Here is a 545,717-nt window from a genome sequence, read left to right on the forward strand (position 1 = left end):
TTTCAATGTTCCTATGAAGACCTTAGAACCCTGTTAATTTACTTAAACTGGCACAAAAACATAACTGGCTATTACTTCTTTTTTTTAAAAAAAAAAATCAGTGTTTGATAGTTCTCAATCACTTTGTAAACCTTACTGAACCATCTCATTCCTCCTTGAAAGAATTTGAATTCAAAGTTACAATTCAATTTCCCTGAAATTTTGCATTTGACAGTACTTTCTTCACATAGTAATACTTTGAAGGTTTAATATCACTTTTTAAAAACAGTGTAGACACTACTATATATAAAATAGATAACCCACAAGGACCTACTGTATAGCACAGGGAAGTCAACTTAATTTTTGTAATAAACTGCAAGAGAAAAGAATCTGAAAAGGAATATATATATATATATATATATACACATACACACATATATATATATGAATCACTGTGCTGTAACACCAGAAACTAACACGATGTTGTAAATCAACTATACTTCAATTAAAAATTAATAAATGCATAAATAAATAAAATAAAAAGTGTAGATTAACTTAAAATGTATATACAGTGTGGACTGACCATCATTATTTCACACAGAGAGACGAAAGGAGAGAGATAGAGAGAGGGAGGGAGACGTGAAAATTTAGGGTGGGGGAGGGGTGGGCTTGCAGGAGGCTATTTAACAGGCCCACCACTAATGGGATCTTCCCAGTAGTTACTTTCTATATTTCACCTCCCAAATTTTTCTGGACCTTAGGAAAATTTTAACCTTAGATATGAAACTGACAACTAAAAACTGTCACTCGCCATCTGGTTCTATGAGAATGACGTCCTTAGCCACTGCAGTTGCTAACCTTTAACACATCATGAAAGGAAGGACTTCAGGGTGGAGATCAGGAATGAGGCACTCTGTGCTCTGGGAAAACTGGCAGAACAGGCCTTCAGATAGTTAGAAATTTTCAGGAGAAATATTTTTATGAACCCAAATTCTTGCATCTTCCCATACTTAGAAAAGCCCTAAAACCATTAACTAAGATATATGCTCTTCACGGCTAGCAGCAACCTTCTACAGAGATGTGTGCTTGATTTCATGTGAATCACATAGACGCTGACCTCCCCACCACCTCTTCAGAGCAGTTGTTCGGAGCTGAGAGGCTATATCCTGGACTATCGTCCTCAGTCCTAAGTCCCCAAATAAAACTGAACACACAGCTCTCATGTCATGTGTGTTTTTTTTAATCGACAAAATCAATGATAATAACACAACCGTCTTAAGTGGCATTGTTGTTGAACCTAAGTTAGTGTGTCTGATGTACAGTGAGGCCCAACAAACCAAAATGTTGGAGTTTAGAGCAGAGAAAGGTTTATTGCAAGGACCAAGCAAGAACCGGGGGCTTGGGCTCAAAAAAACCAAAACCCCCAGTGGTTTTCAGGGAAGAGTTTTTAAAGGCACACTTGCCTTGGGGTGAGGGCTGCAGGTGTGTGACTTTCCTCTGATTGGTTGGTGGTGAGGTAACAGGGAGTCTTGGGCTCAGGAGTCTTGTGTCCAGCCTGAAGTTACCTGGTTGGGGGTCTTAGTTCCTGTAGAAGGACTCAAAGATACATTGGTCTGTATTTCCCTGGAGGAAGAACTAGGACTCTGCTTTATTGCTGCACTATTGTTTCTTGACTGCTTTCCCTTTGTTTCTGCCTTCCCTCCCTTCCCTAATTAGTAACTGCTTGAATCTGCCCTTCGGAACTCAGGAAAGGTCTAGGAGGCTGAAGCCTTCTTCCTACAAATAAGAAATGGGGACACAGAGGGCCTTTGGTACCAGGGAGGGCCCACAGGGTCCTGCTTTGTTTCAGTGTGTTGAATATATTACAAAAAATTATTACATTTCTGTTAGTCGGACCTATTTTAGGTTCAATGGTTTCTAGAAAGACACATACTAAATTTTATTGATGACACAATACAACATTTAGTAGACTAGAAATAATTTATTAACTATGATAACAATTCATGGACTTTTACAAATAAGCAGTTTTCTCCTTGATCACTGGTAGACTCAAGTCCATTATAGTTCATTCATCTTCACAGTCGGTAGTTATAAAACAAACATTATGTGCAATCACTCAGATTTGCTTTAATCCCCTAAATGGAACTAGTTAGTCCTGAACTTAGATTTAAAACAAAACTCACTCTCAGCAATGTTTAATTATTTGAAGAAGAAAAAATAACTGCTTTCTTAAATAAGATCATAGCAGATAAAAATTATGGCTTAATTAAATGCAGTTCCGTTTGTGGAAGCACCTAATGCAGTGCCTTGCATGTAGTAGGTGCTCATTTGGTGATAATTATAGTTATTAGCAGAATTGGAACTAGACGAAATGCTTCAGGACTCCCAGTCGCTTTTCTCCATATCCCATTTCCCCTTATAAACCCCCAGCACTCTGTCCTCTGCAATTTATCATCCTTCCACTAATCACACTCAAACTGCACTTTCCAAGAGCAGGAGAGAGATGACAAAATCAGGAAGACTTGAATGCCTTAAATCACAGACTTTCTCGAAAAGGGTCTTGTTTCAAATATTTATCATATCAACTATGTTACTGGACTGAACTTTGGGTTCACTCACCCTCTATGCAGCAAAGCCAATTTACTGACACCAGGTTATGGCAAAGGAAAAGTACAGCATTTATTACAAGCACCAAGCAAGGAGTATGGGCAGGTTATGCTCAAAAGAACAAACTCCCCAGATGGTTTTCAGGGAAGCATATTTAAAGGCAACATTTGCAGGATTCATGACTTTCTTCTGATTGCTTGGTGGTGAGGAGGTAACAGGGTGGTGTTTCAGGAATCTCAGTCATCAACCTTCTGGTTCCAAACAGTCTGCAGTCTATGTGCTTACGCTCAGCATTGAGTCACTTTCCTCCACCTGGTTGTGTGTGTGTGTGTGTGTGTGTGTGTGTGTGTGTGTGTGTGGCAGGGGGACCTAGCTACTGAAGAACTACTCAAAGGTATCGGTCAGATTCTGATATATGTCCCTTTGAGGAGGAACTAGGTCTCTTTTATCACTGAACTATTGTCATTTTCTTGTTTGAATTATCTTCCTTTTCTTTCTGCATTCCCTCACTAAGTAAAGCAGCCGTAGAGACATTCATTGTAAATGTAAATAACTGTGGGACTCGAGGGACATTGTTCCAGCTAATGATTAAGAACTCTCCAGACAATAGGGGCTTCTTAGACAATGGGTGAATTTCCAGGATGTCCGGCCCCCTTCCGAGAAGGAGGGAGATAACAAAATGTAAAAAAGGTGTCTGTCAAAGACCAATCAGACAGCTGGGGAGAAGGAGGGAGATAACAAAATGTAAAAAAGGTGTCTGTCAAAGACCAATCAGGCAGCTGGGGACAAGTTCCCTCTCTGGTCCGAGCCTAAGCCGGGACCAATCAGCAGGAGAACACAACCAAATCTATAATTTACATACGGGGAAGTGGGAACCTATAAAACTGACATATTCGCGCCCAAAAGGGTTCCTTCTTCGACTTCCTGCGTGAGGACCAAGGAACCCCGGTGCACCGGCCTTCAATAAACCTCTTGCGTTTTGCATCGACTTCCGACTCTTGTTGTTTCCTGGGCGAGTCGAAACTCCTAGGAGACCGCGCAGGTCTAACATAACTACTACAGTAGTTACGTACTCAGTAACTGCATGCTCCTGCTCTTTGTAACTCAGGGAAGGCCTAAGAGACTAAAGACTTTTTCTGCAAACAAGAAATGGGGGACACGGAGGGGCTTTTATAACCAGGAGGCTCCCGCAGGGTCCCACTCAGTTTCAACCACAAATAGCCATTGTTTTTCTTCTTCAACTGACATTGCCAGAAGCCAAATTTATACCTGAATATCAGCACCAAAATAACTTGAAAAGTTAAAGTATTCTTGTGTACAATGAAGTGAAGCTCCAAATCAGCCTAATCAGATAGATTTTGACCATCTGTCGTCATCACAGATAATGAAATGCATTGCCTTTTTCTGCATATTGGAGCCAAGGACAAATGGTCGAGACCTTCAATGGTTCTCCTCTTGATACACCTCAAACCCTAGAAGAAGAGAGATAAGAATAAGCTAAAAAACGAGGGTAAAATGGGAGTTTTCCCCAGAGTTTTTAAAACACATTATTTTTTTCTCTAAGCCCTCTTTCGTAAGGTAGTATTCTTCACTTAACAAAAACAAACCAAAGAAACTTCGAAATAGTAACAAACCCTCAGAGGAAACATTTTCTGCTTCCTCCACACTGCATTGAGCTGCTCCAAGCACAGAGCTGGCGCTGAAATCACGGACAGAATGCTAGACCAGGAAGGGGCCCCAGAAAAAGGCCCCAGGGCTGTATGTAAAGTTTTACAATTTTCTCCTCTCCACAACCAAGATTACTCCTTCTGAGGGTGGGCGTCTGAGGCATATGTTTCAAACTGGTGCTACATGCAGAAAATGAAATAAACGGCTCCCTTTGCCTTTTTCAGGCCTGGTTGCCTGATCTAAACAAAAGGAGGATGCAATTTGGATTTACCTCATTCTCACTCTCCTTGGTGAGGCAGATGTCTTAAGCACTCTATTTTAAGGATTCAAAGCCCATAATATTACTAATAACTCCACATACTTGTTTGCATTTCCCATGTTACATATAAATGTCAGAAGCAATGACTTGCAACCCCCTTTAATCTCGTGACAGCTTTATTATCATTGGTTGGCTGAACTTCAAGAAAAGTTATGACAGTGGCAAAGTTCTGCAAACTGCAGCACATATTTCGGTAATTAGGTAAAGGAGGGAGAGCTGCATTTAGAATGCACAGCTGAAATTATTTGCTAAACACTTAAGATGCTGAGGTATATCACATTCCTCCCAGGACAGCTTTTGAAGGATGATTTACAAAGCAATTCTTTTACCGTTTTACCATTTTTTTTTTTTCCCGTTAGGCTGTTTTAGCAGCAGCTCTTAACTTGAAAATGGATCTTCTGATAATGGAAATATTGTATTTGCAATATGAGAAGGTGGAAGGAGAGAGTGGTCCAGGAGGCTGTGTTTTGCATTTTCTCCTGTTTTGAACTTAGTTTTCTCGGATGACAGCATCTCTCTCATGAATGCTTTAGCACTGAACATTGTAGCAGGTTTTTTTCATTGTTTTTGGAATCAGGCCAAGGTTTTCCAATCTTGGAAAAAAATAATATAAACTGCTTGAAATACATTTTGATCCCACCCAAACAAAACCATTTGTCTTTTTTCAAACCTTAGTTATCAGTAAAGTTCATGTTAACAATTACCTAATAAATTGCTGGGTTTTTATATATTGTTAAAAGGTCATATACTTCAACAGTTTCTTAAAGGAATTTTCTTTTTCCCTGTATGGTAATGGGTTTCAATGAAAAACCTTTCATTCAGATTCTTTTATAGCCAAAATCACAGACAGAAAGAGAGGGTAGAATCTGTAACTGAAATTAATCCAGATATTGCTTAAGTGCATAAATTTAGTCTAATTCACACTGACTCTTAATTCCTAAGGTTAGCCTGTCCAAATTCATAATTAATAAAGCCTGTTCATCAACTGCTAAAAGTCCAGTTTATGTTTTCATCTGAAATTCAAACTATCATGATCCAATCCCATAGCTTTCTCAAAAGTTAATCTTAGTGTCATTTAACAAATTGACAGAAATTCTTAGAGTTCCACAGGAGAAAATATGCTTATTGCAAATTGGAGGAAAAATAACCTATTCTATTTCTATTCTGCCCTCTGTTGCAAGGCACTCTGTCTCGTGCTGTAAACAATACGAAGCAAATTCTTCTCATTCTCCCTCTCCTCTTCTCTCCTCTCCCGAACTGTATATCTTGGCCCTTAATCCAAAATAGACCTAAAGAAACTTAAAATATAAACACATAAAGCAAAATGAAATCAATTACAAGTACATGAAAAGATTAAGCCAAGGAAAAGAACATTAGCTAGGAATGAAAACCTCGCAAAACGAATGCCGTTATCCAACACAATTCCTAAGCATTGGCTGTGCGCTGACATTAAGCAGGATGAAAAGAGTTTTGCTGGTTACATGACTGGATTCTTTTTGCTTTTTTACAAAAAGCAAAAGGAAATAGTGGGGAAGCACGGGGATCCCTGATCATAGAATGAGAAATAAACCTCTTTCAAGGATACTTATAAGGACACAGTATCATATTATGCAATAGCGTCCTTTACCACAGAGTAAGCAGCACTAAGAACTTCGTAGCTTTATTTGTCATACTTGTCTTCTCTTCAGTCTTATGGCTTCCTTCCAAGACCCAATTCAGTAAATGCTACCCTCAAGTGGGCTAGTATGCTTTTGGATGGCTTGGTTTAACTCGAGTATATTGTTTACTATCTAAAACAATAGATGCACTGTATATCTTTCCGATGATCTTACATCAATATTATTTCTTTTAGTTGAACTATGTTAAGTACTGGCAAGCACTGAATTCAAGATTATACAATACTTCGAACAAGAATCTAGGCTCCAGCTAGTCTGTGTTGCAGTGTGGAACAGATTCTTATGGTTTAACATTCAGAAGAATTCCAAGAGATTTGATCCTATCTTTGTTTCATTCTAAGTAGATACGTTCTAGAAAACTAAGGGTTTCCCCATTGCCCATATTCAAGTTTACCATTTACAAGATTACCAATAAATAGAGAGAGAGAGAGAAAACACTAAAACGTGACATGCTTTTCATAGAAAAAGAATCAGGAGAAAGTTTGATAAGTGTGCCACTTTAACTATTTTTATTTGAATAAAAATTTTGGGGGCTTCCCTGGTGGCACAGTGGTTGAGAGTCCGCCTGCCGATGCAGGGGATGCGGGTTCGTGCCCCGGTCCGGGAGGATCCCACATGCCACGGAGCGGCTGGGCCCGTGAGCCATGGCCGCTGAGCCTGCGCCTCCGGAGCCTGTGCTCCTCAACGGGAGAGGCCACAACAGTGAGAGGCCTGCGTAACGCAAAAAAAAAAAAAAAAGGGAGGGAAAAAGAGTACTTGTCAATGAAGTCTTGGTTTTTTAGTCCTTCAAAAAAGGAAAATTAGGGAGGAAATCTAAGAATGAATGAATGAATTAAGCTATAGGTTAATAAAGATTAATAAAGATCTGTAAATTTGTACAAGAAAAGAAGTAAAAAAGAAAAGAACTCATTTATTTTATGAGTATATCACTGAAGTCACTTGGAGCAAGTAAATGTTGGCAACATTACTTTAATTTCACATCAGGATCCATTTTATATGCTATGATCCATTTTATAAAAGTGACTACTTGTAAGATCAGACCACCCAAGAAGGCTGTTCCTCTTGCTCTCTGTATCCCCTGCTTGACCAGTCCTGGCCTCACCTGACCAGCCTTCCGTCTTAATCATAGAGCCTAATCAGTAAATGCCTAGGTACTTGACCCCGGCCCCAGCCAGTGAATATTCTAATCTTTAGATCAGAATGTCTGCACTCCGATAGTTTATCAAAGGGTCCATTAGGGTAGTTCTCCTCTGCTGGTTTCCCTGGTAACCGAAGAGGATGAGCCAACGGGACGTCAATTTTTTCTATAACTGGTAACACTCCCCCTCCCCTTAGCGAAGACTGCTTCCATGTCCTGCCTGCCATCCGTTGTCCACAATGGGGTGTCACTCCAGGACCCCTTTCCTTTAGACATGTAAGATTCCCTATCCAATAAACCACTGACGTCTCTGTTGCTGTCTCCTGCCTCTTTCTTCAGTCTTGAGGCTGGGCAGTCACAAGGCTTGCAGACCCGTGGAGTGCAGCCTAATATCAGCATTTTAATGGTGAACCTGGACATTTACTTGTGTGGCTCACAATCTTTTGTATAGTTAAAACCAGTTAAAGGTCAACTTTCTTACTGTATTTAACTAACCAATAAATCAATCACCCAGCTGTGCATAACCTCATAAGGAATCTACTGAAACTATGGCACATTTACTTTTCTGCATTTTTGTAGTAGGTACTGGTGAACAAGCTGCTAAACACTCGAGGATAGCTTTTTTTCCACCATGGGGTAAGAGGAAAATGGTGTAAGGTCGGATCTTAACAAACGGCACCGCGAAACAGAGGAAAGCTTCAAGTGAGCTTTATTAGGGAGCGCTCCCGGGCGAGGTTCACTGGTCCGAGAGAAAGGGGCCAGAGCAGTTGGGCAAGATTTTATAGGGGAAGAAGGGAAAGGGGTGTGGTGAATCCGGGATGGCGCAGGGTATTCCTTATTTGGTGGTCTTTTCGGGTATCCTGAGGGACCGTTAGTCCCGCCCCTCGAAAGGCGGGAAGGCTGGGCTGGGTTCAAAGTCCCCAGGTCAGTTCCTGGAACTGGGTGGTCCGGAAAGTCTCCAGGTCAGTTTCTGGAACTGGGTGGTCCAGAGAGTTTCGGTCTGATGCAACCTGTGAATCTGATTGTGTTCCCCTGCCTCGGGCCAGTTGGCCTTACAAATAGTATATAGCAAAATTGTTGAGGATCATATAAATGAAGGTTCATTTATTTACATTGTATTCTTCAAGTGCCAAATTCAAGGGATGGAAAAAAGAACAAACCCAGCACAGTTATCAAGGGGCTTTCAGTCGAGTCGGAAGATAGTCCTTCAAGCAAATCAGCCTCAGTAAAATAAATAAAATAGATGTTTGGCAGCCAATGTTGGTTACCTATTCATTGTTTTTTACGGTGATATATTAAGAAATATATTTGGTCCTTGTCCCCGGCTTCTGTCACACAGCTCCTCCTACCCTTCCATGGAATTTCCTAGCTGAGAGGAGTGTCTTTTGTTATTCATGAGGGGCCCCTTTTGAGCCCACTTGAGTTTATGCTAATGAGGTGACAGGGTGGGGCCCCTAGGTAGCCTCAGGTAGGGGCTGGTCACCAGAAAGACCAAGTGATTAATGGGTTGGAAACTTAAGCCCCACCCACGAACTTCTGGGACAGGTAAAGGGGGCTAGAGAATAAGCTCTATAAAGACTCTTGAACAATGAGATTTGATGAGCTTCTGGGTTGGTGAATACATCCAGATGCTGGTAGGATGAGCCACCCTAGTTCTACAGGGACAGAAGCTCCTGTGCTTGGGGACCCTTCAGGACTTTGCACTATGCACCTCTTCATTAGGCTACTTATTTGTATTCTTTATCATATCCCTTATAATAAGCTGGTCGACATACGGAAACGTTTTCCTGAGCTCTGTGAGCCCTTCTAGCGAATTATCAAACCTGAGAAGCAAGTGTGGGAACCCAATTCATAGCCCATAGGCCAGAAGTACAAGTGACAGCCTGGACTTGCAGTTGGTGTCTGCAGTGGGGGCAGTCTTGCAGGACTGAGCCCTTAACCTTTAGAGCTGATGCCGTCTCCAGGTAGATAGCATCAGAACTGAGTTAAATCTGTAAGACACTCAGTGGGGTGTCCCCTGAGAATTAGAGACTTGCTTGGTGGTGTTGGAAAACACTCCAGACTTACTGCAGCAGTGTTTCTTACTAAGCCCTCTGATTTAGTTCAGATCCTGGACAGCCATCTTTTTCATGTGCCCCCCACCCCCAGCCTTCGGCTCCAGGGGTAGGATGTTAATTAACCTAAGCCAATCAGGATAATTCTATCCCATTTGACAATTCTAGTTTAGTATTGGATGTGATGCAAACCAGGCCAATGAGATGTTAGAAACATGTTCTGGGAAACTTTTTCTTCTAAAAAGGCATGCCAACTGAATATTTATTGTATTCTGAAAGTTCTCATGTGAATTTGAGGTGCCTGGATCTGTTCCAGCTGCCCCTGCTTCTAGAGCTGACCTCCCAGGCACACTTCATGTTAAAGATATTCTCAGTCTCACTTACCTACATAACAAATCACTGTGATAAAAATAAATTGCTCTTAATGACTTTATTCAAAGATAGATTTGCAGACTCACAAAATCAATGGAATTACTCCTGTAGTGGAAATTTAAGAAATTTTGACAAGCAATTTTTAAGTGATTCTATAATACCAGCATGCAGATGGTCTTCTCACAGAGTTGAATCCAAGTACCTTTTTGTTTGTTTTTATTTTTTAATAGTTTTCCCTAAGTTCTATTTCCTTCTTTGCATGGCCTTTTTCTATACACTGGATTGTATCCTTCTAAGTCTTTCTCCGTACTCAGACAAGAACATTATTTACACATATAAAGGGATTGTGGAGGTAAGTTTTGGTTTTTTTTTTTAAATCATTGTAATGATCAAAATGGGATTCACTGCAACTTCCTTTTCTAAATTAATAACTTGTACATACCTGTAAGTCATTAGATATTATATAAAGAGCCACAAAATATTCTATAGTGGGTATATAACAATTTGTCCAGCAATTTTCCTATCGAAGAATATTGAGAACGTTCCCCTTTCCCTCCCACTTATAACGCTGCTACAGTAAAATCTTCCCTTTACATAAACTTATGTGTCACGTATACTGCTATAGGATAGATTCCTAAAAGTAGAATTGTTGTATAAAAGATATGGATACATTTTTCTTCTCCTTTTAAATGAAGATTTCCCCTTAGTGGAAAAATTTACATATATATACATTTTTATTATTCAATTCCACCAAAAAACTTTTCCTCTTGTAAAGAGTTAAATAAAATATATTCTGGTGTATTTACTTATGTTTATTTAACCATAAAATATATTTTATGGGACTTACCAAAGGGACTACTATCTCTCTGGAATTACCTGATTGAGTTTCATTTTACTTGTCCATTTCATAGTTAAATACAAAGCTAGAAAGAAAAACTGAGTTTACAACACTGTACTTCAAGTTCTCCCATTCTGGGATTGCATTGTGTTAATGCAATTATCTCAGTACTGAATTATTTTGCAAGTGCCACTTTGTTCTAGTGAACCCACAACGTATAGTGCAAGTTCTTTCTTGGCATTTTATTTAAAAACAAGCTGACCTCGTATCTTGGTATTTAATCATTTCTTCCAGTTTACAAAAGAGGCCAAATAAAGAAATACTCACTGATGATCATGAGTATTTTTTCATCTCTTCAGTGTAAAACTCAGCACTCAGAGCCAGCTTTACACTCTTAGGAGGTACCTGTTCTTCTGGAGAGACAGGTGTGAAACAGCGGCCAGGCCCGCTGTGGAATTGGCAGTGTTAAAACAGGAGGACATAAAGAGAGTTAGACTGGAGTCCAGGGAAGGCTTTTGTTTATTAGTTTATGCCTTCTGTATTAGTCCTGGAGCTTGAGACTAGCAGACACAAAATTACAGTTGGCATTTGCTAAGATACTTCGGGCAAAGAGGCTACGATGGAGCCTGTCTCCTTTCTGGCCAGAAGAAGTCCTGCTGGCAGGCTACCACATAGAGGGGTGTCTGCCTCTTCTATCGACTCTTGTGACAAAGAGAGCTGTGTCATCTGTCAGTCTGGCACCTTTCACAGGCACAAAATCCACTTGAAAATCAGAGATGGAGAAGGATCTTCATTAGAAACTGATTGTGTGTAGCAGTCATCTGGGGGATGAGACTTCTGGAAGATAGAGGACGCAGCGCAGTGTGGAAAATTGAAGTGGCGTGGTTGTTGGAAGTGCTCATTACTAATGCTGGAGTGACTTATGAAACGGTAAAATGAAATACAAGACCAAGGCGTGTGAACAAAATTAACGAAAGATAGAATAAGCGTTTCACTCCTCACACTGTGCAGTCCAGTCTGTGGATAGCTTTACAGATGCTACACCTTAAGGAAGTGATGGCTACAATCGAATTTGCCTGATAATAAAATATCTTGGAGTATAAAAGTAGAATCATTTACTATATGACACCCTGTCAAGCATAACAGGCCAAGGAATATTAACCCTAATATTTTTAATATTGACTTAGCTGTCAGAGAGCCCTGAATTATAGGAGAAACCTTGCTGCTATCTATTCAAAACTCAGGAAATGGGCACCCTTTGTCTCTGTTTTTTTTTTTTTTTTAAATACCTGTGAAATTCAAATATTCCTTAAAATATAAAGATTCAAATAATATCTAATAGGTATTTATAGGTGATCTAAATTCATCCTGACATTTCTATGCAATGCTTTGCATAGAATATTAAAAGCCACTTTTTAACAGATCTAGGCCAAGGCAGAATTGTATATGCTATATGCAGGAAAGAGTAGAGGGATGTAATTCAGATATCAGACCTTGGAATGAGTCAATCTCAGCCAGAATTCCACTTCCATTATTTTATGTGGAACTTTAAACAACTACCTTTTCTGTGCCCTGATTTCCTCATTTGCAGAATGTGGTTGAGAATAATTATAACTAGAGATTTTTAGGAACCTATAAGATTTAATGTCAAATTTTAGAACAAAGGTCAGTGGCATTACAGGTGCCCAATAAATATTAGCCAATATCATTTGACAGTTTGTCTTCACCAGGCCAGGCTCCCTCTTATCTTGCATATCCAATTACTCAAATACTTGGTCATCCTGTGTCACCATTCACATGTGTAAGAAAGAAAGGTCAAAAAGGATTCTATTCTTCCAGAATTTTGTGTGTTACCTCTCTCAGTGCTATTTAATTCTTGAGGGTCTTTTTTTCCTCCTCTAATTGTGCAATTAAGGGTCTGCCATCTGTCACAGATACGGCAGCAGCTCTGAATGAGCTGGGAAAGTATTTCATGCCCAGAGGTGTTATTTCATGTCACAGAGTTAGTCCTACTTTACTAATTCCATCTACACATAAGGCCTGCCTAGTCCAAACACTTGCAGGAATAGAAAGCGGATATCAAAGCATTAAAAATAAGGATTGGTATGTGGTTTCCCCCAAAATTATTTTAGTGTGTGACAAGAAAAGATTTTAAATTTGTGCTCCTTTATTTAAATTTTTCACATCATTCTTATTCTATACTGTGGTTTTCAATAAAGTCTACCTCCTTTTTTCTCTAGCCTTCTAAGAGATTTAGAGAAAACAAAACCCCAAAATTAGCTCACTGAAATATCACTGAAAGTAACAACTTTCTTTCCAAATACAACTACCCTCCCCCCAGTTTTGGTTAAATCTACTCATTCTTGTCTGTCTAGATCGGCATGGTTATATGTAGTAGCCATTTAGCCACAGGAGGCAACTGAGTGCTTGAAATATGGCTAATACAAATTGAGATCCAACTAAGAGTAAAAGACACACCATATTGCACAGACTTAGCTTGAAGGAAAAGATGTAAAATATATCATTGATAATTTTTTTATTGACAACATGTGAAAATATTTAGTGTGGGTTCAGTAAAACATGTTATAAAATTAATTTCACCTATTTACCTTTTTTTAATGTGGCTACTAGAAAATGGAAAATTACATATATGTCTTGCATTTGTGGCTTCTGTTTATTCTATCAGTCTGGAATAGGGCTGCTCTAGACTTATAGAAGGGAAACATCGCTGTTATAAAAAAGAAAAAACAGAACTCCACAGTAAATGGAATTTTAAAATAAAAATTTAGAGGAGAAATTTTTTTTTTTTTTTGGCCACACTGTGCGGCTTGTGGGATCTTAGTTCCCTGACCAGGGAATGAACCCAAGCTCCCTGCAGTGGAAGCACAGAGTCCTAAGCACTGGACCGCCAGGGAATTCCCTAGAGGAGAAATATAATCCCAAAATTCCATTTGTAAATGTAATGGAGTATTTCTCTTGTTAAGAACAACCACAGAAACCAAATTTCTTACTGTCCCCCCAAAAAAGGTGTCTGAAGACATCAGAGAGCTAATGAGGCAGCCCACACTCAAGAGCAGAATCCCAGGAAGAAGGCCAACGTGGAGGTGTGAGCTGAAGTAAAAGTTGGACTTTCAGGAGATACCAAAAAGGTGGTGTCATAATAAGGACTCCAGGCTCCCTAACGGAATCCCTGGAAGACCAAACCCTACTGAGGAAAACAAGTTTGATGGAGTCTTATGAAAACTCTACGTAGTTTTGATAGACAGAGCACCCAACTCTATCTATCTGTCAGAGGGCAGTGAACTCTCTGGAGAAAGATAGTGCCATTCAGGGCCTCTACATTTTTTTGGTATGTGATATTAGCTATTCGATTAAAAATTACTATGAATGTAAAAAAACAGAACCCAAAGGGGAAAAAATGAGATAATCAACTGACTTACAGATGACCCATGCTATGGTCTGAATGCATATGCATCACCAAATACATATGAAACCTAACCCCTAAAGTGATGGTATTAGGAGGTGGGAACTTGGAGGTGTTTAGGTCATGAGGGCAGAGTGCTCAGGAATGGGATTAATGCTTTCATAAAAGAGGTTCCCTTGTCTCTTCAGCCATGTGAGGACACAAGGAGAAGATGCCCTTTAAGATGTGGGCCTTAACAAATACCCGACCATGTCAGTGTCTTGATCTTGGTCTTTCTAGCCTCCAGAACAGTGTGAAATAAGTTTCTGTTATTTATAAGCTACTCGGTCCATGGTATTTTTTTCTAGAAGCCCTAATGGACTTAGGCAACCTAGTTACTGAAGTTATCAGATATAAACTCTAGTTAATGGGCTTAAGAAAATAGGTGACAGATATAGAAATTAAAATACAAGTAGAAACTCTAGAACTGAAAATACAATTACAGAAATTTTTTTAAAACTCAGTAGAAGGGTTCAATTGCAGGAGAGAGGATTGGTGAACTCTAAAATAGGTCAGTGAAAAATATCAGGCTTAATCAGAGAGCAAAAGTGATGGAAAATATGCAAAAGAGGGTAAGAGATATATGAGTCTTAATAAAATATTCCAATAAGAAATATCACTGGAGTCTTGGAAGAGGAAGACAAAGACAACAGGCAGTTATCCTATCTGCATAGTCACTGGGTGAAAATTTTCCACAACTGTCAAAAGGTATCAGACTTCCGAGTCAAGAAGCCCTACAAACCTGTCTAGGATAAATATAAGGAAAATCACATTAGGTACATCATAGTAAAACTTTGGAAAAACAGAGACCAAGGGATCATTTTTAAAGTATGGGGGTTCAGGGTTGGGGGGCAAGAGCTAGTAGAGTACTCACTTGCTAGAAGAAGAAAAGAATGTAACTTGACAAATTGTGGGGCTGGATGAAATTAGGCATCAAAAGAGTTCTGCAAAGCTCATAATTCAACATCCTTGGAAAGGCTGCTGCAGATTAAGTTATGCCACCTACAGCCCTCAAACTGATCCATGTATGGAAACGTCAGGTAGCTGTAGCAAATTATAGAGATTATATGAGTGTATAGTATTGTTAGTCCTCTGTTAACCATGGGACAATATCACCAGAATAAAAGAGCAAGAGTAAATGGAAATTAAGAAAGCCGATTCATTTTTAAAACCATTTCACTGGTCTTTAAAGCTGCTATTATTTGGGACTTTCCTGGTGGGGTCCTTCCACTGCAGGGGTCATGGGTTCGATCCCTGGTCGGGGAACTAAGATCCTACATGCCTTACGATGTGACCAAAAAAAAAAGAACTGTCATTATTTTGGCATATTCTACCAATGAATACTGTTGGGAGATGTTCTTGAGAGTTGTAAGGGTAGAACAGCTATTATAATGATATCACTCTACTTCCTGTTTAAATGAGGACAATAGACTAGTTAGATCGGCCTTACCAACAACATCATAACCTAAATTTTTTATAACTACAAAAATTTTACCAAATTTACTTCTTCTATTCATATTTGTTCACATTCTTCTCCAACAGTGATACATGTGCCCATTTGCTGCAGTAAATAAATACAAACTAAACCAGATCAAAGCAGAAAACTTCTCCATCAAACATCACTGAGAAACACCAATAATAGGGAAGAAAAAGAAACGGAAGAGTATAGCCATGTATGTGTATGTCTGTCACTGTGCATGGTACATGCGTCAGTTTCATCACTGTGCCGTGTGCTTTGAAGTCAGAACCATGTGGTCCACTGTGAGGAGAATTCCTGCTCTAGTAGCCTGACCCCTTCTGATTTTAAGCATCTTAATACCTCTTCCTCAGCCATATATTCATTTACTTAACCATTTATTCTGCAGATATTTATTGAGGATTAGTAGGCACTATACTAGGTATGGTACCTAAATGGAAGAGACAAGGTAATTAAGTAAAACACATGGAATGGCAGATACTGGAGAGTGCTATGGAGAAAAATTAAATAAGGAGAAGGTCAGAAACTGATGGGATGAAATTTTAGATAGGGCAGCCAAGGAGGATATGGGTAAGAAGGTAACGTTAAGAACTTGATGGAAATGAAGGAGTGGAGAAATTGAGGGCAAGCATTTCAGTCAGAAACTCCAGTAAATGCAAGGTCATGGGGCAGGGGCAAGGCTGCTATGTTCAAGGACAAGAAGGTCCATGGGACTGGAGCAGAGGGAACTTAAGGAGTGTAATAGGAGATGTGATCAGAAAGGTACCTGGGGGAGTTCTCCTGGCGGTCCAGTAGTTGGGACTCAGCGCTTTCACTGCCATGGCCCAGGTTCAATCCCTGGTCAGGGAACTAAGATCCTGCAAGCCAAGCAGCATGGCCAAAAAAAAAAAAAAGGAAATGAAAAAAAAAATCCTAAAGCACCTGGTTCAGTCATTGAAGAACTTTGACTTTTACTCCGAATGAGATGGGGTCACACTGGAGAGTCTTGTACAGAGGAGTTATATGACTGAAGATGGATTTTAAAGGAACATTCTGGCTGCTGTGTGGAGGACACAGATTGAAGGGGGGCAAAAGCAGGGAGCAGGGAGACCAGTTATGAGGCTATTACAATAATCCAAATGTAAAATAATGATGCCTTAGTTTAGGGTAGTGTCAATGCACATGGTGAGAGATCACTGGGTTCTGATAGAGCCTATAGATTTTGCTCATGGATTAGCCAAGAGGTAAGCATGACCATAACATTTTTGGTCTAAACAGCTAGGAAAAATGTAGTAGGCATCTACTAAAAGGGAGATTGTGAGAAGGGCAGATTTGGGAAATCTCAGGTTTGGAAAAGTAAAGTTTGAGATGCTAGATACATATCTAAGTGATGAATCTTATTTTTGCAGGTCTTATGGCAAAGACTAGTTCAGAAGGAAAAGTAACTTATGAATAAATACTCTTAGTCATTCTCTACAACGCTGTAGATTCATAATGTGAGTTATTAGAAGACACTGTTTTGAATCTGGCCACTCAGCATACTGTGTTCTCCCCCTTTCATGGTGTTAAAATTGCCTTTCTACACCAGAAGGGAGGTCCATGTGATATAACCTTGAAGAGTCATAGAACCTTATGCTCTTTGACATGAGGTGGCCCAAACTCCTTCGTGCTACTGATATATTGGTACTGACATATTAAGAAAAATAAAACTATTTTTCTCTAAATTTACAAATTTACGATTATGTAAATCTACAGTCGCCAGTCACCATCTTCCCTGACTGCAGGTCATTCTGTACTAGAAGACCACGAGGCCAATACACAGCCAGAAAGACTGCTGACAGGTAGAAGGCAGGCTTTGAGGTCCTCTACCAGCCTCGACTAAAACAAGCTTCACCCTAGGACTTCAGTTACTTAGGTCCATAAATTCCTTTTCTCCCCCTCCCCCTCCTCCTTCTTCTTTTTCTTCTTCTTCTCCTTCTTCTTCTTTTTCTTCTTCCTCTTCAATTAAACCATTTAAAATTGAATTTCATGTGAAAGAAATGCAAATAGAATTTCTTGAAGAATAAGAAACGAGTCTTTAGAGATTTATTCATTTCCACATGCAGAAACTGAGGCATATCAAGCTGATAACATTTTATTGCTGCATTTTTAAATAATTCCTATGGGTAACGCAATTCCGATTGTGCAGTATGAAAACAGGCACTATTTTTGAAATCAAAATTGATTAATGATTTATCCCGATTCTTATTAGAGCCAACTTTCAACCATCTGTGTGAGTGGAGGACAAAAATGATGTTCCCCCAGAAAATTCCCTAATCTACACTAAAATCAACTACTTTCATTCTCTATCCTAAATATTTTTATAGAAATTCCAAGATTTAAGGTGCTAAATACATATCTAAGGGGTGAATCTTATTCTGCATGCATCATGTGTGAGTTGTAGAGTTATTCTTCCTTTGCTGAAAAGACCAAATCTAAAGTTTGAGTGCCTATAGAAAGAAGATATACTCAGGGTTCATTGAACCCATATAGTCTATAATTTACCTTGTTAATATAATAATAACTTATTATATTAACAATCAAAAGCCCCAAAAACATTCCAAGAGAAACTGAGTTAAAGTTAAATTAGCAATAGATTCTTGGCCAAACTCTGGATTGCTATTATTATTTTCAACCTCCAGAATGCTCTATTTTATAATTATTTATTATTTACTGTATCAGCTGGTGAACAACTTACCTTCCAAAGTCAACCATTAAGCACATACTTGAAATTCTTTTTATAGATGTGTTGGTTATTTTATAAATGTAACAATGGTCCAAAAAGCTGCAACTTCTGTTTCATGCTCTTCACAGACTCCCAAAATGCATGCAATTAATTTTTATCAGTAAATTCAATATTCACAAAGCAAATTTAAACACTCAAATATATAATAAGAGATCTCCTTGAAAACATTATCACATCTCTTACTGGATAAAAACCCAATTTTTTAGTTCTAAAAATAAACTTTCCTCACCCCTAAAGAGAACTGTTGCCAGATGTGAGTAAATTAAAAATAAAAACATTTAGATAATATTTGGCAGAGAAAATATGACTCTAAAGGAGGTTCCTAGGGTTCCTCCTAGGGTTCAGAGTTAAGATCATTCACATCTCCACTGAAGATATTTAACACACATACAGTTAGCATCTGGAAGAGAAAAAAACAGATACCGTTATCGTGATTCCGTGACTTGGAGATATCAGTATTTTCTTCTTATTTAGTTTATTTAATTCCTGAGTAACTCTCTAAGTCTAAGGATTAAAATGCCAAAAAGAAAATGAGAGGAGGCCTAAGACAGAGTGAGCTGTAGTCTAAACAAGAAGCAAGGCCCTGTGTATTATCCTCCTGTGAATGGAGATTCCTTGGATAATGCCTATAGATCGGATAGGAAAAAAGGCTTTGCTCACAGCCCACCATTGTTCAGTTTTTGTTGGAACCAAAATAAGTAGAGACTCGCTTTTCAGGCCCAGCCTGTGAGGACTGAAGAAAGGAATGCCATTGGATCCCAGCAGTGTTTGATGTCTTCATTTTCCAGGACTCCTCTGAGAGAGACCTGGCAGGTGGGGATAAGTCTCCACAGAGAAGAGGCAACTCCTGAACTGAGTCACTTCCCTGCTAACGAGCACTGGAGCACTTCTATTATGATAAAGTGCTTTTATTGTCATGGTAGAGCTAACAGAGCTGTGATGACATCACATGTTCTGGAATGAAACAAGTGGAAGGAAGGGAAGAGGAAAAAGTTCCCCAGAAGCCATGAAATCCCCCAGGGGGCCACAAATAGTATTGGCAAAAGTGCAACGGACAGATATGTGACATATTACATTGGAGCAAGTATGATGAAATGACTTCTAAGCCATCCTCTCCAACTTCGGTCCAACTGGCCCATCCCCCAGAAGGGTATGAAATGAGAAATAAACAGATGAAGATAATGAAATATAACAAGTTTTCTGGGTTAGCTACCCGTCAAGGTTTAGCAGTTTCCTTAAACTTGGGAGTTCAGTATGCTTTATCCCTTATATGATTATTTATGTAGATTCAGATATTTTTAGTTTTAGAAATATGATCATATTCTAATTTAAAATATATTCTAAGGATGCACTTCTAAAAGCCCCAAGATCATGTCAAACAGCCATTTTCAGCTCTCTGGAATTCCACTCATCAGCAAAAATTACTGGCCTTAGAAAAAGCCAAGTTCATTGTCTTGCAAAATACTGTGGGTATTTATGTTGCAGCATGATAAATCTCAGAGAGAAAGGAAAGTGGGTATGAGATTTTTAGATCTATTACACCATTTAACTCAAAGAATGTTTATATGACCCACTGCACAAAGTTTAAATACATGAGGTAGTTTTGATTGTTAACTCCCAGAAATTGCTGGCAGAGCAAAGTGAGACAAGACATTTCTAAACAGTGTGCTCTGGTATTGTTATCTGCTAGAAGGCACTTTCTGTCTCGTCAGCTGCTTCAGACATCTGCTCAGATCCATAAAGCCTGCATACAAGCCTGGGTTGTTTCTGTTTGTTGGGAGTTGAGAAGCATTAAATATTAGTTGATTATAAGTTAGTTCTGTTACTCAAGGTTAGATAAGACAGAAGAATTTTAGTGCTAAATTCAGTTCTCAAGAAAAACAAACTTGCTTATTAACCCACTCAGTTTGTTTCCTAGATACATTTTCCTTTTTAAAAGTATATGTTACAGCGCATATGTTACAGCAATTTGAACAATAAAGAAAAGAAAATGTGCCACCCTAATTTTCCACACGATGTAACTACTACATCATTTTAGAGTACTTTTTGCAGATTTTTATATAAAAACTTGCACATAGTTTAAAGATAAACATGAAATGTTACACTCGGCCATTTTCCCTTAAGATGCTATTTCCTACGTTGCTTTATTCTTCTTTCATAAAGCACCACTTCAAATTGCTACGTGATATGAAGATAAGAAAATTCACTTAATCCTTACCCTATTGTTGATTATTTAATTTGGGCAGCATTTCTGGGGGACCCAGGGTGAAGTTAACCCTACACTTGCTTCTTTTGTGTTCAGATGTGTTTTCCCACATTACATAATCTAAGCAAATTCCTCTTCATTTTATTAGAAAAAAATAGTCTGACTTACATATTAATACTTGGACAAATTGTTGTGTATATTTTTGATTAGCCTTTAAAATAGATACATGATAAGATGAACTCAAGATACATATGAGTATATTGGTAATCCAGTGCAGTTGTAGTACAATTCTTTTCTGGGGTCCACAAATACCCCCAGACCCACTCTGTATGTTCATTCTATCAGCATGATTCCTGCCAGGCAGGGGAATTCATCCTGCTTGGGAGGGAGGGAGGCAGGATTATTGTAACCAGGGTCTTCCTCCCAGGCTTAGAAAGAGGAGGACTAATCAAGTTGTAGTTCTCGGGAAAACCTGCAAATATAGATTCTAAATTTACATAGAATACACAATTAGACCTTTAAAGGCTGTAAGGACAAGATAACATTTACCTTTTGGCCTCTTCCAAATGTCTCCCTTCCTGTCTTCCTAGTTTATTCTCTTCAACGGCCACTTTCCATCTGTTGAGTCCTCGGCTCGGTTGTTAATATTCTTGGCGAAATCGAAGGCTTGGCAGAAGTGAATATCTCTCTTAGTCATGATCCTACTGCCTGGCTCAAACTCCCTCCCCACTGAGCCTGGTCTAAATTTAGCCTATTGTTATGATGCTCTTGGTATTTGTTTAGAAGTTACTAGACACTAGGAATCCTGGGAATAGGGCCAGGATAGAGCTGGGGTGTTATAGTAGACACTGATAGCAAAGGCACATCTCCATCTTAACAGAATCCAGTCCCCAGTCATGCGAACAAATCACCCCAGACCTCATGGAAATAGAGTTGAGCTCATATATTTTAAACAAAGACCAAGACTGCAGCTTTAGAGGAGTTTTATTAACCAACTAAAATCATTTTGAATTTTAAAAGATATTTATTCCTTAAACAATAATTTTAAATAAAAATGTTCTAACGTCAATTCCTGAATTATATAAGAATGCAAGAAGTTCTCTATTATCTGCCAAATTGGTAATCTGTACAGCCCAAAGTTCTGTCTCTGATATTATCATGTGAACATTGTGTGTCAGCACTAGTTTGCTTCAGTAAGACGGCTTCTCAAAATTTGTAAATAAAGGAGAAACCAGAATGTGCAAACATTCACATCTTACAACAAATAATAATCTTTTGATTTACTAAATAATTTCTTGAGTAGATAATAATCTCTTGATCTACTACCCCCTCCAGTTACTGCATCAACTCTTTCCTCCCCTTTTCAGTAAACTTCCTAGAGTCGCTGATACTGGCTCTTTTCATTTCTTTTACTCTCATTTTAACTTGTATGTACTTTGCCCATCCTTTTAACCCCAGAGCTCCTCTAACACAGCTCTTGTCAAGGTTACCCATCACCCAGATTGATAAATCTCAGGCCACTTCTCAATCTTTCTCTCAAAAGTCGGGCAGCAGCATTTGGCCTAGTTTCCCTCTTTCATTCGCGAAACATTTCTTCATTTCCAGGATGTCATATTTTCCTGCTTCCTTTCTACATGACAATACTGTTAGCTACTTTTCAGACCTCCGACTCTGATGCTAGAGAACACCAAGTTTCATTCCCTGATCTGCTAGTCTTTTTTTACCTACACTCACCCCCTTACTCATTGGTAGATCTAAAGGCTTTAAATACCAAATATGCATTGATGACTCCCAACTTCACACCTCCAGCTCAGGCCTCTTTCATTTTTTAGGCTTAACCACTCCACTTGGAAGAATAATAGATAATTCAAAATTATTTGATCCAAAGCCAAACTCCTAACATTCCCCCCAAAACCTACCTGTCTTCTCATATTCTTAATTACTTTAGCAAACGATAGCTCTATCCTTGCAGTGGTTTAGCCATAGCCTTTGAAGTCATCATGGGTTCCTCTGTTTCTCCCACTCACAAGACCCAAATCTGTCAGCAAATCATTTGGTTCTATCTTAAAAGTATATTCAGAAGTAAACCACTTTTCATCACCACTACCATTACTACCTGGTCCAGGCCAACCACATAATCTGCTTGGATTATTGCAATAGTCTTTTAACACTGTAGCAGGAATGATCCAAATTAAATTAATTAATTAGTTATCTATTAAGATAGATAAGTCAGATAATATTATACCTTTATTCAAAATCTACCCTGTCTTTCCATCTTACTCAGAGTAAAGCCCAAATCCTTTACAATAGCTTAAAATCCATCTTTTATTTTCCTTGCACACCCTACTCCTGCTACACGCCATGCTCTTTCTAGAACTCTCTTGATAGAGCATTTTACCCTTGTCTCCCTAGCTTAAATATTATTCTTCCAAAGAGCTGCATGGATCATTCCCTTTCTTCCTTCCAGGCTTCACTCAAATGTCACCCTCTCAGGAAGGTCTTCACCGACAACCATCTAAAACATACACCTTCCCCAACTGCACTTGCCATTTTGTTTCTACTTTATTTTTCACCATCAGCCATTCTATATATTTTACTTACCTGTCTCCTCCATCTTAAAATTAGCCTCCATGAGTAAAAGGACTTTCCTCTCATTCATTCTTGTATCCTCACAGCTTAGAATAGTGCCAGGCACTTAGATACTTGATAAATTCTTGTTGACTGAATATATAAATAAATGAAAAGTAGAGGCAAGGAGTTAGGACGCTATCTGAATATTCCAGGTGAGAAATTATGGTGGCTTGAACCAGGCCAGTTAGCAGTGGACATATTGATGGATTGCAGAGGTAAAGCAAACAAGAGTATTGGGATTCCTGTTACTGCTATTTTTCTAGTCATACAAGTAATAAATCTGAATTGCACTTGAATGCATCAATATTGAGCACCCATTAATGTGAGGCTCCCCGCCAAGAACCTGATCTGCTGTCAATGTGCCAATATCATTCTGTTTCTCAGCCTAGAGAACTGAAGACAGAGCACTGTTCTAGGATTGCCAGATAAAATACAGGATACACAGCTATGTTTGTATTTCAGATAAACAAGGAATAAAATTCAAGTATGTCCCAAATATTGCATGGGACATATTTATACTAAATACATACATACATATATGTATATATATGCACATACACACATATCCAAATATTCCATGGGACATTTATGTTAAATACATGTACATAAATATTCATATAATATTATAAATATGTAATATATATACATAAACTTGTGTATTTAGTATAAGTATGTTCCATGCAATATACAGACGTGTGTGTGTATGTATGTGTGTATTTGTTGTTTATTTTAAAATCAATGTCCTTTTTAAATTTTATTTTATTTGTTTATGTATTGCTAAAGATGGCAACTCTAACCTAAGCTACGGTTAAATTCTCTGAAGTAATGAACATTACTTTGAGTCTTTTGGGGGGAAAACATGCTAGCTTTCTGTTGGTAAGAATAAATCTAGTAAGCCCTCTTTTTTCCCCTTCAACTCATTTTATCTTGCAATTGATAGGAGCTGTGAAAGATCAGAGCCATTGTTAATTGTCTTTCATTTCACTTACTCTCCTTTTATCACTAAAGAATAATTTTCAGCTAATAACAACATCAAGATAGAAAAATAAACCATCTCTGTAATCTAGCTAATTAATATTACTTTGCGCCTAGTAAAATTTTTTTTTGTTCTTTTTTTAAAACTTTTTATTTTATATTGAAGTAGAGTTGATTAACAATGTTGTGTTAGTTTCAGGTGTAAAGAAAAGTGATTCAGTTATACATATACATGTATCTATTCTTTTACAAATTCTTTTCCCATTTAGTTTGTCACAGAATATTGAGCAGAGTTCCCTGTGCTATACAGTAGTAAAATGACATTTTACTATACCTAGTCAAATGACATTTATTTCATAATTCCTTTTTTCCCATCTGATTAAATACCTGCAATGTGGAGTAGTCAATAAAACTGTTTGTCTAACGTGTTCCCCTCACTCAGCCTAAACTTCAGCAAACGGTAGCTAGACCCAAGCTCTGCCTCCGCCAGCCCCTACTCTCTTGAGTTGATGCACTGGGTACACATCATGTACTGCATCATGATCTTGTAACCCTGCCCAGAGGTAGCCGTGGATGGACTTCTTCCCTTTTACTAGTGTTTAAGGCTCCCCGGTGCTTAAACACCTACATTTTACCAGGACACAATAGTAGGTGGAGAAAAGTCACAGAGGAAGGAGAGGAGCAGAGCAGTCTTAATAAAACCAGCTTAGGCAGAAAAAGAAGTAATAAAAGCAGAAAGTGGCATGGATAGAATTGGCAGCTCCCTACATGTACATTTACATAACACTTTATAGTTAAAAGGTATTATATCAAACACTATCTCATTCTCATTTTTAATTTTTTTTGCAAATATAGACATTGAGGCTCCTGTTTAGAAATATTGAATGATCAGGTGGTTCTTTTTTTTTTTTTTTTTTCGGTACGTGGGCCTCTCACTGTTGTGGCCTCTCCCGTTGCGGAGCACAGGCTCCGGACGCGCAGGCTCAGCAGCCGTGGCTCACGAGCCCAGCCGCTCTGCGGCATGTGGGATCTTCCCGGACCGGGGCACGAACCAGTGTCCCCTGTATCGGCAGGCAGACTCTCAACCACTGCGCCACCAAGAAAGCCCGACCAGGTCGTTCTTAAGTTGTAGAAATCTGGTCAGTGATCTAAGTTCAAGTCCAAGGTGCTTCCCCTTCTCCACCAGAGCCCTCTGACAACCAGCACTGAGTGAGAAGGAAGAACCTAAAAAACAACGCCCCTTCAACCTAAAGGAATTCTCGACAAAGTGGAAACTTAACCTCAAATGCATCAACGCACTGAACTGTTAGAGACATGAAGCTATTCTGATTGTCTCTCTTAGGCATATGTTTCCAGGGGGGAAAAAAATAAGAAAATGAATTTAAAAAGTGCTCAAAAACTTAAATCTGTATTCAAAAATTATTGTTATATCTTACATAATCGCACTAAGGGAGTAGAAGCTGGGATGTATTTGGGAAGCAGTGGGTTCTATAATCTGGTCTAACCCTTTATATTTAGCCATTTTTTCCCTCCAACTTAGTCAATTTTCATTAGTTGTTTAATCAATTTCTCCTTCACTAGAATATTATCTCTATAACTTTACCTCAAGATCTTTGCACTCCACCTTGTTCACAATATTTGCTGAAGACAAATTTATTTATTGATGAATTAATTAGAGAAATCACTATGAGAAATCTCCTCTTCAGACAAATTATTTTCTCAGCTCCCAATGCCAATATACACTCTTCTTGCAATTCTTTTTAATTGCATGTGTTGACTCCAACTGAAATATACTCTCAATCCTTTTCCTGTCCAAATCCTTCCCATCCTTCATAATCTAGCTGATTCCATTGGCTTTTTGAAACCCTCACTGATATTTTTAATGTACACTATTCACTCCTATTTCTAAACTTTCATGTCACTTATTGCATTTAACATTTAATCATATACCATCTCCTTTTTATTCCTTATCTTTTCAAGATTAATGATTCCTTGAAATCAGAACATCTGATTCATTCACTTCCATCTATCTCAAATTTCTTTTATCAAAGTACTTTGATTTATTGATGAGGTAACTGGAAATAATAGAAGCGAAAATCTACTAAATGAATGAGGAAGGACGGGACCAGTGAAGAGTACAGGAATTCAGAGAACAGTAATGAAGAATACTGACCCTACTGGATCAGTGTCAATCCTTGAATGTAATAGCAAGACAGAAAATAGTCCAGTGACTCTCTCTTGCGAGAACACCAAAATCACAGCTAACTGCTGAACAATCATCAACGGGAAGACACTAGAGCTCACCAAAAAAGATACCACCCACATCCAAAGATAAAGAAGAAGCCACAATGAGATGGTAAGAAGGGCGCAATCACAATAAAATCAAATCCCATAACTGCTGGGGGTGGGGACTCACAAACTTGAGAACAACTATACGTCAGAAGTCCACCCACTGGAGTGAAGGTTCTGAGCCCCACATCAGGCTTCCCAAACTGGGGGTCTGGAAACAGGAGGAAGAATTCCCAGAGAATCAGACTTTGAGGGCTAGCGGGATTTGATTACAGGACATCGACAGGACTGGGGGAAACAGAGACTCTACTCTTGGAGGGTGCACACTAAGTAGTGTGTGCATCAAGACCCAGAGGAAGGAGCAGTGACGCCATAGGAGACTGAACCAGACCTACCTGCTAGCGTTGGAGGGTCTCCTGCAGAGGCGGGGGGTGGCTATGGCTCACCATGGGGACAAGGACACTGGCAGCAGAAGTTCTGAGAAGTACTCCTTGGCTTGAGCCCTCCTGGAATCTGCCATTAGCCCCACCAAACAGCAAGGTAGGCTCCAGTGCTGGGTCGCCTCAGGCCAAGCAACCAACAGGGAGGGAACACAGCCCCACCCATCAGCAGACAAGCAGATTAAAGTATAGCTGATTCACTTTGTTATACAGCAGAAACTAACACAACATTGTAAAGCAATTATACTACAATAAAGATGTTAAAAAAAAAAGACACATGCACCCCAATGTTCCTTGCAGCACTGTTTACAATAGTCAGGTCATGGAAGCAACCTAAATGTCCAACAACAGATGAATGGATAAAGATGTGGTACATATATACAATGGAATGTTACTCAGCCATAAAGAGGAATGAAATTGGGTCATTTGTAGAGACGTAGATGGACCTAGAGACTGTCATACAGAAAGTAAGTCAGAAAAAGAAAAACGAGTATAATATATTAACGCATATATGTGGAATCTAGAAAAATGGTACAGATGAACTGGTTTGCAAGACAGAAATAGAGACACAGGTGTAAAGAACAAACGTATGGACACCAAGAGGGGAAAGTGGGGTGGTGGGGGGTGGTGGTGGGATGAACTGGGAGATTGGGATTGACATATATATACTAATATGTATAAAATAGATAACTAGGGCTTCCCTGGTGGCGCAGTGGTTGAGAGTCTGCCTGCCAATGCAGGAGACGCGGGTTCGTGCCCCAGTCCGGGAGGATCCCACGTGCCGTGGAACGGCTGGGCCCGTGAACCATGGCCGCTGAGCCTGCGCGTCCGGAGCCTGTGCTCCGCAGCGGGAGGGGCCACAGCAGTGAGAGGCCCGTGTACCGCAAAAAAAAAAAAGATAACTAGTAAGAACCTGCTGTATAAAAAAATAAAATAAAATTCAAAAAAAAATAGCCCAGTGCTGTGCATATAGGAAGTATTCAGTAAATATTTGTGGGATGCATGTATTAATAAATTAAGCTCACACTTAATTAAGCCCATGGTCACTAACTCCAACAGCATTAATCTTACAGCCCTTGAGAAAATGAAATCACTAATTTTATTTTCCAGTCTCTTGTTTTGGCTGTATAAACAAGCTTCCTCTCGAGGAGCTGAAAAATACATATGATCCCTGTTAGGTTTGGTATCATCACATCAAAAGCCATTAGTAGCAATAAAAATTTTTTAAGAAAAATTGCTGTTATATATTGGCAAAAGCTGAACTTGTGTGAAAATACGTAGCAGTAATAATTAAATGAAAATATCATGAGATGAGAACCAGAACACAGAATTCGTTGCACTTTAGAACAGCAACCATAACTGTATTATTTAATGAACACCAGGTCACCATGATCAATTATCACTATGTGCCAGAGATATAGTTTCAGATGTAAATAAAGATAATAAGAGCTATGGCACTGAGAGGGAAATCTAGCAGTAACCACAGACATTTCATTAAGTCATTCATATTTGTTGGACTTTCGGTCATTTGTTTTTTTTTTTTTTTTTCCAGAAAGGTATAGTAAAATGTTTTGCAGCTGCATTGTTTCCAGCAAACTAATATGGCTTTTTCAGAATACACAAGCTGAAATAATCTTCCAAATGGATCCCTCAATATCTGGAAAATCTTCCTAATCACATCGCTGTGTCCCTGAACTATTACATCATTATTCCAAGATTGACCCATCTTAATCTCCTTGACGGGTCTGCTTACTTATCTTTTTAAGTTATTTGCACAAATAATACACACAGAGTTATTCTTCATCTTCTACAATTTCATGCCAGCAGCTTTGATGAGAACTTATTCCACATCCTGAACATCTAGTGTCCACCACTAGAGTGTGACATACCTGCTATTATAACACAGGTCACAATGTTCTCCAAGTTCTCTCTTTGGCTTTTTGAGTATTTCCCACCAGGCAATATTAAAAAAGGAGTTTTAATGTTGTAGCAAAATGTGAAGTATTAAAAAGTCTTTGTTTCCCCCGTATTTCATATTCCAGATAACAATCTAATTCCAGATAAGCTGGGTGTAGGAAATTGGAATATAAATATTTAAATAATATACAATTTTTACTTCTCTGATTGGCAAAGGTCAAAATGTTTGTTAACAAATTGTGTAGGTAGAGCTGTAGGAAAAGAGGCTCTCTTATTTATTTGGGAATGGAAGTGAAAATTGTTACTAACATAGAGGGCAATTTGTCACTAACTACCAAAACCCCATGCAAAAGACTCCTTATTTCAGCAGTTCTACTTTTAGGAATTTATGCCAGTAGTCATTACACACTAGTAAAATTATATTGGTTCAAGACTATTAATGGAAGCACTGTGTTGAACTAGCAAAAATATGGAAAAGATTTTGTATGTCCAACAACAGGGGACTGATAAAGTACATTTTGATAGATACTTAACAATGGAATAATATACATAGAGATTACTAAGTGACAAAAGTAGTAAGGTGTTGAACAGTTTTCATGCTGCAGTCTGTATGTCTTCATGTAGGATGCTACCACTTGTATACAAGAATGTTTGTATACATGAATGCATTTGCTTGTTATGAATAGAATATCTCTAGAAATAGGCACTATTTGCTTCTTGGGAGGGGTCCGGATGAATAGGAGACAAGAGTGTATCTTTTCTACTTTTTCAATTTTGTAAAATATTTTAAATTTAAGATGTACGTTAAGTCAAAATACGAATTCAAATCTGATTTTCCTTAGTACTGTATAATCATATTTTTGCAAATATTTTGCTGTTCCTCTCAAGTTTAGATAACAAGGGTCTTTATATCTGTAGCTTAGTTAACATAAGAAATCTGAATATAAAGATAAAATATAATTTAAAATCATCTCTTCAGTTAATTTCAGCTAGTTTCTAGTAAAGGGTCCCTGAGACTATTACCTTTGGAACTTAGAAACTTCCAGGCAAATGTGATTTTGTGAGGAGACTTTGTTTCTCTTTCCCAGATCTTCCTGTTAATAATTAAAACCTATGAGCATCAGATATAAAGATGATTAATGCAAACTTCTTATATTACTATTGTTGTATTTAGATACAAATGTTATATTTGTAATAATAGTGTAAGGTAAGTATTTTGCTATGATATCTTTTTGTTTAAGGTTGATACATAACTATATTTGCTTGAGGACCAGGCGTAAGAAAATACCTGGTCTCCCTACATGGGCTTAGGCAGCTGGAATACAAGGCACCTGGTCGTCATAGGTCCAGCCCATCCTTGTGTGGATGCTCTAATTAGGAGTCAGACTAAACTCAACTTGCCCTAAAAAGAACTGGGCTACCACAGGCAGGGGCAGTTTGGTGGATTCCCTGTGGATCAGAGTAGCACGCCTGGCTAAATACTCCTGCACACATGTTAGGGACCACTGATGGAATTTCTCTCTTTCCTGTGGCCTGAGAAGAAAGGGTTCCACTTCCTGAAGACCACCCACCACCCATTCCCAACTGTCTGAGTGAACCCTAGCCTCCTTGAAGGGAGGAAAATCACTAACTTCTAATTCCTCTCTTCAGCCAGAAGTCTCCATTTTTTCCTTTCTACTGGTCTTGGGAGCAGCAGGAAGTGACCTGAAAGTTAATTTTGTTTTAATTCATGTACTGGATCTGTGACACTCTGTGAAAAGTGGCTTCATCTAATAAAAAAGAACCTATTTCGTTTTATGTCTAATTCTGAAAAATCAGTTTCTCATCAGACTAAAAGATGTTCACATCTTTCTTTTTATTTCGTCAACAGTGGAGGTACATTAACTATGCTGTGAGATAATGGAAAATATCTCCTGGTTTCTGCCCCCTGTTCCTAGCATAGAACTCCTAAACCCATGTAATTTCTTAAGTGACAAGAACACTAGCAACATCTCTCGTTCTAATAGTAGTCTTAGACCTCGATTCCTGACACAGGACTCCCGGAACCCTTGTGATTTCCTGGGTGGTAGGAGTGTCCTTTATTCTAATGAGGTGACTCTGAATGGGCTGTCGGATGGCTCCTGGATGAGGGTGAATCACTGGAAAGACCAAGCCATGTTAGAAACATGGAACTTTTAGCCCCACTCTCCACACTCTTGAGCAGGGAGAGGGGCTGAAAATGGAGCTCATGATTGAACTTGCCTACGTGATGACGCCTCTGGAGTATCCCAATAGTATGGGGTTCAGAGAGCTTCCATGTTGGTGAACAGCTGGAGGTGTGGAGAGAGTGGTCCACCCAGAGAGAACATGCAAGTTCTGTGCCTCTTCCCACATACCTTGTCATACGCATCTCTTCCATCTGGTTGTTCATCTATCCTTTATCACACCCTTTAATAAACTGGTACATATAAGTGTTTCTCTGTGTTCTGTGAGCTGCTCTAGCAAATTAATCAAACCTGAGGAGGGGGTCATGGGAACCTCTGATTTTACAGCTGATAGGTCAGGAGCACAGGTGATAGATAACCTGGGCTTGTGGTTAACACCTGAAGTGGGGTCAGGGCTGTCTTGCAGGCCTGAGCCCTTAACCTGTGGAATCTGATGCTATCTCTGGGTAGACAGTGTCAGAATCGGGTTGAATTGTGGTGTAGGTGTCACAGAAGATTGCTTGGTGTGAAGAAAAACCTCCACACATTTGGTGACCAGAAGGGTCAGAAATGAAGTGTCTTCTGTGAGTAGTGAAGGAGACATATGGGATAAAGAACCACAGTAGGAGAGAACTGGGTTTTTCCCTACGTAGGAAGGAAAAACTGAGTCTTTCCTTCACAGTCACCAGGCTATGGAGCAGCAGCTGTGCTGCAATCAGTTACTAAATATAAAAGTTACTGATGGAATTTAGAGATGGATCCAACTTCAGGGGAGTTGGTTCACTTGATGCATAAGAAGATGCAAACTAATAATAAAAAGGCAAAATAATCCATCCCTTGGCTATTGTTGTCTATAATAGCTAACCTGAAAGTAAAAGCAAATGCTGAGTTGTATCTTGACGCTAGACTAAACTCAGACTTCAATGAGTCTGAGCTTCAACCGATAGCCTCAAAGCACCCCCCTCCCCCCAACCCAGGTAAAAACTGCAGGGAGAACAGAAAGTATTTCTGAGACCTCTGGTTACCAGGAAGATAATCAAAGTTAGGGGAGAACAAACCAAGAAACTATTGAAACCAGAGGATATAATATGAAGGAGTTATTTCATTTTGTAGATCAGTAAAATCAGCTTCCTGAAGAACCTTTATGGAAATGGGCTGTAAGCATGACTAATTGGGGGCCGGGGTCTGCAGAGTGGAAGAGCATGTTTGGGTTGATACAAGTCCCACAGCTCAGTAATGAACAGATGGCTATTAAGTGACCCAGACACAGAGGAGATTGTTCCTGAGGGAATAGCCAACCTGGTGGACTGGATAAAAGCTACTGTAAGGTGTATTCATTCCGAGAAGAGGGACTGTCCACCTCCCCCTATGAATGCCAAGTGGATTACTCCAGAGGAAGCAGCTGACTTTATGATGACCAGGATATTTACCCACTGAATATGCCCAATACGCAGGTCATGGTAAATGCTGTGCTTAACGGAGCCCCTTTTACATGGGCATCCTCTATAACTTTATTATTGCAAAACTGAAGGACAGTTGGGGAAGTCTTATAGAATTTGCTGTCTCAGCTTCCCCTCATGGATCTTACGGATATTAATAAAGACATTAGGTTCATTAGTAAGATAATGGGGAAAGGCAGAGAAAAGAATCAAGAGACTGGTCTTAGCAGGGTGGATGTTTTTAAATGGTTATTAAGGAAAAAGGTGGATAAAGCAAATATTTATAGCAATGAAACAAGAGGAAAAAGAAAGAGTCGTGAGACTCATCCCAGCAGGGTGGAAATTTTTAAATGGCTATTAAGAAACGGGATAAATAAAAAAAAACATGGATGGGGTTAAAACACAAGCTTAAGCATAGCCCTACCAAAGGTTGAGTGGGTTGAAGAGACCCCCCAACTGGTCCCCCTACATTAAAGTGCCCCAGACAGGTCCAGTTCATTTTTCCCAGTCTGGAAAAAATTTTAAAGCCTGGAGGCAGAGATTACAATTAAGAAATCTGACCAACAATCATTTGTGCTTGTGGCAATGGTTGAGTAGATGAATCAAGTTAAAGATTGACAAAAGGCCAAGGGTCCCCTGGCTTGACCCCTCACTGGGAACCCAAAGCCTTGCACACGAGTGGGTAAAATGGTCAGGAAGTACAAAAGAGAAGTTTCCAAGACTCCTTGACATAGGAGCCCCACACGTTACAGCACCAAAGCTCATTGGTGAAGGCCTGGCACAGGCTACAATTAGATTGAGAGAAGAGAAAAATGTGAGAGCCCATAAGACTATCCCAATAAATTAGAATGTGTGAACAGACTTTATGTGAAGTGGTTGTGTCTCCCTTACCTGAATGTTTTATGGGAATCGATATTATGTCTGGCTGGGAAACACTTCCTCTACCTAGTATTGTAAAACCAAACCCTGTTGATGAAATCCTAATAGAGGCGACAGTTAGGAATATGAGTTGATGGAATTATGGTCAAAGTTTACAGGAGAACTGATATGTTTGAACAGGCTTGAAGTAAAGTGGTGTGTCTTTCTTTTTACGTGATTGTATTCACGGATGAACCTTGTATCTGACTGGGGAATGTTTCCCCTACTTATACTGAAAAGCAGAAGACATGTAAATCTGCCTTCCAAGCGATATTAATTGGATATTCTAGAACATGCTAAACAGAAATCAGTGAGATTGCCTGAGCTCACACAGTGTGGAATAGAAGCTGGATAGCTAGTGGGGACAAATTCTCATAAGTCACAGCCCTATCTCGAGCCTAGACTGGGGCTTATGGCAAAAGCCTGTGGGCACCTCCCAGCAACAACTACTGGGACTTTGGATTAGAGAATTTTTATTTGAGGGCTATTTACTACCTCACTATCAGATATTAATGGAAGCTACCCCGATGACTGAAAGACATAAAATGATCTTAAAACCTGAAGTACTCATAATGTCTAGGGTGATATCAGAAAAACACTCTAATAGGGATGGAAATGCCCCAAAGAGTTCCATAATAAAATGGAAATGACTTATACAGGGTCATGTTGCCTGGGGAATGCAAGGCAGAGATACTCATGAGCAGGGAGCCTCTTCCCCTAGGACTGACTCTGGGACTGTATGAAGAGCTATGAAATTCTATTGTCACTTGAACAGTGCTCTTCAAACAGCTCTCAACTAACCAACAATGAGTCGCTTGGTTTGTGGATGGCAGTTCCACAGTGAATGGACATCTTGTTTGAAAGGCCACCACTCTGATGGAGGAAGGTGAAACAAATCTGCTCAGCTCGGTGGGCTGAATTGCATGCTGTTTTCCTAGCACTGATGGGAACATTGAACAGTGGAAAGAGCCCCTCTGTTTGGGTTTTCACTGACTCATGGGCGGTGAGCAACAGCATGGCCATATGATTCAGCAGGACGGCAATGGAAATCCAGGCTTCCCTGGTGGCGCAGTGGTTGAGAGCCCGCCTGCCGATGCAGGGGACACAGGTTTGTGCCCCAGTCTCGGAGGATCCCACATGCCGCGGAGCGGCTGGGCCCGTGAGCCATGGCCGCTGAGCCTGCGCGTCCAGAGCCTGTGCTCCGCAACGGGAGAGGCCACAGCAGTAAGAGGCCCGCGTACCGCGGAAAAAAAAAAAAGGATTCCCATGTGGGGCACAGCCCTATGGAAACCACTGTGGGAATTTGAGGGGTAGGTTAAAGGAGGAAATGTCAATGCTCATCTAGATTTAGAAGATTGGAATTGATGGGGCTCAGGGCAGACCACCCCCAAATATGCCACTTAGGTAACTTTTTGAATGAAAGTTACCTAAGAAGCAACCAGTACAAAGACACTCTGACCCACCTTTGACCCCTGAAAGCAGGAAATAAATCTCTCATACGAAATGTACCCTCCCTTTACCAGAAGGTAGGAGGCATCCTTGTCACCACTGCTTTTGTCACTGCTTTGAGCCTTATATGTCTATGAGATCTCATACTTAGAAAATAAAAATTTGCTTTTTTCTCTTGTTACTCTGCCTTGTGCAGTTTAGTAATTAAGCCAGCCAAAGAGAGAAGAAGGGAAAAGGTTTTTTTTTTCCCCTGTACAGAATCAACAAGCAGATATCCCTGTGTGCTCATTTAAGGTAGCTACCTGGGTCCATGATTTGAGGGGAGCTGGGGATACTGCAGCCGGGCAGAGATGAGCTGAATCTAAACACAGTGCTTCTGCCCCCTCTTAGGCACAAGATTCTAATAAGAACTGTTCTGTCTTCCAGCCAAAGAGACAGAGCCTGCAGCTAGCTCTGTGGCAGATTCCCAAGGGGGAAGGCCCTGGTCATGGCTGGCAAATGAGACAGATGCTGGTGGCCCCAGGGGACTACAAATGGGTCCTGGCAGAAATGCACTAACTCTGGGCCAGGCTTTGCTTACCCAGTGGTAGAAGCACATGCTCAGAATACTATAAAAGAATCTGAACAGAAAATGTTGCACCAATCTGGATGGCTGACCATCATTTCTTTAGACCGAGGAACATACTTACAAACCATAATGTCCAACAATGGGCAGTGAGATATCGTCCCCTGAGTACTAGTTCTATGGAGAATTAGAATGAGCAATGAAAACACTGGTTATCTAAAATGGGAGGAGATAAAGCAGGAAGGTCTGGCTTGCACACACCTTCATGAGCGTGTGCTCACACTCAATGTGAACATGAGCAGGACTCAGGAATGTCTGTACTGGAGAGATTTCTCTGTTTTTCCAGTGAATCTGGGGGAGAGGGGGTGGGGAAGGTGCTGGTATACTTTCTCTCCTATATCACCTCAACTTTGTTTTCCTTACCTGATCAGTGGTCTTAGGACTAGGGCAACAACTACAAGGGGTGGAAACAAAGATGATTCCTAAGCAAGATACTGCAACTATATTTTAATCCTTCTGTCAGAATTCCTAAGGGCCTGGTGGGGCAAGATGGGCCTTTACCCATTCTGGCAGAATTGGTGCAAAAGTAAAAGTAGCCAGATCGCCTGGTGGTAAAGACAGCCCACCAGTTCTGCCCCTGTGTAACCTTACCCTATGTGAACAGGAGTGGACCGAGGAGGAAACACTTACTGGACTAGTATTGCTACCAGAAAGCTACACCAGCACAGTGGTCGAGCCTAATGTCTCTTCCAAATGTGGAAGAGTTTGGGTATAAATGGTGAGAAGGAAGCATAGGAGCTATGAGTAAAGTAATCAATAAATGAGTTCTATGAAAAGAGAAATCCAAGGGCTTCCCTGGTGGCGCAGTGGTTGCGAGTCCGCCTGCCGATGCAGGGGACGCGGGTTCGTGTCCCGGTCCGGGAAGATCCCACATGCCCCGGAGCGGCTGGGCCCGTGAGCCATGGCCGCTGAGCCTGCGCATCCGGAGCCTGTGCTCCGCAATGGGAGAGGCCACAACAGTGAGAGGCCCGCGTATAGCAAAAAAAAAAAAAAAAAGGGAAATCCAATATTGAACCTCAAAAGAAGCTCAGAGCAAGAGATGATATTATCTCTTAGCTCAATTATATGGGTGCCTTGAAAGGGCGAAGCCATGGGGTTGCCAAGACCACTCCCGCTTTTGGAACTTTACAAGATGGAATGGAAGCCTACAAACCTGAGTGACCTCCCCCTGGGAGACATTTTCCATATGTTATGAGGGAGAACTAGAACTAATGATCATTAATGACTGCATGGGATTCTAGAAATGTGCTGATATCTTTTGAGTTACGCATTGTTTTGTTATAAAGTACCCTTGGCCAGAGACCGGGGGCTGGGCTGTGAGATAATCAGAAACATATATTGGTCTCTGCTCCCAGTTCCTGGCACAGAGCTTGTAAAACTCCCGTAATTTCCTAAGTGATAAGAACACTAGAAGCATCTCTTGTTCTACTATTGGTCTTTGACCTCTGTTCCTGACACAGAGCTTCTGAAACGCTAGATAGTGTCAGAAATTGAGTTGAATTGTAGGACTTCCAGCTGGGGTCACAGAAAAGTGCTTGGTGTGGGGAAACCTCCACGTATTTGGTGACCAGAAGTGTTTTGTGTGAGTAGTAAAGGAGACTCACAGGGAAGAAGCACACAGTGAGGAAGAACGGGGTTTTCCTTACACAGGGGAAAGCGGAGTTTTCATTTTTAGATTCCCTTGTCCAGAACAGGAATTAAATAAATATTTGTCGAACTGAACAGAATGTACTTGGGGCCAGGGAGACGATGCTTGCATCATGACCATCCTACTCAAACAGAAGACTGGCGGTACAAAACGTGAAACACCCTCTCTTCATTTTCAATCATTCTCCTTCATAAGGACAAAATAATCTCTAATTAAAGTGAAGTTTATTTATATTCATGTAGAAATAATATGCAATCCCCTCCTCCCCCAAAAAGACTAAGTTCTGTATGATTGCAATAGCATCTAATCAGTTACAGTTTGTGTGGTTTTTTGCTGTTTTTCAGGAAAGCTAGCTGTATTTTCATGATCAGCATGGTACATATAAAAATGTGTTAATGTGAATTCAGTCTGAATGATACCAAGTGTTACAAGTTTTATGGAGCAGATTCACCAGGTGGGAGAGCTTGATATTTTTTTAGTTTTAAAAACCGTTTTGGAATTTAAGATCTACTAATAAGCTTAATTAAAGTAAAACAGAAAAGGAGTTATTTTAAGATTCCTAAATTTCAGTAAGTCATTATAACAAATAATTATGGGTGCTGAAGTAATTTTCAAACTTCTAATGTTCACTTGGTATCTCCACTCTTTTTTTTCCTTTGTCTGATTCCAGGATTTAAGTTCCTTTTGAAACCTGAAAGTAAACTATTGGATTTACTTTCTCTCCCACTTTGAGTTTTTTGAGCTGACACTTCTACGAGATTCTACCTCATGGAATAATATGTGAGTCAGACATTACTAACTGTCCCCGATATCTATACTCCTCTTTTCCCTTTTGGCAGTAGGATGTCCTGGACACATGTCTGTGCAGATTGAAACTCCATTTCTCATCACCTTTACCATGAGAGGTGGCCATGTGACTAAGTCCTGGACAATGAGATGTGGAAGCAATGGGTGCAGTGAAATACTTGGACTTCACCTTTTTCTCTTATGTGTCTGCATGGTGTTGTCCATGCAGAAGAAAGAAACACCTTAGGAAAAGCTGGATCAGCAAAACAGAAGAAATCTGGGTCCTTAAATGATCACAGGGAACATGGGACCCTGCTGAGCTGGATCAATCATCTTTAGATTGATGTATGAGAGAAGTAAGGTTTAATCATATTTAAGACACTGCACTTTTAAATCTCTTTGTTTAAGCAGCTGAGCCTTTGATCTATCTGATACAATTTATCACAGTTCATCATCTTAACATTAGGAATATGAATAGATGGCTTTTGCTTTTCTATGTCAGTTGACTCTTCTGGCCTAGGTCTTGAGCCCAAGATTCTGTTCTCACTATGCAAGCCCCAGTCATCTAATCCTGGCTTTCAAGGCAATTCTTGATTATGTATAACTCTTGATTATATTTATATATGTCTTTTCTACATTTTAAATTCCTTTTATTATCATTTGTTTCTTATTTCAACAATATCCTAAATTAATTAATTGAAATCTCATGGGTACTATGTTTTTATATACTTAGAACTTCAGGATAAAGATTCTGAAATCCTTTCCTTCTTAAGAGATTTTGACTTTATTTGTCATATTAACACCAATTTTTAAAAATATTGTTTCAAGATAATTGTTCACAGTACTCACAAATAAAGCACGTTGCATTAGGTGCCTCGGGTTTAGTACTCTGGTCTTTTTACTAGTCTTTAAATGGAGCAGTTTTACAGATGTCTGGTAAGAGCTCCTTTTTCATAAGAACCTTGAGACTCATTTTGCTTAAGTATTGAGGTAAAGGGGATTCTTGAGTTTCTCCTGTGCTTAAATACCTGTTACAATTTACAACAGATCAATAATATTTGTTGAATGCATGAACAAATAGATAAAAAATTTACATGGTTACCTTTATAGAATAAAGTTTTACTAAGTGGTTAGGAAAAAATAGTAAGAATGTTCCACTGTGACATGAGATGACAGGCACCTTCCAACTTCCCATTTGGCACCTAACAGCAAAATATTCCTTGTGCCATGGGATTTTACTCTCTGAGCATAGTTTTGTGAAGTTTAAGTTAAATTTTAACAAGAAAATCTCAGTTAACATAACAGGAAGGCACTGCACGAAAAAGCAGAGAAAAGCTATTAACATAGGTATCAAAATAGATGTTATTGGCCCTGTTGAAAGAGGTGACTATATCACCTACATTAAACTCAAGCTTTACAGGAATTGAACATTGGTATAACTTTTAGCATTATATATATATTTTTTCTGAGCTTTATTTATTTTTTAATTTAATTTTATTTATTTTTTTATACAGCAGATTCTTCTTAGCCATCCATTTTATACACATCAGTGTATACAAGTCAGTCCCAATCTCCGAAGTCATCACACCACCACCACCACCCGCCACTTTTCCCCCTTGGTGTCCACACGTTTGTTCTCTACATCTGTGTCTCAATTTCTGCCCTGCAAACTGCTTCATCTGTACCATTTTTCTAGGTTTCACATATATGCATTAATATACGATATTTGTTTTTCTCTTTCTGACATACTTCACTCTGTATGACAGTCTCTAGATTCATCCACATCTCTACAAATGACCCAATTTCATTCCTTTTCATGGCTAAATAATATTCCATTGTATATATGTACTACATCTTCTTCATCCATTCGTCTGTCAATGGGCATTTAGGGTGCTTCCATGACCTGGCTATTGTAAATAGTGTAGCAATATACATTGTGGTACATGTCTCTTTCTGAATTATGGTTTTCTCAGGGTATATGCACAGTAGTGGGATTGCTGGGTCGTATGGTAGTTCTATTTTTAGCTTTTTAAGGAACCTCCATACTGTTCTCCATAGTGGCTGTATCAATTTACATTCCCACCAACAGTGCAAGAGGGCTCTCTTTTCTCCACACCCTCTCCAGCATTTGTTGTTTGTAGATTTTCTGATGATGCCCATTCTAACTGGTGTGAGGTGATACCTCATTGTAGTTTTGATTTGCATTTCTCTAATAATTAGTGATGTTGAGCAGCTTTTCATGTGCTTCTCAGCCAGCTGTACGTCTTCTTTGGAGAAATGTCTATTTAGGTCTTCTGCCCATTTTTTGATTGGGTTGTTTGTTTTTTTAACATTGAGCTGCATGAGCTGTTTATATATTTTAGAGATTAAACCTTTGTCCGTTGATTCGTTTGCAAATATTTTTTCCCATTCTGAGGGTTATCTTTTCGTCTTCTTTGTAGTTTCCTTTGCTTTGCAAAAGCTTTTAAGTTTCATTAGGTCCTATTTGTTTATTTTTGTTTTTATTTCCATTACTCTAAGAGGTGGACCAAAAAAGGTCTTGCTGTGATTTATGTTAAAGAGTGTTCTTCCTATGTTTTCCTCGAAGAGTTTTATGGTGTCCGGTCTTACATTTAGGTCTCTAATCCATTTTGAGTTTATTTTTGTGTATGGTATTAGGGAGTGTTCTAATTTCATTGTTTTACATGTAGCTGTCCAGTTTTCTCAGCACCACTATTGAAGGGACTGTCTTTTCTCCATTGTATATCCTTGCCTCCTTTGTCATAGATTACTTGACCATAGGTGCATGGGTTTATCTCTGGGCTTTTTATCCTGTTCCATTGATCTATATTTCTGTTTTTGTGCCAGTATCATATTGTCTTGATTACTGTAGCTTTGTAGTATAGTCTGAAGTCAGGGAGTCTGATTCCTCCACTTCCATCTTTTTCCCTCAAGACTGCTTTGGCTATTAGGGCTCTTTGTGTCTCCATACAAATTTTAAGATGTTTTGTTCTAGCTCTGTAGAAAATACCACTGGTAATTTGATATGGATTACATTGAATCTGTAGATTGCTTTGGGTAGTATAGTCATTTTCACAATATTGATTCTTCTAATCCAAGAACATGGTATATGTCTCCATCTGTTTATATCATCTTTGATTTCTTTCATCAGTGTTTATATTCTGAGTACAGGTCTTTTATCTCCTTAGGTAGGTTTATTTCTAGATATTTTATTCTTTTTGTTGCAATGGTGAATGGGATTGTTTCCTTAATTTCTCTTTCTGATCTTTCATTGTTAGTGTATAGGAATGCAAGAGATTTCTGTGCATTAATTTTGTATCCTGAAACTTTACCAGATTCATTGGTTAGCTCTAATAGTTTTCTGGTGGCATCTTTAGAATTCTCTATGTGTAATATCATGTCATCTGCAAACAATGACAGTTATAATTCTTCTTTTCCAGTTTGTATTCCTTTTATTTCTTTTTCTTCTCTGATTGCCATGGCTAGGACTTCCAAAACTATGTTGAATAATAGTGGCCAGAGTGGACATCCTTGTCTTGTTCCTGATCTTAGAGGAAATGCTTTCAGTTTTTCACCATTGAGAATGTTTACTGTGGGTTTGTCGAATATGGCCTTTAATATGTTGAGGTGGGTTCCCTCTATGTCCACTTTCTGGAGAGTTTTTATCATAAATGGGTGTTAAATTTTGTCAAAAACTTTTTCTGCATCTATTGAGATGATCATATGGTTTTTCTCCTTCAATTTGTTAATATGGTGTATCACATTGATTGATTTGCATATATTGAAGAATCCTTGCATCCCTGGGATAAATCCCACTTGATCATGGAGTATGATCCTTTTAATGTGTTGTTGGAATCTGTTTGCTAGTATTTTGTTTTGAGGATTTTTGCATCTATATCCATCAGTGATATTGGTCTGTAATTTTCTTTTTTTGTAGTATTTTTGTCCGGTTTTGGTATCAGGGTGATGGTGGCCTCATAGAATGAGTTTGGGAGTGTTCCTTCCTCTGCAATTTTTTGGTAGAGTTTGAGAAGGATGGGTGTTAGCTCTTCTCTGAATGTTTGATAGAATTTGCCTGTGAAGCCATCTTGTCCTGGATTTTTGTTTGTTAGAAGATTTTTTTTTTTTTTTTTTTTTTTGCGGTATGCGGGCCTCTCACTGTTGTGGTCTCTCCCGATGTGGAGCACAGGCTCCAGACATGCAGGCTCAGCAGCCATGGCTCACGGGCCCAGCCGCACCGCAGCATGTGGGATCCTCCCAGACTGGGACACGAACCCGTGTCCCCTGCATTGGCAGGCGGACTCTCAACCACTGTGCCACCAGGGAAGCCCTTGTTAGAAGATTTTTAATCACAGTTTCAATTTCAGTGCTTGTGATTGGTCTGTTCATATTTTCTATATTTTCCTGGTTCAGTGGGTCTTGTTTTTGTATCCATTCAGCAAGCCTGTGTCTTTTGGTTGGAGCATTTAATCCATTCATGTTTAAGGTAGTTATCGATATGTATGTTCCTATTACCATTTTCTTAATTGTTCTGAGTTTGTTTTTGTAGGTCCTTTTCTTCTCTTGTGATTCCCACTTAGAGAAGTTCCTTTAGCATTTGTTGTAGAGCTGGTTTGGTGGTGCTGAATTCTCTTAGCTTTTGCTTGTCTGTAAAGGTTTTAATTTCTCCATCAAATCTGAATGAGATCCTTGCTGGCTAGAGTAATCTTGGTTGAGAGTTCTGCCCTTTCATCCCTTTAAGTATATCATGCCACTCCCTTCTGGCTTGTAGAGTTTCTGCTGAGAAATCAGCTGTTAACCTTATGGGAGTTCCCTTGTATGTTATTTTTCCCTTGATGCTTTCAACAATTTTTCTTTGTCTTTAATTTTTGATTACTATTTTTAATTTTAATTTTGATTACTATTTTTAATTTTTGTCTTTTTTTTTGATTACTGTGTGTCTTGGTGTGTTTCTGGGTTTATCCTGTATGGGACTCTCTGCACTTCCTGGACTTGAGTGACTGTTTCCTTTCCCATGTTAGGGAATTTTTCGACTATAATCTCTTCAAATATTTTCTTGGGTCATTTCTCTCTCTCTTCTCCTTCTGGGACCCCTATAATGCTAATGTTGTTGTGTTTAATGTTGGACCAGAGATCTCTTAGGCTCTCTTCATTTCTTTTTATTCTTTTTTCTTTATTCTGTTCGGCAGCAGTGAATTACACCATTCTGTCTTCCAGGTCACTTATCCATTCTTCTGCCTCAGTTGTTCTGCTATTGATTCCTTCTAGTATATTTTTCATTTCGGTTATTGTGTTGTTTATCTCTGTTTGTTTGTTCTTTAATTCTTCTAGGTCTTTGTTAAACATTTCTTGCATCTTCTCCATCTTTGCCTCCATTCTTTTTCCGAGGCCCTGGATCATCTTCACTATCATTATTCTTAATTATTTTTCTGGAAGGTTGCCTATCTCCACTTCATTTAGTTGTTTTTCTGGGGTGTTATTATTCCTTCATCTGGTACATAGCTCTCTGCCTTTTCATCTTGTCTATCTTTTCTATATATTTTTATAAGTTATTTATTATTCAGTTTGAGTGATATTTCAAAGAAGGACACATATTTTGCTCAACCTCTTAGAAAATGTCTTCTGCTTGCTTTTTCTTTAATTCATATGAGGATATTAATTCTAACTTAAATGTTTAATTGCAGCCCAATGTTTAGGATCTTATTCTTTTGAGATAGGTTTAATGACATTAACATTCTTCACACTCTTTGATGTTTGAAAGATCACATGATGCCCCTTGAACCATAACGACTTCCATGTACATTTCATAAAGACAAAGATACTTTCCTAACTCTAAAACTACACTAATGTTAACTTCCAAAATCAGAAAGTTAACATTAGAGCAGTACTGTTATGTAATGTAGGGATGTTATTCAAATTTTTCCAATCGTCACAATAATTGCTTTTTATAAAATTAAAAAAAAAAATCTGGTCCAGAATCCAGTCCAATATCACACATTAGATTTAATTGTTCAGTCTTTAGTCTCCTTTAAAATGGAGCAGTTCCACAAATTTTCTTTGACAGTCATGACCTAGATATATTTGAACAACACAGAGTAATTATTTTGTAAATGTTCCTCAGTTTGAGCTTGTCTGATATTTCCTCATTCTTAGAGACAGATATGCCTATTTAATGGTAATACAGAAGTGATGTGGCTTTCTTTCCACATTCGAGAAGGAGGTACATATGAATTTGGCTTCTTACTGAAGATGTTGATTTTGATCACTTGCTAAGATGGTGTCTGCCACACTTCTTTTTTTTTATATATATAAATTTATTTATGTTTGGCTACATTAGGTCTTTGCTGCTGTGCACGGGCTTTCTCTAAGTTGCAGCAAATGGGGGCTACTTTTTGTTGTGGTGCTCAGGCTTCTCATTGTGGTGGCTTCTCTTGTTGCAGAGCATGGGCTCTAGGCATGTGGGCTTCAGTAGTTTTAGCATGCGGGCTTCAGTAGTTGTGGCTTGCGGGCTCTAGAGCGCAGGCTCAGTAGTTGTGGTGCACAGGCTTAGTTGCTCTGTGGCATGTGGGATGTTCCTGGACCAGAGCTTGAACCTGTGTCCCCTGCATTGGCAGGTGGATTCTTAACCACTGCATCACCAGAGAAGTCCCTGCCACATTTCTTTACTATAAAGTTGCTACTTTTCCTTTTTCAAATAATAAGTATTTTGTGTGGAGATACTTTGAGGTATGTAAATATTCTATTCCTCATCAGGCTTTTACTAACTAGTTTGCACGGATGATTATTAGTATTAATGTAGGCTAAATGATGATTTTTCTCTAATCATTATTTCTCCTAAATTTTTTACTTGGTATTCTGCTATAAGGGAGAGCTTTTCTTTTTCCCCATTTATTCATTCGTTTATATCGGTATGAAGCTATGGATTTTTATCTTCTTTAATGGGTTATAATCCATTATTATCATTATTATTATTTTGAGATTCAAATTGTCCCAGATTTGGCTAGTAGAATTTCTTCAAGCAGGCCCTTGGGTCTTTTTGACATGCTCTTATCATTTTTTCAGTACATCTTTATATTCTAGGGTATTACAGGCCCTTCTTGTCCTTTTCCCATGCCAGTCTGGAATCAGCATTTCTCCAAATAGTCTTGGTTTCTTATAGTGAGAATGGTTTGGAAACCAAGATGTGAGCTGTAGGTATGCTTATTGCTACTGGAGAGACATTGATTACAGGCTCTCTCAGCAGACAGAGCTAATAATTCTATGCTGGTTTCTCCCTTTCTCTCTCTAACACATGTATATCTGTTATTTCTACTTGATCTGTCTATCTATTTATCTATCTATCTATCTATCTATGCCATGAGTACCTGCTGATACCTCCAATTCCAGCCTGACATTGAAGAGTTTATTCTAGCCTTCTCTCTCTTCATATTTATTTCTTCCATCTCTGACAGTGAAACCTGGCTCTCATTATCCTCGATATAATTACTTGTTTGTTCAATCCTAGAATACACTATAAGTAGTTTCAAAGCTGGCAAAATCAAACCTACTGACTAGAGTTGAATATTTGCTTATAATTCTTTCCATCCTTAGCCTACGTGTGTATAGTTAAAATACTTTTTCAACATTACTTGCTTAGTTTTGGTTCTTTTCCCACTTCTTTAATGTGGTTATATTATTCTTTTGAAATGGAGTTAGATTTATTCTTTTCTGTTAGTATTTAATATTAGAGTTTCCCTCACCTTTATTGATGTATTACTGGTGGTGGTGGTGGTGGTTAGTATGTAAAACATTAAAATGGTTCCAGGAGCCATTACACTAAAAGGTGGACTTGGAGAAGTCCACCAACCCTTACTTCTACCCATTCTTACTCTCAGTTCCCTTCCACTCTGTTTTCACCCCCATTGCTTCTACCACGTTTTAAACCACTAATATAATATAATGTAGTGTAATATATAATATAAATTATATATATTTTATATTATATCACATTTTAAACCACACTATATATATGTGTGTATAATGTAATATATAATATAAAATATGTGTGTATAATGTAATATATAATATAAATTATATATATTTTATATTATATCACATTTTAAACCACACTATATATATGTGAAGATATATATATGTGTGTGTATATATATATATATATATATATATATATATATATACGTGATCACACATATATATACATGATCTCCATTCTTACACAAAATTTGTTTACTATAGGTATTTTTTGTTCACTTTGCTCTCTTCTACTTAATACCTCCTGGGAACTATTCTATATGTGTTCATAGATATTTTTCTCATTCTGTTAGACAGTGAAGTAGCCCTGCATTCTGTTATAACTTATTCCATCACTCTTCTATATATGGGTATTTAGGTGGTTTTCCAAATTTTGCAATTCTAAATAAGGCTACAATAAACAACTGTCTATATATATATTTAAATTGTTTGTTGAATGTTATTCTTCAGGACAAATTCCTAGAAGTTGAATTGCTGGCTTAAGGAAGCAAATGTACATACCATGTGTTACATATTGCTAAATTCCCCTCCATAAAGCTTGTACCAATTTTCTTTCCACCAGTAGACAATGAGAGTGCCTATTTTCTCATAGTTCGGCCAGCAGACTGTGTTGTCAAGTTCTTAATACTTTGTCATTCTGATAGGAGAAAAATTGTCACAAGGTAGTTGTATTTTCATAAACTTAAAGACATTTTTTATCACTTTTTGTGATTTGTAAATATTTTTGCCTATTTTATTATCAAGTTTTTATTTTGTTTCATTTTGCTCAAGTTTTAAGTGTTTTTGTGTAATATGGATATTATCCCAATGTTTGCATACATGATGCAAATATATTCTTTATCGTTTGTCTTTTGGTTTGTCTTTGTTTAGATTTGTTTTGTTTTGTTTTACAATGCAAAGGTTGGGTTTTTTATAGTTGAATATATCAATCTTTTATTGAATTTGAATTTTTAGTCATAGTTAGAAAGGCTTTCCTCGTACCCAGATTTTAGAGAAATTCACTCCTTTCTAATATGTGGACGGTTTAAATTTTTATGTTTATTAAATATCTGAACTATCTGCAATTTATTTTTTGGTACGTTATAAAATTTGGGTCTAATTTAATATTTTTTCCAGAAGTTATTCGTTTGTCCTATTACCCTTTATCAAACAGCCCATCTTTTCCTCAGTGATTTTAGATGCCACCTTAATCACTGCAAAATTTCAATCACCTCAAAATTTCTCCAGGTACTTGGATCTATATCTGCACTTAAAAAAAAGAATCCACTAAACTGTCTCCACTTATGCATCATTATGACACTGTTACAATCATAGAGACTTCACAGTATGTTTAATACCAACCCAAACCAGTCCACCCTCACAGCTCTTCCTTCTCACTGTTTTCCTAGCTATCCTTGAATATTTATTTTCTATATGAACCTTAGTATCAACTATGGCTCCACAAGAAGCTAGGGGTTTTGTTGTTGTTGTTGTTGTTAACTGGAATTGTCAAATTTATAAATTAACTTAGGGAGATGTGACATCTTTATGATGCTGAGTCATGGGGTCCAAAACAAGGGATATCTTTCAAGTTAACTTTTGTATCTTTCAAGAGCATACTATTATTTTTTTCTCATATTCTTAAACGGTCTCCAAAATTGCCTGTTCCTTTCATTTTACCTTCTTCATCAGAAGCATTATATTATCAAGACTAACTTATTGAATCCCAGGGAACTTTTAAGTCCCTTGCATATGGTCAGAGAGCTAATTTACCAGGACTCTTTTTCAGTATTTTCATACTCGAGACTGATTTCTTTTGTTTTTTTTTTTAATAATTTTTAACTTTATTTTTTAATTAATTTTTATTAGGGTATAGTTGATTTACAATGTTGTGTTGGTTTCAGGTGCACAGCAAAGTGAATCAGTTATACATATACATATATCCACTCTTTTTTAGACTCTTTTCCCATATAGGTCATTACAGAGTATTGAGTAGAGTTTCCTGTGCTACACAGTAGGTTCTTATTGTTATCTATTCATATATAGCAGTGTGTATATGTCAATCCCAATCTCCCAATGTCTCCCTCCCCCACCCCTTCCCCCTTGGTCACCATAAGTTTGTTTTCTATATCTGTGACTTTGGAGGTGATTTTATTCAATGTCTTCTTTCTGCCACACAGCTTCTCCCTCCCACCTTAACAACCTGTAAAGTTTGCTGCAGCAGCTCCAGAGTTAGCCTTGCTGGAAAAAATTTTTAACTTAAGTAATTTGAAGTCTTTAGTTTTTTTGTATGTTGATTATGCCGAAGGCATTTCTGTCATTTTGTTTGTTCTTCTGTTGCTCTTTATAGTTTATTTATAAGATGCAAGGAGAGATTTGGATTTTGGCTACTGACATACCCTATCTACTCACACACAAAAATCACTTTTAATTGTCAAGTTAGACACGACTTACATACAGTCCTTACAAAGGATATATGTTACAAAATCCTCCCATGATTAAATAATCCAATCCAGCTCAAGCTTGTTCCTTCAGACAAACTTAGAGTCTTCTTTTCATCAGTCAATGATTTGTAACATATTGTGTTCCCTCTCTTTCTGAGGGGACGGGTATGCCGGTAACCAACATTTGTTGTTTAATTTAGATTTAAATAATTTAACTCCAAGTTCTTCCCAGTGTAAATATTTATTTCTATCCTCCAAATCTGTGGTTTTAATTTGTGTTCTGTGGTGTCTTAGTGGTTCTGTGTAGAGGGAGGAGTGGCCCTGTGGGCAGGCTCCAGTATCACTTCATCAAAACAGGTCAACTTTTAATGTGTCTTTCTTTTGAGTTTAAGTTATCGTAAGTATATATGGTTCAAAGCCTTTAAAAATACAAATAAAAAGAGAAAAAAAATACCTACCTCTAAATGAATTTTATGTCTTTTTAAAAATCCTTCTGAAGACGCATTGCTTTTTGTTTGCGTGCATTTTTTTAGTAAACCAACTCCGTTCCCACTTGAAAGCAGTTCAGCCGAAATAGAATATGTGGGAAAAAATTATATCTAATTAGCATGTCAGTATTCTGACTCTGTTTCTTACAACGAAATGCTATTCTTTTAGTTATATTGCCAAAAAAGGTACAACTCTAAAAAACTTAATATCTTAAAACAACAACATTGTTAACTTGTACAGTTCTGTGGGTTGCCTGGGTCCACCTAGGCAGTTTTCTGCTGTTCTACTTGGGGCCATATGGGTAGAATTCAGATGTCAGCTGAGGATGAAGTCCTCTGGCCATTTGCCTGGGCTGCTTAATGGACAAGCTTCTGTCCATCTCAACATTGTCTCAGGGACTCTCTCCATGTGGTCTTTTCACATAATCTCTCAACCAGGGTAGCCAGACTCCTTACGTGGTGGCTCAGAGCTCCCCAAAGTACAAAAGTGAAACTGACACGTTACTTCTTCCATATTCTATTGGTTAAAGCAAGTCACAGGCCCAGCCTAGATTAAAAGGGTGGGAACAATAAAATGCATAAATACCAGGAGGTATGGCTTAATGGGGTCTATCTTTGCAGTGCTCACCACCCTGTGTCACACTCAGAAGTATAAAACCAGGAGCACGTGTTTTCTCTTCAGTTCTGCTATTTTCACGGAACAGACCAAGCTCTGAATGATTTCCTCCTTTTTTACACGTGTCCCGGTTTACTCTGTGCTTCCACTCGCTGACTTCTTACTCTCTAGTTTACGTTTGTTCAGATTCCCAGGACCAGTGGCCAAACCACGAACATTTACTAGGCAAGTTTTGTTTTCTGCCAAATGTCTTTTAATATAGATGCATTCCCCTAAATATGCTTTATTTCTGGCTTCCTTTTCTTTAATAAGAATCAAAATTATATGAGTCACAAGCCTTGGCAGCTGAGAATCTGTTTGTTTGTTATTATATCACTTGCCGCGTACATAGTAAGGGATAAAACATACCTGTTGTATTGAAATGAATTCTACTGTGAAACCCTCATGTCCCATGCTTCTACTAAGTCCAGTGAGAAACTTGCTTGGCCTGGACAAGATACTCCTTTCTCAGTAATTTCATTCCCCCTACCCAGTGGCACAAAAGCTGTGTTTCTGTTATGAGCTCCCCGGTCCTAGGCACGTTGCAGTGAAAGCCCTGGAATGAGATCCTCCCTTCAGCTTGGAAGTCTATAGCTGAAAACTCGCCCTTTGGTCCTTAGCAATCTTTATCAGGACTATTCCATTACTAAGCACACCAGGACTTCCACCAAAACATTCTGTACCTGAGCAAACTTTGTTAAATTTAATTTCCTGATGATTAATTAATTAATGTACCCAAAATCTCCAAAGAATAATCAGTTTAGATTTTATTTGACAGCGTTGCCAAACCTTCTTCTTTTAATCAACTAGGATATTAAAAAGAGACTTCTTGAACAGTTAATTTTACGTCTCATTTTCAATCTCACATTTCTGCCTGCCCACAGACTAAGAAGGTAGGTGTATATTCTGGTTACATTTCATCTGATAGCTAAATTTTCAGTATATTTCCTTCTAAATCTTGATCTGTGCTCTGTGGTTTCTATAACTCTATCCATGGGGTGCCTGCAGGAACCAAACTAGGAAATTCTCTGCTGAATTTATCTCAGTAAGATTTTTTGCTATTGAACATTTCACAGCAGCCTATCATTCGATGTGTGGGCATGTGTCTATTTCAGCAATTAGGAACCGGTGGTATTTAATAATATAAAAGATAATTTTGAAGTAATGCTAACTCAGACCCTAAGTTATATGTGAGTTTTCTTTCTAAGAACATTTTTCTATGAGTATAAGTAAGAGAAGGTAGCTGTCTTTTAACTAGGAGAAAGAATGCAGCTACATGGTTGATTTCTCTCCCACACCAGCTGTGCAAGGCCATAATCAATGCCACAGACCTGCATAAGCCTTCTCAATCCTCCTCCTTAACAAAGGCAACATAAACAGGGTAGGAGAAAGAGTTAAAATTTCACATTGGTGAGAGGATATGTACAGCTTTTTTTCACCATTTAGAATATAGTCATCTATAACTTTAAGGACTCATTTATGTAGCTGTGTATACTAAGCAGCAAGAATTACTTTAGGCAATTTAACTAGGTACCAACTATACAATGCAGAACCTTGTACGTAATATGTACCAGTATCTGATACTTAGGAGGAAAGCTCCACAAGTCTGAAGAGACTAGTTACATTGATCTATCTCTCTATCTATCTATCTATATCTATCTACACACACATATGTATTTTCTCTCTCATTTTAATTTTATACATCTTGAACCTTATTCCTGTTAACTTTGCTGAGAGTTTGTTGCTCTTCATTTCTAAACTAATATGATCTTCAAAGCTTCCCTGAGAGCTTTATTTTGTGCTCTGACTGACTAGGCTCCCTGAAATTTTCCTTTTGTGTCAGCAAGATCCTGCTTCTCTCCAACATTTCTTTAGTTAACTTTCCCCCTGTTGGCTCAACTCTATTTCTTTGTCTTAATAATTGAAAAAAGAAGAAAAGAAAGAAAACATGGAAAGATGGAATGAAACTTATTCCTAATCAATAACATCTATGCTGTTCGAATGCTTCAGATTCACTCATCAAACTAATTTATTCTGTATTAGTTTTATTGCATCACTACAGGCTAAGAATGTTGAAAAACTACTTGCATAAGTAACTGCAGTTAAAAGAGAAAATAGGTAAGTACGATATAGGCACTTCTTATATAGTACTTTATATATGCTGAGCACAACCCATGGTTATACTTTTATTACATCATTTAATTCTCAGAACACCTCTCTAAGGCAGGTTCATTTACTATCCACATTTACAGGTGAGAAAACTGAGACGCAGAAAGGTTAAGGAACTTGGCCAGGATCGTACAAGAAGGGCTGAAACTTGAATCTGTGTCTGGGGAGAGATCACTACTAGAGTCAAGAGGGACCTAGCATATGTTCCATGACATCATGTGACCTGATGGGTACTTTACATGTATTATCCCATTTACTACTCACAACAACTGTGTTAGGAAAACATTAATTTCCTCATTTTGAGATGAGGAAACAGATTCATAAACTTTAAGAAAACTTGACTAAATTCAAAAGCTATTAAAATGTAGAACCGTATTTAAAACTTGGGTCTATGTCTCTCAGGAGTCTCTTTCTACTGGACTTTGTGATACTGGTGGTTTTTGAGCTGGGCATTAAAAATGAGCTGTACTCAATGCACAAAACTGAATGTGTTTGGTAGAGGAAGCTTAAAGACACAGAGAATGTTGTGCTGTGGTACAGAGGTGCAGATCAGCAAATGATACATCATAAGTAGTATCCTTTGTGTGCTTTTTCTGGTAGGTGGTGTGGTTACTGTGGGTTTCGAGCAGGGAGTAGCCTGAAGAAATAGGAACTTTTCAGGAAGACCAGTTTGGCATCAGTGTAGAGGACCAATGGGAAAGATGTGGTACTGGGTATGCTAATGATGTCATATCTTCAAGACCTGAAGGCTCATTAGATGTAGAGAGTAAACAAAAATAAATCATGTAGTCTGAGGCTCACTTTTCGAGTGGGTTACTGTAAAAAGTGGGGCTGTTGGCCAAGGTAGAGAATCCAGGCAGAGGAGCAGGTCTGGGACAAATGATGATGAGCTCAGTCTTATAAATGTATTAATGTGAGGCGCATGTGGAGCATAAAGACATCCACAACTAGTTGGATGTATAGGTCGGTCTCTGGAGATTAAAATGGTGGAATTATCAGGGTAAAGGGGATAGTTGAGATGGTGGGACTAGGTAAGTCTGCTCAGAAAAAGCATGCAAAATAAAAGGATCCTCTGGGTTATATGCAGCAAAGTAGTCTTAGGGAAGTCTAAGAGAAAGAAGCCAAAGTTTAACAGGTTTGAGGTTGCCCAGACAATGAGAATATGGATATAGGGAGATTAGACCATGGAGAGGTCAGAATAAGGGTCGGGATAAGGGTCAGGATAATGGTCAGAATTTTGTGGTCATCGTTGTTCTTTTCAGTGGTGATGGTGAGGGTTCTTGCTTTCTTTGCTTAATGTTGTCATTTGAAGTTAAAAAAAAAAACCTTGAGATTATTAATAATGTTAGAGCAAGTAGCAAATGCAGAGTGAAATATTGAAAACTGGAAAGGTAACTGGAAAGGAATAAATCATGAAACAGAAAACATTTGGGAGACTGAGTCAAAATGCAGGTAGAGGTATTAGCCTTTAATGGGAAATTAACAATTTCTTCATCTGAAACTGGAAGAGAAAGAGGAACAAAATAGATTTTGAAGAATAGATAGCTATGGAAGTAAGAAATTGCTTTAGTTCAAATTACATATCCTTAATTTTCTTGGAAGAATTAGAGGTAAATTTATCTTTTGAAAGGGGCTAGAGTATGACTTATGATATAATAGAACATTAACTATAGTATTCAATATAAGCAGCAAGAGTAAGGAAGCCAGAGCCCCATGGCATAGGTACTTTGTGATTTCAAAGGAAATCGCAGCTTCCTACCTTCCAATGAAAGGATTAGAAGACCTCTCGAACTCAGAGGTACTCCAAATTCCCCACCACCTGAAAACTAGTTTTATTTATGTAGTGCATGGAATTTGGGACATTTGAGGACAGAACGTGAAAATGATTTTTTTTAATGTTAAAAAGCACTATATAAATGACTCAGGGCACCATCTCTTTATGGGGGGTACTTCACATTGGAAATTACACATGAACCTACCATAAGAAATTACACATGTACCTACCCTAAGAAATGACACATGAACCTACCGTATCTAATCTAAATCACATTTCACTCCAAATTTTTACTCTTTTTTACATACATCCTAGGTCTAAGACAGTTTTTTTTTTCCCCTGTAAAATATATTCCAGAATGAGATTCACTTGAACACTGAGATAGAAATTTGAAATGGCTCTGAGTTATGAACAAATAATGACCAGCACCTACAATTCATTATATGGAATTTTCCACCAAAGAAAATTCTGACTTTTGTGTAAGTCTTTCTTTGACTTTCAGTAACTGTGTCACCTTTGGTGCTTAAAAATCCCTGAATGGCACTCCATAATACCTATCCCTGGACCCTTGAGAGATGGGTACATAACACAGCTATTCCTGGGCAGAGCTGATCCAGTCTGTGTGGGAGCAGGTTTGATAAATTATTTCTTCAAGGACTAGATTGAAAACAAATATCTAAGGCCTTTCTGATTTTCATCATAGCAACAAATTTATATGCTTGTGTTAATTTGTGAGAGTTTTGATCTGTACATCATCAATATGTAATTGAATTCTATTTGGTTGTGTTTTTATTTAATTTGCTACAAAATTTGAGGTAAACATCAAATTTGACTGGCATTTTCAGTAAATTGACAGTTGTTTTATTTACATGACTGGTTGTTTTGGCATTTGTTATAAGCAAAATCTCCCTAGTGAGTCCAAGATAATTTATGATAGCATTGTACTCCATGTGTCAAGCCAAATCTTATTTAACTAGCTATTTCACATCTAGTGACAACAGTAGACATTACTAAGTCATTAAAATTCAGCGTTGGGCCACACACAAAATCTCTTCATCCCTTAACTTTAAAATAACCATAACTATTGTATACAAATGAATATATGTATACTATTACAAGTGCTTTTGCAATGACTTTTCCAATTAACTAAACCACAGAGAGGCCAAAAAGCTTTTTTCTGGGATGATTTGGGGAATGTGCACAAAAGATGACATTCTTTACAAGCATGGAAACAAATTGGTTTTATGCTCTTTCAGCGTATACTATGGAATAAAAAAATAACTGAATCAAACTTGGTCACTGATGGTACATATTATTTTTATTTTTACCATCTAATTAATTATTTTAATCATGGCTAGTGATAGAAGTATGTGTTTTTACAGTTTAACTCTGGAATATATATACATTCTTTGTTCCCATCCTCTACAGGTTTCATTACACCATTCTTACAAATAAAGAATTCTGTAAGCATCCAATTACTTTAGGCATAGGGTCTCAATCTCTTCAAAACAGACTGAGAATGAAAGACAACAGAACAATGGGCATCTTATATTCTTTATTTAGGGTCACTTTAAAGCAAATCATTTCCTTGTCAACCCTTCTCCCTAGCGCCTAAGTCATATCTGCAAATAGCTTCCATGATAACCATTTGCTTACGTGTCCACTTGAAGAAAGTGGAACATTTTCCAGTTGCTTATATGGAAACCCCAAAGTAGAAAGCAGAAGTTTTTCTGTTATCAGACTGTCTGGCTCCTATCTTGCCCCTTATAAAAGACCTTTTAAGTAAGCTTATTTTTGTCTATAATCAAATACTCAAGAAGAGGCCCTTCAATGATGTAAATGTACTTCCTTCCCCTTTTAGAATTATTTCCCTAAAGCCAAGAGTCCTTCGTTGACCTTTAGTTCAACAACCTTATGAAAACTGCAACTCCCATTCTGCTATTTTGGAATGATAGTAATCTCTGAGCATGTATGCTAATATACAGCGATATGGTCACCAGTGTTTCAGATGCCAGCGGAAATGCAATCCACTGCTATAAGGAAGCACTTATGAACTTGCAAAGAATAAATGGCTGCTGTCAGGCTGCTGCTTGTGGTATCGAAACTCCGGCAGACATATATGCTTAGAAGGCTTAGTCTAATGAATTTCATCCACACCTACCTATGTGATATCTAGAAATTTGCCAAGTGTTTGTGCAAATATATATTGCCCAGGAAATCGTAGGAAGAAATAGATTTAACTTCAAAATTTATTAAAACTTAATTTTGCTAAATAGGACTGTTTTAGAAAAATCTGAAAACATATTTATCCATGCTCACCATTGTATGTTTTTGCCAAGTCATTGAGATTTTAACCAAGAACACAATTCATTTGTAAGATATTTTATATTGGAAGTTTCCAGTATGTCTACAGCATAACAGTATTAAATACAAAATAAAGAAAGAGACAGATGAATGATTATACCCAGAAGCTGTCTGCTAACAAGCATTTTTTATTTTTATTTTTATCCTAGTAGTTTTAACTTTTTGACTGTTCTTTGAACTTTCATTTTTATGAAAGGTCAGGAGCTGCTTAAACGCGTATGCTCTTCCTCAATTTAAATGCTAAATAGGTTTCTTGGATGCAGCCTAACAATATATCTGATAATTAGAACAGGAAAGGGAAAGTAGACAATCTTTTTTAGGTGTTAACACCAGAGAAGTTTCATCATCCAACAAGGAACAAAATCTGTCTAGAAAAGACTTAGGTTGAATTACCTGTTGCCAACAGTTCAAAGAAATCAAAGCAGGATTAGTATTAATGACAAAACAAACATGTTGCATTGTCTTAAGCATAAATGAGGTACAGAATATCTGTACTCATTGAAGATCAAAGGATAATTTTCAATGAAAGTGCGGCATACTTTCCAAAAAGCATGAGAAATCTAAAAGGCGAAGGATTTCAAATTTCATTTTTTTCCTCATGTGATTCTTTAATAAAGACGGATTGAAATTCTTTTTGGAAGGTGTCATGTTTAGGTGTTGAAATATGTAATCTTATTATTATAGACTTTGCAGCAATGAAGTATCCTTTTTAGTGTATGCTCTGACTTGTTAGTGTTGGAATAGAGACATTGTTGGAAAACAATATTTAAACTATCAAAATAGAGTTATAGGAAAACAAAAAAGGCCTGCAGACACTGTTGTAACTGGAATTTTATCCTCTCCAAAGTAAGTAGCTGTAAACAAGGGCATTTTCATACCACCCGTGTTGTAAGAAAGCCAAGACAGGAGTATCATTAAGAGGATGCCTTAGGTCTGCACCAAAAGGAGACTGTTCGAATATGGAGTAGGTTGCTTGATCTTGAGACCTTATCTTGTGGAACCTTTTTTCCACCTTCTGTTATCGCCACTTTCTCACCCGTCAGTGAAAATTCACTTTCCCAAACATGTCCTGTTCTCCCAGGGACCATCTATTAATTTGATTTTCACTGGAATGCCTGCTCTTCCTTCTCTACTTCTCCTTTTCCTTTCCTTCATACTTTTATTTATTACTATTATCTCATTACAGAGACTTTCTTGACCTCAAGTTACCCTCCCCAGACTGGGTTAGATTCTCCTCTATCTTATATTCTACTTACTAAACCATATTACCATTGTACCTTTGCCAACCCCATTCCCTATTAGACTGGGAATTCTTCAAGGGCACTAGCTATGCCTTTAATCATTATAATTCTCAAATACTTTTGGTATTGTAGGTATGGGAAAAATTTGCCAAATGTCATAAGGTAAAACTTTCCTGGAAGTTTTCAATCCTGGTCTACAAATGGATTCACTTCCACCTAATCACTCCATTTTGCTAATGGGTCTTTTAGAATCCCTTTGAGAGGTAGAGACTGGACATATTCAACTGTTCAATGTATCTTTTCCTTTCAAGACCACCGGCGACATGAAAAGACCACAAACTACAGTTACCATTCAATAAGGTGACACCAGATATGGTGAGGAATAGACAACCAAGCCTGTGGCTTTAATTTCACAGTGTCTGGTTGCCTTATGTTTCCTTCCAGTGTCTCAAAGTATTTGTTAATAGAGATGGAGGTAAAGACCGAAGGTCAGAAGTAGTTCCTCTCCCCCAGGAAAAACTAAAGTTATCCCAGTTTTACTTCAAAAATTCCCCTTTCAGTGTTCTTTTGTATCTAAGAACTCAAATGGAAAGGAAGGGAATTTTACAAATCAAATTTAAAATTACATCCCTAAATATGATACTATGTTATTAAATTTATGGCCAATCTGAAAATATTTGGAATAATCTTTGGCTTATTTCTTTATTATAAGACTTAACTGCTATATCAGAAAAATGTATTTCACCTTAGAGGTATTGATTATTTGTGTCCCCAAATCATTGAACTGTAAAAATAATTATTATAAAATATTTTATTTATAAACCAATCTACTGCCATTTGAGCTATTCTCAAGTTCAGAAATGAAAAGTCTAGCTATGGCAAATATTTTATATGGTTTAAGGAGATTATCAGACATTCATGAGGTTAAAGAGAAAAGAATATTATTTATTTCTATACTACCCTGTATTTGAATAATATACCACAAATTAAAGTCTTAGACATAAAATAAGTGTATTACTTCCACAAAATAGAACACGTATTGCCTCAGAAAGAGCTAGAGTTTGAATTAATAAGTACTTGCTTTTCATGTATTCCTTCAACCCCTGCCTGGTGTAGTATACCTACAATATGGTATTCACTTTAACCTGACTAGTGATGCAGTAGTGAATGAGAGATGCTTCTTCTTACCATTAAGTCTTTTAAATGGTTAAATATGTGGCCAGATATTTGTGAAAACATCTTTCCTCCTAGATTTTACCTGCTGTAAATCATTACTATTGCTATAGAGTTACTATTTGTGTAAAAGTTGTTAAAAGAGCACTGTGGAAGGTGGAGCATGAGTGAGCTAATGGAGATGCACAAGAGATAGACCAGGAGACCAGATTGTGTGGAATCTTGTGAAACGTGGCAAGTGGTTTTCATTGTATGGAAATACAGTGGGAAACTCTTGAAGGGTTTTAACTACAGAAAGATCTACTTTTAAGATTTGCATCTTAAAATGAATACTTGAGCTGCTACAAACAGCACGAACAGAAGTTGAGGGAAGAGTTAGAAGGTCAGTGCACTACAGGAGAAACCTGTGGCTTGGATAATAAAATGGCAGTAAAGATGGACAGAGGGATGGATTTGAGATCTCTATTCTGGACAGGAGTGACAGGACTTCTGATTAATTAGTCGTGAGGGATTAGGGAAGAAAAATAATCAAGGTTTCTAGCTTGAACAACTAAATGAATAGTGATGTCATTTTCTGAGAAAGGGAAGATTGAAGAGAAAAAATTGGGGAAAGAAAATCATTTACTAGGTTATTTACTGGACATGTTATATTTGAAATATCTATGAGCAATGCAAATGAAGATGTCAAATAAGACCTGACATGTCTGGCTTGCAATGGAAATCTACATGGGAACTGCCAGCTCTTAAATATCATCTCAGACCATGAGACTGGGGTAATATCATGTAGACATAGAGAAGAAAAGAAGTCTTGGAACCAAATACCAAGGTTCTTCAAAATATATGCCAAATACAACCACTTCTCTTTGCCTAAGCTTTGCTACCACAGTCATCACTCACCTGGCTTATTTCAAACCATCATCTCCCACCAAGTTTTAATCTTGCCTCCAGCAACCTATTATTTTTTTTAACATAGGTGAAAGATGATCCTGAGGAAAATTAAGTCAGATGTGCTCTAAACTCTCCTCAAATGAAAAAATGACCAGGGAGACCCTACTGGATCTGGCCCACAGTTAGATCTTGGGCTTCATCTCCCTCCAACCTCCCCTCCATCCGTTCTGCTCCAGCCGGCCATGCTGCTCACCTCTCTACTGCCTGAAGCCACCAGATGTGCTCCTGCTTCAGGGCCTTTCCTCTTAGTGTTCCTTCTGTCTGGAACACTCTTTTCCTGGAGTTGTATGTACCTTCTTCAAGTTTTTACTCAAATATTAACTCAATGATTTCTGTAACCACTCAGGATCGTCTTTATGGGGGTGTGACCTCTGTAGTTACACAAGATCTCAATATTAAAAGGGCTTATCGTTTGGATTAATGTTCTGCTGCTATCTTGAAATACTTAACAATATTTGAACAAAGGCCCTGCATTTTTATTTTGCTCTTGGCCCAAGAAGTTCTGTGGCCAACCAACAGCTCTAATCCTCTCCCTCTTCTTTACCCTGATTTCTTTTTCTCCACAGTACATGTCAACTTCTTCCATTATTTTTGAATTACTTCTGAGGGAGGAGATGAAAAAGTATAAACATTTTCTCAGTACTCAGGAGCTTTCAACATAATTATGAAAATAAGACAAACATCAAGTAAAAAAAAAAAGAAAACCCTGAGTTTAAATAATATTCCAAGGCAAACATAGAAGAAATAACATGAAGTTACAGATAATGAGTGATTTGTAACCAGCAATAATTGCATTTAAGATTTCAGAGGACAAAAAGATTATTCAGACTGTGGTGATTAAGCAAAGCTTTAAAATAAAGGTAGACTTTAAAAGTCATGTGAAAGAATGAATAACATATATGCAGATAGAAAAAGAGTCAAAGGAATAAGGATTAGGAAAACTCAGGAGATCAGAAAGTATAAAACTGATTGAGGGCGGCAGATTTTGAACTAAGTTTGTCTGGAATGGAGGGCATAGGAAGATAAGAAATTGGATAAAGTAGATTGGGAACATATATGTGACTGTAGGAGCAACGTGGTACAGTAAAAATAGTATTTGCTTTGGAGTCATAGAGATGTATATTTTTATCCTGTTGCTTCTCCCGATTAACTAACTTCAGACTTGTAGGAACTCAGCATCTTCCACCTGAAATATGGCATAATGCTATTTAACTTGCAGGTTTGATGTAAGCGTTAAATTCACTAAAGTAACCAATTTAGTGGAGCTTATATATAATTGGTTCCCAGTACATATTAGTTACTTCCCACACACATCCAGCATCGTGTTATACATATTTTAAATGTTTAAGATTTGCAGTTTATTATCTAGGTGGAGGGAATTATCAAAGATTTCTAAATAGGCAAGCAATATATTCAAAAGTGAGCATTTTTAAAAGATTAATCTGCTTTTATTGTGTAGGAAAATTAGGAGATGCAAGACTGGTTAGCAAACTTATAGAAAGGTAGACAGATGAATAGAGATTATGCTGAACTAGTAGCTTGGTCCTAATACATATATCAATGATATTCTAATCTTTATATATGCCTGAGCTATTAGGTCCAGCAAGTATTTTCTTTATTAATAGTGACTGAAAGGGCAGATCTTGTATGTACAGCTTGATGAATTTTACCAAGTGTACATACCTGTGCACAGATCCAGATATAGGACACTTTCAGCCCCTCAGATACCGTCTTGGTGCCTCCTCCCAGCATTAACCTTCCCTTCTCCAAAAGATTTCCTTCTGCACTATTCAGTTATCAGTCACCATATTGCTTTCCTTGGTTTTTTGAATTTTATATAAATAAAATCACACAGCATTTATTCTTCTGTAACACGGCTTCAAAACCTTATATCTGTAAGGTTATTCCTTCTCCTTGTTGTATACCATTCCCTTGCATGGATATATCACAGCCCATTTTATAACTGGTGAATAGGATTTCCAGTTTTTGGCTGTTATGAATTATGTTGCTGTAAACATTCTTGTACATATTATTTGGTGCACAAGTGTATGCACTGCTACTGTGCATATCCCTTGAAATTGAATTACTGAATCAGAGTTTGTCTCAAGGAGCTTCAACGAGGAGTATCAGTCAAGATGGTTTATAGGTAAAGCTTCTAGAAGATAGCACATAGAAGATGCTTCTTTCTCAAAGGTCTTGTGAAGAAGGAGTATATTTTTGTAACTTTAGGGGAAGCAAAAGTGTCTTTAAAATTTTAATAAACCACTAACTACAAAGGAAAAGTTTGAAAAGTTGACCTTCACTAAAAATTAAGAATTTCAGTTTATCAAAAGTCACCTTTAAGAGAGTGAAAAGAAAAGACACACAGAGAGAACATGCTTTGAATTGATTTATCCAACAAAAGACTCATATCCAGAATATCTAAAAACTCATTAACACATCAATAAGAAAAAACAGACAATCCAGCTTAAAAAAAGTCCCCCAAATCAAAAAGGTACCTCACCAAAGGAGCTATCCAAATGGCTGAGAATGAAAAATACTTCATTTTCTTAGTCACTAGGAAAATGCAGATTAAATCCATAATGAAATATAACTACAAACACCAAAATATCTAAAATGAGAAAGTCTGGCAGTATCATGTATTGGTAAGAATATAGAGCAACAGTTACTCATGTGCACTGCTGATGGGAGTGTAAGTTGATATAACCAATTTCATTCATTTTTTTTTAATACCATGCAGGTCAAGCAAAACATATCTGAGGGCTGAATGTAGCTAGAACTGCCTATTTGCAACCTCTGACAACTCCTTCATGTAACAGATATGGACCCTGAGGCACAGAAAAGTTAATTGAAGTTTAATTCAAGGTCAAATAGCTAGAACCCACGTCTCCTGACTGTTCAATCCGTGTTTTTCCTGCCACACCGTGTGGCTTTCTCTAAATGACTAGACAGGAAATGAAGAGTAAAGTGTAAGACGGCTTTGAAATTTAACATATTGCACAATGTGTAAGTAAAATCCATTTCATGCGATCTTAAATGAATAAAAGGAATTTAAATCAAATTGATTGCAATTCTACCAAGGAAGTTTCAGGCTTAAAATAATAATAATAGTAAGCCTAGATCCACCTATTAGAGATCAGAAGTTAGAAAGTTCAAACACAAAAGACTTTCATAAAAAGATATCTGGATATTAGTCATCATTGTTTTCATACATTTGAAAGAACTTAATAACCCACTTGATTATTTTTTTTTTCTGGAGTACAAATGAACTGTTCCAAAAAGATCAATTAAATAATAAGAATGAGACGCATCTTTTTATCATAGGGGTTTCTTGTGAATGTACTGCATTAAAGTTAATTTCCTTGCTATCATTGAGGAAATAGTATGGTCATGTTGGAGTTTTAAAATTCCTATTGATGCAGGAACAGAATTTCTTGGCAGATTAAACAATAGACTCTTGGGAAACACCAAAGTAGTCTTAAAAAAAAAGATCATCTTTAAATTGGTACATCTTTAACCAGAAAGAGAAGTTTTGTCTCATTGCGGAAAAGCTTTTAATTTCACATCTAGTGAGATAAATTATTTTCTCTTACATAAGAATTATATATATATAAAACCCTGAATAATAGTCATAATTTTAAATGCATAGATATAAAATTAAGTATAGTTAAAAACGACTATTTCTTCAGACTTTTTCTAGCTAAATGTCTCTCCCATCCATTGTGTTGAAGTTTCATCTGCCTTAAATTAAAATAAATTATCTGAAACTAGTAAATCAGGGAGACCATATAAAAGGCTTTAAAATGTCCAGTGAGCATCTCTAAATTTCTCAGAAAATGATACTGAAAATTTTCTGCTCACTGATGAAATTCTACCAATCACATAAACAATAAATGCAAATCATGTACGATTATCTGGATCCAAGATTTTGCAAAAAACAAACGACAATTAGACGACTCTTATTGTGGAACAACAAAAGAGCATGCACTTTTCCACAAATACTAGTTCACATATAAAATGATCTACTGTGCTTTCCCCAATGTGACAATACTAAATGTGTTAGCTGTATAAAGGGCAAGGAGCCAACACATCTGAGGCAGCAAAAAGAAGGAAATGAATTTTCACGGCACATTGTAGAAAACTTTGTAGAAAATTTTTATTCACTGCTATTAATCCTTCACTTTGATGAGAAATGTATTCAATTATTATTTCTTTTTTAAGAAAATGCTCTCAGCTTTTTTATACAGTAATTGAAAGACTTTTTTTAGACATTAAATATCTGCTTTAAAGTGTTTAGAACAACTAGTTACATTCATTTGAATCCCTCTATTGCCAGAGAGTTGGAGGGGAAAAAAAAGTGGCCTGATAAAGTTAGGTTAAATAATTTATTTCCTCCTAATATTTAACAAAAAAACAAGCATAAACAGGTACAAGCACAGACTAGATCTTTAATGTCTTGCCAGTATTTTCAGCATGTTAATGTTTCTATAATATCATACACATCATTTCAGATGTCCATAATTGGTCAACATACCAAAAGGAGCATTGCAATTTCATTGTGACCTAAGGCTCTGATCCTTTTATTTTTCTCCTTTTCTATTCTTCCTTTCACCCTCAAGAACTGCACAAATATACAGCCAAATACAGATAAAGTCACATACTAAAGAAGGAATCAGCATGTTATCAATTCATTTCATTAAGATACCATATCATTTTACAGTATTTTCCACCCTAAGTGTTCTTTCATCAGTGGTTTCTTATGAGCTCATCCAGGCTTATAAACTGGTTTTCAGACAAAGCCTGGTGAGCAAAACTAAGACTGAAAATTATGTTGTCATTCTCTTCGCTTGTTTGGTTTTTAAACCACAAGAATGTTTTAAATCATGAATCATATCTATAACAATAGAAATAAGCAGTCTCAATTGGGAATGACTTATTTAGGAGAGCCATAACTAAGAATGAAGAAGAAGAAGATAAAGTTTACTTACACAGAAAACCTGCCCTAATATTTTGAATTAACCCTTAGAGTTGGGGTTAAGGTCAAGTCAATTTATCATAGATTTTACCTGAAAACTTTTAGTCAAATTTATAGACTACAGTAGTCAAACAATCCCAAAACATATTGTTTAGGTCTTAAATTAGTAACCTGGGATCTTAAATTATTATTTTTTTAATGTCAAGGGAATGTTCTCACTCAACCCCTTGGAAGTTCTGTAAGAAGCTTGATTGGATTCTCAGAAGAAACTTGGATTACCTCTGGCCTCCTGAAGACCTGTTAGGTTTCTAAAAGCAGGGAGATTCCTTGTAACCCAGCCTTCCCAATGACTCACTCCCCCTTCTGGGCTCTCTTTTATTTCAATTATTGATAAGCCTGTCTGATCCCCTCTAGAAGACAGAGAGCAGTCTGTGTTTTATCTATCCTCATGTACTCCACAGAGCTTCGGACATCTGGGGAGTGACAGACACACAAGTCCTCATAGAATTTTGGGTACTGTCATTGGCTGATATATTTTTCAAGTTATATTCAACTCTTCCTACTTCTGCTGAAAATATTTTTGTTAAACTCGTTACATTCTTGATATTTCCATTGAGCAGCACATATAATAATGCTAGATGAGTGTTACATTAAAAAATACTTTAGTTACTCTCACCTTATACTAATAACAGTAGTAAATCTACCCTCCTAGCATTTTCTCGCTGCTTTTCAAGCTGTGAGTGTGGAAGGAAACATGATGTAGTAAAAACAGCTGGGGTTATTCTAGACCCTGCTCTGCCGTGATTCAGGTCTGGGGCCTTAAGCCCATCTACTAAGATCGCAAAAAGTGTTTGCTCATAAAGGACAGAAACTATTTCACAGGGATTGCTATGGATTCCACTAAAGAATGTAATTGAAAATGAATAGTAAGGCATAAAACTCTACAACGATGTTAGGTATTAAAATTCCAGCTTGGTGGCTTTGGACAAACCCTCTGTTTTCCCATTTTCTTATCCATAAAATATGAACTGGTTGGTCTCTAAGTTACTTTTTAAACACCAACTCTAAATCTGTACTTGTTTAGGCTTAATAATTTGACTGACAACTAAATTGAGGGGCAGAGAATATAGCATATGGTTGGTCATCATCATGGTTGACATGACTCAGGACCCTTGAACAGAAGTGGAGGTTTAGGCATACTAGAAAAATAAGAGATGCCTGAGAGTCTGTCCAGACACCAGTCTGGGCTGACACTAACCAAGGATTAAGGGATGTCTCACCTTTGGATCTAGCCATCTACTCTTATTACCCACTCATCTCTTCCCGTTCTTTTAATATACAATGCATTTGCCCTGATCCCTTTGACAAAACATTTGTCCTCAACGGCTCAAGAATATTGCTTTCCACACCAGCTGGAAAACTATGGTTCTTTACATCAAATCCAAATTGTTTTTCAAGATCTGTTCTTCTACCTCTCCAGGCCCACAGCCTCTCATATTTTCCTTCTCTAGTCATTTTCCCATGTCTTCAGACAATTTTTTCCATAAACACTCAACACTTATATTCATTTATCTCATATCCTTTCTCATATTTCCCCAGTACAACAACATATGTTATTATAGAAGAACCAGCAATTCCACATTTAATGTTGTATTAGTGAAAAAGTCAATGTGTCATCCATTGATAGATGAAAGTTGATAGAAGAGGCTACAAAAAAAGACACAGAGAAAATGCCATTAACCTTCATTCTGTAAACAGAAAGTCAGGCCTGATCAGATAAACAAAGTATAAATCACCTGATGTAAAAAAGAGGTCAGTGCTTCCCTGGTGGCGCAGTGGTTGAGAGTCCGCCTGCCGATGCAGGGGACGCGGGTTCGTGCCCCGGTCCGGGAGGATCCCACATGCCGCGGAGCGGCTGGGCCCGTGAGCCATGGCCTCTGAGCCTGCGCGTCCGGAGCATGTGCTCCGCAACGGGAGAGGCCACAACAGTGAGAAGCCCGCGTACAGAAAAAAAAAAAAAAAAAAAAAAAGAGGTAAAAGGAGAATAGGAAAAGGAGAGTAGAAAATGACTAACAAAGTTAGTTTAATTAAAGTAAATATGTGGGACCATATTGTCTTAGGGCACATATTACTGCGGATCCACTAAATAACCGTTTGGGAAATCTGGATTAGAATAAGAGGTATGTGAAGTACTAGGATTTCCCAAAGAAAGTTGGAATCCTAACTGATCAGTTCAGTTTTATAAATTATTGCTACCCTCCCACAGTAATGGTTTATTTGATGAGAAATAATATTCTTGCTATGAAATCATTTGTAATCATTTCTTTCACAACAGTTTCTGCTTTATGTAGCAGCAACCAACATTTCAAAAGGGAGGAAACATCAGTAGCCTATTTGTACAAGCATCCTTTAGGGTGCTGGCACTGCAAGCAACGTACGAGACTCACAAATGATAACGTCAGGCAGGGAGGTAACTTCCTTTACAGTTAGCCTCATATGCAAAGGGAATGTATGCACATGTCAGAATCTCATGCATTAAACTGTCCCAGGAGGTTGGCTCAAAAATTAACTTGGGGGAAGAATAACCATAGCCACTCTCACCTTCATCTGTGCGTTGGAAACCTTCTTGGTTTTCATCACAGAGTAATCAACAGAGAGCAGTCGTATTGTTACTGTCTGTTTGGCCTCACACATTTTTTGTTAAGAAAGATCAGGTGAACTAGCCTAGCTATAAGTTTAAGCAGCTACTTGTGTAGCAGTTAGGGCAGGTGAGCATACTCTTCCACACAGGCAGCCAGATGACCTCTTGGCACTTTTCCAATGACTCAATTACCAGAAGCTACCTAAAAATGGTACTGGAGAATTTGAATCTTTCTGTTTCCATCATGGCTTATTCTACATGGAACATTGCAGGGGTTTTCATTTGAAATTGTCTAGCATTGTGTCTATTAAGTGAGTCATAGCTTTTTATTATTCATTAGGTACCATAAATATACAAAACTAGGCATCTATTTTTAATGAAAGGCAATAGTCTGAAAGGTAATAATGGACCATACGTTTTAAATGCTTTTTAAAAAATAATAAATTAATTAATTAATTTATGGCTGTGTTGGGTCTTCGTTTCTGTGCGAGGGCTTTCTCTAGTTGTGGCAAGCGGGGCCACTCTTCATCGCGGTGCGCGGGCCTCTCACTATCGCGGCCTCTGTTGTTGCGGAGCACAGGCTCCAGATGCGCAGGCTCAGTAATTGTGGCTCACGGGCCCAGTTGCTCCGCGGCATGTGGGATCTTCCCAGACCAGGGCTCGAACCCGTGTCCCCTGCATTGGCAGGCAGATTCTCAACCACTGCGCCACCAGGGAAGCCCTAAATGCTTTTTTGAAAATCAAATTTTACATTTTTCTCCATTTGAAATATCTCCACCTTTCTCCAAGAGTTAGCATGTCAGTTAGGTGGGATAAAAGAAGGTAGAGGTGATGACAGAAAGAAATACATTTCCAGGCAGAAACCACTTAAAACCGAATTTATCAGGGGTTGGAGAATTCTCAACAATGTCACCCCTGCATTCATATTTACTTTATACAGAAGCAACATGTAAAGGAAGCGTCCATATTCATTATCCACCTACTTCATCAGAATAGTATCATTAACCTTAAAGCTAAATGTGCATTATATAATCTTTAAGTCATTAGATATATTCCTTTAAAGTTAAATCAGAGTTGCCTTGCACACGGGACTAAGAATCAAGATTTGTGCTGTAGTCCTAAAGGATTTTTCTGGTTGCAACTTCAATGCTTTAGTTCCTTGCTGAAGAAAATTACAGAACTACATTTAAAATTAAGAGTTAAGGGCTTCCCTGGTGGCGCAGTGATTGAGAGTCTGCCTGCCAATGCAGGGGACACGGGTTCGTGACCCGGTCTGGGAAGATCCCACATGCTGCGGAGTGGCTAGGCCCGTGAGCCATGGCCGCTGAGCCTGAGCGTCCGGAGCCTGTGCTCCGCAACGGGAGAGGCCACAACAGGGAGAGGCCTGCGTACTGCAAAAAAAAAAGAAATAAAAGAGTTAGTATAAAAAAGTATTCCTTTTTGTTAGGACTCATTCTCTTCATAAATTTCTCTATGGTAATAACTGCATCCTATCTAACTTTCTCGTTCCCACGGTATAAATACAGTCCTAAAAGTTACACAACAAATAGTAGATAATCAGTAACTGCTTTTACGAACTGAAAGACTAAATGTAGTTCTTTTTTTAAGATGGACAACATGTTGATTTGATACATTTATACATTACACTATAATTACCACCTAAATATACTTCTTTTATCTTACAATCGTGATGTTTTAAGAGTAAGCAAACAAAATTAAGCCCATGAAAGGGAAAAAGAGCAAAGTAGATAAAGAGCATATTAATAGGTTTAAAATATTCTAATTTGTTAGTGGGTGATCGCATCTATATTTACATACAAAATGCAAGGATTTAAATCACAGCACTATGTTAGCACAGATCTTCGATCAATTTTTTCAACTGTTAGATAAAAATATTTTTAATTATATATTTTTTTGAGATTTGAAGTCGCAAAGATTCTGCATCTCAATTGATTAGTCTTTTTTTTTTTTTAGGTTAGAATTTTCTATTTAACAGTCTGTGTGCTCTAAAATCTAAGAAGTATGCACAGGGAGAGATGCTGTGCTGGATAACAGAAATTCATTGCTGTGGTCTGCTTTCAGAAGTGTAATGATTCCTGACTGGCCCCATCCCTACGCTAGATGGTGGTGTGAGTCAGACACAGGAAAACCAGACAGACTTCCTTTCAACTCTTGGCTTCTTTCTCCAAATAAAATGTTAGGGGGTAATATAGGGAGAAATTCTCCCAAAAGTGTATTGGTAACGTTTAATGGATGCTATTATTGAAATTAAATATAAACTCTCCTTCCTATTTTTAGGGAAGTATGGTTTTAGTAAAAGCTAACAGTATTTCCTAACAATGGAGACTGTAATCTCCAAACTTTACTACCTACCATAATTATAGGGTTTTAACTTTAAAGTTCTTTACAATTGTCAAAGGACTCCCATTAGATTACAAGAAAACTCTATTATAGAGTCACATGTTTACACAGAAATTAGATATAAATCAGAGTATAGGGACTACATAGTTACAAAAAAGAGATTTTACGGTTTTGTCTATGTCTATGTAAATGAGACTCTTTTAGTGTAAAAACAATACTTTAAGAATAATTAATTCATTTCTCCATAAAGAAAACCGTTGGTGTTCAAGTGTGACACTGAGCAAGTATCTCATTTCTTAAAAAAAAACATGAAAAATATTTCACAACTGTATTTATACCATTCAAGCATATCCCAAATTTTACATGAATCTCCTTACTGCCAAAATATGCATTCCAATATTTCAGTTAAGAGACTGAATGAAAACAGACAACAAATAAACAGCCATTCAATCCAACTGATGTTCTAAAGTGGATCTCTGGGAATCATACTGTCTAAAATATTTACACTAGTCAGCTGTTAATAGTCTCTTTTTTTTAACATCTTTATTGGAGTATAATCACTCTACAATGGTGTGTTAGTTTCTGCTGCATAACAAAGTGAATCAGCTATACATATACATATATCCCCATAACCCTTCCCTCTTGCATCTCCCTCCCACCCTCCCTATCTCACCCATCTAGGTGGTCATAAAGCACCGACCTGATCTCCCTGTGCGATGCAGCTGCTTCCAACTAGCTATCTATTTTACATTTGGTAGTGTATATATGTCCATGCCGCTCTCTCACTTCGTCCCAGCTTACCTTCCCCCTCCCCGTGTCCTCAAGTCCATTCTCTACGTCTGCGTCTTTATTCCTGTCTTGCCCCTAGGTTCTTCAGAACCATTTTTTGTTTTAGATTCCATATATATGTGTTAGCATATGGTATTTGCCTTTCTCTTTCTGACTTACTGCACTCTGTATGACAGACTCTATGTCCATCCATCTCATTACAAATAATTTCGTTTCTTTTTATGGCTGAGTAATATTCCATTGTATATATGTGTCACATCTTCTTTATCCATTCATCTGTCAATGGACACTTAGGTTGCTTCCATGTCCTGGCTATTGTAAATAGAGCTGCAATGAACATTGTGGTACATGTCTCTTTTTGAATTATGGTTTTCTAGGGTATATGCCCAGTAGTGGGATTGCTGGGTCATATGGTAGTTCTATTTTTAGTTTTTTAAGGAACCTCTATACTGTTCTCCATAGTGGCTGTATCAATTTACATTCCAACCAAGAGTGCAAGATGGTTCCCTTTTCTCCACACCCTCTCCAGCATTTATTATTTGTAGACTTTTTGATGATGGCCATTCTGACCAGTGTGAGGTGATACCTCATTGTAGTTTTGATTTGCATTTCTCTAATGATTAGTGATGTTGAGCATCCTTTCATGTGTTTGTTGGCAGTCTGTTTATCTTCTTTGGAGAAATGTCTATTTAGGTCTTCTGCCCATTTTTGGTTTGGGTTGTTTGTTTTTTTGATATTGAGCTGCACAAGCTGCTTGTATATTTTGGAGATTAATCCTTTGTCAGTTGTTTCGTTTGCAAATATTTCCTCCCATTCTGAGGGTTGCCTTTTTGTCTTGTTCAAGGTTTCCTTTTCTGTGCAAAAACTTTTAAGTTTCATTAGGTCCCATTTGTTTATTTCTGGTTTTATTTCCATTACTCTAGTAGGTGGGTCAAAAAGGATCTTGCTGTGATTTATGTCATAGACTGTTCTGCCTATGTTTTCCTCTAAGAGTTTTATAGTGTCTGTCTGTACATTTAGGTCTTTAATCCATTTTGAGTTTATTTTTGTGTATGGTGTTAGGGAGTGTTCTAATTTCATTCTTTTACATGTAGCTGCCCAGTTTTCCAGCAACACCTATTGAAGAGTCTGTTTTTTCTCCATTGTATAGTCTTGCCTCCTTTATCAAAGATAAGGTGGCCATATGTGCATGGGTTTATCTCTGGGCTTTCTATCCTGTTCCATTGATCTATATTTCTATTTTTGTGCCAGTACCATACTGTCTTGACTGCTGTAGCTTTGTAGTATAGTCTGAAGTCAGGGAGCCTAATTCCTCCAGCTCCATTTTTCTTTCTCAAGATTGCTTTGGCTATTCGGGGTCTTTTGTGTCTCCATACAAATGGTGAAATTTTTTGTTCTAGTTCTGTGAAAAATGCCATTGGTAGTTTGACAGGGATTGCGTTGAATCAGTAGATTGCTTTGGGTAGTATAGTCATTTTCACAATGTTGATTCTTCCAATCCAAGAACATGGTGTATCTCTCCATCTGTTTGTATCATCTTTAATCTCTTTCATCAGTGTCTTATACTTTTCTGCATACAGGTCTTTTGTCTCCTTAGGTAGGTTTATTCCTAGGTATTTTATTGTATTTGTTGCAATGGTAAATGAGAGTGTTTCCTTAATTTCTCTTCCAGATTTTTCATCATTAGTGTATAAGAATGCAAGAGATTTCTGTGCATTTATTTTGTATCCTACTACTTTACCAAATTCATTGATTAGCTCTAGTAGTTTTCTGGTAGCATCTTTAGGATTCTCTATGTCATGTCATCTGCAAACAGTGACAGTTTTACTTCTTCTTTTCTGATTTGGATTCCTTTTATTTCTTTTTCTTCTCTGATTTCTGTGGCTAAAACTTCCAAAACTATGTTGAATAATAGTGGTGAGAGTGGACATTCTTGTCTTGTTCCTGATCTTTGTGGAAATGGTTTCAGTTTTTCACCATTGAGAATGATGTAGGCAGTGGGTTTGTCATATATGGCCTGTATTATGTTGAGGTAAGTTCCCTCTATGCCCACTTTCTGGACGGGTATTATCATAAATGGTGTTGAATTTTTTGGAAAGGTTTTTCTGCATCTATTGAGATGATCATATGGTTTTTCTCCCTCAATTTGTTAATATGGTTTATCACATTGATTGATTTGCATATATTGAAGAATCCTTGCATCCCTGGGATAAACCCCACTTGATCATGGTGTATGATCCTTTTAATGTGCTGTTGGATTCTGTTTGCTAGTACTTTGTTGAGGATTTTTGCATCTTTGTTCATCAATGATATTGGCCTGTAGTTTTCTTTTTTTTGACATCTTTGTTCTGTTTTGGTATCAGGGTGATGGTGGCCTCGTAGAATGACTTTGGGAGTGTTCCTCCTTCTGCTATATTTTGGAAGAGCTTGAGAAGGATAAGTTTTAGCTCTTCTCTAAATGTTTGATAGAATTCATCTATGAAGCCATCTGGTCCTGGACTTTTGTTTGTTGGAAGATTTTTAATCACAGTTTCAATTTCACTGCTTGTGATTGCTCTGTTTATATTTTCTATTTCTTCCTGGTTTATATTTTCTATTTCTTCCTTCCCTGCCGCATCCTCATCCGCACCCCATGCAGGGCTTGCCAGGTCCCTCCCAGTCACAGGGCAGTGTCCGCAAAGACAGCCCCAGTGCCGGACAGAGCCACAGACCCGGCGAGGAGGGGGTGGGGCGGAGCAGGCCTGTTGATAGAATCCTAATTGCAATTTCCTTTAAAATTTTTATTTTATTTTATAATTCTATGGTTTGCTGAAAGAATTTTAACTAAAGCAAACTGAGAACGCTCTTTCTATTTTCTCTTAGCAGTGATAATTTAGCATTTACTGTCTTCTCTGCAGGCTCAAAGTGAGAATGTTGCTGCTCTTGCCTTTGTGATCATTTCTACTTGTAGACAGTTCAGGGCTCAGACTTCTTTAATTTCATAACTTCATGACCAGGAGATGCTAAACATGGAGAAAGATAAGAAACAGAATTTGTAGATCAAAAGCGAGTTGAAACATTTGCAAATATTATACTTTTTAAAAAAAGAAGTTATAAAGGATAAGGAACTAGGCTTGCCTGAAAAGTCTCAATATCATAAAGTAAAATTTGATGAATCTGGATGCTGAAGAAATGCTCTTCCATATATATTTAGTGGATCAAATATCTCCCAGGTTATTGGAAATCTGTTGTTCTGCATATATAATTACCCAAGTTAGAAAATATATATGCACCCCTATGTTCACTGCAGCATTATTTACAATAGCCAAGATATGGAAACAACCTAAGTGCTCAACGGTAGTTGAATGGATAAAGAAGATGTGGTATATATACACAATGGAATATTACTTAGTCATACAAAAGAATGAAATCTTGTCATTTGCATCAACATGGATGGACCTAGAGGACATTATGCTAAGTGAAATAAGTCAGACAGAGAAAGACAAATGCTGCCTGATTTCCTTATATGGGAATCTAAAAAACAAAACAAATGAACAAACATAACACAAAACGGGTTATAGATACGGAGAACAAACAGGTGGTTGCCAAAGGGGAAGAGGGTTGGGATAGGAAATAAATAGGTGAAGGTGATTAACTCCCCCAGCCATGAGAAGTCCAAGGTGCCGTCCAAGGGCTTTGTGATGTATGACTCTCCGTGGAACACCAGCAGCAGTGAGAAGGCTCCCGATATGAGCATCTCTGAGGAGTTTCCCAGCTTTGGGACTCAGGCGGCCCCCAAGGTCCTCCCATGGGGCCCCAAACGATAATGATCAAAGAGCAGAGCCCTTTCCAGCCTGCTGACCTGAACCCCGCCACACGATGGTTTGTCTCAATCTGACCCAGCGGCTGGACCCTCTGTAAATTGTTGATGATCCCCTTCCTTGAGGTCTCACAGCGAAGCCAGCGCCCCGCGCTGTGTACGGCCGGGTCCCGGGCCTGGTGGCACCCAGCGCAGCGTGGGACCTGCTCCCAGCCTTTGCTCTGGGCGGCTCTCTACTGTTGTGAACACTAAGGAGGTAAACTTTTGTTTACCTTTGTAAGAGTCAAGGGAATGAAATACACAGTGTGGGGAATATAGTCAATAACTATGCAATGTTTTTGTATAGTGACATATCCTGACTAAACTTATCACAGTGATCATTTTGAAATGTATAGAAATATTGAATCACTATGTTGTGTAATAGGAACTAAAAGAGCATTATAGGTCAATTACACTTCAGAAACAAATAAACAAACTCATAGAAAAAGAGATCTGATTTGTGATTACAAGAGGAGGGTGGTGGGAAGAAGAGGAAATTGTTAAAATGTCCACTCAAAAGGTGCAAACTTCCAGTTATATGATAAATAATTACTAGGGATGTCTTAAGGACACGGGGAGGGGGAAGGGTAAGCTGGGACGAAGTGAGAGAGTGGCATGGACATATACACACTACCAAATGTAAAATAGATAGCTAGTGGGAAGCAGCTGCATCACACAGGGAGATCAGCTCGGTGCTTTGTGTCCACCTAGAGGGGTGGGATAGGGAGTGTGGGAAGGAGATGCAAGAGGAAGGGGATATGGGGATATATGTATATGTATAGCTGATTCACTTTGTTATACAGCAGAAACTAACACACCATTGTAAAGCAATTATACTCCATTGTTTAAAAAACAATGAAAAATATAATGAACACTGCTGTAGGTTATATATGAAAGTTGTTAAGAGAGGAAATTCTGCGTTCTCATTAGAAGGAAAAATTTGTTTCTTCTTCAATTTTCTATCTATATGACAGTTGTTCACTAAACTTAGTGTGATAATCAGTCCATGATGTAAGTCAAATCATTATGCTTTAATCCTTAATTTTGTACAGTGCCATATGTCAGTATATCTCAATAAAACTGGAAAATAAATAAATAAATGCCTAAGTTAAAGTCCCAAACAACTATGTTCTATTCATACATCAGTGAATTTCACAAGAGTGCTTTTGTGCAATTATAGAGGGCAAAAGATTTCTACTGGATAAGATATCATAATGACTATGTATCAACGTGGTAGAGAGACAAAACAAAGTCAATTAATTACTAAGAGAAAGGATAGAATGTAACATATAAAATTGTACTAATTTCCTAGCTAACATCCTCCTGATCTGTAACCTTAACCTTCATTAACCAGACTCAGTAAACTTGTCTCTACATTTCTATAAAAGAAACACATGTGAAAACCTTTTAGTTATTACTTCCTTTTATTTTGATGGTGGAGGGCGTGGAGAAAGAGAGTAGGTGTAATGGTATAATGCCAGCTAGCTCTAAACACCAGTAGGCACCTTACACAAGCAGGATTATCATTATTAACATATATTGTTGATTATTTGTTTTTACATGTATACTGTCTATATTAAATATAAACAATAAAGATTAAATAAAGCTTTGTAATAAAGCTTATTACAGATACTGTTCATCTATTATTGAGATTTTAGATATTTTCACACCTTAGTTTCTTAGCAGATAATCAAGGTTTTCTGAGTCTAAGGTAGAGTGTAATAGCTATTAAATGATTGGGTTTCCCGTTCAATGTCCAACCTTCATTAACTTTTATCAAGTCATAGGTGTGTCTATCTACTCACTCAAACTTCTCTTTATGCACAGGCCCTTTTCCTACTAAGTAGCCAAAAAGCTGAAACAGAACATGTATATTTGGGGGATAAACAACTTATCTCTCAGCTTGGAATTTTTGCCACTGAGATCACCGGTGAGATGTGTCCACACAAATTAATCTCCCTGACCTCTTCTTTTAGGATTATATTCCACTAATCATGAACCTCAGTGGGGACTTTGTTAGCAGAAAGATTAAAACCACATAAAAGAAAGAAACGGTTACAGGAGGAATTAGCTTCGTATCTAAAGCATCAAATAAATTTTTAAAAAGTCAAATTATCTTCTAATTATTGCCAATCATTTGTGCCACCACAGTTTCATGTACTGTATCAGGTTGTTGAAGGGCCAAAAATCAAAGTTGAAAATAAGTTCTACTCTGTAGATGATTTACTCATAATTCAAACACACAAGCAGCTTTTAGCTGTATTAAGGCAAGAAAATAGTGAGTATCATTATTAAAATTGTTTCCAAGTTAGAATATTTAACATTGCCCATAACCACACTGCTGATTTTATTTCTATTATAAATGAACATGCAACATGTTTTCTGTAAGTTCGAATTTGGAGTTTTCTGAGCAGATAACATTGTACTTACCATACTACCTCTGTAGCCAACCTCCTATCTGAAACATTAGTCTCTTATAAGAGTGGCTTATTCCTGCTGTTGAGGTCTTCATTTTTTTATTTATTCTTTTTAATAACCTCATGAATAGTTCTACTTGGCCTTGGCTTAATATCATTGTAACCTGGTTTTGGACTTTATTCTCTTATGCACTAAGAGAATAAGCATCTTTTTTCCCCCATTCCCTGTGTCCAAATGATGAAAACCATAGGAGAACTTGAAAGTTAAAAGGTAAAAAAAATTAAGAGGAGAGAAATCATACATTAGCAAACATGCAAATTATACATTTAGGAGTAATGTTCTAGTCAGTACATATATGTTCTAGTCAGCACACATATATTTGAACTACTTGTATCCAGATGAAAATTTTGCTTTAGGACTTCATGCCCTGGTACTGCTGAAGTCTTAACACAGGATGCTATGCTGTGTTCTCATTGCCTCCTTTGATCTCTATTGAAGTTACATATGGATCCCATCCAAAATTAATAACTGTACATCTGTTCATCAAACAGTGCAGTGAGTTTTTGATCAATGGACCTACACATGTATTTGAAATGATCAGTAAGTCTGAATGAAGCTAACCATGTAATTCAGAAAATGTCTTCTTTACAAGTCATCTGTGTCTCTGTTTCAATGATGTTGACAGCTATTGTATTGAGATGGTTTGGAAATAAATGCAATGGGAAAATAAAAACTTCAATTCACATGATCTTCTTTAACCTCTAATTAAACTATAAAAATGGGAACACAGTCTTGTTAATCAAACTGTGTTGTAAATAGAATATTTTACTAAGGGAGTCTTTTTTTAGGAAACAGTTCAAATTTCCTTCAGCCACCAGGTAGGACCTTCAGATATTCCTAAAAATAAGGTAAAACTCACAAAACATCATAAGGGATTTATAAATAAAATATCAACTGTATCATCTGAAGAAATGTGGCCACAACTGACCCCCCCCCCCAAAAAAAAAAGCTGTCAATCATCTCTCCCTAGCTTAGTTTAAATTCCCAGTAAAAAGCACAGGGAGTTTTTGTTGTTGTTGTTAGCTTTGTTTTTGTTTTGTTTGTTTTAATTGGTACTTATTATAATAGGAGCTTCAGTAAACTCATCTATAGAGAGTTCTCCCTGTTGAGCACAGTCTCATTGCATAAACATGTTAATTTTACTAATTTTCAGCCAAAGATTTCCTTAGCCATAGCTTCTACTTTTACCACATTGTTTGCAAACAGACTATAAAATAATTTTTAGTTAGTTCATAAAGAACGGATAAGAAACTACATGTGTATGTTTTGAAATACAGGTGTGTTTTGGTCAAAATAAACACAGTTCGATGCTAAGTTCCTTCTGTATTACTGAGTGTTTTTATACACACTAATGATTTTTATTGCTATCTTTAAACCAATGTCAGCAAAGTTTATTTCCACTTTTGCCCATATCTCTGGACTAAGAACTCATATATATACAATTACCTCCTGGCTATCCTAATTTCCCCAACACCTGGATGCATCATCTTCCCACACCTAAGCTAGCTCCTGACCCATTAGATCTAGAATTCACAAATTAGATACTTGTAATTTAATTATAACCGCTTGCTCTTTTTCTTTCTTTCTCTCTCTTTTTTTTTTTTTACAATCAAGCAATCTGTATATTAGGCTGGGTTATCTCTTTATTATGCTTTACAATTTGTGTTTATAACAACTGTTATCATTGTTATTCTGTGTAGTTTCCCTTACACAGAAAGTCATTCCATGTCTCCATGCAATTTTTGGAGTTACTTCCCCAACTGAAACACTATTCCCAACTTTCTTCAACTAATTGTTAAAGAACCTAGGTTTGAAGTCAAAGCTAATTCCAACTCTGCCATTGATTTATATTATATATCTCTTGAAATTTTGTTCATTCTGTTTTAGCCTAGTAACCACATCTGTTAAGTGGGTATTTAAAAAGAGGAAATAGAAGTTTTCATGGAATTTTTATGAGGATCAAATTATATAGTACATAGAATATTTAGCAAAATAATCAACATACAGAAAGCAGTCAGAAAGTTTATTTAATTAATATTATTGGCACAACTTGCTCTCATCTCCATCATAGATTGTTCAATAAATCCTCAATATCTGTTACACTGCTCCTATTATGGGCTCCCATACAACCTTATGCCCATTTCTTATATCACTTACTACAATATATTGAAATTTTCTCTTCACATGCCACTGTACCATAAATTACTCTGGAGCAGAGATTTCTGCTTAATCAACTATGCACACACTTAGCACAGCTCCTGGTACAAAGTGAGCATTTAATAAATATTTGTTAAACGTAATTGTAAAACCAGAAAATAATCAAGAGATTCTAAGCAATCTTATTAATATATCAAAAATGAATAAGTAAATGAATGAATGAGTAAATGAACAATTCATTAAATATTTTTGTGACAGGTGTTATGCTAGACACATACCTAAAGGAAATGCAGTAATCTTATGAGATAATTATTATCATCTCCAATTTACAAGTGAGATAATTGAGATCCAAAGAGTTTATATGCCTAGATTATATTGCCACTAAGAGTTATAAATCAAATTGCAATTTTCAGCTCCAAATTGAAGTATCATTTTGTGGAAAATATAGTTATATATTAAAATCAAATTATTGGTAAAATTAGTAATTTCTGCTTTACTCTGGATCAGGATTTTTTAACCTACAGTCTGAAGATAGCCTTTGCAGGGTCTGTAAATCTTCTACGAGTCCATGTGCAATTGCATGATGTAAAATTTGCTGGGAATAGCATCCATGGCTCTTATCGTAGTCTCAAAATGATTTACGACCTGAAAAAGGTTATGAAACAATGTTCTAGATGATCATTTTTCATTTCTCAAAATATTTGATTAAACCAGTACACTTTATTTTTTACTACTATTTATTTGCCATCAGACCTGGAAGCAGAAGGAAGCCTGGGGAGCTTCTATAGCTCAAAAGAGGATTGAATCTTCTGGCGAGTACGGTGATGGAGTCATTTGGTTCTTCTTGGGGTTGCCGCGGTGGAGTGCTTTGGTCTCCACTTTGCAGGAGCATAGGTGTCACGCAGCTAATGGTAAAGGCAGTGATGCCCCCATAAAACAGTGTTGCTTAATGTTCCCATCTCAGACAACAAGAGCTTACACCCAAATGTAAATTGACATGTTACTTCTCTATTGAGGAAATCTTACTGTCAAAAAAATTATCAACTAAACTAAATAGTATGCCTAGTGACATGGTCCATTTGCAGTCTGGTGCAAGCACTTTTCCTCACCCCAGACTAGTAACAGTTATGTGGATCAGAGGCTGGTCCACAGGCCACACCTTGAGGAGCACTACCCTGGGTTATTGGGCATTTTCTCAACTTGTGTTTTTTCTGTGTAACTTCGAGTGTCTAAACTTGATTCTTTGAGTCTTCTGAAGATTCTGTGAACTACACAGCCCTTTTTTCTTATAGTAGCTACAATGAAGTCTGTGAATACAGTTCTTACATTACATGAAAATGTGTTCCTGATAATATTATCCAGTGGTCAGGGATTCATCAGACTTTCAGTCACACTATTATTTTAAATGCAGACTTCAGCGTGCATTTTGTTTGCACTCTTAGCTCTCAGTTTGCTTTTGAATGAATCCTACACTTCCTCCTATGGTTACCTCAGCTTAATATTCCTTTTGTTCATGCAAATAATCCTTTGAAGAATACTGAGTTCTCAAATTTCCCCCATGATTTTTTACCTTCAGCTGTCCTATCTTGCCTGACTTTATACATATTTTTTAAAGCTTGGGAGTAGCAATTGTTTAATAATTATATTATACCTAATATAGCTGTGGTTATGTAGCACTTGTAAAGAATTACATTCATATGACACTATTCACATCTAAAGAAAATGTTAAAAAGAATAACAAATTATATACCTTCAAAGTGAGCTAGGGAAACATAAAAGCCCAGATAAGGTCACACACTCCTAAATTAGCTAAGCAAAGACAAACTGGGATTTCCCTGAAGCCCGTTTTCTAAGCAAATTCACCAAATAGCTTTCTCTTTCCTACTGTGAGCACTGAAAGCCTGGGGTAAAAGGCTTCCCAGGACTTTACCCAACTTATACAATTTTAGATTCTGAGTTTTTAAATCACACTAAATCTGAAATGTATCTGAAGTTTTTATCATTGGAAACATACCCCCTTGGTTACAGGTCACTCTTTATCTGATGGAACTGCGCTGGAATCCATGGAGGCCTCACTAGATGAGTCGGTCCACCTTCTGATTATATTAAGGACTTAGGAGCAAATTGGATATTGAAAATCGTTGACCTACGATAACAAAGTTCAGAACATTTTAGTTATAGAAAGAGAATTGACAACATTACAAAAATGTTAAGTAGGAAAGAAAACTAAAAGGAGAATGATGAGTGAAGAGAGGTCTAAATGTCATACCAGATGCTGAACTAGTCACAGCCTTTCTACAAAAATTAAGCCAGAGGATTCCCCTGCTCCCTCAGTAGTGACTGTAAGAATTCATGAATTAAAATTTATTTTAATCAAACAAAACATAGTATTGTTGAAAAAACAAGGTATTTAGATTTGAAAAAATAAAAAGTAACCATCCTTTGCCACTTCTCTTCCACTCCCTAAACTTATCTATTCTCAACAATTAGGCTTGTCTCCTTTTAACCCTCTCCCATTGTGGAAATACGGGGTACCGAGCGTCTCATGGACTCCCCTACCTTTCTCAGCCTCCTTGTACTTAGACAAGTCTTTTTGACTAATTATGTCTATAAAATTCGAGTAGAAATAATGTGTCCCTTTCAAGCAAAGACAGTGAATTGGAAGAATTGAAAGCCCTTTCAATTCTCTAGTACTTGCTTTTCTCCTGCTTAGATCAACCAATCAAGCCTATCGTTCCGATAGCAGAGAAGATTAAATGGTCAGGATCACCAAGTCACTGGGGAGGACAGCTACCCTGTAGATTTGGCCACAACCATAATAAACTCACAACAGGAAACCATACATTCTTGTTGCTTTAAATCACTGAAATTTAAAGATTGCATATTACCACAGAAAAATCTTTCCTATCTTGACTAATATACCTATGTCTATTACATACATATAAAGACAAAGACTATATAAAAATACTTTTATTTTTGTTTCTTCAAAATTGGGATGATAGTATGAATACTAATTTACAACTTGCTTTCACAAGCAACAATATCTTATGGTTATCCCAAGAAGGATTTTACATCTTTCATGTTAACAAGGCATGTAATGAGCAGCTGACACTCAGAACAAATGTTTACTTTAGTAATGGATAGATATTTATAACTATCCTATAAAACCCGTTCAATCAAATGATGATCTGTGATAATATTGATAATCAAGGCTTATTTTATAAATTCTATAATAAATTATATTAAAATAAACACTGTAACTCACAATAAATTTCAAGTTTATTTCAAAGATTCATTTTCCTCATTTAAGATCACCATTAAAATATCATTCTTCCTCACACACTTGTTTTATGCAGAAAAAGTAGAAGTTTCCAAAAATTATTTTTTCTGTTTATGCCAGGTGCTAGTCAGTGTGAGTTTTGTTCCCAGATCATCTAATAGATACAAGCATCCAAGAGTTAACAGGAGGAAGAAATAAGATGTCAGGACTTAGAGGCCCAAACAAAAGAAAACCCTGCCAGTTCCCAAATTTAAAAATATAATCACATATATTGAGATTAAGTCCTCATTGGTTTCTATTTTCGTTGATATGATCACAAGAAGAACACCAGTGACTATTTTTATTTCTAAATCTTGGGCTGTCAATATGGTAAGAATCTAGAGATTGTGTTCAATTAAATGTGAATGGATTTTGTTTAATTCTGTGAGAATACTTGATGGGTTTATCTGCAGGTAACTGTTAGCTTTACGGTTAATTGGGCTAGGCCGATAACTTGTTTTCCTTTCCACACAAGTGATTCTTTTAAAGCAAAAGTGAGGAGCGAAACTCACAAACAAAGTCACCCGCTCAACCAGTTTGGTTAAATGGCAGCCTTTATACCTGCCATTCAAGTGACTTCAACAAACATTACTGTAATTGCTAGTGTGGACTTGACCTTGAAGAAGAGGCAGCTTGAGGATTATCTGGTGTATTGTTCAATAAACTTTGCATCATCAAGCCACCCAGACTTGAAAAGCAGCAGGATGTTATGGTGTTGTTTTCAAATCCTGTTTTTAGGGTGATCAAACATTTCACAGAGCCTGCTCAGAGATTCCTCTTCTGCATATTACATCCCGAGAATGATTACTTCATTCCAGATGACCATATTTTATAGCTCTTGTCTGTTCCATTAAGTTTGGAATAGGTTGCAGTTCTGCCAACACAAAACATTTACTTTCTCTACACGCATACAAAAGAAATTTGACCAGCTCTGCCAACTGTCTATACTCTCTAAAAACTTCCTACGGGCTTCCCTGGTGGCACAGTGGTTGGGGGTCCGCCTGCTGATGCAGGGGACATGGGTTCGTGCCCCGGTCTGGGAGGATCATACATGCCGCAGAGCGGCTGGGCCCATGAGCCATGGCCGCTGAGCCTGCCCGTCCAGAGCCTGTGCTCCGCAACGGGAGAGGCCACAGCAGTGAGAGGCCCGCGTACCGCAAAAACAAAACAAAACAAAAAAATCTTCCTAAAGAGGCAAGCCTTATTCAAAGGGATAACGGAAATAAGGCACATGAAACACAAACTTTTTAATTTGTGGGAAGAAAAAGTGAGAACCAAATATGTAAACCAACTATATTTATTAAAAGAGTGATTTTTCCACAGAGCTCATGGAGGAAATTTGCAGTTTCCAGTAGGAACCATCAATTAACTCAACTGACAGCTGCTCCAATCTGTTTCCCAGTTAGGACTTAGACTCCTTTGTTGGAAGAAAGCGTACACTTTCTCCATGACTTTCTAATCTTCAAGACTACCAGTTCAACCAAGCAAATTTGCAAAGAGAACTATAAACGGTCACACGGTATTGTACTTGATTTTCTTTGATATCCCCAGCATAGAATTTATTTGCCATTTTTAATAATGAGAGCTGCTTTGGAAGAATAGGGTGAGGACGAGTTTCAAGCAAAAGTGGCTAAACCTTCACAATTTAAATTACAGCCCAAGTTCAGGAACACTGGCATCACCTAAGAACTTGTTAGAAATGCAGAATCTCAGGCCTGGCCCCAGACCTACTAAGTCAGAATCTGCATTATAACAAGACCACCCAGTTATTTATAAATCATGACTAAACAACCCCGTGCTGATTTCTCGATAATGGGCCTGCCTTTGTGTTCATGGGTTCTGTGGCTTAGATTCTCATTGGTGACTACTTCTAAGTGCTTTTATTAACTCAATCAAGACATGAGTACTTACTATATGCCAGACACTCTTCAAGGCTCCTCTCAATACAGACAAAAATCTTTGCTTTAGTGGAGCTGTTGGGCTTAACCCCTAGTGTCTATAAACAAATAAAGCATATTATTTCTACAGAAAATTTTGATACATTATCTTTGTTAATTCTTTGGTGAAGCAGCATAATTTAAACAAATAGAGTAGCCTTGCAGCCAACAATTGCTTGATGGTCTACCTATTACATTAAATTTTTGCTCTTTGCCTGTTCAGAATGGGTGAAATGGCAGTATTACATAAGTAGCCATGAATAAGTCAGTATTTTAGTTAGAGTAATCTTTTTCTCTGGATATCTATTTCCAGGGTAATCCCTGGAGAAAACACATAAAAACATTTAATCAGCCGCAGAGCACTAAATAAGAAAATAATTGCAAAATTACACTTCATAGAGAAAATGATTAGCTCTACAGCAAAACATGTAGTTACAGAAATTATGAGTTAACATATTTGTCACCTTTAAACATTGGTCTTACATTTCTAAAAGTAAATCCCAGTACACAGTTAAACCCATAAGAAAAGCTAGAACAAATCAGTGATGCCATTTATTGACCTTAACTACATGGTACACAGAATTTCTATGGCATTGTTGATATATCAGTTAGTATTTAAGTATTCAGTAATGAGCTAGTTCATTCATAAGTCTCAGTGTCTAACTTCAAGAAGAATAAAAATAACATAGGCTAAAAAAGATAAATTGTTCTCCATCATTTTATATATATATAAAATATATACACATATACACACGTATAAATATACATATGTTTATATACATACAGACACAGCATCTTCTGTTAAGTACATTGGTGATTATGTTGGTAATGCACAGAAGAATAAAAATGTTTAAAATTATGCATTCCAGATATGGAATTATGAAATATATAAGTAAAAGCTTCCGGAAGAGCCTTCCTCTTCTCACATCTACTAAATATGGCCATGGGTGTTTCTTTCATTCCTGCTATTTGATTCTCAGGAATCCTACTTTGCTTCAGAAATTCTATCACATTTACGATTTCAAAAAGCATGCACTGAGCATCTCCTAAGAATCCATGAGGAACTCTCTAAAAACAGACGGATAAATACTTTGTCATACAATTGGCTGTGCTCCCCTAGACTTGGTTATCAACTACATTTGCAAAACCCGGATACAGCGGCATGAAGAAGATCATGGTTGAATTTGGTAACAGTATATTTTTGACACACAAATATAGGTTTGGTGGTGAAAATAAAAAAGTTGCCACAGATTTGGGAAAAGACTGATTATTCTGTAGCCATGGTTACAAGTAACCACTAACTAAGCATCTAAGATGACGTCAGCCCACTTGCATTTGTGAATGTTTGTCAATGCCTGTACTCCATGCTTCTCCAAAAGTCATATGAGATCAGTCTTCTGCTCTGCTCAGAGAGACTGTGCCTGACCAGCAAAGCTCTCTTGCAATATATTGTTTTGTGCTTTTTATTCGAGGTATTGTGTGATGGTCTCATTGCCCCTGACAATGGATAGCGTACCTGGTAAGAAGAGAAAGGCATCCCTGGCTGCTCAGTTTCTTTCTAGCAGAATATCCTGTAATGCTCTCTGACTGAACGATGGAATTCTTCCCAGTGTGTGATCATCAAGCATCTCCTGAGAGCTTGCTAGAAATGCAAATTCTTGAGCCTTCCCAGACGTACTGGACTAAGGATCTCTTTAACAATGTCTGCTAAAATACAGAAACACTGTTAGGAGGTACAGAGCCTACATATTATTGAGCTAAAATTCAAATCCCTGGAATACCACCTCTTAGATATGGTAACCTTGGGTAATTTACTTAACTGTTCTGTGCTTTGGCTTCCTAAATAATTAGAGGATCATATAGTACTTAACTTCTAAGGTTATTGTGACAGTTAAAGAACATAATGATTTTAAGTGTTTAACCTGGCATGTCATAAGTGCTGTATAATTGCTAGCTATTTTGTTATATTTATTATTATTATTAGTCATTAAAACCATCCATGTGTAACTTCATAAATTCACTGATAACTACATTCAAGTATACACGAATTATTTACAAGGAAAATAGGCAGCATTTTGTATACCTACTTACTCATTGATAGTCAGCTGCAGTTTAGTTGAGAAAATCACTTAAACAAATGCTAATAACAAAATTAAAAAGTAAACTGTCTCCACCTCAGATTACCATACACCTTATGGGATGAGCACCAGTGCTTCTCAAATTATTCATGGGAAAGAATCAGTTTTTATTTTATTTTTTTCCCCAGTCTGTCTTGGACTGAGCTAACCTGGGACTCTCACAGAGGTTAAACATAACAGAAACTAATTTATTCCTTGTTCAGTGAAACGAGTCCACTGATCTTGTGTTTGTATGTCATGAGCAATGCCAAACATGAAAGTTTCTAAACACTCTCAATTTTTGTAAATATGTTACCAGCAATTAGGCACAACAGTTCATAGACCACAATTTGAGTAGCACTGAAATGGACAATAAAGATAGCTGACCTCAGGACTTCCCTGGTGGCACAGTGGTTGAGCGTCCGCCTGCCGATTCACGGGATACGGGTTCGTGCCCCGGACCGGGAAAATCCCGCGTACCGCGGAGCGGCTGGGCCCGTGAGCCATGGCCGCTGAGCCTGCGCGTCCCGAGCCTGTGCTTCGCAACGGGAGGGGCCACAGCAGTGAGAGGCCTGCGTACCGCAAAAAAAAAAAAAAAAAAAAAAAAGATAGGTTTGCCCAGGTGTCTTACCACTGACCTTGCCCCCAGGCTCCATCGTCTTACGATGGTGACATTTAAACACGTTTCCACAATTGCCACGGCAGAGAAGAAAGAGATAGAAATTCACACACACTAGCGATAAATGCTTTCTCCACGGTGACGCGTGTTACCAGTTGTCATGTTTCACTGGCCAAAAGAGCCAGTTGCCATGCCTAACTTCAAACTGCAATCTTTCCCAGTGGCCTGAACCAAATATCAGTAAATAATGGATATTTCAGTCATTACAAGAAAATGGCTGACTGAGTATAGGATTCTTGGCATGCTGGGTTTTATTTCTCTTGAAATAGAAACCCTACTGCTTATTATCTTCCAATGTCAAATAATAAGGCCTATGCCAATGTGGTTATTTTTCCTTTTTGGTAACTTGTTCTCTTAAGTTGAAAACATACATTTTTTTCCCCCTTTATCCCTGGAGTTCACACGTTTCGCAAGGATTTACTTGGTTTTGTGTGTCTTATTAAATCAGCCTGTAACTTTCTCAGCCCTTTTAATTTCTAGACTAGAATTTATTCTCAGTTCAGGAAAATTTATTTCTAGAAGTTGTTTCATAATTACCTCACTCCCATCCACTCCTTTTTCCTCCTCTAAATCATTTCTGGCTGTTCCTGTTCTTAAAGCAATTCTCACGTATTTTTTTTTCTTTATCTTTCTTTTCCATGTTTTGAGATATTTCTTGTACTTAAATCATCCAGTCTCAATAGTAGCTATTCTCTTCTTTAATACACTTGATTTATTAGTTCCAAAATCAGGAATTTAGTTTCTGTGTGTGTGTGTGTGTGTGTGTGTGTGTGTGTGTGTGTTGCATCTGTATGTCTTTCAATGCATTTTCCCCTACCTTCTTCTCTCCCTCCTTCCTTCCCTCCCTCCCTTCCTTCCTTCCTTTCCTTTTTAAAAGAAATTCAGTTGCTCATTTGCTCATATGTCACTGGGCGTGTATTCTGAATTTCAACCTGACACTCTTCTCTCTGGCTGCTCTGGCCCTTTAAATGGGTAGTTATTTTCTCAAGCAGCTCACCGGAGCTCAGTTCTGGTGGCTGGAACTTATTTACGACAGGGATTCTCAAAGGACAAAAGGCCAAAGGGTTATCTTTTTTATTTTTATCTTGTCATACCTTTAATGTCAGGCTATCAGCCTCTTCCTGAAATGCACAAAGTGGTCCCTCTGTTTTCTGTTTTCCCTGCATTCTCACAGGGGCTGGATCAGGAAAGAATCAACCAAAACTCTACTTCTGGCCTTTAGGGGTCAAGGTGACCAGGGTCACTTAAAAGGAGTAATCACGTCACTTCCACACATTCCCACACACCAATGTCTTCTTAGGGCCCCCCACTCACCTGCCCATCCTCTGGGCTTTGCTGCCATTCTTCAGTTAGCGCAGTAGCGCACAGGAGACGGACCCACACAGAGCCAGGGGTCCATTCAGCCCTGGTCGCCTACAAACCTCAGGAGTTACCAGGCTCAAAATGATAAACGGCTCACAACTGAGAGCATGAGGAAAGGGGGGATCTTTAGGCTGCTTCCTTGCTGTTATTATTGTTTAACTTAGGGACATATGAGCTAGTAAAAACTACCATGTAAAAGAAACCAAAAATATATTAAATATATAATAAACTAGACTATCAGATTTCACATGAGCATGACACATACATGGCAGAATAAAACAGAACAGTGGGTACAGTTGGTTGCTTGCTTAACGGGCATTTCTTTTTCCTTCTCGGTGCCAAAGCCCCAATTTTTCTCAGATGGCCACCCTGGCATATGCTCGGTGTAGAGAACCCCTTCTCCTCCCAGGGTGACCATGACCTGTATGGGCTAGTCAAGGTTTGCCAGTGTCTGGTTGAGGTTTGCAAATGTGACTCCGGTCCTGGGAGACAAAATTTGTTGAATGGCTTCTGGAAAAGTCTTCCTCATTGATAAAAGTAGATACAGGATGAGAAATGTCCCATCTTATTCGTTAGATATCATTATGCCTCCTGCAACTACTTCCTGAATTTACCAGTTTTGGTTCCCTTCTTCTTTTGTGAACTGTCTCTTTATTATTTGAACATTGGTATGGCTCTTCCAACCCTTGCAGCTAAAAACAATCTCTCTAACACATGTTGTAAAAAAGAATATGGACACTGGATCAGATCTAAATTTAAATGGAATCTCTTCAACTTACTTGATCACATTGTCTGCTCTTTCGTCTACTTCATTGGTTTGTGATAAAGGTTACATTTGATAGTTTATATAAAACCCCATGGAGGCCTGCATGCATTAAATGTTACCTTTGTTGTTGCCCCATGGGGTGAGCGGCTCAACCTCTCACCCCAAATTTTGTTCAGTTATTGAAACAGATGACACCATGCATTCACCGAGAGGGGTCTGCCAAAGTTTATTGGTCACGTAATGAGGGCTTCCAGGGAGGACTGGTGCTCCCAAGCAAGTCTGAAAAGGACTTAGGGAGCAAAGAGAGGCAATTGACTTGGTGGGTGGGTCTTGGTTGAGGGGTCCCAGGCACAGGCAGGTAGTTTGCTAGTTTGAGATTCCAACTGGTACAAGACAGCAGCTCTAGAGCCTTCTTATTGATTTTCCCAGAAGTGAGGCAAGAAAGAAAAAGACAGGATTTTGAAAGCTATCAGCGACCAATCAAAAATGGAGTCAAAATCCATTACAGATGCTCACTGAATATCTTTTCCTCCTCCCCAGCCCCCAGTGTCATTTTCAGTGACCCATGATGAAACAATGATGAGGGGTTCTTTTAAGAGAGAGAGAGGACATGTGCTTTTGAGAGGAAACATAACCTATGTCCCCATTATTTTACATTTGTGTTTTTTGCAAGGAACGGAAAACACAGGAACTCATTTTACATATTTATTAATACTGATGTGAGACACCTATCAGATCTCATTTTAGAATGAGATCTAACGTGTGGCTCATCAAATAGATAGTAACACAGATGAATAAATGAATGAGTGACTGAGGAAATACTTTCCTGTTGGTCCCACGTAGCTTCTATGTTTAATTTCCATCAGTCTGAAAATTTTTTTAGGCAGACACTAAAAGGGAACTTCCTTTTTTACATGCTGTTCTTTTGTTTGGGGTATGTTTAGGTTTCCTTCGTGTTGACAGTTAACCGAATTCTTTTGCAAACTTAAAAACAAAGTAAAACCACTATTTTAGCACTGTTTTATTTTTATTTAAAAATACAATATATGCAGATGTGTATATAGATATGTCAGTATCAGTATGATCAAAATCTGGAAGAATATTCTCCCAACTGTAATAGTATTTACTATCACAGCATAAGTGTGGGTGATCAGATGAGTGGAGAGCAGACTTTCACGTGATGTTTACCTGTTTTTTTTTTTAACTTTTTTTTTTTAAAGAGTGGTGGAATTATGAGTAACTTTTTTCTTTTGGTTCTCAGTAGTATTTCAACCAATAAAAAGAGAAAAGAATAAAAAACAGTAAAGCAAATTGGTATGTATGGATCTAGAAAGATATCCATAATATTGCAAGGGAAAACATGTTACAAACAAAAGTTTATGTCTCACTTTTTGCTAACTACATAATAGTTAAAAGGCTAAATGTGTATATATCAAACAGTGATGTTTGGGGCAGGATTAGAAAAAGTGTTCATGATTTGTTATGTACATTTCACAATGTTTGAAATAAAAACTATAAAAAATAGTAAAACAAATAACCATGAACAACAATAACACAGCCACCAAAGTAAAGCAGCACGTTAAGAGCACTGGCGTTTCTTTCTCCTGTGGGTAGTTTGATCTGGTTACATCCCAGCGGCACTTGCAGGCACACAGCTAACATCAGGTGCAGCAGGACCCAGGGGCTCGCTCCGGAGTGCTCACGAGGCTAGGAAAGGCAGAACATTCTTCTTCACTTACTTTAAAGATCAAAAAGACGCATGCAGCATATCACGCATTAATGGCACAAAGATAAGTGATTATGAGCTTTGGGCTTTCTATTGCTTTTGAGACCACGCACCCAAGATAGTAAATGTTTAAAATATTAGTGACTCGGTCAGCTATCCCTCACTCAGTTCACAAGGGGATGAACACCCATTATAGCATCCCACCTCTTCAGAAACTGACTAGCCACGCCGTGCAAAGATTTGACTCTATGTCTCTTTCCAAGCTATCACACAACCTTGTCAGTGCAATGTTTTACACGTTCTCCTCACTGTTTATCTCAAAAACTTTCATCTTTCCTGTTCACTGCCATTTTTCGGAATACAAAAGCATGAGGAACTAGCTCATTCAACTCCCTGTGCCTTGATGTCAGTCAGGCCTTGGCCGCAAGCACCACCCTCCCCTCCCGACACTGCCTTCTCTCAGCTGCCTCAAAACAGATCTAAACACCTGCTCACAGGTCCTGAACTGTTTACACAACACATCACAGTCTGTTTCCTATTTCACATGGGATAAGCAAACATAAGTTTACTTTCCAAACCCATCCGTAGTCGCTCCGTCGGTTACAAATATTCCTTATTTAGCCTGTGGTCCAAACTTTCTTCAGGTTAGAGTCAGTTATGGAGCTTGACCATTGGGCTGGAGGTTTGTTCTCAGCAGTGACAAGAAGAGGCAAAGCTCCGGTTTCTGAGAACAAACAGTTTAAAAACCTAGAAGATGCTCTAAACTGTGTAACATCAGTTACAACCAGAAAGATAATCTGATTGAGGGGGAAAAGCTTAGAAGTACGAGCTAGGAAAAGGAGATCCAGTTTCATATTGGCCACTAAATGACTGTGTGTGTGAGCATGTTTAAGTTACTTACAGACTCTGGACCTCAGATTCTTTCATTGTAGAGCCATGGTATCAGATTGCTAAAGTCTCTTCCAACTCCAGCCTTCCATCAAGCTGGCTGCCTCTTCCTGTCCCCATTTCTCTCTGCTTGCCTTTTGAGCTTTGGTGTCTATTTTTTTTTTTGTCCTTTCCTCCACTCAAGGTTGTTCTTTAAATTGATATCTCCCGGAAATAAACGTGGGAGAGATTGGAAAAGGGAAACACAGTCTCCAGAGAAACAGCCCTGTCTCCATACCAATGTACCAAACACTAACGTGAGAGGCACAGAAATGTCTTTGCCTTTGAGATTTCCCTGTTGAAAAACAGGGGGAAAAAAGAAACGCAAGTACTTTCACCTTTGCTCTAGAGTATTCTAATATTTTTCACAGATTTAGAGAGGCTGGTAGGATTTATAAAAGGTTTGGGCTTCTTTCCTCTGAAAAAATAATCTCATAAAATCCTAAAGCCAATATTTTTTCTCAGCAGTCTTTCATAAAACAGAGTCAACACCTCACATGAATGCACGTACATAAAACAGAACAAACTGCAAGCGGACACAGATATCTGGTGATTTCCATGTTTTCCTTACTTGTTTGCTTAACTCAAACCACAACATGTGGTCATTTGGTTTTGTTTGACTTTATGATCTTTGCAACTCTATAGACCTGGGAACAAACATGTATGACAAAAATCCTCACCCCCTGTGGCCAGTGCCAAAATTTGTGCTCCCATTACTCTTGGTTTAAATATAGTTTTCAAGTCTCTACTCTCATAGTTATGTATTTTTGCATAACACAGAACAGCTCTATTTTGAATGGTCAAAAATATCTAGGGGGAAATACTAAGGAAGTGTCCAAGTAGAATTCTTTGTATTATCTCAGGTACCTGCGGCTGTGAGTTTAAATTGTGCAGGCTACAAAGGGAATCATGAATCCTAAACAATCCTCCAGTGGCTTTCCAACTCTCTGCTGTCTAGTCACTTGGTCTATCAGAAACGTCAAAATGTATGCTTTTTATTGCCACCTCCTTTAAACTCCTCTTGCAAAGACATGCATCATTCTTGAGCCCAAGACCTCAGAATACCCTGAGAACATCACCTTTGAGCAGCTGTCCACTGATCTTCAGCTCTGATCTCTCCATCTCGATCCATCCCCATATATATATTGATAGCCCATGTCTATGGGCCAAGCGCTATTCTAAGTGATAGGAAGGTATAGAAGAATAAGAAGATGCATTCCTACTCTCAAGGATAGCAGAAGCTTTGGGGGAAGAAAAAAATTCACATATATGGAACAACTAAGGACCGCTACGAGACAGCTTATAACCAATACTAAATCAGGTAGTTCAGACAATAAATATGCTAAAAATTTGAAATTGTGAGAGATCAATAAAGAGCCTTTAATAATCTTTTCCTTGATCCCAAGGGAGCCAAGCCTGAGGTAGCGAAAAGTTGCAATGTTGGTAGTTGTATGTATTATTTAAGGGTACATCCCTGTCTGACTTACTATCTAGGTCATGTGAAATAGAATATTTAAATTCCATGCTTTCCTCTTCACATCAATCTCACCTCTCTTTTCCTCCTAGCCCTTCTCCTCTCTCTCCCTGTCTCTCTCTTTCTCTCTGTCACTCTCAGCTTACAGAGATTTGCCTAGGGATATTTAAATGATGTGTGCTAGGTTGGGTCATAAGGACAGTACATCTTTTCAGAAACATAATTTTAAAAACTTGAATGCTTAACTCTTTTCATATTAAGGTCAGAATTTTTCTTTCATTTGCTTAAGGCTTTACTATCACATAGAGGACAACTTTCATAGTAAAACCACTTGAGGCATCACTACTGTGAGGTCCACGTGTGACATGTGAGCCAAGCAGGGCTATTTGAAAAGCTAAATGGCTGGGAATAGAAAGGCAGGGAAAAGGTATCAGAGAGAGAGAAAAAAAATGTTTGAGATAAGAAGAAAATGTGTATCTTAAAAGATGAGCTCCTCCTGTAGCAGAGTTAAGAAAGTTTATGCCAAAAAAAGCTGAGCTTTTCTTAGAGAAAAGAGACAGAGGAGAGAAAAGGTGGTGATTGGGAGTAGAGGTGATATAGGCAAGCGATTCTTTAAAAACAAACAGACCAGTAAAAAACTCAGAACGGTCTCCTACGTTGTGCAAAATGGGACTTTATAGCTCCTTCATGCTTATTTTATTATATCACATTTGTTCTCCATTTTTGTAAAAATAATCATCACCAGCTAGAAAGCAAATTATTCTGTTTTCACGTGTTTTGTATTTTGTTTGTGTTGTGTTTTTATAGTCAGTGAGAAATCCTATCTTTCAGGACCCTGTGACACGTGAGCTTGCTAACTTTGTGTTGTAATGTTAGAGAAGAGTTGAATGGAGTGAGATGAATAAACACACACATACATTCCTTCATGCTACCTAATTTCTATTTTTTGCGTCACAGCCAGATAAGGCAAAAGATATTGTTATTTCTAAAATCAAAGTAATACCAACTTTCCACTCACAGCATCATTACTTGTGCCACGAAATGGAGAGGGCTTTTGCTCTTGTCCTTGAACTTAATTTCAAGTATAGAGAAGCAAACGGTGTGGCAGCTCTGTTTAACTATTGCTATGTGTTTCCATAACGAGCAATGAGTTACAGGACCATAGATTCCAGTAAAATGTGTATGAAAGTTCATAGTGGAGTATGTTGGTACCTGAGGAATTTGAACTTGATATCCAAAAACATGGCTAAATAGGAGAGAAATAAACAAAATAAAACCCAAAAAATGACTATTTCAAAAGGAATGTGACAGTTGATAAATATAAAACAAGCAATGAAGTGCATTGTTTGGCTGGTGACTTTATCTTCAAGGTATATGCTAATAAATTAAATCTCACCTAAAATTTGATTTATTAAAGTCAAAACTACTAAGTTTCTGGAATGGCATGGATCTACTAGCCCAGATTTTTTTTTTTTTTTTTTTTGCAGTACGCGGGCCTCTCACCGCTGTGGCCTCTCCCGTTGCGGAGCACAGGCTCCGGACGCGCAGGCTCAGCGGCCATGGCTCACGGGACCAGCCGCTCCGCGGCATGTGGGATCTTCCCGGACCGGGGCACGAACCCGCGTCCCCTGCATCGGCAGGCGGACTCTCAACCACTGAGCCACGAGGGAAGCCCCAGATTTTTTTTTTTAATTCTGATCATTTAGAAGAAAAAGGTAAGAAAGTTTCTAAATTAACATTTAGAATACCTTGCAGAAACAAGTCCTTTAAGAGAAGTAACTTTCATATATGAGAGAATATGAACATTTCATTTTTAACTTAAAATACAGACACCCACCTCACATTTCTATAGAAGATTCAAGGAGCCATTTGAGAAGGCACCTACATACATGCTCTACACTGAAATCTACCCAGAGGAAAAAGAATTACAGAAGTTATAAAGTCAGATATTTTTCTTTTCCATCATTTCTGCCGTCGGCAATAGCTTAGGGAGAAAGCCTTTAACTAGGATTAAAAATATCAAATGTTCTATTAGGTGACATTAAGTGTAATGGAATCTCAAGGTTGAATTAATTTTGTAGCTTCCCTTATCACTCCAAAGATTGCTATCTCAATAACTGGTATCAATAGTCAACGCAAGAAGACTTGAATAATTGGTGATCAATCAGGACAACTGGGTGACCTCGTCCTTCCCAAATCTTAAAACCTTAGAGAGCTTGTTTAGAAAAGAGTAAATAGAAGAACATAGCTATGTTAGGTATGAATTTAATTCGCCTGTTTGAAAGTACAGGCCTAAACTTGCATTTCACATTTTCATTATACTATGCTAATAAGCACATGATAATTTTATGGGCTTGGTAGTTACTCATTTAGGAATGTTTCATATCACTGAAAGTAATACATTTAACTACTAGTCAAACAACCTCATAAAATTCTCAGAGATAAGATTTCATAAAACTTGGACAGCAGTCAGGGATGAAAAATTTTCATCTTACTGCAATTCCAAGACAGGCATCATATTTCTATATGAAATAGTTTCACATAGAAGACACTTTACATGGAAGAATCTAAATTAGGGTGAGTGCATCTTGGACCGGAAGCCCCACCATTGAGAGGGGCTTCAAAAAATTCTCTTCTCAAGACCAGCCCTCTATGAAAATAAAAATATTTACACATCTCTTTAGTCAGTGACAAACAGAGAGGAAACCATCTGGCCATTTGAATCAGTGTAAATTGCCCAACCACTCTTGTGAAAAGAGGAAGCTAGACAAATTAAACGCTTGTTTTGGAGCTAAACAATTGTCCTAAACTGTAATCATAAAATCCACATTTGCAGTATCAAATAAACAAAAGCAAATCAGCAAAGAAAACTTGTTTTTGTGTAGCAATTGGCAGGAGGATTAGTATTTTACTGGATCCGATTTCCTAAACCTCCTCATTCCTGATAACAGCTTCAGCAGTGAGGTGACACACCAAAAAACATAAATTATCTAAAGCTGCAGATAAGCAGAGACCATGTGGGGGATGTGAGTACAATATAAATAGATGCAAAACAGTAGGAGAACCGGTCCATCCAAGCCCTCGAACGATTAGCTGTGTGAGCTCTGACTCCTTCACCGTTGTGAGCTGTGATTTATCATCAGACAGTAACAGAGACTCAGCCTTATCTGTGATAATTCAATGGCTTAATGGCAGTACCTTTATCTGGAGGTCATAATTAAGCTTGTTTGATCAGGCTGAGTACAAGCACCTATGCTGCGCTTTAGCCCTTACTTTTGGTGTCAGGGGTATAACATAATAAGAACATCACTGGGTATGGCATCAGTAATTTTGTTCAAGTGCTGTGACAAGTTATTACTTATCTATAAAACAGAATCCCCCAAATGGGAGGGAGAACAACACCTTCTAAATTTAGAAACTTCTGTATAATTTGGAGTTCAAGAATACTAGGAAACTTTGGTCTCAGGTGTTTGGACTTAAAACCAATTTGAATATAAAACGGAAAATGAAGAAATACTGTAACATTATCTTTAACTAATAAAAGCAAATGCTTATTAAAAGGAAAATGAACATTTACTGTATCCTACAATTGAAACATCCTAACAACTCCAGTATCTCTTCAAAAGTAATAGGCAGTCATTCAAATAGACAATAAAACCTCATTAATCTGAAATTACTGAATGGAACTTTCGTTTGATTTTGAAAAATGTCTGAACTATTAAATATTTTTGAATGAGTTATATATTTTTTTACTTTAAAGTACGTAGCCTAATTTGAACTAGTTGTTATATATTTCTAAAAGAAGATCATATCAGGCTTAAATTTAATAAGATGCGTTAAATTTAGCAGTGCCGTTTAGTGGCAAATGAATATGTTAAAACACACAGGAAGAATTTATTCTTTAACTTGGTTTAAAATATCACTTATGGTTATTTTACATACAGTGCTCTTTTCTTAAAAATGTGCACAGGTAAATTTTATCTAGCTTAGGTATAATTAATTACAAATTCTGAATTAAGGTATTAAAAATCTGTGATATCTTTCAGCATTTGAGTTCAGGTTTATGTCATTGCGGAGTATTTTATAAAATTCAATAAAAGTTCCTTTATAAAATATTTTCACATAAAACTGAATTGATTTGAAAAATACCTGGTTCTATCTCTTTTTATATGTAATATGGAGTTTTTTGGAAGTTCTCTCCTACCAGTGTTTAACAAGTTCCTACAGACTAATAGATTCACAGCAAAGTCAGATCTTTTGGATTCAAGCCACAGTTCTGTCACACCCCATGTGATCTTGGGCAAATTATTTAATCTCTCTAAGCTTCATTTTCCTCATGTAAAAGGAAGATAATAGTAACACTTGACGGAGGAGTTGTGAGGCTCCAATAAAATATTGGTGGGAAGTTTTTTGCAAATGCCCACGACGCCATAATTCACACTGAATGCTAACTCTCCAATTAGTCCTTCTCTTCTTCTGCCTGCTTCACTTCTTCACCTAGCCAAGAACTTGAGGTTAATTTCTTTAAAAACAAGGACACTGGGAAATTTAGTAAAACTAGGTATTAAAAATGATCAAATAGATGAAGAAGTCAAGATGATAGTCAAAAGTCACAACTCAACTCAACTTCACTGTTTACCAATTCATAACCTATTTCAGAAGCTTGAGTACTTTTCCTTTGGTAGTCACAGATATCTTATTTTCTTTCTGCTGCCTGTAATTATATTTATAACCACCTGGAGTAAATTATCAGAAGGAAAGGTATGTGTACAGAGTATTATACATATGTTAATATACATGCACATATGTGGACCAAATGTAGTCTTTTTTTTCACTAAATATTATAAGGAATTTTCCATGTCCTTAGCAAGAAAATCATTATTTATATAATCATTGAAATATATATATATACATACAATATATTATATATATAATACAAGGGGTTGTTTGAATGGTGGTATATGCTTATTTACCTTGAAACCTCTGTTCTTGCCAGACCCTAAGTAAAAGTTTCAGCATATAGCATCAGAGGATTTAGTCACCTTTGTTCTTAGTAAACAATTGAGGCATCAGAAATGAGGGGCTTTCTTAGCTTCATATTGCCAGACCTCATGTCTTGTATGAGGACGTGCCTCAGTGTTCCAAAGCATCTGAATAGCAGAGGAATCACTAAATGCCTGAGTTCTAAAGCAGAAGCTCTAAAGCATAATCTACAAAGTGGAGGAAGATCTTCACTCACTTCCAAGATGGGAAGTATTTTGTTAAATATACCCTGAACAGTGTGATATCCCTATTCTCCATCTAACTCCATACTTGGAGAGACCAATAAAACCATGGAGGAACAAGAAGTGAAATCACAGCCACGTTCTGGGTTATGCTTTTTTTTTTTTTTCCCCAGGAGAAAGCCTTGAGTCAGGAATTCTTGGAGGTAAAAAGGAAAAAAAAAAAGGTAAAAAGGAAGATTCAGGTTGGACTCTTACCAGCTTTTCTACTATCACATTTTATAGGTCATTTTAAGGTCACCTATTCCATCTACCAATCTAATAACCTGAATTTTTCTCTACAAACCCTACCAAGTTATTGTCCAACGTGTGCTTTAATACTTCCACTGACGTATAGCTTTCTATTTCATGAGGCAGATCCTTCATTCTTTGGACACTATTGCTAAAAGTTTTTCCTAATGTATTTCTGCAAACACCATTTATGAATAATTGTTCTTCCTATTAGACTCACATTAGGCAATCCAATCTTTTAACATCCCTTTGAATATTTGAAATTTTATAGCACATCCCACATGATATTTTTCTAAAATCATAGGCACGATTTTGAAAGTCTATTCAAATTAAATCAGAATACTGGGGTGGGAGCCAGGCATTAGAATGTTTCAAAGATCCACAGGTGATTACAATCCACAGGTGATAGCAATGTTTGAGAATTAGTGCCCTATAGCTTTGCCAACACATAAATAATGTCAGAATTTACTATTTTTAGTGATCTGATAGGTGAAAAAATCATAGGTGTTTTTTAAAATTAGTATCTCTAATTATCAGTGAGGTTTACTATAGTTTCATGTTTATTGGCATTATAATGACTTCTGCAGTTGCCTCTTTGTATCACATGACCAGATTTCTAATGGGTTGCTTTCTTTTACTTATTTATTTATTAGAATTTTTATATTTTATTGATATTGACTCTTTGTGTCATCTATGTTACAGATATTTTCTAGCTGTCACTTATCTTTAGATTTTTTTCTTTAAGTGGGGCATTTTGTTTGGTATTGTAGAATAAATGTAGATTTTTCATTGCTTGTACTCTTGGGACTTGTTTTAAAAAACTTTCCTACTTCCAAAAAAATTCACTTCCTCATGATGTTAAATTGGCCAGTTTATGAACATAATGTAATTCTCCATTTATTCAGGCCTTATATGGTGTGTTTTAATAGAATTTTGTTTGTTACCTTTTCTATTATATTATCTTTATTGCTGGTGTAGGGGGATACTGCTGACTTTGGGCTACTTTTTTGAATCCAACAATCTTGCTGACGTATTTTATTGGTTTTAATAGCTTTTCTGTTTATCCCCTTTGGTTTCTCGGTAAACTACCAAATTTTCTGGAAATAATGACAATACAATCTTTTCTATTCCATACTGGTTTTCATACTACCTTTGCCAGACCTTCCATAATACATTGTACGATAGTGGCAATACCAAGAATCCATGCCTTCTTCCAAACCTTAGATAATATTTCTAAAATTCCTTGTCATTTGCTTTGGGTTTTGTGGAGACAACATTTATTAAGTTAAAGAATTTCTTGTCTATTCCTGCTTTCTATAAGCCTAATTTCTATAAGCATAAACAAGTGGAAATGTTTCAAATGACTTTTCTGCATGTATGAAAAAGTATGTGATTTTTTTCCCATTAATGTGGTGAAAAATATTGGGAAATACTCAGCTATTTAATTACCTTTGCATTTCCAAGAAAAAATATACTCAATTATAATGTAGATCAGCTAATGTTAATTTAGAACTTTTGTATCTATATTTTGAAATTTGTCTATAACTTTGTTTTCATAGATAGTTTAGTATCAAGGTTATACATATATAATTAAATGAATTGGACACTTTGCGCAACTTAATATATGGATTTAATTTACAGGAGCATGTTGAGATAGAATCTGCTCATTGACATTTTTTAAATATTTTTTTTTTTGGCTGCACTAGGTCTTAGTTGCAGCATGCGAGATCTAGTTCCCTGACCAGGGATCCAAGCCGGGTCCTCTGCATTGGAAGCATGGAGTCTTAACCACTGGACCACCAGGGAAGTCCCTGCTCATTGATATTTTGACAATATTTACCTGTAATACTCTCTAGGCCTAGAACTATTTGAGGAGGATGCCTTTTTATTACATTCAAATTTCTTTATCGGTTATCAATCTATTCATGTTTATTATTTTTTCTTGCACCAACTTGAACATTTTATTATTTCTCCCAAATTTACCCATATTTTCCATTTTATTGACATGTAATTCTACATAATATTTTTGGGTTTTACCTAAGGTTATTTCTCCTTTTTATTCAATATTTGGTCAATTAGGTCTGTTTAATGAGGTGCTTAGCATATTAACTCTGCTTCATGGGGCATTCCATGGAATTGTTAATGTCTTTTTCATGATATTGATCTTCTTTGTGAGGTTGATGATTCTTGGTTATGGGCTAATGTTCAGCCTAATCTTATCCTGGCCTTTGGCCAACACATACATGGCACATGAAGGAGCACACCCACTGCCTAGGATACTGGAATTCCTTTGCTATAGCAGCTAGTTCTCAGGAACCCTGCAAAAAAGTTCTATCTGGTTTCTCAAAAGCTTTGAAAAGTGCTTGCAACAGAGGAGATACTCAATAAATATTTGCTGAGTGCATAAAGCATCAGTTTATCTTCTCTAACTTCACTAAATTCTGATTTCAAATGAGATGGCTGAAAATTTAGCCTCCATCATGCTTAGCACTTCTCTTTCACTGCATTTGTGTCAAGGGGCTGGAATTCAGACAAATTCAAGGCATAAAGATCTATGCTGAGCCAAGGTGTGGGGTTTTGGCTGAACTAACATAAGAACAATTTTTAGACATGCACGTGTTTACCATGGAACTCAACTAAAGATGAATACATGTCAAGTTCAAATCTAGAATCTCTCTCCCTCCACTCTACTTTTGGACTCATGGGAAAAGTTTTGCAAACAGATTAAGAACCTTGGTGGAGTCTTCACGGATGGCATGTTGAAAATGGAGAAGCCTTGTTCCCACCCGTATTGAATGGGGCAGGGTGGCCTTCTCCATGTGGGCTGGCATGGATGGCTACACAATTACTGTACTATGCGCTTATCACACAGATGTTTACATATGATTTTACAAATATTTGTCTATTTCTTTCTAATAGGCAGGACAAAGAAATCTATGTAGCAGTAACTGTTTCTTGAAGTTGAAGGACACAGTTCTTGTCCAGTGAAAGTCAAAGAAGGTGATTTATGACAGCTCTTTTTCTTCATGGCAAAATTTAGAAAGGAATAAGAACAAAGTGCTCTGACACCTCTGAGAGAATCAAACACCCACAATTTACAAAATAAGTGCTTTAAGTGACCTATGACCAAACTGACAGCCTCTTTAAAAGCAGATATAACTTGCCAAGATAGACAGAAAAGTTACGACCTGTTCAGAAGCATACAGGTCTCTAGCAGGAGGGGATGACGTTTTTGACACAAACAACACCAAAGAAAGGCATTGCCCTAAAAAAAGACCAATTAGTTTTAGTTCTCTGGAACATACCTAAATACAAGCACAATGACTGATTGGCACCAGACCTCTTATTTTACATCTTATTTTACATCTCTGAAATTGTATGGGTCAAAAATGGAAAAAGTAAATGTTGGAATATGTAGTTGTGGTATTGCTGGGGACACTGGGCTTGAGGATGGTCTCTCCAAAGATTTCTTTGAAAGAATGTTTAGAAATGTTTTCACTGATGCTGATTCATTTAATACAGGTAACAGGCAAATCCATTCTACACCTTCTGATTTGGTAACTAAATGAACGAAAGAAGTGCCACTTGAAAAGGAGGAAGGGGAAGAAAGAGAAGCAGGAGGAAGTGGAGGGGGAGGAAGAGAAGGAGGAGGACAAAGGGAAAAAGCAGAAGAGGGACTGGAGGTGGAGGAGGAGAGCATCTTGATCACAATCAATGTTAGAGCATCTGAATCCCTCTTGTGAATATCAAAAGTAGGAGATGAGCTCTTACTGTTTTGGGGGTCAATCTAGACAAATTGATTAAAATGATAATATAGAATAAAATCAAGCTAATGAATCTCCCTCTTTTATATTGTAGGTTTAGATCTTTTCATGTGAATAGTTGCAAAAAAAGAAAGTATGGTAATTATATTTGCTCTTAGTGTGTAAAGAAGACTAATTGCAAATGGTAAAATTGCTTTTCTGTACAGGCAAATTAGACTTTTAAAGAAAATTTTAATCATCAGAATATTATTTCATTATTCTCTTTAAACAAACAAATTGCAAATTGGATTTGAGTCCTTAATTTTTCTTCTGGTTATTATTGTGCTCTTTGAGACCTGGCTTAAAGAAAAATCCTTCTCTTGACCAATGACTGAGTGTTTGTCAATCTTTTACTTTAAACCCCCATAAATAATATCAGTGTTATTTTTCATTATTTATTATTTTTATACTAGAAACATATTCATGCATTTTTGTTTAAAAGTCTTGATCAATACAGGAATAACAAGAATAAAATATAAATGTCCCATTCATTTCATTTGTACTGATTCCCTATTCCCTCATCAGAGATCGCTGCTATCAAAAGATTAAGTACTGAATGAACTAATTTACAAAACAGAAACAGACTCACAGACATAGAAGATAAATTTATGGTTACGAAAGGGGAAAGTGGGGAGACGGATAAATTAAGAGTTTGTGATTAGCAGATACAAACTACTGTATATAAAATAAACAACAGGGTACTTCTGTATAGCACAGGGAACTATATTCAATATCCTGTAATAAACCATAATGGAAAAGAATATATATATAACGGAATCACTTTGCTGTACACCAGAAGCTAACACAACATTGTAAATCAACTATACTTCAGTAAAAATTTTAAAAAGTAAAATAAAATTTTACAAAGATTAAGTACCATCTTCTAACCCTTATTCCTATGCACTCACACTCACACACACACTCACACACATCCATTGTCCTTTTGCTTACATTGTTGGAAGTATACTGTACTAAGGCTTTATTTATTTTCTTAGTTGTCTTGAGATCTCTCCAAGTCAATATTTATAGGTCCACCTCCTTATTGTTTATCATTGCATGTAATTAACGCCATGGTATAGATGTATTATAACTTATATAACCACTCCCCTAAAAGGACAATTTTATTTTAGTTTTCCAATTTCAAATAGTGCTGTAAAAAGCATTCTTGTACATTTATCGTTATGGGGCCATCATTCTGCTGTTAACATTACCAGGAAAAGAAACCAAGGACATAGATTTTGATGAGAACATGGTCAAGTATGCTTTCTATTTTCATTTTATGAGAAAATGTAGGTACTTAAAAGAGTGAGTAGTTTATGTATTTTAACTCATCAAAAAGCCTAAATATTAATTATTAAAAGTTATTAAGTTATTTGTGTTTCAAAATAAGTTTATATCCAACATTCAAAATGTAAATAATATTATATAGTATAATATATGGAGAGTGGTTTTAGGTCATTTTTAAGGTAACAGAACATCAGATATTACCAAAGTTCGAATCATAGTATGCATATATTTTGTTTTAGAAATGGTGATATCTAAGCATATCTTCAGGAACAGGATGAAAAGTAAACACTACGTTTTGAGCCAGGGAGTGAGGGATCAGAGTGATATTTATGGAGTTCCTATTATGTGGCAAGACCATGAATTCTTAATCTTCATATAAACTTTTGAAGTAGATGTTTTTATTTCACTTCATACCTGTGCCCATGGTTCACAATTAAATATTCTAATATTCTTTTTATTTTTTTAATGTCAAGAGTCCCTGTTGTATTACAGGAAAGTAAGTATATTTATATCAGCTGAAATTTTAAATCTCCTTCCAACTTTATATCAATCCATTAAATCTAGATTCTTAGAGAGTGTTTACTCAGCCAGTCCATACCCTTCTAACCAATCTGCAAAGTGATATGAAACAGCTAAGAAATGTCTTTTGGAAATCAAGGTATACTTTGCACATAGAATTCGCCTGACTTACCTGTCTAAAAACTCAATGACAAAGTGAAGCAAGGCTCTTTCACATGACTTTGTATAACTGGGCACGTGGTAGTTCCTTTTTCTTGTCTTAGGGACTCAAATTTATTTTCTAATTTTACCTAAGGTTATCAGTGGCACAGTTTCTGAATTCTGCTTCTGCCATTTCTTTGAAAATTAAGAAGGAATTTGGCATCTCCTCTCAACTGGCAGTTTCTTGTTCCCTATGACATTTCAAAGAGTGGAGGTAAGGTTTTTGCAATCACAGTTACAAATAAAAGCACTTAGAGGGCAGGATCTTTATCTCTTTTTCTCCCAGCTGCATGAACATATGCACAGAACAGGGCTGGTACTTGGTAGGCACTCAATAACTGTTTCCTGAATCAATGAATGAATTCTTACAACTAAACTGGAATTTAATTTGTTTCTGCCTAAAGACATGAATTTAAAATATTTAAGTGCTGTCTTACTATCATGCATAATAGTTTTCTTTCCTGTTCTGAATTTAAATTTACTCTTAACACTGTCTGTTTTACTCTTTCACGTTTGAAGATTCTCTTTTGTAGAAAAGACGCGACACAGACATTAAGACAAAAATGAAATCATGTGAGAGCTTTCAGGACGACAACCCTGTTTGCCTTCTTAGGTGTTCCTCCCAAGAAAGGTTTCTTGACTTCATAGCTGCATGTGACTGTTTATTCCAAGTAGGTTTTTCTCCCTGCTGAGTTCAGTGTCAGAGAACAGGCCAGGGCCATTTATTTCACAGACTGTCAGGAAAGTGCTAAGTTACACTTCCCCTGCTGACTCTTGCCTTACCTTTAAACTAGAGAGCTCTTGCGGCCATGAACACAGGTGCACCTCTCCCAGGTAAGGTGGTCCTAGGGGAGAATATGCAGTGGTCTTTCAGGACTCCTGCCTTCCTGTCATGCCCCACAGAAATACTTCCTGTCACTCCAGATTTCCAGTCCTTGAAAAATGCCTTCAGAACCACACAGAAGGATTGGAAGACATCCAATGGGGGAAAATAAAAGTTTAAATCTGGGAGAATCTTAGCAGTCAGGAAACTAGGACCAGACAGACCTTTTATTTGTTTAATTACAAGAGTGATTCATTAAGCCTATTACTCTTCCAAGCTTAAGTTATGTGATATATTAAAAAAAATTAGAGAAGATATATTAATAACATTTCTCTCACAAACTCATGAACATACAGACATAGACACACAGCACTTTATCAGGAGATTTCTGTTTTTACCTCTTCTGGAGGCAGGTCTTTTTAATCTATATCAATGAGGTGGTAGAGAGAATTTTGAAAGAAGACTGGAAAGTCTTCATTGATTTTACATTAGAAAGACAGATACATCAAACAGCTAGGTGGGGAGAGAAAGAGAAGATCCTGCTCAGGCTGGGTCTGCAGATGGTTCCAGGGCAGAACCAGTGCTGGGGGGGGGTTGGGGTCCAGCCGAAGGGAGACTTCAAGGAGATAAGTCGGTCATGAATGGAATTCTTGTCTGGTACCTCCTACATCTCTCTGCAAAATGCTCAGAATGTTTCCAAACTCCTTTAAACATGAGATAATATTAAGGTTTATATAAATTTGTTTTCTTAATCTAAAACAACACATGACAATCTGCCTGGGCTGGATAGAGGTGGGTGTTGTTGTCTAACTTATAAAAGAAAAAGCGAAGATTTCCACTCCAGCCGAAATAGAACAGCAGGGAATGGATTTATATTTCTACTGAAGCAAACCCCAAATGGAAAAATGGAAAATATATGAAACAATGGATCTCGAGACACTGGACATCAGGCTACAAAGGAACAGTGATCTCTGAGAGATGGAAATAAGTGAGGTGAACCCTACAATTACCCCAGTTTTCTGCTTTAGAAAGTTCCAGGTTGCCGTTCAGGGAGGGGAATGCAGGCAGACCCTGGCAGACTCCCTGAGTTGAAGAGACCAAGCTGAGAGCCTGGAGACCATGGAGCCAGACAGAGTTGGTGGATAAGAGAGTGCTGCACAGAAGAGAATTCTGGAGATCTAAACAGGGGCATTCTTGATTACTCAACACAGTATTAATACACCTGAGTAAGGAAACTCCCCAATACCAGAGAAAGAAACACACAAAAAGATTAGAGAGCACAGTACCCGATGCTCATACAAACTTGGTTTTGTCTTTTAATCTTCCTACTAGCTTTATAAGCGGTTGATCTACTACCTTTACTGTATATTTGCCTTTACCTAGGAGATCTTTCCTTTTGCAATTTTCATATTTCTAGTTGTAGAGTTTTCTTTTCCACTTAGAGAAGTCCCTTTAACATTTCTTGTAAAGCTGGTTTAGCGGTGCTGAACGCTTTGAGCTTTTGCTTGTCTGTAAAACTTTTGATCTCTCCTTCAAATCTGAATGAGAGCCTTGCCAGGTAGAGTATTCTTGGTTGTAGGTTTTTCCCGTTCATCACTTTAAAATAATCACGCCACTCACTTCTGGCCTGCAAAGTTTCTGCTGAGAAGTCACCTGACAATCTTATGGGAGTTTCCTTGTGTGTAGCTTGTTGCTTTTCCTTTGCTGCTTTTAATATTCGCTCTTTATTTTTAATGTTTGCCATTTTAATTACAGTGTGTTTTGGGGTGGCACTCTTTCGACTTATCCTTTCCTGAACTCTCTGTGCTGCCTGGACCTGGATGTCTGTTTCCTTTCCCAAGTTAGGGAAGTTTTCAGCTGTTATGTATTTAAATTTGTTCTCTGACCCTTTCTCTCTTCTCTTTCTGGGAGCCTATAATGTAAATATTTGTACACTTGACGGCTGAGTCTGATGACCGGCTGCAAGACTCCAGAAGTCTTGGGGCTAGTATTTGCACACTGGGTGCTGGGGCCAGGTCCTGGACCCTCTGGTGGGTGGGGCTGCGTCTCAGGGTGGCTGGGGGTCAGGGGATTCTGTGACCTCCAACCCGCTGGTGGATGGGCCTGTGTGCCTGTCCAGGTGGCCACTTGACCTGGGATGTCCCAGGACTGGTGTAGACTGGCTGGCGAACAGGGCAGGGTCCAGGCATTAATAACCTAGAGGGAGGATTCCAAAATGGGACTTGCTAGCACCAGTGTCCCCATGGTAGGATGAACTCCCTGAAATGGCTGCTTCCAGTGTCTATGTCCTCAGGGTGAGCCCTAATTGCCTCCCGCTTCTCAGGGAAACATTCCAAGATCAGCAAGTGTGTCTGACCCAGGCTTTGCTCAGATTACTGCTTCTGCCCTGGGTCCTGGAAGGTGTGAGATTTTGTGTGAGCCCTTTAGGAGTGGAGCCTCTATTTCCCACAGCTCTCTGTCTCCCCCAAAGTAAGCACCACTGGCCTTCAGAACCAAGCGTTCTAGGCTTTCACCTTCCTGGTGCAGGACTCCTGGGCTGGGGAGCCCAATGTGGGGCTCAGACCCTTCACTCCTTGTGGAGAACATCCACGATTGTAATTATCCTCCTCTTTGGGGGCCATCTACCTAACAGTATGGATTTTGACTATACCACATCTCCCCCCCTCATACCCATCCCATTGTGGTTCCTTGTTTATCTCTTTAGTCATAGAAGATCTTTTCTGCTAGTCTTCACATTGTTCTCATTGATAGTTGCTCTGTAAGTAGTTACAATTTTGGTGTGCCCTGGGATGAGGTGAGCTCAGGGTCTTCCTACTGTAACATCTTGGCCACCTTTATGTGTTTCCATTATAATGAAATTCTAGAAAATGCAAATTAATCATAGCAACATCAGATCAGTAGTTGCCTGGGATGGGAGGATAGGTGGGGTTTTGGAGGGATTACAAAGGTACATGGGAAAAAGTTTGGAGTAATGCAGTGTTTATTATTTCTATAGGTACAATTTACTGTATGCAAATTATGCACTAATTCAACTGCTTTTAAACAAATTTTTTTAAATTTTAAAAGAAGAAGGAGGAAGAAGAAGAGAAGGAGGAGAAAAGACCTTAAAAAGACCTTACTCCTAACTCAGTAAGATAAAGGGTAGAATGTCTGGCATTATGTTTTCCAAATCCCGGATGGTCTTCACTTTTGCTACACACAGAGCTATCTGATCCCTCACTCCCATACTGTTAGTGGGTCCTGCAATCTACTAAATCCTCTATGAAGTTTTACTCCCTAAAATTATAATAGCCTGGTCTTCTAATTATAACAGCCTGGTCTAGATGGTGCACATTATTCTAGCATTTTTGTATATAAATTATTCTTACAAATGGGGACTATGATAAAGAAGCAAATTCCAATCAACATACCTTACACATTCTGATTTTCTTTAGATAACATCAAAAATGCAGTTCTCAGAAGAAAGTGGCCCAGAAGAATATTGAGTTATGGGAATAGCAAATATAAAATAAGGAAAACCATATATACTATTTAGACATTGGTGCAAGTGTAAATGAATCCTGATCAATGGACAAGAGACAAAAGCTTAAACACATTTTCTTTCATTCTTTGGTTGCTGTGAGATGTTATCAAAATATTATAGTTTAAACAGAGGGAAGTTAGTTTATTTGTGTCCACTTCATAGTAACATCCTCTTCAAACCCAAAATTGTATTTTGTTTCTATGGCAAGTTTGTATCATTGTTTAAAGAAATTATTCTTAAGATCACAAGTTGAGAAAAATTAAAAACCATGATGTGAAGTTACAATAAAATATGTAGATATATGCTGAATACTGTGCATTTCACAGATTCCTTGGCAATCTTCTGCTGTTAAAATTTCTTCAGAAATAAATGTAGATGGCCAAATTTTATCAAAGAATTTGTGCATTTCTCTTTCATACAAAAGTCTGTAAATACTGTTTTACATCTCACAATAACACTGCATACATCTAAGGTCAAGGAAGAACCTGATCTCATCTCATTTAACCTGAAAATCCTTGTGCTTTCTTGATGTTTCATCACATTTGGGAAGAATTACAGATGAGCAAGTATTTGATGGAGCACAGAACCTACTTTTAACATCTAAATTTTATTCTTAAAAATACGATTTTAAGTACAATAAAGTGTCAATTTGACATTAAAGGCTAGCTTTCATGCAAATAGGGGTAAGATAACATCAATTTTTCTGTATGGCATCGAGAGGGGTAGACAGTGGAAGAATATGGCCATGAGGTGCTATGGAGTGAAGTTTTAGCAGGAACACCAAAGAAAGTGGCAGACTGTACTTTCAGGTATGCTCACAGCTCTATTTCCCAACCCGCATGCTCTCATGCAATGCCACCTTGACACTGCCCATCAAAGAGTAGAGTCTATTTCTCCACTTCATAGAACATGGTGGGTCCTGTGACTTCTTTGACAGATAGAAATAATTGTAGAAATAATGACGTGCCAGTTCCAGGCTTTGACCTTATCTGGCCTGGGAGCTTCTGTTTCCTTTCTCTTGGAAGCCATGTGCCATGTAACAAGTGGCACTACCAAAGAGCACCATGCTATAAAAAGCCCAAGTCAGACAACCCACAGAATGGGAGAAAATACTTGCAGATGATTAGACCAAAAAGGGATTAGTCTCCAAAATTTATAAACGGCTCATGCGGCTCAATATCAAAAAACCAAAAACGCAATCAAAAAATGGGCAGAAGACCTAATAGACATTTCTCCAAAGAAGACATACAGATGGCCAAGAGGCACATGAAAAGATGTTCAATATCGCTAATTATTAGAGAAATGCAAATCAAAACTACAATGAGGTATCACCTCACACCAGTCAGAATGGCCATCACCAAAAAATCTACAAACAGTAAATGCTGTTTGGTAAGGGTGTGGAAAGAAGGGAACCCTCCTACACTGTTGATGGGAATGTAAATTGGTACAGCCGCTATGGAGAACAGTAGGGAGGTTCCTTAAAAAACTAAAAACAGAGCTACCATATGAGCCAGCAATCCCACTCCTAGGCACACATCCAGAGAAAAACATGGTTCCCAAGGATTCACGCACCCCAGTGTCCATTGCAGCACTATTTACAATAGCCAAGACATAGAAGCAACCTAAATGTCCATCAACAGATGAATGGATAAAGAAGTTGTGGTACATATATATGATGGAATATTACTCAGCCATTAAAAAGAATGAAATAATGTCATTTGCAGCAACATGGATGGACCTAGAGATTATTATACTAAGTGAAGTAAGTCAAACAGAGAAAGATGAATATCATGGTATCACTTACATGCGAAATCTTAAAAAAAATGATACAAATGAACTTATTTACGAAACAGAAACAGACACAGACTTAAGAGAACAAACATAGTTACTGGGGGGAAGCGTTGAGGGGAGAGACAGATTGGGAGTTTGGGATTGACATGTACTCCTACTATATTTAAAATAGATACCAACAAGGACCTACTGTATAGCACTGGGAACTCTGCTCAATATTCTGTAATAACCTAAATGGGAGAAGAATTTGAAAAAGAATAGATACAGGTATATGTATGACTGAATCAGTTTGCTGTACACCTGAAACTAACACAACATTGTAGATCAACTATACTTCAATTAAAAAAACAAAAATTAAATAAAAAATAAAATGCTTAGGCCTTGAAAAAAAGGGACAACAGTAAGCCTTTGTTGACAATTCAGGAAGATTTAAGAGTCTCCTCAACGATTCTCTAGGAAATAAACAATGAGGCTTCTAAGAATCTTGAGGATAAGGCTTTTAGATACTCAGCTAGCTGAAAGGATTGTTATGGATCCTAAGTGTGTTGTCCAACGGCACCCTGACTCTCGAGATAAAGGAACCTGCATCTAAGAGGTGGACAGATCTGGCTTTTGTCTAACAGAGTAAACGCTGATGTAGTTTATAGGCAACTCATAGTTTGTAAGAGAAGTTTACTTGTTAGCTTGGATTGAAAAGGACAGTTCAGTATAAAAAAAGACCTCTGGGTCCCCAGTCTTCCAGGGCTGGAAGCAGGCTGAGAAAACAACACAACTGCAAACGTAGAGCAAAAGCCCAGAGAGCAGAGTCTAGGTACACAGAGAATGTCTCCCAGGGAGCGGAATCAGAGCCTGTGTCAGGGAAAAGCCAACGTGTGCCTGGCTAGATCTCAGAAATGCTTTAGGACAATGATGCTACACACATCATCTCACACTCCCCCACTTCGGGCGCTGGACCATTCATTACTTTATCCTACTCTTACATCGGCATTGTATGTTGGGTGTGAGGAAGGCAGATAACTTGCTCCTCGGTTCACAGGTCTCAAATTGAGAGTAACTACACTTGAGAAACCTCTGCCACACCTGGACCTGATTTAGATGGGGAGCTCCTGGACTCTGAGCTACTGTCATGCTAGAATGAGAACATATGGGCCTTGAGATGGGCAGGGGTGTATTTTGCATGTGGCAGAAGCGTGAAGTGTAACGGCCAGGGGCAGACTGGTAGGTAGTCTCTCTCCCTAAATGCAGGCTGCTTCTCATATCAAGAGGTGGAGTCTAACGCCCCACTCTTTGAATATGGTAGCCTAATCCCAGTGGCTGAATTGACTAATAGAGGATAGTGGAAATGACATTCTGGGGCTCCTGAGGCTAGAACAGAAGAAGCTTTTCTGCTACTTGAGCCTCTTGGAATCAGCCCCACATGGCATCACATGGATCAGAGACAAATCTCCCGCCCAAGCTCTTCCTAAGTTCCTGATGTACAAAGTTGGGAGCAAAGGACAATGGTGGTTACAATATACTATATAATATAATACATATAATATATATCATATATATATAACAATCATATATGTAATGGTTATAATCCCTCCCAGAACCTAGGAGCCATGCTATTGGGAGCCCCAAAGCCACATCCAAAATCCACGTGTATGTGTTCCCGTCAAGACCCTGGAGGAGCCCTCTGCCGACAGCCAGCCTAAACCGCCAGTCCTGGGAGATGTGAGGGAGCCATCTTGGATATGCAACCCAGTTGGGACTTCAGAGGACTGTAGCTTCAGTCCCCATCTGCCTGCGACATGAGAGACTCTGAGTGAGAGATAAGAATACATTGTTTTAAGTCACTGAGGTTTGGGATAGTTTCTCACACAACAGTAGGTAGCCTATACAAAAAGGTTTTTGTTTTGTCAGAAGAAAGGAACTGTTACTTCAGAGTTGTGGCAGAGATGTCCACCTCTCAAATTATAATAGACCCTGGAGATCACCCCATGTTCCGCCATTCCCTTTGCATAACATCATTGACTAAGGAGCCAAATCCTTTGCTACTTAGAGTGTGGAAGACAACACTCTCTCGGGATGCAAAAAAAAAAAGAAGAAGAAGAAAAATTGTGAATAATTCACATGACTTGTGGTCTGGGTTGGGCAAATATTTGCATATTCAATATTCCTAAAAATAACAATAATATATTTGAAGGTCACTTTCCTCAGTTTTTATTTTAAAGTGAGATATGTATGGAAAACACATGGGGAAAATATTTTCGGGATAAGTTGTTGGAAAGGCAAATATTTGAATGCACACATTTTATTTTTTATTTACTTAAAAAATTTTATTTTATCTATTTTTTTGACTTAACCAATTTTTATTCATTCTTTTTTGAAATGGGTACATCACTGCCTGAATAAAATTGGAGTTCTGTTAGCAAGGAAGATGGGAGGGTATGGTTGGTGGGTGGTTAATAAATAATGTCAAGCATAGCACCCCAAAATCAATGTCTTCAACCCAGATCTTCTACATGAAGTTTAGCCCCATTTATGCAAATGCCTACAAAACATCTCAGACTTCTCAGATTCCATAAACTTATCATTTTCCCTGACAGTCCTCTGCCTAAACCCTGAGGTCCTGTCCTATTGCATGCACACACCTCCTCCTGCTTTAATGAAATGAATGGCATTGCCAGTTCATTCAGTTGTCTAAAACAGAAAGTTAGGTGTAATCTATAACATCTCTTATCCCTTAACCTTCACATTTTAGTCAATCACAGATTCCTATCCAATGTGTCTTCTAAATATGGCTCAGATCTTGTATTTCTCTTTATCTTCCTTTCCACGGAAGCAAGCAGAATCACCAAATGATTCATCTGCCAACAAACCAACTCATTATACAATAGTTACAAAATTTACAAACTGTATTTTTAACATTTTAACAGACCTGTTTACCAGTTTTAATAAAAATTTTGAATTTTCGTTACTGATGGATAACACTTTGTGGATTTTTTAGCATCTTTATTGGAGTATAATTGCTTTACAATGGTGTGTTAGCCTCTGCTCTACAACAAAGTGAATTAGCTATACATATACATATATCCCATATCTCTTCCCTCTTGCGTCTCCCTGCCTCCCACCCTCCCTATCCCACCCCTCCAGGTGGTCACAAAGCACCAAGCTGATCTCCCTGTGCTATGCAGCGATGCACACATTTTAAAAGAAACGCTTTCCATTATCTCCTTTTGAAATACGATAGATAAAAGGTTTTAGGATTTGTCCCACTGGAGGTTTCCAGCTTATGAAAACTCTCCCAGGATGATTGCAGTTCTTTAGGAGTGAAACCAGACCAGCCCGTGGTAAAGCATTTATCTGTGGTCTTTGGGATTCTTAGCAATCCTCTTGCTCCTAAAACTCCTGCTCACTGGTAGTGCTCACATGCACGCCACATCCTGTTATTTTTCCCAGCATTAGTCGTGTATGCCCAACTACACAGCTCTTCCTGCAAACCACTGAACGACGAGGAACCTGCTTCTTTGTATTCCTCCCAGAACTTGGCCTAGTGATGCACTCAAAATAGCTGTTCCGATGTCAGCTGAACAAGAGCATATCTTCAAAGTACAGAGAATGGAGAGTCACGCTGCATTTTATCTCTACCTTGGACAAGGGTTCTTTACTTGTGCTTACCTGTTAGTCTCTGTTCCTGGAGAAGCATGGCACTTTAGCAAGCATCACTGCTTTCAAAGAAAATCCCCGGTGTCCGTGACATCATTCCACCTAAAGGACACGAATGAAGGTTAGGGAAGGAGAAGTGACAGGAAGGTCGTTGTTCAAGGGAAAGATGGGTTTGGTCACTCAGCTTTAAAGTCACAAGATGTCATGGAAAGGCCTGGGAGGCCCTAGAAAGCGAAGATCATGGAAGCAGAGGTCAGATTGTTGAGAAACGTGCAGGACTGACAGTTTAGAGGAAGCAGGAACACAGAGCCTGGAGGGTCAGGCAGAGCCAGAGGAGACTTAAATAGTGACAGAGAACCAGTAATATGTGGACAGCAAACAAGCCAGGAGGGTGGTGAAAGCCAAGCTAGCGGTGGAGATGGATCTGCAGGAGTTCCTGGGCAGGTCTGGAAGTAGTCTGTCATGTGGGTAATGCCAGTTCATCAGCCAACACAGATAGAAAGCTCTTCCCTCTGTCCATCTATTCATAAAAAGAAGTATCTATCACCTGCCTATGATGAACTCAGTGCCAGGGTGTTGGGGATATAGACATACCTAGACTGATCCAGTTATTCCCTTCACAGAACTTACATTCTAGGGCAGAAGTACTGAGTTGTGTGCCTATCACCAGCCATGCAGGGTTACACAGATGCTCGAGGGTGGGCAAAGAGAGTTCTTCTGGGGCTGTGACAGTTGCCCCCAATTCAGGGGGCCATTCCACCTGCCTTTGTCTCATCTCGAGATGGCCACTCAATAGTTTCTAAATGGATGGCAAAGGAATCCTCGCCCACTATAGGAGCACACCAAGGAGCCGGTGGAAGCCAACACAAGATCCCTGCTCCGGGAGAGTGCTCACTGCACAGCGTTGGGAAATCACACACCTCAACACACGAGGATCCCCACCAGCCAGCGGAGAGCTACTGCTGCTCTGGGTCCTGCCCCCTCAGTGAATGCTGAGCTGGTTAGAGATGCCTGCTCTTATTAGGGTGTCAAAGCAGAACTTTCTCCACAAATTTTTGACATGAACCTGGCATGCTGAGTAATTTTGCCAAGAACAAAGAGACCAGAACTTGTTGCCCTCCATGGAAGGTCAACTGTACCCCCACCTGATTCAGAGGCTGGCTCTGTGGACCTGGCACGCTCCCTGAATCTCTTTTAAGCTCTCTACTCTGGTTTCAACCCACCCAGATACTACCACTGCTCACGGCATGTTGCCACGTGGGCAGAGGCTGCTTCCAAACGATGCCCTTGTTTTAAAAAAAGAAAGAAAGAATGAAAAACCTACAAGCAACCAGCACTGACTGCCATTTCTCATAAGCTCAGTTTGTAATGAGAGCTTTGCCTCCATCATGTGCATTGTTTGGTAGCTTCCTCTCGTTGTCACCTGAATACTAATGAGAAACCTGTTCTCAGTATCACAGCAATTGAGAGGTTTTGAAATATAAATAGGACCTAGAGAGGGGAGCTGCCCATAGCAAGTAAGAACTGAAGTAATGAGGTAGAAAAAAACTCCAAGCAAAGAAAAATACATGCATATTTCCTCATATGCTGTCTATGCACAAAAAGTAATACTCTTCTTTCCATTTTTTTTTAACATAGTTTAGTAAGCCATGTAATTTCTCATCTGAGAAATAATTAGTGGGTAGCATTTGAAATTTGGAATCCACCCTTGATTTGTGTCTCACCTCTGTCACGTGCTAGCTGCATGAATTTGCAGGAGACATTTAATCACTTTTTCTATCTCAATTTTACCATCTACAAAATGGAAGAAATGTTATTACTATACTTCAGGCCAAAAAAAGAATACATAAGAAGCTTCCGACATACACTAAGCCCTGAAAAACTGGTAGTTAAGTTGCCATATAAAGAGTTACCTGAGCCAGTGGTAAGGGTAGCTTCTGAACTGTGTGGATTCCCCTTGATATCAGCAGTCGGTGGGTGCAGGAAACAAAACCCCTCACAGAATCCTGTCTTTGGAAGGCCTGTTCACTCTCTTCTGTATCTCCTGCATCTCCTCATTACATGTCATAGATAGTTCCCACTCTCCAAATGGGCACCGAGAGGAAATAAAATTTCCAGTTGCATGTGTGTACATCTTAATGAATAAGACAAAGACAAAGGAAGCAGGATCTCTACAAGAAGACGGTGGCATGGGAAGACATGGAGTTCGCGTCTCCCCACAACTAGGGTGCCTGCTGGATGCTGGTGGGGGACCTCAACGCCCAAGGAGATAGGAGGAACTCCCAAGCGAACTGGTAGGATATGGGGGTATTGAGAGGGGAGGAGAAGTGGAGGCCAGACAGGACCGGTGCCCCTGAGGGGTGCCTGGGAGGAGGAATAAAGAAGATGTGGCACATATATACAATGGAATAGTACTCAGCCATAAAAACAAACAAAATTGAGTTATTTGTAGTGAGGTGGAAGTACCTAGAGTCTATCATACAGAGTGAAGTAAGTCAGAAAAACAAATACTGTATGCTAACACATATATATGGAATCTAAAAAAAAAATGGTACTGATGTACTTAGTGGCAGGGCAGGAATAAAGACGCAGACATAGAGAATGATCTTGAGGACATGGGGTGGGGGGAGGGGAAGCTGGGGCAAAGTGAGAGAGTGGCATGGACATATATACACTACCAAATGTAAAATAGATAGCTAGTGGGAAGCAGCCACATAGCACAGGGAGATCAGCTCGGTGCTTTGTGACCACCTAGAGGGGTGGGATAGGGAGGGTGGGAGGGAGGCTGAAGAGGGAGGGGACATGGGGATACATGTATGTATACGGCTGATGCATTTTGTTGTACAACAAACTAACACAGCATTGTGAAGCAATTATACTCCAATAAAGATGGATAATAAAAAGAAAGAAAAGAAAAAACAAAAGAAAGTAGGCTCTGCTAATATCCATACAGTCTTGAACTGGCCCCCTCACTAATTTGAAAGTGTAACCTAGCAGGACCCTATGGGGCCTTCCTGAAACGACCCCGCATCCCACGTCCTCCTCCTGCCTCTTTTCTATAGAAAAACTTTAGCCTCCTAGGCCTTCTCTGATTTCCACAGAGTATATTTAATTAGAGAAGCAAGAAAATGCAGAAAGAAAGGAAAACAGTCAAGCAAGACAAAATAATAATAGTTTAGCCATTAAACAAAGTCATGGACTTTTAATTCGTCCTCAAGGGCTCTAGATAATATTCTGGGACATATCCTTTGAGCTGTTTTGCAGATACCAAAACCTTACCAAGTGGAGGAAGTAAACGGTATGCTGCCCACAAGCTTGTAGACCCCAGACCAGTTGGAACCAGAAGTTTGGTGATGTTGACTCCTGATTACCTCACCACCAGCCAATCAGAAGAATGTCACAAGCTGATCACACACCCCACAACCCTCCCCTTCACCCTGTCTTTAAGAACCTTTCCCTGAAATCCTTTGGGGAATTTGGGCCTTTTAAGCACTAGTTCTCTGGACTCCTTGCTTGGCGCCCAGCAGTAAGTGCTGCACTTTCTTTCACCACAACCTGGTGTCAGTAGATTGGTTTTACTGCACGTGGACAAGTGGACCCAAGTTTGTTTCAGTAATAGGAGGAGCACACGTCATGGAGATTCTGTGAGGAATTTGAGAAAAGGGTAAGGTGGGATGTGACACCGTCACTAGCCACTAGTCCTCTTGCTTTTAGCCGCTTGTAGTATTTGCAGCTTACCTGTGAACAACTGCATGAATTTTTGAATTTAACAAAATAACACTCACAAAATAGAGAGCTTAAAAAGATGTCTGACAAAAAAAAAAAAAAGATGTCTGACAAAGAAGTCTAACTTTTAATAAAATTAATAAGGCCAGCACAAGAGAACAACAAAAAAGATGGGGATGAGACCCCTAATGTGATTCCCCTTGAAGGCCACCCAGTGTGCCAGTGTGGCTGCTGCTACTTCTGTCAGAGTGGCAGGCATGGGGCACGTCTCTGATCTCCCCTCAAGGAAGAGCTTGCAGCGGGGCTGCAACGAGCTGTCTGCCTCTGCTCTCCCCTGGGGCCCCCAGCAATGACCGAGCACAGCCGGAGGAGAGGGCCTGACCATTTCTGCCCAATATAGGACCCCTCCAAGGGTGATCTTTGCTCCGGAGCACCCTGTGGGGTGGTGGAGACACCTCCAGATGTGCAACTCAGCCAGAGGCACTCCTGCACAATCCTGCTTCTCCCCACCTCTGTCCCCCCACCTCTGCCTTCCCTGTCCTAGAAGTCAGCCTGGCACTGAGGCACTGAGGTCTGAAGGCTTTCTTCGCTGTCTTGCTTCATTCTTCTTTACCTTTCACAGGACTTACCTCCCAATAAAGCTTGTGAACCCCTAACTCCAGCTCAGCTTCTGCTTCCTGGAGAACTCAAATGACATAGAGGGTATCTCCGGAAAATGATTAAAAACTGCAACCTGGGACGTGGAAATTAGGTTTCCATAGAAACTGAATGAATAGGGTATCTGTTCCCCCCCCCTTTTTTTTTTTTTTGCTTATTTAGTTGCCTACTTTTTGTTTCCTTGTACCTTTAATCATCAACATTCCACATACCATTTTCTGCATATTTCTCGTGGCTTATATTGGACTTGTTTTCACATCATTGCTCACATAGAATCTTGGCAGGTTTATTATTGAAACACATTTGTCCACTGCATTTTTACAATTCTTCCCTAACTTACTATCAAGCTAAACTATTTTTCAAAAGATTAATAAAGTGGAGTTATTTAATCGACTATGTATTGAACTTTTACTCTGTACCAGGCACTGCTAAGGTACTGAGGTATCTGCATGGAGCCTGACAGCCAAGATGTCCTGCATTTGTGATGCTTACATTTTCCTGAGGGAGACAGACAACAAGCAAACCAACTGCCATCCTGGAGCACTGCTCGAACCTTCCCCAAGCTTTGTCCTTCACTTTTTATACTCTGGTCTAACGTCATCTTATAGAGGCCCTCCAAGCATATCCCAAGGCAAACAGCTCTTTCGCTTGATCTCGCTGAGTCTCTCTTCGTTATACGTATTGCTTAAAAAATTACAATTGATCCTTGAACAACACAGGTTTGAACTGCATGGGTCTACTTATACACGGATTTATTTCAGGAGTAAATACTACAGTACCACACACCCTGGGGTTGGTTAAATCCGCAGATGCAGAACCGCGGATACTGAGAAATCGCGAATGCATGGGGCCCACTGACTACAAGTTATACTCGGATTTTCGACTCTGCTGAGGGTCAGCGCCCCTAACCCTCACACTGTTCAAGGGTCGACTGTATATGGATTTGTTTATTGTTTTGTCTGTATTCCTGCTAGAAGGTAGGATTCATGAAGCCAGAGATTTTGTCTGAATTGCCAGTTACTAGAGCAGTGAATTTCCCCTAGAGCTGGGATCGTCTCCAGCCACATTATGATGGGAAAACAATGACAATTTGTTTCTCTCCCCTAGAATTAAAGAAACAAGGTTATTTGAAATATAAAATTATATTCATTATTGACATGATAGACCTCCTCCTAAATGCATATTACTCTTTGAGAAATTAGATAATGATAGTATGAAGCTATGAAAAAGAGAAAACATTTAATAAATTGCAACGTCAGATACTTTTAAAAACTGTCCATATTTGTTATGTTTGGATGTCTCAATTTATAAATAAATAAACATATTATATAATATGTATAAAATACATAATATGTATATAAATATATAACGCTGGGCTTCCCTGGTGGCGCAGTGGTTGGGAGTCCGCCTGCCGATGCAGGGGACACGGGTTCGTGCCCCGGTCCGGGAGGATCCCACATGCCGCAGAGCGGCTAGGCCCGTGAGCCATGGCTGCTGAGCCTGCGCGTCCGGAGCCTGTGCTCCGCAACGGGAGAGGCCACAACAGTGGCCGCCCGCGTACCGCAAAAAAAAAAAAAAAAAAAAAATATATATATATATATATATATATATATATATATATATATATATATATATATAAAACGTGTATGTGTGTGTGTGTACACAGGGGGTATGTGTTGGGAACCCCTGTTGGTGACCACTGCTCTAGAAATAAATTTTAAATTGTTTAATATGATAGAAAATGTTAAGTGCTAAATTGAATCTCCCCCCTACCCTATTGATATGTTGAATTATTAACCTCCAGTACCTCAGAATATGACTGTATTCAGCAATATGGTTTTTAAAGAGGTAATTAAGTTAAAATAATTAAGTATGACTGGTGTTCTTAAAGAAGAGAAAACTAAAACATAGAGGGAAGACTGTGTGAAGACATAGGGAGAAGATGATTATCTACAAGCTGAGGAGAAAGACCACAGAAGAAACCAACCCTGCCAACACCTTGATCTCAGACTTCTGGCCTCCAGGAGTGTGAGGAAATAAATTTCTGTTGTTTAAGCCACTTAGTCTGTGGCATTTGTTATGGCAACCCTAGCAAACTAATATAGAAGATTATACAGATTTCTGTACAATTCTACATAAATGTGTCCTTAATTTTTAATAGTCATTGATTTCCTTTTTTTATAACTATACTTATAAGTTATAAATACCTAAAATCTGATATTTTAAAAATTATAAACCATATGAATGTTACTTCTATTTAAATTATCTATGCCTGCATCTAGAAATCCCTAGAAATAAATAATGGAGTTATCATATAGTTTGACATCACCAGATATACATATTTAAAATAGCTGTGTTAAAATTCTTACAACCTATGTAATTATAAATTTGTCTATCCTTACTAATCATTTTAAGTGGAAAAAATTAATGCTCGACCAGAACAGTTTAGGGAAAAAAGTAAATATTCATCCCCAAGTTGTAGGTTTGTTTTGTGTATGTTATTGAAATCTATCTGTTTGTATGGATGTTGACACAAAGTAGATTGCTAGGGACATATTGCTCAGAAAAGCTGACCTTTTCGGGTTGTCTGGTGATACACTGGGTTCAGGCTCATGAATGTGTGTTATCACAAGGCCTCAGCCTCAGCCATGACCCGGCATCAGGCATCTTGTAGATGCTAGTGAAATACTAGCATTGCCAAGAGAAACGGATACCCAGAAACAAAGAAAAAGATTGGATTTTGTTCTACTCTCTGTGACAAAACAGTCACGAAATCTATGAAACAATACAGCTCCAGAGCTGATGGATTCAAACCAGAATTTAATAAGAAATATATATATACATCTGGTTAGAAATGCTCCGGCTAAATTATTTTCAAATTCCTCGGTAAACAGCAATTTATTACAGACGTTGAAATGAGTCAAGCTAGCACTAATACTAAAGAAAAATAAACCAGATAAGAAGTGTTCTTCTTTACCCACCAATATCCTTAGGACCCAGTCCAAGGTATTGGTTGACATTTTGGCTCAAAGATTAGAAAGTTATTTAATGGTGTGAATCAAGGATTAGATTCTCACTTGAAAGGATAACATTATTAATAATTTTATTGCATGCCGTACATCTCAGTCATCACAGTGGACAAAAAGGCACAGATGTTTTATTAGATGTTAAGAAGGAATTTATTAAATTAATTGCTATGTAAGTTTTACATTTAGTAAAATGTCTCACAGCAAGTAAATCTTTGCAAAAGATTAAGATGTACATTTCAAGGGGGAAAGCTAACATCAATACTCGCTATCATCAATTTCTCTTCTCTCATCCTCCCTTGAATCTACGCCAGTAAATATTTCACCCCATCACCCATGAACCCCAACTCTCAAAGATCTAAGTATGAAACAATGTACAATCTAACTATGTACAATGTTGGTTATTATTACTTATGTTGATTTTGTCAAACAGCTACTGTCAAGGTCACCCTTGGTCGATTCCCAGTTCTCATGTTATTTGACTCATCAGTGACATTGGACAGTTGTTTGCTCCTTCCTGCATGAAGCCCCTTCTTCCCCTGTCCCCTAGGACAACACCCTCTTCTTCCTACTCTGATCTCCTTCAGTGGCTCCTCTTTCTGTCTCTGGACTCAGGAGTGCCCCACGTTTGTCCTTGGTCCACTTCTCTAACTCCATATGTTCCTGATGACCTCATCCAGCTTCCTGGCTCAGCCTGCTATCTACATGCTGACACCTCTGAACTTATATCCCAGCCTCTGTGTGCTCTAAACCACAGACCCATCGATCAACTACTTGCCACCTCCATTTGGATATCAATAGCCCCCAAAGTTAACATCTCCAAAAACCAACTGATTTCCACCTACCCCAAACAGGCTCCTCTTCCAGTATTATTATCCCCCTCTGTTAACAGGGCATTCCTCTTTTTTAATTGCTCAGTGCTTCAAATCACCCTTTACCTTTCTGCCTCTTTAGCTCACTTCCTTCCTCCAGTCAGTGTAAACTGTGTTGTCTCTACCTTCAAAATATATCTATAATCTAATTCTACTTACCAGCTCCACCACTGCAACCTGCTCCAAGCCACCATCATCCCGCTCCTGGATACATGTTTCAGTAGGTGGTCGGAGTGCAGCCAAAGTCAAAAGGTGGATAAGAGACAACAAGGGAAAATATCAGTGCATGGTTTGAGGTCACTGAGAACCAAGGTGGGGTCTTCGGATTGGCAGACCACAGAATCACAGGAAGGAGACAGGGGTCAGTTCCCCAAAGGAGGGCTGTGGGCAGTAGGAAAACATAAGCCATTTTGTCCACTGTCACCTATTTTATCAGGTGGTCATGGTGTAATACCTATATTTGTTTAACCTTTGGCAAAATCAATATAAGTGATAACGACCAACATTATAACAGATTCGTAATTAGACTTTTGAGATTTGGGGTTCATGGGTTCTTATTACAGTATTAGGCTATTTAACTAACTAAATATATAAATGTGGACCATGCTTAGACTGATGAAACTAGTGCATCAAAAGTCAAGAGCCATTAAGCCAAACCTGTGTACCTAAAGTTCAAATAATAAAATAAAATTGAAAAGTTTAAGAAAATAGGGCTTTCCTCTTGGAAACTGAGTGCCAGGAGGATGAAGCAATTGGCAAATACTCAACATGGCAGGATATTATCCTCACAAGGGAAATTGGAGCATTTAAGGACAAAATTTGAAGTGTGTTAATGTTGGACCATTGCCTCCTTTGTCCCAAGCCTACATGTACTCTGTCATCACGCTTTCTCCCTCAGCCATCTCTCTGTGAAAAGCTGCTCAGGGAAAGGCTCTAACGATGGACCACAGGTACGTATGTGCTTGATAGCTCAGTGTTACCTCCCCAAAGTGCTTGGAATTGTAAACCTTATTTGAAGTTGTAGACTGAATGTCTACCCCTCTTAAAGTAACTGTTAGAATATTCATGAAAATGTAGGTGGGAGAACTTTTCGGATATGAATTTTTCCCTAGTATAATAAAAATCATAAAAACATATGTATGTACACATACACATGCACATGTGACTAGATTTACCTTTGATATACTGACTACAATGATAATTCTCTAACTAGTCCAGTCCAGACATGAAGGAGAATCTGCAAAGGGTTTTAAATTAGGAGATTCACTCAACCAATTCTGTACTCTATTCAGTATTAACATTCTCTATGATAACCTTTATAATCAAGCCTTACTGTGTTTTTCTTAATAATAAAAGACATCTATTTATTGTGCTATCTGCCTTTATAAACCTTAATTCCTCTCAACCACTTTGTGAGGCAGGTATTACTATCCCATTTTTTAGATAAGAAAACTTTGACTCAGAAGCGCTAAATGAATTTCTCAAAGTCACGTAGCTAGTTTGTGGTAGAGTTGAGATTTGAACTAGTCAGCTCCAAAAAACCCTATTTAAATGCCTGTAAGAGAAGAACAAAATGTCGTGGGGGTATGACAGGAGGAAGAGAGCTGTCCAGTTAAGAAGTAGGAAGCATTTTTGCAGGACCAGAGTGTGCAGGATGCATATGACAACCACGAAGGGAAAGGGAGCATTCCAGTCTAGGGGCTCTTTGCAGGAAGCATGATTGGCTGAAGCATGGGCTGTGCCCTGAGGTGATATTTAGCCTGATTATAGAGGACTTTCATCACAAATAAGTTTATATACCTAATTGGAGAGCATGGTACTTGGCCTCACTTATTAAACATTTGCTCCATGCCAGACAATTAGTGTGCTTTTACTCATGTGATGATAATCTAATAGGAGTATATCCTGACACTGAGCAACATGAGTGGAACTGTCATTACCCTTGGCTTTTTGCAATTTGTGCCACCATTCTGAGGTCAGAACCTGTTTATTGGTTACTGAGAGACATTTAGAGACCTACATGTCCCCCCTCCTAAACTCTATTCTAGTGTGTCTTAAATTGCCAGCAATCAGACACTTCTTACTTTTCAGTTTTCATTATTCATTAGAACATTATTTATAATAAGGAATTCTACCAAATTGCCCAGAAGCAGATAATTATGGCAAAGACCAGATGGAAAACCATGGACACCAAACTATAAGAATAAAGGTGCAAGCCAGTACTCAGGAGTACTCAGCAATGTCAAATCAAGTACAAGGGCAACATGAAGACTGGTTGAGAGAACAAGGCTTTCTTACTTTCTGACTTCCTGGGAGGGTGTCACCCCTCACCACTCAGCCCTGTCGGCAGGGCCAACTCAGAATGTGAGGCCAGCCCAGGATGTAGGGCCGGACAAGCTAAGTCTCACAGCTGCTTCAGGAAACTAGGAGATAAGAAAGACTCTTGCCCTGATGAGAAGGTGTCTTAAATTACACCTGTGTTCCCCATATAGAAAAGACATGGTCTAAATTTAGACATCAATAATTTGTGTGGATTGATTATAAAAGGGGCAAAATGCATTGCAATCTTTTCATACTGACCTATGTGGAAAAACTAATTTGGATCTGCTGTGACCAGAGCATCCTGAGCTCTGTAGCTGTGGTGAGAGAATAACACTCCTGGTATATAGGTCTGACCTTGGATTCCCCCTCTGGCTCCTTGCTGACAATTATTTGCTAAGTATTGCAGCAAGGGCTGGGTGACAGGAGAGCGGCTGAAATATCAGGCAACTATATAACCTTGTCCCAGCCTCATGACTGCTAAAGAGCTCTTGTCGAACTTGTCTTTCTGAAAGAAAAAAAAAAAGCATTATGGAACTGATGTGTATACCCAGAACTCATATCAAAGCTGACATATCAGATACACATTCAAACTACTATGCTGGGCTGTGATAATAATTATTCTAACTGTTGGTATCATTGTGTTCACCCTATTACCCAGAAACATTGCACCTTGTGATTGTTGTGTTGATTCAGATTTTAATCTATTCATATCTAGAGCATAGAGAGATACCAAAATGATTTCAATATCCTTCCTCAGTAGAAGATATAATATCAGGCACATCTCTAAGGCAAGATTGAACTAAAGCATAATTTAGTGACCCAGGAGAAAAGAACTTGAGTTAAACTTGAGGTTTTCCTCACTAGCGATCTTTTGAGAAAGTTAACTTCTCTGTCTTCGTATCTGTTAAAATGTCAATAATAAGAACGATAGACAAAAGACAATAGGTTAGGTATAGTGTAGGTTTCATTCTCCTTAAAAAAATCTTAGAAAATGCTGAAGCCTAGCTATAAGTGTCCAGTGTAAGGATATGTTTATTCTATTATTTGTGTATAGAAATGTGAAGAGGTCAGTATTACAATATTGTTGCAGGAAATTTGGGGAAAATATTTTGAAATCTTCACATAGAAAAATCAAAATGTTAGACATAATAGGGACCTTAGAGGTCATCCAATTCAGTAGTTCCCACAGTGTGGGTCCTAGACCAGCAGCATCAGGCTCCTTTGGGAACTTGGGAGACATGTAAATGTCCCCACCTGACCTCAAACTCAGAGAATCAGAAGCACAGGGTGGAGTCTAGCAGTGTGTGATTGACAAGCCCGCCTGGTGATTGTGACACCCACTAGAGTTTGAGACCCACTGATCTCATTCAAGGTCTTGACTTGGCCAATGAGGCAACTAAGGCTCAGAGAGTTACCAGAGTCATTACTGGTCACAAGGTGAGATTAGAAACCAAGTTTCTTTTGCTAGTGCTATCTATCCCTTTCATCTCTAAGCATTTACTTAAAATCTGAACCTAAATTATGAATTAAGCAATCATTTTCTTTAAGGAAAAGCAGTGAAAACTTAAAGAGGTGTGACAAGGGGCTTCCCTGGGGGTGCAGTGGTTAAGAATCCACCTGCCAATACAGGGGACACGGGTTCGATCCCTGGCCCAGGAAGATCCCACATGCTGCGGAGCAACTAAGCCCGTGCGCCACAGCTACTGAGCCTGCACTCTAGAGCCCATGAGCCACAACTACTGAGCCCATACGCCACAACTACTGAGCCTGTGCTCTAGAGCCTGTGCTCTGCAACAAGAGAAGCCACCACAATGAGAAGCCCTCACACAGAAACGAAGAGTAGACCCCGCTCGCCACAACTAGAGAAAGCCTGCGTGCAGCAACGAAGACCCAACACAACCAAAAATAAAAATAAATAAAATAAATATTTTTTTTTAAAAAAAGGGGCATGACAAGCCTTCAGGGCGGAAGCAGAGAGGCAGAACCACAGTCTCAGGATCGTGTTTTTCTTTAGGGTTTCAGCCTGGCATCATTATGAGGACCTTACAGACCCAGCATTCTGTTACAGCATTAGGGCAACAATAAAATTAACGTTTGCTGTTTGTAATTCATGATTATAAAATTGTTATCGTCTTTTCTACTCTCTAAACTTTTAAGTTGCTTGTAATTTTTCTCATATTTTATGCCACTTATGCTTTTTTTCCCCAAATGTAATAAAGCATCTTGCCTCCCAGCACCTGAAAGACTGTCTCGAAGGTTTTTGCAACATATACTGAGAAGATAGAGTCATTTTTATTGATTATTCACTTTTCAAAATATTTTTATGCCTCTTATTGAATTTTATTGAAGTTTTCTTTCAGTATTTTAAAGCTATACTTCTAATTTGAGAACTGCAAGCTACTTACCTTTATTTATAATTGGAAGTTATTGAAAAAAAATATACCCATCACTAAACAAACCTGAAATAAAGGTCATTTTGAATAAGATAATTTCTTAACTTACCATTTTTTTAACCATATAACAGCGAATGTAAGATAGTCATTTTCTATGGTTCTGGAAAGCTTTTATGACAAGAGTCTAGAGATATATACCTGTATTTCTCCACTGTTCAGGCAGGAGAACATTTAAAACCAGGAAAGAAAAAAAAAAAGGCAACTAATTTTAGTTAATGTGGTATGTAGGGAAGCATCTGGTGTTTCAGAGTCAAACATAGCCATCAAGGCTGTAAAACATTGGATATATTGCTCAACTGCCCTTGAACTTGGCTTTCCCATTTGTGGATGGAGGATGATAATAATATCCACTTCACAGAATTATCATGATGAATAAAAAGATACCACATATCGATTCTAACAATGTCATTCGTATCAATGGCTATAATGCACTGACAGCAGTAAACACGCATCAAAGTTTCGGTATCAGACGTATATGCTTTTTTATTCTCTCATCAAAAGATATATGAAATCTCTGGAAATATCTCTTGCCTCATTTTAGCCCATGCAAAATGGCCCCGAACATATTTATTTACGTCACAGGTGTCCAATAAAAATCAATCAAATTTCATAAGCATTTTCTAAGTTTTTCTTGGGAAGATGTTACAAAGCACTATTATTACGTGTTTGAAAATTACCATTTATTTCAAAGTCTTGCTGAAGAGATACAGCCAAAAACATTTTCCAGGAGGAGGCAGAAAACCATGATGATTATTATAGAGTTAAATTGGTGCACTCATACTGAAACACTGAGAACTCTGGAATAATAGCATTTGGAAAAATAAATAACAAAGTCATAGCCTTTGGTATTCTAGATGGTATAGAGTGACCCACAGGGAAATATAGTGCTATTTCATGAATCTTTTACAAACCCGAAGGATGTATTCAAATTACCCCCAAACAATTTTAAGGCAATGATAAACATATCTCTGTTGATCCAGAGGGATGATCTCAACTTCCCATTTCTTGGCTAAGAAGGATTAACATAATTAAGATGAATATCCTTTCCTGTACATTTCCCTATTGTAGACATGTCTGAAGCTTTATGAAAAATCATGAGACAGAGGCAACTGTTTCATTTTTCCTGAGGTTATGAGGGCTGGGGGTGGAAAGCAGACTTGCAAGGAATCCTCTTTTATAAAATTTCTTTAAGTGAGGAAAGAGCTAGAAGAGTGTTATTTGGGTCGATCCCAAAGCCTGTAAATCCATGGGCCAAGTTAGTGGTTCCCCAAAGTTGCTACACAATTAAATCACCTGGATTTAAGAAAAGTCCTGATGTACAGATGATTGCACCCCAGACTAAATATATCAAAATGCTGCAGGTGGGAGCAAAGCATCAGTATTTCTAAAAGACTCCCAATGCATTCCTCTGTGTGTCCGAGTTTAAACCAATCAGTGATTTAAGTGTGAGCTTGGAGACCTCTGCCGTAGACTCTGCTCTCTTTTCTTACGTAGAACATCATTTTGCTAACTAAAGAGTTTTATACTAAAGCAAATACTTAGGCAAAACGATTTGGGGTTGGCTCAGGTCCATGAATTTTGGCTTTTCTATGAAGTAATACTTAAGTAAAGTGGGAAATTAAAAAAAAAAGATACCAGTATATCTGGCAAGATTTCAAACTTTGCGAGTAAGACAAGCAGTGCTGCTACAGAGGGGTTGGGATGTCAGCGGTTATGGGACTAAAAAGAGAATTAGAGACTTCCCTGGCGGTCCAGTGGTTAAGACTGTGCTCCCAATGCAGGGGGCATGGGTTTGATCCCTGGTCAGGGAACTAAGATCCCATATGCCACAGGCGCAGCCTAAATAAATAAATAAATAATAACAATTAAAAAGAGAATTAGAATGAGTGGGTTCAGATTGTGCCTGGGGAAAGTAGGCCTTACATTGATAGTCTTATAAAATATTTCTAACTTACAGCTTATTAAGCAGTGGGAACTCTGTTTCCAAATATACCCAAAAAGCTATTCTACTTAGATTTCTTTTGAAGTAAAATTGTTTCGTGTTTTACATTCCACGGTGCCTCAAGGCTTTTGACAAATGATTCCTAATCTGATGATGGTGGGAGAAAGTGCTACTTATCAGAGGAGTTTGGACCAATCAGGTTTCTATTTATTTCTAAAGACTGATAAGCAATTTGTAAATGCTTCTTGAGAGTGCCATGAAAATTTTGTACTTCTCTCAAGATAATCTTAGGTTATCTAATACTATGTAATTTCTTCGTTTTGTGTGACTATTTTTGTTTATTAAAAACACAAGACTGGCTTTTCTTTATTTTTCATCTTTAAGATCCCTACAGCTAAATTAGCATGGAAATGGATATTCCCTGAGAATTATTTAAGACACTAACAGCTTTATAAAAACGTTTCAAGCCAACCTCAACCCCTACCCTACAAATGAAAGAAAGGTGTTAGATAACACGCAGTAATGAAAGTTTGATAAATAGGTGGAAATGCTTCCAAATAAATAGGAACTCACCTTTGGAATTCTACAATATAGAAGCCATGACAACACTTTGTATCATATTACTTAGTACAGCTGAGAAGGTCACCTATTGGAAGTTGAAAGACAACTTTTAAGCTTTTTCCCAATATTTCAAATGTGCATTTTGCCCAGCACAACATGAGCCTGGCTAGGACTGTAACTTTAATGATGGCCTGCGATCAAACTAGAAGTCTACATGTTCCCATTTTAAAACATTCGTAAAAGGATGGGGTGTAAGATAACTTTCTTGACTTGCATTTTGTTGCTTAGCTGAAGCTCTTTGCATAGTTATTCAAATAGATTGCCTTTTATATGCTGAACTGTGCATGAAGGTGAGATATTATTTCTCCCACTGGTGACACAGTATAAAATGCATATCAAGATAAAGTAGAAGAAGACTGTGTTTTTCTGTAATCTTTATGATTCTGCCTACAGCTATTTAGAAAATAGGAAAGAAATGGGTTTTGTAAACCTATGCAGTTTTAGAAAGGTAGGCTGCTGGTCTACTTTCTTAAAAAAATTAACTTTCAGTAGGTTGTGGTAGTGGAAGGAAAGGGAATTTGGGCAAAAGAGGAAATTAAGTTATAAAAATACTAATTAGGTATTTCTCTTTCTTTGGCTTGCATTTCTTCACTATTACATACCATGAAGTTTTGAGAGTTAAACTATCTTATCTACCCTACCTGTGATAGCAGATTGGCTTATGATTATAAGCATCGGGCTATCATATGTACTCATAAATGCTCCATTCAGTGAGCGTATTTCTTGTGCGTGTGTGTGTGTGTGTGTGTGTGTGTGTGTGTATACCTCTGCTTCAACAACCAATTAGCTCTTTAATCTCTTTCACCTTGACTTTTTTTCTCTTTTTCTGCATAGATTCCATACATTTGTGGTTTGTGGTGTCAGCTGAGTTTTAAAATATACTAAGTGTTAAGTCTGGCTAATTCAAATATTTTCGCTACATCTTTAAAATTTTGGTAGCCTGATTATACCTTGGGTTTGGGGGCTATTGGTGGAGACTGGATGTTTTGTTTCCACTTCTCTCCGTAAAGATTTCTGTTAACCATAGCGAAAGTTAGACATGGTAATAATGGTAAGAGAGTTTGCCTGTGTCACACCTTGTCTGCTCCTTACTAGGGAGGCTAATTTGGGTGGAGACAGATTGAAAAAATTTGATCCCTCAATTTTCTTGGGAAAAAGAGAGTAGCCAGGGTTTCTATATACACTGTGGAGATAAGTCACTACTACGCTTGCCTGGGCTGCTAGCATTTCTGTCCTTGCGGACAGATCCTGGAAGACCAAGGGAAAGGCACACTATCTCAGTGTGTCCTGGTGCACCCTTGGCGTGGTCAAGGGGAGGGAAGTAAACATTGTCTTATATGAGCAGATAGCGTCCTGTGTTTTCTCTCTCTCTCTCTTTTTTCTCAAAACAGCACTTTGAAGCAAGTATTCTATTTTATTTTTTCTTGAAGTATAGGTGATTTACAATATTATATTAGTTTCAGGTGTACAACATAGTGATTCAATATTTTTATAGATTATACTCCACTTAAGCTGTTACAAAGTAATGGCTGTATTTTCCTGTGCTGTACAATATATCCTGTTGCTTACTTATTTTATACATAGTAGTTTTTGTCTCTTAATCCCATACCCCTATCTTGCCCCTCCTCCCTCCATTCTCCCCACTGGTAACCATTAGACCTAGAGAGTATTATGCTAAGTGAAATAAGTCAGAGAAAGACAAATACTGCATGATATCACTTATGAGTGGAATCTAAAAAATACAGAAAATGAATAAATATAACAAAACAGAAACAGACTCACAGATATGAAGCAATTATTTTAGCCTCATTTAACTGGTGATGAAACAGGTTAAAAAAGTTGAGTGTTTTCCTCAATGTCATAATTAGTGAGGGGCCCAATCAGTACTATAAGCAAAGTCTGCCTTTCTTCCATATCTGTGCAATTGTCTCATCTGCAGCTGATTAGAAAGAGATTTAAGAAATCCACAGTTCACATTTGTGCCCTAAGGCAGAGCCTAAGCAGGTTTTCTTCCATTCTTTCTGGATTCCTTGCTTTGCTCTGAACCTGCATGTTCAGGTATAGATCTTTCTTTCAAAATTTCTCTAAAGCTATTTTCTGAGTTCTCTACATTTTTTATCATTTACTCTTGAATAATCATAGGGCTCAGAGGTCTAGCAAAACGCTTGATGTTTAAGTTGCTTTCAGCAAATCTTTTTGGATGTTTAAAATGAGGCATACCATCCTCTAATGGGTTACTGCCACTTAACTTACACTGAGGGGTTCTTCGTCACAGAGCTTAATGATTGAAATAATAATAGCCGGGGCTCTTCTAAGATCTTTATATATATTTATTTATTTAATTCTAAGAGCAACCTTATAAAACAGGTAGTATTTATCATTCCCATTTAACAAAGGAGAAAATGAGGCAAAATGCATTTATGTAACTTGCCCAAGGTCACGCCACCTGTAATTGGTAGAACTGGGATTTGAAGAAAGAAACAAACATTACTCACCTTTTCCTCCAGCCAAGTTCAAGTATTTGTAGATGCCTACCTTGCTCACACTTGTAGTTTTCCTGAGGACAGAAGAGTCTTAATTGTCATACCTCGGAATCCCACGAAGGTAACAATTTTACACAATTGTAAATTGTGTAAATTTACGATTTTACACATCTACTTCTGAAATGGAAACAGGGACTACTCTCACCTTTTGCCATCAGATTTTGAAAATTAAATTGAGAAAAGATGCTGCAAACTTGATAACAAAAAGAGTGAGTTTGGAGAACCAGAATTGCGGGAGTTTTGGGAAACAGTAAAATGCAAATCAAGATACAATGTGCCATATATTATCAAAAATTATATGCATTTACACATGATAATAGCTATCATTTTATAGTCAAAGGTGGAGAAACTACCAAGCAAGTCAGAGTTTATTTCAGTAACTCTTTGAAATGTATTTCTTTAGTCTCAATAACATTTATGTATTAATTTATTCAGTCATAATAGTTTTGAAGTGGTTAGCTTTAAAGCGTTGCTATTTCTACATCTGCATACATATTTCTACCTGTCTGAAATATATTAAAATCAAAAAATACTAATGCAATCTATTTTATTTTAAAGGGGGTGAGTCATTTAAAAATCCAAAGAATTTTTGCACAGCTGAAATTAACCCAACATTGTAAATCAATTATACTTCACTAAAATTTAAAAAATCCTAAGAATAAAAAAAAAAAAAAGCTTCAGAAATGCCAGACATCTTCTTATCTGATTTTCAAATCATCTGAAACCTGGTGAGAAAATGTCTGTCCTTCTTGAGTCCGATGTGAATATTTACAACCAACGTATAAATCTCTAAAATTATACAGACCCTAACAGCAATGCTGACCCAACCTTAGTCATGTTGTTTCAATTCTAGTCCTATGGCTGGCATTTCAAGATGGACAGTAATATTACACAACACTCTCAACACAGCGCTAAACCAACACGCATAATTAGATATGCGTACAAACAAGATTAAAATAAAGAAATCAAAATTTACTATACCCTGGAGCACTACAGAGAGAGCAAACAGCATTTATTCATGCAGAAGTTTCAGGTCTTTAATTCAGGCAGCTTACTCATGTGCTGAGCAACACCCACCACTTGTAACCTAGGGGCCAACACAGAGAATTCACAACGGCCACGAAACTCCAGGTGGGGCTCTTTCCAGGTGGGGCTGCAAGAGCAGATAAATCGTATGTAGTTTGAAGAATACGAGATGTGATTTAGAGTTTATGGGATTAAGAGACCTTGCAGGTTACATGCTGAAAGATTGTAGGAAGCTTTAGCATCTACAAAGAAAAACCTCGAATTTGAGACTGTGCTTGACTGGAGACCACCAAAGTGAAAGAAAGGAAAGTAGGGAAATTCTTGGACTGGGGGCCATCCAAGCCATGAAGCTTGAAAGGCCACAAGGAAGTTGGGAAATACCAACCCAGATCAGAAGCACATATACCATAATCACTGAAAATAAGAAAGCATCAAATCCTTCCCTACAATATATTTGAATTTTACCAGGTTCAACTGAAACTATGGAAAAGCAATTGGCAAGAAGATAACATCTGAAATTCCATTTCAAAGAAAAATAGTCATCAATTTGCTCTATATTTTTTAAAGTTCATTTGTCTGTTTAATTTCATGTGTTCTTCATAAAGTTACTGTTTAAAAAAAGCAAGGCAGATATCTCCAATATGATAGACCAGAAAACTGAGTTTTATAGAGTTAAATTGTTCTCCCAATGTCAAGGAATTAGTAAATGGTGGAACCAGGACTAATACTTCTATAGCTGGGAACTTCTAATACTGAGAGCTTCTAACTTTTTCCTCTACCTTAGTTATTTGTATTCTCTCTAAGTGTAAAGGTTTTTCTATGATAGTAAATGTATATGGAGATACCAATGATGGTTGTTAAAACTTAGCACTCAAAATTGAGAGTCTACCTTGTAAGCGAAAGATTATATTTTAGTTATATGTGAAATGTATTTATTTAGCTTCAGTTGTGGTGACACAGTTGTTCAGTCAAAATGATAGATTATGAACCTACCATGTGCAAGACAGCCCAAATGCAGTGCTAGGTGAATATATGGAAAGAAAAATTCCTTGCAATAACTCCATGGCCACAGCTCATGCATAGAGGACATTTGTACTACTATAATGGAAAATGAAATCTTTATTTATAAAAGGAAAGAAAGTAAAAGCCATGACGATATATTTACTCCTGAAAGATGGCAAAATGCATATCTCTAACAGCAGATGTTGGCTCTTATCATTAACACATTGAATGTGTGATGGCAGTGTAACCGAAAGTGGGGTCTGGCTGCTCACTGCTCAAAAGCCAATAAAGAGGCCAGGTTGGTGGAAAGGAAAGTTTGCTTTATTTCAGTGCTGGCAACTAGGCAGGGAGGAGGGGAGGGTGGACTTCTGTCCAAAGTCTCACTCCCCCCGACCCCAACCCAGCTGACAACCAGTGGGGAAGAGCTTTTATAGGTGAAGGGAGAGGCTCCATGCAGAAAGAGCACAGTCAGCTCTGACCGTCATCTTGAAATTGGTCACGTGGTGGTCTGACCAGCGTCATCTTGATTGTATTGAGTACTGTTAATCTTCAGTTCCAGGGCTGGTTTTGTCCCATTTCCTTGAGGCCAGTTCTCGGAATTGTGGCAGCTTTTGTCATGGCTACAGTTGGGTCATCATGTAGTTAACTTCTTCCACATGCTGGGGTTTCAGAATCTATAAGACAGCTCACAGGATATGGCTCAGAATATTATCTATAGCCCTTGAGAAGGAACTAAAGGTCCTGGACTATGCTTAATACTAAACTATTATTATTTGGTCTCCTTTGACTGTTTTCCTTTGTTTCTGCATTTTCTCAGTTCTCTGATTAAACTTATTCTTTGGCTAAAGTTTTTCCACAGACACGAGGCAGGTGGAAGATGTGGTGGTGGGGGACAAGGACCACAGGGTGCTGCTCTGTTGCAGCAGTAGATGGGAAACCTCTTCAGCCCTCTTCCCAAACATGTTACACAGGCAGGGAGCAGGGTCTGCTGCTGCTTTGGGAGCAGAGAATAGAGGTAGAGTGAGAATTACAGAAGCAGGTGTTTTGCTTATTTAACCCGGCATACCCACATGATAAAGCATGAAGGTATGCATCTTAAGAATGTTAAAGTCAAGATAACAGGCTAAATACTAAATGTGACATCACCTGTGCTAAGGCCATATAGACCTCTTACTAAAGGAGAGGAGTAGCTATAAGGTTAGGAAAATACGTAAAGTTGTTAGCTTGATTATTTGGAAAAAGATGGGGAGAAGAATATATGTCATGGCAGTGGTGATATTTTAACTAGTCAGAATGGTATTTTGGAAGGATGAAGTTATAATTCCATGTTTGTTTTTCATTCAAAAGAGTTTGTGAGCAGCTAATTGAATATAAATATGATGATTTTATCCAATCAGAAATTAAGATGTGATCATAAGTTGCTGATGTCATTTGGAGTATATGTTTGGACAAGATGTGTAGATCTTGGGCTTCCCTGGTGGCGCAGTGGTTGAGAGTCCGCCTGCCGATGCAGGGAACACGGGTTTGTGCCCCGGTCCGGGAAGATCCCACATGCCGCGGAGCGGCAGGGCTCGTGAGCCATGGCCGCTGAGCCTACGCGTCCGGAGCCTGTGCTCTGCAGCGGGAGAGGCCACAACAGTGAGAGGCCCGCGTACCGCAAAAAAAAAAAAAAAAAAAAAAAAAAGATGTGTAGATCTTTGTGATGCTGTGGTCTGGAGGCTTCAGATGGGTTTATGCATATCTCTCAGGTCAATGAAGATGAGGACCATGTGAAGCATGGCATAGTGCAGCATCTGGGAAACTTCTGTGACATTGAAAAGAGACACTTCAATAGAAGAAGAGTGGTTAAGAGGCTCAGTTTTGGAGAATGGTCTTCATGCATTAGGTTAGGACCTACTGCTGCTGTATCAGAGTCTTTGAGGCAGTGAAGAGCTTGGGGGTCACATGACTCTCAATCACTCAACACACACCAATTAGGAATCTGCAGGGTGCTAGGAACTGTGCCATGCTTTGGAATAGAAATGTGAGTTGCACAAAAATTCTGCTTCCTATCTGTGCGGTGAAGTAATTGACTGATAAAGAAATATAAAATATTATATAACATTACTGGGTAATGGAAAATTAGAGATTTTCTGATTCCTTGATTGGATGGCAGAATAAAGTCATGCAGAATTCTCTCCACCACTTCTCCAATAAGTAGCAATGAAAGATAAAATTTAAAACATATATTTAGATGAGAGAAAATGTAAATTTGCACATAAGCACATAGATATAATTTTCTATTATAACTCAGAATGCTATGCTTATTAACAAATGATCTGTTTTGTTGTATAGCTCCTAGAGGTGTGTCCAAGTCAGTAAAGAAGATGCTTAGAAAGTGAAAAAATGACATTGTGATACCAGTTATGAATTGAGGGGGATTGTGTATTTTTCCTCAAATTTAAATTTTTATCCAGTATTTGTTTTAAAGGTAATTCCATATTCTTGCTTCATGGTATAGGCATAGAAGCTACCACTAGCCTTTAAATCTGTGCTGGGCTCCATAGATACTAGGAGGAATAAAATAGACTCACTTGCTTCTCTCAGAAAACTCATAACGACAGGGAGCATGAAAGAACTTTGTATTCCAAAATCACAAGTGGTTTAGTCCAGCAGGTGGGGATAATGGTGAATATCAGAAAGGCAGGATCCCAACTGTTGTTGCTATGTTGAGTGCAGTTCTCTGATCAGTGAGAGGCCATTAAAGTTCTTTAAACTGGGGGAAATCCAGATCAGATACGTGTTAGAGAAATGACTCTGAAGGTCATAATTAAAAAGGATTAGAGAAAGACAAACACACTGGAGGATGTAACATTAGTCTAGGTGAGAGATGATGAAAACGTAGTTTAGGGCAGTGGCTGTGAAAAAGGTGCTAGGTTCCAGTGATAACGAAAAGCTAAAATCAGTTGGACATAATGAACCATCGTTTTTGAGAGATAGGATCAGTAGTGATTTTTTAAAAACTGAGAAAAAGATAAGGTTGAAATTTAGGAGGAAAATGTATAATTAATATTCTAAAATGTATTTGTAAGTGAGTTATTTCAGAATTCACAAAGGTGTGTTTATAAGTGTGTGTCAAATAGATAGTTAGAAAGAAATGTAGACAAAAATATTTCCCAGGGAAATAATAAGAGCTAACTTGTACTGGGCACTTACTACTGTTTTGAGTACTTTCCAAGTATCAATTAACAAATTTAACAACTCTTGAAGCGGGTACTATTTAGTCCCATTTTACAGGTAAGATAGGAGAAAGGATACAGGGAAATTAAGTTGTCTCCTCTGTATTACCCATGTGGTGACAGGAATTAGTCCCACATGGTCTGTATTCAAACCCTCTGCCATCACCCACCACACTCTGCTGCCTCTTCAAGATGTAAATGGTAACTAGACTCACAAGTAAGCCCACAAAATTCTACTTCATTCTATTCTTACTTAACTATAGAATTACTGATAGAATCCTGAGATTGAGAGCTGGAGTGAGAGAATTTTTCATTCCAGAAGAAGAAAAATATTCTTTTCCCTTGCCTAGGTTTAATTTTAAAATATTCACAATCACAGCTCACATCTTTCTGCAGATTACTGTTCCTTAAAAAACATTCTCGGGCTTCCCTGGTGGCGTAGTGGTTGAGGGTCCGCCTGCCGATGCAGGGGACGCGGGTTCGTGCCCCGGTCCGGGAGGATCCCACATGCCGTGGAGCGGCTGGGCCCGTGAGCCATGGCCGCTGAGCCTAGCGCGTCCGGAGCCTGTGCTCCGCAATGGGAGAGGCTACAGCAGTGAGAGGCCCGTGTACCGCAAAAAAACCCAAAACATTCTCCCCATGTCTTTGCCTTGTCAGACAAGATATTGGTAAATAGCTCTTCGTTGTCTCTCTCATCAAGTCCAATTTCTTCTACTTGATTTCAAGTTCTTCTTTAATCTTGCTCTGTTATTTACAACCAGTGATACCTCCTACTTTTTTCAACATCAGGAAGATGCTGCTATTTGGTCTTGTTTACGAATTATCTCCTCCCCACCTCCCTTTTACCCAGGGGGCCCCATCACTGTGTTCATTGACTCAGTCTCCCGGGCTTTCCAGCTGCCCCAGCCTATCACAGAAGCATCCATCCTTTCTCTGCAATTAGTTTCTCCCTCAACACCCGTTTTACTACCACCTTCACTCTACCCCATTTATCCTTCAGAGCACCTGATCTACACTATCCTTTAAGAAAAAAAAAAACCAATTTGAATTAATTTGCACTTCAAGCATTCTAAAATATTTATAGAGTGTCTACCGAATGCCAGAAACAGCTAAATCCCAAAGGACATAAAGCAAAGATTTCCATTTGGCTTCTGCCCTCCAAGAGCCCTTGATCTAGTGGGAGAGACACACACACACACATAATCTGACAGAACACAATAGGGGAATCACAGCACCAGCAGCAGAAGCAAAGCACAGAAGAGAGAAGTCTACCTCCTGAGTGTCAGTGAAGGCTTGGAGGAAACAACTGTGAGTTGTGTATTGAAGACGGGGATTTCCCTCGTGTAGAAAAGTGAGAGAGAATGTGAGAACAGAGAGCAATGCTGTGGAAGCGCAGAAGGTGATTCTATTGCTCTGATCCAGAAATGGAGAGTAATTAATTCATTCTTCAAGCATCAGGGCCAGACCTTGGTTCTGTAAACTCTATTCCCACCACATCCTTTTTTTTCTGGTCAGAATTGCCAGTGGCTCTTTATGGCCTCTTCCATTACACTCAGCTTCTCCTAGCGGACTCTCCAGACTTCCTGCAATTCATCCCTGCCTTTTATATACACTTTAATATATAATATTACTTGCTCCTTTTATATACGCTTTTGTATACACTTTAATAAACAGTATTACTTGTTCCTTTGCAAATCTGAAGGATGGCATTCTTTGGTGTTTGCTGGTTTTGTTTTTCAGGTAGATCAGAAGAAGTTTAATTGCTCCGTGTCTGCTGGCCCTGCACCACAGCTAAGCTAACAGGTATTCCTTTATGAGAAGCAGAGCCATTGAAATAGCAGCAGGAGCCCATGCATTAACTCCTGTCTATTTCTCAGGTCAAGCTAAGCACGTATGTTTGTAAAGTCAGATTCGTGTGGTTTCTGTTAAGTTGGGTTCCGGTGAATACACTTGGAGCTCAGCGTGCAAGGGGTGACGATCTAAGTGGAAACATGGAATTACAATAACATATGACCAGCAGACCCCCTGCCCAGTAGATCCCTAAAACACTCGTGCACATGTCAGAGCTGAAGAAAGCTGTGGGTCTCTTTCATTTAGAAAGAGAACATTTTAGCCACATATTCTGTCTGGTTTTCAATCTTAACAGTGCTTATCTCTAGCTAACTGACAGGGGGACACCAGGTTAAATTTAGAACTTTCTCTTGTATTTTACTATAGGTCTAACGATCTGTTTAATAAGTGTCTGCAAATTCATGTAAAAAAGTATGTGTGAGTTGTTGGCCTCCTTTCTGTGAATTGTGAAATATTTTAGAAATGTGATTTATATGAACACAGTTCTGCATATGTAGCTTAATATTCTCTATTTGTTTTTCTCGAGTTAGCTGTCCAGTCATTCATTTTATTTAATTTTGGTTCCATAATGAAATGGTGAGACTTGAACAGTATGTGTTTGTCTTCTGCTAAACTAGAACCAACATTACCCAAAACAAATGTGCCTGTTGTTTCTTCCTCTGAGCATCTTTAAGATCTATGATTAATCATTCATTAAAAATATACTGTGCATTCTTTCTTTCTTTTTTTTTTTTTGCGGTACGCGGGCCTCTCACTGCTGTGGCCTCTTCCATTGAGGAGCACAGGCTCCGGACGCGCAGGCTCAGCGACCATGGCTCACGGGCCCAGCCACTCCGCGGCATGTGGGATCCTCCCAGACCGGGGCATGAACCTGTGTCCCCTGCATCAGCAGGCGGACTCTCAACCACTGCGCCACCAGGGAAGTCCCTGTGCGTTCTTAAGTTATATATAAAACTACAAATATACTTAATTAAAGTCTATGAATTTCAAAAGGGAAACAAAGATAACCTTCAGTAGTGGAAACCTGGGATATCTGAAATAATGAAATACATGTTGCAGGTTATTTCTTATGGAGCTTTGCTTGTTATTCATGGAGGTTTAGAATAGACAACACCTCACTTGTTACTGTGCCCAAATCATCAAACGCCAGCAATTTGAGAATCCCTGCTACTGTTACATACCTAAGGGATTTCTAGTGCTGTCACAGACCCATGGAACACTAGACTAGATCTACTTATTGCTACTTACCAAACTTTGGGAGAGAGGTCCAATTAAATTAAATCAATTAATTACATTTATTTTAACCTCAAGGTCAATCAGAAGAGGTCTTTTATTGTTTAATAATAGATTTAATTACATTCAATCACTGAACTTGAAAAAAATACCCCCCTACAGCACTTAACTCTAATGAGGTTCACAGAAGCATCCTATTGAAATATTTTATTCTCTTGTTCGTATTCTTCAAGCTACGCTGAGATACATTAGACAGAACAGTAGAGCAGCTGGGTAGGGGCTATTGAAGGGCCACTGCCACAAAGCCAAGAGCATGCTTTTCCCTTCAGAGCAGGTTGCAGGTTTGCCAGTCACCATGCACTATCTTTTATCATTTGTTAATATCAGCAGTTACAATCTTTTGAATTGAATTTAGGAATTTGATCACCTCTTTGATCCTCTCAGAGGCTTCTCTCAAAATTGATAGTTTTTACTGTAGCTAACAACATAAAACAAAGGGTAACAGTAGAAGATAAAAATACTTCAGCAAAAACTTGTTACTGATGATCACTGAAAGTATTAAAATCTAATTTTTACTTAGTGATAGAACTTGTATATCCTTCATAACGGCTTCATACTTTTGGAGGAAAACAAGTGCTGGTAGAATAGTGTATTTTTGTACCACTTATAAATCCAGTACTTTAAGAGACCATTTGACTGTGCGTCAGTGTTTCGGGCTGTGTAATAATCACTGTGTGAACTTCGGAAGGGCATTGCTTGTGGAAGAGTCAGGGACAGCCAAGACTTCAAGATTATCTTTCAACTTCAGTTCAGCCTACCCCGAGCCTCAGCATCAGGAGTGTGATAACTAGTGATAGCATGTCACCTGGTATCTGCCTAGTCTCATTTTTTGAAACATGTTTGGATATTTGTTCAGAGTTTGTAGAGCTTACAATGGTGATGCTGGAGAAAAGGGAGTGTTTAGTTTATTTCAGGTGCAAGTTGGTCTGATCTAAGTCAGTGTCATTGATAAACAATCAGATAACCAGATTTATCACTTTTCCCATTTTCTCTGGACTCTGTTTGCATCCTGCAGCATCTTAAACACAGAGACTCTCCAAGTTGCTGTATTATACTAAATGTAAGAAATACTTGTCAGGGTTTCATGACAAAGTATTACCTTTCCCATGCAAATATTCTTGTTAGTACCATGTAGTTGTAGATTCAAAAAAGAACAAAAGAGGTTTTAATTAAAATATCTGACAGTTCAGCTCTTTGAAGACATAGTCTTAACTTGTTATTCTGTAATAATTAGAGTGGAATTAAGTCTGTGTGCAGAAGGAGGGGATGAAAAGGATAATAATTTTCTTCATATTCTGATTGGCTCCCTGAAATATTTAAATAAAACCTTGACTCTAAACATCTCCTTTCATGATATTGTGTAAGAAAATAAAGAACGAGTAAGGGACATAAAGGAATCCGCCAATGATTGGAGACAGGATTTTCTTTACATTGTCTAATAGACTCATTTATTATTGTAAGCTGGTAAAAAGAGACTTATGCTTCGTGTTGAAGAAAGAGTTATTTGTGCTTGATACATTGAAGACACTGTTCAAAAGCATTTTGTCCTTATAAAAGGATGACCCCTGTAGTAATTCTTAGGCAAGGAGGGACAAATTCAACCAACAAAAAGCACATCTCGCCCCGAGTTCCCCATGATTTCTCCACATATAGCAAAAAAATACACATCAGTAATTTATTTGAACATGCACATCAGTGAGTAGCACAGTTCCAGGCTACTCAGGAAACAAAAGGGAGAATATCAGCATTACCTAAATAAAAAAGAGAGGTGACTTACACCATTTTAATTGTCTTAAAAACACGGATAAGAGGAGCAATTAAAATAGCATCCTAAATAGTACTAGCTAATGTAGATTACATAAGTATACAATATGATTCAACTCAGAGTGCTCTGACAAGCATAAACCACCAGTCCTAGTAAACAAGGCCCAGATCAACCGCCGAGAAAATGTTAGATTCAGATGTAACAAAAGTTACTTTTATTTCAGTCCCGAATGCAAAACACAAGTCATGTGTGAAGACAGCATTCTAAAAAAGGTGGCTCTGTTTAAGCAAGGAGGCCGATTCCTTTTGCATTTTTATTACGTTTGAATTCTCTTTCTGACATTTGCTTTCTCTATCCTTCCTCCCCTGAGCACTAATTTATCAAAAAAACAAAACAAAACAAAACAAAAAAGGATTTCAAGGTGCAAGTTGTACATTCTCATCGTTATACCGTTTCATCTCTTTCTGGAAGACAGTATTACAATCAGCATTACAAGGTTAATTACTTTTCTCTGAATATCTGTTTCACATACATGTATTTCAAAATCATAATGTTGATTGGGAAAAGAAACCTACCGACGAGAGAGTGATGCGTCATACCCTTCCTATTGTGCTGTGTCTTTCCCATCCCTTCTCCCTTTCCCTGTAAAGAGCTGTAAAAAATTTAAGGCAGATGAGGTATATTGCTGAAGGAAAAAGTTATTTTTGAAAAAAAACTCAAAAAAACTTTTATTCTGCCCTTCTACTCAAGAAAGACTACTCAACTATAAATCTAGTGCTAGAAAAAAGCAGGAAAGACACCGTTTGCATGTACCCTACTATGTCTTCTATTTCTAGAATGGCTTTTTGTTAATTTAATTTTAATAGAAAAAATAAGCACCTTAAGCTATGAACAAGAAAAGAACTTCATTCTTAGTGAGTCTAGAATCCAAACGGAATTAAGAACACTCACTCAAACTCTTTCACTCATTCTCACAAAGGCCAATGCTACTGATTAGAATTGTAAAGTGCTGTACTTAGTATAAACACTTGTATACACTGCAGACACTGAAAAATAACCCTCAAGCACATTGTGTTATAGTTCCAAAAATATATTTACAGTCTATTACAAAGATTACAAATGGAAGTGTCTAGGTGACTATATTATGCTAACTAAAATTATTTTACAGATTATTTCTCCTTAGGGACAAAAAACATTTTAGTGAAATTAAAATGATTTTTCTAGTCAATCAAAAAATAAATTAAAATATCAAACAACACTGTACAGTGACTTAAAAGAAAAAAAAGGGGTGGGGAGGGGTTGGGACGCAATCCTTTTGAGTTTTTCTATAGCCATCTTTGGTCCTAAATGTGGGAAAACACATTATGTAGCACTGAAAATACCTGTTCTTTTGTGATGCTCTGCAAGTGAAATAGAAAAATATAGTGCATTTTCAATGTATTCAGAGCCCACTACAGAGAAATGTGTGTACAAAACAAGACAGTATAAATAAAATTTACAAGTTTTACAAAGGAACATTTACAGGTTTTGTTTCTGTTATTTGATCGTTTGTTTGTGGGTGCCCACATTATCAAACAAGACCAATTAGGACCGATCCCTGGGATCTTTCTCTATTAAAATCATTATAAACAGCCCAATTCTCTTTGGAAATACAACAGTTCAATTCTGGGGTAGTTCATGATTTTCGTTACTTTTGAAAGCATTACTCACAATATGTATACATTCCTGAAATAGCTATAAAGACACATTTAATTATTGCTTATGAAATTCTAACACAGTAATCAAATAATCTTGTTTAATAAAGCTTAAAGAAAAAGCCAGACCCTTCACCTCTTCCTTACACGGTAAAATGCGTTCTTTCATTTAAAAAGCGTCTCACATCAGCGTTCACATGTAAAAAGACTTTTTTTTTTTTAAAACTGCAGTGGTGATATTCTGTGCAGCAAATTTGTTTTTGAAAGGTGAAAATTGTGAACTGCCCCTTTTATCATGCTTCAGAGTTCTAATATAAAACTTAATTCTTTCCTTTCGTGTTTGGACTGCATTAAACAGAATAGGATATAAAATATATGTCAACTATTTCTCCTAAATTTCCTAATGTCTTGATATTGAAAAAATCGTGATGTGCTCAGATTAAATTTTAGATAACACTGGATAGTCTTGCTTTCAGAGACTTGCCTCCACCAACATTCTTTAGATGAAGTGACTCATCTTTCTTTTTATAATCATAAACCTACAATTTGAGTTTTTATTAAGTTCTGTCTAGTAAAATCACTCTATAAACAATCTGTTAAAAGTGCCTTATAGTATTTATGGATCATTATTGCTTTTTTCATTGAAAAGATAGTGTGTTGTCAGATCTTTACAAAAAAACTTTCTTTTTAAAAAATATCAGAGCGCTTGGCAACTTGCATTTTCTTGACTACCTGCCAATTAGCAAACAATCAAAACAGCACTGATTAAACAAAATTAAATAGCACAAAAGGGATACCAATGTTCTGACAGAGATATATCTTCAATCATGCTATGCTTTTTTTTTTTAATTGGAGATTCTTTCAAAGGTACCCAGTGTAGTAATGTGTCATAAATTAACACTACAAAGGTCCAAAGCTATAAACAACTTTCTAAAACAAAGTCCTTATGAAGAATAAACACAAATGATTTTAAAAAGGAATAGTCTGAAATCACGTATTTAAGGAAAATATTTCATTGATTTTAACAATAAGATCATGATTTTATTTGACAAATATATTCTTTCTTAAATTCTTTATGTACATTTTAAAAAGTCTATCAGATAAAAAGGAGGTTAGAGAGCTCAAGGTGTTTGGATGTTTTTTCAGGTAGTACTTTGTTTATTGTCACTGCTGTTTTCCTGGCCACCAGTGGTGGATCCTAAATTCCCTTTTTATAGATTCTGGTGGCACTTAGGAGTTCAAGTCTATAGGTGCTTCTTAAATCTTCTCTTCACTGTAGGAAGGACCCAGGATATCAACCGTCCGCTAGCAGCATTCTACGCATATACTGAAGGCCAGTACTGTTCTCTCGTGGTCCATAGTCTCCCTCATAAGGGAGAAACGCTTATCACACTTGAATGCCGGTTCCATGTAAATGGAGCATTTGTGCTCTCATAGTCTGAATGCTGCTCATGATTTTCTTTTGATGGCCCACCAGTGTGATCCCTAAACTCATCACATCCCTGAAAAAGACAAATGCAGTTTTTATTAGTTACCTTGCAAACATTTTATTTGGTACTAAACTGTCATCAACTCTTTAATTAATCTGTTTCTCTTAGGCACACAGATCTTATCTTGGTGTTCTTGGACATTAAGATCCTATTCCCACAGTGGGTCGGATTGGCAACCTGCATCAACATTATCCTTTGTAAAACCCTGCTACTCAGGATCTCAATTTGTCGTGATCAGTTATTTTTAAACTATTTGACCTTTTTTTTTTAACAGGGTGATGTGACTTTATTTTTTAGCCGCTATGCGCGACTTGTGGGGTTGCTCCCCGAGACCAGGGATCAAACCCGGGCCCTAGGCAGTGAAGGCACTGAGTCCTAACCACTGGACCGCCAGGGAATTCTTTGATTTGACATTTTATTTAAGAAATTATCAAAGCCTTAAAATTATTATTAACTTAAGGTACAGCTAGGAAACGTTACTTGAAATGTAGTATTCTTGAATCTAAGGAAAGTTAAAAATATTTCATTGTTTAAATAGGATGTAGTATGAATGGAAACATTGCATGGCTCTAGTAGATCAAGAATCATCAAGGATCATACAAAGTATTATACTGAGTTTAATCAACGTGTGGTAATCCTGAGCATATTATTGGTTGTATACTTCAGTTTAGTACAATCATTTGACCACATTTTGGAAAAAAAAAATTCCTTAAAGTGTGCAACACCTATGTTTAATAGCCTAAATTTGCCATACGCCAGCTGTATCTATTAGCCAAAAAGACTGAGCTTAGGTATTTACAAGTAGCTAAAATATAGCCACAGTAGAGTACTGTGATATTTCATAGCCGTGGTCTAATGAGACCTTGCGAAGCACGGTTTTTCAGGGGAGTAGATTACTCTGCAGAGACAGGTGTAATTACATCAGCTCTACCCACGTGGTGTCTAGCAGAAAACCAAACGAGAGAGCATGCACATGCCGAAATTCGTGTATATGCCATTTCCTGACATGCCAGGAAAGAGTACGTGATTGCTGGCTTTCTTCTCATCTGAAAAATGTGAAACACTTCTCCCAACAGTACATAAATAGCATCCCACTAATAGAACCTTGATAATTGTTTCCCATTTTCAAACACACTGACTGAGAGGAACTGCATTGTAAGAGTTATGCTGCAGCCAAGGAAGCTGAGGTCCAGAGATACTAAATGTATTTCCTAAGACCACATCATCAGTTATAGAGCCGGAAAGAAATATTTACTTCTTTTTACCTCCAGTTCAGAGCAATTTCAAAAACTGTTTTATCAGGTCATTCTTCAATTAAAAAAAAAAAAATCAATCAATCACAAACCTTCCAAAACTTAAGTTAAATTCTTATTACGTTTAATTGAGTTAGGCGTCCTTTGACCTCTTCAGAAAGTGCTCATACTGGATTTCATAATGCATTTTGGTATTAAAATTTCGAGATTTTTAATGTCTGATACAAACATGGTGAAAGAAATCCTCTTTTGCAATGGAGAAAGTTTCCCCAGTGACTAGGAATCTAAACAATACAGCAGGAGTTTGGGATTGATATGAATATACTGCTATATTTAAAATAGATAACCAACAAGGACCTACTGTATAGCACAGGGAACTCTGCTCAATACTCTGTAATAACCTAAATGTGAAAAGAATTTGAAAAAGAATAGTTATACATGTATAACTGAATTACTTTGCTGTACACCTGAAACTAACACAACATTGTTAATCAATTCTACTCCAGTATAAAATAAAAATTTTAAAAGATAGATAATACAGCGGTTAATGAAAGAGGAAGTCTCACTGGGTGGTGTTTTGAACACTGGCTATGGAGACAAATTAGCTACCACTTACGATTGAGTCAGTTTAGGGCAAATATTTAAATTCTCTGAGCCTTAGCCTTGTCATACATAAAACTACTGACTTAATAAAATTGTTGCCATGAAGGTTAAAAAAGATATTGTATGTTCAGAAGTCTGTTTAGCAAAATGCCTGGGACATGGTAGGCACTTATTAAAGAGACAATTTTCTCCCTGATTTTAGGGCTCATACCTCTTTAATATATGGAAGATGACCTAAAGTCTAACGTTTGGATTGCACCTGATACATTCTTCAATATAATTTTGCAGGTTTAAGCTTACTCGATAGTCATCCTGGCGACTGATTCAAGGGAGTTGTAGCCGGCTGCTGTGAAGTTATCTTTATATCTTTCCATCTTAATAGCTTGTAGCCATTCTCCAACTGAACAAAAGGCAGTGAAGTCAGGAGTGTTTTGATCCAAAAGAGGGCTTATTGGCCTGGGTGAGAATAATACAGAAAAGCAAATTTTTTCATGAATTACGAAAGAAAGCATGCCTTAGCCCCACAAAAATAAGGATATAAAAAATAAAATTACATATTTAATTGATATTGTAATAACAAACAGATATGCTAATAAAAATCTAATGTGTAAAGTTTGCCCAATAATTCCAAATGCATAAACAACAAGGTCCTACTGTAGAGCACAGAGAACTATATTCAATATCCTGTGATAAACCATAATGGAAAAGAATATGAAAAAGAATGTATATATACGGATAACTGAATCACTTTGTTGTACAGCAGAAATTAACACATTGTAAATCACCCATACCTCAATAAAAGAAGTTTAAAAAAAACACCTAGGGTTTCCCTGGTGGCGCAGTGGTTGAGAGTCCGCCTGCCGATGCAGGGGACACGGGTTCGTGCCTCGGTCCGGGAAGATCCCACATGCCGCGGAGCGGCTGGGCCCGTGAGCCATGGCCGCTGAGCCTGCGCGTCCGGAGGCTGTGCCCCGCAACGGGAGAGGCCACAACAGTGAGAGCCCGCATACCGCAAAAACAAACAAACAAAAAAAAACCACCCCAAAACCCTACTAACTACAAAATTTCTATTTTATTTAGATATGATAACCAGCAGATTGCATCTTCCATGTACTTTTCAGAGTATGGCCAACAATATTTGTAATCAGTAAATATCTGTTCATTTGCTTCTCTGAAAGTAACTGGGAGTACAGAAAGCACATCTGGCTGTGGACTAACTTGTTCAGAGGGTGCTTTTGAGAACATAATGCACCCACTGTACTAATGGCACCCCTTGTGCACCTTGTGAGTTCATACACCTCCGCAAGGGCCTGACTACAGTACAGACGACAGAGCAACAGGTCTACCTGGCAGATGAAGCCGAATAACTACTAATCTACATTACCATTACCATGAAGCATGCATGGGGCGGTTCGGTTAGGTTCTTTTTAATGGGTATACCTCTTAAATCATATATTGAATTACCTTAATAATCTTTAACTTCATGGAATCATTTTACTATGAAACTCAAAGCAAAACAATCCAATAGATAAAATGGATATAATAAAAAACTAGGGCAACAGCAATAAAAATCCATGTAATATTGATAATGTAAAATGCCACCTAATCACACAAATCCACTTGAGAAATTTTTCTAAAATGACAGCCAGTGATATTGATCATAAATTTTATTTAAGGCAATAACAATGAATAGATCTCTTTAAACACTGATTTAACTAAGGCAAGCCATCTGAAAAGAAAAAAAAAACTTCTATAAAGATAAGAAATTTAATATGGACTTTAACAACAACACAAATGTCGATTTGCCATTGGGGTGGGGCTGAGGAGATACATGGTTCATATGAAGTTTGAATTTCTCCCAGATTTCATTTCTTTAGCTATTTCTTACCTACTACACGTTCCCAGGGGTGTCTTCAGACTATTTGGGTTTCGAATCATTTTGTCTAGAATTCCAACTATCTGTTCAAACTTTGGCCTTTCCGCACGTTCCTTCTGCCAACAATCCAGCATCAGCTGGTGAAGCCCAGCTGGGCAGTCCATGGGCGCTGGTAAGCGATAACCTTCTTCTATTGCTTTTATAACCTAATAGCCAAAAGGACATTAAAATATTACTGACTGAGATTCAATTATAATCAAACGGATTGCCCAGGAGGCAAAGTGATTTATCCAGGTAAGAGTAAAGTACACTGCTATGCAAAAGACTTACTTATTTTTTCCAAAACATCCATGGATGTTAAGCATGCTGTTAAGGGGTGCGTGAAGCGCAGGGTATGATGACATTTCCTAGTTAATTCGGCGATAGTGAGCAGCAATTAAGCTCACCCAGGGCGCAACAGATGGAAACTTTTTTAATGTCATCCCAGAGGTTTTCAAAAGGGAAGATGTTAACAGAACCATTTTATTGTATATAGCTGTGCATGTACATATCTTCCCATACATTTATGTATGAATTCCTTAAGTTGTAAAAAGAAGGTCTGAGTTACCCAGAATTAGCCCCTACCACAAAGTTTCACTTTTTGAAGAGTTCAAATGATACTTTTCAGCAAGATATCCAAATATGTGAATGTACTATGACAGAAAATGTTACCAAGCACACTATTATTTTAAACAATATGAAGCTTATATACTGATGAAGTGTATAGTGTTACAAGATACAGTATTGTGTTAGAACCAATTTGTACTGTTCATAAAGGTGATTGGATCACTTCCCAACTCCAAATCCCGTGACCTCACACAGGCAGACTGAAACCAGCCTTGGGGGATGGAGGGAGGAAAGTGTTATACCAGGAAATTGGGAAAGGTTACAAATCAGTTTCCCACTCAGAGTGCTGGCTGTTAAATTTTTATCAGCACATCACTACCCATTTATATCTATTAACAGCCTAAGAGGCTATTTGTATCAATCTTTGAATGTTAATGCACACTAGGCCTCCATAAACATTTGTACACGGCAATCAGAAAGTCCAAAAATTACTTATTTAGACTTGGGTTTTTTATTTATATGGAAAGCAAAAAAAGATTTTAAAATCAGACATTGTTACAAATCTGAGCAGCACAGGGAAAATAACAGGAAAGCAAAAAAACACAAATAAGAAGGACTTGTAAAACATCAAAATATTATTCAAGAGGGATTAACAAATCCTTTGATACTAACATAATAGTAATAGAAATGTAGGAAAAAATGGCTCTCTGGAAAAAAAAAGAGGTAACCTTGAGTTTTTGAAGAAAACAGGACTAAAGTAGGCAGACAAAAGCTGGCTCTAAGAAATGTCGATGAACTTAATATTTGTAGGGAAACATATCCTTAAGATGCTTGCTGACGTTCAAGAATAGCACATTAAAATGTGAAAGGTTGTAGGATGGAATAAATAAAGTAGCTAGCATCAACAATTTTTAGACAAAATCCTCTGTATAAGAAAAACCGTGTCCACTTTTCTTTAAGGAAAATTTATATATGCAAACTGATAAAGTTTAAAAGGTAAAGAGATAAATAGAATAATTTTTGAAAAATTTCGTAAGTATAAAATCTTCAGCCCCAAATCTCCCCTGATCACTAGGCTGTAAGTCCATTCGTTTACTAGATATCTTCCCCTGGATTTTCCATAGGAACTTCATACTTTATTTAAAATTGAATTTTTTTACCTTTCCCCAAAGCTCTTACTCTTTCATTTAATGACACTTCCAGCCATCCCATCCAGAGAGCTGAAATGAGAACAATCTAGACTCTCTTACATGCACAATTAGTCACCACTTTCTGATGATACTACTTCCTAAATACAATATACTCAAATGGTAGAAATATATTTTCGCATATGGATATCTCTCTATCTCTGTGTGTGTGTGTGTGTGTGTGTGTGTATATATACACATACACAGTGCTGTAATTGGAAATGGCTTTACTCTGAAAATTAGGTTAGTGGATTGGTGAAAATTATTTATTTTTGCTTATGTACTTTTGTTTTAAAGCTTATTTACCCTAAAGTTTATTATTAATTTTGAATACAACAATTTTTAAAATGTTACCTTTATATTTGTTTTATTAAATTGGTGTGGGGTGGGGGGAAGTGTGGTAGAAAATACCATGAACATAATAGATTAAAGTACAACACATAAATATATATTTATTTTTGCAGTAATGGAGCCATTATCCCATAGTTATGTAGTTATGTCTTTACAAAGTCTCACACTATGGGATCTTTCCTTCAGTACTTTATTTTGAATAACAGCTAGGGAGAAAACACTTTAGCGTTAAGTGACTTTAATCAGTGTTGGTATTGAATGCTAGTGAAAGTCGTATGAGAGTTTTAAAATTTTCCTGTTTATGACTCTGTAACTACAAATGTTGGATATCATTGTAAACATTCCTCTATAATAATATCCCTTTAAAAAGCACACAAGAAAACATACACAAATGGGACCTCTGTAGAGATCATCAACATATAACTACAGGAGGAATTAAATTAAAAAAAAAACTTTTAAATGCAAAGAATTTCATGTGGCTTTGTATAACACTCCAGGGACAGCGCTATTTTAGGATTCAAAAGTGCTCTATGTTAAACAAGTTAGATAAAACTAAAAATAATGTGCTTTGGAAAGCTGTATTAAGTTATTTAAACAGTGGCTCAAGTTGTGAATAAGTAAATTAATAACTGGTAAAACTTTATATATTCAAAATGACCAAAGAGTAAACATTTTTTTTTACGGGGAAAAGAGTGGCTTTCCTCTATCTTGAGGTTGCTTGTATCTGAACATATGCAGTACTTTTCTGAATTGATGGGACTCCACCCCCATGCTCATAAGATTGGGGCAATGCTTACTATTTTCTACCACTTCCTATTTCCCCACTTGTAGCTTTTTCTCAGAAGTTCTGAAAGGAACAATGCAGGTAGAGAAATCGTTCCTTTTTTATTTCTCTCTAAATAATCTTTGAAACGTACATCTAAACCTTATCATGATCCTCTTGACAAAATACCCTTCAACAGCTCTCCAATTAGAATTCTTTGGCTTTGAGCACAATATATTCTTAAATCTTTGTGCCAATGAATAAAGTAACATGAAATAACTCTTACAGGAATGAAAGAGTTAGTAAACTTCTGTAGTTATCCTATTGCACTACAGAAATTTGACGATTCCTAGTATTAGAACAGAGAACATTTATCAACACAAAATGAAACTTCTAGCTCTCAAAAACACAGTGGTTGGGCTTCCCTGGTGGCGCAGTGGTTGAGAGTCCGCCTGCTGATGCAGGGGACACGGGTTCGTGCCCCGGTCCGGGAAGATCCCACATGCCGCGGAGCGGCTGGGCCCGTGAGCCATGGCCGCTGAGCCTGCGCGTCCGGAGCCTGTGCTCTGCAACGGGAGAGGCCACGACAGTGAGAGGCCCGCGTATCGCAAAAAAACCAAAAAACAAAAAACGCAGAGGTTTACAAATTTTTAAAGGAGCAGCAGCAAAGTATAATTAAAATAAGAGACGCTCTGGACTGGGAATGGACTTTGGGACTCCAAAGCTGCCATTAACAATCACGCTCCTACCTACAGGGGCACCAAAGATACGTGCTGGTGACCTTGGTCTCTATAGGGCATAGTTTGGCATAATTCAAGGCAAGCCTGTTGAGGATAAACCCGCCTTCAAGGGATGATTCAGCCAGGAACTGAGACTTGAGGTTCCGCAGGTTTTATCTGGTTAGCCTGCCAGAGAAACAAGTTATCTTTTAAGGATACAATAATCATAGTAAATATTTATTGAATACTTACTATACGATTAGCATTGTTTTAATTATCTCATTTAATCTTTACAAAAACCTTATTAGGCAGCTATTTTTATATTGATTCTAGAGACAAAGAATCAGAGGTGCTGAGAAGTTAAGCACCGGGAAAACATCACACAGCTGTCAGTAGAAGAGACAGAATTTGATGGAGGCTGTCTGACCAGAGCCCATGCTGTTGAGAGCTGCATTATATTTCCAACTGGGAAAACAAAAAGTGTGCTGTGCAAATAGTTACACGTTCTCAGAAACAACAAAACACACAGTAAGATGACTGATCCTACACTTCTAAAAGCATTACGTAATTATCCATGGAATTCATTTAAAACATCTTTTTGTGAAATTACTAGAAACCCCTTGGATTTGCCTGTTGAGGTCTAGCCTTAGCATTATAATAAAAGTCAAAGAAAAAAAGGAAAATATTCATAGCAATTTCTAATTCTAGATCATTCCCAGAGGGATAGGAAGTGACTAGGGTAAATGACGTTTTAAAAGAACACTGGGATCCAACAAGGGACACTTCTTAGACTGCAGAGAAATACTTGGAAAACACACATTTGCTTGCCGAGATGTATTTCAGTATTACTACAGTATGACAGTAGTTAAGAGAAAAAGGAGCACAGACAGACCCCATGATAATGGGCCTATAATACCTCAAAATGGGAGATAACATGATTGGCTTCTGTTCTCCACTTATGCCCATTTTCATCTCATTAACCTCACAATAACATGACCCACATTTTAGGCAATTAAATATTTTGGACCCCACCTGCAGGATTACAGCAAAGTTTTACCAAAAAATCCACAATTTTTTATATTTTAATATAAAAAAGTAATAAATCAGTGGTGACTTTTAAAAGGAAAAGTTGAGGGCTCACAGTTTAGCTGAGGATAAACTTAGTTACAAGCATATTCTATTTTCAAAGCTCTAAAATGTCTTTTCATGGACCACTTTAAAGAATTATCTTTATGTCTCCTTTCTTTATGGGTGCTTAATTTTTTACCATCCTTGTGACTACCTACCAGTAAATTGGATGATTTATTGGCCTACCTTAAGGTAAGAAGAAATGACTTTGTTGAGTACTATAAACAGGAAAAAAAGTAATCCATATAATGAAGAATTTTAAAATTTCATAAATTGACTATGAAAATTATATTCGGACTAATTAAGACATAAATTCAATTAAAAGACAGCTGCTGTGAATGCCGAATATAAGTATTTCCAATTTGTGTATTATGTATTATATTTGACTGCATTTATACATATAAGTTCTGTCTTTGAAAGGTCATTAATGGAAAGGGCTAAACACCTACAGATTTTACAGAAGAATGAAAGTTGGAAATTTATTGGGAAAGCCTACCCTTTTGGTTTTAACTGCAAATACCTAGATTCTAACTGATTCCATTGCAGTTAAAACTCAGGAAATTTATGGGCACATGAAAAACAGTGAGGAGTAATCCTGTGATAAACCTATTTGGGTGTGGGGAACTTCATACATACGCATATTATCTTTTCCCAAGATTTTCTTGCTTATTCCCTGCTTTAGAGTGCAACTAAAGCCTCCTGGCACTATCTACCTCATTGATTTTACAATACAGTCAGCCCTCCATATCCTGGGAGGATTCTACATCTTCAGATTCGGCAGCCATGGATGAAAACATTTCAAAAGAAAAAGGAAAACCAGAAAATTCCAAAAAGCAAAACTTGAATTTGCCACACACCAGTAATTATTTGCACTGCATTTACATTGTATTCATATCTATTTACATAGTATTTATATTGTATTAGGTATCATAAGTAGTCTAGAGATAATTTAAAGTATACAGGAGGATGGGCACAAGTTTAGTGCAAATACAATGTCATTTTGTATAAGGGACTTGAGCATCCTCAGATTTTGGTATCTGCCAAAGTCCTGGAACCAATGTCCCATGGATACTAAGGGACTAGTGTACCTCTTTTTTATTTCTTCAGAGTGATCACAGAAACCTCACTTTATTTAGCTTTCAGCCTAGAATTCTGTGGAGTTCCTGACAAATATTAACTATCAACTTAGATCTTGTTCTCATAGTGACTTAAGAAAAGTCTCTTGTAATCCGAGTATTGAAATTTGAGGGCTTTCTAAAATCCCTAACAAATTTCTAGCAACTAAATTTAAACAATATAAAGTGAGTTGATTCAATCAAGGGTGATTCTCTCGATCAATCTAGACTGATTTTTAAAACATTAGTGTCTCTGAATATCTGATGAAAGCAACATTCCCAGAAAAATAACATATATTCACATATACAGAGGATTTCCATATGCATCAGGGAGTTGGCAGGTCACTTAAGTCTCTCCATGGTCTCCTACCCAGAGACTCCAAGAAAAAAGCTTTTCTCTAGAGAATTTTTTTGCTAGAATGGAATTCATTATTTTAAATTATCCAGTTTTTTCCACCATTTGTATATTGAAGATTAAACATATAATTGCTCAAATACCAGTTTAACATAAGTATAAAATAATGAATATTATGCTTTAAGAAGAATATTAATATCAATTTCACTATAAAAACTGAACTGCATAGGTAATTTCTTGTGTTTGAATTTAATAATTTAATAATTCCCACCTTTGTGATTAAAAAAAGAAGAAAGATGGTGCTAAAATATTCTAGGTCAGAAGTAAACTTCATTGTGCCTATAAAAATTTCATTTGATCAGTAAAAATATTTATTAATGCTTGATAGACTAAATATACATTTATGATATTTAATTTTCAAGAAAAACAATAGGGAATACTAAAAACTAAATTGAAGATTTTTTTTTCTTCTTAACCATTTCTATTATTTATTTTTAGAAGTTAAGGGAACTTTGAATTTAGGTCATCTTATATTCCTGTCATTCCCTTTATGTTTGAATCTAGTACAGAAGGAAGGTGTCAAAAGAAATGAAACTCTACCGAGTGTCTAGGGAAATGTAAATATTTCTCTTTCTCTGCCCCAAGGATTTGTTTGCCCACATTTTGACAGTCCATGAAATCTTTGACACTGAGACCTGTCAAATATTAACAACTTTGCCTCTGCCAAACGGACTCATCATTCAGACTTATATCTTTGAAAAACCAAAACCAAAATCAAAAAAAAAAAAACCCCAAATAAAAAAATTTTATGTCATTATTCAATTCGAAATAGCAAAAGATTTCACTGATTTCAAAGCTCCCGCTCTTTAGGCTGTGAATTTTTCAGCCAATTCAAAAATTTTTTTAAAATGTATTGAAAATTACCATACCAACAAGCAGTCTCATTTTAGTTGTCTAAAAATAGCTATTTATAAATTTTAAGAACCATAGGAACTTGATGTGGAAAATTCTAAAATAAAAAAGGATACTAATTTTATATAACAATGATCATGATCTGTTTTTGAAAAATAACTCAACTTTAATGTTAGTCAGCATCTATTGCTGTCCATGTTTATAGTACCTCAAGAATTGACTACTCCAAACCGGTTTGCTTGTCACATCCTTCTTTTCAATGGTCATATAGAATTTCTTCAAGCAGCACTTAGTTTTTTACTCTATTCTTCAAGAGCATGCATTTTTACCATTTCCAAATTCCTTCAAAAAAAAGCTTTCATCAATTTGCCTCAACCTAACCTTCATTTCAAATCACTAACGATGTATGCATCTCCCTTATAGGAGATGCACAGGAGTCTATTTGGTTGGTCCCCAAACACTTCACTAAGCCTTTATTTCTGGACTTTCCAAAGGGCTCCCTTGGCAAATTCTCTAATCAACTATGAGCCAAGGTCTTCTCCATATTTCTAATCCAGGGTCACCTTCAAAGTCCTGGAAGTCACCTTCAAAGTCCTGGAAGTCACCTTCAAATCCAGGGTACCTTCCTAGACTTTACATTTGCTCTACTTTTATCTAAATTTCACTCATATTTTCAATAAATTAAGCCACATGAATCTGCCAGTACTTGAAAGCTTCTGGCTTACAGAAATGTTAATTTCGTAAAATTCAACTTAGAGAAGCAAATATTTACTTGCACTTATGCTATATTGTTTTATAAATGGTTTCTTTGTGTGAGATGTATACGCTCAAGAACTATCATCAGCTTCTTAAAGGATAACGACGTATCTTATGCCTTAGTAACAAGATACATATTTAATAAGTTGTATTTTTAGAAGAAATTTCCAAAGATAGTCCCATTGTGATTACATTCTAAAATATCACTATGAAACACCAATATTGATCATAAAATCTAGGTTATCTCATGAAATTAAAATTTAAGTAAATCAATCAACAATAGATAATTTAAACAGATTTTATCAGGAAATTAAAAAAAAGAAAGACAAGCTGTAACAACAAAATCAAACACAACCTTCCTCACCCTCCCCTCTGCAAATAACTCTTTTATTCATGTGACTCTCCCACTACAGGTGTGCAAGCTCAGCATGATTACCTTTAATAAGGAGAAATATCCTTTGCAGGCTTCTATTATGTCCAGAGAATTTAAATAAAAAAAGAAAAAGCAATTCTTCAAAATGAAGACAAAATGAAATTAATTGAACCATTAATTTATGGTAATTATTGTGGTAACGTGGTAATAATTGTGAAAACTCAGCAATCATCTTTTTATGATTCTATAAAAGTTTCTTCATATGAGCCATTACCTACACGTCCCATAATATGAATATTAATGTATTAAATAAATCCTTTTTGTTTAAGTAGTGTAATACCTACATCTTGATTTGACATGTCCCAGTAAGGTCTTTCTCCATAAGACATAACTTCCCACATGACTATTCCATAGCTCCATACGTCACTGGCTGATGTGAATTTCCGGTATTGGATGGCTTCAGGTGCTGTCCACCTCACTGGAATTTTTCCACCCTGTATAAGTATTTTAAGTATGTATTTTTAAGTATGACATTTTAAGTATGTATAATACTTTTTAAGTATGTATAATAATGTATAAAACATTTATAGCAGAACCATAAAGCTACAGTTAAACACTTGTGTATTTGGTTGGCAATTCAGCAGTATCAGGTCTATTCATCTTGAATTTCTCTAAGTGCATTTAAAGTTACTAATCTGTTTTTTAAAATGTCACAGTTAAAGTTTCATTTTTAAGGCAAATCAATAATGGACCTATGTGGCTGTAGGGCAAGAGTCTAGTCGAAAGGAAGATGACAAATTAGACAAAACAGCTACTAAAATGGAATGAAATATTGGAATAATATTAATAGTATATAAGTAAATCCTCATATTTTCCCTTTTTCTAATCTTACAAAAGTTATAGGAATTAGCATAGTTAATCTTTTATTAAAACCTTTATTAAAATGGGATTATATTTTTCTGCTACAATTATGACTGCTAGTAACCAAATGTTGTATGTGTATATTATTTATATGAACATCCCAATATAAAATGAGCTGTTCTCATTTTTATCATTACTTCTCATCTTAGCCTATATGTAGATTGTAAAAGCAACAAAGATTCTTCCAAAAGGAAAAAAATAGCAACAACTAAAAGCTGAGATCAATTTGCCTCTTTTCTCCCATTTAGCTTTGTATTATTAGGCCTTGCTTTCTTGGTAGGAAAATCGCAGGAATATGAAAAGGTGCAGTAATAGACTTTTTCTTACAGTCGTTGTATAGACAGCTTCTGGATCGTCCTCTATAACCCGGGACAGGCCGAAATCTGACACTTTACAAACAAGATTGCTGTTGACAAGAATATTACGAGCGGCAAGGTCCCTGTGAACGTATCCCATATCGGCCAAATATCTCATTCCAGCAGCAATTCCTCTCAGCATTCCTACTAACTGAATGACTGTAAATTGCCCATCGTGTTTCTACAGGAAGACAAAAATGAAAGTCCAGTTAGCTATACTTTGAAAGGGAAAAAAAATCACCATGAAAAATGTCTGCACCCTAGTCATTTTCTATTGTATACTAGGAACCACCAGTTAATTTTCTACGTAGTGTAGACACTTGTGAAAAACATAACAGGTGCTGATTTAACTTGATAGGTAATATAAAATAGAGTTCTGATAATCATTTAGTTATTTATATGGATGTGTTGTTAACATTAACTAATAATAATTTCAGATTGTGCAAATCCAAAAGTATATGCTAATTTTTAAATCGAAGTTAGGGAATGGAATATAAAAAAAAATGATCCCTGACAGCTAACTGTTTTCCTCACTTGCCAAAAATTACACAAATTATCTAAAAATATAAAAGGGATAAAGATACATATATTAGCTTTCTTTCTCCAAATGGTAAAAAATGTAAATGTGAAAAAACTTTTGAGTAAAGGTGAAGAGAAACTAAGAGGTAGAAAAGGATTATACTGGCTGACTTGGTTTTCACTTTATACTTTTCATTGCTATCCGTAGGTACATTACTTATAACCAAGATTCTCTAAAATACATGTACTAGCAAGTAGAATTGAGCACTCTTTGCAACCAACTGGCCACCATATATTTTTAACCCACAGATTTCTCCAACTGAATTGCAGGTATGGTGCATGAGGACCGTGGATTGAGCAGATGAGCTTGCTAGGTGACGCTTTCTTCCAGAGAGTTGACAGTTATGCATATCATCTTGCACGTCATATGCAAGATGACAGTTGCATCTTGCATATCATCAAGATGCAGCAATAAAGACCTCTCGAAATCCTCTGAATCCTTATTAAAATGGGTTGAACTTATCATTCTAGATCATGTATGTTCTCATTATTTTCTCTTTGCCATTTGAAAAACTGTTAACATGTGTTCACGTTCTTAGGTGGAAAGTCTCTGAATGTAAAAATACGTATGTTTTTACATTTAGAATTTATTATTTATAAAAATAACATACTTGTAACTCTAAAAAGGTTCATAATTCTTTATTTTAGGCTTGGTGTTCACATAACAATATAACAGAAATGGTTCCACAGAGCAGAGCTGGGATCATCCTACCAACATTGAATGGCTATCTCACTTCTCAGTCTTCTCTGTATTATGTCTGTATTTCATTTATAATTGTACTGAAAAAGTAAAATGCTACACTACAACAGGTATTCAAATTACAGGGCTTCAGGTATCCTCCATACTTGTGGTAATATGTCAATGGAAACTATTTTTTAACTACGTTGTATCACTTAAATGCTCAAAAATATTCTAGTTCAATCCAGTCTAAGACTCTTTTAATCTGTTTTTCAAAGACAATTTTGTGACCTGTTAAAGTTTACACTGTTCACATTTTACACTGCAAAGAAAAGTTCAGAAAATTACATTGGTAGCATGTATATTTAGAATGGGAGAATAACTTTGTTACTTACCCTGAGAAATGCATCTAGGGCTCCATTTTCCATGAATTCTATTACAATCATGACCGGTTTCCCTAAAATTACAAGAATATATACATAAGAAAAAACAGTGTTGCTTCCAAAACTGTAATCTAAACTTCGTATTTATCCTCTTTCTCACTCCGGATAAAACACATGGTGCTCTTTTGAAAGACTGACTGGGTGAGTGGTGAGTATTTCTAACGCTTTTAGTGCTGCAAAATGCAAAGAGTCATTAACTGTCTGTTTGGAATGTGGTCACGATTCACAAAATTAAACAGTAAAAGTCAATGTGTTCTTCTGACTCCTGCCTTGTGAACAAAACTCAGAGAAAATGACACTTTAAAGAAAATGCGAAGACTAAACTGTATTACTTTTGTGGCTTTGAAGCTAAATGAAAATATCTGTCACTCCATCTATCTTTCAGATATATTCTTTAGCTCTAAACCTGCATTCATTTATCCTGATTTTTTTTCTGAGATGGTGACACAAAAGAAAATTTAGTCAGTTACATATCAAGAAAAAAAATTCATTAAGAATATGCAATGTATTTACAATTTGATTTTTTAGTATCTATGAAATAACACTAATTTCTGACAGTTCGCTGGATAAATGAAATATAGAATCAATATCTACCTCTTGTAACAACCCCTTCCAAATGGACAACATTTGGGTGGTCAAACTGCCCCATGATGCTGGCTTCACATAAAAAGTCTCTTCTTTGTTTTTCTGTGTAACCAACTTTCAGGGTTTTTATGGCTACCGCAACATCTCTTTTCCCTGGAAGTTTCAAACGACCACTGCAGACTTCTCCAAATTCTCCTGAAGTAACAGAAAAGGCAGGTGTATTTTAATTTCAGAAATATTTCCTCTCTCAAAGTAAATGCATTAAATTCTTTAAAAGCACTTTTAAACTTTCCTAAACTATCTGTTACACAAACTATTATTTTTTTTAACTGGGTTAACAAAAACTCTTTCAGAAACAACATTCAGGTTTGAAATACGCTGCATAACGTACACTGCTTACTAGAGTATAAGGGCACATTAGCAAATTCTAAACATTGCTGTTGTTTTCACAGCTTGAGAAGCAAATACTTCTCAAAGATTTAAAAATCTGGAATTCATATCTACTTATGTCTGCTAGATTGAATGGACTTGATCCAAAAATGTATAATTATTCTGAAGATACATTGTATCCATAGAAAATAATGCTCCTTTTAAATAATTCATACATATTAATTTTCTACATGGAATTACACAGCACAACGGCTAATACCTAAAGCTTAGCAGGAAGATGGTAAATCAAGTCAGAGGAGATGTATATTCCAGCAAAATTCGGGACATTCTAATTATTTTTAAATACGAAGTCATTTCTTGGACAGGCCAGAACTATTATGAAATAGCTTATAATAGAACGATATCTTAAAAATCCAACAGAAGACAAAAGATACACGATTCTCTGCACCACGTGCTTCTTTTTCACTTTTTTCTTAAGATTTCATAAACAAGTACAGGCTCATGGCTTCTAACAGTTCAGGTAAATGCAAAGGTTCTATACTTGAGTTATAATTATTTGCCTGTCATTATGATGTATGACTTTCGATCTTGGCTAAATGGAACAGCTGAACAAGGAAGCTACAACAGCCTTACCTGCTCCAATCACACGCTCAATTTTAATACAGGAGGCATCTAGCTCCTTGGCGAATTGATGGACAGCTCTATTTGGGTCCTCATAGGTTTCAGGGTCAATGTAGGTTTTGGTGCCTGGAAATTTAACTGTAATGATGTAAGAAAGCATGACTGTGATGAAGCAAAGCACTTATTGTGCAGTCAGCCCAGGAATTTCATTATGCAGAGTGCTCCTTGGAACAGTGAACTTGCTTCCACATCACCTGATTCACAGCAGTTTTAACAGACTACTTCAGTCTGCGGGCGTATAGGTATTATCTGCAAGCTTCTATAGGTAACATAGGATCCAGTTCATAGTTTACTAACTGAATTGCTTTTCCAGTAAATCAACAAAAGACATCACCGAAATTCTCTGACATGACTCTTATCAGACTGGAGGTTTAATTAAATTCACTGCTATCATGGCATAGTTCAAGCCATACTGAGGTTCGTAATGGACTTGGAAACACATTTGTAAATCTATCATTCAGTCATCAATCAAATTAATACACTGGGAAAAGAAGACATTTCATTTACAGGTAGCCTACTACACTGACAGCAATATTAAAAACAGTTAGACATGTTACTTATTCTTTTGATTTATTTTTTTTAAAGACCAACCACCATTGACATAGACATATAAATTAATACAAGATGTGAGGGACTGCTATCACAGAACCAGAGAGAAATCTACTATGACACAGTTTCTTCTTCACCTTGAAGGGCAATAGAGGCCAGATGTACAAAGTGCAGAGTAAAGTTAGAAAATTTACAATATTCCTGGGATCTGCTAACCATGTATGACAGTAATTTGAAAGAGGAATGGTTTATATGAACTTTCAATTATAAGGCTCTGGAAGATCTTAACTGCTATGAGGAGGTAGCCAATATGCCTCAGAAAAGGTAGTCAAAATTCAAACAACATAGAATCATCTTAAAAGTTAAAAACTTCTTAAAATGCACCCAGAAGCATGCAGGTAACAGATAATGCTATGTCAACTTTAAATCAATTACAATAATGTATTCCAAATCTAATCATTTGGTTAAAGACAAAGATAAGATAGATAGGCATATATTTGGTTATATTAATGCAATGAAAAGATACACTATATCCTCAAAAAAACTTTATTGTTTTTAACAAAGCCACTGAACAATCTTTTCATTAAATCTTACTATTTGGAGAACAATATATTTCTTTATGTATTACACTGCAGCCTAACTGTGCTTATGTCATCACATCAAATTGAAATTATATTTTTAAAATAAGCATATAACAAACAAAAAAAAGCAGAATGTATAAAGGAAAAATGGGATTTAAAAATCTTGAATTATTCTGCTGTAGTTGATTGTTTATCCAAAATTGATTGTCTTAAACAATTACTGTTGCAGTCTATAAAACTGACAGATGCTCATTTGTTACTAAAGCTGAACATGAAAAAAAAAACACAAGAAGAAAAGAGAGAGGGGATAGAAAGAGAAAAGAGAGAAAAAGGAGTATAGGGAAAGGGGGGGAAGAGAAAAAGAGAGAAGGGAAGAAAACAATAGGTTAACCTCCTAGATTGGTAGGCAGATGGAGAATGAGCCATCTTCTCCCTTTTTATTCTCTTCCTTTCTTTCATTGTTTTTTTTTTTTTCTTTCTTTTTGGTTTGGTTTTGTGATAAGGGAGCTGGATTGGAGGTAGCCTTCTGCATCTCAAACGGGTCTCTGATGGTTCTTTATTCAAGCTGTCATAAAACATTTTGACAGGCCAGAGCAATTTTGGCATAAAAACATGAAATACTGCCCGGCTTGGATTCAAAGACATTGTTAGAAGAAATGGTAGGAGGAAACAAAATGTAAATTGGAATTGCTTCACTAAACTCCTCCATCGTGTTTACATCTTTAAATGTAACACTTGGGGCCATGGAGAATGGAGGGCACCTGATACAAATGACTGGACATTCTATTAAATTCAGTGCTCTAAAAGCTAGTAAAATGGTTGCTTTCATGTTTCTGTAAAAATTCAATCTGGTGTCTCAGCACCTAAGGAAATTGTTTGTATACTAAAGGAATAAAAGGACACCAACTTGTAAATAGGTGGTGACCACAGTTTTGTACTTTCCGTATTGTAAATACAGTCATAAAATCAAATAAAATGCCTGGTTCTCAACAAATGACAAGAAAAGATATCCTTGTAAAAAGGGTAATTCAAAAATATCAAGGATTTACCAAGATAGGATATCTTAAGTGTACTTTATTTTTTTTTCATTATTCGTTTCAAAATGGATGCTTTAAAATAAGAAAAATTTTGATGTAATTTCTGAATATTTTGGTCTATTGTTTTTCCTGATTTAAGAGTAGGCGCTTTTCTGTGTTTTAATATCTCATTTACATTTCTCATGAATGTTAAACACCTTAAAACCACCACTGATATTTTGCTCTAGAGATGAAAACTGTTTATATATACCTCAAGTTTATCTTTTCTATGTTAGCAGGTAACACATGCAGTTTTATTTTTTTCTAATTACAAACTGGATGTCAAATGTAAAAAAAGGGAATGGCATCAAAATATCAAAACTGAGTGATGACAATTAAGCATTAGGCTATACATCATGTTTTAGGTAAGCCATGTTTTAATTTACCTTCAGCATTAACCTTCACGCTAAAAGTAAAAAAACTAAGAGGCAGCACTTGATCATTTGGGGATGTCTCAGATACCCTCAATAAAGAAAAGAAAAGTGACATACTGATTAAGGTATTATTAAATGATTTTGCCATCCAATTATTCACATATAGTTAGAGTCAAGGATTCCAGCAACAATAGTCTTATGTCACTCTTCCATATACATTTTAAACTAGATACAAAAATTAATGCATTCAAGTTTTGATTCTCTCCTTTCTGTCTGGGGAAGTGTTAAAAGTATTGTCTCATGTCATGAAAGAGAAAAAAAATGTAACTTCCACTCTTTCTGTATATCCTCTAGGTGTAAACGGCCTATGGTACTCTCATTACTGGGACTTGTCACAAAATCACCTCCAGATTAGCAAGAGGACGCACTGACACTGGAAGCATATCAAATCATCCCGGGGGGAGGGGGCAGAATCACATGTATTCAGTCATAATTAGGGGCAGATTTAAGTTTTGTGGGGCTTGAACCTTCTACAATTTGGGATACTTTCTTTAAGAAAAAATATTCTACACACTAACTTGCTAGGACTCTTCCAGGGCCTTGAAAGGAGTCTGTGAAAGTGAGGGGCCTTGAAACTTAAACTTCATGATAAAGCGCCCTTTGGTCATACCTTTCACTATAATTTCTAGTGTCCCAATACCCTTCCTGCCATCAGTGGTTGAAATTTTACAGAGTTTCATCATCAATTTGGATATGTAATATGTAAAGCCACTTTCCTTTTGGAAACTAAAGTTAAGGGAACTATTGGTTCAACAATTAATAACACACTGAAGAACCTTAGGAATGATAATAATGGTGTTCACAACTTGTGTTTTTTCAACCACCCATTTCCCTGATTGATGCTTCCATATTCCTGTGACTTTAGAAGGGGTATATGACAATATCTTCTTAGAAACTGACATAAGAATTTGATAAATAACACAAAAATAGATGTAATTCTTATGCCATTTACAGGAAATTTATCTCCCCATGAGAAATTTTCATAAAGATTATGGTTACTAAGAAAAATAATAAATAAAATTATTTTTCAATAGTTTCAAGGATTAAAAATAGGAATAATGGGTTTGGATAAGAGCATCATCAATTATCAGAGCTAAAATCATTGCCCTGTTAGGATTTTACTTTGATTGCAAGAAGTCAACATTTACTTGCATGGCTCTCAGTTTTTCACTTGCCATCCACATGCAACAACGATAAGATTAATGCAGTCGGGCATCTATTTTCTTTGGTTCCCTGAGCTTTCTCCTGATATTATTTCTAAAATGAACTTTTAAGAATCAGGTAGCCCAGATCCACAGGAAAACATCAGAGGATTGAATCCTATTATTATACTATTTACGTCCCTTGAAATATCATCTGTGATGGACATTTTACAGTAGATGGAGAGAAAGAGGCTCCTTAGCTTAGTCTTTCATTATATCATCTCTCATTGGGTAGAAAAAAAAAGGGCCTATCCTTCTAACTTGAAACGAATTCCTGAGCTACAACATGGGTACATGCAACATTTAATGAATCATTATTAGAATGATATGAAACACTTGGGCAAAGTTTGCAAAAGGAACAATTGTGACATAAAAGCTACTGAATATCCTTGCACTTATATTAAAATTTCTTATGAGAGATTACATGTCTGAATATATTTTTTAAAAATTCACATCATATGATCTTCATTCTGCATATCTTGTTCAAATGTTTTAAAGTAACATTTTGAGCTCATGATATATTTTCAGGCCTGATGCATTAGGAATTTTTTCATGCCAATATTAACAACCAGGTTTCTGTGTTAATTGGGGTAAATAATAATAAAGAAAAGCCAAACACTTACAATGAAAGTAAAGCTCTTCATCCCCTTCTTGGTCAGCTTTGCTATAACCACAGTGCCTGGAAAAAATTCAGATATTTGATGATTATTTTCAGCCAATAATCTCACTTTACATATTTAAAATTCAGTATCATATACCTTAATTACTTAACAACATGCTAGTTAGAGCTATAAACAAAATACATAAACTTTCTGTCCATAGTTCTGAACTCAATAGTAATATAGCAATTCACATGATTTAAAAAAAGCAGAGAATATAAAGTCTTTGTGTGAGACATTGTGGAAGGGACATATTTCATAGATTAGATTTATCAATGAGTGAATATATGCTTATATTTTTTCCTGAAAAAACAACAACAACAACAGATTTTAAATGGTTTCCACAAACCATTAACTAAAAGAGTAAATCTTTCCCCAGGTGTTTTCTCTATTTATTACAAAAATCTAACTCTGAAAATAGCTAATAAAAAGTCACCCAATAGAAATTACAATACTCATTCCTCTTAAACTAAAGGCAATGATCAAGCTCACACGACATTCTGACATTGGGAGAATGGAAATTTATTGACCTTCAATGTTTCATATGAGACAACAAATGTCTGCATTTACTATTTAACATTCTAAACTAAACAATAAGTAATAGTCTGACATAATTCTGAAAAATCAACACATTTTATGTTAGAGATTAGAACAAATTTTGTCTTCTACCTTCTTCCAATGATGAATCCAAAGACCATGAACACCAAAATGATGGTCCCGGCCACTGCAACCACAGCAATTATAATAACAGGGTTCTGTTCACTGGAGACTGCCGTAGCTATAAACAGAAAAAAAAAAAAAGGCTCAATAAAACACTCAATATCTTGCAAGCACTTGAGGTTAAACAAAATCTTATAAACAAGACAGCTATGCTATTACATACACCTTTAATTTAAATGCATTCTATTGTAACATAAATTTAAATAACCATTTATTTTTGCATTTTAAATCAGTGGTAAGGACAATACTTTCATCTATTTTATATTCTTCAGCTAGAAAAGATCCCTACAAAATGCCTTATTGAATGGCTATCCCCTGCTTAATTGTTGGAAACTTAGTTATAAATCAAGAGATAAAGATCTTTCATCTACAATTGCCATTAAATCCCTATTTTTCCCTCAGTGAGGTATTTGATCTCTCTGTGTCTGTTTTCCTGGTGTGTAAAAAAAGAACCCAAATACATACTCTCAGCATTTTTCAAAGCACCTTAAATGATTTATCTCTCATATCATCAATATAGAATAAAAATCATCATGTAGTCATAGTAAATCATTATGAATTTATAATCCGCCTTAATTAAGGAAAACGAACAGAATTACTGGTATTAATTTGACAAAGTAGGCAATATACACATTTGAGAGTTTAAGAGCTAGGCTATTTATGAAATAGCCAACTTTCTGCAAGCACTGTAAAAAACATTTTTGTATTATCTAATTGTAGTCGCTTCCTGTACAATGCTAAGTGATTCTTCTACGCTCATTAAGGCAAGCCCAGCTGAACCTTCCTGAGAGTCTCTTTGGGAACAGTATATGTTTACATGTCCTTTAAAGCAGCCTCTGATTCTGATTCTTCATCGAGTCACATGGCCTTCTCACTTGGATTTTTCCAAATTAGCGAAGTTTTACTTATCTGGCAATTCACAAGTGTCACATTTTCCCCAGAGCATTATATTTTCAATACCAGTATAGACTTCATAAAATAATCAAAAGAATGCAACACAATGAAAATATATATTCCAATCGCTGATCCAGTTGCAAATTGATAATTATATAATATCAAACTAATATAGTTTGCTTATTTCTGAAAAAATCAACAGCTGTAATCTTTAAGGTAGGATGGAAAATACTACTCCTTCTTGGTGTGGCAAGGGACTCAGTCTCCAGAGCAGTAAATTTTATGTAGGCAGAGTGTGTCTTGCCCCAACAGGAAGCATAAATTTTTCTGATTGGCCTTTCTCTACTTTATCTACGTCTCCCTCCTTTGACAACTCATCTCTTAATTTTGTATACCTACGCTAACTATAGATAGTTCTTACGTTGAAAAACAGTAAAAATAGCTCTGGTGTATTGGTTTCTGAAAAGAGGTATTATACACACTCCGTAATTCAGCACCTGCTGATTTGCTCCCTGAGGGAATGAAACAAGGGAAAAAGAAAAAGAAGAAAAAGAAAGCATCTTTACAGCTTTAATTTCTGAATTACAGCCTATTATGATCAAACAGAGAAAAGATGCCTTCAAGTATTTTTCTTGGTTTGGTTGTTTTTGTTTTTATCTGTCTTTTAATATATATTAAGAGAGGAAAAAGAATGGAGTAGTTTTGTTCATGAGAAAGAAAAAAATTAAACATGTTATGTGTAGAAATTGTTTTCATTCAATCTGTCCCATGGGTCTAATTTTTTGCTTGTCTTAGGCTCTGTTCTGCCCATAGCTTCAGAAACAGATCTCCAATGAGAAAACTGAACTCAGGTGAATGATGAATTAGAGTTTGTGAATATTTACTTACATGTTTTTATATATATTCAGGGTCACAGTTTTATCTTAACATAGTCAAAATTTATGGTTCATATTTTCATCTAATTCATGGATAATACATTTTAAAAGTAATTTATATGTGTCATAATCACTACACCATGATTTAAAAATTGTGAAAACAGTAGCGTTGGCTCTGCGCAGAAGTGGATTTTTGGATGTATGTGCAATGGAATAATCTGAGTTCTCTTTCCAAACAGTGCTCAGGTAACTTCTCTTCGGTGGCATCTTCCTTCTTGCCCTCCTTCCTAGCACAGAGGATCACTGTTTCCTGACACTCTGATAGCACTGGGTCATGCACTCTACCAGTGCTCAATTGTACGGTCAGAACTTGTGTACAAGTTTCTCTCTTTCACTAACTGAGAGCATCAAATGTGTCATGTGTTTCTGTACATCCCAGATTCTTAGCACAGTAGCGTGTGCTAAATCAGTAGTTCTTAAAAGGTGTCTGGGAAACCCTAAGTGTTCCTCAGGAACATTCCAGGGAATCTGCAAGGTCAACATTATTTTCATTTAATGTTATTTGCCTTTTTCACTCTCACATGCTTACAAGTGCACAGTTGAGTTTCCCAAGAACTTACATGACACGTGATAATATCACTCTGATGGCTAATGAAATGTGTGTTGTGTATACTTGTGTTTTTAAAATTTCTCAGTTTTAATTTCTAAAGTGGTGAACATAAAGAAATATAACCCAAATAGTCAAAATCTATTTGGGGATCTTCAATAGTTTTTAATAGCTTGTAAGGGTTCCTGTGACCTAAAGGCTTGAGAATGGCTGTCCTAAATAAGAAAAGCTGACATTCAAGACTGTCTGTGTGCTAGGCACTGTACTTGGCACTTTGTGTACATCAACTTATTTAATCCTCAAACTACTCTGAGAGTTGGGTACTGGTATCCTAGCAACTTTTGCACAGAGAAGTAGCTCATCCAAAGTCACACAAATGGACATGGCAGAGCTGAAATGTGAAACCAGGAATACGTCTACTAGCTCCAACTGATCCTGATAATCTGTTTTTTTGATGACTGTGAGGTATTCATTTCTTGCTTACTTACTGACTGCCTTCTATGCATCAAGCACTATATTAGGCACTGGCAAGACTAAAGTAAGAAAAAAGAGATATGGATTGTTCTTTCATCAACTTTACCTTCCAGTGGAGAGAATATTCTGATGATAAAAAAATCACCAAATCCTTTCTAATGCAAAATTCATTTTTAACATGAATTTCATGTGCTCATTCATGTTCTACTACTTCATCTCAATTTCTCTGAGGGTTAGTTACTTCATTTTTAAATAATGAAAATAACATCTATGAACCTCAGCACTAATAAATAATAGTTTGACCCAATATTCTTAATTTACGAAGTCAGGAAAATGTACAAACTCATTTTGGAAAGTTTTCAAACCTAAACTTTTAACTGATAAAGAATGTTTGGGTAAGCATAGCTGATTGATGGTTCTTTAAGTTTGAACTATTCATTAGAATATGAAAAAAAACATATTTTGAATTGTTTTATTATATTAGAAATTACAAAGTAAAATATCAAGAGATCAGTCTAAATGAAAAACTACTGCAACACATTCAACAGAAGACCACTCAAATGTTTAAATGTTGAAATATTAGTGTAAAACACTGTAATTTTGGGGGGCCATTGAACTTAGATATTCTCAGTTTTAATCTTACACACTCCATTTAAAAAAGATGACAAAGAATAATGATAATAAGTTTATCACATCATATTATGTGAAATCTTTTTCAATTGATGACTTTTGTGTCTATAATTCTATATAAACAATTTCTATTTCAAATTTATTTCAACATATGTTTTATTATTTGAGGCTCTGAGAGTTACTGCTTAATTTAAAAATGTAACAAAATATTTTGAAAAAAGACTACTGTTAGCAGACTTAATAAGCATTAGCTAATGCAAAAGAATTTACCAATTTATTCTACCTTTTAAAAGAGCTAGAAAAATATTCTCCCGAAGTCAAAATAACTCTTTGATCAGAATTGTATTGATTTAATTTATTAAAAAATTTTTCTATTAAAAATTGAGAAAAGAAAATCATATAATAGTTTTTAGCTAATATTTGTGTAGAATTCCACAGGAACACTAGATTGGTAAGGAGAGGAGGAGGTAACAGCTGGGTGAACCTTGAGTCTGAGTAATATCAAAAGAAATCAAAAACTTCCAAAACACAGAAACACACCCTGAGGCTTCAACCTAGCTGAATAACAACCAGCAGTGGTACTCAAGCTGTTCTAAACTTGCACTCTGACAATAGACTGGGACGTGCAGCCTAAGATACATCTGCTTATTTGTGATACACTATAGACACATGTATTTTTGTTATGTTCCTATGCTGCCTTATAAAACACAAAGTGATAAAGGGGATTCGAGATATTGCTAATGTTCTATTTTTAAGCTGAGTGGTAGATACAGAGATATTCAATTAATTATTCTTCTTAATATTTCACATATACTTTAAATATGGCATTTAGTATGTTGGAAATATTTCATAAAAATGAAAAAAGATGACAAAAATAAAAAGAATGACAAGGTCTAAGATCTTCTTGTTGAATGGCAAGTTTTGAAATCATTGCTAAAAGGTAAGTAGCTTGAATTAACCATGATTATTATAAACCACCTTTCTCTGGCCCACCCTGGTGTACATCCTGGCTTCATTTGGGGGTTTTCCTGTCTTCATTTGGCTTCATTTTGGGGGCAGCTTTGACTGACAACTAGAGTAAGATCATTTTGGGGTGTATCAAAACAGTCTGTATCAATACACATTAGAACAAGTCCTGCTTCTGTTTCTGACTTTATCTTTTCAAAATAAACCCAGTCTGTATTAAAGAAACTAATTTAAGTCACAAGGGTATAACATCACAAAACAAAACTGCAAATTTTAAATTATTATTCTGAATAACCTTTACAAAGAATATATATATACATATGCATATATATTCACCTTTAAAAGTAAAAATCATCTTGAACTAAATCATCGCCCCCAGTACTGAAAAAAAATATGCCAGAGTTATAGAGAGTAAGAATCCAAACCAAAGATGGTAATTACCTTCAAACATTTTACCTGTAGCTTCCTCTAGTGTAGCAACGTCAAGTCTGGGACTGTAATTTCCATAACCAGCAGCAGTAAAAGCCCGAATCTGGAAAACATACACTGTTCCTGGCTTCAGGTTGTTAATGGAGGCCGAAGTGGACTTGGTTTTTAATGTCGAGTAGGTCCGTTCCCTTTGATCCTAGAAACAATACAGGGAATATTTAATTGTGATTGCAACCAGGCAATTTGACAGCCAATTCTTGCAATTTACTCCAATTTGCTGCATTGTTTTTATAAAGGCTACATTGTACCCTGTGGAATATTGGAACACTGAGTTGTTTCTCAGATAATATAAAATAATGTGAGCACATGCGTTTGTTCTATAAATTTCGAAGAGAAATAATTTTTTTTAAAACATTTATGATGTTTTGAGCCTTTGCTTTGTTGGTAGAGGGCACAGTGGCAAGAATTATTTAGCCATAAATATAATCAAATGTTCTTTTGACCAAAACATAAGTACACTTGTAAAATCTACAGTTTAGTAGAGGTCTTCACTTCATAATGTGGTTCTCTTAATACTGTTCCTGAATGTTATTCAACAAGTAAAAAGCCACAGGCTAAAAATGAAGAAATCTATAAAATCAAGAAACTTAGCTAATACCACCAGCATAGTGACATATCAATTGTTTTCATTAAAAATTGCATTTTTCAGGGGACTTCCCTGGCGGTCCAGTGGTTAAGACTCTGTGCTTCCACTGCTGGGGGCACGGGTTCGATCCCTGGTTGTGCATGCCGCACGGTGCGGCTAAAAAAAAAATGTATTTCTCGCAGAATAAAACCACTTTTACAAAATAGCATTTGATGGAATATTTGAAGTTAAAACTATTAATATAAAAGTTAATGTCTTAAATATAAAACTTAAAGTGTCATATAATTTATGATTTGGCAATATTTTAAACATCTCAGTTCAATTTCCCCATTTTTCAGATATGAAAACTGAGGCTTGTAGAGTTTAAAAATGTGTTTATCATATTACATATGATAAGCTTAAGAATGGAATAATTAAAAAATCAAGAATATAAAACACGCCATCAAAACAATAGTTAAATGAATAAAAATTTAAAGCTTAGTTGATATGATTCTAATGTGTTGTTCATGAAAAAAGTTATAAAAACTACTCATCAAAATATACAATTCTAGATGGGTTCTTACTTGTTCAATAATAAATACCTGTGATCAACTGTGTCTAGAAATAAAACTATTCAGTGAAATCTGAAAATGTTGGTTTGGTTGTTTGATTTACCTTCACGATGATATTTGCAAAAGCGTAAATAAATGTATACTTAACTGGATTTAGTGAAGCTGACTTGTAATTGTCTTCATTATAATCATTTATAAAAATGAGAGTTGATATTATAAATGTATATTTATCTCAAATAAAAGAACTAGGCATAACTGATATTAGAAGACATAATGACATATACATTAGATCACAGGCTTACATACATTATAAAGCAATAGTATTATTTTTAAGATTATTTTGTAATTTGTAAAATTGAGTGAATGTATATACACTGTTTCTGTCATGTAAAATAGAAAAGTAACTATTTGAACAAATTTATTCCAGAGCAAGGATTTGCAAAATATTGTGTTGCATTGTAAGAAACTTTACTCTCACTTACCACCTAACTTATATTTTTAAAATGTATTTTTCATTGCTTTTGAAATCTGATGAAATTTCAGAAGGGACTTATAACTGTCAGAGTTCACCGGAAAACAGACATAAAAAACCCAACACTAAAAACAAGGATCTCCTTAGAAATACATTTGATGAGACAAGAAATGTATTCTCTGGTACAAAAATGAGGTATTTACAATGTAACTTTGGCTATGGAAGTTACGCATTCATAAAGGAAATAATAAGTAAAAATATTGTAAACTCAATCTGAACGTTGAAACTAATCTTAAACTATCTGTTTTTCCATCAAAGTGAAAAAAAAGTGTCTATTGCCAAGGCACTGTATGCATTTAAGTGATTCAATCAAGTCAATTCAGTCCCCAAATATTTCCAAAGCTTTAGGTTTCCATTTCGAAATTCTGTCTAAATGGTTAAAATGGTTATGTATATTAGAGTACTTCAGCTAATTAAGTCAATAATAGTAACACATTATTATTATTACTATTAGTAATAATAATAGTTTCCATGTTTCAAACCTTGAATCAGGTCTTTCTGAGAGGTAGAGCCTAGAAAATAATTTGTGAACAGGGTTGTGTCTGTCTGCCTATCTTTCTCTAGACGGGTCAGAAATAAATGCACTCATACACTGAGATATGTCATTATTTACTAAAATTTAGCCCTGATAGAGGATTAAAGGGGCAGTACTTGAGTTTTAGCCATGCTATTTTTTTCATGGAGAGAAGGGTATAAAGAAGTAGTAGACATAATTAGTATAAGATATATGAAATAAATTTCAGGAGGAATTTAAAGGAGTGAAATATAAATATAAATATAAATATAAATATAAGGAGTGAAATATAAATAAATATAAGGAGTGAATATAAATGAATAAAAATAAATATATTTATTTATATAAATATAAATAAATATAAGGAGTGAAATATAAATATAAGGAGTGAAATATAAATATAAATTTCAGGAGGAATTTAAAGGAGTGAAATATTATCACCTGACTCTGAAGTTTGGAGAACTCTACACATTTATTACAGAAAATATTCTTATTTTTTCCAAATTACAAAATTATTTGAGGCCACGTCATTATCACTGAAACTACATACATAAAATAAATCATCAAGGGCTCAAACAGACACCCTAAGAGAAACATTTTCAAAAACACAGAGGGAAAAAAAATACCACATTGGGTTCTGTGGTTTCTGTGGTACTAAACATCCTACAACTAATCATTAGGACATCAAAACTTGAATACCTAAACATACTACTAGTGGAATATTTGCATCTGTGTAACACAAAAACTTAATACACAGAAACTATCATTATAATAATGAACCAGAGATTCAGGGAGAAGGTTATTAAAAGTGGCTAAAATTAACTATTTTGAAGTAGCTCCAAATAGCTGTTATAATGGCCAGCTTTAGTCGACAGTGCAGTAGGATGACACAAGACACACCGAGTGTCGTACATGGTTGTACATTTCAGCTGTTCTTAGCACTTACTTTCTCGTAATACTTGATTTCATATTCGGTGATGACTCCATTGGGATGCTCCGGTTCCTGCCAGGAAAGCTCCACACTCCGCTGCAGCACTCTCTCCTTCATTACTCCGCTCACTTGCGAGGGAGCTGTTTGGACAAGATGTGTCAATAAACAATGAGAAAATTCACTGGATGCCTCAAATCAAATGTCACAACTGATCAGTCCCATGCTGTGCCGGTTTCATTAAGGTAAAAGAAAGCACCTTTTCATAGCTCACAATTCAGAAGCTAATGAATATTCAAACAGGACCTTATTACTGTTCATAAACCTTAATAGAAATTTAAATTAAAGTGCAAACAGCAGAAGATAGCATTGTTCAAGTTAGTGAAAAATGGAAATGATGGGGCTGAGAATGACAATTAAGCAAAGGAATGCTAATTAAGGCTACAAAATATGATTTCTAAGTCCAAATATTTATTTCACATGCAACAGCAATACACTTTTTACAAGAAACAAATAATACTGTGCCAGATAAAGTATATGAAATGGCTACTTTCATTTTCAATTAAAGGAATCAAACTTTAAAAAAATGTTTTTATGTTTCACGTGTGTGTCTGTGCATGTGTGTGCGTGTGGGTGTTTCATACTTCATTAGGTTAAGGTGCAAGAAAATGCTAAGGCTTCTGTTACTTAAATATGTGCGTGATCACACATACACACACAGACTCTTCCACATGTAATTTATACCTACGTAACCTAGGCTTCAAGCTTTGATAGAAGCAATTCAAGCTACAGTTTTGCTTTCTCTCTATATACAGATAATAACATGCTAGAGTTCTTTCATCCTAATTAGTGGCATATACTCTTTTTGGTAGCTAAGACTGTGGAATGTAGCAAACTAATCTGCTCTGTCTAATTTGTTCAGTGACGATTAACTAGTTGTCTTCTCTGTCTAAATGAGTAGCTGCACTGGCTTGGCTGCATTTCAGTGGGGTCATTATGTTTCATGTATCATGCTCTATCTCATTCTGTAAAATGTTTTCAGGCTGTTAATTTAATTTTCAGATGTCCAAAATTGTTAATAATCCTGCTGACAGAAAAGCAATTATATGGGTCTAAAGCTGTTGAAGCAAGCTTCTGATGTTTATCCTTTTGGCTTTATTTTGTTTCTTCTACTTCTTGATATTTTCTTATATCAATATCTAGAAAAAACATTTGTCACTGCTGTCTGGCTTGACGATTTTGAGGGAAGGACCTGGAAGATGCATGACTCCCATTTCCTCTCAGATTACTAACAAAAGCATAACTAGGGCGGATTAAGTGGAACAACTTTCCCTTTAGGGGCATGCAGCTGAAGTACTCAACAGACGGTGTTTACAGACTAAATGCGTTTCTGATATGTTTCCAATGAAGCCAATTTCTAATAAGGAATCTTATTTTTGCCATGACTTTTAAAACCTGGGTATGTGCAGTGAAGAAGAACTTGTTTCTAAAGTAATTTATCTCTCCACCCATAACATTTTTAGCATCTCAGCCAACTGTGTGGTTTAAGAAGCTGCATCCCCAAGCCATAGCCTTGGGAAACACATTCCCCAGCTAATGGTGAGATGAGATTCTACTTAGCCAGGAATCTCTAATAGTCTAATTTACTTAACGCCATTCATAAAATCTGTATTTTAATTTTAATTAGTAAAAAACAGAATGCAGCACAGGTGAGGATACTGCAATAGTCAATACATAAATTACTCAGTAAGGCTGCTGGGTCTCCGATCAGGGTTTACGGCATGAGGTGTGCCATTTGGAAACAGGTTAAATGGAAATAGGTGGGAGCACTATTAGGTGCCAACCTCTAGGTCTTCTTTAAACAACACACATAGCTTAATGTGATTTTCAGTGTAAGTCAAACTATAAAACACTTTGCTTAGTTCCTATCCCTAAACAGCAAGATGAGAGAGACGAGACACTGAATCCTCCAAAATATGGCAGAGACTTGGGGTATAAATGTACCTCATTTGGTTCTAATATGTTGCAGCAAGATCTAAGTGTAAAATGAGACATGATTTCTGCAAGTTACACATTAACATTAAACTCATTATCTCATCCTGGAAAAAGAACTTTTACCAATAAAATGATGGTAATTGGGAAATGGGGGGAAAGATGCCAAAAAACACATTTGAAATGTACAGTATTTTGAAGCCCGTAACACAGCACTAGCAGTGCAGTACTCTACAATGTATTTTCCCTCTTTTGTACAAAGAGCCATATCTGTCAGTGACTATACTCCTGATTTCCTGTGTATTTCTTATTTTTAAAAATGTATCCCTTGCTAATACTGTATCAAGCCACACGTTTAGAAGAGTCAGAAACAGAAGTACTAGCACATGGCCCTTGAGAATAGATAAATTGCATGATAGGAAAAATCTTTCCCTACCTATGTCCTTCAAATACAACACTTTGGTACATAAAAATTGATAATATTTTCCCTTGAGTTTCAATATCTCAGGCATAGAGAATATATAACTCATAAGATATACAGTTTATAAACAAAAATATCTCTAAAGCTAATCAGATTCTAACAGTCATGATTTGCAGATAAAGTTATACATAAAAGTAAAATTGAAAGAAATATTAAAAAACATTGATTTCTATGGTTAATATATTTGATCTGCTAAATTAATCCCACTGTAACAGTTTCACTAAGAATATGCTCTTACACCAAAATATTCAATTAGCTACAATCTGAATTCATTTTGAAAAGAATATGCATACAACTAATTAAATCATATACATACTTAACAACCTATAAGGTATTATGACATTTATAATTTTCATAATTATCAAAGTTAAATAAAATCTTTTGTAATTGGAATTAATGTGAAGCTAATAAATAGTAACCGACAATAGTAAATTCCCTGCACTGGAAAATGTAAGAAAACAAATTCAGAGAGGCAAGCTTTTAAACATGAATTTGTAGTAGGGTTTCTAAAAAGTGATTAACAGATTAATTTCTCACCTAAGTTTCTAGAAATATTCCGATATAAAAATTAATTTCAACTGAAGAAACAGATGGAACGTTTTGCCCTTAAATATTTTCAAGAATTATTGGGGACATATCTGGAGTCTATACAAATGACAGTGAAAGATGATCTTAGGAAATACAGAAATGGTTTCTGTGGTTTAAAGTGGTACATCTCAACAGTATAAAAACAAAGTTGATGCAACAGAAAAGCAAAAGTCAAATAACAGGCTAAAATGTAAATTTGGGGCTAGGATCGTTTAGTATGAGGCTCTGAACTAAAAAATAATCAGTAAGAATGGTGGGTTTATGTACAGACCTGAGCCAGTCAACATTTTCGAGATTTTGAGCTTCAAGCACTCATGCATGAGTTTTGATCTTAATCAATTTTTAATTAAAATCCAAGTACAAAAATTATATTTAAGTTACAAGATGAAATGTACTCATAAGGGCTCCATCCCCCTCACCCTATGCCCTCCAAAATGTTAAGCTTACCTATATGTATGGAAACATTTCCTAGCACAAAGTGAGGAAAAGACAATTTTAAAACATAATATAGTAAGCGAATGGCCCTCCAAACTCCATACTCTAATCTCTGGAATGTATGAATATGCAACATTACAAGGCAAAAGGGACACTGCAGATGTAATTAAGGTGATAGACCTTACAATAAAGATATTATTTCGGACTTTTTCAAGCAGGCCCAATCTAATCACATCAGTCCTTATGAGCAGAGAGATTTCTCCAGCCAGGGCTAGACAGATTTTGCGAAAGGTGAAGCCAGAGAGATCTGAAGCATGAGAAGGAATCAACCCGCCACTGCTGGAGGAGTCACTTGGGGAACATAAGGTATGGGGGCAGCTTTTAAGGATCAAAGACATGCCCTAGGTGACAGAGGCAGAGAAATGGAGACCTCAATGCTACCAGCACAAAGGCCTGGAATTCTGACATCAATGAGGTTGGAAGTGGATCTTCCCCAGAGGCTCCAGATAAGAGCCCAGCCCATCTGACAACTTGACTTCAGCCCAAGAGGCTGGCAATTGAGGCTCCAGCTGAGCCCCGCCATGCCCAGACCTCTGACCCACAGAACTGGGAGATAAGAAATTAGTGTTGTTTTGAAGTTTTTGTGGTAACTATGGTAGCAATAGAAAACTAATACATACAGTAAAGAAAGAATAGACTTACTGGAATTTTAACAAAGTCTATGAAAAAAGGTTAGTGATAGGATAGTTTAATAATGCAATATGTTGAAATTTATGTTGAAATAACATGGAATCAAGGAATTTTGATCTTGATTAAGACTCAAAACACAATGCCTTATAAAAAAGAACTCTTCATCATACATCTGGAAGAATTTTTTTTTTTTTTTTTGGTGGTAATACTTCAATGAAGTTCATGAATTTGATTTTGGATTTTAAAAGTAATTTCTTTATACTAGTCATTATTTTCACTACACAAATTCTCCCACTAAATTTCAACAAAGAATGGTAAGTGGAAAAATAATATTTGTATTTCTAAATAATACAATCAGGAAAGATAGGTCAAGAAGTATGAAATGACCTTTTACCACACCTCAAATTGTTACATCTATTGACACTTGTTAGGTTTCCATTAGGTAAATACCAAAAGTGAAAATGAAAAAATCTTTAGAACACAATCAAATGCAAATCTGACAATTATAGAATAATAGACTTTTATTGAACACTTTTGCTGCTTTATAGTATGGAGTTCATTTTTGTCATCCTTTGAAATAACAAATGTGTGTATTATTAGGAGTTTAGGATTTTATAATACACAACTTTTAGCTTTCTTACTCTTCCTCATAGGTGTTTCACTTTTGCACTACAGGACAAACGTATAAAAACACATGTAAATTTATTCCAATAACAAAAGAGTAGACCAAAAGTATACATGATCCAGTGGAGTATCATGTAACATATCAATTCAATTTTTAGGGTATTTAGGAATAAGTAAAAAATTCTAACGTGATTTCACTAAACTTCAATTTACTGGCTGTGAACAAAAAAGGGTCAGTAATAATATCATGAGCAATAAATATAAAATTTTATCTAAAAATTAAAGCACAGGGATTAAGGGCAATTGAGTCTGCAGGAATTATGAGCAATCCATTTGCAGTACGTACCCGTCAAATTGTTTTTGGTTGGAGAGAAAAATGATTTGTGGCTAAAACAAACATAAATCTCATGCTATAATAAGCAGTTGAAAAAATCAGTGGGAAATGAATTGATCTTTCTCAAAATTAAATTATGCTTTTTGCATTGCCAGCTATGACCTACCAATTAGAATGATGATGTTTTATTCAAAAATGTAAAATACACAATATAATACATGACATATCACAGAATGGATTTCTAAATATATTTAAGAACAATTACTGAAAAGACAACTTGAATAAGAGCTAAAAAATAAGATCTGAAAGTTCTGTAACAAAAAATGAATGATATTGAACTGACAAAGCAGGAAAAAGAAAGCATCGTGATTGGGGTGCCAAGTCAAGTATATATTGTGAGTAAAGTCAATATCGTTTCAGTAGGGTAATAACACTCCTCATAGAACAACAAACGTCACTACTCTGCTACTTGATCAACTAAGGATAGCGCTGTTCTTTAAAGCAACAGTCACAACATCTTTGCAAAAATGATCTGCTAATACATCTTTCTGAAAATAAAGTTTCCTCTGTCATCATCAGATGATTAGTAACCAATTGTTTGGATGTTTAATTAATTACAATAGGAGTTCGCACTTCCTGGAAAGTCTATGTAAAGAGCTTTAAAGAGCAAAGAGCTGAAGGTTGTGGAGAAAGCCACTGTGGCAATTGGTTCTAAAAACATATCTGGACTTCTGCTCATCTCTGCTTAAGTAATGACTAAAATGTGAATTGACGAGGCCTTTAATTTGTAACTCCAGGTGCATTTGCATTTTCATAGAATTACAATGTAATTGTAACTATCGATGTAAACAGAATAGAATATTGTAAAAACAGTAGGTATAAATTAGGCAGCTGCCCAGAACTAGCTGTACTATTCACACCAGTCCTACCCACAGAGGAATAACTAAATGATAATCGAACATGACAATCCAGCAGGGTTAAGGAGCCCTTGATATTGAGTCATACATGTCACCTATCTTTTCAATCAACAGTTAATACTTTTTTACTAGCTCAGTTCTACTCAACAAATGTTTGTTTGGCATTTATTCGATGCAGGGCATGGTGGCATTTCTATAGAAACTTACAGTTTGCTATAAATAAATAAATAAATAAATAAATACCTCCTTTCTTCCCTACTGCAACCGTGCACGTAGGTAGTGTTGTTCTATTCATTGGTGGAAAAGCTAAGGGTTACAGAAATTAAGTAGCATCCACTCAGAAAGGGGCAGATTTTGGATTCAATCACGTTTTTCAAATTCTAATCCCTATCTTTTGTCAACTACGCTGTAATAATTCTAGGTGCTGGCACTTCTTGAGAGCAGGCACTAGAAGCAGGAAAGCTAAGTCACACACTTAGCATTTGTTGAGAATCCATGATGGGCCATAATGATGAAAAGACCCTTAGGGATCCATTCAATAGGTAGGAGTCCTAGAACCTGCAGATACCAGAAGAGGTCAATCTGAGCAGCGATTTTTAGAATTGCTTTTTTAAAAATGGCAAATGCATATTATATGCAACAAAATTCAAACGGTACAAAAGAGAATATACTGAAAAGGGAGATTTCCTCTGAACCTGGTTCCCATGTCACAAAGTTACCCTTCCCTAAAGCAACTACTTTTAGTAGTTTCTTTGGTATCCTCACAAAAATAGTCTAGCTATATATGAAAGTATGTATATTTTAAAAACAGGGATGATATTATTCTAATAGTTCAAAACCCTGATTTTTTCATTTGTCTTGTATTTTATAACTTGTATCATTCAACATATACATATCTGTATCACTCTTTAATCAGCTGTTGTATTCCATTCTGTGGATGTACGACTGATATATTTGACCAGATGCTTATAAATAACTATAGTCCTCTCCCATTATCTTAAATAATAACAGAGCCAGGTTCAAGATTGGATCCATTATTTTCTCTCTAGTGGCCTCCACAAAAAAGTTACAACTCACTGAATCATTCTTCCTCTGCTTCGGCTAATACAGAATTATTTTATTATTTTTTCCCCCAAATCCTATTTCCCTTGCTGACAGTACTACACAATGTAATGTTTAATTATTTCATAGTTGTTTATCTCCTCAGCTATTCTGTTGCTCCTTGAAGGAAGGACATTTGGAGAAGCAATAGAGCCAAGGACTGAAGAGCATGGGCTCATGAGCTAGTCTACTGGGTGTGCACCTAGGTTCCAGGGTTTATTTGCAAATTGTGCAATCTTGAACAAGGAAACAAACTTCTTGAGCATCAGTTTTCTCAGCTTTAAAATAGCTTTAATCAGAGTGCATACTTCATAAATAGAATTGTTCTGGAAATCAGTATTTAAATACTTAAAACCACTCCTGCGACATGGTAAGAAATACATATATATATATGTATATTTATTATTATCCTATACTTAGTTTGTCTGTATTAGACTTACTGATGCCTGGGACTCATTCCAGAATACTCTGATCCTGAGATCAGATTCAGGCATCATTATTTTTCAAATGGTCCTGAGATGAAGCTGCTGTACAGCGAGCCTGAGATCAATTCCTCTGAAGCTTTGGCAGGAACATAAATTGATTTCAATGTGGAATTCCAGGGCTGTCTATAATAAATGCTGGCAAACGTTAGGCTTTTAAATATTGACAGGTTTTATTCAATTTCTATCATTTAGAAATGACCAATTTCCATAATTTATACTCTCTATTTTATATACACCAGCTAAACAGAAAGACATTAAGGTTAAGTAATTTAGAAGGAACGTATCATTGTAAAAAAATGAAATAACTATCAAAATGGGAAGAGGTCCAACAACACACATTCTTTTAAAAATATTACGTATTAAGTTGAGAGAAAAATACAGATGAAGCAATCTCTTCTATTTTGGGTGGTGGGGAAATTAATATTTTGATTGCTTTAGAAAAAAAATGCATACTTTCACATGTGGTCTATCAAGTAATCTGACTCCATGTCTAATTTTCCATGAATCTAGAGCTAAAGGCTACCTATTTATAAGGTCAACTACGTGACTATAGTCTCACTTTAATGATGAACTATTTATAGAAGTGATTTATAAGGAAGTATGAGATAGCTATAGCCCACAATCAGACCTTTTCAATAATGAAAATAAACCTTTATTAAGAATAAGGTATACATGTGTGTGTATACACATTTGTTAATGACCAAAACCTCCTTTACATGTCATCAGAATAAGCTTTTCAGTTGTGAACATTTTCTTTGACCTTGGAACATGTTTTATTATAAATAGAGAATCATGTTGTATTTCAATCACAAAAATATTGTAATACCAGTCGACAATTTTTGAAATGTTGATTTAGTCCAAATCCTTGTGTCATGGCTATCTTTAATTATAATTTTCATAGTTATCTATTTACATTCTTTACAACATGAATATTCTTTCCATTAATTTATATTAAACACAGACTGTCTAAATTTTTAATTCAATATACTGTAACTATACTTCCTTACAATATGAGATGAATGTAGTCCCTCATTTAGATAAATAATTTTAATTTATATACTATTATATGTATCATGAACACATATGAATGATTCTTAAATTATGTAATAACATATACTAATATTTACATATATAACTATGTGGCTAAGTAAGCTCATTAGCTCCTCTTGCTAAATATCTACACAATGTTTAAAATATTATTCTGTATATTATAACATTCTGGAATTCCAAAGATTCCATTTACTTTTCAGAGGCAGTATAGCGTTTATTTAAATAACATGTAGGTTGTTTATTAAGAGGAACATTGTTAATAGAAAGAATATTAAAGAAAGAGGAGACATGAGATTTGCCTTGAAGCAGGACATTAATAATGTGTATTCAGAATTCCCATTAGAATAAACTTACATTACTGAATGCCAGCTGTGTGCTTCCTATGTGACTACACTGCATTTTTAACTCCCAAGTCCTTTTCCAGTACACCACCATTTCTCATCATCATAAAATGAGTATAATGTGTTACAACCAAAGTTTTTAAAAAATGAATGAAACCATAAAAATTGAGTTTACTGCATATAGTGATATGGTTTCATAAAATGTCGGTATCACATGTGTGTTTGTGTATAAATATACCAAAGTACAGATATACAACGTGCATCTATGAATTACTTTTTTTTTTTTTTTTTTTGCGGTACGCGGGCCTTTCACTGTTGTGGCCTCTCCCTTTGCGGAGCACAGGCTCCGGACGCGCAGGCTCAGCGGCCATGGCTCACGGGCTCAGCCGCTCCGCGGCATGTGGGATCTTCCCGGACCAGGCCACGAACCCGTGTCCCCTGCATCGGCAGGCGAACTCTCAACAACTGCGCCACCAGGGAAGCCCTATGAATTACTTTTAATAAACACATTAAAAAATTTTTGAAAGCTACTGTATTACATGATATATAATTGAGGGTATATCTGTTTACAAAGAGATATGAATGTGTTTAAAGTGATACAATACAAAACATAATACAGCAAAAGTAAGTGTGACAGTTCCCTGTTACACCATTCTTTTACTCTATCCCAAGTTCTTGATAACGGTTGAAGAGAACAGCCAATTTCATTATATTCTGGCTGCTATCAATCTCATCCTTTTCCACTTTACAGTTTCTTTTTATTTTACTTTTCCTGCTTGTGGCTTCTACTCTGGTATGAATTATTTTCGACTGTATTTTTTCTAGGCCTACCTAAAACTTGTATGTATCCAAATCAATCTATTTTCTTAAATATTATCTAACAATATTGTTTTCCAGCTATTGTTCTTCATTAGTGGTTTTATCTTATTTTTTTACATTTTTTGCAGAAATCATCACTCTAGTGTTCCTCGCAACTAATTTGATTTTAATTCTCTGTTCTATTATAAGTTTGATTATTCAAGAAGGAAAAGAAGGAGGAAGAAGAATGTAATGAGGAGGAAGAGGAGAAGAAGGAGAAGGTGGAGGAGCAGAAAAAGAAGGAAACCTAAAGTATCTCAAAGCTCACTAAAACAGGGCTTCCCTGGTGGCACAGTGGTTGAGAGTCCGCCTGCCGATGCAAGGGACACGGGTTCGTGCCCCGGTCTGGGAAAATCCCCACATGCCGCGCAGCGGCTGGGCCCGTGAGCCATGGCTGCTGAGCCTGTGCGTCCGGAGCCTGTGCTCCACAACAGGAGAGGCCACAACAGTGAGAGGCCTGCGTACGGCAAAAAAAAACAAAAAAAAAACCTCACTAAAATTATCTCACTTAAAATGTGCAATTAAAAAATGTTATCATCCCAATTGCTCCAGGTACTCTGAATACATTTCATCTCTGAAGTGCATAAACTTAAGAGATTCACATTGCTTAATAATAAGTTCTCAACACCAGTCAAGATTTATTACTTTATTTCAAGAACTTACTACAAACTAAGTACGTAGTTTAATAGAGTCTCCTAAATACATTTCAACTAGCTTTGCAGCTTGCATTTGAAAGTTGTTGCTATTGCCTAGGAAGTCAGGCATAAATGAAAACTGCCTTAAATTTCCTAAACCTGTATAATGCCGATGGTACCACGTGGCAGTAATTTACTAAATAATATTTTAGTACCAAGAGAAAATTAATGCAGTTTCCTAAAGTAGCCAATTAACACCCAAAGAGTCACTTTTATACATTGGGAAAATCTGGCTTATAATTAAATAGTTATATATAGGGAGAGTTACCAATTTATGAATAAGTTTGGTTTCAAAAGTTAATTTGTAGTTTAGTTGTTTGTAACTTGGACTTCATTTTCCATAGAATCAGTATCCAAAAAAAGCATTTAGATTGCCAGGTTAGCCAACAAACACATTTTGACCCAGAATGTTGTTAAAATATTGTACATTTGTTCAGAAAATGAGTTAAAAACAATTCTGCTTCAATACTGGTAACTACGGAAAACAGAAAAACCAATAGGATGAAAAAAATGTTTTTGCTATTACTATTTAATACAGGTGCTTCAATACAAGAATTAAAATCTTCCAGAATCCTGCCAAAATTCTGATGTCTCTTAGCCAGAGACAGAAACTGATCAGTATTTGCTAGGCTTCTGCCACTGCCCTCATCTTCCTTATAGGGAGTTTTGACTTTATTCCTACATAGTCTCCAGCCACCAGATAATAACCATCTCAATAACTAACTAGAACATAAATACAAGGACAATACGTCCCTAGTTTCACCTTTTATCAGTTAAAGCAGGGGTCTACAGCCTTGGGCCACATCTGGCTAGTTACCTGTTTTTGTAAATAAAATTTCACTAGAACACAGCTGCATCCATCTGTTTACATATGGCTTATGGGTGCTATTTGTGCTAAAATATCAGAGGTGAGGAATTATAACAGAGAAAATATGGCCTATAAAGCAGGAAATTTTTATTATCTTGTCCTTTTCGGAAAAAGTTTGCTCACTTCTAAGTTAGAGTTTGTTTTGTTGCAAGTAAGTAAACCCCAATAAACAAGGGTTTAATTGTTTTTTACACTTTTCTCATGCAAAAAGGAATATACTTCACAGGTGAGCAGTTGCTCTATTTTGTCCAGTGGCTCAAGGGTGTAAAGATGATTCTCCTGGCCTTTCCCTCATGGTTGCAATGCGTTGCGATTGCCGCTGCTACAGCAGTCATATCCTCGTTGCAGGCTTGCAGTGAAAAGGCAGTGTGGAATGCTCCGGGTCTAAATAAGGAAAGCCAACTATTCCAGCAAGCTCTAGCAGTCTGTTGCTTTTGTCTCATTCATCTTATTCCCTAGGTGGGACATGGATTTCTAAAATTTAAGCTGGGTGTACTGCTGCCCTAAAAAACGATAGTAAATAAGAAGATAGAACTTGATATTAGGGAGGAAACCGGCAGTGTCTGCCACCCTCATCTTCCCAATAGCAAGAGAAAGGGAGATCATTGACTTAACTTGATTCCTACACTTCTAACCTCCTCAATTAATTTCTCTTCTGAATATAGAACAGAAAGGATGAAGGAAAGTGATTCTGATTCCTAAGTGAACGCACCAGATCATGGATAAAAAGTAAGGTTATGTAAACTGGGACTTGAGAGATATTTATGATATCACTAAATCTTTATCTGGCAAGTTTAAGAGTGAAGTGAGAAAAATTTTTTTCTTTGTTTGGTCACATCGGGGAGCTAGTTCAGGTAAGGCTTTTTTTTTCTTTTTTTTTTTTGGGTACGCGGGCCTCTCACTGCTGTGTCCTCTCCCGTTGTGGAGCACAGGCTCTGGACGCGCAGGCTCAGCAGCCATGGCTCACGGGCCCAGCCACTCCACGGCATGTGGGATCCTCCCGGACCGGGGCACGAACCCGTGTCCCTTGCATCGGCAGGCGGACTCTCAACCACTGCATCACCAGGGAAGCCCAGGTAAGGCTTTTTCTTATAGGACCAGATAGTTGTAGAAAACCTGAACAGTACAATGGTCAGGTCTGAAAAGGTCATATCAGGTGATTTAAACAGATTTTCCTGGAGAAAAGCCATTTACTAGACAGCATGAATAACATGTTAACTAAAGAGAATTTTTTATAACAACACCTTTTAATGACATTATTTCATTTAGCCATTTGACACGAGGAATTCCTAGGTGAAATAGAGAGTCTCAAATTGATTGACAGTACTAGCAAGGAACACACCACCTGCATATTTTAGCCACTTAGTACATGCTAAGTAAATGGATACATTTATTACATACAAATTACCCTTTCTCTTTTACGTAACCAATCTCTTCCTCTCCACTGGATTCTGCCTAATAGACTTTACAGATTTCTCCCGTGCAAATAAAATTATTTCTCAAGCCTATATCCCCTTTCATCTGCCAGGGAATCACTCTTCTTCCCTTTACAGCCAAATATGCCAAAAAACTTGTCTAGATTCTTTTTCTCCCTTTCTTCAAAACCCATTCATGCTCCAACCTTCTCTAGTCTGGCTTCAGTCCACCTCATTCCATCCAGTTGGTTGGATAAGCCACTGATGCCCTCATCTAACCACAGTGAAGTACTTTTCTCAATCCTCATCTTTCTTGTATTCTCAACAGCATTAATATTGTTAACTTTTCCTCATTTTATCCTTGGCTCGCATGACACATTCTTCTAGTTTTTCTCTATCTGTCTGGCTAATTCTTTTCTTTCCTTTTGCAAGCCACTTCTCCTCATTCAAAAGTCAAATTTCCTGAAGGTTGTATAAAAAGATGCTTATTTTCATTAGTCATTAAGGAAATGCAAATTAAAAACACATTAAGATACTATATACTTGATATCAACTAGAATGGCTACAGTCAACAAGACAGATAATAACAAGTGTTGGAAAGGATGTGGGAAAATCTAGAACTCTCATACACTGTTGGTGGAAATGTAAAATAGAACAGCCACTTTCGATAAGCAGTTCGACAATTCTTTTAATAGTCAGATATAAAGTTACCATATGACCCTGTAATTCCACTCTTAGTTGTCTACGCTGGAGAAATGAAAACATAGGTCCACACGAAGACATTAACATGAAAGTTTATAGCAATGTTATTCATATAGCCAAAAAGTGGAAACAACCTAAAGATCCATCAACTGGTAAACAAATAAAATGGAATATATACAAGGGAACAGTATATATTCAGTATATATTCAATTCATAAAAATGAATGGACTTGTTATATGGTACAACATAAATGAACCTCAAAAAACATTGTGCTAACTGAAAGACGTCAGATGCATAAGACCCACATTGTATGACTCTATTTATATAAAATGTTTAGAAAGACAGAGCAGTGGTCCCCAACCTCCGGGCCGAGGACCAGTACCAGTCAGAGGCCTGTTAGGAACTGGGACGCACAGCAGGAGGTGAGCAGCAGGCTAGTGAATGGAAGCTTCATTTGCTGCTCCCCATTGCTCACATTACTGCCAGAACCATCCCCGTCCCCTACTGTCGGTGGAAAAATTGTCTTCCATGAAACTGGTCCCTGGTGCCAAAAAGGTTGGGAACCGCTGCTATAGAGATGAAAATTAGATTCGTAGCTGGCTAGGTCTGGGGGTAGGAATGGGGAGTGACTGAAAATGGGCAGGAGGGTTCTTACTAGGGTAACGGTAATATTTTAATACTAAAATTTTAATATTTTATTGTGGTGATGATTACACAACTCTTTAAATTTACCAAAAATCATTGAATTATACACTTGAAATGGGTAAATTTTATAGTATGCAAATTATATCTAATGACAGCTGTTAAAAATTGGCTTTCCATGACTTTAGAATAAGGACCGAAACCTTAACATAACTTACTGTTTGACCTCCATCTATCTTTCCGGCCTCACCAATGTATAAATATCCCCCCATTCTGTGCAACCTATATTCCTTTTGTTCCTCAGCTGTGACAAACTCCTGTTCACACTGAGGTGAAACATCATTCTGACTTTTCCTCTTAGAGTATCTTTTCCAACTTCTCTGACTGAATACAACCCAATCTATTTGTGTTCTCATGGAATTAGAAAATTTCCATTTACAGCAGTTTAGAGGTGGAAATTGACATGCGTTAGTATAATAATAATAATAATTATTATTATTATTATTTTTTTGCGGTACGCGGGCCTCTCACCGTTGTGACCTCTCCCGTTGCGGAGCACAGGCTCCGGACGCGCAGGCTCAGCGGCCACGGCTCACGGGCCCAGCCGCCCCGCGGCACGTGGGATCTTCCCGGACTGGGGTACGAACCCGCGTCCCCTGCATCGGCAGGCAGACTCTCAACCACTGCGCCACCAGGGAAGCCCTAGTATAATCATTTGATGAATGTCTGTCTCCCCCACTGTATGCTCCATAAGGTTGGAGGGATATGCTCGGTTTTGACAACAAAATGTCCTATTTATCACAGTTCCCAGCCTTTAGGTACATATTAAATTCTGGTTTAACGGATAAAGTACAACTCTCAATTATCTAAAAATTTCCTCTAGGATGCAGATTTTTTTGTTGTTGTTCCAGGATAATTATTCTCTCAAATTAAAGTGTGAAAGTATCTTTCAGAACTTTGTGAAGTTGAATACATACCTTAAGATCAGACTGGGTTTTTTTTTGACTACTGCTTGCAATACCTATTGCAATTCTCTAAGGGAGAACCATCACAAAATGCCAAATGATAAAAAAAAAAAAAAAGACAAACAAACTAGTGAAACCATCCTATATTAGAGTAACTTAAAAGTCAGTTATTAATTTTTGGTAATTTTCAATATATCAATATCAGTAAGATAAATTCTGATACCAATGAATTCAAATAATTCTTTCAAATAAGCATAATTTTGCTTATGGTATTCTGAGGTGTTATTTTATTTTATTAAAATAATTTCCAAATGCAACCAAGTTCTCTCATTACATCTTGTTCTGTGTGTCTGCACAGGATTTTGGAGATATATAAAATCACCAGACATAAAAACATTGGTTATATATAATATACTTGTTAATAAAACAAAGCCCATCAAAATATTAGTTTCAATTCCCTGAATTTTTTTTTAAATGGTCATCATTAAGTTAGTTAGTTAATACCTAGTCTTTTGGCCTTAAAACTGCTTGGGATAAAAAAGCAAAATATTTGAAAATTATAAAAGAACAAATTACTTTTATAAAAATTGATACACACTTTATATTTATATACATATATAAAATATATCCTCTTAATATTTATTTGAAGTAATTTTTCATGTAAGAAAATACTATAGTTCTTCATCTACAGTACCTAAATATAAATACATATGTATCCTATATATGAACATGTGCATACATATACACATATATATCATGATACTCATAGACAAACTTTTCATATCTGTAAGTAAAAGCACTTTATGACCAACATATTTTGGTAATTTTATCACTACTGATTTCTAAATGTGGTAACTACAGAAAAGTAATGTGAAATAAATGACTTGTACATTAAAGATATTTCTCAATGATATAAGGCAGTCTCAGAAATTTTATTGGTGCATATTCTCTAAAAATAAACTATATTTAATAAAGGTATGAAATTGATAACTCTTCAGCTTTCTATTCAAACAATCGCCAGTACATGAGAAAGAGCATTAGGCGTTTCCTCAACTCTGTGGGTCTAACTTCAAGGGACTATTGTCATCATGGTCCATTTTGCTTTCAAAATGCTGATAAGAAAATTCTGATCTGGGCTTCCCTGGTGGCGTAGTGGTTGAGAGTCCGCCTGCCGATGCAGGGGACACGGGTTCGTGCCTCGGTCCGGGAGGATCCCACATGCCGCGGAGCGGCTGGGCCCGTGAGCCATGGCCCCTGAGCCTGCGCGTCCGGAGCCTGTGCTCCGCAACGGGAGAGGCCACAACGGTGAGAGGCCCGCGTACCGCAAAAAAAAAGAAAAGAAAAGAAAATTCTGATCTAAAATTTTCCTCTGACACAGAATTTCTTTCTTCTCTTCTCTCTCCCTACTCTCTCTCTCTCTTAGTTTTAGGTTAGTTATGCAGTTGTAGGTCTCTTTTGTCTTAAATCAACAGACTACCTACAAACCAGCACCAAGGCTCAACAGCAACTTCTGTTTTCTGAGAAGTGAAGCGATGCCGGGTTCTGAGCACCTTCCATTACATGTTCACATTAACAATCCTTCCTCACTCAATGCTAGAGCCAGGCTCTTCAGTATGCCCAGTGACCTGGTATCTTAAGACTAGGAGCCTGGCAGAAAGTCGCATGAATAATCCATTTAAGGTAATTCTACTTCCTGGTTAATACAAATCTGACTTTTCACCATCATAAAACAAAAGAAAACAAAAAGTACAACTGCAGGCAGAGAATGTAACATTGAAATGTATTCTGTCTATGTTGCAAGTATTAACCTGCTGATGCTCACTTAAAAGTGCAAGTCACTGACCAATAAATGCTTAAATGCTCTTTAAGATGAGTGCATTTTCTCTTTTGTCCAGTAATAAAATTTGTCCAGTGGCACACTTCACTTCTCCATCATATTTCTGAACACATCCCTATTTCTGCTGTAAATTGTCTTGGATGACAAACAAAAGCAATTGTCTAACATATATTGTGTTACATATCAATGAAGAGTGAGAGACAGATTCTGTGTGGTTTGTGCTTATGAAGAATTTATTTTGAATGGAAGGTTCCTTCTACAGTATTTTAAAATAAGAACATTTGAGTTTAACAGAGTTCTAGTGTTCTATGGTTTGGGTTTTTTTTGTTTGTTTGTTTTTTTAGTCAAAGACAAAAAAGAATTATCATTAAGCATCTAACCACATACCCAAATAAAGTATTTGATAAAAGTTTCAGAATACATTAATATTTTACCACTAAATAACAGACAAGGAATAATTTTCTGGTGCCAGAGTACCAGGTTATATGTGCAATGAAAAAGAATCATTTGTTAGCTGCCCATTGGTCCATTTAAAAAGAACTGTAGATTATTCCTTAGCTACAGTGCAAAAGGACACTGGGCCACTGAGGACACACACACACACACACACACACACACACACATACACATACACGCGTGTGCATACACAAACACATGCATGGCATGTAACTTCATTATGCCCCAGATTTAGAAGGAAAAGTATTTTCAAATCAGTCTAAATTTGATTTCTCATGCTTGAAATTAACCTCCACCCTCAACACAACATACGACTGGGCACCGTTTTATATGTATATATGAGTAATTCGAGTAAATGGAAAGAAAATGTGTTGATAAAATGCTCCACCTCTGAACTTCACAAGCTTTGAAGTCACACAGAAAATATTTGATCCCAGCTCTGCCATTTATTAGTTATGTCATCTTGCTCAAGTTGCTAAACTGCTCTGAACTACATAATTTTTCATCTGCAAAATTGAAATGATACGGGTGCTGCAGAGATTTTAAAGGATAATAAATGTGAATCACATACATCACGTTTAGCAATTAGCAATCTTTCAATAACTGTTAGTATTATTATGAAAGAAAGAAATTAAAGAGGAAATAAGCATGCCAAATCAACTTTACAAAACAGCACAACAAAAAACATTTCTATTCGGTTCACTGACATTATTTTCTTCTAGTGCAAACTGTCATTTTATAATTTAATGTAATTACTCTAAATACAATATATTTGAAACCTTGAGTATTTTATTTTAGATCCAAGGGGATATACTCTATTCAGGCATCAGGTGCAGAGATGCACAGCTCAGGTGCAGAGATGCACAATCTTATTTGATTATTATATCTTCATTTTTTAAATTTTGTGTGTTAATAAAGGATATGACTTGGTAAATGCTCTACAAAATGTGACATCATCCATGCAAACAAATTCTAATGTAAGGATGATATTTATTAAATAAATTATTATATGTTAAATTCTGAATATTAATTATAAACTGTAATATTTTCTGATAAGAGGGAATTGTCTTTGCTAATACACTGATTTGTTATTATTTTAAATTATGTGAATGGATGGCCTTAACACTTCTTGATAACACCTATTATAACCACTGAAAAATATTCTGATTTTATTATTCTGATGCTTCTAAGCGCTTTTAATCTCTCCCAATTAAGAATCATAGTGCTGGGTACTTAAGCTCTGTGACTTTGGGCATATTATTTCATTTCATCGTGCCTCAGTTTTCTCATCTCTCCAAAGTAATAATATCAAGTTTTAAGGAGATAACTAAAGTATTAAATGAGAAAAGATAGGAAGTGCTTAGCAAACTAAGTATAGAATAAACGATAGCTGTCATAAAATGAGCACAGCATACAAGGCCTGTCCTGGTTGGTCTCTGTTTACTTCTCCAGCATCACTTACCTGTCATTTCCTTCTCACACCTATCTGCCAGGATTGTAAAATGCCTTCAAATTTGTTTAACAGGGAAATCTCTCTCTTGTTTAACAGTTTGTGCTATTTTATGACTCCATAGTTATGGCTACTTAATTTCTTCTACATGGAAACCCATGTCCTAGCCTGCTGGTAAGCTCCAGCCCACAACTTCAAGACAACTGAAGGCTCAGCTTCTCTGTACTTGGTGTATATTTCAACTAGGGGAATTACCTGTTTATATGCCTTCTTCCCTTACAGTACATGAGCTCCACTGTGGTGGGGACTGTATGTGTTCCTGGTTACATCCCCAGACACTGCACAGAACCAAACACAAAGCAGGTACTTCATACGTGTTTGTGGAACAAATTTAAAGGTTTTTTTTGACATTTGGACAAGCAATGCATCTACTTAAAGATGCTTTAAAATAAATTTACAACAATATCCACATCTCTGTTTTCCATGTTGCCTAATATTGTTGATATTACCTTAGTATTTTAAATATCTATGGCCAGATTGATACACTCATTAGATAAACAATAGCACATATACTTGTTATTGGAAAACTGATGATTTAAGAAAAGGCAGGTAAAAGACAGCACTCTTAACTTGTGTTAAAAGGTTTTTCTTTGTTCTTAGTTTAAGTTGCCAAGTGACAAAGTTGACCGTGATAAAGAGTTGTGGAGTACCACTGTATTATGCTATAAACACCTATCGCTTTAGATCAATATCCAAGAAATTCCCCACTGTGTTTACAAGCCCAGCATACTAAAGTCGGCATAAGTAAATCTTTTTTTTTATACTAACAATAACCTACAGAGAAGCAACTTAACTTCCTCACTCAAGCTTTCATTTTGTAGTACAAAAATAACAGAATGCTGACAACTTCTTTAAATGCTAGGTAGATAGGCAAACAACCCTTTGAACCACAGATGATAGGAGCAGATAGTGGAGAGGTATTCAAGTTAAGTCTATGCTTCTGCCATTGCTCCACTTCCAATCTTCTGCTCTTATTTTAGAGGAAATAACTCTTTATATTCGTGCTGATCTGTGGGAGCAAAGAGAATGATGACGTTCTTATCCTTTTAAGTTAGAATATATTTTTAAAACATAAAGTGAAAGAAATAATTCTGGATCTTGCAAATATTCAAAAGAAATGATAATTTCTGTTTTCCTAATAATAAGTTGTAGATTTCTAAAATTATTGATAAAAATTTTATACACTAAAGAATTATTAAAAAATCAGGTAATATGTAGAAAAGACTATGCAAGCCATACATGATTCATAAATAATGATTTTTGTAATTCACAATTTAGTTTGTAAAATATTTGATTTGTTATTTAAATTTATTTGCACTTGTGGTTTTATATATATATATATATATATATATATTTTTTTTTTTTTTTTTTTTGAGGTACGCGGGCCTCTCACTATTGTGGCCTCTCTCGTTGCGGAGCACAGGCTCCGGACGCGCAGGCTCAGCGGCCATGGCTCACGGGCCCAGCCAATCCGCGGCATGTGGGATCTTCCCGGGCCGGGGCACGAACCCGTGTCCCCTGCATCGGCAGGCGGACTCTCAACCACTGCGCCACCAGGGAAGCCCGTGTGGTTATATTTTATTAATCAAAATTTTGGTGACAACTTAAGAATGTTTTTTTAGAATACTCAGCTATTTTAGTATCAAGAGATTATTAATAATTTCTGAAATGCTTTTTCGTTTGTTTTAATATATGAGTGTTTCACAATATGAGATAAGCTTCAGAAAGAAACACAAAATTAAATAAGTCATTTAGGAAAATTAGATATGAAGGTTTATCTGTCATATGTTTACGGTTAGTGCTTGCTCCCAAGATCATCTTTATGAAATCCCTTCTTTCTTTGACATTTGAAAGAAAACATCATAATTCTTGTCTTTTTTAAACCAATCTGTCGACACTGGTATCAAACAACTTTGAACTGATGTTGAGTTGTGTAACAAGTGACAATATCAACTCCCAAGACAGATGAAACGCTTGCTTCATGAATGCATTTTGACAGGTCGACACCAACCCGATGCTTACAAATGTGCAGCAGCAATAAGCGAGCATCACAAATAGTAAAGAAAAGCTTCTATTTCCTTGGAAGACATGTTTATATGTTCAGGAAAAATGTTATATATTAATTATCGTTCCTCTGTTCTTGTCTGCATTGTGATTCAGCTCAGGCATTGTATTTTTCAGTTGCAAAATGTTTGCCACCTGCTTGTGGATAAAAACTCTGGCCCGTATGTACTGCTGTTTGTAAATGACTCCCAAAGGCAACAAGACATTGTTTTCCCAGGTGGGCTACTCATTTACTTTCTGTTTCCTTTCTCCCACTATTCATCTATGGTGACAAGTGTCAATTATGGACAGGAGATTTATGGGATGGGAAAGATAAAGCCCAATTTACAAATCATTTTCTGCGCAAGCAGACAGGTGCAATGACAGAGCCGACTTGCTGTAATTGAATTTCTTACTGCTATCTACTCAGTCACAAGAAGGTGTCAACCTCAAGGATGTTAGCTGTGGAAAAAGTCTTAATACACTATGATTTTGAATGTGGAGATGACAATATACCCTGGGTTTTAACTTTGGACTCTGAATAGAATATACTAAATTTTTTTCCATGTAGTAATAAGATTTTCCTTACCCTCTTAAATGGGCAATGCATCAGGGGCAACATGCTAAATTAAGCTAACTTTAAATCAAGTGACAATTATAGGTAAGAAAACAAACTCCATTCTGATGTATTAAAAAGTTCCCACATTATATGGGAAATTTGATTATAATCATATTGAATATAAAAATTCATTTATGAAGTCTTGATATATTTATGGTATGAAGACTTCCAAGCAATAAATATTGTCAGCCTTTCTCTACCTTGGGGTCGTTTTTATGTCATTTGAAAATGTTTTGTAGTTTTTTCTATAAAATCTTGCATAACACATGGCCCCTTACAGATTTTTGTGTTTACAACTGCCAATTGCATTTTTAAAATTAGGCTTTTTCATTGGCCACTATTCATTAATTTTCCAACTACTGTATGCTGTTCACTGAAAAAGGTGTGCTATATAATTACCTAATTTAATCATCAAAAGTCCTTGGATAAAGGCATTTTCACCATTTTACAAATAGGAAGTAGATAAGAGAATTTAAGTAACTTCCCCAAGGTCACTAAACCTACAACACCAAGAGCTGACAACTACAATGTAGAGTCCACATGATGTAGGTTTAACTTACTTTTTCTTTCTGAGGAAAGTGAACCTAATTACTTGCAGGTTACTGCATACGGATCTTGAGAAAAGCATTTCGTTCAACGTGGCCATAAAGACTCCAAGCCACATTTTATAAGAATTAGTTTTGGTGCTCTGTTTCTACTCAAAAATCTCCTTTTCTTTGATGTCCCATTTATTCTTGTGTTAATACTCGGTTTAGGTCCACCATTCTAGAGGTGACTGCAATTCTGTTTAGCTATCCTGAACCAAAGGATTTTGAGAAATGGAATGTTCTTTATAAGTGTAAAGTTGTCACTGGTTATTAAAATAAAAGCTTTCTCATATATAACCTTGTCAGCAATAGCACTTAGTGACCTACAGGACAGCTATTTACTAAAAACAGAAACTCAGTAATTGAGGCCCCTATATACTATATCTCCAAGTCTGCACCAAAACATACTACAAAGGTTTGAGCTAAATGCTTTTTAAGCCACTAAAATTTCTACTTCAGCACGTCTCTGCCAAAAATACTCTGGCTGACCCTTATTTCCATGATGATATTTTATATCTAATTCCTCATTTATTAGAGTTGGAATTATCCTTAGTTTGGGTGGGAACAAAATTAGCTTTAGCTTTTAGATCTGTGTCATTTCAGAAATTCTCTTTCCAGGAGGCATTTGGTAGATCAGCATGTTGTTAAACAGAAAAGCTGCTTCTGTGACTTATACATCCTCTGTTTTTGACCTACTGTGATCTTTACATTGACCTCAACCTAATATAATTCACAGGTGAAGAAAAGTTCCAATTTCAGAGTATGTTGAACAGGGATGAAAATTAAGATTTATTAAGCAGAGGTTTTCTAAGGCTTTATACTAAAATGTTCACATATGTTATTTCACTCACTCCTCAAAATAAACCATTGAGGTGGCTATTATTGTAGCCTTTGTACAAATAAGCATTTTGAAGTTTAGAAAGGTAAAGGTAAGGAAGCTTATCCACAGACACATGCAGGAGCTGGTTGAACTAAATTTATATAAAAATATGCAGGTTATAAAGCCTAGTATATTACCTGATGCTATTTCCTGAGCTTCTTGGTTTTAGTGATAGTCACTAGAGAATTTACTGTACAGTCATTTCTTGGTATCCACGAGGGACTGGTTCCAGGATCCCCAATGATACCAATATCTTCAATGCTATTTATATAAAATGGGGTAGTATTTACATATAACCTACATACATCGTATACTTTTCTTCTTATACAGACCCAAAATGTTAAGATTTTATTTACAAAACTTCTTTGTTGTGCAGAAAGTAAAAATGCTGTTTCAATCTCAGTGCAACTGGTAGCCACAGACAGTTGATTCACCAATCACAGCATTCACACTACAGCAAGAGTCTTACACGAAAACCTAACAATGCTTACAATTTTGTTGGGGTGAAGTCCCCAAGCTTGATGAAGGATTTCCAAGAGGGACCAAATGGAGGGAGGCGGAATGTCACAGGAACTATTCTTTGGCCCTTTGGGTGGGTGGGTGTGCATACTTTTAATCATCTTTACCTATAAAAACCTAATACAATGTAAATGCTATGTAAATAGTTGTAAATACAATGTAAATGCCATGTAAATAGTTGCCTGCATGTGGCAAATTCAAGTTTTGCCAGTTGAATTGGTGGATGTGGAATCTGCAGATACAGAGGGCCAACTGTACTTGAATTCCAGTGGCTATATCTTTCTTGATTATAACTTAAGGCTTAGTTCTCCCCCAGACTCCATCACAATTTGTAATACAGACACAGAGAACATTAGACTGAGAACGGTTCTAGGTGCACTAGAATCTAATTTCCATGGGGACGCAGACTTTGCCTTATTCACTGACACAGAGCCAGCAAACAGAACAGTAGTACGGTCACAGTGGGAACAGAGTCAATAAATTAAAATATCTTTTCCAATTCAATATCTTGAATTTTATAGCTGAGGACACTGAGACTCCAAGAAGTGAAGTGACTTGTCAAGGGTAAATGGTAACTTCATAGATCAGTAGATTAGAATTCAGTTTTTCTTGTATTATGGTCAGCAGGTTTTCCAGTATGTCAAATTGTTACTAACTGGGCAGCCACAAGACAGTACTTCTCTGATCCATGTATTAGAACAACAAAGAAGACAAACAAAAAACTCCCACTTTTAGGTACCTTTTGCTACAGAGGTACCATTGGGCATGGTGTGAAGTACCTTCCAGAAATGCTCTGTTGAGTAAATTGACTAAGAAAGAGTGCACGGTCTATCATTCATAGTGTACTATTTCATAACCTTTAAAATGCAGCACATATCTGTAAATTTTATGAATTGAAAAGTTGGCTTTCTTATGGTAGATTTAATCTTACAGCTCTGAAAGTCAACAGTGATTTTATTTTCCTTCTGGCATAAAAATTCATTAAGAATAATCACCTAGGAATAAACCTAAGAAATCGACAGGACTTATATGAAGAAAATAATAATCCTTTACTCAGCTACACAGACACATAATGCAATTAAATAAAGGAATAGAATATGTTGTGAGATGGGAAGACACAATGTTGGACAGATCTCTATTTTATTCAAATTAATCCAAAAATTCAATAAAATGACAACTCAATGAAAATTCCAAGAGGCTTTTTAAAAACTTCAACACAAAGAAACTAATATTTGGTTGGACAAGTAAATACTTTAGAATGAATAAAATTAGGATAATTATAATTAGGTGGCACAAATTACAAAATATAAAAATCTAAATCTGTATTAAGTAAAATAATGTCATATTAGCCAACAAAATAAACAATGAAGAATTAAATAAGATTAAAAAGTCCAGAAACAGGCTCTAGTCTCTACATGGCCTTGGTATAAAATATTAGTGTTTTAAAATACTAATTTTAAAGGAGAAGGATGAGATGAGAAGGATGAATTTTACAGTAAATAGTATCAAAGAAACTGAAAAGATTAGTGAAAGGAGGAAGTTAAAAACATCACATTGCATATGAGATATATTCTTGATAATTTAAAATCTTAATATAAAATCTAAGCCATTTAATAAAAGAAGAATAGTTGAATAAGTATTTTTGTAAATTTGTTATGGGTAAGGTTTTTCAAAGCATAATTAATACTGATATAAACCATTAAGCAAAAGATAGACTTATAAAAATGTAAACTTCTCTGTGTCAAAGAGTGGCATATATAAAATTGAAACACAAAAAACTGGAATCATTTGGTGTGTGTATATACAGACATATATATAAAAATACATACCAAAGTATATATAAACTTGTAATAATAATTATTTCATTCACTCAATCAACAAATATTTTAGTGTTTAATATGTTTTAGGCACTCTCTTAAGTGTATTAAGCAATGAATAAAATAGATTATATATGTATATATGTATATTTCCAAGGAGCTTACATCCTAATGGGGGTGGGAAGCAGATATATAGGAAATAACATGAATAAGTAAAATATATACTATGATAACAGTGAGAGGTGCTAAGAAGAAAAAATAAGGCAGGGTAGAAAGATGGCAAATATTGTTGATGGCTGCAATTTTAGATCTAGCATACAGATCACCTCCTTGAGTAGTAAAACCTTACCATTCATTCCTTTTTAAGAAATAAAATGGAAATAAATGGAGACAAAATCGTACACATAATCATATGAATCAGCATAGTATACACTCTGCATTTTAAACTGAAATTAAATAAGCTTGAACTGGAGATTTTTAATTTTGTAATTTTATCAGTAGATAGGTGATTTCTGATTCTGTAAAAATGGGAGGTGAAGTTGTATTTTTGGAGTATGAAAAAGCAAGGCAAAGGACCACTCTATTCTGTGAATGTCCCCAGGAACCCCACCTATCTTCTATGTCACCTTTCTCCATGAATTGTTCCTCCTGATTTTCTTTGATTGAATTGTCAGGCATTATTTGTGGAAACCTTTCTACTTTCACCTAACAGCCACTTAATATTCTTCTCACATGCTGCAAGATATAAATGTCTGAGAAATGAATAGGAGGAAGATGGTTGTGCATTTACTGTTTAAGACAGCCTTCATTGCCCGCAAATGAAAAGAACACAGGAGAAATTTCTGATTAAATCACAGGATCCAGTAAAGAAAAGTGTAAAGACCTAACAGGCATTCTAGGATGGAGGGGTTGTAACACGTTAAGTCCTAAATTTTGGATACTTGCTCAAACTACGTCTTTTGAAAGGCAATATGGAGGCAACCTAAGGGTTTGTGATTTGTTCTTGGTTCTAGATTGAAGATAGAAAAACAGTTTCTATCGGGCTGCTTTATTTAAAGGTAAACTAACAAATCTGTGTAGAAAAGATTTCCAGGGCTGCCAATGCTGGTTGTAATGCTTATTTTATCCATTCTACTCCAGGCTTCCAAACCAAATCAACGATTATTTACTTAATGCCACTATACCATATACCTCACCCCCAATGCTCCAGGGGGTATAAAATGATTGATTATACCTTATGTCCTTGATTTAAAGGGGAATATAATCATGTTAAGAAAGTAAGATGCAAGTGTAAAAAATAAGATATATGCCTTAAAAAATGCTGTGGATTTAGAAAAGGATTCTTTTTTTTTTTTTTTTTGCAGTATGCGGGCCTCTCACTGTTGTGGCTTCTCCCGCTGCGGAGCACAGGTTCCCGACGCGCAAGCTCAGCGGCCGTGACTCACGGGCCCAGCCGCTCCGCAGCACGTGGGATCTTCCCGCACCGGGGCACGAACCCGCGTCCCCTGCATCGGTAGGTGGACTCTCAACCACTGCGCCACCAGGGAAGCCCCTAGAAAAGGATTCTTTAAAACCCTAAGTCAGATTATGTCACTCCTCTGCTGAAACTCTCCAATGGCTTTCCAACTACATCAGTGAAAAAGCCCAAGTCCTCAGAGTAGCAACGTAACTTCACTGCCCACTACTTTCTCCCTTGCTTTTTAGTAATAGTCTTGCTGTGACCAGAACTCACGGCATGCTCTAGCCTCATGGCTTCACATATGGTGTTCCATCTGTTTGGAACATTCTTCCCTTAGATATGCACATGGTTTGCTCCCTTTCCTCCTCCATGTTATTAATGTTACCCTGTTATTTAAACTTGTTCAATCAGCCTCTGCCTTACTACACATTCCTACTCCCTATTCCTATTTATGACCTTCTAAATCACCATATAGCTTATTAATTTTGTTGATTATCCCCCTCATTTCTCTAGAATTTGAAAATAAATCCTACGATTTTATTTTAAAAAGTTATTTAGAACATAAATTGAAGCTCCAAAGAGGGCTTCAGTTTTTGTGTTTTTTTCACAACTATTTCTATAGTTTCTATTTCTATACTATTTCTGTTGCTTCCTGATATAAAATACATATGTATGGAATCATTGAACAATTGAAAGAGTTCGTGAAAGAAAAGCATAAACTGGACCTTAAAAGATGGGAGAAGATTTGATTAAGCAGAGAAAAAGGAAAGTAAGAGGTGATGATAGTGAAAAGAGAAATTATGCAAGTAAATGTCCAAGGAATCATATGAGAGGTTGAAGCAGTTCTGCTCTACAGAATTTAGTGGATTGAAATCTCCTAATAATGCCCTGATACGCTCTCTGTGGTTTACAAATCAATTTTTGTAAGGAATATTTTCTCCTGCAATTTTTCTATAACCACCAAAAACCACATGGGCAATTCCAACCTAAAATGCCCATGTAAGAGAGAAATACTTCTCTGGTCACAAACAAAACACAATACATAATACTAAGCAATTAAGTGACCAATAACTACTGATTCTGAAAGTGGCTTTCCTTCTAATTCTTCATAAATTTTAATGCTAATTTAGACTTATTAGACATATTTAGGTTACGGTGAAAAACACAGACTATAAACTGCCAAGCAGATGAAAATCAAAGTCATTAATTTATTCTATTACTTATGGGAATAAATACTGGGAACTAAGTAAATCCTTTCCCCCCCATTGTCAACACCTCCATTAGTGCCATCTTTGCAAACTAGTTGAAAGACTAAAAAAAAATGTATTGACCCCATATATCCTGAATGTTCTCACAGAGGTAATGATATTTAAAATAGTCACCATTATGCTCATTAACAGATATCCAAAAGAAAAACTAGTGTGGTCATCACTATTTATGCTAGAATCATACTCCTCTCAACCAAGTCCAAACATATCTCTTACTTTAAAAAAACTTTAAAAAATATGATTTGACTGGAGAATTGTGGAAGCAGCCTACAATTCTTCTCTACTCTCATAAATCCTTCCAGGAATCCCAGTTGGAAGACTCTTTGTTTTGCTGACATGCCAGAGATTGAAACTTTATATTTTATCTCATTTAATGGGATAAGGAAACCGTAAATGTTTGCTTCTGTGGGAATGAAAATATAAAAAATGCCCTCAGGGAGTCTGCCAAGTATTAGGTTCCTACAAAGTACCAAGAAGTTTTAGGAATATATTTTTCAACTACTCAACTGGATTTAATTAAATAGTAATTCCTGATGATATACCCAACCCAGTAATGTGTGCATGGCACAGATCTACGGACTTAAAAATTATAAAACCAGAGGCATTAGATCAAAACAGACACCTAAGCTAGATAGTATTTCATGTAACCTATGTTATACTGAACTGAATATAGTCATTTTTTATGTGAAATTAATTCCAATGTTTAACAAAACTCAGTGTAAATAAGTTGCTTTTTCTTTCCTTGACTTTTAAGCTAAATTCATGTGCAGCTCAAATCATTTCATATATTCATGAAATACGTAAATAATACAGACCCTCTAAAAATCTAACTACATTCTCTAAAGCATGAGAATGTCAGCCCTCAGTTTATTTCCAGCTAGGATAAGATTTGAACTGAATTCTATGACCTACAGTGGGAATACTAGGTTCTCACTGATGTTTTGGTTCATCAGGTGAGAGAAATAAATTCCCTCTTAAACGAGTGAAAAGTCTCTCTATAAAAATAAAACAACCTAATTCTTTTAATAGCAATTATTATTTATTTTAACAGAAAATATCAGAGTAGATTGATACACTTAGAATTGTTCATACCTCAATTTAATTGTAACAGAATAATCTAATATAAAAATAATACTATATTTGAACATAGGATTTTAATGTAACTGCTAGAAAAATGAAATCAGACTATAAATTATCAAGCCTACCTAAATTGTATCTCCTTACAAAGAAAATACTTAATGATGCTATCATTGTATCAACCAAATGTTATATTTCTCTGTATTTTCTATGTTAGAAAACCAACCAGTGTGACAATACGTGGTATAGGAAAAAAATTCACCATGATGACAAATATAAACATAAAATTCTAGTTAAGGCACTCTCTATCCCATGTAGCAGAATTAAAGCGAAGATAATAAACCTTTAATGAACTCAGCTAGTGAACTGAGTTGTTCTGACTCTGCTAACAAATTTTAAATAACCGTTTTTTTTGCTACCATTTTCAGCTTTTTCTGGACTAAATTATTCCCACACTACCTTAGCAAATAGATATTATGGAAAGAAGAGTTTTTAACCTCACCCATTTTTTTCTTCCTATAATAAAAAGTTTCTTTAAGGAGCTGAATCTGTTCAATGAAAGCTAAAAAACTGTTTTGAAATTTTATGCTGTAAAGTATACAATTTTTTTTTTTTTAAGTATACAATTTTTGAGTCAAGCTTATTTGTACTCCTATTAGGCTGATTAGTACAAATAGAATTTCATGGCATTCAGATCAAGCAGTTAGAAGACCCTGGAAAAATAAGGACAATTATGGTAAAATGTGTGTGCACTTATACTACATATTAATACAGACCAATCTTTATAACTTATCCCCTGACGACTATTTGATCACATCTTGTCCTCCTCCTTCTGGGGAAAGCTCTCATCCAGGCTTTGAGTCCAGATGAAACCAGGAAGATTTACTAATAACAAAAATACCTTCTATGGTTACTATAAAATAGTGAAAGTAGTAAACAATATCTACCTGGTTCTCAGATATCAATATTTCTTTACGATGAATATGGATGTGAGGGTTTTTGTTCAGATGTCAGCACTCTCAGAATAAAGTGAGAACATTATCCTGAGCTCTCCCACTGGCAATGTTCCCTGGTGAAGAGTGTAGGGTGGGAGAGATGTGTTTGAGCAGAATAAGCTAACAGTATCAGACAAACAGCATCAGAGTCACAGAAACCTGACACTGTCCAAATAGGAAGCATATTCTTTGTATGCTGCCCGTTTTTAATCTTTTGAGGTTTAATCACTAATGAGTGATACGCTACATGAGAACTCTGTCTCAGGCTCTGACCATTCCTCTTGCTTAGGATACTAGAATCTTTTCTCTGGGGCTCACTGAGCTGAGCGCACAGGCCCTTCAACACCTGCTCTGGCTACCATGTAACAGATTTCAGTACACAAGAGGAAAAATACTCTTATTCTTTTTTTTTGCTGTTATAAGTAGTACAATCAATGCACTATTAATTCTGATAATAGTTAAAAATTCATAGTTGAATACTTACATGTGGATTTTTAAAACCCAATTAATATGACAATTTTTATAAATAATTCAACTATCTTTTAATTTCAGAGATATTTCCTTGAAGGGTACAAATGGAATAACCTTAACTTATGAAATTCCTCTTGAAATGTTGGCCACTTTAAAAATATTCTGTATTAAATACTTTATAATGTGAAATTCTGATAATAAGAAATCATTGTAGTCATCAAAGTTATAAAATTTTTCTGGTCAAAACTTTTTTCCAGCATTCACCACATTACTACATCAATTGAAAAGCTAGTATTTATTTAAAAAATAATGGCTTATAAAGAAATTATCACTTTTATTGAAACAATGCCAAAAATTCCTGGTGCCCAATAAGGTTAATCAGAGATGTCTTTATTATATATGCTATTCAAATAAAATACATTTTTCAAATTTCATAAATTATGGTCTTATATAATTTGTTTAATTAAACATAAGTATATGAGAAAATGAATACATACCTACCCAAGAATCATGATACTATTAAAATATTTTATACTAAGATGTTTTATTCTTGAGTCACATGTAAGTAAAGAACAAAATAAATGTTCATGTAGAGACTAGCAACTAAAATTTGCATTAACATAACTTCTGATATATATATATATTTTTTTATAACTTCTGATATTAATGAACATGAGTAGTTGCACAACTAAATAAACAATGTAGATAGATGTTCTGTTAATCTCACTTACATCAGAAAATAACATTCTTCAGTTTTTATTTTTTAAAAGGTAAACAAAGAAAGTGAGGTCAGGGTTCTGGAAAGCAAGTTTAGAGGTGAATTTTAACCATTTTAGTCACTTTATACTTGGCTTGGAGTCCTTGACAGTTTTATTACTTTATCAGGCATCTAACAAGTACATTTAAAAAGACTAAAAAGGGCTATGTTTTTGAATACTCTCAATAAAGATGAGTTATTATAGTTAATTTGCATTTTCATGGTGCTGAGTTTTGGAATAAATTACTTGGCATATGACATGAGTCAAGTTCATATAAATTTTGGTTATGGCCTCAATGGAGAAAGTTATACTCTCCAACCCCCAAGTAACTTTTCAGTTTCATTGTGGAAGTCATTGAAAATTGAATGAAAATCAGCAATGGAAAGCCCCCCGGTAGATGACATCAATTTTTTTACATAATGTTTCACTTTGTAGTCTCATAAAAGTTCAAAACAAAACTCAAAACTCAAGGCAAGTTCTCTCCTATATTGTTAGATACCGTGTACGCTGAAATGAACCCTGTGAAAAGCAATTTAACAATAAGCACAAAATCTTTGACTGGGCAATCTTATTTCTGTAAACGTATCCTAAATAGATGCTAAAAGGTATATCTTGAGAGAAATAGGAAGGGATTATCAATTGTGGTGAAGACTGGAAAACAATCTAAATATCCTGCATATGTTAATATTATAAAACCACTGAAAGTAATGTTTTCAAGAAATATTTCATTTCAAGAGAAAATGATCCTATGCGGTATTGAGGAAAAAGTAGCATATAGAATCAAATAAACACTACTAATGAAAATCTGGGAAAATTTTAACTGTTGGTGATCATTTTCTTTCCTGTTTGAACACTGTACATATCTGGACTTCCTATTTTCTATAACAAACACATGTTGCTTTTATAGCCAGAGACAATAAATGTTATTATTAGAGAACCTCATATAGCAAACCATTCTTATTTGGTATAATCAGAGGTACAAACAAAATTTAATATACATACCTAAGCAGAATAAGACATATTTTCTTTTTTAAATAATTACCAAATATGAAAATTTTAAGATTGCAAAATTAAACCCAAGGTATTTCTCATATGATTTCTGGTTTTAAAGAGACAAAATTTTTAAAAATATGTATTAATCATCAGAGTTAAGTATTCCTTAAAGAGATGGTACAGGCAGTATAAAGACTCAAGCAGAGATTTCCTCACCTTGTAATAAGGAAGAGGGCCAGACTAAGGAAGACGGTTTCAGGTTGGGAGAGAGGGAAATTTGAGGCAACAGTTCCATACCTAGCACTAATTGGCAGCCAGACACAGAGGGTAGCAAATACATTACAGAAAATGAAGAGTTTAGGGATGGCCTTTCTCTTCATCTTTTCTATTGGTCCTGTGTTCTATGTTATATTCCCAGTCCTTTTATCTCTCTTCTCTTTTCAATTCTTTTGCTTCTGTATTGTAGTCTATACTTATTTCTCCATTATTTTTCTGTTCCATCAACCACTTCATCCCTGTCTTCATCTGTTTATTCCATTGTCTGGTTTCTATAAGATGTTAGTTTCATTTGACAACAGCTGTCTCAACATGCACGACAGAGGCTATTTAGAGTGTCCTGAGAAATAGTCATACTGAGACAACCTTACTGGGTTCACATTTTTCCCCTTGAGGCTAAACAAGCATATCCCATAGGAAATATTTCTTTTCATTGAGGGAAATATCTAACTTTTAAAAAACTATATATAAAAATAAATTACATGAAAAAATAAATGTTGAGGGGACTTCCCTGGCAGTCCAGGGGTTAAGATTTCACCTTCCAATGCAGGGGGTGCAGGTTTGATCCCTGGTGGGGGAGCTGAGATCCCACATGCCTTGTGGCCAAAAAACCAAAACAGAAAACAGAAGCAATATTGTAACAAATTCAATAAAGACTTTAAAAATAGTCCACATCAAAAAAATCTTAAAAAAAAAAAAAGTTGAGAAGTTTCAGTTAAATGAGTAAGTTGCTTTATTTTTAAGAGGTGTTACATGGGAAAAAATCCTATATAATACACCCAATTACCACTACTCCTATTATGTTGTCTAATATTAATTATCTATTATTTAATTGGCACGGTAACCATCCTAATAACTGCTATGGTGATTCAGTGTCGAAGATGAAGAATTTTAGGCCTGGAGGAAGATTTAACAAGGTAGCATAAAGACATCTGACTGCTAAGGGCAGAGACACTTCCCCAGACCCGCCCAGCTCCATCATATCTCCTAACCTACTTCACAATCATCAGTTATAACATGCATCTACTGAGCATTTAGAGATCTTCATTCAACCAACAGAGTAGCAAGTCCACCTTACGGACATGACCCACAACCATGACCAAGCATTAATTAGAACCACAACCTGAAAACCACGTTAGTGAACATTACTCAGAAGAATACATGTGCCAATCTTTTAAAAGGCAACACCTTGAGTATCTGCTGATCTTCCCTTGTTCAACTTTTTACTACAGTGCACCATGCTTTTGTCTTACCAATTTCATGGCCTATGAAGCTATTTAGGTTTCTCCCAATGTGTTATTTTACTTATGCTAAACCAAGTGCTGATAATTCACTCAGTTTTATCCTCCCTAAGAAGCAGGTTATGTTTTCTTATAAGAGCCCTACTGGAAGACTAGGCCTCCTGGAATGGGTACCGTAAAATATACCGGTAATGCTTTATGAAAAAGTTGATTTCATTGGACCTAAACTTCCTCTGAGTCAAAGAAGAAATGGCTAAGCTCCTACTTTTCTTTTTTTAGGCTTCATTCAAATTTTATTTGTTTTTCAACTAATGTCCTTTTCTGTTCCAGGATCCCATATTGCATTTATTTAAAAACAAAATTTTGGAGTATATTGATTTACAATGTTGTGTTAGTTTCAGGTATACAGCAAAGTGAATTAGTTATACATATATAACGCTTTTTTAGATTCTTTTCCCATGTAGGCCATTACAGAGTACTGAGTAGAGTCCCCTGTGCTATACAGTAGGTTCTATTTTATATATAGTAGTGTATACATGTCAATCCCAATCTCCCAATTTATCCCTCCCCTCCTATGCCCCCAATAATCATGTTTATTTTCTACATCTGTGATTCTATTCCTGTTTTGTAAATAAGTTCATTTGTACCATGTTTTTAGATTCCACATATAAGCGATATTATATATTTGTCTTTCTAGCTCCTACCTTTTTTGAACGTGTTGAGAGGCTACAGTGAGAAGACACGATGTAAAAGGAAGCATATGACTGAGTTATCCTATCACAGGAAGGTTCTGAACTGTCGTAGTTATGATAATAATAGAGGGAAGGCAACAGATAATTAGATGAGTCTACTCTCTCAAACCGCAATTGGTATGGCAGGTGCAGGAGTTGATTTCTAAAAATCTTTTCTATTTAATAACGAATATGTAGCAGATTTTCTGTGTTTAAGTCTGAGAGTGTAACGTCCCCTTTCTAGCTTCCTAAATAATGTGAAAACTAAATCCTTGTAAGTTTTTCATTTCTTGAACATGTCAAGTAGCTTATAACATTAGGATTTACTCTTACAGAATCGGCCTGAAAATATTTAGGGTTTTTCCCTGTGGAGCTAGAGATATTTTTAGAGACCTTGAAAGCTATAGTTTGTATTTGATTATGTATTACATTTACAGAATTTTTAGGTTGTGTGTAATACAAGTTCGTTGCAAACATCTACACTTTTAAAGCAATACCTACTCTTTTAAATGACTACCTATCGGGTCCCAAGTTGCTTTTTTTTTTGATATGCAATTTATAATTTACACATAAACTACTAATTGAGATAAATAATTACTTTCTATATCAGTTGGTAAAAATGACTATGTAAACCTAAGGCACAGATTTTCACTTCACTTCTAAAATAGAAGAATTATATATTTTCAGGAACTTCCTGTTGATTACTGAGTTTCTACATTATGTAAACAGATGGTGCTCATTTCAAGGTTCTCAGGTATATTTCCTTATATGTATGGCTTCTAAATGTGTAAGTGATGGAGCTATAAGAACAAATATTGAAAAGGTTTAGAAGTCAGAAGGAAACTAGTAATTAGCCTTGACAATAGAATACTAAGCCACACTCTTAAGATGGAATGTCGTAATTTCATATTGCACATTTAGTACCACTACCTCCTGCATTTACTAGGGTCATTCCTCCCTAGCTGCTCTTTGCCAAACATGCTGGACACTTTGGATTTCCTCTCTTCCCTTCTTTTTCTTTCTGCTAGGATGAAAGCAAGCTTAAGGGCAGAAGCCCTTGAGGGCTTTATTCTCTACTGTGTAAGTTGTATGTTCGCCTGGGTAGCCTATAAAACAGTCTCACAGAAAACCCATAACTTTCTGGTTTTGGAATTTATTATAGGGATTTTAAAGACGATTTACTTTCTTAATTATATTTTAAATAAGCTAATGTGAAAATGAACTGACATTTCTCCATGCATGATACTTGGAGGCATGTCCTAGGAATGTATGGTATAAACAGCAATAGGAACCAGCCTAGAAACAAAGGTGTTCAAAAAGGAAAGGTGCTAACCTGGGGGGCATGTTTATATAAGACCCAGTTTTGTGCTGGTTTTGATACTTTTTATATATGAATTATGGACCATAGTGGATTCCCTGACACATTTTTCAGGATATTCTGTTTTAACACTAGCAAAGTGATTAATCCAACTATGAACTTTCTTTAATAAGGTCTTGTCATATGAAGATTTAATTTTAAGCAGCATTTGTACTCTGTCACAGAGTTATACAGAATGACAAGTATAAATATTGACTGCTTGGGCAGAACCAACTTTGCAAGAATAAAACAGAGCTAAGTTATGTCCTTCCTTCACATCACCTCCCACCCAATCCCTTCAGCTGTTATAAAAGCAGAAATCCTTGACCCTGTCTAGCACCTCAATATGTGAAGCTGGCTCCTGCTGCCATCACAGCTGGCTTAAGAACCCCTTGGAGAGTCATTAGCTACAGAAAGAGATGAAATAGTTTATCTAACGAGGTTACAATATGAGTTGGAACTCTTCATCCTCCTTCAAGTCAGCCATCCAATAACCACAGCTCTTGTTCTCACCTCTATACCTTCTTCATAATCATGTTCTGTATCTGGAATGCTCTACCATTTCCTTCGGATCAAATATTACACTGCATGAAGAGCTAATCCAATTATGGCACTACTCTTCTCAGAAGAAAAATGTTGTTCTTATAAGACATACTGTTTTCCTATGTGTTAATATCTCTCTCTCGCTAATTCATGGATTTCTTAAATGAAATTATATATATATATATATATGCAAAAACACTAACATAGTGCTTGGTATATAATATGGCTCTCAAAAATGTTAGTTTCTTTCTCTTGCTTTTATTTTGCCTACACATTCTAGCACAAATTCTAGTTTTCACTGCATGGCAGAATAAATTGGCCTGCATGTCTCTGTAGCTTGCCACTATGCTACCATCTGCTTGGTGAGAAAGAGAAAGATACATGTATCGATAGACAGAAACTACTTGGAATCAGGCATTTTGAAGGCAATGAGTTCACTGGTTCACAGTATCTAAGTGCAGGTTTGTGGACTAGTGCTATCCCTTATGCAGTTTTCACTAGAAATGAGAAAAAGACAGATAATACTAAAAATCAGTGCATTTTAAATAAAGACAAATGTATTTAATTTAAAAGATGCCATTAATCATGCAATTTTATGTTTTGCTCATACAGTTTTTAAACACAATTGCTTTTAAGAAATAGTGGAGATAAAGCTATACAGTCTTTTTTTTTTTTGTCTTTTTGCTTTGTAGTCTATGTCATTATCTTATGGTGATGACATCATAATGCGATTAGTTGCTAAAGCTTCCTGAAGTCTTCCTTGTCTGTCAGCCTTCCATTTTTTTTTCTTAATTTTAAAGTTTCCTGAAATTCTAGAATCAGGAAAATATTATTTGTGGCTGACAGAAAAAAATGGTGGTCTTTTCTGACCAATATAACTAATTTTTCTGGTGTTTCTACTTAATCTTTGCAGGCATTTAAATTTAGATTTCAATTCTTAACACAAATAACTCGTAACACATTTAACACATAATATGTGTTTAATAGTTCACCTTCTTACTAATGTCACAATTCAACTCAATTTAACAAATATTTACTAAGGGTTTACTATGTTCACACAACTCTTCTGTTAGGGAAATAAAATCAAAGAAAATAAAGTTCTCTACCCCACTGCAGCTTATATTCTGCAGAAGAAAGACAGACAATAAACTTAACAACTAAAAAAATTATATAGTCTGGGGCTTTGCTGGTGGCGCAGTGGTTGAGGGTCCGCCTGCCGATGCAGGGGACACGGGTTCGTGCTCCGGTCCGGGAAGATCCCACATGCTGCGGAGCGGCTGGGCCCGTGAGCCACGGCCGCTGAGCATGCGCGTCCGGAGCCTGTGCTCCGCAGCGGGAGAGGCCACAACAGTGAGAGGCCCGCGTACCGCAAAAAAAAAAAGAAAAAAAAAAAGAAATTATATAGTGTGGAAGGTGAAAAGTGCTCTGACATAAAGACACAATACAGCAGGGCCAGAGTGTCAGGGTACTGAGAATTTAAAAGTTGTCACATTAAGTAGGTTGTCAGGATAGACCGCATTGAGAAGGTAGGCTCTGAACAAGGATGTGTGGGAGATGAGTTAGCCAAACTGGTATCCAGGTGAAGACAACACTAAGATAGTGAGAATACCAAGAACAAAGGCTCAAAGGTGGCAGCATTTCTGGTGTGTTTTAGGAACAGCAAAGAGACCGATATGGCTGGAGTAAGTGAGTGAGGGGGGTAATGGTAGGGGATGAGACCAGAAAGGTTAAGGAGGTGAGGTAGGAAGCACAGAAAGCCTAGTGTACTTTTACTCGTGCTCTGAGTGAGACAGGGTGTTATAACAGCTTTCCGGGCAGAGGAATAAAATCGTATATGCTTTAAGAAGACTCTAGTTGCTGTGTTGAGAACTGACAATTAAGGGGCCCAAGGTAGAACAAGAGACCTGTTAGGAAGTTTTGCAGTCATCCAGGTAAGAAATTACTGGTGGCCTGAAACAGCCAAATAGCCGTGGAAGTGAAAAAAGTGGTCAGATTCTACATAGATATTTTGTAAATATATAAATATGTTGAGGATAAAGTCAACAGGATTTCCTGAGAGACTGCCTATATTAACAGTCAAGTATTATAATAATCTTTATTTAGTAACCAATAACTGATCATTTTAAATTTACATAGAAAATAATATCTATAAGGCAATGAAATCGTTCATTTTATAAATTTTTTCAATTTATGTGGTAAGCTGAAAAATAAATTTTCCATACTGAGGATCCCTCTTTACTGGTACATATTTACCAGATATTTGAACAATGGACTGTGTGTTAAATTGGGTAATATGTTACAATAAGTATGTTAGATAATTAAAGATGTGACCTAGTGGTAAAATCCATGGCATGTCTTGTGTGCTAGTATTAATGGGTTACTCATTTAAGGAAGAGAAATCACTGATCCATTTCATTGATTAATTAACCTCCTTGTGAAACTGTAGAAATTTTATCTGATATTATATTTTCATGCCTGGTTTTATTTTACTCAGAAGTGCTTTAATAAATGTTGTATTTTAATACTAAGAAGATTCAGCATGTTGGAATATTCTGCAGATTTAACAAAAGCTTAGCGAAACATTTTGATACATAAGGAAAATTCGAATAAAGATTCGGTATACTAGTTCTTTCATTTCAAAAGAGAATTCTTTAAAATTAACATTATATTGCCATGATAGGTAAAGTGATTAGAGACTGAATATTCTTCGCCATTTTAAAAGACTACAATCATTAGCACAAAATGATTTGTAGCGCAATTTTGCTTCACTTGGGAGAAAAACAATTCCCTTTCATAGTTAGTAAATATATTTAAGAATGTAGCTAGAAAAACCAGGTTCTGTAGAAGTATAATGCTTACTTTTCTCTTCCATGGTTTTAAAAAGATGCTATTAGACACAGGTCAGATGTGCAATTACAACTGAGGGAAGTGCATACATTTTACAATAAAAATGTGTTGCATTTTTGATAATAAATGAAATTTCATAAGCACTAGTCAGAAAATATAATTTGGCAAATTATATTTAAAGCTTACACAGCTTTACTAGTATTTAATGTTTTAGAGACAAGATGGCCCAACACAATTAGCCAAGTTCTGAGGCAGCATTAAAATCCTGAAATATGGGAATGTAGGGAGCTTACCAAGTCAGAAGTTTTCCAGAATAATTTTGATTAGTTAAAATATAATTTCACTCATAATATGTCTCATGTTTACAAAAGAATTTGTATATTTTATGTATTTTGTTCTCATCTAATAACAGATAAATAAAATAGCAGTAACTTTTACTTACTTACCGTAAGTGCTATGAGGAAGGCTTACAAAAACACAACCCACGCCCTGAAGAAGATATATGAACTTCTATTTTTAGGTATCTTTTAAATCAGTATATCTCAAACTGCTATATAAACATCTGGCATATGCATTTAAATTAAGGATCACCTGCATACACATGTACATGCACATAACTGGGCTCCAACCCAGTCACTTACAGAATCAGGACTTCCTGAGCTTAGGTACCACTGTCTACATTTGTAACAAGTACCTGACATGAAGTTTGGGAACATAAAATTTTGAGAATCAAAGAATGGGCAACATCAATATACTATTTGTTGATTACATACATCTATATATCTATCTCACAGTGGCACAGATATATATATATATGATATGATCTATAAAGAGTCATAGAAAAAGGGAGGTTTGAGAAGTTCTTTAAGGATGGATAGAATTTGAACATGTAGAGGTGGAAGGTAGGTGTTTCTGGTGAGATGGCTAGATTATTAGGGAATAGTTAGAAAACAGTTACTAGATGACTTAGGCGGTAAAAGTGGCCGGGGCTAGACTGTGGATAACAGGCTGCCACACTTGCTGTGGTGTACCACCCAGACTCCCTAGCTCCTCCCTTTAGTACTAACTGTGTTGATACTGGCTGAGTGGCCCTCTGAAAACTTTTCTAGACTAATAAGAGCCACATGGCCCAAGTTCATACTCCCAAGTGGGTGCATATCCAATGACTACTTAATGGTAAAAGGGAGGACAGACAGCATAAAGGCCTGGCTCCTTGCCCCAATCAGGACAACTCTGTAATACCTGCCCAGTGCCAAAGTGCTCTGTGGGATTGACTGAGGCCACTGTTGCAGTTGCATCTTAGCTCAGGGAGTCTCTCTGCTCAGTCCTGCTACTTTTGCACCCTAGAGGTGTTGATCTCAAGAGCAGTCCCCAAGAAACTTCCTGTGTGCACATCTCTGTCTCAGACTCTGTTTACTCCTAGAATTCAACCTGCCTCTCCTGCTGAGCTCACAAATTAATGCACTTCTTCTTTCCTTCCTATTTTTCTGTTCTGTTGACCCAGTGTGGGTATTGTTTGTTTTAAAATTGAATTATTCCACAAGAACTGTAAAATCTTGAGATTTCACAGACAAAATCTGTTTCTGGCTTGCCTTCTGGAATTGCCAGACCTGGCCTCCCTGGGAATGTCTCCATCTTCAGTGAGAGGTGGGAGGCACTGCCACCTGAAAGGAGTCATCCCCTCTCCAGGTCACCAAGGTCCACGTGGCTCCATGGGGACCTCAACATTAATTGCTTCAACATTGATAGGTTAATTGCTTAGGAATTTGTTTAAAGGAGTTGGTCAATTACTCAGGTTAATATCTAAACTATGCCCTTTAAGACTTAATTTTGGATCTTAAAAGGACTAGAAAATTAGGACAGGGCATTAAGGCATAGTGATAAAGAGCATGAACTGGGGTTTGATTCCTGCCTCTGTACAACTTCAGGTTATCAAACTTTCTACACCTGTATTTTGTCATCTGTAAAATGGAGAAATTAACATTGCCTTATAGGATACTATGAGGATTCACTGAAATGATGTATGCACAGAACCTAACACAGGACTCAGTATAAAGTAAATTAAGCAATCAGGTTTTTACACCACACAGATGCACACACTCACATATGCACACACTCACACATTTTATTTATATATATAATAGATACATACATATATATACACACATGCATAATTTATACTCTAAGTTATATATTATATACATATATATATAATTTACACTATAGGGAAGTGATTTAAACAAGTAAAGTTTAAGAGGAATATTTGAAGAGAGGAAATATAGTATTCTTTTTAAAATTTAGGAAGATATACTGCAATAAAGAACTACATGGAAATAAAAAGGAAATATCTTTTATTGTCTACTCATAGCAATTCTTTTTTTTTTTTTTTGGTCTTGTTTTATAAAATATGAAGCTCCCTGGAGAGGTCAAAGAATTTTTTATTTCACAGAGGTGTGCTTTCTGATAAATACACTAGAGTTTTGCAGATACACATGCTTCCTTAAACAATTTCTAAATCTGAACTAACTAAATCATGGTAGGAAACATGCTTTTCCCTGCCCAAGTGTTTGGTAAGGAGATATTTTAAAGTAGTATAGTTAGCTCTTGATATATCAGAGGCAGAATCAGGGAGGCATATTAGTGACTATCTTATTCTGATTTTATACTTATAAAACAGGGATCCCAAATTCATGAGTTCATTAAATCAAATTAGGATAAAAAATTCTCTTTGGAGTCAGTGATTCATTTAAATCTCTACGGTAAACCTTCCAAAAGTCACCTGCAGATACTTGTACTCACTGTGGTAAGCAGTTCCGAGTATTCAGGGGACATTCCATCCCCCACTCTGTGTATGTGCACGCTTGTGTGTGTGTTAACGGTTCTATGAATAAATATATTAATTGATGCTATGGAGGTCTCATATAAAACATCAATCAAATTGGTCATTTTCAGTGAACTTAAAGTTTGAATTTCTATTTTACTAATACAGTATCCTAAGGGGAACCAAACAAAAAACACAACGTAAAATTTTTCATTAACTACAATTATGACTTTTGTTTATTGCTCTCAATTCAAACAATTTCAAATGTGCACTATAGGACTTCTTGATGTACATGTACCTTTTGACAAAATAATTTATTTCTAATAATTCATCTTCTTGGGAAAGAAATGAATAAGTTGACTATATTAAGCAACCAAATATACATGTTATAAAACTTAGGAGTAAACATACTATTCTTCCTTACTAGGCTGGCCTTTTATCCACTTCAGTGTGGGCTTACATACTGGCATCCCACAGAGTACAATGTTTTCAAATATATTTGGGGCTCCTGTCATTCTTCCCCAAATGCTTTCCATCTTTCTTGCACTATTCTACTCATTATCCTCTGCCACTTCTTACAGTTTAGCTCATGAAACCAAAATAATGACTTTAAGTGTATAGGATATAAAGTTCCCGGAAATATGTATGATTTTGTATGCTTACAGATACATACTATTCACTAGGTACCAACTTTCAACACACGAAGCAGCATGTGTTTCCTGGCCTACTATAATCATGATTTTGGAAAGGCAGCTGTTTGACAATTTTATTTCTATTTTCTCAGGTTTTATTTTTGAAGTGGAAAATTCCATCTGGATTACAATATCTTCCTACAAGGTTAGAAAATCAAAACTGAGGGAATGCTACCCCTAACTGATCGTACTGGCTTTCATACAGTGCTGCTTGTTGGCATCTTTCGGTTTGATATCATTTTTGGATGTAGCTAAATGCCAGATACCCTGACAAACATATACTCCACCAGCTGGATCTCCATCTGCTCGACTAAACATTTTCACACCAAATCTGTATAAAAAGCTATGTTTTCAAAGAGAGCTATCTATCACTGAAATATTAACATCTTAACTCCAGGAGTCCTTCCACTTATACATTTCACATGCATTTAATCACAAATACAAAACTACCTCCAAGTATTATCAGTGGTCTGCTCTTCGTTGCCAAAAGTTATCTTAAACCATCCATGAAGGGGGAGATGGACTTTTTGAGCACAGGAAATATTTTGGAGATTTTTCACAGGAGTATTGCTACTATCTTTTGATCTGTTGGCTTAGAAAAAAAGCCACAACATTGATGTTAATGGATAGTACCAATACGATTTTTTCCAAATCTGCATTAAGTTTGTCCTGGGATAACTTTCTTTACCTGCATATGAATTTATTAACTAACAAGAAATATTCTTATGATTGAATCCTTATAATATTTATGAGAATGTTTTTTCTTGGGCCTCAGTTACGTAGAGTGGTCAATTAAATCTCAAGTAACTTTTCTTTTTTTTTTCCCCCGGTACGCTGGCCTCTCACTGCCGCGGCCTCTCGCTCTGCGGAGTACAGGGTCCGGACGCGCAGACTCAGCGGCCATGGCTCACGGGCCCAGCCGCTCCGCGGCATGTGGGATCCTCCCGGACCGGGGCACGAACCCGTGTACCCTACATCGGCAGGCGGACTCTCAACCCCTGAACCACCAGGGAAGCCCTCAAGTAACTTTTTAAAGTTTCTACCTGAAAATGAGATTAACTTCAGGTGGTGTTAAAGAATATTCCATAAACCTCAGAGGCTAGAAGGTTTTTCAGTTTGGGGAAGAAATATCTATAAACCATTATTAGATTTTGGGAGACCCAAGAGCAAATGAAAGGTATGAAGTACAAAAATATAACAGGATTGTCACTGAGGCAAAAATGGGATCAGAAAATTCATACAACATATTAGTGAATAAAAGGAAAAGTCTGGAAACAGAAAACTGCGTATTCTCCGAACTGTGTACATTACTTCTAGATAACATTGATGGTCGTGCTTTAGAAATATGTCTGCAAGTATGCTGTGGCAAATAGGAAGACCCACTCTTAGACTCTGAGAAACAGGGCCAAGAAAAGAAAGAACCGAACCATGTTAACTACACTTACTGTGGTAATCATTTCTCAGTATCAGTAAGTCAAATCATTATGCTGTACGTCTTAAACTTATGTAAACTCACTATCTTATTTTCTACTTAATTAATAATGATCCTGAAAAAAATCATTCTTTCCCATAAATACACCTTTTCTAGGACTGGGGTTTATGTAGGCTAAAAATATGGGAATGGGTGGGAGGACAGTGAGATGGAAAGGGAGGGAGCACATAAAGAGGGAGATTTTCCTCAGTTAAATATTTTTATGAGAAAAACACCTGTTAGCCTCCATCTCTGCACCTCCCCAAGTGAAAAGAAAGTGCAGGAAAGAAAAAAAGATCCAAGTCACAATGCATATAAATACCTATGGTGTAGACCAAAAGGTTTTTTAAGGAAAGGAAAAAAAAAAATTAGAATTGCCAAGAGCAACATATAAACATTGGGAAATACTTGTATAAAATACAGTTCAAAGCAGAGGACCAATGGAATTTAGAAAGAAATAGTCCTGCCTGGTTTTTATTTAATAGAAATGTCAACATTATCTTACTTCTTCGATCTCCTTTTTTTTTTTTCCGATCTCCTTTTAATCATCAAAACTCTAAGTAAAAAAACTCTTCACCGTATTCTTCTAAAAGAGATAGTATGCCCCTTCATCAAAGCAACTGCCGGGCCCATTCAACTGCACGATAATATGGGCCAAACCAGTGATGTGTAACTGACTCACAAGATCCAAGCATCTGTTAGGATCTATTGTCTAAAATTTTCTATAATTTCAAGCTTGGGTTAAATTGGTAAAAGTGAAGATACAACATCCTACTATTTACTGCTGCTTCCTACCCTTCACACCTATTCCTATCCCTGCCAAATACATGTACTAGGGCACCCAGGAGAAAAATAAAAGATAAAATAAGTAAAAGGAATTTTTAAAATATTCCAACAAAATGAACTACCACCTTTTTTAAATTTTGTTTGTTTGTTTGTTTGTTTTTTGCGGTACGCGGGCCTCTCACTGTTGTGGCCTCTCCCGCTGCGGAGCACAGGCTCCGGACGCGCATGCTCAGCGGCCGTGGCTCACGGGCCCAGCCGCTCCGCGGCATGTGGGATCCTCCCGGACCGGGGCAGGAACCCGTGTCCCCTGCATCGGCAGGCGGACTCTCAACCACTGCGCCACTAGGGAAGCCCGAACTACCACCTTTTTAATATTGAAAATAGGTATACAGTGAACCAATTCTGCTTGCAGTAGAAAAATTGTTTTGAACATACCAGTGTACCTTTAATATTTTATATATACTCAGATACACTTTGAAGACTCTCAATATATTTAATTGGCTGAAAAAAGGACTTTGAATCATAGAAATACCAATGAAGAAAACTTGCTTAATTCAAACATTTGCCAAGAAAAACGGTTATCATCAAACACATGAGATTAAATAATTATCTGTTTTCTTTGCTGACTCAAGATAGATGTAATGCTGATGCCTACGCTTACTGAAAAAAATGACATAACACCCTGTCTTTGCCATCAGTGAGCTCCATCAACTATTCAAGAACAATAATTCTAGACTTATAAACTGCCTGATGTCTTCACCAAACAGCCACACAGCAGATAATCCTATTAATAGGCTAGAGCTTATTAATGAAAATCTCATAAGAACACTCAAGAATAATGTTACGTGGAAAGTAGAAGCAAAAAGGAAAAGAGATTGATACCTATCTCCCCCAATAGTCTAGGTTCCATGGGACACTATGCCCATTTTACCACAGAATTCCCAGCCCTCAGCAAACTACCTGACATACAGTAAGCTCTCACTAAATATTTGTTTGACAAACGAGTAAAAACGCAAGCCAAATCAGAATACAACACTGACAAAACACTGAGTCATTTAAACATGTGTAAGAAGTGATTTTAAATGAATTTAATATGAGTATTAAATGTTTAATGAATAGTACAACTAGAACTTCCTTAGAAGAAAGGCTGACTAGCATGTGATCTAAATCCACCATATGCGATGATTTTCAGTAATTCACTGGAAATTATAAGCAGAAACAAGCAAAAAAAAAAGCAATTTTTAAAACAGAAATAATTTGTTCCTTGAATTTTTAAGGTGAGATTATACTTTCTCTTCCCTTTTCACTTTCAGTGAGTGAGTTTCCTGCTAATGCAGAATACCCACAGAGCTGGAATCTCAACAAGGCATATCACAGTTTTGGACTAAAATTCTTCAGACAATCTACTCCACGAACATAGGGATCTTGCCTTCCTTGCACATTACCTGGTCTCCAGTGGCCAGCAGAGTGTTTGACATATCATAGGCACTTAATATTTAATGAATAAATGAATGAATGGGCTGAAACCACAAAGAGACAAATTATAACCAAATATAAGAAAAACATTTTCTTAGATATAAAGCTTCATAGTTTTTTGAAGATTATTATGTCCTCTATTTTCTCCAAGTGAGCCAAACCCATTCTTTTGACTGGTATTCATGTGGCAGGATTGTGAGTTGCATCATAACTGGACACAATACTCCCAGTTGGAGGTGACAAGTGTAGAGCAGAGCTGAATGTCAGACATCCTCAGACGATAGATTAGTGCAATCAAAGGCATATGAGATGTTCCGATGGCCAGCAGACTCATGCTGAGTTGACTGCATCCAAAGTTCAGTTCTCACTGCTCACCTTGCAGGGCTTTTAACATTTGACACAGATCACTGCCTTCTCCTTAAAAGACTTTCTTTGTTTTCAGAGCATTAAACTCTGAATTTTCCTCCTATCTCACTGGCCATTCATGCTCTGTCATTTTTTTCTGAATGTTCCTCATCTCCCATTGCCCTGGCACTTCGATCTGAACCCTCTTTGTGATTTTAGCTATACTCACTCCATGTATGATCACATTCAGTTTCATTACTTTAAATTCCATATTTTGCTGATAATTCCAGATTTATTTCACTATCACAGACCTCACACATGAATTCCAGATTTGTATATCCAACTATAGGCATCTTAAACTTAGCATATCCAAAACTGAGTTCCTAATTTTCTCCTTCATACCTTTCCCTCTCATAATCTCCTGCATCTGAGTTACTAGCAATTTCATCTTTTCAGTTGCTCAGGTTAAAATGCTCAGAATTACCCTTGATATTGCTCTTTCTCTCACAGCCCTCATTCCAACAGTCAACTCATCTTGTGGACTCCATATTCAAAATGTATCCAGACTCTGACCACCACTCCTTACCATTCCATTGCCAGTAGTCGAACACAGTCCAACTTCATCTCCCTTCTAGATTATTGCAATAACCTCCGGAACTAATTTCCCACTTCCACCCTTGAGCCCTTCTTATCCATTTTTAACACAGCAGCCAAATTATATTGTTAAAATGGAAGTGGACTGATGTCACTCCTCTGTTGGAACTTTCCATCTCCATCTAAAGCCAGTGGTTACAATGACCTACAAGCACCAACACAATATCCTCCAATCCCATTAAATCTCTGGCACCCACTCTACTCTCTTCTATCTCCCCACACCATCTACCCCCTCCTCCCAGCCCAACACGCCCACCATGCTCCTTCCTCAGGACCTCGCACAGAGGGTTCTCTCTGACTGGAACATTCTTCCTACCCTTGGTTTTGCTTTCATATCTTACTCAGGCTTTTATTCAAATGTCATCTTCTCAAGAAACATTTTCTGACAACATTTTAAAAACTGCAACCCCTCTGACACTCTGTTCATACCTTTCCTACACTATTTGGACAACATCATCTAGTTTTTAAATACGTCACACATTTAATCGACTTCTGTCTGTTCCACCCTGCATCTCACTCCTACTAGCAGTTTCTTAAGAGCGGATTTTTTTTGGTCTAGTTCTTTCTCCCAGCACCTAGAAATATGTATAAAATTTATGATATACTGAATAAATATTTTTGCATAATAAAAGAATGAATAAAAGGGTTTTTTTTGGCCATGCCACACGGCTTGTGGGATCTTAGTTCCTCGACCAGGGATCGAACCCGGGCCCTGGCAGTGAAAGCGCAGAATCCTAAATACTGGACCGCCAGGGAATTCCATGAATGAAAGTTTTAAGGGAAAGCATGTCGCCAGTGAATTATCAACAATCAGCCAGCTGAGAAGAGGTCTGGTGTGATGGAATCCTCACCTTCCTAGAAGTGCACCATACATCACACTTTATTGATTTTTTTCCTAACTCAAAATAGAGGTAAGCTGGTCTTATCCAACTTTATTATTTTTGGATACCAAGATTTCTCCTAGGACATTGGTTCCTGAGTTATAGCAACTGAAAAGGATTATAGGGTCACTATTCACTCTGGGTAATAATATATTCTCATTAGAGAACGCCCATGAAAGCTCTATGTAATCAATGTGCCCCTCAAAGCACAAAACTTAAATAATAGGAGAAAGATTCACTGGGGGATATAGGGGGGAAAGATGGCGTGGTCTCCTTAAGCAAACTACATACACACCATGAACAAAATAATACTCTGAGTTAACAATAAAGTAAACAAAATAGGAAAAGTTCTAAGTTCTTAAAGATAACAAAATTAAGAAAGGAAAAGAAGAAAGGAAATATTTTGTAGACAAAGAACACCAAAACTGCATTATAAAATCCATGTTCGAAACCACCTTTCATGATCAAAATCAGCTTGTAATGATGACATCATAACAGTGAAAGTCTCATCATTTAAATACATGCAGACAACGAACTCCTCATGAAACTGAGATTAATGAAGTTATTTAGTTTTTTAAATTACCATTAACTTTCAACTTTTGTCTCCTTTAGAAATTTCATATTTTAGTGTCAGACTGAACAAATATCATCTTTCTCCAGATCTGTATTGTAATGATATAAGTAATATATGCCTAAGAGAAACAACTACAGAGCTTGTCCCTCAAGTCCTAAAGGAGACATTGGCCACTAAACAATTACCATTTACCTTCTAAGCAGAAATAACTGAAATTTTTAATAGCCAATTATCAGCAGTTTTTATTTCAGACAAAAAGTTTGAAAGGTTTTATCAATTAACGTCCAAGCCAGACCATAAGCAATATTAACACATATATGAAATTAAATTGTCATTTTTAGACACACTAACACAGCAACAGCATTTGGTCCAAGAGCTCTTCCAAGAATTTTACTCCACACATGATAAAGAATGTGAGTGCTATACCATGAACTATGAATCCTGATATATTTGATTTTTCAAGTACTTTTCCAATATAGTTGTTCTCTGTAGAATTGAAAATAAGGGGACATTTCCCAAAGTATACATTCCATACCTTAGAAAGCATGACTGAGGTTAAGTAAATTTAGGACTTCTTGGATTTTCTCAAATATTTTTTGTCATTTTCTCAAGAACTTTTGATAATGTCATATATAAAATAATCTTGCTTTATATATTGTTTACTTCATACAATGTGGCAGAACTAGAAAGTAAAACCATGTCTCTCTTGCTTGAGGGCTCCATCTTTTTTCTACTATGCTCAACAGCTGAAGTGAAATCAAAAACAAAGACCTAGTCTTGGAGTAGAAGATACTGAGCAATGATATTGTTGAATTAAATCATTAGCAATGTAAACTCTCACCCAAAGTATAACCAGATCCATCATTTTACACCGGTCAAAATAAAAACTACATTTTTGGTGGAGTGGAGAAAAATGTCACAATCAGTGGGATAAGGGGAGGAGATGGCTAAGGGAAGCTTGGAATAGTCCCTGTATACAATGGTAAACACAGTAATTAAATTTTTCCAAATAATGCATAAAGTGGTAATCATGGATAAACTGTTTATCCAAGGCAATCAACAGCATTTTCTTCAAAGCCCCCCCCCCAAAATATTATTCCCTCTCTTCCTTGTTAGCTTGGGCATTAGGTGTCAAGCATTTATTGACTTACCCTGGAACTGATCTTAGGACTTTTCTTTATGGAGAACACACACACTTAACTACAATATTGAGGATTTCTTAAATGGCTTTACAGTAGAAGATTTGTTTGATCATATTCACATTTAAGAGTGATCAAACATTTCAATAAACCATGGCTATTTGAAGAGAAGTTTGCAATGTTGAAATATAAATTAGCAACATGGTAATGTGGTAAAACTATAAGATTTTAGGTATAACTTTTGGCAAAGAATGTATAAATCAGAATACTATAAATAAGGAATATCACTGTACTTTAAGAGAAGCAGTAAACAGCGATGGCCTAAAAACAGAGTTTCTCCTCCAGTTTCATTTCTCATATAGTAACACCACTATAATAAAACCATGTTTTCTAAGGTTTCCATTGATATCCTTCTAGCTAAATCCAAATGTCTTTCTCAGTTTTCTCCACCCATAAACTCTTTCCAAATTCTGCAACTCTTGAATACATGCCTTCCTGAAATATGAGTTACATCTTTATCCAAAAAAATATATATAAAGGGCATGCTCTGGAGCTCCCTCAAATCAAATACAGACATAGGTCTCTTTTTTTTCTTTTAGAACTTACTTCAAGAAAGAGATTCCTTCTAGAATACACACTAGATTTGTTTATGTACGCACATAAACTTTTTCAAAGAAACGATCACAAAGTTAAAGAAATAATTTATATAACTGAGGACAAATAATTTTTTCATTTGAAATATACAAACAATTGAGGCAACAGTGCTTTTTCACCTAATAAATTTCTCAATGTTATTTGTGTATATGTGACAAATATCAACAACTCTTTATACATTGTTTAGTTTATCAATTATTTCTTCAGTGGTATGTATTTTTCACTTTTCAGCTGCTAGTGTAAACCACTATGTATTTCTGTCTGTCCCAAAGTATCCACAAGCCACTACTGAATGAAAAGGAGTCCATTATATCAACTCTGCCTTAAGAGGAACACAGACAACTCTAAGTCACATTTACTCACATAGTTCAATTCAATAGAAATAATGTATTAAAATCTAATTAATTAGCAGTATCTATTTTAATATATAAATAAAATAGAAAAATATATTTTATTAGTGAAATAGCGAGGGAAATTAAGAGGTACAAACTTCCAGTTACAAAATAAATGAGTCACAGGAATGAAATGTACAGTGTGGGGAAAACAGTTAATAATAATGTGGTATCTTTGTATGGTGATGAAGGTTGTCCAATGGTACAAACTTCTGGTTACAAGGTAAATAAGTACTAGGGATGTAATGTACAACATGATAAATATAATTAACACAGCTGTATGTTATATATGACAGTTGTAAAGAGAGGAAATCTTAAGAGCTCTTCACATGGAAAAACTGTTTTCTTTTTCTTTTTCTTTTGAATATATATGAGGTGATGAATGTTCACTAAACTGACTGGCAATCATTTCATGATGTTTATAAGTCAAATCATTAAGCTGCTGTACACCTTAAACTTATACAGTGCTGTATGTCAATTATATCTCAATAAAACTGGAAGAAAGTAAATCTACTTTCTCAAGAAGTATGTATTTTGCACTTAACTATGCACCTTACATTTTTAGGTGTGTGACCACAGAAAACATGTTGAATAAGAGCACCTGTTTAAGAATATTCTCACAGAACTGTATTCACAGAATGTTTACAGTGAAGCTCCATGGACCTGGGGGCTGAGGAGTGGAACTGAATCAAGCAAAAAATTAAAATAAACGCATAAAAAGCCTTTTTGGAAGATTAATAAATGAATAACAGTGTTCATAAAATATATACAACAACAGATATTTTAACTCTTCTTACTTTCATTGGCAAGTTTCACTTCTGCTAACTGGCTCTGACTATGAAGAGAACATACTATAAACAACGAACAGTTATTTATAGAGTGTGAGCTTTGTATATTTGTAATCTTTAATCTGATATGAACTTTTATAAACATTGCAAATTCCATTTCTTTCTTTGCTAAGTGGCTTATATTTTTATTATATGCAGTGTTTACACAGGAACTCAATTATAACTTTAATGAAGTTAAATTTCTGTGCTACATTATAATATTCTTGTTCATGGCAAAAGTAAGCAAGTTCATATAAACATTAATATTGGTTATGTGCACATCCTATTAATACACCTGAAGGCAAAAGCCACAGATGTTTTAGAAATATGCCTTAAATTTTCAATACAGTTAAGTAGAAAATATTATTCAGGATGTTTTTGAATTTCAAATTTTCAAAGAAACTGATGTGATGAACAATGTGGTCTGGCAAAGAGTTAAAGCAATAAAATTGTGTAAAGTTTTAATTTAAACATGAAAAATGCTGGTTCAAAATTATCAAAATAATAGAAACTAATTTTATATTTCTACTTACATTAATTTGGTATTTCTAGAGATAATTCTCTAACCTGCATATACAACACCTACAATTTGAAATACTTTCCATTACTAGAGAGCAAACTTAACATATAATGTTGGAAAAATGTCCAAAGAAGTATGTTAAATGTTACCATGGCTGATACACTGGGTAGAAATCTACATCCTTGTGGGTTTTCCATGCATGATAACTGGAGTATTCTGAATCAAATCCACAAATATTAAGGTTAAAAGTGTGATGCAAATCCGTTTTATCCCCTGAATTCCATGAATATAATTGCATGTTATACTTTTACACTTAATCCAAAAGTGGTATAGATTTGTGAGGTGTAGACTGTATTTAGAAATATTCCAGTTTGCGTATGCATCACGTTTATTAGGATGGACTTTTTCTCCAGAAATAAGACAACACAACTACAAAAATCAAGAACAGGAAGAAGTAATATAACCTAGGAGATAAGCAGATGGGCCAGTCTGACCTCACTGGTCAGCTCACCCAGACACTCATCACCTGGGGCAATTTGCTTAACTTTCCCCAGCGTTCTTAATAATAACATATTCCTCACAAAACTAGGGAGTCAATAAAATGTTAGTAGGCAGGACTGAATCACTAACTACTTTTTAGTCTTACTTTTTCTGTTTCTTAAAATATAAGGGGGTACTCAAGTAATATAAAAATTCTCTCTACTTCTGTTTTTAGTATTAGAACGAAATGAGACTTTTCATCCAATGTAAAGCGTAATCATCTACATGTGTGATATATTATCTGTCTAGGATTGTAATATAAGCTTTTTGGCCTGACCAAACATGGGACATGAATTCTATTTAAAATTTTACAATTTCATTGGTATTTACATTATAATTCCAAAGGATTAGTTAAAGCTCTGGCTGTCATTAGGGACATAAGGAATTACTTAAACAAAAAGCAGTGAAATAATTGTAATTAAAAAAGCACCTGTGCTTTGTGAAGGAGACCACCAGAAAAGATACAGAGTACGAAGATAAAGAAAGGGGCAAAAGGCAAAAAACCTATTGGACCCATAAGTTAACCCATAATTTAGTGACATTATGATAATCATCCACAGTTTTTGTTTTTTAATTTTAAATCCCATGTTATCTATAAGAAGTAAAATGGAGACCTGGAACTTAGTTATAGTTTCTGAATTCTTATAACAATAATTTCTTACTGAAATACGAATCACTGTAAGTTACATCATTTTCCTTTGTATTTGGTGAAAACTTAAACAGAGAGAAAGAAGTTATTTAGCTATTTAATAAAGAACTCCCTTATTCATCTCTTGATAGTCTACAGAGTTGGTAGGATAGAGATCCAAACATTTATACAGGATATGAGAGATGTATGATGCAGCTTTATCTCTAGAAAAGAGGCACAGGTATTATCCTTGTTACACAATATAAATTGGATAAGGTCTACTTGTAATTTATACATTTTTAAAAGCACACTTAAAATAGTATCATAAAAGGGAAAAAACTTAAAAAGTTTATGTAGAGTACTGAGTACCAAAACTTTCAAGGCTTTCAACTACTATAAGGCTTTTTAACACAAGAGAGAAAAATAACGTATAACCATTGTGTAACTTCATTTACAACATTGCTCTTGTCTTAAGATGGCTCAGAGGAATATTCCTTGTACTCTCTTCAATGAGTTTAGCATCAGTAAACCGTGCAAGTGCAAAACATACATAAAGTTTCAGATTCTACTCACATGCTGTTTATTACAAACTGTTTTGATATAGTGAGCCCACCACTTTGAAAGCCTAATGGGGAGTCAAATGTACAGGTGTACAACGCCTTTTACACCTTCTAAGAACAGGAGAAGCAGTTTTCCCCATAACCAGCTCCAACAGCAGCTACCCCTCAAGCAGCCAAGAGTAATCTCTCTTGCTTTGTTTGCATGGCATCCTTCTTCCAATTTAACAATTTTACCGTAAATTTGGATGGTGCTTAGAGTGATATAAATTGGATCTCCTTTATTAAACACTATAGAAAAGGAAGAAAAAAACCAAAGAAGCTTATATCAGCTAACTTGTTCCTTTTGTTCGGCATCCTTAGGGATGGGGGCTAGAAGTGGTTAAGAAAAAGGCATGAGTGAAGTTTAAAGGAGTAATTAAAAGTGACTGATGGTGTGGTTTTGCTGTATTTGGCTGAAGGCACATTAACTACAGTGAGAATCTTCACAGAAAAGTACCTTAAACAATAGAAGAGTGTACTTCTGCTTTGTTTTCAACTCTACAAAAACCTCACTTTTCTCCCATGGGAGACTGACCCAGAACACTAGAGAAAGATCCTCAAGGATAAGATTGCTCAATAATGTCAAAGACTACCTGTGATCAAAAGCAAGCTTCCAGTGACCACACACCATTTCTAAAAGGTCAGAATCACAAGATCTTGTAGTAAGTGAATGTATTTACACACTGGTTTGAATAAGGCTGTAATAAAAGACTCTATTTTTATTCTTTGGAATACAGATTAGAAATGAGACCTACTTTTCTGTGGGTAGTTCTCTGACCAAGTCTACCCTTAGAAAAAGCTACTTTTACAAATATAAAATCGGTCCAGACATAGTGCTGCTTTTTATTGAAGAGAATTTTGAAGCACCCAAAGGAAAGAAAATCCTGTTTTCAAAAGGTCTCAAACACCTAGTTTTAAAAACCACTCATGCAGATTTGTATAAATGCATTCAGTCAGTAATTGAGAAATTTCTCTCATAGAAAGCTAGCAGGAAAAGAAAATATTCCAAAATTTTTCCATAACAAACAGGACAGTATCAGAGACAACTCTGTTGTTATTCTCACCACTGATCTCATACCTGCGGCTCTCAGGTCAGATGTACCTAAGAAAGAGAAGTAAATATCACAGGATGGAAAAGCAGCAGCATACTGGAGGCAAAGAAATGAATTCTCAGGGAACAACCTGTTCTTTGTTTACCATTTATACGACTCTTGTGACACTGGAATAGTGGTTTCATATTGTAGCATGTTTATTTTCTGTACCTAGTTGCTGCTCGCCACCAAATCAAACAGGAAGGTAGGAAAGGCAGAAAGGAGAGAGAAAAGGTGAGGGGGGGAGGAGGGAGGGAGGAAGGAAAGAAACGAAAAGAAAAGAAAAGAAAAGAGAAAGAGATGACATGTCAAACAGTATAAAACTCCAGGACAGGAGGCCCAAGAATATTGTCATGTTGCCAAAAGTCCCCATCAACAGCCCCTGGGGGTAGAAATGTAAAAGGCAGATGAGGACTTTCTGAGGTAAAGGTCAGTCTGGAACAGCTGTCATATATTATTCCATCCAAAACTAGAATGCATGTGCAAAGTCATGCTCTCCTCCCTCTTTCTTTTTTTACATCTTTTGGCTTCCTAATTCCTGCATTTTTTCCCCCAATCGTTTGAAGTAATCTAAGCAGGGTGTGTGTGCAAGAATGTGTATTCAGTGGCTCATGTTTTAGCCAACAGAAAAAAAAACCACTGGAAAAGTAGAAACCAATCAAATATACCAAACAAGAGAACAGTTTCCAGGTACTAAGTAAGCTTGTACGGAGTTATAAAATGGAATACTCTGCTTGTGATCCTATATCATATCTGAACCACTGAAATTCAACTTTCTCTCTAAACCGTTATTTCAATAAACCATATTTCTCCTACTCCCAGTTTGCCATAAATGGGCTTAACTTACAAATATAGATGTTCCCAGGTATTTAAAATTTCTTCAAAGCTTTCAGCTATATCTGGATATTAAATAATAATCAAAACAAAAATAGGTCATTTTAATTCTCTTATTATTTAATGAGATGGATACTAGGATATCTTTTAAAAGCATAACTAAAGATTATTGATCTTTAGAATACTTCCAATTGGTTTCTATAAAATCATTTTCTTCTAGATTTATATTATTGTACCCTCAAAATACAATATAGATTGAGCCTAAAAGTGGAAGATCCCTATATTCTGATGGAGTAGTAAAGAAAATTGTATATAGCTATAATATCTCCATATATCTAGAAAATTAAACTTTATGTTAAATTAAATCCTAAAAAATATTAAATTTTAACATTGATACTGAGCATCATTTTCTAAAAGTAAAATAATATGAAAACTGGCAATAAAAATAGGTTTTTAATTTATTGTGGGATAGGGTCTTAAGAATTCAAAGTTCATTTTATGAAATCGATTATATCTAATACACCTGTTATTAATTCCTGGAATTCTCTGAATTATGATGGTTTTACCCAGAAATAGGTTTTTAGAAATGCCTTTACTTTCATAGGCCTGGTTATTGAGAAGACTACATATTGGGAGAATGAGATCAATATTAATTTTTGCTATAATCAGTATTATTTTGTTAATTTTTCCAGGACAGTGCTTTTGCTACAGTCAAATTTATAGCACAGCTGTTCAAATTTCCATTCTAGTATATCAATACCACCAAATGACAACTGCAAAGTGTTTTTATTTTATAAAACTTTTTCATGTATTGCTTTATGTCATACCTACTTAACTAGTAAGATATAGAGATTGCATTAATTGCCCAAGGTCAAAAAACAACTCGTATAGCATGGATTCAAACACTGATTCCAAATCCAGCATTCTAAGTCAAACTTATCTAATGTGTCTTTTAAGTCTATCTATCTCTCCATGCACTATTATGTAGAAACTGATTTTATTTTGATATATTTATGGGCTCTGTAAACAGCCTAAGAATAAATATTTTTGGCAAGTCAATACACTGAAAAGGATCAACATCAAAGAATATATGGAAGAAAAGCAAAATAACTCTGATAGAATGTTTCTAGTTAACAAACCATTCCTAAATTCTAAATTAGATTCTACTGATTTACTATATGATGCTATATAAGCAGTCTTTCTCATTTAAGTCTCAATTCCTTTATCTGTGAACATTAATTATATTTGTTATATTCCAATTCAAAATGATGTTACAGGGAACAATAACAATTACTGAAAAATACAAACCGTCATGAATCAGAAATGTCAAAAAGAAGCTAAATGTAGGGACAGATGTTGAAAAGTCATAAGCTCCTTGTTTGGCTATTAACATTTAAGAGGAAGTATAACTAAGAGATACTATATATCTAATTATCAGGGGCATATATGTTAATAGTGTATTCATAAAGGAAATAATTCCTTTCAAAATGTCTAATATGAATTCATACATATTCATACAACATGGTATGTACATATCTGGATGTGCATGTGTGTATATATACAGATGTGTGTGCACACACACTTTACTGAGGAATTCACAATAGTGAACCATTCAGTAGCAAATATCCCTGGCCAAATTAAATTCTGAGTTAAGCTATCTTGTAGCTTGTAAGCAATAATTATGAACATATCTAGTCAAAATAGATAAAATTGAATTATTGCATCTCCATTCTAGAAATATTATGAATGGTAAAACATTTCTATATATTCTTGCAATTAAACCACTGTGAAAAAAATAGAAGACTCATTTCTAAATGACAAGGGAAACTAATACTTGGACAAAAAAATACTATGTGATTCTTACAAACTTGTGTTAAATGCTTTTGGAATCCATAATATGTATCCCATTAAAATGTGTTAAACTATTTGTCTAAAAAACAAAGGGTCAAAAATTAAAGTTACATATTAAGAGATTTTTAAAAAACTAGTTAGACTTTTTTCTGTGTAGCATTTGGTTTGATGGCGGAATACTAATAAATTCAATCATAACCTAAGGCCTTGTGGAGATACACGGCATGAATTTGTGAGAGGGGTCAGAGTAAGCGGCGGAGATGTACACGATTAACCATGCAAGGGTGATAGTAGAAGGTGGAGAAGTACTCATCCTTTTTTTCAGTATCACCAGTCCATATTTTCCAAAATATCTTATTATGTAAACATTATAGCCTATTTAGTCTACAAAAGATTGGACAGCCTTCTCTTCTACTAATCAGGCAATCTAAGGCTTAAAAAATTGACAGATATTAAGAGCACTTTCACAGGCAACTGATCTATTTACACTATATTTTAATTTGATTTTCAAGAAGATCCCGGTGTTTTTTGAAATGTCTTCAGAGTAGAGAAGTAAAAACTATATTCCTTATAAGCATAATTTCCAAATTAGAAAATCACAAAGCACACTGAAATTTTTCCACTAGATTTGAAACAACACTATAACAGAAAGGCAAGTTATATATTTCAGAATTATGGTACGTATGGGTGTAAGCTAACTTGGTAAGATCATTGAACTTTGGCATTAATTGGTATCAGTAATTCCTTAATGAAAAGCATCAAAAGATAGGGAAAACATAAAAGGTAAGTTATTTGTTAATTCAGAACAAAGAAAACTTTTGAAAAGTATATGACTAGATATAAAGCAGGATAATTGTGATTCTAATTTTGATCTAACCATCTTTTAACTCTCAAATATTCACCTAAATTCATATAAATCTTAAATCCTGAATTAAAGGAACACGCTTAAGTGTAGGTGGTGAACTGTGGCAAATTTATATCAGCAGGTTGATACAGATGTTAGCTACAGTTAACAACTGAGCACAGCTCCCCACATACAAAATTACGTACAGATTGGCTGTACCTAAAAGTGAAGGCTTTCATGATTACAGTAATCTATAGGCCTCATTAAAGATGGAAGTGTACTTTTGATGTCAAATATAATTTAATCACAATATCTAAGAAAAAAACCCAAAAACTTTCTGAGTCACGGTTCCAGGATTTGGAAGGCCCCAGATCTCTTTCAGGGTCTGCCTGGTTAAAATGACCCAAGACCCATTCAAGCACACATAATTCAAGAGGCCTGCCTGCCAGCAATAAAGGCCGAAATTGGATACTTGGTGAGATTAATTACCTAGATACGGCTTGATAATGCAAGTCAAATGGGAATGTAATTAAAGTGCACCTTCCATGAAAATTATTCATTGCTGATGGATCAGGTGACAGATAAATCAAAAGGCATTTTAAAAAAGACTACAGGTTAACTTGAAGCAGGTCTTTCCTCTTTATAAAACTCTGTAATTGCAGGTGTGGAATTCACTCTTGCTGGCCTATCCTCATCATGATACCATAAGACAAAAACGTAGATTGTAATGCAACCTATTAGAAACAGAAGCCAACAGAAAAACTATTAGGATCATAGTTACAAACAAAAGGTCAGCTAGACTGGAACCAGTTGGCTGGCAGCTTTCAGAAGAGAATATCATCCTATGTTCATACTGTAATAGGGATGCAACCATAAAAGAACAAGTGATGAATTAATAAACTGACTAGCCCTCAGGGTGCAATTCTATAGATGAAAGGCTTGCTGGGGTAATCAAACAGAGTTATAAATTAGATAAACTGAATGGCATAAGACGTATTTTACATCATCATTATATAAAGTCTTCCTGGATGTGTTGTTAATTCTTTACTGTCAATACATTTATTTACAATCTAAGAACAATTTAAAAACTGTTTTATAACAACATCAGGGTAATTTCAGTTACCTAGAGGGATATTACATCTAATTTCTATGTTGAGTTCTTTCAGGTATGTTTATTACACACCTAACAGAAGACAGATGAAGCAAAATGTCCAGTTAAATGATAGTTATTGGAAAATATGGTTTTACATGTTACTCATTTGTTTAACTAATGAACACATCTTGCTTTTACTGACCTGTATAAAGAAAACGCATAATAGTTTTCTTGTCTACAAAAACAAACTTAATGCTGAACAAGAAAACCATGTCATCTAGTAGACTGCATATGAAATTCACAAAAACAACCAATCACTGTCTCAGAAAAAATAAAAAACAGCATAAAAGTTGAAAGATTTTTGGTGTATGAAAATCTTTCAATAATAATGTAAATATTGATTTACTATTAAAACCCCGCAAATAATTATGTAGCTTTCATAGGCAAAGACACAATAAGATTTTAGATATGTAAATTTGATACACAGGGCCTGTTTTTGTTTGAAGTGCTATAGATGAACATATAAAAACACATCTGTCAGAGAATTATCTGTTTATAGCTCTCCATTCCTAAAGGTTACTGATTAAAATTGAAGACAGGCATGGTAAACATCCAATGCATTTTATCAGGAGACACTGTTCTTTATGTTCCCTGCAGGTTCCAGTTAGTAACTTAATCCCAGCCAAACTATAAAGTAAACTGTTCATGATTTGTCAGATTAGCTGATGCTTGTCCAGAAAAATTGTCTGAAAAAAGAGTCACCAGGACACTATAATTAAGATCCATTCATCCATTTCATCCCTGGATTGAAGAAAATAATGAAACATCAAAGTAGTCAGACAGCAGTCTAAAGGAGGTCAGTTAGTATCTTTTCAAACATAACACCAGTATTTAATGCAGCAGGTGCATGAGAAGTGACTTACAAATCATAATAATTCCCAAGGTTTGGTGAAATAGCATCATGGCTTTCTGTTTGTTGTTTATGCAATTTTTAAAGATAAAGGAAATGTGACTCAAAATAAAAGGTGAAGGCTTAGTATTATCATACAGAAAAATAGCAAGAATAAAGCTTCCAAACTTTTAGGTAGTTCTACATTTTTATAGATGAACACGTGATATGGAGCATAATTTAAAATGTCTGAGGAAAGCAAAGAAACTACGGAGAAAAAGAACTAAGAAAACAAAAAGCATAACATAAAATGTAACTATATCTATACCTATATATACTTTATTTTATATGAAGAAAATATATATTAGTATAATAATTAAGCAACATTTTATATTAAGAATGATAAATGCATAGTTTATTTTAACAGAATTAACATCTTTTCTCTTATGACCTCTATTTCTGAGATTATCGAGTTCTTAACAATGAAATTTATGTGAGGCTAAATCTGGGTTCTTAGTGATGTCAGGGATGTGTGAAAACAGGATGAGATGTCAAAACAAGGAGAAAACAAGGTTACAATAATGTATTAGAAAAGAACAAAGGCAGTCTTTTTTTCAAACAAAATTCAGACTCATCATCTATCTTAGAGTCTTTTTTTTTTTTTTTTGCGGTACGTGAGCCTCTCACTGCTGTGGCCTCTCCCGTTGCGGAGCACAGGCTCCGCGGCATGTGGGATCTTCCCGAACCAGGGCACGAACCCGTGTCCCCTGCATCGGCAGGCGGACTCTCAACCACTGCACCACTAGGGAAACCCCTATCTTAGAGTCTTTACCAGTCTGATAAATGTTGTATGAAATCAGCATAAAAAGTAATTACATTTCAATTCAGCCAACACCGAGCACTTACGCCCCATATGTCATATTATGAGGCTTTGTTTTGAACCATGACAAATATGATCATGACATTCTCTACCCCAAGTTGTCTATCAAAATTGTCTCATGGCTTGAAACTGTTAAATCCAATGGACTTTCTTCTGTCTCCATTCTATTGACCTCCTGTGACATTTGATTCTATGTTCAACTGACTCAGGAAATTTTCCTTCTTTGGTTACTGTGACAGCCCTCCCATCCAAATGGTCCGGGTACTCCTTTTTGATTTTTGTCATGTGCTTTGGATATTCTGCCAGTTCTCTCTCAAACTTTTAAATTCTAGCTCCACCTCCTCTTTCCCCCAAAAGGCTATTCATTAACTCGCCATCTATGGTTGTGATTCCCAAACCTATAACTTTTAAGTCTCACCAACATCCTAAAATCCATTCATTTAGGAATGTATATATGCTCATAAAAGGTATGAAGTTAAAACATACATATAGTTATAATTGTCCATATACATGTCTGTAGATACATCAGATCACATGTAACAGCCTAATGTAACCGGAGCTAAGGGTGTTGTGTTTAAGAGTATTAGCAACATTTGAATAAACTATACAATAGGGATATGGCTTAACCAGTATCCTCGCATTTGTTATCCTATAATACATGACTGCCATTATGAATGCTATGCTCAGTGTTCTTCATTTTTCTATATGCTGAGGTTATGATCAAATATTATTAAAATTTGGGACAATAATTATCTGATGTCAGCATGCTGTGGATAATTAAGAACTGTGTGCGTTAAAGTTACGCTAATTGTTTTTCACGGATCTTCTCTAGTCCTTGTGTCTTAAAATAAGGCAAGCAACCACAGGACTGCATGCACATCTCTGCCCCGTGCTTTGTCACAGAACATATATCATCCATTCTGCCTTCTCCCTGATTATTTTGTTAAGTTGCAGCAATTATCTCTCCCTTTGTGACTGACTCCTTTGTAAATGGAGTGCAGGAAATTTGGATAATTTTTCCGGGGTTTTTACTTCTTAATCCTTGTTTCTTGCTTACAATAGCATAAAGGGAACCAGAGTCATAAAACAGTTTGAACTGAAACAAGTAGCAATCAGGTTTTTGCAGTAGTAATTGACAGAGGTGAAAAGCAAGATCTTGATAGTGTTCTCTCCTTTACCCTATAACTTAGACCGGTTGGTTAAAACTGTTAATGATTCTCTTGGATCAATGTCTTTTCCTTGTAGCTCTAATTTACTGCATTGGTTGATTAGTACAGATGTTTTTGTGGATGGTTCTGCATCATTCCACCAGGTTGCTTGTCTGAATCAAATTTGCTTCAATTCATCACCAGCGAAGCAAGGAACAAAATAATCAACATTTACTCTCTCGTAACACTGGCACTGAAAACAGAGCTAAATGCTTGTCAATTTAAAAACTATCTCCTACCTGTCTCAAAGCTATGCCCCTCAGCTCATCCATGGCTTAAAATGATGTGTATAGTTGGGTGTAGCACAGTGTAGGAGATGGGACTGGGTGGGACCTATTTATGTAATTCAAATCCGTTTTTTTTTTAATTGAGGTATAATTGACATACAACACTATATTAGTTTCACTGAATGTTTATCATCAATATCATCATCATCATCACCACTACCAACTCACATTATATATACTCGTCTATACATGAATAATGTATGAAATTACCATCCACTGACTTTTCATTCTCCGAAATGCAGCTTATTGATTTCTTGCGCTTAAATGAAGTTTTTCTGAAACTGTGCCTGTCTTCATAATGCTATTCCTTTGGGACAATGGTTATGACAGTTTTCTCTATAAGAACTAAGCAAACAACTCACAGATCAAAACCTTTTTGTATTGTGGAACACCACCAAGTAAATCAGGTAACCAGTTTTGGTCAACTAAGGATCAACCAAAAATCACTTCTTGATTCAATTCATATTGAAAATCTTTTACAAACGTGTTAGTTTGTATTCTTAGCAGAGTAATCTTACTATACTACATATATTTTTCTATTTTATTATTTATGATTATGTAATACCTCCAGAAAAAGAGAATGGATTCAATATATATTGACCCAGGACAGTAACCCGAAAAAATTTTGCATATTTTACATCAGTCCATACTGTTAACTTGTTTTTTGTATCTTTTGCTCCCTAAAAGTAAAGAGCAGGTGGTCTGGTTAGTCACATTTCAGTTAAAACAGATTTTCTATATCTCACTTGAACAAACGTCTTGACTTTAAAAGTAAAGTAGCTATTTCTTTATAAATAATATTCTAGTGGCTATATTTTCAATTATCTATAATCTCTACAAACTGACAGTAGCAAAATGAAGGATCTCCTATTAAGGACAATGCATATATAATAAGAATTACTTTACATAATTCCATCACTATGGACTATTCCAGGATAATGATCCTAATGGGTAGTCATATTTTTTGAAGAGTCTCTTTAGAGGAAGCTTAAATTTAACAAGTTACAAATTTAAATATCCAAAACATAGAGTTATAAAATTTTTTTCACTAGAAAATCCTGAAACTGCAGTCACTTCTTAATCATGTAGAAATTGCTAGTTTAAAATTGCCAAGAATACGACAAACTTGCTCAAGCTTGAATATTCAGGGACAAAACTCATAACTTATTTTGTATTGAATGTTCTGCTACCATCAGTGTAGCACCTTCTACAATTTATGAGATAATGAATTGGCTCTGGTTTAAAAAACAGAATTTTTTAATGTCAAAAGCAAAATATTACTATTGGTCTTTCTGGCACTTACTAATGCATTGCACTAAATAAATTTAGTACTTTTTGATGGAGCAAAATCACAGAAATGCATAAAATGCCTACAACTCCCACTCCTTGACCTATTCACAAAAACGTGTTCATGCCTTAGCTGTCTTCATGCATATGGAAAATAAATACTTTCCTTCAAAATAATAGGATGGAACTAAACTATCTCAGGGATGAGTATTTGTATTATTCTACTCAGGCTTCTATAATAAGATACCATAGGTTTGGTATTTAAAAAAAAACAAATTAGTTTTCTCACAGTTCTGGAAGCTGAAAGTCCCAGATCAAGGTCCAGTAGGGTTCAGGTTCTAATGAGGCCTCTCTTTGTGGCTTGTAGATAGCCACCTTCTGGCTATGTACTCACTGACCTCTCCTCACTGCATGTGCATGGAGAGAGAGCCAGTTCTCTGGTGTCTTTTACTGTAAGGACACTAATCCTGTAGGATCAGGGCCCCAAACTTATGACCTCATTTAACCTTAACTACCTCATTTTAGTCCCTATCTTCAAATATAGTCACACTGAGGTTAAAGCTTCAACATAAAAATTTGGGGAAAGACACAGTTCAGTCCACAGCAGTATTATAAGTGAGTTATTGCACAAATCAACTCTTTCTTCCCACTTAAATATCATTACCCACAAAACAGCAATTTTGAGATCAAAGAGTTTGAGAAAAGATTAAGATATATTGAAATGAAAACACAAGAGACTCTTAAAACATACTAGATTTCTTTCAAACGTTAACAGAGTCTTTCCATTCAATAGTATGCAGATCAACTTGTCACCCTGATAACATAAGCATAGATAGTTCACTACAAATATTTATAAAATCAGAAAAGGGTGGATATGACAACTTACAAAGATACTGAGACTGGAGAACAAGAAGGAGGGATGAAGATGAAGGTGTGGGGTGAGAACACGGGTGCTTACAGGCATTTCCTTACATATATTTTAATCAAGAAAAATCATAGAACAGCGATGTGCTATAGTCTTAAGCAGTTACAAAACTACACAAAGGAAAAAACTATTAAAATAAGCTATAAAAAGCTGGTGTCATGTGCTTAAAATAGTAGTCCAAAAAGAAAAAAATTAATTTGACCTTCTGCAGGTTTTCAAAATATGAAGAATTATAAAACTTTTCAAAATTAAATGTGACTTGTATCTTAATATTTCATAATAAGATTATTTTAAGCTTTTTTTCTAAATCTCTACTTAAATACCAAGTTATGGATAAAAACTCAGTTTAAGATTTTAAGTATATCTATAGCTTTAAGAACAAATCACAAAATTTTTATACTTCAAATCATTCTTATATATTCATTGCATAATTTAAATAAAATTATAATGCATTTGAATTTCACTAATCCTTTATGTATTAATCTTGATAATCTTAGAAAGTCTCTTTACATGACAATAAGCAATGAATTTATGAATTTAATTCAACAAGTTTACTAAGCATGTACCCTGGGCCCAATATGTTACAGAGGCTAGAGAATAAGACCAAAGATGCCACTGTTTCTTTACACTGTGAATTCTAACAGGGAAGACAAACATTTCACACATAATATGTGAAAAATATTATAAGGAAATGCATGAGTTACTTACTGTAAGATCAGATCACAAAAAGACATAATTTTCTCCCAAATTTTCATTTTGAATTTGGGATGTGAAGATACTGTGTAGGCATATGGGTCTTTACACGTAAAGTGATCAGCACATACTAAATAGTCAACAAGTAGTCACTAATACTTGTTATCAGTACTTATATCACATGGTTGCATTTCCTATAATGAAAATTTTATTAAAATAGTATCCAAAAAAATCTTTTATATATATATTTTAATTACTGATCACTGAAGAAAACCTGTAAATGGATCTACATGTATATTTTTAAATTAGTGGTGTCACAAAAATATTTTATAAAGAATTAAATTTCAGTAACATAGTCTAAAGCTCCTACTTGCAAAGCAAAGCATAAAATTTCTAAAATGTCATGCCCTCTGGTATAAATTAGCATGACTGAATTCTGCTATGCCATTCAGATACATCAGATTTATAAAATAACTAGAAACAGAAATGCATTTTTGAATGGTTTACTGTTAAAGGAATCACATTCATTTGATTTTTCTGCTGCAGACTGTGTAAGTGTGTGTATGTATGTATGCATGTTTTAATAACATTGACACTATTTCCACACATTTTTTGTCATTGTTGGTTTTTTTTTGCATTTATATCTTGTTTCACCTTATGGCAATAGCTGCTTTTAATATTACTCAGTAAATGCTCTCAAACAAGAAAATATTATTTTCTTAACATTATGTTCCCTTAAAAAATTAAGAAATCTCAAAATATAAAAACTTAAATGGAATTAATTGGTTTTTCTTAAAGGACACATAATTTGATGGCCTACTATTTAAAATCATTGAAAAGAGATGATCTGAGTTAACTTATGAGAAAAATCATCACAGTTGAGTCACATTAATAAATGTGGGTGAAGATATTTCAGACAAATACAGGAAATGACTTTTGGTATTGTCTCTTTTTTTGTAGAATTTTGCTTATGTATAATGTTATATCATATAACTCTGATTATATTTCATTTGGAACATTATGTAAACATCATAAATCTAAGTAAAGGGAATACTGAAAGCCAATCTTAATTTTGACAGAGAAATAAGATTTGAAATATGATTTCAAATATGATTTGAAAACATAAGGGAAATTAGTCCATTAAGATATGAAGGGATGTTTCTGAAGTTTCTTAAAGAAGGGTAATAAAATCATAGCCAGGAGGCAAATACTATAGTTACCAATGCTCCCTCTCAGAGATTATATGTGTTATTAATATCCTCGGGAAACAAAACTTCTTAGGAGGTCCCCTTTTCATTGAAGAGTAATTTATGACCAGACCATTAAATCAATCTGCAAATTCCCATGTAAAGGACTGTAGAGCTAAATTCTTTAAGATAGCAGTCCATGAGAAGATTACAGAGCATAATAATTCTGAGGTAAGGGGTATACTTGATTACAATAATTTGGGTCGCCACTTTATAACTTACCATGTGACACTGGTAAGTTTAAGCTTCAACTTTTTACCTGTAAATGGTATTAATACTTGTTTTACCAACTTTATAAATTTACTTCAAATTTTAATGATATAATATGTATATAAGTGCTGTATAAACCATTCACCCATATACAACAAAATTGATGATGAGAAAAAGAAAATAGTTCTTTTTGAGAGAGATTCTATATGATATCTTTGTAGAGACATTAAGAAATTTTGTCTCAAAATGGCAACTTTGCTGATACTTTCTCATATTTTCAGAAAATGTTTTCTATATATCTGTTTTCCAGAGGAATCAAGGCTAAGCAGGAGAATTTTTTTTTAAAACAAACTGCTATATGGAATACATCAAATGTTCTGTGGAAGATACACAAAAGTTTAAGATGTAAACCAGGGTCAGTTACGTAACTTTTCTGTTCAAAACATCCAGTTCCCACTATCTCCTCCCTCCATTAGAAAGTTCTTCTTTCCTAAAAGTAAACTTTCCCATTAGTTCTTCCCACAAATCTTTATTTATCCAGTTGCTACCACTTATTCTTTAAACACACTCTGAACTTTGCCCCTTGTATCCTTTGGCATGATTTAACTCTATGTAATGGATGTTATGATGGACGGTCCCCATTACCCTTGGTGAAGGAATGAAGAACATATTTGCTAGCTGCTGAGATAGCTGCGCAAAAGCAAACCTCAGTTCCCCGCTGCCCTTTAGAATTTCCTTGTCTGAAAAATGACACCTTCCTAGAGGAGCCTGCTAGAGGAGTCTGCAGCCAGTGTCTGTACGACAAAGAGGTAAAAAAGCCTGCCACTATCTCTTCAACTTGGGACAATCTGAAGGTCCCTTATGGGTGGAGAGCTTGTCATGGAGCTGGCCGAGAATCCCAATGAGACTGCATTATGGCTCAATTTCCCTTCTGCTCAGTCCTGCTCCTTTCCTTTCTCTTCAGATGGTGCTGATGCCAAGTACATGCCCTAACACAACTCCTGCAAGGAATCTGCATCAGTGTCTGCTTTCTAGGGAGCCCAATTTGGAAAATCATATCCTCTTTCAAGAGGTTCCAGTTTTCATCCTTAATTCCTTCCCAGTGCTTTCTACAGCATTGTAAGTCATGGATCCCATCAAAAATGATAGTATCTGTACACATATTACTCAGCTATCAATAATTTGCAGTCAACCCTGCACTGTGCAATGTATAGTTTGTACTGTATTATGATTGTCCATTTAATTATGGACATAAGATGGGCTCTTAGAGGTCTTCTGTCCCAGACCTCTCTGTTATTTAGGAGGACTACATGAGTCCACAGACATTAAGTGACTCAACTTGACACACTTTCCGTATACCTGGTACATTTAAAAAGTACCAAAACTGTATTGTGTTCAATCACTTGTAACCCTTATCATTACTTCTATTATTATCATTGTTGTAGTACAATAACACACTTACAAAAACACTTTGTTTTTATTCTAACAACTATAACAGGTATTAAGCTAAAAGCTCAGTTTTTTTTTTTTTTTCACAATATGAGGAGTCAAGTAACATGATCCTATTTCAGGAGAAAATTCAAGTTAAAGAGGTGAAATAATTTGTCTAACACAAAGCTATCATGTCATCAAATATCAAATCCTATGCCTTTTCCATTCACGTCTGAGTGTTTTCACTCCCGTAAAATCATTTAACTTTTCTTGTGTGTGACTAGTTTCCTTACTGGAATTAATTACACGACATTAGGAACAGAGAAAGAACTGTGTTAGATGGTAAAGACAAAAACATAACATGATTACTGACCTGAAGAATAATGACTAAGTCTTTTAAGTCTGTTTGTGGGAAAGATCACATATTATAATTTTATATTATGTTTTCTAAAAAAGTTAAAAATTATCTAGTTGTCTAAATGATCCCACAGTGAATGAAGGTATTACAGACAGAGACAGTAATTTTAGGATGACTCGTTTTTACTAACTTTTCTGCAGCCCATTTTGGTGTGTTAATGCACTTGATCTGTGGAAGGAATGCAGTGGCAATGATTATGTTTTCATGGGACAGGTCCGCCTGAGGGCCTAGAATATGACTTACTTGTCCTCCTTCTGGCAAAACCATATCCATTCTAAAGTTCTAGATTGATTGACATCTTTTCTGTGAGGACTCCCCTTTTTTCCACAGATGGAATGAATCATTCCTTCTTTGGGGTTCTGTATTTTGTTCCTAATTTTGTTCTATAGCATGCATCACATTATAGTCAAGTGTCCTATCATTAGTTGTATAAATTAATATATATCTGCTATAGTAACAGCTCCTCATAAGGATAGGACCATTCTTTGCCTTCCTATCTTCAGCATCCTGCACAGTGCTTAACATATACTACTCAGTACAGTTGGCTGGGTTAATGTTTTGAAAAGTAGAATTTAGTTACCTCTTCAGAACACCTTTAATAGGTCAATATCATTCCTAACAAAACAAAAACAAAAAGAATACATTCCAGCCAGCTTGTGTAGGTAATATGTTCCCGATAAGTAAATACGAAAACTATATAAATATGAATATCACGTATTAGGCTTCTCTATAAACATCTCATCTTAAAGCTAATTATTGGTTTAAATAAGAACCTCAGTCTTAAGATAACTTGTGATTAGATTAAAAAAATGAATTTCTCCCTCCTGCAATGTTATAACACATAATTGCCTCGATTATACACCCCACCCTGGACACATGGCAATAGGTAAAGATTTTAGTGTGTTTTGCCTTGACAGGTTCATAGTTACATAAAAAGAGGATTAATCAGCATTCATTACGCTACTCACTGCAATAACATTTTTATGACAATAAAAAGTTTTTAAGTTTTCTCCAATATCTCATTTAACAGGATAATGCAGGAAGATAGATACCATCTTATTTCCATCTTACTCATGTAGAACTTTTGCGGTCCACCCAACAGCACATACCTCATAAGTGGCAACAGGGGTTGGGGTACAGGTCCTTAAACACCAATAACCCTACTGCTACCCTGAGGAAAGGACAAGGGGGTCTTCAATGTACTTCCATTTCCACAAACACTGGTACGGGGGGGGGGGTCCTGAGCTCCAGACTCCAAACTTCATAGAAAAGGAACTACAAAGTACACACTACCTTTCAAACACTGCCTGATGATTTTCCATCCTTACTCTCTCTTCTTGCCCAGACACCTGCAGATTCTTTTTGTACTAGGCATCAGTGGATTGCTGATGAGCGATAACTGATAACTGACCAGAGATCCTTAAATTCATTATTGAAGTGACTGCAGCATAAACTAGGTGGGAGGTGATGCTGTTTGATTAACAAAGAATGAGAATTTTAAGGATCACGGCAGGTTTCCACGGATAGTCATAAACATGGACAAAGTTTCAAATCATTCTCCCCTTAGAAAAAGCAAAAATATTGACGATGGGGTGGGGGGAATGGGTACGAATTTAACTGAACAATAGTCACTAACATATCCTAAATTTCCTCTGTTAAAAAATAAATTAAAACTTTAAAAATTACCACAGTTTGCTGCCTTATTAATGCTTTTCTTTTTGAAAGCAGAAAAAGCTGAGTGTAAATTCATGGGTTTTTAGTATTTGAGATGTAGTTGGGACCAAGCAATTGTGAATTAATATTTTAATATAAAAGTACAAACCTAGTTTGCTTTTTAACTTTATTATATTTATTCTTTTAAAAATGTTAATAGCTTTACTGAGGTATCATTTTCATACCATAAAATTTACTCATTTTAAGCACACAATTCAATAATTTTTGGTATATTTACATAGTTGTGTAATCATAGCAATCTAATTTTTGTACATTTAAATTACCTCCCCCCCAAAACCAAACAAACCTGGTTTGCTCTTAACCGGAAGAGAATCAAGGGGACAAAGCCATTTTACGCAACTACTATAAGATAGTTGATTCAGGAACTTATGGAATATCTATGACCTATTTAGGCTGTGTAGTATTAACCTGAACAATTAAACAATGGACATTTAAAGATGATGGAAACAGATCCCCAAAGTGGCCTACTTGGCAAACTCTATTTGTGGTATCAGTTCAGTATCTTTAGGTTGTATTAAAAAATAAATAAAAATATCCCTTCTTTTACTTCTTATCAGCAAGAATAAAGCAGTTATTCTAGCTCAGCAGACCTAAGAGTTTTTATTAATGGCTCCAAAGATAGCTCTAGTGTCATAATCATGAACCTAAAATGTTTCAAACCCACTCACTGTAACGTTACGATGACAAATTTCAATATAAAGCAAAACAAGTAAAAACATCTACTAACACCAGCATTATAAAAGAATGGCAAATGGTGTAAGGCTAAATAAAATGAATCAATCCAAATATCAGTTATGAGTTGCTTCCTTTTGTCCAGTGTTTGAAGATCTAAAAGTTTCTATGTGGCTTTACCTCCAGACTTCAGCTTTTACGTAAGAAATCTGATTTGCAATAGCCTTTTAAATAAACATCAAAATAAAACCTTTGGAATAGGAACCCACTAATCTGTTCAAAATGGTAAGCATGAGACTATATGCATAGGCTTCACTGTGCAGATATGATTTAAATAGGTAACATTTTATTAAAATTGGCATAGATAGGAAGAATAGATTAGTCTATGTCCAGGAATTTGGGATAATATTGACTGTTGACAGCTAGCCAAAGATCAAGAAGACCTTGTTATAAGCTTATTACGATGCTTACACAACTCAGTACTCCAGTGCAGGTTCAATTTTATTAATGACGATGACATAGCACTTGGCTACTCTGACTGCATAGCATCACCCTTCAGCAGCAAGAACTTTCAAAAGTTTGAAAAAGCCCTCCGTTTCTGGAACTTCCCCCAATAATAATATTTCTCTAAAGGTTTAGAAAGTCTCCAATTTTTGAAGCTTCCTTCCCAATTTATATTTTCCAAAACCTACTTACCACAGCAAAGAATGACCCAGCAGGGCATCTTAAATGCCAATAAGAAAATAAGCGAAAACTGCTTTTAGGCTAAGCTACCAGTTCATAATCATCATGGTTATTTTATTTCTTAATTCATTTATTTTGAAAGCCTCATGAGATCTCTCAAGTACTTATTCCAATACTATAGACATCCATATGATCACAAATCTAGTGAGGAATGTAAAATTCCCTCATGCAAATTTTAAGGCAGACTTGCCATCTATTACAAATATAACATTTTATGTGGTAAAAAACTGGTTAACGCCATGTGAGACACTGAAGCCAACTCCTTCATTCCTGATTATCCTGTAGATTTTAATCATAAGCACGTAGCACACAAAAAGGTAAATAAAAAATGCAAGAAATATCCTACATCTTATTTTGTCCAATATTTTCCCTCTCCTCCCCTAGATCTTAATAGAGTTGGTCCTCTTAGAGCAGTCTTAATTGGTTTACAATTTATCCCCTTTTCTTTCTCCTGCCAGATCTCTGGAGGAGATGTTAATGAGTCTAGTAATGGTTTAACAGGCAACAGAAGAAATAGCAAAGAAAAGCTAAAGGTGTGAATAATCAACAAGCTGGAATAATCAAGTTCTGTAGAGCCAAGTTAACGAGATATTTAAGCGAGAGACCTCACTTATGTAGTCACATTTTTCACTTAGTCAAGACAAACACAGAAACATACCTGCTTGACCCGTGGTGACACTGACAGCCGCAAAGAGCCTCTGGGATCGACTTAAGTCAGAAACTCCATTTACAGCTTCAACTTCAAAAGTATAATTAGCGTGGGCCAGCAGGTCCATGACAGTGACGTAGTTATCCTCTAATCCAGTCTGCTGGGGCATGTAGCCAATGCTACTCCCACAGGGAACGCATTCGCCCTGCTCCCAGCTGCACCGCTTACACAGAATTCTGTAGGTCACATCGTTTCTTCCCCCATTGTCTGCAGGTGGACTCCATTCCAAGCTCACTGTGGTTTGGTTGATATTGAAAATGAGGTTCTGTGGGGCAGATGGAGGCCCTTTGGAAACCAAAAATAAGCAAATAAACAAAAATAGACAAAAAAACAAACAAAAATGAACTAAAGGATCCACGTGGGGCATTAAGCTAGTGGCTCAATCACCATACAGAAAACTACTTGAAATGCTCTCTTGCACATAAACATTTCATTACCTTTCCTAGAGAAACTGAATAAAAGCCTTCTTGAATTCACTTGGCAAGAGGCCTTATTTATTTTCTATTTAATATGTCAAAATGAAAACAGGATAACAACTGTCTTTGTCATTTTGCCACGGTCTTTAGCTATTTTTCTTCCAAGCTATTAAAAAAGAACAGTTAATGCACTTAAAAAAACAGTTGTGCAGTTGTTTAAAAATACTTTGCCTTTTAACCGTATAACAGAGAATACATCCATTCATTCTTAATCTGCTCAAGAATGATTTATAGTAATGTCTGGAATTGGCTTTGGATTTGAGTCTCTCAAACATTCATTAACTGAAGCACCAAGATATAAGATTTGCCCTATTTAGTGATGGAAAATTTTAATTCAGAAACCATTACTTTCTAATAACATTTCACAGCCATGCAAGACTCAAATAACTTTTACATTTTATTTATTACTCCTATTGAATACATGTGTAAAATATGATTAAAATGCATTTTGATCTGGCAGACATGAAATTTACACTGATGATGATGTAAGATGTATCTCTTTTATATTATTGTTTAGGCTCATCGGTTTGTGGAATGTACTCATAAATTTCAGGCCTATTTCAATGATGTCACAATACTACAAACAAATGGAAGGGATTGGAAAGTCCTTATTTTACAATTATGAACTTACTTGTGCATGCCACATACGGTGGGTCAGATGGAGCCCTGTAATACCCATCATCACAGTCACACCTGGAGGAGCCCTCTTTATCAGAAAAACTGTGGGTTGGACAACGAGAGCATTGAAGATCTTGAGAGGAGGATTTGTAGAACCCACGGCCACAGGCTGGGAATGCAGAACAAAGTGAAAATAGAAACATGAGAACAAACAGACCTTCTTTAAATTTTAGTCATATTTAGCAAAGAATAAAATGTGAACTTTGGTTTCCAAATTTGCTATCACCAGACTCAATAGAAACCTAGATTCCAATAAGAAATTTCTAACATATTCTTTTTATATCTGTTGTCATGTTTCCTGGGAACTAATTATAAACCATAAGTCTCTAATTATATGAAAAAAGAAGGGAAAAACATGCCCTTTATGGTAAAATTCTGTTTAGTGTATGTCAATAACCCAATTGTATAATACTGTATTTTAAAACAAAATAATAAAAACCAAATGATACAGCAAACTTGCACCTGTAGTTGGCATCAGTCCAAAGTCTAGCGCCCAAAACTAAACACAAGCATAATTTATTTAGATAAAATCTCAGGAGAGTTAATTCAGGGGAACTTTGATTTCAGTAATAATTAACTTGCTTGTTGATTTGCATTAACACACTTCAAAGTTATGTTTTCTTAATCTAGTATAGTTATAAATTAAGTTTTTATGTGTGAATTTGGTTCATAGTGAAAAATATTAAACTAATTTTATTACCTGACTAGAAATAATAGTGATGTAAAAACTGTCATCGGAAAATGATAGAAATGTATTCTCCCTCACACCCTGCAATTTTCAGAAAACTTCAAGATATTTCAACCAGTTTAAGCTCCAAGGCAGGCTGCTTTCCACGAAGCGAACTTCCTTGTTACTAAAAATAATGAAATCCTATGAATAGAAGAAACCTATTCTGCCAGAAATAAGGAGAAAGCCATCAACTACAAACAGGTGATAACTGTTTCTCCTCTGCTGGGAGAGGTTAAGATAGTCACACTAACACAGCAACTGCTCTCAGCAATGAATAGACATCTCTATCACCTTCCAGTGAAGTTGCCCTAACTCACTTAGAGACTACTTGTTATTAAATCAAGTAACCTGGAACTATTTACTATCCCCAGACATTTTACATATTTATCTTCAACTAAAATTTAGCAAGTTCAATTTTCATTATCTCAACAATTTTTAAATTAATTGATGGTACTATACATTGAATATATTAAATGGATTCAATTTACCCTCCATCTTTATTAAATGAATATCTATTTAAGTTTTAGTGACCTTCAAATTTAATAGAAATTAATAAGTCATATCTACAAAGAAAAATAAGTGAATATTTAACATAAATTCAATTATAACTTTTAATGTATTAGATTCAAGTTTGTTTAATGTTCTCAACTTGAGCATTATTCAGGAGTGTAAGCACATTTTCACTCTTGGGTGGGAAAAACAATCCTATCTTATTAAGATAGTATATTCTCCAGAAAAGAGTCAAGTCATTCTGTGCTTTTGTTCACATGCTGAATATTTAACACATAATCTGGTACAACTGAGAACTCCAAATTATCTTTTAAGCTTCAAGAATATAAGGGTGTTTTATATGAACAAGACAGGTATTTTTGATAAGTCAGAAACTTAAAGATAGGTCATATTGTGATAGATAAGTTATAGATTTGTGAACAGAACTACTACCATCTCTTTGTAAATTATGATCCACTGCTGCCCTCAGAAGCCAGTCTGCCTTTAGTTGGCCTCCTCAATTCATACAAGAGGGACGCACTCACAAACATATTAGGCAACGAAGCTTAAAGCATCTTCACATGTTCTTGTAGCAATTACTACAAATCTAAGACACAGAGAGAAAAACGACCTCGATTTTGAAATAATATGAAACAAAATAACACTTTAAAATGTTTCTAAAGATACAATCTTGCCACATAAAAGAATGGTTAACTAGTAGGATAAAGGATTTAGCATGGATTTCTCAGGCTGGAAATTCCTTTCTTTAAGTATGCACTGTATCTTGCCCCATGTATCATCTGTAATTCAGTGATCAGATAGAACATCCGTAACACAGAGAAGGCAATGCTTTACTCACAACCTGCAGCTTGATAACATTAAGGCCCAGAGAATTAACAAAGAAAAAGAGAGAGAGAGAGACAGAGAGAAGAGGTGTATGCTGAGAGTCTTTGATGATATTATGTGTATTTACTCACTTTTTACAGGGAGAGGAGTTGGAGAGCAAGGAAATGGGGGAGGAATGGCAACACGATTTAACATCCACTAGGTAAGGCTTCCAGAACTGTAGGCAGCAAACTACCTAGTGGAATCTCTCGCAATTCTCACCCTCCTGTTGCAAATAAAGGCTTCTAACCAAAGGCTTACTTCCACTTTTCCCACAAATAAGTAGGTCCATTTCTTGCTCCACTTACATGATTTTTAGAATGTATAACAGTACCTAATGTAGAGAAATTTAAAACCCTTATCATTCAACTTTCAAATTTCATTAAATTCTGTTACCATTTTAGCAGATGGGAAAGCAGATTTGAAGCAAAATTAACCTGAGTTCTTCAAATAATTCTGTTTGTCTAGGCTAAAACTGGATTTAGAACACAGGACGGCTGAGACTCAACCATATGCTATTGCACCAGCCTTGACTGCTGAATGAGCCAAAGTCTGGCATCTGTTCAATGGGTCTCGAAGCTTTAGCAACCCCCAAAATGAATTTTCAATGGGCCCCTATTGCCTTTTATTCTACCCTTTGACTAATTTAAAGCTATTACTTTAACTTAGAAAACGGCGAAATGATATCCTAGTACACCTTACAGAAGAGATATGAAATAGATCTCCTCAATTTCACCATGAATTTTGGCATTGTAGATGCCTGCAAAATGATGGAGTACATGTATGGCCATCATTAAATGATGAGAGAAGCAATCTCGAAAAAATGTGGTCATAAAAGTCTTAACATTTTTTCTTTGAAGTACTATTCTGTTTCAGTTCAGTTAATATTGAAAATAATAAGTTGTAACAAGAGAGTTTTCATTTAACATCTAAGGAAGCTATTAATTTAGATTTACTAAAAATAAGGGCAAAATCTTGGGAGCTATGGTATGAAGAGTAAAGCCAAGAACACGAGAAGACATAACCTGTATCTCTCAGGACAGCAGTGAGCAATTGCGTAGTAAAATGTTTAGGAAGGAAGTAACAGATGCTCATAAAATTAAAATTTTAGATGAGATATCTAGATGAAATAGCTTGAGTAAAATACTCAGTGAGAGAAACTGGGGTGAAGTGATATACCTGAGATTTAACCACTTAAGGAAGACTTCGATGAGCCCTCCAGCTGCTCCCAAAAGCCTACATGGAAATAAGGGCAATTTCTTCTCTCTATAAATGCAGCTGGTTTTCCAAAAAGGTACTAGTAAAAAATTTTTTCATGGTAAATGCCTTCTGAAACCTCAATCAAAGATAAATTCCCTTTATACATAATGATGAAGTATATAAGGATAACTTTCTAGGAATCGTGCAATAATAGCAGTTTTAAAACTTTTTTCTTCCTTTGCTTTATTTCTCAATTTGTTCAACAGCATTTGAACTTAAAGCAAACTTTAATTAATATACTGTATGCACTTATGGTAAAATTAGTTACAATAAGAAACATACCATTTTAATCTCCTGCCTTTCGATGACTTTGTTTTTTTAACTGAACATTGTTTTAAGGTAATATTTCACTGGACTGATGAAGACTGGGAATATGTATAAAATTTGTTTTCAATATTTACTTTTGTAAAAATAATATTTCACCAATGAGTTTAGTAACAGTATTTTTCATTGTTACCACAAAGGCCTGGGACTGATTCTTTGGACTCTTTTTTTCTAGCCCTCAGGGCCTTAATGAATAAAATAACATAAGTTCATTATCCTAGAGCTAAGAGCCATAATCTTGTCAGATTTCATACACTGAGCAAGTTTTCACTTAGCCAGTTGTTTAAATGGAAAAGCACCAAAGAAAAAGAAAATCTAGGAAGCACATGAAACTTCTTTTTACTGGACAGTAACAAGACTATCTACTGTAATATACCTACTAAATTATATTACAAAATATACTATATTCCAAGATCTGCTATATTGTTTACTGCAATGAAGTAACTGTCATATTATATTTAATTTCAACTATTTTTAAATAAGAAGATTGTCTTATGTAACAAAATTGGTTCAAATAATATGTGGGATTTAAATTCTTAAAACACACACACACACACACAAAGTGCAACAGGGTTTCCCATTTATAAGTAAATTACTTAAGAGCAACAAAATTCTGAACACAAAGATATTTAAATACATAAGAGAGTTGATACAAAAGCCTTGTATCCTGATTCTCAAACTCTCCTAACATTAGCATATTCCATAGCTGTCTTCAATGGATTTCAAGTGTTTAAGCAATGGGGTGCCAGGCCTTTGAGTATATACTTGCATGAGGCAGTCTGTGGAACAATCAGGGTATGGTGTAACAACTCTGTGTTCTCAATGAACAATCCTAAAGGCCACTGTAAAATCCGCAGACAAATTTCCACTCTTTAGGCTAAGCAGTTGGATGAAGTAGAATACCTCTTTTTTTTCTGATCAAGGGTGTAGATACTCACACTTACCCTGGTGCTTTAGGTTTATGACCTACAAGGGTAAGCTTGGGGGATATCCTATCTGATTATACTTCTAAGGACCTTCTCCCACAAACTGGTTATCCCAGAAAATCCACATACTTCTAGAATTTCTCTACAGCCAAGAAAGATTCCCTCAACCATAATGGGCACATTTTTTTAGAAATCTTAAACTCCATCTTTACTTTCAGACATAACTGACCCATCCTGAACATTAAGGCACTGAAACTCCATATCTTAGTGGGCTGTCCCCCATGACTGCACATGAAGGATGCTTTGAAAAGAGACTACTGTCTTGGCTCTATTAAAGATAACTGAGTCATTATTAAGGTTCGGATATATCTATATTTTAAAAGCTTTCCAGGTGTTTAGAATCATCATCCTGGAGGTTCTAGGTCTTTTCTTGGACTATCAAAGTCTGTAAAGAACGCATGATAGAAGATATGTCCACCATAAAATTGATGAGGGAGATAAGATTAGATATTATTGAGAATTATAATAAGTTAGAATTTTAAAATAATCAACAAATTAAAATTTCTTAATAAGCCAATCAAAAAACAGGCAAAGAATCTGAATAGATATTTCTATATGGAACATATACAAATGGCCAATAAACACACAGAACGTTGCTCAAGATCATTAGTCATCAGGGAAATGAAACTCAAACCTACAATGATAAACCACTTATACCCAGTAGGAAGACTATTAAAAAAGACAGATAAAAGAAGTCTGATAAGAATATGGAGGAATTAGAACTCTCATACACTGCTGTTGGGAATGTAAAATGGTGCAGCCACTTTGAAAAAAACTGGCAAGTCCTCAAAAGTTTAAACATAGTTATCATGTTACCCAACAATTCCACTCCTCAGTATGTACCCAGGAGAAATGAAAACATTTACTGACACAAAAACTTGAACATAACTAAATGTTTATAACAGAATTATTCACAATAGCCCAAAGTGTAGAAACAACCAAAATGTCCATCAACTAATAAATGAATACACACGATGGAATACTATTCAGCAATCAAAAGAAGTTAAATTCTGATACATTCTGAAAACATTGTGCCATGTGAAAGAATCCAGTCACAAAAGATCACATACTATATACTTCTGTTTATATGAAATATCCGGAATAGGCAAATCTATAGAGACAGAAAGTAGATTAGTGCTTGCTAAGAGCTGGGGCAGTGAGAGGAATAGCAAGTGACTGTTAATGGGTGCAGGATTTTTTTCTGGGGCGATGAAAATGTTCAAAAATTGATTGGTAGTGATGGTTGTACAACTCTATAACTATACTAACAAAACACTAGATTGTTAACTGTCATGGGTGAATTGTATGGTATGTGAATTTTACCTCAGTAAAGTTGTCATGTATAATAAAATCCATTGATGATGCAACTTCAAACTGAACATTTAAGTTAGCCAACATTAAGAAAAAATACCAAATTTTATCTGTCGAAAATATGTTAGTTTGCCTTTCTAACACATATGCTCTATATTCATCTATTTTTATAAAGATACATTTAGGTGCAAAAAATTAACTATAAATTCCAAAACAAAGGAAAATATATAATCAATATATTTTTTACCCATTTCTAATTTTAGAGTTTTATAAATAATAATTTATCTTTTATCCAAGGACTAGCATTTTACTGAGTAATTTTATAACTTAAATAGATGCTTATCAATACCAAGTTATATGTAGGGGAGATAATATACAAAGTTAGTTTTCAGTGAATATATGAATAGACCTTAAACATTCTTATTTTTTACCTAAATCACCTGTGCCACACAAGGGCAGGTTTCCTTTCCCCCCACAACTCCTCCTCCAAGGAGCTAACTGAATACAACTAGACTCAGCTTCCTCAGGTCTTACTCTGTTTCCAGACCTGTGATTTTAAGCACAATTAAACTTTTTCTGAAGGAATTATGTGTATGTGTCTGTGTGTAAAATATGAGGCTTTGCAGATGTTTCCGGCCACAGTTACACAGCTGCAAAGAGTTTATTAATTATGAACTATAAGTGGATTGTTCTGTAATTGAAACTTTCTGGGCTTTAATATTATTGTAGAATCTACACACATACATAGCTACGGATTCTAATGAATGCTGTTATTTTATTTATTGCAGATGGACAACTGACTTAATTTAGGCAAAGCTAGCCTGTTTCCATAGGAGCTTTCAAATATTTGTGTCACATTAATGTCTATGCTTCTGCATGCAAAGGGGAAAACACAGATTGCAGAAATAGTATTCCCATTGCTCAGAGTGCTGACCTCATCTGGAATGGACAGATCCAGAATCTGTATTTTAATCCTATTGACAGTTCCTCAGTGGGAATAATTAAAGAAGTCGGCCTGAAAGCCAGACCTCCTGTCATTGACATGTTATGATTGTTCACATTGAGAATGAACAGCGGGCAGGGAGGATAAAAACAACATGATGTAACGAGTATATTACAGTTTGTGAAGCACCATCCATGTTATCCCATAACTAACTTGTAAGAGTTTAGAAAAGAAATGATGCAGAAATATAAAGTTTGATAACAGGTGCTCAAGTGCTGAAAATAATTTTGGGATTTTTAAAACTAAAAAGAAAAACTAATTTGGGGGCATTATAAATATATGTTATTTATCTGTGTTATTTAATTGAGTACTTCACGTTTTATGATACTATACAGTGGAAAAGAAACAGATGTAAAATAACAAGGATTTAAAAGTTTTATTTTCAGGATTTAGACTGTAAAGGGAAATAAAACAAAGCACTGTGTCAACAGTTTTTTCTTCTTTCTTAAATTATCAGTTTGAAATACGCTAGGAATTTTGCTGAAGTCTGGCATTTAAACACTCTCTACTGTACCAGAACCTCACCATAAGCCTGACCTCATTACCAAAATGATTAAAAGAGGAGAAAAATGTCAAGTTAGAATATTCAAAATCTTTTTTCCTCTTATTCTCAAAAGAGAACTGGATTTTAACTCAAAGAACTCTGTTCAAATCCACGCCACCACTTACTGGCATGCAATTTGGACAAAGCCTTTTCACATTCTCAGCTTCGATGTCCTTGTTTCCTTGTTATTAATTACTAAGAGCTAGAGACACTAGTTTTCTTTTTTATTTCAATTTTCAAAAGGTTGTTTTAACAACACAGTAACTGGTTATCTAGCTGTTAAACTCTAGCACGATTGTTTTCGTTGAAATGCTATCTGTAAAAACACGTATATTTCTATCACCATCACCACCCCAAAACGGTACATGCTAACTCACACCCACTTAGTCTTTCAGTGGTGCCTCAGCAAGAGTGTGAAAGACAGGTTCTGGAAGGGCCATCCTGTCTCTGCGTGCATCCCTGACTGGCATTGGCAGGCACTGTGTCAAGGATTCCTCTGCTCAGCCATTCACCTCGATCTCTCCCTGTGCCATTGTTGCCAAACCCTGTGTGTGTTCTCAGAGATGTGCATATCCATTTTGGTTCATGCAGGTAAGGATCCAGAAATGGAATTTTTAATTATGTAAATTACTTAATAGTCAACTCCCATAAAAGGAAAGATTCAAAATGAAATCAGACCCTTCTGGATCTCATTCAATATTGTCCTCAAAGGTCTACTTTGAGATGAACCTACAGATAAAAAACATAAATTAACTATGAAGTCTCAGAATTTAGTAACCCCACTGGAAATGAACTAAAGTAACCTTAACCTTAATTCATGTCTATAGCAAAATAACATAATTATGGGGTTCCCATGGGTGAGAAACATTTAAATTAGGGGAAGCCAGCTAACCAAACTCGAATATTATATTATTTATTTGTGGTAACTAAAAAAATGTGACATTTATGACAGAGTATTATTTTATTTTACTAAAAGATTTCCTTGAGGGCATGTCATTATGAACAAGAGGATGCAGTAAGTTCTTAAACAGTAACTGGTGTTAGGAAGATTTCAGACGGGGGATACGATTTACTCTAGCATTTAGGCCACTGTCAAGTGTATTTTCAAATATTTCCCTTATAGTTATTATAATAACATACTTTCTGTAATTTGTTTTTATTATTCATTCTTCTTATGCTAAATTATCCTCACAGTTTTGAAAACAGCAAGAAAGGTCAGATAATATAAGCTCTATATTCAAAACATAATGTAAAATATACTAGTGAGAATTCCTGTTTTGAAAGATTAAGATTCTTGTTTTAACATAATCATATTAAAAACAATAGTTCTTAAAAGATAAAGTTCATATTCTGAATTACAGACATGGTTAATTTCATCATCTAAGGTCTCACTCCAACAATCTCAAAAAGACAATACAACTTGTCCTTTATATAAATTATGAATCTGACTTCCCTCCAGCATGTACCAGCTGTGTGACCTTTGTAAAATTGCTTAAGTTCTCTGAGCCTAGTTTTTCCATACCTAAAATAGAAAAACCTAATAAGACTACTTCCAAAGATTATTGTGAATTAAAGTGTATGATTCATGTGAAGAACTTAGCACAATGTCTGGTGGAGAATAAGCACTCAATAAATAGTAAACTATTATGATTATTTCACAGTGTCAATTTCCATGCAAAGTTTTGATCCCACTCTGGTTTCTACCCCTGATAAACACTGAGCTACTTCCCCATTACCAGAGGTGTATGCAAATAAGAAACACAAATTAATTATTAGGCAAATATGGCCATATTATGCATTCATTCTCTGACTAAGTAATTATTGTTTGCCTACTCTTTGCATTGTGCCAGGCAATAGACCAAAGCTATAACTGCTGAAAGACAAATATGATGATCTCTCAATACTATATTACCTTTCGACCTAGCATCAAATCGTATGGATAATTATGTGCTTAAGCTAATTAAATTTTTGATTTTTCATAAGAAATTACTTACATAAATTATAAATATTGTACCTTAATTTGTATCTTTTACAATGCACTTAATTATCTCCTATTTCAGTGTTGAACATAGACTCAGAAGTCACCTTTCCTGCCAAAGCTGTAGCATTTCATCAATGTGAAGTGAAAAAACTACTCAGTGTAGGTAGACATGCAGGAAATGTGTGTAGGTACATATTATTGACCAATTATATTTAAACTGGAGAGCTATTTGTGGCAGTTATTGGCTTGTTTTTCAATGAGGCTAATAGTGGATCTGGCAATATCAGAATACTCTGTAAGGGCAGGTTATTTCAAGTTCAAAAGACTTCAGCTGGACAAGAAATATGTATATAAGTAAAAATGTTGGAGATTTTGTTATATTTAATAAAGTGAACATTTTTAGTTAAATTCAAAGAATTAAAAATCAGATTACTTTGTGGCTCATCAATAATTGGTTTTCTCCTACAATCTATTTAAAACTACACATATGTAGAAAAAGTCTGCAAGATCCACAGCCCAAAAGAAAAGAATTAATTTCATCTTAATTTCTTAACATAAAGGGCAGACCTTTCATTTCAAGTGGTCTAAGATCTGGGCTTTTCACCACCAGTTTTCTGCAATCATTTCAAAAATGATTAAAACGAAATCATCAGTTAAGGCAATCTTTCTAGCTATTTTGTGGAGACTCTTTTTTTCTTATTTAGTCAGTTATAAAATATGGATCAATACTAAGTCTTGTGAAGCAAATTACCCTAAAGCAGTTGAAGGCAGTTTGAACATGTGGGGAGATAAATAATCATTTCTGTTATGTTAGAGGAAAATTTTCTGAAGATCATAAAGAAATCAGTTTACCCGGAAGGAGGACATCTTAAAAAGATGCATCAGGACAATGAGGAGATTCACTCAATCCTTAATTCTCAGAAATAAAAGAAAATAACAGGCAGAATAAGTCCTTACAACAAATGATGTTGTTGAGCTCAATCATTTTTTCAAAACAGACATACACACACACACAAAGTGAATAGATACATACATATACATATATGTGAGATAAACAGAATTGTTAGATAAACAGAATGGTTAGAGAGAAACAAAATAGTAAGAATTCTCTAACTGGATACCCATACTTTCCACTTCTTAATAATAGAAAACCAGTTAGTTGTTAATTTTTATCTCCACACCAAGCCAATAATCTGATATAGTTCTATCATATCCTATCTACTTTGCAGCCACAGTATTTTGCAAAAAGACAATCTTGGTACTAACAGAATATTATTTAATATGTTTCTTAATAAAGTCTTTAGCTTTAGAAAAAGCTGTGTTACACATGTAAAAAGACATCTTAACTAGTTTAGTTCCTTTTTTTTAAGAATAGCTGACTCATCCTTTGTGAATCAATCAATCAGAAGCTTAACTCCTACGTAGAAGGCAGTACAAACTGGTCACGATTGTGGCATTAACACTACCATAATTATTTCTTCATGTGTGTCTCCTCCAGCCCACTGTGAGCACCTCAAGGACAGGGATTATGATATTATCCATGGATCCCAAAACCACAGCACAATGTCTAGCATACAGTAGGAGGTTAACCTACATTTATTGAATGAAAGAACATTTATTCATCCTACAGCAGTATGCACCTGGTAATAGCCATCCCACTTACCAAAGGTTATTTCACTGACACCACTTAGTAAATTTTTCATAGTAATCAGATCAATGGAAATGACGTGGTATGTTCTCAGTAGAATGTGGTACAGTACTGACAGTTAAAGGAGAGACAGTTCAGGAGCTCAGACTCCTAAGGAGTTCCCTGTTATGCTGTACAGGGAAATAACTGCACAGCCATGTTTAGATTAATGCTCTAGATGATTTCTAAAATGATTCTATGAGAATCCTTAACATAGTAATATGAATAAGTGTATGAATGAGATGTAAAATATTTTATGAGTATAATTGAGAACATTTTCTTTGAACATGGGAGAAGGAAGGTCCAAGAAAGAGAAACTACTAAGTAGTGAATTATAAATCATAACAAAACTTTCAGTGTAGGGCTCTTTTCCAAGACAAAAATCTAAAGAATAATAGTCCTCCTCATATTCCTAAACAAGACCATTTTTCTTTAAATATATGATCTATCCAAACTCAAAACCAAGAATATTCTAGTTTTAGGTAATCTAGAATTGCCATATTCTAGAGAGTACAGAAATGCTTTCATTTCTGTTAGTAATTTGGAACTAGACAGGCCACCTTTTAAATAAATTCTTGTAATTAACATTTCTATTGGAAAACACAGAAATATTACTGATATTTCTTACATTATGAAAAATGATTTCAATTTATTTCTAACTGGCTCTCTTTTAAATTTTAAAAACAATTACTGTAGAGTAAACAAAAGAACTACTTTAAATACAATGGGCTATTACATCTTTTGTTTTCTTTTATTATGATCACAAACACACACATATATCCACACACCCTTCTGTACATTTGTATTATTCCATTCAGTTTCATATGTCTCAAATTAATTTGTTTTGCCTATGACCAATGGGAGGAGGGGCATGACAAAACTAAGGGTTAAATCCTGTTTATATGCACATATAATATCTCTGTTTTCAAGTCAAAACTTAAATTTAACAGAAAAACTGGATAAAAACATAAAGTACCTTAACATTAATGGTGATCTCAGGAAATGTAATGTCAACACTACAAAGTATCAAACTCAACACATATACGCCCACATATGTCAATTTGAAATAACTGAGAAACTCAGAAGTGAAATACTGCTTTCTCACAGAAAAGGATAAAAATGTAAATGAAAAATCTGTTGAAAGTTCTTACAAAGAAAAGAATAAAAAAGAATATAACGCTTGATTCTATTGCTATACTAATGCCATTATAATATAATATTTTATACAGAGAGCTTATAATCCATTAAATCTTCCTAATTAATTTGAATCAAATCATCTCAAAACTTACATAAAGGCTTGGAAGTTTCAATTTATGCTAATCAGAATACGGAAAATAAGGAAGAAAAAACATCAGTTCAAAGATTACATCCAAGCCAAATGGTAAAGAACATACAAAAGAAAAGCACATGACATTGTGAAGACACGCTGTCACAGATGGAAACCAGGTGGAATAGATCAGACAATATTTTTAGACTAGACTTTTTTTTCAATATTTAAGTTGAATTACCTTTTGGGTAAATGTTCAACAAAAGACTGATAAGAACAGTAGTTGTATGTATGTTTAAATAAACAGAATATCTAAAAGCTAAGGTGTTATTGACTCAGTCCTATGTAATTTAGGGATAATCAAGTACTGTATAAGAATTTATGACATAAAAATCTTTGTGAGTAGATGTACGCCAATGGAAAAATGAGGTATCTGATGGTTGAAAATTTTCATGTGCTTCAATTTCATGTCACCATAATGAACATAAAACCTATGGCATGATTAGGCCAAGGGTGATCCTTGCCAAATGCCAAAAATTATAAGAGGAAGTCAAAACCTTGTAAGAATAGGACTATTCCTTTTGCAATTTTTGAAGATGGTTATTTTGTAGTTTAAATTAGTAGTCCTTTAAGTAAGGGGCTAAAAGGTTAAGTTTTTCAAGCTGCAGATGTTAAAGGATAACGTCTGGCCACAGTGCCAATAAAGTTCTAGGATTTTCCCAAAATGAAATTCTTCTCTTACCATACAAATAGACAGTATTGAGTGCTATAAAATATCTTGCAAAATTAGAATTTGGAGGAAACAGTTTTTTATTAAGAGAAGGTACATTGCTCTTTACCTGTTATCTTTATTGTATCTCTGCTTTACAAATTTTCCATTTAAGTTATATCCCCAAATGGAATGCAGTTTGTCCAAACTTCTAAATAGTTTTCTGTTGTTCATGAAAAGTGTTGAATACCTAACTGCAAAGTACTATGCTTGTAGTTCTAACAACTTGAGTGCTATTTAATATGGTTATTTATATATTCTATTTTTTACATGTAATTATGATAGTTGAGTAAGTTCATATGTTGGCATTGTCTTAATATCTGTATCACAAATTTATTAATTTTTATTAAATTAATTCTTTGATTACTCTGAAATAAAGTTCTATTTCCAAAGGGAATAGAGAATTCTCAAAATATACTACTCTCTTCTAAATTTTAGTATACAGACTTATAATTTAGAGTGTGCTGTTTCTTAAAAGAATTGTCAAAATAGCTGTCTAGATTAGGGTTTATATATTTGTTTCCATTCAAATATTTAGTTGTGATACATAATAATAAAATGAACAATATCTATGTATTTTGACATAGTCAATAAGTACTTATAATAATTTATATTCAAAATGAAATAGCAGACATATTTTCTCTATATATCATATTTAATTTTATTAATATAATCCAAAAATTCTACTTTGTTGCTTAAATATCAAAAATCAAAAATAACAAATTTAACAGAAAATTCTAAAAGCAATAATCCTTAGCTTTTCTTAAAATCCAGATGCTCCATATTAGATTTTTAAGAATTTGGTGAAGTGGAAAACAGATTTGTATCAAGTAGAAAACAGAAGCCCTAACTTTTTGGAAATGCTGAATCCTACAGTTAAATTTCTTCAATCAATACTTTAGTAGGACAGGAAACCTTGTATGCAGTAAAGTACTTTAAAATCATATTTCTTTTATTCAATATAATTTGTGGAAATACTATGGAATAGTTTTTCAATCATGCCAACAATTAATCAAGGATACTTGATTCTTGATTCTCTGGAATCTGATATAACATTGATTTGTCAGCTGTTTACCACCACATAGCATTATCCCACAGTGTTACGGAGATAATTTAATTAGTGAGCGTGAATGACAGTATCAAAATTAGTGGTATTTTTAGCTCTCAGTATTCGCCAACGTCTCCAAAGTCATTTCTCTAGAATGACAAAGGGTTATGCTATATCTGTTATTCTCCCTTTTCTTCTGGTGCAGTCCCTTCTGAAGAATCACGAGCTTAACATAAGCACATCATTTACTATGGATTAATATACTGTTGTGTGTGGTTTTACAAAAGATAAAAAAAGTTACTACAAATCTCATTTTACATATTAGACTAACATATGAAGGAATAAATCCTTTTATAGCACACCTCGGTGTTTCATAAGTACTCCTATTATTAACTTTCAGAGAGAAACAGCATAACAATAAATAAAGAAGATTTTATCAAATATCAGAAGAAATAATAAATAGTAGACTACTGAATTCCCAACCAACAGAAAGCACTAAAATAACATGGAGTCTCACAAAAGGTATTAAAATAGAGCACTATTTTTTTCTTAGATTCACGCTCAGATTTAGAGATATTTATACTACGGAGTAAGCTCTGTGGTGCTGAACTCCTAAAGGAGATTCATTACAAATATATTTGCTAAAATTTCAACCCACACCTCGTTAGTGAAGCCATATTTGACCTCTGGTTTAGACAACTGAGCCCCTCCTCTCTCTTACCCTTCCTAAAATTAAGCACTGTAGATTCAATCTCTATCTTTTATCTATCTATCTATCTATCTATCTATCTATCTATCTATCTATCTACCTATCTCATGCTGGGTATTATTATACCATCACCACAATCTTACAAGATAGTTATCATATTCTTCCAAATAAATGTAACAGTGTTAACTTTATTTCCTTTACATTTCACAGCAGTTTGGTCCTTTGAAGTTTTCCTTCTGAGCATCATGCCTCACTAAGCAAGTCTCTAATACCACCCAGGATGTTGCTGTTTTATGTATATTTATGTAGATTGTAATTTTCTTTGCCAAAATAGAAAATATTTGTATATGTGAATGTGTATTGATGGATAAGGAAAAGTTTATAGAACAGTAGAAGGCAGTCTTTAAAAATGCAGGCTATGAAGACAAACACCTTGAGTTCAAACCCGAGGTTCAAACGCTAGACCTACCACTAGACCACTGAATAGAAAACTGCCTAGGAATAGTAATAGATTTTTCCTAATATGAATGCTGTATGGGCTAAATTAAAGAACTTATAACAATATCTAGTACATACTCAGTACTCTATACATGTCAGTTAATATAATTATCATCATTATGTTAACATAGTAAAGACAACTGTCTTTTTTTAATTAAGATAATTTTGCTTCCACTAAAACATATAAAAACTTTTGGAATATTCTCCAACATTTTTGCAAACTATCTGTTTAACTGCATCACTATATAAATCCAGTAGCTTAATGTGTGAAAGTTTCAACTTAGCAATTCTTTTAATAGTTTCAACAACTAAAGAAATCAGGTATATTAGATTCTTTAAAATGACATTATTCTAAAAAATTCTTCATTTGAAAATTAACCTATTTCCCCTTCTGTTTGTTTTGGTCTAGATAAACTTACTTTGTTTAGTATGTTATTTAGGTGGAGATACAACTCTACACTATACTCTACAATGAAAGGAAATATACCAAACACACAGTTCAATCTGTGTAACTTGCCATGTAATACCAAAAGAAAACAACATAAGACAGACTGATAAAAACTGAGATTTGAAAGGTTCTGCTATCTCATAGGCAGCTATCATAGAAGCAACATTCATTGTAAAAAAAGAGAAAGAGAAGGAAAGGGGAACGTAATGAAAAAACAGATTGCTATAATCATACAACTTATTTTTCAGGTCAGTTGAAGGGGTTTCTTTGCTACCGTTAACAGTGATGTAAGCTATCGATATACAACTTGATATTAGTCTGCTTTCCACCCACATCTGCCAATGTTTTTCTAAAACTGAGAAAAATGAAAGCTACCATTCTCTTCCTTCATGACTACAAAACGAAAAAAAACCACAGTGTTTTAGAACTTCTGTTGTTCATTCTCTTAGCCCATATGCCCAATAGAACCTTCATTATAAGAGATTTGTGATCTATGGATATAGGGCAAGTTGGGGAGAAGGAGGTGGGGTCTCCTCATAATTAACAACAAGTCTGATGATAACAAGGCAAAGAGAGAGAGGACACACTCCAGAAAGCAGGCCGTACCATCAGGAGCAGTACTCAAGTAACAAACTGTGGTTTCATTTTCACATAATAACACAACACTGGTAGTCTGCAGCCAAACAACTGACATGAGATCTTTGAGAAAACACAACCTATCATGATGTATGAGAACAGAAGGCCTAAGATGTTTTTCTCACCTGTAGGAACATATGTGGCTGATTTTCTGGAAAATCGTGTCTTTCCATTATAAGATAAAGTGAAAGATTCAGGCCGACTCATACATTCTCTCCTTCCATCTTTGAGGCAGATCCTCAAAACACAAATTAATTATCCTTCCCTTTCTTATGTTCCCATCCTTTATTCCTTAGACGTCTTTGCTTTCTGAGAAAAGTAGCCCAGAGTCCTCACCACTTCTACATTCCTAGCAACACCTGAGAGTAGTGACATCAGTCCTTTGCATTTTGCTAATAATCACCAAATAAATATCTGGAAATAATTTACTTGGGAATTACAAGGCTCCAGTATATTACCAAGTTTTCCTATCTATGGCATAGGGATGTAATTTTTAATTCTCCAGTGCACTACGTCTCAAGTGGGGGGAATTTGCCCCCGGGGAACATTTCACAACGTCTGCAGATATTTTTTTATTATAACTATAAGGGGGTGGTGATGTTACTGGCATCTAGTAGGCAGGCAACAGAGATGCTGCTATATCTCCTACAGGGCTCTCCAAAACAGAGGATTATCTGGCACAAAACATCAATAGTGTTGCTGTTGAGAAACCTTGCTTTACTACAAACAGGTATCTGTCAGTTTCACTCTGAGTCCCAGGCATCTCCGTGTTAATGAAGCTTTGTCCTAACTAGGCAAAATAAAGAAAGGATCATGGCTAGATTTTTTTTTTCATATTTATACAAAAACAGAACATAATTTTGTTACAAACGTTAGTTTTATCTTTCACAAACTTAATTTTTCTTCAAAGTTCTCCAGCTACAGCTCTAGATGATTTGCTTAGAAATTAACCTCATTTGAAACTTCTGTTAAAAAAAGTTTTTAAAAAACTAAAAAAAGTGCTGTATAGATTGCAGTTGACAGAACTATTGTTATTACCACTATTTATCTCTTCGATCGTATCAGTGCCCCCTATTTCGAATTTCCAGCTACATATAAGTGTCTCCACTTATAAAGCCTACCCAAACCTAAAATTCAAAAGGGAAAAAAAATAAAACAAAACAAACCCTGAACTTGTCATTCCTTCAGTAGCAGGAAACTTGGAGTTTCTACTTTCTGCTACTTCTCTTATCAAGTTAACTCCTGTCTGCTATTCTTTCGACACTCTGATCACAGCAACACTGTGTCAAATGTTTATCACGGTACATCTTGTTTACTGCACTATCTTGCTGTGTAGCCATTCACTTATTCATTCATTCAACAAATATTTTCAATACTTCTTATGTACTGTTTATGCGAAGAACAGTAGACATTGTGGGAAGAAAGACAGACAGATCCCTGCCCTCACAGAGCTCTCAGTCCAGCAGAAGACCAATAATTAAAGAAGCAATTCTCCCAACTCATGATGTGTTCAGAAAGGGGATCACTGTAGGAACACAGATAAGTGACAGTTCTTCTGGTATAACTGAAACCTGCAGACTCAGGAAGAAATATTCAAAGGAGCGTGGAAAGAGATTATTCACAAGGAAAGAAAGAGCAGAGAGGGAAAAGATGATGGTGCATTTGAGGCAATGACAGAATGTCAATGGGCTGAAACGTAGAATACAAGCGGAAGAGAAGCAAGAGATGAAGCTGGAAAAAAGAAGCAGGGGTAAAAGTTAAGAATTATTATTTTATTCTAAGAGGAAGAGAAAGCCATTGAAGAATTTTAAGAAGAGAGTGCTCTGTCAAGGCTCGCACTTAGAAAGATCACTCTAACTACAATGGATTAGCAGGAGGCGTAAAAACAGAACAGAGAGAAGGCTGCTGCAGTAAAACTGGTGAAAGGTAATGGTGGCCTGGAAGAGGATGCACGAGTTTGTTTATAGAGAGCTGGACATTCAGTAGATCTTTGGGAGGCAGAATCAAGAGATTTTTACTAGATAGTCCCCATTCTCTACACTTACACTTTCCAACTGTCTAGCACATGCCAGCAGATTCAATATTAAAATGTTGGTAATTAAAATGCAATTTGATTTATAAGAGGTAAAAGGGTCCTCACGACATCGTATGAAATAAGTAGGTAAGCAAATCTCCCTCATTGGACAGGAGATGAAAGTGAAGGCTCAGAGACATTAAGTAACATGCACATTTATAATGTTACTAAAGAGTAAAAGTGGGCTTAGAACACAGCCATCAGTTTCTGAATCCAGTTCTGTTTCTAGTAGAGTGTTTTTCCTGGATCTAGACCTCTGCCAAAGTCGTGTGCTGCTTGGTGTATACTACTCATTCTGGCATATGATTACTGTCAAGTATAATTTTCTAATCATTTCATTAGTGTATATGTATATTCACTAACCATTACAAACAGAAATGAAAATAAGAGCATAAACTCTTATTATATTGAACACAACTGGATGAATAAAATCATAAATAGACATCTATATTAATATAAGTAATATGGGAAGACGATAACTATTAGCATTGTCCAGGCTAAAATTATGTTTCACATGGGTTGGCTGGCATGATTAGAACATAAATATTTAATGAATTATAAAAATCAAATTTTCCTTTGTGCAAGTTCACTCTAAACGCACATTAACTCCGGAGAAGCAAAAAACGTTGAATTGCCTCTTTCTCCAAAACATGATTTTTCTTTCCATTTAGTTGCATTTGACAAGTAATGCTATAAGATGCTCTACATTTTCAGCCCTAAATTTAACTCCAAAAACTATAATTAGTCAATTTCTATCATGAAATATGAAGACTTGAGTCATAGTTTAATAACTTAATGTTAGGGCATTATAATTACTTTTCTTAGTGGATTTAACTACCAGTTACACATATATAAATTTTACTTTGGATATGGTAGGCAATAATAGCCTTATATTTTAAAAAATCTAAAAGATAAAAGAATACATTTTAAAAAGTGATTATTTTAGAAACATATAAAATGTGTGAAAAGGAGGAAGTCAAACACTTTATATGGAAGGTGACTGTATTATTTATCATCCAATCCAGGACCTTTTCAAGAGTGAAAAGGGAGCTATTAATAACAACAGAATGAGTGTCACCTTAATCACTAGAATGAGATGACAACAAAGGGAAATGGCCTTTCTAAGAGTTCCTGAAATTACAACGATGAGACGCTCAGTAAAATTCACTTTTGTATTCAACTAAAATAACTAAATAACCTAGACTTACTTCAAGGTTCTGAAACCTGGAGATTCTGGAAATTATAACCGTCAGCTCCTCTACCAATATTTTTTATTTTATATTTTTTAAAGAAATTCTATGTTTTATTTTTTAAAATTTTATTTTATATTTACCAATATTTTTAGAAGTGAGTTAGAATCAATATATTTCACAATAACAACCTGCTCAAAACTGAGTTTAAAACTGTAAGAAGTTTTTGTTGCTGTTCATGTTTAACCTTCCTGCACACTAACTACAGCACCCTTGTTTAGTGCTAAGAACCTGAATATCTTGCCACAGTTGCCAAACAGATTTCAATCTTCAACAACATTTTTAAAATCTATTATCATTTCCACTTAAGTCTTTTCAATCTATAAGAACAGTACCCAATTAACTTTGAAAGGCGAAGCTTGGTTGCCAAACTAATCAAACCCTATTATACCTTCTCATAATTCTTGCACTTCAGTTCCAAACTGTCACAGGACAAAGCAAATATTTTGGTAGGAGCAAAGAAAAATACTTTAACTCGAACTATTAAGGTGTGAGCTATGAACAATAACCACTTACAATATATAATACAAAAGCAATATGCTACCACAAAAGCATTCCTCCACAGATACTAGACATTTTAATCCATCTCTGCAAAGAACAGGAGGTATTAAAGAGTTGAAACAGAAACTGAATTTTTAAAGATGGCTGGAGAAAGAAATATCCATTAGTAAGCAGCATTCTCACTGGGATTGCATTTCTTGAATATTCTCCGTCAAGGAGATTAGAATATCAGTTTTTACACTTTAGTCCGGGAAAGTGATAGTCTGAAATTAGAGCTGCTAAAAACAGGTAGGTACTGTGAAATTCAAGGAAATGTTACATCAAGAAGCTAAAGGAATGAAAAAAGGATAAAATTCTCTTTATCCTTACAAAATTGGCACATTATTCCAAGTGAGGTAACAGGCAGAACCTCACAGCAGATTAAAAGGAATTTGAGGACAAATGTTTCATTCAGTAGGCCTTTCTATATAGCAGATAACTTTCCACCCAGTAAAGAAAAGCCTTGTCTTTTATTAACTCCATTTGAAGGTTTGTGTTACTATATAAAACCCCTCTTTTTTCACTTATTCCTGAATGTATTGGCAAGTACTGCTACATCATTCATACTTATAAAATTCAATGTGGCAGGTGGTCCTTAATTTTTCACTGTAACTATTAAAAGCTCTGCGGAAGGTGACTGCCTTGTTTCCATTTGCTTTTCATGTGTTTTGGTTAACATTAAAGCATTGCCTCCTGAACATTTTCAGAGCATCCTCTTAAATATAATGAAATCCTCTTTAGCAAAAACACATAGCCGATTTTTCTGAAAATTTTTACTGTTCTAGTCACAGTTATATTCATTTCAAAGGATCATATTTATTACTTACAAATTCATCTACTTTCAGTGCTTCATGCATAACTGTCCTTGACATCATAACTACAAATTGAGAAAATTCTAAGGTGATAACTTTTAAGTTAAAAGTAAAATAAGCAATAAAACAAGTTACTATTTTAAGTTATTAGATAGTTAAATGATACATATCTCATTTTCACAAGTCGAGAACTGAACATAAATGGTGGGGAACACAGGTAAGACCTAATATAATATGCCTTTAAAAGATCATATTGTGTTTTACTACCTTCTCTGAAACAAACTAAAGATTTTTATTTTAGAAAATCCTTTTCGTTTCAAAATATGTCCTTAAAAAGTAGGACCTTTCAGTCTGATTTATTTTGTAGGGCAAATAAAGCTGCTTCTTTGGGTACTGTGATCATTAACACATGTATTTAGTAATTCTAACCACTGGTTAATTAATAAATATTAGCAAATTAATTACAAATTAAATTGAATTAATCACAAATTAAATCACAAATTAAAAAACTTAGAAACTTTATATCAAAGGTTGTTGGAACTAATGAGCTAATAAGTCAGGAGAAAAGATAATTACATTCTGGAATTCTGAGACAGGGTACTCTGTACCCCTTCCCCCTCTCCTCTCCCCATCCCTGTCCTTTTTCCTTATACCCTGTGACCCTCTCATCCCAATTCTTCTGCTCCATCTTTTGGAGAGATAAACTGATAGCATCTCTCCATCTGTCAACAAGCACAGCCATACTTAAGCCATCATCATCAATCAGAATTTTTCATTTCCCAGTCACTAACTCTGATATTTCCCACTTTGATCTCAGCCTTGAATCTTCTTCCTTTCCTACATTAATCCTGCTTTCTATGTCCTTCTCCTTCAAGGACCCTAGACAATCATTTCCCACTGCATTTGGAAACATTGTTCCAAACATTACTAAGAATTACACAATAAGGATTTATCTTAAAGTCAGCTTTGCACATTCGATCAATCAAATAAGTTTAGGAAACTTTGGATAGAAAAAGTCTTTAATGCCAACCTCTCAAAGCTTTTTTCTCATATCATTAACTCTCCAGCAGAGAATAAGAACCCTTTTAACGTGGACCATCCAAGTAACTAAACAGATAAACTTTTATCCATTCTGCTAACAAGCTTACTTTGTCTTGGTTTTCTTTTCTGCACAACAGCCATTTTCTCACTTGACCATTCATCCCTTGGCTCACTTGAATTTGGTTTCTGCCCTCACAACTATCTAGATGATGGAATGAGACGTTACTTACCCCCATATGGTTCTTCCTGAAAAAACTCTCCCACTTGGATTTAATCTAGCTTGTCTTCCCAGCTTTTGGTACTACTACTACTATTTTCACAAATATCTCTGACAAGGTCCTAGCTTATCCAAGTCATTTGCAAGAGGCTTCTAACACTGCATGCAGCCACCATCCACAGCCACATTCATTTTAAGGCAGAAGCCCAGACTACCTGGTTTTCTGACCTGACCAAGGATGAGACTTTAGCAAAACTGGGTATTGGAAAACAATTCTTTCCTGCTTTGTCCATTGTACCCAAAGTCTTTATCCAATTTTAAGAGCGTGGCATTAAGAGTACTCAAACTGACTGGCCCATCATTTGATGGGAGAGCCTCATTCCCTACTGCCTTAAAGCTTTTAGGTAATTCCCATCAATTCACATACTATCTTTAGCTAAACTAAATTTACTAAGCACTTATTTTGTTCCTGGGATGTTACTCAGTAATACATATGCATTACACGATTTAGTATTAATAATAATATCAGCTATCATTCAGATTCCATGGATTCTACCATGAATCCATAATTTAAGATGAGGAAACAGATTATGTGAGATTAAGTAACATGTGCAAGTTCACAACTAGTAAGTAGTAGAGTAAGAATTTGACTCCAAAGCTCTTGCTCTTTACCAGTGAAATGTAGCATCTTAGGCAATAATATATTTTTCATAAAGAATATACAAATAAAATATTCTGGGACTTCAGGAGAAAAGAGATTCATTTTGACCATGAAAATCAGAGAGGGCTACCTGGAGGAGTTAACACTTGAGTTTTGAAGGATACACAATATATACATATTTTACGTAGATGTGGAGGAAAGGAGTATCAGGAAAGTGAAACAAGCACAATAGAAAACACTGAAACCAAAAATTAAGGACTGCATTTAGAAACTATTGACAAACAAAGTTAGTTTGACTGAAGTGAAGTGGGCTTAAACAAGACAGTAGTAAAAGATAAGCTAAAACTCTAATGTCATGTGTCACCCTTAACATTTTGTTCCTTTTCTGAGCATTAGTTTTATTTCCTAATGTGTCCCTAACACACCCCTTCCTTCGCATTCTCAGTAACAGGGTCTTCGTTCAGAGATTTTTTTCTAGTCACTCCAAAAGCTGTTGCTTTTGGTTTCTCTCATCTCTAATCCAGTCTTCAACTTCCCTTCAAGTTATCACCACAGCACAACTTTGATTATATACCCTACTCAAAAATTTGTAATGATTTCTCCATAACTACAAACGTAGTACAAATTCCTTAGTACAACATAGAAAGCCCTCACCAAGACTCAATCCAACTTATCTTCTATTTTCCTAGCTTTATCACTATAATCCTTTACACACACACCCCAGCTATCTGATCAACAAATATGACCTGCAATTTCATACATGCCCCACCTTTGTTCATCATGTTCACGGCGCCTGGAAGTGCCTTTATATGATTTCACATCTGTCTATTAAAACTCAATCCAAACGTAAAATAGATAGCTAGTGGGAAGCAGCCGCATGGCACAGGGAGATCAGCTCGGTGCTTTGTGACCACCTAGAGGGGTGGGATAGGGAGGGTGGGAGGGAGGGAGACGCAAGAGGGAAGAGATATGGGAACATATGTATATGTATAACTGATTCATTTTGTTATAAAGCAGAAACTAACACACCATTGTAAAGCAATTATACTCCAATAAAGATGTAAATAAATAAATAAAGTTTCTGTGCATATTCATGATGAAAAAAAAAATCTCAATGTACATACCATCTCCTAAAAGCTTTTATTTTAATAAAGTTGAAATTTATTTTCTCACTTAATTAGAATTTATATATAATTTACCATTTTCTGACTTATATTGTAACTAGTTATTTAAACCTTCATACTTTGATGAAAATAGAAAGTTTACCTATGGTACACAGAATAGATACTCAGTACAGATTTTTGTTTGTTTGTTTTTCTGGCTTGTTTTTTCAACTAATGGATGGGGAGATAATTTGGGAGGAAACTGTCAGCAGGGACGAAAATTTTCCTGATGTAAGTCTTAGGCTGGGCAACAGCTGCTGTGATGGGAAAACACAAGCTGTGGGCAGCCTTTTCCACCTACTCCACAAATCAAGTTTCCTGGTGCTGCAGAAGCTTCTAAGATTGGGATTCTGACATGATATCTATCTCTTAAACATCTGAGTGGAGAAGGCTGATCTACCAAAAAATATATAGGACTATGCAGAGCTAGAGGCCACAAGTTTATATATCTTTAAAAAAACTCTTATAAATTATACTCTATCATATGATTCCCAGATAATTTATCTCCCTAAAATATTTTCTGCAGTCTAATATGAAAATTAGTGAGGCGTCCTTAAAATAGACCTACTGAATGGCATGAAAATTAAAAACTGTATTTTTCATTTGAACTAAGAAACCCAGAAATTTTGGATATGATATCAGACAACTAAAAATTAGTTGCAGGCTTCCCTGGTGCACAGTGGTTGAGAGTTGGCCTGCCGATGCAGGGGGCACGGTTTCGTGCCCCGCCGGGAAGATCCCACATGCCGCGGAGCGGCTGGGCCCGTGAGCCATGGCCACTGAGCCTGCACGTCCGGAGCCTGTGCTCCGCGATGAGAGAGGCCACAACAGTGAGAGGCAAAAAAATTAGTTGCAGTACAAATACAAATGTATGTGTAATATGCAGAATATGGCAAGATTCAACTTGCTATTGAAAATGATTGTTACAGTGTATTTACTTCCTTTCAGTAGTTAAGTTTATAATTAATTTGGTTTCCTTTTTGGAATTAGTATGCAGTTATATATCAATTTCTTCCTTACACAAAAAGACACATTTACTTTTGGGGAATTAATACATAAAACCTACTAGAACTCATGTTACCCATTTGCACCTTATTCTATAAGTGATAGTTAATGCCACAAAACAATGCAATTGACTGTAAATGTATAATAGCTTATTAGTAACAGCTACAGCTCAAGGACTAGTAATCTATAAGAGTAAAATATACGTGTGTATTGTATATATATATGTGTGTGTGTGTGTATGTGTATATATATACACAGATATATACATGTGAGAGAGAGAGATAGGGAGGCAGAGATAGTTTTATGTATTTTATATATACAGTGTGCTTAAATAATCTACTCTGTGTCATCCAGTAATCAGAAAGGAATCATAAAAGTTAAACACTTCATAACTTTTTAAACCCCCAAAAGTCTGTTTTCCTTCTACATTTAATGGCGGTGCATTTACTAAATTGGTCTAGATTGTATTTTTTAATACTAAAATATTTCTGAAAATAAGGGACCCCATATTTATTAACTAAAATGGTGTCCCATATTTTTAAACAACAATCAAAAAACGTATTTGCACCGCACATGTTAATGACAGTGAAAAACAAGGCAAGGATGGGTTAATTTTGTCATGTTTTACTTCCTTGCTCCTTTTTTCTTTGTAAAATTACAGATAGACAGATTACATAGATAGATTGATAAATGCATACATATATAAGTATATGTACACATATATTCATATACACACACATACATGTATACATACATAGTAACACATGATCAGTGCAGGAAACGTAAAGAACATAGAATAATCCAAAGAAAACCAAATATAACCTATATCTCCACTGGCCGCAGACGATCCATGTTAGCAACTTCGTGTATATTTTTCCAGTCTCTCCTAACAATGATGTCACACTACTCTGCTCACTGCTCTTTTACTTAACTTAATATTGTGAACACTTTCCCATATAAACATTATAATTCAATGACATGATTTGAGACTCTATATGATATCTCAACTTGGGGATATTTCATAATAGCCTGGGTCTCCTATTCTTGGACATTTAGGTTGGTATTTCCTTTTCAAGAGTCAAAGGTCTTTTTCTTGCTTTGGAGGAGAATCCCTATTATCAACATAATTCTTATCACCAAAATTACTTGTTGGCACAACTGAATATTGGATATGATATGTAATCTTTGTGTCCTGCAGTACAGAAATTAACTAAATAACTTCCTTTATATGTTTAAGCCTTCAGGTAGGGTGCTAGTTGTGAAGAATATAAGGAAATGCCATTATTCTGTAGTAACCTATAATCTAATGGGAGCATACAATAAAGGTGATGCAATTGAAAGCCTGCCTGACCAGTATGGCTATGGATTTGTGAGGAAGGGGGGCAGGGAGGAGAGTGGAGAATGATGAGATTAGAAAAGACTTCCAAAAAGAGATGGCAATCTAGGCAGAAAATTACAATATATGAAAATCAGAAGGAGAAATTCAATATTTAGGATACCTCAAATTATTCAGTATAGATGAGCAATGGGCAAAAAGATATGCAGAGGCAAGTTAAAAGGATTTTGAATAGGATGTTAAAGAATAACTTGGAAACTACGTGAGGCAATTATACCTTTTGAAGGAAGTTGTGGCATGACTGAATTTGTATTTTAAAAAAATGACTCCGGAGGATAAGTAGAGAAATACTGACGGGAGTAAGACCAAATGCGAACAAATAAATTAAGAGGCTACTGATATTCTTTGAGGTAGCTATGGAAAGGACTTAAACTAAGATAGTGGCATTAAGATAGGGAAAAATCGATCGGATAGATCAGAGAGATTTTATGGCGGTAGAATCAATAAGGCTTCTGGATCATTCCCAGGCCCATTTACGAAAATAGAAACACAGACAGAAATTCTTAGAATAATAACAATTGTGGCTAAACATGTATGGATTGCTTACCATGTGTTAGTGTGCTAAATGCTTTACAAGCGTCACCTCATTTTTATGCACATTTATTGTCCACTTTCCTTGTGTAAGCGTTTTATGTATATTAGATCATTTGGTCCACACACAATCTCTTGAAATACCATAGTGTTAGTATTTCCCTCTCTGAATGTAGGAGACCAAGGTCTTAAGAGATTAACTAGCCTGCCCATTCATACAGCTAGCTGGTGTTGGTTTCTGGATTGGCACCTCTATGTATCTTTAGTCTAGAAGAGATATTTTGAAGCCATTATTTAATTACTTTAATAGGGTTATGCTGCCATTCTGAAAGATGTCTCAAAAAGTCTCTGAAAATGAAATACTTATTCACTCAGTTACAAAGGATGCACAACAATAAACATGCATTAAAGTCCTCTTCAGAGGGAAAACATGTAAAAAAATAATAGAACAAAGGCTGGAAGATGTGGGTTAGAATATCAGTCTGAAAAATGATGAACTGACATTAAAGTGAATACTATTAATATTCAATTTCTTTCTTCATTAAATAGAAATCATTCTTCTTTAAGTAAAAACTCACTTTAAACAAGTATTATTTTATTAGATTCTATGAGTCCATAGCACTCTTCAAAAAATAAAATTGGGGCCAGAGAAGGAACAACTCTTTCTTATGGAATAAAACAAACGACCAAATGTAAAAGAAATAAGAAAATTAGAAAACTGACATTTTGCAACTATGGTTCCACTTGCCATTATCAATGGATGATAAAACACTGGGTGAAAGATTGTCAAGGAATTAGAAAATTATAGTGTCTCCAAGTATTACTGCATAGATGGCTGATTAATTATGAAAGGAAAACAGGCTACTACAATAGAAGGATATGGTATACATAACCTGAACCAAGTCATCAAACAGCATCACAAATAAGGGGACAATGTGACATGATGTGATGCAATGGAAAATAAACCAAAACAACTATATTGTATCCTTATCAAAAAATTTACCTTGAATCTAATAATGAGATAGCCAGGCAAATATAGAATGTGGCATTATTCTAAAGGTAACGGGTCTGGAGTCTTAAAAAAAACTGTCAGTAAAATGAAAAAAAAAAAGTGTTGAGGGAAAGTTCCAGATTAAAGAGAAAAAAAAAGAAATATGACAACCAAACATATATGGGACCCTTAATTGAATCACGGATTTAAAAAAATTAAGGTATAAAGAACAGTTTGAGGCAACTGGGAAATTGGCACATGTACTATTTACCAGATAAACTTTTAAATAAATGTTAAATTTGGGGGGTTTGAAATGTAGCATTATGTAGCAGAATGTCTTTGTTTTGGAGAAATATGTTAAAGTATGTTAACTTCTTATACTTAGAAGTTAAGTATAATGATGACAGCAACTTATTTTCAAATGGTTCAGACCCCAAAAAAACTTACACACACACACACACACACACACACACACACACACACTCAGATAGGGGTGGGGAGGGGAAAACAAATACAAATGTGGCAGTATTTTAAAAATTGGAGAGATTGAAAACCATTAGATACTATTCTTTCTTTTACCATTGGTTAGGCATTTTCAAAAGAAAAATATTATAAGGTAGAAATTAAAGAGATAAACATTCACTGCTGGATTGTTAACATTATTAATTTTGAGTGTTTTTGGCAATCTATAAACTCATGTAAATTTATCTCTGCCTAACAAATTTATCAGTTATCTATAAACAGAAAGCACTCAAGAAATTGAGTTATTTGTAGTGAGGTGGATGGACCTAGAACCTGTCATACAGAGTGAAGTAAGGCAGAAAGAGAAAAACAAATACTGTATGCTAACACATATATATATGGAATCTAAAAAAAAAAATGGTTCTGAAGCACCTAGGGGCAGGACAGGAATAAAGACGCACATGTAGAGAATGGACTTGAGGACACGGGGAAGAGGAAGGGTAAGCTGGGACGAAGTGAGAGAGTGGCATGGACATATATACACTACAAAATGTAAAATAGATAGCTAGTGGGAAGCAGCTGCATAGCACAGGGAGATCAGCTCGGTGCTTTGTGACCACCTAGAGGGGTGGGATAGGGAGGGTGGGAGGGAGAAGCAGGAAGGAGGGGATATGGGGAGATATATATATATATATATATATATATATATATATATATACAGCTGATTCACTCTGTTATAAAGCAGAAACTAACAAAACATTGTAAAGCAATTATACTCCAATAAAGATGTAACGAAAATTAAAAATGAAGAAAAATAAATAAAAAATGAAAACAAAAGAAATACTTGTTGAACTAAACTGAATTGGTTTTATATTCCAAACACCTTTCCCCAGCCGTCCTTTTAGTACTGAATTCCTGTTAATGCCAATATTTTTCTTTTGTTTGATCTTCTACTCTCCAGGCAGCACTGAAGAATCTCTAATCCTCCTTATATTCCTGTCAGTTTCATTCTCCTCAATAAAATTAAATTTTAGCAATAATTTAAGTTGTCAACACATATTTAAATCTAGTCTACTAGTACTTGTAGCCTTACTATGAGTATATTCTAATGAAAGCAATCCCTCTGGAATTTTATGCTACATACTAGCCCTTCAGAGGTTCAAACAGATGCCAAAACATGCACCTCTACCTTGAGAGCAAGAAAGGTCATTATAGGTGTAAACATGTGAATGGAAACTTCAGCATCATCTTCACTTGGTAAGCTACAAACATACCACTGTCCAAGAGATAAACAAAAACAGACAACCGATAATAGAGAAAAAAAACAACTAGAAAACATTTCAGAATATTCAAATGGTGCAAAATAATTCTATGGTGTTACCAAGAAGAAAATATAGCACCTTGACCACCTCATGTCAACGTTTATGTCTTGGTTGAACAAGTCAGAGGAGGGCCTAAGGGAATTAGCATGAATAGGGAAAAACTCAAGGAATAATTTCTCAGTCACAAAGGAAAGATGTAGATGAGAAGGGATTTACTGCAAACCCTGCTGACCTGGGAAACCTATCTATATATTTATGAATATATTTATGTCATTATAAACTACCCATATTATATTTATGATTATAAATAAATAACAGAAGGAAAGGAAGAAGGATGGGTGGAAGAAATGAAGGAAGACAATGGTTAGTTATTTAGTTAACTAGCTAAAAGATAAGGACAATGGAATAAAATAATCTACTTTTCTAACCTATTACTTCCTCATTAAACTTCCAGCTACTTAAAAACAGAATTAAAAATTAAACCCTTCATGGTTTAGGAGACAGAAAATCTAAGACAAAAAAATCTAAGAACTGAATTGTAGTTGGATTTCACTCATTATAATGTTTATACTTGGGAGCATTATCAGTCAGCATTAGACACAATTTTCTTAAATATAAAATGGCACAATCTAAAATTTTTAAAAAATGTACATGTTACAATCTAAATTTCTATAAATTATATAGGAGTCTCCCACTCTACAGAAGAAAGCAATTTTTACACCCAATTCCTTCCATCTCAGGATTCTCTTACAACTGTCAAAAAAAAAAAAAAAAAAAGCCACAGCTATGCTGACAAAGCAGTGCAAAGTCCAATCTACACATAACTTCAGAGACCTGCAGGTATAGAGAGTGAAAATCACCCACTTTTCCTGACAGCAAACATAGGTCAAGCTTCTCCAGAAAGCCTTGACCCCTATAGCACAATAAGAATCAGAAGAAAAATCAACCATGCCCTCAAAGGGATAGTTACCTCTTCCGCTGCTGTGTGTGCTTTTGCCCGGCTGCCTCAATAAGAAAAGATGGGAAATATGAGACCCGGTATTGGAACTCCCTGTTTATTTTTCCCTCCAGTTTGACACAAAGGAAAAAACAACTTCCATAGCTCTCAGAGATGTCACTATTCACGTGATGAGTCTCCAACTGGTTATACTACAAATAACCCGTCCCATTTTTTTCCTTCACTTTTTAAACAGGAAGAATAAACAAACAGCATTTAAAACTGAATACTATCCATTTACCTGATTTCTCCATAAATTGTTCCTTGAAGATAAAAAAAGAAACATTTAATATATATTAACACATCATATAAAATTAATATCATGGAAAAGACTGACTTTGGGGGAGGGGGGATTTTGAATCCAGAGTAATTTCTTTCTTATTGAAAAACATAAGCATGTCAAGCCTGTCCTTTACACAGTAAAGCACCATTTATTATTTTAAAACAATACACATAATGCCTATTTATTTATATATATATATGTGTATATATATACACATATATATATATATATATATATATATATATTTCCCAGGTGAGGTCCTAAAGCATAAAATGTAAAATTAAGAACTAATTTACTTGAAATGTATTTCAATTTTTCCTTGAAAATAAATAGAAAGAAAAATTTTATTGGGAATTATTGTTTAACATTTAAGCAAACATACTTATTTAAATAAATTACAGCAACCCTTACTTTAGAGAAAATCATGAAATTAGTACTAGTTGGATAAAATATCTCATTTCATTTAATAATCATATATGGCAATAAATATAATCAACTCTGGAAAAGGTTGCCTTGATTCTACAGTTTGAGTGAATGTAAAGATCTTTGAAACTCATTTTAAGATCTGCTCTAGCAAATTATACATCATACTGAAGTAGTGTGATTTTTTTTAGGCATCTTTAATAACCCTCTATGGCATCTTTTCTCAAACCACAGCGCTCAACTATTACAGCTTTCTGACAGGAAACCAGGGATCCCAATTATTTCAGGCATTGTTTGGATCCTAAAAATCTGAAATACAAATCAGTATTGTATGTTAATATGCTACCTAGTATAATGCTGAGTGATGCAGCTCCATCAATGACTGTTAAATCAGTACAGGAAAGATGTTTAGTACCTTCTTTGTCTCAGTTTCCAATTCAAACAATGCCTCTTAGAAGCAGCCATGCAGTTCTGTGAGATGACACTGCGAGTTCAAATGCTTCAACAAGGAAGCATTTTGGAAAGTTACCAGAAGTCTTTATGATACCATAATACACTGATACGCGTATAAAAAACCCTCTACTGGGCTAGCAGGATGGAACTGAATTGGACTTTGTAAACTCTCAGGGCAAAGGGGCTGAGACTTACTTTGCAGCACGAAATGACACTTTGGTTTCTAAACTTCAGTGTTACTAATCCAATCTGACTTCTACAGATCATAAAGTACAATTGGCCTTTTCAACGTAGATTCGAACACCTGGCTAAATCCATTAAACAGCGATTCCGTGAAGCAAAACGTACTGGCTTTTAACAAGTTCGCCCTTGCTTTCTTCTATTATGAAAATTCTTTGAAGGACATTTCTGAAGAAATCAAGAAAATCTATAACAAACTAATGTAGAAAGTTTATGCAAAATTATATTTGTACTCCAGAGAGCTTTTCACAAATTTTTATAGATTGCTTCCGACAAACATATCCAGAATAGGAGGCTCCTGTCATTTCTGGAGTGTGTATGTATTTACAGCCCCTGGATTTATCTTAAAGACCCTTTGTACAAACACATGCAATTCAAAATATATGAAAATCAGCTCAGTTTAGCCCACTCCCTAACCCTAACTCTAACCCCTAACCCACCCCCAACTCCCCAACACAGCTAACAACAAAACTTACGAAGCTACTCTTTGTCAGAGCACTGCTTTGAAAATAATTGTCACTGACCAAATTTACCATCTATATGTGCAGCTATCACATATCATTCATAAACAAGCTACAACTCTAATACTTGTGTTTTATATGTACATCATTGTTGAATCCTGCAGAAGATAAACAACTGATTGCAGAGAAAGAGTTGTCCTAACTCAGTGAAGTTACTCTCAACACGGGTATTTTCTCTTTGGTCTTTCATTTTACTTACAAGGGTGCTTAGATTCAGATAAATATGGGGAAAAAGAAGTAAGAATTGACTAAACACATGTTTAGTGTCTTTGCGTGATTTGATTCAGGAACACTGCCAGGAGAAAACTTTGTGTATGATGTCATCTGATTTTAGTTACTTGTCAAAAAAGAAGAAAAAAATACCTTACTGATCAGATGCTATCTTTTTAAGCTTGGTAGACCAAAAAACATGTTCACTCCTTTAGTAAGTACAAATAAACAAGACTGATGAGGTGAACAAAAATCAATACACAGATCCCAGATATTTTACAACTGTTTATTTTCAGTTCGAACATGATTGAAGTCAATTAGATGCAGATCTGTCCTGGTGATTCTCATGAAATCCATGTCAGATAAATCACCTTCCATGGAACTCTGAAAATTCAACACCATGCTTTAACTCATCTTTCCCTTAAATCTTTGAATTCCGCACATTCTTTAAAACTGTTTTATATTTATCACAGCTATTTTTTCAGTTTTTTAGTGGTATTGTTTTATTTACAAAGCACACTGCCTACATAATATTGTTGATGTAATGGATATTTATGAGCACTGGTACATTTTAGCCCTCACTTTTGTGAGAATTTTTTTTAAGTACCATGAAAAATCTTTCAGAATGAGAAGTGCACAAAATGCAATTTAAATATAATCCTCAGTAAGCATAATATAAGAACGTCTTGATTTATAGACTAAGAAAGACTATTAGGTTGTAACAAATATTGCTAACTCGAAAGAAAAGAGGTTTTAGACAATGCTTTAGAAATGATAAACAAAGTATACCCATTTTGTCTTGCTGTACTATAATGAGACCAGTCCATTTTTTACAATCATGAAGACATATATTCTACTTCATCATGTTTTGAATGTGAACGAGTAACTCAGAATTCTCTTTGAAATTTTACCTTTTATTAGTGAAAACTGAGTCTTCTCTTTCTGTGACTAGGTACTGTATCAGAAACTAAAGTAAGCCAAGTAAGAGTTTGTTCTGCAGCACAGTGAATATCTGCATGTAAAATTTCATGACATGTAAGTGAAAATAATACAAAGGTAAATCAGTGTCAAAATGGCAAATCTGTGGCTACTGTGAAAATCAACTAAAAATACGGAGTGGTTATGGGACATACATTTGTTTACTTGACCAACAAGCGCACACACACACACACACTCTGTCCATCATTCACTTTTTGAAGTGTCAGATAACATTATTTCTTAAGTGACACACAGGGCTTCATTTGCTATGCATAGGGTCAGTGAATATTAGCTTCATTTACACTTGGCTGAGAATTGGTTGATGTCAACAGTAGAGGCTTAGTTCCTGCACTGAACAGGGTTAGAGTCTGACAGAAAGCTGCCACTGAAGAAGATGGATGAGTTACCTTGCTGACCTTGCTTCCCTAAAGTGTCATAGTTTGGGTCTCTTTCTAGCTCTACAACAAAAGACCCTCTCTGAGCTTCCCAGTAGCCTTCAGTTTTATTGGTGATAACAGGTCCAGACATTCTCATTGATTAGATTCTCTACCTTTTAAGCACAAGAGCTTGCCCTTTTTGGCTAGCTAAACCTTGGCACAGATGTCTTTTTTTGTAATTGCATCTCTGCTGTCTATTGGAAAGGATGCAGTCAGACAGGCAAACTTCATGTCAGCACAGAAAGTGCTGAACAATTTATCTCTGTTTCCCAAAGTCATTTTAATGTAAGTGATATGGCGTTTGTCTGAAGAAATTAACCCTTAGATAATCTCATAGTATACTTCTAAATGGAAAATCAAAATCTTCTGTCATTTTGATGACTAACTAGTATGTAATATATGTTACACAGAACTATTCAGTGGGTAGGAAAAAAGGGTTTCCCAGTCATTTTATATAAGCAGTTATTGACAACCATATTTTAGAACAAATGTACCTGAAAATATTCCACCTAATTTTCAGAACTCTATTTTGCCTTCTACCAGTGGTTGACACTGTGAAATATGTCCTTCCCTGACTAAAAAACACATTAAAATATTTGATACCTAACAAAGATGCTATACGATGTAATAAATTACATGTTTCTTTGAGATCCTGCCTGTGAGCTATTTTAATATGTTGGAGATTTGTTATTGATTTGAATAATTTGAAAGAAATTACCTTACCTCAAATTCAAATGTTCAAAACATATACGATAAATGATGAAAAGTTCTTACAAGCAGATTTACATGCAACACATTTTATGAAAAATAACTGTTTTGAGTATGTATGGATTTATGACTCAGAGGCTCTAAAATATTATTATACATAACTGTCAACATTATTCCATGCAAAATATAATTTAACATATTTGCATATCTGGAATTGTACAGTTAGCTAATAAATATATGTATATATAAACTATACCAATCTCAGTACTAAAAGAGAAAACTTAGAATAAAAGAAAATTTCACAACAATGAAGATAAGGATGTACCAATTCAAACTCAAGTTAACCCTTCTGTGAAATTGCAGACAAAATATAATATAATCATTTTCCCATACTTTGAAATAAAAACTATTAATTCTGCATATTATTTTTTAGTGTTAGTGCTTTCACTCAAGTTGAGAAAATATACTTAAAAATAACCATCAATTAAAATCTCTGCAGCCAAACATTTTGTTCTAAATATTGTTAACAACTATCACTATAGGAAGTATACCTATTAGGGTGAGGAATCGCTTTTAAAATGTATAAGCTGACAGGTATTCAAGGGGAAATTCAAGAACACAATTCCCTTTTATTTTTAATATCATATACATGGTACATCGATGACTCTAAACTTTTATTGTCTTAAGTAAATAGTATCTCCTCCCCCAAATTCCAGTAATTTCAGGTATGCATATGCAAAGCAACTAACAATTTTTATTTATTGATTTCTCTTTCTATAAGACAGACTGAACAAAATCAAAATTATTCCTCCAAGATGTGAGCCAGAAGCACCAGGAACCTGAATTATTTTTAAAATCAAATCAGTTATTACTCTTATTTTATAATGATGGTGCTAAAGATCTAAAATTAATTTTAAAAATCAAATGAGCTCTGGATACTAGGCAATGTCTTTTAAAAAATAAATAAAAATACTAACAGGATTCCTCATGCCCAGTCTGGGTTTTATGTTGAACAGACTTAAACAGTCTGTCTATGCAGATTCTCAGGACCATGTCCATCAATCAATGTCAGCATTCTATCAGACTCCACTCTGACAGCAAGTGATAGTCGGTTATCTGTTGACATTAATGAATAATAAATAACCATGCCCTTTCGATTTATGTGAATAAAATGTATACTGTTTTCAGTGTAGATTAGCCTATATGCAAAAGCAGACTTGGTTTTTGCATCTCATATATTAGGAATTGGTTAAAAAAAAAAAAGTGGCTGCAATAAAAGATGTGCTAAATGTGATCTCTGGTATACATTACTGTTTTGCTTTTCGACAAATCAACCCTGTCTCAGCTTGTATCATATGAGCTTAAATGAGCTGTATTCACAGGCTCCTGAATATTTATGTTGTCTTTTACAGACCTAACACGTAGTTTGTTGTCTCCACAATAGAGTATTATAGGACAGAAAATCCTTAAAAAACCAAAGATCAGAAGAAGTTGTGTCAGTATCCTAACCTTGCTCCTCTTTTGTTATTCACCCTTAATCTGCCTTCCTGGCAGGAAAAACTATTTAAATTATTACTACACATTCTGTTGTTAAGTCTCCATCTCTCTCTCTCAGATTTAAACATACCATAACAGAAACTGTTACAGCTTTTTGAAAAAAATATGGATTGAGAACTTTTAAGTGATTAGGCATTCATATACACATCTTGACTGAGTTCCTTTTTGGTACTGCCAGTGGTAATTCTAGAATTAGATACTCACAGTCTAAATATTACAAGAGGGGCTATAACCTTCAACATTGATCAAAGTGTGGTTTATGTTCTTAACAAGTTAGGATACAAATTGTGAATGTTTTGCCATATATTATGATTTGTGGTTTTAATTTTTAATTTACCACTTTACCTTTCCATTATGAAACTCCTTCTCTGGTCAATAGTACAAGCTTAATTTTATATTTTTTGCAAATAATTAACATCATCAATGACAGAAGAGGTAAAAACTAGATTTCCTGTTACACCTAATTAAGAATTCTACCAGCGGGACTTCCCTGGTGGTCCAGTGGTTAAGAAGCCACCTTCCAATGCAGGGGACACGGGTTTGATCCCTGGTCTGGGAAGATCTCACATGCCACAGGGCAACTAAGCCCTCACGCCGCAACTACAGAGCCCACGCGCCGCAACTAGAGAGAAGCCCACACACCACAGTGAAAGATCCTGCATGCCACAAGGAAGATCCCGTGTGCTGCAACTAAGACCTGACACAGCCAAAAAATAAAATAAAATAAATAAATATATTAAAAAAAGAAGAATTCTACCGGCAATGTGAAAGGATGGATAATAGTTCAAAACAGAAAGATATACCATCATTAGACCAAAACTTGGCAATGAAAACAAGTAAAGTGTTATTAATAAGGTTCAAACTTTTTATTAACTGCCTATTAATATGCATAATACTGAGTTATATAGAATTACTGTCATGTCAGAAAGGCAAAAGGGCAAAACGTTGCCAGCTATATTATATTTCATCAATAAAGACAGAGTAGGGAAGGAAAATGTACTTTCACTATTTTAGTCCACTTACTAGATGGGAAAGTATGTTCTAAAGAGTTTTAAACTTGGGAATATGGTAGAATTTTCTGAAAGGTAAATGAAAAGCTATTGCCAAGTCTATACCACTATAGGAAATGATGCAGGGGGGAAAAAAAAGGAGAAACCAAAGGGAGCTGGGATGGGAAAGAACATCCACTTTACCATGTTGAAGGATGAATGAAGTATATTAGAAAGAAGGATGACTACACGTACAGTGATGGCCTGGTGAATAATCTTGAAAATCAATGAGACGGCTGTCTGAATTTGAAGTGAGTAGCAATGTCATCATATTGGAAAGATTTACAAAGGGGTAAAATGATCAAACCATTATGTTCAACCTTGAAAAACACAGTGCTCAAGTACACAATGTTTGTGCAGAATAAACATTAGACACAGCAAGAAGCATGGCCCAAAGAGCAATTTCTTTAAAAGTTCCGATCAGGTTTTTCTTGCAAACTAAAATACTGAGCCACACGTTCTCCCAGTTTCAGGTCACAGCTGAATGTCTAAGCTTAGCATGGGTTAATTTAAGAGGTCAGTCTGAGAAACAGATTTTACTGAAGTCTGACTGTCCCTCTGTCCTTGAAAAGATTGAAAAGCTGAAGTCTGTAGGTTTCTCAGAGGGAGATCTAGACTGAAACTGCAAAGTTAAACAGCGGAGTTTCTGCTCCCTCCCAAATCCTAGGTTTCTGATAATGTAAGAGGTGTTCGCTGTTCTCATTTTAAAACACATTTACCTACAATAGTCACAATATCCAAAACACGATAACTGCAAAAATTTACCTTCTTAGGATTTGGTAAAATACTACAAGAATTTAAAGTAAGTAAAAAAAAAAGTGAAATTTATCTTCCCTTATAGTAGAGGAAATATAAACAATCTACTTGAAAATAAGGAAGCAAAAATCTGTTTATAAATTGTTTGCTTTGTGAAGCAAAATTTAAAGACATTACTGAGCTTTATTTTGTCTTGTTTTTTCTTTTTAAAATATGCAATAATCCAAGAATATCCTGTATGAGTATTCAGCCTCTTTATAATTGTCACCTGAGATTTCCACAGAGGAAAAAACCTTAACTATTCTGCACTTATATATTAAGAGATTAGTGCACAGCAATTTAGCAATCTAAAAATGGATCAAGGAGAACAATAAACTTAATTTTTTGTTCCATTGTGTTCACTTGCATGTTTTCTTTTTGGTGGGAGTAGAGGTGGGCAGTGTGTCTGTGTGTGTACTTATATCTGTATGTGTGCATATGTGTATATACATACGTGTGTATATGTATATGTATTGTGTGTGTGTGATGTTGAAGTGGAAAGAAAACAGGAAACAGTTAAGTTCTGATTTTACTTTGGAATCTGTCATAAATAAACTGTTAGAACTATAAATGAGGTCCTTAGTTGTCCCATTTATTACAAGCCCCCCAAGACCTTCTAATTTATCTTCAACAAAATTTAAGGTACACTCAACCTTCAAGAATTTATGATTCTAATTGTCTAGGAAGAGATTATACCCTCAAGGAGTATAAGAATGTCCACAGAACATTTATGTTATAATGAATTTATACATTTGAGTGGGTAAGATACATATCTCACATCTCTTTTCAAGGATAAAACTACTTTACTGGAAAATGTCAACTAACATAGGAACACTATGTGGTATAATTATTTCAACTTTTAAAAATAGAAGATATAAAGAAACACTCTTTGAAATCATCAAGTTTACTTATTTATCCTATCTACTAGTTTAAATTAATGTCATTAATTAATGTCATAGGTAAGTTAATGCCATTAAGTGTCATTGCCTATATGGGAGCTGGTTTAACTAAAATAATAAACTACTATTAAAATAAACACAGAACATATGTATCATTGGAAAACATAGATTAGATAGTGAACTTACTAATAATCAATTTATTTTTCTCAGAATAAACTTTTATTATATCTAGTGATTCCTTAGATATATTCTACATCTTTCTGCTCCCACCCTTGATCTCTCTCTTTTAGAAAGAATGATCTTCTTAAAAAGTACAATAGGTAATATTAACATAACAGATTGTTAATCAACTTTACTAAATGACAAATACAAGATATCTAGCTAATAATTATATGTGATCAATATCATATTTTATTAATAAAAGCATCACAGTGCTCCCTTCCCTTCCCCGGATCTAGGTTTCTGTATTCAGTGTTAATAGCTTCAGTGCAGGTCTGAGGCTGATACCACCGTAGGTGAGGGGCTAAACTAGATGCTAACTGGGTGACACATGAAACAAAAAATAAACCACAGTATGTGTCCTTTCAAAGCCTCCTAATTTTCTAATATATTGGAAGCAAGAGATAACATAATTATCAACAGTAAATAATTTAAATGAAAGAACCAAACTAAAAAATTCAAAATCCACAATACCTAAACTGTTAAAATTTTTTCAAACTACTATGCCCCAGAATGTATTTCCCCCTCTTTTCTATGTCATTCATTGACCCCAGACTAAACAAAATACACTAAATAATAAACCTTCCATACTTCTTTATAAGACCACAAAATTCGAGAAAAATAATGTACATTTATTTCAACTGATGTATGTATTATTCTGGGTTCCTGTGAAATGCTATTATTAGGGATTAATATTTGATGTGTATACACAGATTATAACTTTTTAATGAAGTTGATATTATAGGTAGAAAACAAAAGTCTTTAGCTCATTAATTTGACCTAAACTCAATGTTGAGTTGTTTTTGTTTTATGTGTGTATGTGCCCTTCTACTTCCCATGTATTAATACTATAGGAATTAACACAGATTAATACTATGTGGATAACCTAATGAAGACATGCTTCCATAAAAGTAAATTTTTGTGATAATTTGCATAGGATGAGATAACGTGAATTAACTTAAATGTGAGGAAAATTAGAATAAAAGGATTGTCAGAAATTTTCCTCTCTGATTCTTGCATCAGATTTTTATGCCCATAGAGAAAAATATCAAATACACAGCTGGGTTAAATTTCTCCCATTAAAATAATAACATTATTTGCACAAAATAACTACATTATACATACTATTATCATAAATAAAAGCTTTTGTAGATTAGTGATAATTACCTTAGAGAAAGTGGCTTGAAGCTCAATAAAAACAAAAATCAAATGAATTGCAACATTTTAAGGTATCACTGATTTATATTTTAACATTATCTTCTAGAAAGTGATGCCAATTTAAACTTCCACTAGAAATATAAAAGGGTGACCATATACTTGCCAAAGTTAGGATAATTAGAAATATTCTGAAGTCATGTACTGAGTTTCTAAATCATAGGAAGTTAAATCGCACATATTAATTTCATATTGCCTTCCTTCTTTCCTCATTTTTCCTAACTTTCATCAGGTCTTCCTTCTTTCTGTCCTTTATTTTTTGAATAGTTATCATGTTCAATGTACTATGGGTAGATACAATGTTGATTGAAGATGAGTAAAAAGCAGTATATTTTTAAGTGAAGTCTACAATGTTCTAGAAGGAAATTTTGCTGTGATTCTTATTATCACAATTATCCTTCTCTTTTTTTTTTTTTTTTTTTTTTTGCGGTACGCGGGCCTCTCACTGTTGTGGCCTCTCCCGCTGCGGAGCACAGGCTCCGGATGCGCAGGCTCAGCGGCCATGGCTCACGGGCCCCCGCCGCTCCGGGGCATGTGGGATCTTCCCGGACCGGGGCACGAACCCATGTCCCCTGCATCGGCAGGCGGACTCTCAATCACTGCGCCAGCAGGGAAGCCCTCCATATTTTTTAAGGAATTATGAGCAAATATCTCGCAAAGGACAGAAGAAACTGATTAACAGTAGCTGTTCCTGGAAAAAGGTATTTGAGACTGCAGCACACAGCGATGGCATTTGTTCCAGATCTATGCACATTACCTATTCACAAAGTCTTAAAAAAACAAGTATTATAAGCTTCTGAAGTGAATAATTTAAAGAAGAGTATAAAAATTGCAATGTAATGTAGTTATAACTGAAATAGCAGAAATATATTTGAATGTGATACTGAATTTACATAATTTCCAATTTATAGAGTAGAGTGTAATGTTAGTTTAGGGACTGATTTCTCAGTTTTGTTTCTTTCTCTTATTTTTCGTTTTTTTTTTTTGCAAACCAAGATAATATTTACAATATATAATTTGGAAGAAGACCAATATACTCTTAAAACAAAAGCTACTTTCCCATATAAGATAAATAAGCTTTAATACCTTATTTTAGAAAATGTATCAGGCTCTTGCAACTCTCTTTCTCAAGACATAAATATTACATTAGTAAAGGGGGAAATGGCTTTCTGTTCATTAAAAGAGGCAGATGGAGTAGTTAAAAGGAAAGACACATAAAGACAATGGACAAATAGAAAATGGGAATATGATAATGAATAAATATAAATATTTACATTATTCTCATAGAAATAAATTCCTCATATCTGGAGCAGACTCCTGTTCATGTTTGCTAATTCTTAGAATATCAACTTGCTATATGCTATGAGCAAAATGAAATACAATATAGGGTTCTCTTACAAAGTTTAAGACTAATCACAGAGACTGGACTTACACAACAAGGAATTAACTAGTGATATGAATTTGAAATAAGAAAATATTTGCCTTGGGAGTGGGTAGTATATAACCAAATTTCTCAAAGTCTTTAAGAAATTTGATAAACATTTATTTGGAAGACTTGGGTGGTGCAAGGAACTGTGCTAGGTACCATGGTAGGTAGGTAGAATACTATAAGTAAGTTTTGGTTGTTAAGAAGCTTTAGAAGCTGTAAAAAGAAATTACAAACATTGATAAAAATCAGATCGCATACGAAGATCCCCAGAGAGAAAGGGCAAAGTATTTTTAAGAACCCACAGAGATCTTTTAACAAGGTATAAGTGCCATTTAATTTGAAATGTAAGGAAAGGCAAAATTTCAACAGCCTGAGATATGGTAGGTGGCATTGCTGGTAGAAGAAGGTAAGGCAAGGGAAAAACTAGGAGAACGGTACAGCCAGTATCTACCATCAGAATTTGGAAGAGAGGTCACTGAAGAAATTGGGGATGTGAGAGATTAAAATACAATAGGTAATTGTGATGGTTTATGATGGTTTATTTGTCATGATGGTTTATTTGTTTTTCTGTTTATTTGGGACCAAAGGTTAAGTGATAGGGCATCATAAAAACATCTATGGATGTGCTTCAGGTAGAACAAGAGACCAGTCAGTACCAAACAGAGGGAACAGGGCTCTCAAGGATGATAAATTACGTAACTCAAAGTTAGAAAAGAATACTAGGGTCAAGTAGGAGGTATTTAAATGCCACCCTAAGAAACAGATAATTTTTATTGGTCATCAGGAACCTGAAGCTTTCTGAATAATACAGTAATTGGTTTGCAAAAAAAAAACGAAAAATAAGAGAAAGAAACAAAACTGAGAAATCAGTCCCTAAACTAACATTACACTCTACTCTATAAATTGGAAATTATGTAAATTCAGTATCACATTCAAATATATTTCTGCTATTTCAGTTATAACTACATTACATTGCATACAGGGTCTATGTTGTGTTTTACAAAGTGCATTCTGACCGCCCCATGAAAGAACCGGAAGAGAAAAGAAAATGGCAAAGCAGATGAAATATTTAGAATGTTGGGAAAGACAGAGATATAAGTATTTTGAAATTATTATAAATGAAAGAAAGTGCTCAGATTTGTATCACCATGAAGACATCCTGAAAGAAACTTTATTTTTTAAAAATTCCTTGTGATAGATATATGCTCATCTATAAAGATGTGGTCCACTGTATTGGTTACGGGCAGGGATTCTGGAGCCAGACTGCCTTGATTAAACAGCAGTCGGCCACTCTATGCTCTTGGTGATTGTGGGTACTTACGCCATCCCTTTCTGTGCTTTAGTTTTCTTACATAAAAATGTGTATACATATCATTTATGTAAATATGATTTAATATATAAAATGTAACACTTTTATGTTTTACATACTCTTAGGTATGTTTTTCTCCTTTAAACTGGGTAATAACAGTGCTTACCTCTCTGTAAGACTAAATGAATTAACACATGTGAAACACTTAAAACAGTTCTTGCCATGTATTAATAATTGAAAAACAAACAAAATCTATGACCTGTTTTGTTGAATGCCTTGACTCTCCCCACTTTTAAATCATTTAAACTATACCTGCCATTTACTACTGTTCTATTGCCTGAGCCCTGTATTTTATACAGATGCTAACTTAATTTAAAAACCCATATTTTGGAGATACGGTTCAAGTTGTCTTTGCATGAGCTACCAGGTTACATAAAACTTATACTTATATTGCTAAAAAAGGTTAATGCTCAAGAAAGTTTAAAAACACAGAGAAAGAAGATCACCCACTATTTCACCATTCTGACACATTCATTGTGACGATATTTATGTTCCCATCTATTCTTTTCCCTATGCATACTTTGCTTAATTCTAAATATCAGTGTATACATTTTATTCTTTATTTTTCATTCAAAATTATTAATAAGATGTTTTAAAATTCCTATATCACATTGTTGATACTTTAAGGACTAAGTTCAATCAAGATGACGCACTTAACTTTGGATATTTAGGTTATTTTCAATATTTCAAATTATATACATTGCTGGAGGGAAAAAAGGTTATATAGAAAGTTCTTCTCTTTCACTGAAATATCTTCCCTGGTAAATTACCAGGGATGAAATTACTGACTTAAAGGATATTTAACTATCTGTGGCCTTTGAGATCTATGTTCATTCACTCACTGCCATGAAATTTCTTTACTTAGCCAACTCCTTGTTGCATTATTAATACTAAGATAATAGCAAGCATTCATTGATTATTTGCTACGTCCCAGATACTATTCTTAGGGTTTCTACATGCATTATTTCATTCACTTCTGACAAGAACTCTATATGAGGGAGGTACTATTTTTATTAGCCCCATTTTATACTTAAGGAAACTAAGGCTTAGAGAGATTGTCCTAGTTTATGCACCTGGTATGTTGTTGAGCCAGAATTTAAAAACTCTGTGACTCCAGCATCTGAGCTATTAACCCTATAGTGTACCTTACATTTCTGTATATATTTGATTAGAAATACTATATATCACAAAAACTCATTTGTTATCATGAAAAGTAATGGTACAAATTACATGCTTCTTTTCTGTGAAAAAAACACATGGTTTTCAAAAATCTAATCAACACACACAGATTTCAATATTATTAATGCTATTAAGTTGAATGTTTTAATTATTGAAGTAACATATAACATGTTATATGTCTAAGTTTTACACTATTAATGATATATCTGCTAACTTGATAATAGAAAATATTAAGAAGAAACTATTAGGGAAATTCCTTATAATAAAAACTAGAAATCTATGATTATTTGAGTCCCCCTTTACATGAAATCATCAAAAAAATTACTAAATCTTTAACCCAGAAAATTAAAATTAAGCAATATAAATAATGTAAGCAGCTCACATCTCTATGTTCTGATGTATGTGCATGTAAACTGCATTACATCCTTGGACTTTTTACAATTAGGTTGACCATATATTCTATCATCCAAATCAGAACACTTTTGAAAGCAAAAAGACACAGTGTAATAAGTAAAACAATTATCCCCAGCAAACTAGACTTATGGTCACACTACTTAGAATAAGGTTTCATCAATTCTTCAGTAACTAAAATCCACTGGTTGAAGTTCAGGACAAATTTTAGGGAGCAGTGTGGTGCAGTGGGGAAAAAGACTTGAACTGATAAACAGGATCCTGGATTCTCATCCAATTTTGTTACTTATTAATATCCCTGAGCTTCAGTTCCTTCCTAAATTGAAAGAAAGAAAAAATAATACTTTCTACCTCATAGCGGTGTGGTAAGGATTAAATGAGAAAAAATGAACATAATTTTGCAGTGTAAACTACGAACCACTTATACAAATCCAAGTTATAATACCGAGTTCCACTTTTGAGAAATACTATTCTACTTTTAAAATGGAATAAAATTGTACAAATGTTCCAAAAATTTCAAATTATATTTCAGAATACGATTTATTAGTCTAAAAATATTTATATATGTAAACTAAAATCTGCTCTCATTTTTTTAAAATGACTACACTTTTTATCTAAATATATTGGTTACTGTGCATAGAAGTTGTGATGTAACTGATATGCTAAATATTTTCAGAAGGACTGTTTGACAATCGAAGCATGCTATCTGTAATTATATTTTTAAATGACTGTAAAGAGATGTTTTCTTTTCTTTTTTTTTTTTTTGCGGTACGCGGGCCTCTCACTGTTGCGGCCTCTCCCGTTGCGGAGTACAGGCTCCGGATGCGCAGGCCCAGCGGCCATGGCTCACGGGCTTAGTTGCTCCGCAGCATGTGGGAGCTTCCCGGACCGGGGCACGAACCCGTGTCCCCTGCATTGGCAGGCGGACTCTCAACCATTGTGCCACCAGGGAAGCCCAAGAGATGTTTTCTTAAAATCACTATATTAAAAAATTAGACAGAAGTTCTCTATATATTAGATTTGACAAACATGTGGTTTTCAAAATTGAGTTATTTTTTCCAAAATCACAAAGAAGTAAAAGCTTTTCCATCAACTGATCAAAACTGTGTTCAGTTTTCACAGTTGTTCATATTTCAAACTATACTTTAACACATCACAATGGGCTGCCATTCTAGAAAGTGCCCAGATAAACTTGCCATTAAGTGGCTAACCACCATCATTTGGCTAGGAGCTCACTAACATCCTCTCCCAAACACTTTAGTTTTCCTCTATATGGGACTGGAGTTTATTTTCAAACTCTTAACAGGATCACTGAAAGGAAACAGGAGAAATACTTATAAAGGCAGGCCTGAACTCATTCCAGAGGCAAGTACTCTCACAGCAATGCGTTGGAATTATGCCCAGGAGGGAAGTGTTTTTGCAAATGAACATAGTGCCACAGTTAAGCATAAGGTATTTAATTCCTTTGTCAACATCACTAAGGTTAAAAATTAAGAACGTTACACGATAGACAATTTACCTGAATTAGTGCACACATCCTTTTTCGGCTGAACCATAAGGAGGCATCTTGAGTCCTTTAATCACATATTTTTAATGAACTTTCACTGTTAATACCTAATTCTACCTATTCCAATGCAGATTAAAGTAGATGACAGTGAACTAATTTTACTTCATTTTTAAGCACCTTGGTGCAGTTTGCAGGCGACAATAATTTTGGTACTCAAATGTGGTTCCAATGCTCGAAACCAAAATAAATGAATGTGAATAATCTTAATAGCACCACATTTAATGAGATGATTTTGTTCATTTGGAAGAAATTGGAGTCGTCATGGTAAATATATCTCTTTACTGCAGTTAAAGACTGCTTTTCTTACTAAATTCTATACTTAGGAAGTGTAGAACTCAAACAGTTCCTGTTTGTTTTTCTTAACAAGTAAATGTAGAAATCAATGGAGTTAAATCCACAAAATGAAAGAAAAGAGACTATAACTTGCTTTAAACTTTTTTAAACCTTAAAAGAACAGGACTTTTAATATTATTTCCTAGTTTCTTTTTAGACAAATGTAATTGTCTAAAGGCCTTGTGGATAAGGCCTTTTATATGCAATTTTATGTGTCCCGTTTTTAATTGTGCAAACATCTAAAATTCCACTTTCACAATCAAAATCTCCATACTACTGAAACCGGCTGCTTTCACAGCTGAAGTGTGATAGTGTGTTGTTAAAATGTTCTTATAATAGTTACTGTTGAATCCACTGTCATTTTCAAGTACTTGTCAATAAAAACATTTCCAGTCAATAAAAACATTCCTTTTCATTGACTTAATTAGTTCATTAAGAATATTTCTATACTTACCAAGTGGAATAGCATTCTGCCTATTAGTAGTGATAAATCTCCATCAGTTTTTGATTTCCACACATGTGGAACCTGCAGGATGTTCTACTTGTTAAGAAATGCTACTAGTGAAGGAAAGGAGAAGAGGACAGTGGGTAGACAGGTCTGATTCCTACAGGGAGTGTCAAAGGAGGCTGCTAAACTGGTCAATGGGACCAGAACCTATAGCATCTCTATTTGTTTAGCTCAGAGTTCACTTTACAATGTCAGCTATGGCAGGAATGATAATTGAGTGCTGGGTCATAGGCATTTTATATGCTAGCAACCATCCACATGAAGTATTTTAACTCTTCAACCAGGACAGGAAAAATATACTTGCTCAGTTACTCTACCTAAATAATGTGTGCAGTAGAAATATAATGTGAGCCACATATGTAATTCTTAAATTTCTAGTAGCCACATCAAAAAAGAGTAAAAAGAAACAGTTGAAATAATTTTAATATTTTATTTAACCAAATATATCTAATGTATGATTCTTTCAATATCTAAGTAACATAGAAAATTACTAATGATGTTTGTCACATTTTTTTTGTACTAAGCCTTTGAAATTCAGTATGTAATTCATACGTGCAGCACATATCAATTTAGAATCGCCACTTTTTTAGAACCTCAGAGCCACATGTGGCCACCGGCTACCTTATTAGACAACACAGATCTAAATATTTGTTAAATTATTTCTTGAAATGTTCTACTAGAATGAGACTTTTATGGGGAAGTAATGTGATTTACATAACAAACTACTAGGACCAAGGCATTTAAGTTCAGCAATGAAACAGAATAATATTTGCCAGGATTCTCCTTGCTTTCTGATGGAAACCAGGGCAATACTGTTGCAAAAGTCCCGGCTCTGGAATCAGAACACCCTGAGCTTGAATCTAAGCTAGGACAAATACTACTGACTAAAGTAGCTGCAATCAGCAACTTACCCTTGACAGCCCCATTTTTTTTTCTGTAAAACAGAGATGATAATGTTATCTATCTATTAAATGAACTCGTATGTGTAAAGCACTCAGAAGAGTATCTGCACATAGTAAATTAGCAAAAACATTTAGTTATCATTGTTAGCTACAATTCCCTCTAAATTAACTAGGATGTACAAATATTAAAATTATGCAGCTGGCTTAGGGGTACAAAGAATACATGAAAGTTATTTTGGGGAACGTATTATGTTTTCTAAGTTATAAGAGACATAAGTAATATAACCTTATTATATTATATTATAAGTAATATAACCTTATTATATTTTCAGGATATCCACAAACAGAAAAATATCTATTAATTTTGAAGGTCCCTGTGACATACTTTTAAATAGAAAAATACTGGCCAATTATTATGACCACATAAAGCTATGTAAGAGAAAATTCAGTTTTACTATACAAAGGAAAAGGTTCACTAATTCATATGTTATTATTGTTTCAAAACAAACAGAAAACATCCAGCTGATGTATTCCGATAACTAAAACTTACTTTGGCCCACTTCCACAAAAATGTGGTCTACCTATAATATGACTTATCAGAGAAATACTCCTTTAATTATTTAGTCCAGGAAAGAAATATGGCTTTGGCAGAAGCAACCTCAGAAAGTTAGCAAGGGAAATTTGATGATTTTTTAATCAAAATTTTAGTACTTATAAAAAATAATTCTATAAGTTTGTAAATCTATTTGCATGTGTCTTGCCTATTAGTAGAACTCTTGTTAGCAGACCCCTTAACATCCTTTTCCTGTTATCTACAAGGCCAGACCATATGAGTTTCAAGACAGGAGGAATCACACATCATTAAATCCTGATTAATCTCACCTCACTCTGCCCAATCTCCTCTCTTAAAGCTCGTAGCCCAATGTGCAACTGTTGTCTTCTATGTCAAGCATAGGGCCAATTAAATTTTAGTAACAAATATTATTATCGCCGATATTTATTGCAATATTTACTGAATCCTTAGTGCAGATATCACTATGGGGAATCATTGATAAGTTCAATAGTGACTTTACTTAAGATCTACTCAATTGGGCTGCTGGTACACAGCAGACTCACTTGTTCAAATAGTCATTATTACTTAATAGTCATTATTACTTAAAATCTCTGATATAGAAGAAAGTGCAAAGTGAAATTTTAATAGCACACTTTACTTACGTTCACAAGTGTCCCCTTTTTGCTGGTAGCCTGCTTTGCAGATACATTTTCCAATGGGCACTAACCATTCTCCTTCTGCACTGCAGTGCATCCTGGGGGAGTTTTCCGCCTCTTCCTCTGCACTGCTGACACATGTCCCTCGGACCTCGACTAAAGAGGAAAATTCTGAACCAGTCACTGTATCTGGAAAGACAGCTAAGTTCTCAATAATGGACCAGCACTTCTTGTAGTACACTTTGACCGAAACCAAAGCTATGCAAGCCCCTACATCCTGAAAGGCAAGATAGAATCCCTTTTTGGACAAAGGTCCAATCTCTCTCACCTCAGTGTTAAGCTTCATCTTTCTTTCACCAAGGTCACCTTGGGTAAAACTTTCATCTGCAGCAATGGTGTCTATTTTTACATAGAGGTTTTCTCTTATATTCCTGCCAGTGTCGTAGTCTGTTTCATAATAGTACAAATTAAAGGTTTCCTTGCAAGTTCCCAGGACTCCAGGAAGACTGTTACAATCCCTCAGGGTGAATTTCAATTCTACAAAAATCCTTTGTGCATTGCCTTTCGAAATCCAGTTAGTCCGCAGCCAGTTGTTTTGGTTGGGCTCCATGACCTGGCACACCTGGTATGTTCGGATCGGAGTATAGTTCTCATCCAAACCACTAATTTCTTCCCACTGTAAAATTTAGAAAAGGTCATCAGTCATTCAGCAAAAAATAACATTTGGCTTTTGCAAGTGCATGAGGAATCTTTAGTGTAGCACAAATGCATATCTTTCAAAGAGCTAGGTGAATTCCTACCCTGACGAACACTGCAACCTTTAGAACAGAGTCTCAGTTCAGCTTCATCCCGGTGTCAGAACATCATTTTTGTTGCTTGTATTGTTTATGCATACAATAAATCTTTCATTTTGCTTAGTATCTGTTTGCAAGTGTATTAATGTTGCTTTTTAAATGTTTGCTTATGCCAATGTCTCCACTGAGCTTGGGATTTTTATAGACTAAAGCACATAACAAAATTACTTAAATTACCATTTAATGCATATACATACAGATACATGGCAGAATTCTTGATAACTCCGTTGACATTTTAAGTGTTGATGTTAAACTTAGAGAGTACCTAAAAACACAGGGAAGAAAATGCCAAGAGTACTCTGAAATGTAAAAGCATTCCACAACATGTTGATATTCATGATGAGAAATCTTTTACGATCTTTGCAAAATGAGATATAAGGGAGGAACATTTTACAGAGCTGTTTATTTATTGCAGTGTTATATACAATACTATCCATAATGCCATATAACTATAAATAAGTAGTTATAAAAGTGTGATACATCTTTATAAATAAGTTGCTTTCAACAGACAATCAAATGTACATGGCAAATCAGCATGCTGGATCATATTTCAGTAATAAGCTTTCTGACAGGAAAAATATCAGATGGTTAAAAATGTCCATTCATATGCTGATATAATGTACACTACAGCAAACTCATATATTTTCACAAAAAAGGAAAACAATAAGCTTAGCCAAATTTGCAACAATTTAAAGATTAAGTCCTGTATAATCTATCTATATTGCTCATTAGTTAATAAATTCATTTCACCTAAAAGCCTAAGAGAACAGTTGTTTATGTCCTTTCTTACCATTATGACAAAATTTCCAAGTTTGTATTTATGATACCTTAATAGTGAAATTGTCACCTACTTATATTCATTTCCCAAACAGGAAATGCCAAATATAAAATTATATTAGTATTCTAATCCAAAGTCACATAGCATGAAATATTTAAACTATCGTTTCAAGAAAAGCAGATGGGAAAATAAACTAATAAGCATGTGGTAATGAGTTTTATTTGTAAAACTCGATCAGAAAAATCAATTTACTTAAATGCTCTGTGAAATATTAATTTCTAACTTTAAAAGCAGTTCTTAGAAAACTAACAAGACAGACAAATTAGTAGTATACTGTAATTCAGAAATTTCTTATGATGACATATTATATATTTGCTACAATTTTATTATACATATCATCAAAGGTCCTCAAATGCAGCAAACAACCAATTATCATGTTCAGCTTTTACTCAACACAACTGGAGTTTGTGACTAGTTGATGGAGTACATAGTTTCCTGTTTCAGTTAGCTGCTTATAATTTGCTTGAATGGCCCTTAGCCAAATATAACCAAATTCATCCATTTGGACAAGCAGATTTTAGTCTCTTAATTAGGTTGAAATTATTAAAATAAGTAAAACTAGTAGTAGCATCTACCAAAAAATGAAAAGCTCCATGGATAAATGAGCTCTTTTGAACAATTCCCTAGTTACAAGAAACGAAGGCTAATTATGAGAAAGGAATATATCTCAAGAATTCCTTTTTCTAGTTCCAAGAACAATTATATTATTTTGTTCAATGTATGAAAAATCAACTTTACTACCAATGAAACTCAGTTAATTTTAATGTTTAATTAAAAATTTACTCCTGCGGGGAAAATTTCAAGATAACTGTTGCATAAATAACAAAGAGTGAAACGAAATAAATGCATTTAATGTAACTTTTGTTTTATTATCTCACTTTCTAAGAGACCGCAGTGATTTCTACAAACAACACCATTGGGAAAGAAGTCTTAATTCGTCTAGCATGCTTTTATAGTATGCTTATAAAGTTATTTCTAGACACTTATATCTTAATAACATTTTATTTCCAGTTAGATATTTAACCACATGTAAGCCAATCCATTTCATATATGGAATATATTGTCAGTCGTCATTTTCTAATATTATCTGTTGATTCCTAAAGATATGTAGGGTTAACGGTTAACTCAAGATACTTTGGACTGATAAAATGTCCATTTCAGTCCAAGATAACATAGACAGTCATAATTTATCATTTTATGGATTACATGGATGAAATATTACAATAATATATCAGTTTACTTCCCGTTAGAGATTAAAAACCATGCTGTATCTCTATTTGTTTTAATTGATGGATGGTGCAAAATGGGCCACATCTGTCATTGGCAAGAAAGGTGCTTCATTTTTTAATTGCGAATGTCTTCCTATAGTGTATATTATTTTACTCATGGAAACTACTCCACTTTCAAGAAAAGTATGACATTCATACTTCAAACTTAGCATACTTTTTATATTTAATCTGTAAATATTTGTCATTTTTTATAGCTTTGTATGACCAATACAGATAGCTGCAATATGATCTTAAGCGTTTCTCAAATATTAATTTAATAAAAAACCTAAATACTTTAAACAGATTTGCATTGTTCACATTTTGCATTCTTTAACTTCTAGTTTATGACGTATTGATTTTATGATGTTCTTATACTCAAAAATCCCTTTCAGACTTTCATTCTTGTCTTTGCAAAGTTTCTTACACTTTTTATATCCTCACTTATACTTCATGCTCTTTGACTCCAGACTTTTTATTGTACCAAAGATTAACTTAAGTAACAATGGGGTACATTTACCTTTCTTGGAGCCCCCTTCCTTAGTCAAGGATGAAGTATGTGTCCTGTCTCACAATTAAAATAAGACCTGAAGACATAGACACTGAACTAAACTTAAGTAATATATCTTATATATATTAGTAATATAAGTAATATATCTTATATATATTAGTAATATATCTTAAGTAAGTAATATATCAGATATATGAAACATAACAGTCAGAATTTTTTTAGAATCTACTTATATTTTCATAGAATTTTATTGGACAGCTTTCACTCATTTATGATAACAGATTTTTACTCTGATATGTGCGTACTGTGCCATCACTTCTGATTAATAACAACAGATAGCACAACATATAAATTTCAGAAAATCCAAATCATATTTTAGAGCAAATTTTATGTTAAAATATTGAGCATATTACATTTTTAGTTATCTTTCAAGTATATTTTGAATGATGCTAAAACGTTTTTCAAAAGAGGAAAACAGTTTTAAAGAACTACTGTTTTAAAGAACTACATACAACCTACTTGGTGATGATACTAAGGAAGTATAAAGCAACTAAAGAGGTTTAAGTGAGTTCGTGAAAAGCATGTTCTCTGTAATTAGTTAACAGTTATAGCCTGGAACCTGAGGTATGGTCCCACTCACAGTAAGAACTTATTTTTTATCCATTTTCCAATGTTCTAAATATACCTTGTCTACTCAAAGAACTCAATGCCTCATTATAAGCACAACAAAATATTGAACAAGATATTGGAGATCAAAACAGTTTAAATATGAAGAATGTGAATAATTCCACTGGGGGAGGAGGAAAAGGTTTTATTTCTTACTTAAAAAAAATAGAGGTTGATATTTTATGAGGAGAAGCCCTTACCCCATTGGGTGGAGAGGAAATCCATTCCAGCTCTGTTTGTTGTGCTTTAGAATCCAGCAGTAGTACTGAAAAAGAAAGTTGCATTTCTAAATGTCAGATGAAAAATGAAAACATGTTTGTAAAAGTTATTAAAGTCGATCTAATTTTTTAAATAATTACCATTTTATGATTTAAAATAAAAAGTTATTTACATTAATGAATGACAAAATGTATACCTACCTCTTACAAATATATTCCACTTTCTTAGGGGAAAAAAGATATTAAAACACTAGCATTATAGTTTTTAATTAAAATATTAAAATTAACTAAAAAACTCAAAAGTAGCATGAAAGCAAGGGTAAAAAATTGATATGTGAAGTATACTGATTCTATAGTAATAATATATTGTAAAGAATTTTGTAAACCACTGACTGCTCTAAACTTTGTCAAATATAATAACATTAACATAATAAAGCATACTTCCCTATTACTCCTCAGCCAGTCATTAATTTGTACTATTCTTCCAAAAGTACTTCCTAGTGCCTTTTGAGAATTGGAGCGCTTTTTTTTTTAAACTTTCCACACACAGTGTCTTCTCTTAAGCCAAAATGAATACAATTAACTATATTAAGCAATGTTATCATGAGAAAAATAAATTTCCTATCATTTACAAGATATATTATTGGGTTAGTCAAACATTTGTTTTCAATATTTCTATTTTTTTAATTTCTTAATATTTCAAAGCAGTACGTAATTCTCAAAATGGAATATTTACACTTTGACTTGACTTTTAAAAAACAGTTGTATTCTGCTTTTATGCTACCATAAAGCATAATACACTTAACTTAATATTTATATAAATGTAATTAATGCTCCTGATGGTATTAATATAAGATAATGCATGCAAATATCATACATTAATATATACCATACTTCCAATTTAACATATTTTATTGCTTTTTAGGACGATTCCCCTCCTAAAGCATTCACTCTTTGCTCAAACCGGTTGCAGAGTTACATGAGTTTGTATTCTTTAAAAATATTTCTGTGATTCTATAGCATTTTAGCAAATGTATCAATTTGTCCAGAAATAATGGTGAATACATTTTCAAGTATGTAAATACGCTTACCATCATCCTCAGCAAAATGTTAAAATTTGAACTTAAATTAAATACATGCTTAAATAAACTTTTCAGTGACCAACAGAGGGAAAAAAATGTGTTTTTAAAGGTAACGAAAATTTGTTACGCTAAGAAAAGAAACAGTTGATTATGTGTTCAACTCCTTCAAGCTAGTCAAGGTTATTCCCTATAACTGAAAATGGATATAGAAACACATTTTCCCCAAAATGTTTTATACTTAAGACTCTCAGGGAGACCATGACAGCACAACCCTTGGTTACAAACACTTGATTCCCTTTCAAATAATAATTATAATTTCAAAGCCACACTTTTAAAATACCAAGTTGTACTTCGAACTAGGAACAGCCATAAATGTTTAGATTATTGAACTTACATTAAGTAACTTTTAAAGTTTATTTTCTTTTTGTCCTCAACGTGGACAAACAACATGGATTCCAGGTACTTTCCTTTTGAGATTACTTATTATTTTTTTTTTTTCGGTCTTCCGCAGTGACAAGAGACAAGTGAATTTTAAACCCAGGAAACTTTCTTGGGTCGTTTTTGAGGGTGAATTAAAACACTGTGATGATTGTTTACTCCTTTTCCGTTACCCCTCAGCACAGCCTGGGGTGGGAACCAGGGACCCCGGCGGGGCGGTGATGATGGCAAACAAGTTAAGAGAGAACAAATGAACAAATAAAACAAAAGGGAAACCGGCCCCTGAGCGTTTAACCAGCTCGAACGATTCACCGTGTCTCCCTTCCGCCGTCCGCTCTCTGTGCCAGCCTGCAAGTGCGCGCTTTTGCCTTCCCGCTCAGAGCACCGAGCGCCAGCCGCCCTTCGCGCCCGCAGAGGCGTAGCCCGACGGCCAACCAGGACCCAGGGCACGCGGGCCGGGGTTCGGGGACTCTGTGCTCTGCCTCGCGGGCCGGGGTGGGGCATGCAGGGGGTGGGGGAGAGGGTGAGGAGCAAGATGCGGGTAGCCCCCGGCGGAGCCAGCCCGGAGCCGGGCGGGCAGCGGCTGGAGCCGGGGCGGGGCCGGCGGTGGGGCGGGGCGGGGCGGGGAGGGGGATGCCAGACTGGCGCGCCCGCAGGCCGAAACATCCATTACGCCTCCGCCAGACTTGGGCACTCCAGGGAGCCGGTGGCGCCCTAGCTCCAGAAGGAACCGGGAGGAAGAGAGGGGCTATCGGGAAGCGTCTCCTCAGAGGGAGCGCGGCGACGGTATTAACGAAAGGAAAAACGGCGGCTGCACTTCGCCTCCAAACGTCAGACTGACTTACACGCGCGCTCCCAGTAGCCGAACTGACCTCCCCGATAGAACGTGTGCGGGAAAAGGGGAGAAAGGGGGGGGTGCCCCTTCTTCCTGTAACTACGCCCCATCCGCTCCGGAGAGCCAGGCACCTGTTCCAGGCGCTTCCCGGCGCTTGCCCCTGGGTGCCGCGGCGCCGTCTCGGGGCTTGCTCGTTCCCAGAACGGCAGCCCTGGGCCACCGTGGCGCGCCGGGTGCGTTGCCACCGAGAAGCGGAGCGCATTCCTCACCCCCGCCCACCTTTTAAACAGCTCACTTCTGCATGTAAAGAATTCGGCCTCCTAGAATCAGAATCCTCTCCACGTATTTCGCACCCAGAAGAGGAACGCGGGCGAGCAAGCCATTCTGACTGCAGGAACCTCTCCCCCTAGTGATGCAGTTATTTATAGCTCAAACTCCAGCCCGGGTCTGTGCGAGCTCGCGCGCGGGGTTTCGCCCCGGCGGTGCAAACTTTTCCTCGGGTCCCGCTCTTCCGGGGGCATCAATACAAGTTTCCAGGATTCAATGTCCCTAATCGCTAATGTCACGCGAGTATTAGTGTGGACTTTGGTGTGTATGGCTGTGTGTTTCTAGCAGATGTGGGTTCATCTGCAAACGCGAAACCAACAGCTGGAAGTTAAGGTTTTCTCTGAATGGGTTCAGCATCAACACAGGTTGCAGATGCGGAAACTGGGGTCAGAAGGTCAGGCTGGATCAAGGAGCAGACTATGGCGTTTGGCTGTGGGAGAGGGTGTTTTGAGTGACCGAAGAAGGGTCCACGAAGAGAATTTTAAAAAGCAGCACTAAATAACTAAGTTTTCAGGGATAGATGGAGCGAGTACCGGTAGGTATCCACTCCCGACCACCGTGACCTAAATCTGATAACAGATTTCTCCATCCTCCACACTTTAGGAACAAGTAATTATTAGTAGTCTGCTTTTAAATATCAGGAAATCAACCTTAGACTTACAGCCTGCAAGATACGGAGGAGGGCGGGTAGATGGTGACACTGCTCAGAAGCAAGACCTTTCCATTGACAGGATTTATTTTTCCCCAGCTCCAACTACAGGCACCGAAAGATATTTTACTTTCTGTTAATGGTTCAAAGGAGAAGGGGGTGGGGGGAATAGCCATATACAGGCGTATCTGACTGCCCAAATGAATCCTGGCTCTAGTCAACCAGAGCTAGCCCTCGGGGTCCAGGTCTTTTTCAAGGTTAGACCACTAGCACTCCTTAACTGCCGGACTGTGGGGCAGAGGTTTGGGGGCCTCTGGTCGCCCGGGAGGTATCGTAATCAGTTGGATTGACCCAGCCCGTCCCCTGCCTCCCCGGCCCGGCCAAGCCCTCTGGGCTGCCGCTGTCCCTGCGGCCGCCGGGACCCGCGCGGCGCGCGCTGAATGGAGATGTCTCCCGACTGCGGGGCGCGGAGCGCGCGCCGCCCGCTGCTTCACCTCCGCGGCGTTATTGTTCCGTGCAGGCGGCCGAGGGCCAGCCGCAGGCCCGCGCCGGCTCCTCGGACGCAGTGAGCACTTCATTAGTAACCCGAGCGTTCGGAGCTCACCCAAGTCACGGCGCCTCTAGAAAGGCTCCGGACTCCAGCCGCTCGCCGGCGGGCTGGTCAGGATACTAGAGGCTGCACTCCCCAGTCTCCGACCAACTCCGGCCGCAGCTTACCCCCAGGGAGACGAACGGCGAGAGGAGGAAGAGGAGAGGGCTAGAGGAAGAGATCTGACCCGCCCAGGGTCCCGGAGAATGAGCTTGCCGGCCGTTCCCACACCCCCGCCCCCTGCCCTCCGTTGCTGCTCACGCCCTCTGTACAGTCTGCGCCAGAAATCCCGCTCCCGTCGGGCGAACGGCCCCGGGAGCGGGGCTGCAAGCTTCTCGGAGCAGCCCGCTTGCCACCCGCCCGCCAGGAGCGGCCCGAACGTTGAGGGGGCGGGGAGCCGGCGGGGGAGGTTCGCCCGGCTCCGGAGGCGCGGCCGGCAACCCCGCGGACCAGCCGGCTCTTGCAGGTAGACAGCTAAATAAATGTCAGAACAAACTTTGCTTTCCCATCACCTTACCTTCCTTTGCAGCCTGCGCTTCCACGGTGTGTGCAAAGCGGAGCAGCCAGATGTAGCATAAAATAATCCATGAAGGGTGCCGAGTTTGAAAAACCATGGTGCATGAGCAGGTTTTATCTTAGGTTTCAGTTGAGTCGCAGCTTTTTAAATGCTGTTTGCTCCGGAGTATGTGGGGCTTTTTTAAAAAACAAAAATTATTGCGCTCCACGCATCGATTCCCTTTCTCGATCTACGGCCGGCTGCTCCACGTTTAGCTTTTAAAAAAAATTTTTCCCTCCTTTGGTCCGCACAGTGTTTGCTGCCTGCAAGTCTCCGACTGCAGACCGGCCGCTTGCTCCACACTCCAATAATATCAATTAGGGGGGAGGGGGGCGGGGCTCCGAGCCGAGAGCCTCTGCCACTCGAGCTGAGTGGCAGGCGCAGCCGGCCTCCCAGGCGGCGATTCCCAGGGCTTGGGGGCGGGTCCCGGCGAAACGGCCGCCCCGGCCTTGGGGGCGGGGTTCGGGGCGTGGGCCAATCGGCGGCCAGCGGAGTCAGGTTGCGGGTCCAGGATTCCCTCCAGGTTTTGAGCTCCGGGCTGGCGCTGGATGCTCCGAGAAGGCGGACGTGGAGGGCAAGTGAGGTGCGTGCTGCTGTGGAAGCTTTGCTTTTAGCAACCGCAGCTTTCGTGGAGCAGAATCAATCCTAAAATAACGCTCCCAATTTACAGTCGTGTTTATAGCGGTGCTCCTCGCGATCTTTAGAAACCAGAGGGGATGCAAGCCATCTCTCAGCTACCAAGCACGGAGCCGGGACAGTGAAATGAGCTGTGCCTTTAAGTAAAGTGCCTTTTACTTTTTTTTTGTTGTCACAACCTCCGCGGGTTGGGTAACTTTGTTCTTTTTCTTTCTTTAAGGGTTACTACTTCTCTTTTTCTGTAACTCCAAAGGCAGTTAGCTCTAGGCACCACCCAACACAATCCCTGGAAGAATAAAAGTAACCAAATGTATTATGTTCAAACAATGTTTGAAACAAGCTTTGGCAAAAGAACCAGAGGAAAAGGGAGTGGAGAAAGGAAATCTTTTGTTTTATGTGCCCTCTCACTCCCGCCCTATCATTTAACGATAGTTGGTTGGACGAAGTAGCACATTAAGAGAAACTTCTGAAGGTTCCGTATGGTTTTTCCTACATGTTTATCATTTTCTGAGATTTTCCTGGAATTGCCACACTTTGATCGTTTTCCATTTCGCTGCATAAATTATATTTAATTTTAAAGAATGCTACCATGCATTAAGTTAATTAAAATTAAATTAAAATCAAGACCTCTTTCGCAAATATTGAGTACTTTTCAATAAGTATTCAATAATTATCTTTAAAAGGCAAACTAAGAATAAAAAGTGTTACCAATATCGACAGTTGATTTCGTCTAACTAAATATTGAGGACGACTGCCTAGAGGAATCCCTTTAACGTTAGGCAGTTTCTGACACTTTGCAATTCAAGATGTGGGTAGTACAATAAGAGGAAGAACTTAAAAACCTTAATTGCCAAATCATCAAATTCAAAGGTCAAGCAGAGTAACTTGATCACATGTCAAAGACGAGCTTTATTTTCTTCCTGTCCTATATTTCTTCCGTTAAAAAAAAAAAATCTGTCATTCACGATTTGCCTCTATTTATGAGAGGCAAAAAGTTTGACTTTGCCTAAGACTCCAAACTTTTCCTATCTTTTCTATTTGGAAAAGTAAATTGAGTTGTTTCTGGTATTTATAGCAAAGAGATGACAGATCCCCAAATTTTAAAATTTTTGTCTTATGGAAAATTGTCTCTTGTAGTTTTTACTTGCCTAATGCAATTACGAAGAAGAGAGAAATATTTCCTTCCCCTCTAACCTCTCTTTGGGTCTGTAGTTTATTTCTTAAATGTTACTTATTCCTAGCCATTACCCCTATTAAATATTTTAGAAATTATATCTAAAAGCATCTTAAGTGCCCTTTAGAGGATTCATAGAAAATGTAAACTGCTTAATAGATTAACCTTGAAAATAGACAAAAAGATGTAGAGTGCACTTGTTACAGAGATCAAGCAGTATTGACACAAACAGATGCTTTAAGGAGTAAAAATTGTAAGGTGAAACATTAGAATTAAAAATATAGATCCCCACTCATAGGCAATAAAACTGTTAATCTCACATACTCACAGATATTAAACCACTTCTAATAGTTAAAATAATTCTCCAGGATTTCAACACTTTCCCCAGGGTCTCATCCCCACTTCTTAGAACGACACCAAGGTAGCCTTTAAAGTTTAAAACATTCCTTTCATCTATTGAATGACTAATACTCAGTGATGTGAATACAAATACCTTTCCATGAAACGAGGAGACTAAAGAAGTAACATCCTTCACTCTGATGAGTGTAGGTGGTATAAGGAGTCCCCTTACTGTGTCCCCTCTCTCTATCAGACATAGGGGCATGTTCAGCTTCACTTTTATTTTTAGAGACAAGAGGCTTCACATTAAATGCACATGTGCCAGACTGCTGACAGTTTTTCCTGCAGAGTTGCACAGTGATACTCATTTTTAGGTTTACCAACCTTTTCTTCTTTCTTTTGGATCTAGGTATAGTGATGAGAAGTCATGGAATTTAAATAAAAAGTGAATGACCTAGTCAAGAAAAGAATGTTTATTATACTGTATTATATAGTATAATATATAAATATAATATATAAATTGGCATTAGACTGTATTTGACTAACAGCAAAGCATGTAAACCTCTTTGTACATGAAGCCACTGAAATGAAAAATAATCAGTTCACAAAACTTTCATATTTTAAAATAACTTTTAATAGGTAATTTCTTTATATCACTTTTAAAATGGTTTATTTTAGCTTCATATCTATGATTTGTGCATATTATCTCTAAGGCAAATTTTAGAAAAGTAAATGTATGTGTGTATATAAAATGAATTAGAAATCATTTTCCTGAACAATACCAAATGGTGTATATATAACCAACATGTGTAAGCCAAAGCAGAAATTTTAAAAACTGTTTTTTCAGTTTTATGTATTCATTGTGAAATGCAGTTGATATAATACCCAACTTATATTTAGGTAGTTTTAAATAAATGGAAAAAAGAGACCAAAACTTTAATATTACCATTTATAGACCCTCTTTTGAAACATCTGTCATAATTGTATAGCAGAAAGATGAAAAATGCCTATTTTCAGATGCAAAGAAGACATGCCCAATATTTATGAACCATGTTATTTTTATCTATCTAATTACTAATAATCACACATAACTGTACATATATGAAAATAAATGTACAAATTCAAGACACACATTCCAAATGAGGGTATAGCTGTTATCTTCATTTAACTTGCTTCAACACTAATATTTACCTCACTGTTTATCTCTGGGAGATATTTTCTGATTTTAAGAGAGAAGTAGTCACTTAGGAGTAAATTCTAATGACTTCAGGGAATTACCTCCATACATTTTCAAATAAAAGCCTTTGTGTGTGTGTGTTAAACAGGCCTTTAGAGGGTAAAGGAAGAACCTGAGACTTCAATATGTTACAAATCCAAGGCTGCCAAACTAAGTAGTTAACAACGACAACAAACTCAAAGGGCTGTCTCTGAACCTACTACTTTTGAACTTACTATCTAAATACATTCACAGGTGGTAAATGTGAAAATTCAAGTTCATCACAGAAAAGGGGGTAATTTAAACTGAATTAGAAAAGGTACCATACAGAAGAAACTGATTATAAACAGAAAAGAAACATTATGTCTCAGTTAATAGATATTACAGAAAATTAGGTTTTCTATTTGTGATTTCAGTCAAAATGTAAATAGTCTTTCCGCTGTGCAGGAAAATCACTTACATATTTACATTAGCGTGATTTATGTAGTGTATATAAAATATGTACTTGCAGTCCAATGTAAAATGTACATAAACTAAGCTCATAAAAAACATAGTAATAATTTTACTTATTCTTCGAAATTTCAGATTTATCTAGCAGTATAGGAAGTCAGAGTTCAGAAATCAAATCATAAGTCAAGACTATATTTTGTGCCTCTGTAAGAGTTCATTCACTTTCGTATGGTCAGATAAATTGGTGAGGCTTAGAAAATTAAAATTATAATCCTTTAACTGCAATTACTGAGTTAATTCAAAAGAGCTTAACAAATAAAAATACAATTTATATCAAGATTATGTGTCCAATTGAATATTGCTAAGGTGTCACTCTGAAATTTTCTGATCGCTTAAAATATTCAAAGATGTTAAATCAAATAACTTTTATTATTTGACTATTATTAAGAGAACTACTAAACATAGCAGAGAAATGTGACACATTATACTCAAAATCACTTAACACATGTCCAATTGTGCTTAAGAATTTTTTTTTTTTTTCAAATTTGATTTTGCCCGGGGAGGCTCTTCTTTTCCACTACTTATACTTCATTTTTCTATAAATCACCAGCACTGATAGGAAGAACTAGTTTAAATCATGCAAATTACTTCTACATGCTTTCACGGTTTCCCACCTTGCAATTTTTTAGCTCTTCAAACCCAGTGGATTTTCAGGTGTCAAGGAGAGCTGTGATAATTCAGTGACCACCAGGGGGCATCAGGACCTCTGGGTGTCCAAGCCAACGAAGTCCACACTGAATAAAAATGAGGTAATTATGAAATTATCTACATATATAATTATATGTATATATATATTTGTATATAACTTTATATATAATAATTGGTACCTATTTGTTCCTTTGACACTTTTAAGTTTCTTATGCTCTGTACCTATGCCAGCTTACTTAAAGGCCTTTGTAAAAATCTGTGAGATGTTCTATAACCTATTTCAATCTATTCAGGCCATATTTAACTGAAGAGGCTCTGAAGGCACCTTAGAAGGTGAATTATATTGCAGAAAAGCGCTCTTCAATTCTTTTAAACCAAACATCTGAGCAACTCTCCGTCTCCAGATAGACCTCAGATATTCTCTTCCTTCCTTTCCACCCACTTTACTCCCAAAGTCTTTTACCCTGGAAACAGGGCCAGGCTGGGATTGAGTATTCCCTTGAACTTGACAGTTCTGAGTTTTTAAGGATACTGTGATGTTCCTAGGACTCTCTAGCTTGAGGAACATTTTATAGACCTCTTCTCCCCCTGGTCTTCTGCCATGGTTAATACTAAAAATGAAATTCTGTCAAAATTTGCCTGGCTATTCTCAAGGAGGTCTAAGAAAAGTCTCAACAATAGTAATTTTATGCATCAAAGTAATTTAGAAATAGTGTTTCTATGTTATGGGGAAAAGAATTCATGAATAGTGTGTCCTAGCTGTAAAATATAAAGCTGTGGGTACTTTCTCCACTGACTAAGGGTGGAATTCTGCACACTGCCAAAGGCGGTGCCTTATGCTACCCCTTAACTTGGCCCGCAGTGTGTGTTCTGTGGGGAACGTTGGCACATTTATATGAGACAAGGACCTTCCTGGGAGGAAAGGTATCTTAAGTCCCTAACGCAATCCCATTTGAATTTCAACAATATTAGAAGCTCTAAAATATTAGAAGGGCTCTGAGGAGTAAATAAGCCTAAGTACCTCAGAGAAGTACTTATTGTGAGGGAATGAAAATTCTGGGCTTAAAATTTGCTGGGTGAACACATATGCCTGAGGCTCAGAAGCCCTGTGAACCCAGCAACGCAGGTATGGTGTTTGTACTAATTATCTAAGTGTGAACTAAAAGAGCTATACCGTTATAGCTCAAATGTTGAGTGACACTACAGAACAAGGTTTCACTGTAGCAATTCTGTGTAAAGGTAGGTTTCAAATGTTATACAGTATGACAGTAAGGAAAATGAAGTCACTAGTGGACTAAACATATGAATCATTGGGAAGAAATCTGATCCCTTTGGACTGATTGTACCACTAGGAATTCTTAGACAATTATGGAGAAAAGAAAACCTCAAGAAGGAGGTGCTAGATTTCCCCTTAAGTTAAACTAGTCAAATTGAAAGAGATAAGTGACTATGCTTCTCCTCGATGATGTGGATCAAATAGATTACAGATTCACAATCTAAATAGCATAATATTTCAGAAAAAGAATACTGATAGAAACCTTGATTAAAAATAGTATTTTCAAGTATTATTAAATATTTAGAAAGGCACTGGGGGCATATTCAGAGGAATAAAGGCATAGCCCAATATTCAGAAGACCTAACACCACCAGGATTCCTTTGTAACTCATGTTTCCTTTTAGAAACAGAGAAATCATATGTTTAGAGAAATAGGTAACTAGCCAGTTTTACTCAGTGTTGATTTCAGCCACTTCAACAATGATATCTTCATAGTCACACTTTTGGCCATAAATTGCAAGATGATTCAATGTACAATATGGATTTTATCATCTGGCTTGTCCAAGGGTGTTTTCTTTTCCCCTCTCTGCTCTTAGATCAGATTAAAAAAATTCATGAAAATTTATACTCCATCTCAGATTCTGTGAGGTTATTATTGTCATTGTTTGGTTTTACAGATGCATTGATTTAGCTAAAGCTACAAAGTTAACCTGGCACATTCTCTAGTTGATTTTAGATTGATGAAATGACTGAGGTCTATCTCAGTTTAATTAAGTATTTTAATATCTGATAGTCACTCTCTCGGCAGTCTTTTATCCAGCAAGCTCTGGTGGTAAAGTGTGTGAAACTAAAGAAGTGAAAAACATGACAGAAATTTGTGTCATTTAAGGATAGATGATAACCCTAAAAGGCAAAACCTACTTTACCTACCTCACAAGTACAGGGAAAGGAAATTTATCCTGCATTCCAATAAAGAAGGACGAGACTCCTCATTAGAGTTCTTTCAGATCTCAACTTGGATTTAATGTTTCTATACAGTCACATCTCTGTCTTTATTTTAACAATTTATCATATATTTACATATACCTTTGAGTTAAACTTTTGAGGGAACAACTACCTTCCAAGTTTGAATAAAGGTATACTATAATAACATGCATGTCCTCAGATACTTTAGGGAAACTGTCCAGTAGATCATCACATTTTAAATGGTAGTTATGTACATTTTAGAGAATAACGGCTGTGATTCAATCAGTTATACTTGTTCCTAAGACTACACAACAGCATGGTGAAGGATGCTGAATGAAAAGGGAAAAAAAAAAAGCAGTGATAAGCTTAGGATCAATGTTAGAGTTCTATGTATTCAGATATCTCAAAATACAATAAATATGTTTTAAAAAATTGCTCTATATTTACCCCTTTAATGTCTCGTTGTAGTTGCCCTCTTTTTATTTTCCATCTCTTTACCTCTCTGCAACATTCTGGTTCACTAATTCTCTCCTCAATTTTGGTTAATCTGCTATCTAATCCATTCAATAGAATTCTAATTTCCATAACTCTTTTTTTGGTTTTAGAAATTGTTTTTATCTTGTTTTGTTTTTCTAAGTTTCCTGTTATTTTTTCATAGTATCTTATTCACTTAGGGTTACAATATGATCTTTTAGGTCTTTAACCAATTTACAGGAATTTCTTTTTTAGTTTTATCAAATTATTCTATTTCATGAAGGTCTTGAGGTTCTAATCCACCTGTTTGTAGTATCTGCTGACTCTTGTTCATGGTGAGATCAGGGCACGTTTTGATGATAGTGGATACTTGCTGGCTTTGGGGTTTTGATGTATATATATGCTTTTTTGGTCCCATTTTTTTAAGTGTTGTTTTGGTTTTTAATCAGTTACACAACAGTGTAACTATTGAATTTCTCAAATGCATTTTCAGGCCCTATAGAGATGGACAAATAGTGTTCTCCTTAGACATCATTTCCTTAATGTTCGTCCTGACTCAAAACTTCACTTATCACCCCAGTTAAAACAAAACGTCTCCCATTCCCCATCTCCACCCCTTCCTCTATTTTACTTATATCCATAGCACTTATAATCAGACACTGGCTGCCTGAATCCCAGGCTGTCTTATTCCATTTGGGCTGCTATTAACAAGTACCGTAGACTGAGTGGCATATAAACAACAGAACTTTTTTCTCACAGTTTTAGACGCTGCGATGTCTGAGATCAAGGAGCATGCAGATTCGTTGTCTGGTGAAGGCCCACTTTCTGGTTCATAGATGGCCATCTTTTCTCTGTGTTCTCACATGTCACAAGGGGCAGGGGGGCTCTCTCAGGCTTCTTTTACAAGGGGCACTCATCTCATTCATAAGGGTTCTGCCTTCGTGACCTAATCACCTCCCAAAGGCCCCACCTCCTAATATCATCACCTTAGATGTTATGATTGCAAGATATGAATTTGGGGGGACATAAATATTCAGTCCCTAGCAGATACCTAGTAATTTTTCCCCTCAGGGGAGTCTCTTTCTTCCTCAACCAGAGCCCAGCCAACAAAGCCTCCTCAATGAGTAGAATGTTTTCCCTTCTATTAGGGGCACAATCCACCAGCAGACCTGGCTCTGTGTGTGTGTGTGTGTGTGTGTGTGTGTGTGTGTGTGTGTGTGCGTGTGTCTCCATCCCTGATCCCTGCCTTCTCTCCCAACAAAAGGCAGTGAAACTCATTCACTCACCTGGCTCCATGGGCCAATAGCAGGACCCTGACCCTGGCAGATGAAACCTTGGATCACAGCCTGCACCTGGGTTTCCCTTCCCTCTTCACTCCCCAGGCCTTTCCCGTCCTCTCTTCTGAGCTTGGCCAGGCCATCTCATGCCTGGGTGTTTGTAGCACAAGGGTGTTTGGACTGTCTACTCAACATCCTGCCTGGACCAGGAGCTGTCACGTGCCCAGCAGTTGTAGTCTCCCTTGTTAACAATGAGAACATAGCTAGGCCTTGAGCTAAAAATCGTCTTGGGGTTTTTTTAATGTAGTTTTTTTTTTTTTAATGCTTTCTGTACATAAAAAATAATTTTGGTTCTCCATTGTTTTCTTTTAAAGTATCCTTTTAAAAATAAATTAAATTTAAGAATTCTGGGAAGATGGCAGTGGTCGTAGAATTTGGGTCTTCCACAATTCCCACATAACACAGAGCAATTAAGATATTAAAACCAAAACCCACGGACAATATTTAGAACAAGAGTAGATGACAAGGTATCCCCGTGTTACCCCAAGATACAAAGGGTGGACAACAGCCATGAGAGCTGCCCAATGTCAGAAGTATGGGGAAAGTAGAAGGAAGCAACAGTGTAACTGGATGCCCGAGGGCCCTGAGCACACTCAGTACAGCAGCAGAGTGAGCCCGCCCTTGCCCCGCCCCCGCCCTTGCCCCGACTCCGACCCCGCCCTTACCCCGCCCCTGTCCCGCCCCCTTAGCGGCAGAGCCCCACGCATGCGCGGGTGGAGGTGCCAAATGAGGACCAGACGCAGAGCTGTGAGGGGGGCCATGGAGGAGCCGAGGCCGTGGAGAAGCCGGAGCGGTGGAGGAGCCGGAGCGGTGGAGGAGCCGGGCGAGCACCTGCAGTTGAGACGCGGAGGAACTTGGCTGACTCCACCAGCGAGTGAGGTAGAAGTCTAAAGTAAGGCATGAAAGTCTTTGAATTCTCACACTGGGCTGCCAGCGCTCCCTTGGGACTAGACCCCACAATGGACATCACCTCTAAGGAGTGGAGTGAAAATTAAGTAGGATGGGAACAGTAAAGACAAAAGCCAGAGAAGCTCCAACTGAGGGCTAGAACCAGAAGCAAAAAAAAAAAAAAAAAAAAAAGAGGCACAGGTCTCTGCCACAGAATTTAAAGGGGCACCAAACAACTCAGAAATCAAGATAAATGAGATTTTAATGTAATAATTTTTCAAAAAGCAAATTTAATGCCAAAAATCCTTGATGAGAAAAATATCAAACTTTTAAAGGTAGACTCATTAACAGTCTGATGCTGAGCCATACTGGAGCCTAGGCAAAAGGAAAAATCGGTAGTACTGACCCTGTCTTTATTACAGTGTTTTCAGGAGAGTGTTCCAGGAGCCCTCCTTGAGGACTACTAAAGAACCCGCTTCAGAAATCAAAATAACTAAAGAGACATTACAGTAAGGATTAGTGTGAAGATTAAATGAGGGTTAAACAGAAGAGAGTATAGTAGGTAATTGATACGAATTCGGGTTCTTGGACTCTTGAATCATTTGGAGTCTGATGAGGATTTCAGGCAAGGCTTTACTGGGACTGGTGTAGCACGAGGGAGTGAAAACAAGTAACAGGTGCCCTCGCTCGCTCTTGAAGGAGAGCAGGCTGTTTCCTTAAATGGCTTGAGGGTGTGAGTGGGTCAGTGGGTCGGGCTGGAGGGGTGCCTTAGGTGGTCTGCCCACCCCCTTGGTGGTGCTGTCTGTAGGGGTCATGCACAGTGCCCTCCTTTGCTCCTAGTACCTCAGAAGTGGCAGTTGGTTTGTGGCCTTTTTGTATCTTATTGTTTGTAATTGCCTGGCCTTCCCATGGGTGCGGTTATTTTTAGTCCCTTTGTATTCTGTTGCTCAAGGAAACCTTTGTCCAGGTGCAAGCACTCAGGTAAAGGGTCCCAGGTCCCAGCCTATCTCATGATGGCTTTATGTTCTGAGAATGTAGGCATGATACAAACAAAAAATTGGGACGGCGGAGGAGAGAATTGAAATATGGTGCGAAGTTTTAACTGTTTTCAGAAGCTACAACTAGTTTTGATATTGTATTTTTCCTAGCATATCATAGTTTATGATTTTGGGGTAGAGTTAACATAAAAAATTACGTTAGTTTCAGATGTACAACATGATTCAATATTTCTATATATTGTAAAATATCACACAAAAAATTTTAGTATGTGACAGAAATACACATAATTAACGTAATTAACAGATGGAGCTTTTTAAATGAGATAGGTGCTTTGATAGATGTATTCAGAGCAGTAAGTCAGAAAGGGGAGAACATCCTAGCGGTAACCGGTGTTTCATATTGGTCTTGAGTTGTAAGGAATAGCTGGCCACATGAAGGTGATGGAGGGATGGAGATTTCAGAGAGCAGAGATAATATGTAAAGGGCATAACAGGGTACATATATGTTATATTTTACTGGAAAAACAGAAACTCCGTGGACATTTTAAACTGAAGAAATTTCATTTGAACGATCTTGAAAGTAGATCTTAATGAGGCCTAACGACAGCCTCAGGTGTGAGTTAGGAAGCAAAGCCTCTGAGTAGAGCCTTGAGATGATTGTAGGGCAGATGAGCACCTTGATTGCTGCCTGTGGAAGACGCTGGCCCAGAGGGTCCACCTGGGTTACATGAGATTCCCGACCCAGAGAAACTGGGATAATAAATGTTGGTTGTTATGTTAAGCCGCTGACTTTGGGGCTAATTTGTTATGCAATTGTACAAAACTAATACAAGGACTTTCACCAATTTTTGTGGGCATCTAATTTCCAAATTAAGTTTCTTCAGTTTAAAGTGCCCAGTTTATGTTTCCTCATACATCTGTCAGAGCACGGAGGTATGAGGGTTCAGTTGCTCCATATACTTAATATTTTTCCTATTTTTTTATTTTTGCCGTTCTGTGATATCATATTGTGGTTTTAGTATTTATCTGATGACTAATGAACTTGAATACATCTTTGTATGTTTACTGGCCATTTGAATCTCATCATTTGTTAAGCGTTTGTTAAATATTCTTGTCCTTTTTGTCTGAGTTGTCTTTTTGTTATAGATTATAGGAGTTCATATATCTAGATATGCATCCTTTGTCGGGTATACATGTCTTGTCACACTTTGTGGCTTGCCTTTTTACTCTGTTAATGAAATCTTTTGATAAAAAGAAGTTCTTGATTTTAGTATGGTGCATTTTATCATGATTTTCTTCTGAGATTAGTAATATTAGTATTCTGTTCAAGAGTTCCTTGCCGAATTCAAGGCCACAGAGATATTTCCTTATGTGTTCCTCTACAGTCTGTATTGTTTTCCCTTTCATATTGGGATCTGTAATCCATCTAGAATTGGGTTTTGTTTTTGGTGGCAGGTAGAGGTCAAGATGCTTTTTTTTCCCATGGAGTATACAATAGGCCTAGCATCATTTCTTGGAAAGACCTACTTTTGTGCATTGTAGTACAAGAGAGCTTTGATCGTAATCTGGTGGATGACTATATGTGTGGAAGATTCTACTAAGTTTTTGTGAAATTCTATTGTCAAAGAAACCATGTTAGTCAGAAATCTGAATAAATATTTACATATTTATTTCTGAGTAGCGGGGAAATGTGCTATTTAAAATTCTATGCCATCACATGGCTTCACAAAGATCTCATTTTTGTTGATAGGACTTCAAAAACCTTTCTCTATACTTTGAGACAATATCTAGTTATTGCCCATTTGAAGTTTACCCTGATCTTTGGAAAATAGATTGCTTACTTAAGGCAAGCCCACAGATGTTTCATCTGCCTTAATTCTTCCTGTTTCACTGGACAGGAAGTAGCATGCAGTGCCACAAGTGATGTTATTAATTATGGCAAAATAAAGAAGCTTTTAAAGGCATGTCCATTTTTTTCTGAGAGAGAGAAAAGGACCCGGAGCCATGCATTCCTCCTGCTTCCTGTTCTTCCCCTTCCTGCTTTATCCCCCCTGGGACATACACAGGCTGAGAGTGATTATAAATAAAGTCATTATAGGAACTTAGAACTTCAGGTGTAAAATACAGCATTTAAGTTTAAAATATATCACCTGCCCCCTAGCATTTGGATGATTCTGTTAACCTGGGCTCTCTACTTGAATTGCTCATACCCTCAGTTCATTCTCGACCCTCTGCTAGAGTGATCCTTTTACAACGTGTATCAGAACACATCACTCCTCCACTGGAAACTCTCTAGTGGCTCCCATCGCACTTTGTGATGAGAGTCAAGCTCAGTAATGACCCAAGCAATCTCAGCAGACTATGACCCCTGTGACTGCCACTCTCTTGCCTCTTTTCCCCTTTCTTACTTTTTTCCATCACACTGATTTCTTGCTCTTCTAACAGGCCAGGCAAGTTTCTGCATCAAGGCATTCAAATTCCCTCTGCCTGAAATGTGATTCCTCTAGACATTTATATCTATGATTTCTTCACCTGCTTTAGGTCTACTCATGTCTCTTCTCACAAAGGTTTTCCTTGGACTTCTCTATGCCCATTTTTCTTTTTCTACAGATCTTATCATCACTCCATATATCATGTCTTTACTTACCTTATTTATTATCTTTGGAATTCCAAACTCAAATGTAAGACCCCTGAAGGTGGGGATATTTTCTTTCGATGGTGCCTTGAACAGTGCTTACATACATACTAGGTACTTGATAGTTGAATACGTGAATGAATAGTTTTCAGTTAGCTTGACCATGTGTTTTAGAATCAGCTCTGTAAAGTTATTTCTAGAAAAATGTTCTACAAGGATATTTCTTATAGTCTAGAGTTTCTGGAGGTGAGATTTTTGGCAGTGCCATTAATGATAACAATTCAAATCTTTGAAAAGCATTAGAGTAGCTAATATATAAAATTCAAAAGAGGGAACAATATGTCGGAGGATGTTTATTCATTTTTAAAGACAGCTATACATAATAAAATATAGCAGATAATTATTGGGGAAATAAACCAGAATTAAGCAGGATACGTTCTCATTACACATGCTTAGTTAATTAAAAAAAATCATCTCTGAGATTAAGATGGATAGCTCACCCTCACTCCAGTTTATCTACTTAGAAGCAAAATGTGCTAACAAATGTCTAGATCTAAGGACATGAAAAAATGTTACTCTCTAAAACCCATTTCTTAAAAGTAAACCATGTGTGGGGGCTTCCCTTGTGGCGCGGTGGTTGAGAATCTGCCTGCTAATGCAGGGGACACGGGTTCGAGCTGGTCTGGGAGGATCCCACATGCCGCGGAGCAGCTGGGCCCGTGAGCCACAACTACTGAGCCTGCGCGTCTGGAGCCTGTGCTCTGCAACAAGAGAGGCCGCGATAGTGAGAGGCCCGTGCACCGCGATGAAGAGTGGCCCCCGCTTGCCACAACTAGAGAAAGCCCTCTCACAGAAACGAAGACCCAACACAGCAAAAATAAATAAATTAATTAATAAACTCCTACCCCCAACATCTTAAAAAAAAAAAAGTAAACCGTGTGAAAGTCCTAAAGCGGGGACTTTATATGATGCCTAGAAGTGTCTTGAAAATATATGTAAATTGTCTGTGAATGTGTATTTTCTGGGTGAAGTTTCCCAAATCCAATTGTTGAAGGAATCCAAGCGGCAAAAATTCAGAACCCAGCTTTAGATCAGTGATTCTCATACCTGGCAACACATTAAAATCATCCAAGAAGCTTTCTAAAATGGTCGACCCCAGGTTTTCATTATTAGCAACTTGATTTATATAGATCAATCTGGGATGGGGTACTAGGTTTTTTTTTTTTTTTTGAGCTCTTTGAGTGATTCTACTGAATACTTACAGAGTTGAGAATAATTGCTGTAGAGCACTGCTGTTCAATAGACATATAAAGTAAGCCATATGTAACTTAAAATTTATAGTAGCCGCCCTAAAAATATTAAAAAGAAATAGGTGAGGGAAGATGTTGGTCAAAGAGTAGAAATTTCCAGTTATAAGATCAATATGTTCTGGGGAATCTAAGGCATAGGATGGTGACCATAGTTAACAATACTTCATCATATACTTGAAAGTTGTTAAGAGAGTATATTTTAAATGGTCTCACCACACACACACAAATTATAGTTTTATGAGATGATGGATGTGTTAACTAACCTGATTGTGGTAATCATTTTGCAATATATATGTGTGTGTCAAATCACCATGTACACCTTAAACTTGTACAATGTTATATGTCAATTTTACCTCAATAGAGCTGGAAATTTTTTTAAATAAATAGTGAAATTCATTTTAATAATACATTTTATTTAAGCTAATACGTCAAAAATATTATTATTCAACATGTAGCATTAGTCACATTTCAACTTGCTCAGTAGCTCATGTGACTAGTGGCTACCATATTGGGTAGTATACATCAAAATTAACTAGAAATTTTGTTAAAACACAACTTGCTCAGTTTCTGAGCTGGTAGGTCTAGGGTGGGGCCTGATAACGTGCATGACAGATTTCCAGATGATTTTTTTGCTTCTCATTTTGGGATCACACCATGAAAACCACACTTTGGCACACCGGTTTTTAATGTTGGCTGTTCATTGGGATTACCTGGGAGGCTTTTAACATACTACTACCTGGCTTAATTAGAGATTCTGACTTAACTGGTTCAAGATGAAATCTGGGCTTGAGTTTTTAAAAAGATTCTCAGTTGATTTTTTAACTTTTCTTTTTTTTCTTGTGAGGTATGCGGGCCTCTCACTGTTGTGGCCTCTCCCGTTGTGGAGCACAGGCTCTGGACGTGCAGGCTCAACGGCCATGGCTCACGGGCCCAGCCGCTCTGCGGCATGTGGGATCTTCCCAGACCGGGGCATGAACCCGTGTCCCCTGCATCGGCAGGCGGACTCTCAACCACTGTGCCACCAGGGAAGCCCTAACTTTTCATTTTTAAAGAATTATTGATTCACAGAATCAGAGTATACAAAGTGTACAGAGGGACTCCATACCATTCACCCAGTTTCCTTCAATGTTAACATCTTTGCAAAACTATTGTACAATATTAAAACCATAAAATTGACAATGGTATGATCCACAGCATATTGAGATGTCACCAGTTTTATACTCACTCGTGTCTCTGTGTGTGTGTGTGTGGGGGGTTCTATGCAATTTTATCCTGTGTGTAGAGTCATGTAGCTACCACCATAATCCAGAGACAGAATTGTTACATTATCACTAAGATATTACATGCTCCTCTTTTGTAGTTACCCTCAACCCCTCTCCCCAGCATTCCTAACCCTTGGCAACCACCGATAACTTCTCCATCTCTATCATCTAGTTATTTCAGGAATGTTACACAAATGGAATCATACAGTATGTGAGCTTTTGAGATTGGCTGTTTTCACTCAACATAATATCCATGAAGTTCATCCAAGTTTTTTGAGTATATCAATAGTTCACGCTTTTTGCTGATGTAACATTTTATTATATGAATATACCACAGTTTATTTACCCATTCATCCATTGAAGGACATTTGGATTATTTCCAGATTTTGACCATTACAAATAAAGCTTTGAACATTCATGTACAGGTTTTTATATGACAATAAGTTTCCATTTCTTTGCGATAAATACCCAAGAGTACAACTATTGGATCATATGGTAAGCACAAGTTTAGTTTTGTGGGAAACTGAAACTGCTATACTCTTTTTCAGAGTGGCTGTACCGTTTTACATTCTGAACAGTAATGCATGAGTGATCTAATGTTTCTGCATCCTTGCCACCATTTGATGTTATCACAGTTTTTTTAAATTAGCCACTAATTTAGGTATGTAGTGATATCTCATTGTGGTTTTAATTTACGTTTCACTAATATCTAATAATATTGAATATGTTACCATAGGCTTATTTGCCAACTGGTGAAATCTCCTCTGGTGAAATGACTCTTCATATCTTTTGTCTATTTTCCAATTATACTGTTTTGTTTTTGTACTGTTGAAGTTTGAGTGTTATATATTCTAGATGCAAGACCTTTTATAGATATGTGGTTTACAAATATTATCTCTCAATCTGTAGCTTGTTTTTTCATCCTTTTCACAAGGTATTCCACAAGGAAAAAGTTTTTAATTTTGGTGAGGTTCAAATTTTCATTTTTCTTCTTTTATGAATTGTGCTGTTGTTATCAAGTCTAAAATCTCTTTGCTTGTTCTGGAGACTTAAAACTTTTCCATATATATATATTTTTTCCTACCGTTGTTTTAACTATGTGATTATGCTCTGCTCTTATTAGAGAATAAAAGATCTCACGAAGGGTCTATACCTAGCTATTTTCCCTAAGATATTCTCATTTGACCCCTTTACATTGATATATTTTCTTTTTTTTCTTTTTTTTTAACATCTTTATTGGAGTATAATTGCTTTACAATGGTGTGTTAGTTTCTGCTTTATAACAAAGTGAGTCAGCTATACACATATCCCCATATCCTCTCCCTCTTGCATCTCCCTCCCACCCTCCCTATCCCACCCCCCTAGGTGTTCACAAAGCACCGAGCTGATCTCCCTGTGCTGTGTGGCTGCTTCCCACTTCCATATGTTTTTAACTAAAAGTTTAACAGTTTTATATTTAAGTCTGTGATTCTTCTAAGTAATGCTTTCTTATAAGGTATGAGGTTTAGGTAAAGGTTTATTTTGGGCGGGGGGGCTATGCTCCACTTGCTCCAGCACCATTTGTTCAAAACACTTCTGCAGCAAAGTTTAAAAATTGCTGACACCTTCCCAGTCAAGTTTAAAAACCACTGCAAGCTTTGGCAGATTAATACCCTTGCATCTACCTCTCTTCTGGTGCATTCTACAAATCATTAGGAAGTTCGTTTCAAGAGTTTCAGGTACCAGACTTACTAACACATTTGGAGTTTGGCTAATTTGAGTATTCTGAGTGGAGGTTCAGATTTATCAGTACATTTCTTGACTTTCTTCTCCACCTCACCTCTGTCCCTCGTCTCTTTCTTCCTCCTCATCTTCCTTTCATTCTTCTTATATTTCTCCTGTTCTTTCGCCTTTTTAGCAAGACTTGGTTGTAGAACCTGGGGATGTAGCAATTGCAAATTATACTTTCCTTCACGGAACTTACACTCTGCATGAGGGAGACAAATAATGTAAACAACTAAAAATAATACAGGCTCAGAGAGTAATACGTGTTTGGAGACTAGTAAATGCTGGTATTATGATCAAGTTTATTAGGAGAGAAGACAAATTTAAATCAAGACATAAGCAAAGTTCTTTTTCAGAAAGTGTTATTTAATTTGAATACTGAATTAATGAGATAGAAGGAGGCAGTTGAGCTAAAATCTGGGGCAAAAGTGTTCCATGTTGAAGGAACAGTGATGCAAAGGCCTTGTTGTCATTGAGATACATCCTTTTTGAATCAGACATAGAAGGTCAGTGTGGCTCATGTTGGGCAGGATAGTTTGGTACCATTTTGGGGTTGGCCAGCAGAGGCCAGATCATGTGGGTTCTTCTAGACTCAGATGAGAAGTTTGCCTTTTATTTTCATTCCATGGGATCACATTGGTGGGTTCTAAACAGGGAAGTAATGTGATTCACATTTTTAAATGATCACATTGGCTAATATGTGGAAAAAGTCACATGTGGGGAAATCAAAGGGAAGGATGCAAACTAGAGGATTCTTGGAGAGCCCTCAGTGAGAGATGATAGTGATGAGGGTGAGGGTGACAGCGGGGGAGATAAAGAGAAGAGCTCGAATTCCAACTACAGTTTGGAGTAGAGCTAACAGGACTTATAAATGTAGTAGATGTATAGAGTGAGCTCAGAGAGGAGGAATCAAATACAACTTTTTTGATAGGAGAAAAATTGTACGAGATGGGTAAAACTAGGGGAAAATAGATTTGGGAGGTGTTAAGTATCCAGTGTTTGTTTTATACTTGTTAATATCGAGATACTTACAATACATCCAAGTTGAAATGCTGAGTAGTCAAATGGAGATACAAATCTGGAGATCAAGGGAAAGATCAGGTATAAACACACGTTTGTCATATAGTAATTAAAGCCTTAGAACTTGATGAAATCCCATAGGGAGAGAATATAGGTATAGGAGAGGACATACAGGGTTCCCAATGTATAGGGGTTGTCAAGGAGTAGAAGAACCAGTGAGAAAGAAGGCATAAAGGAGAGTGTGATGTCCTAGAATACAGTAGGGCAATGTGTTTCAAGAAGTGGTCAGCTGTGCCAAATGCTGACAAGAGGTGAAGCAGAATGAGATTTTGCATAAGACAGAGAAGTGCTCTGAGCTTTACACACAGGTACTTTATGCCGGTAGAAATATGAGGGCAGAAATTTCTCCTGTCTCTTAGCCTAGCATCTGAAGGAAGAGTAGAAGCAGAAGATGAGAAGTTGACTCCAGGATAAGTTTTGCAATACTGTAGCATCTGTAGGGTTGGGAGTGACAGCAGCATAACTTAAATAGCTAAAAACATATGGCTCATATAAGGAATTGAAGAGTGGGGATGGTTTTAGGACTAACTGGAACCAGGGAATCAATCACTCCTAAGGCTTTCTTTCTGCCTCTGTCTTTACTTTACCCCTCTTGTTTGTTGGATGGAACTTATTTCTGAGAGTGGCACATTCTCTGGAGGTTCTAGGATGTAGCTGGGAAGAGGGGGTTGCAGGGAGTTTGGAGTAGATGGGGGCTCTGTAGGAGTAGATGGAGATAATAACCAGGATAATATTAATTAATATTAATTATTTTTAATTTTAATTAATTTATTTAATTAATTTTATTAAATAAATTTTTATTTATTTTATTTATTATAAATTAATTTTATTAAATAAAATTTTATTAAATAAAATAAATTTTATTAAATAAAAATAATTAATTTTATTTTGTTATTTTACTAATTTATTAATAATTTATTTTATCAAATAAATTTTATTAAATAAAATAAATTTTATTAAATAAAAATAATTATTTTAATTAATTAAATTAAGTGATTATTTTTAATTTTAATTAATTTTAATTTTTAATTAATATTAATTAGTTCAACAAACGTATATTTTCAACTACAGTTCACTCTTTTTTTTAACATTAATTTTTATTGGAGTATAGTTGCTTTACAATGTTGTGTTAGCTTCTTGCTGTACAGCAAAGTGAATCAGTCATGCGTATACATTTATCCACTGTTTTTTGGATTTCCTTCCCATTTAGGTCACCAAGAGCACTGAGTAGAGTTCCCTGTGCTATTCAGTAGGTTCTCATTAGTTATCTATTTTATACATAGTAGTGTGTATAGAAATAGAGACACAGATGTAGAGAATAAACTTATGCTTACTGAGCGGGGAAGTGGGTGGGTGGGATGAACTGGGAGATCGGGACTGACATATATAAACTACAGTTTACTCTTGGACAGAAGTTTGAACTGCATGGGCAGTTCTGCCACTTATAGGCAGATTTTTTTTTTCAATAAATAGGTACTACAGTACTACACGATCTGCAGTTGGTTGAATCCAGGGATGCAGAACCACAAATAAAGAGGGATGACTGTAAAGTTATGCTCGGATTTTTGACCATAAGAAACGTCAGCACCCCAATCCCTGTGTTGTTCAGGGGTCAACTGTCATTCCCCCGTACATCCATAGAAAAGATTACTGGGGAGTTGACTGTATCCTCATCATGTACATAAAAATGTTCATATGTACTCTCAGACATTGTTTATGGCATATGAAAAAGTTTGTGCATGCACATACAATAGATGTCTTTTTTTTTAACACCTTATTAGAGTATAATTGCTTTACAATGGTGAGTTAGTTTCTGCTTTATAACAAAGTCAATCATCGATACATATACATATATCCCCATATCTCCTCCCTCTTGCATCTCCCTCCCACCCTCCCTATCCCACCCCTCTAGGTGGTCACAGAGCACCGAGCTGATCTCCCTGTGCTATGTGGCTGCTTCCCACTAGCTATCTATTTTACATTTGGTAGTGTATATATGTCCATGCCTCTCTCTCACTTCGTTCCAGCTTCCCCTTCCCCAAATCCTCAAGTCCATCCCCTACATCTGCATCTTTATTCCTGTCCGGCCCCTAGGTTCTTCAGAACCATTTTTTGTTTTTTAAATTATATATATATATATATGTGTTAGCATATGATATTTGTTTTTTCTCTTTCTGACTTACTTCACTCTGTATGACAGACTCTAAGTCCATCCACCTCACTGCAAATAACTTAGTTTCGTTTCTTTTTATGGCTGAGTAATATTCCATTGTATATATGTGCCACATCTTCTTTATCCATTCATCTGTCGATGGGCACTTAAGTTGCTTCCATGTCCTGGCTATTATAAATAGTGCGGCAATGAACATTGTGGTACATGACTCGTTTTAAATTATGGTTTTCTCATGGTATATGCCCAATAGTGGGATTGCTGGGTCACATGGTAGTTCTATTTTTAGTTTTTAAAGGAAACTCCGTACTGTTCTCCACAGTGGGCTGTATCAATTTACATTCCCACCAACAGTGCAAGAGGGTTCCCTTTTCTCCATACCCTTTCCAGCATTTACTGTTTGTAGATTTTTTGATCATGGCCATTCTGACTGGTGTGAGGTGATACTTCATTGTAGTTTTGATTTGCATTTCTCTAATGATTAGTGATGTTGAGCATCCTTTCATGTGTTTGTTGGCAATCTGTATATCTTCTTTGGAGAAATGTCTATTTAGGTCTTCTGCCCATTTTGGGATAGGGTTCTTTGTTTTTTTGATATTGAGCTGCATGAGCTGCTTGTAAATTTTGAAGATTAATCCTTTGTCAGTTTCTTCATTTGCTAATACTTTCTCCCATTCTGAGGGTTGTCATTTCATCTTGTTTATGGTTTCCTTTGCTGTGCAAAAGCTTTTAAGTTTCATTAGGTCCCATTTGTTGATTTTTGTTTTTATTTCCATTTCTCTAGGAGGTGGGTCAAAAAGGATCTTGCTGTGATTTATGTCACGGAGTGTTCTGCCTATGTTTTCCTCTAGGAGTTTTATAGTGTCTGGCCTTACATTTAGGTCTTTAATCCATTCTGAGTTTATTTTTGTGTATGGTGTTAGAGAGTGTTCTAATTTCATTCTTTTACAGGTAGCTGTCCAGTTTTCCCAGCACCACTTATTGAAGAGGCTGTCTTTTCTCCATTGTATATTCTTGCCTCCTTTATGAAAAATAAAGTGACCATATGTACATGGTTTTATCTCTCGGCTTTCTAGCCTCTTCCATTGATCTATATTTCTGTTTTGGTGCCAGTACCATACTGTCTTGTTTACTGTAGCTTTGTAGTATAGTCTGAAGTCTGGAAACCTTATTCCTCCAGCTCCGTTTTTCTATCTCAAGATTGCTTTGGCTATTTGGGGTCTTTTGTGTTTCCATACAAATTTTGAAATTTTTTGTTCTAGTTTTGTGAAAAATGCCATTGGTAGTTTGATAGGGATTGCATTGAATCTGTAGATTGCTTTGGGTTGTATAGTCATTTTCACAATGTTGATTCTTCCAATCCAAGAACATGGTATATCTCTCCATCTGTTTGTATCATCTTTAATTTCTTTAATCAGTGTCTTATAGTTTTTGCATACAGGTTTTTTGTCTCCTAAGGTAGGTTTATTCCTAGGTATTTCATTCTTTTTGTTGCAGTGGTAAATAGGAGTGTTTCCTTAATTTCTGTTTCAGACTTTTCATCATTAGTGTATAGCAATGCAAGACATTTCTGTGCATTAATTTTGTATCCTGCAACTTTACCAAATTCATTGATTATCTCTAGTAGTTTTCTGGTAGCATCTTTAGGATTCTCTATGTATAGTATCATGTCATCTGCAAACAGTGACAGTTTTACTTCTTCTTTTACAATTTGGATTTCTTTTATTTCTTTTTCTTCTCTGACTGCTGTGGCTAAAACTTCCAAAACTATGTTGAATAATAGTGGTGAGAGTGAGCAACTGTGTCTTGTTCCTGATCTTAGAGGAAATGGTTTCAGTTTTTCACCATTGAGAACAATGTTGGCTGTGAGTTTGTCTTGTATGGCCTTTATCATGTTGAGGTAAATTCCCTCTATGCCTACTTTCTGGAGTGTTTTTATCATAAATGGGTGTTGAATTTTGTCGAAAGCTTTTTCTGCATCTTTTGAGATGATCATATGCTTTTCTTCCTTCAATTTGTAAATGTGGTTTATCACATTGATTTGTGTATATTGTGTATATTGATTTGTGTATATTGTGTATATTGATTGTGTATATTGATTTGTGTATTTTGTGTATATTGAATCCTTGCATTCCTGGGATAAACCCCACTTGATCATAGTGTATGATCCTTTTATTGTGCTGTTGGTTTCTGTTTGCTAGTATTTTTTTGAAGATTTTTCCATCTATGTTCATCAGTGATACTGGCCTGTGGTTTTCTTTCTTTGTGACTTTTTGTCTGGTTTTTGTATCAGGGTGATGGTTGGCCTCATAGAATAAGTTTGGGAGTGTTCCTCCCTCTGCTATATTTTGTAAGAGTTTGAGAAGGATAGGTGTTAGCTCTTCTCTAAATGTTTGATAGAATTCGCCTGTGAAGCCATCTTGTTCTGGGCTTTTGATTGTTGGAAGGTTTTTAATCACAGTTTCAATTTCAGTGCTTGTGATTGGTCTGTTTATAGTTTTCTGTTTCTTCTTGCTTCAGTCTCAGAAGGTTGTGCTTTTCTACGAATTTGTCCATTCTTTCCAGGTTGTCCATTTTATTGGCATATAGTTGCTTGTTGTAATCTCTCATGATCCTTTGTATTTCTGCAGTGTCAGTTGTTACTTCTCCTTTTTCATTTCTAATTCAACTGATGTGAGCCTTCTCCCTTTTTTACTTGATGAATCTGGCTAATGGTTTTCAATTTTGTTTATCTTCTCAAAGAACCAGCTTTTAGTTTTATTGATTTTTTTTTTTTTTTGCTATTGTTTCCTTCATTTCTTTTTCACTTATTTCTGATCTGATTGTTATGATTTCTCTCCTTCTGCTAACTTTGGCGCTTTTTTGTCCTACTTTTTCTAATTGCTTTAGGTGTAAGGTTAGGTTGTTTATATGAGATGTTTCTTGTTGCTTGAGGTAGGATTGTATTGCTATAAACTTTCCCCTTAGAATTGCTTTTGCTGAATTCCATAGGTTTTGGGTCGTCGTTTTTTCATTGTCATTTGTTTCTAGGTATTTTTTAATTTCCTCCTTGATTTGTTCAGTTATCTCTTGGTTATTTAGTAGCATATTGTTTAGCCTCCATTTGTTTGTATTTTTTACAATTTTTTTCCTGTAATTTATATCTAGTCTCGTAGCATTGTGGTTGGAAAAGGTACTTGATATGATTTCAGTTATCTTAAGTTTACCAAGGCTTGATTTGTGACCCAAGATATGATCTATCCTGGAGAATGTTCCATTTGCACTTGTGAAGAAAGTGTATTCTGTTGTTTTTGGATGGAATGTCCTATAAATATCAATTAAGTCCATCTTGTTTAATGTATTATTTAAAGCATGTGTTCTTTATTTATTTTCATTTTGGATGATCTGTCCGTTGGTGAACGTGGGGGTGTTAAAGTCCCATACTATGATTGTGTTACTGTCGATTTCCCCTTTTATGGCTGTTAGCATTTGCCTTATGTATTGAGGTGCTCCTGTGTTGGGTGCATAAATATTTTCAATTGTTATATCTTCTTGGATTGAACCCTGATCATTATGTAGTGTCCTTCTTTGTCTCTTGTAATAGTCTTTATTTTTAAGTCTCTTTTGTCTGATATGAGAATTGCTTCTCCAGCTTTCTTTTGATTTCCATTTGCATGGAATATCTTTTTCCATCCCCTCACTTTCAGTTTGTATGTGTCCCTAGGTCTGAAGTGGGTCTCTTGTAGACAGCATATATACGGGTTTTGTTTTTGTATCCATTCAGTCAGTCTATGTCTTTTGGTTGGAGCATTTAATCCATTTACACTTAAGGTAGGCATTGATATGTATATTCCTATTACCATTTTCTTAATTGTTTTGGGTTTGTTATTGTAGGTCTTTTCCTTCTCTTGTGTTTCCTGCCTAGAGAAGATCCTTTAGCATTTGTTGTAGAGCTGGTTTGGTGGTGCTGAATTCTCTTAGCTTTTGCTTGTCTGTAAAGGTTTTAGTTTCTGTGTCAAATCTGAATGAGATCCTTGCTGGGTAGAGTACTCTTGCTTGTAGGTTTTTCCCTTTCATCACTTTAAGTATGTCCTGCCACTCCCTTCTGGCTTGCTGAGTTTCTGCTGAAAGACCAGCTATTAACCTTACAGGGATTCCCTTGTATGTTATTTGTTGTTTTTCCCTTGCTGCTTTTAATATTTTTTCTTTGTATTTAATTTTTGATAGTTTGATTAATATGTGTCTTGGCGTGTTTCTCCTTGGATTTATCGTGTATGGGACTCTGTGCTTCCTGCACTTGATTGACTCTTTCCTTTCCCCTATTAGGGAAGTTTTCAGCTATAATCTCTTCAAATATTTTCTCAGTCTCTTCCTTTCTCTCTTTTTCTGGGACCCCTGTAATTCGAATGTTGGTATGTTTAATGTTGTCCCAGAGGTCTCTGAGACTGTTGTGAATTCTTTTTGTTCTTTTTTCTTTATTCTGCTCTGCGGTAGTGATTTCCACTATTTTATCTTCCAGGTCACTTCTCTGTTCTTCTGCCTCAGTTATTCTGCTTTTGATTCCTTCTAGAGAATTTTTAATTTCATTAAGTGTTTTGTTCATCATTGTTTGTTTCCTCTTTAGTTCTTCTAGGTCCTTGTTAATCATTTTTTGTATTCATTCTATTTGCAAGATTTTGGGTCATCTTTACGAAAATTACTCTGAATTCTTTTTCAGGTAGACTGCCTATTTCCTCTTCATTTGTTAGGTCTGGTGGGTTTTTACTTTATTCCTTCATCTGCTATATGTTTCTCTGTTTACTTATTTTGCTTAACTTACTGTGTTTGGGGTCTTCTTTTTGCAGGGTTCAGGTGCGTAGTTCCTGTTGTTTTTGGTGTCTGCCCCCAGTGGCTAAGGTTGGTTCAGTGGGTTGTGTAGGCTCCCTGGTGTAAGGGACTGGTGCCTGTGTTCTGGTGGATGAGGCTGGATCTTGTCTTTCTGGTGGGCAGGACTATGTCCGGTGGTGTGTTTTGGGGTGTTTGTGACCTTATTATGATTTTATGCAGCCTCTCTGCTAATGGTTGGAGTTGTGCTCCTGTCTCGCTAGTTGTTTGGCATAGGGTGTCCAGCACTGTAGCTTGCTGGTCGCTGAGTGGAGCTGGGTCTTAACGTTGAGATGGAGATTTCTGTGAGAACTTCTGCCTTTTTATATTACATGGAGCTGTGAGGTCTCTGGTGGACCAATGTCCTGAACTCTGCTTTGCCACGTCACATGCACAGGGCTTACATCTGGGTACATCAGCAAGACCATGTCAGCCACACAGCTCAGAAGAAAAGGGAGAAAAAAAGATAGAAAAAAATAAATAAAATAATCAAAATAAAATTTTTTTAAAATTATTAAAAAAAATTAAAAAGTAAAAAATAAAGTAAAAGAAAAAAGAGGAAAGAAGATAGCAACCAAACCAAAAAACAAATCCAGCAATGATAACAAGCGCTTAAAAGTATACAAAAAAAAAAAAAAGGACAAGCTGGACCCTAGGACAAATGGTAAAAGTGAAGCTATACAGTCAAAATTACACAAAGAAGCATACACATACCACTCCCAAACACAGAAAAAGGAAAAAAAATATATATATATACATTAAAAAAAGGGAAGAGAGCAACGAAATCAATAAACAAATCTACCAGTGATAATAAACTCTAAATATTAAAATAAAATAAACATAAAACCAGAAACAAATTAGATGCAGAAAACAAACCCCAAGTCTACAGTTGCTCTCTAAGTCCACCACCTCAATTTTGGGATGATTCGTTGTCTATTCAGGTATTCCAGAGATGCAGGATACATCAGGTTGATTGTGGAGCTTTAATCTGCTCTCCCTGAGGCTGCTGGGAGAGATTTCCCTTTTTCTTTCTTGTTCACATAGCTCCTGGGGTTCAGCTTTGGATTTGGCACCGTTTCTGTTTGTAGGTCTTCTGAAGTCATGTGTTCTTTGCTCAGACAGGATGGGGTTAAAGGAACAGCTGATTAGGGGGCTCTTGCTCACTCAGGTGGGGAGAATGGAGGGATATGGAGTGCGGGGCGAGCCTGTGGCGGCAGAGACCAGCGTGACGTTGCAACAGTCTGAAGTGCACCATGTGTTCTCTAGGGGAAGCTGTCCCTGGGTCATGGGACCCTGGCAGTGGCGGGCTGCACAGGCTCCTGGGAGGGGAGGTGTGGAGAGTGACCTGTGCTCGCACACAGGTTTCTTGGTGGCTTCAGTGGCAGCCTTAGCATCTCATGCCTGTTTCTGGAGTCCGTGCTGGTTGCCACGGCTTGTGCCCATCTCTGTATCTCATTTAGGCAGTGCTCTGAATCCCCTTTCCTTGTGCACACTGAAACAATGGTCTTTTGCCTCTTAGGCAGGTCCAGACATTTTCCCGGACTCCCTCCCGGCTAGCTGTGGTACACTTGCCCCCTTCAGGCTGTGTTCACGCTCCCAACCCCAGTCCTCTACCTGGGATCTGACCTCCGAAGCCTGAGCCTCAGCTCCCAGCCCCCACCCACCCCAGCAGGTGAGCAGATAAGCCTCTCAGGCCGGTGAGTGCTGGTCGGCACCGATCCTCTGTGCGGAAATCTCTCTGCTTTGCCCTCTGCACCCCTATTGCTGCGCTGTCCTCCATGGCTCCAAAGCTTCCCCGTGCCTGTCCCCCCCCCCCGCCCCCACCATCATCTCTGCCCGCGAAAGGCCTTCCTAGTGTGTGGAAACCTTTCCTCCTTCACAGCTCCCTCACCGAGGTGCAGGTCCCATCCCTATTCTTTTGTCTCTGTTTTTTCTTTTTTCTTTTGCCCTACCCAGGTACGTGGGGAGTTTCTTGCCTTTTGGGAAGGCTGAGGTCTTCTGCCAGTGTTCTGTAGGAGTTGTTCCACATGTAGATGAATTTCTGATGTATTTGTGGGGAGGAAGGTGATCTCCACGTCTTACTCCTCTGTCATCTTGAAGGTCTCCCTAGATGTCTTATAATAGGAGTTTCATTTAATTTTTTTTTTTGTTTGAAATGCTGAGTGTTTCTGAAAAACAGATAGCAGGGTTGTTGTAGTACATGCCTGAATTCCCTCTGAAAAGGACTGGGCAATGTTTTTTTTAATATGAAGCAATCACAGCAACATGTTCAAGGCCCAAATTTGGGACCTGTTTCAGGAGACTGCATATCTTTGTGATGTAAATCTGGCTTTACTCTTTAATGCTCAATTACTCTCATAATAGACTGTGTTATGCATGTATTCATTGATCACTCTTCTCAACATGTAGTAGAATAAATCAAAAACCAAAAGAAGCTAAAAGACAGCCCACTAAAAAAAAAAGTAGGTACAGAAGTAAAAACACATTGTTATTCTAAATTGCATTAAGCTCAAGTCCTAGGTCCTAATTAAGCCCTTCTTGAGTTGTAAGATGGTCAGATCCCACTAACAAACTCCCTTTGCATCTGCCATGACAAGGCTGAAGTTTCTTGCAAGGAAAATATCTCAGAAGGACAAATGTGAGGCTGAGGTTCCCAGTAGCGTTTCCTGTCACACCTTGATGGAGCAAGATTCTTTTAGCTTATCAGAGATTTATGCCTTGACAGAAGCCATCCCCATCCCCAGTCTATCTTCAGTTGACCAGAGAAACACACTCCACATGACTGTAACAGGTTATCCTCTTCTTTATACCCCAAAAGCCACCCATAAACAGCTTCTCTCCACACATTGCAGATCCTACAGCTTCTGAGTTATTTGTAATAGCCTTGTCTGAACTCAGCTGGGCAAGTTTCAAAATGCTGTCAATATATCAGTCTATTAAAGACAAAGAGACTTTCACCTGTGATAAAAGGAATTATTAAATCAACTCATGATCTGCCATGTGTACTATCTGGACAATCTGGGGAAGCAAGTATGTTTTAAGGTGACGTTCCCCAGCAGAGGGTCTTTCCTGGTTTATGGTTTTTTGGTGTAAATTTCTTAGTACTATGTTTGTTTGATGGTTCTTTCAATTCAAAGGATGCTTCCATATAACGCTTTCTTTTTGTCCCTTTTTCAGATGTGTTGTATCATCACATGACCTTAAATCGTGCTTATTAAATTTTCTGAGCACTTGCTCTATTCCCTGTGTTTCCATCATATAGAAGTTGATAATTGAATTTTCTGTTACATCTCACCATTTGCTTTCATCCATTTTTCTCAAAAGTTTTCCATAAGTATAGGTTCAATAACTCAGGCCTAAGTTCTAAGACTGCACTGTTAGAAAAATTGTATGAAAGGAGAAGAGTTGATGGTGCCTTTTCACTAATTGAATGTGATCTTTGTAGTAAGTCCAGCTCTTAGTGCCAGGCATATATCTTGGACATAAATACTGTTCAAGAAGCACCATCAAAGACATTACTACAGTCTTACTCTGGGCTATGTTGTTGAATGATACATAATGATATATGCACGCACAACTATGGTCAAATCCCAGTCCCCATTCTTTTCCGTTTTGTGATTTAGAGCAGGTGTCTTCCAGCTGTTTAGTATCAGTTTCCTCATCTGTCTAACAGGATTAAATATATGTATCTCCCAGAATAATTGTAACAATTTGAAATTATAAATATAACTCACCACAGTGCCTTGTCAAATTTTACAAAAGTTGTCTTATAGCGAAAAGACTTAAGTCAGTAGTCTTTTAACAAATTATATATATATATATATATATTCCTTATTATTGTGGATTACTTACCAGCCTAATTGACATGGAGAACAATTTGCTACATGGTCCAGCTTCCTCTGCCAGGTTCTGATTCCATCGCAAACATCTCAGTGAAAGCCTCATCCTCTCCAGTCTCCCTGGTTTCTCACTTGGGACCAGTTACAGATCTTTGCCATGCTGGAACCCTCATGTGTCTGTGGTAGGTTTGAGAAGCCCAATCCCTGAATGTTTCTGTGGAATGGACAGTGGGTTGATCCGTGCCATTCTGCCCCAGCATTCTAGGAGCCTGGTACCACAAACTTATCTAAATGGTGTTGGTGGCTAGAGTGGTGAGAATGCCCCGTGTTCCTTTATGTAGGTGCTGTACTTAAAAAAATATGCATTGTATTTTGTAGTTTTTTTAAAGTTGTAACAGGGACATTTATTTTGCAACCCTATTATCTAACTTGTTATTGGGAATTATTTATGGAACTTTGTATGTTTTTCAGATACCACCCAACTTACTGAATTCTATTTTTAATTCTAGAAGTTTGGTATCTCTTGGATTTTCTGGGCATGTATCATTTGTTTTGTAAATAAATATGTTTTTATTCCTCCAATATTTAAAAAGATTCCCATTTTTAAAGTCCAGTTGCATTAACTGAATTGTCCAAAATAATTTTCATAATCACAATAGTTGGCATAGGCATTCTTGTCTTGACTTTTGTGTTACGATTTTAACATTTCACCATTCACTATAATGGTAAGTTTTTGTTACATATCTGTTATTAATGTTTATCAACATTATATCATTTCCTTCTATTTCTATTTAGAGGTTTTTTTATTAGCATTGGCTATTAAACTTTATTGGTCTTCGTATAATCATATGAATTTTTTACTTAAGTGGATATCCTGATTTGGTCATTCTTTCTGGAATAAACACTATTTAGCCATCGTTTATTATTTTATCTATTTCTTGGTTTGTTTTTAATTTTATGGACGTGAAATTCCCATAACATAAAATTGATGATTTTAAATGTCAATTCAGTGGTATTTAGTACATTCACAATGTGTGCAACTATGAACTTTATCTAGTTCTAAAACATTTTTCTCACTCAAAAGGAAACCCATCAATCAGCTACTCCCCATCCTACTGCTGACAAACATCAATCAGCTCTGTCTCCATGGATTTTACCTGTCCCATATATTTCACATAAATGCAGTCATACAATGTGTGGTGTTTTGTTATTAACTTCTTTCACTCGGCATGTTTTCAGGGTTCATCCAAGTTGTACCATGTATCAGTACTTCATTTATTTTTCTTACTGAATAACATTCCATTGTAATAATTTGTCTATCCATTCATCCTTTGATGGGTTGTTTTCACTGTTCAGCTATTGTGAACAGTGCTGCTATGAATATTCGTGAATATGTATTCATTTGAGTACCGGTTTTCATTTCTCTTCGGTATATACTTAGTGGATTTGCTCAGTTGTATACATTATATTTAATTTTTTTGAGGAATTGTCAAACTCTTTTCAACAGTACCTGAACCATTTCATATCCCCTCTAGCAATGTAGGATGGTTTCAGTTTCTCCAGCCATTGTCCACTACACTTTCCAGCCTTAAAGTTGAAGCTTTTAATACCCTCCTTCAGAGGTTTTCATGGAGAAAAAGCACTGTCACCTCCTGCTCATGTATAAGTAGTTCTCCCTCTGCTTACTTGCTTCCTTTACATGAAGGAAAAAGCTTTCTGTTCCACCAGGCTAGAGTCAAGATAGAAAAAGAGAGGGTATCTCCAACAATATGTGGATACAGGAAGCAGTGTCAACCCTCAGGGTTTTTGAAAACTCCTATGATTTAGCCTTTATCAGCAGGAGAGAATAATTTTCTTACTAAACTCATTTCCATTATGGGCAGAAAGTGCACAAATTTACTTTGCTTCAAATTCTTATCCTTTGACTGTTCCCACTTGTAGCTCACTCTTTGTCCTGTGTCTTAATGGGATTTATACCTTTCTTTCAGAATCTACATCTTAAAATACAGTTCAGCAGAAAAAAAAAAAAAATATATATATATATTTTAGGCATAATAATTTCTTAAATAGTTTAAGAAAATGCTTGGCATCTCATGCTGCTAATTATTTTTAATACAGTACTGCATTTCTAATTTAGTAACTCAGATTTAGAATGTCTTCCCCCCAGAAATGATATGGAAGGTGCATTTGGTAGTAATTGGATGTAATTGAAGGAACACGTAGTATAATGTATGCCATCAGGTAAAGTTCATATTCGAACAACTCTCTGCTACAGAACGTCAAGGGCTAGAAGTTAAAACAAAGAAAGGCTAGAGTTAAAACAAAGAAATATTTTGAAATGACTCTTAAACATTGTACAGTGTTACTTTTGGGTGTGTGTATGACTAATAACTTTCCTTCCCCATCATATTTTGGTGATATTTATCATAAAACACATATGTTTGTGTCTTTCTCCTTTGAGTTAACTAAATTTTTCAAATAGAATTCTGCATAGTTAAAGCCAGTTTTGGAAAAACAGGGCTCATCCAGTAGTGCCTTGTTGAGCTGGAACAAGGAGCTTTCTAAACGTAATAATTCGATTAGTTGATATCAGAGTTACACTACTTTCAGTGTTAGGTAAAACTAATATAAAATAATAAGAGTTGGATCAGTGTAAACTTGCAAAAATAGTATAAGAGATGAGCTTTAGATGCACTATTTAATGCAGTCCAGAAAAGCAAATCCCAACCCATTATCAGACATGAAGAGAAATAAATGAAGGAAAACTGAGTGATTAAATGCTTTCATCTGGAAATTTGATTTCAATATTCAGAAACTCTACAATACTCCTAATTCATCATGGTCTTTGTTTATTACTAATATATTAGTGTGCTGTTGGAAAGAATTCATTACCCTTTCTGCACACTTCACTAGTTGCAGGTCATTTATTAATCTGTGTTATCTGGTGAGACTAAAACAGCTGTAATTACATTGTTAAACATTGATTAATAAGCAACTCTCATCACTAATAAAAGAAACATGTAAAATGTGTATTCTTTCAAGTATTTAGCTTAAAGTTTTACTCTCGTCTTGGGAATGAGGAATTTCAGAACGCCATTAATATTCTTTCTGAGAAAACCTGGTTTGCTTTTGCAGCTGCTTCTGGTCACACCTATGAAACCCGATTACCAAAAAGAATTCAATTATGCTAAAGAAACTCATCTTGGCCACAAAATATTATTAATTCCCTAAAATTAACATTCAAAATTGAAGTGTACTTTTATGATTTTCAGGTTTTTTCCCTTAATTTCATGTTAAAAGGCTACTCCATCAAAGCTGTGTTTTTTATTTCCTCTCTTTTGATTATACAATCGAATACACATCCATTTGTGGTTTGGAATTCAAATATTTTACAGATTGGCAGTACTTCAGCAGCCAGAGGCATATTAAACAAAAAAAACCTCTGTAGTTATTATTTATTAGGTTTCCAGTATAATCAGGTTGATTTAAGTGTTACCCGAACACTATTACATGTCAGATATTTTGATTATCATTAACAGTAAACAAGCAGACTACCTCTGACACATGAGCAAATTATACAGTTTCCTTTCCATCAATACCATAGAAAATAGTAATTTAAGAAATGGTTTTCTAGTAGATGTTCTAAGCTTAACCCAGTCAAATTCATGACTTCTTCTAAAGCGCTTCCTGTGCTGTCAGAAATTCATCTTGAAATGTACGATGCCATGTAGTCTCTTGTACCTTCGTCACTGAACTGACTGCTGCCACTATTTTCTCACACTCGGAGTGTCAGAATCTTTGAAGAGGTGGCTGTCATTTTTAGGCAGAGTGGTGGTGTGGCAGGGGCTGAGGGAGGAGTTACAGGTTCAAATCCCAGCTCTGTCACTAAATAGCAGTTATTTGGGGAAGTTTCCTAAACTCTCTTATTGTGAGAATGAAAGAAAATGTCCAAAAGTGGCTAGCTCGGTGCGGTTGACTTAGTAGACAAATATAAAATGTTATTTTCCCTTTTTCTCTTGCATTTAGATTTTTAAGCAGGGTAGTCAGTCATCTAACTGCTGAGATTTTTTTAAGACTGCCGGGATAGTCTACCTGTTCCTCAGATATCTCAACTAACAGCTGACCTCTGACACCTGAAAATCTATTGCTTGTCCTGTCAAGCTTCTATCAGTTATACACATCTAAATGAATTCAAATATCGGAATCAAAAGACTTGGAATTAAAATATTTCTGAAGATGAGGATTAAGATTAAAAAATGGTACTAATTTTAAAATAAAGGGAGAGAAAGGCCCCAGTTGAGGACAGGGTCAGGACAAAGGAATGACTAGGTCAGGTACTGAGATGGGGACTGAGTGGCTGGGTAAGGAGGATAGGACAAATGCAGATAGGTCCACATCAGAGGTGTGAAGGAAACCTGCTCCTGGGGAAAATGTGGTGTCGTCCAACTGGCCACTCAGTGCTGCAAACAGTAATCATACATGTTAAGGTGTTTCTGAGTACACATAACAGAAGCCAACAAGAGCGTTTATTGGGAGGGTCTTTGGAACTTAGGTAATTGCACAGAAGCTGGAAGCCTAGGTTAGCAGAATGGATTGAACTAAGTGCTTCCCAGTAGTAAAAGTACAGAAAGTACTACAAGTGTTCTTAACAGGAATAACCTGGCCAGGCTGCTACTGCTGTTGCTAAGGAAATGAGCACAGCTTCCTCTGCCTAGAAGAAATCCTAACTCTAGTTAATGTTGCTTACCTCCTCTGAATTTAGGGTCTTGGGAGAACACACCTCATTCAGTGCTCTTAGGTCCAGGGACTTGCCTTTGTGGGCAGAGGGCAGGAAGGGGAAGGGGCTGTCCCTCAAGCTTTCCTAGTCAAAGGCAGGAGCACCTTTCCCCACCTCCCCACAGAGACAATCTACAATGACAAATTCTCTGGAAATAAGAAAGGGGGTTGGATGCTATAAATAAACAAGCGGACAACAAAAAACCACTACGCTAACCATTACGCTGCCTTATATGGCAATTTTCCAAACAATGAGAAAATGAAACATCACTATTATTGCAGAAGGGGACCAACTCGCCATTGGTTGAAGAAAATGCTGTAATGTAGGGTCTAGGCAACTCCCTGAGGGAAAACTATTTACTTTCTGGAGGATATGCTAGAGAGATCTTTTTGCCCCTTCTCTCCTCTTCTCTCTGCTAGTGGGAAGGCTGGTGTTAATGGTCACGTCAACTGGTCTCCCTTATGTTCTGACTGGGTTTAGAAAATGGGAGACAATGGCCGGAAATTGGAGATCTGGAGGACAATGGGTTTGAGATATTTATTCCCCCAGCTCCCTTCCTGTCAGGCATCATTCAGGTTGGCTGTAGCCGTTGCTCTCTGGAAGCTCCTGTCCTTTTTTTCCTACAGTTACATGTTTACCTGGGTTCTTGTAAATATTCCCTCTTCTTACTTACTCAGGCCTGGGGCTGGCCTTCTTTCCACTGTCACGAGCCCTTGGATCTGATACCATTCTTTACTGCTGTCCTTTAACTGTGTGAAAGCCTTTGTAAGACAGTCCCTTCCATAAATCCTCTTCAATCACAGACTCCTTCTGAATGTGTCTTTGGTTTTCTGCCATAACCTGCAGGACAGGTCATTGGATGTAAATGGATTTATTTCTGTTCCACAAATGTACTTGTTAGTATTTGAGTGAGAGGATAATCTGCATAAATCTTGGCCATTATACATGATTTTATTAATATTTTTTCATTCCTCTAAAATAGAGAAGAGTCAGTATCAAGGTCAAGTAAAAAAAAAAATCACCACAGCCTTGCCATGAAGTTGGGTTACTTCAAGTCTCATCTGTCCTCATATTCAAGCAATGTTCTAGATACGGTATAAGTCATTGTTCTCTTTACCAGTAATCCCTTTTTTTCTGGTGATATGTGTATCCTGAAAATAAAATTTATTTAAATTAAAGTTTAGGAAAGATTTTATAATTTAGGACACTAATTTCTCATCTGTTTTGCAAACCGTTAAATATAAAAAATAACTCAGAAATCATTTTAGAATGCACTTTGTCATGTGGATTAAACTTCAGAGAACACACAGAAAATCATTTACTAAAAGGATGTTTTGGGCTACTTGTATCTCTCTTCTCACTTTCCACTCCCCTAAATGTACTGCAGTCTGACTCGCGTTGAAACAACAAGGACCTCCACAATTCCAAATTCATTTGAATTGCACCTTTCGACCGCATGGGACTTCTCTCATTTCTTTATTGGAGATCTCTACTCCCCGGGTTCTCGCGACAGCACAGTCTCAGTTTTCTTACTGGCTTGACCATCCTTACAATCCTTTTCTGGCACTTCTTTTTGCAAGTGTTCAACTGTTTCTCAGGGAAAACATTCTCCTTCTCTCCTCTCCCCTTTCCTTTCGTGGTCTCTCTTCTCTTTTCCTTTCTCCTTTCTCTTTCCCTCCTCTTCTCTCATGCAAGTGATTTCATTAACTATAAAAGCTTAGCTTTCACTTAGACCAGACACTGCAAGTATAAACATCATCAGGGTCTCACAAGTAACACTATACATGAGTGAGGCAGATGGAGGTAAGTGTATATGCCTCCTTGATTAGAGGAGGGTGCAGACCTCTTCAAAAGGGGCAGCCTTTACTTCGTAAGTGGGAGATTTGTCATGTGGTAATTTGGTCCAGGGTTCCCTGAATTTGAAGTATTTTGAGAATAGTTGAAATTAGTCTCCAAATATTTGAATGTTAGTTCAAAAACATATTTTCACACTATGCACGTCAAACACAACACTTGTATAGACCAGATTTGGTTTCAGGGTGGCTAATATTTGACGTTTAATCTCAACCTCCATTTTTAGAACTCTAGACCTTATTTTGTATCATTCCTCTGGAAAGCTCTACTTATCTGTATGGCATCCTCTTGAAACTCACTATGTTCCCAAGCTATAATCGCCACATTCACTGACAAACTTTCCTCTCTTTGTGATTTTCAAAGATATCATTACCATTGAGACCAGCTACCCAAAATAGAAAACTTGAAATCATCCTTGTCTCATTCTTCCTCTCCTAGTGTTGCCAGACGCTAGAGCTCGCATTTCTTGAATCCATTCTCTTTTCTGTAGTATCACTGTCTGTATTTTTATATATTATATATATATATATGTATATAAAATCTCCATTGCCTCTCTATTGCCTCATGAGACTTTTCAAATCTGCTTTTCAAACTTCCTGGAGAGGGTGTTTTCTTAGGTTATTCCTGGGAGTTTTAGAAGCCCCAAACTAACCATGGCTGAGCTTACTGTAGTATCCACTTTACTCATTTTTAAGTGTGTCAAAATATCCCTTTCGTGTTATTACATACAAACGAGTAGAATGCAAAATTCTCATTAGTTTTCACAGTAAGGTTTAAGACTTTAAAAATGTTTTTGCTTGAAGTACAAACTGCTGCAGATGTTGCCAGCAGACCTATGGGTGTATAAGGTCACTGTCTTCTCTCTGTGTTATTTTTATGGTGAAAAGTTTGCAAAGTATTATCTTAGGATGAAATTTATGCTATTTTCATAGCAAACAGGGCCTTAATAATTTGGTCCTAACTCATCTTTTCTATCTCATATGCATCTTGCATCCCCACTCACACTGTTCCCCATCACTCTGAATTTTTTTTTCTGGTTTCCCAACCATACCAAACCCTCTCACTCCATGCTTTTGTACAAGCTTTATCCCCTGTCTAGAGTAATTATTCCTTCAAGTCTCAGGTCAAAAGTTAGCATTTTATGAAGGCTTCCCTGTTCTGAGGTCTTTACCACTTTTCACTTCTATTGTCTCCTAATTACTTGCTAAATTTGTCTTTTTCACTGCACTGAGAATTTCTGGAGAGCAGAGATCTCCTTTTTTAATCCCTAGTGCCTAGCAGAGTACATATTAATGACTGAAAGAATGAATGATGAACCTAGCTGTTGAATATATTACATTGTGTGTGTGTGTGTGCATGCGTCTCCGTGTCTCCTCTAACTATGATTTAGCGATGGGATTTGTGTTAGGCCAGATTGTGAACTCAGTCATTAATGGTAATGGAAATTATAAGCAATTCAACCATGTGCTGCTTGGTTGTAATTACTAATACTATTCAATAATTATTATAATTTACGTATCTTATCTATTAGTTTAGGAGAAGAGTTTTTTGCTATGGTTATATATTTTTGGCTTTGACATTGTTGGTTCATTCCTTTGGATTTTCTGTTCTCTTCCCTTCTCTACCCTGTTCTCTGTCTGAGGAAAGGGAACAACTTGCCCTACAGCCATGGAGTTCTTGTGCCCAGAGGCTTCGGGTTGGGTCTGGTCACTGGGGAAGGTAGAGGGTGGAGCAGATATGTGTTCTCTTGGCTCTCTCTTCAATGGTCCAATAACCGCTCCCTCCCTTCTCCCTTGGGTCAGGGGTCTCAGCTCCACAGTTACTACTAAGCCCGCACTGCTGTATCTACTTTGTGGTTCCCCTACACTCCCATCTCTGTAAATAGCCCCATATCCAGGTAGTCTGTTGAATTATCCTAATTTGAGTGTGACATCTGTTTCTTGTTGGGAACATGACAGATATAATTCTCTTCTACTTCTATGATTGCTTATTCTATAGATAAAATTCAAAGTGAATAAGGATGACTTTTTCCCTTTTGTTTTTTCCCTACATTGTACAACCATAAGTTTTGTTCACCCTTAAGCAAGTGTGTGTGTGTGTGTGTGTGTGTGTGTGTGCAAGATTAATTTAAAAATGAACTGAAAAATAAGCATGGAATGTTTTTGCAAAATGTATCTTTATTGCAGAACAATAGTTTAAAAGTTTGTGTATTGAAGTTGAATAGCATTTACATTTTAAGAAAAATTCCCTATTAAGTGAATTACTTATTCAAGAGCATAAATCAAATTAAGATACATATTTTTCAGGGTAAATAAGGTTGAGAAAAGCTTTCATGAAAGTTTTGTGCTTTAAGCACAGAAAACCTAATTTTAAACTTTCTGTGGGTAACAATTAAAATCAACAGTAAGGGAGATATTAAAAGTTTGGATAATTTTCAAATATTTTTATGTATGTTTTTAAAAAGTAAAGATTAAGAATATTACTCATAGTGATATAATTATAAAGTATTCCTTATTTTTTAGGAAAATAAAATAGAGATTTTTCTTCTTAGCATTCTCATCATAGATTCTTAAAGTACTATATTTTGTTTTTTGGGTTTTTTTAAATTGAAGTATAGTTGATTTAAAGTGTTTCTACTGCAAAGTGATTCATACATATATATATATATATATGTATACTTTTTCAGATTTTTTCCCATTATAGGTTGTTACAATATCTTGACTATAGTTCCCTGTACTATACATACAGTACATATAGTTTCCTCCTCACACTTTCTCCTTTGGTATCATAAGTTTATTCTCTATGTTTGTGAGTCTATTTCTGTTTTTCTTAGACTTCTATGTTTTAATTCCTGAGAAAATTATTCTAGTTTTTATTCCAAAGGATTAAAATACAAATATATACTGGAACTTGGCTAAAACACTATACTCGTTTCCTGTTTTGAGACTGCCTTTAGTGAAATAATTTTGCGATCCTCTGGGTATTTTATTGAATACTCATTCTCCAGTTGATGCCCAAATAGACTTGAATCTTCTATAATGAAGAGTTCCCAAGTGAAGAGTCACACAGTGAAGTTTCCATACATAGCTCCTTAAGATTCAATCCTTTATATTTAAAGTAACTTTAAAGTAACTTTCCTTTAACAAGGAAAAAATTTTAAAGTGAAAATACACCTTTCACCTTTCTATTTGTTCCTACGTTTCTTTAGCATTATTCCTTTTGTTTTTCACATTGAATTGTCTTCACAAGTATTACTGCCCTCTGCCCACTCTTCTCTTTTTAACCTTCCCAAATGATTAACCACATTCCACAATCTCAAGGGTGGCAACTCTGGCTTGTCATTTTTCTGTTAAGCATGGCTTATGGGTGAAATTGATTAAATTTTTTGTGAAGTCAGGGGTGTTGTATAGGTGTATTTGGCACTTCCATATACTGCAGAAGTTTTGACAGCACTGGTGCTCATGTGTTTTGGGCAACACTTCAAGCTTCCTAAGAATAACGCGAGTCTTTGAAAACACTAACCCATGCTCTGACAGTCTGATGAATGTGATCTTGAAGTCCATCTATAAGAAGAAACACAGGTGACTCTAAATCATTTGGTACGGTCTGGGTACAGATATGAACTAATAGGAAACCTGAAGTCCACCAACATAGTGTATTAATCACACCTAGAGAAATCTCATCAGCATCTGGGCCCAGATTCAGCCAGTCTCCTAGACCTGATGTTAATCCTTTTTTACCATGCTCTCTTTGACAGTATCCACCTCAGTTCTCTTTTTTAAAAAAGTTTATTGAAATATAGTTGATTTACAATGTTGTGTTAGTTTCAGGTATACAGCAAAGTGATTCAATTATACATATATACAAATCTATTCATTTTTTTTATAAATTTATTTTTGGCTGTGTTGGGTCTTCGTTGCTGAGTGTGGGCTTTCTCTAGTTGCAGCGAGCCGGGGCTACTCTTCATTGCGGTGCACAGGCTTCTCATTGTGGTGGCTTCTCTTGTTGTGGAGCATGGGTTCTAGGCATGTGGGCTTCAGTATTTGCAGCACGGAGGGCTCAGCAGTTGTGGCTCACGGGCTCTAGAGCGCAGGCTCAGTAGTTGTGGCACACGGGCTTAGTTGCTCCGCGGCATGTGAGATCTTCCCGGATCAGGGCTCGAACCTGTGTCCCCTGCACTGGCAGGCAGATTCTTAACCACTGCACCACCAGGGAAGCCCCCAAATTTATTCTTTTTTAGATTCTTTTCCATTATAGGTTATTACAAGTTATTGAGTATAGTTCCCTGTGCTATACAGTAGATCTTTGTTGATTATCTATTTTATATACAGTAGTGTGTATATTTTAATGCCAAACTCCTAATTAATCCTTCCACCTCAGTTCTCTTGACTCTACTGTTCCAAGCTCCACTAATGGAACTGCGTCCACTTTTATACATTCAGTAGACCTTTCTTTTCCCCCAGTTCCAAGACCAACTGACTTATGAAAGAACGACTGTACAGCTGAAGGCACCAATCTAACAGACATTTAGCCTTGGTCATTTCGTCCAGCCAAAGACTCTGATATATAGACTTCAGAGTCACACTTACCCTTATATCTCTAGGGGTCCAGTTCCCAGAACATGGCTAATTAGTAACTTAGTTCCTTTTAACCTGTCTCCTTTTCTACTCCCTTCTAGAAGTACAAAAGTGTTGCTTCTAAACACCCACCTACTAAATGGGCCTTTATTTTCCATCTACAGACCTGGTTCTGAATAGTGACTTTTTTTTCTTCCTAAATTTCCTGGGCCATCAACCAGATTATATAGCTGTGCTCTGCCTTCCTGCTGGGACCTAACACCTGCTCTTGCAAACCCCCTTTTGACTTTTGTCTGAATCCAAATTGAGTTCTTCACATTCTTTGTACATGGCTCACAACCTCCTACACCCCTTTCCCCTTTCAACTACACTTTGTAGTTAGACTCACAATAAACCTTAACTATTAAATCTCAAGCATAACCTCCATACCTGTTCTGCCCTGGTGGGGTTAGATGAAGGGCCAAATGGCTTCATCCTTTCCACTCTTTTGTTTGCCTGCTTGGAGCTCTACATCTCATAACCCAGTCCAGTGTATGACATGTCCCAACACCCTATGTTTCCTTGCTGCCCCAATCAAGTCCACAGAACACTTTATGTTATTCTAAGCCACCTGAGCTCTCTACTTCTGCAGCCAGCTTATCATTGCAAAAAAAAAAAAAAGTCACAAGACTGCCAATATAATCAACTGCAGGTTTACTCTTACTCCTCAGATAGACTTGAGTGGTAATGTCTGTATTCATTAGAGGCCATTTCATACTTTTTCATTTCCCTCCAGCTTCTAAGAACAATTCTTCCCCGTCTCTACCCCTTCCACTCCCCTATCCCTCCCTTACCACCTCTTGCCCTTACTCTCTGGGCAAATAAGGAATAAAATCCTTACTTTTGCTAAGAAAACCATGAGCCTTCAAGAGGAGCTTCAGGAAATGCCTTTATTTGCTCCTAATGTTTCTCACGGTTAACTATTTTCCTTTTTCTTTCGTCTGACAGAAGAAAGTGCTTGCCACTTTTCTCAAGCAAAACTTACATTCTCCAATTTTCATAATTATATGTATTGATATAGTCCTCTGTAATTTTCAATCTGTTTCTTGTTGGCCAGCAGAAAAGCTGAAATACTTTATTTCTTCCCCCCTCATACCCCTTGAACTCCTATAGAAACTCCTTTCTTCCTTTCACCATTAGAGGGACTGTAGTTTTCACTTATTCTCGTTCTCTCTAGCTCTCAGTTGCTTAAAAGATTTTTTCTGTATGTAACACAGCCTGTGTACAAACAACTATATACTATTACTTAGAAAAATCACTTAGAATGAGCATACATGTGCCCATCCAGTTTAAGAAATAGATCACGACCAATATAATTGAATGGGCTTCTGGTAATGGCCTCCCTTTACTCCATCCTGGAGGTAATTGCAATCCTAAATTTTGTGATAATTATTTCCTTGTTTTTCTTATGTTTTTTGTGTGTCTAATTAATATATTGTTTGTATTAATGCAATACTTGTCACAACTCTTTTCCATCCCAGCAGACATCCCTCTGGTGTGGTTTGAGAGCCCCTATGCTTACATCTGTCATAGCATTAATCACATTTACTTTCTGTCAGCACCTTAGACTATGAGCTCTTTTTATTTATACTTTATTTCTTTAGTCTCAGAACTTAATCAGTACCCAGAACATAGTAGGAATTTAATAAATATTAGTTAAACCAATTGATAAAAGTAGAAATTGGAGGCACACCTCTTTGTAGGTTCAGAGTTCCTGTATTTCCATATTAAAACATTTAAATAGATGAACACATTCTTGAAGAAAACGTTTCAATCACAAGGATTGAAACAAAAGCATGTTCTAGTTAAATTTCTCTTATAATCCCAGTTGTCGCTAATTGACTGCCACCTCGGGCCATTTACTTAACCTCTTGGTCCTCTGTTACCTAATCTATAAAGTGAGGTTGGACTAAAGGATCTCCCAGGTCCTTTCCAGCTGTGAAATTCTATGATTGTCATCAATGATTGTATAAATAAAAAAGTCAATTAACAAGGACATCTTAATCCCTAAGCATTATCACTAAATTGAGATTTTACTTTTTCAAAGAGCAATTATTTTATATACACAGTAGGAAATGAAAGTGTTCACATATCTTCCTTTCCAGCCACAATCCAACTTCATCAACAGTCCTTTTTACATAATGTGAAGTGTTCTTCCTAGTCAAATATGGAGACTTCTCTTCTTTTGAAAGAGCATCACTGTGAGATCGCTTCTTTGTTTAACCAGTGAATTCATTACCCAGCTTAGAATAGATATGTCACTTGTCTTACCCTAGTCTAATGAAATATGCTAGGCTCGTCCCCCAAATCTAAGTAGACTCTCTAGACTGTACCTGTTAGGTGACCAGCCTGGTCACCTAAATTTCTTGCCTCTTCACCTGCTGACCTTGGCCTCATGCCCTCCTGGACCTTTTCAAACCCATTTCCTCCCACTAGGCCATGTTCATCTTTCTTTATCCTCTGGCCCGTCCTCCCTCCTGCTTCTCTGTCTTCCCTCCTATACCATAGAGAGATATCTGTGTAACATTCCCTGCTTAACTGGCCCGCACAGGACTTCCCTCCATAAACCTTTCCCTTGAGGGAAACTCTTCACCCACTAGGTTACTACTACATGATCAGAATCTGAATATTGAATAATGCACTCACAATAATAAAAATAATTTAAATACGAAAAGTAACACGTGGTCACTGTAAATTTTTAACAGCTTTTATTGTGGTAACAATGACATACACTAAATTTTACATATACAAAATGTACATTTTGGTAAGTTTCATTCCCTAAACTAATCTCATAGCCTTTTGTAATTCCAGTTTTGCACCCTTTTCACACTCCTCTCTCTCCCTCCCAGTTTTCACATGCCACTCATCTGCTTTCTCTATGGATTATCTTGAATCTTCAAGAGTTTTACAGAAATGGATTCATAGAATATACATAGTTTTTGTCTGGTTTCTTTCACCTCAGCATATTATTTTGAGATTCATCCATATTGTTGCATGTATCAGTAAGTAGTATCATTCCTATCTTTTGCTGAATAGTATTTTATTGTATGGAATTACCACAATTTGTTTATCTATTGGTCTGTTGATGGACATTTAGGTTGTTTCTAGTTTGGGGGTATTACAAGTAAAGTTTCTATGAACAGTCATATTCAGGTCTTTGTATGGACATAAACTTTTGTTTCTTTTGGGTAGATACTTAGAGTAGTATGGATGGATTATATAGTAGATACTTTAAGAAACTGCCAAGCTGCTTTTCAAAGTGGTTATACCATCTTACCAGCAGAAGTGTTTGAGAGGACTTTTCTGGTGCCACAGTGGTTAGGTGTCCGCCTGCCAGTGCAGGGGACACGGGTTTGAACCCTGCTCTGGGAAGATCCCACATGCCACGGAGCAACTGAGCCCGTGCACCACAACTACTGAGCCTGCACTCTAGAACCTACGAGCCACAGCTACTGAAGCCTGTGAGCCACAACTACTGAAGCCTGCGTGCCTGGAGCCCGTGCTCCACAACAAAAGAAGCCACCGCAATGAGAAGCCCACGCACCGCAATGAAGAGTATCCCCCGCTCACCGCAACTAGAGAAAGCCCGCACACAGCAATGAAGACCCAACGCAGCCGAAAGTAAAAAAAAAAAAAAAAAAGTGTATGAGAGTTCCTATTCCTTCACATCTTCTCGATACTTGGTACAGTCAGGTTTGTTGGTTTTTTTTTTGCGGTACGCGGGCCTCTCACTGTTGTGGCCTCTCCCGTTGCGGAGCACAGGCTCCAGACGCGCAGGCTCAGCGGCCATGGCTCACGAGACCAGCCGCTCCGCGGCATGTGGGATCTTCCCGGACCGGGGCACGAACCCGTGTCCCCTGCATCGGCAGGCGGACTCTCAACCACTGCACCACCAGGGAAGCCCAGTCAGTTTTTTTTAATTATAGCTTTTAATAGATGTGGAATGGTACTTCACTATATGCCTATAATTCAGAGTGTATCTAAAACACTCAAACTTAAGTAATAAAAATGCAGATAATTCAATAGGAACATGGAAAAGTTTTGAAAAGACACTTCACTAAAGAAGGTATACTGATGGCAAATAAGTGCACAAAATGATGCTCAGCATCATTAGACATTAGGGAAATACAAATTATTATAGATATTTTTATTCATATATCAGAGTCCTAGCCTGGAGTGTCTCTGTCACTCCACTTCATCTCTTGTTACCACAGAAAAGAAAATTATAGGAGAATGTCACTATTGACCACAGATACAAAAATCCTCAACAAAATATTAGCAAATTGAATTAAACAATACATTAAAAGGATCATATACCAGGATCAAGTGAGATTTATTCCACGTATGCAAGGATGGTTCAGTGTCTGCAAATCAGTCAGTGTGATGCACCATGCTAACAGATTGAAGAATAAAAATCCAATGATCATCTCAATAGGTGCAGAAAAATCTTTGAGCAAAATTCACCCATCATTTGTGATAAAATATTGTCCGTAAAGTGAGTATAGAGGGAATAGACATCAAAATAATGAAGGCCATATGTGACAAACCTATAGCCAACATCATACTCAACAGTTAAAAGCTTAAAACATTTCCTCTAAGACCAAGAATAAGATAATAATGACCATTCCTACAACTTGTATTCAACATAGTATGGAAGTCCTAGCCACAGCAAACAGACAAGAAAAAGAAAGAAAAGGAATCCAAATTGGAAAAGAAGAAGTAAAACTGTCACTGCTTGCAGATGACATGATACTATATATAGAAAATCCTAAAGACACCACCAAAAAACTATTAGAACTAATAAATTAATTCAGTAAATTGGCAGGATACAAAATTAACATGCAGAAATCTGTTGCATTTTTGTACATTAACAACTATTAGAGAAATTTATAATTGCATAAAAAAAATAAAGGTACAAATTTTTGGTTAAAAAATAAATAAGTACTAGAGATGTACAAAATGATTAATATAATTGACACTGCTGTATGTTATATACAACAATTGTTAAGAGAGGAAATCCTAGGAGTTCTCATCACAAAGAAATTTTTTTCTCTAAATTTGTATCTATATAAGATGGTTGATGTTCAGTAAACTTATTGTGGTAATCATTGCATGATGTATGTAAGTCAAATCATTATGCTTTACACCTTAAACTTGTACGGTGCTGTATGACAATTATATCTCAATAAAATAGGGAAAAAAGAATCAACATGAAACACAATTTACAAAACTTCCTACTATTTTCCTATCTGGTAGAACATAGTTAATATCATATCCCATATGCAAATTAATGCTGTTTTTACTCTAATGCAGTGTAGAAGAATTTAGTGCATAAATATTTGTGTTTCAGGGTATATCCTTGTTATGGATTACCAAGGATGAAATTACTGGCTATATCATTATACTTTCAAATGTGGTACTATGTACATAACTTAACTTTGTAAAACTAACTTTTAAAAAAATCTTTGCAAATCTATTTGTTGAAAAATTGATTTTTTTTTTTCTTTTCTTGCGGTACGCGGGCCTCTCACTGTTGTGGCCTCTCCTGTGTGGAGCACAGGCTCCAGACGCGCAGGCTCAGTGGCCATGGCTCACGGGCCTAGCCACTCTGCTGCATGTGGGATCCTCCCGGACTGGGGCACGAACTCGTGTCCCCTGCATCAGCAGGCAGACTCTCAACCACTGCACCACCAGGGAAGCCCGAAAAGTTGATTTTTATTTTAAGTAAAATATCTTTCATTACTTTTGACATTCAGCCTTTTTAAAATATATTTATTACATAAAATTTCTTTTTCATGAATTCTCTCATATCCTTTTTTCATTTATGTATTGTCTCAAATTTTTCCTTAATTGCTTGATTAAACTCTATGTATTAAACTACTAACCCTTTCTCTATTGCAAATATTTTTTCAGTTTATCTTTTAATGTTTACAATACTTTCAACATTCAGTTTTATATTTTTATTTTGCCAGTATATTAACTGTATCCTTCATGATTACTTCCAATGACCTTAAAAGTAGAAAGTTTTAATATTTTCTGTTTTTTATGGCTTGATATTTTATATTTAAATTTTTAATTATACTATATTTTTGCATGTATTATAAAGATAGAATCTTAGCTGATATTTTTAAATTAGCTGACCGTTTGTTCCAGATAATTGGTCGATTAATCTATTCTTTCCTCATAGTTTTCCATATCATATATTCCTTTATGTAAACTAATTCCTTTGTGTAAATTTCCTCCCCCATATTGTTTGATTTCTGCTTGTCTGTTCATGAACATTATAGTTATTTTTTTTAATTAGGATAAGGTCTCTTCAGAGTTTTTATTAAAATTGTATTATAAGTTTACTGAAGTTTGGGAACAATTAGATATCTATATAATTTGTATTTTGATCCAGAAATAGTGCATGACTTTTAATGTATTTATGGCTTTCAGGAATTTTGTAGTTGATTTCATGTAGATCTCATATATTTTTCGTTCATTTTCTTACTGAGTACCTTATATTTGATTACTAGTATACGTTTTTAAATTAAACTTCTAATTATTTAATACTGATATACAAGAAAACTATGTCATTTTGTTTGTTTCTAGCCACCGTATTGAATTTTCGTGTTAATTTAGTAGTTTCTCTTCATTCTTTTGAAATTCCTAGCTATACAATCGTATTATCCATAAAAATGATAATTTTGTTTCTTTCCCCATCTTTTCACTTCTATTATTTAACTTCTATTTTTGATAAGTTGTATTGGTTGGAACTTGCAAAGGCATGAAAATTATAACATTTTTACTAGAAATTCTTTTTTTACCCCTGATTTTATTAGTGTTTTATATTTAGTATGAGTTAGCTATGCTTTAGCTAACTTATTTTATATTTTAAAGCTAGTAATAAGGTTTACTCAAAATTGCCTAAAATATCAGAATTATTCCTCACTTGACCAGATAGTGATTCTCTAAATACTATATGAGGATAATAATAATAATAATAGCATTTCAAAATGTCAAATATGTTCCCCAGATTACCATTTCCTTCAGAAATTGATTCATTATTTCTAATCAAAACTGTAAGATGGTTAGATAAAGCAATTGATGGATAATTTCAGTTTAAAAAATATTGATTTCCTCTCTATTATAGGTATGAGCACCTACTCTGCCCTACAACTCTTTTTTTAAAAATTTATTTATTTATTTAATTTATTATTTTTGGCTGTGTTGGGTCTTCATTGCTGCGTGGGAGTTTTCTCTAGTTGTGGCAGCAAGGCCACTCTTTGTTGCGGTGCGCGGGCTTCTCATTGCAGTGGCCTCTCTTGTTGTGGAGCATGGGCTCCAGGCACTCGGGCTTCAGTAGTTGTGGCTCACGGGCTCTAGAGTGCAGGCTCAGTAGTTGTGGCGCATGGGCTTAGCCGCTCCGCGGCATGTGGGATCTTCCCGGACCAGGGCTCAAACCCGCGTCCTCTGCATTGGCAGGTAGATTCTTAACCACTGCACCACCAGGGAAGCCCCCTACAACTCTTATAAGAGATGTTTGAGAATAAGAAACATGTCTCAACCTTTGAGTATATCACCTTTGGCAAGTCATGTCACCTGTCTGTATCAGTATGTCATTGAATAGCACATATCTGTTTATTTAAAGAATGTGTGGGAAATTTGGTTGGCAGTCAGTACCTTTGTGAATTTGAGCAAATTACGTCATTTTCCTCAGTTTTCTTACCTCATTTGTTTATAAAGCTTTTAAGATAGGTTATCTGAACTATCTTTTTCACTCAAACATCCTGTCACCTTATAGCAAATTCTGTTAGAAATCAGGTATACATATGTGGAAAGATATATAATAAACTCAAGAGTCAATGCAGTACAGTGGAAATACCAGAGGTTTTGGCTCAGATTATTCTATTTCAAGATTTTGGTGCTACCTTACTATCTGTGTGACATTAGGTAAATTACTTTATAACCCCGAGTTGCACTGGTGTCAGTAGCAAATACTAGAATTCATTATCTGTCATGGTTGTGATGAGAACCAGGTAACAGAGTCCTGTACTATGTGAATCTGTATCTTCTGGAGCACTAACAGGAAACAGATGGCACACCTGAAATAGGTTAATTCTAGAATGATTTATTTACAGAGATACTAATTATAAAGGTGTGGGTGTATGGTAATCACAAAGACTGTTGCAGTAATCTTGGGTATATTAGCAAACAAACTATTACCATACTTAGGCCCAGGAGGAATAAGGGAGGAAGAAGTTTGGGGAGCCTGAGGGATACAGTCATGTATAATCTTGTCCTAGAGAGAAGCAGTGACCATTTGTGGATGAACACAGCCTAAGACAGAAATAACCTCATTAAAAAAGGTATAAAGTTAGTTCACTGACTAATCTAATCTGGGCTCCAGAATTTTAACACTAATAAGAACTGCATTGTCTAGGTATCTTCATATAAACATATCCAGAGAAGTCTCTTCATACTGAAACTTAATGACAGTAGCAACTTTGTCTAGAGTGACTGAGCCCATAAGCCAAAGGAAAGTGTTATACAATTTACAGTGTGGTAAGGTAAGATCTATAATAGGCATAACAGAGGTTCTGACTTTTCCAAATTCCCCTCACATAAGACTTGTAATATTCATTCAACAATGTGATACGGTCCCATCTGGGTTCTGATCTTTCTCAAGTTTCTCTTGCCCAAATCTGCCTGACCTAGCTTCAGCCTCCTTAATGTAATAGTGTCAGTCTTCTTCTGTTTTTCTTCCTCAAAGTATAATCTTTAAGTACTGGATTTTTATCCATTGATTTCTACAGAAAGCGGTGCTTCACTTTAATATGTTTTGGAAACTGCTGTCTAGGAGTAGTTTCCAGCTGTTCTCTGCCCTTCTATTCTAAGACCTTTGTGTCTGCTGGCAGCTGCTTTCTCTTCGTAGAATTACTGTTTTCTTCTTTACTTTGGTGATGCAAGAGGGGTTTTTAAGCCCCTTGTTTGTTTGGTTTTTTTTGCGGTACGCGGGCCTCTCACTGTTGTGGCCTCTCCCGTTGCGGAGCACAGGCTCCGGACGCGCAGGCTCAGTGGCCATGGCTCACGGGCCCAGCCGCTCCGCGGCATGTGGGATCCTCCCGGACCGGGGCACGAACCCGTGTCCCCTGCATCGGCAGGCGGACTCTCAACCACTGCGCCACCAGGGAAGCCCTAAGCCCCTTGTTTTTAAGAGTTACTTCCTACTTGGAGTCAGAACTGGTTCTCCTGTTGCAGGGAAATGTGGATGTCATGACACTTCCTTGGGTAGCAGTAGCTGAAAGCACTTTTCTTTAATTACTTTATGCCCTACCTGTCAAGAAATTAACAAGGGAGGATGGTAGGATGAAAATTTCAACCCTGGGCTCTTGTTGGTTTGTCCGTGTTCTAGCCATGCCATTTGGAAAAGTTATGTAAATGTTTTCTCTCATTTATTGATATGAAAATGAAATAATACACTGTTATACTTATTTTTATGAGGCTCAAATGTAATAATGTATGTGGTGTGATTTGCAAACTATAAAGTGGAAGGGATTATTACTCTCCGGAAAAATGCATATTCTTGAGCCTTTGGAAACAACACAGTATACGATGTAAATTAGTATAGACTTTGTCTTCATATTTTCCCACCTGACTAGCCAAATGAAAAAGACATTTATTTCTCATGGAAATCTCAAGAGATATTAACCAATCTTCCTTGAGTACATTTAATATAATTCTAAGAATTAATAGGCAACATTGGAGTCATCACAAATACAAGTCTGCACAAATCAGATCATAATCATGTTCATTTTACACTGATAAAGTTTCCAGGAGTAAAGTGTGTACCTTTGCTATTCATGACTTGCTTGAATAGTTTTCAAGCCCTCATATAATTTTTCCTTGAGTTATAAAGTTTCAAAATTATGTTGACTTGAAAAAGGAAATTGTATGACCTTCATTAAAGGTAATGACTATTATTAGTTTATTAATGCTGGAATTACTCCATACTGTTCATATGAATCAGCCTACTGCATGGCTGTTTGGATCTTTAAATGTTTATGTGAGTTAAAATTTTATTAGGGGATGTTATTTTGCTTATATTTCTTCTTTCGTAAACCAAATCATCATAATTACATTATCATTGCCTAATATTATATCTTCATTATTACTAATTAGATTCTGTACTATTTTTCAATGTGCAGAAAAGAGGATTTTAGAAAGGAAAATAGGGATATTAAATCAATACTTCAAAATACTAACATTTCTTCCACAGTTTTAGAATTTTAAAGTAATTATCTCACTTTATTTTCTCTAATTCAGTCAGAACACTTAAATATATTTGTGACTAATTGCACATTCTCCCACAGTTGTCACATATTTTTGTTGTTTTATTGCTGCCATCTGCTTTTTTGAAGTGTTTAATGACATTCATTGAGTGTTCACGAAATGTCTCGTAGTTGACACCAGGTGGTGTACAAAGTCACAAAAGGTAATTTCTCTTGTGGGTATCACCTTCCAAAAAAGAGAGCAGATGTAAATGCATACGCAAATAACTAAACAAGACACTCTTGTATGGTAATAAGTGCTGTAATAAGAAAACTGGAATTTGGGATCAGGGGTGGCTAGGATAGAAACGGGAGGGAGAGCTGCTTTATATGAGATAGCCACGGAAGATCTCTTTCAGGAGGTAACCTTTGAGCTGGGACCTTAATTGTTAGAAAGGGCCAGGTTTTTGAAGAACTAGAACAAAGACATTTTAAGCAGAATATGTAAAGTCCCTGATGAGAGAATGAGCTTGGCAAGGAAGGTCCGTTTGGTTGGAGTGTGGTGAATGGTTAGACAAGCAGGGAGAGGCCAAATCCAGCTGTGTGTTGTGGGCTAAGACAGTAAATTTCAATTGTATTCTAATTGCAATGGGAAGACATTGGAGAGATTTAATCAGAGGAGTAGCATGGTTTGATTTACATTTTTGAAAGTTTGCCTGACTAGCATGTAGAAAATGGGCCACATGTAGACCCATGATGGAAACTGGGAAATGAGTTAGGAGGCTGTTGCAATATTCCTTTTGAGAGAAGATGGTACTGAACAAGGTGGTTAGTGTTCAATGAAAATGGTCAGATTTGGCATATACGTGAGAAGTACAGGCACGAGGTCTTTCTGGTGGGCTGGATGTGAGAGGTGACCAAAGAGAGGAATTAATTTTGCCTTTTATACTTTATATTGCCTAGGTGTGCTCATCTAGGAACCATTGACCATGAATGAGGAAATCTAAAAGGAGAAGTGGCTTGGGGGTAGGGTAAGTTTGAGGCCGAGGTTGAGTGAAGATTTCTGTTTTGAATTTACTGATTTTGAGATGCATATTGGTCATGCAAGTAGAGATGCTGAGTAGCCATTTAGGTATATTATTCAAGAATATGGATTATGCATCCTAATGGAAGAGACCAAGTTTGTTCAATTAATGATTAGAAAGAGAGTTAATATTCAGAAGAGTCAAATTTATTCTTCTATAAGAATATAACCATTTTTTAAGCTTTTAAAAATGTATTTTATTGAAGTATAGTTGATTTACAATGTTGTGTTAATTTCTGCTGTAAAGCAAAGTGATTCAATTATACATATGTATATATTCTTTTTCATATTCTTTTCCATTGTGGTTTATTACAGGATATTGAATATAGTTCCCTGTGCTATAGAGTAGGACCTTGTTGTTTATCCATCCTATATAGTAGTTTGCATATGCTAGTCCCAAACTCTCAATCCATCCCTCCCTCACACACCCCCTCCCTTGGTAGGTAACCACAAATCTGTTCTCTATGTCTGTGAGTCTGTTTCTGCTTCCTAGGTAAGTTCATTTGTGTCATGTGTTAAATTCCACATTTAAGTGATATCATATGGCAAATGTCTTTCTCTTTCTGACTTCATTTAGTGTGATAATCTCTAGGTCCATCCATGTTGGTGCAAATGGCATTATTTCATTCTTTTCTGTGGCTGAGTAGTATTCCATTGTGTGTGTATATATATGTGTGTGTGTGTATACACACACACACACACACCACATCTTGTTTATCTGTTCATCTGTTGATGGATATTTAGGTTGATTCTATGCCTTGGCTATCGTAAATAATGCTGTTATGAACATAGGGGTGCATGTGTCTTTTCAAACTATAGTTTTGTCTCGTTATATGCCCAGGAGTGGGATTGCTGGATCATATGAAAACTCTGTTTTTAGTGTTTTTGAGAAGCCTCCATACTGTTTTCCATAGGGGCTGTACCAATTTACATTCCCACCAACTGTGTAGGGGGCTTCCCTTTTCTCCACACTCTCTCCAGCATTTATTATTTGTAGACTTTTTAATGATGGCCATTCTGACCCGTGTGAGGTGGTACCTCATTGTAGTTTTGATTTGCATTTCTCTAATAATTAGCGATAATGAGCATCTTTTCATGTGCCTATTGGCCATCTCTATGTCTTCTTTGGAGAAATGTCTCTTTAGATCTTCCACCCATTTTTTGACAGGGTTGTTTGTTCTTTTGTTATTGAGTTGTATGAGCTGTATGTGTATTTTGGAAATTAAGCACTTGTCAGTCACATCATTTGCAAATATTTTCTCCCAGGCCATAGGTTGTCTTTTCATTTTTTTATGGTTGCCTTTGTTGTGCAAAAGCTTATAAGTTTCATTAGGTTCCATTTGTTTATTTTTGCTTTTATTTCTATTGCCTTGGTGGACTGACCTAAGAAAACATTGGTACAGTTTATGTCAGATGGTGTTTTGCCTTTGTTCTCTTCTAGGAGTGTTATGGTGTCATGCCTTATATTTAAGTCTTTAAGCCATTTTAAGTTTATTTTTGTGTTGGTGTGAGGGGGTGTTCTAACTTCATTGATTTACACGTGGTTGTCCAACTTTCCCAGCACCATTTGCTGAAGAGGCTGTCTTTTCCCCATTGTATATTTTTGCCTCCTTTGTCAAAGATTAATTGACCGTAGGTGTGTGGGTTTATTTCTGGGCTCTCTATTCTGTTTCACTGATCCATATGTCTGTTTGTGTGCCCTGCTGTTTTGATTACTGTACCTTTGTAGTATTGTCTGAAGTCTGGGAGGGCTATGCCACCTACTTTGTCCTTTTTCCTCAGGATTACTTTGGCAACTCTCGGTCTTTTATGGTTCCATATAAATTTTAGGATTATTTGTTCTAGTTCTGTGAAAAATGTCATGGGTAATTTGATAGGGATCACATTAAATCTGTATATTGCTTTGGGTAGTATGGCCATTTTAACAATATCTTCAAATCCAAGAGCATAGGATATCTTTCCATTTCTTTGAATCATCTTCAGTTTCCTTTATTAATGTTTTATAGTTCTCAGCATATAAGTCTTTCACCTCCTTGGTCAGGTTTATTCCTAAGTATTTTGTTTTTTGATGTGATTTTAAAAGGGATTTGTTTTTAACATTTCCTGTCTGATATTTGTTAGTGTAAAGAAATGCAACTGATTTTTTTATGTTAATATTGTATCCTGCTACCTTGCTGAATTTGTTTATCAGTTCTAGTAGTTTTTGTGTGGAGTCTTTAGGGTTTTCTATATGTATAGTATCATGTCATCTGCATATAAACACTATTTCCTCCTCCTTACCAACTTGGATACACTTTATTTCTTTTTCTTGTCTGACTGCTGTGGCTAGGACTTCCAATACTATGTTGAATAGAAGAGGTGAGAGTGGGCATCCTTGTTTTGTTCTAGGTTTTAGCAGGAAGGTTTTCAGCTTTTCACCATTGAGTATTATATTGGCAGTGGTTTTGTCATAAATAGCTTTTATTATGTTGAGATATGTTCCCTCTATACCCACTTTCACAAATGTTTTTTATCATGAATGGATATTGACTTTTATCAAATCCTTTTCCTGCATCTATTGAGATGATCTTGTTGTTTTTGTCTTTTCTTTTGTTGATATGGTGTATCACATTGATTTGTGTATGTTGAACCATCCTAGTGAACCTGGGATGAATCCAATTTGGTCATGATGTGTGATCTTTTGTATGTGTTGTTGGATTCAGTTTGCTAATATTTTGTTGAGAATTTTTGCATTTATATTTATCAAAGATATTGGCCTGTAATTTTCTTTTTTGGTAGTGTCTTTATCTGGTTTTGGTACCAGTGTGATGGTGACTTCATAGAATGTCTTTGGGAGTGTTCCCTCCTCTTCAATCTTTTGGAAGAGTTTGAGAAGGATTGGTAAAAGTTCTTCTTTGTATGTTTAGTAGAATTCGCCTGTGAAGCCATCTGGTCCTGGACTTTTGTTTGTAGGGAGTTCTTTAAATTACAGATTCTATTTCACTTCTAGTGATCGGTCTGTTCAAATTATATCTTCTTGATTCAGTTTTGGTGGGCTGTATGTTTCTAGAAACTTGTCCATTTCTTCTAGGTTGTCCAATTTGTTGGCATATAATTGTTCATAGTATCCTCTTAGGTTTTTTTGTATTTCTGCGGTATCGGTTGCGATTTCTCCTCTTTCAGTTTTTGTTTTGTTTACTTGGGTCCTCTTTCTTTTCTTCTTTGTGAGCCTGGCTAGAGGTTTGTCAATTTTGTTTACCCTTTCAAAGAACCATCTCTTGGTTTTACTGACTTTTTTCCATTTTTTAAAAGTCTCTAGTTTATTTATTTCCTGTATGATCTTTATCATTTCCTTGCTTCTGCTGACTTTAGGTTTTGTTTGTCCTTCTTTTTCTAATTCTTTCAGGTGATAGGTAATGTTGTTTACTTGAGATTTTTCTTGTTTCTTCAAAAAGGCCTGTATCACTATGAACTTCCCTCTAAGAACTGTTTTGCTGTATTCCACAGATTTTGTATGGTTGTATTTTCATTGTCATTTGTCCCAAGGTATTTTTTAAATTTGCTCTTTGATTTCATCGTTGACCCATTGGTTTTTTTAGTAGCATGTCATTTAGTCTCCATGTAGTCGTTTTCTTGTTTCTTTTTCTGTGGTTGATTTCTAGTTTCATGCTGTTGTGGTCAGAAAAGATGCTTGAAATAATCTCTTTACTCTTAACTTTGCTGAAGCTTGTTTTGTGCCCTAGTATATGGTCAGTCCTAGAGAATATTCCATGTGTGCTTGAACAGAAGGTGTATTCTGGGGGTTTTTTGGTTGTAATGTTCTGAAAATATCAATTAAGTCTAACTGTTCTATTATATCATTTAGGATCTCTGTTGCCTTATTGATTTTCTGTCTAGAAGATCTGTCCATTGGTGTGAGTGGGGTGTTAAAGTCTCCTACTATTATTGTATTCCCATCAACTTCTCCCTTTATGTCTGTCAGTATTTGTTTTATGTATTTAGGTGCTCCTATATTGGGTACATATTTGTTGATGAGTGTAATATCTTCTTCTTGTATTGATTCTTTTATCATTACATAGTGTCCTTTATCTTTCTTTATAGCCTTTGTTTTAAAGTCTATTTTTTCTGATATGAGTATTGCCATCTGCTTTCTTGTCATTTCTGTTTGCATGAAATATCTATTTCCATCCTCTCACTTTCAGTCTAAGTGTGTCCTTTGCCCTAAAGTGGGTCTCTTGTAGGCAGCATAGTGTAGGCTTTTTTTTTAAATCCAATCTGCCACTTTGTCTTTTGATTGGAGCATTTAGTCTATTGACATTTAAGGTAATTATTGATAGATATGTCTTTATTGCCATTTTAAATCTTGTTTTCCCATTGATTTTGTATTCTTTGTTTCTTTTTCTTTTTTTTTTTTCCTTTTGTGGTTTGATGATTTTCTTTTGCAGTATGCTTGTATTCTCTTCTTTTTGGTTTTGGTGACTCTATTGTAAGCTTTTGATTTGTGATTACCTGTTTTTCAAGTATGTTAACCCCTTCGTATATCTACTTACTTTACACTGATAGTCATGTAGGCTCAAACACATTCTGAAAAAAAAAAATCTACGTTTTCTTACTCTTCTCCCCACGTTTTATGATTTTGGTTTCCTCTTTTACATCTTCATGTTTATCCTTTTGCTGTTCATTGTGGTTATCATTTCTTTCACAGAATTTTTTTTTTAATCTGTGTACTGGCTTATTTAAGTGATTTACTTTCCAGTTGTGATTTTGTCTTTCTTATAGATTCTTGCTACTTTTCTATTTGGAGAAGACCTTTCAATATTTCCTTTAGGATAGATTTAGTGTTGCTGTACTCTTTTAGTTTTTGCTTGTCTGTGAAATTCTTTCTCTCTTTTTCTATTCTAAGTGATAATCTTGCTGGGTAGAGTATCCTAGCTTGCAGATTTTTCCCTTTCAGGACTTGGAATATATCTTGCCACTCCCTTCTTGCCTGCAAAGTTTCTGTGGAGAAATCACCTAATAGCCTTATGGGAGTTCCCTTGTAATTAACTATTTGTTTTTCTCTTACTGCCTTTAGAATCCTCTCTTTATCTTTAAGGAAGATAACCATTTTGATGAAGGATTTGAAACTATGCCATATGATAAAAAGGTAAAAGTCCCAGAGAGATTTATCTTTGAGAGGAGATTATAAGAGACATTAAAACACGCCTCTATTTGTATAGTGTTTCACTGTTTCTATGCTTTATTTCATTGACATTTGGGAATAGCATAGAGTAATTGTTGTTATCCTCTCCTAGAGATGAGGAAACTGATGTTCACTGGTCTGTGTCACTTGTTCAAGGTCATAGAACCAATAAAAAAATGAAGGCAGGATTAGAATGTAAATCTTTCCAGCCTTGAACTTGCTGCTTGGTCACTGTATTATGTTATTTTCTAAGACTGCCATAACAAATACCACAAACTACGTGGCTTAAACAGTAGAAATTCATTCACTCCCAAGTCTGGAGGCCAGCAGTCCAAAATCAGGGGTCCACACTCCTTCAGAAGGCTCTAAGGGAGAATCAAGCCTTCCTTGCCTCTTCCAGCTTCTAATAGCTTCATATATTCTTTGACTTATGGCCAAATAACTCTCAGCTCTGCCTCTGTCTTTACATGGCCACATACTGTTCTCTCTTTATGTGGCTCTTCTGTGTGTTTCTGATAAGGACACTTGTCATGGAATTTAGGTCCCACTTGGACAATCCATATAATTTTGTCTTGATCCTTAATTATGCCTGCAAAGACCATTTTTCAAATCAGGGCATATGCAAAGGTTTCCAGGGTTAGGAAGTGGACAGATCTTTTGGGGGACCAACTAGTGTCATTTACACAAGACGTAAGATGTTCATTGAGTATTTAAAGGATAATGTATGCAGGATGGGCCACTAAGTAGAAGGTAGACAGAATCAATGTACAGTTTTATTATTTTCTTTATTAGTTCAGCAAATACTTGTTGAGAATTTACAGTATGCCAAGAACTCTGGTTGTACAGGAAAGATTGTGGTAAGGAAAAAAACCCACAAAACAGTGTCCACCAGTTCATACATGAACGTTTTCAAGTTTCCTTACATGATCTCTAGCTTTGCATTTCAACGCAGTTGTATAACATGGTAACTATTATGGCTTCTATTCACCAAAATAGAGCTAACTTATGAACATTTAAGTTTGAATTATAGAATTTAATGTTGATTGTGACCTTAGAAGGCATTTTTTTCCTCCACCTGTTTAAGAATTTGTTCTATGGTATTATTCAACCATGAGAAACAAGGACCCCCTGCCATTTGTGACAACGGGTAGACCTTGAGCATATTATGCTAAGTGAGATAAGTCAGACACAGAAGAAAAAGTACTATATAATATCATTTATATGTGGAATATAAAAACGCCAAACTCATAAAAACATAAAGTAACATAGTGGTTACCAGGGGATTGGGGGTGGGGGAATAGGATAGATGTTGTGTACAAACTTGCAATGAGTAATAAATATGCCCTAGAGATCTAGTGCACAATATAGAGGATATAGAAACAATACTGTATTATAATCATCAAATTGCTAAGAAACTAGAACTTAATGATTTCAACCACTAAAAAGAAAGGATCATTATGTAATGTGACAGAGGTGCTAATTATTTCTGCAGTGGTAACCGTATTACAGTATATTAATGTATCAAATTAACACGTTGTACATCTTATATTTGCACAATGTTATATGTCAAACACGTTTCAGTTTAAAAAATTTGTTCCATGGTATTTTTGACAAGTAAGAGGGAACTGAGAGTTGGGTAAAAATGAGGAAGTTAGACTACATATTTGTAAGATCTCTTTTTAATCCTTAAATTTATTTGCTTAATCATTAGTAAAATTTATTATAATGAGCTTCTTCACAGCCCAAATCACAATTTTCATTTATTAATGATACATTTAATATCTATTTTTATTACTAATCTAGAGGAAGGAAGGAAGATGGGAAAGAAGGAAGGGAGGGAGGGAGGGAGGAAAGGAAAGATATCTGAAGCAAATGTACCAAACTGAAAACTGTTAAATCTAGGTGTTGAATTCTTGGACTTATTTTAGTAGTTTTTCATTAAAATATTTTTTAATGAAACATTTTTTTAATGAATTTTTTAATGAATATTTTCATTAAAATATTTTATCATAAATTTAACAGTAAAATTAGAATATATACTCTTTGGGGTTAAATCATTTTTACTAAAATACTGTATAGTATGTTATTACATAGAAGACCAAAACAGTACTAAAAATTATCTTTAAAATGACTCTAATTCCATAAATAAATTTATCTTTATTATTTTTTAGAGATATACCTTCCTTTCAATTATTCTTAGTAAATGTGATTACTTTTGTGCTTTGCCTGCTGCCTAACAGGGAAAGTCTTTGAGTCTAAACATTTTATTTATTACTGTGTTTTGAAGAAGGATAGGTTCAGAAGGGGAGAGGACAGATTTGCTGGTTTATACTTTTCATTAATCTGGTAAATAATACTATTCATTCACCTAATGGGAGGGTCTTAGGATTTGGTTGAACCAGAGGCTAATGGATATCATGTGACAGTTGTAAGCAGTAGTATTTCTGAAATGAAATAAATTTTGAAAAGATCAAACATACTCATATTCAAATGTAAGTATTTAATTTTGTTCCAAAGTCTATATAGTTGACATTGGTGATGGTCTTCTATGTATGATAATACAGCACATTCCTCTTACTATGATATTCTTTACTGTGGGTATGTGGCTGAGGTTACATTGTGAGATTTGATGGTGCTACTAATAATTCTTGCTTCATTTCCTCTCACTCCATTACTCGAATTTGGTTTCTTTCCATACGTGAATTATGTTCTGGGTCCATATACATCTACATTTAGGATACCGTTTTGTTTAGGAATGTTGTAAAGTGATGCCAAGTAGTTTGGAGGCAACATGATACCAAATTTAAAATTTGAATTTTATAAAATCTGGTTCCCCAAAACAGTTACCTAAAAGTAGTTCGGCTTTTGTTATAATTGTCCCTGTCAATGGAACAGAGCACCCTTCTTTAGCAGAGAGTTATCATATGTTCTGTTTAGGTTAACTTGCATATTTTCTGCCAGAGCTCTACATGCTGCCCTGTTAAGAGGCAGTAAGGAAGGGAAGGGGTGGCGCTACAAAAGAAGGGGGCTCTTTCTCCTGGCGTGGTGTTTATTTTAAAACTAATCCAGAACCGCATGGATCGTTTTGATATTTTTACTTGGAATCTGAAGTTTTAAACTTACTCTGCTCCTCTAAACCATTAGCAGATTAAAACCTGTTGTCTGTTTATTTTTTTAAGTTTTATGTGGGTGATATATAAACTTAATATCAAATTTGTGGCAATTTTTTAAAAAACATGATCCCCATTTTTCTTGTTAATTTTATGTAATGAATTCATTCATAAGTCTATATTTGATTGTTGAAATAACAAATACTACTGGTAAAGCAGTTTTAAAATGATTTAACACATACGTTAATACATTGTTAGTATGTTTCACTTTCATTCTGCATTACTTTCTTTATGTTTGTGAGAAAATCCAAAAGAAGCTTGTTGGCATTGAAGGGCAAAATGTCTAATTGGCATGCACAGTGAAAGTTTTCCTAGCTTTTCCCCTTCCTTTTATTTTTTCTCCTTGAGTCTTTCATTTTTGATAAAATGTTATTAAACCTTTTGTGTAGGATCTCTTACCTGAAAGCAGACTTGTAGAAATCCTTTTAAATATAAATAGATGGATGGATAGGTAGATACAGATACATATCATATATACATATTTTTGCAGTTGATTCACTTGCCCAGTAAATATGGTTGATGAAAGAGTTCCTGGCAATCCATAAAAGCACAGGCCAGGGGGTTCCTCATTAATCTTCTAATAGTTTCTGCTGTCGTCTCTCTCTAAAGTTCCTTGCCTTGTAAAGTATTTGTGGTAGAGCAACAGCACTTTGGCTTTCTACTAGGCAATGCCTTCCAGCCAGATCTCAACAAAAGCCAAGTCTCCCTCTCAAATAGTTTCAGCCTCAGCTGTATTATTGGCTGGGGTTCTGAGCCATGAAAGGGAGATGCTATTTGTTTAACAGTGCTTCACAATACAAACAAGCTGAGAAAATACAACTCCTCTGGTCTTCTTTTGTGTCTCCTAATAGTAATATAGTTTTACTCTTAGTGACTGCAAAATTACTTTGCAAACAGATGTTCGGCTTTACTTTGTTAAGTTTGTAAGCATTTCTTTAAATACTGTACCTTAATAACATAACTGTGTTTAGAGTTATCAGATAAGGAGAATCTCTCATTGGTTACATTAAAAATAACATGTCAACAGTCTGTAAAATGAGTTCCACATTAAGCCACAGACGTGAGTGGCTGTAAATTAAAATTTAATAAGCAAGATAATTTCTTACCAGCTTTTAGTGTTTTCTTTTTATACTATTAGCCAATAAACATCTTCAATTCCAAGATTAGGTTTGTAGGGTAATCTTCCTTGAAAAGGGATGGCCTATCTAAGTAGCACCAAAAAGTTTTTCTTGAAACCTGATAGGAATTGTGCTATGCAAAACTTTATTTATAATATTCTAAGCCTATTAAAGAAATGAGTATTTTATAAAAGAGAAAATAATGGGACTAATCTAGCACAGTACCTCAGTTACTTTATATGGTTTGTATATACTTTGGAAAACTACCGATGATTATTTGTAATATTATCCATTTAGAAAGAAGATCAACTTGAAGCATATTACCATTCTTTTAATTAAAAAAAAAATCCTTTCATTTGAGCAAAACCACCACCTAAAACTAGTGGTAATATAAGAAGGAAGATTTACATATATGAATGTATGCCTTCACAAAATTTCACATTTTTTTTTTTTTGATTTAGAATTCAAGTACCCAGAAGAGAAAAATGTATAGGGCAACAACCATCTTGAAAAAAGGAAGATATAAAATTTAAACATAACAACCAACTATAAAGTATTAAATAATATCAATTAGCGCTCAGAAAAAATAACCAAAGACATTAAAAATCTAATGCAAGTCAAAATGGTCGATGCTTGGTTTTAAGACTCATGTAGCACACACTGATTTGTCTTCTCAAAGTGTGATCTCCCAACTGGCAGCATCAGCATCACCTGGGAATGTGTTAGAGATGCAAATTCTTCAGCCCCATCCTAGGCCTATTGAATCCAAAACTTGGGGACAGGGTCCCCAATAAAATGAATTTTACAAACCTCCAGTTGATTCTGATAGACACTAATGTTTGAGAACCACTGCTTCATGCAGCATGCAAAATTGGCAAAAACTAATTCAGAGCCGAAACCAGTACAGTCTTCCTAACTTGTAAATCCAGAGGAAGGACAAGCCAAACTTTGGTCACTTGATAAAATGAAGATAGGAATCTCTTGCTTCATTATTCCTCTCATAATTTTCAAGCAAGCATGATCTTTGGGAAGTCATATGAAGAAAAGATTTACTGATCAAAGACAAGGTGTGATTTTGAAAATCTCTCTAAGAGGATGTGTGACTCCAGAACACCAAAGTATACTCCAAGCAGATCACTTTAGTAGCGTTTGTGGGGAATTTCCTTATAGAATCAGATCTGGATCACTGTTGTTTCATATATATTGTTGACCTAAAACAAATAGACTGCCAGGTATTTCTCTAGCAAAGACGAGTTGATTCAGGATTGGCAGAGAATTGCAATTTGGGGTCTGCAACCATGGTGAGCCACGTGCAAGTCCCAGTATGGCAAAGAAAGGAGAATGCCTTTTCAGAGGGGCATTAGGGTAAACAAAGGGTTGGGAGGGTTACAGTAAACAAAAAGTCCATGGTTTTTCATTGACTGAGACCTTGCCAGGAAAGGAGTCTTCCTGCTGGGCTCTGCTATCTTCATAGGGTGTGAGAGCTCCCCCTTCTGGTCTCCTGACCCTATTTAATTGAGATTTCTGTTATTAATGTTCTACAATATCTAGCTTCCCTCACTCCCAAGCCAAGTGCTCATAGCAAGTTGTTACCACTGTAGAAATGCATCAGCCTCTCCCAACCTCTCCACTCTGTTTATAATTCTAGTAAAACATCCATGACATAAGAAGCAGAGGATCAAATTTTAATCACACTTTTAGGGACTTCGTTGGGATATAGTGGGAGTACATTGAGCCAGAGGTATACTTTGAGAAAACTTACTTATTGCTATCTATGTTTCTGGTAGACAACAAACTGTACTGTAATCTAGTAGTAAGTACATTAAAAAATCAATTGTTATCTTACTCTGTAGGTGTACATTTAAATATTTTCTATTCTAATGGTGATTAAATGTTACTATTAATGGCCATCTAACAGAGTATGTTATTTATGAACCTTGGGAAGGCAAAATACTTAATTTCTTCGTATCTCATTTGTCTCATCTATGAATTGGGGATAAACTTATCCCTAAAAATGTATTCCCTGAAACTGGGGTAATCTTGAACAATAAATGAGATTTTAAAATATATAACACTTAAAATAATGACTGGCAAATAACAAGCACACACTTAATATTAGCTACTGCTGTTATTATTTTTTTTTTTTTTTTTTTTTTTTTTTTTTTTTGGCAGTACGCGGGCCTCTCACTGCTGTGGCCTCTCCCGTTGCGGAGCACAGGCTCCGGACGTGCAGGCTCAGCGGCCATGGCTCACGGGCCCAGCCGCTCCGCGGCATGTGGGATCCTCCCGGACCGGGGCACGAACCCGTGTCCCCTGCATCTACAGGCGGACTCTCAACCACTGCACCACCAGGGAAGCCCTGCTGTTATTATTTTTATGTCACCATTTCATAATTAATTTCTGAAATCAGGAATTTAAAAAATATCCTATTTCTTGTTAGGCTCATTTTGCAATATATACAAATATCAAACCACTATGTTGTATACCTGAAACTAATATAATGTTATATGCCAATTATACCAGAAAAACAAATAAATAAATAATAAAATAAAATTAATTGAAAATATCCTATTGTGGTTGATACTGAGTATTGTTAAAAAGTCCTTTTTAAATATTAGGGAATAGAGTTTTTATTTTAAAGAGAGATTTAAATACTAAAATTCATTTATGGGTTGTAGAATAATTGTTGTGTTGGACATCTGCATCACTAGTTATTAATTTGCTTTGTTTTCTAAGATTGTCCCATTGCATGCCAAAACAGAGCTTGGAATAGCAATAGTTAAAGGAATACTGCACAAAAATATTCATTTCTCAAGAGACGCAAGCCACACACCTACTGTACGTTTTTGGAATGTGCTTTAAGTCACTCTTTGAAAGGAGTATAATAAAGTGCACATCAGGAATGGGAATGAGTCCATTCTCACCATCTGTTCCTAATTTTTTTGAGCTGAAGACTCTGTATTATTAAACCACTGTGTAAAATGTTAAAATGGCATTAGAAATCTGAGTTAAATCCAGAAGAGTTCAGAGAACTTAAGGTTATTTGAAAAGATATTGACGGCTGCATTGCAGTGATGCGTAAAAATAGCCAGCCCCTTATTCTCAGGTAACCCTGAACTTCATTTTCTAAACTTCCCACAAGTTGAAAGTTCTTCCAAATGTATTGTTATCCCAATTGCATATATATTTAATTTCTATATAAACATATACATTTCTGCACCCTACTTCCTTTGCCCTCATTTTAGCTAATAAGAATTTTAGTATATCGTCTAGCCCCCAAATTATAAAATTTTGAGAGCTCACCTGATCCCATGACAGATCTTTGGTGACTTTCTGAAGCCCTCACAATTTCAGACTGTTTTTTCCACAAATAGTAAGTAATTTGACTTACTTTCCCCAGAGATGTGGACAGTATTTATTGTGGTGTCCTTCACAACTCCTAGAAACTTGTGTAAAAACTGCCTGTGTTGAACTCTGGTCCTAGGCACATACAGGTTTCTAGGGGGATTTGAAAAGTTGCAAAGGACTTCTTGGCTCCAAAATATCTCCATCCTTAGTCCTGCCAATGTACTAGAAACTCCCTCCATCATTCAGTACTCTATATTGGATTAAAATACATTGTTAAAAATTAAACGTACTCTTTTAGATACAAGCCACATTTATTCAGCATTTATACTCAGACAAACATTGCAGTAAGTGGGTTTCTGTGACTGTAAATGCTTCAGCGTGTGAAAGGAACTTCATTATCTTTGCCCCAATCAAGTGGGTCAAATGGGCGTTCAAGTATGTGGCTTTATTTTTACTTCTCTCCGAGGTATTACCACCCACTCTTAAATAGTTCTCTACCTTTCCTTTAAAGGAGCTATCAAAGAACAATTTTTTAAAAAATTTTTTGGCTGTGTTGGGTCTTCATTGCTGTGCGCGGGCTTTCTCTAGTTGAAGCGAGTTGGGGCTACTCTTTGTTGCGGTGCGCGGGCTTCTCATTGCGGCGCCTTCTCTTGTTGCGGAACACGGGCTCTAGGTGCATGGGCTTCAGTAGTTGTGGCGCACAGGCTCAGTAGTTGTGGCTTGCGGGCTCTAGAGCACAGGCTCAGTAGTTGTGGTGCACGGGCTTAGTTGTTCTGCGGCATGTGGGATCTTCTTGGACCAGGGCTCGAACCCGTGTCCCCTGCATTGGCAGGCGGATTCTTAACCACTGCACCACCAGGGAAGCCCAAAGAACAATTTTAAGAAAAGAATATCTTAATTATTTTTTAAAGAAAGTAGCAGTATACTATAATAGCATTTTTCTCATATTATAGCAATGTTCAGATATATCTAGGTCTCCATATTTATTTATCCCAGGATGGCCTGCTCATTTTCTTAGGAGATAAAGGGCCAGTTAATTAATTTACTCATAAGATGTTCTTGGAAACATTTCACTGCCTGATTGGGTGGCAAAGGTCTGTCTCAAAACTCTCCCTGGGAAATTAGGCTAATTACTTGATCCCATTATTTTATGAGCTCATATCACATAGGTTCCTAAAGAATATTGATGTCTTAGCCTCTTTTGACTGAGGTTATACTTCTCTCTTATTTTAACTTGATTCATTTCCCATGGACTGGACTCTGAATACTTTTTCGCTCACAATCTCCTTCAATTTTCTGAAGTCTCCTAGGATGACCTGAATCTCTTCTGTTAAGTTCACTGTCTTTGCTTTGCACTGATGTTACTGCTTTGCCACCACATTCCTGTCACTGAAGAACCATTTTCTCTTACACCCTTCAATCTTAGGAGCTTGGCACTTAGAATTGTCTTAATTATCTGTGCCCATTTCCAGGGTCATCTCCATGAAGCTTCCACTGTGCCTGGTATTCTGCACAATCTTGCTTTCCGTCTTACTCTGATTCCACTTCCACCCTAGCGCAATTATTCTTTTTGCCCTCTTACCATGTTACAGCCCATGTGTTTTTGACTCCCAGGCTGAAATCAAACAAACACTGAACATATATATCCCTGTGTTCAATGATATGAGACCTCCCTTTCCTCTTAGTAGAGTGTATCCAGTATTTCATTCTACCTTAGTGTCACTCTATGATAAGGACAATAATAAAAATTAATGATAATAATGATGACTAACACCATTGAGTTTGTTCATGGGCAATGCATTTAGTGTTTTGCATCTATTATCATGTTTACTTCTCATAACAACTCTATGATGATATTATCTCTATTCTATCATGAGAAAAATGGAGGAACATTTTGTGAGGCAAGATTAACATTGATCTGGGCAAGAACAATAGAATAGAAGAAAGAGAAATAACTCTCTAAACTTGATCTTCCATTAACCTTCTGCTACTACTGCTGGTCAGTACAGCTGCTGTCTCTCCATTGTTACCTCCCTCCTTTCCTCTGCACTTTACCCAGAGACCCTCCCAGGCACTGACTCTCAACCTTAGCGTAGAAGAAATGCTCAGATATTCTCAGAATGATTTTCCTCTCAAAAATGGACGGGATATATTTCTGTTGTTTGTCTACCCAAATCTACCATTAGTCCTTACAGAGGGACATTATTCTTGATTTTTATTTTTCATAGAGTATAGTGATGAGGAGGGCATTAGAAATAAGGTCCTCTATTATTTTTGTCGTCGTTAATAACAATAGCATTTTAATAAAACCTTCACTATGTTGTGTACTTGGTTTAGGAATAGAGGAGGGGAGAAGACAGGAAATTATTTTCTATCATGTTATGACTCAGAAGATATAGAGGCCTTTGTTAGGAAAATGGTTGAAAAAGAGCCTTGCCAGGTAAACACTTGGGTTTCTTAAAAGAAAAAAAGACAGGGAGAGAGGGAGAGAAAGCAATGATGTAAAAGGTATTCAAGTTTGAAAACTATCCCCAGGGAAGTACACTGAAGGAGGACCTGGTTTCTCTCTCAGTCCCTCGGTGACCAACCTGCTGGAGCCAAATTATGAAAACTGGGGCTGGTGGATCAGAGTCTGTTTTGACTGCAAAGCTGTTTAGGGGAGACATATATCAAACATGTTAGTTTTCTTCTGCACACTTTTCCCCACAAACACAAAGTTGCATCAGATGATTAGTTCCCATGGTATCATGACACAACTTACATGAGTACACAAATATGTTCTAGGTAGGAGTGGCTAACATTTACTGAGTACTTAATCTAAATGCCCTTTACAAGCATGATTTTATGTAACTGACCTAACAAACCTTATAGGATAGGTATTTTTGTCCCTCTTTTATTTTTATTTTTTTATTAATTTATATTGGAGTATAGTTGATTTACAATGTTGTGTTAGTTTCAGGTGTACAGCAAAGTGAATCAGTTATCCATATACATATATCCACTCTTTTAGATTATTTTCCCATTTAGGTCGTTACAGAATATTGAGTAGAGTTCCCCGTGCTATACAGCAGGTTCTTATTAGTTATCTATTTTATATATAGTAGTGTGTATATGTCAATCCCAATCTCCCAATTTATCCATCCCCTCTTTCCCCATTGATAACCGTAAGTTTGTTTTCTACATCTGTGACTCTGTTACTGTTTTGTAAATAAGTTCATTTGTGCCATTTGTTTAGAGTCTACATAAAAGCGATATCATATGATATTTGTCTTTCTGTGTCTGACTTCACCCAGTATGACAATCTCTAGGTCCATCCATGTTTCTGCAAATGACATTATTTCATTCGTTTTTATGGCAGAACATTCCATTGTGTATATGTACCACATCTTCTTTATCCATTCCTCCATCGATGGATATTTCGGTTGCTTCCATGTCCTGGCTATTGTAAACAGTGCTGCAATGAACATTGGGGTGTATGTATCTTTCCGAATTATGGTTTTCTCTGGATATATGCCCAGGAGTGGGATTGCTGGATCATATGGTTGTCCCTCTTTTAATGATGAAGAAACTTCGTTTAGAGAGTTTCAATAATTTGTCTAAAGTCACATTTAGAGGGTGCAGAATGTATCCCCAGGTCTTCTTTATTCAAAACACCTATGCTCTTAGTTACACTACCAGTAGCTCTCCAGTTTTTTTGTCATCACAGCACAGTTCTGAGTACCAGAATTTTTGACAGTACACTTGAAGTGGTTAAAAGTCTCAAAAGAACACTAAACAGGTTAGCAATAATGAAAATGCAATCACTGCGACAGCATAACAATGTCTCCCAGTGTCTATAAAAATAATCCACTGTTCTCTAGCACAGGCCACTGTTGGAGCTGGACTGTTTACTGCCCATCTAAACAAGCACAGTAATATACTCACCAGGGAGAGTTCTCACACGTCCCGCTTGACCTGTGCTTATTCTCTGTCACCTGCTTAACATTAAACTCTGCTTGACTCTTACAGAGCATGTCTTATGCCCAGCTCTGAACCACAGTAAAGGATTCTCAGTGCAGTGTTCACTCTTTAGACACTGTTTAACATTCTCTATATTCCGTTTTAGCAAAAATTAAATTGTATACATCGATCAAAATATACTGGTGCCTTAGTGCCTCAAAGTACATTTCATTCCAGTGGCAGACACAGACTAAGTGCGAGTTTGGATGAGCAGAGAGGGGTCATGGAAGACTTGATAGAAACAGTGACCTTGGATCTGGACCATGAAGAATAAATAGGATTTTACCAAATGAGGGAGGAAAGAAAGGCATTCCGTAGAAAAGGGGCAGCTGTGACAAAGAGCCATAGGAGACAACATGCGTGCATTATTTGGAATTGCTGAGTGGGTTATATTGGGTAGAGCTAGAATTGCAAGTTAGAAGTAGGAAAAGAGACTGAAAGGCTAGGTAACAGGTACATCATAAATACGGCTACAATAAAACTTTGAAACTGGAACACTTTTAAGAGTAAAAGGGGGTGCTATAAATAATGACACCAAAACAACAAACTGGGACTTCCCTAAGCAACACAGGATAAATGGTCACCCTAATAATAACAGGCCTTGAATGTTATGCTAAGGAAGTAATTGAGATATTTAATCACAAGCACATTTCTAGGAAAGATGATTCTCGTAGTGGAGTGGAAAGAGTTATTAGTGAAGAGCTGGGAATGACAGACCCATTAAAAGGCATTTTCAGTGAAACGTGAGTTCTGGGGACTCTCCATTTCTGTCTCCACCTGAAGTTCCACACCTTTCCTCAAGCCTTCTTTGATCTTCTTGCTGGGTTCTTTGAAGGGCCCAGCCACTCTCTAGAACTATCTTCTTCATTTACGTTCTGAACCCAGTGAAAAAAAATAGATAATAACAAGCAGATGGGAGCCAAAATATCACCTTTATTACTGATAAAGTCTGGGTTGAAAAGTGTGGCTTATGTCTGTAGGCAAGTGTGCTTCTTAATATCAAATTCCAAACCATTGGCAGCTGTGGGCTGGGGCAAGGTCCCTCTATAACCTGGGGCAGAGCCTAGTCTTAAGAGAGCAAGCCCACTCCAGATGAGCAGGTCATTCCTGAAAGAGAAGAAGGGAAATGTTAACCTCAAATTTTCCAATGAGAAAAGGCATTGCATTCCTCTGGGATGGGAAGATTAAAGAGGCAGAGAGAGAACAGGAGTGGAAAACAACTGTTACCTCCTAACACTTTTTACCCTGAAAAGTTCTTTCTGGACTCATATACTTTCCATTCATTTGTTAGACGTTGGATTATATATATTTATGTATTCACTACATTGTTCTATAGTAATTCGTACCATATTTTTACACACTTCTCTATATGCTTATTTGTTGTCCCCAAATAGAGGAGAAGTTTTCTTACCCAGTCTCCATTGAGTATAACTGCTGTATTAACGGGTGCTCACAACCCATCTACAAATGACACTGACTGCTGTCCAAGGCATAGTGAATATTCATTGCTTGTAGGCCTCTCTCTAGTGCACCTGTGCACTTTGGCTCCCATGAGGTGCTCGTATGCTTAACAAGAATTGAATTTGTTCTCAAACATGCTTATAACAGTTATAACTAAAATTGTAATTATGTATAATTACATATTGCATATATAATTTATATCACATAAATATTACATATTTATATTTTACATATAAAATTGTAGTCATATATAATTACATATATGATGTGTATATCATATCATGTCAATTACATATATATGTAATTATTTAATAAGTGTGACAAGAGTTGGACTCTGCAAACTAAGTCCAGTGCTTTGGAAAGACTCAATATTTGTTCACCAGAGGAAAATATCCTTAAGTTTATATATAAGTAAGACCATATATAAGTATGACCAAAATAACTGATTAGAAAAAGAAAAGCAATACTGCAAGGTTTTTTACACATAGATCGTCACTCTACTTCACTCTACTTCAAAGAAACAGAGACTAGAAATTATAAAGAATATATTCCAATCATGAGACCCATATTTTTAAAAGTTCTTACCTGAAAAGGTTGATGAATGAGTGATCATTTGTATATGTTAAGTTAAAGTAAAATGTTTAATTTATGTATTATTGTTATTTATAATCCCTGATTTAGCTATGTTTCACTACTATAGATTTAGGCCCACTGACAGCAGGGACAATGTTTAATAATCGTTTGTATTCCCACTAAGGTAATCTTGTGGTTTTAATATATATTGTTGGAGGTAGCAGTGACATTTGAAGAACAGGAAGGAATCTTAGAAGCTGTATCATTTAGTGCACTGATGGGTGAACTCAGAGTAAGAGAAGTGCTTTGGTCATTGTCACACACATAGTTAATGTATGTTAATGTTTAATAAAGGATGATTGATTGGATATTTTTGTCCACAGTTAGTGTTGGTATTCCAGTATGCTTAAAAATACTATTAAAAATAAAAATATTCTTCTGTATCATCTTCTTCCTTTCTCTAACTTTAACCTGAATGCTCTTTCGGTTATTTTGAACTCTTACGGCCCTTCATATAGTTCATGTGCTCATTTTCGCCAGAATAACAATTTCCTGACATTTCTTGCTCAATTATCACAAGGGATTAAATTTTAAAAGATAACATTCTGGCAAAAATGCAGGCTCACCTCTGAAAAAAAAAAGATATTTGTTTCCCAAACAGGAAAATATGTGAATCTTATATGGGCTTTAAATGCACATACAAGTTTACATAACATATTTTGCATTCATTCGCAATATTTATTGGGGGGGGGGAGTAATGCACCATATGTATCCCTCTGGAGAGGAAAAGCATTACTATCACTCTGAAGAGGAGTATTACCTATGAAAAGAACTTGTGATAATATGGCTAAGATATTGGTGGGAGTATAGTCACAGATCTGCTCTGCCTTAAATTATTCACAGATGAGAATGACTGTGGAGGAAAGACATAGCCTTTCATCCCAACTGGTTAGAGAATCTTCTCAAGTTACATATGGTGATTGTACAACATGAACATTGCTATAATATGAGAAAAAATGGAATTGTATTCTGCTACTTCTTTTAAAAATCACTTCATTAAGATATTTTCTTAAAATTGTTCTTTGATAACTCCTTTAAAGGAAATGTAGAAAACTATTTAAGAGTGTGTGATAATATATAGGAGGAAAACTAAAAATAAAGGTGCAGAATTTTACGTATGGAAAGTATGTGTATATAAGCCACATAAAACATATTCAAAAGTAATAAATATTGGAATTAGATAAACCATAGTACCAAAATAGTTGTATTTGAGCGGGGCTGTCAGTGATTTTTCTTCTGTTTTCTACATGTTTTTGTTTTGTTTTATATTATTTTTACGTTTAAACACTATATAAATATTTATTAGCCTGAGTGGGAAAAATGCCAGCTTAGGCTATTTCCCCACATCAGAACAGAGTGCTCTGGCAAACTTTATAGCTTTAGCCTGTCAGAAAAGCTTTTGACATTAAGCACTAATATTATCCAGTGTTTCTGCTTGTGAACTAGTATGTTCCTCTGTTCATTGTAGGTGTTGTAATCTGTTCTAGGTTTGTGGAGCATTCATTAAAGGGTGTTTCTGCTCTGGTCCTGTCACTAACCAACCTTGGGGCTACAAAATTTCATAGTCTCAGTTGTTCATTTATAGAGGGATTTAAGTAGACTAGATTACATAAGACCCACTCCAGTGCCAACATTATTTAATTATATTCTTGGACAGTAGTTACTGTAGATTCCTCAAATAGTATTAGTATATTTCTCTAGAATATTCCTCATAAATAATTGTTAATTTTCAATTTGAATATCTCCAGTGAAAGGAAAATTTGAGTTTGCCTATAATATTTATAGAGTGTTTAAATTCTCATAACATTGTTAATAGAAAACTTTGTAATTTTAAAGTGTTTCTCCTGGGTGAGTCCAAGATGGCAGCATAGGAAGACCCTGAATTCACCTCCTCCCATAGACACACTGAATCTACATCTGCATATAGAGCAATTCCTACTGAGGAAGATCGGAGGGCTGATTGAACAGCTCCTGCACAACAAAAAAACAGAGTGACTACAGAGATAAGTAGGAGAGACAGAGATAAGTGACCACTCCTGACCTGTTGACCGGCAGAAAGGAGGGATGTCACTAAGGGACCTTTGTGCAGACTTGGCTGGCCTGAGGCATAGCAGAAAAAAAGAAACAACCCAGTGGTTTAAGGGGCACCTAGATTGTATGTATAGGAAATTTACTAATCCTAGAGTATTGCTGAACAAGCAAGGAATTGCTAGAACTCTCTCCAGGGTCAGAAGCACCTGAGAACACCATTTTTATTGCCTTCCCCCTACACTTTGATAGTGCAGGTAGGAACCCAGTCCACGTGCTCCAACCAGCTTGCCAAGGCCATCCCAGCATGTCCCTGGCCATGCCAACAATAAGCCATGCCCTTAAGGTGTTCCAGAACACCTACTCCAGCTCCAGCCATCCCACCGAGACAGCCTGGCCATGGCATGCCCCAGATCCCCCTGGCTGCACTTGCTTTTAGCTCTACCTGTCCTGATGAGGCAGCTCCAGCCCAGTGCATCTGGAACTTCCCCCTTCCACTCCCACTGCCTTAATCTTCTCCAGCTCCATCCATTCTGCCCACGTGGCCCCAACACAGTGCACCCCAGGATTCCCCTCATCCACACCCACTCCAGCCTGCCTGCCAAACCTGCCTGGCACATGCAATACTCACAGAGGATGCTCCTGCACAAGACCATGCCTTCAAGACTGGGAGAGGTAGCCATTTCACCAAATTCACTGAAACAAATGCAGAAAGTCAAACAAAATGTGGAAACAGAAATATGTTCCAAATTAAAGAACAAGGCAAAATTACAGGGAGGGAAAAAACTTAATGAAATGAAGAAATTTACCTGATAAAGAGCTTAAAATAATGATCATAAAGGTGCTCACCAAACTTGAGCGATAAAGAGCTTAAAATAATGATCATAAAGGTGCTCACCAAACTTGAGAGAAGAATGGAGGAACGTGGTGAGAACTTCAACAGTTAGAAAATATAAGAAAGAACCAATCAGAGTTGAAGAATATAACTGAAATGAAAAATACACTAGAGGGAATCAACAGCAGGACAGATGATTCAGAAGAATGGATCAGTGATCTGGAAGACAGAGTAGTGGCAAGCACACAATTAGAACAGCAGAAATAGAAAAAAAATTAATTATGGTAGTATAAGGGACCTTTTTGGGATAACATCAGACATACTAACATTTACATTATGGGGGTCCCAGAAGGAGAAGAGAGAGAAAGGAACAGAAAACTTGAAGAAATAAGGGCTGAAAGCTTCCCTAACCTAGGGAATCATGGAGAGTCCCAAACAAGATGAACCCAAAGAGACCCACACCAAGACATATTATAATTAAAATGACAAAGTTTAAAGATAAGGAATTTTAAGGCAGCAGGAGAAAAACAAATCACATGCGAGGAAACCCTCATAAGATTATCAGCTGATTTTCAGCAGAAACCCTGCAGGCCAGAAGGGAGTGCCATGATGTGTTTAAAACACTGAAGGAAAAAAAGACTTACAACCAAAAATATCCTACCTTTCAAGATTATCGTTCAAAATTGAGAAGAGATAGAGTTTCCCAGAAACCCAAAAACTAAAGGGTTCATCACCACTATACCAGCTGTGCAAGAAAGGTTTAAGGGTCTTCTTTAAGCAGAAAGGAAAAGGCCATAAATAGAAATAAGAAAATCTGTGAAAGAAAAAAAAATCTCATTGGTAAAGTTAAATATATAGTAAAGGCAGTGGATCAACCACTTACAAATTTTGTATGAAGATTAAAAGACAAAAGTCATAAAATTGACAGTAACTACAATTAAGGAATACACAAAATGAAAAGATGTAAAATATCATGTCAAAAATGTAAAGTGTGGGAGGGAGTGAATAGAAATATAGTGCTTTTAGAATGCATTCAAACTTATGATTAGCAGCCCTAAATAAACCACATGTATATAGGTCAATATTCATGAACCTTATGGTAACCGCAAACCAAAAACATAATAAATATACACACAAAAAAAGAGAAAGGAACCAAGCATAACGTTAAAAAAGTCATAAAACCACAAGGGAAGAGACTAACAGAAGAAGAAAGAAAAGGAGAAGAACTACATAAACAACCAGAAAACAATAAAATGGCAGCACATATGTACCTGTCAATAATCACATATTCAGTAATCAAAGAGGAAGAATCTAAGAGAAAATTTAAAAATACCTTGAGACAAATGAAAATGGAAACAGAACTTTAAAAAATCAATGGAATGAAGCAAATGCAGTTATAAGAGGGAATTTCATAGTGAACAGCCTTACCTCAAGAAACAAGAAAAATTCAAAATAAACTACACACCTAAAGGAAATAGAAAAAGAATAAAGCCTAAAGTTATTAGACTCAAGGAAATAATAGAAATCAGAGCAGAAATAAATGAAATAGATACTAAAAAATAGAAAAAGATCAATAATACTAAGCTAGTTCTTTGAAAATATAGACTAGATGAAAGTTTAGTCAGACTCACCAAGAAAAAAGACACAAGTAAATAAAATCAGAAATGAAAGAGGAGAAATTATAACCCATACCACAGAAATAGAAATAATCATTAGAGACTGCTGTGGACAATTATATGCCAACAAATTTGACAACCTAGAATAAATGGATAACACTCTTTCAAGACTGAATCATAAAGAAACAGAAAATATGAACAGACTGATTACTAGTAATGAAATTGAATCAATAATCAAAAAAGCTTCCAACATATAAAAGTTCAGGTCCAGATGGCTTCACAGGTGATTTCTACCAAACATTTAAAGAAGAGTTAATACCTATTTTTCTCAAATTATTCTAAAACAGTTGAAGAGGAAGGAACACTTCCAAACTCATTTTCTCAGACCAGCATTACCCTGATTGATATCAAAACTAGATAAAGATACTGTAGGGTTTTTTTTTGTAAAAAAAAAAAAAAAAAAAAAAATCCAGGCCAATATCCCTGATGAACTTAGATACAAATATCCTCAGCAAATTGTGGTTACATTAGCAAATATCCTCAACAGATTGTGGTTATATTAGCAAAATAAATTCAACAATAAATTAAGAGTATAATAAATCATGAACTAGTGCAATTTATTCCAGGAATGGGAGAATGGTTCAGTATCTGCAAATCAATCAGCCTGATACATCACATTAACAAAACAAAGGATAAAAAACATATGATCATCTGAATAGATGCAGAAAAAAGATCTGACAAAATTCAACATAAATTTATGATAAAAACTCAGCAAAGTGGATATAGAGGGAACATATGTCAACATAAAAGCCATATGTGACAAATTCACAGATAACATCATCCTCAGTGGTGAAAAATTGAAAGCTATCCCTCTAAGATCAGGAACACATCAAGGATGCCCACTCTCACAATTTGTATTCAATGTTATTGAAAATCCTAGCCACAGCAATCAGACAAGAAAAAAAAAAAAGGAATCCAAATTGGGAAGGAAGAAGTAAACTGTCACTCTTTGTAAATGTCATGACAAGATATTTAGAAAATATTAAAGATGCTACCAAAAAAGTATGAGAACAACTAAATGAATTCAGTAAAGTTGCAGCATACAAAGTTAATATACATAAGTCTGTTCTATTTCTGTACATTAACAACAAAGTATCAGAAAGCAAAATTAAGAAAATCCCATTTACAATTACACCAAAAAGAATAAAATACCTAGGAATAAATTTAACCAAGGAGGTGAAAAAACCCTACTCTCAAAACTATAAGACATCAATAAAGGAAATTGAAGATGACACAAACAAATGAAAAGATGTACTGTGTTCATGGATGGAAGAATTAATATTGTTAAAATGTCCATGCTGCCTAAAGCAATCTACGTATTCAATGAAATCCTGATCAAAATACCCATGGAATTTTTCAGAGAACAAGAATAAACAATCCTAAAATTTGTATGGAAACACAAAAGACCCGAAAAAGCCAAAAGCAATCTTGAGAAAGAAGAAAGCTGGAGGTATCATGCCCAAAACAGTATGGTACTGGCACAAAAACAGGCACATAGATCAATGGAACAGAATAGAGAGGCTACAAATAAGTCTGTGCTTGTACAGTCAATTAATCTTTGGCAAAGGAGGCAAGAATATCAATAGGGAAAAGATAGTCTCTTCAATAAATGGTGTTCTGAAAACTGGACAACTGCACAGAAGAATGAAACTAGACCACTTTCCTACATCATATACAAAAATAAACTCTAAATGAGTTAAACACTTGAGTATAAGACCTGAATCCATAAAACTAGGAGAAAACATACATAGTTTGCTCTTTGGTATTGGTCTTTGCAGTATTTTTCTGGATCTGTCCCTTGAGGCAAGAGCAACAAAAGGAAAAATAAGCAAATGGCAGTACATCAAATTAAAAAGCTTTTGCACAGCAAAGGAAACCATACCATCAACGAAAAGAAAAGCCAGCCTAATACATGTGAGAAGATATTTGCAAATGATGTATCTGATAAGGGTTACTATCAAAATATGTAAAGAACTCAGTAGCCTCCCAAAATCCAATCAAAATATGGGCAGAAGACTTGAATAGACATTTTTCTAAAGAAGACATAGATGACCCACAGGCAGGTGAAATGATGCTCAGTATCACTAATCATCAGGGAAGTACAAGTCAAAACGACAGTGATGTATCACCTCACACCTGTCAGATGGCTGTTATCAAAAAGATAAGAAATAACAAATGTTGGTGAGGTTGTGGAGAAAGGGAACATTGGTGCACTGTTGGTGGGAATGTGAATTTGTACAGTAACTGTGGAAAATAGTTTGGAGATTCCTCCAAAAATTAAAAATAGAACTAACATGGATTTAACAGTTCCATTTCTGGGTATTTATTCAAAGAAAACGAAAACACTAATTTGAAAAGATATATGCATCCCAGAGTTCATTGCAGTGTCCATTGATAGATGAATTAATAAAGAAGATATGAGATACACACAAGAATATTACTCAGCCATAAAAACAAATGAAATCTTGCCTTTTTTAACAAGGTAGATGGACCTAGAGGGTATTATTAAATGAAATAAGTCAGACAGAGAAAGGTAAATACTATCTGATTTCACTTATATGAAACCTAAAAAATAAAACATGAGAAAACAAAACAGATAAAGAATCTTAAATACAGAAGACAATTTGGTAGATGCCAGAGGAGAAGGGAGTGAGGGGATGAGCAAAACAGGCCAAGTGGATTAAGAGGTACAAACTTCCAGTTATAAATTAAGCAAGTCACAGGGATATACTGTTCAGTAAAGGGAATATAATCAATAAAATTATAATAACTGTGGTGACAGATGGTAACTGGACTTAAAGTGGTGGCCATTTTGTAATGTACAAAAATGTTGAATCACTATGTGCTGCACCTGAAACTAACGTAATATTGTAAGTCAATTATACTTCAATAAAAGATAAAAAATGTTCCTCTTTGAGCCACAGAAATACAATCACACATATTTTACATTGTGATATTCCTGTTCCCTGGAGGTATGAAAATTAGTTGACCTTTTCTAACTCATAATAAGTTTAAAATATTTGAAAACTGTTATTGCATATTTTCTTCCCTCCAACTCTTATCTGATATATATTTTTTAGATTCTGTGTTCATTCAGCCACTCTCTTTGGGAACTAACTGGCTAGTTTTCATTGTCTGCTTTAAACTATATCACACAGAATGGAATGAAAGTCCAGAATTTATTTTCAGTGCAGAAATGTAGGATATATTTATAGTGAATATTTGTAGTAGACACCAACTGTGGTCTTTTCCAACTGCTAGGACCAAGACTCTATTCCTGATCTTGTCCAGGGCCAAAAATGATCCAAGGCATAAGATGACTCAATCAGATCCTTTCTTTTGGGAATTCAAAACCTCCCATAATATTAGGAATCACTGGACTGAAGTACTTCAATAGCAAAAGTCTAAAGAGAAATTCCAAATTTCTGTAACTGAATCCTGGGAAATTCTTAGCTTTCTGCTTTTCTCCAGCACTCCTTTTGGTTTTGGATTCTACCTCTGCATCCTGCCTTTAAATTCTCCTATTGCTCTTTTGATTGAGGATTGAGCTTTAAGGTATGTGCCCTGTTTAGATCCACTAAAAGCAGACTGAGTAGGGGTGGGAGGGGGGGCATCAGAGCATAGAGGAAAAGGATGAATATTTTTATCATGAGAGGCAGTTGAGGAGAAAAGTTTAAGTAGAAAACGGGTCAACAATATTATGAAGGAAATGTGAAAAACTAGGGAAAATGTGCTGATTTTGGCAATCAGTAGATCATTGCTGAGCTTTGAAAATGAAGTTTCAAGGAACAAAAACTATGCTGTAAATCTTTAAGAGTGATGTGAATAGAGAGAAAATAAAAGCATTCTTGAGGTATCTGATTTAAATAAACACAATTTTAGCTTGATGAGTTACCAAGTAAAGGTAGTTTTTTAACTCACTATGTTGCAGACCCAAGACTATGTTTGAAGAAGTTAAAGATGGAATAATTAATGAAGTATATAATAAATATTTCCTAAGAACTAGGAGATAATGGAATTAATAACTCAACAATAAACTTTCCTTGGAAAAGGAGAAGTGAATGAGAAGTAAGGGATGGTGAAAGATATGAATTACTTTGAGATGTCGTAGCAGGTGGACATGGAAGCTACTACTAAGAGTATATTGATACCTTCATTAGGACACAGAACCCACTACATAATTGGGGTGGCCAAGTGCAAAATAAAAAGGGGGGCTTATGGTGCAAAAGTTAAAAATTTCAGGATGGCAACAACAGAACTTAAGCTAAGTGTGGGTCTTTCTGAGTTAATTTAAAAAATAACTTGGGGTATGTTAATTAATTAATTAAAAGAAACCAGGATTTGGGGAGGGAGCCTAAAATATAATACAAAGATTATAAATGAACTTAATAGTATTACAAATGAATAACATAACTATATTGAAGGGGTGGAGAAAAAAACTAATATAAATAACTTGCAAAACATTTCGACTATTTAATCTACAGACAAAAACAATTTTACACAACTAGCATTTTCACTAGGAAAATAGGTTAGTAATTGAGAAACTATTTTCGATTGAGCAAATGAGTAAATATTGTGGGTAATGTTTCAGGTTTCTTATTGTGGAGGAAAGGAGTTATAAATAAGGAAAGAAAGGAAGCTAGAAGTTGTTGGAGTGGAATTAGAAGTATCAGTATAAATTCATTATTTTTAATATAGATAGACAAATATATATACACATATATGGAGATAAATATAAATGTGTATATAATTTTGTGTATATATACATGTATTTTCTAGCTCTGTCTACTGAAAGGGCCTGGAAACAAAGAAAACCAAGTAGCAATCAGCATACCCAGTGCCTGGATCTTGGTTTCCTAATGGTACTTTACTACAAATGGAACCAGGACTCTTTGGAGACATGGCAGATTCCAGGGCAGGGAAAGTACATGATAAGCTAGGAATGTCTTGTGGTGCTAGAAATTAAGGAAGCACTCAAAAAATGATTGGAACATGCTCCAATGGCCAAATATCTGGTACAATTAGAGCAAGAAAATTAATAATAGAAGTAATGGATTATAAAACATAAAACAAATATCCATGAGTTCATACTGATGTGCATATATATACATATATATATATATACACACATATATTTGAATAAGTGAGAGAGAAGTGACAGTCTTTATAGTAGAATTCAAATTAATAATTGTAGAAGAAATGATGGAAAAAGAAAATTGCAATTTAGTAAAGACTGTAGTTATAACTATTTTAGGCAAGAATTATCAATGGGTGATAAAGTTAGTGGGTGAAAGTATGATGGGAATGGGATATTTACATAATCTCAAGTATCTTTCCATAGGATAATTATTAAAAACAAAAGGGGAAATGGTAGCTTTTTAGTGGAAAGACCTAGAAGATCTTACCTCAGTGAACAAGGTTAATTTACCAGTAATGGAGCATATCAATAAGTTCATCACTTCCTGATATAATGAAGTGAGAAGGGCACAACATCACTTCTGTGATATACTTCCCCAAATGCATAATCTGAACCATCAGACAACCTTACATTTGAGGGAATTCTATGAGATATCTGACCAATACTCCTCAAAAGAGTAAAGACCATGGAAGATAAAAATGAGAAATTGTCCTAGGTTAAAGTAGTCTAAAGAAACATGACATCTAAATGCAATATATGGTCCTGATTGGATCCTGGACCAGAAAAAGGACATTAGTGAGACAGTTGATGAAATTTCAATGAGGTCTCTAGATTTGACTACTATTTTATCAATGTTAATTTCCTGATTTTGATAATTTTATTGTGTTATATAATGGTGTTAACATTTGGAAAAGATGGGGGAAAGATACAACATTTTTGTATTAATTTTTAGAAGTTTTTGTAAATCTGAAATTATTTTAAAATAAAAAATTGAGAAAGATAAATAATTGATTAATGGCACAGGCCATGTTTCGTTCATAATGCATTGATAACAGAAAAAGGAGACTACAAATAAATGCATTCATCCCAGTGTATGTGACTATTTTTAATGATATATAATATACATTGAAAAGAAAGTACACCAAAATATTGACAGAAATTGCCTCTGGGAAGTTGAACTGTAGGTGATTTTTCCTTTCCTTTATTTATTTATTTATTTATTTTACATCTTTATTGGAGTATAATTGCTTTACAGTGGTGTGTTAGTTTCTGCTTTATAACAAAGTGAATCAGTTATACATATACATATGTTCCCATATCTCTTCCCTCTTGCGTCTCCCTCCCTCCCACCCTCCCTATCCCACCCCTCGAGGTGGTCACAAGGCACCGAGCTGATCTCCCTGTGCTATGCGGCTGCTTCCCACTAGCTATCTGTTTTACGTTTGGTAGTGTATATATGTCCATGCCACTCTCTCGCTTTGTCACAGCTTACCCTTCCCCTTCCCAGTATCCTAAAGTCCATTCTCTAGTAGGTCTGTGTCTTTATTCCTGTCTTACCCCTAGGTTCTTCATGACATTATTTTTTCTTAAATTCCATATATATGTGTTAGCATACGGTATTTGTTTTTCTCTTTCTGACTTACTTCACTCTGTGTGACAGACTCTAGGTCCATCCACCTCATTACAAATAGCTCAATTTCGTTTCTTTTTATGGCTGAGTAATATTCCACTGTATATATGTGCCACATCTTCTTTATCCATTCATCCGATGATGGACACTTAGGTTGTTTCCATCTCCGGGCTATTGTAAATAGAGCTGCAGTGAACATTTTGGTACATGACTCTTTCTGAATTATGGTTTTCTCAGGGTATATGCCCAGTAGTGGAATTGCTGGGTCATATGGTAGTTCTATTTGTAGTTTTTTAAGGAACCTCCATACTGTTCTCCATAGTGGCTGTACCAATTCACATTCCCACCAGCAGTGCAAGAGTGTTCCCTTTTCTCCACACCCTCTCCAGCATTTATTGTTTCTACATTTTTTGATGATGGCCATTCTGACCGGTGTGAGATGATATCTCATTGTGGTTTTGATTTGCATTTCTCTAATGATAAATGATGTTGAGCATTATTTCATGTGTTTGTTGGCATTCTGTATATCTTCTTTGGAGAAATGTCTGTTTAGGTCTTATGCCCATTTTTGGATTGGGTTGGTTTTTGGTTACTGAGCTGCATGAGCTGCTTGTAAGTTTTGGAGATTAATCCTTTGTCAGGTGCTTCATTTGCAAATGTTTTCTACCATTCTGAGGGTTGTCTTTTTGTCTTGTTTATGGTTTCCTTTGCTGTGCAAAAGCTTTGAAGTTTCATTAGGTCCCATTTGTTTATTTTTCATTTTATTTCCATTTCTCTAGGAGGTGGGTCAAAAAGGATCTTGTGGTGATTTATGTCATAGAGTGTTCTGCCTATGTTTTCCTCTAAGAGTTTGATCGTTTCTGGCCTTACATTTAGGTCTTTAATCCATTTTGAGCTTATTTTTGTGTATGGTGTTAGGGAGTGATCAAATCTCATACTTTTACATGTACCTGTCCAGTTTTCCCAGCACCACTTATTGAAGAGGCTTTCCTTTCTCCACTGTACATTCCTGCCTCCTTTACCAAACATAAGGTGACCATATGTGTGTGGGTTTATCTCTGGGCTTTCTATCCTGTTCCATTGATCTATCTTTCTCTTTTTGTGCCAGTACCATACTGTCTTGATTACTGTAGCTTTGTAGTATAGTCTGAAGTCAGGGAGCCTGATTCCTCCAGCTCCGTTTTTCGTTCTCAAGATTGCTTTGGCCATTCGGGGTCTTTTGTGTTTCCATACAAATTGTGGATTTTTTTGTTCTAGTTCTGAGAAAAATGCCAATGGTAGTTTGATAGGGATTGCATTGAATCTGTAGATTGTTTTGGGTAGTAGAGTCATTTTCACAGTGTTGATTCTTCGAAATCAAGAACATGGTATATCTCTCCATCTATTTGTATCATCTTTAATTTCTTTCATCAGTGTCTTATAATTTTCTGCATTCAGGTCTTTTTTCTCCTTAGGCAGGTTTATTCCTAGATATTTTATTCTTTTTGTTGCAATGGTAAATGGGAGTGTTTTCTTGATTTCACGTTCAGATTTTTCATCATTAGTGTATAGGAATGCCAGAGATATCTTTGCATTAATTTTGTATCCTGCTACTTCACCAAATTCATTGATTAGCTCTAGTAGTTTTCTGGTAGCATCTTTAGGATTCTCTATGTATAGTGTCATGTCATCTGCAAACAGTGACAGCTTTACTTCTTCTTTTCTGATTTGGATTCCTTTTATTTCCTTTTCTTCTCTGATTGCTGTGGCTAAAACTTCCAAAACTATGTTGAATAAGAGTGTTGAGAATGGGCAACCTTGTCTTGTTCCTGATCTTAGTGGAAATGCTTTCAGTTTTTCACCATTGAGGACGATGTTGTCTGTGGGTTTGTCATATATGGCCTTTATTATGTTGAGTAAAGTTCCCTCAGTGCCTACTTTCTGCAGGGTTTTTATCATAAATGGGTGTTGAATTTTGTCGAAAGCTTTCTCTGCATCTGTTGAGATGATCATATGGTTTTTCTCCTTCAGGTTGTTAATATGGTGTATCACATTGATTGATTTGCGTATATTGAAAAATCCTTGCTTTCGTGGAATAAACCCCACTTGATCATGGTGTATGATCCTTTTAATGTGCTGTTGGTTCTGTTTGCTAGTAATTTGTTGAGGATTTTTGCATCTATGTTCATCAGTGATATTGGCCTGTAGTTTTCTTTCTTTGTGACATGCTTCTCTGGTTTTCGTATCAAGGTGATGGTGGTCTTGTAGAATGAGTTTGGGAGTGTTCCTCCCTCTGCTGTATTTTGGAAGAGTTTGAAAAGGATAGGTGTTAGCTCTTCTCTAAATGTTTGGTAGAATTCGCCTGTGAAGCCATCTGGTCCTGGGCTTTTGTTCGTTGGAAGATTTTTAATCACAGTTTCAATTTCAGTGCTTGTGATTGGTCTGTTCATAATTTCTATTTCTTCCTGATTCAGTCTTGGCAGGTTGTGCATTTCCAAGAATTTGTCCCTTTCTTCCAGGTTGTCCATTTTATTGGCATAGAGTTGCTTGTAGTAATCTCTCATGATCTTTTGTATTTCTGCAGTGTCCGTTGAAAAGTTCTCCTTTTTCATTTCTAATTCTATTGATTTGAGTCTTCTCCCTTCTTTTCTTGATGAGTCTGGCTAATGGTTTATCAATTTTGTTTATCTTCTCAAAGAACCAGCTTTTAGTTTTATTGATCTTTGCTCTTGTTTCCTTCATTTCTTTTTCATTTATTTCTGATCTGATCTTTTTGATTTCTTTCCTTCTGCTAACTTTGGGGTTTTTTTGTTCTTCTTTCTCTAACTGCTTTAGGTGCAACGTTAGGTTGTTTATTTGAGATGTTTCCTGTTTGTTAAGGTAGGATTGTATTGCTATAAACTTCCCTCTTAGAACGGCTTTTGCTGCATCCCATAGGTTTTGGGTCGTTCTGTCTCCATTGTCATTTGTTTCTAGGTATTTTTTGATCTCTTCAGTGATCACTTCGTTGTTAAGTAGTGTATTGTATATCCTCCATGTGTTTGTATTTTTTACAGATCTTTTCCTGTAATTGATGTCTCATAGCATTGTGGTCGGAAAAGATACTTGATACAATTTCAATTTTCTTAAATTTACCGAGGCTTGATTTGTGACCCAAGATATGATCTATCCTGGAGAATGTTCCATGAGCACTTGAGAATAATGTGTATTCTGTTGTTTTGGGATGGAATGTCCTATAAATATCAATTAAGTCCATCTTCTTTAATGTTTCATTTAAAGCTTGTGTTTCCTTATTTATTTTCATTTTGGATGATCTGTCCATTGGTGAAAGTGGGGTGTTAACATCCCCTACTATGAATGTGTTACTGTCGATTTCCCCTTTTATGGCTGTTAGTATTTGCCTATGTATTGAGGTGCTCCTATGTTGGGTGCATAAATATTTACAATTGTTATATCTTCTTCTTTGACTGATCCCTTGATCATTATGTAGTGTCCTTCTTTGCCTCTTGTAATAGTCTTTATTTTAAAGTCTATTTTGTCTGATATGAGAATTGCTACTGCAGCTTTCTTTTGGTTTCCATTTGCATGGAATATCTTTTTCCATCCCCTTACTTTCAGTCTGTATGTGTCTCTAGGTCTGAAGTGGGTCTCTTGTAGACAGCATATATAAGGGTCTTGTTTTTGTATCCATTCAGCCAATCTGTGTCTTTTGATGGGAGCATTTAGTCCATTTACATTTAAGGTAATTATCGACATGTATGTTCCTATTCCCATTTTCTTAATTGTTTTGGGTTTGTTATTGTAGGTCTCTTCCTTCTCTGGTGTTTCTTGCCTAAAGAATTTCCTTTAGCATTTGTTGTAAAGCTGGTTTGGTGGTGCTGAACTCTCAGCTTTTGCTTGTCTGTAAAGGTTTTAATTTCTCCATCAAATCTGAATGAGATTCTTGCTGGGTAGAGTAATCTTGGTTGCAGGTTTTTCTGCTTCATCACTTTAAGTATGTCCTGCCAGTCCCTTCTTGCTTGCAGAGTTTCTGCTGAAAGATCAGCTGTTAACCTTATGGGGATTCCCTTGTGTTTGATTTGTTGTTTTTCCCTTGCTGCTTTTAATATGTTTTCTTTGTATTTAATTTTTGACAGTTTGATTAATATGTGTCTTGGCGTCTTTCTCCTTGGATTTATCCTGTATGGGAATCTCTGTGCTTCCTGGACTTGATTAACTATTTCCCTTCCCATATTAGGGAAGTTTTCAACTATAATCTCTTCAAATATTTTCTCAGTCCCTTTCTTTTTCTCTTCTTCTTCTGGAACCCCTATAATTCGAATGTTGGTGTGTTTAATGTTGTCCCAGAGGTCTCTGAGACTGTCCTCAGTTCTTTTCATTCTTTTTTGTTTATTCTGCTCTGCAGTAGTTATTTCCACTATTTTATCTTCCAGGTCACTTATCCATTCTTCTGCCTCAGTTATTCTGCTATTGATCCCATCTAGAGTATTTTTAATTTCATTTATTGTGTGGTTCATCATTGCTTGTTTCATCTTTAGTTCTTCTAGGTCCTTGTTAAATGTTTCTTGCATTTTGTCTATTCTATTTCCAAGATTTTTGATCATCTTTACTATCATTATTCTGAATTCTTTTTCAGGTACACTGTCTATTTCCTCTTCATTTGTTAGGTCTGGTGGGTTTTTATCTTGCTCCTTCATCTGCTGTGTGTTTTTCAGTCTTCTCATTTTGCTTATCTTACTGTATTTGGGGGTCTCCATTTTGCAAGCTGCAGGTTCGTAGTTCCCGTTGTTTTTCATGTCTGTCCCCAGTGGCTAAAGTTGGTTCAGTGGGTTGTTTAGGCTTCCTGGTGTAGGGGACTAGTGCCTGTGTTCTGGTGGATGAGGCTGGATCTTGTCTTTCTGGTGGGCAGGTCCACGTCTGGTTGTGTGTTTTGGGGTGTCTGTGGCCTTATGATTTCAGGCAGCCTCTCTGCTAATGGGTGGGGTTGTGTTCCTGTCTTGCTAGTTGTTTGACATAGGGTGTCCAGCACTGTAGCTTGCTCTTCGTTGAGTGAAGCTGGATGCTGGTCTTGAGATGGAGATCTCTGGGAGATTTTTGCCATTTGATATTATGTGGAGCTGGGAGGTCTCGTGTGGACCAGTGTCCTGAAGTTGGCTCTCCCACCTCAGAGGCACAGCACTGACTCCTGGCTGGAGCACCAAGAGCTTTCATCCACACGGCTGAGAATAAAAGGGAGAAAAAGTAGAAAGAAAGAATTAGTAGAAGAAAGAAAGGAAGGAAGGGAGGGAGGGAGGGAGGAAGGAGGGAGGGAGGGAGGAAGAAAGGAGGAAAGGAAAGAAAGAAAGAAGATAAAATAAAGTAAGATAAAATAAAATAGTTATTAAAATAAATAATTATTAAGAAAAAAACTTTTTTTTTGAAGGAACTAAAAAACGAACGGATAGAGCCCTAGGACAAATGGTGGAAGCAAAGCTATACAGAGAAAATCTCACACAGAAGCATACACATACACACTCACAAAAAGAGGAAAAGGGGAGAAAATCATAAATCTTGCTCTCAAAGTCCACCTCCTCAATTTGGGATGATTCGTTGTCTATTCATGTATTCCACAGATGCAGGGTACATCAAGTTGATGGTGGAGCTTTAATCCGCTGCTTCTGAGGCTGCTGGGAGAGATTTCCCTTTCTCTTCTTTGTTTGCACAGCTCCCGGGGTTCAGCTTTGGATTTGGCCCCGCCTCTACATGTAGGTCGCCAGAGGGCATCTGTTCTTCAGTCAGACAGGACGGGGTTAAAGGAGTAGCTGCTTTGGGGACTCTGGTTCACTCAGGCCGAGGGGAGGGAGGGGTATGGAGTGCAGGGCGAGCGGCGGCAGAGGCCGTTGTGACGTTGCACCAGCCTGAGGCACGCTGTGCTGCTTTCTCCCGGGGAAGTTGTCCCTGGATCCCAGGACCCTGGCAGTGGCGGGCTGCACAGTCTCCCCAGAAGGGGGGTGTGGATAGTGACCTGTGCTCGCACACAGGCTTCTTGGTGGCGGCAGCAGCAGCCTTAGCATGTCATGCCCGTCTCTGGGGTCCGCGCTTTTAGCCGTGGCTCGCGTCTGTCTCTGGAGCTCCTTTAAGCAGCGCTCTTAATCCCCTCTTCTCGCGCACCAGGAAACAGAGGGAAGAAAAAGTCTCTTGCCTCTTCGGCAGGTCCAGACTTTACCCCGGACTCCCTCCCGTCTAGCCGTGGCGCACTAACCCCCTGCAGGCTTTGTTCACGCCGCCAACCCCAGTCCTCTCCCGGCGCTCCGACCAAATCCCGAGTCTCAGCTCCCAGCCCCGCCCGCCCCGTTGGGTGAGCAGACAAGCGTCTCTGGCTGGTCAGTGCCGGTCGGCACCAATCCTCTGTGCGGGAATCTCTCTGCTTTGCCCTCCACACCCCTGTTGCTGCGCTCTCCTCCATGGCTCCAAAGCTTCCCCCCTCCGCCACCCGCAGTCTCCGCCCGCGAAGGGGCTTCCTAGTGTGTGGAAACCTTTCCTCCTTCACAGCTCCCTCCCACTGGTGTGGGTCCCGTCCCTATTCTTTTGTCTCCATTTATTCTTTTTTCTCTTGCCCTACCCTGGTACGTGGGGAGTTTCTTGCCTTTTGGGTGGTCTGAGGTCTTCTGCCAGTGTTCAGTAGGTGTTCTCTAGGAGTTATTCCACGTGTAGATGTATTTCTGGTGTATCAGTGGGGAGGAAGGTGATCTCTGTGTCTTACTCTTCTGCCATCTTCCCCTTGTCTCCCTCCTTTATTTTTTTATTTCTTTTTCTCTCTCCTTCTCTTTTCTCTCTTTCTTCCCTTTCTTTCCTTCATCCATCCTTCCCATCCTCTCTCCTTCCTTCCATTTCTCCTTCCTCCCTCCTTTCCTTTCTTCCTTGGTTTCTTTTTCTTGCCTTTCTTTTTTCTTTTCTTTGCTTTCCAAACTTTGAATAATTAACATATTGTTTGTGTAATCAAGAAAATATAGTACAATAATCATGAAATACACAAATTAAAAATATTGCATATGAAATATTAAAAAATCTTATTTTTATTTTAGTACCTGAGAATAGAGATTGTCAAAATAATTTCCTTTGTATGTGGTTGTTGTTTTCATTTCTGTCTCTCTATTTGTCTTTATCTTAATAAAGTCACACATAGCTATAATGAATTCTTGGACCAAGGCCAGGTAAAAATGGCCCTATGGTGAGTCTTTCCTTTAATTTCTCTTCATAGACTATCCTAATGATCTCTGCTTCTCTTCTGATGGTATTTCTAAAATGCTTACGTTCAACTGGGACAACACACACCCATAATGGCAATATATTAAGGAATACCTTTTTGGTTTAAAAAAAAGTGCAAGTTTTATCTCTTCGTGTAAATTATAGATACTTATAAAATAATTAAAATATTAATATATACTTAACTGAAAGATAGGTTTCAATTAATATCACTTATCCAAGGACTTCATGGTTCTTATAATGTGGTTGCTTTAGACTTTAAGTATAGTTCTTGAAAGTGTAATGTTTCTTCAAAGCCCAGAATGAAGCCAATTTGTCTAATTTCAAATCCCAACTCCAAACCTCAATATCTGTGTGACCTTGAACAAGTTACTTAACCTGTCTGTGCCTTAGTTTCTCATATGCAAGATGAAATAATAATATAATCTATCTCTTAGGGTCATTTTAGAAGGAGATGAATGATTAAAGGTAAGTCACACATGGTAACTACACAGTAAGTGTGAGCTATTGTTCTTTCTATTATACAAACTGAGGTCCTGCTCAAAGGTGACCTCCAAATGATAGAGCAACCCTATCCTTACATAAATCAAAATATCTTCGCAGTACTTTTTACCTAACTTTGTATATTAGAATTAGCCACATTTACAGAATATCTTCGTTCTAAAGCTGTATTGACATATTTAACATATCTTAACATTAAAAATGAAATGATTGATATTATTTTAGAACTTACAGTTGAGAAAGAGTTTTTCCATAAATTATCTGATTTCAGTTTAAGCTTCACACTTTGTTACACCCTAAATAATAGTGCCTAGCCTGTAGGTGTGCTAATTACCTGAAAGAGTTCTGTACATTCAAACTCCAAGTTGCAGTTAATTAACTTAATTACTTTTTCATCATAATTTGATCCCTAAGCCCCATTTTGGTTGTAATTTCTTGTAGTGTTCTGAGCAAACCAACGAAACACACAAAAAATAGCATAATATTCCAGCTGTGACTTTTATCCTTAACAAGAGACAACCAAACAAAATGTATAGCTAATAGATAATGTTTCATGAAAAGTGGAAAAAATGACAGAGAATAGGGTTGGCTGATGTTGAACATAGGTAAAGAGGAGGAAGCACCCCAGGGAAAGGGGAGAAGATAGAAGAAATCAATAAATGAGGAAGAGGTAAGAGAAAAAATATGTGGATGGGATTTAAAAAAAAAAGGTTAGAGAGAAAGATTTCTCAGTCAATAGAGCCAAAAAAATGAGGGAAGAGTATGAGGTTCCAAGACTCAGCTCATGTGGAAAGAGAAAGAAGAGGACATATGGAAGTGCTAGAATAAAAAAATTAAATAAGCTAAAAATAATAACAAGTGAATCTGCATTTGCTTGAAATCAGTTACAAAACCAGTGCAAAAGTGGTAGGGCTGATACCCAAATGGTCAAGGGATTGGGGTTCTAGAAGGTTTCGTAGAGGCTGGAGAAGTGGGCTCTGAAGCTTGTGAAGATTTACAAGCATGGACAGCATGCCTCAGGGCTGCTTCAGGGTAAGGACCTGCAGAAAACTCAGTACTCCTCACTCCCCCACCTTTTCCTGTAAAAAGGTAAGGGGATTTGTTGTATCTGTCTCTTAAGAGAAAATGTCACTGAGGGGAAATTGGAATCCCAGGCATACCTTACATGTAGGTATGGAGAGATAATGCACATATCCCACATGGCTGAGAACCACATGGCAAAAATTCAGTGTAGAAATCGGTCCAGGATCATTGAAGCCCTTGAAATTCCCTGAATAAACAAGCCCAAAACATCTCTGAAGTGACGTTTTCACAACAATAGGGCCTCCTATTGAAAATAATAAATTAAATAAATAAATAGAATTTCAACTAGACAAAAATTGCTAATGCACAGCAAATAAAGTAACATGAGAATTGTCAGGTAGAATGAAGAGCAGAACGACCTAACTAGAAAAAATATTTGAAGTAAGAATACTAAAAATGATTAAAGAGTTAAAAGAAACAATAAAACCATAAGCAAATGACAGCAACAAGAAGAGGCCTGAATTTAAAGCCCAAAAGTCCTGGGATTGATCAAGTTCACCAATAAATAGTTGAAAAACTGGTGTTGAATTTCTCTGAGCTTTAATTTTCTCATGGAACTGCTGATTTATTTATCTCATGGTGTTTGCATAAAAGATGGTGTGAAGAAATGCATGTAGAGTTCCTAGAAAATTATAAGTGCTCAGTAAATATCAGTGTTTATCTTAGTTCCCATTTATGAAAGAAAAAGTTAGATGTTGAAGCTCAGTCAACTGTTTATTTGCAATTCTGAGTACCAAGATCTATTTAGTGTACATTAAGTTTTGAAACACGATTTCCTACTTAGTAGGATTGTAAGAAAATAGTATGGAATAGGACATCTATCAAGATATGCAGTTAACCTAACAACAGTAGCATACCAATTTTCTCTCCATATATGTAATATCTTCAGGGACATGTAGAACATAGTCCAAATGCTTCTCTCAAGCATGACCTTCTCTAAGGGATAGGGCATAAGAACAGCACCATCTATTATTTCAGATAAGCCTTAGAAACATTTTTGTCAAGTTTGAAATACATCTTTTTCAGATACTGATTAGAATTTCATTGTTTACAAGTAATTTTTGGAAATGGATACCTTTATACCATCCCATCTTTTCATCCAGAAATCTGATATATCTCTCTCCTTTTATTTACCTTTTAAAATATTCTTCTTTCGTGAAGTTTTGTGATAACTTTCATAAATATTTCTTATAAAATTAATTCCTCTATATTATAGACATTGGTTGCTATAGAGACTCACGTCTTAGATATTAGGTATCCAAGGAAACTTTTTATTTCTTTATATTTCACATCTAACATATACCATTTTTTTATTTTAAGTGCTTTTAAGTTTAATTTTTTCCTTTGCTTTTTTTAGGTAGATAGTGGCATATTCTGGATGCCTTCCTTTACAAATTATTTCTACTATTATTTATCACACTGACAAGAAGTTTCAAATAGTATGGCGTGGTAAGTGGAGAGCATAGAACTTCTTGTCCTGTACATGTTGAAGAAGTATCATTCTACATTTAATTTTCTAAAGATGACAATTTCTTTGGTATCTTTTTGTCATTTTTGCAGATGATAATTTAGTTTTCTCTCTTTTAACATATTAAAGAATTTTGTTACTAAAATTCCTACTTGGAACCATCCTTTTCTTGCTGTATATAAATTGATTATGAAGTAAAGTTCTTTTAATAATATTCGGAAGATCATGTCCTTGTGTTTTGGACAACCTCAAAAGGTCATACCATAGTTCGTGTGCATGTGTTTATGTGTTACTTTGTGAGGTCTAAATATGAAGGCTAAATTTACTATCCTGAGAATAATATGTTTCTTGACAGTTTGAAGTAATGCAACTGTAAAACTGTACTGTAAGCTGTGAAGGCAAGGATATTTTCTGTGATAAACACAACTCAGAGGCTTATAGAGATATGCATGGAGTAGGTAAAGTCACAGCATAAACACAAAACATTATTAATTTTACTAAAATATTCTTTTTCTGTTGAGGAATCTATACCTTTATATTTAAACAAATAAGGATATTGACTGAAGTAAAAATGCTCAATTGTATTCTGCTATTAATGGCCCTTAGTGGAAAATTTTAAAATGCTCTGGCCCACTTGATCTGTTAAGCTATTTTTACTATGCCAGTTTTTCATTCCACTTATTTTCAGTGTTTTAAAAAATTAAAAAAATTTTGCTTTATGTATTTTAAGACAGATATTTGGCAGAATCTTAGGATCTTAGAATACTTTTCGTTTTGATGATCCCCTTTAGTCATTCATTTTATGTATTTTCATAAATAGTCATTATTATTTTTGTCATTGTTGATATTGTTATTTGTTTAAAGTCAATGCTTTTGCAAGATTTTCTTGCTTTCCAATGCCTTTGACTTAACTTCCCTGCCTTCCTTTTAAGTTGTATGTACTTCTTTTAGATATACCGCTGATCCTTGAACAATGCAACGGTTGGGTTGCCAAGCCTCCATGAAGTTGAAAATCCAAATATAAACTTATAACAGGCCCTCCACATATAGGGCGACTGCATATATAGGTTCCTCCATATCTACAGTTTTTTTTTTAAAAGGAATTTTGCCCTTTTAAAAATTGTATTTATTTATTTATTTAAGATCTACTGTCTTAACTTTCAAGTGTATAATACTCTGTTGTTAACTGTAGTCACCATCTTATATTAGATCTCCAGAACTTATTCATCTTATAGCTGTAAGTTTGTACCCTTTGATCAACATTCCCCCACCCCTCAACTCCTGGCAACCATCATTCTGCTTTCTTTCTATGAGTTCAGCTTTTTTAGATTCCATATATAAGTGAGAACATACAGCATTTGTCTTTCTCTTCTCTGACGTATTTCACTTGGCTTATGCCCTCAAGGTCCAACTGTGTTGTCACAAAAGGCAGGATTTCCTTCCTTCTTATGGCTAAACAATATTCCATTGTATATGTATAGCATATTTTCTTTGTTTATTCATCCATCAGTGAATACTTACGTTGTTTCTGTGTCTTGTCTATTGTAAATAACACTGCAATGGACATGAGGGTGCAAATATCTCTTTAAGATAGTGATTTTGTTTCCTTTGGATAAATACCCAGAAATTGCTGAATTATATGGTAGTTCTATTTTTACTGTTTTGAGGGATCTCCATTCTGTTTTCCGTAGTCGCTGCACCAATTTACATACCCACAAACAATGCACAAAGGTTCCCTTTTCTCCACATCTTCAGGAACACTTGTTTCTTATTTTTTTGATGAAAGCCATTTTAACGGTGTGAGATATCTCATTGTGGTTTTGATTTACATTTCCTTGATGATTAGTGATGGGCATCTTTTCATGTACTTGTTTCATGTACTTGTATATCTTCTTGGAAAAAAATGTCTATTCAAATCCTTCTCATTTTTTAACTGGATTTTTTTTTTTAACTACGGAGTTGTATGAGCTATTGATTTGTATTAACCCTTTATCCCACAGATGGTTTGCAAATATTTTCTTCTGTTTCCTAGATTTCCTTTTCTTTTTATTGATGATTTCTTTTGCTGTGCTAAAACGTATTTGATGTAGTCCTACTTGTTTATTTTTGCATTTGTTGCTTACACTTTTGGTGTCATATCCAAAAAGTCATTGCCAAGACTAATGTCAAAGAGCTTTTTCTGTTTTCTTCTAATGGGTTTATAGTTTGGGGTCTTACATTTAATTCATTAATCCATTTTGCATTAATTTTGTGAGTGTTATAAAATATGAGTTGAATTTTATCCTTTTGCCTGTGAATATCCAGTTTTCTTAACACCATTTATTGAAGAGACTAAGCTTTCCCCATTGAGTATTCTTGTCTCCCTTATCAAATATTCATTCACTGTATATGCTTTGGTTTATTTCTGGACTCTTGATTCTTTTCGGTTGGTCTATGTGTCTATTTTTATGCCAGTACCAAACTGTTTTGATTACTTTTGGTGTCTATCCAAAAAAATCATAGACATTTTAAGATTGTTTTGCCCTTCTGTAAAAAATGCCATTGGAATTTTGATAGAGATTGCATTGAATCTATAAATGGCTTTGAGTATGGACATTTTAACAACATTAATTATTCCAATTCATAAAACATGGGATAGCTTTCCACTTGCATGTGACTCCTTTAATTTCTTTGATCAAGCTCTTGTAATTTTCAGCACAGATTTTTCACCTCTGTTTTGTGCTGATCCCAGCCTATTGATAGTGTTGCTCTTGGCTAGAAATACCAGGGTTGGGTGCCTACCTGGGCCTGAGGCAAGCTCCCTGTAGACTTTTCCCCTTTTGGAACCAATGTTATGGCTGGACCAGCCCTTGTGGTTCTTATTATGACTGCAAGATGCCCTCAGCAGTTAACATCAAGACACTGTGAAACTACAGGGTTTATTACTCACAGGTCTTGGAGAGTACGTGGCGTACCTGAGGCCACACAGTGAGGCCTCAGGTGGAATGAGGGCAGGTGGGGAGAGAGAGAACACACACACTCAGGCCTGGGAGCTCTGCTTTTATTGGGATCAATAGTGGGGGCCTGTGGTTTCGTGGGTTCATTCTTTACTGGTGAATTTAAAGCATAAGATCAGGAATTAATGTTCAAGAAGAGAAAAACAAACAGCCAACAGTCAGTTATCTAAGTGAATCAAAGATCTCTAAAACAAGCAAACTTTGGTGCAGTAGGGGTGAGGTGGATGTGGTGTGAAGCCTGGCTCTTACCTAGTCATGTGGCTGGCAGTGTGTTTAGTCAAGAGAGCTGTCTTTGAATTGGATTCCTTAGCAATCAGAGCTTAAGTTAGGCACTTGTATTATGATAAAAACAAAAAATAAACAAAAAAACTGTCAGACACTTACACTACAACCTCTTTGGTTAAATTTATTCCTAAGTATTTTATTATTTGTGATTCTGTTGAAATGGGGTTGTTTTATTTTTTTCAGATAGTTTGTTGTTAGTACATAGAAACACAGCTGATTTTTTTTTTGCGGTACGTGGGCCGCTCACTGCTGTGGCCTCTCCCGTTGCAGAGCACTGGCTCTGGATGCGCAGGCTCAGCGGCCATGGCTCACGGGCCCAGCCGCTCCACGGCACGTGGGATCTTCCCGGACCAGGGCATGAACCCGTGTCCCCTGCATCGGCAGGCGGACTCTCCACCACTGCGCCACCAGGGAAGCCCCACAGCTGATTTTTTTATGTTGATGTCTGTGTCCTGCAACTTTTAAAAATTCACTTTTTAGTGTTAACAGTGTTTTGGTGGCATCTTTCGGGCTTTCTATGTATAAGATGTCACCTGCAAACAGAGACACTTTTACTTCCTCTTCTCCAATTTGGACACCTCTTATTTATTTATTATTTTTCTTACATAATTGCTCTGGCTAGAACTTCCAGTACTGTATTGAACAGGAGTGGTAAAATGAGCACCCTTGTCTTGTTCCTGATCTTAGTAGGAAAGGTTTTAACATTTAACCATTGAGTGTGATGTTATATATGGCCTTTATTATGTTGAGGTCTGTTCCCTCTATACCCACTTTGTTGAGAGTTTTTGTCATAAAAGTTTGTTGCTTTTGCTGCATCCCATAAGTTTTGCTATTTTGTATTTGCATTTGTTTCAAGATAATTTTTTATTTCCCTTCTGATTTCTTCTTTGACCCATTGGTTGTTTGGGAGTGGTTGTTTAATTTCCACACATTTATTATGTTTTCAGTTTTCCTCCTGTTACTGATCTCTAGTTTCATACCGTTGTGGTTGGACAAGATACTTGGTATGATTTCAATCTTGTATTTGCTAAGGCGTGTTTTGTGTCCTAACATATATCTATCCTGGAGAAAACTACAGGTACACTTGAGAAGAATATGTATTCTGCTGCTGTTGGGTGAAATGTTTTACACATGTCTGTCAGGTCCATTTGATCTAAGGTATAGTTCACGTCCAACGTTTCTTTACTGATTTTCTCTCTGGATGATCTTCCAGTAGTTTAAGTAGGGTATTGAAGTCCCCTAATATTATTGTCTATTTCTCCCATTCTGTAGTATTTGCTAAATATATTTAGGTGCTCTGATACTGGGCAAATATATATTTATAATTGTTATATTCTCTTGATGAATTGATCCCTTTATCATTATGTATCTGTCTCTTGTTAAAGTTTTTGACTTAAAATCTACTTTGTCTGATATAAGTATAGCGACCCTCTCTCTTTTGGGTTCCATTTGCTTGGAATATCATTTTCCATCCCTTCATTTGGAGCCTATGTGTGTCCTTAAAGCTAAAATGAGTTGCTTGTAGGCAGCATAAAGTTGGGTCTTATTTTTTAATCCATTCAGCCATTTATCTCTTTTGATTGGAGAAGTTAGTGCATTTACATTCAAAGTAATTTTGATAGGCATGTATTTACTATTGCCATTTGTTTAATGTAGCTGTTTTGTAGCTGTTTTGTAATTTCTTTGTTCCTTCTTTTTTCTGTTACTCTCTTCCTTGGTGACTTTATGATTTTTTTAATAGTGGTATGTCTTAATTCTTTTTTTAGTATTTTTTATATATCTAAAATAGGTGTTTGCTTTGTGGTTGCCATTAGGCTTACAGAAAATGTATTATATTTACAACAATCAACTTTAAGTTGATAATAACTCCAAACACATACTCATGTTCTACAATTTTCTATCTCCTCATATATTTTGTTTTTGATTTCATTTTTCATCTATATATACTGCATATCCATTTACAAATTATTGTTTTGTAGTTATTTTTAATACTTTTGTCTGTAACTTTCATACTAGACTTGTGATTTACCCACCTTCGTTACCCACCTTCTCTTTGATTTTATTCAGTTTTATAATGTGTCTTGGAGTTAGACTGTTTTGAGTTGAAATTTTGGGGTGACTTACTACCTTCATGAACTTGGATATTGAAAATATTGAAATCGGTCCCCAGATTTGGGAAGTTCTTATTATTTCTTTTCTTTTTAGTTTGATTTAATTTCTATATTTAAAGAAAATTTTTAACATCTTTATTGGAGTACAGTTGCTTTACAGTAGTGTGTTAGTTTCTGCTATATAATAAAGTGAATCAGCTATACATACACATACATCACCATATCTCCTCCTTCTTGCATCTCCCTCCCACCCCTCTAAGTGGACACAAAGCACCCAGCTGATCTCCCTGTGCTGTGCGGCTGCTTCCCACTAGCTATCTGTTTTACATTTGGTAGTGTATATATGTCAATGCCACTCTCTCACTTCATCCCAGCTTACCCTTCCCCCTCCCCATATCCTCAAGTCCATTCTCTATGTCAGCGTCTGTATTCCTGTCCTGCCCCTAGGTTCTTCAGAACTTTTTTTTTTTAGATTCCATATGTATGTGTTAGCATATGGTATTTGTTTTTCTTTCTGACTTACTTCACTCTGTATGACAGACTCTAGGTCCATCCACCTCACTGCAAATAACTCAGTTTCGTTTCCTTTTATGGCTGAGTAATATTCCATTGTATACATGTGCCACATCTTCTTTATCCATTCTTCTGTTGATGGACACTCAGGTTGCTTCCATGTCCTGGCTATTGTAAATAGAGCTGCAGTGAATATTGTGGTACATGACTCTTTCTGAATTATGGTTTTCTCAGGGTATATGCCCAGTAGTGGAATTGCTGGGTCATATGGTAGTTCTATTTGTAGTTTTTTAAGGAACCTCCATACTGTTCTCCATAGTGGCTGTATCAATTTACATTCCCACCAACAGTGCAAGACGGTTCCCTATTCTCCACACCCTCTCCAGCATTTATTGTCTGTAGATTTTTTGATGATGGCCATTCTGACTAGTGTGAGGTGATATCTCATTGTAGTTTTGATTTGTATTTCTCTAATGATTAGTGATGTTGAGCATCCTTTCACACGTTTGTTGGCAATCTGTATATTTTCTTTGGAGAAATGTCTATTTAGGTCTTCTGCCCATTTTTTGATTGGGTTGTTTTTTTGATATTGAGCTGCATGAGCTGCTTGTATATTTTGGAGATTAATCCTTTGTCAGTTGCTTCATTTGCAAATATTTTCTCCCATTCTGAGGGTTGTCTTTTTGTCTTGTTTATGGTCCTTTGCTGTGCGAAAGCTTTTAAGTTTCATTAGGTCCCATTTGTTGATTTTTGTTTTTATTTCCATTTCTCTAGGAAGTGGGTCAAAAATGATCTTGCTGTGTTTTATGTGGTGGAGTGTTCTGCCTTTGTTTATGCTAAGAGATTTATACTGTCTGGCCTTACATTTAGCTCTTTAATCCATTTTGAGTTTATTTTTATGTATGGTGTCAGGGAGTGTTCTACTTTCATTCTTTTACATGTAGCTGTCCAGTTTTCCCAGCATCACTTATTGAAGAGGCTGTCTTTTCTCCATTGTATATTCTTGCCTCCTTTATCAAAGATAAGGTGACCATATGTGCGTGGGATTATCTCTGGGCTTTCTGTCCTGTTCCACTGATCTATATTTCTGTTTTTGTGCCAGTGCCATACTGTCTTGATTACTGTAGCTTTGTACTATAGTCCAAAGTCAGGGAGCCTGATTCCTCCAGCTCCGTTTTTCTTTCTTAATATTGCTTGGCTATTCATGTTCTTTTGTATTTCCATACAAATTGTGAAATTTTTTGTTCTAGTTCTGTGAAAAATGCCATTGGTTGTTTGATAGGGATTGCATTGAATCTGTAGATGGCTTTGGGTAGTATAGTCATTTTCACAATGTTGATTCTTCCAATCCAAGAACATGGTATATCTCTCCATCTGTTTGTATCATCTTTAATTTCCTTCATCAGTGTCTCATAGTTTTCTGCATACAGGTCTTTTTTCTCCTTAGGTAGGTTTATTCCTAGGTATTTTATTCTTTTCGTTGCAGTGGTAAATGGGAGTATTTCCTCAATTTCTCTTTCACATTTTTCATCGTTAGTGTATAGGAATGCAAGAGATTTCTGTGCATTAATTTTGTATCCTGCTACTTTACCAAATTCATTGATTAGCTCTAGTAGTTTTCTGGTCGTGTCTTAGGATTTTCTATGTATAGTATCATGTCATCTGCAAACAGTGACAGCTTTACTTCTTCTTTTCCGATTTGGATTCCTTTTATTTCTTTTTCTTTTCTGATTGCTGTGGCTAAAACTTCCAAAACTATGTTGAATAATAGTTGTGAGAGTGGGCAACCTTCTTCCTGATCTCAGTTTTTCACCATTGAGAATGATGTTAGCTGTGGGTTTGTCATATATGTCCTTTATTATGTTGAGGTAAGTTCTCTCTATGCCTACTTTCTGGAGGGTTTTTATCATGAATGTGTGTTGAATTTTGTCGAAAGCTTTTTCTGCATCTTTTGAGATGATCCTGTGGTTTTTCTCCTTCAATTTGTTAAAATTGTGTATCACATTGATTGAATTGCGTATACTGAAGAATCCTTGCATTCCTGGAATAAACCCCACTTGATCATGGTGTATGATCCTTTTAATGTGCTGTTGGATTCTGTTTGCCAGTATTTTCTTGAGGATTTTTGGATGTATGTTCATCAGTGATACTGGCCTATAGTTTTCTTTTTTTGTGGCATCTTTGTCTGGTTTTGGTATCAGGGTGATGGTGGCCTTGTAGAATGAGTTTGGGAGTGTTCCTCCCTCTGCTATATTTGGAAGAGTTTGAGAAGGATAGGTGCTAGCTCTTCTCTAAATGTTTGATAGAATTCGCCTGTGAAGCCATCTGGTCCTGGGCTTTTGTTTGTTGGAAGATTTATTTATTTATTTATTTTTGCTGTACGTGGGCCTCTCCCATTGCGGAGCACAGGCTCCGGACGCGCAGGCTCAGAGGCCATGGCTCACGGGCCCAGCCGCTCTGCGGCTTGTGGGATCTTCCCGGACCGGGGCACGAACCCGCGTCCCCTGCATCGGCAGGTGGACTCTCAACCACTGCGCCACCAGGGAAGCCCTTGTTGGAAGATTTTTAATCACAGTTTCAATTTCAGTGCTTGTGATTGGTCTGTTTATATTTTCTGTTTCTTTCTGGTTCAGTTTTGGAAGGTTGTGCTTTTCTAAGAATTCCTCCATTTCTTTCAGGTTGTCCATTTTATTGGCATTTAATTGCTTGTAGTAATCTCTCATGATCCTTTGTATTTCTGCAGTACCAGTTGTTACTTCTCCTATTTTCATTTCTAATTCTATTGATTTGAGTCTGCTCCCTTTTTTTTTTTGATGAGTCTGGCTAATGGTTTATCAATTTTGTTTATCTTTTCAAAGAGCCTGCTTTTAGTTTTATTGATCTTTACTATCTTTTCCTTCATTTCTTTTTGTTTTTATAAATTTATTTATTTATTTATTTTTGGCTGACTTGGGTCTTTGTTGCTGCACAAGGCCTTCTCTAGTTGCGGTGAGTGGGGGCTATTCTTCGTTGTGGTCCATGGGCTTCTCATTGAGGTGCCTTCTCATTGCGGAGCATGGGCTCTAGGTGTGCGGGCTTCAGTAGTTCTGGCTCGCGGGCTCTAGAGCGCTGGCTCAGTAGTTGTGGCGCACGGGCTTAGTTGTTCCACGGCATGTGGGATCTTCCCAGACCAGGGCTCGAACCCATGTCCCCTGCATTGGCAGGCGGATTCTTAACCCCTATGCCACCACGGAAGCCCTCCTTCATTTCTTTTTCATTTATTTCTGATCTGAACTTTATGATTTCTTTCCTTCTGCTAACTTTGGGTTTTTTTTTCTTGTTCTTTCTCTAATTGCTTCAGGTGTATGTTTAGGTTTTTTATTTTAGATGTTTCTTGTTTCTTGAGGTAGCATTGTATTGCTATAAGCTTCCCTCTTAGAACTGCTTTTCCTGCATTCCATAGGTTTTGGGTCATCGTGTTTTCATTGTCATTGTCATTTGTTTCTAGGTTTTTTTTAATTTCCTCTTTGATTTCTTCAGTAATCTCTTGGTTATTTAGTAGTGTATCATTTAGCCTCCATTTGTTTGTATTTTTTACAGTTTTTTTCCTGTAATTGATATCTAGTCTCAAAGCATTGTGATCGGAAAAGATACTTGATATGATTTCAATTTTCTTAAATTTACCAAGGCTTGATTTGTGACCCAGGATATGATCTATCCTGTAGAATGTTCCATTTGCACTTGGGAAGAAAGTGTAATCTGCTTTTGGATGGAATATCCTATAAACATCAATTAAGTCCATCTTGTGTAAAGTATCATTTAAAGCTTGTGTTTCCTTATTTATTTTCACTTTGGATGATCTGTCCATCTGTAAAAGTTGGGTGTTAAAGTCCCCTACTATTATTGTGTTACTGTCAATTTCCCCTTTTGTGGCTGTTAGCATTTTCCTTATGTATTGAGGTGCTCCTATGTTGGGTGCATAAATATTTACAACTGTTATATCTTCTTCTTTGACTGATCCCTTGATCATTATGTAGTGTCCTTCTTTGCCTCTTGTAATAGTCTTTATTTTAAAGTCTATTTTGTCTGATATGAGAATCACTACTTCAGCTTTTATTTTTTTTATTTATTTTTTTTGTGGTACGCAGGCATCTCACTGTTGCGGCCTCTCCCATTGCGGAGCACAGGCTCCAGACGCGCAGGCTCAGCAGCCATGGCTCACGGGCCCAGCCGCTCCGCGGCATGCGGGACCTTCCCAGACTGGGGCACGAACCCATGTCACCCGCATCGGCAGGCGGACCCTCAACCATTGCGCCACCAGGGAACCCCTCCAGCTTTCTTTTGATTTCCATTTGCATGGAATATCTTATTCCATCCCCTCACTTTCAGTCTGTATGTGTTCCTAGGTCTGAAGTGGGTCTCTTGTAGACAGCATATGTACGGGTCTTGTTTTTGTATCCTTTCAGCCAGTGTATGTCTTTTGGTTGGAGCATTTAATCCATTTACATTTAAGGTAGTTATCGATACGTATGTTCCTATTACCATTTTCTTAATTGTTTTGGGTTTGTTTTGTAGGTCTTTTCCTTCTCTTGTGTTTGCTGCCTAGAGAAGTTCCTTTAGCATTTGTTGTAGAGCTGGTTTGGTGGTGCTGAATTCTCTTAGCTTTTGCTTGTCTGTAAAGGTTTTAATTTCTCTGTCAACTCTGAAGGAGATCCTTGCTGGGCAGAGTAATCTTGGTTGTAGGCTTTTCCCTTTTATCACTTTAAATATGTCCTGCTACTTTCAGAGTTTTTGCTGAAAGATCAGCTGTTAACCTTATGGTGATTCCCTTGTGTGGTATTTGTTGTTTTTCCCTTGCTGGTTTTAATATTTTTTCTTTGTATGTAATTTTTGATAATTTGATTAATATGTGTCTTGGTGTGTTTCTCCTTGGATGTATCCTGTGTGGGACTCTCTGCCCTTCCTGGACTTGATTGACTATTTCCTTACTCATATTAGGGAGGTTTTCAACTATAATCTCTTCAAGTATTTTCTCAGTCCCTTTTTTTTTCTCTTCTGGGACCCCTATAATTGGAATATTGGTGCATTTAATGTTGTCCGAGAGGTCTCTGAGATTGTCCTCAATTCTTTTCATTCTTTTTTCTTTATTCTGCTCTGTGGTAGTTATTTCCACTCTTTTATCTTCCAGGTCACTTATCCGTTCTTCTGCCTCAGTTATTCTGCTATTCATTTCTTCTAGAGAATTTTTAATTTAATTGATTCTGTTGTTCATCACTGTTTGCTCTTTCGTTCTTCTAAGTCCTTGTTAAATATTTCTTGCATTTTCTCCATTCTATTTCCAAGATTTTGGATCATCTTTACTATCATTACTCTGAATTCTTTTTCAGGTAGACTATTGCCTTTTCATTTGTTTGGTCTGGTGGGTTTTTACCTTGCTCCTTCATCTGCTCTGTATTTCTCTGTCTTCTCATTTTGCTTAACTTACTGTGTTTGGGGTCTCTGTTTCACAGGCTGCAGATTCATAGTTCCCATTGTTTTGGGTGTCTGCCCCCAGTGGGTAGCGTTGGTTCAGTGGGTCGTGTAGGCTTCCTGGTGGAGTCATCTGGTGCCTGTGTTCTGGTGAATGAGGCTGGATCTTGTCTTTCTGGTGGGCAGGACCATGTCCAGTGGTGTGTTTTGAGGTGTCTGTGAACATATTATGATTTTAGGCAGCATTTCTGCTAATGGGTGACGTTGTGTTTCTGTCTTGCTAGTTGTGTGGCATAGGGCATCCAGCACTGTAGCTTGCTGGTCATTGAGTGGAGCTGGGTCTCAGCGTTGAGATGGAGATGTCTGGGAAAGCTTTTGCCGTTTGATATTACATGGCGCCAGGAAGTCTCTGGTGGACCAATGTCCTGAATTCGGCTCTCCCACCTCAGAGGCTGAGGCCTGATACCCAGTCAGAGCACCAAGACACCCTGTCAGCCACGTGGCTCAGAAGAAAAGGGAGAAAAGGAAGGAAGGAGGAGAGGGAGGGAAGGAGGAAGGGTGGAAAAAAATAAAGTTATTAAAATAGAAAAAAATTATTAAAAATAAAAAAGTTAAAAAAAAGAGAGAAAGAAAGAAGACAACAACCAAACCATAAAAGAAATCCACCAGTGATAACAAGCGCTAAAAACTATACCGGGAAAAAAAAAAGAAGGACAGTCAGAACCCTAGGACCAATGGCAAAAGCAAAGCTATACAGACAGAATCTCACAAAGAAGCATACACATACACACTCACAAAAAGAGAAAAAGGAAAAATGTATATATATAAAAAATTAAAAAAGGAAGAGAGCAACCAAATCAACAAACAAATCTACCAATGATAATAAACTCTAAATACTAAACTAATATCAACATAAAACCAGAAACAAATTAGATGCAGAAAGCAAATCCCAAGTCTACAGTTGCTTCCAACATCTACCGCCTCAATTTTGGATGGTTCATTGTTTATTCAGGTATTCCACAGATGCAGGGTACATCAAGTTGATTGTGGAGATTTAATCCGCTGCTCCTGAGGCTGCTGGGAGAGATTTCCCTTTCTCTTCTTTGTTCGCACAGCTCCTGTGGTTCAGCTTTGGATTTGGCCCTGCCTCTGCGTGTAGGTCACCTGAGGGCGACTTTTGGGAAGTCTGAGGTCTTCTGCCAGCATTCAGCAGGTGTTCTGTAGGAGTTGTTCCACATGTAGATGTATTTTTGATGTATTTGTGGGGAGGAAGGTGATTTCCATGCCTTACTCCTCTGCCATCTTGAAGGCCATTATTTCTTTAAGTAATCTTTCTGCTCCTTTCTTGTTCAGTTCTGCTTCTTAGACTCCAGTAATGCTTAGATTGTTTCTTTTAATGATAGCCCATAATTCACTCTTTTTCATTCTTTTATCTTTTTCTCCTCTGTGTGATTTCAAATGATCTGTATTTTAGTTTTTGTCAGACAATTTGTAGATCTTTATTTCTTTAGGATTCATCACTGAAGCTTATTAGTTTCCTTTGGCAACGTCCTATTTCCTTCATTATAAATGATCCTTGTGGCTTTGCGCTTATGTCTGGGCATTTGAGAGGCACCTCTTATAGTCTTTATAGACTGGTTTCAGCAGGCATAGCCCTCCAGAGTCAGTTTGTCCAGAGATTCTGGGTGGGCCATCTGATGGTGTCCATGGGTGGACTTGCTGCTAGAGTCCTTGGGCAGGCACAGCTGGTACCTGGGTCAGCAGATGGCCAAGCTTAGTGCTTGGGTACACGGGCACCAGTCCAGTGCCTGGATCTGCAGTTGTAGATGTAGATATCGACTCCACAGGAACAAACCAGTACTGGGATTAGCTGGCAGCCAGGTTTGGTGGAACCCAATCTGGAAGCTGGAGTTATTGAGGTCATCCTCACAGTAGGATGAGCATGGAACCTGGGGCTACAAGAGTCAGCCTATAACCTGAGGTCTCGGGTACTAACCTGGGCCTAGCCTAGTGCCATGAGCCTGGGTCAGTGAGAGCTGGTCTAGAGTCTAGGTCTGTGGGTACTGGTCTGGCACTGGTGTGGGTCAAAAGTCTGGGTTCTCAGGAGTTGGCCTGGCATACGGCCTAGCTGGGAGCCTGTATTCACACGTGCCCACCTGGAGCCTCATGCCACGAAAGTTGCCCAGGTCCATGGGATCCAGCTGGCACTGGGGTGAGCCGGAGCTGAGGTTCACAGAAGCCTATCGAAAGCCTGGGGCCATAGGAGGCACCCTGGGCCATTGGAGCCAGTCGGCACTGGGGTGGGCTGGGACCCTGGGATTGTTGGGTTCCACTGACTGCCTGGTGTCATGGGAGCCACCTGGGGCCTCAGGAGCTGCCCAGGTCCTTAGGAGCTGGCAGGAGCGAGGGTGAGCTGGGAGCCTATGTGGAGCCTCGTGCCATATATGCTGCCTGGGGCTGCAGGAGCCACTGAGGCCACTGGAGTTGGCAGGTGCCAGGGTACGTCAGGGGCCTGGGTTTGTGGGAGCATGCAGGGACCACCTAAGGCCCAGGGATCAGCCTGGAATTTGGTAGGCCTCCTCTGGGGTTCACGGTAAAGTCAAGCGCTCACTTCACTCTCCTTCTCACACAGGGAGTGTCTATCTCCACACCGGGCTGCCCAGGCTTGGGGAAAGGATGATGGAGGTAGTGTGAATATATGCTTCTTACCCTTCTCAATCCATCTTTTCTCATTTTTGTGCTTCACCCATGTGCTGTAATCCCTCACCTTGAATCCTTCACTTTTATGAAGGTATTTTTGAATGCAGATAGTTAATCAAATTGATATTTTTGTTGGGGTAGAGCTAGAAATTCCTATGCTGCCATAGGAATTTCTCTTGACACCTTTTTTTTAGCATTATTATTAATTCAATAAATATGTAAATATTTATTGACAGTTACCGTGTTCCGAGTACCTGTCTAGGTATTATGGAACTAGCAGCCTTGGATTTATGTCAAACATTATTATACCCTCCTTATCTCATAACTTATCTCTCATATTATCTGACAGATTATCTCTCTAGCTTTCTGTGCTATAGTCTGTATTATTTTGCAACATCCTTTTTATCCTACTCATTAATTCTCTTCACCTTTATCTGTTTTATAGAAAAATTCTTAATTTCAAACTAAAATTTTTATTTGTAGAAGTGTGATTTTATCCTTTTCTAACCTGCTTGTTATTTCCATCATCCTCTAGTTGCCTCAAGAAATGTTATAGCTATTCGTTTATGATACCTTTCAGATTTAACTCTGTTACTCTACTTGTTAAGGCTAAAAATGTAGGAGTCACCATTGATTCTTTTTTGTTCACCCTATGTCTAATTCTTGACTTCTCTTCGATATATATCCAGAATCTTTCCACTTTCTTCCACTTCCACTGGTACCAGTCTGGTACACGTCACTATCATTTGTGCCCGGATTATTGCAATAGCCTCTTAACTCTTTACTTCTAAACTTGTTCACTGCCCCCCATCCCACTGTATTCTGAGCCTCAGCCAGAGTGAATGTTTCAAACTCTAATTTAGATTATGTTACTTCTGAGTTTAAAATCCTTGTCTGTCCCAGTCTTTCTCAAGGTGAAAATCAAAATTCTTTCCACGGCTAACTCAGTTCTATACCGTCTGGCACCTATTTCTTCACTTAACTCCAATTCTCTTTGTTTTTTTTTCCCTTACTCAGCTCCAGCTACATTGGCCTCCTTACTGTTCCTCAAACATGCCAGGCATGTTCTTATCTCAGAGACTGGCCCTTGCTGTTCTTTCTGGATGCACTTCCTCTAGATATCTGCATGTGTATTGATTATCTACTGCTGCCTAGCAAATTATCCCAAAACTTAGTGATTTGAAATTTTAAATATTAGCTCTCACAGATTCTTTGGGTGCAAAATTCAGGGGCATGTTGGCTGAGAAATTCTGTCTCACCTTCTCGTGGGATGCAGCAAGACGTTGGCTGGGACTGCATACATCCCATGGATTTATGCATTTACTGGGCCTGGGAGACCCAGTTCCAAAGAGCCTGCTCACATGTGTGGCAAGTTGGTGTTGGATATTGGTGGGCAACATTTCTTCTCCATGATAGCCTCTTCACAGGCTGGTTGAATGTCCTCATGACGTGACAGCTGGATATCCCTAGAGAGTGATCTAAGAAGTCAAGATGGAAGAAGTCACACACTGTCTATTCTACAGTATCAAGTCTTTCTAGTGTCACCTTCTCAGGGAGGACTTTCTTGACCTCATGAATTTTTAACTGCAACCTCACTGCCATCCTTGCTCCCTATTCCCTTTCTCCGTTTTTTATAGATTTTTGATGACACGTATCATCTTCCAATGTAGCAGAAGTTTAATTGCTCATTGTGTCTCTGGCTGTCTCTCCCCAGTGGAACATGAAGTCTGTGAAGAGAGGGACTTGGTTTTCTTCATTTCTATATCCACAGTGCTGAGAAGACTGGCTCATAGTGAAAATTAGTGTTGATCATTAGTTTCTGCCTTTTCAATCTGCTAATGTCTGCTTCACTGAGGTTTTCAATTCAGTGATTGTATTGTTCTTCTCTGTGTAGTTTCATCTGGTTCATATTTTCCCTTTCATTGTCTGCACTACTGCCTTGACTCCTATAAAGAGACACTGAGTACACATACCTTTAAAATGTTTAGGATTTTGTCAGAAAACCTAACTCTTCTGACTGCTCTTCTGAGTTACTCTCTTTTGAACTTCCATGGAATTTTGTATAGCCAGTGATTTTTCTATACTAGCTTCTCCTTACAGAGAACTCTCTTGGGTCGTTCTGCTCTGGTGTGAAATGGGACTTGTCAGAGGTTGTGAGACTGAGTCTTTCAAGCTGAAATGAAGGGAGAAGAATAAAGTTCCCATATATCATTTGTCAGTTTAGAGCTCTGTTTCCAGAGGTTTGTAGAGAGAGACCAATGGGATAGGCTTTGCAGCAGGGAGCCTCCCCCCATTCAGAGACCACCTTTTTGTGTTTATCATGGCAGCCATTATTTGGCAGGGGTATTTCCAAGGATACACCATGAGCGAGTGCCACGGGATCAGACATGTGAGGCAGACACGAACTGGGCACTTACTGAGTTTCCGATGGGATCACATATTGCTGTCTTACTGTCCTAATACCCCATTTGTCCTTCTGCATGCTGCTGCTAGTGAGTTCTTTTGGGATCTCCTCACTTATTTCCCAAGCAAGGTGTTCATCTGCATGCAGACAAGCAGTTGTCTGTGCAGGTTCTCCTTATGTAGAGAATTTTCTTAAAGTTTCTGGTGTGTGACTGCTATTCTTCCATGTTTTCTAATACTGGTACAGGATTTTCTCTGTATATATTGTATGTTTAGATAGTCATTTTAATATGATTTAGAGAAAAAGATGTATCCCATTCATTATTTACTCAGGAAATCAGCATGATACACTTAACACAAGGTGCTTAGAGAGAGTATCTCTGTCCCATCCAAAGAAGGTCCTTTTTTTAAAAATTTTGAGGCATAACCATCTATATTATTCCCTCAGAGCACTTAAACAATTTTAAGTTTTTTAACCATTTCTTTACTTATTCTTTGCTCTCTTTTATGTTGAAAGCTCTGTGTGGTTAGAAATTGTTATATTTGTAGTTGTATCTCCACTGCCTAACACAGTGCCTGAAAATCAATAGTTTTAGACGAGATACCAGGGATATGAGATGAGTGAGGTAAACAGCCTGTGTAGTCTGTTAGGCCACAGACCTTCACAACTTTCAGCTTTGTGCCCATTTTGTGGTATTCATTTCTTAAAGGGGTTGAGAGAAATATGAAAATACAAGAAAATGCCTCTAACTTTACATTTCAGGAACAGCTAAAGGAGTGAGTGTTATCACTGGCAAAATAATAAGATTTCTGAACTAAATATATGCACCATTACAAAAATACACCAATAAACCTGATTGTATTATCTGCAGCATTATTAAAGACACAGCAAGAATTATCGGCATTTACTTGTACAGGAAAAACACAAACTGAAGTACAACTTCAGATAACTTCCCAGTAAGATCATTAATGACAGGAAAAATTGCCAAAGGGCATTACAGAATATTCTTTTTTACAGTATCCTCTAGAAAAGGAGAAATACCAGTTAGGTGTTTCAGATTCAGCCTTTGTCAAGGCAAGTCATCTCTGAAAATTTCTTTTAGATGTAAAAATAAACCAGAGTAAAATATTTCAGACATTTTTTTTTGACACAAGCTAAATGTAAGCCTAGAATAATGTGCTAAAATGTCATGAGAGGAAAAAAAAGAATAGCTGCCTTTAAGCTTAACTATAGTATTTTCTTGTATCTGTGCTCAAAAAAATCACCCACCGCTATTAGCTAACAGAAAACATTAAATCCAAAGGATTTAGGATCATGGCTAATGTTCTTTATGAGCTGCATGGGCCTAGGTATGGCAGCCCATATTTTACATATGTGATTCTGCTTTGGGACTACTTTAAAACCAATGTACAATATGCTGAATTAATAATGCTTATAAGTGTAATATATATGAAGAGAGTTTGAGAAACTCTTGATGGAAGGTGATATATATTTATGAGGTGCCAGATGTTTGCCTTTAAAAGTAATTTTTACTAACCCACACTATGGAGATTTGTACTGAAGTGGTCTCTTTATGGTAGTGTATTATTTTAAATATGTTCTGTGAGACCTAGGCACAATGGGGTGAATAAAAGAATAAGTACCTGTCTAAATTTTATGTATTTTTAAAAATGGGACCATTGGGGTACATTTTTTTAATGCAGTGGATTAGACAGAAAACAAAATTATATATTTCATATACAACTGCAGGTGTTGAAACTGCACATATTATTTTAATATTTTCTTTTTATTATGGAGGCAATCATGATATCATATACTTGTATGTATTTTTTTCAAGGTGTTCAGACACATCACGTGAATTATTTTACATTTCATAACTTCTCTGGAGGGAAACAGAGACAAGTATTATTGCCGCATTTTACAGATGAAGTACCTTATTACTAAATGGCCACTCTCTAAATGTCTTCAGAAAATTTTCAAGCAATTTGTCAGGGATTTTCCCTCTGGCCTTCTGCATTGTGGAAGAAACTGGACTGTTTCTGTTGCTGTTGATCGCCAGGGTCACCACTCCTCTGGTGACTGTCCCTGCCACTGTGCCTGGGGCACTCAAGAATGTGTTCACTTCTTCCCAAATGAAAGGCAAAGTTCACATTGCAAATTGGTTTTTTTCCTGTGATTCCATTTTTAAAAAAAATATTTTATCTTATATTGAAGTACAATTGATTAACAATGTATTAGTTTCAGGTGTACAGCAAAGTGATTCAGTTATACATATACCTATTCTTTTTCAAATTCTTTTCCCATTCAGCTTATTACAGAATACTGAGCAGAGTTCCCTGTGCTGTACAGTAGGTCTATTGCTGGTTACCTATTTTAAGTATAGTAGTGTGTATATGTCAATCCCAAACTCCCAATCTATCCCTCCCTCCCCACACACGCTCCCCCACTAGTAACCATAAGTTTATTCTCTAAGTCTGTGAGTCTGTTTGTTTTGTACATAGGCTCATCTATATCATTTTTTTTGATTGCACATATAAGTCATATATGATATTTGTCTTTCTCTGACTTACATCTCTCAGTATGATAATCTTCAGGTCCGTCCATGTTGCTGCAAATGGCATTATTTCATTCTTTTTTAGGGCTGAGTGATATTCTATTGTATATATGTACCACATCTTCTTTATCCATTCATGTGTTGTTGGACGTTGCGTTGCTTCCATGTCCTGGCTATTGTAAGCAGTGCTGTAATAGACATTGGGATGCATGTATCCTTTCGAACCTTGGTTTTCCCTGGATATATGCCCAGGAGTGGAATTGCTGGACCACATGGTAGCTCTATTTTTAGTTTTTTTAAGGAACCTCCATACTGTTCTTCATAATGGCTCTACCAATTTATATTCCCACCAACAGTATAGGAGGGTTCCTTTTTCTCCACATCCTCTCCAGGATTTATTGTTTGTAGACTTTTTTTGGCCCTGCCGGTGGGATCTCAGTTCCCTGACCAGGGATCTAACCCAGGCCACAGCAGTGAAAGTCCAGAATCCTAACTACTAGGCCATCAGGGAACTCCCATGTAGACTTTTCAATGATGGCCATTCTGACTGATATGAGGTGATATCTCATTGTAGTTTTGATTTGCATTTCTCTAATAATTAGCAGTGTTGTACATCTTTTCATATACCTCTTGGCCATCAGTATGTCTTCTTTGGAGAAATGTCTATTTAGATCTCCTGCCCATTTTTTGATAGGGTTGTTTGCTTTTTTGATATTGAGCTGCATGAGCTGTTTGTAAATTTTGGAGGTTAATCCCTTATCGGTTGCATTGTTCGCAAATATTTTCTCTTTTATTGTGGGTTTTCTTTTCATTTTGTTTATGGTTTCCTTTGCCGTGCAAAAGCTTTTGAGTTTAATTATGTTCCATTTGTTTATTTTTTATTTCGATTACTCTAGGAGACGGATCGCAAAAGATATTGCTGTGACTTACGTCAAAGACTTCTGCCTGTTTTTCTCTAAGAGTTTTATAGTACCAGGTCTTACATTTAGGTCTTTAATCCATTTTGAGTTTATTTTTGTGTGTGGTGTTAGAGAATGTTCTAATTTCATTCTTTTACATGTAGCTGTCCTGTTTTCCTAGCACCACTTATTGAAGAGACTGTCTTTTCTCCACTGTATATTCTTGCCTCCTTTGTCATAGATTAGTTGACCGTAGGTGTGTGGGTTTATCTCTGGGATTTCTATCCTCTTCCATTGATCTATTTTTCTGTTTTTGTGCCAGTGCCATACTGTCTTGATTACTGTAGCTTTGTAGTATAGTCTGAAGTCAGGGAGCCTGATGCCTCCAGCTGTTTTTCTTTCTCAAGATTGCTTTGGCTATTCGGGGTCTTTGGTGTCTCCATACAAATTTAAAAATTTTTGGTTCTAGTTCTGTGAAAAATGCCATTGGTAATTTGATAGGGATTGCACTGAATCTGTAGATTGCTTTAGGTAGTATAGTCATTTTAATGATACTGAATCTTCCAATCCAAGAACATGGTATATCTCTCCATCTGTTTGTGTCACCTTCAATTTCTTTCATCAGTGTCTTATAGTTTTTGGAGTACAGGTCTTTTGTCTCCCTCGGTAGGTTTATTCCTAGGTATTTTATTCTTTTTGATGCAATGGTCAGTGAGATTGTTTCTTTCATTGTTAATGTATAGAAATGCAACAGATTTTCTAATGTATAGAAATGCAACAGAAATGCAACAGATTTCTTACAACTTTACCAAATTAATGAATGAGCTCTAGTAGTTTCCTGATAGCATCTTTAGGATTTTCTACGTATAGGATCATGTCAAACAGCGACAGTTTTACTTCTTCTTTTCCAATTTGCATTCCTTTTATTTATTATTTATTTTTCTTCTCATTGCCTTGGCTAGATTGTAGTTCTCCATGTTTCTGCTGTCTGCCCCCCTGGTGGATGAGGTTGGTCCAGGGGCTTGTGCAGGCTTTCTGGTGGGACAGATGGGTGCCTGCCCACTGGTGGGTGGAGCTGGGTGTTGTCCCTCTTGTCCCGTGGCAGACTTATGTCAAGGGGTGTGTTTAGCAGGCAGCTGTGTGCTCAGGAAGACTTTAAGCAGCCTGTCTGCTGACAGGTGGAGTTGTGTTCTCACCCTGTTGGTTGTTTGGCCTGAGGCATCCCTGCACTAGAGCCTACAGGCTATTTGTGGGATCTGGTCTTGGTGGGAAAATGTCAGCCTCCAGGAGGGCTCACACCAGTCAGTACTCCCCAGAACTACCACCGTCAGTGTCTTTGTCCCTGCAGTGAGCCACAGCTGCACCACTCCCCCACCTCAGGAAACTCTCCAATATTAGCAGGTAGGTCTGGCCCAGGATCTTATGATGTCACTGCTTTTTTCCCTGAGTCCTGGTAAGCACGAGCCCTTGTGTGCACCCTCCAAGAGTGGAATTTCTCTTTCCCCAGTCCTGTGGAATTCCTGTGATCAAACCCTGCTGGCTTTCAAAGCCAAATTCTCTGGAGGTTCCTTCTCCTGTTGCCGGACACCCAGGCTGGGGAGCCTGACACGTGGCTCAGAACTTTCACTCCTGTGGGAGAACTTCTGTGACATAATTGTTTTCCAGTTTGTGGGTCGCCCACCTGGCATGTATTGGATTTGATTTTATTGTGATTGCTCCCCTCCTACAGTTTCGTTGTGGCTTCTGCTTTGTCTTTGGATGTCTTTTTTGGTAGGTTCCAGCAATTTTTTGTTGTTGTTGATGGTTGTTCAGCAGTTCGTTAGTTTGTTATTATGGTATTTTCCTAAGAAGAGGTGAGCTCACGTCCTTCTACTCCACCATCTTGTCTCCACCTAGCTGCTCCTCCACAGTGTGTCTTTCTGTAATTTGAGGAGATACTCACCAGTGGTTTAAGGTGGTGGAAAGATGCATTGGTCCTGGAGCTCTGGGCAGAGAGAGGGTCTCACAAACTCTTCCAACAAATGCTCCATCTTGCATGTCTCCGGAGGAGGGGCCCACTGTGCACGTCCTGCCCCACTTGCACTATATGCTGCAGTAGGCCCCACTCTGTTTTTCTGGGACTTGGCCCTAACTTTACAACACTCCGCAGCCGGGCGATAGGCTCCACACTGTAAATTGTAATGAAATTTTAGTAAACATTTGGGAAACTAGGTGTATGTAAAAAAAAAAAAAAAAAAAAGTACTTTCAACAACTGCACAGGTCCAGACCCATCACAGAGCCTCCTCTTGGCTTGCTTTCTGTCTTACTCCTGACCCACTTCCAGAGACCATGGCAATTCTTCCCTTCCTACATCTTAGAGTCAGATCTACTTGAGGCTCCAGGAAGACCAGAACAAATTTCTTTCCCTAATCTAAAATCCACTGCCATGGGTGCCAGAATTAACTTCTTCCCATTTATCTTAAAGGAAAGTCCACCCTCATCTATACAAGAGTATGTTGCATCTTAACACCAAGTAACACCAAATTTATGCAATAGTCAAATTCACTGTCTATTGTCTGGCTTTTTTGTCTTGAATGACATCATGTATGTGACAGAAACAGCCTGGCCAGATGGGCCTGCACCCATGTCTATTTCTCATTAGGGAGTCAGTGTTGAGTCTCACTTAAGGCTCCTGGTTTTTGTGACACACAATCCTTGCATGCAGGACAACAAACAACTCAGCAGGATCTAAAGTTCTAAGGCCAGCAGTACACTGGGACCCCGTTTGAGTCTCATATCAGTCATTGTATTCATTCACTCAATGACTGACTCATTAAACAAACATCTATTTCAATGTTTTTTATCCTTATATAAATTCACAGATTCATAGACTCTTAAGAGTTGGAAGGTACCTCAGAAGTCTTAACTCCCATTAAACACTGGTATCCCTTTATCCCCATAATGGACAGATTTTTTTCCTTCATTTGAACACATAAAAAAATGGAAAACTCACTGTTTTTCAGGCAGTTCATTTCACTGTTGGGCAGCCTTGATGGCTCTCAGCAATTCTCCATTATACCTGAAAACCTGCCCTTTCAGTCTTCTATACATTGGCTTACTTGGTGCTATCTCTTTACATATGGGAAGAGAAAAATAATGTGCCTTCCCCCTCCCCTTCTTTTTTCCAGGCTAAAAACCTTACTTTATGGCAAGAGAAGAATCCGTTATTTCAGGCAGGGGGAGCAACACGACAAACGTGCAGAGCAAGCACCTTGTGAAATGAGCTCACAGCACTGGCTACAGCATGAAGTTCGTGAGGAGTGGTAAGAGAAAATAGAAAAGTTGGAAATGAAGACTGGGGTCTGATTGTGGGTAGTTGTGGGCAAGAGGTTCTTTGCTGTATTTATTAGGCAGGGTCGTGATATGATCAGAGAGCTGCTTCTGCAAGAGTGATCAGGACATGACTAGATCATAAGTCCCAATTATATATGAATTTTTTGGTCAGTTCTTCCACATGTTAGCTTTTTCACATTCCAGTTCTTGTGTAATCCCCTTTCGTTGAGTGTAGGCCAAACCTTGTAGCTAGATTCTAACCACCAGAAGACAATATAAGTGCTGGGCTGTCACTTTGGTTACACAAGATTGTGACTTCCATCTTAATAGCAGACTCTCTCTATTGCCTTCTCAGCTGGCATGGTTTCATGAAGCAAGTTGACACCTTGGAAATGTCCACACTCAAGGAACTGAGAGTTCCCTCTGGCCAACTACCAGTGAGAAACTGAGGCTCTCAGTCCAACAGCTTGCAAAGAACAGAGTCCTGCCACCTACCACCTGAACATGTAAGTGGATATTTCCCTAGTTAAGCCTTGAGGTGACTACATTTCGATGCAGATCAAAACAATTTAGAAAACCTGGAAAAGTTATAAAATGATTTACTTAAAGGCGTCAGAGAACTTCAGCAGCTACAAAGACTAAAAAGAATAAGATTCCAACAAGGGGATACATTTATGGAGGAGAGCTAAGGACCTGAGCATCCTTGCAGGCATTTGTTGGTTGTAGATTTGAGACAAAAGCAGAGATCCCTAAGTAAGCCTGCATATAGTGTTGCTACTAGGGGGACAGAGTGGCCAGCAGAGATTTTGGGGGTCACACAGGACTGGGTTAACAGAATGGGAGGTTTCAGGGAGCTCAGATATGGCTGCTCTCCCCCTCAGTGTATGTCCTGAGTTCTGAAACTGCACAGAGCTGGAGGGACAGAACTAAGACCAAAGATAAAATGCCTAATAAATCAAGGGACTATATTGGCTTTGAATTGGAAGGCTAGTTATTGTAACTACATCAATTTTTCCTGAGCTTATCTAAGGATTCAGTGCAATTCCGACCAGAATCCTTAAGGGTATTTTTTAGGAGAAATTGATAAACTGGTTAAAAAATAAAATCTGAAACAGAAGTATAAAATTGGAGAATGTACACTAACAGATACCAAAACTCAAGAACTATTATAAAGCTATAGTAATTAAGACAGTGTGTATTGGTATAGGCTAATGAAATGAAATCGAGAGTCCAGAAACATGCCACCTGTATATGGTCACCTGATTTATGACATAGATGACACTATAATGCCAGGGGGCAAAGATGATCTTTTCAATAAATTATCTTGTGTCAACTGTATATCCATAGGGGAAAAAATGAAATCTGGCACTTACCTCACACTTATATAAAAGCCAATTCCTGGTGGATTATAGTTATAAATATGAAAAGTATGGCAATAAAGTTTTAAAAGATAATATAGAGGGAAATCATCTTGACCTTGGGAAAGTGAAAGACTTCTTGTAATAGTTATAAAAGTGATAACCATAAAAAATAGACTCAGATTAAAATAAAAACTACTGCTTATCAGAAGGCACCGTTTGAAGAATAAAAATGCAAGCTCCCCTGACCCCCACAAATGGGTGGTATGATTTTAAACACATATAGCTAAGAAAGGGTTTGTATCCATACATTATAAAGGACTACTACATGTTGATAAGGAAAGGACAAATCCATAGATTTAGTGGCAGGACTCGGCCGTGAAGTCAAATAAGATTCAACCACATTAGCCATCAGTAAGTTAACCCCACTCTGAGATACCGCTCTTCCCGTGGAAGAAGGGCTAAAGTTTAAGATAGAAAAATTGGGTGAGGATGTGGGACAGTGGGAACTCTAATACCCTGCTGTTGGGTGTGTAAATTGGTGCAGCCACTTCAGAAAACATTTTGTCATGATACACCAACATTGGAAATATGAGAACTTTTTGATACAGAAATTCTAGTTGAAGGTTTGTACTAATTACAAATACATAAATCTGAGTACGAAAAGAATTTTAACAGTAGTAACCATAAGAGCCCCAACTGAAACTATAGATTAATGAAAATGAATCTCCTGAATAGAACGTGGAGCAAAGGATGCCAGGCACAAAAGAATGTCATCTGTATTGTTGGATTCATAAGAGTTCAAAAGCAGAGAAATCAAAACTGTTGTGTTAAAAGTAGGAATATGGATCAACAAAAAGAAAATCCACAGAATGGGAGAAAACATTTGCAAATGAAGTGGCCAACAAGGGATTCATCTCCGAAATATACAAACAGCTCAATATCAAAAAGAACAAAAAACCCCAACAAAAAAATTGGCAGAAGATCTAAATAGACATTTCTCCAAAGAAGACATACAGATTGACAAGAGGCATGTGAAAAGATGCTCAACATCACTAATTATTAGAGAAATGCAAATCAAAACTACAGTGAGGTATTACCTCATGCTGGTCAGAATGGCCATCATCAAAAAATCTACAAACAGCTGTGACAAAGCGAGAGAGAGGCATGGACATACATACACTACGAAACATAAGGTAGATAGCTAGTGGGAAGCAGCCGCATAGCACAGGGATCAGCTCCGTGCTTTGTGACCGCCTGGAGGGGTGGGATAGGGAGGGTGAGAGGGAGGGAGACGCAAGAGGGAAGAGATATGGGAACATACGTATATGTATAAGTGATTCACTTTGTTATAAAGCAGAAACTAACACACCATTGTAAAGCAATTATACTCCACTAAAGATATAAAAATAAATAAATACTTAAAAAAAATCTACAAACAATAAATGCTGGAGAGGGTGTGGAGAAAAGGGAACACTTGCACTGTTGGTGGGAATGTAAATTGGTACAGCTGCCCTGGAGAACAGTATGGAGATTCCTTAAGAAACTAAAAGTAGAGCTACCCTATGATCCAGCAGTCCCACTCCTGGGTATATATCTGGAGAAAACCATAACTTGAAAGGATACATGCACCCCAGTGTTCATTGCAGCACTACTTACAGTAGCCAGGACATGGAAGCAACCTAAATGTGCGTCCATGGAGGAATGGATGTTACTCAGCCGTAAAAAAGAACGAAATAATGCCATTTGCGACAACATGGATGGACCTAGGGATTATCATACTAAATGAAGTTAAGTCAGAGAAAGACAAATATCATATGATGTCACTTGTGGAATCTAAAAAATAATGGTACAAATGAATCTACTTACAAAACAGAAATTGAGTCACAGATGTAGAAAACAAACATGGTTACCAAGGAGGAAAGGGTGGGGGAGGGATAAATTGAGAGATTGGTAGTAACATACACACACTACTACATATAAAATAGATAACTAATAAGAACCTGCTGTATAGCGCAGGGGACTCTATTCAATATTCTGTAATGGCCTATATGGGAACAGAATCTAAAAAAAGTGGATATATGTATATGTATAACTGACTCACTTTGCCATACAGCAGAAACTAACAACACTGTAAATCAACTACACTCCAACTAAAAAATTAATTTAAAAAAGTAGGAATATGGGTTACTTTGGGGGACGGGGTAGGGGAGAAGGGAAATGATTAGGAGGGCACAGAAAAAGGGCTTTTGAGTGATGGTGTTTCTATTGCTACGAAACAGCAGTTTAAAATAATATATCAGTTTCTATGGATCAGGAATCAGGGCACAATTCAGCTGGGTGCCTCTGCCTCAGTGTCTTTCGTGAGGATGAAATTAAAGCGTCATTCAGGACAGTCCTTCCAAGCCTCAACTGGGGCTAAAGTATCTTATACCAACTCACTAATGTGGTTTTGGCAGACCCCTGAAATCTGCTTCCAAGCTCACTCGAGCAGGTCTCTCCCCAGGGCTGTCTCATGACTTTGCAGCTGACTTGCATCAGCCTGAGTGATTTAAGAGAGAACAAGAGAAGGAATGCCAAGAGGGAAGCCATGTCCTTTGTATTATCTAGACTCAGAAGTGACATTCCATCACCTCTGCCTCATTCTTTTTGTTGGAAGCAAGTCTAGCTCAAATCATACAAGGGCATGAATAAACGGGAAGCAGGTGTCATTGAGGTCTATAGAGCTTGCCTGCCAGAGATGGCAATGGTCAATTTCTTGACCTTGGTGGAGATTATGTAATTGTTTAAGGTTATTCATTGGACTGTACATGTACTATGCATTTTTCTATAATGTCATCTTTTACAATAAAAATATTTTTAATTAAAAAAATACAGTCATAGAAATTTCTTCAAGCTTCATGTCCCTGATTCCTTGAATGGAATCAAGATGCTATACAACTCCAAAGAATCTCTTACCCACTCATTTAGATATATGGACTGTTTTAAGAATATTTAGGAACTTTAACTAAGGATCCCACTTACAAACAGGTAAGTCCAGCAGTGTTCAAAATAAAAATTGATAAATTAAATTGAACTGCTCTTTTATCAATACATGGAAGCAATTGTTCTTGAGACCCTATTCAAACAAACATTTCTTTCTTAGCGTGTTTTTTTTTTTGTTTTTTTGCGGTACGCGGGCCTCTCACTGTTGTGGCCTCTCCCGTTGCGGAGCACAGGCTCCGGACGCGCAGGCCTCAGTGGCCGTGACTCATGGGCCCAGCCGCTCTGCGGCATGTGGGATCTTCCCGGACCGGGGCACGAGCCCATGTCCCCTGCATCGGCAGGCGGACTCTCAACCACTGCGCCACCAGGGAAGCCCTCTTAGCATGTTTTTTAGCTGCTTGAGGACAAATTCTACTTAAGAGAAAGTCTCAAATATGCCACAAATGCCACTCAATATGAACTTAACTTTTCTAATCATAATACCTTAATTACAATTTTCTAAATTTCTTTAAAATAAAGAATTCTTTCTATTTCATAGAAATGCCAATACTGATTGAATGGGAAAATCAACTAATCATATATTTTGCCATATATAAACATTTTCATTAGTACCTAAACATGAATATTATGCTTTAATGGAAATGTAAACAGTGTGCATGGCATTAATAGAAAACTCAATCATTAAATTTGTACTAGTAGTCCAATAACAATACACATATATAAATAAATTCGTTCATGAATAAAAGAGGAGCAGCTTACACTTTAAACGTACTGCTCACTCATTCCTTGACAAACTTGACAAATGGCACAGCCCAGCCAGTCAACCTGCCCTTCTTGATGGAAAAGAACACAGAAGTGAACATAGATATGAAACACTTCTGTCACTTTCCCTCAAGTGGAGAAATCCAGAGGGAACTTGAGAACAGGTTAAGAAGTACCAAAGAAAAACACAATGTTTCCTTTTAGTGTAATCCTTTACTATAAGTAAAAATCATTAACTACCAAGATTTGTAATGACATATACAAATAAAGTACATCAAACTTGACTTCTTAAAAGTATATATTAAATCATGAAATCTAAATCCTTAGATTTTTAAGAAGAATTTCACAGTAATAACATTAATAAATGTGTCAGTTATTTAGCTATTCTTTCTCTTGACTCCAAACCCATCCTTCTAAACCATGATGCTGGGGTGGAGACCTTGTAGACCACACTGCCAGCTGCTACCTGATAGTTTCCACCAACAGGGTCCCAAGAAAGGGCCTGGAAGGCTGGAGAGGAAGAAAGGGCTTATTCTGTCCTCTGTGCTTGCTGGTCCTGACAGATGGCTCAACAACAACCCTTCACCCTGGCAGTGGCAGTTGATCCCAGTGCCTGTTTTTGTGCCCACTGCCAGACCCCGCGGAAGTGCAGGGGACATGGCTCCCAGGGCCCTCCACCCACTGCTTATTGTTCCCCAGCCCCAGAGGTGGTGGTGACTTCCAGCAGATACTGTCTCTGTGTTACCTCAGTATTTCCTTTTTATACTTCCAGTTCTCTAACATATGTTTAAGCAATTTCATATACTGACTTCTCTGTGTTCAGATAACAAATATGGTTTCTGTTTTCCTGACTGGACCTCCACTGATACAGCAGCCTACACAAGAATTCATCGTTATATAATTATTACACAATTGCATTATGGCCATATGTGATCCTATACCATGATTTACTGAAGAGGAAACTGTTTTTCCTCTGCCAGTTTAAATGAAAATAATTCCACTGGTTTAAGAAGAAAAATACTGATTACCGTTTAGATTTTTGGAAGTCTACATACAATTTCTGGACTCTAGACCCATGTAAGTGCTCCATAAAATTACAAGAAGTCATGCTTGCTAGATAGTAAGAATAAACTTCAGCTAAGATTATTAATATGCATCCTTCTAAGAAGTCCTATTGCCATACCATGCATGAAAAAACATAAATCATCTGTATTTGTAATACAAATTGAGAGCTTTTTCTATCCTTAACAATGATAGAAAAAATAAAGGTATACTAATTTATTTTTGGTATTCATCAAAACAAAATTATTCAAATACTACAAAAATACTTGGCAACTGACCAACCTAAATACTATGTTTAATTGGAAATTATTTTTGAAAAATACCAATAAAAAGTTTGTTTCCATTGCATTCATATGCATTTTTTCAAAATAGTTTTAAATTGTTGTAACAAACCATTATATACATATTTCTGATGAGAAGGTGAATGCCTGTGAAAAATGTTTGTCATAGAGTTCCAGAGACAGTACACACTTCAATTTTTTAATAGAAATTACTTTCTACCTATGATTCATAACTTCATATTTATGGCTTTTTGGTGGTTTCTCTTTTTTTTGAGGTAGAACACAATAGTAATTTCGAAAATAAAGAATTGAAAAGCATATGTGAAGGAATTGGGACATAGGGCCCTAAATTTTAATAGATTATTAGTCAATTTGCATTAGGATACTTGGAAGCATTCTTTTTTCCAATAATATTAAGCTAATTAATACTTATCAAATGCAAAATTGGCCATTTTAATGTGACAGATATGACATGTAGTAGGATATAAGATCATATTGAATCACTTAGTAAATTGAGAAAAAATGATAAAATATTTATGGAGCATATGGATTTAACTTTTTCTGTTGGACTTTTCCTGTTATTGGAAAGAGCCCTCTTGAGTGAAAACTTGTGCTTCGATTACTGACTCTACTTCCGCCGCTCTCCAAATTGTTCAGTAACTTATAATTGCCAAAATCATTCACTCTTTCTGGTCCTCATCTTAGAGAAGCATAGGTAATGATTTCAAGCCCATAAAGTCACTGTTCTTGCTATCTATGGGGTCATGCAACAATTTAAGTATCTAGGTGGGCACCATGAGACCCTTGTCAGAATATAAAATTCCATGGCTGGAGTAAAGAACATGCAACGCTTGGCACATGGAGTCGCTATTGATACTGACCCTAAAGAATTCTTGCATTAAATATCTGGAAAATGTGTAAGACTGCATAGCTATCTTAATTGGGGAAAACCACCAGATAGCCTGTGATACCAAGAAGTGGCACCCGCCCCCCCCCCAAGATGTATCCCATAATATGCTAAAAATCACTCAGGGACATTTTGAGTGGGCATTTTAAAGACTGACATTGGGGCTCTATCAGCAAACCAATATTACCGTGTCTTTCAAAAGGGAACATGATGGCTGAAGCGGTGGTATAACTATGACTGTAGCAAAATATTATTCCTTTAGTTCAGGCAACGTGCAAGTAGGAATTTACTACTATTACCCTCTGGAAGTCTAACCACCAACTGTCTTGGTTTTTAAAAACAACCAACTGATTTTGATCCAGGGCCACCAAGAGAAGTAATAGGAAAAAAGAATCTGTGGAAGGTACACTGTGATTCATTGTGTCTTAGACTAACAAAGGCAATATTTATATGTGCAATGGTGGAGATTTTGCCCAGGGTAAAGGACTGTTCCCATCACCTCATGATATAAGAATGCACAGTAGTGATTCACAGTAAGGAAAGGAAGGGGTTATCCTACACTTGTGTTTACATGCTGTGCTTCTGCATATACCCAACCCATGGGTACACCTGTCAGGAAGACTCCTTGAATTAATTCTTCCCTTCCATGAAATACACACAAGAATTAATGGTTTTACTACAAACATTAATGCATGTTCAAAGGCTTGTGGGCTTCCAAGGCACTTAGGACAGTGTAAAGACCTTGAGGCTACAGGTTCAAGTCCACACTGAATTTATCAGGCTCTTCATATTTCTATGGAAAGAGATTTTTATTGTCATTGTTATTTCTACCTTGTGGTAAGAAACTATCTTTTCAGTCTCAGAAGTGTGAACTACATCACACATTATTGTAGATTTTTTTGTTTTGTTTTTGCAAATGAGCAGGTGCCTATGTGGTTAAATCAAACTGAGCTTGCATTTGCATTTGCGGTAATGATAGGTCTACAAAGATACTGCAAATTAATAGGAAACTGAACATTCACTCACCATGACAGTCTGTGAGTGGTAGAGTTCCTGATTTAGACCTGGAAAGATAATCAGCAATGAATGTGCTGCTCTCTTCCCTCCCTTATAAAACTTTGAAGGCAAAGGTTGAAAATTACTGACTTATTGCCTGTGAATTCATTTGAGGTGGCATATATTGAAATTGAAAGCACTATTACATGGGTAGCCCATTGTACATGGTGATAAGGAAGCTATTACTTAACTTCGCTGAACATCTGTCAAGGATTGCTCTTGAAATGAGTCCTGTGCACACTTAGCTCTGCCACAAGGAAAATAAGCTCAGTCTTTATAACACATATTAAGTCAGGATCCAGAAATGTGCGTGTCCTCCTCTCTATGTCCCTGTGAAAGGGACTTCAGGGCCCTGTGAAAATTAAGCACTGGGAATTATAGGTTATAAAATAGGGCTAGTTAATTCTTTTTTTGTTTTTGATAAATTGTTGCTATAATTACTCAGAGTTGATAGTTGTGATCAGCCAGAATAAGCAATTCTGTGGTGGCAAATGACCTCAAAAACCTCAGTGGCTTTAAAAAAGTAGTAGTTTAGGGCTTCCCTGGCGGCGCAGTGGTTGAGAGTCCGCCTGCCGATGCAGGGGAAACGGGTTCGTGCCCCAGTCCGGGAAGATCCCACATGCCGCAGAGCGGCTGGGCCCGTGAGCCATGGCTGCTGAGCCTGTGCGTCCGGAGCCTGTGCTCCGTAATGGGAGAGGCCAAAACAGTGAGAGGCCCGCGTACCGAAAAAAAAAAGTAGTTTAATTTTTGCACATGTTATTTGTCCATCATTGGTCAGCTGTATACTCATGTCTCTGACCCCTTCTCTTTTTTCGCCTTGGAACCCAGTGTGACAGAGCACCTCCTTTTAAGGATATTTCCATGCTAATGACAAGGTAAAGAAGCAAGGTAGCAGATAACGTAATAGTTTTCCAACCTGCTCAGAAGTATGTCCCTTTTATTCCTTTGGCCAAAATACTAGTGGGGACTCTGTTCATGGGTCCTTTATACAAGTATGGAATAGTCAAGGACTAAAGCTGACTGACCTCCATTGAATGAGTCATCTTATCCTGCTCATTATTTAGTGTCTCTTCTATGCTAGATACTCTTTACTTAGCACTGATATAAGATATAAAAATTTGTGCCTTTATGTCCACTCCCACACAAACTGGATGAGGGGTGGGATTTTCAACTGCATTAGTGGACCTCAACTTTCAGTTCACTCTCATTTGGTATTTGTAATTATACAGGTCAATGACACCCGTGTTGGATATCCATGCATTTCACTCCTAGGAGAAATCCATGCATTTCACACCACAGTCTATCAGCCGTCGGCACAGATCCCTGCAGGTCAGGACTTGTGGTTACCATTTTGGATAAATTACCTGTTACGGTAATAGTGAACACCTTGCCTCTGACAGTTCATTGCTGTCGTCTGACTTGTCCTGTTCAGAATCTCATTCTTTTGCTTCTAAAGAACCCGGAAGGCTTCCCTACCATTAACTCCGATCCACAAAGGAAAGTTACAACTAAGCTCCCTGGAAATGGCAGTGCCCTCACCACTGGATAATCCCCTAGTGCTTTAGTGAAGGAAGTGTCCTCTAGGTCCTCCTAGGGAGCATAGGCAGCTTATGATAACACATAATAAATTCATTGATAACACATAATACATATAATAAATTCATTGATAACACATAATAAATTCATTCTAGCATGACAACCTCTCTGAACCTCTTACATCCTTCCTCAATACTATGCCAAGGCAATTTTCACAACTACTCCCATTTTTACTGTAGGCCATCATGTTTTCCAAGCTTCAAGGAGCCATTCCAGCAGTGTATCCAAATTCACTCCTGGTATCTTTTTCCTTGTTAACTCTTTTTAGGAGAGCGCCTCTAATACATTCCAAAGAATCTCAGGCTTCTTTTTAGTTTGCTTGTTTTGTTTTTAGAATTCTTAGACATATTCTGAAATGCTTAATTGTTCTTTACATTGATGCTTTAGTCAAAATGAAGGATGTTAGTCCTGACCATTAAAAGTTATATTGGAAAAATACAGTGTGAAGTCTGATCAATGCAAACCAAACCCTCTACTAGAATGTAAGCATGTTGTTGTTGTTTTTTTCCCCAAAGTGGATGCTGTCTGGCTTCTAGTCCGGTGGCATCCTTTGGGTGCCAATTTAGCTTACTGACCACATGGTACATGGTATCAGCCTTTGATCCTTTTGGGGCATAGGTCCAAAGTGTGTTCTTAGCTATATCCATGAGAAAGGAGATCAGAGGCAACAGAACAGGTCTTCCAAGACAGTGTCAAAAGGGTTGGCCTACATGGCAGATCTTAAGTACTTTGCAAATAATACGATTGTTCACTCTGTTTAGGCATCACCATGACCAAAGAGACCCCTGTGGATATGATGGAGGTGTGACTCTGGTGGGTTTCCTTAGACATCAAAAGTTATTCTTGTGAGAAAAAATGTAGTTTAGTAATCGACAATTCCCAATACATCTTATGGATTCTATTATCTGTTGGGTCTTGACATATCTCTGCTGGAGCCACAATGCTAATTTTACTAGAGAACAGAAGACTCTAAATCTGCCCCTGATAAGTCAAGCATCATGTTGAGGCTTAAACCATGTCTGTAATAAAGATACCCTTGAACTGAGGCATTGGTGCATCCACATAGGAATTTACAACTATTTTATTTCATCTCAGGAAGAAAGGGCCCCCACCTCCCCACCCTAGGTAACCCTGTCATGTTACCATGACAGGTTCAAAAGTTATTTCGTTTATGTGTTGGTTTGTTTTTAATAATGCACAATTTATATACATTATTCTAGCCACCTTTGTAGCAGTAGCTGAGAACATGCTTTGTTTCTGACAGCCCTTATAGAAGTTAAGGGCACAACGGCAAGATATATGTAGTGTTGTTGCTCAAGGCTTCCATACCTTGAAGGGTTCTCACTTTGATCTCCCAAAATTCTAACACAGTTTACCATAATGATCATGGTTTTTGAATCAAAGTTGATTTTTTCTAAACTCTCCCACTAACTAGGTGAATGATCTCCATTAAGTTATTATCTCAGCTTGTTATTTTATCAGTAAAATGTACATCTTCATAGTACTTACCCCACAGAACAAGTGGTCAACAAATTACTATTATCATTATCATCATCAACATATGTTAATAAGGCTTACTGATCTTTTCTGGGCATGTTTATTTCTTACATATCTATTTTTATTTACTTGGGAGTGTTGAGCTAATGTCCACAGTAACATAAGAAACTTTGGTCTTTGTGGGGGGCTCTATTTTATTTTAAAAAGGCGGATTCAGAAGATAGGATAAAATTAGGAAGACTCATGTGATTGGATAATGAAAGTAGATTGTGATTGATTTGAGTAGAATGATATTAAGAAATAATAACTATCATAAAGGAATCTGGCTTGCACTCTCACCACTCTTATTCAACATAGTTTTGGAAGTTTTAGCCACAGCAATCAGAGAAGAAAAGGAAATAAAAGGAATCCAAATCGGAAAAGAAGAAGTAAAGCTGTCACTGTTTGCAGACGACATGACACTATACATAGATAATCCTAAAGATGCTACCAGAAAACTACTAGTGCTAATCAATGAATTTGGTAAAATAGCAGGATACAAAATTAATGCACAGAAATCTCTGGCATTCCTATACACTAATGATGAAAGATCTGAAAGGGAAATCAAGAAAACACTCCCATTTACCATTGCAACAAAAAGAATAAAATATCTAGGAATAAACCTACCTAAGGAGACAAAAGACCTGTATGCAGAAAATTATAAGACACTGATGAAAGAAATTAAAGATGATACAAATAGATGGAGAGATATACCGTGTTCTTGGATTGGAAGAATCAACATTGTGAAAATGACTCTACTACCCAAAGCAATCTACAGATTCAATGCAATCCCTATCAAACTACCACTGGCATTTTTCACAGAACTAGAACAAAAAAATTTCACAATTTGTATGGAAACACAAAAGACCCCGAATGGCCAAAGCAATCTTGAGAACGAAAAACGGAGCTGAAGGAATCAGGCTTCCTGACTTCAGACTATACTACAAAGCTACAGTAATCAAGACAGTATGGTACTGGCACAAAAAGAGAAAGATAGATCAATGGAACAGGATAGAAAGCCCAGAAATAAACCCACACACATATGGTCACCTTATGTTTGGTAAAGGAGGCAGGAATGTACAGTGGAGAAAGGACAGCCTCTTCAATAAGTGGTGCTGGGAAAACTAGACAGGTACATGTAAAAGTATGAGATTAGATCACTCCCTAACACCATACACAAAAATATGCTAAAAAAGGATTAAAGACCTAAATGTAAGGCCAGAAACGATCAAACTCTTAGAGGAAAACATAGGCAGAACACTCTATGACATAAACCACAGCAAGATTCTTTTTGACCCACCTCCTAGAGAAATGGAAATAAAAACAAAAATAAACAAATGGGGCCTAATGAAACTTCAAAGCTTTTGTACAGCAAAGGAAACCATAAACAAGACAAAAAGACAACCCTCAGAATGGGAGAAAATATTTGCAAATGAAGCAACTGACAAAGGATTAATCTCCAAAATTTATAAGCAGCTCATGCAGCTCAATAACAAAAAAACAACCCAATCCAAAAATGGGTAGAAGACCTAAATAGACATTTCTCCAAAGAAGATATACAGAATGCCAACAAACACGTGAAAGGATGCTCAACATCATTAATCATTAGAGAAATGCAAATCAAAACTACAATGAGATATCATCTCACATCAGTCAGAATGGCCATCATCAAAAAATCTAGAAACAATAAGTGCTGGAGAGGGTGTGGAGAAAAGGGAACACTCTTGCACTGCTGGTGGGAATGTGAATTGGTACAGCCACTATGGAGAACAGTATGTAGGTTCCTTAAAAAACTACAAATAGAACTACCATATGACCCAGCAATCCCACTATTGGGCATATACCTGAGTAAACCATAATTCAAAAAGAGTCATGTACCAAAATGTTCACTGCAACTCTATTTACAATAGCCCGGAGATGGAAACAACCTAAGTGTCCATCATCGGATGAATGGATAAAGAAGATGTGGCACATATATACAGTGGAATATTACTCAGCCATAAAAAGAAACGAAATTGAGCTTTTGTAATGAGGTGGATGGACCTAGAGTCTGTCATACAGAGTGAAGTAAGTCAGAAAGAGAGAGACAAATACCATATGCTAACACATATATATGGAGTTTAAGGGAAAAAAATGTCATGAAGAACCTAGGGGTAAGACAGGAATAAAGACACAGACCTACTAGAGAATGGACTTGAGGATATGGGGAGGGGGAAGGGTAAGCTGTGACAAAGTGAGAGAGTGGCATGGACATATATACACTACCAAACGTAAAACAGATAGCTAGTGGGAAGCAGCCGCATAGCACAGGGAGATCAGCTCGGTGCTTTGTGACCACCTAGAGGGGTGGGATAGGGAGGGTGGGAGGGTGGGAGATGCAAGAAGGAAGAGATATGGGAACATGTGTATATGTATAACTGATTCACTTTGTTATAAAGTAGAAACTAACACACCACTGTAAAGCAATTATACTCCAATAAAGATGTAAAAAAAAAAAGGAATCTGGCTTGGGTGGAAAATTATATAAGAATGAGAGAGGACAAATGTGTGTTGTGACATCTACTATCAGTAAGATGTCTTAATGAAGAGTGATAAGAAAAAGGGGAAAAAACAGTCATTAGGCTATGATTGGATGATATCTTAAGGAAAATCAAGGGCCAAGATATTTGTTCTCGTGTAACCCAGAATGTATGTGATTGCCTGAATTATGAGTATATAACAATCACTCCACTCATTATACAGTTTCTGTTATGAAAAGAAAGGTCATAGGGAGTAAAGAAATCTAAATTGGACATGTATTCATATGAACTGTAGTTAGTTGAGTAACTCTTACAGTTACATTTAATTCTAAGCTATACTTTTTAGTAGAAACACTTTTTAGTATACCTTGGTCTCTTGTATAATTAATTAATTATATAGTATCTCTTGTATTTTCATGTTCCTGATATTTTGGAACTTCCAAACCATGTATACCCACCTTCTTATCAGCTCTATACCAGTCATTTTACTGAAATTTGATGCACTAGGGATTCTGCAGTAAGGAATTCTCTCATACACACTTATGGCTGCTGCTTCAGAGAAATTTCTGAAGGGGTACATCTCTAATAAGTGATCTTTTACAATTTCACTTTGATTTTATTGAATAAGAGGTATGGGAAATAAATTTTTTTTTAATATTTAAGTACAACTTCACTTGAATCATTCTTAGATAAATTGCTAGCAAAATGCAAGGGCGGAGAGCACAACTAGGCATGCAGTCATCAGAGATGAGATACATTTTCAACAAGAATAATCACTTAGAACATGATGCAGAACAGATGGATGAAAACAGTCCATGACTGCAGCTTCAAACTAAAAACAAGCTTCACAGGTATGTCATGCAGCAAAACTATGAAAGTGCTTTGACAGCCTCCTCCACATGGTGCATTATTACTGATTTGTAATGGATTGCACATGATAATGACAACTACCATATATATGAGCTGACCAAATCTCAGCTCTTGTCTAAAAGACAATTAATACATGGTTTTGACAACATTTAACTTTACATGCCCAAACTAGACAATAGAAGATGTTTCTTCCTGATGTTTGCTAATAATTATCTGTCAAAATAGTAAGAGTGTTCTGTTGATTTCCTCTCCAAAATACATTCTGTGATCTATAATAATGAATTTGTTTATGAAGTATATAATAAGTCAATGATCAAATTTTTGTGTTCTTTATAGGCAAGTAATATTAGAAGTTCTGAAGTATACAAAGATATAGCTGATAAAATCTAGTTGGTCCATTTACTTAAAATCCATTAACTTCCATTTTCTCCTGTGTGAAATGGGAAAGATAATAGTACCCATCCAGTAGGATATCAAAGTATCAAGAGTCTCATATAAAAATCTCTGGAATCTGCGCCAAATTCCTGGGGCAAATGTTGTATGCCTGGGCTGGTGGGTGGTGTTTGTTTAGAAGCCAAGAGCACAGGGCCAAGTGTTATACATAGGAAAGATTTTGTGTGCGTACCCTTATACTTTCCCATATAACATGAGTGCATCTTTGCCACTTAGATTTCTATGAAAGTTTAGAAAAAAACAAAGGTGGAGAAATATAATCTACCATAATTATAATTATTTTAAAGCAAAATTACTAAGATGTTATAGCAAAATTATTAAGATAGTGTAATATTGGTGCTAGAGTAAAGAAAATAATCAATGGAGCAATAAAGATTCCAGGTGCAACTCACACATGTATTGGAACCAAGTGTTTCAAATGCAGCTTGGAGTGAAAATTTCTTTATGTGCTTATATGTTGAAATTCTATTATTCCTCTCAATTCATATAGTTTTTTATTATTACAAAGGCAAAATGCTCTATTAATTAGTGAAAATTGCTTGTACACACAGAAGTAATTACTGAAAGCTTTCAGATATTTACAAGAACAGGAAAATAGATTAATGGTTAAAAAATGAATGTTAAAAGAGGGCCTTAGCTAGATAACTAGAGAGAAATAATCTCCTTTTAGCAAAAAGAAAAAAAAGAAATCTAAAACAAATTAAAATGACACAAAGCAGAATAAGAGATTATATTAAATTATAATTCTTATCTTTGTGGAATTGTTTATTTTACTAGTATTCATAATACTCAATAAAATATCATTTAATAGCTATATTTAATTTGTAGTTATTCATCAATGGTACAAGTTTTTCAAGAAAAAGCCCTATTTAAAAATTCCTCATCTTGTGAGGCTCAATTAAAAGCAAAACCTTCCAATTCAAATTTTATGAGGAAGACAATTTTGAAAAATCATGGACAATAATATTTATGACAAATCATCTTTGATGCTCACACAATCAGGTTTATAAAGAATATGAGGAAAATAAAAAGAGTAAAATGAGGTAACCTAAACATATTTTGCTGTCACTAATCGGACTTTAAAACAACAGATTTTAAAACAATAAAGCTTTAAGATAACAACTTGTTAAAGTTTCCACCCTCTACTATTCTGACTTCACTTCACTGGGACTTCCAATCTGTTGATTCTATAAACATTTCTTTGTCTCTAATTCCATGTGTATCCTGACCTATCTTCTTACTCAACTGAAATTATAATTCCATGGTCAATCAGTATAACCACTCCTATATTTACATACTAGACTCCCTTGCCCCTCTATTTGCTTGGTGAAACTACATAGTTGACTGGATGTAGAGAGCTACTATATTCCTGAGCCAGCTGAATATGATTAGATAAAAGCATACAAGTTCATAGATGTGTCCATTTGAAATTTGTGGTCATAAACCTCAAGGGGTCCCTTAATCCTTCCAGACAATCACATTATATGTCCCTGGTTCATTCACTCAGTCACCTTCCTAGGTGAATATTTCACACCTTCTCCTCTCTTCAAACTTGTACACCTCCTATTACATTCTCTTTCTTACCTGATGACTTTTCTTCCTACTTGATTGAGAACATTAAAACAATCAGAAGCAAATTTCTTCAGACTTCCAAACCATGTATACCCACCTTCTAGCATTTATACCCACATACTTTGCCTTCCCGTCTATGATGAAAAATGAGTTATTCCAAAAGCCAACTTCCCTAGCACTTCTTGTCCGGTAATTCTAATTTTTCTCCTCTATCTTATAACTATTTGCTCTCTACTGGATCAGTCCCTTAAGTCTAACAACGTATTGCTATTTATTTTTTTTAAATAAAATACTTTACTTAAAACCCAGCTTTAGGATGGACCTTCAAGATGGTGGAGGAGTAAGACGTGGAGATCACCTTCCTCCCAAAAAATACATCAAAAATACATCTACGTGTGGAACAACTCCTACAGAACACCTACTGAGTGGTGGCAGAAGACCTCAGACTTCCCAAAAGGCAAGAAACTCTCCATGTACCTGGCTATGTGGCTAACAGGGTCTTGGTGCTCCAGCGAGCTGTCAGGCCTGAGCTTCTGAGGAGGGATAACCAAGCTCAGAACACTGGACCACCAGAGACCTCCTGGCCCCATGTAATATCAATCAGCAAGAGCTCTCCCAGAGATTTCTGTCTCAATGCTAAGACCTAGCTCCACTCAATGCCCAGCAAGCTCCAGTGCTGGACACCCCATGCCAAACAACTAGTAAGACAGGAACACAAGCACACCCATTAGCAGAGAGGCTGCCTAAAATCATAATAAGTTCACAGAGACCCCAAAACACACCACCAGATGTGGTCCTGCCCACCAGAAAGACAAGATCCAGCCTCTTCCACCAGAACACAAGCACCAGTCCCCTCCACCAGGAAGCCTACACAACCCACTGAACCAACCTTACCCATTGGGAGCAGACACCAAAAACGGAAACTATGAACCTGCAGCCTGTGAAAAGGAGACCCCAAACACACTAACTTAAGCAAAATGAGAAGACAGAGAAACACACAGCAGATGAAGGAGCAAGGTAAAAACCCACCAGACCAAACAAATGAAGAGGAAATAGGCAGAGGAATAGGCAGAAAAAGAATTCAGAGTAATGAAAGTAAAGATATCCAAAATCTTGGAAACAGAATGGAGAAAATACAAGAAATGCTTAATAAGGATCTAAAAGAACTAAAGAGCAAACAATGTGAACAACACAATAAACGATATTAAAAATTCTCTAGAAGGAACCAATAGCAGAATAATTGAGGCAGAAAAATGGATAAGTGACCTGGAAGATAAAACAGTGGAAATAACTACCACAGAGCAGAAAAAAGAATTGAGGACAGTCTCAGAGACCTCTGGGACAACATTAAATGCACCAACATTCGACTTATAGGAGTCCCAGAAGAAGAGAAAAAGAAAGAGACTGAGAAAATATTTGAGGAGACTATAGTTGAAAACTACCCTAATATGGGAAAGGAAATAGTCATTCAAATCCAGGAAGCATAGAGAGTCCCATAGAGGATAAATCCAAAGAGAAACATGCCAAGACACACATTAATCAAAATATCAAAAATTAAATACAAAGAAAAAATGTTGAAGGCAGCAAGGGAAAAGCAACAAATAATATACAAGGGAATCCCCATAAGGTTAACAGTTGATCTTTCAGCAGAAACTCTGCAAGCAAGAAGGGAGTGGCAGGACATATCTAAAGTGATGAAAGGTAAAAACCTAAAACCAAGAGTACTCTACCCAGCAAGGATCTCTTTCAGATTTGACGGACAAAGTAAAACCTTTACAGACAAGCAAAAGCTAAGAGAATTCAGCACCACCAAACCAGCTCTACAACAAAGGCTAAAGGAACTTCTCTAGGCAGGAAACACAAGAGAAGGAAAAGACCTTCAGTAACAAACCCAAAACAATTAAGAAAATGGCAATAGGAGCATACATATCAATATAACTACCTTAAATGTAAATGGATTAAATGCTCCAACCAAAACACATAGGGTGGCTGAATGGATACAAAAAGAAGACCCATATATATGCTGTCTACAGGAGACCCACTTCAGATCTAGGGACACATACAGACCAAAAGTGAGGGAATGGAAAAAGATATTCCATGCAAATGGAAATCAAAAGAAAGCTGGAGTAGCAATTCTCATATCAGAGAAAATAGACTTTAAAATAAAGACTATTACAAGAGACAAAGAAGGACACTACATAGTGATCAAGGGATCAATCCAAGAAGAAGATATAACAATTGTAAATATTTATTTACATATGATCATCTCAATAGATGCCGAAAAAGCTTTCAACAAAATTCAACACCCATTTGTGATAAAAACCCTCCAGAAAGTAGGCATAGAGGGAACTTACCTCAGCATAATAAAGACCATATATGACAACCGCACAGCCAACATCATTCTCAATGGTGAAAAACTGAAACCATTTGCACTAAGATCAGGAACAAGACAAGGTTGCCCACTCTCAACACTCTTATTCAACATAGTTTTGGAAGTTTTAGCCTCAGCAATCAGAGAAGAAAAAGAAATAAAAGGAATACAAATCGGAAAAGAAGAAGTAAAGCTGTCACTGTTTGCAGATGACATGATACTATACATAGAGAACCATAAAGCTGCTACCAGAAAATTACTAGACATAATCAATGAATTTGGTAGAGTAGAAAGGATACAAAATAAATGCACAGAAATCTCTTACATTCCTATACACTAATGATGAAAAATCTGAAAGAGAAATTGAGGAAACACTCCCATTTACCACTGCAACAAAAAAGAATAAAATACCTAGGAATTAACCTACCTAAGGAGAAAAAAGACCTGTATGCAGAAAACTATAAGACACTGATTAAAGAAATTAAAGATGATACAAACAAATGCAGAGATATACTATGTTCTTGGATTGGAAGAATCAACATTGTGAAAATGACTATACCACCCAAAGCAATCTACAGATTCAGTGCAATCCCTATCAAACTCCCAATGGAATTTTTCACAGAACTAAAACAAAAAATTTCACGTTGATATGGAAACACAAAAGACCCTGAATAGCGAAAGCAATCTTGAGAATGAAAAACGGAGCTGGAGGAATCAGGCTCCCTGACTTCAGACTATACTACAAAGCTACAGTAATCAAGACAGTATGGTACTGGCACAAAAACAGAAATACAGATCAGTGCAACAGTATAGAAAGCCCAGAGATAAACCCACACACAAACGGTCACGTTATCTTTGATAAAGGAGGCAAGAATATACAATGGAGAAAAGACAGCCTCTTCAATAAATGGTGCTGGGAAAACTGGACAGCTACATGTAAAAGGATGAAATTAGAACACTCCGTAACACCATACACAAAAATAAACTCAAAATGGATTAAAGACCTAAATGTAATGCCAGACATTATAAAACTCTTAGAGGAAAACATAGGCAGAACACTCCATGACATAAATCACAGCAAGATCCACCTCCTAGAGAAATGGAAATAAAAACAAAAATCAACAAATGGGACCTAATGAAACTTCAAAGCTTTTGCACAGCAAAGGAAACCGTGAACAAGACAAAAAGACAACCCTCAGAATGGGAGAATATATTTGCAAACCAAGCAATGACAAAGGATTAATCTCCAAAATTTACAAGCAGCTCATGCAGCTCAATATCAAAAAAACAAAAAACAAAAAACAACCCAATCCAAAATGGGCAGAAGACCTAAATAGACATTTCTCCAAGGAAGATATACAGATTGCCAACAAACACGTGAAAGGATGCTCAACATCACGAATCATTAGAGAAATGCACATCAAAACTACAATGAGGTATCACCTCACACCTATCAGAATGGCCATCAGCAAAAAATCTACAAACAATAAATGCTGGAGAGGGTGTGGAGAAAAGGGAACCGTCCTACACTGTTGGTAGGAATGTAAATTGATACAGCCACTATGGAGAATAGTATGGAGGTTCCTTTAAAAACTAAAAATAGAACTACCATATGACCCAGCATTCACACCACTGGGCATATACCCTGAGAAAACCATAACTCAAAAAGAGTCATGTACCACAATGTTCATTGCAGCACTATTTACAATAGCCAGGACATGGAAGCAACCTAAGTGTCCATCGACAGATGAATGGATAAAGAAGATGTGACACACATACACAATGGACTATTACTCAGCCATAAAAAGAAATGAAATTGAGTTATTTGTAATGAGGTGGATGAACCTAGAATCTGTCATATAGACTAAAGTAAGTCAGAAAGAGAAATGCCAGCACATATATATGGAGTCTGAAAAAGAAAACGGCTCTGAAGAACCTAGGGGCAGGACAGGAATAAAGACACAGGTGTAGAGAATGGACTTAAGGACATGGGGAGGTGTAAGGGAAGGTGGGACAAAGTGAGGGAGTTGCACTGACATATATACACTACCAAATGTAAAATAGATAGCTAGTGGAAGCAGCCGCATATCACAGGGAGATCAGTTCAGTGCTTTGTGACCACCTAGAGGGGTGGGATAGGGAGGGTGGGTGGGAGACGCAAGAGGGAGGGGATATGGGAATATAAGTATCGTATAGCTGATTCACTTTGTTATACAGCAGAAACGACCACAACAATGTAAAGCAATTAGACTCCAATAATGATGTTAAAAAAAGAAAAACCAATGCCCCCCAGATTTACTTTGAAGCCAAAGCAAACAACACAAGCAGCTTTACTTACCAACCAGCTAGTATCAATGCTATATGTTTTTCCCCTTTGTTAGCAAAATTCTTCTATGTTTAGTTTCTCTAGTTCCTAAATACTCATTCCCTCTTGAGCCACTTGATAGAATTTTGCCCCCAAATTTCAGCTGAAACTGCGTTTGTCAAATTGATCACTGAACTTCAGTAGCTAAATCAAAGGGATATTTCTCACTGCAGCACTTAACCAGTTAATCATTCCTCCTTCCCTGGTAATCTTTCTTTATCGGGCTTTTGGGACAACTAATTGTACTGGGTTTAATCGTGTTCCTACATAATTCACATCCATCTGGAACCTGTGAATATGTCATTATTTGAAAATGAGTCTTTTACAGATGTAAGCAAATTAAGATGAAGTCATACTGAATTCAGGTAAGCACTAAATCCAATAAAACTGCTGTCCTTATAAAAGAAGGGAAATTTGGACACAGAGACCTAGAGAGAAGGAAGATAAGGTGAAGACACAGACACACAGGAGATAAGACCATGTGAAGGTGGAGACATAGGTTGGAGTGATGAATCTGTAAGTCAAGAAATGCCAAGAATTATTGGCAACCATAAGCAGCTAGAGGAAGCAAGGAAGGATTCTTCTGGAAAGCCTTGGGAGAGAATATGAGCCTACTGACACCTTGAATTTGGACTTCCCACTTCCAGAATTGTGAGAGAAGAAATTTTGGTTTAAGGAATTCAGTTTATGGTACTCTGTTATAGCAGCCCTAGGCAATTAATACGCCTACTCTTTTGGTTTTACTTTTTCCTGACTGATCACCCATTCTCAGTCACCTTTATTGGTTTTCTGCTTTCCTCTGACCTCTTAGAGGTGGAGTTTTCTTAGGCTTAATCTTTAATCTCTTTTTCTCTACCTGCATTTTGTAGAAGATTGTGTCAGTGCTCTAATGAGATCATCTGAGCCCCCTTTTTTACTATATTAATGTGTTTGAAAGCCTCTGGGGGTGGGACGCTTCCGTGTCATTTTACTTCCAACAGCAAGCACCTACAGCTTTTTTTTTTTTTTTTCCAGAATTACCCTTGAGATTTTGGAGTCTGCTTTGGTCTCCACTAACCATTGAAGGTTTTTGATAAGTATATTGATATAAACATACTTATATTTTAAAGGGACATTATGGCTGCTCTGCTAATAATAAATGGTAGAGGGGCAGGGATAGATTCATAGAGATCTATTGGTTTATTGCAATACATCCCCTCCAACACACACATACCAATGCAGGCACACACGCACCCACAGACACACAATGTCCGGCTTCACGTACTGCAGGAAAAAATGAGGAAGAATATTCTTTTACCTAGTTAGTTTTTCTGACTTTGATTACTTGGAATCCCTAATGATTGCTTGGATGTCCCAGAAATCCATGCTAGATGTGATTTCACCTCCACATTCTGTCCTTGCTTTGAGATGAGCCTGCCCCAGAATTCTGGAAGAAACTCCTCTGTTTTGTAACTGGGCTTCCATTTTTTTGTTCTTTTTCTCAATTTGTTACTGCTTTAAGCACGTGCAGTGCCCACCTACACTCCCCCTTTTAATTTTTCCAAATATGCTAAGAACAGGCTAGAATAGTAGAATGTTGACTACAAGAGCAGCAAATAGCAGATGATTAGAAATATGATCACATGTCAATGGTTAGAGACAATGATTAATAAATCTCGTGATATATTCATACACATGGAACATCATTCAGGCAGATAAAAGGAATGAAGAAAGCTTTCTATGTTCTGATATGAGAAGATCTCTAAAGTACGGAGTTGAGTAAAACAAGCGAGGTGTAGAAGAGTGTAGGTAGTACGCTACCGTTTGTGTTGATTAAAAATTAGGATATGTTCATAATTGCTAGCAGACACACAAAAGGAAACAGCCCAGTTCTATTTTTTTTCTGTCTTTCCTTCATCACTCAGTGGAATCTTACATTATCTGTGTAAGCACTGGAAAACAAAAGATGCACTTGCTTCCCCCAAACAAAGAATTTTCTGGTATAATGCACATGTATTTAGGAAGACAAAATAATTCATTTCTTTAATCTGTAAGCATAGCACTCTATTAAAGATACACCTAATTTGTGTAAAAATTTAAACAAAAGTCTTACCAAGGCATTCTTAAGTATTAGAATTCAGGTTTATGGTAAGTTTAAGATTATTATTTTCTAATGGGTGGACATATAATTTTATAAAGAGCCTATTTTATGCTTTTTCTTTTAAAAACAAAATATAATTCTATGCTAAGTTGATGGATCTATCTCTAGAGAGAAATCGAGAAATTTATATTTAACACCGTAGTGTAAAAATTTTAGAATTCAAAGAAAAGTAGAGCAAAAAATACAATTAACACTCCTATAGTCATGATAGAGATATAACAACTGTACAATTTTGTCATATTTGTATTATGTTGCCTTTGATGAATTCTTTTAAATAAATTCAAGGTTATTACATTTTCATCTTAAAAACTTCAGAATGCAGCTCTAAATAGTAAGGATATTTTTCTACCAAAACATTATTAAAGCTATAAATAGTTAACAATAAATCTATAATATGAGGCAATAACCTTATACATTCAAAATTCTCTAGTAGTCCCAGAAAAGTCTTTGACTTCTAAATTGTTCATATTGGTGTCTAATCAAAGACCATGATTTGCATTTGGGTTTTGTGTTCCTTAACTTTGTCTTAATCTATAACTCTCCTCCCCCATTCTTCAGTTTTTTTTCATAATACTGGTTTGCTGCACATATTAAGCAATATGTTCTACCTATCTTGTAGAATAGGCGAGCAAATTTAAATGGTACTTATTCAATGTCAAAATAACAGAAACCTCAAAAAGCCTACCATATATATATTATGTGTGTATATTTATATGTATATATATATACACGTATATATATATTTTAATCATGATTTTCTCTCTTAATTTAAAGTAAGCTTTTTATAGATTAATAATCTTTGAAAACATAATTTTACTCATATTTCTTATGAATTAATCATCTCCCTTTACTTGTTTTTATTTAATTTCCCCTATTGTATCTTACTCTGTAACAAACTCCTGTGCAATAAATATTCTCTCCTGCATCTATTTATTCCCTTATCACAGATCCTCCTAAACAGAATTACTGGCCAACAGTAGGATGACACACATTCCCAGACCCTTTTCTATTAACAGAAACTTCTTCAATCAGCACTGGATATCTCTTTGTCACCACACTCTCCCCAATACTGAGTACGATGATTTTTCACATTTGCATTTGTGTGAAAAATAAAAACAAATTATTCTTTTAATTCAAATTAATTTTACTACTAAGAAGTGTGAATTTTATTTCCATCCCTAATAACCATTTTTATTTATTCTTTGGGAACTCTATGTTTCTCTTACCCATTTTTCTATTGAGGCATTACTGTTTTTCTTTTCATTGTTGAAAACTCCTCTTTAAATCAAGGACATTAACTCCTTGTCATATTTGTGGCAACATTTTCTTAGTTTGCAGTTGCCTTTTAATTTTGCGATGTTTTTGACCTGAATATTTACTCTCCTTCCCATCCTTGTTTTATTAATTTCCTTCAATGCCCATAACCACTATCTCATTTCCCTCTTTGCAGAATCAGTCATTTTAGTGTTTCAAGTATAATATTTTGTGTGTGCATAAATAGCATTTTGTTATATGGATACATAGTATTATGTTACATACCAAATCCTGTTTTCTACTTAAAAAAATGAAGCAGTATTATTAAGATCCATCTGTGTTGATAGGTATGCATTTTGCATTTAGTCAATGCTACTAAGTATTGCATATTCCATGGTTAACATTTACCATATTTTACCTGATCATTTTCCCAATGATGGACACAAAGGATGTTTTCACCTTCTTTCTGCCACACACTGGGAGAACTGTCTTCATACATATCCCTTTATGAACTAGAGTAATATTTTCCCAGGGATACATGTTCACAAGTGGACCTGCTGTTTCACAGGCTATGTACTTATGTAATTTGACTAAGTGTTACTTGAAGGCTTTCCACAATGGCTATGTCACTCGACACACTCACCAGCAGTGTACGAGGGTTCCTATATTTTGACATCCCTGATAGCATTTAGCATTATATGAAGCCTTTTATTTTTCCCACTGCAGTTTTAATTTGCATTTTTTTGATTACTAGTGATTTTCCATGTCTCATCAATTACTAATTAAGTTGAAGCATATGAATTTGCTGAGATCCAAACATTTTTGATTTACAAAATATGGCAGTTACATATGATTCAACCTAATAGCTTCTTGTGTTTTATCTTCTATAAATAACCTTTTTTATTTTATTACTCATTTTCATTCAGGTTGCGTTGCTTTCCTTTTCTGGTTCTTTTGCAGAAGATTCTTATATTCTAAATACTAATCTCATGATTTTTAGACATTGACAAATATCTTCTCTTCTTTCTCCTATTACTTTGTTTGTGACATCACTCCTTAAGAAATTCTCGATTTGGGCACGGTAGTAGAGGTAGTCATAGTACGCAATTATTTATCATTTACTGTGTGAAAAACATTGCAAATTTTAACATTTCACATATATTAAACCGTTTAGTACCCATTTTAAAAATGAGGAAATTGAGGCACGTAAAAGTTAAAGGATTGTCCAAGTTCACTCAACTAATAGGTGTTGGAGCTCTTATCCTTTACTCTACAAATTTCTCGTCTTATCGTTCTAGTTTTTGAAGGTTTGTTTTTTTTTTTTAATGATACTTGACCTGTGCTAGCACTCTATACATTCATGCACTTCATATTTACATGTAGATTAGATGAGGATTCCGTTTTTTTCCCCATCTATCAGACAATCTATCCTTTCCCTTTAGATTGTGGTGCCATTTTAATTTTATGCTAAATTCTTTTATATATGGGTCAGTCTCCATTCTATTTCACTGGTTTATTTGTTCATTCCTGTATTTTATTACTATGGTTGGGATGTATATCTGGATATATGATAGGGCAAGTCCTTCACTCTCCTCTTTTATGACTGACTTTGATATTGATTTATCTTTATTCCTTTATATACATGTTAAAGTAGTTTTATAAATATGTTAAAAAGAACAGAGGAGGCAAACCTATGAAATGATTATAGCAGTATGATACAAAGTTTAAAGTGAGAGCACAGTTTTAGAAGGCCAGGCCTTGGAAATCTGATTAACCTAGAGAAATATCAAGGACAAAGCTGTCCTGAATCAGGCATATCCTGTAAAGGCAGGCAAATGGAGGCACAACATGGCTGTTTGAACGCTTCATATTATCAGAGTGGAGGGAACCCTAGAGTTCTGAGGCTTGGAAAGGCAGCATGACCTACCTCTGTCCCTACACAGGAAAACATTTTTAGAAAACACAAGAAATTTGTGTTTTGTTTGTGTCAGATCGAATCTGACACAAACAATATTGTAATAAAAAACATGAAAATCAAATGATACCTCAGTTGGAGGGGAAATACTCTTAAATTGGTGCTACACAGAAGATGAACACAGTATCCTAATATTTCAAAATAACTTAAAGACATCAGGCAAATTCTCAAATCCTGGAAAGAATGTCATAAATCAGAAAATCTCAGGAATGAGAAGGCTTAACAACAGAACTAAAAGAATAGCTTACAGAATTCAGGAATAAGAGTGAAAAACCAGGAGAAAAATATTTTTTAAATAAATGAACTGAGAAGAAAGGTAAGAGTAAAAAGATATCATGTAAAGCAGAATGAAGGGACTGAAATGAGATGGTTGAAAATATAAGAAATCAAAAAAGGAAAAGGTAATCAGAAAAAGTGACGAATATAGGAGACAGTCAAAGGAGATGTACAGTATGTGTGGTTGTAATATGCTGAGGAGAGAAGGAAAGCCATGGGATGAAGTATTTTAAATTATAATTCAAATAAAAATTTCCTGAAATAATTATGATCATAAATTAAAAAGGCACAATGTACCTGGGAATTTAAATCTGAATGTCAAATTCTGAGATATATCCTAAAAATATAACTGAACTTCAAAGATATAAAACATGTTTTGAGTTTCCAGAAAAATGACTAACTTTGACCAGCCACTGGTTTAAAAACTTTCAGAATGCAAGGAAAAACATTACTTATATAAGGAATCTAAAAAAAAAAAATGATACAAATGAACTTATTTACAAAAGAGAAATAATCTCACAGAACTAGAAAACAATCTTATGGTTACTAAAGGGGATAGTGGGCAGGGGGAGATAAATTAGGAGTTTGGTATTAACATATACACACTACTATGTATAAAATAGATAAACAACAAGGACCTATTGTATAGCACAGGAGACTACTCAATATCTTGTAATAACCTACAATGGAAAAGAATCTGAAAAAGAATATATATATGTAACTGAATCACTTTGCTGTACACTTGAGAGACAACATTGTAAATTAACTATACTTCAATAAAAAGAGAATCACACACAAAATATCAGCTAGTATCAGATGTCTTGGCTGTAATATTTGATGCCACAAGACCTTAGAGCAGCATTATTTAGACACTTAGAAAACGTGAGTCAGGTATTTTAAATTTGTCCACACTGTTCATAGATCATAGGCAAACATTTATGGGCATGGAAGAGCTTTGAGAATATTGTTCCCATGTGGTTGGCCTGAAGAACCAACTAGAAAATAAGATTCAGCTATCCAGCATATGACTGATGAAACTTTGCCACAGTTACTGTTGATGAACATATAATAATTTAACTTTATACTTCGGACTAAATAATGGGCATAAAGATGACAGAAATATATGATAATATAAGAGTAATGCCACTGACAAATATAAGAAGAGAATGGGAGAGTCCATAGAAAGTGGACTAAACTCACTATTGCCTCACAGGTATAAACTGGGACTAAAAGTTAACCAGTTTAAATTTGATACTGGAGGAGAAGTACAGGAATTTATTGACTCAAAATAGCTTTAAAAAGGGAACTAAACATAACACATTAAGAAATTAGTATAAATATATTCAATAAATCATTATACTCTTTTCTAAAAATTAGAATACACATGGCAACAGGCTTTAGAAATCACTGTGTGCGCGTGTGTGTGTGTGTGTGTGTGTGTGTGTATGTAAAAGTATTAAAGAACCAACATCAGTTTACCATTTCTGACTAAGGAACTAGGGTTCATGTAGAAATGGGTGATTCCAGTTTTAAGACAGGAAATATACAAGATAGGTCTGGACCAGGTCTGGATAGGTCTGGATAGGTCTGGTCTTTTTGTGTCAGAAAGCAAATATGCTCAACAACAAATATGGCCAAGTCAAATTGACAAAGAAGACAATTAGAAAGAGGTACCAGTTGCCAAACCTGAGACAATTTACAAATGAAAAAGAATAATGACTACAACTGAATAGAAGATATTCAGCATATAAGAACCATGAATTGGTTAGGATGTACAGAATACTTTTGAATAACAGTAATAGTGATTGCCATACTTCTTTTGTTCTTCATTATAATGAGACTGCTTTCAGTGGTTCACCTTTAAAATACTTTTCTCTACTTCTAATCTGTTATGATAATTTGATTTTAAAAATTAGAAATAGTTTTGGGGATTTCATAAAAGATTTCTTAATTAACTTTTATAAGCTTACTAATGAATATAATTTTTGTTTAATTTGAAAAAGAAAGTATTTTACTAATAAATTTATTAAATCAATTCACCTTTTACTCTTACAGTAAATGCTTATTACTATCATTGGAAGTAGGAAACAGCTCACCTATAAAACTGTCTAGTCTAGAAGTCTTTTCAACATTGTTTTATGGATTTTGGTCTGTTCCTATTATTTCTTCTCATATATTTAACTCTTTAAATACTCATGTAATTTTGAAACCAATAGTGATAGTACTTTGGGGGAAAGTAGTAACTATCTTTACTTCTAAATTTATTTTTATTTATTTACTAGTTATCCCCAAAAAGATGATTATAGCAATTTCAATTTTATTTTGCCTGAGGCTTTATGGTTTATTTAGTATTATTTTACTATAGTCATAAGATACCAATAATACTGCTAATTATTATTAATATGGTCTGCTTTGCACTCAATTACAAGTTGTACAATAGGAAGGTGAAGAAGTTGAGGTTTAGTTCTGTAAATACACAATTACTAATTATTGATTCAAGGTGCAGTAATTTAAATAAGGGATATTTTAAAGAAAAAATATACATGAACCCCCAATAACGTTTGATAGTTGGGTTACAATATTTGAAGTTCCTTTTAAAATTTCTGATTCCCTCAAAATGGATTAAAGACCTAAATATAAGACTGGATACTGTAAAACTACTAGAGGGAAACATAGGCAGAACACTCTGATGTAAATCACAGCAGTATCATTTTGGATCTGTCTCCTAGAGTAATGTAAATAAAAACAAAAATAAACAAATGGGACCTAATTAAACTTAAAAGCTTCTGCACAGCAAAGGAAACCATAAACAAAACGAAAACACAACCTACAGAATGGGAGAAAATATCTGCAAACGAAGTGACCGACAAGGGATTTATCTCCAAAATATACAAACATTGCATGCAGCTGAATATCAAAAAAAGAAACAACCCACTCAGAAAATGGGCAGAAGATCTAAATAGACAGTTCTCCAAGGAAGACATACAGATGGCCAAGAGGCACATGAAAAGATGCTCAACATTACTAATTATTAGAGAAATGCAAGTCAAAACTACAGTGAGGTATCATCTCACACAGGTTAGAATGACCATCATCAAAAAATCTACAAATAATAAATGCTGGAGAGGTTATGGAGAAAAAGGAGCCCTCCTACACTGTTGGTGGGAATGTAAATTGGTACAGCCACTGTGGAGAACAGTATGGAGGTTCCTTTAAAAACTAAAAAGAGAGATACCACATGATCCAGCAATCCCACTCCTGGGCATATATACAGAGAAAACCATAATTCGAAAAGATACATGCACCCCAATGTTCATTGCAGTGCTACTTACAGTAGCCAAGACATGGAAGCAACCTAAATGTCCATTGACAGATGAGTGGATAAAGAAGATATGGTATATTTATACAATGGGATATTACTCAGCCAGAAAAAAGAATGAAATAATGCCATTTGCAGCAACATGGATAGCCAAGAGATTGTCATATTGAGTGATGTAAGTCAGACAGAGAAAAACAAATAGCATATGATATCGCTTATTTGTGGAATCTTAAAAAATTGGTACAAATGAACCTATTTACAAAATAGAAAAAGAGTCACAGATATAGAAAACAAACTTATGGTTACCAAAGGGGAAAGAGGGGGGATAAATTAGGAGGCTGGGATTAACATATACACGCTACTTTATGTAAAATAGGTAACCAGCAAGGACCTACTGTATAGCACAGGGAACTAAGTGTTTTGTAATAACCTATAAAGGAAAAGAATCTGAAAAAACAGATCTATATGTATATATAACTGAATTAGTTTTTTTATACACCTAAAAGTAAAACAACATTGTAAATCAACTATACTTAAAAAAAAAAAAAGGAGTGAAAAAAAAGAAAGAGTGAAAAGAAAAAGAAAAGATATATGCACCAGCCAAGTTCACTGCGGCATTATTTACAGTAGCCAAGATATGGAAACAACCTAAGTGTCCATCCATGGATGAATGGATAAAAAAAATGTGATATATATATATATATATATATATATGTACACACACACACATATACATGCAATGGAATATAATTCAGCAATAAAAAAAGAATGAAATCTTACCATTTGCTACAACATGGATGGACCTCAAGGGCATTATGCTAAGTGAAATAAGCAAACACCATATGATCTCTCTTATATATGGAATCTAAAAATTAATTTAAAACAAAAATAAGCTCAGGTACACAGAACAGATTGGTGGTTGCCAGAGGCCAGAGGGGTGGGGGTAGGTGATGGGACAAATGGGTGAACAGGTTTTGTTTTTCTTTAGTTTAAGTTCAATGCCACTAAGTAAAAAATTAAAATATAAAAAAAAATGCTGATTCTTTGAAGGAAAGCAGATAAATCAAGTGAAAAAGCCTTTTTTAATATTTAAAAGTATTTTGTGATCTAAGGAAGTCAGAATGTACATTTATATGTTCTTCTCCCTTGGTATAAGGTATTTATTTACAATTCATATTTTTTTCACAGGGACTTGAACAAGCCCTCTTGAAGAGAAAAATTTGATAACGGTATTAGAATGCAGAATAGAATTATCCTACACACTGAAATTGATGTGGTTAGAGTTCATATTAGTGTCACATTAGTAATAAAGCTGAATACCCTGGATCATTGGTCACATATGACCTAGAATATCTTCATTACCAAGTTTCATATTCATAACTGTTCTTTAATTACTGTACACAATTAGCTAATAATGTGTACACAAGTAACATACATTATTAGCTACTCACCAAAATCTGGAGTAAATCCTCTTGAGTAGCAATAAGTCATGTATATTTTAGAGATTTACTGGGGTCCATAGTCTCTCTAAGTAATACAATTTACATTCAACAAACATTTACTAGTTGACTGATTTTATGATTATCAATTTTAAAAGATTTTGCTGGAATAATGGTTGTCTTTTGACCACTCAAATTGAAATGAATATTTTCCATTTATCTTACCATTCTCCACACTCACAGTCACCTCAGCATCAGATGCATCTCCTTCCTTGGTCCATCTCAAGGTACCATTAATATGAATACATTCACAATAATGTGTACTAACCTCAATCTATTACTTTCTGACATTGCCTTTTGATCTCTTCAACCTTGGTAACTATTATCACATTAAGCAACCTTTTACAATTATTAGTATTTAGAAAAGAAACCCAAGGAGCAATTAAATGTGTTGCCCTCCTTGTAGTCTGTAATTTTCCCTTTTCCTATTAAGTAGTGGACTTGGACTCTTCAGTGACATTCTTTTGATTCTCAGGCACTTACAATAAGTGCTTCCTTATTTCTTTTTGTAACCTCTGCTAATCGGGTTTCATTCCATGACTCTGTCTCCTGACTTTGCCCTAACACAGACCAAGTAATTACTACTCTTACATTTTTACCTTGTAACCACACTTTTCCTGCCTTTTTAATGTAATTTCAGTAGTGCCCTATACTCAAGTTAGGGCATTCTAGGTTTCTGAAGGTGATTTTCTGAGATGAGACATATAATCAAAGTCCTAACTACTTCTGTTCACAGCACTTATTGGAACACATTGTACATTAATCTTTCTCCACTTAAAAACGTCAGAAATTTGAAACATTTATTTCAAACAGCAAATAAATTTCATTCTGAATATTTGGCTTATTTTTCCAGGAGCAAGCTTCTTTTAAAACACTGCATTTGAGATAAATTAGGAGTTGAGATTAACACTTCTCTGTATAAAATAGATAAACAAGGACCTACTGTATAGCACAGGGAACTATACTCAATATTTTGTAATAAGCTATAATGGAAAACAGTCTGAAAAGGAAAAAATATGTATATGTGTGAGTGTATATATATATATATATGACTGAATCACTTTGCTGTATACTTGAAACTAACACAACATTGTAAATTGACTATACTTCAATTAAGTAGAAGTTAATTGTAATTAACTATACTTCAATTAAGAAAAAGAAAAAACACTGCATTTTAATCTATAAATGTAAGACTAAATAAGCACAGAAAACAAAAATTGTGCAGTGATAATTGACAAGGTTTTGTTGTTGTTGATTTTGCATATATCTAATTTATTCTGTGAAGAAACATAAAAAAACAAAACCCTGGTATAAAATTAATTACTTCTCATTGTCAATTAAGGTAAATGCGTCACACAATTTTAGGCATAGTAAATTGTTCTAGTTTACTGAGAAGTGTGTGCATGAAGAACTCTGGTAATGAACTTGAAGGTCTAGCAGTTCACACACTTCAAGGGGACAATCCAGTCCCAAACTTTATTATTCAGCATGACCAGCCACATATCTGGCCAGCTGTTCTTGGCAGTGGGATGAGAACTTCATCAAACAATTTATTTTTTTAAACCCTAAGTAGTTGTTCCTAAAAACACCAAGCTTGCCACCTCCTTGTTCATCCTAGGATTCTAGGGCTTTCAAAGGTGATCTCTTGAGCAGTAAATATTTCCTAGGTCATTTTGACTCATGAAGAGAAAACACATATACACACATTACTCTTAGAATTCAATTTTAAGTTCACTAAATGTCTATTTATTTTAATGCTAATCTTGTGCTTGTAGAGCTTTTCTTTAGCTTTCTGAGTCTCTGAAAATTCCATTTGAAATACTGAAACACACAGACACACACAATGACACACACACACACCTATTTTCTTTCCCTAAGTGGTAAGTAGTATTGATCACTCAGCCTAAAATAGAACGGTGCAAAGCAGAAATATATTGTTGCTTTGATTTATGGCAATGTGTGTATTTCAGCTTAATGAAGATTTTCCTCTTGGGAACAGTTAGAAAATGGATTGTAGTGTTTTGATGTAAAAGGGCAAAGGAGATCTTGTTTTGTTCTGATTGGTTTCCCTATTTAATCTCAGGCAGTCTTGGGAAGTTGTGGAACAGTAGCTGAATATTCTTTAAAAATGAGCCAAATTTCCAACATATATTAGATGGAAACTAAAACAAGGAAACTTACGTTGATTGGACTATGGAACATTTGGTGTATTAGACATTTGCAGAGTACACACACGGAAAAGAATGCAGTTGTTCAGCAAAAACTTTGTCCCACCAGGCATCTTTTTTATATTACGAATTTTTTTCATTTTGCGGGAATATAAAAGAATCATGATTGACAACTTAAAACCTAAATATGCTGCCGAGGCAGCACCAGGGCAGCAATGGCACAGAAGAGAAGGAGACTGAGTGACTGTCAGTGATCATAATTGTGTGCATGGCACAGGTAGCTCTGCACAGAACAGAGCCTAAATGAAACGTCTCTCTCCATGGGTCTTAGAATCTGATGTGATCATACTGACAGCCAAAAACGGGCTGCTTTATTATTATTTTTTCTTTGAAAAAGGAGTTTCTTTTTATTTCCCTTTGTCAGTCACTTGGTAGTGGCATCTCCCTGACGGAAGAAAATGTGTGAGCCATGTCTGAGTGACCAGCATCTAAAATAGGCTAAGTCAACTTGGACTTCTGATGTCGGCTTTATTGCCTTTTCTTGACAAAATTAATTTATGTCCATTTTAGAAAATACTGGCAGAAAATGAAATTTAAAATTTTGCACAACCACATTATCCAGAGATAACCTCTGTTAATATTTTGCTTATATTTTCCCAAACAATTATCAATTTGTCATACATCGAAATGTAATGATTTTAGAGACAGTTGGGGCCAGAGTCTGTATTTTTGGTACATTACCATTTTTAACTCACTTTATCACTAACAATTTTCCATTGCTTTAAAGATTCTTCCTGATCATATTCATGGTTTTGGCAACTTAACTGTATGGATGTCCTCGAGTTTATTTGTAAATCATATTTATAAAATCATTTGATTTCTCAGGGTCCAAAATAAGAATGTCTGAAATTGTAAACATTTTGCCAGACAAACTTACTCATTTTCTTCTTTTTTCCCTATCCTCTTTGCTCAAATCACTCAGACTTTCTGTTTTTGTTTTTTTTTTTGTATTCCATTACACTATACTTTATTGTGTGGTTTGGTAGCTCTCATTTCAAGAGGAATCACATGTATATTCTCATCTTTCAGCCAAATGTGTTTCTAACATAGTCTTTTATAATTTCTTGCTGTTAATTTTATTAGGGTATTATCTGAATTAAAAAATTATTTATAATAGAGATACTTAGAAATAATATGCTTTACTATTTAATGACTGATGGTAGCTTAAGAAAAATTCTCAGTGTTCCTACTATTTATTAAGAGGATACATTATTTTTGTGGAAATGCTGCTTTTTATTGTGCAAAAACATTTCTTTTACATCAGCATAGTCTCTTTTTTCCCTTCTCTCTTTCATCTTAATCAGAAGGATAGGTTATATTGTTTTCCACAAAATGCTACTCAGAAACCCTATAGAAGTGATCTAAACATTATCCAGACATTCAAATTCCATATTGCATTCATTTTTCCTTCCTTAAAGCCTAAGCCTGGTTACTTACCTAATGATGTTTACACAACCTTATTTCCAAGATTGCTATTGTTAACTGTTAATTGTACAAATAGTTATGTTCCTTCTGCCATAGTTAATTTAATGTCTTTTCTGTATAGTTAATGATCATGTAATACCCTAAAGTGGTATGTGTTTTAAAAAGTATAATCTGCCATTTACCCAAAAAAGTCATTTCATATAATTGATAAGCACTATTTTCCCCCTTTCATTTGGCTCAAATACCATGGCTTGAAATATTTTTCCCCAGTTAAAAGTCTGTTTTAACATAATAATGATTAAAGATTACTATTTACAGAAATAGGCAGAGTTTTCTCTCGGTTCCTAGAGGAGAGCAGGAAGAGGAAACGGACGAGGGCAAAATGTTGAGTTTAATATGAAAGTTATAGAAGTATATTAAAGGGGGGGATACTCTCTAAAGTAAAGCTCTCCCAGGATGAAGGAGGAGAAAGTTCAGTCAGTTTGAAATTAGACAACCGGGTTCAGTTTCCAGAACTGCTACTTCCTCATGTTATGGGATGGTGGAAGCTACTTAATCTTGTTCAGCCTTCATGGTATTGTGAAAGTCACTTAGCCTTTTAACCTCAGTTTCCTCATGTATAGATTACAGATAATCTATTTTGAATAACTGTTATGACAATTCACTGAGGTATTGTGCAGAGGTAAGTGGTTTGTATACCGGTAGCATTTTTTAAAAAATAAGCATTTTTTAAAAAATGGTGAAAAGCAATAGAGTGCTTTAGAAATAGACGTAGCACGGAGATGGGTCCAGAGATAGATGTGAGATAAAAGTGAAAACTAGGTCCACACCTAGAGTCCACCTGAAAGACAAAATAGTGCTTGAATTACCTTTATAATGGAGGTGGGGGAAAGAAGTAGATAAAAGGGAGTTACAATTTAATGAGCGTATTAGGCACTTTTAGTCATACCGTATTATTAAATCCTTAGGACAATTTGAGAGTGAGTTTTATTATCCTCATTTCACAGATGATTAAATAGATGCAAAATAAGTTTTCTAAGTAACTCGTTCAATATCACCCAGCAAATGAAGAGAAGAATCTGGAAATAGCTCAAACCCAGACAACCAGGCCCAAAACATGCTCCTCCTATCACACCACTACCTCAATACAACTACGAAAAGCCATGCAGATGTATATTAACAATTTGCTTATTCTTTTCTTGGTCTTCTGTTAGCCGATAAGATAAATAAGGGGGGCAAGAATGATGGCCTCTGTCTGCTTTGGAGTACCTAAGGAGAACAGGTTCTCATTAACACAGAGCCCAAATAGTAATGCCTCTGATGTGCTGTATTCATGAGTACTCATATTTTCTAATAAAGGGGATGCTATCTAATGAAAATTACCAAAAGGGTACGTAGGTACTTGAGGATGATGGCAATAAAATCATTTCTAAAGATGTGAACAGGGACTTCCCTGGTGGCACAGTGGTTAAGAATCCGCCTGCCAATGCAGGGGACACAGTTTCAAGCCCTGGTCCGGGAAGATCCCACCTGCCTCGGAGCAACAAAGCCTTGCGCCACAACTACTGAGCCTGTGCTCTAGAGCCCGCGAGCCACAACTACTGAAGCCCGGCACCTAGAGCCCGTGCTCTGCAACAAAAGAAGCCACCACAGTGAGAAGCCCGCGCACCGCAATGAAGAGTAGCCCCCGCTCGCCACAACTAGAAAGACTGCACGCAGCAATGAAGACCCAACGCAGCCAAAAATAAACAAATAAATAAGTAAATAGCATCACAATTAAGTTAAAAATCTCAAGATCTGCTAAAAAAAATATTTAAAAAAACGATGTGAACCAATCACCTAAAATATCTCTTCCCCAAATGGTAGTCCATATCTCCCTGCTTATGATGGGACACATAAGGGACAATGAGAACAAAGGGGACAAGAGGGAAAGACAAGATCTCCTTTTAAGAGTATAAAAATTTGCAATACACCTCCATGTAAAAGTGAACTCACCTTACTTTCTCCAATTTTGATTGTATAGATTTAAAACGTTAAAAAATACCTAAGAAAACAAATTTAGGTCACAGTCTGGATTCAGCTTATGAGCATAAAACTTTCTATTTGTCTCCAACTGTTGAAGCCAAGATCTCTAAAGGAGGCACTGAACTCTATGGGTAGACAGAGCATTGCTGCATTATCATTTCTCCAGCTGCTGGAAGCTTAACTATGTGGTGCCATGTCCGAGAATGTGAAAGGAACATAGGATATGAAAGCATTATGATGTGTGATTACTTTGTATGTGGTGTGTGATAAAGGCTAGCAGACTCCTCTCTCCATTTGGCTTTTCAGCTTTGCACACACTTTCAGGAAAGGTTGCCAAAAATCTTTCCTCGTTTTTCTATTTCTAAATTTATTCCTGCGTAGAGGTGAATCTATATATGTGCAACTCTAATACAAAGATCATGGTTATAGTACCTTTCCTAGGATTTGCAGGGAACATATGGAGAGCAGATTATTCAGGTTGTAAAAATTACCACTTCAGATTTGGTTCACTTGACTTGTCATCCTTCCTGTCATCCAGTTCTCTCTTTTCACCCACCATGTAAACATCACTTTGGCACAAGATTTTACTTTTGAAGTTGATGAGATCTCAGGGGCTCTTTGTGTGTGTAGGTGTGCACAAACAGGCTGCAAAATGTGAACTTCTGTTTTGATGTAAGAAGAAAGGAAGAATTGGGTCTTTATTTTTTATTTTGTAGAGGTGTGCAAAGTCAACCTTCATTTACTTTTAAATGAACGCCAAGTATTCTTAAGGCAGAAAGATTTGCTGAGGGATGGGGCAGAGACAAAATCGACATAATGACTGATACGGATGAGCTTGAGTCTACCAGCCAAGAAAAGATACATGGAGAAAGAACTAAAGGATAAGGAAGAAGGTGAATGTCAAAAGAAAACCATAAAGTCTTGTGGAAAATTGAAAAATGGAAAAAAGTTCAGGCTGGGGAATCCTAGAAAACTTACTGTAAGAGGAAGACTTTGAAGGGCATCTTTAAAGACATCAAAGACATTCAGGGTTTTGAGAAGAGTGATCTTGGTATCAAAAATTATGATCGCAGGGCTTCCCTGGTGGCGCGGTGGTTGAGAGTCCGCCTGCCAATGCAGGGGACACGGGTTCGTGCCCTGGTCCGGGAAGATCTCACATGCCGCGGAGTGACTGGGCCCGTGAGCCATGGCCGCTGAGCCTGCGCGTCCGGAGCCTGTGCTCCGCAACGGGGAGAGGCCACAACAGTGAGAGGCCTGCGTACCGCAAAAAAAAAAAAAAAAATTATGATCACAGGCACAGAGGCAGGAAAGCAAGGGCCAACTTCATTGCATTGCAATTGGGAAGTGAGAGTCCATGAAACTCCGTTGTAGGGAGAGTTGGAAAGCTCATTTGGGGTATGCTGTAGAATGCTTCAATGCCTTGCTTAGGAGATAGCAATTTATTTCTCAGGCAATGGAAATCACTGAGATTTTAACAACAAGAATTAGATAAAAAGTGTGATTCGGGGAAACAATTCTTGTAATATCGTAAAGTATAGATTAGAGATCGGGAAGTTAGGGGTGGGAAGAGCCAACAGTAGGCTATGACAATAATTCAGGAAAGAAGGAATCAAGTGTAAATTTGTATGATTCTGGAAAAAACCAATAGGAAGAAGTCAAAGCAAAAACATCGCTGGGAAAATCTGCACGATGACACTGCTAAATTCAAATATAGTTGGGAGGGGAGAAAAATTCAAAATAAGACTCAAGCTGAATACTTGGGATGGGGATCTGGGTAGCTCATGAGTAACTGGTATTCAAGGTGAATTCGGTATACCTCCTAGGTTGTATTCTCTGTACTTTAGGATGAGTCAGGAATCAGGAAATGCAGTTTGTAAGAAAAGATCAAGATTTTACTGAGTAGAGAGTAGGAAACCAGTGGAGAGGAAGAGTTTGAAATACAATGAATAGACAGGAAATTGATGGTGGAAGAGGGTTAGAAACCAATCAAGATCACAAGAGGATAGTTAGCCTTAGAAAACAGGAGGGGTTTTATATTTTTCTCTCAGTAGAGGAAGGAGAAGAGGATGGATGAAAACATACAGATATTTTCAGATAGGACAGAATATATTTGAGGAAGATAGAGTTAAAAAGCCTAGATCAGAATAAAGTCCAGGGTGAGGAGATTTTCTGTTTGTGAGGGAACTATAATCGTGGCTGGAGACAGAAGAGTGTAGGTAAAATGGAGACAACTCACTGGGGAGTATGCAAGACCCTGCAAATCACGTACGAGGGCTTACAGCTGCTCACCCTTCATGAAGAAGTTCACACCAGCTGGGGGAAGTTGGTCTCACTCAATCTGTCCACAGCAACAATTTTGGTAAAGCTCAGATGGAATTTAAACGCCAACTACACTAAATAAGTCATAACAGGTTCTGAAAATATGGCTATTTCCCTGTTTCTTAGGAGTTGTTTTTCTCCCATTTTTATTTTTAATTGTCCCTTTCAAACTGTATTTAGATGTGTGAGCTCCTTCATTCTTTTTTCAGGAATATGTGGTATAACTATACATACTTCTCTAGGTTTAATTATAGATTTCTCATCCTATAGTCTTTTGTTCAAGTGCTCTCAATCTAAAGCTGTTTCTTTTCTAAAATAGATGTAATAATCATCAGTACTTACACTAAGTTTTATTGAAGAGTATAGAGCTATACTCTATACCTTTTATTGACGGTATAGAGCTGATCTGCCACATCTTTTTTTGTAAATTATGATACATACTTTTATTTCCATAGTGCTTTCACTACTATATGTAACATACAGTTGATTACAGTCTTATAACAACTTTGTAGTAGGTATTGTTTTATTGCCATTTTAATTTTGAGAAAACCTACTTCTAGAGAGATTAGGCAACTTCCCTAAGGTCCACAAGTTGACTTCTCTTGGTAAGTGGGAAGAATTAACTTAGACACTGATCTTCCTACTCTGTCCTGTGTTATGTCTATTCAGTTAATTAAGTTGAAATTTGGGGATTCATGTATAGTAATTAGTCATTATTAAACTTTACCTTTAATTTAGTTAACAGATCCTTAACTTAGTCTTAGGTACTCACAATTTGCTGATTCCTGTGAGAAATCAACTAAGTAGAAGGATTATCTCTGTGTTCTTAAGGAATTGGTATTCTATTTAGGAAATTATAACACATGTATGCAAATCTTCTTAGTGAGGGAGGGTATGTGAAATGAAAGGTGTGTCTATATTACAAATTTCTCATTTCCTAGTGTTTTTTGTTCTCTCTACATTGTTCACTTCCTGTATCAAGAAAAAAAACTATGCTTAGATGAAAGAGATTGCTGGTCTCAGGGTCATCAAATGACAAATTACTTTATTCAGCAAAAATCATTAGACAAATTTTTGAACCTAGTTAAGGGCAAATACAGCAAGTTTCTGCTAAGATAATTCTGTTACATTGAAAACATATTTCTAAATAAAAATAATTTTTCATTTCTGTTTTAGTATGTATTACGTGAGCCCCAAATATACTTTTCTCTCTTTATTTACACAGCAATGCTAAAACTTTGTTGGCAAAGAACAGGTGATATCTACTGCAAAATATTACTAATCAAAGTTATACCTTTGCTACCTAAGAGATTTGCTTTTGAATTCCTTTAAAATAAGGACTATCAGTTTCTTATTCATTCCAAAATAGTTCTTTCTTTTTAAAATTCTCATGAAGTCCTCCTGCTGCTCTGTATCCATCTGGAAACAAGGCAAGAATAACTAAGTTACCATCTTCCTACAAATTGATGTTAACCACTTAGTAGCCACTGAAATAAGCTTTTGGCTTCAGTAAAATTTCATTATAATGTGTTCAATTTTCCTCCTTTATTACTGCTTAACTTTCAGGACTCCTGGTTGAAAGTAATGAAGACAAAAAAGGACATCCAAAATGATACTGATTGGTTAATGTTCCCACATTTGGAGGGAAAGAAACATTCTCTTGAGCCAAAAACTGATTTGCTTTTCATGGATTCTACTTTGAGAGCATTAGAGAAGAGAGACATTTGCATATCCTATATATTGTATAAACTCAGCCTTCTCATTATATCTAGGATTGGATTTTATGTACCTTATTTCAACAATATCCAGATCATTTATGAATTATGATTTCAAAATAATTTAAGTTTAATTTGTAACATTTATGTAATGTTTTATATCCTCTGACATCTAGGCCTTGTTTTATATTTCCTGTAGCATTATTCAAGATGTTCTACATCAATTGTTCTTGACCAGGAAATATTTATAGTAAATGGCCCTAGGCCAATAATATGTCTTTTGCTTAATAAAATTGCACTCTGAATAGTTTAAAAGGTGCCTGTGTTTAATGGCAAATATAACACTGGCTGCTCCTTTCCTGTGCCAAGTTGCTGTCTAGTTCAAGGTGTTAAATAGCATAATGAGTTTGGTCCCTTCTAATACTGAAATAAAGACCCAAGAGAACTTCCACAGAGAGGGAGTTTTACAATGGAGATGACAAGTCATTGTGAATATGACTTTTCCGAAAGAGGAAAGCTTCTAACTTTTCAAGGCTGTGTTCGTTCTCCTAATTCATGAGGTGGTCAGAAAGCTGTGCCAGACAGAACTGTCAATAGTTTAAGACGTATTTCAAACACTGACATTCAAAGATGTTAATATTGCTTTTTTCTAATTTTGCCTATGTGAACATTATTCTCTGCTCAGAGTAAGTGATTTGGTAAAATAGTCTTTTATTCTCACAAAATCAATTCTGTGTAAAAAGTATGAATTAAATCTTTCAGAAATCCTAAACTGTAGCTTTGGTTTGGATGAAACAGAAGTTTTTAGTGGTTATGGATTTTTTGGGGGGGGGGGTGGGAGTGGAGATTATAGAGTTTGACTTAAGATTTGAAAGTAATGCCTATGGACTTACACTAAAATAAAAATTCTTTCTGAGCTTTGATTTTTTAAAATTTAATTATTAACACCTTTAAGGGAATTAATAGACTATAGCATATCTCATAAAGAAAAAAACTATTTACTATTTTAAAATAATTCTTCTTATACATTTTAGATACATTTTAACCTGTTGGAATTTACCTTTTCATATATTTAATAATTGGGCTTACTAATGTTTTACACAAAAAGACAAGCTTAAGATCTAGAAATCAGACCTAGTATAAAAAATTTCTAAAAATAAATTCCCCTGGTAAGCCATATGAATGATGCATAATGTAGACTTTTACTGCTGTCTGTATTCTACGTTGTAGAATATATTGATGTCATTATAAAGCAGTTGTTTCCAAAGATTATTTAGAAGATTAGATGTTATTTCCAAAACTAATTTCTGATGAAATATATTGAACAAATATATTTAATGAAGTTAAGCAGATTTCACATTTTATTACAGGACTTTTCAGAGCCTTTCCTATGATAAAACTCATTGTGATTATCTGAACAAATGTCTATAAATGTAGAATGCATTTCCTAAATTCTTAAATCAAGAAAGCTTCATTCACAGAGCATTTCTGTGGGATATTCTGTCCAAAGCATAGACCCAATCTCTACCCAACAAAAAAACCCACAATGTTTCCCTCTGTCCAACAGAACATAGTTCAAATTCTATTATAGTTTATAATTTCCCTTGAAATTGGCCCCAATCTATTTTAATTCTTCATTTACTGGCACCCTCTTCTATTGCCCACCTTTCCACTGGGAGAAAACAGAAGATCTTTATTTTCCAAACAGTTCAGGTACTCAAAATTCTAGCTTATTGGATAATTAACTTTTGTATTTTTAGTGAAGAAAAAATTGTTATACATAGAAAACTTAAAATAATATTCCCCTTAGGGAACATGGCCTGAGACTATCATCTAAAGCTCTTTGGTTGAGGTTTATAACAGATATGCCTGTATAAAATCTTTTACCATAATAAGTGAGATCACAGCAAAATTCTAGGTTTTATATGTGTGTGTGTATAACTGATATATTCTACTGATTTAAGTGAGATACACTGAAATTGAATTTTTAAAAATCCCTATTATCTTTCCTTGGCTTGATGAATTCCTCCAAATAGGTACTGAAACAAAATTACCAGTATTGCAATGCTATATCTTCATGAAAATAAATGTATTTAATTTTAAAATTTATAAATATTTATGTCAACCATCTCTGGAGGAATTCTATAACTGTAATTAAGTCTAAATAGGTAACTAAAATTTTCTGTTGACCCAATAAGCTTCATTAATAAAACTCTACTCATTTTTGATCATGTGTTCAGAGACCACTCAGTTCTATTTTTGAATGAGGGGTTTGCTATATAAATGATGAATTAGTTATAGCTAGTCACTCATCACTAAGTCTCACAAAGTCCTTGAAAATACTTTGCAATTTAATTCAAGTGATATGATTTGAGCTAAGTACAAAGTTATTAGATAACTTATATTTGGCTTTGTGAATAACTATTTTTATTTTAGTTAATTTTAGTTTATTATAAATAATATGTATTCTGTCTGATTATAATATAAAAGAACACATTTAAAATTTTGAATTATATAAAGAACATGAAAAATATTAACCATAAACAAGCCACTCAGACATGATAATATTTTGCAATTGCTCCTAAGTTCATATATATGCATACATATAAATTTAATTGTGCATATAATCCATATTTATAACAAATAAATTATTTAAATTTATATGGATAATGGAAATACATTAAAATTGAGATTGTAAGCAGCCTGCTGTGTCAATTAATCTTATATTGTGTGTGCTTTCCTCAGTCTTTATATGGTCTAAGAAAACATTGATTGGATCTTCACTCATACTTAATCATTTAGCTGGACATTGCTTGTTTTCAATTACAGTCAGCCCTCCATATCTGCAAGTTCTGCATCCACAGATTCAACCAACCAGCAGATCAAAATTATTAGAAAAAAATAAAATTCAAGAAAGTTCCAAAAAGCAAAATTTGTCACATACCAGCAACTATTACCTAGCACTTACACTGTATTTACAATGATTTATATTGTATTAGGTATTATAAGTGATCTAGAAATGATTTAAAGTATACGGGAGGATATGTATAGGTTATATGCAAATATTCTATTTTATATAAAAGAGTTGAGTATCGCAGATTTTGGTATTCGGGGGTGGGTCCTGGAACAAATTCCCCCGGGGATATCAAGGGATGGCTGCATTGACTACTATAAATAATATTGACATAAATATGCTCACTTATAAATCTTTGAATGAATAAGATTATATCTTTAAGATGAATTACTAAAAATTTATTAGATCAACCTACTAGATACATTTACTATTCTTTGACCTGTAACCTTTTATCACACTGCCAACTGCAATGTGTGAAAGTATCTACATTACTGTCCCTATCACAGCATTAATATAATATTTTTGAATATTTTGAAAAATTAATTGCTTAAAAAGACATTTTTGTCAAATTCATGTATTAGTGTATTTGGTTTGATGAAACATTTTTTATATTTATTGACTATATTTTTGCTTTTGTTAGTTACCAGTTTAGATTCCTTTTCTTTTTAAAAATTAGTACACTCATGTTTATTTATTTAGAAGATATTTATGTTTTTAACCCTGAAAATATCCTATGTGCTACAAATATTTTCCCTGCCTGCCTCTTTCATTTTAACTTCATTTATAGGGCTATCATAATATGGAGGTTTATATTTTTAACCTCAGTAGCAACAGTTTCGTGCTCATTCCTCCCAGATCTCAGGGCCACTTTCTTGAGTTAACCCCATATTGTCATTTCTGTTTTTATTTCTTCTGGCATTCACATCTAGATGTCTAAATAATTTGCTCATAATAAATTTCATCAATTCAATCCTTGATAAGGGTTTGCTAATTTACATCCCCTTCTATCTCCAACTCCAATTAGTTTTGTAAACCCATCTTTAATTCCTCTGTTGCTTATAATTCGATCATTAAATCAATACCTTAAACATATAGGTAATAAGTACTTCTTCATTCCCTCGTAACTTTAAATGAACTTATCAAGGACTCTGCCATCTCATTCTTTCTCTTCTCCCTTACACCTGTGTTTTGCACACTTTATTAAATGTTTCTTGCTTTATTTATAGGTTGGTTCTAAAATTTGAAGTAAGCATTATTTATGATTATGACTAAATAGATAAAATTCACTGCAGAATCATATCGTTTTCTATAATTACACTTCCTTCTCTGTGCTTTCAGTGTCACAACTCCAGTACCACTCAAAAGCGTCTTCTTTGTTAAAGCCTAGTAGGTGTCTCAAATTACACTGTTTTTGCTCTACTTCATATTTGAATCAGGCTTTTCCAGAACTGAAAAACGTTCCTCCTTTGGTTCCTCCTAGAGCTGCTAATTACCTTTCTTTTGTTTTGTTGGGAAAAAATTAATACATGCTTTCTTCTCCATAAAGAATATTTGTGGTTGTAATGATGCCATTATATTTTTATTTTTGATGTACTCTTTCTCCTCTATTTTTCTTCGTAAACACCAAAGTCTCCTTATTTTGTCTTGGATAGGCTTCTTTACAATTGATCTGTGGCTGTCATTTACAGTTGTTTGTTTTTCCTGAAGTTTCTGATTGCCTGTTATTTCATACCTTATTTCTTCTAATGTCTCTATTATCATAATTATCCTGTGGAGCATCTTTTTCTCAAGCCTGATCTTTTGGCCAAATGTAGCCCTAAAGGATTAGATCAACTCAATCTTGAATCTCTTAACTGCTTCTTATCTCTTGTACTCATGTTATTTTTTAAAGTATAACCTCAGTATCTTCCTATGAAAGGTACCCAGGATGTAAGAATCTTTTCATGAATGAAATACCTTTGTTCTGCCTTAACATTTGATTGTTTGAATAAAGAATTGTATTTCTTAAAGTGTGTTTTCTCAGCACAAAATGCTTTTAAAATTGATGTATTTAGATAAACTTTTATTTTCCTTTATAATATCTTCTACTGCTCTCATATTTAGTAAATAATTCTTAATCCCACAGATCAAAATTCACTTCAGTTTTCTATTATTTCGTTTTTCAGATTGAATCTATTATTCCAAAATGTAGTATAGTGTAAGATTAGGATCAAAGTTAATTTTTTACTATAATTAGATGTATTTCTTTATACCATCTGGTGAATAATCCATCCCTATCCCTGATTTATCTGTGATATGTCCTGTGGCATATTCTAAATATCAACTATCTATATTTAAGTATCAACAAAATTAATTCTGCTTGACCTGTCTGTTTACCTTCTTACACCAGAATCACATTATAGAAATAATTAAAACTTTGTGCTATGATTTAATATCTTGAAGAAAAGTCTTCTTTCTTTATCCATTTTATTACTCTTATTTTTTTCTGATTAAAGATATTTACATATCTTTCTATATATAAAGATTATCATTATATATCATTATATATATAAAATAAAATAAAGATCAGTGGACTACAATAGGCTCAGAATGTTAATATTTCACATATAGTTTCCAATTCTTTCATATGTATAGAGTCACAGTGGAAAATGCACTCATCCATAACTGTATCATGACTGCATAGAATTATTTCCCTTGTGAAGATAGACGTACAACATTTCTGTAAAAGTTTTAATACTGATGGACATTTCAATCGTGTCATTTTGTCTATTAAAAAACAGTGCTGGCAGCACTCTTTACAATAGCCAGGACATGGAAGCAACCTAAATGTCCATCAACAGAGGAATGGATAAAGAAGATATGGTACATATATACAATGGAATATTACTCAGCCATAAAAAGGAACAAAATAGTGCCATTTGCAGAGATGTGGATGGACCTAGAGACTGTCATACAGAGTGAAGTCAGAAAGAGAAAGACAAATATCATATAATATTACTTATAGTGGAATCTAGAAAAATGGTACAGATGAACTTATTTGCAAAGCAGAAATACAGTCACAGATGTAGAAAACAAACTTAGGGTTACCAAGGGGGGGAGGGGGAGTGGGATGAATTGGGAGATTGGGATTGACATATAGACATTACTATGTATAAAATAGATAACTAAAGAGAACCTACTGTATAGCACAGGGAACTCTACTTAATTCTCTGTGGTGACCTAAATGGAAAGGAAATCTAAAAAAGAGTGGATATATGTATATGTATAACTTATTCACTTTGTTGTACAGCAGAAACTAACACAACATTGTAAAGCAACTATACTCCAATAAAAATTAAAAAAAAACACAGTGCTGATATGGAAATCCTTATGCATATGTCTTTGCACTTATCAGATTATTTAACTGATACAAGTTCCCTAAGGAGAATTTCAACACATGCCCCTTTCATAACTGTAATATAGTTTCAAATGCCTATTTATGAATTTATGTCAAATAGTGTACACTAGTGGCCTGATTTCCCTCATAATTATCATTATATTATTATTAGAAAAAACAAAAAAGTTGCTTCTGATAGGCAAAAATCATATCTCATCTTAATTATAACTTTTACCTATTTGGATTACTAATAATGATTATAGGTTATATGTATTTATTTTTAAATTATGTGTATTTTTTTCTGTTATCTATTAGACAGTAATTTTTTCTTAATGATTTGTAGAAGTAGCTCATAGTTGACTGTCAAATATTGTACATTTCCCCCAGTTTGTCATTTGTCTGTTAAATATGCTGTCATGTTTTTACCACAAGTAGTGTTCATTTTTTAAAATTAATTTTGTGAGGGATTTTTTTTCCTGGTTTTAGATCAGAATTAGAAAGGATGTGATACCCATAAAATTTTTTAAATTTAAATTTTCTTCTAGAACTTTTAATAATTCCATTTTCATATTTAATTTAGAAATGAATGTGGAATTTATTCAAGTAGAAGGAATAACAGAAAGATTTAACTATTTTTCGCAAATGGCTTTTCATCTGTCCTAATGCAGTATATCCCCCACTGCTTTTGAATATAATTTTTATCATATTGTTTTAAAATTTGGCTCTCTGTCTGGACTTAATTCCATTTCAGCAAGCCATATTTCTATTTTTGTTCTAGTTTGAAGGTTTAAAATTACATTAGATTCTTAAAATATTCTAATATTATTGCCAATTGGCATGTTCTGTCCCCATTAATAATTTATTTTTTAATTTGGTGACTTAAAGTCCTCTCTCCCAGAAGACCTGGCTAGCTTGCTTTATTATTTTTTTCTCTTGTATTTGCATAGAGAAGTCCTTGGCCTCCCTTGAGTGCCCTGGACCTTGTGCTTTTTCCACAACGTTTGCAGCTTCACGTTCCTATAGGCCAAGCCACACATTCCAGTCCAACTTCCACAAAGTTTGTGTAGGGGGTTGTAGAGTCTCAGTCCAACTAATAACTTCTTCCATTTCTTAAACTTGTTAACTTTAAAGAATGCAGAGTTATATCAGGAACATCAGAGGGAGGGATAACTGAGCCAAGTTAGAATTCAAGCTTTCCTGTCAGGTGACCTGGTCAATCTTAGTTATCTCCCAGACCACAGCAACACCCATTATCTATGGCCATGTGCCACAGGACTGTAACCAAATACCACACAAAACCTCACTTTTACTTACATAGTTATCTCCATCATAATATGCCATTTTACTAAATGTTTTTAAGTAGGAGTATTTGCTGAATTTTATAAAATACTTTAAATACATCTATACCAACAATCATATTTTTGCCTCTTAACATGTGTATGTGAACAATTACAGATTCCCTGATGTTGAAGCAAGCATCCTTGCTTTTGCAGAATAAACAAACTATAATCAGTTTATGATCTAGTATCCTTTTAATGCACTGCTGTATTTAATCTATGATCATATAAAATATATATAATTATACTTACAGTGAAATCATTCATTAATATCTAATTTATATCTAAGATGTTTCCATGTCTTTCATAAATGAGAAATAACAACACTTAGACATATTGAGTGCCTACTCAGCAGTGCTTGGTCAGCAGTGTTCAAGGCACTTAGGTTTCAGCTGTGTCTTCATGGAATTTACCCTCCAGTGGCCAGAGGTGCAAAGAAAGCATGTTAAAAAGAAAAAAAAATAAGTTCACATTGTGATTCAACAAGTAAAATAAAATTGGTTGAATAAGAAAGACAGTAATGCTGGGGCAGAACAGCCTTTGAGGGAAAGTTCAGGAGTTGCCATTTGAGCCTGAGTGATGAGAGGGATTCACAGCTTAGGAAGAACATTCCAGGGAGAAGGCAAGAAAGCAAAGTTCCAAGAAAGTGGTTTTAGTTTTTTATGTACTTTTTTTTTTTAACATCTTTATTGGAGTATAATTGCTTTACAATGGTGTGTTAGTTTCTGCTTTATAACAAAGTGAATCAGTTATACATATACATATGTTCCCATATCTCTTCCCTCTTGTGTCTCCCTCCCTCCCACCCTCCCTAGCCCACCCCCCCAGGCGGTCGCAAAGCACCGAGCTGATCTCCCTGTGCTATGCGGCTGCTTCCCACTAGCTATCTACCTTACGTTTGGTAGTGTATATATGTCCATGCCTCTCTCGCGCTTTGTCACACCTTACCCTTAGGTTTGGTAATACCAGCATCAAAAAATTATTGGGAGAAACTTTAGAATTTTCTATTTCCTGGGCTATGTTTCAGTGGACTAGAGATTATTTACTTGCTGAAGGTGTGATAGCATTTGTCAGAAAAATCAGAAGGAACTGGCTGCATCTGGTTCAGTATTTCTTTGATACGTTTTGTATTTTATATTTTTGGTTATAGATTAACTCCTAGATTTTCTACCACTTCAGAAAACCAGTTTAATACCTGTTTAAAATAAATACTTGTTTTCAAATTTATTTCCATCGTGTATGGAGTATTTTCTCATGATTTTTAACATACCCACTGCAATTGTAGTTCTTTGTATTCAATAATTACTCTTCTCAGTAATTTTCTTTATTCTGCTCTGAAAGGTTTCCAATGTTTGCTCTTTTTGTTGTTGTTTTTTCTAGTTGTCATCTTTTTACAAAGTATCAGACTATGAATTGTCAGTTCACTGCTCTTTTGCTTGATTCCTTATTTATTATCTTCTTGTCAATTTTTTAACATCCTAGATCAAACTTTTAAGTAATGAATTGTCTTCCCCATCAAAAAGTCTCTGACAACATATCATTTGATTTTGTAAATCAAAGTTTTGTCTTCCCTTTGACATAACATTTAATAAGAGGATCAAATATTTTTAAGTTTTACATGGTTCTTATTTTTGCATAGCACATTGGAGCCACCAATTAACTTTTACTTGCTTCTAGTTTGGCCTTGCGGTTTGTAGAAATTTCTTCCAAGTGCTAATAATAAGTAGATTTTTTTAGCTGAAGCTGTCAAAGTTTGTGTAAATCTGTATTCATTAAATTATATCTATAATTATATTAGTGGTAATTTAATAGCAATTTCCTTATGAGGTATTAGACTGATATCACTTTGATCAATTAGTTTATTCATTTAACAGATATTTACTGAGTCCCTACCTTACACTAGTCATTGCCCCAAGAAATGAGGATAAGGCTGCTATAAAAGGGAAAAAAGATCCTGGCTTTATGTAGCATTATAGATATAATTTATAATGTAGAAAAAGAGAAAAAAAAATGCCTAACTGGAAAGACACAAAATCATCCACAGTACTTTTCATCAGTGATGAACAGTTACCACATTGGTGTGCTTATTTCCAGTTTTTCTTACTAAGGTTTAAATAAAGATTTGAAAAAGAGATTTCACTCACTTTTAAAACATAAGCCAAATTCTAGAGACAATCACATTAGATTTTAAGGGTCTTAAGGTGGGTCAAATAAGAAACCTGAACCATTTGAACCAATGTCCTCAATCTTTTTGAAAACTGGAAATAAGTCAGGCTTTCTTTGTTGCATATTTTCCATTAGCTGTTGCTTAACAGAGAGCATTTTAGATACCTCTCTTTGCATTGCTGTCTTGATTTTCTTTTTTTTCAATTTCAGCAGAGTGGCTCATAAATAAACATGTTCACGGCTCAGGTTGGGAGTGACAGTTTATTCTTACTATTTTGATGGATTGTACAAGATATCTACAGTTCTCTTCTCTAACTAAACTTCCATGCATGGACTGTAAAATTAATCATAACATGGCAGCATGCCTAAGAATTTTGAACTGCTTCTCTCTTGGCGACTCTCAGTGTCAAAGTGAAACTTTCATTTCAGTAATGATAATTAACGTAACCTACTTTTTGGAGATTTACCCTCAAACTGATAATACATACTGCCCTTTCTTTCATCTACAAAGTTCATGTGTTCAGCTGTCTATAGATTCTAATTAATCAAAGTGAACTTCTTCCTTTGGTCACTGAATCATTATTGATGCTTTTAATAGAATCTTGTTGTGATATTTTTCACATATTTGCTGCTGACCTTGATGTCTGTGTACATACACAGTACTGCATCATTAAAGATTGGCATCCAACTGTGGTAATGCCCTTCTGTGAACCCCAGCTGCTCTGCATCTTGAGAACAAGCTTCATCCTAATTGCAAGGGAAATGGGAGGTAAAGGGAAGGCTGTGTATATATTACTTACCCCCAATACAAGGGGATGTCACACTTGTTCAAATGTTTACACTCTTTTTTATTCCTCTTCCAGCTGAGCTCTTTCAGCTCACTGGGAAGAGGCTGGTGCTTGAGATCTGAAGGTCAGGAATTCTATCACACTGGCAGGTTTCATGGATGTGGTTAGCAGATGACTATGATGCCTGTATTCTTTGTATATAGGGTCACAGATCATTAAACATCACTTCCATTAACATCTGCTTCTGTCTTTCAACAATAATGTATGAGCCAATGGAATGTCTTAACAGGGGAAAGGTAACAAATTTATTGGCCCTGCTTTCCAGGCATATTTGCACACATACACACAGAAGATATTAATGGCTGTACTTACATAATAATAACATGAAAGATTTTTCCCTTGTATGCTATATAAAAATATGGCTGAATGAAGAATTCAAAAAAGTAGAATCCCCTTTCTCAAGACCCTGCTAATGCTGTCTTCATAATGTCCCTCCTCTATTTCACTTCTCTCATGTTCTACTGCATACCCTTCACTGACGGTGCTGGACTATGGCATAATATGTAATCTAATTTTCATCTGTCTAATGTGGTCTAATGTCTCTGTAGCATACTGACTTGTTTATAACACTTCTTTACTCTCCTCAACCTCCTGCTCAAAATCCATCAATGGCTTCCTATTGACACAAAGCATTCAAATTCCTTAGCCTGATATTCAGAGTTACTTATAATATGAACTAAGCTTCCCTTTTAATTATTACTTCTTACTGCTATACTACATATACTCTCTTGTTTAGCCAGGTAAGTCACACCATGTGAGAGGGTGTTGCACAGTCAATACTTTGGGTATAGAGTTTGAGACCTGTCGTTTTAACACTAGTCTTTTATCTCTTATGATGCATTTCTAAAAATTATTAAATTTCGAGTCTCTTCTTCAAGGGGGACAACCACCAACTTTGTAGGATAATGAACTAATGAAGGTAAAGTGCCTGCATGGAGCTTGAGGCAAGGGAGATGTTCTATAAAGAAAGCTGGTAGTAACTGTAATAATGGTGGCAAATTCTCCCAGCTAGTAGTTTCCAACCATTTCTATTACTCAAGACTAATCCTTCAATTAAGTTACAACAATATTACTTCTTGTCTTATGAGTTTTATTCATGATTATTATCAAGCTACTGATATTTCTGTCCTCCCTTAATTCTGCAATCTAATTATCTGCATCATTAATTTGTGTTTTAAATGCTCTTGTTTTATACTCCACATCAAGATTGGAAGCTGCTAGAAGGGAAATCTCTTATGTTATATCTATTTTCAATTCTTTGCTACAATAGCAATTTCACAAATTTTCAGAGCATTTAATGTATATTTGTTGGTTATTTTATCTACTGATATATTACTAAGTCAATGCCATACATCTAAGGAATATGGTTTTATGACTATATTAAATGGAACTTAGTATTTTTATGAGAACTTTCACTAATAGCCTGAGTTCAACTTTAATTTTAACAGAAGTGAACGCAATTTACTAGTTGATGACAGAAATTCAAACTATCAAAAATTTCTTCTCTTTTAATTTTAGCTAAATCTATTGCATAACACAGATCCTTGTTGAACTCAATGACGTCATAATTATTTTTATCCAATCAACTTTGTGTCAAGAACATGCTAATCCCCACATAATTCTGAACATGTTATATCATTATTCCCATTTTACAGATGACAGCACTAAAACTCAGAGACAATAAGGATAGTGCCCAAATGTAGAGAGCTACTGTGATTGATTGAACTATTATTCAGCAAATATTCACTCACGTCCCTGCCTCCTTCTTGGAATCCAGTATGTTCTATGCCCTATCTTGATTTGGCCATGTGCTTTGGCAATGGAATATTCATAATTGAATATTTTGTGAGCAGAGCCTCTAGATGCGTTGCGTAGTTCAGCTTACCTTTTGCCTTTAACTATTTATTATGATAATAATATACCCTAGGTGGCCACTGATCCATAGGAGATGTACCTAAACCTGACCTGTACTGAAGAATCAGGCCCATCCTGATCACAGATTGAAGCAGAGCTGCCCAGCCAAGCATAGCCTATAGAACCAGACTGCCTTGATCTGTAGACCTATGAACTAGAAAATTAAATGTCTGTTGTTGGGGATGGTTTGTTAGGTAGCATTCACACCCCAGTAGCTGCCAAATCCACTAATAATTCAATGAGCTAAGATTTGAACTCAGATCTGTCAAAATCCATGTCCTTTCCACTATACCACACTTCATGAGCCAAAATATACACAGAAGAACCACATTTGAAGTACTACTCAAAATCTCAGCTCATATAATTTCATATTGATCAAAGTAGCATTCTGCTTTCCTTACAGTGCCACCAGAACACTCCTGTATGTAAAGCACACTGATTGTCAAAATGAGCATCATTAAAAATCCTTTCTTAATGCCTGAGAATCATTTTTGGCATACTATTTGTATAGTGAGGACATCCAAACCACAGAACCATTGCTTCAAAGGTCTGCTCTCACATATGTACACTACTCCAAACAAATCCTGCTTGAGGTGAATGCATTACAAGACAGTTCTAAATTAAATATAAAGTTTAGGAACTGATTATGTATTCACCAATGATAAACAGTCATTTTTCAGAGGTAGAGGGTAAGCTACTTACTTTAGAAAGTCACGTCAAATTGGAAAACGGGTGATTAACAACATGTTAATTGTCAAATGTGGTAGATAATTGAAAATGTGATAACTGACATATAATTTTGGCTATTAGCACGTCATTCACTGATTCTAATATTTGTATGTCCTTCTGATAAAAATTCTGAGTGCCTAAAATAGATTGCTAACACAACTGAACTGGCTACAATCAGTGGTATTTAATTAACCAGTGCTAACTGGTAGCTGCTAGTTGGCATCTAACTTTGCCAACATCTCAGCATGTTCTTTCTCATTTTAAAATTTTATTTTGGAGTCTCAGACTTCTTAAATAGCAGCAACCTCATCGAAAAAGTGTTGGTGTTTCACTTGCTATCTGAAGTCTCACACATTGGAAATTCCTGTTAGCCACCACTTTCTTTCTTTAAGTGCTAGTCTGATAGTGATTGCAGGCGACGGCTGCAAAGATGGCTGCCAACAGTTCATCACATTCCCCTACATGCTTGTCCTAAACCCCCGCCACAAGGGGGAATCCATTTCCTCTCCTTGAATCTGGGTGACCTTGTAACTTGCTTTGACCAACAGAATGCTACCAAAATGACTCTGCCAGTTCCAAGTCTGGGCTTGAAGAAACCTGGTTGCTTAATGTTTGCTTTCCTGGCATCCCACTTCCGTGTAAAGAAGGTTGGGCAAGAATTCTGAGTGATAAAGCCTATGAGCAGAGTCCCAGGCAGCCCTGCAGTTCTTCTAGCTATTCTGAGGTGCCAGACGTGTGAGTGAAGCCATCTGTGATCATCAAGCCCTAGTCAAGCCACCTGAGACAATATCATGTAGAGCAAAGATGCCCCCAGTTGCAGAAAGGTGAAAAATAAAAATGGTGGTTGCTGTTTTAAGTCACTAAGTTTTGGAGTGGTTTGTCATACAACAGAGAGCTGAAAGAGGGATATAAGATACAATGCAAGACGGAGTCTTTTGCAACACTTTTTAAACTTTCCTACGTATGATCTCAGTTCTAATAGAAGCATTTTCACCAATGAAAATCTTTTTTATTTTAGTTAAAGTCATTAAAAAGTCATGCTTTACTGCATTCTTTTCTCATTTTTGTTCAGTTTGCATCATTGGATAGCTCAACTATCTTTCAATTTTAATTGTTAAATGTATGTACATACATTTAGCAGAAAAAATTGAAGTTCATATATAAAATATAGATAAGTCATAATATTTATTTCAACAATTTTTAATTTGGTCTTATAATAATATATATTAAAAATGAGTCATTTCATAGAGTTTTCAGCAGCAGAGGGTAAAAATTACGCAAACTTTGGAAAATATTTACTTCAACAGAATATTTTGATGTTCTTTGAATACATATTTTATACCCCAATCTGTCACAATGTGGAATAGTTAAATACACTTTCACAATGACTATGTTTAAAGTGAGTTATAATTAAGCACAATTAATTAGCAACTAGCAACAGAAAGAATAACGGTTTAAACTTGGCTTTAAACTTACAATGATTTCTTCAAAGTGTAGGCATACACATAATAGAGAAAATTTTTTTTAAAATTCTGGATAATTACAATAATAATCTTAGTATATTAATTTTAAATTCACGTTCTTCTGACCACTGTGTCTAACAAATGAAATGAAATTGTCCAGAATAAACAGACCACAAGGATGTTGCTGTACATACCAACTCAACTGAGAATCATTTTTACCTCCATTTTCAGGATTAAATAAGTCCCTATTAAGTAGAAAAGTCAATGACAAAAAGGCAGTAGATCAATATTGAAGCTAATTTAGTCAGTTTGGATATCACTTTGGATCAAAAGTCAGCATCACTGACATGAAGATTGTAAAGGTGGATTGGAAACTTAAACTATGGTATAACTCTCCTGATGTAACATGTTGAATGGAAATTGTGGTGCTGGAATTCTTGCCTCAGGTTGCCTAGATGAACATGGAATTTTTGGAATATCTAGAGACATAAAAGGACTAAGGGAAGTAATCAATGTCAAGTTGAGAATCTGAAATATTTAACTCTGACTTTTAACAGAGACAAGCTCAAAAATTTAAATGGCTGGGAATGTCTCGGGATTTCAAAGGATTTATCCTTTTTTAATAATCATGAGAGAATAAAAGGGCTTAGGAAATGCACCTTTACACTGCATGATGAGAAGAAAAGAGGTAGAACAATAATATGTTTATAATTATTTTAGGCATTAAAATACTCAGAATAGTATTGTATTCTGAGTACTGGGCTGCTTTCAAGCAATCAGAGCCTTGGTCACTGAGTGGAGTTTGAGATTTAATTACTTCAGCAGGTGGCTCCAGAATTCTAACTTTAGGAAGAGAACTGTCTTTGGGGAAAATACCTTATTGAGACAATTGGAAGTGGTTGATGAGACTCTGAAAGCATGGTTCTGAGGAATCCATGCTGGTAAAGGTGACTGTAATACTGCTTTGCATTGGATATGAACAGAAATCTTAGGGGGCTGTGAGAGAGTAAAGAAAATAGGAGATAGGAGATGGCTGGGCAGCATGGTAGGAAGATAAAGTCAGAACAAAAGAAACGGTTATGAAGCTTCAGGAACAGCAGTATTTCCAGTGGGGGCTATTTTCTAAATTGACAACTTTTTAGAGCAGTTTTAAGTTCACAGCAAAAGTACAGAGAGTTCCCATATGCCCCCTGTTTCCACTGCCACCTCCCCAGCCTCTCCCACTAACATCTCACACCAGAGTGGTACTTTCTTACAACTGATGAACTTACACTGACACTTCATTATCACTCAAAGACTATCCTTTACATTAGGGTTCACTCTTGGTGTTGTACATTGTGTGGGTTTTGACAAATGCATAATGACATGTACCCACACTATAGTATGAAATAGAGTAGTTTCAATGCCCTAAATATCCTCTATACTCTGCCTGTTGATCCCTCCCTTGCCTTTACCCACCAAGGTGGAATTTTAAGTTGAGAACCTTGCTGTGCACTCCTATCCCTCTAACCCTTAATAAAGGTTTATACACAGAGTATACTGAGCTCCTCCCCAGTGTTAGAACTTAAAAACAGAATAAGACGATCTAGACACTTAGTTAATCCCTAAATATAAATAAGAGAACTGCTGAAAATCAAAAACATCTTCAGAAATTCATAGAAATCTTGGGGAAGATATTTGATTCTCCACAATCTGTAGATTAGAGGTTTGAAACAATTTCATTAAGATCTGAAGAAACAACTTTTAGCTGATATCTGGATTAAACAAGTCCCATAATACTTTAAATGTATTTGGTGATAAAAGCAACAGCCTTCAATTTGGTCGTGCTGGGGATAGCCATTGTAAAATTGAGTAAATTGCCCAGTCTCTTTGTAAGTTCAATCAAAGGACACTCAGATCACCATTTCCTTGGAGTCTAGCAAAGTCCTGCACACATAAACCGGTCAATCAAATCTTAAGTGTCTTAGCCTTTAAGGGATACTTTTGCCATTCATAAAGAGCTGACAAGTTTTGACATATGGATTTTTTTTTAAGGTGGGAGGACTCTTTCAAGTAAATGGAAAGGAATTTCAGAGTATTGGTCTCTCCAGGAACATTGTTTAAAAATAAAACGAAACAGCATCAACAACAACAAAAACCTGGATGGATTTTTTTTTTTCATTCAAGGAATGGACTTTTCTGAAGGAAATTTATTCATTCAAGCCATATATAATAAAAATAAATCAGAGACTAAGTCACATTTTGGGAGGAGAGGATCTTTGATCCAACAGCCTTGGGAGCAGAGATTGAGTGGAAATGCTAGAAGGGAGAGGGTAGGAATCATTTTATGTTCAAGCTTGGGAAGTGGTGTGAGAAGAGAGAAAAAAGAGAGTGCAGACAGTGATCAGAGAAAAGGAAGGAGGACCCTATCAGGTCCGAGTAGATTGTTGCAGGGAGTCTTGTCCCATAGAGAAAACGTTAAAAATACAGGAGAAGGGGGTAAAATGGATACAGTAAAAATATTAATATGTGTAACAAGGATGCAGAGCATTGGAACAATAGTAATAAATGAGTTAATACACAATAGAAATAATTAAACCAATGAAAGGCATGGTACTTAGTGGTTAAGAGGATAGACTCTAGAATCAGTGCATCTGGATTCAAGTTCTGAAGCCATCCCTACTGGCTGTGTTACCTTGAGAAAGTTACTTAACTACTCTGTGCCTCAGTTCCCCCAACAGTACAATAGAGATACTGACTGCTTTCCTTCCTCTTTGCACCACAAGGACTGAATGAGTTAATCTCTATAAAGTACTTAGAATGGTGCTAAGCATATAGTGAGCATTTAGTACATATTAGCTATTACCATTACTAATATGAACTAATATTTAATAATGATAACAAAATATAGTAATAACTTGTATAAGTAAACCCACTGCAATATAAAATAACTGGAAAAAAAAAAGACAAGACAATATAATGGCCAGGTGAACAAGTTTGATTCACAAGGACAACTTGTGACACATAAGGAATTAGCTTAAGAGCATATGACAAAAAAACGCTCGAACCTGGAGCTGTGTTCCCGCCTCCAGTCCTTAGCCACAAGCCCCACACAAGTAGCCTCAAGTCAACTCAAGTTTGTATGTTTCATATAGAGGTGTCTGAATTAGTTGTATATAACTAATAAAATGGCTTAGTAAATCAGTATATGCCTTTTTAGCCATCCTGTGCTCACTGAACGAGCTTCAGTTCTGTTTTTGTTTGGGTACAGTTTTCATGTAAAAGTCCTAAGTAGGAAATTTTATGGAAATGATGCCTAGATCATCCTGATACTTCCACAGCATCCAAGGAGAACTGGCCCTCCCTTCTTGGGTTCACCCACCACATACATGGGGAGGGTTATCCAGTATCACACATATTAGTTATTTACTGACGGACTTTCTCTATAAATGAAGTTTTCAGCATTATGATTACTCTGTGATCCCAAGTGTGAGATATGACTATTATTATGTTTTCATAGAACAATAGGAATTTTTAGGTGAGAGAAATCATAAACAATATGTGGTTGTCTCACTTTATAAAATAGGAAAGTACAAGAGTACAGAGAGATTAGGTGGATTTTCTAAGATTGTCCAGCCTAGAAATAAAATGAGGACAAGACACCAGATAGCTTTATTCCTATTCCTGCCTGCATTTGACAAACCTTTCTTGCTCACAGTGTCCCTTCTCTACTCACAGAGTGATGATGGTTTTCAGAAGCCAGGATAAAAATGACAATACACAGTCATCAAAAAGAATAGGGACAATACAATGGCTACTTAAGTTACAGAAATCCTTCCATCATGCTGATCGTGTAAACGCACAATCAGCACTTAAAAGCAGTATTCCCCTGAATTTTGTAGATTGCTGCATCGGCTCAGCATGTGCGAGCTCATGTGTGTGTGCTTTTGTGTGTGTGTGTGTTTATTCTGTGATTTTAATTTAGCATGCTTCAGCTGAATCCTATTTACTTAGTAACCATTTTGGTCTTTTGATCCTGGTTTATTTAGTAACCATTACTTTTTATATGTCTACAATATTCAGGGTTTTTTATGTCTAGATTGCAAGGAACTCTTTCACAAATTATACCTCAAAAAGTTGATTCAAATAATGAGTGGCAACAATAAGAATAAATCACTCTTTTCTATTCCAGTCTTATTTTGTTATTCATATATGCTGAGTGTGTGCATGTGTGTATCATGCATATATAGCATGTCTTTGTATATCTCTCTGTATATTATTTTCTGCATGTGTTTCTGTGTGTTTCTGTGTCTCTCAGTCTTGTCGTCTATCTGTGTTAGTTTATGCAGCTGTGCAATCAACTATTTACCTTGCAAGGAAAATACTTTAATAGGTCTGTAGCCCCGTGGACTAATACTAGATAAAATGATAACTAAGACTAGATAAAATAATATGCAGAGCACACTAATTAACAGGTATCTGAGGCTTGGAGAATGCTCGAGACGACTGGGGAAGAGGTCAAGGGCGAAAGGAGAGTTCTACAGTCTGGGAGCAAAGCTGAATCCTGGGGGTAAGAGTCAACAAGTGTGAAGATTCCATAGCAGAAATGGTGAAGAATATTTAAGAAAAACATTTCTTAAAATTTATTTAAAAAATGTTCTGGTTTCCATGCTCTGTAAACTACCCCCTCCATTTTCCAAAACATGTACATAATGTTTGCCACACGTACATCTATAAGTTGGTGGTGCTTTAGAGAATAAAATAATCTGAGTTATACCTGGAGGAGCCATAATATAGCAATGAACACCATGCCTAGTACACAGTGTAAGCAGAGAAGCAGCTGGCAAATGCCTGGCTGAGAAGTGGAGACAAGACACACAGACCTTGCCCAAATATAGTAGAGGATGTGTACCCTTGAGGTGGGATGCATATAACACGTGACCGTTAAGGTTCCCTGCAGAACCAAGTGCTATAACTAAAATGATGTATAATCTCTGTTAATCCCTTCATTTTGCAAGTGTAGACACAGACTGCAGAGAAATATAATCATTCTCTCATGACTTTTCTATTAGGCATAACTTCCAAAGAACTCCATTGTGAGAGAAGCTTAGTTTATATTTCATGATATTTCATATAATAATAATGTGGTTCCTGTGTAACTGTACCACTAAAAATAGCACCATGTCTCTGTAATTGCTAGCACAGTTGATAGTCTGTGCACTAAGCAGGGATGTGTCTCATTCCATAAATCATTCACAACTGCCGCAGTGATCCAACAGTTCATGACCTTAAGCAAATAAAAATGAACATATTCCCTAAACAACTGCACACATACACTGACCCTCAGCTCTTCTGCAGTTTGATTTTTTTTTTTTTTTTTTTTTTTTTTTGCTTAAAGCCAGAAAAACAGTATGTCTCTTTTGGTAACTTTTAGTCTTCTGGTGTTCCTTTAGATCTTCATCTCCTAACAAAGTGTAAGAGAACTCCGAATGTGTGTAATGTGACTGCCCTAAAGCATGTTAAAGGTTGGATCTATTCCATGACATGAATTAACATATCATCCTTGACAAAACCGGATTTGGAAACTTATAACTTCACCTTAGGAATATACTCCCAAGTAAAAATAATCACCATAATGTTTGATCCTTGTGATTATTTTAAGCCCAACCTGGCCTCCCTAGGGTTCTGGTGAAAGAGGCTCCAAGTCATCAAAGAGAGAGAAAGACAAATCAGGACAATGAAGAAGTAACTCTGCTCTTCCCATGACTATGTAGCCAAAGAGGCAGGAGGTGGTACCAGAGTTGATACTCTTACGATGCCAAAGGTGGAGGATCCTAATTTTTAACCATAAAATAATCGCTTTGAAAATATTTTCTATTATAAGCTATTTAAGTATGTTAGAATAACTAACATAATTGTTAAAGCCGTACGCAATTATAAAAAGTTTTATGATGCACAATACTCACTTGGGCTGATTTTGTTTTTCCTCGGAACTAGGGGACTTTGTCCACTGTTACCATGTCATCAGCCCTCTTGTGCTGTTCTCCCAGGAGTTGAAGAAAACCCTACTAGTTGGTAGAAGAACTGTTCCTAATGACAGCATTGTGCCTGGAACGTCATAGGCATTGAATAAATATTTGTAATAGACAGATACGTGTAACGGACACGTACTTTTGGCTGGACCCGTTCCAGTCTTCAGCACCCAATTTCACTTTCTGGATTTACTCTTCCTTCACGCTCAGTACTTGTTATTTGAGTGAGACTGCTCCTACTCCCCCACCCCCAACCTAAAGCACAGACCTATTACCCAGGCCTGGCTCTTCACATATTTTACATATGCTCTTTCCTGGTCAAAATGAATATGCAACTTAAACTGGTATGATAAATGCTCGATTCTAGGATGTCAGTTGGAATTTTGGAATAGAAAAAAATCTTGCTTTCTAATAGAAATTCTGGCTATAAAAATGACATGAGTCTGGAAATGTCAGGTTTCTCCACATCAACACTGCCTGTTCAGGAAAGAGTTCAAAACAGGAAAAAAACAGAGAGAGTGAAAGAGCATGTAAGAGCGAGAGACAGAAAGACATGATAAATTGGATAAATTCCTATATTCTACCATGCCTAAATCCAAACACACCTGTAATTTTCAGGCATTGAATAAAATTTTTTTTAAATTTACGTTTATCTGAATTGGGTTATGGTTACTAGTAAAAGAAAGAATTCTGATTAACACATTTTCAATCGTTTCATATTTCCCCCAAAGTGAAGAGTGTGTTCCATTCATGAAACAAAAATGTGCCAGAGTATGACATGTTTCTAGGATGGAATGGGAGAATTACACATAAATTTCTTTAGGCTGATCAAATAAAAATACCTTAGAAAATGTTGGTAGTAGACTAAAACAGAAGAAATGACTCATTTTTTTAGCTCTTATTTTCTCTTAAGTGGGAGGGTGTAATACGTGGTCCCTGAGATGACCCCCAGTGATTCCACTCCTGGTATTCCTGCCTTTGATAATCGCCTCCCTTTGACTGTGGGCTGGATTTAGTGACTCACTTCTAACCAATAGAAACCTATGACATCATTTCTGCATTTAGGCTATAAAGAAACAAATGCTTCCTCTTGAAGCTCTCCTGCTCTTTCGTGAATTTCTCACCATGTCACATATTGTCCTGTGGAGGAGTCCATGTTAATTAGATTTGAATCAGATCGTCTGCCAGTCAAATCTCTAGATTGGACTGCAGCTCCAGATCATAGGTTGACTACAACCTCACGAGTGAGCTGGAGGTGTGGACACCTAGATACCCAGCACACAGATTCTTAATCCACAGAAAATATGAAATAACAAATGGGTACTATTTTAAGTTGCTAAGCTTTGGAGTAGTATATTACACAGAAACAGATAAAAATACATAGGAATAGAATCATGATCAGAGCTTATACAACAGAATCAAAGTTGCTATTGTAAAACTGTAGCTATCTCTTGCCACCAATTAGCAAAAAGCAATCTGCTAAGGGAAATTCGGCTTGTTTCAGCTTTACCTGAATCTCCTGGCTGCTACTATCACCATAAAAGACTTGAATAAAGTTCTCTCTTCTAAGCAAACTCAGCATATAATTTCTGGCTTTTCCCCTTATGTTACTGGTCTGCCACGATTGCCTTCTATTTAACACTTTGGACCTTCGGTAGCAGAACTCGATATGATGTTACCTGCAATTATTACCTTTACAACACAAACAGGTTCTGAAATGTAACAGCAAAGAAACGTCACTTCCATGAATATGAACAAGTGAAATCAGGGCTGGAAAATTAGAGGACTACCCAGATTAAAAATAGCTAAAACTTCCCCCTAGAGGACTTTTATGCACAAATGTGCTTGGATACATAAGCTCACTTTTGGAGTTGAAATTTTATAAAGGTCTTGTAAATTTTCTTAAAATCCATGTGTATTGAAATTCTAAACTTTGATTATATATCTTAAGAATCCAGAGCCCTAAGATCTAACCCTGTGAAAATAAACTATCTCGGGAGCAAGTAAGCCAGTGGTAGTCATAAGTAAATGTCAGAATACACTCTAAATAAAATCAGGCTTCCTTTCTGGCACCATTGAAGCAACTACTTATTCAATAGACTTTTTCCTAAGTTGGTGAATTTAGATTCTCTAGGATAATTTTTAATAAGGTTAAGTTTACTTTTCCTTCCACATTTCCTATTTACTTATTTAGGTTTTCTTTAAAAGCCAAGTCACAGAGCTGTCATTATGAGAAAGTGATTTACATGATCGCACAAATCTTCTTACGATCTTTTCGAGGAAACATATTTCAGCGTCTCCTGGAATAGAGACCTGGAATTTTTAGAGAATTTCCAAAATACTCCATCTTCCCACACAACCACTATGTTGGCTGCTCTGAAAGAGTCTTAATGTGGACGGTTCTGACAGGAATCAAAGGGAGAATCCAAGGCAGAACATTAGAGTAGACATGACGCCTTTTGAGTTTTCTGATGAAATCTGAGTTATATCAATTAATAAGCCTGTTTTGTTTAACTCTTGTCATACTGACAGAATTGTTTGGCTATTTAACAATAGGAGTCATGGGCAAACCAGAATACCAGGAAGCACAGGAGAATGAGAGATAGATCAAAGAGAGAGAGGGAGGGTGGGATGGAGAGAGACTGGAATTTCCAGATCTGTGTTTCCATACCTGCGTTTTACAAGGTACCACTTCTAGAAGCTACCAGGCTTTTCCCTGTATCACCAATGAGAAAAGTAGCCCCTCCTCTCAAAGGGAAGAGAAAATCAGAGGATTAAATGAGGGGCAGGAACCATTAACTCAACACTTCCCTCCTTTTGATAAAGGCGGAAATCTCCTTTCTGTCAGAGTGTGAAGGAATAACAGATAGTAACAGAACCCTTAACAGATCATTTTTCTCACCTCACGTGAGCCTTCTGTTCTAGAGAGCTATTCCTTTACTCATTCAACAGTGCTTCTCAAGCTTGAATATGCATACAGATCACACAGAGATCTTGTGAAATGTGGATTAATTCCATTGTTCTGGGTAAAGTCTGAGATTCCGAATTTCTAACAAGCTCCTGGTGATGTCAGTCTGTGGACTACATTTTAGTAGCAAGAATTAGAATATCTGGTATTTTGCAAGGCTCTCACACTCTCTCTCCTAGTTACTGTGGGAATATATGCAGACACTGTTCTCAAGGAGTATACAGTATATGCAAAAAGAAAAGTCAATCTGTGTGTAAAAATAGCTCACGCATTAACAAAATTGATAGCAATTAGTGCATTGGGGAGGCACAGACAGGGCCGGCCTCATGGGTGTGTGACCTGTGCAGTCTCACGGGGCCCCATGCTAAGAAGGGCCCACACTTGGTTTCATGCTCTGCTGTCACTCTGGAAATTCTTATTTAGTTGTGAACGAGAGGCAATTCATTTTCATTTTGTACTGGATCCCACAAACTAAGTAGCTGGGTACAGATGAGGTCCTATGGGGCATGAAATAGGGTGAAATCTCCTCCTGCTGAAAGGAATAAGAAATAGTTTCAAAAGGAAGACGTATTTGAGCTGTGCCTTGAAGAGGAGAAGATTGGAACAGATATATATGTGGTGAAGTAATTGCGGGGGGAGCAATCTGGGCGGAGGGTTGGTGCGATCAAAGGAATGAGGACCAGAAACGGTGGCATGTGGGAGGAATGGCAAGTAGTTTAGTGTGACTGGAACATAAAATGCTGAGTGCATAGGATGCACTCAATAAATTTTTGTTGAATGCAGGTCTGTTGAATGAGTGTCCCAGGGAGCAATGTACTGGCTGTACTGCCAACCTACGAGAGAAACAGTGATACCACTGTATTAAACTGTAGCAAGTAGTGTGGCCTGTACTTTTAAAGGTTCAAAAGTGGAGATGGGGGCTTCCCTGGTGGCGCAGTGGTTGAGAGTCTGCCTGCTGATGCAGGGGACGCGGGTGCGTGCCCTGGTCTGGGAAGATCCCACATGCCGCGGAGCGGCTGGGCCCGTGAGCCATGGCCGCTGAGCCTGCATGTCTGGAGCCTGTGCTCCGCAACGGGAGAGGCCACAACAGTGAGAGGCCCGCATACCGCAAAAAAAAAAAAAAAAGTGGAGATGGTTGAAAGTGAAGATTCAAACAAAGTTCACTAACAGGTATGTTTCTGAGCCCTGCAAAACGGTGGGCTCGTCACCGATTGTACCCTAAGAGATTGGGGATGGGGTGGTGATTTCCTCTTTGCTAAAACATTATATTTTAATTTTCACTCATCTGGAGAAATGTTTTTTTTGGACATTTTAAAGAAAGCACACATTGATACAAACAAACAAAAAAAACATTGCCTTTGAACAGAATTAGAGACTGAGGTTAAACCATTACTGTAATTTTTTAAACAGACAAAGAACAATGCTCTACATAGGAACAGCATTCATATTACATGTGAAGAAACCATGCATAAGAGTGTAAAAGGACTGAAGTAACCGGAAAACAGGGGAAGAGTAGTGCTTCATTTCGGTAATTTTTTCTTTTTTCGATAAGAATAATGAACATAAGCTTTTATTTGTCTGGTTTTTTTTTAGGAAGGAGGCCAGCATTTTGAGATAGATTCACTTAGGGAAGGCATACAACTTGATGAGGTTTATCTTTCTGCTTTAAAATTAGTGTTTGGAGTCCAAATTGACAGCTGGGGAAATTTTCATGCCTGACCGCAGTGCAGCTTTGCCCCTTTGCCCTTTAGGCATCTCTTAATTTTCCCAGAACTCGGTGTCTTTACTTTCCATCCCTGCAGGGACAGACAAAGTGGGCAGGACAACAGAATGCCATGAGCATAGCCATTCAATTAATTCCCATTTAAGATGCTGAACACACAGGCCAGAATGGTCAGTATGTTGCTCCCACAATTCCATCTCCAGGGCCAACTCTGTGCCAAGGTTCCCCTTGAAACCAAGAGCAAACGCCACACTGCAACAGGCACTACCCATGGTGGACTGCACAGCAATGGGATGTGCCCTTGATCTCTAAATCCCCTCTGCTGGCTACCCTAGAACTACTTTTGCATGACGTGATTGGTAATACAGGAGTATTTTATAAAATCCTTACATAAACCAGACCCTGCGCTTTGTATATGACATATTAACCCAGTATCTTTTTGCCTTCCATTTTGTAATTGCTATAATTGTAATTAATTTTTCTATCCCTAAAATAACTTCTCAACATAAAACCTTGAAAGGAAATAGAATGCATCAAAAGCTTTTAAGAAGCCTGAAATGTCTAACCTTACAGTTTCTCGCTTTCTTTTTGAGGAAAACAAAGCCAGACAAAAACCCAGCTGAAATAAAGCACTTTTAAAAATTATTCTAGAAACAAGTCTGTCCAGAAATTATGCATCATAAAATGGATATTTATATTTTGCAAATTAGCAGATGAAGTATGCCTGAATTGCAATAAAGATGAAAAAAAGCTTTATTTAAAATGTTTATTTCTTCATCTACAGAGTCCTCAATAAAAAAGCAAATATTGTTTCTGTCTTCTGTCTATTGGTCAGAGTATTAGCTACCCAGTCAACCAGACTTTGCTCATGGTGTATAAATGCAGATATAGTGAGTTTCAGAATAAACTACTACAAACTTAGTAACTGGGATCAGCTTTTTCATATATGGTCTGTATCTGCGGTCTTCATTGCTCCCATTAACTGGACACTTTCTAAATACTTGTTCCTTTAGTGTCACAGAGATTAAATTATATTTTCCAGTTGAGGAAACAGGTTGGCTTTTTGGTGCTGAGTCTCTCTGGCTTTTAAATAGAAATAAAACAGACCCACTTTGCAATGCTGTTGTTTGGATTGCCTCACATGTTCTAAGGTATCTAGGAGAGTCACTCTTCAGAAAGCACGTTCCTTGCTATGGAGACATTTGCATGCACAGAGGACAGACGAATATCATTGAATTGGCAAGTGTCCACAGTCAGGCTGAAGTGTGAAATGCTGTAATTAATTGGGATGTTTCAGACAGAAACCTATTAGACAAATAGTTAAGGGAATTGTGGGATAGGGGTTTCTTGCTTGAGTTATTCAATAATTACTCTCAATTTCATTTTGGCTATGAAAATGTGCCAGTGATACCAGATTTGTGTCACACTGGTCTGAGTGAACCCGCCGGCACTGTTGCCATGGTGAAAGACTTAGGAAATGTGCACTCAATTGGTTTCTGAAAATAGGGGATTTTTAATTTATCCTTAAATCCCTTTCACATGTAAGCACTCTTCCTCTCACAATTAAACCTTTTATGTTTTAGTTAGTTACCATTACCAAAAGAAATATGTCTAAATGAAATATTGCTGAGTTTTAAAAAATATATATAAAGTGTTAGCGAGACAAAGCATAATGACATCATAACACATAACATTCATGGTGGCTAATATATTTAATTTAGCTAGTTCAACATTAACCTCTTAATTTCTAGGAACATGTCTAAAGATAGACAAAGTTCAGATGATTTTGAAGGTAGTCAGATACTACAGATGCAACTTGAAAGATTCATCACTGGAAATCTGAAATTCTGACACATGAAATATTATACTAGCATCGGGGATTAAGAAAAAGGACATTTAACTTGTGTACACTTTCTATTTAATCATCTACCACACTTCTCCAAAGTAAGAACGTTCCCGTAACTCTAAATGTTTAAATAGCCGATATGCCTGGGTGTTTACCCAATTCTCAATTTCTGGGTAGGGCTGGGGAAAGTAGGGGGGCGTGGCTCTTCCTCCACAGGGCTCTGATTTTAGCCCAAACAGTTATACAGACATCAAAGAACACCCCTGGACAACCAGAATACAACAGCTGCAGACTTCCTTTGATCTCTGCTCAATGACCTCTTCATCACATTTAGTATCCTTCTTAGCCTGGGATAGTTTTTGAATCCCTATTCCTTCTAGGAAAGCTACTTCCTGCAGACTAACGCTAGTTACCAAAGTCTTTTCCACGGGGGAAGGAACTGTATTGACAACTGTCTTCCCTGTGGGCTGTGTGTGTTCTCTATGCCTATTTAGTACTGACATCTATGGTTTTTGATTCTGGTCTTTCTGACATAGCAACATCCCAATCTGTTGTAATTGGGCTGTAATTAGCAAGAGAACCTTGATAATTCAGGGCTTGTCCTCTGTGGGCTGCCTAGGTCTTTTGTTTCCTCAGTATTTAATCATTCCCCTGATGTTGTTCCCTTTATAACATAAATCAGTTGGAAGAAAAAAAATTCTCAAATCAGAAAATTAGCTACCGATTCTAATAAGAAGATTGGTTGAAAAAAAAGCAACTGAAATAAATAACTCAGTGATTTCAATTTTTCATGTCCCCATGTTCTGTAGGAAAATAATTATAATCATGGTTAAGATGTTTATACAATTGTGGACCTTCTGTTCAGTATTCAGATGTGTTTTTTGAGATCATTTACTTTACAACTTTTAATATGACTGATCTTATAGACATTTCACTTACTCCCATTGCGTTCCATTTTACCCACCAAAAATGTGTTAAATACTGGCTGCAGAACAGACGCTGTGCTAGGGTTCCTGTGGGAAACTTAAAGGGGGGAATAAACAAACACTCAGTAGCAGAGGGTCCTCCAATGGTATAGACTGACAAAACTCTGACATGGAGGGAAGATATGATATGCAATACATGAAAATAATAATAAAAGATTTATCCAAATTTATGGGTAGAGGGCTGGCTTAATGGAAAAGGTGGGATTTGAGCAATTCAGTACTTTGTTGCAAAACTACATTATGCAGATAGCATCTTGGACACCTGAATAAATGTATGCATCTACTTATTCCTAAATGTATCTATATGGACCAAAAAAAGTACCTGTGGATTTCTCATGCTGTGTCGAATGATTTACCACCTTAGTGCTTTGGGGAACATGTTATGGGAAGAGCTGAATGCACTCCTGTCCGTTAACTTTTTGGTTCATTTGTTTTTTGTTGCCATAAGCACTTATGATAATAGAAGGTCATCAGCAAGAGAAATGTGTTATTATACATTAAGCAATACAATCAAGCAGTAAATATATTTACTTCCTAAGAGTACAGCGCCTTGTCCTAAAAGAGAATTAAAATGTGGATAATTGTTGATCACTTTCTCTTGGGTGAATCACAGGTAGGCTCATAATAATGGATATGGTGCTCGAGAAACTGACACATTATTATGTGAAGTCACTGCTTCTCACTTCCTCCCAGAAGGCTGGCTAGGTAAAGGCTATCATACGTCTCAATGATCCTAGCTCTTCTCCTTTATAGCACACAACACGCTGTGATTCTTGTTCAATGTCTGTTTTCACTGCTAAACTGTAAACTCTAAGAGGGTAGGGCCTTCCTCACTACTAAATATCCAGAGCTATAGTAGGTAAATATTTACTTACTAAATGGGTAAAGAACTATGTTAGAGGATATAGAGAATGCTTTCAAATTATGGCAAAATGATCTTAGTTTATACTTTAAAAAAAAACCTGATGTATTTCTTCTTTGCTCTATATCATAAATGTACCTTGTTGACTTCTGTGGAATCATATCCCCCACACATGGTTTCATTATGTGTTTACATATCTGTTTCTCTTGTTTGACTTCCAGATCTCGCTCAAGGATATGATGAAAGAGTGTGTGGGAGATGTGCAGTATTTAGAATGGGGACCTCAGGGCTGGGACCAAGTGAACAAAAAGGAACTTTTACTCAGGATGGCTGAAACTTGAAACAGTACAGCCAGGAGGAGAACTTGCAAGATTGTCTGGAAGGTCCACAGTTAGTTATATAAAAAGGGGTTATCTTTCAGGTCCAACCTGAAGATAAACTGAAAGCAAGAAATTAGTATAGTAGGGCTCAAGTCTAGAGGATTTCAAAGAGGGAAGAATATGTAAATCAACTGTACTTCAATTAAAAATAATAAATGAAAAATAAAAGAGGGAAGAATCAAGAGTAAAAGGAAAGAGGAAAAGTAGTGTCCAGCCAGGGCCTTAGTCTGTCAGGGAACATGGAGTTGCCACTTTATTAATACGCAGGAAGCTAGGCTAACTGAGAGATACTGTATCTGGCTAGACTATTAACAGCAGGGAGCACCTTATCTGTGAATTTCTAGCACTTTGCACGGTTGTCGAGTATATGGTAGATACCAGTATTTATTGAATTAATGGATGAATCACTGCCACTTTCATATTCCAGACAGCTTTATTCTTTGGTTCTACTGGATTCTTTTACCTTGCAATGAGTATGTTTCCAAAACAATTTGACACTGTGAGAATCATAAAGATTATTGCCAAAACAATTAATAATTGTGATTTAAATGTCTTGTATGGATAGAAAATAATTACATTAATTTTTCTCTCTCTAATAAATATGTGTATATATATATTTATTTATAATTTACTTTCAAGAATAAGATAGTAACATAGTGAATTTATTTACCAAATTAACATTCTAAACTTAAATTTCATCATGTCAACAATATTTTCATTTACTAATGGATGTAATCTAATATTAAATATACATATTCACTTTCTGATAATGTAGTGTTTTATTACAAAAGACAAATGAAATGTGGATTAAGCTATATAATTCATGGACCCTGATTAGAAAATGTTATTCATTTTGCTTTGCTCTTTCCAGGCACTCTTACTTCCAGTTACTGTGTCATTGATAGTAACCTTTGTTTATCATCAATAATATCATCTTTAAATAGTAAAGATTATGTAAATCTTATTATATGAACATACATATTTCTATATTTTAATTTTGTGAGGGCTATTATTCTCTACTAAAATTGAATTGGTAATTAAGACATTTCTTTTGAAATGTTTGAAAATTTCCTTTTAGAATGTAAATACTTAAGCATTTGCAAAAGGGACATGAAATGTTCCAGACCAGGAGAAACAAGATGTCAGGAAGAAGTCTACACAGATTGGACATCACTAGGGCAGAGGAATATTGTAGAAAATGTGCATTCATGGGATGACCTGACTCCTGGCCAGCTTGAGGAAGGATATCAGACTAGACAACAGACACAAGACCCTCCCTCTTCCTGTACCAAAGACCTCTCTCTCCTCAGATCACACACTCTCAGATTCTTGAATCCCCATATATAAACTACTCAATATTAGATTTGAAACCAAAACCGAGCCACAAAGGATGTAATATGAACAAATAAGAATGTAATAATGTGAAGAAAGTAGGGAGCACCTTGGATGTGTGTGACCATTCCTACCCAGGGAAGTTTCCAGATAGGGGAGGCCAAAAGGGTGGCATGCAGAAATTCAGGTAGATGCAAATTCTGCTGAGTGGGAGGCCAGGCACCCAGTCAGTGCTCAGACCAGGCTTCACATAACTTCAAAAGCCTACTGTTTCACTTTGCTTAGTCTCCACCCAGAAATAGAAGCAATAAAGAGCAAAATAAGGAGAGAATAAAGAAAACAATAATGTTAATAACGAAGAATGAAAGAAGTAAAAGCGATTGATACAATAAAAGAATTTCTAAAAGATAATAGATAACATTTTTAAGGTCAATGGTCATTTTAATCACAAAATTTCCCTCTCTGGTTAAAATGTAAACCCTCTGCATCTAGGTAGGTTCTATTTATCACCATTTCTAGGTTTAATCTTTTACGCTTATTACTAAAATTACTAACTTAGGTTATGCTGAGAGCGATGGTTCACTGGGCATACCCTCATGTTTGGGACAGCAAGCTTTCCTAAAAACAAAATTAACAGATAAGGATTTTTTTTGAGTGGTGGTTATGGGGGAATAGCCACTATTTACTTTAAAATGTAAGCTATGAAAATACAGGTCTTGGTCTTGGAAAAGACTTCTTTTTTTCTATATGCCAAAACCAATACTTACATACAATTTTATTGTATTTTGACTTTGATCCTTAATTGTTAATAATGACTAATTTTTCTAGTACTAGTTTATACTCTGGTTTGAGTAGACCTCTCTTTCAACCATCTTGAATATTTTAATTAAATTTAAAATGTTTTCAAAGTGCACACACTGCTCTAGGGCTTTAGGCCAATATCCATCAATTGCTTTGCTCTTTCAGTTGAGTGCAAGTCTCATCCATGACAGCTTTCTGTAAATTAGAGATAAAGCCTTACTCTGCCTTTTTAACATTTTCCATGCAGCTTGATAACTTCTGCATCTTTCCTTTTTCAGGGCCAAAAGAGAAGAAAATTTGTGTTAGATTTCCTCCTTTGTTCTCTCTCATCAATTATTTGCCTTGTATTTATATAGTCTTCTTCTTATTAGCAATCAGATTAAAGTCACAAATTGTGCTCAGATGCGCACTGTTTTCCATTAGAGGAACATGTGTCTTTTTATAAGACAAATGATTTTTAAGACCACTTTTAAACATAACAAGATTTAGAAAGGGAGATATACATTGATTTCACCATATGGCTTTTGTCCTAGCTTTGTGAAGCTATTGAAATACGTTATCACATCCTATCTCATCATTAGCATATTCTGACTTACTCTTTGTAAGAAAAATACTCTGCAATCATTCAAGGTTACAATTATCTTTGCATTTTAAATTATTGTTACTCTAACAAAACCTAAAAACATAATTTCTGTTCACTTAAATTTAACTTTGTATCTTTTTCTTTATTCATTAGAAGATCTTCTATTTACTAAATACAGGAATATAATTTTCACACTAACAGTTTAAAAATACAATTCACTTTTATTCTGATGACTTTTATTGTATTTTACATAGAAATGTACATTTCTGCGGCTTTAATTTTCATATTTACTATATTTATTCTTAACTATTTATTTATAATTTATAAATAAATTTATAAAATTTTATATAAAATAAAATTTTATTTTTATAAAATAAATATCATTTATTTTGTTTTTCATATTAAGGAAGTGTCAGCTTCCAGTTGCTGTCGTTGGCTCTTGCTAATTTTGTCAAGATAGGTTAACAAAATCAAGTCTTTATTTAGGATGGACTTTGACACTTTGGGCTAAATGAATGAGGGCAGAATCCCCAAAGTGAACCAGGTACTGCTCAGAACATAGGAAGAACACAAATCCTACTTCCCATGACCTTCTAGACTCTGATATATATATACCCCGAGCTCCTTGAGTCCTGTTGTAGGATTTACTTGTGCACATATCACATCCCCAGCTCAGCATCATCCGTGAATTATGTACAACCCCCCCCCATTCTTTCCAGTCACTGGAGGAGGTGACGCACCAGGCAGACCCACCACCATGATCCATCGGATTCCACGGAGCAAGCTGAGTCCTCTAGCCAGTCCCATGCCAACCGTGCCAGGCTACGATGCCTTTGCCTTTATGTGTAGTTTCTCATGTGTTTCTCATCTGTTTGGATAGTTATACCTACTAGAAGTATTTTAAAGTGCAATTTCACCAGACACTGTATCAAATGCTTTACCAAAGTGCATGTATTCCATCTACTACATCCTTTTATCTTCTATTCTTGTCTATACTAAAACGTAGGCCCCTCCCAGCTGCCAGATGCTTCTTCTAGATCCCTCTCATTAGCCAAAAGGAAGTCTGCAATTCTCCACAGCTGTGGCAGGGTCTCACGGCTCCCCATGCCCATGTCACTGTAGACTCTCACTTTTACACTACCTCCCAGTGAGGAGAAGCCCACTGATATATTCCCCCTCTCAGCTGCACAACTTCCTGGAACAGCTTAACAGTTAAGAAACCTGAAGTTTCCTCCCTCAGCTGCACAATTTAAAATCCTCCCCACCAAAGGCAGACCAGGAACCTACATTTTATCCTAAAGAAGCAGCCTTCCACTCATAGTTAAGAATATGGTGGGGCTTCCCTGGTGGCGCAGTGGTTAAGAATCCGCCTGCCAATGCAGGGGTCACGGGTTTGAGCCCTGGTCCGGGAAGATCCCACATGTCGTGGAGCAACTAAGCCCGTGTGCCACAACTACTGGGCCTGCGCTCTAGAGCCCGCGAGCCACAACTACTGAGCCCTCGTGCCACAGCTACTGAAACCTGTGTGCCTACAGCCCGTGCTCCGCAACAAGAGAAGCCACCGCAATGAGAAGTCCGCGCACCGTGACCAAGAGTAGCCCCTGCTTGCTGCAACTAGAGAAAGCCTGTGTGCAGCAATGAAGACCCAATGTAGCCAAAGAAATTAATTTAAAAAAAAAAAAGAATATGGTGATCCTGGCTAAAATATGATCGCTACCTTTGTAAGAAGCCTACAATGCCTCATAAAATATCACCCACTATGTGTTTAATTTAATGTTATAAAAATTTTTAATTGTTGTGAGTATGGGGGGCAGGGAGATAAAAATTTGGATAAGTGGTTATGTAAAATAATGCATACTGAGGAAAATACCCGGAATTGCAGTCACATAAACAAAGAGAAGAAATTTGGTTTGAGGGAATAACATGGATGTTGAGTCTAGAAAGGAGACTGTATTGGCACAATCTTTGTGAAGAGCAACCCTTCTCACAGTCATCCACATGTTTCTAAATAGCTGGGTATTTGAATTGGGTGGGTATTGGGAACAGTTACATTTATAGTTCTCCCCAGACTTCTTAAGTGTTCACTGAAAATAAACATAATAAAAATGGTTTTTAAAAAGGGAGATGAGAAATACTGACCAAATTTAATACTACCACATCTCAGTACAGATTCCTTTTATCCCTTGAGGGGCTGTGAAATCTGACACTGCTCTGCAGACAAGCTAAAGCAGTGTGTCCAGAACACCATCCAACATCAGAGGACACATGGCTTCAGTTTCAACAACCTTGACAGATGTGCACATCTCCATTATGGAACTAGGGCACACGTATAAGGAGATGCCCTTGCCTTATGTCATTTCTGCTTTATAAATGCAAATATCAGTTGAATTAAATGATGGACTTGAATAGGTTTCCCAGACAGAAATGAGGCTCCATTGAAACCGTCCGGATTTGAAAACATGGAGTGGAAAACACATCTATACAGTTTAAGAAGTATTTAGAAGGTCATGTCAGAAAAACCAGTGACCTGCTGTGAGTCTTTTTCTAATTTTAAGCTGTAATGGATTATCCTTGCACAGGCAGAATGCACTTATAAGCCAAAGTACAGATAGGTTTGATATGATACAGTGATTTTAAACTGTGCTTTAATATGCAGCTACTTGAACCACTTCTAGTTTTTACAGATATTGAAAGTTGGAAACGAGTCAAGCAGTAGCATGTTCCAACATATTGCTCCAAGTAACAGCATATCACTTCACTATGTACAGTAAGAGTCTGAAAATTAATAACCAAGCAAAAGACACTTAGCTAAAAAAAATGACAAAATAAGAGACTAGGACAGGCTTTTATTAAAGCCTGATTATTGAGGGGAAAAGTGCTAAATAGATAGAATCCAGCAGTTCTGGCAGTGACAGTTGCTAACTCTGTGACTTTGGTCAAATCCATATTTTCTTTAAGCCTCAGATACCACTTCTATTAGATGGAAGAAATACCAGCCATTTTTATATAAGCATGGTTAATGTGAGAATCAAATGAGAGAGCACATTTTGAAAATAAAAGAGAGCTCTACAATTTCTGGTTTTATTATTATCTTCATAACCATTATTTTTGGCCAGGGCAATGGTATCTTTTCTCATGGAGCTCATATCTGATAGGAGAGACTGACATAAATAATTGTAAAAACATTGTAAATAGAAATAGAGGCATATAATAGATGTTTATGCTACACTGAGAGAATAATCAACTCACTCTTTTTAGAGGACTGAAAAATTACTTCATACTGAGTGTGATGGTTAATTTTACGCGTCAGTTTGGCTGGGCCATTGGGTTCCCAGATACAGTAGTTGATCAAACATTATTCTGGGTGTTTCTGTGAGGGTGTTTTTGGATGAGATTAGTATTAAATCAGTGGACCTGAGTAAAGCAGTTTGTCCTCCCCATTGTGGGTGGGCCTCATCGGGTCAAAGTTCTGAATAGAACAGAAAGACTGACACCCCCCGTCCTCCCCCCAGGTAAGAAAGACTTCTACAATTGACTGCCTCAGTCTTCACTGGCGACATGGGTTCTTCCTGCCTGATGGCCGTTGAACTGGAACCTCACCTCTCCCTGGGGCCCCGGTATTACTGGCCCACTCTGCAGATTTTGGACTTACCAGGCTCCGTAACTGCATGAGCCAATTCCTTCTAAATCATATATTTTAATATATATCATATATATATATAGATAGATAGATAGATGTATATAGATGATTCTTTCTCTTGAGAGCCCTAAGACAGAGTATGCCACTTATCCTAAACATTAAACTCGTGAGTGGGACTTTGAGAAGGGGATGAAGACGTAAAGGACTCATAAGTAGAGAAAGCAGAATGCGAGAAATTAGAATCGGGTTGTGCAGAAACTCCGAGAAGTTCCACTTGGGCCTTCATGGTTGGGAGTTAGAATGGGTGGAAGGGGGTTGCAGGGGCAAGAGGTGAGTTTGGGTGTGAGATCACAGAAGTGCCTTGTATGCCATACGAAAGCATTTGGACTTTAACCTAGAGGAGATGAGAAGCCATTTGAAGGATTTAAACAGGGAAATAAGATGATTAAATTTGCATTTTAAAAGATTACTCTAGTTGCAGTGTCAGGTATGGATTAGAGAGGGTCAAGGCTGCTGGCAGGGAGATTACTGAACCAGTATAAGCCAGGATAATGAGGTCCTGCACTGTCAGTAGTGGTGGAAAAGGAAACCCGATGTATATATAAGATACAAAAGAGATAGAATCAACAGAATTCGATAAGTGGTTTAGCATGGGGATAAGGGGTAGGGCGGGGGGTGGGGTGTTGGTGGGTAGATAAACTAAATAGGGTGCCCAGCATTCAGGCTTGAGGAACTCAAAGGGACTGATATTGTAATACACATGGAAAAAGATGTAATACAGATGGAAAAAGAGGCTTGGGGAAAATGAGACTTAGTTATATTTCTAACACGTGACATTTATGATATATGTTGTAGCCCCAGAAAAAGATGTCTATTAGGCTATTAGATAAATGGATCAAGAGAAAGATTAAAAGTCAGGACTGGAGTTATAAAGGTAGGGATTTGGGAAACTGGATATAAAAATGATTGGTGTTGATGAGATCCTTCAAGAAATCTGTGAAAAGTAAAAAAGGAAGAAAACTGAAACAGAACTCTTGAAGGCTCATGAAAATGAATCCCCAGTTGCTTGTTAAAGAGATTTCTGATTAGGATTGGAGCAAAAGATCCTTTATATGATGTTCCTTGAAAGAAAATAGATATTTAAACACTAGTTATGATTTGTACTATGCAAACGTGGAGTTTGATGCTGCTTTGACACACCATCATCTATCTTTCGACCTTATAAATTACATCTACAGAGTCAGCATTTTAGTGAGATGCAAACATTTTAGACGCCTTAGAAAAAGAATTGGCACTGATTTAAAATTGATGACTTAGGGACTTCCCTGGTGGTCCAGTGGGTAAGACTCAGTGCTCCCAATGCAGGGGGCCTGGGTTTGATCCCTGGTTGGGGAACTAGATCCTGCATGCATGCCATAACTAAGAGTCCACATGCTGCAACTCAGACCCAGTGCAGCCTAAATAAATAAATATTTTAAATAAATAAATAAATAAAATTGATGACATAAAACCTATTTTGTGTCTTAAGCGAGAATTACAGAAGACAACATATAGTCACTGTTTTCTCTCAGTAAGTTTCCTCATCAGGAAAACAAAACAACTTCAGAAACATATCAGTGTTAACTGGAATGATCTTAAGGTCATTTCTAGAAATACTGGTCCATGGTCTTATGGTTACTATCCTTCCAATGTTCTTATACAAGTGGCTCCGCAAAGTTGCAATATTTTATTGTATGGGAGGAACAATTCGGGCATTTTAGGAGGGGGAGGATGAAAAAGAGGGGAGGAGAGGAGGGAAGGTAAAAGAAGGAACAGCCCAGTCAGAGACCTTATGTGGCCCTTAAAGATCTATCTATCTATCATCTATGTATGTATGTATGTATATATCCCTTATCCCTTTAGAAAAACTAATCACTGACATCTGCATAGAGAATATATGTGTAAACAATATACAAGTCTGAGAGCAAACAGTCAAATTAACAAACTCTCCAAACAACAAAACCCATCACCACCAAAATAAAACTCCTTTATCTAAATTGACATAAACGACTAGTAATTTGTATTTTTTTCTTTTTGCCTACAGTTTCCTTTGTAAAAGTCCTTTGGGGAGCACTGATTTTCATCACCAGAGCCCAAAATGTTCCAGAGAGATCCTTCCCATTGGAAAAAGCAGCAAGTGCCCCTGTTCGTCACAAGCATTATCACTGGCCTATGAAACAGCCTCATCTCCTCTCTGCTATAGAAACGCGATGTCCGATTCATGATTAACTAAATCATCACTAATTTAGAATTCCAGAACACTTGACATATCAACAAATCTTTAAAAAAATCAACATATTTTATACTTTATCTTGGGGCAAAAATTTAAAGAAAAATGAATTGCTATTCTTACTGATAGGAAGACAAAAGTTCTTTGTAATGGTACTCTCAGGTTTTTCTTTTGATTTTTTAAAATAGCTGTTTGTTGTTTCTTTTAATAGTATTCCACCAGCTTTCACATAAGTCTGTTTTTCTTCATCTATTCCTCTGAAAAATTCATCGCCCACACTTCTCACCTGCTCTCTTTGTTTCTTCCCTCCTGATGAAGGAGTGGGGGGTACTAACAGCAACAAAACACAGACACATGGCCACACCTCCAGCCCCTCACACACACTTCTTCCTGCTCACACCCCGTCTATCTGCTTCCCACCATATCCAAGAAATCCACTTTTTTTGTTTTAAAAAAAAATGGCATAAAGACCTAGCATAAAGACCCTTTATTCTGCTCTTCTGAGAACAGAATATTTCCAGGACTAGAATTTTAAAATATTTCTTAGTTTTGAACAGAATAAATTACTATGAGAAAAAATATTTAAGGATCTGTAACAGAACAGAAAATATGGAAACGTCACTGTAACAAATGGTTGCATACATTCAAAGAAAAAACAAGTATCAAAAGAGATGCAACGTCCCACTGAACTAAGCAAAACTATATGGCTAAAGGCGTTGCTGTCCAGTTATAAGATGGATAAGTCCTAGGGATGTGATGTACAGCATGGTGACTATAGTTAACAGTACTGTGTTGTATATTTGAAAGTTGTCAAGAGAGTAGATCTTAAAAGTTCTCATCACAAGAGAAAAAAGTTGTAACTGTGGTAATGGATGTTAACTAAACTGATTTATGGTAATCATTCTGCAATATATACACATATTCAGTCATTAGGTTGTACACCAAAAATGAATACAATGTTATATATCAATTATATCTCAATTAAAAAAAAAAGCAAAAGGCATTGCTGGATTCCTAAACTCTCATATATGGATCCAGAAAATGAAGTATTGCCTACTTCCCTGATTTCTAATTATTTCAGGAAAATTGAATTAGCAGTATTCTTCTGCTTACTTACGATTTTTCTATTAAAGTTCGTCTTATCATGTGAAGATATCAGGACCTAGGGAGACACACTCATGCTGCAGCAGAAAGTACAAAGAGCAGATGAAGAGCAATAATTTTATTTTTCTTAGCCTAATAGGCCACTAACCCAATTTGTTGATGCAATTTTGTAAGGTATACACAGGCCACTTGAACAAGGGAAATGAAATTAATCACTGCAACCTCAGTCAGGAGAAACGACCTTCAGCTAATGTCCCTTTTGAAACAGAAAAATTTCAAACTTCTAGAGAATTATAAGAAGCTCAGTGGAGCAGGCACTGCTATGCTTTTCTGAACCCCCAGCGAAGCCTGTGAACGTTACTCAATCCCACTATAGCAAGGTGGATCCTCTTACTGTTTCCACAGCTGCCAGGGTATTAAATTCTGACTGCATCCAATGCTGTGATCATCGTACTGTGTCTAACTGCACACCAGTCAAGTGTTGGAGTGAGTGCTGGCAGAGGACCTCTCCTTCCTGGAGCCTGTCAGGCTCTGATAAGTACAAGGCCTCCTGTTCTCCAGTGATCTGTCCATCAGCCACAAGGGCTCCTCGATGACCAGCACTCGCCTCTCCTGACTTTCCACATGCACTCCATATGATTTCCTGTTGAGCAATTTTTTTAAAGCATTATTAACTCTGTCAACTAAAAATCAAAGGTTTACTTATTAACAGAAAAAGGAAGCTTTTTTTTTTTTTAAAGTGGGGGATGACACTCAGCACTACCTTAAAACCCTGAATAGGTATTAACCAAAAAAAGACAGAGAAAATGAAGATAAATGGCTTGTACCTGTTCTTCACCACACACTGTCTCTTGACCATGATTTCACTTCTGGTCACTTTAAAATACCAGATTATGTCATATACTTCATATTCCCGCAGAAAGGCTAATGTATACCAATCACTTACAAGAAATAAAACCATAGATGATACCGCATTTTTTCAAAATACGCCAGTAAGTTAGCACCAATCATTTTATATATATATTTTTTAAAAGTTGCCACATTTTGTGATGAATGGTTATGGAAGTTTTTTATGTAGTTATTTCTAAAGAGGTCCCACTGTGTGTATAGGAAAGTGGTGGCTGTTATTAGTTTAAGTAATCTTATAAAACACTTCAAAACTAAATTTTCTATTGTTTGTAATCTCTTTTAAAATATTAATAAGATTCCCAAAGACACATACATAATTTCTTTATATAAATATATATAAAATTTTTCCATAGTATCTCATTTTTCACAAAAAAAAATCTCCCTAATTTTTATTTCCCAAGAACTGTGGAAATTCAAGGTTTCAGATATGAGTTTGTGCAAATTATAAAAATGTTTTTGATTTCTTCTTCAGTAGTTACGGTTTGTGTAGACTTTGAAAGTACACAATAAGAAACTTATTTGTAAGGAATGCATTTTGAGGCCGACAATACAGAAGAATGAAGGGAATAATCATTTGTGAATGACTACCTATTGTCATTTCTTTATAGTCCCAAGATCTTCCTAAGGAATATAACTACCAGATAAAACTTTCAACTTTCTAATAATTAGTTTTATCATAGTTGCAAATTATAGAAAGATAAACTTCACAAAACCTAAGTTAATACCAGAGTTAGCATACAAATATTTTAAATACAAATTATGTTGAACTCTCTAGCAAACAATTATTATAACACTTGGAGATACAACCAAGATTTACACTGCCGTTAGATGTTATGTTGCACTTAGTGATGTGTAATTTGATGCCATGTTTTTTTGCAGTAATTTCTCACAACCGTTCTGTGCTACCCGTTAAAATCAATGGTTTCTTTCTAAAGAGAATAGAAGTAAATGCATGACGATGCTTGCTGAAAAGCACGTAGACAATTCCCTGATTGGAGTGGCAGGCAGATTTCATAAGTCTCTAATTTGTAGCATTACTCATATTTATATAGAGTTGAAAGTGTCTCATCTTAGAAAATGTATAGTGAAAGAACTAAGGGGATTAGGAAGGAATTATGTACAACTGAGTTTCAAACGTCTGATAAAAAATAGCCTATGGCCTTTTAGATTTTCCTTATAAGCAGTTTGAAATAATAATAATAAACATGAACATATTTGAGTGTTTACTGTGTGCCAGGTAATGTGTTAAGAACATTGTGTGAATTATCTACTTTAATTCTCATAACAATTTAGGAGCAATACTCCTGTCATTCCTCTTTTCCATAAAAGAAAATTAGGTCTTAGGTTAAGAAATTTCCCTAAAGACATACAGCTATACTGTGACAGTGTTTCTGATGCCAACATACGTGCTTCTAACTACTTCTTTAAATAAAGGTGAAAGTATCAATAACTACACAGGTGAAAAAAACAATATTTGCAATCGAGATAACAAAAAATCCAAAAAGCAAAAGGAATGCTTTCAACATTATCTCTAGAATTAAAATTGTAGCATTACCGCTGATTCCTCCTTTTATTTCACATCCTTTCTTCACCTCATTTAGCTTGACTTTCATAAACACAGGCTATGCATTTTGACTATGCATAGATCTTACCAATTGGAACTTTGTGGTGGTGGGGGAATATTATTAAATTCATTATGTGTATAGCTCTAACACACTTATAAAGATCACATGTACAGGGTGTGATTATAGGATTGGAGAGTGCAGGGTGGAAAACAAAATCCTAATATCTAAGAGGTTGCCTTATTCCTCTCTGGGCCTGAGCACCCAGCCCATATGCTAGGCTACTTTCAGTTTCACATCATCAGGCTTTGCCTTCTGCCTGGATCCTTTTATCATAGTGTCTACAATACTTAAGTTTTTAAAGATCTGTCTCTCCCTCTGCAGTCTAAATTCCCAGAGTAAATAGGCAGACTTTTATTCCTCTCTGTGTCTTCCACTGACATCTTGGTGCTTACCACAAAGAGATACTTTAAAATTTTCCTTTTAATTTAAAGAATAACAATTCGTGATTGGAATATTAGGTAGTGGATTCTTAATTTGAGGGAAATTTGGAATAGATAACTTTGTAAGTCCCTTCTGTAATTATGTGTTTAATATCACAGGTCAGTAGAGAAAATAGCACATGTATTTTGAATTTGGTGTGTAATGTTAAGGATATTGCCTACTCTTTGTTTACTATAAAAAAGCATAGTCTACACAAAAAAGAGAAATAATGTAACACATGTTCATGTACTCCCCACTCAGCTTAAGAAATAAGGCATTTTCTTTTCTTTCTTTTTTTTTTTTTTTTTTTGCGGTACGCGGGCGTCTCACTGTTGTGGCCTCTCCCGTTGCGGAGCACAGGCTCCGGACGCGCAGGCTCAGCGGCCATGGCTCACGGGCCCAGCTGCTCCGTGGCATGTGGGATCTTCCCAGACCGGGGCATGAACCCGTGTCTCCTGCATCGGCAGGCGGACTCTCAACCACTGCGCCACCAGGGAAGCCCAAAATAAAGCATTTTCTATAGGATTAAAGACCCCTCTTCCTTCTGCTCCTGCACAGAACTTGCTTCTACGCCTGAATTACAGATTTGCCATTCCCATACATTTCTTTATATGTTTTAATCATACCTTAATGTATCTATGACAGATTTATAATGTTTGTATTTATATTTATAACATTGTTTTCTGTGCTAAGAAATCTTCTATAAAAGTGATGTCAAACTACACATTCTTCTACCTTTTTTCACCCAGTGTTTTGTGACTCATCAATGCTTTGTGTAGAGTGCTCTAATTCATGACCTTTAACTTTGAAGAGATAAAGAACAAAATAGCATAGACTTAGTCCTTGAGCACTTGGAAGCGGCCACATGAAAATATGATCAGAAGCAGTCAGGGTTCCTCAGCTGTGTTTGGGGTTGGTTCTGGTGTGTGTGTTACGGTTATGGACTGGAACACAGAAAGGAAATCAACTCCATGAAGAGCATGAGGGGCAAGAGGGGAGCTATTGGGGGTTCAGTGACTCGAAAACAGGGAAACAGAGGTTACTTTTCTCTGTGATTTAGAAGGTATTGACCCTGGGCTGAAAATGGGGGCACACTGGATGTTAATGAGAAATTAACATCGATGGAGCTAAGAAATATCTGTGTGCCCTTGAGGTTAGTGAGAAGAGCTTGAGTGTGATATGTTTGGTGATGGGGAGTCAGTAATTATGTAGGGATCTGAGGGAGAACATTATAATGATCATGAGTGGAATGTATTGGAGAGGATGTAGAATCATGTCAGGGAAGTCAGTCATTAAGAGTGCTCTTTAAGTGAGGGTTCAGCCATGGAGAGCATATGACTACAGGGGAAGCTGTGTCAAGGTGAAGAAGGATAAAACCAAAAGACAATTGTAGAGGAAAATCACAATTGTAGGCACAGCATCTTGATTAATCTGTCTCGCAAGAGGAGTGAAGAAGAGATAAGGGTTTATACACATTATCAGTGTTCCAAACCTGAAAATGAGCGTTTTTTCCTTTTAAACTACAAATTATGTAAATTAGGAAAGCTATCCCAATTGATAGAAAAACTTACTGGTTGATAGAGCATATAGATGATTGGGAATTAAAGGAAGATGAAAGACTTATTTCATCCTCTCTCTCAACTCTCTTAGGACTCTGTGAGGGTTTGGGGATTTGTGAGCAGGGGAGAATGAGAATAAACAAAGAGGAGGGGAGGAGAGCGGAAGTGCCAGGAACTTTCTGGAATGGATTAATTTACTCAAAGGTAAAATCAAAATGCGGAGGAAAAATGAGTTCCCACCTTTACCCTACCACCACTCGTTCAAATGCTAGCTCATTTGCAATTTTATTTTGCTTTATCTATGGCCAAGCTAGTCCAGTTTCTTCAAGCATGACATTCTTGAGGTCAAAGTCTTGGGTTTGATGCTTCTACAGAATAATTAACTTTGCTCTAACCTGTGGTCACAGCTCATATCCCAAACCCTGACAAGTTGCCTTTGTTTGCAAGAAGGGATGAGATGAAAGAACAATACTGTGAGAACAACAACCCCAAAGCACGCTCAGCAGACAGGGATCAGTAATGACATATTTATTTATAAAAGATGAACTTTGGACTCCTAATTTTCATTTTGTAGTCTTAAAAGATGAAAACATGAAACTTGCTATAAAGCATAAGGTCAAATTGACTTCTTCTAAATGAGCACACTCAAAGAATACACTTAAAAATATTATAGCAATTAAAAAATCTTATTTTCCACCGTAACATGACTAGAACATCTATTAGCTAAATAATATAACTGATCATTACAATAAATAAAATAGTTTATACTATGAATTTTTTCCAGAAGGTTAGCATGATTTTTGATATTGAAATTATAGAGTTTCACCTCAGTTTTTATTAAATTTCACTTATTTTCCTTTTATTTAGATCCACAAAGTCATTAGCATTGCTCAAAAAGACTGGAAAATATAATATTCATTCTAAAGTCAATTGGGATTCTTTAAAGATTATTTCACACTTGAAAGCAAGTAAAACAAGTTTTTAAAATATTATATATTTTATTTCGATTCAGAAGTATTATAAGCAGGTTTTTGTTTGTTTTGTTTTTGTAGAAGCTCTTATTCTCGTGGAATTCTTTTTCCTTTCTAATAATATTTAAAAACTATTTCTCTATATTTCAACGTTAGAATATTTTGTATATTGCCCTTTATTCTAACGAATGATTTTAGAATATAAAAAATTCAAACAGTTTTTATTTAATCTACTTGGCTGTTTTAAAATTACAGTTAAAGGCAATATATAACATCTTTATGTATTTTCTTTATCACAATTGCATGCAATTGACTTATAAAATTATTCTTTGGTTTTCATGCAGACTTGTATATTGAATATATTCTTCCTCTTTATAATTTCACCTCTTTATCCTCTGTTAGATTTTGTACCTATCGGATTTGAAGACTAAACATTTTTTTCAAATTAAAAAAAAATTGTCATTATCAAACAGCTTTTTTTCATTTGCCTTTTCTCAAGTCTCTAGTGAGGGAAGGAAAACAAACATGGCCTTCATCTTGTTTGTGAACACACTACCTTGTTATCAATGTCACTATAAACTAAGCTGATCAAAAAAAAACCCTGTATGTTTTAACCCTAACTGTGGAAAGCATTTGGGTTAGACACAGTTAAGCGTGGCAGAACCAGAGAGGGTCTAGGTCTTGGCTAGACTAGCATAGGGCTCAGCCAAAAAAAATCCAGTTTTTTTTTTAATTTAGTTTTTTATTGTAAAAACAAGCACATAGAAAACCTTATACATTTGAAAAATATCTTTATATTACCTTAGAACGTTTCCTGAACTTTTATCAATGTATATCCATGCATTTATATAGTCTTAGTTGGTAAATGTTGGCTCTGCTGACTTAATAGACACATCTTCATTTACTAACACTTTCTGCATATTTATCGTTCTAAATTATTTGGGGGGGGGTTGATGAATGATTTTTAATTATGCAATATAATTTTAAATCATTTTTAAATTGCATTAAAAAATTTTAAATTGCATATCCCTAAAGGTTAACTTTAGGGATAAAAAACAATAAAGGATTTGAATTAACTAACAATCCTGAGAATTTGTCTTTACTAAATTATTCAGCAGAAGACAAAAGCTATGTGCAATTTACCATTATCAATGAAAATTGGAAACCATAAAAATAGTCTGTAATAAGTGCATGGTTAAGAATAGAATATGATGATGTATCAGTTTGACCGACTACAGTGTAGTGATCAAAAATAATCGTTATCAGGCCTGATAAATATGGAGCCATATGTATAGAATTATGAAATGTGTAAGGCTCTGTATAAATATTAGAATAACTGTCTAAAAATGAAAACAGTTAAATTAGAGTGGTGGGATTGTGTAGTGTCTTGTCATTTTTATCAAAAACATTTTGAATATTTCTCCATTTAAAAGTGACTTCTTTTAAAATTAATGTGCTGCATCCTAAGTATAGTTTGTGAGAGTAAGTTCATTGAAAATAGCATGATTTTGGTGGGAAAATAGTAGTTTAAAACCAAAAAGAAGCACTGGTCGCATACAAACATTTAAATAGATGTTATTCCTGGAGGGAGGTTTTCCTTAAAAAAAAACTTCCATAAAACAAGAAAGAAAATAGGCAAATTCCAACTATTGAATGATACTGTATAACAAATTAATATTAAAAATTGGTATGAAGAGACACCCTTTTGTAAATGGCATTAGAGTGTAGTGACTAGGAGTCAGATGACTTGATGTTTTTTGCTCAGACTCTGTTAATCAGTGGCTTTATGATCTTAAACACTCTGGACTGAGTTTCTTACTATGAAAAATGAGTGTTTGAACTAAATGACCTTTTAGGTCCCTTTCAACACTGAAATTCTATGATATTAATTATTAGGACTTGGACCAATTAAATCAGCTGAGATAAGTGGTGGAAGAGAAGATCAGAATTAGTTCAGTGAAATTTGAAAGCAAGATTTTCAAAAATTGCAGTAAGAATATTTAACATGAGATACATCTTATTTTTAAGTGTACAATAAAGGCTCGTTATTGTGAAACAGATCTCTGGAACTTTTTAATCTTGCAAAACTAAAACCCTACACCCATTAAACAACAACTCCTCATTTTCCCCTCCCTCCAGTCCTTGGAAACCACCATTCTACATTCTGTTTCTATGAATTTGGACTAGTCTAGATACCTAATTTAAGTGGAATCATGCATTATTTGTCTTTTTGTCCTCAAGGTTCATTCGTGTTGTGGTATATGGCAGAATTTCCTTCTTTTTCAAGGACGAATAATATTCCATTATATGTATATACCACATTTTGTTTATCCATTCATCTATCAAAGAACATTTAGGTTGCTTTCACCTCTTGGCTATTGTGAATAATGCTGCAATGAACATGGGTTTGCAAATATCTCTTTAAGATCCTATTTTCAATTCTTTTAGATATATACCAAAAAGTGGGATTGCTGGATCATATGGTAATTATTTTTAATATTTTAAGAAACCTCCATACTGTTTTCCATTGCAGGGGCACCATTTCCCAGTTTTTAAGAATACATATTATTTTTAGAATAGTCTTAACTTTATAGAAAAATTGCAGAGTATTAAAATTGCAAAAAATTAACATTATAAAAATATGAGAGATATTAGAGTTCCCATACAACCTACATCTAATCTCCCCAATATCTCATGCTTATTAGTATGGTACATTAATTATAATTAATTGATATTGATAGATTTTATTAACTAAAATGTATACTTTATTTAGATTTCCTCAGTTTTTACCTAATGTACTTTTGTTGTTTTTCCAGAATCCAATCCACTTTACCACACTGCATTTAATTATCATCTCTCAGATGCCTCTTGGCTGTGATAGTTTCTCACATTTTTCCTTGTTTTTAATGACTTTCACAGTTGTGATACATACTGGTCAAGTATTTTACACAATGTCCCACAGTTAAGATTCCTCTGATGTTTTCCCCATGATTTGGCTGTGGTTGTGGTGTTTTGGAGGAAGACCACAGAGATAAAGTGCCATTTTCATCACATCCTATCAAGGGTACATACCATCAACATGACTTATTACTGTTGATGTTGACCTTGATCACTTGGCTATAGTACTGTATTAGCTTGCTATGGCTGCCTAACAAAGTATGACACATCGGGTGCCTTAAACAACAGAAATTTATTGTCTCTTGGTTCTGGAGGCTAGAACTACAAGATCACACGTCCACCGATTCAGTTCCTTCTGAAGGCTCTCTTCCATGCCTTTCTCCTACCTACTGGTGGTTTGCCGGCAATCTTTTGGCATTTCTTGGCTTATAAGTGCATCACCCCAATCTCTGCTCTCATTTTCTCCTGTGATATTGAGAGTAGAGCCTGGACACTGACACATCAAATATCAATTTTTTTTTCTCTGAAGTTAGAAACAATGGTATAAGAGAATCTCATAAATCCCTAATCCCACACCTTCCTGCCATCCTTCCTGTTACTGTATGAACAGTAGTTCTAATCTAAAGCCAGTCTGCCTACTTCTCTTTCCTATTCAATGATTTTATTTAAGAAATTTGTTTTCTCTCTCCTGCATCACCAGCCTTTTCCTCAGCACTGTCATTTCTTCTTGCTACCATCCTAGCCCAAGTCATCATCATCTGTCTCCTGGATAACTGCAATAGCCTCCCAACTGGCTTCCCTAGTTCCACCTTTGTCTCCGTATGGTCTTGTCTCAAAGCTGCAAAGAAGATCTTTAAAAACATCCATCAGATTATGTCTACTCAAAATTCTCTAATAGCTCCTCATTTTATGCAGATTAGAAACCATAGACCTACATGTCCCTGCGTGATGGGCGGCTCCTCTTGCTCTCGGACCACATTTCTGCTGCCCTTTCCCTCATTCAGTCTGCTCTCGACAGAGGCCTCCATGCTGTTCCTTGAACACCTCAGGACCTTTGCACTGTGTGTTTTCCATGACTTGCTTCATCACCTCCTTCAGGTCTTTCCTCGAATTAACTTTCTCAGTTAGGTCTATCCAGTCCACACTGGTTAAAAGTATGTGATCACCTGCTCATCAGTTCTGCCTCACCTGTATCCATAATATTTATTACTTTTTAACAGGAAATATACCCCTTGTTTTTGGTGTGCATTTTCTGTCTCTTTCCATTAGAATATGAGCTCCATTGGGCAAAGATTTAAGTCTGTTAATTTTTCCTGTTTTTGCCTAATGGCCAGACCAATGCCTGACACTTGGTAGGCTTTCAACAAATTTTAAAAAGAAATGTATATAATAATAATAAGATAATGACCAGCATATTGAATATTTTCTATGTGTTAACTAATCTTAATAGATTCTTTATACATATTAACACATTTAATCCTGAAAACAACTCTATAATGTAGGTACCATTATTTTCCCACTTTACAAATTAGGAAACAGGCCAAGTTCCCAAAGCTAGTAAGTGGAGGGTCCAAGAAGTGTGGTCATTTTCTTATTTACCTTATTTTTTATTTTTCAAATATTTTGCATTGAGTATGTATTTCCTTCATAATACCAACAAAATTTTAAAAGTCCTCCAAGTACTCCTTCTACTGTTACCTCACCCAACAATTTCTTACAAGATGTATTAGCTGATATCTGTGATTCTTTTCCTTGACTATTTAAATGCGTATTTTTTATATATTGTTTATCCCTAAAATTAGCTCCTGTGGTTATAACTACTCTTTTAAAAATGAATCTCACAGATTTTAATATAGTGCTCATTTATTGATGTCTTGAATGAATATGGGGTGATAAACATTTGGTTGTATCCAACTTTACTAAGAATGTTTATGCTTGTGGGTGTGCATTTTGAAAGTAACAGTCTTTTTTTTTTTTGAAAGTAGGAGTTATTAATGCATTTGCTTCAGTTCTTTTACTTTGAAGTTGAACTACAGCATACTGAAGGACTTCAGCAAGCTAAAAGATCCTCTAAGCAGCCCCTTAAAACATGTCAATGAAATAATACAGGGTAATTATTTTGTTCTATTTTTAAAGATGGCACATAGAGGTTAAGTAATTTTCTTGAAAGCAGAACATTTACGTACTGTATTTTTAATTATCTTAACTTACCTGTGTGATTTACTCCTAAAATTTTTATGAATGTACATGTGGTTCAAAAGCTAGCAACCTGATGATACAGAAGGCAAACAGCCAACAAGTTTGTGGTAAAAATGAAAAAAATCACCAGCAACCATTACAATCTCAATCTGGTAAAATGGTCTAGTGATATGTAATTGTAGTCATTATTTAGATAACTGAGTAATGGAGGTTAATTAGAAATCAGCACAGTATAAAGAAAAGTAAAATTTGGGTTAGTTAAAACAGTATTTGGGAATCAAAATTCCATAGCAGATTAATCTCTGAAACTTTATCTAACCAAACTAAATAGAAGTTAAATGCTATATTTTACTTGGTACATGGGCACTTATTAGGGGAGTCATCTGTCACAGTGTTAATCTCTGCCTTCCTGGGGGGGGGTGTGTGTGTGTGTGTGTGTGTGTGTGTGTGTGTGTGTGTGTGTGTGTGTGTGTGTGTGTGTGTGTGTGTGTGTGTGTGTGTGTGTGTGTGTGTGTGTGTGTGTGTGTAGTCATAAAATGAGGCTCACATACAAGTGGTAGTTTTTTATAAAACAATGAAAACAAAATGATTTAGCAATTGACAGATTGACATAGTGTTTAATCTCTAACATGATTATTAAAGGCAAGATAGAAATTAATGACAAGGAAGTTAGTAGAGGACCGAGATGATATGTTTTTCTGTATGGACTATGTGTGGTGCACAGATACAGAGAGAAGCTTTATGGAAGATCTACTTCTCAAGTTAGCCCATTCTGAGCATTATTCCTTCACTGAATTTGCACACACCTTCCATGGTAGTTTCCAAAATGACTGCCATAATATCCTTCTCTCCCTATATGCACATACTGCTTGTTATTTGCTCTTGGTTTAGCCTTAGTGCATTGTTTATCCAACAGAATGCAGTAGAAGTAACATTCTGGGTCTTACAAGATTAGTCCAGAAACAGTCCTGCAGCTTCTACTTTGGCTTCTTGAATGCCTACTTTGGGGATGTTTCTATTTGGAAACCAGCCCCCAGGCAGTGGGAAGTCAGTTGAAACCACATGGAGAGACCATATAGCTGCACTGGTAGACAACAAAGATGAGCTTCTAGGCTGAACAGATAGCATCACTGACAATATGAATGAGCCACCTTAGATGTCTGGCCCCGTGGAGTCTTCAGATCACTCCAGCCATAGCTGCCAACTTACTGTAACTTCATAAGAAATGCAAAAAAACAATCAACCAATTGAGATCAGTCGACCTACAAAACCATGAGAAATCACAATAAATGGTTGTTTTAACCCCTGAGTTTTGCAGTACTTTTTTCCCACAGTAATAAATAACTAGAAAAAATATAGTGCCAGAGGTTGGTTGCTGCCTTCACAAGAACTTAAAACATGTGGCCATTCTTTGAAACTGAGAGGCAGACACAAGCTGAAGGGATCTCAAGAGGATTATTATGGTAGATTAGAAAGGCGTGGAGGGAATTTTGTTAGAGGATAAAGAAAAGTGACCCATTTTATATTTGTTGTATAAAAATGTTTGACAACACTTGGGATTAAGCAGAAAACAGAAAATACTATAATGGATTTTGATTAAGATTTCCAGAACCATAAAAGTACAAATGTGTTTTGAAAGCCATGTATGATCAGGTACAGATAGAGAGAGAAGGGATGAAAAGCGAATTGTTCATTTTCAAAAATAATTTTGAGGAAATATAACAGTCTGGATATTCTAGGTCAAAAGTTAAATCGTTTCTAATATCTTGGACTTTCACAATGACAAAAAAGCTTTCAAAATAAGGAACGGACTCTGGGCAAAGATCAAATACAAGGTCTTGCCAGTAAAATGAGGCTTCGGGGTAGCAATGTTCAGACTGAAGTTGTGGTTATAAGGCCTTTTGTTACGACTTCAGAAATATTTAAGGCAGTGCTTTGTGTACCATCTCAGCTAAGAAGACTTCTAAGAATCTTAAGGGTATACTTCCTAGGCATTTTAAGCTGGGAAGTATGATAATGATATACCTTTTAGACTCTCTCTCTCGACAAAAAGATTTCTAAAATCTTTATAGCATTGTGTCATGATTCTCAGCTCTAACCAGAATGGGGCTTGTCTCAAAGAAATTTTTGACTATGCCTTCAGTCAAGTAAATTGAACCCTAATAAGATTTATAATAAATGTCTAACATTTTAGGGATATTGGATGAATAAAAATGTCATCACTTTGGAGTAAAAAAGGCAGAGGCAGTTCAAAATGAAAGCCTTCAGGGCCCGCAACCTTCTATGGGCAGAAAGCAAGATGAGAGATACTTAGCTGCACACACTGGTCATTTGTTATGGACGACTTGGATCTCAGAATCAAGAGTCTGGAAAATGGACTTAAGAGCAATGGAGAATCATTCCTAGAGGGTAGATTTTAAGCTAACCAGGTAACTGGTGATATGTGCAGAGGTGGACTGGTGATGGCTATGTGCCCCCATCCTCTTTTTCACTTTTGAAATGGGAATGTCTATTACAATTTTCTTATCCCTGCATCACCATTTTATACTGGGTTGGAGAAGAAGGCATAGAAGAGGCAGAGCCATTATAGTTCACAGATTTTCAGACAGCGAGGGAGAGGACTCATACCTGATAACCTGGAGTTAGACCCAATTTAGATGCTAAGATCCTGGGTTTAAAACTAGTACTGTAGGGACTTCCCTGGTGGTGCAGTGGTTGAGAGTCCGCCTGCCGATGCAGGGGACACGGGTTCGTGCCCCGGTCTGGGAAGATCCCACATGCCGCGGAGCGGCTAGCCCGTGAGCCATGGCCGCTGGGCCTGCGTGTCCGGAGCCTGTGCTCCGCAACGGGAGAGGCCACAGCAGTGAGAGGCCCGCGTACCGCAAAAAAAAAAAAAAAAAAACTAGTACTGTAATGAGGTGAGTTTCAAGCTCTTATTTGGTGAATAACTGGATGTCCCACAAGACATGAATTATGGGTCTCATAGGGCAGCCTGTGGAGGATCGTCCTGAAGATGCTCATCATCAATTCCTTCCCTTGTTATCCACGCCTACTGCTCCTCACATTAAAGGGTGAAATCCCCTCTCTCCCTAAATCTGGACTGTCTCTAGTGACTTATTTAACTCATAAAATATGGTGAATGTGACATTCTGGGGCTAAGTTAAAAGGCTTGCACTACACTTGGGCATCTTTAAATGCTGACTCTTCGAATTTATCCTTAATAAAAACCCACCACACTATAAGAAGCACAAGGTACAAAGAATAGCTGTTCCATTAAAAAATCCAGTTGAGCTTTAGTCTAGAGCCATAATCCACTATCTGTCATGGGAATGAGCTATATTGGAATTTTACTCCAGCCCCAGCCTCCTTTTGACTGCAACTGCATAAAAGACCTCAAGGATAGCCAAGGTGAGCTTGTCAACAAAGAGAACTATGAACGATTCTAACAAATTGATGGTTTAAACCAGTGAGCACTGGGATGGTTTATTTGCAGCAATAGATAACTGGAACACCATCATTGTGGCAATTTGGGAGGTCAGGGGAGACAGAGCTTATCCATGATGATAGCAAGCAGGAGGTGATTTTTGGATGTTGGGGGAGAGGCCAACATCCTGCACACCTCTGTGGACCTTTCTATTGTATGGAACAAAACCTTAAGCTGCTTGGGGAGGGGTAGCAAACACTCTCATCTATAAGATGTGAACGGAGTAATAAGCAGTAGCACGAGGAATAGGGGCAAAGCTCTGCTCTCTTTCCAAGGTTCTTCTCTATGATGAAGTACTAGCCTCTGAGGGAAGGGCAAGTGTTCTTAGGTCTTATATCTTATATGAACACCAAGCAGAGTTTTCCTTCTACTGGAGCAGTGGTAGGAAACTCCCACCTAGTACCAACCACAGATACAAGGTCGGATTTGGCTCCCATGAGGAAGTGGATTATCAATGCTAAGATAATCCCACCCCAAGGTCCAGATGTATATGGCCTCCCTAAGGCTGAAGTGAGACAAGGATTACATAGAACCTCCCACCCCTAAAACAAAGTTGGTACTTATTAACAAGCAATATCAGCCAACGACTGAGGGAAAGACAAGAATGTGGAGAGAGACCCTTTCTGTGGTATGGGCATGCAAAGATGGTGAAAGCTCAATGTGGAACATAAGTGCTCAAATAAAACTGTGTTGCACCCCAATCTGCCCTCCAATAATGCAATGCTAGTTGACAACCAGAGGAACTGAAGCTTGTAATATACTGACATTAACTGTACAAGCAACAAAACCAAAAGCCAGCTAAGTTTCTGATTAGACTGACTGAATAGCCCTCCATTCTAATGGTCTGAATAAAGAGCCTATATTCATATTAAATATTATTTATCTCAGTCTCTATAGATCTAAAGCCCATATCTGGAATTCAGTGAAAAATTATAAGATATGCAGAAAAATAAGAAAAACTAGTCTTTGTCAAGTGATAAATAATCAACAGGACCAGATTCAAACACAATACAGTCTGTCCTTTGAAACTTTGAAGGCAGGCATTGACTTCTCCTCTCTAGCTATGAAAATCCTAGATGGCATCTTCTTCCAATTGAAGGCTGTTTTGTTCACATTGAAAAACTGTTGTTTAGTGTAGCCACCTTCATGAATTATCTTAGCTAGATCTTCTGGATGACTTTCTGCAGCTTCTACATTAGCACTAGATGCTTTACCCTGCACTTTACGTTATGGAGATGACGTATTTCCTTAAACCTCATAAACCAACCTCTGAAAGCCTCAAACTTTTCTTCTGCAGCTTCCTCACCTCTCTCACCTTCATAGAATTGAAGACAGTTAGGGCTTGTGCTGGATTAGGTTTTGGCTTAAGGGAATATTGTAGCTAGTTTGATTTTTCTATCCAAACCAATAAAACTTTCTCCATATCATCAATAAGCCTGTTTTGCTTTCTTATCCTTTGTGTGTTCACTGGAGGAGCACTTTTAATTTCCTTCAAGAACCTTTCCTTTGCATTCACAACTTGGCTAACTGTTTGGCACAGGAGGCCTTTGAGCCTATCTAAGCTTTCAACATAGCTTCCTCACTAAGCTTAATCATTTCTAGCTTTTAATTTAAAGTGAAAGACGTGGAACTCTTTCTTTCTCTAGAACACTTAGACACCGTTTTAGAGTTATTAATTGGCCTAATTTCAATATTGTTGTATCTTAGGGAAGAGGTAGGCCTGAGAAGATGACGAGAGAGGGGGAATGATCAGTTGCTGGAGCAGTCACAACAAACACAACATTTATCACTTAAGTTCCCCTTCTAATGCAGTGCCTCAAAACAATGACAATAGTAACATTGAAGATCACTGATCACTGATCACAGATCACCATAACAAATATAATAATAATGAAAAAGTTTGAAATACTGCGAGAATCACTAAAATGTGAAAGAGAGACATGAAGTGAGCAAATGCTGTTGGAAAAAAGGCGCTGATAGATTTGCTTGATGCAAGGTTGCCACAAACCTTCAATTTGTAAAAAAAATGCAATACCTTCGAGACACAATAAAGTGAAGCACAATAAAAAGAGGTATGGCTGTATTAGAAGAAGTAAAATGTCAACCCACAATTTTATATCCAATTCAAAGATCTCTCAAAAATGAAAATAGATTGAAGCTTTTTTTTTTTTTTCCTGAAGAGAGAGAATTTCTTTTTTAGCAGACCTGCACTACAAGGAATGTTCTTCATTTAGAAAAAATATGCCAGAAGAGACTTCTCTACAAAAGGAATGAAGCACTCAAGAAATAGTAAAATAGAAGGTACATATATGTACCATTATGTGTTGCTATGCACCACTCCAGACCTTTTTGTCTTTCTCTTCTTGAACACCAAATTACACAATGGAGGAACGAGCCTCTAGATAAATTTTTCTTCCAAATCTACATCACAATAACCAATTCTAGAGCTGCCCTATGTTCTTCATTTGGATTCTTTAAGAAAGTAGCTCCAGGTGGAGCAATTAGCCACATTTGATACAAAGGGTGACAGTTTGATAACACATCAAAAAAAAAGAAAAGCTTTTTTCCTAACTCCACTCTCTCCTTCATCATTTATAAAAACTGAGGCTATGTGTCTTAATGAAATAATAGTGTATGTTTTGACCAATCTCTGCTTTCAGTGGAATTTGGGACAGATGTTGGGATTGGTTAGTTAAACTGCTCAGCATAGTGATACATAGCTCTACATAGACCTGGGTTTTTTCTAGGTTTCTGCTCCACCATCATCAGGTGAGCTTTCTCTTGGTTGCAAGATGCTGTGGATTCCATTCTCATGATAACCTCTCAGTTCAGAAAAAGAGTTTTTATCAGAGTGGAAAATCTGTCCCAAATGACATGCAGCAGAGTTCCCCCCCCATGTAACATTGGCCAGAGCCACGTAACCTGCCAGGCCTAAAGTAATCACTTCAGGGAATTAAGACCAGTGTGAATGGGAATGAGACCAGTGTGACCCATTTAGACAAATAATGATTCATTCTTGGGCCTGAGGACAGTGGCCATCTCCCATGAAAGATAGATATAAAGGATGTGGTGTGGAATCTAACAGAATCAGTTTGGTTAGGAACTTCTATAGATTGTAATCAGGCAACTGCTTCCCCCTCTGTCCAACTCTTTTTCCAAGAATTATTTCAAACTCCCCTGTTGAAAGTTGACAAAGAATCAAGTATAGAGAAAATAAGCAAAGATTTCTCAGGTTAGAGAGAATGGCTAACTGAATATGCAACACAAAAGCCATCTAAGCCCTCTCTAATCATTCAAGCCATTGGAGTTTTGCAGTGTGTATTGGGGAGAAGCAAAGCTTCTTTGGCGATAACAGTGTGTCTTAAAATGAACACTTAACAAATTTGGAAGTAAAGACTCATGATCTGTATCCTACAAGAGGATGGTGCCCAAACCGGGACAGAACAGAATGGAGCATAAATAGTGTGGAAGGAAATAATAGGATAAGCCAAAGCTGCACAATGAAACGAGGAATTCAGACCAAGGCAGAACGATGTTATGCAGTTTTTACCACTTCCTCAGGAATAGAAGTAGATATTAGCAACATGTGGAAACATAAGAGTTGTTGAATCTAATTATGCCCAGGTTAGTTCAATATTCAGTATAATCCTACTCACTAGGAGGTTCAGGCATATTTTTTTCTCTCTCTCTTTCCCTTTTCTTTGCACCTCCTCCCTTCCTTTCTCCCTCTCCCAACCCCCACCCTGCCCTCTCTGCTCTCATTCTCATTCACACACACACAAAGACACACATACACAAACTTTATACTGATAAAATCTGGAATTATACCTGGTAGATATTTGGACTGAGTAGAAATTATAAGTTTATTAAAAGTGGTCACACCCTTGCAAAATATTGCATTAAAAAGACATATATTCTATTTTTGAGCTTACACATTACAACCGCACATTCCCCTTTGCACAACAACACTGCAATTGTAGAGTGTGCCATAAATTGGCTTTGTGGGTCTACATACATTGCTATGTCCCATAAGCATGCCATTAAGAACTAAGTATGGTCTACTTATTTCTCTGCCAAGACTTCTACTTTTTCTCTTCCATTGACCAAAATTTCTCACTTTTTAATTTCCGTTAAACTTCTGTTCATGTGTATTGTTCACTTATCTTTCTTACTCCAGTTGTTTTTAAATCTGACAGGCTAAAAACCCATTACAGAATTGAAGTTAATATCTCAGAAAAGGGCATGACTTTAGAATTTATACTTTTATTACAATAATATCTTATGCTTTAATGCATCTAAATATACATGCAGCTTATTCTTAAAAAGAAATAAGTTTTAAAACGGTGCATGCAATAACCAAGGCTTTGAAACCCTCCCAATATTAAATGACAAAAAATTAACTTAATATCTTTATTCCTCCAAAAGCTTCTTTGCAATGCCTTGCTGTTATTTATTTTCTTTACAAAACTTTATACTTTGGATATTTAATTATACAATTTCAATAGAGTTAATTTTAAAGAGTCACTTTCCAATTATCTAAATCATGAGATTAAGGCTACATTATGATTCTCAGATGAATGATTTAGAAAGAAAATTTATATTAACAACCTCAGAATTATTATTAGTCACTGTTAAAAATATTTTTTTATTTCTATCTCTTACATGTTTTTCTTAACAATGATCTTATTCTATATAATCAATGATTAACATGTTTTTCCTACCATTAGAATGTACACCTAGGAGAGTGATACATGAGGCTCTTAAGCCTCAATGTTTAAAGAAGAATAAATGGATGAATAAACAACAAAGATAGGTAAGTGCATCTACTATCTATTAAGTGCTATATACTGTAACTAATATACCTACAGTAAAAGCTTTGCTCTTTGAAACAAACACATCCTTACAGATGGCCAATAGACACATGAAAAGATATTCAACATTGCTAATTATTAGAGAAATTCAAATCAAAACTACAATAAGGTACAACCTCACACCAGTCAGAATGGCCATTATAAAAAGTCTACAATCTGTATATCTTTTTTGGAGAAATGTCTATTTAGGTCTGCACATTTTTGGATTGAGTTGTTTGTTTTTTTGATATTGAGCTGCATGAGCTGCTTGTAAATTTTGGAGATTAATCCTGTCAGTTGCTTCATTTGCAAATATTTTCTCCCATTGTGAGAGGTGTCTATTCGTCTTCTTTATCATTTCCTTTGCTGTGCAAAAGCTTTTAAGTTTCATTAGGTCCCATTTGTTGCTTTTTATTTCCATTTCTCTAGGAGGTGTGTCAAAAAGGATTTTGCTGTGATTTATGTCATACAGTGTTCTGCCTATGTTTTCCTCTAAGAGTTTTATAGTGTCTGGCTTTACATTTAGGTCTTCAATCCATTTTAGTTTATTTCTGAGTATGGTATAACGGAGTGTTCTAATTTCATTATTTTACATGTAGCTGTCCAGTTTTCTCAGCACCACTGATTGAAGAGGCTGTCTTTTCTCCATTTTATATTCTTGCCTCCTTTATCAAAAACAAGGTGACCATATGTGCATGGGTTTATCTCTGGGCTTTCTATCTTGTTCCATTGATCTATATTTCTGCTTTTCTGCCAGTACCATACTGTCTTGATTACTGTACCTTTGTAGTATAGTCTGAAGTCAGGGAGCCTGATTCCCCAAGCTCCATTTTTCTTTTACAAGATTGCTTTGGCTATTTGGGGTCTTTTGTGTTTCCATACAAATTGTGAAATTTTTTGTTCTAGTTCTGTGAAAAATGCCTTTGGTAGTTTGATAAGGATTGCACTGAATCTGTAGACTGCTTTGGATAGCATAGTCATTTTCACAATGTTGATTCTTCCAATCAAGAACATGGTATATCTCTGCATCTGTTTGTATCATCTTTAGTTCCTTTCATCAGTGTCTTATATTTTTCTGCATACAGGTCTTTTTTCTCCTTAGGTAGGTTTATTCCTAGGTATTTTATTCTTTTTGTTGCAATAGTAAATGGGAGTGTTTCCTTAAATTCTCTTTCATATTTTTCACCTTTAGTATATAGGAATGCAAGCGATTTCTGTGCATTAATTTTGTATCCTGCAACATTACCAAATTCATTGATTAGCTCTAGTAGTTTTCCGGTAGCATCTTTAGGATTCTCTATGTATAGTATCATGTCATCTGCAAACAGTGACAGCTTTACTTCTTTTCTGATTTGGATTCCTTTTATTTCTTTTTCTTCTCTGATTGCTATGGATAAAACTTCAAGAACTATGTTGAATAAGAGTGGTGAGAGTGGACAACCTTGTCTTGATCCTGATCTTAGAGGAAATGGTTTCAGTTTTTCACCAGTGAGAATGATGTTGGCTGTGGGTCTGTCATATATGGCCTTTATTATGTTGAGGTAAGTTCCCTCTATGGTTACTTTCTGGAGGGTTTTTATCATAAATGGTGTTGAATTTTGTCAAAAGCTTTTCCTGCATCTATTGAGGTGATCATATGTTTTTTCTCCTTCAATTTGTTAATATGGTTTATACAACAAACACATGAAAGGATGCTCAGCATCACTAATCATTAGAGAAATGCAAATCAAAACTACAATGAGATATCACCTCACACCAGTCAGCATTGCCATCGTCAAAAATTCTACAAACAATAAATGCTGGAGAGGGTGTGGAGAAAAGGGAACCCTCTTGCACTGTTGGTAGGAATGTAAATTGATACAGCCACTGTGGAGAACAGTATGGCAGTTCCTTAAAAAACTAAAAATAGGACTACCATACAACCAGCAATTCCACTACTGGGCATATACCCTGAGAAAACCATAATTCAAAAAGAGGCATGTACCACAATGTTCATTGCAGATCTATTTACCATAGCCAGGACAAGGAAGCAACCTAAGTGTCCATCGACAGATGAATGGATAAAGAAGATGTGGTGCATATATACAATGGAATAGTACTCAGCCATAAAAAGAAACAAAATTGAGTTATTTGTAATGAGGTGGATGGACCTAGAGTCTGTCATACAGAGTGAAGTAAGTCAGAAGCAGAAAAACAAATACCATATGCTAACACATATATATGGGATCTAAAAAAAAAAAAAGGTTCTGATGAACCTAGGGGCAGGACAAGAATAAAGATGTAGACATAGAGAATGGAGTTGAGGACACAGGGAGGGGGAAGGATAAGCTGGGACGAAGTGAGAGAGTGGCATGGACTTATATACATTACCAAATGTAAAATAGATAGCTAATGGGAAGCAGCCACATAGTACAGGGAGATCAGCTCGGTGCTTTGTGTCCACCTAGAGGGGTGGGACAGGGAGGGTGGGAGGGAGACGCAGGAGGGGGGAGATATGGGGATATATGTATATGTATAGCCAATTCACTTTGTTATAAAGCAGAAACTAACACACCACTGTAAAGCAATTATACTCCAATAAAGATGTTAAAAAAAAAAGTCTACAAATAATAAATGCTGGAGAGGGTGTGGAGTAAAAGGAACCTTCCTACAGTTTGGTCGGAATGTAAATTGGTGCACCCACTATGGAAAACAGTATGTAGATTCCTCCAAAAACTAAAAATAGAGCTACCATATAATCCTGCAATCCCACTCCTGGGCATATATCTGGAGAAAACTCTAATTCAAAAGATACATTCACCCCAATGTTCATAGCAGCACCATTTACAATAGCCAAGACGTAGAAGCAATCTAAGTGTCCATCAACAGATGAATGGATAAATAAGATGTGGTATATACATATATATTATATATATACAGTGGAATATTATTCAGCCATAAAAAGAATGAAATGCCATTTGCAGCAACATGGATGGACCTAGAGATTATCATATTAAGTGAAGTAAATCGGACAAAGACAAATATTATATGATATCCCTTATATGTGGAATCTAAAATATAATAGAAAAATTTATTTACAAAACAGAATCAGACTCACAGATATAGAAAACAAACTTATGGTTATCAAAGGGGAGAGTGGGGGAGGGATAAATTAGGAGTATGGGATTAACAGATACCCACCATTATATATAAAATAGACAACAAGGATTTAATGTATAGCACAGGGAATTATACTCAATACTTTGTAATAACATATAAGGGGAAAGAATCCGGAAAAGAACAGATAGATAGGTAATCTATCTATATATATCTGAATCACTTTGCTGTATACCTGAAACTAATACAATATTGTAAATCAACTACACATTAAAAAAAAAACAAAAAAAACAAGTCCTCCCTCCCCCTGATGCTAAGGGCAGCTTGTATAACTAGGTGGCAAAGTAAAGGTATCTTCCTCCTTTCATCCATGCCCACTGACATTTTGTGCTATGAGATGAAGTCTTAAATGTCCAAGATTTCTTCCTCTCTGAACTGTATACATTTTGCCTCTCTTCTATTTTTATGTTTCATGTATTCCCACCGTATGTTCCTTGATATCTCACCTCTTCTACCTTTATACTGTGATGGTTAGGTTGCTTAGACTGAAGCAAATCTATACATGTCAACATGTGCTTGGAGATCATGGACAGGATGGATAGAATCCGGGAAAGCTGACTCAACATCTGCATTAGCTCACCCCATGACCATTCTTCAGTTTTTTTGTTTTTGTGTCATTACACTTTGTTTCATGAAGGTGAAGAAGTGGTTTAATAATGAAGGGTCTACAAACTTTATTGGAAAAAATATCTCTTTCGTAGAATTCCGTAGGAATGTTCTGCTGCCCAATGGAGAGTCCCTTTGATTTCAAAATTTTCTGTTAGAACCAAATTGTAAAATTATTGCTAATAAACATTTCCCACCTATAATGAATACCCTCAATTATAATAAAAAATAAATTTCTTTTTCTACAATAAAAAATTATCTGAAAGTAATAGAAAATAATAAAATTAAGGTAAATGCTATAAATATAATTTTAACTTAGATACAATTTTATAATTTTTTTGTAAATATTCAATTTTCAAAACATTACAGGTGCAAGTGAGGTTTATCTGTTTTATAGCTCTCATCCTTGAGAGGCAGTAATATATTTATTGAATTTATATTAATATTGTATGAAATTAGCAATCTGTCTTATGAGTATTCATTTTTGTGCATATTTACATATGAGTAAAAACATATTGGCACATAATTTATACACAACTAGGCATCTTTACTGTCAAGCTTACCTAAATTAAGATAAAAGAAAGAAATCCTTTTAGTTCACAAAGTTCAAATCCATTTGGTGGCAAAGAGAAGTGAATTGGCAATCAGTGAATTAAGAGAAAGAGACTCTCTATTCCAGTGTGCTGAGCCAAGGCATAATTGTATTATTTCTTTAAATGTAAAGGCTGAATAACTTATTTCATTAAAAATTATGGTGCAGTAAGTTTAGAATCTCTATTTGCATATTACTCCTATAGCTATGAATTAACATTTGATGTACTCCCTTTAGTCAATTTGTGCACATGCACAGATTTTCATTACATCTACAGCAAGCTGCTGCCTGAGATCCAAAAGTCAAGGATCTAACTGCAAATGGTTTAGAAGACATCTTTAAGATTAGTGAAATGTGCCGTCATCCCTCTGGATTTAAGAATTAAAGATGAAGAAAGAGAAAATATAAGCAAAGAAAAAAAATACATTCACAGTCAGATTCTTCTGCAGTGAGTTTACCCAGCCAACTAAATACTGCTCCAGAGTGCAATGTACAAAGCTTGGCAAGTCACTAAAAGTCAATCGACTTTAAATATGAACACATTCCTCAGGAAGCAGTGGTGACCTTCTAAAATGACTTGTTTGAAAACAAACAAAAAGTAATACAAGGGGAGTGCTACCACTACTAAGAGTAAATGTTGTTTCAAAAATACTGTTTCAGTGGAAAACGAGTGATTTCCATAGGCCCAGAGCCTAGCCCTTGCTTGAAGGGTTCAGCTGTTTCTTAAGGAAAATGACCTTTCCTGCCCTGGGAGGCCCAGGCAGAAACTAGGCTGAGCACTCCCTGAGTCTGCTGAGGGGACTGTCCACACACTGGCTCCCTTTTTACCTGTGTGTAATAGGCTGCTTCATGCATACTTTTTACAGGGAATGTGCACTGGACAGGAAAGATTAAAATAGCTAGTCTTCTAGATTAAAAAATTAAAAATCTACAGTTGATACCGCTGAGTCGCAGCTTCTCTCAAGGGGACCTTCCTTTGGGAACTTTGCTTTCAGTTCTTTCTCAGCAAAGGGCGGAAGTCAGAATTCAGAGTTCCTGTTTAAACAGTGCAGTTCCACAAGTTCAGTGGTTTAGCTTTTCTAATAGTCTACTGAACAACTGGTTAACATGGTAAACATACTGTCCTAAGAGGTGACTAAAAATGCTTTTAGTTTGACTGTGGTTGAATTCATTAAAACACACACATGCACACATGCTCCCACATTCACGCATGAATACAAGCCCACTCAAAATCTCCAGGCTTTATATTTTAATTTGTTAAACAAAAACTTGTCTGATTTCTATCATTTGCAAATCTCTACAAGGAAATAAATGCACCACAAAATGACTTAAGTCATTTAGACAGACTGAGGCAAGACAACAGGAGGGAGAAGAGTGGAAAGTCACATTGTGCCGAACCCAGAAGAAGCAGGAAGACAGAAGAGAGTGACCAGGAACAATCAAACTCCTCAGAATGCCCATCTCTGCCTTTTAAGAATGGGAGGAGGCATCTAGCAGAAAGTAGATCTGGAAGCAGCAAAATCTGGGTCATTTCTCTAAACTGATCCATCCAGGAATATTGAGCTAGTTTGCAAATTTCAGGAAAGACCAGAATGTGTCTCAATTTAAAAAAATGAACATAATGATATGTGGCAGACAATGTGTGTAGGGGTGTTATGATTAGATTAGGTAGTTTTTACATTTTCACATAAAGAATCAGAAGACTGAAAGTAGCCAGGAATCACAAGCATGAATATCTTGAAATTGCAACTAGGCCTAATTATTTTTTTAAGTTTGAGGTTTTGCAAGTAAGAGTTCCACTTAATATAATTAGATATTGTAGCTGTTTGAGTTTGTTGAAGCATGTTTCTTATCTTCTTTTATTACTTTTTTTCTTTGGTGGGGTTGGGGACAAAAGGATTATGCAGGCTTTGGAGAGGATCTGGGAAAAACACAACAGATCTAAAGTCCTTTCATCTTCATCTTAGTAAATCTCTAGACTGGGCAGGACCAAGAAGGATGGCAGCTTTCCTTGCTTGTGAAGAAGTCCTAGCGAACAAATCTGCCACGCATGGCATAAAAAGGCAGGAGCAAAACCCCGTTCTCACTTCAGCCTCACGCTGTTGGAGGCCCTTGAAAGAAATTAATCTGAGCAGATTTAGGACTGATTTAGGGCTTTATGTCCACATGGATTGGCAGTTGGTGAGACCTCACTATTAACGGTGCACAGTTAATAAATAATATGTCTCTGTTTGCTTTGGTAGCTGTTTAAGCATTAAAAAGCTTATGAAAAGATTGCTTAGACAAAAACCCCACATATGGGCAAGGTCTTGGTCTATGCTGGACGTCTTCCATTCAGGAATCCCATTTGCACTCTGCATGGTACGTCGCCCCCCAAACAACAATTTGTTATTCATTTTACCAAGACAGACCACATGAGTTAGGGAGACATTAAAAATTCTAATAAATAAGCCAATAAATAGCATTCAAAAATAAAAAAAGGATAAGCATATCCTACAATGGAATAATGTTACTGTTCCCTCATGCAGAGATTGGAATCTAAACAGCTACTACTTACTTACAGGGTGAACCTGTGTCCTCTCAGAGTATTTACATTCTCCTGCTTGATAAATGAGTCTAAGACACACTCCAATTCTGATTTCAGAAGCAAATTAAATTTCAAAATTAATACACATTTAATTTTAAATGTCCCTTTCATAGCACCTATCTCTAGTAGACCTTACGAAGAAAAACTGCAGGCTCTGTGATCCTAAATGACTTTTGACCTGATTTAAACCCTGGGACTTAAAAAAAAAAAAAAAAAATGAAGACACCAGCTAATGAAGGCGTCTGCTAGAATATCTTATGCAGCATAATGCTTAATCATGTCCGAGCACTGCTCTGTGTTTGCAAAATCTTAGTTCAAATTTTCTCAAATCCAATCCATAAATGGATACATTTCAATTATTTTTTATTATATATTGATTGCAACTGAGTATTGAAATGCTGTGTAAAGAATAATCTGATCACCTTATGCTAAAAGTAACTTTGTAAATGAACTGAAAATAAAATGGAAATGAAAGCACCTAAACTCTATGTCTCCAAAGATTGGCTCACATATCTTGGACATAGGTTGACATTGTAGATTATGCATTATAAAAGTATTTTCACTTTCTCTTTCTTTCTATAATTCTTCCAGGTGAGAGTTCATGCCTGAGTTTCCTTTTACTTCAAATTATTGTTATTTTTTTAATTTAAGGGAACTATTACTCTTTTACAAGTAAAACTTTCCAGGAAAGCTTGTATGGCATTGCTGTTACATGAGTGACATTTGCAAATATTGAGCATAATCCGTTTGCTTTGAAATTGGTCACAGTTTTTCTACAAGAAACTCAGTTTAATGGAGAGGTTGAAGTGAATATGCAGATAAATCAGGTTATTTTGGATGTAGTAAATGAAGTCCCCCATATTCTTTCACACTCTATTGTATTATTCTATACTACACACAGTTAAGGCTAGCATATTATTCAAAGTACTACATCGTATTTCCTTTCAAAATTAGTACAATAATCTCATAATTTTGGATGATGTATTAAATTTATTCATTGCCAAAAAGTCTGGCAAATAAACAAACACATCCATTAAAGAGAAAAAAAAAAAACCCATCAACCTATGACTTCTTTTTCTGGAATGACCCTTCCTGGGCCTTCAGCAAGCAATTATTGAAATAGTTGCTGCATTTTCTTGGAAATTACATGGTTGTATGCAAACAAGACTTCATCCAGAAGTTTTTTGTTTGTTTGTTTTGTTTTGTTTTGCGGTACGCGGGCCTCTCACTGTTGTGGCCTCTCCCGTTGCGGAGCACAGGCTCCGGACGCGCTTGGCCCAGCGGCCATGGCTCACGGGCCCAGCCGCTCCGCGGCACGTGGGATCCTCCCGGACCGGGGCATGAACCCACGTCCCCTGCATCGGCAGGCGGACTCTCAACCACTGCGCCACCAGAGAAGCCCATCCAGAAGTTTTAAATGCAGATTTCTAGGAGTAACTTCTTCAACTGGGATTGGGAGAAATTACATTTTATATTGTAATGTGGATTTAATGTAACCATGGTAAAATGTGGCAGGTTAGGAATCCTGTCTGTCACTGATTTACTGCTTAACTGTAGGGAAACACAATAAAACAATGCCCCCAGCACTGTCATAAGCCCTTCTTTATTGTCAAGGTGTCAGAATACTATGTCAGGTAGTCACTAAACTTAAAAGTGATTTATGATTAGAAAACCCAACTAAAGATTTAGTTTAGTTTATCATTTTCAAAACTACATGAAAAGATCTTTTAAATTATATCCTTTTTTCTGGTCTGTGCAATATGACCCACAACAGAGCAGTTAGCTCATAAAAAGAACATACATTATGAGAATGTTCTAAATTTTCACATTTTGTTTATATTTTATGGCTTTCACTTAGGTTAACATGTGGTGCAATTTTACAAAGCCTGATTGTTCACGTATTTAATTTCTATGCCCATAAAGCCATATATTTTTAATATAATCCAACCAGCAGGAAATGATCAGACTCTACTAAATATTTTAATATTAGCCTGAAGTTGCGAAGTTAAATATAAAAGAGAAAGTGGTTTTAAAGCCTGTGACATTTCACACTATTCCATCAGTAATAAAGATATATAAATCAACTTTTCTGGAATGTGATTTGGGAATTTTAAAATACTAATGCTATGAAATAATTAATGAAATATGATATGTAAAGCCAACAATGAACATAAGAGTATACTTTTTGTTAGTAACTCCTTTTCCATTTTAATGCAAGAAATTTGCATTTTAAAACACAAGACAGTTATTACACAAACAGAAATTCTGGTGGTTTGTAAACTGGAATCCTGTGTTGTTCTTATACCTGATTTGTAAAATTGCTGATTAATTACTTTTGTCCTAAATTTTAGGCATTTTTAAGAAATCACATCTGTTAAAAAATAAAGCACTCTTTTTAATCTTTTCTTAGCTGTAAATTATTATTGTTTTAAGTTTAGGTCTGTATATATCCCAATTACATATTAAAAGAAGGGCTGATGCAACTGTTGTGTGGTAAGCAGGAAATGGTTAAATAAAAAACCCCAAAAAGAGTAATACTAAAGATTTTTAACTCTAATTTCTGAAGTTAGGCTATATTGAGGGACAGAAAAGAGCACACTTTTTTTTAATAATAAAGAAGAATCATGTAAGTGGACTCTCCAAATACTCTTCTCTCAGATAAGGCCATTAAAAAAGACATTAGTAGACATTTTGTATACAATCTTCAGAGAGGATATTTTGTGAATATATTTACGTCGGAGACAAGTCCCACCTCCTAAAGTAATTATATGGAATTGGTTCGTACCATAACAAAATAGAAATGGAAAAAAAATACCATTTGTAATAAGGAGACTAAATGATATTTGAAACATGATGTTTCAAAGCATTAGAGTCAAATTTTTGAGCCATGTCAGAGAGAGAAGACATTTCAGTGAGTCTCAGTTCTTTTCCATGGGTAGAATCTGTGTGGGATGGATAAGGAGATCAGAGATAAAAGAACCTGGGAGAAGACAGAATAGTAGAACGTGTACCAGAATTTAGACAGAGGAGTATTTGATAATTGCTACTCTGCTGTTTAAAAGTCTTCAATGTCTTTCTAAGTTCCTAGATATAACATATTTAACTTTCAACGTTCTGCTTTCAACTACCTCTCTAACTACCCACCACTTCCCAAATATAATGTACACTCACACCTTAATGAACCACTTAAAGGTCCCTGAGCACTAGGTGCCTCCACCCTTGCACATGCTTTGCTCCTTGTTTGAAGTGCCCTTTACTTCCTAGCCTGTCAGGAGAACAAATGACTCACCTTTTGAGAGTCATTTACGGTGTCACCGGTTTGGGGAAATCTTCTCTGACCCACTTTAGATATTTATCGTTTGTGCCATCAAGACTTGTGAAGGATTTTTATTATATTTATCAGAGTGTATTGCAAATATTTAAACATATCTTTCCCACCTACTAGGCTTTAAACTCCTTGCCAGAAAGGAAATTAACTTGTTTCTCCTCTACCTCTGGTTCCCAACATAGTGTGTGATGCGTGAGAGAGATGTAACTTACTCTCGTTGAATAAATGAATGGATAATGGAAGGATATTTGCTCAGATACTACTGGTTAGCAACATCACCAAATAACCAATAAAAAACCAGAATTGGGCATTTGTAAATAGAATAGTGCGTTTCAATATTATATTTATTTCCCACTGCTTAAGACATTCATTGGGGGTACTATGAAAGAAATACTAGAGATGATAGAAAAGGGATTAAAATAACAGCTATGGTAATATATGCATTTTGACCCACTTGCTTTTTTTTCTTTTTTAAAGAGCACAGTAGAGGGTATATTATTTTCTCAAATGCTTTAGTCAACTGGATTGTACTTTTCTCTGCACATCACCTCTCTTTGACGGACCACTTGAGTTCCCTTACTGTAAAGGTTATCCATTCTGAGCTTTCTGTCTACTCATTCAGACATGTACCTAAAGATCGTTAGCAGAAAAGACCCTTAAGATTATAGGAAAACTAAGTTGCTATATTAGCTAATTCCGTAAAGCTGTGAGGCTCCCAATCTAACAATACATATATACATAACTTCTTTCTAAAGCAGTTAAAAATTGGTGAGCTCTCACGTTGTGTCAGGCATTGTTGTAGATACTTTACATGTACTCTCTTCTTTAATCTCAACAATTTATGAAGTTCTATTTTAAGCCCATCTTGTAGATGAGGAAAAGGGAGCACAGGAAGTTCACATTGCTAATCAGTGAGTATTTAAGAAAACTAAGCCTTTACACATTTATACATTTGTAGTGGTCAAGACCAAACATAATATGCCAAATGCACTTTCATGATTTCTGCTTTTGCTAATGACAGTCCTTCAATTTAGAATCTCACACTCCTGTGAAATCCTAGTAAACTTTCTATGCTTCACTCAAAAGTTACTTTGTTAAGAGTTTCCTTCCTCTTTGTTGCCAAAGCATTTTGCTTGCCCTTCTATTGTAACACTTATTTCATTCATATCTGTGTTATATGCATGAATATTACTTTTCTTGTGCTAAATTGTAAGCTTCTTGAGGTCAGCTACTGTGTAAAAATGTCTCTGTACCCCCAGCAATCCTTCATCATTGTAGTTCAGTAGGCACGCAATGAATTTATGTGAAATAAATTATTCTTCATAATTTAATATAGGGTGCTATTTTCCAGTTTGACTTCTGATACTGAATATCTCTATCTTGTATTCATGTAGAAAGGGGATAGGGATACCTGTTATTTGTAACTGAAGCATGTTTCAGCTAACTAGCTCATTCATTTCCCTCTCATTCTCATGTCTTCCTTCACTAATGATTTTTTTGTTTTCTTGTAAAGTAATACAATTTGGTAGTGTTTAATTAGCATTCTGGCTTTTCTTGCTGGAAGTTGGAGAGGCAGCTTGCAGGAATTTTTAAAGGTGGTTTTGGGGAAACTTTATATGCAATTCTAGGAGTCTTTAGGGCCATCAAAGCCTATTTCTAAGAGCAATAATATTCTTCAAGTTTTAATAGGTTACTGTAAGAGACAGAGGGTTTATATTTACTGCTTGGCATTTGCCATGCTATTGGCATAGTTCCATCAGTTGCATAAAGTAAAGGTACAAAAGAAAGCTTTATGTTCCTTAGCTGAGTCACTTGAGAAATCTGCAATCTATCCCTTAGTGGTAAGATGTACCATCAAATTCAGTCTTGCCATCTTCACTGTGCCTATGCTAAGCACGGTGTCAAACACATGAAAAGAAAAAAGAAAAAGAAACAAATTATCTGGAGTAGCAAGTGACAGTCATTTACAAAAATAATTTTGTTATCTTGGAATCAATTTAGAAACACTAGGCTAGTGTTTAGTGTTCCCTTAAAATTTTTTATAACGACCAATACACAGCCAGTTTATGCAACATGATGTCCAACTAGGACATAGTTTGCCACCAACTCCAGCATTCAATTGAAATATCATATTAAAAACTGTTAGGTATAAAATAAGCTACAAAGCATATATTGTACAACATGGGGAATGTGGCCAATATTTTATAATAACTATAAATGGAGTGTAACCTTTAAAAATTTTGAATCACTGTATTGTACACCTGTAACATATACTATTGTACAGCAACTGTACTTCAATAAAAAATAAAATAAAATGAAGTAAAATGATCCAAAAAAAGCCACCTCCACAGATAAATGGGGGTCCTCAGTAAACTTTACATCAACATAGTCTTTTTATGTTGGAGCATCAAAACTCACGGGCCCAGGGCTGATTATGTTTTCTCACACAGTCTGGTTGAGGACTCTTTGTAGAATTGAACTGAAATCTAAGAAACTCAGAAGATCCACCTAAGCACAGTTATCTCTATAATAGCAGAATGAAAGTTTGCCATGCAAGTTTTATGCCAAATACATTATGACTTTAAATCTATTGTATCAAAGAATTGCTCCTAACTTCAAGCATCTGATTCACCCTGAGTTAGTGTCAGACTCTACCTGTTTAAGGACTCAGTCCCACAACACTGCCATCCCCAAGGGAGCCACTTCTGTCTGACTTGACTACAAAGTCAGGCTTCCCACAACCCCTCCTACATGTTCAATCATGTGTTACAGACCTCACAGAACTCAGGGAGACATTTTAATTATGTTTACCAATTTATTATAAAGGATATTATAAAGAATACAGATGAACAGCCCAGTGAAGAGGAATATAAAGTGAGGTCTGAAAAGGTCCTGAGAACAGGAGCTTCTTTCCCTTTGGAGTTCAAGAGTGCCACCCTCCCAGCACATATGTACCTATGTTCAACAACCTGGAAGCTCTACCAATTCCTTCATTTAAACTTTTTACGGAGGTTCCATTGTGTAGATATGAGTGATTAAATTATTGACCATTGGTGATTATCTCAGCCCCTCTCCCCTCCCTTGAGGCTCTGGTGTGAGGATGAAACCTGCGACATTCTAATCACATAGCTGGTTCTTCTGACAACCAGTTATCCTCGAATGGTCACTTCATTAGCATAAAGTCAGGTATGGCTGAAAGGTGCTTATTATGAATAACAAAAGATTCTACTCTGACCCCTATCACTCAGGAAATTAAGTGTTTTAGAAGGTCTGTATCAGGAACAGGGGATAAACACATTCTCAAGTAAATCAATGATCAAAAACACCTATAGGAAATTAAACACAACAGTAAAAGAAAAGAATGAGACAGAGAAAACAAATATTTTTGCCATTCATGATTTCAAAGTTGAGTCCACTCGTGATTGTTAACTTGCCACGGTGTTGTGGAAGTCATAGAATTCTCCAAGTCTTTTATTTTCTGATTGGGATGGGAATTCCTTTTTTTAGAGCTTTAGATGGGGTGAAAATTAGGTATTGCCAATATTTTCCTTTACTGGTATTGATAGATTTTTACTTCACCTTTTGTTTACTATTTAGTGCCAGTGAATATTTTCTAAATATTATTTTCCCTAAACATCCTTTATAGTTTTACAAACATCTATTGTTTTATATACCTTGCTGATATTTTTATAATGATAACTTTTATAATGTTAATTTCTTTGTTTATTCTTACTATCTATTCCATAGTTTAAAAAGCTTCAGGAAAATATGAAAAAGAGGGACTCATCTTACAGTTACATTTTTACTGAGCTTTAGGGTTAGTTATGCCTTATTAAATTCAATAATACATCTCAAAATTTTGAAAATAAGGTTATCAAAAATAAAAAATGGTGATTTTAACACTTTTTATAAGTGGGGATATTATACACTAATGTAACACAGAGATTGAAAAAAATTCTTTGCTATGTTTGTTCTTTTCTATACATCTTCTTGGTTTTTAAATTAAATTCAGATAAAAATGATGACTATAAAAAGTTAGAATTTCTGTTACAATAGAATTATCTGGATGTTATCACTAAACAGTTTTCATTATTATCAAATAAAAAGTATCTCTCTAAAGTAAAAAAAAAAATCATGCCTATATTTAAAAAATAGAAATAATGAAGAGACTTCTTCCCATATTCTTTCTTTCCCTGAATAAAAACAGATACATTGTGTGAATACAAAATGGGAAAATTTAATTTAACTTATTATTATTCCTTTCATTCTCATTTTATGCCTAATTTTATTATTTTTTACATTATGCTATTCACATTTTTTAGATTGGAATCCCACAGAGGACATCTATTTCAGTTATGTAATGTTACAATCTGATAACTTCACAATTCAAAAAACTTATACTCAGAAAGTCTCAACATATTTCAGGACTTATCTCCCAATTTTTTTTTTAAGATTTTTTGTTTTTGATGTGGACCACTTTTAAAGCTTTCATTGAATTTGTTACAATATTGCTTCTGTTTTATGTTTTGGTTTTTTGGCCATGAGGCATGTGGGATCTTAGCTCCCTGACCAGGGATTGAACCCACACCCTCTGCATTGGAAGGTGAAGTCTTAACTACTGGACTGCCAGGGAAATCCCTATGTCCCAATTTTTGATAGAGACAACTATGGATGTGTAATCTCATATATCTAATCGCTTATGGTTATACAACACCTTTCCAGCAATACTCTAATGAAACTGGTATGATAAAGAGTGTTTGATATGTTTCAAAGTCAGGATCATAGTCAGTGGCTTTTCAGTGGGTGAGTGAAGCAAGAGTAGAGAATGAGATCTGATCTCTAATGTGGACAACTAAGTAAAAAGTGATGTTTCTTTGTGATTGAAGGAATAATAGAATACAGTCATTGCACGTTATCCATGGGAAATTGGTTCCCAGACCCACTATGGGTACATAGTCAGCCCTCTGTATCCACAGGTTCTTTATCCTCAGGTTCAACTAACCATGTACTTGTAAACGTAGTACAAGACCTGCAGTTCTTTGAATCTGAGGATCCAAACCCACAGATATGGAAAGCTAACTGTATTTTATGAAGAAGGTAACGAACTCATCTTTAACATAGGAATACTGGTATTTATAGGACACCCGAATGGAAGTATCTAGTAGGATATAAAATATATAGATTTGAGATAAAATCAAGCATTGACCTTGTTAGCATTGTGTATATGATAGTGAAGCCATGAAAAACAGTGAAATCATCTAGGAATAATGTGAGAAGAATCAGAAAATTCTAGAGACTATCAACATAAAACAGCATCTCATAGATTTTGAGAACTCTTGTCATAGGAGGGGCAGAGATAAGAAACAGTGGTTATTACACAGATAAAATTGAAAATCATTTCAAGAAGGAAGAAGTGATCAAGATGGAGGAAGTGAATCAGCAGTGTTTGAAGCTGCACAAAAGACATTTAAGATCAACAATCAAACCTGCCATGGATTTAACATCAAGGATGTCACTACTGCCCAAAGTTTTAGTTGGGATTGAGAGAATAATGGCATCATATATGGGATTTGGAGTTTGAAAGTGGGATAGTATAGAAAATATGCATAGACTATGTTTTTACAAATATTGATTTATTGATTGCAAAGTGAAAAAAATAGATGGCCAAAGGGCCATGAGTGTTGAGTAAAAAGTTTTCTTTTGAGGAATAATTATTAGAGAGACTTAGGAAAGTTAAATTCTGAGAGAGAGAGAGAGAATAAATAGACTAGGCAATGGTTTAAAGGCTCCTGAAGGTTTGGTTATAGACAAAAAAGGGGGGAGCGTTCTTTTTCCTTGGAGAAAGGCTAGAGATGGGATGGAGGAGGAATTAAGAGGTCCAAAGATGGGCTTCCCTGGTGGCACAGTGGTTGAGAGTCCACCTGTCGATGCAGGGGACACGGGTTCGTGCCCCAGTCCGGGAAGATCCCACATGCCGCGGAGCAGCTGGGCCCGTGAGCCATGGCCGCTGAGCCTGCACGTCCGGAGCCTGTGCTCCGCAACGGGAGAGGCCCGCGTACCGCAAAAAAAAAAAAAAAAAAAAAGACCCAAAGATAAGTTTTAGGATAGATAAGCTTTTCAATAATATTTATTAAACAGATATTGTCATTTACTAAAGATGAAGAGGAGGAGAAGGAAGAGGGGGGAGGGGGGAGGGGCAGGCATAGGAAGAGGCTTAGGTGTCCCTTCACCTAAACAAAGGAAGAAGGGGAGAAAGAGGTGAAGGCACACTATTGCCAAAGACTTGCTAATTTGTAGACAGATTCTTAGACACCATGAACACTAAGCTACGCTGAAGAGTACAATTTAAGCATAAACAGAGCTTTGAAAATTTGCTTTAATTCCACCTAAAAATTGCATTTTGCATGATGTTTATTGTCAACTGCTCAAAAAAGATCCTTAGGTCCAAGGAGAAAATTATTTCAGCTGCCCCTCTCAAGTAGTCCCCTGAATTTCTACTTTTTTTTTTCATATATATTATTTCTCCACTCTTGGTTGAGATGTTCTACTTTTTGGTGGTTATTTCATCTTCAGAACTTTTACAGGCATAATTGAGTTAACATGCTTAAAGTCAAGGAAGACATTTAAAGTCAGATGCCTCCGAGGCACTGAAAGTGACAGCTTAATTCCTTGGCTTTCAGCTTCCTCTTTATTTTTGGCCCCTGAGGGAATTCTCTTGATTTATCAAAAGCTAGGCTATACATTTAAAAGGATGTTTGTTATATATTATCCAGAATTTCCTGGTGTTTTGAAGGATGATATTAATGATATCTTATCTGCATATTAGTAGAGTTATAAATCTTAGTCTCTTGCTCCTAATTCTAACAGATTTTCCTTGTATCCTATGAATTCCCCTATCTCTTAACTATTCCTGGATTTTAATTTTAACATGGAGACATCTCTGTCAGAATTAAAACCAATAAGAGATTCTGGAAGGGGAAGGAGAGACTACTACTCTGAACGTCTGAACATGTCTCCTGTCTGCATCTGCTGCTTTGTGAGGAAGGCTTGCTTTCCCTACACGATGCTCTACAGCTGCAGGAGACATCTGTGGGATGCACAGCTCCATTTATTTGGGAGACTGAGTGACCTTGACTCTCTCTGCTCTTGGACTCCAGTCTTGGCAGTCCCTCAGACTCCTCCCAAGCTTACAATGCTCTTACTGGGTGGAGGCAGGTATGGCTGGGTTAAATCCTTTTTCCTGGAAATATAATTTTCCTCTTGGAGTCAGGGCTCAATACTTTCTTGGAGCAGTACTGTGACATTTTTCTGTATAACACCTCTGATGCCCCTATTCCCCCACTTTCTGCCTCAGTGCTGCCATCTGTATAATACTCTCTCTTCCCATGCTACATAATAGCAAATTTAACCAAGGCCACCATCATATACACAATTACACATTATTGCCATTTTCTGGGGTCTGCTATAATTTAGCAAGAATCCTAGTTTTCAAATGCTGAGAGAATGTTTTAATCCAAAAATTGGTGTGAGAGGCTGAATAATGGCCCCCAAAGATGTTTGTGCCCTAATCCCTAGACCTCGTGAATATATGTCACCTTACATGATAAAGTTAGGATTGTACACCCAGGATTAAATTAAGGATCTAGAGATGAAGAGATTACTCTGATTATCCCTATATAATCATGAGGGTCCTTCTGAGAGGGAGGCAGTAGAACTACAGTCCAGAGAAGGCTATGTGACAATGACAAGCAGCAGACATTGGAGTGATGTGGCCACAAAGCAAGGAATGCTAACAACTTATAGAAGTTAGAAGATGCAAGCAACAGAGTCTCCCCTGGAGCCTCAAGAAGGAACCAGCCCTGCTAACAACCCTGATTTTAGCCCCATGAACTTTATTTGGGACTTCTGAACTCTAGAACTGTGAGGAAATAGATCTGTGTTGTTTTAAGCCACTACATTTGTGGTAAGTTTGTTATAACAGCTAATAAAATCAGGAATTTAAATATACATAAGAACAAACATTTCTTTGTCCCCCAGGACATAGAAAATGTAGTAATAACAGTGGTTCTAGCAGCTTCCACCTACCAAGATTGCATTATTTACAAGAAATTCTTCTTTGTAACTTACCCACTTTAATTCATATAATGGCACTGCTATTCCCATTTTACAGAAACAGTATCATAGAAACCCATTTACCCACTGAGTGAAAGGCAGAACCACGATGTGAACACAGGGCTTTGTGATATCAGTTTAAAAACTGGTACACTGTAAAAGCAAAACACAGATTACTGAAGAGAAGAATTTAAACATGGCTGAAAGGAATGTTGAAAACCTATCAAGGCAGTGTTATCAGTTGAGCTGGATCTCTCAAAAAACATTATGTGGGAGTCCTAACCCCCAGTCCCTCAGAATGTGATCTTATTTGAAGATAGTTTTACAGAGGCAATCAAGTCAAAATGAAGTCATTAGGGTGGGTCTTAATCCAATGTGACTGGTATCCTTATCACAAGGGGAACTTGGGTTAGAAAGACAGACTTGAATGCCATTTGAAGATAGAGGCAGAGATTGGGATGGTGCTTCTACAAGGCAATGAACACCAAAGATTGCTGCTGAGAATGAGACGAATGACCAGAAGCTAGGGGAGAGGCACAAACAGATTCTTCCTCACAAGGCTCAGAAGGAACCAACCCTGCTGACACCTTGATCTTGAACTTCTGGCCTCCAGAACTGTGAGACAATAAATTTCCGTGGTCTAAGCCACGCAGTTGGCAGTACTTTGTTATGGCAGGCCCAGCAGACTAACACAAGCACCAGTGATGATGAAAATTAGGACGATAACAGCAACTGCAGCTGATTTTAAAATATCAGTATTCGCTCATTATAGTTATAAAATTTAAAAATGTAGTTCTTACAAATCCTCTTATTATATATGTTAGTCTAGCACACTTAGCAATCACTTTAAGGAGAACTCTGAATAAAATGTGATCACATTTCTAACTAAATACCTATAAACATAAACGGCATTTATAAAGATAGTATGTTCTATTTCCTTTAAAAATACTTCACTTGGGCTTCCCTGGTGGCGCAGTGGTTGAGAATCTGCCTGCTAATGCAGGGGACACGGGTTCGAGCCCTGGACTGGGAGGATCCCACGTGCCGGGGAGCAACTAGGCCCGTGAGCCACAACTACTGAGCCTGCGCGTCTGGAGCCTGTGCTCCGCAACAAGAGAGGCCGCGACAGTGAGAGGCCCGCACACCGCGATGAAGAGTGGCCCCCGCTTGCCACAACTAGAGAAAGCCCTCGCACAGAAACGAAGACCCAACACAGCCAAAAATAAGTAAATAAATAAATTAAAAAAAAACAAACTTCACTTGTCTGACAAACAAAATCTTCTTGAGTACTTAAATTCTAATAAATTAAGCTTTTAAAGATGTTGAATCCTGAAGACGATTAAACGTTCTAACGCTATATAGAAATGGTAAGATTTCAACTTAAAAACACAAGCCTAAATCAAATACTGAGTTAGACATTTAAATTTACTCTTAGGGGTTAAATTATCTTAAACCTTTCAAGCACATAAAAAATCAAAACCACACAAACTTCTTAACCCACGTATATAAAAGTTATGGGGTGGATCCTCTCAAACATTCCTATACTGAATCCTAAATCTTTCTCAGGTTGAAACGTACTTGCAAGGGGACAGAAACAATTTATCATCACACACAAATCTGGGATTACCTTCTCACTTTGCTGAAGTTACCTAAAGAAGAGGAGATAGTGGCTGAGGCATGACTGGGCTCATATCCCTGCACAAGCAGGAATTTTAAGCCTTATTCATGGCCTGCAACAGGGATTTAAGGGAGAAAAATGGTTTCGTGTTCCACATGCCTGAGATTTGAGTCAAATTGTTACTCACTTTTCAAACTGAAATACATTCTGTACCCCCTTCCCATGTGGCTACACCGATGGTTTTTGTTTTTCTTTGGCTCTTAAACAAAAAAATGAACATTAATATGTTGTTAACAAAGTATGAAGCACAGGCCTAAGTGCTTTAAGATATATTAACTAATTTAATCTGTGAATTGAGATACTAGGTCCCAGTGGTGCCCTCAGCATCTTATCAGCATCAACAAATGAGGAATGTCTACTTGTATAACCAAAATATCCTATAGCTAGATGGGCAGGTGTAACAGAGTCAACATTTGTTCAATAATTATATCTAGGATCAACACATTACAGTTAATTAGTTTGTATATAACCAACTCTAGTAAGCAGTGAAATGGAATACCCCAGGGCAACAGATCCTGATCAGGGAATAACAGGCTCTTCAGACTGTAACAACTCTATCAACTAGAACAGCTCATAGCTCAAGGACACTTGCTTACATAGCTGGTTTGCATTTTTGTCTCTTAACTCTCCTAACTCTTGAAGATCAAAGTCTCTGGATGGAGCCTCAGGACCTGTTCTTGATGAGGCCTGGTGTAGGATTGATATGCAGTAGGTTTAGGGAGAGAGAAAGCACCCACAATGATGAGGTAACTAATGGGCCATCAAATGCATCCCACCTAAAGTTTAAGGTGCTGTGGCCTTTAATACAATTCCTAAAGCATGGGTGTATCTTGTGCTTATTGATTAGAAAGTTTATTCTGAGTAGATTAAATAATTTCATAATGAAAAAAATTTATGGTTAATATTCCAAAAATAAATATAAGTTGGACAATGTCTTACATATATCTAATAAGATAACTTACCAAACCCCTGAGTTATCAATTAAGGAAGTGAGTCTTACAGAAAGTAGTAATAAGGCTGGTCAGGAAGAAGCAAAGCTATGATTCAGACCCAGAGCTGTCTGAATCCCGAGCGAGCTCTTGAATCCCCACCCAGTGACTTAAATGGACTTTTAGCCTCTTGCATTTGGTTGAGGAATAAGACCTCTGGTAGACCACTATATTCTGAAATTGTGGATTAAAAGAAAAAGAACACGAGAACTTTGTTAAACCTATTCCTCCTCTCAGTTAATGACAAATGATAAATGAAAAGGATACTCTTTTGCGATTTGTGATAAGAATTATCAAATTGGACAACAAAGAAAAAGAGATATAGCCTTACTATTGTTCCTTCAGATTGGGAGATAGGTTAATTTCAGAAGGGAAATAGGAAAGGGAGGTGTTTCAAGTTGGGCATTTCAAGCTATCAGACCTGAAAAATGGTAAAACTTGCAATCATTATCTCATAATGGTTGCAAATCTTGGTGCAAATCTTCCCATTATTGCAATGATTTAATACATACAGCATCAAGCAACTTACATTTTAATGACAATTTATTGCTTGAAGTAATTTTGTTTAAGCTATTTTTACTTCTTTTCCCCCTCTTGTTAACTCTTAGAAATACTCCTACCAGCATATTCAGCCCTTTCCTTGTTATGGAAGTGTTACAGCT

At 36.3% G+C, this 545,717-nt stretch overlaps 1 protein-coding gene and 1 long non-coding RNA gene across 6 annotated transcripts; one reads left to right on the forward strand and one right to left on the reverse strand.

Moving 5' to 3' along the window:
- Window positions 1-141,767: 141,767 nt before the first annotated feature.
- EPHA7 (EPH receptor A7) lies at window positions 141,768-308,901 on the reverse strand. Of its 5 annotated transcripts, none has more exons than XM_060283314.1 (17): window positions 308,571-308,901; window positions 304,116-304,180; window positions 299,788-300,457; window positions 249,804-249,959; window positions 248,646-248,981; window positions 175,202-175,326; window positions 172,040-172,208; window positions 167,087-167,195; window positions 166,382-166,437; window positions 161,869-161,982; window positions 160,855-161,040; window positions 160,213-160,274; window positions 158,531-158,740; window positions 157,627-157,776; window positions 149,030-149,223; window positions 147,442-147,597; window positions 141,768-145,297 (listed from the first exon to the last, which is right to left on the reverse strand). In XM_060283314.1, exons 1-17 carry the CDS (start codon window positions 308,665-308,667, stop codon window positions 145,183-145,185), a joined length of 2,970 nt encoding a protein of 989 aa, XP_060139297.1. In that variant the 5' UTR covers window positions 308,668-308,901; the 3' UTR covers window positions 141,768-145,182. The 5 variants fall into 5 exon arrangements, with proteins under 5 accessions (XP_060139297.1, XP_030715372.1, XP_030715371.1 ...); XM_030859512.2 differs by having other exon boundaries at window positions 161,869-161,994; XM_030859511.2 differs by having other exon boundaries at window positions 172,025-172,208.
- A 195-nt stretch (window positions 308,902-309,096) lies between these two features.
- Window positions 309,097-424,496, forward strand: LOC132593346 (uncharacterized). The gene is made up of 4 exons (XR_009558716.1): window positions 309,097-309,192; window positions 313,114-313,233; window positions 423,888-424,022; window positions 424,388-424,496. It is a non-coding gene; the product is annotated as an uncharacterized lncRNA (long non-coding RNA).
- Window positions 424,497-545,717: the final 121,221 nt, after the last annotated feature.

This window comes from Globicephala melas, chromosome 14, assembly GCF_963455315.2.
Source record: "Globicephala melas chromosome 14, mGloMel1.2, whole genome shotgun sequence".
Taxonomy (NCBI): domain Eukaryota; kingdom Metazoa; phylum Chordata; class Mammalia; order Artiodactyla; family Delphinidae; genus Globicephala; species Globicephala melas.

Excerpts from the sequence above, each read along its gene's own strand:
- EPHA7 (XM_030859510.2), bottom strand. The coding sequence starts at position 308,667 with ATGGTTTTTCAAACTCGGCACCCTTCATGGATTATTTTATGCTACATC. Across the intron at positions 172,209-175,201 it reads AAATCAAGTATTACGAGAAA|GATCAAAGGGAACGGACCTA; the intron begins GTAAGTGCTAAG and ends TATTGTTTCTAG. Across the intron at positions 149,224-157,626 it reads GGGACATGTCAAATCAAGAT|GTTATAAAAGCAATAGAAGA; the intron begins GTAGGTATTACA and ends TTTGGCTATTAG.